We start from the raw sequence: 576,716 nt of genomic DNA on the forward strand, positions 1-576,716 counted from the left end.
ACGGTGCGATCGAACAGCATGATGCTGAGCTGATTAGCAATTTGGGCGGAAAGGGTGAAGGACAAGTCGGTCAAGATATCGGAAGGGAGAAATTAGCGGAAAGTAACAGCGATTAGAGAAAAAAACATACAAGGAGAACCTTGTAATTCCGTTAGGTGTTGTCTTCATAACAATATAGGAAATGAAACTACTCTGCTATTTATTCAATGTACCAAGGCTGGATGTTGTCGTTAATGACGTCATGGCAGGTAATCTTACAACTTGGGCTGACGTTTGTATGGGTGACCAGGTGGTGAAAAGATAACCAAGAATCGAATTTGCTTTGAACGAAATAAGTTTATGACTTTGGTATGGCATCACACCTGCTACGTCACGAAGAATATCAGTATCAGGTGTGAAAGGTGAAAGTGTTCGAAGGTCAGCCAATGATCTGAATCAGAGTCCGAAAAAAGGTTACGGGCATGCGCAGTACCCATTCATCAATCTCTGCCAGTCGTATTTGGTCTTTTGATTCAAGTCATTTCTGTTTTTCGCATGACATTTGTGCTGAATTCGCAAAAGCTAATAAAAGGTTAATGCTTCTATTATTTGCACAGTTCAATATGTTAAGAAGACACTTGCAATTGGGCCCACAATTTGCTCGAAAATAACGTTAATTTTATGTGTACTTACTGTCTTTCAAAACTTCATCAGCTGAATTTTTATCATTTTTATAAAATGCAGTTTCTTGTTCTACTTACGATTCATTTCTGAAAGTAATATTTTACTATTAACACAGCCTGTGTATTCGTCATAATGTCCGATGTTATTGTTGTCCCCAAGTGAACTTTAGTCGGGACTAGAATTCATTCGTCAACACTGATGAAATGTACTGGACAAAATTGCGCTGTGTCTGTAATGTTAGTTCTTCAAGTTGAATTTCATTATAAGATTATATATTTCTACATTGTTTAGAATCAGACCGGAGAACATGTCCTTGTTTTCTCGAACAAAAATAATGCAAACCGCATCAAACGTTACAGTAAGTGTGTCCCTTTTAGATGCGTGCGAGTGGAATTCCAAGTGGGACGCTCCGCAAGTATGGCCGCATCAGATTATGAGACTTTCAGCAAAATAATGAAAGTTTTAACGTAGTCGGACATCCAAGATCTACAATCTAATTTCCCGGTTTTTAGCACGCTTTTCAATTCCACACGATCCACTCAGTCACTAATTTAGCGCATATGCTCCGCTTAGTAAGAAAATTATTTCACAAGACAAAGCAACATGTGTATGGCAGAACTGTTTGAAGTTTTCTACGTCATGCCTCGTGGCATAAAAATAATTTGGCATGCAATAAATATAATCAGAAATCAAGAGGCAGCAACTTCAAAGTTCAGCGGCGACCTCAAAGTGACGTACATCACGGCAGGAAAAGTGTCAACTAAAATATAGAACTATCCTTGTAAAAAATAAAGATGTTTATGCCACTGCCTTTTCAAGCTCATGACCGGAAGTGGAACTGCACAGCTGTTGCCAGAGATAGAACACATGATCTCGCGAGAGGAAGCTGGATCTCACTGTTGTTTGGACACTTGCCAAGATTCGAAAGCGTTTGTGGGTTCTTCTGCAACACACGTTAGAGGTCAGGGGAGGTCAGAAGGGCGACAAAGACACGGTATACGGTTAGATTTATTGCCGATAAAAACAAGCCTCTTTTCATCAACTTACATTTGCGTGTTAAGTGCAGGAGTTGCCTTACATATGTGTGTAATAACTTTTGCCAGAATGGAGGTTACCGACCGCCGTCGCTGGTTTTAAACCATGTTCTGTTCAGAATAGAAATAGACCGTCAAATTTGTCAGGTCCGGACTTTTTCTGGAAAAACAACAACGTCAACAGTATTTCAACTCAAAGTGCTAATAGCTCACGCACTTCCATCATTTTTCTTTCAACGTTTCATTTTTTTTCAAAACATGCTAATCAATCAGTATATTACATCTGTTCGCCTCATTACTGTGTTCTCGCTGTCACCATGGAAATCGAATGAGCTGTCGATGAGTGACTAACTGATCGGTTTACTGAAAGACCAGTTGATTGGTGAATGACAAACGGACTGACTGACTCACTGAGTCACCGAGAAGTTTGATTAACTCACAGACTGAATAAGGAGTGAATTGATGACTGATTGACTGAAAGACAGACGGACTGATTTACTTTATGATATGGGTAAATAAATACTGACTGATGGGCACAAAAGTGACTGAATATCTCTGTTTTTTGGCGAGCAAGCTTTTTCGTCTTTCGTCTGCTGCAAATAAGCCAATTTGTATAAATGCTTGGTCTAACAACAAACCAAAGCAACGATTGACGAGAGTTTAGCTGGTTGTTTCGGTGGCTTGATGGCCCGGAGGTGGTACATTCAATTGTCACAGAGATAGTCATATATTTTTCGCAATTCAGCAAAAACTCTGTAATGTCCATCCATCATCCATTCATCTAGGTCCCGGGCCCCGTCTTTCCATGCACGTGTCAATCGATCAACGGGTTCCCGTACTCGATCATTCTGAGCGCGCATACCTATCCTGGATTAATATTTCATTGGATTGTTAAGGCCACATGTTTAACTATAAACCACCGTGAGTGATGTCAACATCGTCAACAGCAGTTCAATAACCTCTCGCTCAGCGCACACATTCGCTTCTCGGTTTTAATTACCTAAATGTCGCAAAAGTTCACTGAAGTTGCGTGACAAAACCGGAACGTGTCATTGACATACGCCGGCAGCATGCCGCATGGCTGTCACTTCAAGGTTGTTGACACACACGACACTGTGAAGCTCTGAACGCGACAGAACAAACGTGAATATTATTTTAAAATCATCAACCGCGATTCGCTTTGAGATCCCGATCCAAAGCGACCTGTTTTTTTTATAATTTTACCAGCTGTAGCGGTTCAGTTTCTGCTTTTTTAGTACGCTTGCGTCACTCTGCCTATAACGTGGAATCCGCTCATGTGACAGGTGTCATTAACCTATCTCCGTCAGCCAAACGGGGCGGCAAACCATGCCTGACCTATTTCTTCGTTTTGAGCAAATTTGAAATACGGCGGGTCAGTTTAGAGTACAGTGACATCACTTGTCGTCAGCTTAAACCTCCCCTGGACAAAATGCAGCTTGTTCAACAAACATCCGCTGTTGGCTTTGAAACACATATGATATATGTCGGATTTATCGCTGAGCGTGTTCGCAACGAGGGCCAGTGAGCATGCCTCGTATATAGGCTCGCACGGCAAATGCTGGCAGGTCATTGACTCCTTCCGTGACTTCTGCGACGGTAGTTACAATACAGCATATATGACATTGCAGAGCTAGTTTACCAGGGTCAAAGAAATAAATTCTCTATTCTGCGCTTAGTTTGTTGGTTTTTGAGGTTTCAAGGAAAACCAAACACAAGTTTTTCTGCAAATATTTCCTTCGCTGTCGCAAAATCAGGCTAGGAGCTTTACTCTTTTTACGACAAGGTTATCTCAGCCCTGAAACCATGTAACAACGTTGAAACAATATTTATAAAATTCATCGCCTAAGTTCACTCTCTGCTGGATATGTCGTTCTGTTTTTCAAATTGAGAAGGCAAACACCATCTGTGTTAATCTCTTTCCTCATGTTGTTCAACCGCTTATACCCGCCCATACCTTTCAATTTGAAAACTCTAAGCAGACGCAGACCAGATAATGCGCACAAAAAGAGGGCAAAGGGAACGAGACAAGTGACATGGTTTTTTATTGCATTAGTCATCGTTATCAAGGTTGCCTGGATATCTCATTGCAAAGAAAATTTTTGAAATTTTCTGTTTTGCAAAAACAGTGGATCGTTGCCCTCACTTTGGTTAACCTGAAAGGCTCAAACTGAGCAAAGAGTTTAGGATATGTATGTTATTGTATCATGCATTGGATTATGCGGTTGTGTTTAAATAACGTTATCTTTAACTTTCACTTGCGTCAAATTCTAGTTTCAATGACCACTTTTTTCCATTTAAAATATCCCAGTGTTCAGTCGATAACTGAGTGGTTCTGTTTGCTCTAAGACTTACTGTTCCGTCCGCGATAATAGTATCGCATCTCTCAAATTGTGCCATTCATCTTTGAACCATTATGCTCGCTTCTCGTAACCTTTAAAATTGAAGTTTCTTTTCCTCATTGAATTAAGAACTTGATATTTTTATGTATACACTGCATTTTTATTCATTCAATAGTTATCAGTTGCCGTTGTTGGTAATGACGAGTATAGCGATTGACAACGACGACTAAGACGATGATGACAATGATGACAGTGATGATGACGATGATGATGATGATGATGATGATGATGATGATGATAACGACAATGATGAGGATGAGGATGAGGAAAATGGTGACGACTTACGGTGATGACAATGGCTAAAAGTGCGGCGATGATGATGATGATGATGATGATGATGATGATGATGATGATGATGATGATGATGATGGTGGTGGTGGTGGTGGTGGTGGTGGTGGTGGTGGTAACACAAATCAATCGGATATCGATCTTGCTGTTGACGACGACAATTCTTCTAAGCCCCTACTCAAGCAAGTAAGGAACTTCAGCTGAATAAACTGAAATTTCCGGTGACCTACTTTTTCTTCGTCGGCATTTCCCGAGATGCCGCTAATTGTCAGCGGAGCCGCCACTTTGTTGTGGTTTCCCGTTTGGAATCGTCGACCGTCGCAAAGTAATAATGTAGGCTTTGTGGCGTTCACACGAACTGTGTAAAAGTTTTCATTTTGGTTGATTGCTGTACGGCGACCTTCATATACTAGACTGGGGGTTATTGAGCTAGTGTAACAATAGAAGGTTTCCCAGACATAACTAAAAATATTGGATTTTGTCACGCTGATTGCTTTATCCAGTTTCTCCGAGCGATATCTCAGAAAAGGCTGCGTCTCGAAAATTACATTTCTAATGTTAACAGAGAAACAAAAGACTGTTCTGATGACGTGGCGTTCACTTGGAACGTCCGTACCGGCAGCACTCATGCCGTGGAGAAATGAAACGCATCTTCCTGGTGCTTCTGTCCCGGAATGATGGAATGGAAACCAAAAAGATAGTACGTATTACTGATCCACCTCCTTGGAACTTCAAAATGTTCACTATGCAAAATAAAAAAATGAGAAGTTTAGGATCGAGTCACATCGTCTGTCAGTGCAACGACTTACAGGTCACCTGAATCATGTTCGCTTTGTTCTCTTTTTTATTTCTTTATCTTTTATTCTTTTCAAACAAAGATCAGCGTGAATTGTCAGTTTCAAGAACGGATTTGAGATTTTCTGTCGCACTAATCGAAAAGAGATTGCAGTGACGTGGTTCAAAATATCTGACTGGAGCAAACGATGAGTTGACCTTCGACACAAGTTCGACTTTTTTCGAGTCGAACTGTAATTTCAACAGTCCACCGACAGAGAAGAGGCCGCTAAGAAGACCGGTTTACTCAGTTAAGCACTAGTTTCAAAGTGTTGATTTTTTAAGAAACGGTCGCCGTTGACTAAACATTAACCGGGGGCTGTAGCGATACGTGAACGGTGGCACAGACAGTGTGCAACAAGCACAACAGAAACGGCCCGAGTGTAGCACCGATTACGCACGCTCTCTCTGTTTGGTCGTATTTCATGACCCGACACAAGTTGATTTACGTTTATGAACGCCATAAGGTCGTACGCCGCGTTTGATTTTGCAGGCGGTTGTATCACATTCGCCCGAGGGGCATACACTGAGTGTGTGTCTGGTGTGTTTAGGAAAAAAACCTGTACTGGGTATTTCTCCGTCGGTTGAGGTCGTTGACCTCGAACATCCTACTGGTGGTGTCTCCCATCCGTTATCATTAAGCGTGACTACAATATATGTCCGCGCTGCGCTGGATGTAGGATTGTGTTACTAAGAACTAGCTCGTTTTGAAAGAGCAGCATGAAGCGATAACTTTTTTGTTAGAGCACAATTGAACACGATTTGGTGTTAACAATCAACATAAGCGCAAAGTTGTATGCCCGGTTCCTTCCATGAACGAGGGTCTGCGGTTCCACTCACGAAGACATCTTGTTTACAAAAGCAAATTCAGTCCAATAGGTCTTTTCCATATTGAACTTCCCTCTTATCTCGCTAGGGTCTATAATTTTCGCCACGGTTTATTATAACTATAAAGATTGCAGTTCATTGTCGTTGGCCGTTCGGCTATTGACCTAATCAATGAATGACACTATTTCATACCAAATGGAATTATTTGTTCAGCGGACGTTCACTAAGAGGACAGTATAACTGTTAGTGTTAGGCAGTCTGTGTTAGGCCGAATATCTCAATCGAAAGCTTCTATATATTCGGCTATATATTTACTTCTCTGCAGTGCATCACGTTACAGACTGTTAAATCGAAATCTTTTTATTTTATCTCTGTTTCTGGAGTAAACCTACTCTCCAAGGTTCATCCAAATTTCTTTTATTTCCCAATTCCCAGTCACGGTTTCTTTCTGGTCTTTGACCCCGGTCACTCATGTGTCATCACTCTGTTTATTTCTCCAAGTATGTACGTACATACGTATATACGTATGTACGTACATACGTATATACGTATGTATGTATGTATGTATGTATGTATGTATGTATGTATGTATGTATGTATGTATGTATGTATGTATGTATGTATGTATGTATGTATGTATGTATGTATGTATGTATGTAAGTACGTACGTACGTAACTATCTATTTATCTATGAATGTATCTATCTATGAATGTATCTGTCTATCTATGAATCTATCTATCTATCTATCTATGAATCTATCTATCTATCTATCTATTTATCTATCTATCTATCTATCTATCCATGTGCATCCATGTCTCGATCTGTGTTTATACTTCTATCACCTATACAGCTTTTTAACTTTTTCCATATCTGTTTTTATTTCTCACTCCGAAATGTTGTTTTTCTCTTCTACCTTGCCGCCGTCTTCCTGTATTGCTGGTCATACCGAAGCTAACTATGACCATTGACGTATTAGGAAATAAGACGTCCATGCTATGACGAGTTCTCCGACCGCATTGCAATGTTGTTGAGCACCGGATCCATGCTCCAACATCTTTGAAGAAGAGCATGAAACGACAGTAATAATGACAAACACAATATCGCTTTAGGCCTATTTACTGAACAAACAAGTGACCCATAATACTGGCCACTTTTCAAAGCTGTTACGTCGACCGACTTTTGATAGTATCATGGCGTTGTTTTTGTGTTCTGAACGCACTGAGGTGTTTGTTATACTCGCCAAGAGCGCATGTCAGTCCACATGAAATTGATGACCTGTTTGTGGCTTTACGCAACGTTTTTTTTTTGCAGTCGGATATTTTATGATTGTGGGGCAAAAGTCACTCCTGGCACAAGCTACAGTCAAACTCCTCTAATAACTGAATATTAGAAATATACATATGAAAAGAACGACTGTTCATTTACATCGGCCCCCGGGAGGGTCTTCTGGTCTATGTATAGGGTTTAGATCAATATTCCAGTAATAAACAAGTCGTTATGGCGAACTGCAAGCTATTATTCGATGAATTAAAAAAAAGGGTATTGCTGCCTCAGTTAAAAAAACAGAATTAGGATTTTAATTCTGTTGTAGTACTCGTTTGTGGTGGAGCGATTTTTACTTTAGCAATGATTCCGGCTGTCGGGCGAGATTTACGCTTAGCCCGTCCGTGTCAGTTACAATTTACTGGTCGCTGTCTGCTCACGATATTATTATTAGAAATATTATTGTATCGTAAAGTTTTATTCTTTCGTAGAAAAACTATAAAAATTGTCAGTTTGACGGGTAACTATTCGCAACGGATCGAGAAACACTTCGTTTGATTCCTTTGAGTTGTGTAGTTGTTTATTAGCTTTACCCCAAAACAAACAGGTGAACTTGATGATACTTTCAAAGGTAAATAAAGCTCTCTCATCGCGTAAAACGTCCGTGTCGATGACTACAAATGCGGGAACCGGGGTTTGAGGACTGGCGTACCTGTTTAACCGGGAAATGACAGGTAAGCGTACTGGACACAAATTACAGGGGGGTGGGCCAGTGTTTTGTGGGGGTGGGTCGCCATTTTTCGCGCAAGCATTTTTGAAGGGTCATAAAATTTTGTGCAAGCCTATGGGGGAGGGTCACCTTTTTTCATGCATCAAAGCTGAAATTGCATGTGCACGTTATGGAATACTGAAAAAAGAAAAAATACCTCCTGGCACTTTCATTTTCTGCCATTACCATTTTCGGCGCGCCCTTCGGGCGCAAATTTCAGGTATAATAAACAATGTATTGATGATCCAAGCAGCCACATTGATTTAAGTTGTCATGATTTCTACTTATTCAACACTATTGTGCATAACTGTCCCCTACAATGACTCTTTCAATAACAATGTGGGAGATTACTTATTTGACATCATTCTCCCATTGACAATACATTGGGTATAGGTCAGTGTCAAACGTTCATGTCGCTGTATGTACTTTTTTTAATTTTTTGAGGACATTGACAGAATACAAACTGTTCAGAATAGTGCACAGTGTCATCAATAACAACTGGAAGCTTCAGGTCGAACAACTTTTGAATAACAATTTAGGATCAGATAACCTATGAGTTATTTGTAGTTTCCTCATAGCCTACAATGTATAGTGAATCAACATTTTGGTGAAATTCCAAAATCAAATTTCTTGCACAACCATGGACTTGAAACCACTCTAGTCTAATCATGAATATTAATACTAATAATTAGGTGTACATAAATGCACAGGTTTACCAAGTTTTGTATTGGAAAAAATTATTCATAGTTTCATCATAGACTGCCATGTATAGTGAATGGACATTTCAGTCAAATTCCAAAATCAAATTTCTTGCACACCCATGACTTGAAACTACTCTAGTCTAATCATGAACATTAATACCAATAATCAAGTGTACATAAATGCACAGATTTTCCTATTTTTGTATTGGAAAAAAATTATTCATAGTTTCATCATAGACTGCCATGTATAGTAAATCGACATTTAAGTGATATGCCAAAATCAAATTTCTTGCACAACCATTGACTTGAAACCACTCTAGTCTAATCATGAACATTAGTACCAATAATTGAGTGTACATAAATGCACAGATTTACCTATTTTTGTATTGGAAAAAAATTATTCATAGGGTTTCACCATAGACTGCCATGTATAGTGAATCAACATTTCGGTGAAATTCCAAAATCAATTTCTTGCACACACATGGACTTGTAACCACTCTAGTCTAATCAAGAACATAAATATCAATAATCAAGCATACATAAATACACAGATTTGCCAAGTTTTGTATTTAAAAAAAATTATTCATAGTTTCTTCATAGACTACAATGTATAATGGATCCACATTTCATGCGAAATTCCAAAAACAAAGTTATTGTACACAGATGCACGTGTAACCACCCTCTTCTAATCAAGCACAATTATGTCAATTATTCAGGGTCATATATACACAAATAGTGCATATTTTTAATTCTGAAAATTTTTTTTTACAGTTTTGTCATAGACTCCCATGTATAGTGGATCAACATTTTATGCGAAATTCCAAAAACAAAGTTATTGTACACAGATGCACATTTTACCACCCTCTTCTAATCAAGCACAATTATGTCAATTATTCAGGGTCCATATATGCACAAATAGTGCAAATTTTTAATTCTGAAAGTTTTTGACAGTTTTGTCATAGACTCCCATGTATAGTTTTGTCATAGACTCCCATGTATAGTAGATCAACATTTGTGACAGAAATTCCAAAATCAATATCTTGTTCACATGTGCACTTGTAAACAACCCATGCTAATCAAGTATATCTATATCAGTTATTAAACATCTGTATATGAACAGATATAGCTAGTTTTATACTGGAAAATACACGTTCGTAGTTTTCTTATAGTCGACTACATGTATAGTGAATCAACATTATCGATAAAATCTAAAAATTACATTTTTTTGTACAGGCATGCACTTTTTACATGCCACTTCAAGCAAAGTACATTTACATGAATAACACACATATGATTTGATATTTTTTGGACAACACGTTATATCGGCCACATTTTGCCTTCCTTTCGGGAGGGCGACTTAAAAAGTATAGCAAGTCAGAAGGGGGTCTTTAACACATTGCGGAGTTTTTTGGGGGGTATTGAGTAACAGGGGAGGGTCACTTATTTTCATGCACGGATAAGGGGGAGGGTCACTAATTTTTGTGCATGAACTTTTGAAGGGTCACTATTTTTTACGCAGCGGTTTTTCGAAAAACACCGGCCCCCCCCCCCTGTAATTTATGTCCAGTCCCTAAGCTTACTCAAGTCATAACAGGAAGTCTTATAGAAAGTCGCTGTTTTCTCAAGTAAAACGACACTCCACTTGAATGTGAACGTCCAGTGTTTACACTTTCTTATTGTTGAAGAGGGCCACACTCCGGGGAACATGATGTTAGTTGTGTTTTTGAAACGCCGGTGAGCACGCTATACTAGTGCAAAGCGTCAAGGCCGACCTATAGACAGCCGTTCAATGACTAACATACGCAGCGCTATGCCCAAGGGGTGCGAAAAACAAAATTTTAATCTTAGGCGCCAAAAGAACGAAGAAACACCCGGATGTTGACGACATACGTCGCTGCGTAATTGTGTATGTATAATGTATTTTCTAAAGGTTCAACCAAAACATAAGAGCTTGATGATAAACAACTTGTCGTCCATGTTGACGTTTGTGGGTCGTTTGTCACTGACGAAACAAAAACAAGCGTCCGTAGGCGAGCTAAAGTACTGATGAGGGTCAGATGCAGGAGTGTTCTCGCATGGACATATTCTAGTTTTGCATGTATGAAAAATAAATTACGAACAATAAAGAGAACCAGAACAGAAATTTGGTGGTATACACCTTGAAAGGAGTGAAAGTAAAACAATAAAAGAAAGGTCTTCCCACACCGGGAATTGAACCCGGGCCTTGGCGGTGAGAGCGCCAAATCCTAACCACTAGACCATATGGGAGATGTTGTACTCAGTGCCGTAAGCATAATATATAAAATTACGGAAGACATTAGTTGAACTCATAGTCTGTAAATACAATATGCCAGTATTTTATTTTTACAGAGGAACTCTTTTTTTATGAAACAAGCTCCTATGTTTGTATTATTATTCACAATACATCGAACTATATTGATGGTGGTTAATTCGACTTGTCAAGCAACGAACGAATTCGGGACTCGACTCTTGGGAAACTTGAGAAAACGCCATGTGGCGCAACTTTGACAATCTTCGTGGCTTTCATTTTCAGTGCGGTGGCTTTTTTACTGATGGACATTTGACATTTTGGTACCGTTGTATGCCACCGTTATAGATATAGGGCCTATTAGGTATCGCGGTAGTCAAACAAATTAAAGCGCGGTTCGCGGTGTAGGCCTACCTATTCCAAATTCGGGGATGAGTCCCCTCACCCTTACTGGGGCGCCCCGGGCAGAATCTATACGGTACAACAAGCCTTCATCCGTATTTGACTGATTGAATGGTAGGACACTACTTGGGGACAGTTTATTACAGAGAAGGAATGATGCAAAACTAAACATCTATATTCGAGCACGAGTAGACCAAACAGCTTTTGCTAGATCTATATAGAGCTAAACAAAGTTTAGTAAAAGTGCTGAATAAGCTATTTGACGCCAAGGTCAGGTATCTCCAGCGGAGTCGTGACAGCACGTGTGTTCACTGCGCTCTCTCGATGACTTGTGCGATTAATCTATAAACGTGTGATGAACTTTGATATGGGGATAGATTAAGATATTTTTGTGAAGTATTTATTAAATTTACGGATTCTTTGAAGACCATAAGGCACACGTTCACAAAACCAATTTTCTTTACGTATTAAGTGTGTCAGTGAAAATCTCGGCATTATTTAGCCAGAGATCCAACTTAAAACTGCGTCGAGGAGCTTTTTTGCACGAGATACACCCACGAGGTGTGTGTGTAGGTAGGTAGGTATGTAGCAGGCAGGTAGGTAGGTAGGGGGTAGGTATAGGTAGGTAGGTAGGTACATGTAGGTAGGTAGGTATGTAGCAGGCAGGTAGGCAGGTAGGTAGTTACATGTAGGTAGGTAGGTATGTAGCAGGCAGGTAGGTAGGTAGGTCTAGGTAGGTTGGTAGGTATATAGGTACGTATGCAGACAGGCAGGTAGGTAGGTAGGTAGGGTGATGGGTAGGCAGGTAGGTAGCCTAGGTAGGTAGGTCGTAAGGTTGGTAGGTGGGCAGGTAAGTAGGTAGGTAGGCAGACAGCCAGGTAGGCTGTCATGTTAGTAGGTACACACTAGGTAGGTATACGAAGGGAGGCAGGTCAGTAGTTAGATATTCGTATATACATGCATGGAAACACGTGTGTTATCTGACTTTGAAAGAGGAGGGTGGTAAATAGGGGAGGGGTGCACATTCTATCAATTCTCTAAAGGTGAACTCAAAGTTGATGATTGACAGTTCGTCTAATTGTTTATCACCTAGGGTGGCTTAAATGTGCATGTCGCTTTTGTCCTAATTTCGATGATGGACTTTGAAAAACGTAAACAACTGTAGGCCTAATCACGAAAACAACTTTGGCAACACGTTGTATTGCTGTTGACAAAAGGACCAGTGGCAAGGACGATGATAGAACTGAGAATGACGCATTACCTTTTTAAACCAACAAACAAGCAAACCCACTCTCATGCCTATTTTATGAAGTTGTGTTCGGTTCGGGGTGTACGTGTATGTATGTATGTATGTATGTATGTATGTATGTATGTATGTATGTATGTATGTATGTATGTATGTATGTATGTATGTATGGATGGAGGGAGGGAGGGAGGGAGGGATGTGTCTATGTACCAATACACATACTTCATCAAAGAGGATTAATATACATTGTGACCACAAGGTTTTTAGCGTTATATATTCTGAGAAGTGCGTACATTATATGGATGTAAAGAGATAGATAGATAGATAGATAATAGATAATAGATAGATAGATAGATAGATAGATAGATAGATAGATAGATAGATAGATAATGATGTAGCTTCGTCACGCGTCACGTTTCACGGTTAAAATCGATCACCTATTTACTATTATTCTAAATGCAAAACCAACATGAGCAAAACAAAGTACACGTTACCACCATACTGTTCCGTGTTGTTTTTCTCTTGCTGCTCTCTTTCTTGTTTTATTTTCAGTACAGTAAAACATACTGCCTGGGAAAAGCTAGCTGTTGTGTTTTCGATTGAAATATAGCGCATAAAAACACACAAACGCTATACTCCTAAATGACGTCAGCGGAAGAATACGATGGATGTAACGTCAACAGAAAGTAGTTCTGCGAAAACATTTCACATGTTTACTGGGTCACATTCCGTACCCGTAACTGGTAAAGTACAAATAGACTCCTCGAAGCGATGAACTGATTGAGGTGTAGTGTGATAGCATATAACTGTCTATTTTCCATGCCAAAATTGCAAGTTGAAAGGTTACGACCTGCGAGTGACCTTTCGTCATTTTCAAAAGGCGATTTGAACTAACCCATTGAGATGTGCACGTCAGAAAATAAACAATTTTACATTGACATAAGCTGGGAGCATACTTCGGCTATGGAATTCGAAATCTCACATTCAAGGGACATTTTTACAGGAAATAATTTGATCAGCGTAAAATAATTTTATGCCACTGTAATACGAGTAGCCATATGGTGCCTGAACGAGGCGAGTGTTTTGTTCGAACCCATAAATTAAACCAGATGATAAAGTTTCATTGGTATCGTATATGGATGTCTATGATGGGTAGATAATATTTCAAATAATCTGGTTATGACTCTATAGATGTGAAAACACTGGTCTCGTTGTCAAGTGTAGGTTGGACAAAAATGGGACTTTGGTTGCACAAGCTGCATATAGTGCGTTGATCCACTAGCAAGGAAATACGTACATATGAGTGATTTATTCCACACAAAACAAGGCGTAATAAAATGTTTTGAAAAACACTGCATAACGCTCTGTTGATGAAATTTAATACATTTAATATGCCCCTGGCCGTAATGTATATACTTCACGCTACTTCAACAGAAGTATGCACTTTCAATCCAAACAATTTCCCGCCCAAATGGACATACCACGTACGAACGCTCATCGTCTGCCGACATTTCTAATAGTTGTCTTGAATGAATCGATTGATTTTCATTCTTGTGCAGGGGATTATTTTTAATATAAATATTACAACTGTTTTTATTTTTCAACCTTGTGCATAATAACTAGAGGTGTCAGCGTTACGCTATACGATCGTGAATAATGCGGCTGCGCGGCTTTCATGCAAAATCGACCGAATTTTGTCCACCAAACTTTCGCATTTGTTAAAGATAGGAGAAGCGCTAGTTCTTAGAGGCAGAAGTTTAAAAGAAAATATGTTTATTGATGGAAACCCTGAACCAACGTTGTCGCTAAACACCAAGATACTTAACGTTTCTATCTGAATAGTGGTTTTTGGGCCCAGGATATTAAAGACCTAGTTAATCGAGCCCGAATAATATGATCGTTTGGAGTCGTTATGTTTAGTTCGGAAAACCAGACAATGAAAAGCTATAAAAAGTTATTGCAAATAAGTAAAATAGAACATATGCTTATGATAAATGACGCAGCTTGTGTCGTTTAATTGTGACAGCCTATATGAAAATATGTCCTCTGTACAGTCCCGAGGACAGAACAAAGACCGCGCCTGATGAAACACAACCCGATGACGAAACTCGTTCACTGAACTTTTGATCGTAATGTAGTTCAGGGAGCGACCGTAATAAGACACGATAGGTCACAACATCAAAAATAATAATTTTTGACGTACGTCACGAACAAAAAACGCAATGCCTAAAATTTACTTACTCCCGAATATCAGCTTTTTTTAAGCCAAATTCCGTTGTGAATTTCAACAAACTCGATCTTTAAAACCAGAGATACCAGTTGTTTAAACTGTACACTTGCACTTCACTGCTTAAAATGCAATCCAATCGATACACATTACACATGTGTTATGGACATACACGTGCCAGTGCAAGCTTATAAGTGCACATAAATACACACACTGATATATCGATATATCTACACACACACACATATATATATATATATATATATATATATATATATATATATATATATATATATATATATATATATATATATCATACACATATATGCTATCGCAAGTGTCGGCAATCGAGGGTGATTGTCCTCATCGGCAATACGCATGCGCAAAACGTAGAACAGTTTGTGCCGGGTTCACTGACCCACCCACTTTTGTACATGGTCACATGACGATGCACTGACATTTTACGTTTTGAGTTTCAGATTTTTGGCATATTTTGATAGTTCTTATGGCAGCCTCAACGACTGAAACCAGCTGATGAATGTGCTCCAATTCAAGTGAAAGGGACGCAGCATATTGTGTACATACTTCATTGCTGTTACTGGTGTACACAGAGGCATAGGATCATTCATATGCACCACTTCACAATGGTGGCATTGAATTTTACGATGTAATATGGTCATTATGTTCCCCGAAAATACTTTTGGCAACAGGTTATACATCTGTCAATCATTTAAGGAATATTTTGTACCGGATAAGTGGTATAACTCAACGAATATACACGTAGATAGATTGATAGATAGATAGATAGATAGATAGATGGATGGATGGATGGATGGATGGATGGATGGATGGATGGACGGACGGACGGACGGACGGACAGACAGACAGACAGACAGACAGATAGATAGATAGAGAGATCGATCGATAGATATGTATGTTGATACCACTTTAAACTCTCTAAGGCCGTTATCACGCTCAAACGTCCTGGATAAGGGATGTCGTTTTGTTTTCTGTTTTCTCATGCAGGGAATGTTGGAGACTGAATTGCTGAAATCCCTTTTTTGTGCCGTTATTCTAAAACAAAGATTCTTAGGGGGAATTACCAGGGACTGCGCTGTGGCTCAGGTCTTCTAAATTAACGTAAGCATGACATCTGTCAAAGAAATAGCGCAATCGCGAACTGCACAAACAGCATGTACTTCCTGGAAAAGATTAGCATGTATGTAAGGGATTCTGCCGACCTTAACGACCACATAAAACTGAAATTGTGTTTGAAAGCATGGAAACTGAGTAACAGCTGGCAAGAAAGCGACAGAATGGGGGCAGTCACGTCGGCATTACCATCAACACAGCCGTCACATGTATCCTATCAGCGACAGTTTTTAACCCGTTTGCATTTTTTTCATCACATTTGATGGACATTTAGGCTATTTAGTTGCGAGATACGAATTATGATAGCAAAATACCTTTAACCGCACCATGGTACCGACACTAACACTACCAGTCACGCGAGAGCACACACACACAAATCACTGGAATTAAAATCGCTTTTGGAAACTCATCATTTTTACACCCGGTTTATCGCTTCATCGCAGTGTCAACGAGTTCTTGGAATGAAAGGTAGATGAACTCGGTCATGCCATCCTACACATCCTCGTTCACCTTTCCTGTGACGTTAACGTTTCCAGAGAAAACTGCCATATCCGTAGTGTCACCAGTCCTCGACCCAACCTCACCTTCAGCTCATTGCGGGGTCACGGTCGCCCCCTCTCTCTCTCTCTCTCTCTCTCTCTCTCTCTCTCTCTCTCTCTCTCTCTCCGATTTATTGTTATTCTCAGTGTTTTAACATTACGCATGTACTTTACAGCTTCTTGCTATTGTCCTTTGATTGTAGCAATCCACTATTGACAGACACCGTGTTTTCTCTGGAGTTTTGTACAGTGGCGTAATAAAATCGTGTTCTTCTCCCCGATACATGTTGGATCATGTCATCAAACAATAAATATTGTGACTAAACACTTTAATGCTAAAAAAAACTTGAATGGCGTAGTTTTAGCGTAAAAATCCTACTGACTCAGTCAGTGACTGTTTCTTAACATTCTCTGTCCACGGGCAATCTATTTTCTGATGCTGTTGGACATCGTATTAACTCTGCAGATTTCCACTGTGATGACAGCAAAAAAAAACACGAATCCTTGCGAATTCCTAGTGTCAGAATTAGACCAATGCAAAATTAAAACAACTCAGCACCATAAAAGTAATTCAGACAAAATTGCGTTAGAGATAGAATACGCCTCGAAGACAGATATACGGACTCTCATGATTTTACGATGCATTTTGGGTCTGCCGCTAGTTGGGGGTCGATTTTGAAGCTCATTGATTAAAAATGAAGATTTTCCTGTCTTATTGTTGTGAAAATAAAAAAAAAACTAATTATTTTCCCCTGTAGACTTTAAGCAGGTACGGCGGCCATTTTGAATTTCCAGAGTCGGGAAATTTGAATACATCGGTCTCCATAACACCACAATTTACATGGTGACCCGTCTATTTTCATAATTTGTTTTGAAAGAAAGTGTATGAAAGATTCCCCGAGGACAGTTTGAGCGCAAGTTATAAATCATTCGATTTCGAGGTGCGAAGTACGCAACTGATTTGCCAATTATGACGCAAGCTCCATCTTCAAGAAAAATATGGGGCATGACACGGCAAGATTTATTCCGTGGCAATTCAAACGGGACGCGGAAAAAACATTCCTAAAACCAAAACAGCTAAAGTCGAAACAAAGGTTTGCTTTGCTGATTATTGGTCGGTTCCGTTGGTTGGCCCCGCGAGTTGTTTCCAGTGTTTCCCTCATTACAAACTTTCACGGACTCTAGACATTTCGAATATCGACGTTTTGTCTGGTCAAGATACCATTGCATGTAGATTAGCCGCTGCTGAGATGGTCTGATCGGAAACATAAGACACCGCCGGCTTTTGCAGGTAACCATGGAAACGTGTTCTTGAGGGACTATCTCGGTTGCCGGTTGATCGAATCCAGTTGTACCGTGCTGCGTTGTTTTTGTAGGCTATGCTGGCAATGAATGGATAGCTTGTTACATTGCTAGCACATGTTTACCGTTCATTTTTATATCTACTTAGGCAACATGCCAAACCCCGGATGAGAGAATCCCTCTCTTTCATATGACCCACATAAATGCTGGTCTTTTAATGGTATGCACTGCAACGCATCCAAGGGTAAAGGCTTGTATATTATATTTTACGAAATGTCAGTAGATTTTATACAAAAATTTCATTATAATTAACTTATTTTTAGTGAGAAACGCTCGCATACGTTGTGCAAACTGCACGGTGTCTTCCGTCTGTGTTAACACTTTTTTTAGGGGGGGAGCATCAAGTTCGAACAATACGTCGCACATGGGTGATTTTGGGTGTTTCGCCCTACTCGTGAAAGCAAAGGCACCACGGAAACACGTTAATTTCTTATACGCTTACTTCAGGAAACCCTGGCGATATCATCTGTAATGTCACTGTCAGTCCGTCCTTCAAAAACTTTTTATCGCACGCCGCTTCGTTTCTGGTACAGCTTTCCTCTGGCAGCCCAGGGCCGCATCCTTCGATTTCACCTTTGCTTTTCCTTTTGTCAAAACTCGGAGGAAAAAATACCATGACCTTGACCTCCAACCGAGGGATCATCAGCTGTTTTCCACTTTCTACTATTTTTTGAGTAATAAACACATTGGATTTGTCAAGCGGCGCAAGCAACCTTTGTAATCTTTACCGGTCTATAAAGTCAACCCTGGATGTAACACGATCCGCAAACTTCCACCTACCCTGCGCAGTTGCCTGGCGAAGATAAATATATCTCATTAAGGTGGTTGTACTCCACCTAAAATGGGGAGCAACCTACTTCTCTTCAGCCTCGTTGAGTTTATTTTGGATGCGCCATTCTGCTGAAAATCAATCGTAAGGTCAACATCTAGGATAGCAAAGAAACGCTTTTAGTGTGTGTGTGTCATCGGTTGAACAACTTGTAAGCGTTCACTAATCGTCAAAATGTCGCCTCGCCAAAACTGCTGACTCCGCAATTTTCACAGCCTATAAACAGTCTTTTCGTAACCGTAATTCCGAACGTTGCATCAATGGTAGTCTGATTAAAATCCAATGTAGAGATGGGTCGGTCAAATTTACGCTATTACAGCCTCTATTTTTCTGCGGTCCTTCCCTCGGGGGGGTGAGGTAGAGGGGGAGAATCGCAGAAAAAGGGAGTAATACGATAGCGTTAAAGACCGACCCATCTCTACATCGGATTTTCATCAGATTACATCAATAAGTATATAGTATTTATTTTCTGCTTAATTGTTTCAGACGCACTGCATCCACGATGACCATTTCCCGCGTCGGTCCTGTATCCGCACGCATGGATCAAACATCTGCGTTTTGCGTCCGTCCAATACTAACAAACGAGAGTGCTTAAATTACAGGGGCTCTGACTCAGGGTCGACCGAGAGGAGAGCCACCTTAACAGAGCGGCCTTGAAATGTTGTTTTTCACAGCAATCGCATGGCTCACGTGTTTAGCAGCGCTAATATGCACATGTGTGCTAAAGTACGTTGACCATGCCATCCACAAAAAACCCTTCAATCCAATGCAATCAATTACGGCAATCTGCTTTATTTTGCATTTCATCTTTGCGTTCTGTTGAGCAAATGTAATCGCTTTTCATGTGGCATGTATGGTACGCAACGAACTATCTCCTGGCATGTATATATGCTGGCAGCATCGGATATTGTCTGACTTAACGCTTGCTTTTATTGTGGAATAATGCCATGGAAAGCGTTCATGCAAAATTTCGCATCACATATCCTGCCCAGAAAGCATATCTCCAATTTCTGAAATTGTGTATTGTGTTCAGTATTTGTATACAGGTATTTGACTAATCCGTTGTAAACTACGTAAAACAATAACGAGCATTGTCCTTCAGGCGAAAACAGAGTTTTATCATGTCATCATGTTCACGTAAATTAATGGCTTTGTTTGCCCACAGTTGAGGTTCATATCCGCTTGCGTGCGACACTGTATTTTTTTTGTTCGAGAGCGATGATACCTTAGCTTTTAACATATTTTCCAGATCGCCGTTTGAACGTAAATAACAGGTAGTTTGCGCCAATGACCGAACAGCTGGGGTGGAAAGAGGAGGGGTGTATTCCAGCTGGTTTCTTGCAGAGGAAGGTCAGAAAATGGGTCATGTGTACGGGGAGGGATCTCTATCACATCGATCAATGGTCAAACAGGGTGGGGAACTCAGCACGGTTCGATATGACAAACTCTGTTAACGAGGTCGACCAATGTACAACTTGGGCGGGGGTTATGATTATTGGGAGGGGGGGTTCCGCCGAGACGAAGTGGCGAGAGATGTGATGATCGTCAGAAAAAAACATCTTCGAATTTAAACCAGAGGAGAAGATCATGCACAGTTATGCGGTCAGGGTGGATTAGCACCGTGCATTTACGACAAGGTCGCCGCGTTCTGATTGCGATACGGCCGATGTAATGAGGTCCGAGCAGAATTCCTCGCCAACACAACAGATGCGTCAAAATTTTATTTGCATTCAACAACTTTTAAACGATTGCTACAAAATCAAGTTTTGTCTCTTCGCGGAAATTTCTCATGGCCCATCTACTGGTCGGACATCGTCGGCCACAATCGGCTTGTGTCCAGTTTACTGGTTCGGTGTGTGGTACTGGAATGAGGTGAACAGTGCCCACATGTACACGCGTTGGAGCTGGATGTTGGCTGAATTTCAAGTCAGCGGTTCGGGAGGGATTCACCTGTCCTGTCGTCAAATTTCAGGATACATTTGATAAAACATAAATAAACTGACATTGCTGTCTAAAACCTGTCCGCTTGGCTATTTTTTCGCCTCGAAGTTGTTTTCAACAAACACCAACACACTTCATAATGTTCATAGTCGGGCTGGCTAGGGCTTCGACGTAGGTGCTTCCTTCACTAGATCACCCGGATGTATAACGTGCGCATGCTCAGCCATAAAAAGGGCGACATGGGTTCATATTACCACAATAATCATACACATTAATGCATGACAATTCATTTTTATGGAAATATTGTGTGTATCACTTGTAATGCCTGGCTTCAGTTGCAAACCTAATAAGTGGTCATTGCAAAACTGAATATTGAACATCCTGTACAATAAGCACGGCAATTTTTAATATAACTTTATTTTCGTCGAACGAATACTTGGGTTGTCTCTTCGCGTACGCGTGTAATGTTATCTAGCGGCCATGTGATTGTGCCATATGGTTTTCAATATGTCATAACAACTCAGAGACCTTGGATTTGAATGGAAATCATACTGCTACAAACAATTGAGAATGTCAAAAACAAAATTACGAAAGTCGGGTAAACAAACTAAGTGGACGGCACATGTTTTTGCCAGGCCGTTGATGCGTATTTATGCAGTTATTTTTTAAAATCCCATGCCTAGTACGTTATTGATTACAATTTAACTGTTTTTAAGACTTTTTAAATTTATTTTTTGGGGTTTTTTTCACGAAAAAACTGCCTTTAGACTGGATTTGAACACAGGTGGTTGTCGCGTCCGCGGTGTTGTGTTGGCTAGCCACGGCAGAGGCGTGCAATGAAGGATACTTATCGACCAAGTGTTGACACGGTATATCCAGGGACTCTTAAAATACAAAGAGACATTTGAACATCAATTTATGTACCGTAGTTGTAAAAGATTGCATGGCCAGGCAGCATCGTGTTCGGCACTTTTAGATAACGAGCACAACATTTTTTTTACTACCATGGTTATAAAAGTTCTAGTGGTCTTGGAGAAGTGCGGAGATCATGTATAGGCATTGAAGATAAAGTCGTTTAATGAACAAATTTATTGCTGGCACTGTATACCTTCGTACAACAACAACAACAACAACTGGTCGCCTGAATACACTGAGTTTGTGCCAGGTCTGTCGTTTGATCTCAACTTAGAAAAATATGCGGCCGCTTTGAAGGCTGTTTAGTCGGTAGCTAATTCATTACAGTCAACGTCGTAATACCGTTTGAACAAGATAAACTGCCTTGGCCTCTGAGAAATGAACCAACTCATGTGATATCGAAGATGATCTGTTCGAACAACGGAAAGAAAACGACGGGTGTATTTAAGAAAATGCCAAACGATGTGACAAGTAAATCAGTTGATCAATGTAATGCCTGCGCTCGGTACGGCATCCAAATGCCACGATCTTTTAATGCCTTGAATATTCTTCCAAGGGGAAATATGTCATAAATTTTACATAAATTGACATGAAAACGTAATTTATGGCAGGTATTTATGTCAATTTTATTTTTGTTATCAAGTTGTCCCGGTTTGAGTGCATTTGTGCACAAACGATCGCTCCTCACTTCTCAGCTACTTGTCGGAAACGCCAAAAAAATTCGGACACTTCGGTCAATGATTTCATCATAGTTGTCGGTTTGCGTAATAGAGAATGACATCGCAATTCGAATGTCAGCATTGACGGACCCGACAGCTGACTTCAGGATCGATCATGCGCGCTGAGATCGTCGACACAAATCTTGATCACTTGCGAACTTTGTCTGCAAGATCGCAAATGCTCACGATATTTTGAGCAATGACAAGAAGTCGTTACTCTGCCGAAGATTTTAAATACCTCCGCGGGCATAGCGATGACCCTCATCCAGAAGTGAGGTCAGATATAAAATTGGGTCAACATCCAGGGGTGTTCTGTGAAGGTGTTTGTCGAGGTGGAGAGGCGGAAATGGCGATAAAATGATCGACAACACTGTACATTCAAAGTTATTGATCGACACCCTTCCCGAGCTAACGACCCTTTTACGGACAGCATCGAGTAATAAATGAAGCACTCAAAAAAACAACATAACCATTCATTGTCCAGGGATCATCTCAAATGTTCGGCAGCTATGGACTTCAATCAGCCTCGTAATAAAACTAGACGGTTACGTTTTGAATACTTATTTCCTAATTTCTACTCCGGAATAAAAAGGACGCGATGCGTTCTACAGACTCAGTAGGCCCAAATAATCACGTGATGCCGGTACAAACAAGCCCACATGTGTACTAACGCGTATGGAAATACACGTACGTCTGAGCGCGTTTGCGCACATGGCTTTGTTTGTACCGTGGTCGATTCGAATTCCGGGTTTGGCCTATTACTTATCATTAACGAGTTATTTCCATCGTCAAATTATCACAATAAAAACAAGGGAATTAATAAGTTGGAGAAATATAGGCCTACTGAGACAGAACAACAGTTAACTCGCACCTTTTCCAACTTGCCCGATACCAACTAGCCCGATTCCAACTTGCCCGATACCAGCTCACCCAATACCAACTCGTCGGTTGTTTTAGATGTTAATAATACATCTGGTGTTAAACTTATAGCTTCCACGTATCTTGTGTTGTAAATTTTATGTACCCTCCGTTGTCGATTTAGTCTCGATTCATTGACGGCAGTATCGAGATTGTCTATGATTTTATCAATTCGGAACAAAAGAGAGAATTGGAGCATTTTATTCAACTTTAAAAACAAAAATAGTTTTAAAATACTCGCCCGGGTTTTGCCTAGGTCTTTCTGACTGACACATGGTGTTATTCCTCCAGCTATTTTTTTCACAGTTTCGGTAAAAAATATCGCCAACTATTCCCCTTTATTCGCTCGGGGCAGGTCTGTTTGCGTTTACAGAAAAACATCCATCGTTGCCTCGCCTAACAAATGGTTTCGGGGAAGTTGGTATCGGGCGAGTTGCCAGGCGAGTTGGTATCAGACGAGTTGGAATCGGGCGAGTTGGTTTCGGACGAGTTGGTTCTGGGCGAGTTGGAAAAGGTGCGCGTAACCTGGTATACCCGAGGAGAAACATGCAAAGACACAATCACGGGCAAGCTGATACGCACGATAAATACGTATGTACGTCATACATGCATAATACACACATAATACATATATAAAACATACATACATACATACATACATACATACATACATACATACATACATACATACATACATACATACATTACACATAAATATGTTATGTATTTAAGTATTTTGTTAATCTACATATTTGAGTGTGTGTCTGTGTCTATGTGTATCTGTGTGTGTGTGTCTGTACTTCCGCATTTTGAATTTGTGGACGCAATCTCTTCCGTGTTAGCGTTACCTGTGGGTTGATTTCGCAATTCACCCTGCGTATCAGTTACATCAGGAGTGAAAGGACGATGTCGATATTTTCTCTGTAACAACGCTTTGGTTTAGTTATGAACTATTTTTACGGCGCGCTATAATTAGATCACCGACGGTGAATTTCCACGAACTGTCGACACACGGAAACACCCCTTGCCACACCGAACCAGTCCTTCCATCACCTTGATGACATCTAAACATGTTCTTACACATTTTAATAGGTAACTAGCGTACTTCGGTGGACGGGGTTAGTTCCTCCTCTGATATTACCTAATCATAATGGGTTATGATTAATTCGCTCTTCTTCGGAAAGCAAAGCCTTTCTACTGCGAAGACCTACTTGCCCAAGTCACTCTTAAAAAGAGGTTACGTTGACCTTTGGTGTATGGAATCCACTGGCTTCTCACTTTGTTCAGCAATGTTATTTCCTGGCGTGATCAACACGTTTAAAATCTTCACCACTCTCGCCCGTTTTTATTTTTAACATCTGTAACATGAAATTACACAGTTGGAAAGACTACCCTAGGCTCCGTTAATGGTCATTAATTATAATCTATATCGAGCTATACTTGTAGCTTTTAAACCCAAGTGGTACGCACATCATACCTGCCTTAATCTATCCACGGACAAAGTCCAGACTACTGACATATGTTTTGCCAAACCACCGACGCCTGATTCACAGTTGAGATTCCTAAAAATCGTTCATATTTTTACCGTACAACAAACATATTGTTCAGCATGCCCCCAGATAAGTCGAAGTCTTAATAAAATTCTGTCATTGTCTCCACCCCGATTAATATTTTTTCGACACGAAACTCGTCGCTTTATATCGCGTATTTGGCGCTGTGCTCTTGTGACTATGGTATCCCTGGATTGTATTCTCTTCTCGCACATCGAAATTCATTGGTTAATCAGTTACACGTATTTTAGTTGTCAGCAATACATACTATTATGATGAATTCTCTCATTAGTGGATAGACGGACATATCCCCGGCTTCATGGTTCTTTAAAAGCTACGCATAAACGTCAGACGAAGTGCGCTTGGATATTAGATATGCGTGGTGCCACCTGCCAACAACCTTGAGTCAAACAATAAAATCACATACCCTAAATCTAAAGATTTCATTATTTGTGATTTTTTGTGAAAGAATTTTTTTTTTTTATTTCGACTTTCGTGAAGTTGTACTATACTCTATTCAACTGGCCGTCAAAGCAAGATATATGTGTCAATGACAAATGATATTGTTGACAACTGGATTTAAATCCGGAGCTGAATTCATTTTGTCAACAACAGCATTTCATATTTTCACACAATGCATTGCACCAACAAAGATTATACTTTATTTTTCGACAAATCTTTCGTCGAAGACTAAGAAATTGCGGTTGTTTAAGAGAACAACTTGAAAAAATAATGAAAATATTAGAAGAATTTACAGCTGTTGTGCCTTTACAACGATTACAGTCATTGTGATGATGATCCGTGGAATGGAGGTTATAACGACCCTGCCAAGATTGGCATTTTATTTTCTTGGGGAGAATGAAGATTAAGTGGACAGAGATAACGATTCCCATTAATCACTATCGATCTAGGGGGTCAGTAGGGTTAGTGTTGATACAGTACTTTTGTATGTGTGTTCGTGAGGTAGTTCATTCCTCCACTCATGTTTTTCAAAATCTTACATGGAGATTATGACATCTCAGCGATCGTTATCACCGTACCGAGGGAACATGCTGTCGATTAAAACAAGGATCTAAACTCAGGTGTGTTTCATTTGCACAAAATCTAGCCATACACCTCACACACATTGACGCAGCATACATCAAACGTAAATCCTTCGCAATGACGCCTGGAATTCGATTCTTATTCAAGATCAATACGACTATCATGATTCCAATAATATATGCTGTTTCTGAAAATGATTGATTATGGATAATTTATTACGGTATTTTACGAGTGTATTTTGAAATGCAACTTTGATGACTTCGCCATTACTAATTGTGACATTTAAATTGCAGTTCGAATATTAATTTTAAGAGTTGTTTAAGAGGTTAATGACCAGATGAACCACCCCCTTAGTAAGATGATTAAAACGCAGTGTTGTATAACAATTAGAGTGAGTGGCATGGCATAATGTATGATTATAATTTTTGGAAGAATGGTTTTATCATCGACATCGCATGGCGGCAGTTAATGCAAGGCTTCGTATCTGAACTTGAACTTATGTGACCTACATTTTCTAATAGATATTACAAAATCACGGAAATAATTATATGTTAGACCGTCTCCAATATTTTAAACATGATCAAGGGGCAGTCGACAAAGTTATTTGTGCAAAATACTGTTCGTAAGCGATTTCTTGGCCGAGAGGTGAGCGGGAGATTTTTTTTTCTTATCAGCAATGAGCCAGGTGAGCAGTTTTCCCCGTTCAAGTTAGTGTGATAGAGACGAAGGGAAGATTCTAAAAGATTCAATGGGTGGGGACAGAGTATAGTCTGGTTGTTTTATGGGACTTTGACCATGGAAAGAGGGAAAGCATAGGGTAAAGCTATGGCAGCGTGAACTTTTGTTGTGAGGAGAAGGTAGTGGGAGACTGTGGGAAGAGGGGGGCGCGGGAAATGAGCAGGAAAACATCGCCTGGAAAGTACATTTTCGACTCGTAGCAGGAGGCTAGCTACGGACACATTTTAATTTGTTCAAAATATGTCAGATCAGCTTATTTACAAAAAAAACCATACGTATGAATACATTTTTTTTAAATCACCTTACTGGCCTTACTGGCTGCCCCTTCAGATCTGTGGTGTGGTTATGCAATGTCGTTGTGTAACTTCGACTGACCGCTAAATATGGAACAGATCAACCTTTGAGGTGCATTTTATTCGGCTGTAATTCTTGCGAAAGTCGTTTATTTTTATGTTGGGCGTTTATACGAGATATCGAATTTGATGTTGATGAGCTAAACTGTCCAGGTGGCGAAAATAAATGAAGCCGTCGATGAGAGATCAGACCTAAAAGGCCTTACAATCGGGTTAAACATATTTCTTTTGAGAATTCATCGAAACCTACATTATTTTCCCTTAGGAACTTTACAGTTCTTGCTCAATGTGAACTGCGTGGAGTAGTCTTTCTTGTTTTCATCAATGAGTGTTTTTAAATTCCGTCAGTGTCAAAACACTAGGCCTTTTTCACCTTGACACAATCCACACTTGCACAGGTCACTTCGCCGTAAACTTGGACGGATAAATAAAACAGATACGAGACAAATAAAAACAACACTTTCTGTAAACAGTTTGCGTTAAAAGAACACAGCTGTTCAAAGACGTGCTGGACACTCATAATCGGTCGTGCGCAAGTTGTTGCTCAACCAGATGAGAATACCCATAAATCCATGTTCCAGCATTGCGTCATGTTCTGTTGAGGGCAACGACCTGAAGAAGTTCCACTGTATCTTCGGAGATCTAAACTAACTGCTGCAGCTGTGCAGACCACTTTTGTCCCTCTGTCAATAAAGAGAGTGAAAAGTAGTTCATTCGTTTGTAGAATAGTCCTTTGGCACTGAACAGTCTTTTCTAAGCCCGAATGACCCCAAGTAAACCCAAAACCCTTCACTGACTCTCCTGAAGGTGTTATGCAACGAGTTGGTATCAGGGCGTCGTATCATATCATCAGATTCAGTGGGTTACCGTTAAACACGGTGTTATGCGATTGTATTATGTATGGTTAAAGTAAATACCGTCTTGTGACTGAACAGCGTTTTAGCAACAAAAGATTCTCGTCAAAACCTTTTTCCCCTGAGCTGTGTGTGGACAGGATTAAATTTCCGTGTATTCAGTAAAATTATTTTATTTCTTCCGCTTTTCTTTGGAAGCGATGTAGTGACTGCATGAACGGATCCAAGACAAAAGGACAACCGTCGCTGTGCAGCTTGTTCAAAATCTCACGGCGGCGCAGTTTTAGACGCATGGCATGGTTCGAAAGCATTTTATAAATATTGCGCTGGTTTTTAAAGTGGCATAGGCCTGTAGCATTGCGAGTAAATTGGCATACGTCAAACGAAATTGTTTTTCGAAAACCAGAAAAAAAATATGTAAAAAACTGGCGCAAAACCATTTTCGGAGAAAGTTGCATTCCATACATCAAGGCTTTCGCTGACTTGCAGATGGCTCGACAATGAGGTGTGCTGGTGTGTCCATGACGTCAGACACTACTTAGTACTCTGCGGGATTAGTCGATGTAGGCCCGCGCAGAAATGGACCCGACTATGGGTCGGTCAGCCTCGACACATCACACAAATGACGAATGCATCACAACAGTGAAGACGACGATATTGTCGACACGCGACGATTCATATGAATCACCTTCTGTGTGTCACTCAATTCTTATACCTTTATTTGAATTTAGTGTTTGTTAGTTATGCCATTGATGACATTCAGTGTACCGTAGAAATCATTACTCATGTCTTTCTTTTATTCTTATAGTTACACTATACCAGTATGACTAATTGCCCTGCACCTACTACGCCTATATTAGACAATTGCGTTAGTGAACACCACTTTTTCCATACTTCTGCTCAAACTTGGTCTGACTGAAAAGTACATTCTGTTTTACAGCTTGTGGTTCTTTTCTTCAGATTACAGATACAGTCCCGCCATTTTCTTTTTCCCTGCAGACCCACGACACTCATGATCAACATGCCCTCTGAACATTTCGTGGAAACGGTGTTTATTTGTTCCAACGTGGCTGTGTATTCATAAATATTTTTTCCAACAAACACAAAAATGGAAACCTGTGAAAGATAACTCACATTTCTTCACCGAGTAAAAGCTGTGATGCAGAAAATGTAGAGCAAACGTAAATTTCTAGCAGTATTTTTGGGCGGGGAAAAGAGACCTATATTCGGTCGCCTTCTACACAAACTTTGCGCATGTGAGAATGCGACCAATAACTGATCAGTCCAATATCTCGCGACTAGGACGTTCTGAACACACAGTTGATATAAAAGAGCATATACAGAACGTTGCGTGGGGAGTTCGTTGTGAGCACAAAATGATAAATTGTCGTCTGCTTTGAGATCGAAGCTATAAAAGCCAGCCTCAGATTTCTTTAAAGTTACAACACATTTTTTCTGGATAGGCTCGGTCTATCGTCGTTCTGGCTCTTATCAAATCACCACTGCTAATTTGAAACCCCTCAGAGCTTTCTTAAACTGGAGTCTCCTGTGCGTAAGCACTATACAGTGTGACACAAAGGCCACTGAAAGCTTTCTGTTACGTGTGATGTTGTCATGGAACACTGAATCAGCTGTTCCGATCGCTTTCAGGCTTATATTTTCTGGTCCCCATGACAACCACTCTCCTCAATCTCCCTTCGCCAGGGTTGTTTACTCCAGTTTTCTTTGACCTTTACCCTAAATTATTATGTTGATCTGAACATCTGTGAAAAAGGCCTGGGTGCGAAAACACGCTATGCATACAAATCACACACATTTTGGCGGTTTTCGGGTCTGTTGCCAGCAAATTGTCCTTGACAGAATTATTTTTTGATCATCTGGGGGTCAAAGGTGAAAACTGTTTACGCATCTGCCCTACTATCCAGGTTCCGAAGTTCTACAAATTTCAGAAACAGGAGAAAGATATTTTCAGCCGGGAAATCTTTTAGCTTTAATATCAATATCGTGGAAGGTGACGTCCAGGCTATAGGAAGTACTTGGATAGCGCGGGAGCGGTGACGAGAGAGAGAGAGAGAGAGAGAGAGAGAGAGAGAGAGAGAGAGAGAGAGATTTTGAGAAGGGAATGCAATGAAGGAACTGAAGTTCGGAAAGAGGGCAGTAAACTAAAAATGGAGAAAGGGCCGTGATACCAATGGGGTCCACCTGTTTCATGGTTTAATGTGATTTTATTTTTTTAAGTTCAATCACGGTCCCTTTTGCGGAGGGACCGTGGTTCAATCCAAGAAAAGTACACCGCCAATTAAGTGCAACGCATTCAATCGAGACTTTATGGTAGACCTGTATAACCTTCATTTCAAGGTGGAAAAATATACCACTGCAAAGTTAGAATGTCGGCCATACATTCATCAGTACTCTGGGTCACATATAATGGTACAATCATATATCCCCACCTCAAGCACGGTCACCGAGCCTCAATTTAGTGTCCCCGCGATGTGATTGACAGCCCCTCACGCCGCGATACAACAAACAGAGCGGCGGGGAAGAGGGGCAAAGATTCGGCTGAAGCCATCAGTCTCGAGGTGTTGACATGACAACGACTTTGTACATCATCAGCAAGTTGGACCAAGGCCCGAGGCCCCGGGGCACGGACCGGGGACCGCTACTGTATATGGAGAATCATAATTTGATGCCAGTTACTTCCCTGCTGTTGAGTAACCGTTTTATCGATCAACACCCTTCAACAATAGTTTACTAAAACTACTGTAAATTATGAACGAAGCACTTTTAGCTGAATTCTGCATTTACTTATTTTCGCAAATGTCGATAAAAAGACATCTGGTTGAAAATTTCCATAGAGCAATTGAACTTGTTTATCAATTATGCAAATAGGGATATGTCCCCATCTATGTTCGAAAGTGCAACAGCCAAGCGTACAAAAGATGGAAAATCCGCTCACCATTGTCAATGCTATTGATAATATTTGCATATTCCACTATCCCGCAAAATACGAAATGCAACACGAACAAATTGTTTTTGTCGGAAAATCTGTTTTTCTGTCAGGAGGAATTATGGGCTAGGTGTCAGGAGTCACTTCTGGGGGGGAAATGTCACAACCCGGACACAAATTTGTCAAAGTTAATGTACATCGTTCAATGAAGGCCTCTTTTGTGCGCGACTGACCGAGGTGCGTGTCTGTTCTTTGTGAAGTTTTAAGCAGATTGTACGGTCACTCGTTCCGGGGTCGGGCTGCTATCCTAAAATCCCTCCCTTGTTTGCTGAGGGAACCTTTCAGGGGCGATTATGGCCTGCCTCACGTGGGGGTGTTTTTCCGTCATGGTTGACCAACTCTCAATATGATAGAATTTCCATGTCAAAGGCGCTCTTTCAACACGGCGAAAATAACATGTATTGTGCGGGCAATCAGCTGTGTTTTGTTAACGATCAGCTGTTAGTCAGCTGACCTAGTCGTAGCTCTGTGGGGACCATTTTCATTCCCAGGTTGATGAAAAACAACTGGTAGAATTTTCTTTAAAATTTATCGTAGCAAGGACTACCCGCTGGCCTCCGTTACACAACAGTTTAGCCAAGCAAAGAGAAATAAAATTTGACCTCGAGTAAAATAGAGTAGAAGGGCTTTGATACGGCCGTTTCCTACCTCATTGGTGTAAAATACTGCGGGCGGAGAGAGGCTGTTAGGCCGTACGGGTAAGATATCATTGGTTCACGGAAAAGGTCAACTAAAACAACCTCGATTTAATTGTGCGCACACATACACACACCATTAATAGTACCACTACGCAGCAATTTTTAAACGTGTGAAATATAGAACATATTCTCACTGCTCAAGCAACTTGAACATCTGCGGCAATCAGCAGAATGACCTACTTTTTCACGCCTCGCTGACAGAGCAGAGGGCGCGCTCCAAATATGGTCTTATGAGCCAGCGGTACGTGCGTTCATCTGCCTAGCGACGTATGTACGCCCGTGTTAATTCTAATTTATGTGGCATTTCTACTACTGCGTGGCTTAAATTTTATGTCCTGTTAGTGGGTGTGTAAGATCGCTGTGCCTGATTGTGACACCTTTATTTGAAAAAAAAAGTTTACCATATAGGTACCCTGCGGTAAAGTTCTAATTTATCGACTAACGAACTTTTGAAAAGTAGATATGTTGATTTGCCTAGGCTGAGACGCGCCCATATACCCAGTCGCTCTTTGGTCGTTCTTCGAATAGACTAAAAGTACTATTTGACCAAGGCTCGAGTTCAAGGTAAACCGGTATTGGCTTTTGTACATCCCAGAGATGGTAAATTTCGTGATTTGTATTAACCATTCGCTTTCAAGACTACGAAATGTGTGGCCAAAACACGGAAAAATTGGATAAGTTTTACGTCACGACGGCGACTACCGCCATCAAAATCTATTTGTGGCAGTAACGGCGTCTCTCTGCAGGCGCAGTAGTGCAATTGTCGCAAATTATCTCCGCAACATCAATTATTTGCCGAGTAACACGAAACAAATTAGACCCCAGAGTGAAACTAGGCTAGGAAAACTGACACTTTCCTATTTCTGGGCCACAACATACTTTCACTAGCGTGTGACCTATATACATATTATATATAGCATTGTTTGTCGATAGGAAAGTGGGTCATTTTCTTAGGCTTGATCATCATAACCACTCTGCTCCGCTATTTTGACAACTATCACAATGTGGTTGATGTTCAGTTGACGTCACTATATATCACTACATATTGATATACATGGTGTTACAACGAGCATCACGTTTGATGCCCATCCCCCCCCCCACTTCATCAAATTCATCAACCTCGCATCCCCGACCAACTGTTCCCTCTCCTGCCTCCCTCCCTCCCTAACCTGCCGAAAGGCGCTTCGTCTTCCTTCATGCTTACCCGTCTACAACCTTCTCAAGCCAATTATAGCTGCGTGGTATCTATAACCTTACTGACTTTACAGAACGTTAGTTGTAACTCATTTACTATCGCTGATACACAATTCCACCATTCGAGTCTCTGTGGACAAATAGATAAATCACACCTAATTTTCCATTTTGTATCTCTGATACTACCTGAGAATTGCCATGTTTGTCGAAAGATAAAAATACAAAACTACTGTACATCGATGCTATTTGAACTAACTGTAAGTTTCGTATTAAATCCGTATTAAATTGCAAAAGCACGTTGCCCTTCAAAATTAAAAAATATCATTTATGACATACTACGCTGGTTTTTTAAACAGTTTTGGTTCTGAGGTCAACACAGAGTTTCAATATATGTGTACTAAATATTGGAAAGAGTGGCACATAACAGTGCGCCACGCTGGGCCCGGGACAAAACCTACAAATCGATACGAATGACTGACGGCTCATCACATGGATGTAAAATTCCATTTGGGAGCATGAACGTGAAATGTGACATGACTCCCATTTTTACAAAAAGTACATTGGCCCCACATCTTCCGCATGAATAGAAAAAATGTCTTCAGTGTATAGTTATTAATGCGGCACCATCCGTTCCATGTTGTTTGTTCAATTTGTTTGAAAATCGCCGCCGCACAAAAGGTGTCATCGCTCGAATATGGCTTTGCGTCGGAAGACTGCATACACCGGTGTCAGATTATTGGTCTATCGCCGCTGGGAAGTTTTCATGGCGTGAGCTAACAGAAAATGCCGAGTCAGCAATCTGCACTGCACCACTCACCTGTTTGTTGATGACAACCTTCTGAAAAAAGATAGTTTGATCAAAAGATTGGGATGATGATGCAACATACATCGTTGAATTAACCCCCACCCCTACCAAGTCAAACGTTGTAAATTATGAATAATAAATGATAGCTAATTCAGTTTCAAATCGTTTCTCTGCTTGTAAACGCTAGCTTGGAAGGATTTTGGCAATAAGTTAACTTAGCTGCATTGGTCATTAATTTATCTGACGTCACTAGTTGGCACACAGGTACTTGTAATGAAAAGCTGCATGAATGTTAACGGGAAGGAGAGTTTCAAATCTTCCCCCATACAGTTATTTTTCTTTCGTTTTTTTCCGGTTTCGATCTCCCCAATTTTAATCGAAACAGGCTTATGAAGGACTAGAAACAGTGCACCAAAATATGTCCCACTTTTGAGCTTACGAATCGTTTCACAAAAAATATGCCGTGGCCGTCATTTCGTATTATTGGGTCAGAATAAGTGGAAATGGCCTAAATTCGCATCATAGATATATGCGGCCGGAGTGGGGTAATAATGAACGGAGAGACAAGAATCTTGTTGCCAGGAAAGAACACAATCATGCTCGTTGAAAAACGGATAGCAGAATCGATGGTATCACAATTCTGAAAGATCAACCTCAGAAAGATGAACCCACAGAAAGTAAAGGTTGTGCGCGTTGCGCAGACGACACAGGGAGAGGGACACACAGACCTCTAAAGCTAGACCAACTGTTATAAAAAGCTGCGATGGAATGAGTTGCAAGGAACAATTTTGGGATGCAAAGCTGACAAATTAGAAAGATCACTCCAAATTCATATGTAGTTTATTTTTAATACAGATACGAGTTCATAAGTAAATAAGAAAGGGAACAAAAAATATCACACAAAAAAGTTACGCAAATATTTCGTCGAAACTCTGCGTCACATACGCAATTCTTCAAAATATTGTGTGTTGAAAAACAGCGCAAAGGTCGATCGACATGCAGTTTTATACCTTTACAACTTTGACCTCTGTGGCTGTTGATAAGGTATATTGGTCACAATATCAATTTATGAGCGAAATCAGTGTATGATTAAAATTTACAGCAGGAAGTATCGGTTTGACTCCGAGTTTAATAATTTACGCCAGCAATCGTGGTCAGTGTTATACTCATCAGCTATAATGGGTACCGAAGGAACAACACGATCGATGAGATTTTAAAAAATATGGCTTCAAAATGCGAAGGTTTTATTCTTTGAACGATGCGATGGCATTTATGCACCCTGAGGTCTAACGAAGCGATGCAATTTTGGGTCATATTTAGTCGGTTTCAGTGCGACAACATCTAGAAGTTTAGAAAACATGTTGAAAACTGTAACTGTTGCCACCGGAGGAATTGCATGACATATTTGACCGACTGCCTTTGGTTTTCACAAGACGTATTGTAAATATAAGCGCGGTTGTTGAAAAAGACATCGATACAGTTATTATCGAAACGAACTGTGAAATATGATGTTCATAGAAAATTGGAAAACAGTTGGCGCCGATGAACAAACATTAACTCGGTGTCATGCGGCAAGCTTTGCTAATATGATAATTTACATATTCTATGATCGTCAAAAGATGTCCCTGTATTGGATTGTAGACTGTGATAGTGCACTCTATACAAATCGACCTACTTAACCCTTTGAGAGCCGTAATTTTTCCCACCAAAATTTTAGTGCAACATTTTACCATTTTTTATTAATTTTTCTGTAATATTTTTGATAATTTTGAACAAAATGGACATCACATATCATTGGCTACAGTTTTTTACGAAAAGTTTGGCAAAAATCTGAAAAAAATTGACTGGGGTATATTTTGTAAAGGCGACATACATCAGTGACTTTGGCGCTCAAAGGGTTAATGGCAAGTGACGTCTTAACATGAAGTCAAGATGTAAACTGATTTAAAAAAATTCAGGTTACATGTACTTTATTTGAAACTTTTATGGCTGCCGATAGATTCCTATAGGCGGAGTACTTTCCCCGTCATTTTAACTTAATTTTCCCTCCAACTGAAAATTGTGCTGACGTTACGGTTTTAAGAATGCAAACATGGTATTTCTACGAACAATATTTTCAGGAACAAGTCACGCGGATTTCACGGACGTGCAGTTATGCATAAGTTTGTTGAAGGGACGTAATTAAAACACCGTCATTTACATGTAAATATATGATAAGCCGGTGAAGTCCCTATAAATCATGTGGGCGAACGAACCTTGGGCGAAGTTTGACATATGGCCAACTTGCTTATGCAGCGCTCCAGGTATGCTACCATGTATGGGCATCGCCGCCCATATTTGGTAGGAATGATACCATATAAGGGAGCAGAACTTCGCTCTGTCCTACGCCTTTGGGGTTCGCGACTGTACAAGGCGAACGGGAACATGTAGTAGCGCTTTAAAAGGATTAACATGTTGCTACTTACAGAAACGTAATCATGCCTGTACGTGACATAATGTATTTAGCGGTTTAATTTCACTGAAGTCGGAGAGGGAAGTCCCTGTAAACGATTGGCAATTAAAGGTTTATTTCCTTTAACAAACTGAAAGAAGTATATACGCCACACAGTTTATACACAGAATGGACCAGTTACTCCATTTATGTCTGTCAAGCAATGAACTTGGTGCTTTTAAAGTTCGCTGGGGTGCATGCTGTCATCCACGTGGCCTGCCAATTGTCTTACTGCCGTCAGGTAGTACGGCGAGTCACCAATGCAAGTCTAGCCCACGAATAGGTCGTCGATGAACACGCAAACGTTTTGACAAGCTACGGCGTGTACTAGTATAGGCCTACTGGTCATATATCGCGGGTACGACGGTTCTATGGGGAGGCCTGCGTTGCCAAATAAGGACTCGTCCGCGCACTACGCCAAAGCGCGAAGTTTGAATACAGTCACGTAAAGAATTGAAAATGGTGCGTTTCTTGACCTTATCTGCAGTGGTGGGACCGCGACTGAATTTAGAATTCTGACAAGAACTGTGAGCGCTCAACTCAACGGTATATACAACGGAGTGTTTTCCAACTAAAAACTATGTCCGCGATATTACAAAGAGCTCTGTGACCTGTCATATCAGGACAACCACGTGTGCCAAAAAAAAAGTCAGACCTCAGTTCCAAAAGCGGAAAACTGTAAACGCTACTTGTTTGCGGATCGATACCCTGGCCAGGGGATTTCCACTTGCCCAATATGGCACTTCTCTGAAACTAAACGCCGCGCCGCCCACGCGTGTAACAGTTACTGTGACTCACACACGTGCGGTTGCTATAAATGACCTATGGGCGAGCTCGCTTGTCGTCTGCTGGTACATTTAATTGAAAGCGCGTTAATTTCACGCCTACAGCATTTTTTTACTTTTTTGATATAACACATATACTATTCAGTTCCGGCCTTGTGAACAAATTTTATCTTGTATATTGTTGTAAATATGAAATAGCAACGGTCACGAGACGATGACGATACAAGCCTACCAGGGACCGAACGACTTTATGATAAAATGTGAAATTTGAGACGCTATCAATCTCCTGCCTAAACGCGTACAGCAAAACACTTGATAAATCGTCTTTGGATCGTGATAATTAGAGACTCCTGAACTTTGAGAGTTGACTATCTCTATTTCCCGACGCAACTTAAAATGAGTCATGTTAAAAAGTTAAGAGACATTTCAATGCAAAGATATCGCGGTTATAAGACGAACTGTTTTTAAAATTCTCACGCAAAGATTTGAATAGAATGGCATTAAAAGCAAATATTTCATTAGTTGGACAATTATGTACGCTTGCCAGCTCCCACTCTCGACATAGCTATTGACATGTCGTCAATTGGTAGGACCGGACAAAATATGACAAATTTTTACTGAAAAATGAAACTTCGAGCGAGGTTCCAATGAGGTGTCGTCTCATACCACAAATCACCATAGACGGAACTTGTCTGCCCAACGAGACCTTTTGTTCAAACGGATAGTTTGTCGTCATTCAAAAAGCCCTGGGTAGCAAACGAACAACTTCCTCGGCACGTATATGTATCGTCCTTTGTTTCTAGGTTAGCCGTCTCATTCGAGTGTGAAAAGAAACGCTTTCATCTGTTTGCCAATGCCGAAGTGAACTGCGGCCTTTATGGCCAACAGAGGGCGCTATTACCTAGAATCTCCAAGGACGAGTCGGGGAATTAAGCTTCCGAGTCGCATGGCAAATGATAGCATCCCACTGTATGATAGATCTTGAAACAGTCATGAAGAAACTTAAAATACAATATTCTCCATCGACACGAGAAAAAATAAATTCGGTTTTAAAAAATGAGGGAACAAGAGCGAATACAAAGGGAAGTGTCTGTCCCATCGAAAACGTCGTAAAATGTTTGCGGGAACAAGTGCTGGCGTGTCTCTGAGACAACACAATTATCCAGACGGCCGTTTCGCGCCAAGGATTCTGGCAGAGTTTTAACAGACACCAAAATAGAAACAACAGAGCGGCCTTGAAAAAGACAATTAAATCAACAGTTAATATTGTAACCAAACCTTGGAGGTATTAGAATAATATATTGGTCTCAGAAAAAGGTGATGGCAGGTAACTAGCACTATGCGGGCGCCGATGAATTGCTTCGGCGACATAAAATGCAAACTAAAACATATTTTGCAAAAGTTTGGAATCGCTTGGTTATTTCTTTTTGTTATGCACAGCCTACAAACATCACCTGGAAATTGTTACTGATTTTTTGTCCTGATGTATCGAGGAAAAGTTATTTTTTTGGTGGATTTTATAACAAAAATCGCTTTTATATTCATTTCAACAATTCTGATGGTTTCAATGATGTAGCGTTGATATGGAACGACAGGAGATTCATTAACCTCAGGATTTGGCGGGAATGTATGGAATGTGCTGCGACAGCAAGATAAATCTATAGGAAGAGTCATTTCATAACAAATATACAGTTAAAGGTTGTGTTTTGTGCAGGCTGCTGGTCCGCCACAAGGGTCATCGTAGCAGCAACTGTGATCGAATCAAAGTGAATCTTCCAGTTCTATTGTCAACACAATTTCAAAATAGTTTGTTCAAGCGTTGTCGTCAACACGGAGAGTTTACGCGAGGTGATCGAAATAAAATGTCACTGCCACACATGATGCACATTCAATTTTCACATCTGAAATCATTAAAATAGTGGAAGTTTGCGCAAATTACTTTCTGCATTTCATGGGGAGCAACAGCTGTTCTATATACCATCTCTTACAATAATTACGCGACCTAATTAAAGTTGGGACACAGCCTCTGCCCGGTTAAATCGACCGCAAATACGGCTTGTAACCAGTTCACACTTTGTTAAGCCATTGTTAAATACCTGCTTGCTGTGGAATATAATTATCCAAACGAGTATATATAAGTTTATTGCATTCTAATAACTATTTTATTATCTCTTAACCCCGCTGCGTCAATCGTTTTCCGCTATTGACGGACGGGAGTTACAGAGCGACAGAACACCCGTCAGTGAACATATCAAACAAAGGACGCCCATTTTGTTCCCCGAGTCGTCTTGGCTTGTATAGCATGACACTTGAAGCATGACCCATCCCTGGGACGTGTCGCATCAGTGTGCGGGCGATATGCGCCCGTTTTATTTGACTTTGAATATTTGCTCCAGATATTTTAAATCAAAGAAACCGGTATCCGTACAACACTTGGAAATATTTTATACTCAGACAACCCATGCGTATTTACATGTATATCAATAATAGCGTCTTTAGGAATGAATCTGTTTGTTTTTGCCGTATGTGTACACTTGGGCCGATGGACAATTGAATATTTATTTATTTATTTATTTATTTATTTATTTATTTATTTATTTATTTATTTATTTATTTATTTATTTATTTATTTATTTATTTATTTATTTATTTATTTATTTATTTATGGAAATTTCAAAATAACAGCGTGCTCATATGGTATGGTCTTGAAACGTGCTTTCGGATGAGGTGATTATATCTGACGGACTGGGTGTCGAAATCGTATCTAAATTTTGTGGATGGCTTGCAACAGACACAATGTTCAAAGGTGAATATTTTAGCAGGCAGGACAAAGCTTTAGTACCAAAAATCCGATTAAAAACTCTGGCGATCACCTCCCTAGAGACGACTCCCTGCAAGCAGGTAAGATTCGCTGAATCCAACGACTCGGCCCCGATGAGAGAATGTGCTAAAATAAAGAAAGGTCACACTTCGCTGTTTTTTTATTTTGTATTCTTGCAAACTTACTTATTTTACACGATATCGTTTCGAACGTTGGTTTTCCAAAGCGCTGATTTCGCGCATTCACAGCTGATGTATAACATCCTAAAATATATACTCTGAACTTCAGTTCGTTTGTTTTTCTTGGTGTTTTTTAACATAAAGCGTTGCTTTGCAAAGGTCACTTCGCTCCTATAAAACTTTAAAGTGGGTCACGGAATTCTGACAGCGTGCCGATTGACATTGTCGACCACAAAAAAAAATATTTTGAGTGCGAAATATGTGAACTTTCCAACTACCTTGTAATGAAAGTGAGCTTAGAACGGGTGTGCACGTGGATTTTGCAGATTAGCGGGCAATACTAAACAAATGGTCCATACATAAGCGAAGTGTAAACGTCTGAATTCGAGCACAGTTTCCAGATGTGTGCTTTTAATATCTGCAGACATATGGGCAGAAAACACCGTATTGGAAGAACGGACAGTGCCAGCAAAGTCTTCATGTATATTGTCAAGGTGTACGGAACCGGAATATGAGGAGAGAGAGAGAGAGAGAGAGAGAGAGAGAGAGAGAGAGAGAGAGAGAGAGAGAGAGAGAGACAGAGACAGAGACAGAGACAGATAGACTGATACAGACAGATGCAGACGGACGGGCAGGCAGACAGAGACAGAAAGACGGTAGACAGTCGTATAGACGGACAGACAGACAGACAAAATGATCGATGTTTGATAGAGAGAAAGAAACACCAAATGTGGCGAACAAGCAGATAGGGAGAGGTGCGGGGAGGACGGACCCCCTTAATCACTATCTCAACAAAATGACTCAAACGCCGATTTTATTCTGTTATCCTTGCCGTCCTATTCAAACCATATCTGCAAAGGCGAAATTTTAAATTAACGGACGAGCTCTGGAGCGGATAAAGGCAAAGATAGCAGATTCTTGTCTTTAGTTAGATTTGAAGTGATAAGAACGTGTAATGAAGAAGGGTCAAACAAGCGAAGCGTTGTCCATCTCTGATGGACAGAACTGACACGTGCGCAGTTTGAACATCTCTATCATTCAGCGTTAATAGCTTTTGTCTCGGACTGCTGTCCCGTGAATGCTAATGTCCATTGCAACCAAGCTATCGGCCTGTAAAAGCTGCTGTCAACAAGGCCATATTGTCGAGTGGATGAAAAAACTTCACCCGGTATTAATAAAAATGACCCTTCCAAGGTTGCCCGATCGATTCCGTCGCCGGTTTTTAATTCCCTCAGTGAAATAATCTGTCTGTATTTATCACGGACCTGTATCTCCTGATTATTTTAACGGGGAACTGAGTCTGTGATTTAATGGCTCGGCAGTAAAATTTAATGGCTTGCAGGACGCTTCAAATGGCACTTAATTGCAATTTTTGTCGTGTTGTGTTATGTTGTAACTGTTATACTGTCAGACGGTCAATGATTTCACATACGGGTATGTCAGTTTCGCCAAGAACTTTTGTCTCGTAGCCGCACACGGTGTGTACACAAGTACGCACTCAGATTTCGCATTGATATCGCCATTTTAAAATTTTGTTGTTGTTATTTTTCCCTCTTTGCCCTTTGTTCTGGTGATAATTATGATGATGTCGTAAGTCTTCCGCTCGTATCGCGTTCTTCAATGAATCCTACCGTATCGGTTTTGTTTCGTGATGTTGTTTGGTGATATGTGCCGATATCTTCGCTGCTGGTAAATGTAATTCTCTGATGGAGAATATCTGCGTCACACTGCCAATCGCGTTGTTACAGGTCGCGGTGTCTAATGACTCGAAAGTCTGTCCTCCGCACTATCATAAATTGGACTTGACGTCGACGCAAGCAGAACACCATTTCCATTCCGCCCACCCACCCACCGACGAATTGGATGGAAACAGGAACAGTCTTCCTGATTTTCATAATTCAAGGAAAACAATCGAACATACAAAGAGTAACACTAATTTATTTAAGCATAACAAGTGACCCACAGAGGTTTATGGAAAAATGCAACATTTTAGAATTGTTTTCTTTTCATCAAAGATTCTGAATTACATGAACGTGTCTGTAATTTTTTTCTTCCAGTTCATCTTTTAGTGAAGGTACCTACCTACCTACCTACCTTCCTACCTACTTACCTACCTACCTGCATTTACATACTATAGATGCATACATAAATAGATATAGATACATACATACATACATACATACATACATACATACATACATACATGCATGCATGCATGCATGCATGCATGCATGCATGCATGCATACATACATACATACATACATACATACATACATACATACATACATACATACATACATACATACATACATACATACATACATACATACATATGTATACAGACAGAAAGACAGACAGATATTTTACTTGCACTACTATATGATACGCTTACTTATATGACGGAGATAAGGGAGAGTGGCGTCGACATTTCCACAGCTGAACAACATATCAGAAAGAACGAAGCACGTCAGTGCCCACCATGTCAGAGAATTGTACTTAAATACAAACAGGCAATGCCCAGAGCGACAGAGAGCGCAAGATAAGCAACAGGTAGTTGGGTAAATATAGAATGGATGTAATCATTGCAAAAAAGAACTAATAAACTTAAAACAAAATCTTATATATGCAAAGTTTGTTCTTATCAGCATTGCATATGATGCCGGTTTAGCCGATGTTTCGATAAATGAACGGAAAAAATAACATCATTAATTTCTGATGTGTTTTTTTATTGCGTCACGGCGCCATCTTTACCCCGCACCAGAGAAATGTGTGTTCCCGTAGATAAAATGTCGGGGCGATTGATTGCAACGTAAACCGCAGGAAGTATTAAACAAGTCCCGAATGAGTGTCGAGTGGCAAGTGTGAGTCATTTGTTAGGCCGTAAAATAAAACCCCATTCGTAGAATTTCATGGTGTGAATTTGATTCAACGGTCCTTCAAAAGTTCGGGCAGTTTTCTTTTTCCATTAGCCGACAGAGATGTCCCGCCGCCGTCGGCGATCTTCGGATTCCATCGTCGCTCGGATTTCCTGATCGAAAATGAACGGGCGGCACAAGTAAACTGTACTGACTCCACTGAAAGCGTTGGAATACATTACAAAAAATCAACATGAAAGATCTCCAATTAAATTTGTTATGATTCATCAAGGCTGAGTATTCTCTGAATTTAAAGGAAAATAAAATGTCTGTCAGAGGAAAAGGACGTCTTTAATTCTGGTTGATGTAGTCATCTTTTTTGCCGACATCAAACTACTATAAAGGAATGCTATGATCCGATGTCTGGTGAGCGAAGTAGATTTTAAAAACCTGGTTAGTTATTAACGTCGAAAATATACTTTATATCGGTATGTAAGGTGACAACTAGAGATTAAAAAACGAATAAGTTCCGCTACAGGTGAAACGAACAAATATACTTATGAGCTAAGCCATAAGAAACGGACATGTCGTGACAGGTTTCAGTTGATCAATTCACCTTAGTCAAGGTGAAACAAACAACATACAATCAACCTGTCCACTAGCTTGATATGAAATATACCCCTCATAAAACGGAACCATGGGGCGTTTACGACCGAGGCGTCGGAAATTGACTTGTTTTGAAAACTTTTGCTGCGGTTTACTTATTTCCTCGTGAATGGAACAATTGACGTTTTGACTGATCTCGACTGTGTCCGTACTCTGGCTGGTATTGCTATTTCGGACCACACTGAGTCAGCTCTAAAATTGGATTGGACTTGGGAGAATACTAGCGGCAACAACCGGAACTTTGAAAAAATGAATGAATTATGAGTAATGTGCGGGCGTAGATTGACCGGGCTCTAATCTCTTAAATATCGATCCGTTTCAATTCCGGCCTTGTTGAAACCAACATGCAGGTGATTAAAAGCTTAACATATGAAGAGACAGATGACTGACATGCGAAGGGCCATAAAGAGAGACCGATACATAGTGATATGCACAGAGAGACACCAGGCGGTCTCAGAGATATACAGAGGGCTAGAGATGGCGCGACGTCTCCCATCGCGGCTATAAACATTATCATTCCATCATAACACGTTTGACGGTGCTTGTGGTTTGCTGGCTGACATATCAACGTGTTAAAAGTAAAAATATCCTGGGTCGGGAGGGGGAGATAGACATGCAGCGCAGACGTCCGGGTGTCGGGATATGGGACGACGGGCATCGCGTATTTGAGCTGCACAACAATATGTTGGAGGAGGGTTGGTAAAATGAAGACGTGTAATATTTAGCCTTTCAAGGTTTGACAGTTTTCCAGGGGGTGTGGGGAGGCAGAGTGTAAATACTTTTTCCAGGATTAGTTTTTTTTTACTTTCTAGTGACGTGAATAAATTAGTTTTAACCACCCGCATTCCGCAGATGTTTTTTTTTTATTTGTGACTCCCCCCCCCTCACAAACTGTAACGATCCGTCCCCTGTTCCTCACATGGACGGTGCCATATGTACCCTACCACGAGGCTTGTCGACTCTATGTCGCTGGCACTACCATCATTTAACAGCACAGCGTGCATCAACTGCCGCTAATATCACAGCCATCATCAGCAATGGACTTTGGGAGAATAAACTTACCCTTAAAAAAAAGCAATCAATTGTGAAGGTACATAGGCCTACATAATACATCTATTCGGCGTTATTTTTAAAACTATCATTAGATTAGGGACTGGTCAGTTTCTTCGGCCTGGGGGGGGGGGGCCGGTGGATTATTTTTTGCCGACGTCAAAAAGTGGCTGACCCCCCCTATTCCAAATTTTGAAAACAGGGTGACCCCCCCTATTCCAAATTTCGAAAACAGGGTGACCCCCCCCCCCCGGCACGCGACATAGGTAAAACAAAAGGTGGACATAAATTATATATATATATATATATATATATATATATATATATATATATATATATATATATATATATATATATATATATATTATATTTTACATTTTACATATATTTATATTTTAAATAGTCATTCTATGTTTTAATGAAATTGTTGACATGTCAGTTGTAAGATAGGAATTTCAAAGTGTCAATCTTAAAGTTTGAATACAGTACATTTTGAATGAGCTGTATTTTGAATGAGCTGTGAATGTATTTCACACTTTCTATGCTTAACCAGATGTCCTGAACTGTTGTACAGAAATGGATGTCAATCATTAATATCAAAGAGGAAAAAGCAGTGAATCAAAAACTTTGATGGGTGTTAAGACTAATGCCAACCATATAATTAAATCTCTTGAGGAGCCATAGAGAGCTTTTTAGCCAATTCTGATGTGTACAGTGTCTGAGAGGACCTTTTCTTGTAACATTGAAACCATAAAAGCACAGCTAATAATTACAAAAACTGCCTTTTTAACTGTTATTTTGTTCTAAAAAAGCATCTTTCTACAGGAAACCTGTGACACAAAGGAAAATAATTGCATCAATGAGAAGGAAAGATATCTTGTCATTTTTCTATCTCTAAAATAAGTCACTGTATCAAATATATATTGTGAAATATTTGTGCATGTTGCTTTCTCATACTGAATTCTCATAGAGAGAACAGAAAAGTATCAGGAATTTGTCATCCTTTTCATATGAAATGCAGATTTCATAATGGTACACTTTCACTTAGCACACATCAAGATATCTCTGTTTTAATAAAGTATGGCGCCCGAAGGGCGCGCCGAAAAATATAAAACATCCTGATATCTCTGATATATATGCCTTGTATATTAAAGTCATGCACCTGAAGGGCATGCTGAAAAATGTATGATATATTAAAGTAATGAGCTTGAAGAGCATGCTGAAAAATATTGAACATACAGATATCTCTGATGTATGTATGCTTGATATGTTAAAGTTGGGCATGCTGAAAAATATGACTGATTATTAAAGTTACGCGCCCGAAGGGCGCGCCGAAAAATACAACTGAATGATGAAATTTGTGGCTGACACTAGCATTTTAGGCAATGATGAGCCCGTGTCAAAATTCAAAAACACACTGACCCCCCCTATTGGGCATTTCAAAAACATGGTGACCCCCCCTATCACCAAAGTCAAAAACAGGGTGACCCCCCCCATGAATCCACCGCCCCCCCAGGCTGAAGAAACTGACCAGTAGGTTAAATACGGTCAATTTTCATTCCATTCAACATTTAGCTGTAGTCGTGAAAAATAAGTGTTACTGAAATCACAACACAGGCAAGCATTTGATTGCCCATGCAGTTATTGTCATATCGATCCACAAAGGCATGCACAGGGGTATGAGTATTAATATTGGTAGATTTATCTAACAGGAAATTTATTCAGTTCAAAATTTCAATGGGGAACAAAAGATTGACAAAGTGCCAAAGAGCACTTAACACATCCACTTATGGGAGCACCAAGGATTGTGAATTGAAGCTAATCTATCGGGGCATATGTCCGCAACCAGCTTCATCTCATGAAACTCTAATTACAATATCACAGCGGATTACGTCGATAACCCCACAAGAAAACAGCATCTGTCGCTGTTGATATCACTGGCCAACGTTTCCAGTGAAGCGTGCTTAATTATCTGCGGCTTATCGGATGTACCGGACAAAATCCCCGCTAAGGAAGGCCTAATTACCCGTTCCTCCTTTCACGTACCGTGGCGGTCAGCTCTGGGGGGATTGCGGACGGTGTTCGTGGATGACCTTGCCGGATACAGAAAAACAACAAAGCCCTATCGAAGAGCAAATAGCGGTAAATGTCCCACGAGGATCGCCAATTGATCGTTTTACGCAACAGCGTTTGCCCAGTTATGTCACATGACAAAGGAGTCCAGCCGGCGAGGTCATCGCTAATTACAACTTAAGGTCGCACGCGGAATCTCTCGCCCTGCTATCTCTGTACTCTTATCGATCTCTGATATATTAAAAGCATATTTGTCACTGCGAACGTGATGCGAAACTCCTATCCAATTAAGAAAAATCGATATCGCATAAAAGCTGTATTTGCATATGCTAATGATGTCGCACAGTAATTAATTAAAAATAGACAGCTTGCGATTATTTTTTAATTTTAAAAATAGAAATTCATGTTGCAGTGGTTTTAAAGACGCTATATCACCTTGTTCATGTCATATTGGGTCGAAAAGGCTGCTACTTGTATCACGAAGATTGAGTTGAAAGAACGAGAGGTACTTTATAAATAGATCTAATGTAATATTTTTTCACTTTCTGGCGTCTTTCCTACCAGTTTCCCTCAACTTTGACACCCTTTGGGCAGCACCCTCGCATTGGTTTCTTCTGGAGAATAGTCATTATGCATGATGTACAGTTAAAAAAAGCATGTTTTGCGAGCCGCCCTCAGCTTTGTATGGAATGAGTGCGTGTGTGAGGTACTGAATTAGAGACATGCACGCACAGAACGGCATAGAAATGAACAGGGAACGGACCCAGGGCTTGCACATGCACACGCCCATTCAAAAAACACATGAAATTCACGCAGATCAATAAAACAGGTGTGATGCCAATGGAAAGTACTTAACATGCTAAACGTTAACGCAGAGAGACCTGACCCGTCCACGGAGGTATTAACAGTACCCTCCCCCCTCTGGGATTAACACAGTTACCTCCGTACACACACTATATGGCGTGATCACCACCACAGATCCGTGGAGTTGCCGTGTATTATACATAGAGAGGTACTTTCTCTCGGCAACTCCTCGGACCCGTGGTCACCACCGCGGTCTCAGACGTGATGACAATGTTGTTGGTCGCATGCGCATGCAATGTAAAGCTTCACAAGATAATTGACAAGTCGTGGACTTTATACACGTAATACGCAGTGTGAGCGTTTTCTTCACAATCAGCTCCCCTCTCAATTAAACGATTTCGAGTCCGTAAACTTTCTAGAACTTCCTTTGCGGTCGCGGGGACGGCTGCACTGGAATTACACAGGAAGCCCTCTCTCGGTGACCTTGTAAGTGATTCCAAATGACCCTGAAATCATATGCTTGAGCCTGTTGCTGTCCTCGTCATATTTGCGTCAAGATAAACTATTGTACGCCATAATAAGCTTACACTCATTGCCATCCCTACATTCCAATTTATTTCAATGCTATTTATACAGCTCATTGCGTCATTTTCAAAATACCTGCTGGAAAAAATTCCTGAGGCAAACTTTCAAGGATATCTCCAACCGAGTTTGCTATGCGCAGGTAGGTGCACCCTCAAAAACGTATAACGAAGGATGCATATGAATGTTGGGGGGGGGGGGGAGTGTCCCAAAGATAGATCACTAGAGACGGGGAGGAACGGGCAAACAAACAAATAAACAGCAAGCGCGAAACAAAACTCCAGGATGAATAACAAGCTGGGATGCTTGGTAGGCTGGTAAGCAATGGTGGGAAATGGAAAAAAATCTTCGAAATCTCAGCATGTACAGCAATACGAATTTCTCGTCTTGTATTTTTCACGTGCGTACTGGGGAAGTCTTACGGGGGAGGCTAAAATGTCAGAGTGCACGGTATCGCAAACGATCAGTTTAAATACAAAAGTCGTCTATTTAGGCTTATATGCAATCTGATTAAAATCAGATTGGCTTATGTGATTTCTTGGATGTCTGGTTGGGGTTTTTTACAGTGGTTGTCAGGAGCGGGGGAGGGGGGCGATGAACATGAATCGTCGAGTAACCGTGTTGCTGTGGAGATTCAAGGACGTGGCAACCTGGTACAGGTGTGTCAGCCGCCACGAAGGTGAACTTGTCAACTGTTTATGTTATTTTCGTACGATGGGCCCATTATCTTGTTGCTTCGTGCCAAATGTGTTAAAGTTCCATGACTTCAAGATGCATTTATTTTTATTTCTGTTCTGTATGTTACTAGCAATCGATGGGGTAGACTCGTTGGTTTAATCTCCCAAGATCAATATTGCAGATTCAACAGCCTTGAAGTAAAATAAAAGTTGCAGTACAATAGGCAGCATGGGGTTGAGTTTGGTTTGTTTGGTTTCGTTTTTTTTTTATGTACAAGGAGAGATTACAGAAAGATGTTTACAAGCTTAATTTCTAAATCTCTTTTTAATACAATATCTTTAAATAGTGTTTGTTTGCATGATTTTATAGATAAAGGTTTTTTGTTTATTATGACTTTGACATTTTGCCCCTTCTCGACAACACTTGGAATTTGAAATAAAGTTGAAAATCTTTTCTCAAAGTTCATCTTAGAAAGATTTGACATACCGAAAATGCAGGGCGGTCACGTTCAGGTTAAATGATATGGTGAGCAAAATTGAGGTTACGTTACAGGCTACTTGTGCTAAAAATACCAACCATATTGAAATTTAAAAGAAGTACAGTTGTTTATCTTTGTCCCCATCAGGTCAGTAAAATACACTTTCACACCGTGGGAGTATCGAACTCTGTGTTCACACATGTGAAAATTTGCAGCGTGTAGTGACCAAGCGGAGCATATGGTGTATGTGTAATGGCCCAACGGTACGTAAGTTAAACAGCGCCATCATAGGATGGTGTTTCTAAACAATCATGTGATCAGAGGTCAAACAGTCACCGCCATTATTTGAAAGATGAAAGGAAGCCATCCCAGGGAAGCTGTACGCCAGTGGTCGTGACAAGCTAAGCGTCTAGCCATTCAATCTCTTTAGCCGTTTTTCGCAATGGGGTGTTGATTATACCATAGAATAAGACTTCTCTGTGGTCAGTTCAAGGCAATACACGTCATTGAAGGTAACATTTTCTTAATTTTCATGTGATTTTTAGCGTGAACCAACTTGCTTGCCTTGCCCCGTTCAGCAGTTCAGCAACTTAGCGTCTTGGACTTGAGCAAGGTCCTTCGCCAACAAAACATGAACCAGTCCCAGCGAATACGACGACCGATTGCTGGCATTAAGTTTCATACAATCAAAAGCAGAGGTCAGGCAGGGCCACATGTTGTACATAGCCCTTTGGTTTGGCCAGGTCGTCTCATTGGTCACAGCATGGACGTCCATGATCACAGTCACTGTAGAGTGATTTTTGATTGGATCAATGCAGATGCATTAAAAAAATTGCACTGCCAAGCCGCAGTCAAAGTCCCTGTAGTGGAGGGAATGCACAGAATCTCCCAAGAATGCACGTACATAAAAGTCTTCCCTGCCCAGAGTGCAAATTTGAAGTTAAGATGATGAAGATTTGCTCTGTCTGAAAGAATACATCAGAAAATTTTGTCCAAGCACAATTCTATGTAGGGATGGTGTAAATTGAAACCGACTCATAACGTCCTACCGAAACAAGAGAATAGGGCCAGTGACTTCCTGAGCCCGTCTTTACAAAGTCCATGGATACCCTGTATCCTGCCAGATCTATCACTTCCCTATGTGCCAAGTTAAAGGGACAAAGTCGCCCATTTTTCATGAACTTTGTTTGATGCGAGACACTATTTATATTGCTTGACATGTTGAAAAATAATGAATGAGTGACCATGCATATATTCGACCCTGGTTTTAGACAAATTAAATGAAACCATCGCGAGAAAGAATTAATGTTCATGACCATTTATTCTTTCTTACATTGGTTTCATGTATCGTGTCTAAAACTGGGGTCAAATATATGCATGGTCACCCATTCATTCAGTATCTTTCAACATGTCAAGCAACATAAATGGTGCCTCGGTCAAACAAAATTCATGAAAAAATGGCCGATTTAGTCCCTTTAATAAGAGCAGTATTGCGTCAACTCCTGACGTATTTTCACGTAGTTGGCATGGTATGTTACAGCAGGTTCAGTCTGTAAAAATCATGTTTGCAGTATCTAAGTTTTCAGGGGCCTTCAAATCTTCAAGGATTTGTTAAAAGGCAACACATGGAACATATTATGCTTCACTGGTTTTGATCGACATGATCTGATGGTGACACATGAACTTGGCAGGATGAGGGTCGATGAGGTTGTCCCTGTCTCTTGCTCTCTCAATGAAAATGCAATGCAATAAAAATCCATGAATACAGAGATCGATTAGGATTTCAGAAAATTTCAAGCTTTAGAATGAAAAAAAACAAGAGTTAGATGAATAAAGTAACAGTCATCAATTGTAATATTAGGTTTTGATATTAATGGTTGTGCAAAACTGACACATTGTTCTACTTTACTTTAGTTGGCATAAGATTTCCAAGCCATCCTGAAAAATTTAGGTTTTGTGTCAAATGAATGATTTCCCAAAGTGGATGCATATTCCTCTGACAGCCAGTCCAAAGGGTTTCCCTTCTACCAGTGAAGAGTTCAAACTACACTACTGTAAAATGATTGTACTGGATCATACCATTCAGAAAAGGTGAAAAGGGTTCCACAGTCCCGACTTTCAAATCAAGTCTTTGACCAAAGTCTATGCATGCATTTGCAGAAAGTAGATTTTGTCTTATACTCATAAACTGTTAATATCTGCAGGTCATCATCAGTTTAGATCCCTGATGGCTTCACCAAGTGTTCCATTCCTTTATTCTGGATCACCAAGCGTAGCTGTCAATGAAGGATTCATTGAAGAAGAAAATACAGACAACCAGCTGATCCTGAGAGGTAAGGCCAGTGCAGGGAGGAACAAAATTTAAATCCGTCTGAAAACTGGCAAAGACGCCAGGGTATAACAAAATACTGGTCTGATGAAAGAGGTCTGGTTTATTGTCCTACCTTGAAAAACATATCAGTGGATAGAACTTTGCCTTGCAGTTACTTGACCTTGCCAATGCAGTGTCTGGTATACACTATTATACACACATCGTGTGCACGGAACCACTATGTTCAAAATTCACTTTGGAAATGCTTCTTTCATATTTTAGACAACCGAGTTGAATATCTGATGGCTTCAAAGTGTTTTCTTAATAAAATTGTGTTCCAATTTGACAACCATTCTGTTTTATGAAGGTTTTCGTGATGAAAATATAAAATGGAATTGGAAATCATCGTACAATCATTACAAAAAAGTTTAACACTGCCAAGCATCGCTGTTGATTCGTTACAGATGTCGTTGCATACGTTGAAGTTCGTTCTAAAGCCGAGAACCGCAGCAAAGCAGTTGCCAAGCAACTGGAACTGCTAGGAGCAAAGGTATGTGTCAGGTAAACATAGCCTAGCGAAGTCAGAAACCTACCGTACATATGACATACCGTTTCATGTGATTTCAGTTCAGTTTACCTTCAGTAGGGTTTCTCAATGATATACCGTAGTGTCATTAAGGTATTGTTTTGGCTTAACATCATCACATCTGCACAGCATTAAAGCCCCTGTAGCTGTAACTCTTGAAATTTGTTGACCTGAAAAAGACTTTCTATTTTCTCTGGTTTTCTTTAGATTCTACAGATTTAAAGGATATAGTCTTTTACCACTGAAAAATTGGACAAGTAAATTTAAATTTTAACTGTTATTTTGATTACCCGCCATTTTCAAAAACTGGTAATATTACAAAGAAAACAATTAAGCATATGATGTCCCAGTGGAAAACATTCAGCACTATGCATTATATTTGACTACTCTGTTGTTTCTGTGAAGATTCCAATGACTATATGTACGACGTACAGTGTTTTTTGCTTTATTTACATGAGGGTGCCATTTTATGTTTGGGCAAATGTTTATTATTTATCTTGCTCAAAATTGCACAAGCAGTCCCTCTGGACAGTTTATTCCACTTGCATAAACACCCCTCAATGAGTACATTCCCACAAACTTGTTTTCGTTTGGAAGTAATGTCACAAAAATAAAAAAGATACAGCTATTGGACCTTTAGGCAGTGTACTGTGTCACGTACACGTATTTATCTTTCAAACTGACAAAGGTTGTTCCGAAGTTTACCGATGAAGTAACACATGTTGTATGGAGAAATGGCAAGGCTTGTACCAGGACGAAAGCCATGAAGAAAGGTGTTCACTTAGTGTCCGTCTTGTGGATAGAAAGGTACGTGGGGAAAATTGTCGGTTACAATGTCAGAAAATCCTGGGTTATGATGTCATAGGTGAATTTCATTTCACCTCAAGTCAACAAGACAGGCTAGAAATATCACATGTGACCATGTCATGTATTAATGTACACCCATATTTGTGCAAAGATTATGCAAGTTATGAATATATCCTTGGAAGAACCCTGCCCCTGTTTGGCACACTTTGTCAAAAAGAGCAGAAATTCGACTAAATGTCTTTGATATTACTTTTTGTATTTTATGTAAAGCTGCTAATTCATTGTACATTATTAAATTGAATGTCTTCAGAGTGTTTACTGCCGGCTATCACAGAAATGTGTATAAGATTCAAAACGACAAATCACTGTGTCATTTATTTTCCAAATATGGCTACAAATCGTAACATATCTGGCTTCAGAGCTTCTAACAATCATAATCTTTGTCTTTGCAAGTTTGTAGGTTTATTTGTACAAAGAAATTTAATTCTGTGGTTATTCAGTCGAAGAGAGCTTTCTCATTTCTGTTTGCATTTAAATTTGACGTACAAGGCATAGTGTTTATAATAAAAAACAGATGCTATACTAGTATATTGCAATACAATACAATATGAACTATGTGTTGAAAGATTATTTCAATTACCTCCTTGGTATTTCCTGTATCTTCCCCAAAGTTGCAGACAAAAGAAGGAACATGTTGCTGAAGATTTGTATCCGGTGACTGTTGACCAGGAAGTGTCTGAGATATTTGGCGTGAAGAAACGAGTAAGTCATTTCAAATTTCAATCATTATGGAATTATCTCATGAGAATTTACAATATATTGAGGTGCTGCAAGTTACATTTCATTTAACCCTTTTCTTATCTTTCTGCTCAAAATTAATTTAAACTGACTGTAAGACATACTTTTTTCTGTACATTTACTATTAGAATAAACATTTGGTGATTTTCTCTCTTCTTTGATCAAAGCGGATGAAATCAATGCAGCCTCAGACAATAGAAGAAGACCTGAAGAAAATGGAGGCCAGACACGACAGACTGTGGAAAAAGAAGTTGGCAGCTTTCAATGCAGAAATAGCTGGAAGCCCAGGTGAGAAATTTGGCATATATCCAATACCAAGGTATTTTTGTTTGTGTGCAGATTTATTTAGTCTCTTTTTACCCTTTTCATGCCAGACCTGTTGTTTGCCATCTTGCCTGGTCAGTAAAAAGTTGTTTTTTCGCTAAAATCTATTTCCATGAAGTTGAAATGTTTCATGTGCAATAATGTAATGCACTTACATTCAGCTCTGGGATTTGAGCTTCCAGTTACATTTGTCTGATAAACATCATCTACCATTAAGAATTCATGCATCCTTAGCAGTAGATTATTTTTCAATGACAGATATAACTGAGTTTCTTGTAAAGAGAAAGCAAATAAAAACATCCATTGTTTCTCAGAAAGCCTTGTATAACCTGTTCACCCCCAATTCCCTGTAGACAGGTCCACAATCACCATCGATAACAATGGTTTGGGCTAAACCATGGTGGTGAAAGGGTTAAATGAGTAACAATTACCATTGCTTATCTCAGATTACTGGTTTACTTTTGAAAATGCTTACATTGACCTTCACAGTCTTTTCCTGTCTAAAAATTAGTGGTGTTTAATTCTTGTTATTCATGCCTTGATATAAAATGAATTAAATTTGTTCATCAATTCTGCTTTCAGGTACACCAACATTCAACCCTGAGACATACAGTCCAGTAAGTGTTTAGATACACAGTTAGTTATTTATAGATAATTCATTTGTTTATTTATTTGTTCAATGTAAAAGTGTGTACATGTATAGTTTGGAATCGGTTTGAAAGGTAGCAAAATGCAGTCAACATTTTTGATCACCAGTTCTTTTATTTCTCTCTTGTTAAATTGTATGCTCACTGAAAGTGATGTGCATGTTTAGGCTTGGTCCAAATGTAGGAGAGATAAGTAAGAGAGACAGAAGAATAGCTAAGGGGAAAGGGAAGGAGGGTGGGAATGAGGGAGTGGAAAAACAGATGAGGACAGGGAAGGGAGAGGCGTAGGGAGGGAGGGAGCTGGGGTACAGGGATAAAGAGATGAAAATAGATGGGGAAAGAGAAGAGAATGGGGAGGAAGGAAGAGAGGAAAGAGATGGGGAAAGAGTGGGAGGAAGAGGGACAACGGCTATCCTGTTACTTAAGTTATCAGAAATTTATTGCATGTACACTTTGTGATATTGTTTTTTATGTTTGATTCATAGATTATAGTGTCTGGTCAGGTGTTCACACCAACTCGTATCATCATACCGAAAACCCCTCCCAGCATGAAAGAGAAATTAAATCAGTTCAGAGAAAACCAAACAAGTGAGTATCTGTACATGTATTCTTTGTCATTTGTCATGGGTGGGGGAGGGGGGGTAAGATGGCTAAACTCATTCTACAGGGCATGTGTATGCTGTTGACAGGTTGACTGGTGTGTATTAAAGAACGCTACTTGCATACTACACATTTCATGTACCATACAATGTATGTACATATCCATGCACATATTTATTTGTTAGTACCTGAAAATCTTATTATGGGTAGTTGCCTCGGAAATGCACATATTTATGTTTGCCAATTATCCACACAGTGATCTAAACAACCTTCATACTAAGTACTGCAAAGAGATCCATAACCACTGTTCCTTACCAACAGTATCATTAGACAAACATGGCTTCATATAGAGAGGGGACGATATGATTCTGACAAATACAAATATAGAATTGGATATTTGTGATTTTTTGCTCCAATATTTTAATTTAGTTTGCAAAAAAATAAAAAGTGGCCTACTTCAGAAAAGTGAAAATATCTTATGTAAACAGCAAAGGACTGAAATTTGTTTCGACACCTTTAAAGAACATTTTCATCTGATCAAAAATATTCCTATTGTCTACATTTTCTTGTGGAAATCAAGGAGATATTTCTACGGTTGTATGTCTATCAAAGCTAAACTTGTGAGATACAATGTGTCTCAGTGTACATTTACATTAAAGAAAAAGTTATTTTTTGTTTACCATTACTAAAATTGTGAGATTGTATGACAATGTGCATGTGTCTTCATTTTGAGAAAAAAATTCAGTTTGGTCACAGTTCCCAGAAAATGACTGTGGTTTGGTCTTTTTATGGTTGTTGTAAAGTTGATTGTCAACTTTGCATAACATTTGCAGTCCATATGGGTTCATCCCTGCTGAGTATATATCAGTTTCATTGCTACTTTATACAAGCATAATTGCCCAGGTAGATATTTCATGACCTTGTGTGTAATATTGTGTAATATTCAAAGTGACATCATTTCCTGTGAGGTCATCCAATATCATCAAAAGGTTAATACATTGTATTCATGAAAAGGAAATACCTAGATGGGTTCCTTTTCGTCAGCCTTTCTAAGTCTCAAACACTTGTTTGAAATAAACTTTATACTGATACTGAAAGTAAAATATCAATACAAATTCAATATTGCATAGTCAATATATGTAGAATATTAATAACATTTGTTATACAAGGAAGGAAATATGAAAAGCTTAGTGTTCATGGCAGCCATTCAGCAAATGTTTATGGTGTGTACAATTTATTTTTGATCATTTTTTTCCTGTTGATGATGAATCAATCCTTAGGAAACTCAACATAAATTTGCCCGCTCTAAACTTCAAATCTGTGATCAAAAGCACTCGATTTACGGAGTTTGTTCCTCACGTCGTCCCAAAAGATTATCTGCCCTCTCTCGTCATCAGTCCACGTCAGCGTCTTTTTCTCTGCTCGCAGCATTCGCAGCAGCAGTGGCATTTTGTTGTCTGGGATGTCGCCCAGCGACACCAGGACTATCACGTCCCTGTGGTGGTCGATCAATTGCTGCAGCGCCACCTTGAGTTCAAACATGCACCAGTCATCCCGACAAAGTTCTCGCTCAGCACAAAGACCGACTTGTTGCTATTGGTCACAGCATTTATTGCGTTCACTGGAATGTCCTCACCTACGAGGAAATCGCGATCTTTGACGCAAAGTTTAAATTTCCCATCCAGCTCGTTCTCTTCCAGCGTCCTCATCAGTTGGTTACGTACCCACGGGAAGTCATCGTAGGTGTACGATATAAATGCATCAAACTCAAAGTTCTGTAGTTTCTCGTAGTTATATCTCTCGCTTCTAAAATAGAACCAGCTACAAAAGTTAATTTTCCACAGGAACAGTTTATACTTGATTGCCCACTTGTATTTCTTGTACAGGCACATGCTTAGAATACTGGAACAAATAAACACCGAGACACACACGGAAAGAGTGACAATTTGAAAAACTTCTCGATTGCAGTCTAGCATGTCTGGGTTAAAGTCAATCAGGTTAATGTTGGTGTGGTCTGTTAGCAGTTCACATGTGTAGTTATTTGGAAAAGATGTCAGCATTACAGTTTTCATATCAATCCATTTCCTGAACCACTGCATATCACAGTTGCATTTCAAAGGGTTTCCCGACAGATCCAGCTTCTTCAGTCGGGAAAGACCTTGAAAGGTTGTCCGGTTGATGACCTGAATGTGGTTGTTTGACAGATCTAAGATTTCCAACCTCTCGAGCCCTACCCACAGGCTCCCAGAAAGAGTCTTGAGGTAGTTCTTTCCAAGATCTAAGTGTTTTAAATTTGGCAAGTCTTGAAATGACCTTTCATGCATTGATACAAGGCAATTTTCTGACAGACCCAGATACTCCAGCGCCATCAAGTTTCGAAAGATTGTCAGCCCAGAGGTCAAAGTTCGGACTGTGCAGTCATAGTAGTTTGACGCTGACGAGCCCTGTAGGATATGAGAAAGGTGAAGCTCTTTCAATGAAGGCAGGGATACCAGAAAGCTGTGCAAACTTTGGTCAGAATTTTCCAATTGTACTGCAGTGTTGTTCAAGTTCACAACTGTCAGCTTGTCAAAATTTGTACAATTTTCTGTCTGAACTGTCAGTCCTTTCAATTCAAGTGGATTGTAACTGAAATCAAGGTACTCTACACTGACCAGATCGCAAAATGTGTCATTGTCGATGCTTCCTATAAAATTATGCGACAGTATCAATTCTCTCACGGCCTTCAGACCACGCAGGTATCCATAAGAAAGGGAACTCGGATACGACATGAAAGCATATGACAGGTTTAGTTTCTCTAACCGGGACATCTCTTCTAATGCCCCTACCGGGTACCTCAAGTGAAATGATAACTTCTTCAAAGGATACTTTGAAACAGTTTCCAAGATTCCATCACTCAGGAAGTAGGTCAAATCTAGAAAATTCAAATTTTCCAAGTTGTAGAGTCCTGCTAGTGTGCTTGCAGAAAATGACGCCACACAATTCTCAACATGGAAGACTAGTTCTGTGAGTGTCGCCATGGAACTGAACACAAAATCACCAAAGTGGTGAGCCGAGCTGCAATCCGCCATGGTGAAGGCAGATACATCAGAATTTTGTAACGCTTGAAATGTGCCATTGTCAAACTCAAGTTGGTTGTTGGAAATAATCGACAGGTCTATTTCCTTCACCTTGACATCTTCAAAAGCCTTCAGATTTTCCTGCAGTGATGAAGATGTCCTAACAGAAAGTTCAAACGATATGAATGATAACCTTTGACCAGGAGTGAAACTATTTGCAGATATTCCATACAGGTGGTTCCCCTTCAAACGCACACCTGCAGAACTTCTGTTCAGCCAATGAAAATCACCCTTGACCAGATAGTTTATCCTATTGGAGGAGAGGTCCAGAATTTTCAGAGTTGAACACGAGGACATGGTCTTTGGTATCTCTGCTGTTCCAATCCAATTTCCAGACAAAATTAAAGATTGAAGGCCGCTTGTACAGGATACAGCGGGGATACTCTTCAACTGATTGTGAGAAAGATTCAAGATTGTTAAACATTTCAAGTTCATGAAGACATCTCTACCAACTTGTCGCAGAAAGTTTCCAGCCAAGTTCAATTCTCTGAGTTCTTTCAGATTGTCAAGTGCGCCCTCTCTTATTACAGATATGCCATTCACCCTTAGATTCAACATCTGCAGATTTTCTAGTCCAATGAATGTTTCTCTCTCTATGGTTGCTAAGTCATTCCATTGCAGACACAGTTTCCGTAGTGCTCCCATTCCTTCAAATGCTCCATCTTGTATCCCTTGGATGAAGTTCATGGATAGATTAAGATACTGCAGGTGTTTAAGTCCCCTGAACCAGCCTTTTGTGATAATCTGCATGGAAGAAGGTTCTGGCGGCTCTGTTCTTTCCCATGGAAATTCGTTCAAACTGACCATGACAAGCGTCTTCAAGTTCACCAGAGTTTGGAACGGTGAATCTGAAATGTACCCAACTGATGTTCCAGAGACACTTCCGAGGGTCAAGGCCAAGGTGTCTGGTCTCACCAGGGTCTCTTCCATCACTGGTATCGTGCCTCCAAGAAGCTCACATTGTGCTTCAAGTGGATTGTAGAATCCCTCTCTGCAGAAAATCGTTTGATTTGCTCCCGTTTGGGTCACTCTCAGGAGGAAAGAAACAACCAACAATGGGCAAAAGTTAAAACACAGCTTCATCCTTACTGCACTGTACTTGTTGAAAAAGAGTCAACTTCTTAAAGCGCCACTTGGACTTGCACAACCTGAAAGTAAACAACAACAATGACTAGTATGAAACTTCCTGCACATTTAGAACTGATTGTGGACATAAACTTGATATTTTGAAAAACAACTTTAACTTCCTGGATTTTTCAGTTGTTGTACTGAAAAATGAACAGATATCTTATTTATGTAAGTACACCATTGGGATAGTTGACATCAAAATCAGATCAGTGAATTCTGGTTATTTATGTCAGAATGTCTTTGTCAAGAGACCTGTATGAAAATGTTCGATATTATTCTGTAGAGTTTTATTTTGCTCTAGAGTTCTACAGAAAATGGTGCCAAAACTCTAAAGAACTTCTATAGAATGTCTATAGATATCTATGGAGTATCTTTAAGCTATAGAACTATAGAATTCTCTGTAGCCTTTTTGGAAGGGACATTGGCCCATTGATTTTTTCCATCAATAAGTAAGTTACATTTAAATCTTAAACAACTGAAATTGTCACCATTAAGGTAACATTGTCTCGTGTGTCGAGGTTGCACCAGTCCAAACAGAATTGGATAAATATATTCCTTTCCCTGCCAGACAGTATCACTTCCCCATCAGCCAACTCAGTGGAAAGCAGTATTAAGCCAAAACCATACACATTTCCACCCAGATATAAAAATCATGTTTACAGAATCTGTGATTTCAGGGGCCTTCACATGTCAAAAAATTGTTGTGCAGGATGTATTTGAATGAACTTGGACTCGATGGTGAAATATGAACTTGGCAGGAAAAAGGATATACACAGGAAACTTGTTAATGGGCTCGAGATTCACCTCTCATCCAGGGTGTACAAACATTTTGCAAGGGGCAAATTATGACTTCTATACAGCAAGGAAAGGGAATGAATTCACAGAGGCTGTGTACCCTCTTTATTTATGAGAAAGCATTTCCAAATTTTGATAGGAAATAGTTAACCAAATTTATCAAAGAGCCATACATATCAACTTCAGTTTATTTTATTTCCCATAGCATGTTGAGATAAACAGTATTCACCTTGTCATCTCAGCCTGTACATATGTGTAAACTGTATTGCTATTGTTGACAACTGAATTTTGGTCCGGACTACCGTAGAATTCAGATGTAAATAATATTGTGCATTTTACACATATAAATGTTGTGTTGACAAACTAAATAGTATTTTTAGATGCTCTGCAGAGTAGAACAAGATTTTGCGACTGGCATACCGTACAGTAAGTGAGGCTACCCATAATTCCCCTTGATTTGTTCACTCAGACATTTTTTGCTAAAGGCTTTTTCAATTTTATCAGTTTCTTAACAATTTATAACTTACAATTTAAGTTCAGGATTATTTGTTAAAACTATGTTCCAAAATTATTGATTATGTTTAAAATTCAAGAGTAAATTGAATGAGAAGTCGATGTTTGGAGGTGCTAAAAATTGTACACTTGTCAAGATAAAGTTATCAGCAACTAAGATGGTCTCATCATACCCCTGTCAGACATGCAAATTTCCTTTGTTACGAGCATTAAAAAAAATCAATACCCTTTCTTTTGCCAACACAGATGCGACTTATTCCCTTAGTTTCCTTGAAAATATTGTGTATGGCTGTCAAAAATCTATGTCAACAAAATTACAATAATTGCTATCTCCTCCGCGGAAAAGGGGTTGATCTTCTCATTATTCACAGTGAGAAATCATAAAATTATGATTATCAGAACTATGTTGCCAGAATTTTGAAATATGGACTGAATTGTTCTGTGTACAGACGAAATTTGCTTCAGTTCAGTGAGTGATCTCCGTGTGTACAGATCATGGAGGATTGTGGGTAGCCTCACTTACTGTGCATGGCATACAAGACAAAAATAGTCATGATTAAAACGGTCAAAAGTCACAACTACTGACTCTTTCTATAGCGCCATTGTCCAGATAAAAAGTGAAATCCCAGCTCAGAATTCCTGTGCATTATTTTCTCATCATTGACTTCCAGGTACGTATCATTAAGTCAATTAAATGTCACAGTTAGTTTATGAGCCCAGGAAATAGAAGTCTGTAACTTCCTGTCTACGTGTAAATTTGCTCATTGCATGGCCAGGAGGGAGCTAATGTATAATTTCTCTGAAAGTGAAGCCTCAGAAATTTGTCATTGTCTGATACTGTAATGTGAACCATCCATAAGGGAAAATAAACCAACCAGTATTTGGCTTTTCAACCTAGCCTTTATTAATGGGCAAGGACCGAAATACTTATCACTACATGCAAATCCCTATGATAGGTAATAGTCGCGCCAGCGGCTTACTGACTACGCATGCGCGTATTCATAATATACTATGCGAGTAACCGGAAGTGTACCCTTCTTTCGTGGGCGCCGCCATGGTTTTTTGAGTGCTCGTAAATAAACAAATTCGAAACGTGCTCTCTATTATTTTATAACATGCCATTAATAAAATATATCTTTTTTATAAGCGAGTAATTATTATTATCCACCCTGTCGCTGATACAAAATTTCTTATCACGAGAGAAAACTGTCATGCATATGAACGAGAATATTCGCAAAGAATGCTAGGATGGAATCTTAGAAAGGTACCCTCTGTGTCAATAATTATGTGCAAAATTTATCCGTTTTTAGAAGTAACGCTGGGTTCAGCTTACAATATCGGAAGTTGGGCGGTACAGTTACTATTGCAAAGTTAATGATGGTACAATATGTCCCTTGTTACACACAATAGATAGTAATCATGATAAAAAATTGCAAATTTATGTAAAACTTTTTTACACATAACAGAAAATCTATACCTACAGGGTTTGACATAGTGTACGTGAACTGTCATCAGAGGGTAAACGGTAATACTTGTACAAACGTATATAGAAAGTAACAATTAATTCTATTTTATCCTTTATGATTACTAATCATGAATCGATACAAATAACATGTTTAATCTCAACGCCTGGCGCGACACCAAGGGCTGAGCCCTATATTAGAAGGTACATAGAATATTTCACCCTTTTCATTTACATGAGAGATAGGATCCCCAATGTAAAAAAGTATAGATTCCTCTTACACAAAAAGACAAAAATACAAAATATTATATCGATGTGATCCCTTTATGTATGACACATGCAATTTATTGTTGGCATAAAAAATTTTGTCTGGCATAAATTTAGATACTATAAATAGGAACAATCCTATCTGTAAATTCCAGTTTGTGTTTGACACTTTTACATGCCTCTACATATTGTTTATGGTTCAATCATGTTGGAACAAGGTGGTACATACCTGACCTACCGGTACTTTTTTATTTCAAAAGTGACTCTCTCAAGCTTTAAAGAAAGGGTCAGTGGGTTTTTTTGAATTTTTGCCATATTTCATGGTCTGTATATTATTACCAGATTATAAGTGTATTTCCTAAACAATAATCAAAATCCTTGTGACTCAATCTTGCAGGGCCAGTTTCTTGTTCTACTCCCCACAGCATGTTGAGATACACAGTATTCAGCTCGTCACCTCAGCTTATACATGTGTAGACTACGTTGTCGTTGTTGACAAGTGAATTCTGGTCTGGACTATAATTCACATGTAAACAACAACAATGCATTTTAGTTGCATATATAGGGTGAGTTGACAAGCTAAATAATTTATGTTTGAACATGCTTTGGGAGTAGAACATAAAACTTGCAATGGATATACAAAACAAAAATAGTGAAAAAAAATCGTTAAAAGTTGCAGTTTATACTGGCCCCTTAAATTTATAATAGTTGTGAGGGCAGTGTTAATTCGCTGAAGTTACAAGGAAATCAACGTTAAAAATCTCCTGAAACCATTTCTAGAATAAAAACATCTTTTGACACGGCATTCTCTCTACCTGATATGTAACTATTCATCCCAGGGACTTACATTTCATGATTGTCGGACTAAAATTAGTGAAAAGTTTTGTCAATATTTTGATGTACTTGCCAATCAAACCATCGTCTACAAGTTCTGTTTTGTTAAATGTCATCAGTTAAAAGCTTATCAAATTCTGCATACTGAGCAGTTTTTTTGAAATGTCAAAAAACATAAAAATTGAAGAAGCGATCCCCAGATATTTTGAACGTTAATTTCTTGTAGATTTTGAGATGTCATGAGCTTAAACAAGCCTTTCAACAAAGTTCAAGAAGTCTGATATGAACAAAAATAACTTGGGTTCATTCCCAGCCGTGCAGTGAATAAAGCTGTTTTTTCATGTTTGGCCTATTATAAAAAAGTTTAAATTTTTTCCCTCCAAAATGTGTCTTGGCAAGAATACAGATGCAGCAGGCATTATTCATTTGTCAACTTTATCTTTTGGGCATTTTTTTTAACTTTTTTATAAAAACCAGTAACATTCTTGGATGGTTTTATTACATGGAATGCCTAGTTACTGCCACTATCGTGAAATGGAAAAAAATTCTAACTGGCATTATTTTCCAAAAATTCTGAATGCAACAAAACATGGTCACTGATTAACCTTATGAGTGTTAAAGTCAATTTTTATGGCCTTTATAAAATATAACCCAATCAATTTCACATTTTTTCCCGAAGATTTTATCAAAATTTGTAGCAAATGAAAAGTGATGTCAATTTGGTCCAAACTTATCAAAAACATTGCAGAAAAATTAATAAAAATTGGTAAAATGTTGCACTAAAAATTGGTGGGAAAAATTACGGCACTAAAAGGGTTAAACACAAGATACATGACAATACAGAACTTTTTGTAGTTGACTGCAGCCTTGCAAAGCTAGTTTCAGAAGTTGACAACAGGAAAAATAGAAGCTATACTTCTGAAAAACAATACTATTGCCTGAGACTTAAAGTATAAAGCTGCAAGAAAACTTCAGAATAAAAGTAAATGCTCTTAGTCAAATTCTGCAGATATGTTTTTACTTAGGTATCAGAAATAAAATAAATCTGGTGTGGAATCATTAGCTTGTCATGTGGGGTATAAAAAGCTGCAAATGTTTGTGATATTCACTGTTTTAAAAACCTGCCCAGAAAATTTCAATGTTTTCGAGTCATCATGCACACTCATGGTGGTGCCAGAAATTTAATGTGAACCTGAACTAGTGGAGAAATGTGATTTTTCCAAAGATGTCCATGACAGGTAGCTAGGTATTAAAATTTATATTTGCTGATCCCCTACACACCTACCTGAAGTTCCAAAGTTGCTTTCTTCTCCTTGTCCGACCTCAGCTACTGCAGTGCTACGACTAACGTCCTACTTTGGTCTGATAGTGTGTCGGCAACATAGTCATGTGGTAAACACTGGCTTAGAAACCAGCCAATCAACAACCACGCCTCCATGAAAAGGGGAAATCCAGTGATATCAAAACACATGCCAGGTACTGGAAAAAATATTTTCGTAAATGATCCCTGGCAATGAAATTTAAGAATGAATCATCAAAATGCCATTTTTTGCCATAGAAATAATGAAAGTGAGCTAGTATGAAGCTAGGGGTAACTCATGACTTCACACTGAACTTGGCCTTCTACTTCAAAAAATTTTCAAACTGAAAAAACCTGGAGGCAGCATTCACTCACTTGCCACTGTGTAGACGACTTGTTCGACATGAGTGTTCTGCGCAAAAATATCTTGCAAGTTTTGAAAATGTGCAGGCAAATTTCACGTCTTTATATTGAAACATTTTATGATCGAAAATATTTGCAAATTTTGAAAAAGTGTAGGCAAATTTCACTCACTTATCTAGGCAATATTTTTTACAGTATGATATTTTTATGCATAACAATTTTCTAAATTTTCCAAAATTTTGAAAACATTACTTAAATTTCACTCCCAAGCATGTTTTATCAAATGATATCTTACCAGGCAACACAAAAGTACATATTCATTTCAAGGCTTGTTCAACATACTTAACTTCTTAACCCTGCTCTACATGAGCATAATTTATGCCGTCATTTCCTGCTGGGTTGCAGGTCTGTTGAAAAGTTGTCTAAAGTGTTGATGACAGCCCTGACGGAAACAGAAATGATTTTTGTGTTCACAGTATTATATATAAATGTAAGACATAAAGGTTTTCCAGAAGAAAGTCTGGTCCATCATTGCTATTTGTTGTTCAGGAAAGTGCCGTAATACTCATTCAGAAATAAATTGATATATTGACATGTTGTTCCAAATTTGTGTTCTATCACAGACTTCACAGAAGGTTTCACTTAATAAGGTGAGAATGGCCCATACACTCCTGGAGAGCCGTTGAAAGTCCTTGAATTTTAAAGCCTCCCCAAAAGTCCTTGAAAAGTCTGTGAAAATGAAAGTGAAACAAGGAAAATTTATAAGCCCCTAGCAATTTTCAAAACTTACAAAATGAACAGCATGATATTGTAGGAATAAGATGTAAAATTATATATAAATAAAAATGACAAATTGTAAAAATGATAACTGAAAAATTGTATAGTGGCCACAAAAAGTCCTCGAACGTCCTTGATTTCTAAGTGACTTTGAGTGTATGGCCCCTGAGTGAGTTATTCCACGTGTTCTTGAGGAGAGTATAAACAAAAATACTGGATTTCTCTCTTAAGGTACACATTCAGTGTTTCTGCCAATGAGAAAACACGTTGGGACATATACTGCTGAAGACAGAAAGTGTTACAGTATTTTTCTCTGTATTAGATCCAGACACTGGTCACGAGGTTTTTGGGTAATTTTTAAAGCCATCTGTCTGAAAGTACCAGGAAAAATTTGTCCATTCGTAAAAAATTCAGGGATTTGCTTTAATGCTTTGGGGTTAACAGTGAGCTGAATCAACACATAAAACCACAACAACTTCCACTTTTCATGTTCTGAGACCATAAAAGTAGAATGCGCCTCGGGGACAGATAGTTGGACTCTCAAATTTCTACAATTTTTTTCTGATCTACCAATTGTGGGGAATCATTTTAAAGCTCTTGGAGAAAGAAAAACTTTCACCAGCTTAGTTTTTTGAAAATTGTAAATTTTCCTTTTACTCCATAGAGTTAATACAGGGATGGCAGCCATTTTGAATTTCAAATATCACTAAAATGTTAAGTAATTTGTATCGCTAGCTCCAAACTTGCACTTTGACCCCTGATTTTTTATTGTTGATTTGGTATGAGGATGGTTGAAAGTTTCATTCAGGAAAGTTTGAACAAAAGTTTAAATCTTTCACTTTTGAGGTGCAGACCACCTTAAAGTATGACCTTTGTGACTCCCTAGGTTTGATTTCCCCTGGTCCCCGACATAGCCTCAAATCTGTTTCAAGTAGGCTTTGACTGTTTTATGTAACAGTGCTTTTTGGCACAACTGAAGAACGCTTGGCCCAATTTTCCATATGAAACCAATTAGGTTTACTAAGGGGTCTTCCTTTTGTTATTTAAAATTGAACCGCCTAAGATTACATTAAATTGTAAAAATCATTCAGTATAAGCCCAGAGTTCGTCTGTCTTGCTGTGTTTCAACATTCTCACTTGGTAGTACATTTATTGTTTCACCTCCCAATCCAATCCACATTCTTTCACTTCCTCAAACCTCATCCCCTTTATGTCATCCCTCAGATCCCCACCCACTGAATTCACATTGTTTCACATCATGAAAACACTGACATCACCCTCACATGCTCAAAACCATCGTGGTTTGCAACATTCCAAACTCTTCAATTTTTCACAGCAATATCATCATCAGTCCACTCAGGTGTGTTTCTGACCATGTTTGCTAAATTACATTGAAAACTATACAATGTGAAATAACTTTTACGTAAACTATTTAAATCATGTTAAAATCTTTCTTACATGAACCATTCAAATTGACTCCCTTTGTCTCAATCATTTCACGGTAAATGGTCCTCAAAGAAGACGTGTACAATATTCCCACAAAGAAACTTCCCAATTCTTTACCTTTCCTTTTCACATCCCAACTCTTTAACGTTCCTTTTCCAATATTTCTGACAAGTTCCAGATCTGCAGGCTTTCTCTTCTGTATTCTGGGTTTCAGTAACTATGAGTCTTCTAGTACAGATCTCTTGAAATACCTCTTTGTTTGAAATCAAACTTAGGAACTTCCCCTCTAAATGTGCAAAGATAAGAAATATGACAGAAAAATCAGAAACTCCTATCAGCTTGGCCTTAGCAAATATTCTTCAAAATGTCCTTAGCTTGCAGGCTCAAAAATTCCTTCAATGAAATCAATTCTTGGTGTATGTATATACCTGTCAGATATGCAAACACTTGTGCTGGGTCATGTAGATTCGTTGATTACATATTTGCAAATTGTTTGGCAAGATTTCATCGATATTTCCCCTTCATCAGATTATGAAAAAATTCTCGACTGCACCATAATCTCTGTAGATTTTAGAATTTACCGTGACATAATGTGCCCGAGCGCTTGCAGTTTTGAAGTCAGCTGCATAGTGAGACCTTGCCACAGTAAGTTTGCTCATTTTCACGAGGGCGTTGCTTTCTGTAGAAATTGAGAGTCAAAGTGCATAGATTTTGAATAAAGAATGAAAGTACTCCAAGACTGCAAATATTTTGCACACGGACTACTACTGTACATTATGTTGAAATATGGAGGAAAAAATAAATTGTTGAATTTGGCTAAAGAGAAAGATTGTCAAACAGTAGTTTTTATTTCAGTTTTCTAAACAAACCCACATATGCCCTTAAAGAGCTAGGCAAATTAAGATAGCACACATTTTTCAGAAAATTTATACCTTATTAAAGGGACAAAGTCAGCCATTTTCCACAAATTTTTGGTGGCAAAAATCCCTGGACAAATCAATAGGCAACCAAAATAGTGACCATAGATGGTTTCAAGGATATATAAAACCGCCCTCTTGCTCTTTACGGCAATGTACAATGTTCGTCTGGGTGTCCACGCGATTTGAATTAACCAAAATTGGTTGAACCCCATCGCATAACAAATCACTACGCACACTACTTCACGTCATCGTTTGCAAGAGTGCGCAAGCGGCCTATGACCTTCACACAAAGTTTAGCTTAATGGATAACGAGATACACATGTGTAAACAACTACTGTAAGATAGTGACACTTAAAAGGGCATTTGCATGTAAGTTGGATTGTGAAACAGAAATAAAACCGTAGACGGTCTACGGTTTTATTTCTGTTTCACAATCCCATAGACCCAATGGTTCAATGACAAACTAAAATGATTTAAGTTTGCTATTGTGATAGTGAAACAGGGTACAAAGGAATACATTATATATGCATTTTAATTTTATGGTGAGTAAATCTTGATATAGTACCTAAATCTTTGTAAACTTTTAAGGTGGAGCTGCATGTTGCCAACAATTTTTTTTCAAAGGTATATTTCTTATCAAAGATGACAAGGAAACCACCTCATACTATATATTTTCAAAAAGCTTAGAATCTAAAGTTTAGGATGGTAGCAATAGTTTACTCAAGGAAGAAGGCGGTATATGTCCGGGCTAAAAGACCTAATTTTGGTATCAATGATAAAAGTTGATTTAAGTCAAAACCTTGACACTATTTTCTGAAATGTAATATTTCACAGAAGAGTATATGTAGAAAAACGACCATATTTTTGCATTATCTATCCTAATTCTATAATGGCATGGGTTGAAAGGCTGATATTCAAAAAAGTGATCAAAATTATGATAAGAAAAATTAAAATGCCTCTTATTCAAAATGTTAGAACTTAACTTGCAAAAAAAATAGTCGTTTTGTTATATAGTATTTAAAGAACATAATGTGAAAATTTCAGAAAATTTGAACAAGCCAGAGTGGAGTTAAATTCTTTGTAATTCTTGAAATTGGAAGAAAAGAGAAGCCAGAAAATCGGATGACTTGCATACATTTACATAAATTAACATTTCTTTATTACGCAACAAACGTCTGCTTGACAAGCTAAAAGGTGAACCCAACCAATATTTCAATATTTGCAAAACTGTGATTTTTGAGCAAAATACGCTGTGTTGGGTGCAGTGCCCCCTTAAGATATTAGGGCATTTTCCTGCCATTCCATTTTTTTTTAAACATGACATGATCACTTGTTGAACTTTGAACATCAGTGACATCTTTCAACATGTCAAACAATATAAATTGTGACTCATATCAAACAAAATTCATGAAAAATGGCCGACTATAACACACATTTCTCAGAAAATTTGTACCACAATCAGAATCTTGCTGAAAATCAAACCCTTCCATAGTTGCCAAAACTGAATATTTAAATACAGGTATCCTAAAGGTCATGACCTCATAAGAAGTCATGCCTTTGTCACATGGCAGTCAAGGAATTACTTCATCTTTTGATGTGTCTGTTGTTATAACGTGACACTGCAAGTTTCAGGTTTCAATCAGGAAATGTTTTCAGAAAAATTCCCCTATTGAGTGCCAGTATTTTTTAGGTACATGTATTTAGGCTGAGTGTTTCAAGTTATGTCTTGAACCTACGGTTTCTCCTTCTTCCGAAATCATGTCAAAAGTGGCTGGTGTTCAACTTGTAAAACACACAGTGTATGTGTGCCATTTCTAATACAAATTTTATTGTTGTCAACTGAATTTTACAAGTCCCGCCTAGAATTCATTTGCCGATAGTAACATAGCTTGCTTAATACCATTCATTATGCTGGCAAGGGGTGATTGTATTTCAACATGCTAATCATGGGAAAATAGAATATGAAGATTTGCCTGTCTATGACAAAAATAATGAAAATATTATCGAAATTTTTACAGTGACTTGAGATTTGCAATTTAGGATGTATCTTTTCTGGTAGACATGCTCAATCTCAATGCTGACTTCTTAAATATGTAAAAGTGTGTATCTTTCTCTTTCTCTTTTTCATTCTTTCTGAACACACTGGCAACTACGAGATGAATTATCCCCTTGTGAAGAAGATGGTCATAAATTGATAAAAATATACAGAGCTAACAATTTTTGATAACAATTTTCTTCCGAGCAGCGTTTCCAAAAATACATTTACGTCACCTGAAACTTAAAATAAACATGGAAGTCTGCAAAAACTGTTTGCATTCTCTGCTCTTTATAGTCCAATAAAATTTCTTAAGTATTGAAGATTGCACAAAAGTTTGCACATGATCATTCTGACCACCCCTCTCCAAAAGTCTAATGGTCCATTTCATCGCTGAAAATAGATTCAGTCTTCAGTTGGTGGAAGGAGACAGTTGAACTGGGTAGAAAAGATTGAACCCTGAATAAATTGAAATATGCATTTCAGCGTATACCATATACCATCGATAAGTAAATAGTTGCTGTAATTTCAGAATCTTGTGGTCCTCATTATTCTTGGGAGGAAATCTCTTTATTACATTATACAAAAAAAGTTGCTATTTTTGACTTGTGTGAAAATTTCATTTCCTGAACAGTTTGAAACCCTCTGTTCAAATCTATCCTCTGTTTTAAATTACATGTCAACGGTCAACTCAGACTTCAGACGTATCAAAGGTCAACTCTGTGAATAGACTTAATTTACAGACCGTAGACTGTCAACAAATGATGTAAAACTCAGTCATATCTCTCCAGTTCAGAAGTGGATGTCACTTGATATTTTATTGTATCAAGAAAATGTTGTTTTAATAGTTTTTCTTTACATGAAATCATTTTGTCGGGATTATCAACTGAATTGAAATTACTGAAGGGACCCACCTTCATTTCAACCATGAAATGGTATATAAAGTAAAAAATATTTCTGTATATTGATCACTTCTCCCATCACAATCATGGTCTTTCGGTCAGATGACCGAATCATGCAATTATTTTTAAAAAAAGGTCAATTCTGCACTGTGCAACCAAGGCTGAGATGAAAAAGACACACAAAAATTATAAAATCTTTCCAAGCCACAAAGTGTGATATGTAGTCCAGGTATGTGTCTGTGCATGAAACTTGTTAGTTGGCAATCATCCGATAATCCAGTATCACTCAAATCACCCCTCCCCCTCTCCCTCCCCCTCCTGTGTAACATAAAAGAAGGGTATATAACTGTAGAGAGTAGATTAGCGATGCAGAATGGGGTGTATCTGAGTTTCTTATTTTTGGTCAGAAATGACAAAATTTGACACTCAGAGTGATCTGATCGTTATCATATCTTCTTCAATTTCCAGGTTGGAGTGCAAGCAAGCCAGTGGTTGGTGAATCACCAGTGTCTAGTCTTACATCTTCACAGGGGAAGAAGAAACTGCTTTGTAAGTTGCTTTCCTCCAACATGTAAGGTGCACAAAATCCAAACACCCTATAACCACATTTATGAGAATTAAGTTGAAAACAGACTTTTGAAAATGCCAAGAGCTGTACAGATGAAACTGTCTCTTTAACTTGTCACAATATCTGTGTGAATTCAAATGCAACAGAAACCAATACTTTTCAACCATAGACAATGCATATCCAACCATAGACGACACATATGACTCTAAACTAGAGCTGAATATTCAAGGCTATTGTTAAACCTGGATTCTTGTAGCATGGGGTTTGTTACAAAGTGTTAAGAATTATTGTGGAGAGTTCTGGCACTATATGTACACATTTCACCAAGGACAGACCAACCCAGAAAACAAAACAAACTTTGCGGAAATGATCTATGAATTTCTCTAGCTATGGAATCTTGTTATTCTAGAGATTTCTACAGAAATTGGGGCCAAAACTCTATAAACTTCTTTAGAACTTTTATAGATATCAATAGAATTAAAGTTCAATAGATTTCTATAGTCTCTTTCGTAAGGGACTTCACAACCACTGCAGTGTTATATCATGAATACCAAGCGAAAACAAATCATTTAAATATAAATAATGGATATGTCTGTATTTTTGGTAACCACTGTCCCTGTAAATTGTGTTCTACTCAGTGTAACGTGGGTGTAAGATTATAGAACCACCCCTATCAAAGATGGGAATTTGATCAAGCGGTTTTGGACGATGATTTTCCAGGATTCTTTCCCCTTCTAATTTTTTGCAGCAAAATCTTTCAAGTTTCCATATTTGGTGATGGGAGACCATGCCATAGGCAACTTTACAACTAGTATGAGAGTATGATAAATTTTCCAAAGATTACAATGATGCAGTATTCCTGTGTAAATAGAAAGGTCAAAGGTCAATGTTTGACAGGAAATGATCACTCAGTCACATGGTCCTAAGGAAACGATTTCTATTGAAAGTTCAACAAGGAAATGCCATCAACCTCAAAGAAAACATTCTGTTTCGCTTTCTTGTATTTCTCAGTTCCATATCAACTTTCATTTTGATGTGGGTTTCAATTTTAATTTTTGTTTTTCAATAGCAACACCTTGATTTTTATAATTTATTATCACCAGATGCTGTCTTAACCCTTTCAGGCCCGACTTTCAGGTAACTTACCAGAACTACCCCTATATACCAGTATAGGGGTATAGGCCTGAAAGGGTTAATTTTAGCCAAGAACTGAGAAAACAGACTAATTGTTTGAAATAGACTTGACTTTGTTAGCTTCACTAAGCCAGATCTTTGTGGGGAGCCTCAGTATACAGAAACTAATTTGGGCTAATGTGCAGCATCTTGGAAGCTGTTATCCAATTGGTTGTCTTACCACCATCATTGTATTACACAATAGACTCCTTACATGTAAATTGCTGTGAAAAGTGACAATCGACCAATCAGATAAAACCTTCAGAGCCAGCTGCACATCAGCAGACTACTGGTAATTTGTATTGTGAACAAGGAACTGAAGGAGTCTGGGTGTTGTGGAAAATGCTATCGCCTGACAAATTAATTTTGGTCCTAAAATAAACTTATGTAGGATGAATGGACAAATTCCTCGGTATATTATTTGAAACCAAGGTTCAATCCTGTCATTTCTACTTCACAGCATTCAGCTTCTCGGACAGTTCAGATGACGAAAGCCTTCCAGAGATGATGTATGAATCACTCTCCAAGAAGGTGAACTCACTGCAGAGAGCAAGCAAATCCAAACGACAGAAGGTCATCAAAGGCAGTGGTACAACCCCAGAGAGACAAGTCTTGAACCTTGTCACAGAAGATGACGGAGAGAAAAAAGAAGCCAGAGAAGAGCGGGAGAAAGACATTTTAGCGAGACTTCCGTCTTCTGACAGGAGTGTCGGAAAGTTTTCAAACAAAGAGAATAATGGCACTGTTACAGGTGGCCAGAAAGTTGACTCTATCACTGATGAGGTGATAGGTCACTCTGAGGTCAAAGGGAAAGACAGCATGACAGCTGTTGCTGTGGATACCAGCTCAAAACAAGTGAATGATGATGCGGCTCCAGGAAAGAAGATACAGAGAAGAAAGACAATTCTGAGCGCAGATGCGGCGGTCACTGAACCTGAAGGAGATGGTGGTGTGACAAAACAGAGGAAGGGTATAGGGACGTCAAGACGGAAGTCACAACTTGGAGTGAGTGAACAGAAATCACAGGCAGAGTCAGTGACAAGTAATGAAATGACAAGTGTTGATAAACAAACGATAAAGAGCAGGAGGCGATCTGTCAATGTTACATCAAACAGACTTTCGTCAGTTCAACCACGTAGTGATGACAGCAATCATGTTGACTCCACAGCAGGTGGTTCTACATCCAAACCAGAAACTGACGTGAACAGCGTGACTTCTACACCCTCACAGAGGAGATCAAGAAGATCAGTGGCATTTTCAACAGGGTACACAGTCATGAATGAAAACCAGGAAAGAAAGTCTCAAGCAATGGAAGATTCACAAGCGCAAGATAGAAGTGATGATGTGGTCAGGAAGATTCCCAGTGCCGGAAGAAGGAAGTCGGTTTCCTTCAAGATGGATTTGACATCAGAAACGGTGAAATCTGATTTAGGTCAGAATGCGATGGGGACGCCGCTTCGATCAAACAAACAGCGGAGGAAGTCTGAATCTGCTCTGAACACACACAACAGGGAAAGTAATAGTGTTTGCAGAGATGAACAAAAAGCTGAAGAGAAAAGAATGTCTCAACAGAAGAAGAAACGAAAACTACTCCCCCTTGACGGACCCGACATGCTGACAGGAGAGCAGGTCATCTGCGGAGCAGACGAAAATTGCAAAACCAAAACTGCTGCTGATTCAAAAACTCCGCATGATAAAATTACTAGTGTAGGTTCAGAAAATAATGTGAGTGTCAGAAAGAAACGGCGGGCCAAGAGTCTTCAAATTGATGAAGAAGTCGCGTTAAAGAAACAGCGAACAAAATCGCTAGCAGACTTGAAAGAAAATGAAAGAAAGCCATTGATAGAGGGCGCTCTTCTTGACATCACCTCCAGCCAGGGCATTGTGGCTGAAATTCGCAAATCCAGGAAAAGCATCGATGAATTCAGCCTCTCAAAGAAGAGAAAAGCCAGTCTTCAGAAGAGATGTAGTCAGAGTCTTAGTACAGATTCTGAGAGTGGATCAGACAGAGATACCAAGAAAAGAAGAGCTTCAACCAAGAAGGAAAAGGTAAAATTACAAGTGTGTATACTGTACTCAAATATAGAAATTCACATTTTAAACACAAGTACCAATCATACTGGCCATCAAACAAAGCTTATAAATGATTTAGATACTGTAAATTCCTACTTGAAGCTGCAGTTCCTATCGGGAAATCTTTTTGACAAACCCTTAGGGAGACTTTAAAATATGTATTATACCTGTATAAACCATCAATAATCACTGCAACTGAGTGAAAATACGCACACAATCATCATTTTTTGTTCACGTCTTGAATTTTGATGGCTTTTGTCTTTTGTGTTTACAGTTCAAGAACACCATTGTCATGACCAGCATACCACACAGGTAGGAATCAAGGGCACTTGCACAAATCTCTCAATATTATTATTTTCATAGAATTAAGAATCTGTTGAAAATAAAACCTTCATGAAGTCGACATGGTTTCCATGATGTTATTCATAACTTTTGGACTTTGAAAGTTTGGTGCAATGGTATCAATTTTCTCAATCATATCAATCTTCTCCACAATGATGGACCATTATTCATTGAATAGGTTGCAGGGACACATCTGCAGAACACTGGGCCTCATCCACTTTATGGTACAAAACACTGCTTACTTGAGGGTGCCAACATACCCCTTAAGATAATGTTGATTTGTATTGCAGCTTTGTACGGACCTAATGTCCTTCAGTCTTGCCAGTAGGAGGTGAGAGGGTTGAAATCTGTCGCTCTGTAGTCAGTAACGTAATGTACACTTTCATATATCACAATGTTGTACAGAGACCAATTTTCTTCCATGAGGGGATTGGCGGGCACAAACCATGTATCCAGGCTAATCCCCTGAACGCGGAAAATTTCCGTGTTACTGAATTAATGGCTTATGACTCCCCAGAGAGTAAATAAACTACCGATCAAGTATAACAAAATATCACGACACCACCCGTGATATTTGTGGAGCAATCAACGATTGACAGTCAGTTCACACCTCAAGCAAGGTATCTTTTCATATGGAAATGATTTCGAACCTATAGCTTTTGTGCCAGGGAGTCTTGTTGGCACGTTCATCAATTAAAAACATCATGTATGGTTCAACTATTGTGGTATATATGGCAAACCTTGAGTTACATCTGTACCTCCTATGATCGTTTGTAAAGTTGCAGTACTATATATACACCTCAAAATAAACTGGCCCCACTTGGCTTTTCCCGGCTTTTGTCATATCCTTCTCTTGATCTACACAACAGTCTATCACTAATGCAACAATCAGCTGAAGTTTATTCCTTCAATTTACTCTGTTTTTGATATTTATATGCCCACAGACTTGGAGCAAGCCTAGCCTCAAACCAGAAAGTTTTACACTATTGCACGCACTTTCCCTAGAGCAACTTTAACACAAATAGCTGATCAGGAAAGTATCAGAAACTTTTTGAGGGTTTCAAAACTGTCTCCAAGGTGCGCTTTGCCATAATTTTTTCCCAAATTTGTCATCACTGATTTGTTTGTTCCAGTGATCAAGACTTGATTGTTTCAGTTGTGAAGAAACTGAAGAAATATTCGATTGTAGATTCTGTGACAGAAAACACAACTCACGTCATCTGTGGTGGCAACAGAAGAACTCTGAATGTCTTATTTGGCATGGCAAGAGGATGTTGGCTTGTCTCCACAGAATGGGTAAGAATTAATCTTCAGTGATCTTTTTTTTCAAAACATTTGTGCTTGGAGAGAAAGAGGCCAATTTTTTCCTGTACTTCTGCACTCTTGTATGTTTATTCATAATTCTAAGGTAGTTTGCACCTTGAAAATGAAAAACTTAAATTTTTGCTCAAACTTTCCTCAAGCAAACTTTCAACAATTCTCTTTCATAAATTAAGGAAAAAAATCAGGGTTCACCAAGCAAACTTTGGAGCTAGTGAAGCAAATTACCCAATATTTACCAATATTTGAATTTCAAAATGGCCGCCATCCCTGTGTTCATCAGTGTATCTCTATGGGGGGGAACACAATTCAGATTTTCACATAACTAAGCCCGTAACAACTTTATTTACTCCATTAGCTTCACAACGAGCCCCCAGAAGTGGTAGGCGAAAAGAATACTAAAAGTTTGAGAGGCCAAATATCTGTCCGCAAGATGCATCTTACCTTAATATTTTCTTATTCAGTGCTTTCATTCTTGCATCTTCTATTGCAGACGTTTTAACTATAGTTGCAAAAATCTGCTGATGTGTTGGAGCACAGAAGGTTATATCTAATCAGTAAATTGTTGTTATTTACGGGAACTTAAATAGTTTGAAACTGGTGCTATCGATTTTCTGATTGGCTGTTTAGAACCGATTCAATAATAGCAATGAGATTCAGCCAACCAACTGGCTAAAAACTTCCAAGATGCTGCAAATTAGCCTAAAAAATCAACCATTCCAGAGGGCGCACTAGAGCCCTTGTCATTGCTGAAATTTTGAAATTCTCCCCATGCACAATCAGCATTTGATGAAAGTTCTGATATAAGAGTAATGTGTATGTTATATCGCTTACATTGGTTTTAGAAATTTTGATTTTGATTGGCAACATACTCTGTCACAAATGAAACACCCAAATGATGATGTAACTGTTTTTGTCTTCCACAGGTTTTGAAATCATTGGAAGATGGTCACTGGGTTGAAGAGGAACCATATGAACTTCATGACTATTTCCCTGCAGCACAGGTCTGTTCAACTTTGTAATCCTGTAGCGCAAAACTGAAAAATACTGGACCCACAATGAACAGATTACAAATTAACAGAATCCTAGGGGTCCAGTTCCTTTACAAAGCTATGGGAGGGGATCCCTTCCAGAAAAGGAAACTGTTTTCACTAAGGGGGGTCAGGCCCAATATTAAGATTCATCTTGGTGGCATAATGATTTAATTCTCTGCACAGAGGAAGATTGATCAATCAACCCTTGCCTTACATCTATTTGGTAAAGGTCCAATAATGAATAGAAAATATTAGGCTTATACCAGTGGTATAAGCCTAATATTTTCTATTCATTATTGGACCTTAACATATGCAACGAGGGGTGAAAGGGTTAACTTAAAGCTTACCTGTATGCTGTAAATATTTAGTGATACTTCAACTGAAAGTTGCAAGACTTGGAGTCTAAAATCACTGAACATCTCCCAGCTTTCTTCAAGCAGAGACAGCATTCATCAGCTAAATCTTGTTCAGCAAATAAATTTAAATTTTTGTAAAATATATTAATCAGACGTGTTTCATAAAATGTTTTTGAAACTGATAAACAATGTCACATCAAATTACAATTTTTGAATTATTTAGAATGAGAAATCATGTTGAAATAGTACAAAGCCATGCATGTAAATTTCTTCCTACAAGTTTCACCAGAGAAGCACATACATGTATCACATTTGTCTATTTCCTTGCAGATTTGCCGTCTTGAGAAGCAAGCGCTTGGTAACAGCAACTACAAACAAGACATATTTTCATCTGTGGGACTCATGTTCATTGCTGAGAGTACAGTTCCCGCACAGGAAAAGCTCATTGAGTTGATCACTCTGTGCGGCGGGAAGGTTTGCAGCTCTCTCCGCACAGCAAAGCTCTGCATCGGAAATGCAAGGAACAAAGATGGTATACCCATGGTCTCTGAAAAGTGGGTTTTAGGTGAGTGAAGTGAAATGCAATGCCAGTATATTTTACTAAAACACTAAAGACAATTTAAATAATATTAGTATTCCAGGAAACCCAAAGATATCCCGTCTTGAAATTCAATTGTGAATCACACGCATAGTAAAGGTAGATTGCGCCTGAAAGACAGATATTCAAACTCATATTATTAGAATTATTTCTGGTCTACTGCTTGTGTAGACTTGTTTTGAAGTTTGTGGAGTAAATCAAGTCTTCACTGTGTTGTTTTTGTGAAAATAAAAAGATTTGATTTTTTTTCTCATACAGTTAACATAATGTTAACAGCCATTTTCAATTTCAAATATCGGTAAAAAATTAGATAATTTGCTTCTCTATTACAAAAATTTACACAGTCATCCCTGATTTTTATTCTTGAAAATCAATGGTCTAACGTTACCTTGAGGAAAGTTTGAGCAAAAGGAGCGTATTACATAGAGCTGAATTACAGGCAATTTTTTCTTTCTGAAAAGTGATATCAACAAGAACAACCAGGGAAAAATGTACTAGTTGGTTTGTGATCACATTTGCTGTGTGTGAAAACATTGATTCACATGCATATGATGAGCAGGGTCCATACAAGTCCATGAATTTTAAGCATTTTAAGCTTCCTAGAAAGTCTTGGAAAAGTCCTTGAAAATGAAATTGAGTTCTTGAAAATTGTTAAAGCCACCCAGAGTTTCAAAAATGATGAGATGATCAGTCATGACATCATAAAAATGATGTGTAAATTGATAATCAAAATGATATATTAAAAAATGATATTTGGAAAATGGTAGTTTGGACTGCAGCAGAAAGTCATTGACTTTAAACATCATTTGATGCAGCACCTATTGTCGATGTCTGACTGTACATTTATTGAAATTCGCTGTCAAGGAAATTTGTTCCAGCTGGTAAATACGAAGTGTTTCAGTGCTGAGCACTCATACAAGTTTTTATAGCAGGCATCATGGGTTACTGGACTCAATAATCAGAGGATGACGATGTAGTTTGAGACACAAGTATGGTATTATACCCTTGAACTTTGCTTCCATTTAACTCCTCATTGCTTTATTGCATAAAGGGCACTGGGTACCTCATCCTGTATCTTTGAAGTTTTGCACAACATAATGTCAGGAAAATTTCTACCTCTTTTTCAAATCGTTACGTTTTTTATGAAACTTTATCTCTGCTTTTTTTCTTTCAGATTGCATCAGCCAGCATACCATACTGCCATTTACTGATTACTACCTAACCTAGGGAGTTCAGTGTCAGCAAACATACCACACTGCAGTTTACTACCTAACCTAGGGAGTTCAATGTCAGAAAACATACCACACTGCCATTTACTGATTACTGCCTAACCTAGGGAGTTCAGTGTCAGCAAGTATAGCACGCTGGGAGTTCAATATCAGTGATATCTTCAGTATGTTTTATCTGTAACATCAAAGAAACTTCCATTGTGCCCCTAGCTTTTTAACAACCAATATCAGTATTAATGTTCTTTACTAGGCCAGTGTTTGTTTAACCCATCGGATATGAAAAGAACTTTTGTACATTCAAATTATTTTTTATACATTTGCAAACTGATACCTACATTTCTATAGAGGGCGCTGTTACTGTTTTCCTTATCTGCGAATATTAAGCTTTGAAGTGTATTTTATATACTCACTGACACAACAGACCTTTGTTATTGAAATAACAGAATGAAAGGCCACCTTTCAAAGGGATTACATTCACTCATAGTTGATGCATATGTTAAGTAGAAAGATTCCTGTAATATGCTTCGAAATCCAAAGTATGAAGTGAAATTACTCTTCAAAATTCAAACCAACTACTGCTGTTCATGATATAGGATCATTTACAAGTTTAATGTTCATTTGTTTGGTACCTCAGAATAACTTACAATTGTGGAGAGAGGAAATTTCTATCAGATTTTTCATAGGTTATCAAGTTTTATTTTTTTTCCATAAAATATTTTGTCGTCTGCCAGTACTTTTTCAAAGCAACCACAAAATATATATGCAATCAGAAATGCTACGTGTTACTTGCTATTTGTTTTTAGGATGCCCAATACCCAGGTAACAGCGCCCTCAATGTTGTGAGTGAGACATTGGATAAAAACTCTGATTTTTACAGTCTCTCACTAGTATATATTCATAAATGTCATCTGTACATACATCATTTACACATACAGTTATTTTTGTTATTTACAATAATATTCATATCACTGATGTTGTATACTGCATTATGCAACATTCTATGATCTCATCTTCACTTATTTCATTGGTTTGTAATATCGATATTTTTCATTTAAGCATAGACAAGGGACTCGGGAGCGCTCCAGGGTCTATGATCTAAGTCAATACTTTAGCGGAAATTATTGCATGATTTGAAGAGTTTTATTTCAATTTTTTTGTGTAGACATGAATAAATAACTTTTGACAATTCAACGAGCCAGTAGATTAGTTGTAACCGGGTTGCCAGAAGTCAGTTAAGTTCCAATTTTTAGATTTTCGTTTTAGAATGGACAAGTACAAATAAAAATATTTGACAAATTTAAAGATAATAATTTTCATCTACAGCAGAGTATTAAAATCAGGTTTCTTATGTACTTTTCACTAGAATGTGAAGTAATAATATTGATTTATTTTGATCCAAGGACCTCATTCAATTATCAAAGTGACAGTTTTTGATGTCGCTGCATACTAAAATGCTCAGAAAAGAATTAATTACAAAAAATGTAGAAGAATAATTTCCAAAGAACTAGGAAGCTGCATCATGCATGCATGTAATGCACAATACACTGTAGTTCATTTATATGCAAATACATTTTACATATTGCTTTTCATTGGTTAGTTTGCAGTTAACTCATTTACATATTAATAAGTGCACATTGACATTAGGCATCACATTAATACACAGGTAACATAAAGAATATAGTTTATGTATATAATTTCAAATTTCAAGGTTTTTGGAATAAATTTCTAGACACAACATGTGGACATTTGATTAGGAAGCTATGTAGATGGATGAATGAATTGTAAGTGAAATAAAGTTTACCCTAATCCCACTGGAACAGTATTTCTCCATTTTGAAAATCTTTCAAACCTGTTTAAAAGCTTTTAATATGCAACACAGCCATTGAATAAGTCCATGGTACATTATTGCGAACTTATCTTGTTATTTTAATGAGACAACAGCTGTCACTTTTGATAAATTTTCATATTTTTTATGTTTTAGAAAACTAGTCACATCGTCTTTCGAAAAATCTTTTGAATCTCAAGTATTAACCTCAAAAGACACAATTGCATACAATATATAGCGATTTTGTGGCGACTGAATTCTGGTGTAAGTATTCATAAGTATCCAAAATATGGAGATATCATCTCATTAAAGAATTTGCATTTGTACTGCTTAAAAAGAAACTTCACACGAGTCAGCCTAAATAGCGGAAAATTTTGGAATACATTTTGAAACGTAATTTTTGAGATGCAGAAAAATTACTCAGATTTTTTTTCCATGCTTCCTGAGTCCTGTGAATAAAAAGATTCTCAAACACAAACAGTCAAAATTGATCAGTCCCTTGAGCTTTCGCTTTGTCATAGACGACAATCTTCCAACAGCTGACCACTAGGTGGCGGTATGATCAATTGACGGTAAATGTAGGGTATCATCTCCCCGGATGAGTCATCTTCACACCAGACAGGATACAACATTTACAACAACAATTGTTAAAAACTGCATTACGTCCAATGAGAGAGAACCTTTATCTAAATGTAAGAGCTGAAGATGCTGTATGTAAAAGCATCTGTTACCTCGGTGATTTTTAAAATTTATCTGTAAAGTTTAAATGTAATTTTCGATAGTTTTGGCCAAGTTTGCAAAGTGCAATTCACTGATCTACTTTCAAAATTACGACACAACCTCCACAGGGCATTTTGTCAACACCGCCTACATGTGTACAATGTTCGAAGTTATATTAGCTACAGGTGAATTTTAGTTTAAACGAACATACATATTAATAATAACACTGCATATTGTAAACAATGTGTTGTATTTGCACGGCAAATAATATTTAAACAGGTGGGGAACTAGGTCAAGAAAATGTACGAACAGTAGGCAAGGAAAATATCAAAATTCTCACGTGCCCTTAACTCCAGGCGGTTTAGATGGCTAGTCTTGAACAGCAGTCCTCGTATGTCACCGATAGTGACCCGAAATATTGATATGTATTAAGGTAGTATGCACCTCGAAAGTGAAAGATTTAAACTTTCACTCAAATTTTCCGTAAGGAATCTGACATCCATTCTCTTTCAAAATCAATAAAATCGGGAGTCACTGGGCAAATTTTTGTGCTGGACAAACAAATAACCCAAAATTTACCGATATTTAAAATTCAAAATGGCCGCCATCCCTGTGCTAACTCTATGGAGAGAAATAAAACTTTCGAATTTCAAAAAACTAAACAAGTGAAAAGTTTTCTTACACCGACAGCTTTAAAATGAACCCCCACAAGTGGTATAGCAGTAAAAAAAATGATAAAAGTTTGAGGGTCTGAATATTTGTCCCCGAGGAGCGTTCTACTTTAAATATACATGCCAGTAAACGTGTCGGTATTCGTATATCAAGGGGCGTGTATCTCAATTTGTGATAACGTACCCAACGTGCCGAGTCCAACCCATCGTCCGCTCGCACGGGTCCGTTACTTCCCTCTAAATATCTGATTTCGGGGAGTCATCCAGCTGCCCGGACAACAAGCTGGAGACTTTGGCAAGCGAAGATGAGTTCAACCCTGTCGTTGTTGAAACTGCTGACAGAACACATTTGACAAAAGGCAATACACCAATTTAAACACAAATTATCGCAGCTCGCTCTGTATACGGCAAGAATGTTTTAAAGTGATTTCCAGCTGGACCGAGGCAAGTAGTTGCCATAATCCTTCACAACATAGTAAAACCCGAAGAAAACATTCTTTCCAGGGTCTAGGCCTATATTCACAGCAATCTTAACATTTATTGTACACCCAAATTCAGGCATCAGATTCAGGCATCAGATCGCACTCATGGTAATATGGTTACATTAAATTAAAACTGGTTTATTGGAACTTGTATTTTCCTCCAGGTAAAAAGAAATTATAAATACATCGATAGCGAAAGATAGCAAAAAGGGAGAACGCCGAGACAATACCACTAGTTCTAGATAACCAATATGAAGTTGAGATGTACTGTTTGTGTGGTTCAACTGCAGCCCCACAATAATTCTTCATGCACATACAGACAGTATGGAGAAGACGGTTATATTTTAATTGGGGTAGAGTAACCGTGGTTGCACCTGATACTAGTACTTCGGTTGAGTGACCGATGACCGAAAAGTGACACGCCCCCAGCGGTTCTATTAAGTAACCATTAAGCTACACAGGAATCTGGGTCTGCGGCCAACTTAATTGATCAAATTAACACGCGTCCGTTACTGTTTGTCGTCGCAATCGCTGGGCATCACGTAAAAAGTGACGAGTTCATGAAAATACGGTGGTTTCAATCGGGTTTGAACTCACAACGTAAGGTACCCAGTCACCTAACGGAGAAGCCACAGCCAAAACCGCTAGGCCAAATCCCCAATCTCAAAAAAGATTGGTTCAATAACCGGGCTAAAGGTCGACTAGTTATCATAGTTATGTTGAAGGTGATCAAAATGAAAGTAGGCTTAAAGCGTAAAATTTTATAAAACTAAAGAGCTATCTTCAGTTCGAACAGCATCCTATCTGTCCAAGTCAGGGTTTCATCAACATAATTTTCGCTGAGAAAACGATTGATAGTAGTGCCCCAGACCCACCATTCATTTAGTGATGGGTCTAGGGTAAGGCAGAATTTGGTCAAGCCGACAAACCGCCCATAACGGACGATACAACAAGCACGTAACAGGTAAAATAGGGGTGATATAAAAGTCCACAGAAAGAGATATTAATCTAAAAAGCAATAATTCCTCTTGACGTTTACTCACATTTGAAGTGTTATGACAAAAAACTGTGAAAGCTTACGTGCCGATATATACTCAATTATGTGGGCGTTTTAAAAGCAGATTTAACGAAATTTTGCAGGCAAATGAAATGTTTGATAATAATTGAAGGTAATTCGCGCCTCGAAAATGAAAGACTTCAACGTTTGCGCAAACTTTCCTCAAGCAGACTTTCAACAATTCTCTTTCAAAATCAAGAATAAAAATCATGGGTCACCATGCATATTTGAGTACAAGAGAAACAAATTACACAGTGTCTACCGATATTGAAAATAAACACGGCCGCAATCCCTGTGTTATCTCTATGGAGAAAATAAAATTCCCGATTTTCACAAACTAAGCCGGTGAAAACACTATATACTCCATAAGGTTCAAAATGACACCTCCACCACAAGTGGTATGCCGAAAGAATATTGTAAAACTTTGAGAGTCTGATTATCTGTCCCCGAGGCGCATTCTACCTTGATTTCATTAATTCCTCCCGATTTACACAGTTGTCTTTAGATGTCCACCAGTCACTGGCACGCTGCTGCTTTGATTCTTTTAGACAATTTGCCAGATTTATCTGATCATTCTAACGTTTGATGATAATTGTTTGTTTGGGGTTTTTCAGGTTTTAGTTGCGGCCGCGAGTTTCTTGGGACACTTTCCACCGTATTGAAATAACCAGTACCAAGCTTTGCCGACATGATTGACAGCATATGCATGAAATCCAGCATTATTAATTTTGATGAACCAATTCAGGTCTGAACTTGAATTCAATTGTCAACAATGCATGTCACATATTATTATGCTGCAACGTAAAACCAAATGCTTATAGTCTCCCTTACCCAGACTGCACTTCGGGCTCTCTTCCGGTGGGGGCGGCCGAATGAAAGCCGCGCAGAGCAGTCTGGGTAACCGAGACTAGCTGAATACCGTGTATTTCGAAATGCAGTAGGAAGTACAGGAAGAAACTGTAGTCATAAATGGAACAAAAATCGTGCAAAAAATTGTCAAGAGTTACCGGTACTGTACGTACTTTGTCATGTAGAGAAAATTATTTGTCAGAAGCCAATTCTAAACGAGACGTTACCTTTGAGATTTTATCCAAAATAATTTAATTAAAATACATCGAAGCAATCTGTCTGCATGCAGCACTATCTTTGTCATCTAATCCACTAAAAACAAAGATGGCATTGAACAAAAAGGTATCGGCAAGACACTATTGGTGTTCAAAGACAGTACAGTGTACACACTGCTTTCTCTACACAGTCCTAACTCTAAGCGTCTGTTTCTGTGTTAAATAGATTATCACGGACTACGTAGGTATTTGCCATTCACGCCCATAGCATTGAAATATGAATGACATTCCAGTATACAATTATTATTGTGTATCTTACAGCTGATGTGTCATTGAATAAAAGTACAAAAATAACAGAAGGATATGTTAGATAATCAGATATTTTATAACGTACATTTAAAGATATTTCCATGTCCTTGTAGCCGATTATACAGCTCTCCTCTCATATTTGATGGAGCAGTCCTTCGCGAAAATACATTACAGAACTTAGGCAAATTACCAGTAAGATTCGTGTTTACGTAAATATATTTGAATATGCACTTTCCACGGCCACTTTATTCACAAGAGGAATTTACAGCGATATGATGTATTCTGGCGATCGCAAAACAAGTAGATGTATAGACTTGCCCCAAGTCTATGGAATTTTTAGTATCGTAACACAGCGCCAGTAAATTGAAGGAATAAACTTAAGGTAGAATGCGCTCCGGGCCAGATATTCGATTGGGGATCTCAAATGTTTTCAATACTTTTCTGGTCTACCACTTGTGCTGGCTAATTATCAAGGTCTTGGCTTAAGAACTAATTTCATAGTCTTACTTTTTCGAAAAGCGCAAAATTTTATTTTTTTCCCAACAGAGTTAACACAGGGATGGCGGCCATTTTGAATTTCAAATGTCGGAAAATGTTGAGTGATGTGTTTCTGTAGTACCAAATTTTGCCCTTATGACCCCAAATTTTTGTTCTAGATTTGGTGAGAGAATGGTCGAAAATTTCATCGCAGAAAGTTTGAGAAAGTTTTCATTTTCGAGGCGTGTGCTACTTTTAAGCCCCTGTAGCTGAAACTCTTGAAATTTGTTGACTTGAAAATTCCACTAATTTAAAAGGATATAGTCTTTTACCTCTGAAAAATTGGTCAAGTAAATTTTAAAGTTTGACCGTTATTTTGACTCCCCACCATTATAAAAACCGGTAATATTACAAAGAAAACATAGCATATGATGTCCCAGTGGAAAACATTCAGCTCTATGCATTATATTGGACTACTCTGTTGTTTCTGTGAAGATTCCAATGCATATATGCACGACGTACAGTGTTTTTGCTTTATTTGCATGAGGGCGCCATTTTTTGTTTGGGCAAACGTTTATTATTTATCTTGCTCAAAATTGCACATGCAGTCCCAGTGGACAGTTTGTTGTACTTGTATAAACACCCCTCAATGAGTACATTACCATGAATTTGTTTAAGTTTGGAAGTAAGATCACAAAAATAATGCTAAACGATACAGCTATTGGGCCTTTAACCAAATGACAGTGAAACCTACATCAGCAAGGAACTACGATATACACCGGAGAAAGATACAAAATGAATATTTACATAAAGTTTATACTGTTATAGACAAATGCCAAGTGACTAGCGGGCTAGTCTGACCTTAATAACAGATGTACTGTGTTCAATCAAAAAAGGAAAAATTCTCAGAATCCCGGATTAACTGCAGATTCTTACGGATCCCATATGTGAGCTTGCTACATACTGATCACACACACGAACAGCCACACCTGGAAAACACTCTCAGAAAAACATTCGGGGGCTTCCTACCTTCGTGAAGCTACTTGACCCCCTAGAAATATAGTGATTTGCAAAACTGTTAGTGTGGACAAATACTATTCTTCAGTCATGTCCCCCTGAATGCATCCCCCCACTCTCTAACACTGACAAGATAGATACAATTCGCTAAGTTGGCGGTAATTTGAATTCCATGACCGTCACCATGAATAAGACTTTTTTGGCTTTTTATGCTTTCATGATACAGATGATACGATCACTTTCCATAGAAAGGCGTGTACCTCTCAGCTTTTGCTTTAAAATATGATGGTGAAACATTTCAAACCATTCGATGTAAGACACAAGAAAATTGAAGTTTCACGGGAGCCTCGTGTACGAAGTTACCCCTCTTCAAAAGTTCCACTTGTTTAAACTCGAATGTCGACCCTGTAAGGTTCTTTTCATAGTAGAATGCGCCTCGGGACAGTCGGACTCTCAGATTTTTGCAATACTTTCCTGATCTACCACTTGTTGGGCCCAGTCAAATCTTTTGAAGTAAATAAAAGTTTTACCATGATCTTATTTTTGTGAATATCGAACATTTATGTTTTCAAACAGATGACATATGGATCGTGGCCAATTTCAAGTCTCGGTAAATGGTGGGTAATTTGTTTCTCTGTTACCAAAATGTGCACTGTGAAGGTGACCTCGATTTTTTTCTTGATTTTGAAAGAGAATGATCGGAAATTTTCCTTGAGGCAAGATTCAACGAAAGGTAAAGTTTTTCCAGTTTCGAGGCGTGTATGACCTTCCCATTATACCTGTGTCGTCATCGTGACCACGTGCACAGACAGTTTTTTTTCTCCTTGTCTGTGCTGTGACTCACGACATATTTCTAGAATACTCTTGTCTCGGAAGTTCAACTTCATCCAAAACAATGGGACGAGACTTTGACTAAAAGTGAGACGTTTTCAAGCTAAAATGAAACACTTTTAATATCAACCAACAATCCAAATAAAAGCCTCAGCCGTAACTTTTAATGTCCTTGCCAGCCGACATTTTTGTTATGTTTTAAAAATACCTCTTGTTCTACTCCACTGCATGTCAAAGTGTCCAGTGATTATCTTGCCAACGCAGCGTGTATGAGTTTAATGTCGAATGCCACTACGGACAATAGAAGTTGCAAGTCCGTCTTGGATTCATTTGTCAACAATATCACTGGTGAACACTACGCATTGTGTCGTGATATAGGGAGTGGTACAAGAAACTATATATATTCCACAATTTATAGAACCAAAGTAATGTAAAACACCTCAAAGGTTATATACTCCGGCTCGTTTGAACTTGAAGTCCGACAGCTTGTTTTCCTGTACAAGCTACAGAAGCTAGCTTGTGATAGGGAACGGAAGCAAAAATATAAGGGAACGAGCACAATTAACGGCAGGGGGGGACTGGAAGAGAAAATATGTAGTGCATATATTTTTTACAGCCCCCCCCCCCTAATACCAACAAAAATTTTAGTGCCCCCATCACCGGCAACAAAATTTTTGTGGCCCTCCTCCCCAAAAAAGAAAGATTACAGAGGTACAAAGTTGTGCACATATATATAATCCTTATAATTTTGATATATGCTTTAGTGAAAACAACATTCTTGCACTCTTGAAATAAATAATAAACAAATAAATATATAAATAACAAGGCAGTATTGCTGAAGGCAATGAGTACTTGGGCCGTGATAGAGTAATTTTGAGGACAATATATACTACTATTCAAATATGGTCTTGAATTTCCTCCTGTCAATTAGGCATTTGATTGACTGGTTATTAAACGAAGCAATGGCATGACAACAGCAAAATATGTCTAGCAACTTTTGTGGAGTTTGAGGCAGGGGTTCTTTATTTATAGTGGAAATTGCTTAAACTCCTTAAATATTCAAATTACAGCAAATTTCTTTTGTTCTCGATGGTAGATGTCTAATATTTAGATGGGCATATTTAGATTTCTACCCTATAGTTATCCCTATACACCAAAAATCGGACATCCAGCTCTATTGGCTTGCTCAGAATGAGATATGCGCATAATTAATGAGGTACAATATGTGGTGTCATAAGGTGTCCCATCATACCAAATATGAAGGGTGTAGCACTTGTAGTTACTGAGTTGTGGACAAATATATCTATTTGAGGTCAAAGGTCATTGAGGTCATGTGACATTTTGTCAAAATAATTGTATTGCTAAGTTATTCCTATATACCAAAAATCAGACCTCTAGCTCTATTGGCTCGCTCAAAATTAGATATGCGCATAATTAATGAGGTACAATATGTGGTGTCATAAGGTGTCTTATCATACCAAATATGAAGGATGTAGCACTTGTGGTTACTGAGTTGTGGACAAATATATATATATATTTGAGGTCAAAGGTCATTGAGGTCACGTCACATTTTGTCATAATAATTGTATTGCTAAGTTATTCCTATATACCAAAAATCAGACCTCTAGCTCTATTGGCTCGCTCAAAATAAGATATGCGCATAATTAATGAGGTACAATATGTGGCGTCATAAGGTGTCCCATCATACCAAATATGAAAGGTTTAGCACTTGTGGTTACTGAGTTATGGACAATAATGTATATTTGAGGTCAAAGGTCACCAAGGTCACATGATATTTTGTCAAAATGTCTGAGATATCTGCTTGAACCGATGGACTCACTGATGGACTCACGGACGGATATGACCCAATCTATAAGCCCCCTGGACTTTATCCGTGGGGACAAAAAACTGTGTCAATGCATCCTTTAGGCAATATGAATACGATGAGAAACTAAATTTTTATTTTTCTTGGCCTTATACATGGGAGTCTATGGAGAATTGCCTTATACATGGGAGTCTATGGAGGTGTAAACTAAAAAGTCCTCTAACATGGCCAAATTCGATCGCATTGTGAAACAAATCGACGTGCATCTGTATGGGGTTAGGTACTATTCTTGTGCAAAGTTTGAAAGAAATTGACCAGGGCATGTCTGAGATATCTGCGTTAACGGACGGACGGACGGACGGACTGACATGACCAAACCTTTAACTCCCCCAGGACTTCGTCCGTGGGCACTAAAAACAACGCAACAGTTATTACAGCTACACCGGCGGTAGGTTCATATCCAGAGCCCCGTACGGTCTGCCGCCGTCGCTTGAAAACCTTACCTAGATGAAATTTTGTCTATAGGCTGAAATTTCGCCAAAGTTTGACAAAATTGCATCGATTTTTCAGGTACATATCCGACATTTTTGAGTTTTGAGTGCAGACAGAAATAAGTTTTGAGGCAACATGGCTGCGACCCCATGTTGACCCCTAGCCCTGCGTACGATGCTATGTGCTACAGCTAACACACAGCATCGTACGCAGGGCTAAAAGTAGCGAGAGTTGCCGACATCGACGGTTATTTACGAGAAGTGAATAAAAGACTGTCATTTTTGGAAGCGATCGAGTAGCTGAGGTAGGCTGGGATGCGACTTGGGCCCAAGAACGCTGAATTTCGGCAGTAATTTGGCTTTTTACGTCAAGTCCCAAAATGGATTTGAAGTCACCGAACCTACGTACGGGTCTTTGCAGGGCTGTGGTGAGCGGGGCGATTAGCTGTAGCGGAACACACAGCATCGTACGCAGAGCTAGTTGACCCCAAGTGAAAATGTGTTCGCGATCAAATCTTCCTATATTTTTTCAGAATTTTCGACAAAATCATTGCTTCTTAATCTTTTGTAAAATATAAAATACTAAAATAAAAATGCGATGTGTCATGTCTCCAGATTTCTAAAATATCGTTCGTTGACCGTTCGACGGAATACTCATTTCACAAACTTGTGACGCAGTTGAAATTCAATACTGACCGCCAAATAATCTTAATGAGACGAGATCATTCTATACATCCTCCAAATTATCCAACCATTCGCGTTAGAGTTCAGCTCGCTTAGAGTATCATAACATTCTTCGGCCTTCGTTTAGATCGACCCTAATCTCTCCCATTCAGGAAATAAATACACAAGCTACCTTGACAAAACTTCGTGCACCATCGAGGACCAAACGCACTACAAATCTGTCTTGACGTCATCATCTCCTTACATGGTAATCGGCATACCGTATTTTTTAGCAAAGGAGACACAGAATACGTCGGAGTATTCAGTTTCAAAACGTATTACATTGTGTGATGTTGTCAAAAAAAGGTAATGTTACTGCAGTGGTATAAATTACAAAACACAAAAGTTCAAATCAGTTTATATTGACTGGCTTTACCCAACATTTCATATTGTTCTTATGCCAGATTTGACCACGTGCTTACTGGCGACCCCTTTACATGCAAATTTTGTGTCAAATGGTGTGTTCTGCTGGAAAAACAAACGTACGATTTCTATATGAAGGAGGCGAAATTTGCCCTCAAAACTCGAAACCACCCCTTACGGGGTGTACCTAGCTATTTTGAACGAGCTTCTCGAATCTGCAGCTCTATTTCGAAATGATGGTGTGGTTTTCTCAGCTCAAGGATAAGTGTTCTCCATCGCTGTGGGCATTACTATTCTCAACTGGGGGTACAGTTTCCAGTCGTAATGTTTTTCATTGTGTCCGGGATATAAAACCTTTCTTTTTCACACTTAATACTTTGATTAACACTAGTCCACATCTTGTCAGCGATTAAACATGTTTCAAGTTTAAATGTTAAATTCTGGTCTCGAGCCCTCTTGTTCGACCAAACTGACATTACCCCTCCCACTTTGGCTCGTCCAGTGGGTGTAGCAAGGGTCGTGCCATCGCCTAGGAAACGGAGGGTGCATTAATTGTTGCATTTCGATGCACATTTTGATTATATTCAGAAGATTTTGTGGCAAAAACTCAGATAGAGAAGCATTAATATTCACATCTCACTTATTCAAGACTGGCTGAGAGCAGCACTTCCATTCAGTTAACATCATTACGCCATTTATTATGCCAAGAAAGATGAAGCCAAGACATTTTGCCCTCCCTGGTCTCAGCCAGAAATGGTTATACCTTACAGAGTTTTTTCCCACGGAATGAAAACAAATGTACTTGGGCTGAGGCCCAAGTACAATAAACAAACAAAATAACATATGTTCAAGCTTTACTACTTGTAACACCTACAGCTACTTTTCAGTATTGTGTTGTGCTATTTTAATCTCAAAGAATGATGAAATTACCAAATACCTTATAAACAATCTACAAGTTCATTCAGTGCTGTTATAGTTGAAGCATTGATTTAGACATGAATTATTTTTAATGATGACAGTGTTCACTGCACATCTCCAAGTTAGTCTAACAAGCTCAAGTCAATTTCCAATAATAATATTGCTCATTTTACACATAACAACTGCATTGTGAGGTTTAAGACTTGATATTTCATCATGCTACAAGAAGTTTAACAAGCGAACTCCAGCTTCAACAAGGATCAAAAATGCTGAAAAATATTCTCTGTCTGTCATGGCGTAAAAAATTTTGGTGGCCCACCCCTTACCTTCCCTGGAATTTTCATGGTCCACCCCAAGAACACTCATGTTTTTTCGTGGCCCCCTCCCCATCCCCTCCTTCGGTCCCTAACAGATGCATAAATTTAGTCATAGGGCACATCATGCTTTCCACGTACTCGAAAAATTGTCCTGAGTCCAACACTGCTTGTGTCGGACTCAATCGCGACTTCCGGGACGAGTCGTGCATGTCCGGAAGGCCAGTCCAACTTCCTGATTCCGTACCTTAAAGACAATTGACGTCACTGCGAAAACAGTGTTGAATATAGGTAAACAGGATAATACTGTTTCTCATACAACTACAGAAAAATGTACAATTTTGCAGCTACTATATTTTTACGCTGTTACGAAATTAACTGACGATAATATCCATTAAATTAAACTTTCCAGTGTGATGAATTCCTTATTATTTGTGCACATTTTTAAATTTTAAAGAGGCCATAGCTAAGCCTTTCATATAAATCTTCTAACGCATTACATAAGTAACTCTTCGAATTTATTCCTACCAACTTTTTTCAAAGAAGCGAATCGAATTTCAACAGGAAACGCACGCCTTACGCCCAATCCAATTTAAAATTGAATGGAATGTCTTCTTACAACAGTGATATTCATGTTACTGATACTCAAATGATTACATGTGTTTGTCTCTTTGGATTGAAAACAGTCGCAACTATTGAAAGTTATGAACTCTTCAATAAATGTGATATGTAGTTCCTGTGGAGACAACAATTGACCGATTCTTTACTGTGTGATGTTTTTTATGAGTCGGCCATTCAAGGCACAAACTTTAAAATCCAAAATATTTAGGAATGTACATCTGGTTCTTTACAAAATACTACAAAATCAAACATTTTGCTGAGCTTAAGTGTTAATTTTACTGCGCGGATTTAATCATCTGCAAGTACAAGGACATAATATGAGCTTTCTAAACTTTCTGGGATGTTAACTATTGATTAATTGATGTCCTAAACAAATGAAGTCACACACACATATATGTGTGTGTGTGTATATATATATATATATATATATATATATATATATATATATATATATATATATATATATATATATATATATATATATATATATATATATATATATATATATATATATATATATATATATATATATATATATATATATATATATATATATATATATATATACACACACACACCAGCCTCATTGAAATAATTAAGTTATTTGATATCTTTGACAGCAAACACTTTCAAACTCTGACGTCATCATCTGTCGAATGCCGACTGCCATTCCATCGGCCAGTGAGAAAGATCACGGTCCTTTGCGGAGGAACTGTGCAACTATACAGGGAGTTATATTTTCCACGAACGCAAGTCAGGGGATCTACTACTTCTAGGAAATCACTTCAAAATTTTCCCAAATATTTGCTTTGCTAATTGACTTTTCAAGTTGTTACCGTGTCGGAAAATACGCACACACCTTTGTTTTTCGTGATCTGCGGAAAACAAAACAGGAATGTTTCCCATGACCGTAAGGACACACACACAGCTCACTGGCAATCCAATTGAAATAGCGTGGTTGTGTAGCGTTCAGAAAATGCGGTCTTAAACATTTTACTGATTTCACGATAAGCATATATTGACATCTGGCTGAAATTTGTCGAATTTAAAGCGACCTACATCGACAGCCACGGAATACAAGCCATGTCAATGAACCATGCGCTTCGGGGAGAGATACTTGGAGCCTCAAATAAACTTTTTAAATCCTTTTTCTGATCTACCTTTTGTAGGGGGTCATTTTGAAACCCTTTGAATAAGAAAAACTTTCACCGTCTTAGATTTTTGATAAAATTTTGTTTACCTTAATAGAATTAACACAGGGATGGTGGCCATTTTGAATCCAAATATCAGTAAATCTTGGGTGATTTGTTTCTCTAGTACCAAAATTTGCACGGTGACTCCAGGTTTTTATTGTTGATTTTGAATGATTGAAAGATTCCTTGAGGAAAATTTAGGCAAAAGTTTAAGTCTTTCACTTTCGAGGCGCATACTAGCTTCACGTAAAGAGACACCGTGCGCTATCTCCTATCAGCTAAATCTGACAAAAGATGTCAATGTCCCGGATGTGTATACATGTACTGCCGTGACTAGAGCGGACAAAGATAATATAAAGGGCTCTGGTAATTGAACGAACTGAAAAGACGACTTTTGATACACTGGCTAGGGATTCCTCCGGCAAAATACAAAATTAAAGGCGCAATAGCTATTTGTTTTGTTGACATCTTCATTATTTTTGTTCTACAAAATCATCATCTGTCATCTTCTTCTCCCTAGAGTAAATGAACGGTACTACCCTGGCAAACACGACATTAACATACAATATGGAATGTCACTCTTGACAAATGAATTCCAGTCGGGACTAAAAATTCATCTGTCGACAATAAATTGTGAAACCAATCCATGTGGAAATTACGCCAAACCCGGAATTCGAATCGACCACGGTACAAACAAAGCCATGTGCGCAAACGCGCATAGACGTACGTGTATTTCCATACGCGTTGGTACACATGTGGGTTTGTTTGTACCGGCATCACGTGATTATTTGGGCGTACTGAGTCTGTAGAACGCATCGCGTCCTTTTTATTCCGGAGTAGAACCATTACGCAGATTACGTTCATCAAGTTTGTATGAGTATAGTCAGTGATATAATTATATCGTTAGGTGTCGTAAAACGCGCTGAACGAGAGGCCAAAATGACGTAATGACATCGCAAACACCACTGACAGATGTAACAACATATTTTGAAAAAAAATATATAAATTTCAAGAAGCCAAGGGAATCTGTATAAGTGAGCTGGTGGCTGCTTTGCCAAACTTTATGAAAACCCTATCATGTTAGTCTCCAGAACGCATTTTGGCGCTTACCACACAATTTACACCAGTTGGCGGTGATTTTACGTGGGTATTTCATTTTACTTGGCACCATAAACAGCATAAAACACAACATCTCTGTTGGAACAATTATGTTTTCTCTGAAAGCTATTCAAATGAACAGCTCTAAAATCTGTAACTTTTACAATACCAGGACATGTGCTGATCCAAGATCTGGTTATCTTGTTTTGCTTTAATTTGTAGTTAGACCATCAAGGTCGGTCACATTATCGACCATGGACTGGAGATAAAGTGTGTTGACACCACGGTGTCGTTTTTAATGGATTCGTGATGTAACATGTTTTTCATACGAGTCGGCTTGCAGTAGTTCAGGGAATGATTTTTGACCTTTGACTTCACCAATCTCTTCCTCAGCTGAACTGATACACCTTGGGAAATCACACTGCTATCACGTGCAAATACCCGGATGTTGGATGTGCATGTTGCACTGCAATCCATGCCTGCTGCCATGGGTTTCTCGAGAGAAAGCCTTTTCGATGTCACCTGCTGTGTTTCATAGACGGCATGGTGTACACATGGCAACCGATGGGTAATACATGAAGTAAAACGTTTTATGTATAGAATCAAATCATAACAAGCAATAGGCCTAACTTTTTATATTTTTGTCTTGCTTCATTTTTTCTATTCCCTGAAAACCAAAGTATTTTCCTTGCAAATACAATGTATCATAGGCGATGTTACTGTTGACAAATTAATGTTATTGTGGAATAAAAAAATTCAGTTTGTAAGCAATCAAATAGGTCACAATACTTGCAGGATGTGCTTGCAAGCTCAATACCAGGTATTCTGACACGACTTAGAGAGTCTCCACGTATTTTGACACGACTTAGAGAGTCTCCAGGTATTCTGACACGACTTAGAGAGTCTCCACGTATTTTGACACGACTTAGAGAGTAGAACAAGGAAGTAGTTCATACAAACAAACAAACATTAACATTACAAATTTCACGGCACTCCAAACGAGCAGTATGTATCAAAAATTACTCCCGCTATTCGGCAATTCTTGCTGTACCGTGTTTATTTATTTATCATTGAGATAAAATATTATCTCCATGGAAACAGTGTGCTGCAGACCTTCTGAAATTTCAACATCCATGGTGCTGTGTACGAAGACCACTTTATGCGTGACGGAATCACTGTTCTCGGTTGTTAGAGGTAACGGGGCCGCCAACTTAAAGAATGTTCGCTGAAATGTCTTGTGTATGGAACCCTATATGCTGTTTGTATGCACCTAAATTGTTGTGCAAATATGTTGTAGACCAGAAATCTGTCCGTGACAAACACAAAGAATTTAAAACACTGCACATGTCGTGAAATAACTGTTAAGAATAAAAGAGCATCATAGATATCTACCATATTTGCTTTAAGGTTAAAATTAGGCATTTAATTTCACAACGATATCTGAGAGGCAAACTACATACCTCAGAAATGCTTTCTCTGAAACATCAAAATCATCGAATCGAGATGATGTGAGTTCAAAATCAGTCAGAAATAACGGTCATCATGTTTTCACAATCAAAAGAGCTTACTCGGAAGAAATCAAGATGTTATTTACACAACTGCAAGATTATTCTTTTTTTTATTTAAAACAGCGGTAAATGGAAGTAACTAGAGATAACTGTAATGCCATTAATTTCTGGGTTATGTGACTGGAACAACATGTAGCGAACAGTTTTAAACTAGACCGCTGCTATGACGACGTTCTCCAAACGGACACAGCCTATATGCTAGTTTACGTGCGTTAATGGTCTCAGAGGACACAAGTTGAAACTGGTGTCAAACTTTGTTCCTGCAAACAAGTATCCTCCTGTACCTCTTCACGTGAATGGTCGTCATGAATAAATTTGCATATATTATAGAAAATCCGCAATACAAGTAATATGTAAAAGGCGGACGTCGACTACAACTTGAATCGATTGTCGATTACATTTGTATCCTCCAAAAATGCCATTAAAGAAATATGCAATACGACGACTTAGAAAACTGCAGTATTCAATACGCAGAATTTTTGGCACGTTTCAAAAAGTGTCAGATTACCAAAGTTCATCTCGGGGTCACAGACGAGGAAATAATTCAATGAACAGTCCAGGCAAAAGAATTTGACATGAATTTCACTGTTTAAAATCGTATTTATCGGTTAATTTACGAAACTACTTCAAATCTGACCAACAAGTAAATCTTTTTTCAGATGTATTCGTAAATATTTTCGGAGTCACTGTAAACCTCTGACTCGACGATGAAAGGTTCTACAAGTTCGATTTCTTTGGCGCTCATCTTGAATCGTTCTCTCAGTTCGGATGTTTGTAGAAGACAGAGGTCGTTGCCATTGATACGTTCATTGTAGAGGCTTGAGATAACATCTTCACGGATGGCAAGGAGGCGTAGAAAAGTGCTGAGTTGACGCACTGTGTACCGAGAAATGTCAACGCTGTCTCCTGGGTGATTCCCTGTAAATGTGTATACAAACAGGAAACTTTAGGAGAATTTCCCACGAAGTTTGCCATTCCTTATAAGTAAACTTTTAAAACAATTACAAGTTCAAGTATTAGCGAATTAAGAAATTAATGCAATATGGTGTTGTTGTTCTTTTATGTTGAAGTTTTTCTTTTCCCAGATTGTATGCCTCCCTCCCTCCTCCCTCCTCCCTAACGCCTTGATCTGCTAACATATATAAGCTATAACGCCCTCTCTCTCTCTCTCTCTCTCTCTCTCTCTCTCTCTGAAACTGACCGTCTTTCTGCTTTAGCTGCTCCGTTGGCACGCCAGTCTTCAGTACGTCTTCTATGAATTGACTGCTGACTAGTTTACTTCGACGTTTGCCGAGTTTTCTGTCTCGTTTCAATGCAACCCTGGATTGCCCAGGCACCTCCAAAGTGTTTCCCTCTTCACTGTGCCGCAGAGAATCGTCATTGTCCGAATCTGTATCCTTCAGCGCTCCATCATCACCGACTTCTTCATCACCGTCTTGGCAAGAGTCGCTCTTCTCGAGAACGAAATAAAAGGGATCGTCCGTCACTCCACACTCCTGGGTCGACTGTCCGGTTTCAGTGTCGTCAGACTGTTCGTCGCTTGGAGCGGGTGCCTGATCGAGAACGAAGTACATCGGGTCGTCGTTAACCAGATCGGTGTCGCCACCGACGTTTTCCGACGACTGTGCGTTACAGTCTGACAGCGCAGCTGTTTCGGAATCGCTGGTTTGATTTTCACTTGTATCGCCGGGTGTGAGTTTTCGCTCTTTCGGCAAAATCACCTCAGCTTGACTCGGCGTTAATTTTTCTATCCTGTCGTTGCAGTGCACGCCACGTAATTTTGTTCGGCATTCCTTTGTTCGGAGAAGTTGGACATTGAGGGGGAACTCTTCCAAGATCTCGTACATTTCAGCGGAGTCTGGTCCTTCTTGGCAGCTCACAACAACCGCGCAGGATTTTACGATTTTGGTCAATGTCAACTGCTCTCCTACGGCCGGCTCATTTCCAAATTCAATGCCGCTGCTTGACTTCTCCAAAAGTTCTAACACAGCAGGTAGCTGGTGTGACTGAATTTGAGATAGTTTACAATCGACTGATTCAGTCTCGACGAAGTCGCAAGCTGCGTCCAGTGGCAATTGTATCATCTCTTGTTCTGAACCATCGCTGGTAAGCTTGGAACAGATCAAAGTGCCCTCTCGCTCGTTGTCTTCAGAAATGCCCCTGATACTCAATACATCCCCTTCTTCGACACAGCTCAAATTCGCATTGGGGTCTCCCCACGCCTTTGTCACCCGTACAGGTACTTTGACCCGCGCCTTCCAGAGATCGTGTGCGGTGGCAAACGACCTCGGCGAGAGGCGAAACTCTCCGTCATAGCAGTCTGGAAAGAGAAAATGCTCGCCATCTTGGGAAGATGCGAGTAGTTTTCGCGTAAATTTAAATCTGTGAACTTGCAATAGCGTTTCCTTGGGAAAAGTGATGCCAGGTAATTCTGAGGCTTGGTCCATCACCCTGACAACCAAGGGTAACTGTTCACCTTGGTTTTTGACTTCATGAATGTTAATTTTAGGCGCGAAATCTTCCTCGCGATAATCACTTCGTGGAATGACTTCGATTGGTAAATCCAGCGGAATTTGACAGCCTTGATTTGTGGACGCCAATTCTCGAATCTCAACGGTGCTTGCAGTTTGTAATATAAACTCCTCATCCAGATCCCTAGCAACGCCTTCGATTGGTAGCTGCCCCTCCCGCCTTCGGCTCAACGTGTCCCGCGAAAATTTCACTTTTTTCGGTAATCGTGAACAAATTTCGCCGATGGTATATTCCGTCGGGTCCGCCACTTCGGTAAAGAGCCCGGCGAACGTGAGCGGCAAGAAAATATCCGTATTTTCGTTTTCATGTTTACACAGAAGATATATGTTGTTGTCTGCACATTGTACTCTACCCGATACTTCAAGTGTATCCCCCTTTTGAACCTGTGTAACACCTGGGATGGCGAAGCTGACGCCCGACTTCACAAACCGAGGCGACACTTTCAGTAGATCCGTCACTGTCTGGAACTCAAAGTCCGTCCCATACATGGGCACAGTTTGAAAAGTACCTTCGTAGTCGAGAGGAAGGAAAACTCTGTCTTGTTCCTGCTCCGTCAAGACCACGTAATCGGGGTCAACGCAGATTTCGATAGCTTGTGTTGTTCTGACAAGTTGCAAGACACAACCCACCTGTATGTTGTGTGTTGTTGTATCGGTGGAGTTCAACAAATCGTCTGTGCAGGCTACCTCGACAACGGCCGGTAGCTCGTTCTTCTCAACGAAGTCTTTCAAAGGCAGCGGAGTGCCTCGTCCGACGTGTGTTGTAGCCATTGTTCACTGTCGCAGCGTAATCCCAAAAGTGAGCACCAGGCCAGATACGCACTCCAAATACCATCCCCCGGGTCAAATTCTACGAAGGTGGGTCGTGTGTACACAGAAAGAACATTAGGGGTGTTTTTTGTTGACGTATGTGGCAGTGTAAACAGAGCATATCGGTCGCTGCGGACAGATCAATCTGGTGGCGGAACATTAGTATCCAGACCTGACGAGGGTAGAAAAACTATCTGACTGGGATCCGGGACACGAGTACCTGATGGGCAGGTTTGTTTTGTGGCCCTATTCAGCTCATCTGTACAGACATTAGCATGAATTATCTAACAGCATTAAAAAGGGAAGGTCACTCAAAGCAGAACCGTCCGGGCGTTTCAGGAAGTTGAATTTGTCAAGATTTTGAATGAAAAGGGGGAAAAAGAGGCTGAAGAGGAGATATTTGGGTCTTTTTTCAACAAAGGAGCAGTTTATACTCGGGCTTCTGCTTTTCATATCCTTGCTCATTAAACCTGCACGGTTTTCGGCAAGTCACATGCCATGTGTCGTTTACTCGCCATGTCACGGTTGAGAGCAATTCAACAGTAAGAAAGTTTATGAACCACGGTCGTGTGAATTGAAGGTGCAGGGTTGAACACCGTGGAAAATTTCTTGTAAACTTTTCAATTTTTCAAAATTTCATGTACCGACTCGGATGCGAAACTTCATGATAAGTAATACCGCCCGTATTCTTTTTTTTTACCATCCATCATAATAATAGCTATCATGATTGTCATCATCAAGAATTTAAAAGTATCATATTTTATTTCGATTGCTTTGCTCCTTAACGACCCACCTACAACAGTGGACATCCAATTTCACATTTTCATTACGAATACTTCTGTTTCGATGACAAAGACGTAGATATACAGATTGGATATGAACAGAAGTATTCACGAAACAGCATGCATCATTCTTACATAGTGAGATACAGCTGTCAAGAATAACAACAATATCATAGCATTATGCACGGTGATGACGCAAATAAAATTTACAAAATAAATTCATAATTCTATTTTTTAACTTTGTGATATTTTGAAGGTGATACTCTTTACGACTTTAACAATAGTTATCCCCTACCCTTGGCGAATACAAGAAGCTAAGGCCCTTTCTTCAAGTTCCTACAGATGAGATGTGATTTTTTGCTGCGTGCACAAATGTACACCTAGGGACACAAACGAAACCCGTTTGACCAATCAGCTGCACTTAGCTTTTCCTGAAGTACCGAAATGCGGATTTTTACCTACAGCAGTCATTACGCAACGTAGGAAATAAGCTTAATATACCCGGAACTATTTCAAATACTCACGGAGTTTGCTCAAAGCGCATGCATGGAACCATAGACCCCACAGAAACTGTGTCTCTCGGGTCTATGATGGAACATGGAACGGCGCCCTCATCTGCTGCATAACGCAAATAATCTTACCGGTGTTTTTCACCACGTACCATGTCTGCAATCAGATTATGATAACGAACATTTTAATCATCTCTCTTACGGCGATATACGTTGCTCGTTCAAACTATATGCTGTCTACAGTACATGTACAATGGCAACCTCTGTTTTCAACAAAAACTCCTGCCTTCCACGAAACCCTTCTGGCAACTGGTTGAATTTCACATACCATTTCACCTTGTGTTTACATGAATTTGTAATTCACAACGATAAAAGTTACCTATCGATTCATACCCTGTACGTGATAAAGGTACACTTTCATTATGCATAATGTATTCATAAGAATAAGCTTGCGTTCACCGTTATATGGTGAGCGGGTCGAAGTTGGACTGTCGTCACTCATTGATGCGCGCACCTGTAATCTTCGATGGCATATGTGAAAACACCCCGTTTGTTTTGCTAGCAATGGAAGCGATGTTCAACTTTATTTTAAAGTTGTGGCCACCCTTTGTAACAGATGTATACCCCATCGAAGAAGATGAATTCTCGTTTGAAGGAACAGAGAGTGCAAACCAAAGAATTAGTCCACGTAGCTGTCCACATAATATTCCAAATAATAATGACGGTAATAGTCGTATATTCAGTATATTGTTAATGTCTTCATTGTTTTTCATTCCCTTTCCTTCTTCTTGCCAAACAATGTTGAAATAGTGACAAGTAATTATTTTCAACTGAATCCGCAGACAGAAAGATTTAGTCGTGTACGGGTCTCCGTCAACTCCAACCCAAACCTTGGTTGGGGTAGAGTTGGTGGAGACCCACACACGACTGAATTTGAAGCCCTGACGGATTGCAGTGTGATGACTTTGAAGAAAGATCTGTCTTAACAGCACTTGAGTGAGTAGACTGTAAAGCATGGTGAAGAAAAGATATGATGCAAGCACAACAACCACAGTAAGGCCTAGAAAAATGAAAAGTTTGTTTCTCATCCTCGCGCCCGTCAATTCAGACCTGCCATGTCAACCTTTGTTCTGCTCATGGGGAAATAAAATGAAAAAAAAAACCACGCAAAAATACGCGACGATAGTGCAGAACACAGTGCTGCATAAAACAGAACTGTGAACAAAATAACTGACACTAACATTCCATTCAAAACTGTACACATATGTCACTGTTATACGGTTATACGGCTGTCAAAACTGTGCATTGCTGCACTAAAAGTCAAACCACAGAACTGTTGCTATACAAAAATACTAGAGCAATATCTCTGCGTGCATTCCTTTATTGTTTTCATGTTTTTTGCACGTTCTTGTTGGCTGAAGAATAAAAAAAAAGTTGTGAAGAAAAAACCCAAGTCACCGCATCATTTTTGCAATATGTCTAGGATGAGAAAATTTTTTTTTTATTTTTCTTGGCCTAAACTTGAAAGTTAGTGATATTGTCTGTCATATAGTCTAGCTGTTCCCGTCGGCAACAGGGAGCTCTTCCTCTTTGTTTATGTGTGTCTGAGTCTGTTTGTGTGTTTGTGTTTGTTTATTTGTCATTTTAATAAAATAACAGCGAATAGCTGTTTTGTTTATTTGTCAATAAAGAGCAGTTTATTTATTATTTATTTATTTGTTTGTTTGTTTGTTTATATGTTTTTCCGGTGGTTAGGGTTAGGGTCATTCCCATTATATTACCAGACTATAGAGGGAGTGACTTAAGTCTAACCCTAACCCTAACCTGACACAAACACTTTACACACAAACAAACACAGACACACATAAACAAGGAGGAAGAGCTCCCTGTGGGCAGAGGTCCTAAATTTGCCCACTCATGTACCCCGGAAAGGTCCATATCGGATATAAAAGACTAGAGAACAGCTTCCCACGGTAAATTACAACATCCTAGCATCACCCAACTGTTTTAGGTACCTTTTACAATTTACCTTTTGTAATTCTTCTAAAGGAAAGCAAATGAAGATGACTATCAAAACCAAAAGTTTGAGCAACTGGTCTCTGTGCCAAAAAAATAAGCTCAGGCCTATGGACTCAGCGAAACACGTGAAACATATTTCTAACATTGAAAAAACAAGCACAACCTTAGGTTTGAAATATGTGCAAACACGAAAAGCTTAGACTTGCTCCAAGTCTATGGGCATATTAAATATCAAAGCAGAATGCAGTAAGCTTAACTATCACCAAATCATTGGACGAAAATCAATGACCCACTTCTAAATGAATGCAACAAAAGTGAACCCCTCATCCCTTGCGCAAAAAATAGTGATCCCCCCCCCCCAAATAAACACAGCCCCTTCTCCGGAATTTCTGTGCAGCCCTAAACATATAGGTAACAGGTCCTTGAGATATTATCTTAGGGACTGGTCAGTTTCTTCGGTCTGGGGGGGGACCGGTGGATTATTTTTTGCCGACGTCAAAAAGTGGCTGACCCCCCCCCCTATTCCAAATTTTGAAAACAGGGTGACCCCCCCTATTCCAAATTTCTAAAACAGGGTGACCCCCCCCCCCCGGGCGCGATAAAGGTAAAACAAAAGATGGACATAAATTATATATATATATATATATATATATATATATATATATATATATATATATATATATATATATATATATATTATATTTTACATTTTACATATATTTATATTTTAAATAGTCATTCTATGTTTTAGTGAAATTGTTGACATGTCAGTTGTAAGATAGGAATTTCAAAGTGTCAATCTTAAAGTTTAAATACAGTACATTTTGAATGAGCTGTATTTTGAATGAGCTGTGAATGTATTTCACACTTTCTCTGCTTAACCAGATGTCCTGAACTGTTGTACAGAAATGGATGTCAATCATTAATATCAAAGAGGAAAAAGCAGTGAATCAAAAACTTTGATGGGTGTTAAGACTTGCCAACCATCCAATTAAATCTACTGAGGAGCCATAGAGAGCTTTTTTAGCCAAATCTGATGTGTACAGTGTCTGAGAGGACCTTTTCTTGTGTAACATTGAAACCATAAAAGCACAGCTAATAATGACAAAAACTGCCTTTTTTAACTGTTATTTTGTTCATAAAAAAGCATCTTTCTACAGAAAACCTATGAAACAAAGGAAAATAATTGCATCAGTGAGAAGGAAAGATATCTTGTCATTTTTCTATCTCTAAAATAAGTCACTGTATCAAATATATATTGTGAAATATTTGTGCATGTTGCTTTCTCATACTGAATTCTCACAGAGAGAACAGAAAAGTATCAGGATTTGTCATCCTTTTCATATGAAATGCAGATTTCATAATGGTACACTTTCACTTAGCAAACATCAAGATATCTCTGAAAGTATGGCGCCCGAAGGGCGCGCCAAAAAATATGAAACATCCTGATATCTCTGATATATATGCCTTGTATATTAAAGTCATGCACCTGAAGGGCATGCTGAAAGATGTATGATATATTAAAGTAATGAGCTTGAAGAGCACGCTGAAAACTATTGAACATACAGATATCTCTGATGTATGTATGCTTGATATGTTAAAGTTGGGCGTGCTGAAAAATATGACTGATTATTAAAGTTACGCGCCCGAAGGGCGCGCCGAAAAATACAACTGAATGATGAATTTTGTGGCTGACACTAGCATTTTAGGCAATGATGAGCCTGTGTCAAAATTCAAAAACACACTGACCCCCCCTATTGGGCATTTCAAAAACATGGTGACCCCCCCTATCACCAAAGTCAAAAACAGGGTGACCCCCCCATGAATCCACCGCCCCCCCCAGGCTGAAGAAACTGACCAGTCCCTTACTGCAAAGGCCGGGAGTTAAAGCGCCCCCCAACAGGGAAGTCGGGTACTCTGGCAGCGCTGTTTGAAAATAGTGGTGTGAGTGACTCCACCTGAACATCTGACAGACTTCATCGTACCAAAGCTCAAGCTGGCTTTCAACCGAACAGTGGTCCTAATTCCTCGACACTAAAGGCATGTATTGGTCTTTTGAACGTTCAACTTCGAACGGCGAAGTTGCCGTGGTACTGCACATCGATGGCAAAATGGAACAGTTGCCGTACGGAACGATTACCTCAATAGAGCTGGGAAGTGGCTGTTCAGATGTGGTGGTGAGTGAAGTCGCGTTGCGTTGGATAGTTTCTTCATTTTGCACGTGACCGTTGACCTGAACTTTGGCGTGTTTTGCCTGGCTTAAAACTTTAATTGGCAAAAGGTGATTTCACCTGTCATCGAAGTTTGGGCTTTGTGTTTCGTAGTCCACGAAGGTTTACCCCAGACGCTCTTTAAATTCCTGGGAGAAAAAGACCGGTGCGGGTTAATTAGCATATTTGGCGGGAAATAATTAAAAAGCGGAGCAAGTGAGGGGGGTGATAGTTTCCCGCGAAAAATGTTTCAAGGACAAACGCTGGCTTTGATTCTGAATTCATGTTATAATATCAGCGGAAGGACCGTGTTCTACCACGTATTTCACTGCATAGACTTGTTGCATGCCGTTCGGTAGCCCAAATCTTCCCTTGATGATATTGTATAGTATTTATGGTGGACCCACCTTTCCTTATCGCAAAAAATCAACGGGGAAGTTGTGGGCCACGGATGCCTCAGTGCCTTGACAAACACTTCGGCAGTTTACAGTCTCGAATTACTAGTATATTCAATAGATCAAAATTTCAAATCGTGGACTGTAAAAATATTACCTAGACTTTTAACACAAAGAAGCTATAGGCAAACTACTTTTTCTTTCATTGCCAATCAAATGCTTAGGTTTTCAGTTTTTAGTGTATTATTCACTGTCCAGGGCCTGAGTCTTCCAGTTAAGAATTGAAACCCTGATTTAGCCAATCAGATAGCTGCAGACAAGGCACATAAGCATTCTATTCAAACATTATTTTTTTCTGTGTTATGAGTTTTTTTACCTGAAGATTACACAAATGGATGGACTAACCGGAAATCACGACCCGAGTCAACCTGAGATGAATTTCGGACAACCCAACCCCCTGGGTCAACATTTAGTTTAATTTTGACACATGCTGTTTCCTAGTAAGCTCTTTGATGTGCATTGTTTCTTGATACAATATTTTGAACATATTATGTCGTATTGATACAATATTGGTGCAAAGGATGAGGCTTAATGCTTTTGCTGCATGTTTTGTGAATATGATTGGTAAAATGTTGTACACTATAATTTTGTTGGGAAAATTGATCAAAGTGTTAACCACATTTGTTGAAAATAGCATTTTATTCCAGCAATGCACCACAAATACTAAATAGCAACTTTGTATTGACAAATTCGCAGGACCTCAGAAAATTTCAGAAAATAAATTTGAGATTTTAAAATCATCCTCCATAATTTTGGCCAATAAAACTATATTTTCGTTTCTATTTATTTGATTTCAAATTATAGTTATTTTTCGCTGGTCAAATTATATGACTTTTAATGACAAATTTGGCATTCGATGCCCATACCTGTAATGCTATGTATATCAATGACATTTTTAAACTGAAAATCTTAAAAATTAAAGCAAACCATCTTCCACATTTGAACTGTGTATATGCAACCCGTGCACAGAAACAACATTTTGTGCACTGATTATTTCATTTCTGCAGAAATAATACACAGTGTCACTGTTTCAAGACATCAGTAGATCATCGATTCTAGCATACAATACCTTAGATCACACAAAGAGAGATCAGAAGGAAAATATTTCAGAGTGAAAATGTACTTGGTGATGATACTCACACTGTTACGCAGACTTCAGCTATCCTAGCTTTCCATAGGAAGGTTAAAAAAGGGAAACCATGCTTATATTGACCTGGTCAGATGTGGGATTTGCATAAACTTGTGCATGCACTGAAGTTACATGTAACTTGTGCTGTATCATGCAAAAAAGTCTATTTGGCAGTGTAGGTGTTATACCATGCAAAATTAACCTGTGTATATATTTTCATGGCAATTTTATACAATTTATCACAGATCAATCTCCAGTCAAAGGACACCGGTCTTATACTGGATATTGATTACTTCCTGGAGCATGAAGAAGAGTTTTCAAAATTACGTTTGGCATCAGACAGTCAGACATTCATTGATATATTCAACCAGATGACGCAGAAAACAGTCACACCAGTCAAGGAAGCAGATATCAGTAAAGACTCCAGTGACACCTCAATGTAAGTCAATTATTTACAATTCATGATAGATAGTTGTGTTTATCGATGGACAGTGAAAAACAAATGAACTATTTGTCACAGTTTTTCATTTTAGTCAAGATGTAGATTTTCAGTAAATGTTTCAAATACACCAAATTCTGTTCGTTGTCCCAATCATGTAAAATCCTGATGTACAACCAGGCTTTGCAAAGAGGATATTTTAACAATCATCTGACCTGTAATTGTGTATTTAAAAAGTGGAACTAAAACACCAACACCATACAGAACAGAAAGTACATTTGTACAAGGAATGCAAATTACTGTAGTTGATTGTCAGTGCAAACCAAAACAAATAGTTTTGGAACAGTTTGTTTTGTTTTGATTTGTCAGGCATACGTGTTCCAAGGACACCGTCCAGATACAGAATGGTGAGAATACCGGTAGACATGTGTCAGCATTCCTTCAAACTGTGAAAATGATCAGAAACTCATTGTACCAGTTCCATAAGATACCAAAGATACAGGATCCACCAAAACATTCGAGAGCATGGCTAAAAAATGAAATGCCAGATTTACTGAAGACATTACCCAGTGCCAAGGACAAGGTCAGAGCCTTTGTATTGATGTGCTCATGCTGTTACATTGTATAACCAGAGTTAATTCTAGAACGAGGAATTTGTGCAATAATATCTCGAATGGCCCTTATTTCACTGTATGATGCACCACTGAGGGCGCAACATTCTCTGAATAGTTCGGTCATGCAGAGTTCACATAGTTCATACATTCGCACAGTGAAGTTGGGCACCCCGAAGGTCATCACCTCGGTCATAGTGTGACATGTTAAACAATTCAGTTACCCATTGACCTTTGTAATTTTAATACCCAACACAGCATATACGGTGGTGCATAGGAAGCTGGGTAGAAAGGACTTAAGTAGGGACAACGGTGCATTGGGCTTGAGTGCATGTGGCATGGCAGATGAATGTAAACAACAGCAGTAGCTGCTGCATAATGGCCAAAGGCTAGTCACCACTCAGATTTTTTAATGCTAGTAGTTGATGAACCCCTGTTTTAGACAAAGATTATGGGGTAGGCCCTTAAATTGAAGTGGCCGGCTGCGACGTCTACCAACCATACAAACGTTGAACACTGCAAGGAAAGCATCCATGCAGGGCCAGATGATCGTTTTGAACAGCAACATTTTAGGTCGGAGTTATCTCATTTTCCAGAGTAGTCAGCTCTATGCATAGAACAACACCGTTGTGTAAAACCTTTTGGTCAGAATCATTGACATTAATTTCCTAATACCTACAAGTTATGTTTGAAAGTTGATGTTTTGATCACTTTATTTTGGTCGCATGGGTTACTCTTTCATGCTGTATCAGTGTATGAGTAATTGTTGATGCGTGCAAATTGGGGGACTCTCTCAGAGAAATCCTACCGGTATGCTAAGCTTTGATCATCTCCACAGCTAAAATCAGTCCTTTAATAGCAATTTGTACAGTTGTTCAAGTCTGAGATATATATCAATAATTCATCACATACTTTACATAAATGACTGAATCAAATTAAAGGTTACTTTGCTGTTGCGTACGTACTTGGGACAACTTTGCAGTAGGGCTTGGTTGGTTGCGAGGGGCACAATCTCTTGTTCTCTCCTTTTCTTGACTTGATAGACTATAGTAATTTCCGCAGAAAATTCAAGGGTTTTACATGTGTGTTGATGATGGCCCCCTTGGGACAGCAGTAGGGGCCCACAGTGGCCCCTGTTTTGACATCCTAGATTGAACACTGTTTAATAATCACCTTTGTCAACTATGAATAAAGACACGGCCGTTTCTTGATTTAAGTGAGTTTTTGATCCTTTGAATACAAAGGGAATTGCGGAGAAACTGTAGAAAGCACCTCTGTTAGGGTAAACTGTGAGGTCTTGCTAATCAGAAAGGTGCCGTAGGTGTACTTGCTACATAAAAGTATTCAAAGAACACATTACACAGGACCGAGTGTGTGATGGATAAAGCCCCTGGATATACAATTTCTTACATGCTACAATTACCCCGCCAAATTTGTGTGTTGCTTTCAGATCATATATACAATATTAATCAAAGACTTGTTTCATCCTTTTTCTGCCAGGCTCCATAGACAAACCATAGAAATAGGTACAACTTGGGCGAAAGAGAATTAATTTGTTTTGAATGTATGTACTGCGCTTCAGAATCAAACATTTAACATAGACATGTACAGATGCACACTCAGTAGAGATATGTACGTACAGCACATATACCATGCCCAAATAACCTTCCTTTTTCTCTTTGCAGAAATCAGTGCCAAAATGGACATATTACTGTCACCTAAAAGTGGCAGAACTTGGCAATGATGTGTTCAAATTGATTGAAGAGCTCGACACGGCTTACGGACGCGGCAACGTCAGGGGGCAAGGGAAGAAAAGGGAGATGAAGTCAGGATTGTTCCAGAATCTGAAAGGTGTTATAAATGAGGATCAACTTAAGGTTGAAATGTTAGCTCTTCTCAACAGAGAAAATTGCATTGACGAATTTAAAGAGAACATACTGAAATGTAGGGTAGTGGACCAGGTAGGTACTATTCTTGATTATTATAACGTATGTTGAGAATGATTAATTGAAAAATGCTGATGCACGGACCGACATGGATGTTGTGTTAAAGAGTGCTAAGTTAAGGTAGATATCAAGTGCTGTATTTGGTTAAAGATGTAAAGTTTCAGCTGAGCTGTGGTTTTCTCTACTATGTGACTGAGTGCTGTACATTGTGAGTTCCAACGCCATTGAAACCACCGAATTATAAAATGTTTGAAGTTTGACAACCCAGTACAGAGGTGTTACATCTCAGTAATCCAGTTCTGTTATCACTGTGCCAATATACTAATATATTATCATATACCTACATTCACGTGCCTGTGTAAAGCTATGGGAGAAAGCGCCCTCAGAACCGTGCATTTTTTTTACGTATCACGCCCCGGCCCGGTGCCCAAATATGGGCAATCGCGTGCATTTCTGAACTATTTTGATTCTGGTTACTACGCGCGTTGCTATCTGCAAACGTTCCATTCATACACAAAGCCAGCGCGAGATTAGGAAACGCTAAGACTGCTCACTCAGATCGTAGTTGCGCGTGGCGACAGTGGGGCCGTGCAGGTGACATCGGCTTTTATTTCTAAATTCTAGTGAAATCCTGTGTATACTAAGTGCGTGCCTGTTCAGTAAAATTACCAGAAACTGACAACACGCTTTTGTCCTCCATACACCTCGATTTCAGTGTTGGTCTCTGTTGGTCACATACAGTACAGATGTTGCTTTGCGCGTTCTAGAATTCTGCAGTAAACAAATGACGTCATTATGTATATCAATCCGCGACGGGAAGCGGTCATCGTATTTCTGAAAAACTTACACAAATGGCGATGAATCTTTGATATCGCACGCATTTTTATCTCCTAAACAATGTTGAATATTATGTAAACTACATATTACCATTTCACAAGGTATATGATAAAACCTTTACGGCCCTGATACGGCTTTTGCGGCCCTTGGTCGTACGGCGTACGGGCCCTCACACGCTCGGGCCCTTCCGCCGTACGACCTCGGGCCGCAAAAGCCGTATCAGGGCCGTAAAGATTAATACCAAAGAAAACTTTGCTTGCCCTGTTCAAGAAATTCCACTCTTCGCATGAAGCAAAAAAAATTTCTGACTTTAACCATAAACTAATTTAGTAAATTATTTAAGAGGGTGGTGTTTCAGAAAGAAGCTAAAATGACAAACAATTTCTATTTTATTCACAGCAAAACGTCGAAGAGATGGAAAAGAAACTGGAGTCCGCAGAAGCCAAATTGAAAGAACAGGTAAGCTTTGATTCTTGACATCATCAAATTGTAGCGAAAAGGATTTGAGCATTGAGAAAGCTGAAATAATGACCATTCAGGTACCAAACTTTGAGTTAAGGCCCGTGTCAGTCATTGTTTACTTATCACTGTTGATCACTCTAAAGGCACTGTTCGCGATCCCTTGAGTCGCCTTTGTTCTAGTCTGTAAGAGGATTACGGGAGGTGTGATAGCCTTTTCTTTTCCATTGAAATCGTAATCTGGTGGGTAAATTTTCTGATGAGACTATCTGGTGCCAACACAGGCCTTTAAGCCTTTGAACCCAGCTAGGACAAAAATGTCCGCATGATGGTCATATGGTACCAGGGGGTCAGGGTGCAAAGGGTTAAATCAACTCTGTAGGGAACAAACAAAACAATCTTTCCGTATACAGCCATAATCAGCACAGTATATATTCTCCATCCTACAAAGGCACCCATTACTTCTAGGAACACGGGAGAAACGTGAGCAAAGTAAAGTTCAAGGCTTATAGAGTCAAGGCATTGCAAAGGCTTTAACTTATATTCCTCCAACGTATCACCACAGCCATGTCCAGTGTTCTCCCCAGGATCAAGCCAAAGCATAGCGACTAATTTGCATAATCATTTGCATATTTATTAATTTGTATTTGCATATACATAAAAATATGCACATGCACCCACACGTACATGTACACTCAAAACAAAATGCAAAGGTAACACACAAGTATGCAGTTTGAACGTCATGGAAACTCTTTATTACACTTATATAAATCACCACAGTATTGTAATTACAATTAAAACTGAAGATTCAAACAGTAAAAGCAAGTTCAGATTGAAAGCAAGAAATGGTTCATCTGTTTGGAGTTTCATTAATATATATATTGCAAATAAAATTGTCAAAAATTGCCAATGAAGTGGAAAATTCACAAGTTTAAGCTTTACACCATTCAAATGTAATTGAGTTTTATATCATTCTTGAACAACAAACACCGCAAATAATTTTTCATCACGGGGATCGACTTCAACCAGCGCCCCCACCACTGTGTAATTTAGCACTGCAACTGAACATCGTCGTTCAATTCTTGATTTTCAAAATCCCACCAAGATGATCTCAAGACATGAACTACGTATGACTAGAATCACTCAAAAATCAGGTGTAAAATCTTTCAGAGAACGTGTCAGAGACCACAAGTGACGCCACGATCAATGTCAATGTCAATGTCAACATGGCGGCCGCCATATTGGAATGCAATGTGATCACGATCGTGATCGTACTCGATCCAAAAAACGATCATCGTTGTAAAATCACAATCAACCTCACCAGTCAACTGCTTCTCTTGTTTCTTTTGCAGCCCATTTCGTTGATCAAAGCATTTTAGTGTGATCAAAGGCCCTGCTAGTGCTACACTGCCTTACTCTGTGAATACTTGTCCTCGATGTATACCGACTAAAGGTCTTTGTTGGTCGTAATAGTCATTGTAGAATGAAAACTTGTGAACAACCCAGCCGATTCTTCTATTGTTTTAACGTTCCTCTCAACACTTACGGACAAGTTATCTGACGCAAACCATACTTCACACATTCCACTCTTTCACAAGGTTGACAGTTGCAGTGAGCGCTAGTTGTAGACAATGCATGCAGCAGCTGGTACGCTACGCAGAGTGTGTGAACTAAAGGATGGCGGGAATACTTTAAAGCAAAGCGGGGAGAATCAAAGGGTAGCAGGGAGAGGCTAAAGCGTAGCAGGACCGCTACGCTAAAATAGCCTGGGGAGAATACTGCATGTCATTAGGGGACGTTTCATATAAAAAAACAGTGCATATTCAATGCACATTCACCCCTTGAAATAGGGGTTTCAAGGGGTATGGAGCTCCTAATTAAAGTTATTTGCCATCTCGTAAGCTGTTTGCAATATGTGATCAGAGATAGCGATTAAGTGGGTGTACAGGGAAGACATCTCTGCCTTACACACTTCACTCCTACAGATAATCGTTCGCCTTGAACTTCTTTGAACATTGTATTCAAATTTTCACAGAAATGGGACCTATATATATACTACAAGCCATATGTTAGTTCAAATTAATAAAAGTAGGAACAATTCGATGTCCTGAAATGATAATACTGTTGTCAAGGTTTACACGAGACTGAGTTTTGTGCCGCTCACTGTACAATACCTTGGCATAAAGTAGTACCGGCCAAGTTATTGGTATCTGAAGTTGTTGACTAAGCGTTATGTAATGTCTGATTATATCTGATATAACTACTTTAGATTGCATATTATCAGTGCAGAAAGAGCCCAAAAAAGTGCACTGTTTTTTAGATGCAAGCATCCCGCATGTCAATCAAAGTGGAGAAATTACCGGGAAAACCCACTGAACCATTAACTCTTTGAGCGCCAAAGTCAATTTTTGTCACCTTTAGGAAATATACTCCAGTCAATTTTTTTCAGATTTTTGTCAAAATTTTGATAACAAACTGTACTCAATGAAATGTGATGTCCATTTGGTCCAAAATGATCAAAAAATTACAGAAAAGTTCATAAAAGTTGGTAATAATGTTGCACTAAAATTTTGGTGGGAACACTTACAGCACTCAAAGGGTTAAACTCTGCATTGAAAAACATACAAAGAACATCCTAATTTGACCTCATCACATTCAACTGACAACTATTCAGTGAAAGAGTATTCAACAAGAAGTATCTATTGAGAACAATAGCCAATTTTTATCAATTTTTATCTGCACTCGGTGAATGCATGGTTGTACTTCTTTTTTTTATTTCAGGAACAATACATACAGATATTGGAGGCCAAGATAGAGTATCTGGAAAGTAAACAAGACGACGTGGTATGTTGTCTATGTCAAAAGTACTATCAACAAGTGAAAATCTGTTTTGTCAAAAGGAAGACAAGCTAATTACAGTCTGTACTTAAACTTGCTACTGAAAAGTGTACGAGTGATGCATGATTTGGTTTTATAAGTAGTGTTAATGATGACAAAAGGAAGTTAAAAATGATGACACAGGGAGGTTATGGATAGCTGTTACTTTTATATTCTAAAATGCTTTCAACAGTGCCTATTATGTCATTGACTTTTATATTCTAAAATGCTTTCAACAGTGCCTATTATGTCATTGCATATCACCAGTATATAATGACAGTTTGATTTTGAAGGGAAGAATGTAATTTGCAGTTGAATTTTACATGCTGAAATTACGAATATGAATGTATCATGTCACGGGTTGCAGATGTCACCAAAGATCAGTTGATTTGCCTGATAAAATATTCAGCAGGGCAAAAGTTGAGATTAGGTCATGTCAACTATTTGACCATGAAAGATGTGTGTTGATAACCCTAATGTATTCATATCGGTAATTTTCACCATGGTTACGTTTCCTTTTTCAGAAACCAGATCTAGCAGTTTCGCCACCCTTGAGGCAGTCTTCAACTGCAAGAAATTCAAATATTGAAACACTGGTAAGGATATTGTAAATTCTGTGGAATACTTTTATTTTCACTTGGATTTTATCTTCGCTGGTTTTGCTGGACCTTTTTTCAGCTAAAATCAAATCCAAGTGAAAATTTTAATTTTCTATACTCTGCATGTAGTCAGACTAGACGAAGTGAAAATAAGATCACAGTGAAACTTTGAAAATATGTTTTCAGCCAAAATAAATTCCAGTGAAAATAAAATAGTCCACAGTACAAGCCTTTCATTGAGAACTCTGAGTCTCCTGTCTGCATTATTATCCTCATCCCCCGAACTATATATCACTGTATGTCAGTGACAAGATTATCCGTCTTCACTTCACAGATTGAGACAGGACAAGCCAAATCCCAGACTGAGAAAAGACAAGCCACCAAGAGAAAAGGAGACCAACTCTGCAAGGTAATTATCAGGGTGAATATAGACACTTCCTAGAAAATGCATAGGAAAAATAATTGGCCAATTTCATATTATTGTTCAGAGTAAACAACCTATGGATTGAATATTTTTGTACTGAGTAGAGTCTGATTTCAAACTGCCTTGTGATGTGCTCGTCAACACAGCTTTGTGAATGTTTTGTCATGATCATAAATAAGATTTGCAATAGAACTTATTTCTACTGTCAGTGTAGACTTTTGGTTTCACCGTCAGAATGACCAAGTGGCTTATTTGTGATTTGCATTTTTCTTGAACAGAAACCCCCTGCAAAGAGACCATGGCTTGGAAAGCATACAGAAGAAACTGTGAGTCTAATACAACAAATTTTTAAATGGAACAGTTGAGTTGTAATAAACAGGATACGCTGCAACATGATTGGCTTATTTGTATCTATCATCTTGCAGTGAATTAAATCAAGAAAGCTCGGCAAATGTAGTGACCCATGCCCACATGACATGAAGCCAAACAATATCTTGTCATTTAAAATGATCTGTGATAAATTGCATGGTGTTCTTTACAAAGAAGAAATCTGCCAAATCTTTGTCATTTAGTAAGTAATTCCAGGTTTTATATGCAGTCCTTTATTTTGCAGGTGAAAACTGTAATGACAGAAGAAAAGGTCCAGGAGGGAGATTGGGTTGTGACAGTGTACGATGAATTGTGTGTTGGAAAAGTTGTCAAAATCAATAGGAGTACAAGCCTAGTTCATTTCCTAGAGACTACAGGTTTCGCACCCTCAAAACTAGGAAGAAACGACAAACAAAGAGTGAAAGAAAAGTACATCATATGCAAGGTGGATGTATTTTCTGTAGGGGAGGGATTGTTTCAGATTAAAGAGGGGTCATGGGTTCAGGCACAGAAGCATGGGGAATCTTTCATTGAAAATCATCTGTAGTTATCTTTTCTTAATGTTAAATAATTGCAGCTCTTTTTCTGCCTCTGATCTAGGCATACATAAGTGAGTATTTTTGTTGAATTTCCCATTACTAGTATATCAAGTCTAACAAGATGCAGTGTCTCAGAAGCTTGTAGCATATTGGTCAGCTGAATATCAATGATCATTTCAAACGAGCCAATGTGTGACGGCTTAGAGGGTTAAAGCAGATTGGTTGGCTGTTACTATTCACAGCAACTTGAGGAGTCTTGAACTAAAATTATTGAGTAGCTTATTGGCTGTTCTGAAAATGATTCATGAACATAAATGATATTTAGCCAACCAATAAGCTACAAGCGTCTGAAACATTGCATTTTGCCAGTTTTAAAACTGCCAATCAGGTATATGATTGAGCGCCAAAGTCAATTTTTGTCACCTTTATAAAACATATCCCAGTTAAATTTTTTCAGATTTTTGCCAAAATGTTGATTAAAAAATATAGCCAATAAAGTTTTATGTCCATTTGGTCCAAAATTATCAAAAAAAATTACAGAAAAAAATCATAAAAATTGGTGAAATGTTGCACTCATATTTTGGTGGAAAAAAGTTACAGCACTCAAAGGGTTAATATGCTATGAATAATTACAATCTATCAAGCAGGCATAACCTTCTAAGCTGTTTCACATCGGCAATATCTATAATCCAACTCATAAGAGCTTTCTACTGCATCAGTTCAAGATAAGTTGTTTGCAGTATCTTGCAACTTGAACATGACAATGTATGTAATTTTAAAACCAATTCCAAAATATAACATTGTTGAATATGAAGGTGATGACTGAATAAAAATATAGCAGGAGTGACTTGCCAGTGGCTGACCAACTGGAAAATATTTCTAGAATTTGCAACATATTTTGCAGGCATTTAAAATTTGGGCTGTAAAATATATTGGCCATTGTTTTGGCAAAGTTTGAAAACAATGCAGATGCATTGGAAGGCTTTAATATGTTGGCTAGCATTATAACAAAATTGAGAAGGATACTGTACTTTCAAGTACAAAATATGTAGAGCAAGTCTTCAGCAAAACTGTCACTTGTAAAACAGGGTCAAAAGTTGGAAATAAAAGTGTCAAACAGATATTGATGTGATGTTTTGATATGCTAACGTTGAGGAGAAAACATTGATGTAAAGCTAGCTTTCCAAAGTGCACTAGAATTTGCATTTTTTTTTCAGCCAGCTTCAAATGTTTTATCTTCAGTATACTGGACGATGTGAGATTTCTCACCAGTGACTTTAGCGTTGAGAGTTGTTGACATTTTTTTTTTTTGGTAATTCTTCGCTAACAAAGTTTTGTGGCAAATGAGGGTCCGTATAATGCCAGAAATGAAATGTACTCAATCAGCTATTAGCCAAGAGGTTGTGTTATTATCAGATGTTATGTTTGAGTACTATTCTATTCAAATCAATCAATGTACTTGACCAATTGCAAATTTCAAGAATTCAAATTTGCAGAAGCTGTGGTGTAATTCATACGTAGTTCTGAATATGGCTTTGCAATGCATGCAAGATGACCATATACATACTACTTAGTTCTGCGTCTTCTAAAATGAGATGTTCAGTGAATTTCAGAGAACATTCAGTGAATTTCAGAGAACGTTAGGATTACAGGTCGTATTACCCACAGGGGAGCATCACATCTGGTCAGAACACATTCCCATAATTTTCCTTTGTATAGGGCAGCTTGGAATCCACCCCCGGGTACAGATCTAGATATTCAGACTCCTCATTATTTTTTGGGTTTTTTTCTGCTCAAGCACTTGTGGGGGCTCATTTGAAAGATCTTGATGTAAGAATAATTTTGTCCCCGAGGCTATCTTCCGCCCGGTGTAAAGCGTTGTATTCATTGCTTTGCTTCGATATAGTTTGTGTGAGATGTATGAAGTTATCAAAGTGTTAATTTTTAGTACTTTGTGCCCTGTGGGCACAAGGTACTAATGTGATGGCGCGGCCCAATATGGCCAACATAGTGGGCCGTATGCTGTGGACGCAGGTATCTCAGAAACGCTTCTGTAACTTTTTCTGAAATTTGGTCTGGTGGTCACTTGGGCATGTATCTCAAACGGTCTTTTTTCTTTTTTTGATTGAATCATTTTAAAGTCACTTTTTTAGCTTTTTTCTGAAAACCACTATTTTCACTTTTTCCTCAAAACCACTGATTTGATTATTGTGATGTTTGGCATGGGTGTTCGTATAGTTGAAATAACGTCAGAAATGTTCAAGATTTGGTGATACATGCCTCACATTATTTTTAAACAATATTTTTATCCATTTTATTTTATATTTACTTGATTTTGCCTCACTTTCGCTAAAGCTACCGTCTGCGCATGCGCACAACTGTAGGACAAAATCTGAGTTGAAGAATCGAAACGGACGCCATCTTGTTTCTCGGTATGGGCACATTTTTGGTAAAGTTGACAGTGATGCACTTTTGCAGCTGTCGTGTATTTTTTGGTACGAAAGGCGCCTTTGATCGACTGAAGAATGATGGCCTCCGTAGGCGATAAACACCGGTACTGGCAGGCATATCAGTTCTACTGAGGAAGTAATCCACTGGCCCGTATAGGTCAGGGGCTCACTTAGGGGAGAACCACTTGATTTCTGGGGGGGGGGGTATAGAGGATTTCGAGGGAAAAAAATTGTCACCAGGTGAAATAAAAGAAAAAAATTAAGCCTGTAATGGCTTGAGAAAAAAATATTCTCATAACAGACAGAAATAAAAAAGGAATTGTCACAATGCTGTTGAAATGAGCAAAATTTTGGAAACTTCATTCTCATGTATTCTTTGCTGGCATGCTGCCAAAGGCACGCAAATGTTTTTACCACAAGTAATTCTTATGTGTTTTCTTCCAGCACTTATGATATAAGCATTCACTACTTTACACCTCGGTGCACTCGATGTTTTTCTTCCCTTTTCTGACCCAAGAAATCATGTTTCAGGATTTCTGTTGCAATATCTCAATGGTATAGGCAATATCTAGATGGGACTATTTGACTTCTGTAAATCGTGAAAATTTAAAACACAAGATAGGAGTCAATAAACTAGTGTTAAAACCAATACATTATTCTCTCAATATAAATATGTTTATGTTAGAAAGATTACAAGTTGACAATGAAAATTGAGGAACAACAAATATAATGAAATACAATGTGTGAGCCTTGTTTCTCTGACCACAAAAGATAACATCTCCCCTGAGAACATAAAAGGAATTGACTGTTTTAAAGAAAAGCAGGTATAGTACTGATCACAGTTGATTTGCTAAAAAAGTGTTCTATAATTTAAAGTTGTATATATAATAGACTTTCCATTTTGTTTGTCATTTGTTGGAATGTAAAATGAATAAATAAAAACATCCTGTGATATGTGAAACACTGGCTTAAATTTGAAAAATTGCACTGCTACTCCATTTGAAAAAAAAATTGATGCAGGTCTGACTGTAGAAATCAAAAATGCTGTCTCTCTAACAAAAAAAAGTTCCCATACCCACTTCCTGCATACCCCCCCCGAAATCAAATGGGTCTCCCCTTAATATGCGCATGCGCAACATAACAAGTTAGCGTTGTTTTTCGACGACTTTGAAAAAAAAAACCCGAGGCCTTCATGTTTCTCGGTCTGTTGCGAATTTTGACGTTTTAAGGTTTTAGCGTATATTTGATTGCTGTCATGTATTTTTTGGCACGAAACGCTCCTTCGATAGACTGAAGAATGATGGCCTCCGAGGCTCCGTACTCGGTACTCCCCAGTACCGGCAAATCCATTGCTTTTAATAGCGAGGCAACCCGACCGGCGGCCCGTACTAATAGCTGAGGTATGATATGTACCGTTTTCCGGTCTATACACGCAAATAAGAAACTCGCTCTGATTGGCTAACGAAGTCATTAGAACCTCTAGCTTACTCGATTTATTCATATATCAGCAGTAAACAACCGGCAGACGACCAGCAGGACAGCGAGCGAGCACGTGGACCTCATACTTCAAGGTAATTATCACTTCTTTTTACATGTTTCAGCATTCTGGGAGCATCCACTGACAGCCACAAAAACAATATTTCAAGACAATTTTTCGTTGAAACTATCGGCATAATTATTAAATTATTAATAACTTTAATTACCCCTACATTGTCAAGGTTCTACTCAGACATCAAGGTTCTTACTTTACAGATCCACACAGTTGAAATAAACGCAATGTTCTAAGTGAATATGTTATAAACCATCCTATATTATCATATTTTCTCATTATTAATTATTAATTAATATTTTATTTTGCCTTCACAGTGTCAAGGTTCTTAAGTACTGATTTTCATACCAAACGCGAAGGTTCTTACTTTTCATATCCACCAAATCAAATAAACCCAATGATTTAAGTTACTACATTATACAACCATCCCAAATTATCATATACACATACAATATTACCATATTTAATCATTATCAATCATTAACTATTATTATATTTTGCCGTACATTGTCAAGGTTCTTAAGTACTGATTTTCATACCAAACATCAAGGTTCTTACTTTACAGATCCACACAGTTGAAATAAACTCAATGTTCTAAGTGAATATGTTATAAACCATCCTATATTATCATATTTTCTCATTATTAATTATTAATTAATATTTTATTATGCCTTTACATCGTCAAGGTTTTAAGTACTGATTTTCATACCAAACGCGAAGGTTCTACTTTTCATATCCACAAAATCAAATAAACCCAATGATTTAAGTTACTACATTATACAACCATCCCATTTATCATATACACATACAATATTATCATATTTAATAATTATCAATCATAAACTATTATTATATTTTGCCGTACATTGTCAAGGTTCTTAAGTACTGATTTTCATACCAAACATCAAGTTTCTTACTTTACAGATCCACACAGTTGAAATAAACCCAATGTTTTAAGTGAATATGTTATAAACAAGCCTATATTATCATATTTCTCATTATTAATTATTAATTAATATTTTATTATGCCTTCACATTGTCAAGGTTCTTAAGTACTGATTTTCATACCAAACGCGAAGGTTCTACTTTTCATATCCACAAAATCAAATAAACCCAATGATTTAAGTTACTACATTATACAACCATCCCATATTATCATATACACATACCATATTATCATATTTAATCATTATCAATCATTAATTATTATTATATTTTGCCCCTACTTTGTCAAGGTTCTTAAGTACTGATTTCCATACCTAACATCAAGGATCTTACTTTACAGATCCACAAAATCAAATAAACCCAATGTTCTAAGTTACTACATTATACAACCATCCTTTATTATCATATATACATGCCATATTATCATATCTATTCACTATCAATCATTTATTTGCCCCTACATCGTCAAGGTTCTTAAGTACTGATTTCCATACCAAACATCAAGGTTCTACTTTACAGATCCACACAGTCAAATAAACCCAATGTTCTCTTAAGTTCCAGTTTACAACCATCCCATATTATCATAAACACATGCCATTTTATCATTTTTAGTCACTATCAATCATTAATTATCATTATATTTTGCCGTACATTGTCAAGGTTCTTAAGCACTGATTTTCATACCAAACATCAAGGTTCTTACTTAACAGATCCACACAGTTGAAATAAACCCAATGTTCTAAGTGACTATATTATAAACCATCCCATGTTATCATATTTCTCATTATTAGTTATTAATTATTAGTATGTTTTCCCTTCACACTGTCAAGGTTCTTAAGCACTGATTTTCATACCAAACATCAAGGTTCTTACTTTACAGATCCACACAGTTGAAATAAACCCAATGTTCTAAGTTCCAGTTTTACAACCATCCCATGTTATCATATTTTCTCATTAATATTTATTTATTTATATTATATTTTGCCCTCACACTGTCAAGGTTCTTAAATAAATAACCAATTAACATATTTCTGAATTTTTCCTGTAATTTCACGTTTTGTCCTTAACTTTTATCTTGCAATTGATTTCAACAATATCTGAAATATATTAATACTGATGGGAAACATTTAACGTATGGGTTACTATTGGTTCTTATCTGTAAATGTGTGTTAAATTGCACTTTCACATACATCTAGAAGACAAGTGGATCAGTTAAAAATAACAGTTATGATACAAGTAATCACATAACTTTATAACAAACCGCATCCACAGTCTGTGTTCTAATTCGCAAATTGATAGTCACGTGGGATGCGTTCTTTTTGTGCTGATCCACGTAAACGACGTCATCAGGCATCATTTGTCGGAACTGTTGCCTGCCAGGCATCAGTTCCAAAAAATGATGCCCGCTGACGTCAAAAAAACATTGGCGCATGCGCGAACTGGAAGTAAACAGAGATGTCGTCTGCGGCCAAGCGAAGCGATAGTCGAAAAATTTCTTGGTTTATCCTACTTTCTGAAAAAGAACTGAATGCTCTGGTTTCCAACAAGGACTCGAAACGAACGAAAACTATAATCAAAGGTGCATTGAACGTTTTGCAGAAGTATTGCGACCCTGTCGGGAAAACTTTTTTTTGCCGAACCACTTCAACATATTACATCATTTATGTGACAAATTTTGTGTATAGTACGTTCTTATGCATGGCTACGGATGAGGTGTGTTATAAAACACATATTGACTGGCCATGCGGGCGACAGCTAGCATACGTCTTTAACCCCTCGGGCCTGTGAGTCACCCCCAAAAACAGACTGTTTCCCTCGGCCTACGGCCTCGGCAAACAGTCTGTTTTTGGGGGTGACTCACAGTCCGTCAGGGTTTTCATACCAAACATCAAGGTTCTTACTTTACAGATCCACACAGTTGAAATAAACTCAATGTTCTAAGTGAATATGTTATAAGCAATCCTATATTATCATATTTTCTCATTATTAATTATCAATTAATATTTTATTATGCCTTTACATCGTCAAGGTTTTAAGTACTGATTTTCATACCAAACGCCAAGGTTCTACTTTTCATATCCACAAAATCAAATAAACCCAATGATTTAAGTTACTACATTATACAACCATCCCATTTATCATATACACATACAATATTATCATATTTAATAATTATCAATCATAAACTATTATTATATTTTGCCGTACATTGTCAAGGTTCTTAAGTACTGATTTTCATACCAAACATCAAGTTTCTTACTTTACAGATCCACAAAGTTGAAATAAACCCAATGTTTTAAGTGAATATGTTATAAACAAGCCTATATTATCATATTTCTCATTATTAATTATTAATTAATATTTTATTATGCCTTCACATTGTCAAGGTTCTTAAGTACTGATTTTCATACCAAACGCGAAGGTTCTACTTTTCATATCCACAAAATCAAATAAACCCAATGATTTAAGTTACTACATTATACAACCATCCCATATTATCATATACACATACCATATTATCATATTTAATCATTATCAATCATTAATTATTATCATTTTTGCCCCTACAATGTCAAGGCTCTTTATCACTGATTTCCATACCGAACATAAAGGTTCTTACTTTACAAATCCACACAGTTGAAATAAACCCAATGTTCTAAGTGACTATGTTATAAACCATCCCATGTTATCATATTTCTCATTATTAGTTATTAATTATAAGTATGTTTTCCCTTCACACTGTCAAGGTTCTCAAGTACTGATTTTCATACCATACATCAAGGTTCTTACTTTACAGATCCACACAGTTGAAATAAACCCAATGTTCTAAGTGACTATGTTATAAACCATCCCATGTTATCATATTTCTCATTAATATTTATTTATTTATATTATATTTTGCCTTCACACTGTCAAGGTTCTTAAATACTGATTCTCATACCATACATCAAGGTTCTTACTTTACAGTCTTCCCATATAGTTCTGACACTGATTTTGCAGAAAGACACATCCATCTATCTTGCAAAGTATGAGGGTTATTGCAGAGAAAGACTTACATAATTCACACATGGTTTTTTTGCAGCTAGGTGTCATATGAGCTCTTTGATAAGTACAATGTTTTCCTGTAGCAAATGATCATGTGAGGCAAGATATGCTCACTATTTTCAAAACACCTGATATCACTTCCTGGTCTTTGTTCTGTGTGTTTTTTGATTGTCTGTATGGTTTTGTGACTGTCTTTGCAACTGGCCATGTAAATATTTGACCTATGAACTTTAGAATATAGATGGTAATATATACCTTTTCCATATTTGAATTAACATATTTTATAATTAAGGTCACATACCAATTAATTCTGATCAGACACATCTGATCAACTGAAGGTTATCTGGTTATAATGCAATTTAATTTTTTGTCGTTATTTAGATATTTATACAATGTTGCGTCTTGACTTTGCCAAGAAACGTCGAAAAGACAGTGACAATTGGAAAAGAATTTTGAACAGAGTGAGTATAAGTACTGTAACAGATAAAGTCTAAGTATTGTAAATGGTATGCTTACAGTGACACTAGTTTACAAGCTCTGAAATCATGATAATTTCCATCATTTTATGCATCTCCAACATTATTACTGCCTTTATGTCATTGCAAACATGCTCTTAGTAACCGTAGTTTATTGTATTTGTTTTGCTGAGTCATAATAAGAAAAAAACAGAAAAAATAACAAAATCCAACCTACCGTCCCCTATTATATATTATTGCCTGAATACATGGGTTTAGGTGCCCGCCGAGAGCAGGTGACAATTTGCCCGACGCCAAAAGGGTAAATTGTCTCCTGCTGCGAGGGCACATCAACCTATGTATTCAGACAATAATATTTTATTACATGCCTCTTCAAAGTTAATGACATTTAGTTAAAAGCAGGGCATTTTAAAACAATTTTACACTTATCAACCAGCGTCAAACAGATTTTAACGAAAGTCAAAATAGCAGTGCGCGCATGGATATTAACATGTAGCGTTAAGCGTCTACTTTGACGTCGAAAACATCGAAAGGCTTCACTGGCCCGGGTAACCATGGAAACCGGTCAGTACATCGTTCACCGGCCCGCTAACATCCCGGATGTTCCTATTCAAAACAATGCACTGATTTGCATTCACCTCGAGGCATGTAATAACTCATATTGGAATCGCAGTCGAGATTGTAATAAAATTGTATTGATAATTAATTACTCATTGTTTTCCTCAAGGTAAAGAAGTTGGTTGACACAGGTGCTAACGCCTGTGTCATTTACCAGAAAACAGGCCATAAAGCAGGCATTTATTTTGAAGGTAGGCCATATATTATATTAAAAGCAAGTAAGTGTAACAAAATTTTCAATAATAGTTGCATCATTCCGTAATCTTACACTGACACAGGCAGAGGTTGCCAGCATTTATCCCATGCACAAAATTGTTGGCTCAGTAATGGAATTTACGAGGTATTTGGACTATATAACTTTGTCTTGATATTGTTGGTCCACCATGTTAATTTGCAGTTATGGGACTCTGGAAGAAAACCCCAGCAATGAATTTGTGCAGTGTATAAAACTTAGACAAATGATATGGTTATTCTGTCTGTTTATCTGTGTCTGTGAGAAAACCTTGTGAATACAATCCAAAACAAACTGATTTCTTGTTTTTTTCATGTATTGTATTGATGAAAATAGGTGGTAATCTACATTGTTAAATAACCAATTAACATATTTCTGAAATTTTTCCTGTAATTTCACGTTTTGTCTTTAACTTTTATCTTGCAATTGATTTCAACAATATCTGAAATATATTAATACTGATGGGAAACATTTAACGCATGGTTACTATTTGGTTCTTATCTGTAAATGTGTGTTAAATTGCACTTTCACATACATCTAGAAGAGAAGTGGATCAGTTAAAAATAACAGTTATGATACAAGTAATCACATAACTTTATAACAAACCGCATCCACAGTCTGTGTTCTAATTCGCAAATTGATAGTCACGTGGGATGCGTTCTTTTTGTGCTGATCCACGTAAACGACGTCATCAGGCATCATTTGTCGGAACTGTTGCCTGCCAGGCATCAGTTCCAAAAAATGATGCCCGCTGACGTCAAAAAAACATTGGCGCATGCGCGAACTGGAATGTAAACAGAGATGTCGTCTGCGGCCGAGCGAAGCGATAGTCGAAAAATTTCTTGGTTTATCCTACTTTCTGAAAAAGAACTGAATGCTCTGGTTTCCAACAAGGACTCGAAACGAACGAAAACTATAATCAAAGGTGCATTGAACGTTTTGCAGAAGTATTGCGACCCTGTCGGGAAAACTTTTTTTTGCCGAACCACTTCAACATATTACATCATTCATGTGACAAATTTTGTGTATAGTACGTTCTTATGCATGGCTACGGATGAGGTGTGTTATAAAACACATATTGACTGGCCATGCGGGCGACAGCTAGCATACGTCTTTAACCCTCGGGCTGTGAGTCACAGTCCGTCAGGGTATACAGACGTATGCTGTTGCCCTCATGGCCAGTCAATATGTGTATACCGGTACTAGTGTTTCAAAAGCCTTGATTCAGAAGTAATACTTTAATGGGTACAACACAAAGAAAGAGCGGAAGCTATTTTGAGAGTGAATTTCATTTCTTGATTCTCTTAACAGCATCTTCATGCATGATTTTCAGTCAGTACTTGATCTATCACCAAATGTCTGGACCTTAATTGATGATTGTACCAGTAGGAAGGTCATAATACCACAGGATTTACCTGAAAAGCTCTTTGTTTTACCTGTGTGTAAGAGGTAAGTACTTGTTTTGTGAAGTTCCTGTTTTTAATCTCTACATTCAATAGGGTTGTTATCTTGTTTTTTTTGTTTGTTTTTTTATTTTATTTTATTTTATTTTCTCATCAACAGCGCCATCAGGCAGCCACTTACAGACAAGAAAATAAAAAAAAGAAGGTTAAATACGCTAAAATTTAAACAAACAAAAAAGCACTCTAAAAATCAAACAATGACAAAAACAAATTAACATGTCTTTTAAAAGTTGAATGAGATTCTTCCAAAACATCGACATCGCAAACCTTATCAATCAGATCATTAAAAAGTCATGACGTACGTCCAATCAGGCCATTTTTTGTAACATCAACTCTACAATAAGGAATGTGTAATAGAGGTCTATGTCTAGCTGAGTATCTAGGTACTCATAGACCATAAAAACAATTGTTCTATATGAAATTAATATTTTATTCTCTACTAAAGATATATTTTATATTTATATTTGCTAATATTCTCTATTTCTACGTATTCTCAGTATCTTGACAATTGACAAGATGTTTAGGATGTTTCTCTTGGCTAGTGTTTTTCTCAACAACATTCTTTTTTCTGGTGCTAAAAGTTTTAACCTCTGTTGAAAGACCTGTAAAACTGGTCAGCTATAAGGGGTGTATGGACTGGTTTGAATCAGGTTTGGCATTACAGGAATGTATACAGTAACGTAATTTCTGTCTGTATGTAGTTTGTTACCACACGTACTATAGCTGAAATACCGGTTTTTGGACAGTAGTGTGTCAGTGTTTAATTTACGTAGCCTGATACATTTTCTGAAAATTTCATGAATGTATTAAAGAAAAAGGTGTCAGTTTTTAATGAGAGAGGTAAATACAGAAATAAATGTGTGTACATTCTGTACTGAGTCCTGTTCATACAGTGACGAGACAGACAGAAATTTTAAGTGACTTTGCCCACAGCGCTGGCCACAGACCTAGTCAGCTCTAGCTGTCACAGCAATTGGACGTCTTTGCTGAGACAGATCTGTAACACAGGGTTGTATCAGAGCCTGCCACAGGGACAAATTTCTTTTTTTCTGTTTTAATGTATACTTATCCCAAAGTTGAGAGCAATAAATACTAGTCCATAATGAGACCTTAACTTGTCCTTGCACATTTATTAGAAACAAAATTTTGTACAAGTCAATCAACTTTGTATCAGTATATGACCTGGATAAATGTAAAAGAGAAGTATAAGGCACATGCTTTGTTATATTTGAAGATGTGACTCTAAGATAAATCTTAAAACTAATATTGCATTACTTCATGCTGATTTGTATATCAACTGTTAAAAATACTATAATATTTGTTGTCTTATTTGTCAAATTCCTTAATTAGCTTTAATGATTAAAATAACTCTGTATTTGTTTCATTTTCCCTTCCACTTTTGTTGAGTTTGTAATTATGTGCTGCTTTCAATACCCGTCTGAAGCCAGAACTGTAAATCTTTTCTATTTATAGCCACCATTGGTTTCTAGCAGTTTTTCAAGGCAACAGGTTAGTTTCTTTTAATTTGTAACTCTTTCAGATATAAAACAATACAAGCTTTAAGAGTATTGATACAATAGTGTAAAGAGATAATGCAATTGTGTGATTGTACCATGATGAAAACCTGTTTCTACTTTCACTACTATCGGAACTTGAGGAAACTGAATTACTTGTTTGCTGCTGTTTCACTCTTAGACTATGATTTCTGACTAAAAGGAAATGTGTATCTAAGGGCTTTTATTTTCCAGAAAAAATAGTTTCAAATACTCCCTTATTCTCAAACGTATATTTTTAATGTATATGGAAAATTTGATTGATGGAAAGCAGTATGCTACAAGTTATGGCAAGTGTTTTCAATGCTCAAATTGAGAAAAAACTTTAAGGAATTAAACATAACATGTAGATGTACTGGTAGTATTGCACAATTCACATTTTGTGTGTGTGTGTGTGTGTGTGTGTCTGTCTGTCTGGCTGTGTGTCTGTCTGTCCAACACTTTTGACATTAGTGAACCATGTCATAAAATGTACCATGTTTTCTTTTCCAATGCAACAAGTCTGGCTTAATATGTATGGTAGAAAAATGCAAATAGCAATTTTCCATGGCAAACAGACTTGAATGACATGTGCTATTAAAGTCATATCTATTTGATTACTCAGCGAAAGAGCTGGTGCAATCTTTATTGAAAAAAATACTGTGTTTAAGTCATGATTTCCATACAGTAACATTAGATAAACAGTAAGTAATTCTGTTGCTGTAAATGTACTTGACATAATGTGGGCTGATTTCTCTTTTACATGTGATTGCAGTAAAGTGCTGTTCATGGATAGTTTAATCCAGTCACAGACCATTGATACATACCAGTATGTGGCAAATAAATTTTGCAGGTAGGTTTATCTAACTTTGCCAGTTACCAATACTCATCTCTTCCCACATCAGCTGTCTCTCAGAGACAGGAGAGTAGCTCTCATACATCAACTTTATGGTTGTTACAGCCATGCATTCACAAAATAGTATTATTTTACTATTTCGTAAAAAATGCAACTATGAAAATGACACCCGTTTAATTAAAACTAAGAAATATATTTTCTGTTAAAAAAATGATGAGACTCATAGTTAGCTACTTTGCAACACTCTAATGTATTTTAGTGGTTGATTTCATATGGTATGGGTCAGAAAATAGCACTTGATCATTTTCCTAGACCAAGAGAAGTACATTGAGATAATAGATTGTTTGTCATCTACTGAAATTTGTTGAATGTCACATTTGTAAATGACAGTGTGCAAATAACAAAAGTGAATTGTTTCCAAAATAGTTTGCATAATATACATAGCAAAAAGAAAAATTCAATCTTCCTATCTTGCGTAGCAGACTTTCCCTATCATTACCATGTTAAACATTTTCATTACATTGAAAGGTTATGTGAATGGTTGTTATCATGTAGCAGTGAAATAATAATACATTCTGTATTGTACATGTTGATTATGTAAAATAACACTTCCATGGAAGATGTTGTACATATCACCATGAATTGCATTTTTTTCCAGTTATATGAAGTGGAATGCAATTCCGATCACAGTAGCAAAGGTACATCTACTGTCTTTTTGGGATTTAATTTGATGTTGTGATATTACCATTTTGGAGACCTATGGCAATTATTTATATCTTCCTTGTTGTCACACATTCTTTTATTTCTACCAATTAACCCTTTGAGTGCTGTAATTTTTCCAACCAGAATTTTAGTGCAACATTTTAACAATTTTTTTGAATTTTTCTGTAATTTTTTTGATAATTTTGGTCCGAACGGACACAACATTTCATTGACAAATTTTAGCGAAAATCTGGAAAAGTGGACTTTGGTACATTTTATAAAGGCGACAAAAATTGACTTGGCACTCAAAGGGTTACGGGTTCATGGACACATATATTTTTCACTAACAATTTTCACATAAAATATGGGGTTACACACCCAACATGCGGTATATTTTCTGTAAGGTGTATATTTGATATTGATCCCAAGGTTAAAGCAGGCCATAAAATTTGAAAATAGGAGAAAAGCTAAAATAAAAGACACGCAGAAATTGGCCTGTTTGTATAATGTTTAGTGGAAAAGATTGAGATAAAGTAAATATAATCGAAGTTTTTAACAATTTATTTCTGAATTGCTCTGTTTGATGATCTGTGGACATCAAATACATTGCAGTCAATATACATGCACCCATATTTTTATTTCTCTACTAAATAAAATGAGAATTAGTGGGCAAGCAAATGTAAAGCACCAACTTACATTTTTGATCAAGCAGAATATAACTTTCATGTAAATTTTCCACTTGTCCCGTCAGGCAACCGGGACTAGCTTTTCACTTGCCCGGACGTGACTTTCCCTCGCCCCAGGCAACCTGACAACCCTTGTCTTTCCCTGTTTTATCCATTAAGATAATAAGATTGGATCACCAAAACTAAAAAGTCCAAAACAAAATAGTAAACCAACTTTGTCATTTAATATTTTTCAGCTTACTAAGTGTCAGCAGACAAACGTGCAAGATTGTGGAGTCTACTGCCTGTACTTCATGAACACTGTACTGAAGGTATGTACTTTATAAATTAGCTCAACTGTAAGTATTAGTTGATAAAGTATTTAGTTGGGATGGGGGAATATATCAATAATATACAGATTTATGTGAACATATTGTTTTCTATTAGACTTATACATTGTACATTTCTTGTGTGTTTGGTTAAAAAGAAGCTCAGACACTTTGTATTGATTTGTTTTACACAGATACATGTGCCTTGGACCTCTATGGGTATCTCAAAAAAACTTTGAACAGGGTCAGTGTATATTGACATGTATATTAAGATAAATTTGTTCTGTGAAGTTATCCAAAATGGATAAAAGGCACCTTATTTTTCAAATTTGACAATGTTTTAGCATGTGCATGAATTGATTTCCTTCAAACTTAAGGACAAATAACTATATTAGCTTACAGTGGCAAGTTTTTTTCATGATGTGATTTTCCGTACCCATCTGATAGCAATTCAGAAATGATTTGTTTTCTTTTCACAAGTAATTCCTTTGTACTGGTACTTTTTAAATTGTTGTGATGACTGGATTGGAAAATTCATGGCACAAACATTGCTTGTTTCAAATGAAAGTTCCCTTACACTCGTTTATTTCTAAGGATTACATCTTTCACGCAGTTGTATACAACTGTTGCCAATATATTAAAAAGTTACAAAAAGTGATATCATCCCAATATTAAAAATCAAGCTTTTCAAAAAGTGTACTTTGTCCAATATTTATGTGTTTCCCATGCAAGCAAAAGAACAGTAAATGAAACATTGGGTACAAGTTTACTAGATAATATAATCTATCATCAAGGTCTTCATTTTGAGTTCATATTCAACCTAAAAGATAGGTGTTAACATAAGTCTCCTCACATGTTTCTTTTTCAGTACTTTAGAAGAAGATCATGTGTGATGAATGAAAGATTCATTCAATACGTAGAGGAGAGAGAGCTGACATACAGAAAAGCTACTAATTTCAGAGGCTTCCTTCTAGATATTGTATTTGACAATCGTGAAAATGTGAGCAACACTACCCATTGATGATGGTATTTTGTCGAATAGCTGTCTTGAACAATGGCAAATTGGAGATTTAACAAGTTATACACCAGTTTTCAAATGACACTTCTATAAACCATGTGTAACATCATATGGAATATTGTAACTTTGCTTATAGTCTGTTTAAATATATATTGTGCGACAATATGCTTGTAGAGAGACAATAGACTTCTGGACAACTTTACTTGTGGTTGTAATATTGCATAAATATTTCTGGTATGTGATGAAGCTGAAGATATTACAGACAATTATACATGTATCCATGATGCTGTCACTTGTGCCCAATTTTTCACACTTCCAGGAATTTTAAGAGGGTGTTCATGACATTTTAAAGGCCCATGAGCTGCAACTCTGCGAAATTTGTCAAACCTCAAGGTTCATCCAATTTCCTCAGATATCCATGGCAATTTGAAAATTGAATGATACAGTTATTAACTATGCCTCAACAATGTTTGCTTGTGGTAGAATAGGCAAGAAATTTAGCAGATTATTGTTCATTTTGTTCATTGTTATGTGAAAAGTGGAGACCTTTTTGTCAAAGTGGACTGAATCCCTTTCCAGTCTTTTCAGAATTAAGTGGATTGCATCATGTTGTATTTGTAAAGATTCAAATGTGTACATGCCCCATTTGCGCTGTTTATCATGTAGTTGTATGGAGACGGCCATATTTGGGCGCTGCACCTATTTATTATCTGTCATACTGAAACCGCCCCATGCAGTCTCACTCAGTGTATAATTATGCTTGAGTAAACATCTTTGAGTAAGAACATTTCTATTAACTAATTTTAATCTAAATATAAAATCATGAAAATAATGCCAAAAGTTGCAGCCCATGTGCCTTTAATGCTGTCTATCTAATTGCCTCTGAGTAATTAGCTTTTATCATGTTGCCGATTACTATACAGAAGGGGCTACATGACCACACACAGTGAGTAAGGTTTCGCAAAAGCTGATTCCTCCAAAATAATATTGTTGTGCATTTATTGATGACAAATATTTTACACGAAAAAGAGCACAAGAAGTTTTCTTTTTATGCAGCTTATAAGCAAATGCTCAATATTTGGTAATTTGTTTCAATATCTTTGACATGTACTCTGCCAATATTGTTACAAATTCACTACAGCAACGGCTGATCTTGTTCATTGGTGCTTAATTTTGTGGTTAAATCTGTTTGGTTGGTTTCTCCAGATCAGGACATTTAATTGGTACATCAAGACATTGATGGTCAGCTAATGTCACTTTTACATCTTTCTAATTTTGCCATAACTCAAAACTTTGAAGATCACTAAGTTTAAGGACTAGTACAAAGAAGTTAGTTTAAAATAAAAAATGACTTAAAATTTAAACATTCAATTTGCTGAATTTTAATCATGGTATTCACCCTGATGTCATTGGTGTAGTTGGTTTTTATTCTGTTATTTTGTAAGGTAAAAGCAGTTGATTTCCCTTGTTTACTGTAATTTTGTAGTTTTTTTCGGATTGATCCAAACAATTACTTTAACATTACAGTGCATAGCTTGTCATACAGTATTCTACAGTATTCCACTTTGATTGCACTTAGTCTTTGCCTTACATTTGACACATATCACCAGGAATTGTGAAATGTAGAAGTGTTTAAAACTTCAATGTGATTATTTTAGTTATTAAAGATTTGTTTACATTGTTTTCAAAACAGAGTATTTGTTATTCTTGATTATACTTGTCTGTGCATGTAAGAACATAATCAGTCCTGGCTTTTCTTTTGTCCTATTGCACCATTAATTCGGTAAATCATGTACAGTAACCTCCTGAATTCCCGTTCACATCCCCCCGGGTCAAGGTCTGAATGACCTTGATGATGAATCCATCCTGAGAGGCCAAAATGTGGGAAAGGAGTGGAATTCCCGAGAAATGGGGGTCAGGATGGAATCCAAAGCCCGAACACTTGAGAGAATGGGAAAAAGAGAGGAGGAGAAATGGATGGCGGTGGGATAGGCCGGGCTGGTATGACATGAGCCAAGCGGATGAATGAATGAATGAATGGGAGCGATTAGACAAGGGCGAATGATGCTGTGTTGTGTGCATAAGTGGCCGATTGCCCGGGAAGGAAGATTGATAACGGTCACAGGTAGAAGAGCTGATTGGCTAAGGGAATTAAGGTGAAGATGTCGGGTAGGCAGATTAGCTAGGTGTATTCACAAAACACATCTGTGATAAAACACAGATTCCACTTTAAAATACCTTTTCTTGAATGTAACAGTGCGACAATGTCATAAATTTAACCATCCATATAAATGTAATATAACGGAAATTTTTGTAAGAAAAAAATTTCAATTCTCTTGATATGCTGCCATTTTACATTTGTTTCTACAAACATCCCGTCCCGAGGTTCTAACTGATGAAATTTCACAAAATGCAAGGGATGATATGATATATCACCACAGCTATTTCCTGCCTCAGGAGATTTCATTTTCATAAATGTAACAATTGTAACAAAATGCAACCAATTTTATCTGAAATACATCACATACAACAATAAATTCAACACTATTAACATGTGTTCAGGAGAAAAAATTGTGAATACCAGTGTGACGCTGACTTAGATAACAAGTGTAGTACTATACTCTGCTGTCGGTTGATGATGGAAGTAATGATAAATAAGTAGAAAAGTGGGACACCATCAAAGAACTATGGTGTAAGTTGTCCAAAAGTACAGAAATTAGTGAGCATGTAGTTATCTGCCAATTCAGAATGATAAATTATGAAAAGCTTCCATTTCTATGTACAAGAAAAAAATCTACTCACATTAAAGACATTATATCGGTGACTTTGGGCCATTTTTCTTTATTTTTTGTTCTGTGGGATTTCCATTACACTCCTTGGCATTCTACTAGCATGATAAATTCCAAGTCTCAAGATGAAACATAGCTTTCATATGAATGACTACTGTTATTGTTGACAGATACGGTACATGAAATCGGAACTAGTATTTTGTTTGCAATATTGATATTGATGTTTGTACACTAAACAGGTAAACGGCTGTGTTGAGAACTTGTGCATCATGCTTTTGGGAATCGTACAAACACTGTAGGTAACTACTGAATGGGACCGAAATACAGAAACTATCCTAAAGTTATTGTTCCTGCGATCACAAGGCAATTGCCAGCTGATATCATGGTTAAATTTCATGATTACCTGTAACATTACATAAAAGAATACAATCACCTTTAATTTAATATTCGCATATGATTAACAAGCATGTCTAAGTCTTCTATGTTGTGGCGCACTTCTTTACATTGCTACCCTATAAAATTTGTGATTGGCTATATTCCCATTTTCCATGGTAACAGAGGCTAAATTTGCATATGTGACCGTATGCCTTCAAGGATGAGAGGTACCTTTAAATATACTTACATGTTTATATTTTGAATCCAGTATTTTTTGTGAATGTGTTTGTTTTCCAATATATCTGTGCGTGTCTTTGTTTTGGTCAAACACGTTTTTGAGGTTTTACTAAAAATAGTCTATAATTACAGAGGAGTGTGCCGATTGGTTATCTGTAAACAGCAATCAACAGTAGGGTACCTTAGGGATAAAACCGAGTCTCAGAATTTTTAAATTCTTTCCGTTTTTGTGCAGTAAATGGTAATGATAACGAACGGTAATTTATTAAACAAACACAGGATAGTCACTTTCACACCCTATTGTACAAAAATCGAAGGCATAATTTAAAAACTTGAATACGGTGGCCGTGAAATGTCATTGATAATTGACCGGGCTTTATAGTGAAGCAAGAACTTGTGCAGATCAGACAGATCACGGCGTTGGGTTCGTCTTTTTCCGATTATTTTCCCTGTCATATTAACAATAACAATGAGTTCAGTTCTATAGTAGCCAACACTTAGGTTGCCGTAGCACACGGAGATGTTAAAAGTGAGTATATTTGCAATGATGCTGTTGTAGACCTTTGCGAGAACATTTTACGCATTTTAACTGATACCAAAGCTTTTCAGCCTTCTCAACAAAGACATACGTTTTGTGGCCTTCTTAACTATGTAAAAAGTGTTGTCGTTAAAGTGTATCTATATGCGTCTCAAGGTATTTGAAACACTCAGCAATTTCAACGGTCTGCAGATTGTTCAATACAATCAATGCAGTACTGACATTCACGGCTATTATTAGTTTTACTAGCGTTCAAATCCATTAGACTTGACTTGCAGTAGTTTTGCAAAGTCGTTACATGGTCGAGATACACGGTTTTAAGAATTTGCTCTCACAGAAGACACACAAGCGCCATATCATCAAATTTACAACTGTGTTTGGGATTTGCATTTTATCTTTATTGAGATAACAGTGCAGTTGACAGAATGCAGCACCTGTAGTGTGTTAAAGACATCGACAAACGTGTCTGAAAATTTGCCATCCTGCAACAATCTCTGTGGTATGTTAAGAAAATCCTGAATCAAGTGTAAGCTTATGACATACTCATTTACATTTCAAATTTCTTTAAAAATATAAAGAAAACGTAAGGCTTCATTGTGTTAAAATAGGAGGTAACATCGATAAATAAAATACGCACATTCGTTTCGGGGTTTTTAAAATAATTTTCAATCGTGTTAAACTAGATGACAGTAGCGTCATCAGTGCCTGTATGTGCTGTATAGGCGAATTGCAAAGGATCAAACCGGGTCGACCATGAAGATCGTAGACGTTTGCTCGTTACCCTTTCCATACATTTTTCAAGAAGAGATGTAAGAGTTACTGGCCTTAAATCATTGAATGAATAGCTTTTGGACACAGGCATTACACTGGACACTTTCAAAGAATTTGAAACAGTGCCACAATCGTAAGAGCTGTAAAGTTGTTTAAAAACTATACCGTTTCAGCAGTGCAACACAGACTTTTAACACTTTTCCCTGTAGGCCATCAGAACCAGGTGTTTTGCGTGAGTTACATAGCGATCTCATCCTCTGTCAGCTGTAAAAGGTGACACAATGGTGTATTCTCGCACAGCGAACTACAGTCCCTGTCCACAGTACCTCCACCCACCCTGTCGTAATCAATATTATCAAATCTGCAATGGGACCGATTCAAATCATTTGCAAAATTAAATTTGTAATGTAAAAGGTTTGTGTGTTGCTTTCGTTTCTGCTCCCAATCATATTTGCATTACCAAATGAAGACACTGCTCAAACTAATCATTGTGTCGAACGTTGTTGTTTGTTGTTAGGGAAAAATAAACTCTTTCTTAATAATATTACTTTCGCAAAATTGAATATAAGAATTTACTTCATCTGTCAGCTCGTGAATATCACCACAAGAATAACATAATTATTAGCATTCTATTGACTCAAAACAGTATCTCATTCCGTCTATAGTCTTCTGTCAAAACTGCACAGGCACTGACTTTGTTTTGGGTTTACCATATTTCACTTTTTGTCTATATCTCGGTAATAGATGTATAACATTGAGGTCCGATTTTCCCAATGGAGGACTACAAAGTGTTTTATAAGCATCGTTGATGGTGACATACTGTTGCAAAGATTACAAATGTCCGTAAATATCGCATGTCTTGAAGTCGCAGAGAATAAATACAAGCTGATCCACTGGACGAGAGTGCATTGTTATTATCGCTGGCAACGTTCAAAACACGCACTTTTGCTCGTGAAAAAATTACTGTTCCGTTGTTTCCTAATTACGGATTTTCGAGTCATCGTATTTTTAAAATGTTCAAAACCGTTAAACTCTGTCAATTTTCAAATAATTATGATTTTGGTAAAATTATTGAAGCTATTGAGGAAAATATAGATAAGCATGCGTTTCTAAAAATTCAGCACCGTTTATAAGATGTCGCCGGTTTCAAATTTTCTCAAAATTAATATTTGCTTTTTAAAAAAACCGTTTGTACTTCAAAAGACAACGGAATCAATGGTAGAGGCTCTTAACAGATATCTCAAATGTTAAATTTTGAAATAATGGACAGTTCTGTGAAAATTTGTAGGAGTTGAAACGTTTTAAAATAGAGCTGCGAACATTTTCATATGCATGTGTAACGTCACTGCCCAATGGAGCAAAAACTTGCGTCTTTTGAATTGTGTGGTCCTGTAATCTTTATTATGCAAAGAAAATAATGATATATATTGAAAATTGCCCCTATTAACAGTTCCTTAGCAATTTGAATCCTTCTCATCGCCTTGAGCTTACATTAGTTTATTTGACAGAATTCTCGTGACAGATAAAATGGGATGAAAAATAATATTTCATAGTTCCTACTTTACCGATCCATATAGTCAAATAAATCTAATTTTCAAAGTGAATATTGTACAACCATCCCAGATTATCATATTTACTCATTATTAGTTATTAATTATTGGTATGTTTTTGTTTCAGTATGTACATTGTCAAGGTTCTTAAGTACTGATTTTCGTACCAAACATCAAGGTTCTTACTTTACAGACCCACACACACAAATTAACCCAATGCTCTAAGTGACTAAATTACACAGCCACCCCATATCATCATATTCCTAAATGTAAATTATTATTTGTTATTATTATATTTTGCCCTTACAATGTCAAGGTTCTTAAGTACTGATTTCCATACCAAAAATCAAGGTTCTTACTTTACAGATCCACACAGACAAATCAACCCAATGTTCAAAGGTACAACGTTATACAACCATCCCATGTTATCATATGTACACATTATTAATTATTAATTATCATACTTTTTCTCCATGATATTACCAAGGTTTTTACGGTACCCATTTTCATACCAAATATAAAGGTTCTTATTTTTACAGGCCTACAAAGTCAAATCAACTCAATGTTCTACGTTACAAAATCAAATTATAATCGATGTGATGATAATCATTCATTATTAATTATAAATCATCATATTTTATCTCCCTTATATGATCAAGGTTCTTAAGGTACCCATTTTTATACCCGATGTCAAGATTCTTATTTTACATATCTACAGATTCAAATCAAGTACAGGTTTTATGTTACAAAGTTATATTTATATTCAATGTGATGAGAATTACTCATTATTAATGTTTAATTATCGTAATTATCTCCCCAATACCATCTACGTTCTTAAGGTACCTTCTTTCATACCAGATATCAAGATTCTTATTTCACAGATCTACTAAGTCACATCATTTGAAAGTGTGAGAACTACAAGGCTGTGTTAGGCTGCATTCAAAAAATATGGCGAGGGGGACTCTACAATTTCGGTCCCCGGTACCTTTTTGCATTTTCTAATTTTAAGGTCTGTTGGTAATTTAGTAAAAAAATGTTAGTAATAATAAACAAATCTACAATTTTCTATAAAAAGTGTAAGGGTAGAATGGGTGTGCCAATTTGTATTCTGTGAACAGCATTCTACAGTAGAGTATCTTAGAGATAAAACTATCTCTCAGAATTTTAAAATTCCTTTTAGTTTATATACAATGGGGTGTGAAATTACCAACCATGTTTTTTTAAATAAATACCGCATTTTTGAGCATTTTAATTTACTTCACAAAAACTAAAAGGAATTTTAAAATTCTGAGACTTGATTTTATCCCTAATGCACAAGCACAAATTAATAAGTGTTAACCAATAATAAAATAAATTACTCTTATGTTACAAAAGTAAGAATCAAATTTCATGAAACCTTAATCATCTCATTAGCAATTTAACTTAGACAATCAGCTGCTGCTAGAACACCAGAACACCACTGTCTGATTTATTTCTCATCACTGTTTGTATTTTAAATGTCCTGTTTTTCTGGTATACTTTTTACTGTATTGTTCACCACCTTAAGATGTTGTTTTTTGCATGGCATATGGAAGGCTTAATAAAAGAAATAAATTATTATTATTACTATTATTATTATTATTATTATTGTCACTGACCAAAGTAATGCACGTCTATGTGAACTAAATCAAACACATGGTTTGACTCGCGTCATAATTTGTAACGATGAACCAGTGACTTCAAATTCTGAACGTCGAATCTTTATGACTTCTGATTCTGTGATTTGAAAGAATTATCTCCTTGATTGAAGGTCTATTAAAATGCAAAAAAGCTACATATTTTTCTGATAGGCAAATCAATTTTCAACGTTATTCCCCACTTTGAAGTATTGTAATGGGAGGTTAGACGTTAGTAATCTAAATGGAACACAAATATCATGACTTCGTGCATTCTTTCTTGAAACTTGCATTTGATTTCGCTGTGTTCTAATACATCCCATGTAAAGTTTCATCAATTTCGTTTCATTCCTAATATTGCTATAGGACCACAATAGCTTCCTCACCTACATTCTTGTGCTCAAAGGGATTTTACAATGAGATCTTTCTCTCACATCAACACGACTATATGGAATACTGTTCCTTATGATCTTCGTCATTCCAAGTCTCCAATATCTTGTCGCCATGCAATCAAGACTTACCTCTTTAAAACATGACTTTGTAAACAATTTTTTTTCAAATTGTATATTATCCAATGTCTGTGAATAAGATTTTTTTTTCTACAAGTTATTCCGTGTTTTATGCTAATCATCCTGCACGGTTCATTTATTTCTAAAATTATCAGTCTTGCATCTATACAGCTTGCATCAACATATTTATGCATCAAAATTAATGTGAAAAATGAGTGACTCTGTTCCTTTAATGGTTGTTTTGTTTAGTACATTTACGGTTAAATTATAAAATTTATGGGTGTATTACATTTTTGGAGATCAGTACATTTATGGGTTACACAGGACCACCTCAAAAATAGGATGGTGACCCATCCTTTTGTTTTTGGCTGTTGAAATAAACCAAAGCACATCATTTGCAAAACTCATAAAAATGGAAATGTTCCCAACTTTTTTTTGGTATTGTATTTTATTTATTAACGTTTCCTATGTGGACTGAAAGTATACATATGTGAGCAGACTTAATACAAATGTTAGTGAACCTTGTCACATCCAGCCCCTTGGGCTTGTACGACAAAAAACAAATTCATTGTGAAATAAACAGATAAAAAAATAAAATACATTTTGTAAGTGCGAGAAGTTTATCTTACAAATTATACATTATATCCTTTCTCTTGTTATAAGCAACAAGTCAGGTGTTTTGAGCATCAATAGTTCAATGTTATCGATGATATGAAGAGCAATGAATTCTGGGTATAAATCAGATACTTTTCCAAATAATGTATCTCTTTGGGAAATATACATACAACAATCCAAAAGGAAATGTTTCTCAATTTCAATTTCTGACCCTTAACAAAAATTACAAGTTCTGTCTTTCACTGGCAACTGCTGAAGTCTGCCTGATCATCTTTCTACTTTCAAAGGTAAAATACCATTTTATACTTGAGCAATAGTTGCAGTGAATAACAATTCTCTGTTCCATATTTTTTCTTACAATATACATATGTTCTTAACGTGGGTTTTCTACACACATCAGTAAACCACTTTTTCACAGTTATCTTTTAACTTACAAAAGGCATTATCCAAATTTACAGTTTAAAGATTTGAAAAGTTTGGACATGCGTTTACTGTAAACACGATTGAACTAATTTGGGATAATTGGATGGTGAAATAATGCCGATTCAATCTACAACTGTAATCTCATCCGCTTTTCTTTTTGCATTACACACTTGTTTTTCTGAGTAAGGCAAAAGTAATTAAATTCTTTCTTTTGCGTCCACCCTAAATGAGAAAAGGTACGCGTTGAAGCGGCTGAAAAACACACACAAGAAAATTAACACAATGTAATTTGATTGCAGCAAATAAAAATTTGTAACAAAATTTTAATTCAGAAAAGCTAAGCGGTCATGTCCTAAAATTTCCTATTCAAATAAATTGTGTCTGTTTTTCATGAAAACCTTAAAAACCTAAGCGGGTGGGAACGCAAAACAAAGAATTTAATTACTTTGGCCTAATTTGTATTATTGCAACATTCAACTATCTGGCATCTAACACTTTGAGAAATTTAAAAAATATGAAAATCCAATTGTCCCAAATTAGTTCCAATCGTGTTTGTAGTCAAATAACAGTCAGAAAGAACATTGGATATGGCAGGACTGCCTACCTCAAAAAGTATGATGAAGAAATCTGGGTTTTTTTTAAATTTTTTTTTGTACAAAAATTGATCAGAGCACATCTTATGCACATATCAGAGAGATGGCAGTACTTTTGAGTAAACCATGATATTCTCTTTGAACATTTTTATCATGACAGCCCTCATTACAAATAACTTGCCGTTTTTAACAAAATCAGATGTCTTCAAATGCATCACCTGTAAATTCCTGCCTTCATTGTGATTCAAAAAGCTCAAGAAAAAAAGCAAAACATAATGAAATTCCAGATGCAAAAAAGCCAAACACACACATTCAAACAAAAAGAATAATTGATAGAATGACTCCTACACTATCACGCAAATCAACATTGTGCTGGGTGCTTTTAATAAATGAAAGTCACCATAGGTTACAATACTTGAAAATTTTGTACAGCCATTACTCTATATTTTGAGTACAAAATTTCATAGTCTTATTTTGTGAAATTACTATAACTTGACATAAATTGACCTCTATATAAAAATAATGATGTAGTGTACTTGTCCTTAATACAGCTTGTTTTCAATCTCTGTATGTTTAGAGAAGTGAAAGTAACTGTTGTTAACTTGATGCCATCATTTCCCATTGACACAATATTGTAACATTGCAGAGTACATACATATTTAAAGTTGTTTCTAATCTTGGGCAAAAAACAAAGCTACTCATTCTGAATGACAACAATTCTTCACAGAAGTATTAGTGGGACAGGTCAAGGGTTGAGTATGTCTGAGACCAAGACCACAAGCATACTAAAAGGTTAAACACTTATGAAAATCAACCTCAAAAGTTCACCGACGATCAGTTAATACTAGCAGTTCATGCGCAGTCCTTATATTCAAATTTTGCCTTAACTTTCCCCAGTTTGTAGCCGGATCAATGCCTTACTTTTATCATAGAAAAAAAAGTTTACAATGTGTCATAAAGTTTTGTGGTTTCATGTATGATAACATTGCTTTCAATTTCTTCACATGCGAATTGGCTTGTTCCACAACTTGGCTGTTGAGATGACGCCATTGAGGGTAAATATCCAAATTGTAAGCCTTAGAACAACCTGAAAAAAATGAATACAAAAAGTTACATAGACATGCCAATTATTTCAATGCCACATGGATAGTTTGTTACAAAAGACAGCCCCTGTAACTTTTATTTTGAGCGAATAAAAGTTGCATGAGTTTAGATATGATTAATGAAACTAGTTGAAATTTATACACTAATTGTACCGAGACGACTTTATGTTTATTGTTATCCAGACATATAGATAATTTTCTAATCACACAGAAAATTTTAGTTACAGGTGGAAATTGAATGAGGTGAGGTGTGTCCGTGCCTTTCAGCTCATTAACGCAGATATATATATATAGATCGATAGATAGATAGATAGATAGATAGATAGATATAGATATATATCTTACCCTTGGATAAGGAAGTGGTACATGTAATCCGGAAGCAATGGTATGTGGATCAAATAAAGTCCCATATTGATGATACCATCCTTGATACCATCATAACTGGACACAAAAGTACATTCCTTGTTAGAGCACCTGTAAAGAAACACTGTTGTGAAGAAAAATATAATTCATAGTCAGAAGATATCAGTATGCTAGGTAAATGCAAAACTATCAACACTTCAACTTAGTGCATTAGAGCTCCACTAGCTGTAACTTTTGGGATTTTTTCAATTTCTTTTTATTGTCTGCTAATCCCTCATCAATCCAAAACATCTACATTTTAGTATGCATATGTCGATATTGCACTGGATCAATTAATAAATGAAAGCAATACTGGGTATTTTTTCCCGTTTTTGTGCTGGACAGAAAAAATAGCAAAGAATGTCCAAAAATTACAATATTGAAGGTTTTATTAAAATTAAAAATCCTTAACAACCTTCATTAAATTTCAAAGCAATTTGATATGCAATCTCAAAGAGGATGATTGTTTTTACCCAAATGGGAAAGAAGCCTGACAAAATATATAAACATATTTTTTACGACAATGTAAAGATACTGAAGTAAGGTTGCCCAAAGAAATATAACCACATGATGAACAAATTTGACAGAGGTCAAACCTTGGATAATGATGACCAAGTTTCAAAGCAGTTTTAGAGAAAACATTTTTTTAAAAAGTTTCCCAAAAATACAAAATAATGAAAATGTTGCCACATTTTGAGGGCACTAAATTATTGGTGACATACATACATATGTACATATGTACATACGTACGTACGTACATACATACATGTGACCAGTACAGACAGGCAGGCAGACAGATGTACATACAGATATACTGATGCTGCTGATGTACCATATATGTAAATCTATTATGAATCAAAAATCAATTTAAGTTGTAATAATTTTATTCACAAATACAGAGATGGTTCAATATTTGACTAGCACAAGTTCATGTAAGGGGCCAGCGATAATAAAAGTTGACGCACAAGAAACGTAATTCCTTCATTTTACTTGAAACCCCCTCCCTCCCCCCTTAAAACGAAAGTTTGTATGCAAAATAAATTTCGTATTATGATGCCGATTCTGACAAACCCACAAGTACCTCTCTGAACTGCATGCCCATCAAAAAATACCGGAAGTGCACATGAATTAATAAACCTTCACTTTACGCGTTTCACTTTTTGAGACATAATATTTCAATGTATTTCGTACGTAGGGAAACGTTTCACGTACTTGTTTCACTTTGAAAAAGCATACAAGTTTTTATTTCACATTTATGTCTTTTCATTGTCTTTTTTGTCTCCGTATTTTGTGGTCATTTTGTTCTCGATGAACGCGAAGGTAGTATTGTGTTCTCGCCAAAGTCGCACTTCAAAAAACACTAGACGAAAATCCTTATGCGATTTTGCACACACAAAACGAAATGAGCTTTTACCTCTCCCCCCCCCCCTAAACGAACGAATTACGTTTGTTGTGCGTCAGCTTTTATTTTCGATGGCCCTTAATGTAAATGTGTTTGTTCCAAACAAATTAGAAAATGCCTTATTTACCCGATGACATAATCGGTTCGGCTGGAGCAATTGTGGCAACTTACTAATATCATATTCTGCTTGTCCACAAATCTGCACTTAATTTCTACAACTTGAAACCAGATCACACCTTGTCCTTTTCATTACTATGTAAATAAAATTAGAAAATATTCATGTACCTGAAAAGTGCAGTGCTCATTACGTAGTTTAATTTATAAAATATACATGAACCTTCTGCTAAAAAATGGGATTGCAACATTTCTGCCAAGAATACATAACTTAGGAATGGAACTTTGATGTACAAGTCAACAATCATCATTTATGTGATGATATGATGAAGGTGTAATTGTATGGATCAACTAACTATTAGTAAAGCAATGTATATTAAAGGATACTATTTGTAACTTTGGGTTATCTTTTTAGGGTCATCAACTGCAATTTCTCTTTCAGTGCCCTACAGAATAGTAAAATTCCCAATGTACCGTTTGCCTGTAAATGTGTGATAACCATTGTAACAGTAATTGTTATTGTTGTTAAAGTCCGGACAGTTTTTCACAAAAAATATGCCATTGTACAAATGCCATCTCAATTGAAGAGCTAAATACTGGGAATTTCATCCTGACTCAGGGAAATGAAAAAGAAAGTGCCGGTAACACACAATACAGAAATAATGAAAAAATAGCGTATGTTACAGATGAAAAAACTTTAAGAGATGAATAGATATTTACTTAAATTTATTTGACTTTGTAGATCTGTAAAGTAAAACTCTTGATATCTAGCATGAAAACAGGTACCTCAAGAACATTGATGGGATCAGGGAGGTAAACTATGATAATTCATAATTAATAATGAGTAATTATCATCACATTGAATGTTAATGTGACTTAATTTGTAGTTAACCTAGAATCTTGAGTTGATTTGACTTTGTGGACCTGTAAATAAAAACCTTGATATCTGATCTGAAAAAAGTACCCTAAGAACCTTGAGGATTTTGTGGAGATAAAATATGATAATTCATGATTAATAATGAGCGATTATCATCACACTGAAACTACATATGACTTTGCAACCAAGAACTTTGAGTTGATTTGACTTTGACCATCTTTACAAATTACAACCTCTTTATCTGGTCTGAAAAGGATACCTTAAGAAACTTGAGGATATTGCTGAGATAAAATATGATAATTCAAAATAAAAAATGAGTAATTATCATCACATTGAATATAAATGTGACTTTGTAACTCACAACCATGACTTGATTTGACTTTGTATGCTATTGTAAGGGTGTAAAAATAAGAACCTTGGTATTTGGTATCTGAGAAAATAAGAACCTTGGTATTTGGTATCTGAGAAATTAAGAACCTTGATATCTGGTCTGGAAATAGGTACCTAAGAACCTTGATGATATCAGGGAGGTAAAATATGATAATTCCTAATTAATAATGAGTTATTATCATAATTAAATATAAGTATTACTTCTTTGTAACCTAGAACCTAGAGTTGATTTGACTTTGTAGTTCTGTAAAAAATAAGAAGCTAGATATATGGTCTGGAAATCAGTACCTTAAGAACCATGATGGTATCAGGGAGATAAAATCTGATAATGCATAATAAATAATACGTAATCAGTAACACACTGAATACAGGTATGACTTTTTGACCGGAAAACCTTGAGTTGATTTGACTTTATTGGTCTGTTAAATTAAGAATCTTGATATTTTAATGAAAATGGCACCTTTAGAACCTTGATGGTGTAAGGGAAATGAAATATGATCATTAATAATTAATAAAAATTGATTATTAGCACATTGAATATAAATATGAATTTGTGTTTAAGAAAGAAGAGTTGATTTGACTTTGTAGGGCTGTAAAAATAAGAACCTTGGTATTTGGTATCTGAGAAAATAAGAACCTTGGTATTTGGTATCTGAGAAAATAAGAACCTTGATATCTTGTCTGGAAATAGGTACCTAAGAACCTTGATGATATCAGGGATATGATAATTCATAGTTAATTATAATGAATTATTATCATATTGGAATATAAATATGACCAATCCGTAACCTAGATCCTTGAGTTGATTTGACTTTGTAGGTCTGTAAAAATAAGAACCTTGGTAATTGGTATCTGAGAAAATAAGAACCTTGATATCTTGTCTGGAAATAGGTACCTTAAGAACCTTGATGATATCAGGGAGGTAAATATGATAATTCCTAATTAATAATGAGTTATTATCATAATTGAATATAAATATGACTTCTTTGTAAACTAGAACCTTGAGCTGATTTGACTTTGTAGTTCTGTAAAATTAAGAACCTTGATATATGGTCTGGAAATCATTACCTTAAGAACCTTGATGGTGTAAGGGAAATTAAATATGATCATTAATAATTAACAAAATTAATTATTAGCACACTGAATATAAATATGAATTAGTGTTTAAGAGAGAAGACTTGATTTGACTTTGTAGGTCTGTAAAAATAAGAACCTTGGTATTTGGTATCTGAGAAAATAAGAACCTTGATATCTTGTCTGGAAATAGGTACCTAAGAACCTTGATTGTATCAGGGAGGTAAAATATGATCATTCATAATTAATAATGACTTATTTTCAAGTTGGAATATAAATATGACCACTTTGTAACCTAGAACCTTGAGTAAACTTCACTTTGTATAAGAACCTTGATCTCTGGTCTGGAAATAGGTACATAAGAACCTTGACAGTATCAGTGATGTGAAATATGATAATTCATAATTAATAATGATTATTTTCACATTTGAATACAAATATGACTACTTTGTAACCTAGAACCTTGAGTTAATATCACTTCGTATAAGAACCTTGATATCTGATCTGGAAATAGGTCTATAAGAACCTTGACAGTATCAGGGAGGCAAAATATGATAATTCATAATTAATATTGAGTTATTATCATATTGGAATATAAATATGACTTCTTTGTAAACTAGAACCTTGAGCTGATTTGACTTTGTAGTTCTGTAAAATTAAGAACCTTGAAATATGGTCTGGAAATCATTACCTTAAGAACCTTGATGGTGTAAGGGAAATTAAATATGATCATTAATAATTAATAAAATTAATTATTAGCACACTGAATATAAATATGAATTAGTGTTTAAGAGAGAAGACTTGATTTGACTTTGTAGGTCTGTAAAAATAAGAACCTTGGTATTTGGTATCTGAGAAAATAAGAACCTTGATATCTTGTCTGGAAATAGGTACCTAAGAACCTTGATTGTATCAGGGAGGTAAAATATGATAATTCATAATTAATAATGACTTATTTTCATGTTGGAATATAAATATGACCACTCTGTAACCTAGAACATTGAGTAAACTTCACTTTGTATAAGAACCTTGATCTCTGGTCTGGAAATAGGTACATAAGAACCTTGACAGTATCAGTGATGTGAAATATGATAATTCATAATTAATAATGATTATTTTCACATTTGAATATAAATATGACTACTTTGTAACCTAGAACCTTGAGTAAACTTCACTTTGTATAAGAACCTTGATCTCTGGTCTGGAAATAGGTACCTAAGAACCTTGACAGTATCAGTGATGTGAAATATGATAATTCATAATTAATAATGATTATTTTCACATTTGAATACAAATATGACTACTTTGTAACCTAGAACCTTGAGTTAATATCACTTCGTATAAGAACCTTGATATCTGATCTGGAAATAGGTCTATAAGAACCTTGACAGTATCAGGGAGGCAAAATATGATAATTCATAATTAATATTGAGTGATTATCATATTGGAATGTAAATATGTCCTCTTTGTAACCTAGAACCTTGAGAATTTCACTTTGTAGGTCTGTAATAATAAGAACCTTGATATTTGGTCTGGAAATCAGTACTTAAGATCCTTGATGGTGTAAGGGAAATGAACTATGATCATTAATAACTAATACAAATTAATTATTAGCACACTGAATATAAATATGAATTTGTATTTAAGAAAGAAGAGTTGATTTGACTTTGTAGGTCTGTAAAAATAAGAACCTTGGTATTTGGTATCTGAGAAAATAAGAACCTTGGTATTTGGTATCTGAGAAAATAAGAACCTTGATATCTTGTCTGGAATTAGGTACGTAAGAACCTTGATAGTATCAGGGAGGAAAAATATGATCATTCATAATTAATAATGACTTATTTTCATGTTGGAATATAAATATGACCACTTTGTAACCTATAACCTTGAGTTAATTTCACTTTGTACAAGAACCTTGATCTCTGGTCTGGAAATAGTTACATAAGAACCTTGATAGTATCAGGGAGGCAATTATTTTAAAATATGATAATTCTTAATTAATAATGAATTATTTTCATGTTGGAATATAGATATGACCACTTTGTAACCTAGAACCTGGAGCTAATTTCACTTTGTATAAGAACCTTGATATCTGGTCTGGAAATAGGTACATAAGAACCTTGATGGTATCAGGGAGGCAAAATATGATAATTCATAATTAATATTGAGTTATTATCGTATTGGAATATAAATATGACCTCTTTGTAACCTACTAACCTTGAGAATTTCACTTTGTAGGCGATCTGTAAAAATAAGAACCCTAGGTACCTGAAAAAATAAGAACCTTGATATCTGGTTTGAAAATGGTACCATAAGCACCTTCATGATATGAGGAAGATAAAATATGATCATTAGTAATTGATAACAAGTAATTATTAGCACACTGAATATAAATATGACTTTATGACTAAGAACCTTGAGTTGATTTCTTTGAAGGTCTGTAAAAATAAGAAACTTTACATTAAAATGGTACCTTAAGGACCTTGATGGTATAAGGGAGATAAAATATTATAATTCATAATTAATAATGAGTGATTATTAGCACACTGAATGTAAATATGACTTTGATTTGACTGAAAATAATTACCTTGAAATCTGTAGCTTTCGAACCTCGATATCAGTAAGATAATAGTAATACTGGTTGTCTATATGGTTGTCTTAGGAATCTGTGTACGACACGACAATAGTATAAAAAGAAACAAAGTCAATATCATGATATTGTTAATACTTGGTGATAGATGCAGATGACTGTATGTGATTGGCAATCTGGATAACGAAAAGCAAGGTATATTACCGTGTATGGGCCGCTCACACTGTCCTATGTGCTTATCGACCTTGTAGAATCAGTCACAGGATGGTCACATGACACGTTAGCTGTCATTTATTGAGTGAGCTAGAGGTTCTTAATATATCCTCAACCAATCAGAGCGAGTTTCTAAATGGAGTGTACAGACCGGAATATGGTAGGTATCATACCTCAATAGCTGGGTGAGAGCGAGGGAATGCTCTGTCCTTCTACCTCCGGCCTCCATGTCATAACAAACTGGCGTCTTTTTATGTTAACGTACTGTCCTTTGACACAGCGATTCCTTTTAGTTTTCTGTTGCTTATTTTGGTAATTTCGACAGTTGTGCATTGATTTTGACATCATTTTTGACTTCGATCGCTAAAGTGTGTGCTTTTAAAGTTTTATGTTGACCGATTTACCAAGGAAGTACGCGCACTTCAGAATCACGGCATAATCCGACATGGTAATTTGGCATGATCATCAGATCATACATGATCCGAGATTGCACTTTAGCAAGGTCACGATAAATAATGTTGTTTGTTTCACTGTCGTTCAATACCTATATTTCCACTAAAAGACCATTAGAATTTCCTCCTGGCTACTTTGAAATCGTGCACTGGCATGCATGTAGTTATCAACATCACTATGCTTGTTTGTGGCGAACAAAAACCCATCGGCAATCGCCACGATCTCAAAAGCGTGGCGACAGCTGATTTCGTCGAAATTGATAAAACTAAGCAGTCCAAATATATGCTAAAGCAAAATAAAAAACTCTTTATTTAAAGCGCTTACTTGAAATTGTAAAGGAAGACAAAATATTACAATTACATTCTTGCGATCTTCATGAACTGGCCTTCCGATCACGCTGATACTGAGATCATGGAGGTAGTGCTGAGATAGACAACCATAGCCAAAAGCAGCAAAACTCAGCGACAATTCTGAGCTTTATTGACACAATATTTCATATCGCAGTATCAATCAAACTGATTACAAAATCCCTGGATCAGCGATATTTTAGTGAAATTTCCACATTAATCATAACTTGTTGTGAAAAGTAAACGTGAAACAAAGACGTCGTGTATGCTGTCGATCGACAGCATTGTGTGAACCATAAAACCAGCTGGCATGGCATGTGCATTGACTGCACATGATAAAAGCAAGTCGACATTGCAATATCAAACGGTCTACATCTTGTGAAAACAACGACGTAGCAGTGAAAGTTGTAATAGTCATCGGTAAAAACTCTTCACTGATGAACTGATAATAGCGTCAAACAAATGAAATTGCATATTTAGAGAAGGAAAACCAACGTCTCATCGTGGCCTTGAAACAATGGCGGATGTGCGGAGTGGGACTATTCTATTTAGGTAACGGGGGTACGGAGGGACACAGATTCATGAAGGTACTGGCAAAACGTGCCATTTTCCTAGCGATGCTGTCGCGGGAACTTCAATGTCCCATTGTTGTAACACCTTTTCAATAGTTTTTCTGATCGGAAAAGTAATTTTATTAACTGTAATGATGTATTATACGCTCATCACCTTTCTGTATCGGGGTTTAACCAGGGTAAGAGCACATAAAGTAAAGTGAAGTAAGCCTTTATTGAAATCCTATCCCCATTGGGGATCTTGATCATAAAGTGCAATACAGGTTTTGCAAAATCAACAACAAAAGAGTATATATAGATGAGGATGTAACATGTTCATCAATATTTTACTCTTTTTCATTTTTATTTTGGTCTGAGTTCAAACAATTTTCCCAAATCACATAATGATGATTTGTCTGTTCTTGAAAAATGTTTATAAGGTCTTGTGTGTCTCTGAATGTGTTTTTACAAATGTTTTAATTAGTTTACTTAAACATCATGTCTACTGTGTGGCTAATGAAAGTTGCGTGTGGCTAATAAAATTAGGACCAAATTAGCCACACTGAGTAAGTGTGGCTACTAACTTGAAAATCCTACCGCTAACCCTGATTGTATGTCCTTTCCTGCACTACATAATTCAAAATTAAATATTGTTTTTGGCCTATTCATACTTGAGGGGTAAGCTTATTTAGTCTCATACATTAAAGATGCACTGTTGACCTACAGAGTCCAAACTTTTTATCATTGTATTGTAGATAGGTGTACACTCCAAATACTAAGTACAAGTGTGGTGAGTGTAACAAGCAAATGTTTTTTAGTCAATGGTTCATATCAAGGTTGTTGATACTTAGAATCCACACTTGAACTTATGCTGGAGCGGTAACCAACCAGTTCAAATAACTTTCATTTATGTCAAAACAATTTGACATTTTGCCAAATTTCACATTTATGGCAATTAATAAACAGTAAGGAGGTACAAAGGACGTCGGTGCCCCGGGCCCCATGTTCTGTACAATGGTTGTCTGTGGGACGCATGATGACCCTAGTGTTATATACCAAGATGTACTGCACTAACTATGATGAAACTTGCCATATAAATTGTAATATGCAAGAAATGATAATATTTGGAGCATCATGCCAATTAAATGCTAATTTGAATATTGTAATTAGTGAGACAATTCTGAAATTGGTTCACCAATTTTGATAAAACGTGCAAATATTGAAGTGACAGACATTTGGCTGTGCTGTGAGACATTCAGCAGAGCCATGTTAATTAACAGCTTCGCAGTATTGATGGTATAATCTGAACCAGTGAAGGAAAGGACTGCTGAGTACTTAATGCCGGATTTGTCATGCCTCTGTCACCTCAGTCCTGTGGTGAAAGAGGTTAGTGATAGCGCCTCCCCTGTGTGGAGTGGGAATATGTTAGTAAAACGATAGTTTGGCCGTTTGAGGGCGCTCTAAATACCATGTACATGTATGAGTGTGACTTGACAGAGACTTTGAATATTAATTGGGATAACATTAAAAAGTCTTTGTTCCAGCTTTTAAATTCAGATAAAATAGTCAGCAATGTGGTAAATGACCTAAACTGGAAGGTGGTGTATCATAGAGATTTAGTCACAGAAAGTTTGGCAAAAATTTTCAAAGTTAGTGATGGGAAATGCCACATCTGTGGGGACGAAGAGACCATTGAACATGCAATTTTTGATTGCAGATATGCAAACGAACCATGGGATAAATGCAGATTGTTCTTATCACTTAAAAAAAATGTCAGTAACTGGAGCAGACATTGATGATTCAATCTCAGAAATAATATTTAGTACTTCTTATGTTGAATACACTAGCTGGAATATACGAAACTCTGTGTTTTGATAAGATAAAGGTTACAATCAGTGCATAAACTCATCAGCCACTATTACCATATCCTGTAATCAATCACAAAATTATTGAAACTTGCTACTTATGCTTGCATACCACTCTATGATAAAGACTAGTTAAACTAAATGACAGCCCTGACTCCCTACTACACACGTAAGCATGTTCAGTTCATATCTGGTTTTCAATCATGGTCCAAAGATGAAAGAACAGTAGTCTATGAATTACAGAAATTGACTTAAGAGGTAAAGCATCTTTATCAACACGTAAGTCGTTTAGACGAATGAGTGAGTACATTAAGCATTGATAGAGGGGAGGATGCAATTTGTTAATGGTTTGGCTTACTGACAAACTACTCTGTTGCACAGATGTATTTATGATCAGAACAGCACATTCTACGATTTAAAAAACATATTTATGAAATATCAGTAATGGCCGAACTCGTCAATCGAATTCTACAAGTGTTTTTTTTTTTTTGAACTTGTGTCACCACATTTATAGTTAAAATTTATTTCTTCGAGATGTATGGAATGTAAAATTGATCATGATCCTCATTGTCATTGTACCAGGGTTAAAAGGTGATGTAAATTCGGCTCTTACTGTGATATATCCTTGGGTGTTTTCATGCGCTAAAATTCATTTATAGAGTCACCGGTCTGTAAGTCTATTTTTACTACTGTATTTCTGGAAAGTTGGCTTTTTGTACGATTTGTGTGGGAAGTACGTCAACAGTTACGAAAAATGCGAGGGTGTTTGGGTTAAATTGTTATTGAGTGTCAGTTTTTCCAGGTTCATAAAAAAGAAATAGAACTACTGATAATGTCATTTAGAAGGGGCTCGCACCATTCATTTCAGATCAGAGCTGTTGATCACACAGTAGTTGGCCTGAGACTATATTCACATTTCAAAATCAGTATTGATCAAGCTCAAAATATTGAAAGCCGTGTTCATAGATAAAATCTTCTCCTTCTACATCGTACATCGAGTCACTGAGTTCACAGAGATACCTTCCCCCTGACTCGCGCTTCATGTTCACTGACACGCATCCGCTTGTCGCCAAACAGCTTGAAGTACACTCCAGGGCGTTGCGCTCGGTGGATGACGAGATGACGTGATTGTTGAGGGCGTGATTCGGCACACGAGGATGGACAAACACAGAGAAATGACCAGGACCAATATCTTTGGGTTCAGCTGTGAAGTGAAGATATAAAATATCGTATATCAGGCAAACTACCTAAAATAACTGAAAATTATTGAGTGTCCTGATTTCTCAGATTACTCTTTGTAAAGTGTTATTGTGATGGTCATGCAAATTGAAACTACATATTTTTGTTAGTATCAAAAAACAGGCTTATCAAGCGCACTTACATAGACATTTGTATGTGACTTCCAAATATTTGAAAATCCCCGGACAAGGTTCGTGGTTGACGTAGAAGGACCATTGTATCGGAACAGGGCAGCTGTTGCGGTTCGTACAGAGACCGCGGACTGTTGGTAAAACCTCAGTTGTAACACAATCTGTTCTCGATGCCATCGCAGTTACTCCACTTCGAGAGGCACACACTGTGTTGCCTGGGGAATACAAAAAGATTAAATCATTTGTGAGCACAAGTGTAATTGTATCTCTCTCTCTCTCTCTCTCTCTCTCTCTCTCTCTCTCTCTCTCGTAAGAAACAGCACAGTCTCCTTCGGTCCAACAAATAAGACAATAATAACGATGACCTGTATGGTATCTGATATACATTACCTTCTGTTCGTCCGTAGTTGGCATCAGTAACTCTGACAAGATAGCCAACTGGGCATGATAGTAACAGGTCATCCTGATCTTCGCACGAGTAAAGTGAAAGGTCACCATGCGGGCGGGTATCTGTAGAATGCAACATTTGTAGAGATGATTGCGTCGCCTTGCTTACATGTACTTGGTCGCTATATCCCTATATATCATTGCTTTCGATTGGCTCTGATACCTGGTGCAATGCCTCCGCTTTCGGATGGTTTCCTTCACTAACTTCGTTCAAGAGAAATACGCAAAAATAATGTAGATGACCAATGCATGTCGCAGACATATCAGATTATATCTGTCTGTACATTTCTGAAAAGTCACAAACACGCTTCAAAATACATTGCCCTAAGATTATGTTTTTTATTATCTTAAACCTGAATTGAAACATTTAATTACTAGTATTATACATGTGCATGCCATAGATAAAGGAAACTGAACAAGTTTTGATAAAACTGCTCTTGCTATCAAGTGAACGGATAATACAAAGATACACATAATCCAAACACCACACAGCCAAGAGACGTATTGTACTTGTAAGCTATCACAAAAGCTGTTGTTTTAATGGATCCAATATTGTTATTTATACGTCTGCATGCCGGAACAAAGCTTTTTGGCGCCGGTTATCTAGCTTTTGTGAGAAGACAGCGGTCTTTATCGACATGTTTCACTCGCTGTATAGCTACAGCAAATTAATCGTGTGCTAACCTGTGCAGTCGAAGATGACGCGAAGATATTTTGAAACACCAGGACAGGGATCCCCGCCTAAGATGCTGGCATCAACCTGGATTTAAATTGGAAAGTCCAAAATTACAAAAATGATAACAGAATGGTGTTAATCAATTAAGAAGATGCAGTTTTAATTCATCCCACAACACTTGGCAATATATTCGCGGCTATGAATGCATTTTGACAAATTACAAGTGGTACCTACATGCACTTGTTTGCTGTCATAGCATACCTGAAAACGCGAATAAAGGTAAAGAAATCGCTCTCTGACATTGATGTGATTAATACCGATTAACTTTGTCCAGAAAGAATTACGTCCCGTATTCTAGCAAGGACTCTGCTAGCGGACTTACCTGAATTGTGCAGTGTCGTTTTCCATCACAGTATTGCTTAACAAGGGTTAGAGTGTTAGCATTGACACAAGTTGTACTACTTGTATTATACAGGTCAATTCTGCAGAGGGTACTGCTCGTACGACCGTAGTTGGCATCTGCGATGACTATATACTCGTCATCATTACACCCAAAAGACAGAACGTTTTCATATTCCTCGCAGGCATAGACTTCTAGGCTACCATTGTTTATTAGTTGATCTGCAAATATAAGGAGGTATTTAGTATACGATGAACTTTATGAGACGATGTTGTTTAACACGTACTTAAACCAAGACATGCATAGATGGAACTTAATTTTAATGGCGTTTACAAGTTCTGACTTTAAACATTTACTGCGCATTTCAACGAATGTTACACATCAATGCTTCATATTCATTCATTCATTCATTCATTCTAATTCAAATTTTACTATTTGATCAAACCTGCAGTATTGACGACAGAAACATACCACTGCATGTAAACTCCACATCCAAGTACTTCTCTTCGTCCTGTCCACATGGTAGTTCCTCCAAGGCGGAGTCACTAACTCCAACGCTGCAACTATGTTTAGAGTTGCACTGATCTTGAATAACGTCTGATACGTCTATTGAGGAACAGTTGTAGTCTGAAATAAAGTAAAATCAGCAATTTAGAAGCTCGTACGATTAGGTAATCACATCTACCTATTGAACTAAAATCACTTAGTTATATGTTTGTTTGGTATATCATAATATGTAAAATTATTGGCAAGTCACTCATGTCACACGATGATAAAGCCATCGACTTCTTGCAATAATCATGCTAAAGTTCAGTTTAGGTTTATAATATTATACGTTCCTTTAGAAATGAACTCACCACTGTACACTTGAACTTCACACACTTGTAGTGACGTCGTTCTATGGAGAACTTGTAGGCTAACATAAAGAGCTTGGATGGCACCACCACAATATACATCGACCGTAGTGTTAGCTTCCATCAAACTTATGACGTCACCGCAACGATCGTTTTCATCAATAGATGAATGCTTCCCTGCCCTCACTTCCAAACCATTCATGCTGTGACCTTCAAGGTTTCAAGTTATAAACATGTTTGTGGATATTGAATCAGAGTCTTTGCAAACGTATACCACACACTGAGCGGCCTCCCTTTTAAGTGTATCCTTTTAAAAGTTGTTTTAAAATGTTTCAAATGACAAATATTTCAGTTTCATTTCGCGTTAAAGTTGTGGCAAGGCATATCCACTACACTGAGAATGAAATACTGTTAGTCCAGACTATATGATCTGTTTATTGGAAAGTTATATGCAAACATTTTTGCTGTGTGCTGTACATAGCAGTGGAGCAAACAGCATACAGAGTACAACTGTAAGTTGTTGTGGGGGACTGACTGTATATAGGTGGTTTGCACCTGTACCCAGTCACCAAATCCTCAGCGGACTCTTTTTTCAGTTGTTTACTGCGGATAAATCTTAATAGCTAAAAATCAATAAAAAAATAAACTGATACAAGATGTATTAGGGCATGTTCTCACCATTCAGGTTTTCCGGAATTGTGATCGCCACCCTTGTCACAGGGTAAAGGTCACCAAGATTAACCTTCCACCAGGGCTGCCATTCAGTCTGTGTCCTAATACATGTATGGTCAGTCCAATAGCTTGATGTAAATCCATCCACTGCTTTATCTGCTGATGTCGACCCATCGTATACACTGCTCTGGGTTGCCGGTTTTCCCTTTGCAATATTGTCTGCTGGAATGCCCACGTTTACATTGTTATTTCAAGTGAAATAGTTTTATTGACTTGTTCACAAACCAACTTGTTCATAAGTTTCACTTAAAATCAAATGAGTAAACTAGTCAAGTATTTTTTAATATGTCTTGCCCTGCTATTAGTTGGTACATCATAAAAAGAACAGCTTTATATGAGCATACAAATATACGACATACTGAGCACCTTCATGCTTTGAGATTCAACCATTTCTCCTATGCAATGTGATTCTTCATGATAACTGTCTGATATTTACCTCCGTACAAGTCACTTCTATTATTGGACTCTTTCAGCCAATACCAGACAATTCCAGGGCTTTCTTCAAATGACTTTATCCAGTGTGATGATGTCTGACTACAATTTGGACAAATCACCGCTCCCCACTGACTATCACTGTCAGAAGACGTCGTCAAGATGACTGAGCTCCCGTCACTGCTTATCCATGGCAGGTAATCTTGCAGACTTGTATTCGTAGTTGTCCAGTTTCCGAAGCGTTCTGTCAGGGTACTGGCTTGAGGTGAGCTTCCCGTCAAGGTGGAGTTATCGGACGCTTTCCAGATACCTCCCCAGTAACCGCGGCTACTGGCTTCCAGACGATACTGAGAAAGTGGAACATAGTGTGGAATAGGATAAATAACTAGTATTGGTTTTCTCTCAAGGAGATTAATAGCAAGGTCATGTGATCAATGTTTGAGTCTTTGGCTGCAAAGATGAATGGCTTCCACGTCCTATCATGTGTATAATGATGTTGCAGTTGGTTTTTGTCAAATCTTTCAAACATTGTTTATTATAAACTGTATTTCTAGTTTATAAACTATACCTTCCTTATCAGATAGATATGAGGTTATAAGCAACGCAATTTTAATCGCTCCAAAATATGGAAACATTTTTTCCGTTATGTTTATCGTTTTTAGGTTTTTAGGGTTTTGTTTGCTTCCTCTGATTTTTTTCTGACAGATTCCTATTCCCTGTTTTCAAAGGATCATAATTTTTGGGTCTTGTGGAAATTACGGTGACGGTTCAAAGAATGGTTTCATTTTACTCTCAAGTTTAAAATGAACACTGCTTAAGATCGTACGTGATTAAAGAAATCGACTCTCACAAAGTACAACAATCTTCAGGAAGCCCTTGGTTTTTCACATTTTCCATTTGTTTGCGTAACGTGTTAAATCGATCTACACCGGCATTGCATTAAAAGGAATGTATATCAATGGGTACCATAAATGTGTTTCCTGTTCCAGCAGCTGCAATTATGGAGTCCCCGTAAGTCAGAATCGAGTAATCACTGTCCATTGAGGGCGTATCAGAGTTATGCAGCAAAACTGAGTATTCTGCCCACGCTGATTGGTTGACAGTTGTCAGCAGTAAAGTCCAACCACCTCCATTCCTCGTCATATCACAGTACACATTCATCAGTTGACCTTCGACCTCGATTTCATAAATCCCATCATTAACAGCCTCACCAAGCGACCGCCTCTCGATAAAGTGTTGTTGGCAGGATAATTTGGGGCTTGACATGCTGTAGCTTTCTAAAGAAAAAGAGTTTCCACACTGTAAGTTCCTGTAACACCACGCATGCATGACTACAGTATAAAACCTTTGCATTATAGGAAATTGGAAAAATATCAGCCAAAACCTCAGCAAACTCTGTCTTACCAAAACCGCTTTACATTCTTACCTTTCACCACAGAGCACTCTTTCGAATAGCTATCAGAAACCTGGTAAGTTGCTTTGGTTACATTTATGAAGTGGTTCTGTCCTGTGCAGGCAAATGCAAGGGTGTGTCCACTGCAGCTTCTGCCAGATTTAGACGCCGTTCTTGAACCTGCGATGATGAAAGTAAACGTGATATCGCCTGTTGAGAACACAATGATGGACCCTAGGTCCTGAAAACGTTTGCATTCATGCTTCAACTTGCTAAAAGCATCGACTGTTGTAGGTTTAAGAAAAAAAGAATCTGGTTGATGAATGCCAACAATTACCTTTCTATTATCATTTATCGAAATAGCTTAATAGTAAAATTAGTATATAATTAAGACATACCTCTGATTTCGGCAATGCACGAAAAGGTGATGGTCAGGTATTTGTATACACCAGAACACGGGTCAGCCAAGTCGTTCTTTATATGCGACGCAACATCGATCACACACTCCTTGCTATTGTCACACAGCAAAGTAACAATGTTCATGGCTTCAGAGCCGCTTCCGTTACAGTTGTCGTCATAGTTGTGCCCAGGATAGCTGGCTGGACATACATAGCCACCCTCACTACGTCCATAGGTGGCATTTATCACATTGATGTAACCATGGCCACACGTTATCTCTATCTGTTCATCTTCACACGCTACGGCTGTCTGTTGAAGGTCTAGATCTAGACAAAAGTGGAAAGACCCTATGCATTAGGTAGACAGAAATATGTTTGAACGAACATTCATATCTTCACCTGGACAAAGTAACCAAAATCATGTTTGCAACAATTTTAGTCTGAAATGCTTCTCATGAAAATATTTATTTCAGAGTAACATTTAAAATACTAAATTTGTTAATTTGCCAACAAGGCATTTTCTGTCTTCTCCAGTTTTTTTATTTGTTCAAAATATATGAAGAAAGTAATCCGTGTATCCAGTGAACATCACTTGGTAGAAAACATGCTGAATTCGGTAATCATCTGAAAAAATATTGACGTGCAATATTCCACCAATAAATCTCGATATGAACATCATGTGCGCCCTCACCATAATGCACTTGAACTTCACAAAGACTCAAAGCATCATTGGTGTGAATGCTGACGTAGCGTCCAGACAATGGTGTCAGGCAGTAAACATCTATCACACTGCTTGAAGAATTAATGACGCCACAAAGTGCATTCTGGGATATATTGGTATCCACACCGATCCTTATGGAGGAACCAACGAGGTGCTGGCCTAAAACAGGACAATACTGAAAACATCAGTGAAACCGCAATGATTTAAACAAAACATTCGATTCGGTTCAGTTCAGTACAATTTTTCCTGGTCAAAGATATATTTTAGCTAAAGGAAACTGACTACAATTCTCATGAGGTGGAACATCAATTGATTTTTACATTTTTGAAAGACATTTTAAAGTTGATGCAGGCCTAAGTTATAATATCTTACCACAGCAATCATTCCCATTTATTATGGTTACCCTGGTGACATCAAAAGCGACGCCGAGATCAATCATCAACCACAGCTCGCTACCTGTCGTCTGATTGGTTTGATTTGTCGAAATACACGTGTTGGGCAGCCATGTTGATGACGTCACGCCATCGACTACAACAGACGGATCAGTTCCAGCTACTGGAGAGAAGCTCATAGAAACCTGTCTGTAGAGGGCCCAATTTCCTCCTACAAAGACGAGTTGAAAGAGAACATGTAAGCTTATTGTAACAAAAACTAAAACACGAATTTACATCACATGTGGAATAAACTTTTAAGTTTAAATTCATAGAAAGTTAAAAATAGCAAGTGAAACAGTACTTGTCACATTGTAAATATATTGTTTGATTGGTTGGTCGGTTGGTTGATTGATTGATTGATTGATTGATTGATTGATTGATTGATTGATTGAGAGATAGAAAGATCACGGATATTGGTCTTAAACTATACCGTCTTTGGACGATGGACAGTAAGCTGAGTTGTAAACTGTAAATTAAGACAGTGATAACAGATAAAGAGATAAAATGAACAAGACACGATATGCATGACGATGTTTTTCCGTCTTCAAAAAGCAGATGATTTTCTTAAAATCTGATATAATTTTGTTTTACATTTATATCATCCTCATATTGATCAAGTGTAACATTCCGTTACGTACCGAACGATTCACAGGTGTAGGCTATGTCGATATACTTGGCAACGAATGGACACGGATCGATGGTGACGTCATAGAATAAAGTGTTCAGCATGCATGCATGTTTGTTGTCACAATTCTGTTGGATGATTGCCAAGAATGAATCGTTGTCACTGAGCGTACAATTTGTTTCATTCTGTAGATGCTGACCCTCAGTGTAGCACAGACCTAAATAAACATAAATAATATTTAATGAACAATGACAATATCATTGAAAATTCAGTGGTGTGGTAAATTCATAAATTTAGATATTTAAGAAGACTGAAGCAATAGACAGTTAAAGTTGTGAAAGAAACAACATCAGCAGTAGTAAAATATTGATAGGAAACAAACTGAAGACCAAGATGGGTTAAAGGTTGTTTCAAAGGTATTGGCCATACTGTGCTCTACAACTGGTACCTGCCATGTATCTCCGATATTTTAATTTATAATGTGAAGTGATCACATCATAAAGGCATATGTCGTCATTTGTTCTCCTTGCAAGAAAGGTATTTGAATGCACAATGGACGTTAGATGTCATGACAAGATCAGTTTGGTTTCCTCAGTATCATGTCAGAAAATTATTGCATATAGCACCAACGGCAACGAAAATAATAATTATGTCAGATTGCCTGCAAATATCCCATAAATAATATTTGACAGAGTCATAGGGTTAGAGTTTAGGAAAATCACTGTGAGTGTTATCCTACCCATCACTCACCTTTCTCTGATCTACCATAAGCGGCGCTGTGTACCTTGATGTAATGATTGTCTTGACAGCCGAACTCAATAGTTTCATTATCACAACCAATAACTTGATGGACTCGATGAGCTGGTAGGTCATCTTTGACACACAATGGTAATTTTAAATTGAAAGGGTGTGAGTCAATTTCATTGTTAGTATGCAGTAGAGAAGATTTTTGAATAAACTTACAAGATCTGAAAATGTACTAAACTGTAAACATCATGCATATTGTTTTGATGACTATTTTACCAAATATTTGTGTCATCTGCGCACCGTTAAAATTGTGTATCGTGAAATACTGGTACGAGATCATAAATGACAAATGGCAATATTCGGTGTCTAAAACATTTGATTTCCAATCCAGGGAGAATGCCGAATTTCATGTTCTGCGGAAAGCATGAGCAGTGTATGGAGTCATTATAGGTGCTGATGAATATTGATGAGCACGAATATTAATAAGCATGAATAATAAATGAACGAATATATTAGATTAATTTGTATTTATTATGATGAGAGTGAAAAGCGAATGAGTAAATATATTATACAGATGAACTGACATTAAATTCACCCTAAGGTGTTAATGAGGTATTAAATATGTTGGTAATATTAAATAGGGGGTAGGTACCAAAAGGTTTAGGAATATTTTATCATATTGAGGCGTATGGCACTATCACATAACTGTAAGTAAAAGTTAATCGTCTCTTACTTGTACACCTATAATTGACGGCTAGATACTTATGAATACCGGCACAAGAAGCAGAACCATCGTAGTTTAGGTCAATGTCCAAAAACGTTTCGGAGACATGAAGTTCGCAGTTTCGTTTGTTTCCACATTGTCGAGACAATCGATCCAACAAGGCGTCCTCATTGTATGTACAGTCTGTATAAAATGATAACCAAACAACATGAATGAGAACATTGTTGACCTAGAAAACGCAGTACATGTGAGTTATATACTTAAGCTTACATACACCCTTCCCAATCTCTGGTTCAGGCATTAGTGGATATGTGAAGTGCTAGCTAATACTTTGTCAATTTTCATTTCTCCATGGAAATTTTTATCAAGTGGATAAATTTCCTATTAGATAAATCTTGTGAGAACGTAGAACTTTTGAATTGTTTGAAATACTATGGCAACGCGGAGGAACATGTAACATTATTTCAGGTGGTACACAATGTGCCACGTCTATCATGATATTACCAGTATTATATGTTTACGATAATTGTGCATTATATCGTTTGTAATTTTTTTAATAACCGAAATATACCGCTTACTAAGTGTGTGGTCATCACCAGCAGTGGTACACACTTCACTTCGATGGCTACCATAGAATGCCCTTGTGATTTCTACGTATAATCCTCTTGGACAGCTGAATTTTAAGACATCGCCTTCACAACCTGTGACACTTCCATCTTCTTCAGTAGCTGCAAATCCTGAATTAAACCATGAACACAAAAGCTAAAAATTCGTAATAACGAAAGGGTCAGTATTTACATGTGCTTTGCTTTACTTTCAGATATAGGAATTCGAGTCACGGTATGTTTGGATTTAGAGAAGTCAACAGTATATTTTCAGAGTGAACTCCATCTGGTGTTAAAAATGTGCCTGAAATCGCAAATAGGCCAAAAATGAAAATTGCAATGCATTGCAATTGATGCATAACAATTAAAAATCAAAATACTGGGTCACGGAAGGCAAATCAAAGTATGTTTTTACATTTAAGAAAGCTAAGGACACTTCCATTTATAAGCACCATTCTGAAAACTTTCAGCCTCTCTCGAGATACCCCGTCAACTGTCGTGAATATCACTATTAATTTATAATTTCTTTCAGGCATACAGAAGAAATGCATCTGTAACATACCTTCCTGTTCATGAAATGTCTTTGAGACGAACCCATTCTCCAAATCACCGACTACGCATGTGTAGTAGCCACTGTCATTTAACAAGGGACTGAAATTGATTGTAGAAGTTATGACGTATGCTGACGTATTAAAATTCTGGACTATCGCATTATTTGGAGGTGTGTATGGTTGACCATTTTTCTCCCACGTGATGCTTGGTGTTGGAAACCCCGCCGCCATGCATGATAGTGACCCATTCTGGTTGTACTGGTTGTAGCTTGTATTCCCAAGAAAGTGGATGAAATAGTCTCCAGCTGAAAAGGGGCGAATTGAGTGAAGTTTTACCACTTCTGAATAGAAATAATATACCTGATGTGCAGGAAAAAAATTATTTCCAAACAGTAGTTTTTGACTGACTTTGAAAATTAACTGACTTAAACGATAAAACTCATATGCACAAAATGATGAGTCACGCTTGCGTCCTGAACTCGTAAGTTAGTACAGAAATATAATCAAACACTTCATGTATCTGATATTACTTTATGAAATTGAAATGAATTCATTTACCTGTTTGTGTGCAGCCATAGAATTCAGCCCGTAGAGCAATGCTGTCGTTCCAACTCAGTGGATTAATTCGAACGTGGCTAGCAATCATGGGATCTGTGATGTAATTGTACACGATGGAATCTTGGTCGGTGTTACCGCTAAATAACTGAAAAAATGTACAACATGTGCACTTTGGTAAATTTAATTTAGGATTTCGACTAAAAGTTTATATTCACAAGATGCAGAAAATTATATGTCTGTTTTACTTTTACGAACATGATGTTTACAATATTTTGCTCAAGGTTTATTATGTAAGTTGTGTCACAAAAGACTTAATTAAAACAATAGTACAATGTCTTCGGTGAAACTTAAACATACAAAGTTATCCCTCTATTTGGCATAAGTTAATTACTGTTACGATAACAAACATTACATATGTGCAAAATCATAATTGCCTTATTAAATTCATGGTTTAGAATGCATTTCATTGTGCATACTTCTTTCTCATTTGTTGGAAGTTTTGCTAAGATGAGACATTAAGCAATTTTAAAAAGTGCAAAGCTATACGATTCGAACATAAAACTTGAAGCAAGAGCGAATTATCGAACAAAAAAGAAGGATATCGTCACTCACTCGTTCGTGTCCATCTTCTATGTACACTTGCCACGGGTAACCCGGGACTTTGGACAGTAACTTGTACTTTTTGACCCAGCTGTGGCGTATAGGGTGACCCTGTGTGGCTATTTTCCTGATCCTAACGATGCTATCGAAGTCAAACTGTATCCATTGTTGGTCGTTACTGACAGCGGGCATCCACGCACCATAGACGTTACGAAGACGGGCATAGTGAACGAAAGCATCTAGGTTGAGTTTAGTCGAGCTGGCGGTGATCTGACTGTCTAAGACGAAGCCTCTCTCAACGCCTAAGCGATCAGCACAGTCTGCAAAACCCAAAAACAATTTCATATGGCGACGTCTGGAACTTCTGATAACTCATCATTATCAATGACTCATTAAAAATAAACGCATCAGGATTCTTTCGAAAGACGAACGGAGGATATTGGAAATGTTTCAAATTAAACTGGGATCAATACTATGGAAAGTGAAAACAGTAATCGTTGAAGAAAGTATTATATGAGGAGGTCATATTTTGAGGATTACTGCAGTGTTTCTCTGAAATAATATGTGAGTTTTCAGCAAATTTAAACGGAAGTGAAGGAGGGCGCTTCACTTAGAGAGTGGCTTGTACAACAGTACTGGCCAAAAGAAATACATGCAATGCTTTTGTTAAACTTTATCCCTCTGATCGAGTATGGATGGACAACGGTCAAAGTTTCATAAAAAGTGGATATGTACCAGACTCCAAAGGGCAGATATTCTCAATACTTCATCATACCTTGGAAACAAATAAAGTTGTTGGTATCTTGGCACGACGTTGTTGACCACTGGTATCCATGGTTACTACTCAATACCATGCATTCGTCACTCGAATCAGTTACACTGCCAGGGTTGTAGTCAGTGAAGTTAGAGTTTGTGCCGTCAGTCCACTCACAGAGCCCACTAAGCTGATTGATTTTACAGCCAATGTAGAAATCGCTGTTGCCATAGTTACCGCCTTGTTTCATGAGAAAAGTAGCTGAAGCAGAAGGTCGCATTCATTGGTCAATGCACATGTTTCAACCACAATTGGAATCAGACAAAGATCCCTAAAGTTGGTAGAGATAACCAAAACCTGTCCAACTGCAGTGCAAATGCTACGGCTTGGCTGCATGAGACATGGACATGAGAAAAGTAGTTGAATTCGAAGAAGATGCAAGTTCCTTTATCTATTACGGTTAGAAAAATCTAGATTTACCAACGTTTCGACTCCGCGCAGGGCATCTGCAATAATTGTAGCCCTTGGTTGGTGGGGATTGGGCTTCTGTCGTGCGGCTCGCGCCTTGCCCCAACCAGGGCTACAATTTCTCCCTATACTTGCTAGTGTAAAAGCTGCAGTGCGGATCTACACTGCATGGTCAAGGCACACACGGGGCCGCATTATTAGAGAATCTCGCCTTACCGTGTGCAAATTTCACTATAATCCTGCTCCCGGATAATGTTAGAGCCTTTGTAACTCCTATCGATGGTCAACTTTACTCCTTGCAGCTGAAAAATGACAGTTTAATGACTCAGGCGCGAAGTCAATTCGAACTGGACCGCCGTCGTTGAACTCTGTACCCAGCCGACTTGTACCATTACATTTTAGGGGTGGCCGACAGGTGTGAGGGAGCTGAATGAGCATGCTAACGGGTAGCCCTTCACTGCCTCCGGAGCCAAAGCCGGACACTCTTGCCATACTCGTAGGACTAGTTTATGGGATTGAAAGGGGTGGGTAATTTTCATGACAATATATAACTCTTGGTGAATAAAGAGAGATACTTTTGCCGAAGTTCAACTACGCATTTTAATTAGTTCAATAAATCCTGTGATCTATCTTCCCAACTTTCTCAAATATGTTACGTACCAATAAATCCTACACGGGAACGGGTCATTTGAAGCAGTTAGAACTTTGTGTCCATGCACATTGTTCAGAGGCGTGTGCCTAAGTTAAACTCCATAACTAGTTCAACTTTCACAACTAAGTTCAACCATCCACCTCCATGGTACAACTACATTTACAAGATGCCGCTGTTGTTCAATGTGGAACGACTTCCTCCAATCTGATTAAAATCAGATGTAGAGTACGGCGACGTCTTCTTATGCGTACGCGGTATTCTCTCGCTGTCGCGTAGTGAGAGGCGACAGCGACTCGGAGAGAATACCGCGTACGCATAAGAAGACGTCGCCGTACTCTACACCTGATTTTAATCAGATTGACTTCCTCCATCCGTTTGCTCATGACTACTTCAATAATGCAGTGTTTATCAATTTAAAATTTCGGCATTTTCTTGTCTGTCAACATACATCTTAATGATGAAGTAGGCCGGGTTGTATGAGGATTTCTTTACAGCATTTTCACATCTGTGCTTTTTCATGGATACATCTTTCTTTTTGTAACAAATTCCTTGTAATCAGCATGTTTTACATACATGCTTTGATATTGACCTCAGCAGTTTTTGAATAAATCTGATAAAATTTGAAGCACCGAAGTAGTAGTAGTCACAGTACAGTAGTAGTATCTATTTAAAGCTTCCCATTTTTACACAAAGTTGAGAATGTTCCAGACTAATTAAACTCATGTCATGATGAGTGTGGGGGAAAATGACATACATAACATGATCAAAAACAGAAGTGGACCAAAAATGGACTCCTGAGATACACCGCACCAATCGACAAAACATGAGCGTGTACACCTAAATAGCTAACATTGACTTCTTCCTGTAAGGTCTGATCGAAACCACTTCAGTGACAAATCAGAAAACATGTACACAGAAAGTTCGCTCAGCAAAATGTTATGATCAACGATGAAAAAAATCTTTAAGTATATCTAAAAACAATTATCTTCATCTATATTCTGTAAAAGTATAGACCCTTGTCAGTTAACTTGTCTAAAGCAATGTGACAAGAGTGATGTTGTCTGATGATTGTGAGTTGTGACAAAAAAGATTAAATGCATAAAACTGTAAAAACTAATATAAACATGTTTTTCTAGTATTTTAGATAGAACTGGTAGAAGGGAGATAGGCCTATAGTTGTTAACATCACTCTTAGAGCCTCCCTTATGAATCGGAACTATTTTAGCACATTTGAAACAGTCGGAAAATGTACCACTATAAGCTTCAAGATTAAAAAGAGTCGCGAATATTTGTCAGACATTTCACCACTTTACAGCTCTGGCAAGCGCTAGTCTGGCTCGAACTTCGCTACTAGATGATACTAGAGTTTGTTAATTAGGCGGGTAAATATCCGATATATATCGAAGATTTTATAGCCTTAGAGATCTATATCGTATAGTATAGTAGCCGTAAATATCGATTGGATATTTTATAATTATATTGCGGTGTCCTCTTGTTGTCAGAGCATCTGTATAAAATGGCAAAGACGAGACGACAGACTTTGCATTGCGTGAATATCTCTTTCACTTCTCAGGAAATAAAGATGGCAAGTTCTTCAATGGTCACTGGTCTCTCTTTGCTTTCAGCGATAGTGGTATTCTAGCAGTAATTGAAAAGGAGCAAACAGTCCTATGACCTTTTTCAATCCTCCGAAAAGATAGCGTTAAAATAACAACAACTATACTGCCACTAGCGCGCTACTGTACTGCTAGTGCCACCGTTTTCATTAGTCCCTCACACCTGTCGGCCACCCCTAAAATGTAATGGTACAAGTCGGCTGGGTACAGAGTTCAACGACGGCGGTCCAGTTCGAATTGACTTCGCGCCTGAGTCATTAAACTGTCATTTTCAGCTGCAAGGAGTAAAGTTGACCATCGATAGGAGTTACAAAGGCTCTAACATTATCCGGGAGCAGGATTATAGTGAAATTTGCACACGGTAAGGCGAGATTCTCTAATAATGCGGCCCCGTGTGTGCCTTGACCATGCAGTGTAGATCCGCACTGCAGCTTTTACACTAGCAGGTATAGGGAGAAATTGTAGCCCTGGTTGGGGCAAGGCGCGAGCCGCACGACAGAAGCCCAATCCCCACCAACCAAGGGCTACAATTATTGCAGCTCCGCGCAGGGCATCTTCTTCAGGGTAGGAACTAATGAGACCCTTGTTTTAACCGCAGGCCAATCCATGGCCAGAAGTCGGGATTTTTTCATTTTAGACATTTTTACATTTTAGTAGTGCATGTTTGACACGTTAGGTCGGAACTACCGTGACCAAAAAAGCCAAACTTGCAAACCTATCGTGTATCGTGCAGACCCGACATATCCGCACCTATCGTTTCTAAAATGTCTAACGTGTATGTCAGGTCGGAACTAACGTGTCTAAAATGCCAAACGTGCCAACCTATCGTGTATCGTGCACCGGGATCGTGCAGACCTAACGATAAAGAACCTATGTCCAACATGTATAGCATTTTAGGGCGTACAAATAAGTCCTATTCTATCATGCCAATCGTGCAAACCTATCGTGTATTGTGCACGCCAAACATAGATGCACCTATCGTGCCTAAGTGTCTAACGTGTATGTCATGACTACGACTGTGGTACCATTCGACTTATCTAGACATACATGTTAGACATTTTAGACACGTTAGGTCCGTACACGTTGGTTCAGCACGTTACACGATAAGTTTGCACGATTGGCATGATAGATTTTGACTGGTGGACAACCTAAAATGACATACACGTTAGACATTTTAGACACGTTAGCTACGTAAATCTAAGGTCGGCACGTTATACGATATGTCTCAAGATTCACGTGATGGCCTACAAACATGGTAAGGTTTAACTCTATCATGCCAATCGTGCAAACCTATCGTGTATCGTGCAAACCTAACGTGTACGGACCTAACGTGTCTAAAATGTCTAACGTGCATGTCATTTTAGGTTCTCGACATGGGTCAAAATCTGTCATGCCAATCGAGCAAACTTATCGTGTATCGTGCAAACCTAATGTGTACGGACCTAACGTGTCTAAAATGTCTAATGTGTATATCATGACTGTACCATTCAACTTATCTGGAGACCCTAAAATGACATACACGTTAGACATTTTAGACATGTTAGATCCGTACTCGTTAGGTATGCACGATACACGATAGGTTTGCATGATTGCCATGATAGATTTTGACTCGTGGACAACCTAAAATGACATACACGTTAGACATTTTAGACACATTAGCTCCGTAAATCTTAGGTCGGCACGTTATACGATATGTCTCAAGATTCACGTGATGGCCTACAAACACGGTAAGGTCTAACTATATCATGCAAATCGTGCAAACCTATCTTGTATCGTGCAGACCTAACGTGTACGGACCTAACGTGTCTAAAATGTCTACCGTGTATGTCATTTTAGACTCTCAACATGGGTCAAAATCAATCATGCCAATCATGCAACCTATCGTGTATCGTGCAAACCTAATGTGTACAGACCTAACGTGTCTAAAATGTCTAACGTGTATATCATGACTGTACCATTCAACTTATCTGGAGACCCTAAAATGACATACACGTTAGACATTTTAGACAGGTTAGATCCGTACTCGTTAGGTATGCACGATACACGATAGGTTTGCATGATTGCCATGATAGATTTTGACTCGTGGACAACCTAAAATGACATACACGTTAGACATTTTAGACACGTTAGCTCCGTAAATCTTAGATCGGCACGTTATACGAGATGTCTCAAGATTCACGTGATGGCCTACAAACACGGTAAGGTATAACTATATCATGCCAATCGTGCAAACCTATCTTGTATCGTGCAGACCTAACGTGTACGGACCTAACGTGTCTAAAATGTCAAACGTGTATGTCATTTTAGGTTCTCCACATGACTCCAATGTCTATCATGCCAATCATGCAAACCTATCGTGTATCGTGCAAACCTAACGTGTACGGACCTAACGTGTCTAAAATGTCTAACGTGTATGTCATTTTAGGTTTTCAACATCGGTCAAAATCTACCATGCCAATCATGCTAACCTATCGTGTATCGTGCAAACCTAACGTGTACGGACCTAACGTGTCTAAAATGTCAAACGTGCTTGCATTTTAGGTTCTCAACATGGGTCAAAATCTATCATGCCAATCATGCAAACCTATCGTGTATCGTGCACACCTAACGTGTACGGACCTAACGTGTCTAAAATGTCTAACGTGTATGTCATTTTAGGTTCTCCACATGACTCCAATTTCTATCATGCCAATCATGCAAACCTATCGCGTATCGTGCAAACCTAACGTGTACGGACCTAACGTGTCTAAAATGTCTAACATGCAGACTTTTACAGTGTTTAGTCATGCACGTTTGCCTTACACGTTTGGGTTCTATAATGTACAATGGCATACAACTCCCCATAGCACGATAGCTTCAACAATGTGAAACGTGCATTTTTACCAACTACTAGCCATAGCTCAAGAAACTTACTTATTTTAACAGAAAGATCCTTACTAGGTTAGAAGAAAAGGTCAAGATGATTGTGTCACCAGATGTACTGCACACAGAATCAATACCAATTTAAATTAATAATAAATGCAAGGGTAAATCATATTGTCCTTCATCAAAATATTTGAACAGACAGATTTTGTTACACAATACTTCGGTATATTTGATTCCTTGAATTTATTTTGAATAAGTTTACGTCGTCGACCTGACACCTATTTGTCAACTTGTGAGTCAAACTTTTTTGCATTACAATGATCACCTGTTTGGTTGTCCATAACGCTGGCGAGACTCGCAGCTATGCCGTTACAGTATTCGTCAGCGCCGTCAAACGTCAGACTGGAGTCATTAACAAACAGGAAACAACGTCCGCCATTACTCAACCATCCGTCTTGACATTCATCTGAAAAGTGATGAAGAGAAGTATTACAAATATTCCTGCTCCTATATTATCGCTTTGGCCATGCAAAACAGTGTTCTGCCTAGTTATAGAGTACTGCTAAAACAAGCATGACTTGCGCGCCTGTTTTACCATATAAGCATATATGCAAATATGCGGTGACTGAATAACTTTAACACTACTTCTTCCAGCGATTAAAAACCATAGACCCTGGGACGAGATGTGGGATACAAATACCACATAATATAAACTCGTTCCCGGTAGTCTTGTAATGATATGACTGTCATAATCAAATAAATGCTAAAATCTTCATCATTGTCACCAAGCAATTGGTAAGCGATTTGCACAAACATGTTCAAGCATATAGCCCTGCACTTGTCTACACAAATATGTTATTTTATTCAACACTAGCGACGAAGCAGATCAGTAAATACAGTATTGTGGTCAACAGTGCGGTCATTTTTGTTTGCTTGCATTCGACTGAATTTATTTACGAGGGCGTGCTTCGGTAATGGATGCTGGTCTACCGGCCACAAGTCCCATTCGTAATACGTTCAGATTTCACACCATGATGACATCATTCCTTTGTAGGATTCCTGTTTAAAGAGAGAAAATAGTCACTTTACCTGTGATTGTCATTTCTCGACACAAGTACTTTACGTCAAGATGCTTGTAGTGACCAGGACACGGGTCATTGCCGAACAACGATGTTTTGACTTGGAACCCACAGGAATGATGTCCCTCACATAACGCCTCTATGACATTGGTCGAATTTTCGATTGGCAAACTTAACACAAAGGATATCATAATATTTAGAAAACACTTTAAAATGTAGAGTTGAACACACTAGACATTATTCGCTTTGCTATGAATGGCAGAACATATATTTTGTATAGATAACGTTGGCATAGATTATGATAATACACCCCTCGACTAGTTGATCTCTATGTATGCAATATACCAATATGGAATATATGTCAGTAGCTTGGTTGTTCGTATTGAAATGCTAAATAATAATGCGCAAATGACAACCAAAATGTCGAAGATGTTTGATTCGTTCTTGGGTTCATGTCAGCAGTTGTTGGGTCTTGACGGCGTTTCAGCAAAAGTGCAACGTTGGCGTGTTGGGCAATAAGAATAAACAATTCTTTCGTGTAAAATGTAGATAATGAAACAATATTTTCATGAGTAATCGGCGTTTGTGTTGTTTTATGTATAGGATAGACTCCGTAGCTGTATACTTATGATAGGTATTCAGTTTGTTAGTGTGAACATGAACAAAGTTGCATTAAACACGATTGGAAATAATTTGGGATAATTGGATGGTGAAGTAAGATCGTTTTAACCTGCAAATGTAAGCTCATCTGCTTTTCTTTTTAAGTTACACACTTGTTTTTATGAGTAATTTATAATATTGCAACATTCAGCTCTACGGCACCTAACACTTTTCAGAAATTTGAATATATGAAGATCCAATTATCCCAAATTAATTCCAATCGTGTTATTATTTTCTAACAAGCTGTTCACCATTTGTGTATCCAATGATGATTTTTGCTTTGCATTATATTTAAAGAAGACATTTACTTACATGCAGCCAAAGGTGTTGTTTAGTTCGTTTTGAACGTCGTAACAAACAGAATAGTGAGTTGTTCTTCCATAAGACGCCGACATAATGTCCAATACTCTGTTGTCGTTACACGATAGTTCCATCATGTGATCTTCACAGGCTCTTTGATATCTGGCATTAGCTACAAAAACAAGAAAAACGAAAATTGCATCCAATCTATTCCATTAAACAGTTCATTGAATTTACAACAACAAAGAGTATGTTTATGCCTGACCTTGATGTTTATTCACCTAAAATTGTTGGGAATAGGTTACTCTGAACATTCAGCTAAGAATTCCAACTTCTCAAATCGATCACAGTGCGTCAGAATGATTAGGTTTTTATCTGAAGCATCAAGACAAAACAATCCGGTTATTCATTTAAAAAATGGCATGAACCATACTGCTGTGCGACCGTGACCTCAAAAAAATAGGGTTATCCAAGGGACGGAATGATGTGTCCCTTGAATGATGTTGGAGTTACACCTCGTAAAGTCCTGTAAAATATCTTACCAGTGCACTGATATCGTATTCTGCCATAGAAGTTTGTAGCATTGCACGGACTGCCAAATATGGAAGTATCAGCAGTGACGTCACATGAATTCACATTACTACAAGTTGACAACAAGTCGGTAACATCGCGAGTGCATTTGGTGAGATTTCTAGCAGTGACTTCGATTGATGGACAAATGTTGCTTTCACTGGGATGTCCCCATTCAGCTGAACGAATGGTGACGTTATAATTGTCAGGACAACCGATCTGTACTGTGTCGCTTTGGCAAGCAATGTCAGTTTTCAACTCTGTGCAACAAAGAGAAAACGAATATAGCATCAGTAAAGATATGGCATAACATAATTGATGATTGAACTGCTATTCTGTATCGGTATAGCATCCAGATTGTGCCCTGCAAAGCATGATAAATCAGCAAATATGTAGACCTAGACATTAAATTTATACAGATGTTCTAAAAGTATACATAAGGGTAAATTCGGCAGTTCGTAGAACACTTATCAAGCAGTCACTTGTTCACCAGCTGACATTAATAGCTAGTATTTGTAATTTGCTATTTTTGAAAGCTAAATAAACTAAAATTGCACACGAAAGGTCTGATCTCATTTACAGACTTTAATCTCAGACTTGAAGGATTGTGGTCAACACTTTTGCCGAATGCAATCAACTAAAACACTCAACAATTATTGTCTGACATTTAACAATTTTTGGGAAAAAAAACTATCATCCATTAAAATGCAACATACCAACATCCATTTCACAAATGTAGTTGAACATGGTACTGTCACAATCGGTCGTCTTCCATACCCACAATTCACCTGTGTTGTTCATAATGACACATTTATGTGATGCAGAATTCATTACAGGATGATGGTCGGCCCAGTTTGTGTACTCCATGAATGTACCATCTTCCCAGTCAAAAGCATTGTAACCATGTTGGTCGGTAATTCCAATTATAAATGTATCTGATAAAGAACTCTCTGGCAGAGACTCGATCGATACTTCTTCTTTATGATTCCCGAATGATACCAAATGTGCACCTGGTGACAAACAAATAAGGGCCATGTTAAAATTTACATAATGTTAGATTTATATGACACAGCAATGGCATCGTACAGCATTCCAGATACTACAGTAAGGCACGCTACTAGCTTCTACATGCTATTCATGTATTTGCAAAAAGTGCTGAGCTTTTGGATCTGATAGGTTAAGTACGCAAGATCAACTGTCAAGAAGCACTTTAGCGTCATTGTTTTTAGATACCTGCATAAGAGACTTACACGTATAATTGCGACATACCATTATTTCGACATGCAGTGCTGGCATCCTGCCAAGTTTGGCTCGTATTTGTCATGACAAGGTAACATGACATCCCGTATGGAATCCATCCACTCGGACAATCGTCGTACTCTGTGCGAAATCATTAGAAATGTCTGACCGTCACTTGCCAAATACCAAATAAAATGTTACTGTTTAATTGGTACAAGGGATAAAACTTGCCATTTGCGTATTCATTGTAAAAAGTAGGCTGTTCTGTAAACAGGTCTTATATTTCAAAATTTCATGCTATAATAAAGTATTTCCTGGGACGAAAATCTCCCTTCTATAAACTGTAAAAGATCTTTCCATTTCATGTGGTAAAATCTGCGTTTATGGTGCAAAACTTGAAAAAAAATATTCGAGAGGTCATGTTTACATCTTGCGGTATATATAGAATAAGATGCATTTTAGGAGTAATAAACGGCGATATGGTCTCCGCTATTCTGTCATTTTGTCGTCGTCAGTTTTATGCTTATATCAATCATGGACAGTGATACCGATTTCATGATTACGACCCTTTCGTGTTACCACATAACAGCCACCGGGGACATGACACAGGAGAACAGTATTTACCGTCGGCAGAACACCCATAGGCTTCAATTCTCAGTCCCACTGAGTCGTTTGTCGTGACTTCTGATTTGATGCGTAAATATCTTGACATAAACGGGTATGTATCTGATTCATAAAAGTTTAGCCGTACAGTTTCATTGCTTGCCAACGGCCCGTGGAAAATCTACAATGTGAAGATAATGAAAACGTCAGACTTTCATTACTTCCCCTATAGTTGATGGATTTGTCCAAGATTTCCACAATGGCCATACAGATTCAAAACATGACAGTACGTATCAAAAAATACCAGAGAAATAATGGAAGCAGAAACTCGTAATACGACTTTGTAAAATCAAAAAGACTCTATATGTATGTACCCTTGCATTTGGATGCAATTCTCCTCAGAACCACTTCTCACCATGGTCATTGGAGCTATGCTGGCTTGAAAACCCAGTTACTAAAACCTCGACTTCACAGATAAAAGCATTGTAAGGATATTTCCTTGTTTAATGAAATATCACCACCCTCTTAAAACGACGATCGTGGTGTTATAAACCTATTTATCAGCAGCTGTTGGAGAGTCCAGTTATTATCGTACGAGGAGGGGTTACCTTTACGCTATCGTTACTTCTAAAGTAGTTCCACTCAATTCCATTGCTGCTGTAGTACACGCTGAATCGAGACATTGTCTTTGTTCCATAGGCTGTGTTCACAGCTTGCAGTGCCAGTGCACTCACAGTTTTGGTGTGAAGAAAATCAATCTTTGAAGAAATAAAACAAAAAATTAAAATAAAAACACCATGAAAACAGTGAAGAAGAAATTTATCTTCTATGTACCAGAGGATGACGTGACGAGAAACAAGTTTTTTTAAATATAAAGTACAATACACAAACGAGATATATTTTAACCCTATTTTGAAAAAACTGTATAATTATAACACACAAAGGCTGTCTGAGCTTCTGTTCAGCGAGGAAAGGAAGCCCATATATTCATCCAAAGAACTGCAATCAATTTGTTTGTCGTAAGACAGTATCAGACAAAGATAATCTGAATGCAGATCAATTTTTGAATTAAGAAAGGACACAAAGGGTACATAAAACAATCTTTCTGAAAGTTTCAAATATGTCAATTTTGAAATGATTCTGACCTTAAACGTACTGAAATTATAGAAATCATTACCTGTATGTATTGTTCTGTTAAGTTGACGAGTGTTCCTGGTTCAGATACCCAGCCATTGAATCCCGACTCTTCACTCTCAGGGTTATTCAGCCGTGCAAAGTACGGCTGATATTTAGAACTTTCACTATTGTTCCTTGTCAAGACACTGCTAGATGACATCTGATTATCTGCCAATTCCCCATCGCCGATGTGAAGAGGCTCGTAGCAATCTATAAATGAAATGTCTAGACGTCTGTGCTTGAAATACTTGTGACGTGAGGCCTTGGTCAAATGACAACGAAAATTATTTTCATTATTTTTTTCAGTCACAGATTCCTAAGTTTCGTTTGGTCTTACGTATTAAATATGAGGTCAGACTTACAATGATACTAATAACTTTCCTAAAAACATCATATAAATAAGAAAATAAAACATAATACACATTTTTCAAGAAAGTGAAATGTGAAGAAGAGTTCTTGATACTTCTTGTGAATTACAAAACAATGAGCAGCTATTGTATCGGCAGAACTGCCTGATATATTCAGCGCAGTGTTATTCAGAAAGCGTAGGGCTACAGGATGCCACAGAGTAAACTGTTAACTACAAGTTTTTTCAACCCCATTTTGTGTGTATTTGTCCGATAACACCTTCGAAAACATTGAGGACTACACCATACCTAGTGATGCAAACAGGTACACTGCTTCAAATGTTTACCAACCTGCCCTTGGTGGACTTGACATTGGTGTTCTCGTCAAAGGACATCCATACACGGTGACATTGACGAGTGAAAGATCACCACTGTAGTCATTGGACAATGGTATGATCTTTACGTATCGACTATCAAACATCTCTCTGAAGGGATTGGTAACTTGTGAGCTGATCTTGTTACCGATAAATTCCTTCAGGTAACAAAAGACGAAACAGCACAAGTTGAAGGAAGGAAGAGAGGTTATTTTGGGTTGGACTAATACCTTACAAAATTTTACATGCATGTTGGTCTCCTTTCAATTACATTCCAACTTTGCTTATCCTTTGGTAATACTTCTCTGATTTCCGGATGTATTAATGGCAATTCGCATATGATGTTTGCAATAAAAAACCATTGGACAAGTGTGAGACAGAACTTCCTCATTAAACATTCTAACGCATTGGGCGCGCGGGGACAGCAAATGACCAATGAGAATTCGTCAAACGAAAACATATTTTGGTCGCGCGACAATACAAAGTGTAAGAATATCATGTTGTGGACATTTCAAGCACACCAATGGTACATAGCAGAAGTGGCGTTTTTCCACTCGTCTGTAATCGCTCAATACATGTAAGTATGATATTTACCTTGATTCTACCATTTTGTCTGTAACTTGCCCAGTCAACGCCGTTTTCACTGAACCATAAGAAGAAGTTGCCAATCCAGTGTACAGTAGTACCCTGTATTTCAACCATTGACAGTTTGTAAAGCGACCCCAGATCAGCTGTAATGGTTGGTACATTGGCTTCGTTTACTGCTACCGTGAAAACAGACGAGTTTATCTTCTCGCCACATTCTGTGAAAATCACAAAAGCATGACAGCAATAATTGAGGTGTTAAAGCTTGGAGTTTTTATAAATATTTTCTTCACATTTTCAGTATATCCGTTTTTTTGTGTATGTTATTATGAAACGGCACGATGGACTGTTTTCTCTAAACTTGTAAAATAATTGTATGTAATAACCTGCGGCTCTGGAAAACATTATCTTCCCACCACATTCTGTCAAAATCACAAAATCGTGAGAGCAAAGCATTGAGGTGTAAAGCTTGGAGTTTTATGAACTTTTTCTTCACTTTCTCCAGTATATCCGTCTTATTTTGTGTGTTATTGTGAAACGGCACGATGGACTGTTTTCTCTAAACTTGTAAAATAATTTTTGTAATTACCTGCGGCGCCGTACAAACATTTCTGTTAGGATGATAAAGACTGAGCCAATATTTTTGCGATTTAGCTGTCAGTATATTTTTGCAACGTTTTCTGAGGCAATAAGCGACTTAAGCTGGTGTCAATGACAAGATAAAAAGTAACATTTGTTGAACCTGGGAAGTACACTCGATTTTGAATCGCTTCAGAGGTAAACCTCTTTATATACTACTCTTGATTTCTGTTCAACTGTTTAAACCATGATATTAAAATTAACCGTTCGGAATGGCATTATGTCTTTTCATCGATATAAGTTTACGTTCGTAATAATCCATTTACCGTTATCTAGACCTAAATGGTTTCAACCGTGACAGACCGATATTCGGAGTGACATGCACGCAATTCGCAATACATTATTTCAGCCTATATAAAAGGTGCATAATTATGATATAAATTACCCTACGCAAAAACACTGAACCAAAGACATACCTACCGTGCGGAATGTAGCATCCGTAAAGTTCAAGGCGACAGCTTGCATGGTTGACCCACTCCACTGGGTGTATACGAACTGAAGTGATGTTCTCCAGAGGGCCGATGGAAGATGCGATCAGTTGTGAAGCATTGAAGGTGCCTGCAAGGATCTTTCACAAGACACAGGTACTATCTACGTTAGAATTAGTGTTCAGCTTGAGAAATACTTCAACGCCTTGATCAGAAAATACGACATTCAAAGAACCACTTGATCTAGATACAGAATTTTCCAGATTGAGAGTAGCAATCATGACCATTTATAACCATAAAACATACCCTCAGTCGTGTATTTCCAAGCTAAAGTAGTGCGCGTCTGGGAAATGACACTAACACTTTCATTCATACTCGCTCAAGGAAACTTTAAATCAATCGTCTTTCGTTATGAGAAGCGGAAATCACGTGTCATTCAGCAAACTTGTTGAATATGAAATATCTCGAATTTACCGGTATTTAAATTAAAAATGGCCGTAATTTTCTGATTCTCGATGACGACTTAATTTTCTATACATCTTTCCAAATATAAATAAGTACACGTAAGCTTTTGAAAAGAAGGGAATAAGATTTCGAAAGTTCTGTCCTCATGGCGCACTCTGCCTTAAATAGGGCAACGCAGTGATCTTTCAAATACGCAAATATAACACATGGGTAAATCTGCAGAATGAAACGTATACCCTTTTGTGCAGAAAAACTGGAAACGATGTGAGTTGTTTAAAAAGGAACCGAATGGGTTTCCAAAGTTATCAAATACAGTTTAAAGTACTCCATAGTACATTTACTTGACGTCGTTTTGGCGTGCAACACTTGCATAATCAAGAAAGAACAGAATATTTGCATAGGCGCCATGTTGTTCAAAAAGTGAGAGCAGCTTCAAAAACACAGTACCTGGGTTTGATTGTCCTGAGTGTAATTTCTCCAGATGTGATCGCCACCACTTGTGTAAGATATCCTATATTTTGTAACAAATTGATTTCCATGCGTTCTCCCTTGCAACCCGATCTGGGTTATTTTTGCGGGTGTTGTAAGGTCAACTTGTAACCACGGTTCATCATCGCCATCAGCCGCCATCCAGCACTTGTCTCCGACAGCGTTAGGTCGCCCCCACCAGGCCAACCAGGTAAGACTGTCGTTTCCATAGTTACTGCTACTTGTCATTTGGTTATTTTCAATACGAAAATCTTCAATTCCCAGTGCTTGGTAACACTCTACAGAAATTTATAAATTGAACTTATTTCATATAGATGAATTGTGGTGCGAGAACAGTAAGTGGGGACACCACTCACTCGAAAATAGGGGTAAAGTTGAATACCTGTACCCTTCATTTTTTCTGCACAATAACCTGAAATACCACTCAGTAGTAATGCAACGATATGGTCTGAAGTTGCTTTCGCAGAGTATCGATTCAAACACACTAATCGACCGATAAAGACCGTGATTTTGCATATTCCGAAGTCGTGCTCCGTCCTAAGCGATATTTTGGATCTAAATAACTGATGCAATTGATGACATAATTCTTTTTATATCATGTTTATATTTTCATATTGTCACACACATATTTAGAATGGGTTTGTGTATTGCTAGTTACCATCGCAAGGCAAGTCAGCGTCACACAGCATGTAATCTGTATCCTCTCCAACACACGCCGCTCCACCATACTGCGGTACGGGATCGCTGCATTGTCGCTGGCGGCTCTGAACACCACCGCTGCCGCAATCTACTGAACAATTCGACCAGCTTGACCACGCACTCCAACCACCATCAACTAAAAAATTGACAACAACGGGACAAGATATCAGCAATGTAATTAACTTGAACAGCACACTATGTCCACTAAAATTTGTAGTGCGTACTGTTTAATTTCTACAACCACGGCTGTTTAACGCTTATTTTAAGCAGTTAAACATTTTCTACATCTATATTCTCTCGTCATTTTAGTTGTTTAGGCCTATGCCACTTTACCGAAATAATTACTGTAAAAGGTAACGTATTATGTCAGGGTCTATTGGAAAATAAAGGGTAATTTCAGTACAGACTCTGGCTAATTCACACTTACCTGGACAACTTTGGTTATTGCACGTTTGTGTTTCGCTGTAGTCACCGACGCATTCCAGTCCACCATGTTCAGGTATAGGGTTACTGCAATAGCGTGATCGGGTCTGATTGCCGCCCTCACACGACACTGTGCATTCGCTCCATGGAGTCCAAGAACTCCACGACCCATTCACTGTGTGATGACACACAGGTATCATGTCAGAATATCTCAAAACAACAGAATCTTCATTATTTAAACTACAAGGTCAATTCTTGGTGTAAGAGATTACCAGTAACTTGAGATAATATGAACAATGTTTGTCTTATTTTGACAAGAGAAACACTTGCAAAATGTGTTCTTTGACACTAATTCAGTTAAACTTACAGAATCGCCGTGACGCCAGAATCTTTCCACGTTTAAAGTCCTAGAAACTGAAATTGACCTTAGTATTAAAAGCAGTTGCTCTGTATTTGGCTTGTGAACAACTATGTGTACAGTGTACATTTGTCGCATACAATGTTCTTGTTTACGATTGAATTTACGTCCGGACGTAAATTTGATTTTCTTTTCAATAATAAGAAAGCTGACCATACAATGATAGGTTGTGTTGACCAGACAAATATCAGGTATTTTGATGTTCTTTTCAGAGTAGATCAAGAAATTGTAGTCGTTACACAGAAAAAATGATGGGAAGGTTGTTTAAGGTTACGATAACTGGATTTTTAATTTATGATAATGTAAACGATTGTGACGTTGAAGTTTTTTATGTTTTAGCGGTTATCATCCGATCGAATTATTGCACACAAAACTCACAAAAACATCATGTTTCTGTTTTGTCATCATACATTCATATACTGAATAAGTATTGTTTTTGCTTGTCTGTGGTTTACTTTAAGATATTTTTATATTTTCTAGCGTGCAGTTGGTTATTTACCGGCAGGGCATGGTTCTGTGTCCAAGCCACAAACGATAGTTTCGTTTTCAAATCCGCTGCATTCGTTGCCGCCATATTGAGGTGTTGGGTTGGTACAACTTCTGCTTCTGACCATCACGCCCCCAACGTGACTTCCGTTAGTCGATATTGTGTAACACGTCACGGAGCAGGTCGAATTCTGCCAGTCAGTCCAACTACCGTTAACTGTGATAGTTAAAAATGAGTCAATAAGTGACATCCATGTAGGTAAACCCGCAGGTTCTGTCCAAGAATATTCGGTTGTCACCTACATTCCGCTTTTCTTGAAAGTGGAAGAACATTGCCTTCTATTTCAAAAAAAGATTACCTGCATCTCAATTAAAACATCTTTCTTATCAAGAAAATTATAAGACTCTTTAACTTTGCGAAAAGATTAAATTCAATGTCTTGGGCTTCCTATAAAACGCAGTACTGATAGCCTGCTTACGATATACAGTTTGTGACAAATAGAGAATGAATGTGTAGTGTGTAGTGTCCGCACGGATTTCATGATAGTGTCCATACCTGGTGGACATGGTTCCAAACTGCACACCTTGGTCTGATTGTTGGCGCCCCCACACTGTTGACCTTCTAATAGAGGCGATGGATTGGAACATAGACGTGATCGAGTCTGGGTTCCATTGCTACAGCTTGCACTACAGTCAGTCCAGTTACTCCACGATGACAAGCCACCGTCCACTGTTAGATAATAAGGACATGTCAATCAAGACAAATTGTTTGGGTCTTTTAGTTTCTAAAATTTACCCATGATTTTGAATCGGACTACATGGCATTTGAATGTTATGAAAAGGGAGTCTATAATATAGGATATTATTTCTGTGTATTTGCAGCCCATGTTATCCAGGAATATTCCCGCCTTTGGAAGCGGGAGGAACGAAATCAGAAATGGAATTTGGAAAAGTTAGCAGTAATGGGGTTCGATCTCTGTGACATTTGGAGTAAGGTTTCAGTAGAACCTGAATATCAGAGAAAATTTACCGATTCTTGAAGTCATATTACAAAGAATTTTTGTAATCGATTGATACCCGAAGGCCTACCGGAATTGATTTCACAGATGAACCCTGTAGCCAGTGTCGCTTCTCCGTTTGTCCATTTCCAGCGATTGTCCTCGGAGTCATAGGTCAACAGTATCATTCCGCCGGTGGCGTTACCATAGTAACCATCTATCCATGGATATGACATATTTGGCGAATTGGCGTCATCAGAGAAATAAACAATGCCGTTTGTGGAGTTGACGGACATACCGGTCAGAAATATGAGTGACGTGTCATTCTGTAAATGTAAAAAAAAAACTTATACATCAATCCCAAGCGTCACTTGTCTCCAGAAAGACATTGTAAGTAATTTTACTCGTCAACTAAGGCATGGTTGTGGAGGGACTATAGCTGAGATAATCACATACAGTAACATTGCGATTTTCGTATTCTTTTGTTTCTGTCATTATTTGAGTCATTCTAGTGTCGTTCTTCAACAACGCCACCCCACCCCACCCAGTCCTTTCGATTTACTGAAATATTGCATAAAAACTTTGTCATGGATAAACATCTCTGCATTTTACGCTCAAACTTGGAATCCAACTTGGTGACAAAAAATTACAAAAGTCAAAAAACGAGAGTTCATAGAGGTAAAAGTCCGGCACATCCTGTTATTTGTTCTCAACTTTGGGGAGGCATTATAATACTTTAATGAATTTAAGAAAGTTGAATATATCATCCTTTTTACCTGAAGAAGTTCTTCAAGATATGTTTGCTCCTTGGCATCGTCTATATACACCACGTGACCAATGTCTTGGCTGCAGTTTGAAGCAGCAGCCGACAAATTACCATTGAAGGAACGTTCTATTTTATAGCAGGTGTGCAGAGCAGGGATGTAGCCAGATGGACAGTTAACTGTGTGCAATAGACAACATTAAGATTCGTTGATCAGCTTGTTTCAGATTATATCTTGCTATCGACTTAATTACAAATGTTATGTGCCAACGGACAACACATGGAAAGTTTGATAAATTAAAAAGGAACTTTCCGAAACTTTTATGTCGGGCCCGCACTGTTTATACCTGTTTGGCGTACTCGCGCAACGCATGTAAATCATGGGTGCTCAGAATTGCACTGATCTTTTCAAAGGGTGATCCGGATACCGTACTCTCTATCAGAAATCACACAACAGTGTTTCACGCACCATTCACTTTCTGTGACAGTATTTGCTTTATTTGAGTATGGAACCGGCAGCACTTATGATATGGATAAATCATGTCACAGTACGACAAAAACTCTTTCGCTAAAAGACGCCTTCTGATGAGCATACCTGTAAACTGATCACACAATGTACCTTCATAGCCATCTAGACACGTGCAGCTGTAGCCGTTGATGTGGTCTATACAACTTGCACCGTTTTGACAATCATGTGACGCGCACTCGTCTGTGTCGATTTCACAATCAGTACCTGATAATTATGAAGAAATCAGGCATTCAATTTATATGAATGACTATGTAAAGATTCATTTTAAAAGTCATTCATCATCATTATCATCATCATCGCATCATCATCATCATCATCATCATCATCATCATCATCATCATCGTCACCATCGTTAATTGCACTCACCACAATTACAAGAGCATACACACTGTACATGTGTGTGGAATACAGTCGCTGCGGTCGATAGTGCGACGTTCAAATTACATTACCTTGGTAACCATCTGTACAGTTACATGTGTATTGATTGACACCGTCTGTACAGCTGCCACCGTGTTGGCATGGTGATGACAGACACTCGTCTATGTCAGTTAGACATTGACTTCCCGAGTATCCCGGCGGACAGCTACAGTTATACTGTCCACTCACGGCGAGATTGGTACAGTTACCGTTGTTCATGCAGGGGTTACTCCAACAATTATCTAAATATGAAAACAAAGTTTCGCTTGAATGTAAAATTAAGAGTTCCAAAGAAACAAGTGTTTTGTGATGTCGTTGTGCACTTCATTAACGTAGCTTTTACCATGTTGCTTAAATAAATATATTCAAAGACAATGGGCATCTGGCGTCCCATTCTGTGCGTTCTTCACTGAAGTCATACATTTTAGTTTGGGAATCACAAAGTCAAGCTCTACATTGGGACATGTGGTGAAAACAGTGTTCCCGTAATATTTGTATAGGACGGTTTTGTATGTAATACACTCACTTGTACAGCCATACAGTTCGAGTCTGAGACATGGGTGAAGGTGATACTCTAGGATTTGGACACGGAGATGTCTAGTCGTTATCTCGGGGGATAATTCGTTGAAAACCGGTACCATGGATTGGTTGTTTCCGGTGAAAACCTTAAATAAAAAAGGTTTGTTTTTCTCGTCATCATCTTTTAAGTCCTGCATTCTTTGAGTCAATAAATATTCAGAACTTAATGGTTACATTTTCTCTCAATGCTATGATAATGGCACCTATGCCGGCGCTTCGGTTTAGTTGGTAAAGAGTTACTCTGACGACAATCTGAAATCATTTGAATGTACCTTGGTCATTCCACCTGTTTCGTACTGTACCCAGGGTCCACTGCTGGAATTGGAATGCTCCAGAATGTAAGACGTCACGTATGCGTCATACTTTTCGTTTCCCTGCGTTGTCATATTGGTAATCACCTTGTCCTCGATGAAATCGATCTGTAAGAAGTGAAACAGAAAATTCAAAGCATCAAAGAACACCAAAATACTGTTCAAGAGATGTAATCAACCACTCTGATAATCTAAATATAGTTCTCAAAATTCATTTTTCCCATTATAAGAAATCATTCTTCTATAGATCTACATGGCAAATCTGATAGAATAGGTAATTTAATCCTGGCCAAAATTACGAAGAATCTACAGTCGGCAATTGATATAAAGGTTATTATTTGAGTTGTAGGGATAACCTTTATTTCGATTACAAGAAAACAGAAAACTATTCAGGAAATTCGAGTAGGCCCGGTACCGTTAAGATACGGTTATCTTTTTTATTTTATTCAAGAGGCCTTGTTTGTTTGTACGATTCATTGCTGATAAAGCACAGAACAATTGCCTCCTTAGGCTAATGAACAAAGTTTGGTTTTAGGTTTTGATATATTGCTTTCCGTTGATCTTCTCTATCTTTTTTCCCTTTGACGCACGCGTGATCCTGCTGTGACGATGATCTCGCGTCACGTTACGTTCTTCCTAAAATTTACATTGGAACTTTTGAACAACTGTTATCACTGTTAGAAACATTGACGTAATCAGCCAATAGAAATAGGTTTCGTCCTCCATTAAAGCCTCATTTGCATAATCGAATTTTCCTCTTATTCATTCAAATATATTTGTACTAATTACAGCATTACAACAATTACTAATATTGGAGGAATGGATAACAGTTCGCTATAAAAAATCAAATTACTTTAAAAGTAAATAAGGCTTTCATGTACAAACCAAAGCGATTGTTATTCTCTGGTGCCTGAATATTCGATGTTATTCTTTAAAAAGGCTGAACATGTCGTTATCTGTAGAAGAAGTAGGCAGCTTTCGTATTTTTTAAGATTACATTAAATATTCTGTTAAAAGCTATCTATCTTGCAAACTATGTAACGTAAAAGTACTCGCCAGGCTGTAGTGCGACATGCACGGAAAATGAATTAAACGGCTCCTTAATCGCTAGTATCGCCTATTACGTTTGTGTTCAAGACGCCCTGGACTCACTAGCAACTTACCGGTAGTAAAATAAAAAGCATGAAACACATAATATTCTGCCTATTTGTATTGGGAAATAATTCTTTTGAAAAATGCATTTTCCTCTGGACAAAATCAGTATGAATTCGAATATGTATTGCTTAGGCACGAGTATATGAAAAAAGCTGTAATAAAACGTGCAATACAGATTTAAAACTTTATTACATTCTGTCCAGTTGCGATATATTTACTTTTTTACATCGTGTCATGGTATCTATTTCTTTATTGAGAGAGCGAAAGGGGGACAGAGGTAGGCAGACAATGAATTTTTAGTCAACGCCTCACCTGAACATATTCGTCTATCGATACAGACTCGGAGTCTGCGCACCAAGATCCATCAGAATCGAGGCGAATGTTATACTTTGATATGCCATCAATGAATGCGTTAGAACTCCCGCCAAAATATGACGACATGCTTATCCGGTTGTCTTCAACTGCTGGCGCGTGCGCCGTTCCAATCAGAGGCTCATTGCAAACTACAACGAGGAGAGAAATATAGGTTATCAGAAATTGTGATCATATATATTACTTTTATATATTACTTTTCCTAAGAGGTCAGAAAAGCATAATATTATGTTTAGAAAATCATGAAAGTCTGGACAAAAATATGGAAAGTTGTCGATTAACTGATAGACTAAGTATAATACGTTGAAGTCGTCTTCATTCGAATGAGCTTTTCCACAGTAGTTGGTGATGGCAACTGCTACAGCCACCACACTAATCATTTTTAAAACTGATAGTACGGTCATTTATTTTGCCGACTTTGAACTTCTCTTCTTGGAAACTAAACAGGCCTCTTGGATTGCAAAGTCAAGTGCATACGGTATGGGCAGTGAATTCTATTCGATATAGATTTACCCTTTTACGACACGAAAGCGGTTAATATACATTCTACCGGATCAGCTAATTTATACATATCTCGAGAGTCGAAGAATTACGGACTCAAATTGTGACATACAGAAGTCAAAAGTAACATGCTTCCTAAAATTTACGAAAATACAATAAAGGAAATCTTGAAAAGGCAAATGATTTCATCTTGAACAGTATATCTGGCTACGAGTTGCATTTTGTGTTGAGGTAAGGGATGAGGTTTGAATAAGAGTGAGAAATTTTTCCACCGACACGATTTGACAGATTTTTCTTGAGCATTGACAGACTGTGAATTTTTTGGGGTGTTACTAGATTGTTTTACCCCTTGAATCTTACAATATTTTACTTTCAGGTCACATGAATATATTTCCCAACAGCAGGGAGGGTGCATAAAACGACAATCATATTGTTTTCGTTTTCGATCATCTCCACGGAACTGGTTGCATATCATCATTGTTGTTGCTAAAAAACACGATTGGAACTAATTTGGGATGATTGGATCTCTATATTTTTCAAATTCTCAAAGGTGATAGGTGCCCTATAGCTGAATGTTGCAATATTACAAATTACTCATAAAAACAAGTGTGTAACTTAAAAAAGGAAAGCAGATGAGCTTACATTTGTAGATTAAATCGACATTACTTCACCATCTAATTATCCCAAATTAGTTCCAGTCAGTAAATTATTTTATTGTTGTCCTACCTGATTCGCTAGCTCTTACACAGATCACCAACGTCTGAAGAAGAGTGAAAATTAGACCTTGGTAAGATTTTATTTGTTGTTATCGATGTTTTATCGCGAATTTTCAACTTGACATTATTTTTCACTCATTAATTTGTTTTTAAAGTCAGCAACGACATCAATTTTGTGAGATTTTTTGCCGAGCGGTTTTGTCTGTGGCCTCTGCCGCTTGGTGATTGGGTACCGTGCGTTGTGGGTTCGAGTCCGATCGAAAACCATCGTATTCCTTGTAGACCGTTTATGCACATGAAATGTTCTCCTGTGTAAGAAAATTTTAAGGATTGATCATCTTATGCAAGCTATTATCAATGAGCAGTTCCTGCAACATTTATTCAATCGAGGGAGCTGTTCTGAACCAGTCAAGAAGGACAGAACTCATTTCTGTTAATAATTCTAGATAAAGTCACATCTAAGATAATATCGCTGACTAATTAATTTGTAAAATAGCTGAACTTACTGTAAGAACAACGATAACATTATGTACGGTGGCCATTTTCGATTATCATTAAACTCTTCTCGGATCCGACTGAACTGTCCGAAGTGGAAAACCAATTCAAAACCTCCAGGACGAGGGTTTCCTACGTAATGTCAGCGTAGTACCTGTACTCTCTATGTACACTTGAACTTTATCAATTTGTATTTCAGATCAATACGAATTATACGTCAGTTTAGCCATCGAACTTCATCCCTGTCCTCGGAAAGATTCCATCTGGACTCTATTCCTGGAGTTTTCATTTATCGACAGAGAGTGCTTTTTGGCTTATAATCTTGGGGTCTTGTCCGAGCGTGTATGACAATCTTTAATTTTTAAAATTGAAGAGAATATATATTTAGGGCTGAAATGGTCTTTCAACATATTTTAGGACATTCTGAATTTCAGCGAACGTCCACGTACTTAAAAATGTGGCAAATTAGTAATAATGTACACATATGAAGAAAGTGTATTTAGATAAATTACGAGCAAGTCGCCACGTGTTTGCTTTCAGTATTGTCGAGCGTTACATCTGTCCTTGTGGACAAATTTCTCATGCACTCCCGTCCTGGACAAACCTATCGGTGTATGTTCCCTCACATCAAAGATATAACAGTCGTAAGTAAATGTAAATATTGATGCTAAGTAGTAATTAAGTAGAGGATCGGAGGGTTTAAAGTCATGTATATGTGCTGTGAAAAATCTGAAGTGAGTGAGAAGAAACTGTAGGTAGAGGAAGATAGACAGTTTTGACTATAGAGGGAGCGCTCTCTGATGGTACGTGGATAGCGCCATCACACGACAAGGTTATCAATCACTGCTGCATCAGCGATACTTTGACACAATGTTCACCCAAACAACTCCCTATGCTACACACATAAGTTATATAGAAACCAAAAAGCAATGTTGGTAGAAACAGGAAGGAACAAGAGATTATCTTTCATAGGCTTTAGAATGAAATTCAAAACCTAATACAAATGCATTCCAAGTACTGTAAGTATTGATATTAATATTTTATTCCAAAAAATGGTATCATGTCTACATTTATAAGTCTATGCTATAAAATCTGTCAACTACCATACTCTTTTTTGAGTTGCTATAGCAACTGAGATTACAAAACACTATGTTTCTGAAAACACACGCACCGTAACGTTATTCAGCACTGGACAGCTATCCATGTCACATAATTTTGTCTTGGAACAGAACTTAAGTACAAAAAATACAAGCCACAAAACCTTTGCTATCTAGACACATTTCTGTTGCACAATAAATTTCTCAACAACTCAAGCCAACACCAACAGGGTTGATTCCTGGTGACATCACAATGACCAAGTAATACGCACAAATAAATAACTTTAATATTTTGATAAGATTCTTGAAAATTATGCATAAGCATGGACAAAATGGTACTCTATATTGAAAAGGCACACAGAAAACAATCTGTATGTACTGATTTGATTCACATTTTCACTGCTTTCACCGTTCATGTCATTCACAGTTAGTCCCAGTTTGAGGCTAACGTAATAGCAATGACCACTATCGTAGCTTTGTAACTAAAGATTGGAATAAATTACACGACATAAGCTTCTCCTAAACAAATTTTTGAAATCAGCCCTAGCTCTGAAAATATAGTTGTTTCTGCTGTGGCTTAATTTGCAGTTGTTTCTCTTACTTAAGCTGTGTGCACTTACAATTCTCATTCCATCTTTGACGGCCTCAATGTTGGCCATACTGACTTTTCTGTTGGTCAGAAGTTGTCATAAATTGTCATCAATACTGCCCTTGTTTCCAGTCAATTGCTGTCGTTAAACAGACAAAAGCAGTAACTTTTGATTACACTCTCATCGTTTTTGTTCTCCTCCCTAAATTATATCGAAATGGAAAGGATTTAGTTTTGACAGACATTACATTGTTTACAATATGCAATGTTATACTAGATGAATAAATTCTAGTCCAAATGAAATTTCAATTGTCAACAATAACATTGGGCATCACACACATACAGGCCATGTTGATGAGCTGAACACAAGGCATTTAAACACAATTTTGGGAGTAGAGCGAGAAACTATGTTATCACAGACAGAACAAAAATAACAGCCAGGTAAAAGGTATTGGAGCTTTAGTGGTGCTATCACTATGGTTATAAAATTATCACTCTGTCTTAAATTGCTATTGCTGTGCTTGTTGCTGTTGTAGTGGCTGCTGTTGTTGCTGTTCGTGTCCTTTGCTGATATGTGTGATGAATCGCAGTCTCATCTGCATGGGCTGTTTCAGATTCTTGATGCATCTCTCAACTTCATGCTTGACCAGGTCACCAGTGAACATGTACTTGATATGATATCTACATCCGTTGTTAAGCAATATACAGTTATCATCTTTTACTATTGTGCAATTCCAACATTATACTAACAAGTATATTTAATAATCCAAGGGCAAGATTTCATGTTAATTTATGTGAGAATAAAATTAGGTAAAACAGAATGTGATCATAGCTGTTTTCTCCGTCTCTGTATCTCTACCATGTTCCTTGTTCTCGGTGCATCTATGTACACTTTTATATGTCCACCTGCATCTCACTGAATGAGAATCAATCTCTCTCTCTCTCTCTCTCTCTCTCTCTCACACACACACACACACACACACAAACACACCCACACACAATAAAGGATACAAGAAATCGCTGATTGAATCCATGTGGTTGAGCACTTTGACATTCTTGTCCACTTGTTCCAACATCTCATAAAGCTCTATAGTCAACTGAAATAGAAAAATCATGACATCATATGCAAATATACCAAACACATTGATATGATGACACTGAGAGCATGCACTGCAAGTTCAAGGCAGTGGTTATGGCCTTCTCAACAGATTCAGGGAAATAAACTCTGAGAAAGTCAGTCCTAAGCAGCCTGTTGAAGTATGTTTCTTCCGCGCTTTGCCAATTGATCTCGTACTTCGCATCACTTGAACAGAAACTTGCCCTCCCTCCTCTCCCTAAAGCAAGCAACTACAACATACAATCTCCCTTTAGGGGAGGGATTATAACATGTGCTCCAACATAGTGAGCAATTTCAAGATTAGTCTTTCTCAGGTGGACAATTACTATAACCCCCTTTCTTTGCAATTACACCATATGCCCCAATCTGGCGGGCAATTACACAATAAACTCTCACCCCACAGGTGAGTAACCACAACATACTGTCCCCTGCATGAGCACTTACAACATGCACTTACTAACATGTGCTAAACTACTGCATACATTTGCCCTAAGTGAGCTATTACGACACATGTCAAAGTGATACCGAAGAAACGCTACGATAAAACATAAAATGTCTACTATTGATTACAAATTGATAACTGATGGCATTTTCCCAAAGTGACTCCAAACACATCCCCTTAACACCGTACGCACTGTATGAAATTGACTAAACATTTATGTCTGTACACTGACTTACATCAATCAAACATCTGGTTCTTTCTTGGTGAAATCTCTGTAGGAAGGGTCCAACCAGGTGGCAAACAAACAAAAACTGCTCTTCTGTCTTGACCAATGGCTTCACTTGCTCCTTGAAAAATCTGAAAATCAAATAAGTGGATAGTTTCTAAGGATGACTGACTATTGGACAACATCGTCCAAAACTAGATGTTAATGGTACCCTGACAGCTGTCTAGATATTATTTGGCAAATATGCCCGATATTTCACTTTTGTATTTGAAGCAAAAACTGCCATACGATGAAGATTTTTCTTGTTTATTAAAGAGAAAACTCTCAATCCTTACCATTGAGTATACCTAGGAACATGTTAAAAATTTGCAAACACTAACAAAGACATTCAAATAAACGCCAGATGTTCACAAGCAGTGACCACCAGGAGACTTCAGACTACACGCTACCATCCTCTTTAGTTTATACAGAATTAAAGTGGGCAGTTTGAAAATGTTCCGTAACAAAACCACATATTAATATTATTGATGGTAAGATATGCCAAACAATGCTGACTTGTGTTCATGCTTTAGTTACTGCAGCACTGTATCACAATCAAGAACCCCACCTTCTACCCTTTATCCCGGGGATAAATTAGAAATTATTGAGTGGAATTTTTTGTTCATGCTCCATCTTACAGTTACTATGAAACATATCCTTCCATTATGTGGACACTTCTGTGAATTAAACACAGAAAACCTTTCTGAACCGAACACAGTAATTCTCTTTGAACTGGACACAGTACACTAAGGTCTACTGGTGCTTGCTTTACAAAGACTCTACAGTACACATATAGACAGTTCTTTATTGCACAGATGGAGATGCTATAAACAGAAAACTTACTGTGGTAACATTGTGAGCTGTCCAATACTGGAATGATGCCACACTGAGTGGGTGAGAGCTATGATATAGGCACACGTCATCTCACTGAAAGACGAGTGACTTGCCGTGAAATCAAACATGGCGAATGGATGCGTCAGACCAGACAGAGATGAACCATTCGTAGACGTCATTATGTCAGTCTTCATGACCTCCAAGACTCTTTCATGCAAAGACATCCAGTATGGCTCCTGTAACAAAGTATTGAAGCAGTTTAACCCTTTCAAATTCATGCTTTGGTATATACCTATTGTATACAACGGGATGGGTAGATCTATGTACATGGAAATGGGAGGAGAAAGGGTGAGAGGTTTGATTCTTAAATTTCTCATTTACATGTTTTGCCCTATCATCACCTTGGTTTGGACCAATCCTATGGTATTTAATGGTGAAGATGGACTTATAAACATACAAACAGGGTTAAGTGGTAACCTTTTCATCACCATGGTTTGGCCCATGCCCCTTGTTATCAATTGTGAGTGTGGGGACCTATTCGCAGCAAATAGGGGAGAACGGATTAATCTATGCAGATTTGATATCCTTCACTGCTGAGATTTGGTAGATTCAAACCAAATTGTTATCAATGGTACAGGCTAAACCATGTGGAGGATAGCAGAGGTGATCAACTCAAAGTATGAGAAGATTACAAACACAGAAATCTGTGTAGGTGTTTTGACACGCTTACCGGCAGTGATGTGAGTACAAGGCCTAGGCCATTCATCCATTTCATGATGTCTTCTCTTGCAATCATCGTATGGCTGAAATGGTAAAATTCAAATCTTGACATCTAAACAGGGACTGAATTAACTCCTCAGTCACTTCTCATGTTCCTTACTCTTGGGAGGAACCTTTACTGTTTACAAGGTGAATACAATCTGATACATATACAGGGGTTTGAATTTTTTACAAATACATTTGTCATCGTAGGGACTTGCCATTGGCTGACCCAATCCCTGATAGATAGATGTGCCTTCTTAAACTTCAATCTGGTTTTTTTTTCATACACTTCATTCTAATAGAAATGTGCAACTGGTAAGACAAACTAGTGTTAGATCATTAAAACCACGGAACAAACTATATTTGGACTGATTATGGGGTCGCTCTCTCTGAAAGGCTAAACTTCTGAACTTCACAGCGTGACAAATTTATACTCACTACTTCAGTACAACATCCATGATGGCATTGCCGACTATTTTGCCATTTACAGGTAATGCCATGAGTTCAACACAGGTCGTGTGTAGGGCATGGGCAGCCGGGTTTGGAAACTCATTAAATCTCCAGTCTATGTTTGGTGCCGGCACTGATCCAGATATAGGTGAAACAGAGTTAAAGAAACAACAGGCAAATGATATATACATCAGTGTTTAACATGCCATCTTAAAAGTATGGTTTCAATCTGATTTTTCGAGGCAAAATTTGCTGATTTTTGGCAACTTTCGCTTATGCGCTGAAACTGAAACCTATCTGTACATATTTATATTCTGTGAAAATTTGAAAAATAATATGCAGGGCAGATGGAAATAGGCAATTGATGTAAATTTTTTACACCGAACAGAGATAACAAGTACTTATATTACATATAAGGTCGATTTCCTTTTAAATTAAGAAATACAACCCATATCTATTGAGAAATGTTTACAATGACAGACTATGTATGAAGAAAAGTAATAGATTAAAAAGGCACAAAGAAACATGATTTAGGTTTACAAAGTATTAAGTTTACAATTTTTAGGTTAGCAGGTGCATGTGCATGCATCTTTCTCTTGCTTGAAGCCGCTAATTGCGTACAAAAATAAAGTATATCACGCCCCTAGATGACAATACCTACATGCAAGGGAATACCAGGAAGACCAGATTTAACATAGAAGGTGCCTTGGGGATAGATATTCAGACTATACAACTTTAACCACACTTTTTGCAAACTTTGAGCGAAAGTTTAAATCTTTCAATTTCAAGGTGCGTATTACCTTGAGAAAAAAGACAATGATTATAATCTGAAAAATGACCTTTAACTACAGTATGCATCATTTGGGCAAGGTAAATTCTCTCTTTTTCATTAACATGTTATTTTTTGTGATTTTCTGGCACTTTTGTACTGCAAGGATATTGTCCACCAGCTTGGCCATCAGTCTGTGATAATAGGTTTGGTCCGGTATCCAGTTAATTTCCTCGATAGGTTTTGCAATGAATTTCATGTAATCTGAGCTCAGGCACCTGAAATAAAATGAATATATCATAGAGTCATGAACCCATTTAACACAGAAAACAGGTTTAAGCATTAGCTGTGTCAAACACAATGAAAATGGAAGCATAAAATCTTACAAGATGAATTTCAGTAAAGATGATTTATAGCAACAAACTAAAATGTATTCAAATCAAAAATAAACTTACAAAGGGATAGATTGCACGTAATCATTCATATATGAATACAAAGTTTTTTTTTAAATATTGCCGTCATTTTTATCGTATGGCCATATAATAGCGATATTTCGGCATAGAGTTGCATGGAGGGAGTTCTAATATGAATATAAACTTTAACGGCTGACTCGCAGTGTGTTTGCAAGGTTATATCTGATTGGTCGATTGTCACTATTCACAGCAACTTAGGGAGTTTATTTGTATTGTTTTAATTATATTGGTAAGATTCAGCCAACCAATAGGATAACAGCTTCGCAATCGCTGCAAGTCGGCCCAACATTAATCCAGCTAGGGGGTCTGATACGGATGATATGACCCATCTACAGGGTCTAATGCAGATTTTGATTGGTGATTGTTGGGTCTGATATCAATTAATAGTGGTGGATGTAAACTTACCAGCCAGGGGGTCTAATATGGACATAAACTTACCAGCCAGGGGGTCTAATATGGATGTAACCTTACCAGCCAGGGGGTCTAATATGGATGTAAACTTACCAGCCAGGGGGTCTAATATGGATGTAAACTTACCAGCCAGGGGTCTAATATGGATGTAAACTTACCAGCCAGGGGGTCTAATATGGATGTAAACTTACCAGCCAGGGGGTCTAATATGGATGTAAACTTACCAGCCAGGGGGTCTAATATGGATGTAAACTTACCAGCCAGGGGGTCTAATATGGACATAAACTTACCAGCCAGGGGGTCTAATATGGATGTAAACTTACCAGCCAGGGGGTCTGATATCTTTCAGAGATCCAATAATGGCTGCTACTAGTTTGCGTTTCAATGGTGGGCGGTCCCGAAGTCTTCTCTCATAATAATGTAATGTATTGTACAGGTAAGTGACTGGACGGTCTGAAATATAAGAATTGCAATTTAAAATGTAAAAAGTCTGTGCCACAATTCTAAATACATTGTGTATTGAATAGAAATTAACGACATGAGCATTTCACCTTGCGAGTCAACCAAATAAAATAAAGAAAGAAAGACATTACAGTAATGCGCTTTTCAAAACAGAAAGCTTTACACTTTAGCTCAGTCTTTCCTCAAAGAAACTTTGAACCATTCTCTTTTGTAAGCAAGAACGAGAATAACAGGTCACTGTGTAAAGTTTGGGATTAGAGAAAACAAAAGATCTACGAGTTGAAATTCAAAATGGCTGCTATACCCTATGTAAGCTACATTTGTAAAACAAATTTTTTGAGTTTCACAAAAATAAAATAGTGAAAAGTTTGTTTACTCCTCAGGCACAAACAGAACATTGAAAAATACTGTAAAAATGATAGTGACCTAAAAATCTTAGCCCGAGGCATGTTCTACCTTAAAGGCACTGTTCGCGATCCCTGGGATCGCCTTTGTTCTAGTCTGTAAGAGGATTATGGAGGTGTGATAGCCTTTTGTTTTCCATTGAAATTGTAATCTGGTGGGTAAATTTTCTGATGAGACAATCTGGTGCCAACACATGCCTTTAACCTGTTCACCCCCATTTCCCAGTAAACAGGTCCACAATCACAACTGATAACAATAGGTTTGGGCCGAACCATGGTGGTGAAGGGGTCAAGCAGGGCTGCAAAGATAACAGACTCACCATGGAATTTGTAGAGTCCGCCAAGGTGATCTAGTAAAGTTTCCAGTGATTTAGACACAGGTGGCAGTTCTAGGAATCTATGAATCACGATATCAAACACCTGGAACAGCAGAGGAAAAATACACAATATTCATTTATTAGATACACTTCCTAAAATGAAAGCTGATGCATTATTTTGATCTGTTCATACTGGAGAAGTCTGAGGGACTTTATGTAATAGTCTACATGACTATACTGTAAGTATACACACATTGATTTGCCACAAGGGTGGCATATATTTTTTCCCCCTTAAGCCTGACACAGTTTGTTATAGCCAATCAATATGTGTTTTGTAACATATTGCATCAACTTTTCTTACTGAAAAATCAACGAGTTTTTTTGCTATCACTCATCTTAGTCACAGATGATACTGCCATCTTTTATGCATTCTAGAATGTGTGCTTGCATAGATGCCGCTTTAAGTTACCCAGTCAACAGATGTTCTAAACTATTAACAGTTTGGGAAACTGGTAACCAGTAACTGGCTATTTGCATGTATCAGCACCAAAATTATGCATACCATGTGACCGTAAATTAACGAATCACAACAGAGAGTTTGCATAAAATGTGTTTCAATACAAAGCAGTGTCCATGCATTTTGTCCAACATGACAATGTCATTCCATCCATTTCGATAAAAGATTGAATGCATTATCTGTGGTAACATATGAAACATTGTAGGCTCTCTTCCCTATCACTAGATTTCTTGTCTTGGAACCTTAAGGAGTGTGAACCCATGACTATTCTCTACCTGACTAGCTGTTCAGAAATAATTCCACAAGAAGAATGAGTTTCAGCCAACCACTGGTTAAAGCACATTAATGCTTGTACAGTATGTGTGCAAATGCATTAGGGTTACAGACTCCGGTTGGCTGATTTCTAATGAGTGAAACAGACCTTGATGAGGCAAATACCATTAAATTTGACATTTAACCTACATCTTTGTTCTAAAGCATCACAAAGTTTAACGGGCACACTTGGGTATAGTACACAAACTTTCCTATATCTGCACTGTTTGACTCTTAGCACGTCTATAATTTCCACTGAATTTCATTTTCATTGAATCGATATGCTTTCATTTCAATCTCATCTCTTCCTCGTCAAATTTAAATCAAAAAGCTTGCACATTTTGTTTTGTGTTTTTTGCTTTGTGTTTTTTTTAAGTGGCTCAAGCAGTCTTTAACACCCAATTACTAAAACACTGAAGTTGATACACAAATGGCACTATGCTTTCTTTTTCCAACTATGTTGACAACGTCAACATTTGCAGCAGAATTAAGTGAATACGTACCGGTAAGAATCGAAGACACACATTCCCAAAGTAGATTGGCAGATATTGATGTGTTGTCTGGTTGACATAACCACAGTAGTCCTGTAATCCTTCAAAGTAAAACTTCTCAGGGTATTTCTGAAAGAAAAAAATGCAGGAGATACAATAATCACATTTCAAAACATATTTGGCCCTACTTGTGAGTTCAGCACAGATGGGGGGGTTGGGGGGTTGGGGGGTGGGTACAAACGGTAGGATTGCAAATAAGCATTTCGATTCAATGGTCATGACTATATGCACCGTGTACAACATTCAAAGAGTACCAGTACCAAGATTAAGGTAGAATGTGCCTCAAAATTGCAAGTTTAACCCTTTCATCACCATGGTTTGGCCCAAATCCATTGTTATCAACGGCAATTGTGGACCTGTTTACAGGATATTGGGGGTGTAAAGGTTAAAGAGAGAGCAAGACTATAATTTTAATCAAATCTACAATGTGTTCCATATACACATACACGCATGTTCATCCTTCCACATAGTGGTCTTTGTGGGAAAACATCACATTACCTACCCTGTGGAAAGCCATGTGTTTGGTATGCCAGTCAGTCTGAAGCCAATGCTCTGGTGAGTTCTCCTTGACAAACTCACTAACTCTGTTCCTGAACTCACTGGTCTTGAGTAAGAGAAGCTGGATGATGAAGAAACAGACTTGTGCCTCGTTTCCCTCGTGGTTGCGTAGCGCCTGAAACACAAGGGGGAATGTGGTAATTAAGGGGATACAATCAAAACAGACCAACAGGCAACAAAGAAGATGAAATAATGATGGATACAACCAATTTAAACCATCTGGCAATCAAAGAAGTCTCCTTGAAATATGACTGTCGGTATGAGCTGTAGGCTGATATCAGATTTTGCATGATAGATCAAATGAGGTGAAATAACATTGGATTGAGAGACAAAATTTTGCCTTCAATCTTTAAGAACAGAATAACGCCAAAACAATGTACAAATCCTAACACAACAATTTTGTCTTCAAGTAAAAATTTAATTTTGTCTTCAAAATTTTGCTCATACTTATTGGATCTCTGAAAGATATCAGACCCCCTGGCTGGTAAGTTTATGTCCATATTAGAAACTCCACTTGAAAATTGAAATTAAAATATTGATTAATAAGTCTTGATTTCATGAATTATTAAGAGTAAGGGAACCGGTACCTGTGCTTGTAATGAAATTGGCAAGCATCTCTATTCATTCAGATACTACATGTATAACAAATTTATCTTTGAAGAGGCTCTAGAATACAACTTACACACAAATTTAACAGGTCAAATGTCACCAGTATGGATGGAACTTTCTTAATATACGGTACTAAAATGCATAGGAATTACTGTCACATCATGAAAAGACTTTATTTATTGCACTTACCAGACTGAGAACCAATTTATCCAAAGCTACGATGTTGTATTTCCAGATCATGTCATTTAGGGTCTCAATACACTAAGTGAAGAAAATAGAGAAAATTACAAAATGTAGGAACACCCAAAAAAAATCGCAGCTGAATTCAAATGTTACACAAATATTTTTATTTCACTTTTCCATTGCTAATTTGTGAATTTGTAAAATTTCTGTACCTTTAGATGAGCTATTCAATGGTACTTTTAACATTGCACAGCAACTTGTAAATTTGTAATGTACAAACATAAAATAGGGATTTATTTCCAGGCATTATCTCTGATTTGCTTTGGTGACACTGCACAAATTAGGGCCAGTCTTTGTGGATCGATACATCTGACCATCAGCTGACTTACTTTGTTCACATGTTGACCGGCAACTGAAGTTGAGAACTCATAGACCAGGAAATCAGCAAATGTTCTGATGTGAGCTGACAGCGCCCTCGCTCCAATTCTCTCCAGTACCTTAGGCGCCACTTGGTTGACACGGTCACTGTCCAGGAACATCTTCCAAAGCAAACTGAAATAAATCAAAACAAGATGTTGTGAATATACACTGAAGGCATTATAACCAAGAAATCTACAAGTGAAAACTTCAATTGTACAATAAAAATATGAAATTTCACTGCTGTCAGCCAATTGTAGTATGTATACATGTAATCACAAATTTATTAACTACTGGTAAAACATGACAAAATTGCAAAGAAGTTTCACTTCATTCATATGGATATGTTTATGGACTGGAATTATGTTTGGTTTAGCACTGTTTGCAGTTATTGCTATTGTTCTTCTGTTCCCCTTGTGTTGTTGATTCTTCATATTTCAAGTCTGACTAAGTATGCAATCTGTCCAAAAAATTATCCTATAATTTTTGTCCAGTCATTGTCTGTACTCTGAGATATCACACATAAAAGTCCATCGGATAGCAAAGCAATTAGAGCAAGGTGAAAATGAAGAAGAGAAGCTTCAAGTTTAGATTTTGATACTACAAAGTCAGGCCTGAACTCAGTATGTAACCTGATATATAATATTGGTGGACCACATTAAAAGACACATGTGCACAGCTTCAGAGTGTCTATACTGCCTGCCTGTTTTTGTTTCTTGCCCACTTCATGAACTTTTCTCAATCACTGCTGTAACCCCTGCAGGAACCCCTTCATGGATGAACTACATTCAACATGGACAAGGAGTCTGTCAATCAACAGCCTTAATTTACGTCTTACTCTCTTTTGATTTTTTTCAATCAAAGCAATGCAAATCTGTGCTTTGATAATTATTTTTTGAACTCACCACAGAAACAGTGCTGGTGTGCCTTGTGAGAAATGGTTGACTATTTCTGTCTCATTGGTCATGGCTACAGTGAAGAAAAACAGGAGAAAAAATACCGCAATTATACGGTGTCGCTCAAATTTGATCAGAATTGGTATATACCAGTATGGGTTACCAATGATCAACAATAAATGTTGTTTCTATCTGTTCAGTGGAGGAAAATTCTACATTGATGTTATGACAATGATTTCTGCACAGTACAACCAGAAAAACAACAAGAAATATTTAAACCAGAAAAACAAGAATGACAAAAGTAATTAAGGTCTGAAACTTTAGGTACTGGAGGTCAACTTTAGCAACATGCATAGCAGAACCAAGCCCCTCTTAGTTTGACCATAGACGGTCTTCCCCCCCTCTACTGTCTATGGTTTCAGCAGGTCTGTTAATATGTAACAGTTCATAAACAATGACAGGAAATGACTCAAGATCAGTGGAGTTGGCCTGTTTCTTACTGGCATGCCATCACTCATGCACATTTGCAGGATTTCACTTTTTCTTACCTCATTTGCACATTTTTGACACTGATGTGTTCATTTGAACAAATTCACATCTCAACCCCTGCATCTACCTGTACACCAAATACTGAGTTGGTAGCTTAGGCGGTATGGGAGCCTTTGTGTGTGACGGACATACATCTGCACATACATACCCACAAATATACAGACATACAGATGCCACCGACTCATCATATAAGCTCTTTTTGGTATTTATATACAAAACCAAATATGAGCTAAAAATTAGATCATTATCACTGTGCACACTGCATGACTTTGGAATCTAAATATTTCTTCCATGCTTCACTGAACATATATAACGCATCCATATATTATACATTATATTATACATGTACTGTCAAAAACGATAGATTTTTGCGTGAACTAAAAAGCTGAATGGATCAGGCATTCCATAACATTGACCTTTTCTAGGCACCCCTAGAGCAGCATCTGTGCACTTTTACTTTTGGACAGTTTCAAGGGACCCTTCCAACTACTGCCAGAATGTGTCCTGCACTCTGTATGTGTAGTTGCACAATGTCAGGAGTGTGTCCATGATAGCATTCCATAACTGCTATAAACGGGGAAAAACTGCCAACATTGCATGAAAACAGGTCACAATTTGACTTTCCAGTACTGAATGTAAGATGTATGATAATAAGATTATTGCAAAAATACACTGCAAAGAATGCACAAGAGATTGGACATCAAAGATTATCCCTTTTCCTCCCATTTCCCTCTATGGAGATCTACGGTTGTCTTGGCAAACAATGGGCTCATACCAAAATTAATGCGGTTTGATGGAGAAATAAAACATGTTTTCAGCTCCATTCTTACTTTTCCACTTCTTGAATTCATCCTCAACATTCTTCTTGAGAACGGCTCTGTTTTCCTGGGTGGCCGGGTTCTGTCTAAAGAACTGCTGCAGTGCCACAGGGAAACAGCTCAGCGTGTGGCTGGCCCAGTTGTGAGGAGTGTTGTGAACCAAAGTCGTCAAGATCTCTTTACACCAGTTGCCTGTAATAGACTCAAATCCTGGAAAGAAAAACTTCTTCCTTTATTTCACATTTGACGTAAATATAAAACAGGGTGCACTTCATATAACTCGAGAGTTGGCTTGATTTGCATTCGACACTGGCAATAAAAATTAACTTGTTTTATTTTGTTTGTGTTTCTGATGTATTTATGGTCTAACTTGTCAGCTGCGTGAAACTTGCATGACCTCAGGTAATTTAACAGCTCATGATTGCTTTTCTCAACATTTGCTGAGTAAAGACAGCATATTTTTATATACCCCGTAACAATGGCAACAATATGACAGCATTTCATGAAATAAACAAAGCCTTTTGAAAAGAAATTAACTGTTTATGAATACATATTTGCTGACACTGATGCATTTAATGAAACAATAAGTTTTTTGGGTCAAGGATAAAGGAAAAAACAAAAAGGTATGCAATTTTAAGGCTGGACCTGCATACAAAGTGTAGTGTCGAAGATCAAAAAGGCCAAATTTGTTGAAAGCAGGTTGAAGTAAAATTAGGTGGCAATTAAACACACTGATGTGACAGCTATCCTGAAAGATACATGATATACTCAGGATCAGACAGTTCCTTTAACCCAACCATCCCTGACCTACTAAGAAGAGTATAAACCCTGACATAAAAAATTGGGATTAAACCATAAATGGTAGAGCTTGCTTCCACTGTCAATGATTAAACAAAGTTTTATCTACGGACAAGTTAAGATCCACAGTGCTGCCTTTGTGATTTATATTATAACTTTCACGCAGCAGCTTATCAGATCATAATCTACTTTTTTACTGAATAACACAGGGATCTCCTGTTTTCTGACCTTGTGCCATATCACCTTTATTGCTGAAGCTAGATGGCCTAATGATCTCCCGATGTTGTTCTTTCAAGTCAAAGTTTCAAGCAGCTGACAAATAAGACGTGTGCGATGTGATGGAAGTTTAATGTCACACTTGCATTTCAGCACAAATTCTGTGGATATCACGTAACACCATCAATGCAGTCAGGGGTAAAGTGGTAAAGAAATATTGACCAATACCTTAAATTTTAGAGAATTAACCAGATCTTTCAGAACATCCAAATAAAGCTCGATTGGAGAAACATGTAAAAAAACACAGACATGTAAAAATAAACTTGTGTTTGTGGCTGCAACACCACAAACTGCACCCTGGCAAAACTCAAAAGATCTAAAACCCTTCTGATGTAAATGCAATGAATACAGACTTGCATCCAATCAGATTAAAATCAGATGTAGTGATGGTAACGGTGTAATCTTTTTCTGGTCTTCACATCTTGTCAGCTGTGGTAGCCTCTCTGCATCTGACGTCACCATTGCCATCTCTACTCTACATCAGATTTTAACCAGATTGGCTGTGGGTCATACAATGAAAGCTGTCTTCTATGGACAATACTAAAATATTCAAAGTGCGCTAATTTTGAAAATTTCTGATAACAACATGACACATTCACATGCAAATACTTGTAAAACACTATATACAAAAATTCTTTCTGTTAAAGAGTTGACATAATTTCTCACATGTCCATAGTATCAGATCTTACTGTATGAACTTATTGGTAGCAGTGTCTGCTGTTTAAATTGTGCGATGAAGGATGCTGAAAAAGAATAGCATTATCATCAGAAAAATTACAAAATGTAGGAAAAAATATCTGCACAAAGACAGAGTTAATGACACGATGACCTGTAAAGATCAAGACATTCAGTGATATTATCGGGGAAATTTATTTGTTCACAAGGAAATCTTACTCCTTGTTTCTGTTGTCTTGCCAAAAAATTACAATAACTCTAATTTTTGTCCCTCTCTGGCCTGAACGGTATGTATGGATATCGTATGTGCTTTGTACATCATTGTAGCACTGCATATTTTTTATGCAATGTGATGTATTCTTGGATGTGACGATAGGGCGCTATTTCAGCAGGAGACAATGAGCAAGTTTAACATTGTAAAACAGTGATCCCTTGCGATGGTAACATGTGAAGATGTGGCATATTCAATGAGTATGACAGTCACTTTATACTGTGTTCTGCCAGAAACTCTGTGCCTGACTGCTAGTCATATTACAGAAATGAACCTATTTCACTCATTACATCCATCATGTAAAGAGTGAAGCAGGCACAGAATACTGCCACAGAATACCTGGTGAAATAGAACAATGTGGTTAGTGACGGTAATATCATGGGTAGTATACCGGTACATGGAGATGGAGATAATCAAGGCTGAGCAAATCCAGTGGTTAAGGTAGAATGCAACTTGTGGACAGATCTTCGATATTTGGCCTATCAAATTTTTTAATTATTTTCTGATCTACCACTTGTGGGACTCATTTTTAAGCTCATTTTCATCATTTTCACAATGTTAGTTTTTCATAAATCAAAAATTATAATTTTTTTTCAATGGAGCTAAAAGACAGAGATGGCGACCATTTTGAATTAAGAGTATCGGCAACTGTTAGGTAATTTGTTTCTCCAGTACCAAACATGCATGGTTATCCTGAGTTTTATTATTGATTTGTTAAGAGAGTGATTGAAAGTTTCACTGAGCAAACCTTGAGCAAAGTTTAAGACTTTCACTATCGAGATGCATACAAGACTGCTACACTTATACCCATATACAAATATTGGTCAAGGAACACGAGAACCATTGAACAGTTTTGTTTACTCCTGTATATGTATGCTAGTATAATTGCTACATTTGAAATAATCATTGATGTAACAATTTTAAAATCCAGTGTGATCGAAAAGCTACCCTATGATATCATTGACCATATATAATGTACAACAGTGCTATACAGCATTGACATATTAATTTACTGTACTATTAATATACTGTGCTGTTGTCATTTTACACTGGTCCACAGAATTCCTTTATTTTAGAGGAGCCGTAGTTGTGTTTTGCCCAGCATATTTGGGTTCCTTACAGTTCATAATATTTCTCACGGCGTTTCCATTGTGATACTTTAACATGCACAACAGTGTGACTATTACAAAAAAAAATCTGACATCAATATTTTACAGAAAAAAGCACTGAAATTTGTTTTCATAATATTTGATAATTCTGATTATTTTACAATATTATTCTCTTATACGACGTTGTTGAACTTGTTGTTCAGTGGGATCATATCACTACTTGTAAATTCTGAAAGACAAGCTCCACTTTGTGCTTATTTCCTGGCAAGAGCTCAAAATTACCTTATAAAGTAGCATGTGTTTTATAATTTCTATGGCTGTGAGATGGTTTTAATTGTGAGCATGCATAATTAACCCTTTGAGTATCACCTCTATAAAATAAAACCCAGACAATTTTTCAGGTCCAAACATTTCTTTCAGATTTTGACCAAAATTTTGACCAAACTTTTGACCAAAAACTTGAGTCTATGAAAAGTGCTATCCATTTGGTCCAAAACTTTCGAAAGAATTAGAGAAAAATTAATAAAAATTGGTAAAATGTTGCACTAAAGTTTTGGTGTGAAACTTACAGCACTCAAAGGGTGAAGAATGTTAAGAACTCTTGTATGTAAAGATCATTATTTGTATCATATCTTACTGACAAAAAAGTAAGTATTGCTTTTCCTATATAGATACAGAATGCACACTATTTGCTGAATGGCTTTCATTTTGGCGACATTAACAGAGCTAACATTTGCTTCACAGCAACATTTTGTGATCCATTCAAATGCTATTGATTGCTAGCTGATAGAGGGCGCCATTACCTGTCACATGCATGGCCCTGGCTATGGTCAGCACAAGGGCTCTGTTCAGTTCTTCAGACTCGCCAGACAGTAACTGTTTGGGATCATTCAGAAACCGAGACAGCTGAGGCTGGACTTCAACGCTGCCTAGACCAGTAATCAGTCGCAATGCAGTTGCTTCCACGCTGAAAAGGAAAGAGACGAAAAAGAAGACCCTAAATGATCAGGAATATCAATCAGGAATATCAATATATTGTGTAGCGTTATATTTTGATGAACAGCACCCTCTGGAGACCAAATCTGGTGAATCCTGAATATTTGAAGGATCAAGTGTTCGTTTGCCTCCATGACAGACAGTTAGAATTCTTGAGGCATGAAGATATTCAGAGGACTGATTGCAAAAAGTAAAGAAATGTATGGCTTACTAAAGAGTTTCCTGAATTGGGAAAATTTAATGCAATGAAAATGGAAATGGCATATGAAAATACAGCATCAGGAGTTGGTAGAAGTGAGAGAATGAAGACCTCAAAACATGACTGGAACCCTACGAGGCTAATATTCAAAGTAAGTAGTTTAGCTGTGGTCAAAGCACACTGCATAAAGTTGATACTATTCACTCAGAAATTTAGAAAAGTATTCTTCATTACCCTGATGACTGCCATTCTATCCATTAATTTTATAGGAAAAAAAAATTGAATTGAATGTATCAAAAAGGCTAGGCAGCAACAATATAATCTTCTGTATAGGTTTCAAAATGAATCCCAAAACGCTATACACCAGAAAAAATCCATTGGTATTTTGGCACATGAAAATCTGTCCCTGAGGTTCATTTTTTGCCCTAACCCTTTCATTGCCGTGGTTTGGTCCAATGCTATTGTTTCCAATGGTTAGTGCGGACCAATGCATACAGTAATAGGGGTGAACAGGTTAAACTGGATGGGAAACTTACCAGAGATGCAGCTGATGTTGATTGGTTTGTGGTACTGAGGTGAGTGAGTGAAGATGACTCAGCAATTGTACTCTGTAGTGTGGCTGTATGTGATGCAGTCTATAGCTGAACATTTCTAAGAGTGTGTGAAGGATTCCCCAGGCATGGCTTCGGAAAACATTCGGTAAAAGTTGACCTGAAAATTCAAAAAGTGCAGAGAAGTCAGATTTTCTTTACATATTACACATTGCATTTGCTTCTTTTCAACAGAAAATCTGTGACAAAAAATTATTCAGGCTGCGTTTATAATCACAAGTCATAGTTATGACATAATAAAAACATAACTATCGAACCAACAGTAATTTTTGTTAACATGAATGAATAAATTAATATTTCTTCTTTGTAAACTTTAAAAAGGGAAAATGTCAAAAAAAAGATGTACATAAGTAGCCTCTGATTTTTAAGCAATAAGAAATCTCAGTAATGACTTGTAATTCTTGGCAAAATTTTGTGATTTTGATGTTGAGTGTATTTATTTATTTCTTGACTTGTAAAATAGATAGAATTATGACTGATTTTCAATGTAGGGAACAGCAGGTATATTAAAGGGAAGCTAATGATGCAAGTGAATGTTCAATAATCACAATTCAGTAGGATCTCTCCATGAATGAAGCTCTTCACAAACTTTAATTTCAGAGAATCAAAGTGGATTAACCCTTTCACCAACATGGTTTAGCCCAAACCATTTGTTATCAATGGTAAATGTGGACCTATTTACAGGAAATTGGGGTGAACAGGTTAAAATTTCAGTCAACTATGCATAAAGACAACTTATCACCATAAATAAATAAATGTAATAATGAATTTTGAAAAAATGAGAAAATGGATAGCTACAGCAGGATGGAGTGACAGTGGAACAGAATTACAGCCTATCACTTACTGATAAAACCTTTGATTCCCAGTGACTCTATCTCCATGTATACAAGCAGTCTACTGTAGGTTTCAACCAATGCTGGGGCTAATGCCAGGGTGATTTTACTCTGAGCCATCTTGATCACCTTGGTTACGATGCTATGGATTAGGCTACATTATGGGATAAAAATTTCTTGTAAGAATTATGAACATTGCATCAGTGGATGTATACTGATAGAGAGAAAGAAACATATCTGTGTAGATGTCGGTAATACAAAAATAAAGAAACATCCCCTGGCAATGTGTCTTGGAAGCTTGCAGCTTATTGGTCAGCTGGATACTATTGGCATTAATGAATCACTTCCAAACAGCCAATCAGCTACTTAGTTGCTAGGTTTCAGACTCCTTAAGTTGCTCTAAATAATGCACATTTGCCCAGCATTTTCATGTGCAAACACATAGACGTACATAAATAAATACATATGCAGTGTTGCAGCCAGGAATCGCCTTTGCGACAATGTCCCAAAAAAATGAACCCATTGTCCCACATTCTCATATACTGAGGGTCACCTTGGGTGCACCCATGAGTCAACTGTGTTGGGTGTTGTCTGAAAGTAATATCTGTTGTTGACAATTACTTTTGTTTTGCATGATTATTTGGAGGCTTATATTTACGTACTTTCAGAGCTATGTTTAAAAGTAATTAGAATGCTGCACTTGATATCATAACTTGCCTGTAGTCTGACTGAGCTACGCAGTCTCGATAACTTTACTTTTTTTGTGTGTGAAACTAATTTGTTACAAAATAATATAAAATTTGATTGACAACTGCTGCATTTTGTCCAAAAAATGTGCAAAATGTCCCAAAAAATAAACTGCAGTTACTGTAGTGGTTTCCCCTGATTTAAAATTCCTGGCTTCAACACTGCATATGATACATGTACGTCCATAATTACATATACAATGTACCTATAAATTCATACCAACATACACATGTACATATTATATTTAGTTTCAGTTTCATGGAGTTGTACATACATGGCCTTGTTTACAGCAACACATTGGCAGTAGAAGGCTGAGACAGATGTACTGTTCTGTCAATACTGCCAATATGCAATATGCTATCACCTCTGTCTCTATTGTCAGTGCTGTTAATGGGACAAAGTCGGCCATTTTTCATGAATTTTGTTTGATACGAGATACGACTTATATTGTTTGACATGTTGAAAGATACTGAATGAATAGGTGACCATGCATATATCTGACCCCGGTTTTAGACAAATTAAATGAAACCATAGCGAAAATGAATTAATGCCATGACCATTCATTTTCGCGATGGTTTTATGTATCGTGTCTAAAACCGGGCTTGAATATATGCATGGTCACACATTCATTCACAACCTTTCAACATATCAAACAATATAAGTAGCATCTCGTATCAAACAAACTTCATGAAAAATGGCCGACTTTGTCAGTCCTTGAATGCACGCTGTCAATGTTATTACTGTTGTCAGCAGATTAGGCTAAACTGCATCCACTATTCCGGTTCAAGAGAGCTTGTTCAAAGTCAACAATCAACATTTGTCAGTCGACGCTAAAGTCTGAAGTCCTGGGCAACATATGGTCATCATACAAGACAACAGACTCATACACTAGAAGTTGAATTGACTGTCATGTACAAATTGTTGTGAGTAACCCAACATCAACAGTGAATTATGGAAACTCTGTTACAGTTTTAGCGTATGTTATATTTGTATCATTTAAGTCTTTTCGTGCATACAATATGGGTCTAAGACCATTTAAAATATACTTTTTATCTCTATGGATTTCTCACTATACCTCCATACTCAAGCATTTTTACTTCAAATTTGGCTTGAAACTACCGTACTCGTCCGAGTATAAGCCCCCGGTTCGGCAACACTAAACAGCGGTAAAACTAGGGGAGGGGCTTATACTCGAGCAACCCCATGTTATCTGCCATGGACGCTTAATTTATGCTAATTTTATGATTTTTTTTCAATACCACTCGATCTTTCTATTGCTCATGCCTATGTTTTGGCGATGTGTCCGTCAAATTCGGCCGAAAATCACACGAAACGAGCATTTTTGAAGCAAATTAAGTACCAGGTATGAATTTTGAATATGCTGGGGAACGATTGACGGTTACATGACAGACAAACTTGCTACTTTTCACAGTAAAATCGAACGTAGAAGATGACATGGTGGCATAATCCCTATAGGAAATAGCCATTTGGTTTCCAGACTTGGGTTTTTTCTCGCTTATGTACATTCGTCTATGGGGCGAATAGTCCCAGAGCTGAATAGCTTATGAGTGACTGTGTGCTGATCAACAGTAATGTGAACAGGCATGCACTGCCTACACTACATCTTGTGAAAACAACAACATAGCAGTGAAAATTGTAATAGTCACCAGGAAAAGTCTTCACAAATGAAAGGATAATTGCTTCAAACAAAAGAAACTGCATGTTTTGAGCATGAAAACATCGTGGCCGTGAATGAAAATAAACAATGGCGGACGTAAGTGAGACTATTCTATTTAGGCGACGGGGGTGAGCAGGGTCAAAGAATCACGATAGTACTGGGAAAACATGTCATTTTCCTTACTATGCTGTCAAGGGAACTCCAGTTTCCCATTGTTTTAACATCTTTTAAAGTTTCTTTATTATGTAAAAGTAATTTTACCAAGTTTAATGACCAAATATACTCTCCTAACCATTCTGTATTTGACTTACACTAGGGTAGGAGCTTATACACGGATGTAATACATTTTCAAAAATCCTCTGAAATCAGTAGGGGGGCTTATGCACGAGCAGGGGCTTATACTCGGACGAGTATGGTATAATGTTAATTTTGGCCAGCTTACCCATGAGCCAACATCATTCATTCATTATTTCATTTGTCCATCCATCCATTCATTCATTATTTCATTCATTCATTCATCCGTTCATTCATTCATTCATTCTTTCATTCGTCCATACATTCATTCATCATTCATTTGCTCATTCCACCATCCATCCATCCATTCCATTCATTCATTCATTCATTTATTCATTCATTCATTCAACACAATAAACCTGAGCTCACCTCATTTTAGCATGGATGGTGAGAGAGTCTAGCAAACTCATGGTCAGTGGTGTAGTTGGTCCTGATGCAATACAGTTGAGACCTGGCATGGGTGTAGTGGTCTTGTTGGACGAAGAACCATAGATGAATTCTACCAGAACACCCATTGGCAGTGGAAAATAATCAGTGTTTGTGCTGTCTGTAAATTCAAATAAAAACCACAATTTTACGGTGTCGCTCAAATTTGATCAGAATTGATACATACCAAAGATCAACAATAAGTGTTACTTTTTTTTTTTTTTTTTTTTTTTTTAATTTTTTTTTTTTATTCAGTCCATCATCCAACAGGCGTTAGCCCAATTACAGGATGAGGTAATAACCCACTAACCCCCAATGGAGCACTGAGGAGTAAAGTGCCTTGCTCAAGGGCACAACACCGTGCTGGAGTCTCGAACTCACCATCCTCCGACAGTGAGTCCGTTACTCTGGACCTACCGGGTCTTGAACTGGGTCTCGAACTCACCACCCTCTGACAGTGAATCCGTTACCCTAACCACTGGGCCACGGTGCCTCCCAAAAGTGTTATTTCTATCTGTTCAGTGCAGGAAAATATACGTTGATGTTATGATAATTTCTGCACAGTACAACCAGAAAAACAACAAGAAATATTTAAACCAGAAAATTAAGAATGACAAAAGTAAATAAGGTCTGAAACTTTAGGTACTGAAGGTAAACTTTAGCAACATGCATAGCAGAGAATCTTTCAACCATGGATGTACAAAAATAGACATCCATGGTTTCAGCAGATCTGTTAATATGTCACAGTTCATAAACAATGACAGGAAATGACCAATTAGCTGTTTCAGTTACTGCTACAACTCCCAAACATAATAGGTACCCTGCATACAAATAGGTTAAAGGTCAAAATCCTCTTATTCAGATGTGTGGGCTGATTCAGTTCACTGCCACCACTCCTGCACACTTGCAGTATTTCCCTTTTTCTTACCTCATTTGCACATTTTTGACACTGATGTGTTCATTTGAACAAATTCACATCTCAACCCCTGCATCTACCTGTACACCAAATACTGAGACAGTAGCTTTGGCGGTATGGGAGCCTTTGTGTGTGACGGACATACATCCGCACATACATACCCACAAATATACAGACATACAGACGCCACTCAGACTCATCATATAAGCTCTTTTTGGTATTTATATATAAAACCAAATATGAGCTAATAAAAACACACAAATCATAAAGCATCAACAACAAAAAATGTCCAGATTCTGTATTATGGCTGTCATATTTGCTAGCCACGGTTTTCACTCGAGCAGGGTACCCTCCATCAAAACAACCTTTGGTGGAATAGGCCTTAAATCGATTGATAGATACGCACCATCAAGCAGTTGTAAATGGCCTGTAAGTAGCCAGTCATGGAACTTGTCAGTTCTAAGCTGTAACATGTCAAGATGGCAATATCCACAATGCTCACAAGCGATATAAAGGGATGTATTGCTAACTTTTCCCATCATGAGTTTGACTGACAATGATAGGAAGGAAGTAAACTTCATTTCAACGTCAGCGATGCCTGTGTTACAAGTAGAATCGGAAGTGGCAAGCCTTCTGCATTTGCTAAATCAACCAAGACCTTGCTAGCTGTATTGCCATTTGTGATTGGTCCTCACAATTTTGACGAAATGGTGAAATGCTACACACGACACTGTCGAGTGTTCACACATGGTTTGTTGGTGAGACTATACTATGTGAACCTAACCAAGCCCTACAGACCAGACGATGTATGGCTTTTGAACAGACATAAACGTCACTATGTCTAATAAAAAATTACTGATTGATGAATAACAATCCTTGAGAGTAGAGAGTTACAACTGAGGAATCACAGCCGTCCATCTAGGAACATCACTCTGATAATCTCTTGAAAGTTACAAGTCATTGACAATGACATAGTCCCCACATGTAATAGGAGTATTAGTCTTGATGGGGCAGGGAAATGTGGTCATTAAGAAGTATCACTGGAGTGTATATGTTCAAATCTATGGACACATAGGTCTATGTCGTTGTTCCCAATTTGCAACAAGAGGCATGTCTAAGTTATGGTTCTAAATCGGGAAAAAAGATCAGACCTAGCTGTACTGGCCAGCCAAGAAAAACATATGGGCATAATAAATGAGGTACAAGATGTGACATCTTAAGGTCTATTATTCTATCAAAATTAAAGCGTATAGAACTTGTGGTTACTGAGTTATGCATATATACGCTTAATCAAGGTCAAAGGTCATCAAGGTCACGTGACATTTAAAAAAAAATTGTAATGCTAATTAATTCATATATGCCAAAATTCAGACCTCTAGCTCTATTGGCTTGCCCACAATTATATATGTGCATAATTAATAGAGGTAAAGCATGTGCTGTCATAAGGTCTCCCATCCTACTAAATATAAAGGACATAGCACTTGTGGTTACTTATTTATTGACATAATTGTGTATTTTAGGTAAAAGGTTATCAAGGTCACATGACATTTTGTCAAAAAATTTCTATCCTATAGTCTATCCCTATATAACAATCATACATCTAGCTCTATTGGCTCGCTCAAAATTAGATATGCACACAATTAATGAGGTACAATATGTGGCGTGATAAGGTGTCCCATCATACCAAATATGAAGGGTGTGGCACTTGTGGTTCCTGAGTTATGGACAAATATGTATATTTGAGGTCAAAGGTCACCAAGGTCGCATGACATTTTGTCAAAAATATTGTCTTGATAAGTTATCCCTATATACCAAAAATCAGACCTCTAGCTCTATTGGCTCGCTCAAAATTAGATATGTGCATAATTAATGAGGTACAATATGTGGCGTCATAAGGTGTCCCATTATACCATATATGAAGGGTGTAGCACTTGTGGTTACTGAGTTATGGACAAATATGTATATTTGAGGTCAAAGGTCATTGAGGTCACGTGACATTTTGTCAAAAAAAATTGTATTGCTAAGTTATCCCTATATACCAAAAATCAGACCTCTAGCTCTATTTGCTCACTCAAAATTAGATATGCGCATAATTAATGAGGTACAATATGTGGCGTCATAAGGTGTCCAATCATACCAAATATGAAGGGTGTAGCACTTGTGGTTACTGAGTTATGGACAAATATGTATATTTGAGGTCAAAGGTCATTGAGGTCACGTGACGTTTTGTCAAAAAAATTGTATTGCTAAGTTATCCCTATATACCAAAAATCAGACCTCTAGCTCTATTGGCTCGCTCAAAATTAGATATGCACATAATTAATGAGGTACAATATGTGGTGTCATAGGGTGTCCCATCATACCATATATGAAAGGTTTAGGACTTGTGGTTACTGAGTTATGGACAAATATGTATATTTGAGGTCAAAGGTCACCAAGGTCACGTGACATTTTGTCAAAGTGTCTGAGATATCTGCGTGAACGGATGGACTCATGGATGGACTCACGGACGGACATGACCCAATCTACAAGCCCCCTGGACTTTATCTGTGGGGACTAAAAACTGTGTCACTGCATCCTTTTTGCAATATGAATACGATGAGAAACTAAATTTTTGATTTCTTGGCCTTATACATGGGAGTCTATGGACTGCCTTATACATGGGAGTCTATGGAGGTGAAAACTAAAAAGTCCTCTAACACAACCAAATTTGATCGCATTGTGAAACAAATCGACGTGCATCTGTATGGGGTAGGGTACTATCCTTGTACCAAGTTTGAACAAAATCGCTCCAGGCGTCTCTGAGATATCTGCGTGAACGGACGGACGCACGGACGGACAGACGGACGGACGCACGGACGGACGGACGCACGGACATGACCAAACCTATAAGTCCCCCCGGACGGTGTCCGTGGGGACTAATTACAGTAGTTTGTACTCACATGCATTGCACAGAAGTGCAATCCTGTAGTCTGTCATGGGCAGTGTCTTCATGTTAAAACTTTGCTGAAGAAAACTGGAAATAGAATGTCAGATGGTAAGAGATCAACATCATACATGTATAAATTGATAATGCATTTCACTTTTGTACATTTGTCACAACAATGGAGCTTTCTACAGACAGGAAATAAGATATCTTCAACTAATTACAGTTGAATGCACCTCAAGGACAGTTTTGAGATACTTCAATATTTACAATAATTTTCTTTAAAGCCTGAGCGCCAAAGTCAATTTTTGTCGCCTATATCAAAATGTACACCATGCGATTTTTTTCTAATTTTTGATAAAATTTTGATAAAATCTGAAGCCAATCAAATGTGATGTTCATTTGATCCAAAATTGTCAAAAATTACAGAAAAATTCACAAAATGGTAAAATATTGCACACTATAATTTTGTTGGGAAAAATTATAGCGCTCAAAGAGTTAAAGCCTCCGCACCACCCCACCCCACCCCCTCCCCTTCAACAATTTAATATCACCAAATAGTGTTCCATGGCAAAAGATGGGAACAAAAGAGACATGAAGTTTGGAAAATGTATGATTTGTCTCATCACAGAAACTGTACAATATTTTTAATAACTTACTCTAGCTGTTCCTTCAGTGCCTGTGGTATGGGTTTGTGTTCCATGGATCTCTGGTCCAAGGAATCGTCACCTGGTTTCTTGACTGGTTTACCATCTCTGCCCAAACCTTTCTTGCTCAGCCCACTTGCACTGTGATGGGGAGAAGTTACACATGGGTGTTACAGAGGAAAGAAACCATACCACATACAGAAATGAATCACAGAGTTTACTTTGATTATCAATGGTTCCTTACAGTTGTCCTCACTTGACCATTTCTACATTAAAAACAATTTCTTTTCTCCACATAATTTAAAGACACTGACCTATTCATCCCTAACTCACTGTAAACAAGTCCACTCCCACCATTGATAACAATTTGTTTGGGCTAAACCATGGTAGGTTGAGGGTTAAACTGCAAGTCAGTTTATCTTAGATTTTGTAACCTGTACTTTCACATTATGCAAAAAAAATTCTACAAGATTTTAACAAACTGAAAAGAGGTAGTGTCTATACTGAAAATTACTCACCCTTTTATTAAGTCTGAAGCTTACAGGCCCAGGCTGGCCTACAATGTATTTCAACTCCACCCTAGGGGGTGTGACTTATTTATTAATGATGAAAGGCACCCTCAGACAAGCAAAGATGAATACAATAAGGAAGATGGGCCAAGTGTCCCCCTGGTTTCCCACTTTTATCAAAGCAAATGTCTACATGTTACTTAAGAAATAAATTATGTTTGACGAGAACTATGCAAATAGCACTTTATTTCTTGAGGTGTATATTACCTTGCCACAATGACTTACTCTAATGTTTCTTGCAAGCCGTGGGGCAGAGCTCTCTGCTCTGCTGTATCATCACCAGGTTTCCTGGCAAATCTTGCATCTCTGTTCTGTGCTTTCTTGTTGAGATGAATCCAGATACATGTCATGGCAAATGCATGTGTGCATTGTGGTTTGTTGATGTCAGGTACGGGTAAGTTCTGTGATATTTCAAAGTATGCATCAGTGTTATTAAGTACACCTTGCATCATTCCTTGTATCTTTTTCCCTCCCTCCCTCCCTCCCTCCCTTTCCCTCTCTCTCTCTCTCTCTCTCTCTCTCTCTCTCTCTCTCTCTCTCTCGCAAACGATAAAAGATGAATTTGATTCAAAATGATACTAAAAAGGTAGAAATTATTGAATTTCTTTCTTTCTCTTTGTATTTTTTAATAATATCTTCAAATTGAGTTTAGGACCACATGGAAAAACTAAAATAAGTTGTTGAAAAACAGTACGATCATCTCACGATGATTTACTCAGATGTTGCTGGAATCCCTACCTCCTCTCGGTTTTCTGTCGTACATATTCAGAAATACAAAGGAACTTGTACAGAGAATTACTGATTAGTATGGTACTTGATTTTCACCATGTTTCAATATGTCAGCTTCTCTGTCAGCCTGTCTGTCTCTCTGTCCATATACCTGTCGTCAGCCTGTCAGCCTCTGTCTGTCTGTCTGTCTGTGTCAGCCTGTCTGTCTACATCTGTCTATCTGTCTGTGTCTGTCAGCATATCTGCCTCTGTCTGTCTTTCTGTTTGTGTCTGTCAGCCTGTCTGCCTGTGTCTGTCTGTCTTGTCTATCTGTTGGGCTATCTGTCTGTCTGTCTGTCTGTCTGTATGTCTGTATCTGTCAGTCTGACTGACTGTCTTTCTTGTAAAATACCAAATGAAAGCAAGACCAGCTGACCTCTTTTTCTGGGTAGAGCAACTCAAAGAGTTTCATGACAGGCAGGAATTCACTCAGTGGGTTCTTCTGAATGCTGCCAGATATGAACTGTAACAACACCCACATCAAATGGTCTCTTCCTTTGGTAAGGTTCCGCTTACTGAGCTGAAAAGATGAAATGTAAAACAAGCTAATCCACAGGATAAAACCTTCATACTGAGTAAGTCTGCACATGTAGGGTGTACATGAAGTAAATTTTCTGATCTCACTTCAATAAAGTGTTAGCACAATCATGAATTTTATGATACATTTTGGATATATACTGGATGAAATTGGTGTCTGGGGCTTGTGACATTTGTTGTACTTGTGTGAGCAGCGACATTTTAAAAGGCAAAAACTCTAAGTTCAGGTCTGCTGGTAGCTTGATACTTGGGCAGCAAGAGACTATGTTAGTTATAAATGCTTGAACTGCTTGAACATTCACATCTATCATTTTGTATGAAAAAAGTTGGTTAATGATAAAAAACATCTTCATGATAAAGTAATGACTAGTGCCTGTAATCTTGCTAAGTATCAACAATGATTTCTCTAAGAGGGTGTTACAAACCTTTTCATGCAGTGACAAGACCATGTGAGGAAAACTGGCAAACTGAAACAACACAAAGAAGATCAGCTGGCTTGAGAGGTGTTGCCATAGCAACTGACTGGCAGCTCCCCCATCTGTTGAACCCTCTTCAGACTCTGTCCTCTCCATGGCAACCAGCACCAGGTCCACCAACTGCTCTTCTAGGACTGGGCATCTCTGTTTTTGCTGCAAAAGATTTTTTTAGAATGTAATAAGCTTGTACTAAACATGTAACAAGCATGTACTAAGCATACAATAAACATGTAATAAACTGCCTATGGAGGAAATTAAAACCATGGAAACCGTGATGATCAGGTTGAGAAACCATTATAACTATTACTTATTCTTAACTGTTCTTGACTAGAACACAGCCATTTTGTACTATGAAAATATTTCTGTGCAGGAAAATTTTACCTGTTCTTTTACAGGTACCATTTCAATATTGATCAGATTACCCTGGGTATTCCTTCATTGTTAAAAAAGACACTGAACCTTGTTTCAAACAATACGTTTGTGTATTTTTGTTTGTCATCCTGTGCCTAAACCTACATAAGTAAAATCACACCTAAATTGCAAAAACCATACATTTATTTCCTCTCCAAAATCCACACTTCACCTTCACTACCCTTTAACAAAAGATGCATACGGCAAAGTTCCTCAGGAGAATGAAGTTGAACACAACAGTGAATACTGTTAGTTTGCTGTGTTACCTGTTTGTTCAATCCAAGCATGCTACAGACCATGTCTCTGGAGTAGGGCTGTTCCAAAACATATCTTAGCAGCTCAGTCTGTGGCCGGCACAATTCCTTTGAATGAGAAAATATGATGTGATTAATCAATAACCCCACTGGCAGACAGGTATACACAAGATTTGGGTACAATGCGCGATATATAGCATGAGCTATTAGGTAAGTTCTATATGGGGTGAATTGAACCCAAATCAAGTCTTATATATTGCTCTTGTATTATATCAAAATTTATATTTCTTGCATTGAAAAGTTGATTTCGCTGTAGTTTTAGCACTGTAAAAGGAGAAAGCACAATCAAATGTTGAGCTCTCGTCCAATCAGAATGACACATTGACATACGCATAAGATTTGTTAGAAATGAAAATAATTATTCAGAGAATGGTCCAAAAAAGCTATTCATAGTAAATTCTGATGAGTTCTTCCCTATTCTTCAGCAAAAAAAAACTCTTTGTCAACACCTGAACAGTTTTTCAAGGCAAATGTAAATACTGAGGAGCTCACGCTCTTGACCTCTGAATCACAACACTTTGGTTTCACCCTATTGTTTGCTATGAGCAGTTGCAACTATGTACTGACAAATGGGGAGAAAGGGGCCCTGGACCACTATTTCTGAATATTTGCGTCACCTCAGTGTTGTAATTAAATTGTTGGCAGAAACAAATGTAAACCCTTTCATGACCAAAGTTTGAAACACAAAACCTGTTTATTTTGTATGGTATAGCTGGACCTCTATACCAGAAAATCAGGCGAGAGGCTTGTACTTGACTTTGCAAGACATTCACCTGAGTCAGTCTCCTAAATATTATACCAGTATCAAATTACAAGCCACACCCAGTAATACCAAAGGATGATGGATATTTACAAGCTTTCAACAAACTGAAGTAAACCTGTGTGTTGTTAGATTTTCCACAGTGTTTATTGAATGTTGTGTTTATTGTTCTTACGTAGGAAACTATTTGATTGTGTGTTTGTGCGTAAATGCCTCTTATCTTCTTATGACTCTACAGATTGTACAGGTTTTCATGGCCTATGCAAACCTAGATGCTCTGCTAGACATAGACCTCTATTACACATTCCTTACTGTAGAGTTAATGTTACAAAAAATGGCCTGATTGGACATACGTCACAACTTTTTAATGATTTTATTGATACAGTTTGCTACGTCGATGTTTTTGAAGAATCTCATTCAACTTTTAAAAGACATGTTAATTTGTTTTTGTCATTGTTTGATGTTTAGGGTACTTTTTGTTTGTTTAAATTTTAGTGTATTTTATCCTTTTCTTTATTTTCTTGTCTGTAAGTGGCTGTTGATGAGCAAATACAATAAAATAAATTAAAATAAAAATTATTAAAACCATATTACTTACTGGATAAAACAGACCTAAAGCCATGGCAGATGAGAAAAACCTCAATATACATACCTTATCATAGGGTAGTAATCCTCTCAAGATGAAGGTCAGTGAGGAAGTTTCTAACTTCCAGGCATTTCCGGTGGCTCCGGAGTGACCCACTACAGGCAGCAACTTTGGACGTCCTGGAAGAGTAATATGAAAAAAATTATCAACTTTTATAAAAGTGATGTACTTTATAAATGAAGCACCTGGAAACCCCCTACCTTAATGAATTTTTCACCCCTACTTGACAGTGTGTAGATCACTCCTCACCAATGGTAAACAATGGGTTAAACCATGGCATAGGGGTGAAGGGGTTAAAAACACTTTGTATGCCACTTGGTATTCATCAGGGACACTGTATCCTGACTCCAGACTAAACACACTTGTGATTTTCTTCACAACCTCTTACCCAGATTCAAAATTCCAATATATGCTAGAGTATTCAAGACTTTTTATTCAACTCCCTCTGAGAAAGTACTTATAAAAACATTTCTCTCTGTTTTGAACTCAACATGGTGTAAGTTATGGTCACTGTACTAAAAAGTTGCAGGAGGGATTCTGTTGGGGCTTATAAATAGATAGTAAATGTTACTTCAGTCCTGTTCTGTTTTCCAAGATCTTCAGTGATGCAATGACATTACATCACAACAAAGATCAGATATAATGCGTAGAAAAGTTATTATGTTTGAGGAAGTATTAACACCGGTTTAGGTAGAATGCGCATCAGGGACAGATATTCAGACTCTCAAATTTCTACAATGCTTTTTTGATCTACTACTTGTGAGGGTTCATTTTAAAACTCTTACACGAAGAGAAATTTTCACTTAAAGGCACTGTTCGCGATCCCTGGGATCGCCTTTGTTCTAGTCTGTGAGAGGATTATGGAGGTGTGATGGCCTTTTGTTTTCCATTGAAATTGTAATATAGTGGGTAAATTGTCTGATGAGACAATATGGTGCCAACACAGGCCTTTAAGCTTTATGAAAATTGAAAATTAAATCTTTTCTCCCTGGAGTTAACAGGGGCAGTAGCCATTTTTAATTTGAAATATCGATAAATGTAAGGTAATTTGTTTCTCTAGCACCAAACTTTGCCCTGTGACCCGTAATTTTTATTCTGGTTTGCTGAAGAGTATCGTTGAAAGTTTCATTGAGGAAAGTTTGAGCAAAAGTTTACATCTTTCATGATGTGCATACAATGCCTCTCCTGTTCCACTGCTGGGGATCTCTTTAGTATATCAGCACGGTACAAGGATCCAGTGTAAGTGATACAGTGGTTTCTGAACCATGTACCATTGTCCTCTATCCTAAGAAAATACACTGTCATGTATATCAACCTAGTATAAGTATGTAAGTGACTAAAACTGCTGAATAATTCTAGGCAAAAATTGCATTTGTCCAGTGAACTTCACAAAAAGAAATTTCCAAAAGGATAGGGTAATGAAAAAATGTAATGTACTTGCAAGGAAAATGAGGTTCTTATAGCCAAAACAACTAAGAAGCATGCAGAGTTTACAAACAGAGAGGTAGGAGAACTGAAATAAATAAATGCTGCAAATTCCACAGGTTTTAGAACTAAACACAACAGTGGGTAATGTATACACAAAACAGTCTGAAATCATATACAACTTGCGCAACTGCCATTGAGCGACTATCTCGGATATTATACTGCCACATCATTTGCTCAATTGGCAATTTTCTGTCGCAATGCAAAGACACCATTTTCTTTTCATGGCATTGAAAATGCCTGGTCTGGTGCTTTTACCGGTATTCATCAAATTAAATTTCTCTCATTAGGGTAACAAAGTTGAACTTTACGGACACGATGGCTCAATCAATGACATGATTGGTCAATCAATTGACCTCTCACCTGTTATGGATGCCATGTGAGCTGTAGGTCTGAAACTGTCCACAAAATTTGATAAGACTTCTCCCAGACCCTGCAATAGAAAATGTATTTTATCAGATATTAACTTTTGCAGTTCCAACGTTCATATATCTGGAAATGAGCACTAACACCTTCAATAAGTTTTGCTACTTTCACTGATTTTGAATCCTACAAAACAAAGCTTTAAAATGCACAATTTTACTTCTTTTTTTAAATATGTTCTCAAAACTCACTTTTGCAGGACAATTCTGGAACTACAAAGACAATGAACTGAAATACAGGTGACACACTACATTCAAAATTTATGGAGCATCTAGAATTTATGAGGTGAAACTCAAATGGATATTTTATTTGTAAACGTTCAAATATATGTGTATTTTTGTTCAAATCATTTGTAGTTATGAATTCTTTGCCCCTTTCCCTTTTCATGACTATCTCATCAAGTTGGCTAAAAACCAGAAAAGCCCATAACAATATTTTCAATCCGACTGCACCATTTGAAGGCCCTACAAAATCACATAGACATACTTTTCAATGACTTGTTGTGCTCAGACACACATAAACATGGTGATTTTCACCCAATACTGGTATACACAGTGGTACATATCACAGTGATATTTAGGGTACCCTGGTTTTTATACTGACTTGCATGATTTGACATTAAAAGGGTTGACCCCTTTACAACAATGGTTTGGCCAGATCACCTTATTTTTCACAGCAGAGTTTGACTTCTACATTGGAAAATGGGGGTAAAAGAGTTAAAGCAGTATTGTCCATCTTATCTGTAGAATTGAAAATTGATAAATATTAATCATGGGGGAATTCTAGTTGGTGTACAATACAGGTACATGTATGATGGCCAATCTTTGCAAAATTGATTATTTCTAAAAGATAATCTGAATACAGGAAATCACACTGTAAGTTGGATGGACCAAAGCCAAGGAGTTTCCATGGCAACAATACTCACCCAGTGTGTGGTGCGTTTTTTATCATTGTAGAGGTTTCTGATTTCATTGATGGCAAGGTAACTGGGCAGTAGACAGGCATTTCTGTCAAGGATGTATGACACAACCTAAAAAGTGAAATTAAAACTTTTTTACTTACTTACCGTGGTGATAGAAACTAAACAGTATAAACAAACCAGAACTTACAACTGATGAAATTGATAACATTAATGTTAAGTTCACACCTGTCTATATACACACACAGATACTTAACGCCACATCGGCTATGTCTTTTGAATTTTTTTTAATAATTTTTTTTGAAATCAAAGGCAACTTATTTAAAAATGTTTAATGAAGTGTGAGCAAAGAATATTTTTCAAACATTGGCAACAAGCACACAGCTTAGATTTCAACAACCAAATAAGTTTTGAGTTGCAACTTAAATATGGCTGCCATAAATACCGGTATAAATGTAAACATCTGAATTTACCAGTAATCTTACAAAATCCATTGCAAAGGATTGAAATACTAGCATTTTCAAAGACAATAACAGGAATCCAAAACATCTCTCCAAAGTTTTGATGGGATTTTTGGTGAGTTAAGTGCAAAGAGATACAGCTTTAAACATGACCTTAAAATGCACACATCAAACGATGCAAAATACACTCATGCATACATGAAATCAGATGATTTTATACAGTATATATGGATAGGCACACACAGTCTTTCCAGGATACACACTTTGTATGTGAGTGAAATACGGTCAAATGAGTGGAGGCAAGAAAATCTCTTGTTTGAGCGTCCATTCCCTGTTTGCACAATCATCCGCTGTCACAAAATATAATGTCTATTTGGACAAACACCAAACTAAAAACACTGTAAGTCGGCTTGTAAAATTACAGTCACTAAGGATTGACTGTGCAATACTACCATAACTTTGATAGCTTTGATAGAAAACTGTGAGTTGTCCTTACCTTTGTGGCTACTTCTAACTGCTTGAGAGATGAAATATTAAGATTTACCGGTATTGTCTGGATTTTCTCTAAAATCACACGCAGTAAATCTCTGCAGCCCTGTTATAAATAAAAAGATGCAGAAATTATTCATGATTTCACATGTAAGAATGTTTTATTAAAAGATTTAAATTTGTGGTTTTATTTGTCTGTCTTTATAAAGGCTATCACTTTGTATGTTTAACTTGTTAAATGTAATGTCAATTGGTTTACATCAAATAGTTTCACATACATTGATAGTTGCATGTATTCAAGAAATGATTACACAAAAACGAATATGTCAAGTCATTTTCAAAACTCTTCCCCAAAATACACACACATCAAACTACCGGTACGACTTTGAGCAATCAGAATTCCTATCACTTAGCAAAATACTAATGAACATAAAATTTCACTGACTTGCCTTGTAGTCAACACCTCCAATGACTTTTCTGATAACAATAAATGTTTGACACCACAAATCTGAATTTGTGTATGTCAACTTATCACACTTCAGCAAGCAGTCACAGATCAACCTGTTGTGTTTGGAAAAATAAGAATACACAATAGAAAGTGAATAAGTTTTTTTAATGCACAAATGGTTTACTCTTTGAAATGTTGCACAGACAACGTCACAATATTAAAGTGTTCTAGTGTACTATTTTTTCATTAACATATATGAAAGTTACAAGTTTTACTATGACATGAATTACCAAATTTAATACATTTATGCAGAGTTCGCGTTTACGCAAAAATCGTGCGTATTTACGCATTGAAATTGACTCTCTACGCATTTTTTTTCATTGTTATGCGTTTTCTATACGCAAAGGATAACACCAAAAGCACTCCCCACAACTGAGCTTAGGCGACAACCAGACGAAATTTGTTGCAACACATTTCTGTCAATCACTCATTTTGTGTGGAAAGTTTCGGATTCTCTTGGTGTTGTTTTAAAAATCGGCATCGTAGTTCACACGTTATCACGTTAGGCACGTTATCATGTCAGCTGTGCCTATGAATTACACGCGAGCGATAGTTTCTGAAACCTATGACACAAAGTGAGTGATTGACAGAAATGTTGCGACAAATTATATAAATGCCAACCGTGCACGATCATCGCGTCTCGCTGTTCCCAAATTTTGATCAATCACACATGCAGCATGGCGTCGAAGCAGACAAATCTGTTTTCTTTCAACTTTGTTCTATGAGTCTGTGAAAAAAATGATTCATCGGTAGAGCTCGTCGGAATCCCGATAAATTTTGAACACTGCAGAAGTGTCTGGATAAGCTGCCATAACTCTAACTTTTGGGTTGCCCGATGTGTTTTGACGGTGTCATGTATACCTTCGCTGTTACGTTTCAGCATTGTTCAAGTTGTTCAAGTTGTTTGTTAAACTGTTTTCATTAAAATAATGTTACATCGTACAATCCGAATATGTAGTGTAGGTTTATTCAACGGCACATTGTATTTTGCAGTCAGTTTTTTCATCAATCGAGTGCGAAAGTGAAATTACGCACTCAAATCAAGCCATTACGCAATTTTAGCAGACAAATGCGTATGCCGTACGCGAGGAGAAAAAAGTCACCGCGAACACTGTTTATGAGAGTATTGGTAGAAATGATTAAACTAAAATGTGAAATTTGGACAAGACTGAAGATAAGTGGACAAAAAATTTTTTGTTTGAATTGTTAGTAACCTAGGGAGTCCATTCATACAATCACTCCCTATCAGAGACCCTAGGATTAAGAAAATCCATTGTATATTGTAACCAAAGGTGTGTCCACTAATCTTCAGTCGTCCAAAAATTTGGTTTGTTTAAAGACTGGATGACAATAAAGTTTATGACTTACTTGGGAGGTATGTGGGCTTTCTCCACGGCAGTGCACAGCATATCACAAAGTAACTTGATTCTTTGATGGCTTTTAAGGGAGTGAATGTAAGCGACATAATACTGCATCATACCCTCATGGGCTTCCTAAAGTGACAAAGAAAATCACTCACTTTTGTGACTTCTCTCAAAGTGAAAGGACTAGACTCTTGTGCATGCCGTAGTCGTGAATATGTATAGGTACTGCCAGACTTTGCAGAAACAAAGAAGAATCTAAGCTTGAAGATACTGCAGGACCACCACAAATTCTATGCAAGAATTGAAGACACTGGCCTTGAAAGCTACTACCGGTATAATCTAGCCACAGTGACTGAGTGGAGTGCTCCGTGAGTAATTCCTAGTGTTCTACGTACGTCACATATAGTGTATTGGGCATATGCATTTCAAATCAGAGCTGAATTTTCAAACATTTACCTGGGGCACAGACTTCCAGAAGGTTCTGAATGCTTCAAGACAGCATATTATTTTGGTCTTGTCATCTTCTTGAGAATGCAGAACAAAGCTGTAATGTCAACAGGGACAAAAGTTGTGTAAAAACTTTAGTAACCAATTTGTAGTGTAATACTGTATTTTTTTATTAACATTTAATGATACTATAAGAATACTTCAAACCACATTTGTAACATTATGATTGTAAATTGGAAACTTTCCAAATCTTGATATCATAAAGAACCCGTAGATGTTTGGAGATCTGGAGGAAGCATCCATTTGGTAACCGGAGCTCAGTGGGGTCACCGTATACATGGAGCTTCTTTGAATGTGAAGCTTACATGTTTCCATGTTAGAATCAATACAAGTTAACGTAGTTGAGCATATTTCAACATGAATATCCTTCACATGCATACAAAATTATACTCTTGCAACAGCTGAACATAATGCATATTTCTGTGTCAAAAAATGATAGTGGTTCACAGTCTGTCCTACAGTGATCTTTCAGGGAAAACGTTGATGACAATGTGCTTGAACCACACTACAGGGTCTGACGGGGTCATAGTAATGAGCATCAATTTTTTACACTTACCCACAGAATGCCTCTTCAATTGCACTTGTTTTCTACAGGGAGAATCAAATTTCAAACAAACCAACATTTTATTTTAAAATCTGTGAAATCCACAGGCTATGTCTAAAAATCTCTCTTGCTGGTCATATGGGATGGGAATTGATTTGAAACATGAACACAACCATGTAACTCATTGATGTGCACACCTTACTGCATTATGCTATGAAAATGATATGCAACAACCTTGGTAACCACTACAAATATTCACAGTTCATAAGAAGAAAAGATATAGTCGCTTGCCTAAAGCAGGTAAATCTTTAGCAAGGTAGGTGAAATGTCAAGATTATGCACCCAGCTGGCAGGCGGAAATAATAACCGATTCAAATGTAAGGTATGCAGTATGCAAAAAACAATTGACAGTGCCGGTGCCGCGCCGATTTTATCCCTTGCCGATTTCGTACCCGCACATGCGCAGACTATCCAACATGGTTTCTATTCATAAAACGGCCCCAGACATGTACCCCGAATCTGAAGCCACTTTCCTCTATCATATGTCAGCCGTTTCGACTTTTTGTTGAGAAGCATTCTTATCATAGCCTGTCAAATCGTATACTTGTACCGAAATTCCTGCAGATGAAACAGTATTGGTCGATAATGGGGTGCAAACTGGCAAGAACGCGTACGCCACCGAGGGGTACCAGTCAACTCCCACCTTTTCCAACCCGCCCAGAACCAACTCGCCTGGTGCCAACTCGTCCGATACTATTTTGTAATTTTTATAAGTACCTGGTACGTATAAAAACGTTTCATTTCTTAAAACAGCCTACAACAAATATTAAATTTCTAACATTGAGAACCACAGATGGGAGCAAGGGCTTGAAATATGTGCCAACACGAAAAGTTTTTATTGCGAATTTCATGTTTTGCAAATCTCTTGAACGAATAAATTTCGTTCGGTTTCTTTACGTATAGGGAAAGTTACTGCAGTTACTGGCTCACGTCTTTGGAACAGCAGGACCGTCTTCCACGAGTTACTGGCCCGGCATGAAAATAGCTGGCCTCAGGCCATCGGGTTTGCGTACATGGAATCTACAACTATATCATTGCGGCAAAAATATCATTGTGTCTTGTTTTACAGGATTTGGGTTTTGCCCGATCTTTTTCGTCCTCAAGAAAAATACTTATGCTTAAGATGCTATTGAGCCTGCTTGTTCAGAACTATGACACAACACCAGGGCCTTAAACACTACAATACTTGAATCTACACTGCCACTATGCTACCAAATGCTTTCTTCTACAGCTAAAATTTTTATCATGACGTAAAGACTGCATAAATTTGCCACATGAGGAGCTTGTAACTCACATATATGATAAAGTTGTCATACTGTGAATACTGAATGAATGCTGCAGAAGTATTCCGTATCTGTGGTAATATACACTTCACATTGCTACCAGACTTTTGGAATTAGGCCTATCACCTAATTTTATTTCTGGTTGTAAAAGTTTACCATCAGAAATGAAAACATATTTCTATCCTTTTAATGTCATAAAAACACAGATAATTAATGTAATAAAAACTGAACAAATATTTCTTTAATGTAAAAATTATCATGAACAACATGCAAAACATCTTGATTTGTAAAATTTGGAACTCCTGAATGCCGAGAAATCGGCAACTGTAGAACTGAAATCGGCAGCTATAGCAGTTCTATGTTCCAAGTAAATTAGACCAATTGATGCACTTCCCAAAATTTATAATACATTTCAACCAATTTAGACACTTAAAAGTGACCAACGGATAGATTATAAGCTTACGAAAGAAATTTTAGCGTGAACTTGAATATTGAGTCGAGGGTCGAAATCGGCAATTGAAGAACCGAAATCGGCAGCTATAGGCTAGGCCTAGCACTTCTATGTTCCACGTAAATTAGGCCTACACTGATTGATGCACTTCCCCAAACTTATAATACATTTTCAACTAATTTAGACACTTAAAAGTGACCGGGTAGATTATACAAAATAAATTTTAGCGTGAACTTGAATTTTGAGTCGAGGGTCGAAATCGGCAACAGAACCGAAATCGGCAGCTATAGCTGCCGATCTGATCCCAGTGAAGCCCTGTTGGATAGTCAGCGCATGCGCGGGGGACGAAATCGGCAAGGGATAAAATCGGCACGGCACCGGTACTATTTAGATAGCTCAGGCAGGCAACTCTTCAAAGTTACCTAGTGTTCTCCACATCTTGGAAACAGAGGGATAACCAATTTACATAACAATGCATAATTGGCATGATCTATTGTTGTGAAAATATATTCTTGTGTACTGTTATTAACATATGAATAGACTGTTCCAAAAAAAGAACGGTAGCCCATTCCTAAAAATCCCCTCATAGAGACCCCTGTTAAAGCCGCACTTTTCAATCCCAGGTTCTCGCATTAGTGGAGTTCTCCTTGTAATCAAACACTTGGCCAGTATGATGTTTGATTTCTATAACATTAATTACACAAAGTGATCTCAACCTTTTGTCACCCTTTGCTAATCCTGCAAACAGAGTTTGTACAAGCGTTTGATTGATGGTTGGTTCCAATCACCAACGGTCATTGATTCCCCCATCACCAAAGCTTGAATTTCCTAAAAAATTGTCTTCCAGTCGTGTTAGAATTTGAATATAACCACAGAGTTAGATCGGCAGCAGCTTTGCGCTGACCACTTGGCGGTCTGTCTGCATTTTTGCGGCCCGAAAAAAACTAAAAAGTGGCATTTTCTGGAGCGTGTGCCCGTGTGTTAGCTGTTCGGTGTCCACTTGCACAATGAACGCCGTCATAGCTTCTCGTCCTTTCAAAGGGAGGCTCCGCCTTCAATACCTATTCAGATGTTTTGATATTTTCTAAGTGTTTCCTAGTTTTTTGAATCCTCCACCGATATATGGCTAAATGCACTTGTGCTTTAGAAAATATATATGACTTGTGCACAACCAATATACCTGACCTAAACACCACATGCCAGTGCTACAACTCTTGACAAATGCAGTCTTTAAGAAGCATGACAATGCTTTTATTTTACAGGGAAACCTGTCAGGACCCAACACAGCAAATGGCTCACAAGAGTTCAGTTTGCAGAGATTTGCTGTTCAAGGGAGGTCAATTTTACATTGTGTCACAGATTAGGGACTGGAAAGAGAAGAGCGTCCACACATCAATGCCAGATTAATGTTCGATTGGTTAAAAAATGTAGCAATTTTGAAACATACCAAAACATCTGACAATATGTCTTGAAGCTTTGATTCCAATGTTGCCATTGGAACTGTGTCCTGAGGCTTCTTTTGATCTGTAGTAATAAAGAAATTAACATGTGTGTGAACAGACAAATCTGAAACTACTGTAATCGAAAAAAAGTTATTTCAAAACCAGTTTCTAAAAATGTATAATTTGCACATACCGGATAAAGGAAATTGCTCAACCCATTTATCACAAAATACACTATGTGAGTTCCATGTTTACTTTGCAATGGCCATTTTGACCATGTACCACTTGGTGGTATTAAACACAAAAGATTGGCATAAATTGTGTTTTGCCTGTATGAAAGCTCAAAAAACAGACAAGTGATGCTTCAAATATATTAATTTCATAGTGAATTCCTTGATATCAAATTTGAATCAGACTATACTACTGCTCTGAATGTTACTGTCTGTGTCTGTCTTTGTGTCTGTCTGTCTGTCTGTCTATAAAAATGATACGTTTTTTTACAACAGTAACAGAGCTCCCTGCAAATATGAATTGTTGAAATCTGAGAATTTTCTTCACATACTTGTGAGAACGAAAACACCCCTTTGTAGTTGGTTCGGTCTTTTGGGGGAAGGGCGCCGAATAAAAGTTATAGTAATACACTGAAACTTTCTTTCTTTCCTTCTTTCTGTTTCTTTCTTCCTTTCTTCACATTTGACAGTTCCCATCTGACAGTTCCTCGATAGTCGAGTCATATAGGATGCCATAAACCCAAAAATACACTCACAGGTAATAAACCCTCGAGGAGACGCTGATCTACTCTACAGATGGCAGGATCCTGGCGTACACTTTGCTGTATGTGTATACATTCATTTCATTCACTGCACTGCATTGCTGCAGTACAGTAGCTCGAGGTTTTGCCTGGGTATTTGGGTCGGACGGCTCTGGTTTTGCCGTCCGACCCAAATACCCAGGCAAAACCTCGAGCTACTGTACTGCAGCAATGCACTGCACTGACGTGGAGTCTTCTAAAAGTCACCGAAAGTACGGCACCAGCTATTTGTTTTGGGTGACCTGCGAAGGACTCGGAAGGGCCCTCGTTTCATTCCTTGAATCACGAAATGCACAGTTTGTAATTTTATAATTTTACTAATCAATGCGTTCATACGCTTTGCATATGGGCAGTATATTCAGATCAGTAGCAATCATGAACTCCAAACGAACCAGACAAGGCTATCAATGCATTTAAAAACAAAAACATTCACGCCACGCTAGTGCCGAAGATTTGCAGATCCCCTTACCTGTGAGTTTGATATCGAAGGGAAGCTTTGAATCTGCCGACGCAATAGACATAGTTTCATCTGCTATTCAACAAAATAGATTTCTGAATAATGCGTTTATGTAAATGTTCCCTTTTTCGAGGTTACAGATTGTCCTGTCGGTGTCGCCGCGTTTCATATGGGAGCAGCCATCTTTTCGGAAGTACAAACAAGAGATTTTGAAATCTGGACGCTATTGGCGCTTTGGGACTCGACCCTACGAATTTTACAAAGGGGCTTCAGTGCTGTAGAGACAAGTGCAGTAGGAGTTTTATTCTCTGAAGATTTTTTCGAGAGACTAAAATAAATAGGGGTGCTTTCAGAATTTCAATGTAAAATTTACTATGTTGTTGGCGAGTCTCTGAACTTGAAAAGGTGCCTTCGGATTTTGATTTTGGGCGTGACGCACCTACGTCACCTCCTGCTGCGGTCTGCGCAGTCTCTGTGAAGACAAGGTGTGAGCGCTGTCGAGTTCGACAAGGTGTACGAATTTTCACAGGTACGTAGTTAGGCCGATATTTACACCAATATGTACGTTAACAGCCTCGAATGGCCACAATTCGTATTTTTAGCACTTTCCTTATGTGAGTGTATCAGTTTTAGTTCACAGGTTGTCGTTTTAAAATCGCTATTTTCTTTCCAATGGGATGTGTACAATTTGAAGCTAGTGTACAACAGTTGTGGTGCACTGGCTTCCTTGTCAAGGTGATCCCTGCTATGAAATAAGTCGACTTCCCGTCATTTTCATGAAGACCTTCGATCATTTATGTCTGTATGTGTTCGGGAGCGAGAATTAGTGCCTTGTGATCGAAAGTTTGTGGTAAGGCACGAATCGCGTTTGGCCAACCCGATCAGGTGATTCAGTATCGAAGTATTGGGGCAAGGCTATGCAGGAAGCAGTGCGCACAGTACTGTATTCTCCTTCCTGTGCACTATGGAGGTTTTTTCACCTCCACGCTCGCACATACCACAGCTCCCACAGAGCGGAAGCGGCGACACTTTTTTAGTGAGAGCGGCTCAACCATATTTACATTATTTCTTGATTACGCGTAAAACTGGCTCATTAGTGTTTAAATTCAAAAGTTTGAAAGTGTCAGACATCTAGATTGTGTACACAGTGTACTATGTTGTGAAGCACAGAAGGTATACACTGCATACTTGTCATTCCAAATCGTACCTTATTTGGTAAAACTCACATTTGCATGAGAATATACGGTAAATTTCGCGTTTATATTGCTCACCGTGGCACATCAACAGTTTCACAGGCTCCTATGAAACTGAACCCAAACATGAAAATTTGACCATTGTTCCTATAAGTAACTTACAGTGGTTCACATTGTTCTGTGTTTGTAGACTATATCAAAACTTTCATTTAGTTTACTTTCACTCAGTGGAAAGAGACAGTGCTGTCTGGATTATATATACAGAAAGATTGGTCTGTGGACTTGTAATCCCAGCCCCGGGGCAACATCCACCGCTAGCGTTGTTCAAGGTGAAGCATTGTCCCTATAATGTCTTGAACTGGTCAATTTGAAATGATTTTCAAAAGTAGCTATGCGTAGATGAATCTGACACAATTTGTGCTTAATTACATCTTGAGACTTCACCAGCAGATGTTCTCAGACTCAACAGTTCACCATGTTTTCTCCACAGTGTACAACTTGAAATGACTCTGAATTTTGAGCCTTCGTTTCAGGGTTAGCATTTCTTAGCTTGCAGGCACATTTCCTGTCTAATTGACAATTAACTGACCCTGTGTCGTCAAGCAGAGTGTGTTAAATATTTTGAACACTTTAGAGGCAGCACTTAATCAAATTCCCTTTTTGATTATTCAGTAAGAATTTGGAAGAAGATAGAGTTTCGTAAAGGCATACTAACTCTCTTTCTGTCAGATTCATCCGTTATGGTCAGGTCAATTTGATTAAAAACTTGTCCTGTATAACACACTCTGACACACCTGACCAATTAAATACAAATACTACGTGCATATAAACCATGATAATTTCCATGCACATGCCTAGCAAAGATGAGTATTTTAATATGATAAAAAATGATGAACATTGACTTGACCTGATACAGCTTGCTTTGATATAAAACCAATTTTACTAGGTTGAACCGGAAAGGGCTAACATTTGCGGTGTTTGAACATCAAAGTGTTGTGAAATAAAAAATGACCTGAGGGACAGCAGCAATTTTGATGCACTTAATGATCCATGCAGGTTATAAATTACTTGCATTGATTTTCATCAAAAGGCAGGAGATGAAATACTGAAAAGGAAGCAAGCATATGGGGAAATTGAAGATCAAAGGTCATTTTGTAATTTTCCTCAAAGCATTGACAACTCATTACCAACTAAAAGGAGAAACTTGTCAAATTCTTAGACTTCAATTCGATCCCATATTTAGTTGTAATGGACGTACCACTTCACCAGTCACTTAGAGTTGAACTCTTCTACCACAGATCCAGATTTTCAGTTGTCCTTTCAAAAATTTATTTTGTCCCTGCCAGGCCTATCACTTCCCCATCCGAGTCAATAACAAGTACGATTGAGCCAAATTGTATATGTATATACTCATCTGCTGGCATGGTACATTGTATGTTATAGCGTGTTTAGAAAGTAAACATTAATTTAGGTGGCCTTTAGCTCATATCAAGTGGGCTAAAACAAGGGCCAATAACAAACATGATTGAGCCAATAACATATATGTATATACTCACCCACTAGCATGGTATGTTATAGATAGTTTAGATAGATGTTTAGATTGTAAATATTATGTTTGCAGTTTCTCTGTCTTTCAGGGGCCTTGAATTCAAATGTAAAGTCAATGCAACATATATGACTAGATTGAAAGATTCCGTCGCGTGCGGGCGCTCCGGCGCACTGCGACCTACGACCCTTTACCATGACACAAGGCACACTGTTGAAATCCTGTTCTCCTACAAAATTTTGTTGGAACCAATCGTATTACAGAAACGAGTTAATTGACAGTATGTAGGGTAACAAGACCGCCCATATCGCTCGCTCAGTGCGTGATCGTGATTAGCATATTCAAAACTGTCGCCCGGCTTTTGTTCCGCCTAAGCTTATATCATGTCTCGTTTGTCAACAAACACAACGTGTTTTTTCAAACTCAAAGTATTGAAAATCAAACGGCCGAAGCTATACTCACGTTGACGTCTGTGTCTAGCGTTCTGATTTGATCATTATGGCCGATCCGAACAATCGCTGACTCGCATTGCTGAGGCAGTCAGTAAATTTTCTGATGTATATAATATTATGTTGAAAACAGAGCAAAGAGACGCACTCAAAGAGTTTTTGCGGCGGCAGAGATGTGTTCGCTATTTTACCAACAGGGCCCCACGGTATGGGAAATCTATGATTTACACGCTGGCACCCAAAGTTATGGACACACTTAAGAACCGTTCAGGATCGATCGTTCTGGGGATTTCGCCCCTGATTTCACTCATGAAAGATCAAGTGCAGAAGTGCAGTGAAATTGGTGTGAAGGCAGCTTTGATCGGTTCAGATCTCCGAAACGACGTACGCACCAAGGAACAAATATTGTGCGAGGTAAATTCCAGGTTGTGTTCAGTTCATTAGAGGCTATCATGACGAGAGAGTGGCGGAGATTACTCAGTTGTGATGTCTATCAAGAAAATCTTGTTGGAATTGCCATCGACGAAGCACACTGTGTTTATTTTTTCACTAAGGCAGGCTCCGCTGTGATGGCCATACGTCAAGGGTTGCTTCAGTTTCTCGGCGATATCGGTCGTTTTCAAAAAGATCGACCTTTTCTTCCGAGAGTGTACAGTCTCCCCGCAGACTGCACATTCTGCTGCGCTCAGCGAGAAAGACACTATGGAGTTTTTATAGGCATCAATTGAGCCATACAGACAACTGTATCTATATGTAAGTTTTTTCTCCGACATGTGGCTAGCGTGAGCTTACACACACGTGTCGTTGTTTTCATCTGCCGAGTAGAGCGATTATGCAATGTCGGCGCTGCCGTTGCAGTTGATTGACATTGTTGTCTTGACTACCGCGTGTACATTATGCTCGTAAACAGCCCACATGAGCAATATTCAAATTACACTACCACAATTTACATATTTTAAAAGTCTGTGAAGTCAGTTGTGGGCCCGGCGGTACTTTTTTTCTTTGAGTTTGCCGCGGCCAAGTACAGTGTGCCTTCAGTCGTGGTAAAGGGTCGTAGGTCGCAGTGCGCCGGAGCGCCCGCACGCGACGGAATCTTTCAGTCTACATATATGACATGTCCCATATATTTTAACAAACTACACCTTATATGATTTATGAACTTGACAGGGTAAGGTTACACTTGTGATTCACATATACCTATTAGCAGCAACTTATAGACATTTTAATAATTTGAAGGTTAAATACTTTATGTATACCAGGAAATATTCAAATCTACATGTACACTCATAGTGCTTACTTTGTGAAAACACCCATGTCGGTAATATACATGTGTTTCACTGTAGCTCAGGAAATGTATTTTCAATAAGTAAGTGGCGTCCTTAATTTAAAAATTTCCAAGCGGAAATTTTTTTTTACCTGTCAAAGGCTTTTCAAGAACTTGAGACCATGCTTCCGAAGTTCCAATTTGACCCTACATTCAAACTAAATCGGAAGCACTAAAAATCCCCGACTTGCTAAAGACTGGAACAATGATAGACAGCTCACTTGCTTACTCTGTCTCACTTTTTTCAAGGCATACTGTCGAAAGAATACAGTTCAATTTTGGCATTGCAGACACTTTCCCTCAGGCTGCTCAGAGCTTAATTAACTGTACGGTGAAAGACTGCTCCACCGGCATAGACAAACCTTAAATGCATGTACATGTACACTAGACATTATAATCTAAATGAACCTTTCAACCTTTCTGTGTACTCTGTTATTGTAAAGATTGTAATAGGAACTTGTATGGGGAACTAAACTATCAGTCAGTCAGTCAGTCAATGAAAAGAAACCTACATGTAGCCATGGTTTAAAGACTTTAACCTGTTCACCCGAATTCCCTGTAACTAGGTCCAAATCATCATTGATAACAATTGAATTTTGGTCGAACCATTGTGGTTTAAGGCTTAAAGCCTGTTATTTCAGAATTCAAACAAACGGGAACTTGCATCCAAGAAAACCAAGTCAGCACTGTGCTCGGAAGTCACTCTTTGGATTTGCAAATCAATGTACATTATTTTAAGCACAAGAAAGGGGAAAGAATTTGATAACTTTGTAAGGATTGAATCTCTGCACTGTTCATATACGTATTTCCTTCATCTTTGATAGATTTTTTATTACAATTCATGCTGTTTTGAAAAAATTATATACTTTGAATGAAACTTTCCTGGAAGAAAGCTAAGGAAAATATTTAAACACTTATAGTAGGATCTATAATTTTCATAGTTTCAGTAAAATGAGCTGATAAGTTTAAGCAGCATTTGATTTTTAATACCGTATAGATCACATTTTAAAAGTGAAGTCTGTCTTTGTTGGGCATCCTTTCCTTTTTATCCATGGAGGCAGTATACAAGAACACTCTGACAGTCTGACTCTGCGTTTAGCCCCAGATATGCTAATACACAAATGTACTCAGATTTCACGGACAGCTTTCTTCCCCTCTAAGATCAATGCCATTGGCATGCAGTAACAAATGCAACGCATTATTTGTTGGGTGTTGCTTCTAAGTTGTCTGTTAAAGGAATAATCTCATGAAAGTCCACTCTTGACACATTTGCCGGCTTTTAGGCTTTTGTCTTCAGCGGCTCAAGTTTACACTTCTTAGGATCTCACGCATTGTTGAGGAAATATTGGTGTACTGGTCAGAGATTTCACTGAAAAGTGTAAGAAACTGTTACGTAAGAATTACTTTGTAATGGAAATCTGGTGGGCCCACCTCTGATCGGAAAAAAGCATCACATAGCTTTCAGTTAGACTCAAAGAACCAACTCTTACAGTAATGTTGAAAGTGAAGTGTAGTGGCAGTTCAAAGGATTTCAGTGCGAGTGATTCAGCTATTTCAAAAAAACACTGATGTGTAGGTTGTTAACATGTAAATGTAGTTCCTTCAAAAAAAGCTAGTGTGTGGTAATGTATTTGGAGTACTGAAAACAAGGTTGCACTCATAGATATGCAAGGATTTCAGTCTAGAATCTCAAAATGTGCGCGTACAGGTGTATCAGGTCATTTTCTTACTCTGGAGTTTTGTATCAGGTTCCTAATCTAGAAAATGATCAGCTCACTGCTTGATTCTAGAATAAGGATTTTAAGATTATTTATTACCGGTACTGCAGAATACTCGTGTATAAAAAACAATTGACAAGGGAGATAGGGCATACATGTAAGACCAAATGAATATTTAACAAATCACCAAATCATTGCCAAATTGATCAAAGATTTGTTAATTATATTCCCCAGAGGGCACATTGACCAGATACATATTTATGAAGCTAGAATTCTTATGAACAAGATGGCACATATGTGTATTCTTTTGGAATTTTGTAGTCCATTAACCCTTTGAGCGCCAAAACCAATTTTTGTCTCCTATTTAAAGAATACAACCCAGTCAATTTTGTAAAGGTTTTTGCAAAAAATAGGATAAAATACTGGTGTCAATAAAATATGAAGTCCATTCAGTCCAAAGTTATCAAAAGAATTGAAAACTTCCCAAAAATCAATAAAATCTTGCACTAAAATTTTGGTGGGAAAAATTACAGCCAAGTTTGTCCTGTTAGTTGATGATGTAGACAACTCAAAACAAGTTTTGTTATCTCAGAATGTTAAAAGAATTTGTTTGTAAAACAATTTGATGTATTTTGTCTGACTACACAATTTGACTATCTGTAATCAAAGACAAGTGAGGCAGTCAGTGTGGTTTCAGTGTTCATTACTGTGAAAACAGCATGATACATGTAGCATGCCACTGATGTAAACATTCCACCACAATAAATTTGTAATACCCACCAACAATCTTTCATCAGCACAGTAGGTGATCGGAAAGAAATCTGTTGAACTCTGATACTTAGCGACTCAGTCACTATGTTTATTTCTTGGAATAAATTTCATGATTGATTGTAAGAGATGTTAGTAGTGAGACATTAAATGAACCACACGCATGTACCACTCTTACTGATCTTTGATGCATTTTCACACAACTTATAATATAGGAGTCAACATGATTGTTCATTCTACGTTTTACATAGTCTACCATTTTCCTTTTCAACCAATATGTACATGTAACCTACCTTTCACATCAGTGTACACCACTAAACATGAAATCCCAGCCCCTTCCACTTGCTTTTACAAAACACACTACAGAAACTATCAGGCACCGTAGATTAATGAGGGAACAAATTTTGATATGTAGTGTAAGATCATGGTTCATGTATTTGAATAGTCTTCATTGATAACACATCCCTGGATTTGCATTCTTAGAGTTAAATCAGGTTGTGCTAGAATGGGTTTTGATAAATGCCAACTACAGTACCACTGAAAATTTTGAAAAAATCCCAGTAACAAATGGCACAGTAAGGTACTAATTACACCAAAGTACAACCGGTGATTGTTAACTTTCTGGTGGACATCTCTACATTGCTGATTGAATTTTGTAGAGAACAACAATTTTATCATCCTGTGCCATGACACATAGTAGAGGATATGTGTATATCATTGTAGACTGTCAATGAAGGACTGTCATTGTATTGATTGAATGAAACATTCCATCATTCAGTTGTTAATTATTGAGATATTTTCATCACCATCAAGAGTTTCCACGAAGTGGAAAGATTCCAGTCTTGTAATGCTTACGCTACGTGATCATAGAAACTAAAACAGGCCACAGTATATCTACCCATGACAACAGAGATTTTGAATGACTCTGATTGTAAATGTATCATCCCTCAGTGCTTTGTGTTAGGTCCAGCCACATACACATAGGTATTGTTGGAAGTAGGGGATGCCCAAACTAAAATATTTTCAATGAAAGTGTATAGAACAAGAAGAGATATATGTAGAGGCAGCTGTCATAATATTGCAAATATGTCATTCAACCTATCATTGAATGATGTGAAAATCAAGGGTTCATTTGGCATTGTACAAACTGAGGTAGAATACGTCCCGGGGACATGTATTTTAACTCTCAAACTTTTGCAGTATCATGGTGGTTCATTTTGACAATTTAATTTATCTCAGTTGCACAGAGATGGTGACCATTTTGAGTTTCAAGTGTTGGTAAATTTAGAGTAATTCGTTTCTGTGATATGAAATTTTGCGTTGTTACCCCTTATTGTTATTGTTCAAAGTTTCCTTCTGGAAAATTTGAGCAGAAGTGTTATTTTTTCAATTTCAAGACACATCGTAACTTAATCTTATGATAACCGTAACAGTCTCTGTTACATGTGAATGACTTGAATTTTTCAATTTTGTCATTAATATCAACCCTATATTAAAGAGTGACAGACAAAAGTGACATGTTCTGTTTTTTTTTTTTGGCAGTTGTATTTTTCAATCAATAAAAGTTCAAGATGTCGAGTCGTAAAACCAAGGGAAAGACCACCAAGAAACGCGCTCAGCGTGCAACGTCAAATGTCTTTGCCATGTTTGACCAAGCTCAGATCCAGGAGTTCAAAGAAGCATTCAACATGATTGATCAGAACAGAGATGGTTTTATCGACAAAGAGGATCTCCATGACATGTTGGCATCACTAGGTAAGTCAACACCGGTAGTTCAGCACAGCGCCCCCAACAGTACCAGTAAAAAGTTATCTGCGATAACTTATTCCAATAAGCCCATTCATGCACATTCAAAGGCGTGTTGACCTCAAAATGAAGACAGATACAACATGAGCAAATATTGAACTTGATCACAATTACTTGTCAACATTTATTTCAACAATGAAGGAAAACCCGGAACGTGGCAAGCGTTTAGATTTGATGAGCCATTGCTTGAGGGCACACTTTCTCTTCATTGTCACAAGAGGGTGTGACAACAGAAGCGCCCTCAAGCAGTGGTTCATCCATTCTGATCCACAGTCTTCATGTATGTCTTTCCATCGTGTTTGTAGGCAAGAACCCATCAGATCAATACTTAGAAGGAATGATGAATGAAGCACCCGGCCCAATCAACTTTACCATGTTTCTAACTCTGTTTGGAGAGAAACTTAACGGCACAGACCCTGAAGATGTCATCAAGAATGCATTCGGATGTTTTGATGAAGAAGCATCAGGTGGGACATTACAAAAATTTCTCCCAATGATATTCACAACATGGTCTTTTAGACAAATCTTGAAAAGTGAACACACTGTTACACAGAATTGATCACAAGAATCATTGTTTAAGAGTTGTACATCAAACAACAGTGACCAGAAACTTTCCTGTAACATAGACATTGCTAGAAATCATTACATTCCAATGTCCACGATCCAACATACAGGCTCTAATTTGCCAGATAACAGGAAAAACCGATCCAAAATTTGTGGTACAAGTGACAATACAGGATATAAACCTCTGATGCAGACTGAAAGGTTTACTTTAGGCCTCTAGCCATGTCATCTTATTCCTAATGGTAACCCTAAAGACTCCCTAGGTCACTATTGATTGATACAAAACTTTGTCTCTACTTCTCTTCACGCTTGCAAAATTTGATGTAAAAAGGATCAAAGGAGTGAAATTTAGAAGACGATCAAAATGTGTAACAATGTTATACAATAAAAGATGCCAGGTACATGAATATTCAACATTGAAAAGGAATGATTACCATTAAGTTTTACTATTTTTTATTAATATAATTTGCATAAATTAATCGTAATAGACCTCCTACATGTATCTTGCACTAAGATGACAATGTTCTCAAAGACAACAACGAATGCCTTCTAAGGTTTGAGCCCCACCACCCTATTTCCCTATTGGAGAGACCCAACCTGCCACAGGAAACAAAGGAGATTATAATAAAACTAAATGGTGAAAGGGGTGTATAGTTCATCTGTGACAATTGTTTTCTTCTCTGATTACCAGGTTACATCAACGAGGACAGATTACGAGAACTCCTGATGACGATGGGAGACAGATTCACCGAAGACGAGGTCGACGAAATGTTCCGTGAGGCACCAATCAAGAATGGCAACTTTAACTACGTGGAGTTCACACGTATACTCAAACATGGAAAGAAAGACAAAGATGATAACCCTAACCCTTGAACCCTGCCATAACCTTTGAACTCAACTGTGTGTGTGTAGTTTCAAATGCTTCCATGACTTTCTTAGTGACAGATAGTAATAGAAATTATTACCTTATGAATATTAAAATCTAAGTCCCCAGGTATCAATTTCCGATTAACATTTTTGCTTTTTAGTCATTCAACGATGCATATGTAGACTTACATTTCAGCATTTTGATATCCTACTCACCCCTAATTTACAGGGGTATGATTCGTTTGACCATATATGGCAAAGAAAACGCTGCAGTACCTGGTACTTTCCAAGTATAGTTCAATGGCAATGAAACCTACGCCCAATGAGAATTATACATGTCTTTATCTGGAGTGATGGAGACTTCATTGTATCACAAACCCTTCCTGTTGAATCATGGTATTCCATTTTCTCTGTTGAGCATTTTTGATTGAAAATCAGTCGAGTTTTGCAGTTATACCAATGTGCTCTAAGATGTGAGTACCACTTCAAAGCAGGTATCAATAGAGGTTTTGATAGCAGACTTTGTACAGGAAAGGTTGCTCTACAAATGGCAATGACTATTGTAAAATGGAATTTCGATGAAAAGGCAAAAGTGTTGTCGGAATTTGACTTCATAATTAATGTAAAATAACGAAAAAAAACAAGTGACTCATCGATGTTTATATAACAAACCCTAACTTGTAAGCCTATTTAGAGGATATGTATGCGCTTCTCTGTATTACATTCACGTAAAGGCAATCTCTTATGTTTCAATAGTGAGTTACAGCGGGTCAGGTGCCATCAAATTCAAATCAAGGTTCTGTTAAAAAAAATAATAAATAACTTCAGTTGAGGTAGGCGTCCATCACAGTTGGTTTCATTCGCCACATTGTAGGCATAACATTTTTAAACTTAGATTTTTCAGAGAAGAATATTGTACAGTGGACTTATAGCATTAGTTTTGTGTTATGGTGCTTTAAAATATCAGCTGCAGTCAGGCTGGAATAGAAGTGATGTACACTTAAGTTTATATCAACCATTATTAGGATAAACGGATAACTTCACCATCACTATGCAAACGATATGCCAATATTCAAATTATATGCCAATGATTGAGTAAATGGAACAGATGTTATTGTAAATCCACCTTAAGCAGGAGGTCTTGTAACTTGTTGCTATCATTCAACTTTGTCTTTTGTCGTGTCATTTTAAGAAAAATATAAGGTAGGGTGAAAGGAACAGAAAGTATACTTTCATAGCAATTAATAATATTAAACGATGAAGATTATTATTTCTAGGTAAATTCAACAACTTAGCCGGCTATTGAACCACTCTTTTTTTGGGAGTGGAGATTTAGCCGAGTGGTTCTCTCTGTGGCCTCTCCGCTAGGCGACTTATGCCGTATGTTGTGGGTTCGAACCCGATTGAAAACTAGCCTTATTTCTAGGTAAATTTTGACACCATACCCTTAAGATTTGCCAATTTCAATATTGTTTATTGCTAGACAAAACTGTCTGGTCATACCCTATCATACTTTTGTTGAGTTTTTGTAACAACATATTTAGAGAAGTTTAAAAGTATTTAAACATTTACCATATGTACATCTGTCTTTGGTGCCTCAGCTTGTTGTCATTTGTCATCTCATGTTTTAAGTTTCAAAAATTGTATAGCTGTCTTTATATACCAACAAGTTGAAGTTCTGTTTTGCTGTTATCCTGAGGATTTTTCCTCTGTCTTCTATGGTACAATGAAAAGTAAGGTTATAGAGTTTGAATTATCATTTTGCTTTGTACAGGTCTTGTACTTTATCTTATTTTTCTCACAGAGGGCGCTATTCTCAAATACTCGTGCATTCATTATATTGATGATGTCTTTATTGGTATGAGGTCCTTGAGAACTCAGAAAGCAATGTTCATTATTATTTTTGTTAATAACTCAAACATTCTTTCCTCAGGAATAACATTTGAATTCGAAAATGGCGACTTTTGTAGATTTCTTATAAATTAAGAGCTCGACCACTGCATATTTTAGGAAAGAATTATTCAAGAGTTATGTTGACTGTACACACATTCCAACTTATCTTTTTCTATTGCATTCTCTCTCTCCTTGATCTTTCTGTAAATTTTGGCAATGATTTTAAAGTAGACATTGGTATTATTTTATTCCAACTCTGTTGATGTAGGGTGATACACTGAACCATCTTTATTTTTGTACGGATGTTGCGAGGACTTTTATTGATCTGACATATATACAATAATGTACAAGCTACTTTCCAAAATAAAAACTTGCTGATTACAATCATATTTGTTGGCTGGTGAAATTTTGTCGTGCAAATCCCTAGACTTGTGTCCTGTGCCTCAGTTACCTTTGCAAATGTTCTTCATGTTTTTGTTCAACAAGCACCTTAAAGGCCAGGGACTTGATCCCTGGGATTAAGTTTGTTCTAGTCTGTAAGAGGATTATGGAGGTGTTAAAGCCTGTTGTTTTCTTTTGAAATTGTAATCTAGTAAGTAAATTTCCTGGCAAGACAATCTGACGCCAACACAGGCCCTTAAAGGGAAGGGGTCGTCGGAACTGCACCTGTTTAAGTTACAAATAATGTATTTCATGCATGATATCAAGATGCATCGTGTCAACATAGCTGCAACATTTAATTTTACATTGGTCTTATGGGTCCTATGCGACCTTTCAGTGCACTTATGCTAAAATAATCGAGCTTGTTAACTTGTAAAATTTAACAAGCCTTGAGAAACAAATGAAAACTGCAGATTCAATCATGGTCCTACTGCATAGGGTAGAAGGTCTACAGTCCTTATCAACTTATGAACTCTTCTAAAATAAGCGACTTGCACTGTAAATAGCGCCCTCTGTGTTACATGACCGGTCGCGAGAAAACCTGGTAACTACATGCTTGTGAAATAGGCACCATTTGAAAATTGTACAGAGTGTCCGTCGATTGAATTTGTTTCTAAAAATGCTTAACCTGCTTACTTTTTACTGTTTTTCCTACATTGATGGTTATTGTAGTTTGTAATAGCAGCGCGGTTGTAAAAATGCAATTCCTTTAAAAAATTGAGCTTTTAAATCGCCTGTCCGAGAAAGGAGTGCACACAACTACAGGACCAGTGTTTGATATGAGCGATAAAATATTTATTACTGACAACTTTTGGATTTACTGCAACACTGCAATTCTCACAATATTAATATTGCCAATTACCAAGTGCCTCACGTGCTGTTATGATATGTATGTGATGGAAATTGTTAGGTATATAACATCTACATACTACTGTACGTGACAGACAACGAAATATTAGCAGGGCTCGAAATTAGCGGTAGTCCCGCGTCCACAGACTACCAACTTTTCTCTGGGGCTACCAAAATCCATGAAATGGTAGTCCACACGGACTACCAAAGCCTGAGACCTGAAATTCAGTCAGTACTTGGCATGCCATGCCCGGTCTGTCACTTTGGGGTGAGCTATTAAAATGCAGTCAAACCCAGCTGGACACAGAAAGAAGGTCGTGTTTTTGTCATGACGACTATCAAAATTGGCATTCAACTCTGAGAGTAAAACGGGTATTAAAGATGTTCAATATTATATAATATTGCACAAACTTGGGACTATGTGCCCGAGGGTATGTGACCATTTGCCCGACATAAGGAGGGCAAATGGTCTCCTACCTCGAGCTTACATAGTCCCTATTTTAGGCTATGATATTTTTATTACATGCCTCTCTTGCATAATTTTCACTCAAAAATTTTTTGGGTCACATACATATGACAATTATATGCTTCCAATTGTTTCTATGTTATACGAAAATCTGTGGAAAAAATTTATTATTTTAATCATCGAACGGCACATTGATATATTTAAATCATTGTTATGCGGTTTGTCGAATTTTTTCGCATAATTTTGTGAAAACAGTATTTCCTATGTAAAACATGTAATTTCATTCTTTTTTAAATCCCGAAGTTGTCATGTTGAAAATAGTTCCGGTTCACTTTCAGTCAAATGATAACTATGCAGCCCGCGACGTCATCGTCGAGTTACCATTGAATCCTATGGAGCGCGCGACTTTCGATATACAAGGCATGTAATAATCACATCATATGACTAGAAAATTCACTTCATGGGCAGAATTAAGAAAAATAGCCAAACATGCATGGGCTACCAGTCATTGTCACTGGGCTACCAACTTCAGAAAATGGTAGCCCAAGTGGACTACCAGGGGAAAAAGTTAATTTGGAGCCCTGATTAGGATGTAGCATCTTTCGTCATCAAAGTTTGCCATATTTTTTCAGCGATCGCAAACTAGGGAACTGTTTCAAGAGTTTCACATTTTTTGCCACTTTCCATCATGTCAATATTTTTTTTACAAAAGTAGTAATTACATGTAAAGTCCGCAAATATTACTTTTTCACTCCCCATATTTTATTTAATTCGTGACTAGCCCTTCCCAGGTTTCACGGAGCATCCCGACGTTCACGTGATAAAAATGCCATTAGTGGCTGCATTACTGTAGCGTGTGAGATTGCACCAAAACGTCAAAATCAGTGGCGTGATTCGGTTCCCCGATTTGCATCATTGCAACTGTGAGTACCGGCCGATGTAATAGGAAGACAGAGCTACTAGCCATTTGATAATCTGCAATAATTTTATTTGGAATAAATACCGGTCTAACTAGAATTATTAGTCCCGGAAATTATCATCACTCGTCCGTTCTCTGTATTGATTTCATAACTGACCTTTTAGTAAGTGGAAAGCCTGACTATTCCTATTGCTTTAATATGTTGTGTGTCTGTGGAATATGAATGTGAAAATGTGCCCTTGCCGGTTAAAAATACCCTTCCAATTATAGTAATTACCACCTCAGTAAGACGCAAGATTTTACGTTAAAATAAAGTTAAACACAAATAATCGTGGTCACTTCTCACGGCATTTTGACCTGGCTAGCTTTCAATTACAGAGACCACATGTTTGTTGGTAACCACCAGGCAGCTGAAACCGAGTAACGGCTCGTCAGTTGGGGTCATGTCCTTAAACGCACTTTTAATGGCGTACCGATGTGACGTTGAAAGCAACAAACGCGAAAAACGTTTTATAGAACACTGGACTTTTTCCGAAACAAATTGTGTCAATGGTGATCAAGATTCCAAGTGTACTGTGCTTGTAATGCACCATATATTTATTTATTTATTTATTTATTTATTTATTTATTTATTTATTTATTTATTTATTTATTTATAAGTACGCAGGAAAAATAGCCGGATGACCATTTCTTTCAAAATACAGTATCATCTTGATGATGTTTGCGACATATTCGAATTGCATCAGAATTCAGACCAACTTCAAAATCAAGCCTTATGATAATCAAAGGTTGCAGAAGCAACCTCGTTGCATGATTCTCGTCACTAACATGTCGCTGCTGTAAATACTAAGTTTTAAGCTTGCCGTACCCAAATCGTAACTTGTGCTGTTGAAATGGCAAAGAATAGCCAAATCATCAGAAAACGTGATTCAACGTCTGAGGGTGTTCCCGTGCTAAATAAAGCACTTTAGTCGAACACAGGAAATTATTCGCAACAGTGCTTGCAAAAGTTGAGCGATTTTGAATATTAAAACAGGCTGAACTGAGTTGCCTTGCGCAGAATCAGGGGACATTAAGAAACGACAATAAAAAGAAGCCTTCAGTCGACAACAATAAGGCCCCAGGACGTATTGTAAGCATTGTTGGTAACTATACACATTGCCCCATCCTTGACAGTTAAGAAGACCGCAAACAAAAAATACACAGTTAACACGCAGTATTTACAGGCTCAGCGAAGCTATGGCCGCTCTGTACCGTGAAGGTAAGTCACAGCGCTTTCTTGTAACCGGTAAAAATGAATTTATGCAAATCAGCTTACATGGAGGCAGATTAATGACTCATCGGCAACAATATGTTCTGTTTGTTTAATGTGATTATTTTAATGACTAGCGAAAGCGGTCAAAGTACACTCGCTATCATATGGTGACCTAATTAATTTGCTGGAGGTGAAAGTAAGAAAAGAGTGTTGTTTTACGCTGTGTTGACATTTCAGTATTCTTAAGTATTAAAAATACACGACAATTTGGTGAAATTGTTGGGGACAGTGGTAATTAAGGGACGACCTCTTAGGTGTTGGTGTTCCTACGATTACACAGATTAGACTTATAGGCCCTACTTGATTTGGCGTTGAAGGGAATATTAAATATTTCTGAGAGTGCGCATTAATTGTGCAGTGACCTGTTTAACATATAGCGCACGTAGTTCTGAAGTTATGTAGATAAGGTATCTCAGAAATTAAGACTGACCTCTTAGTTTTATCATCCCCGCGAGCAGCGGAGGAGCAAAACTTTTGATCCTAACAGAAAATTTGATCCAAAATGTCACGTAACGGTGGACACCGCAAAAACGAAGTTATAAAGTTTATTGTACACATGTAACATGACTGATAGGCGATGCATAGATAAGTACCATAGTTACGGCACGGGCCGACGGTGAATTTTGTGTATTGTGGAAACGTTTAGAAAAGCACTTGGTTAATGAGGGTAACGTGTTCATGATAGTATTTTACAAATTTCTAAAGCCAAATTTAAGATCACTTTAGCCTTTATACAATTACATTGATATGTGAGTGTGATATTGTAACCTGTCTTGTCTGCGAGAAATCACAACAATGAGACCCAACAAACAAAAACTGGTTGAGCACATTTTAGAAAGAACATTTAAGATCTAAGATGAAGCTCTTGAAACGTCGTTCTGTGTACTGACAGTCTCAGTTGGCCTATCTACTTCAAATTTCTAAAAAGGGTGTTTTGTAGGCATCACAACAAAAAGATGGGCTATGTGCTGACTCCAAAGTGGCCACAAACGTAGAACAAACAGCACCAATGACTCAAACAGGTTCACTGCATCGATTTTACAATTACTGGGGCACTGCCGTAATGCACGACCATAAAAACTTGAATCGGACGGGATCCATTACCATCCATTAATTCGATGACTTTAATCCATTATCGGTAACGGTGTTTCAGCTCATTCCGATACACGATGAAGCTATTAATCTTTGTACATGGCCTCCCTGTCACTCTATGATTTTGCACTATATGTGTATGTATTTCTGTCTTCTTATGGTCGTGCTCTCTCTATCGGTTAGTATGCTCTTATGAACTTCGTTTCATTGTAAAGGACAAGTTGGATACCTTCCAGCTTGATTGACTCCATTTAAGAGGGAGCGACTTTCTTCGGGGAAGGGTTTCCGGAGTTCTGAAAGAGCGAGGCGAGCCGTGACATTTTTGACATTGCGTATGGCTATATTCTTTCAATCCGTGACAAATTACGTCCACCCCTTCTGATGTCGTGATTCTTGATATATCATATTCTAAAACACTTGTTTTGACATTTTCGATTTGAAATTTCGATGATTTAAGTCATGGCAATGCCCCAGTCCTCAAACGTTCACAGTGAATAAAACAGAAGGCAGATGCAAGACATCCTTCTTTTTATATATATTAATACAACGGCACCAGACTTTAAATCAAATAAGTCAAAATGTCGTTTTAGCGGGACCAATCACGTCCAGGTGATGTGTCATCTTTCAGCTTTTCTGGGCTCTCATCGGGGTAACTATATCAGTGGGCACATTGCTTTTATTCCTTCTGGCCTATACAAATTTAATATTCAATAAGGTCAAGTCTTAATCGCTTCTTTTTTTTTTCTTTTTTTCTTTTTTTTTTTATTTCACAAAATTTCTGTTTATCCATGTAAATATAGTGAAATACAGTGAAATCTTTCCTTACAGACACCTCTCTAATTAGGACAACTCTTTATTAAGGACAAGTCTTAGGGACCGTTCAGTTTTTACGGCCGGGGGGGGCCGGCAAAATCTTGTCGCCGGTGTTCAAAAAAATGATGACCCCCCCCCCCTGCATTTTTCGCGAAAAAATGATGACCCCCCCTTTGTCAGACGAAAAATTTGATGACCCCCCCCCCCCCCACTGAAAAATAGCCAAAACCCATATGTCAAATTTACCCGCATGGTTTGGATTTGAACTCCGGTACGCGGCGCACTTTATTCGTGTAGCAGAGATGCCAGTGTACAAACTTCTCAGCCACATCCATGCAAACGTCTGTTAATTAGGACGACTGTAAGGCAATTTTTAACTTCATTTCCATAGACAACTTATGTCCATGGACATTGTATAAAGTAAACTTCATTGGAGTGGTTCGCCAAAGGCAGCCGGTTAAGAGGGTCATGGGCCATTACGTAAAGTCAACCTTATTCTAGTGGGCAACCAAAGGTGGCCCACTGGTAAAAAGAGGGTCGATCATGGCCATTGCATGAAGTAAACTTTACTGAACAGGGCCGCTGAAGGCGTCCGGCCGTTAAGATGGTCATGGGGTATTACAATAAAGTCAATTATTGTAGTGGCCGCCACAGGCGGCCCGCCAGTAAAGAGGGTCGATCATGGCCATTGCATGAAGTAAACCTAATTGGAGTGGGCCGCCAAAGGCGTCTGCCCGCTAAGAGGGTCATGGGTAATACATAAAGTATATTTATTGTATTGGGCCGCCGAAGGCGGCCCGCCGGTAAAGAGGGTCAATCATGGCCATGGCATAAAGTGGACTTTATTGTAGGTATTATGTTTTTGAAAATGTGGTGACCCCCCCTTTCCTACCAGTGAAAAAGTGATGACCCCCCCTTCTTGGATTCCAAAATTATGATGACCCCCCCTGGATTTTGCCGGCCCCCCCGGCCGTAAAAACTGAACGGTCCCTTAATCGCTTCTTGAATATGAGTTTGACCCAAAGCGCCCTCTATCGCTAGTTTGATGGAAACGGGGCAGAATACATGGCCATCATGTTGCTAAGGCTTTGCTACAGCGCCTACTTGTCGTACACAAGGGCGTTACATTTAATCTTTCATTTTTTCAAATTTTACTCCTATAATCGGGTCACTGATGTTATATATAAACAAATTATTTAATGAATATCACATTATGACCATCAAGAGTTTAAAAACTAAAATTTTCGCTAGTTACATGTACCAGTCAAGCTCGAGCACGGTAATGAGATCACCCAGCACGGACGGCCGCAGCTGTTTACCGGCTTTCATTAGCCGCACCCGCGTACTCGTGTGCGGGATACAGGGTAGCCGTACGTATCCAAGGAGTTTTTGTGCGGTCGGTGTTAGTTTCCAGTTTTTATATGCTTGCTAACTACTAGTACGCGAAAACAGCGAAAAAAAACACTCATAAACGAAACAGCACTGCTAAATAAATGTCAGTACGACGGGTGTCTACTAAAAGAAGTGTACGGCCGCATACAAAGTAGCCCCTCTCTCACCGTATAGTGCTTTTTTTCACTTGTGCTGTCTACGACTTTACCGAGAAGCCAGACTGGCAGATTGTGTTACCTCACTGGCCAACACAATCTGCCAGTCTGGCTTCTCGGTAAAGTCGTCGACAGCGCAAGTGGAAAAAAGCACTATACAGTGAGAGAGGGGCTACTTTGTATGCGGCCTAGCTCTGCATGGCAGGGTTGTGTGTTACCGGCGTTTAATACGGCTGTGGTGGTAGGCCGTATAACGCCGGTAACACACAGCCCTGCCATGCAGAGCTATATGCTGCCGTACACTTCTTAGTAGACACCCGTCGTACTGACAATTATTTAGCAGTGCTGTTTCATTTATGAGTGTTTTTTATTTCGCTGGAAACTGGAAACTAACACCGACCGCACAAAAACTCCTTGGATACGTACGGCTACCCTGTATCCCGCACACGAGTACGCGGGTGCGGCTAATGAAAGCCGGTAAACAGCTGCGGCCGTCCGTGCTGGGTGATCTCATTACCGTGCTCGAGCTTGACTGGTACATGTAACTAGCGAAAATTTTAGTTTTTAAACTCTTGATGGTCATAATGTGACATTCATTAAATAATTTGTTTATATATAACATCAGTGACCCGATTATAGGAGTAAAATTTGAAAAAATGAAAGATTAAATGTAACGCCCTTGTGTACGACAAGTGGAGGCTGTTCAGTGCAAAGCCTTCTTAGCAACATGATGGCCATGTATTCTGCCCCGTTTCCATCAAACTAACGGTAGAGGGCGCTTTGGGTCAAACTCATATACAAGAAGCGATTAAGACTTGACCTTATTGAATATTAAATTTGTATAGGCCAGAAGGAATAAAAGCAATGTGCCCACTGATATAGTTACCCCGATGATAGCCCAGAAAAGCTGAAAGATGACACATCACCTGGACGTGATTGGTCACGCTAAAACGACATTTTGACTTATTTGATTTAAAGTCTGGTGCCGTTGTATTAATATATATAAAAAGAAGGATGTCTTGCATCTGCCTTCTGTTTTATTCACTGTGAACGTTTGAGGACTGGGGCATTGTCATGACTTAGATCATCGAAATTTCAAATCGAAAATGTCAAAACAAGTGTTTTAGAATATGATATATCAAGAATCACGACATCAGAAGGGGTGGACGCACTTTGTCATGGATTCTTTCGAGATCTTTCGCACCGCGCCGGATGTCATTCGTGATTTTGGACTCCGAAACAAATTTTTGCTTATAATCATGTTGACAACAACTTATAGAGAACTTCACGCAAAATTATAATGATTAGAGATTCGTTTACTTATATGCTTAAATTATGTCGGGAATATGACAAGGATGATAAAATTGTAGGTCACATGTGTAATTCTATGTGGTTTCGTTAAAGTTAACTTTTTGGAGTTTGCGGAGCAGGTCTGTCATATTTTTGGTCTTTTATGAAAAATAGGCCCGAATTGGGGAAACAACTCTTTGTGCAAAATACCAGGTGGATTATTAGTATTCATTAAAGCAAATTACATTTACGAGTATTTTTTCCGTAAAAATGTCATTTTCAATGTTGAATATTGAATATTTTCATGTACCTTGCATCTTACATTGTGAAAAACATAAACCAGAGTAGGCGACAACATTTGTCTTGCAAACCTCTGTGGAATAGAATCTGTCGCTGAATCGAATTGGGGTTCGAGGTTTGATATTAACTCTTTATAATATTCGTTTTTTACGACAAATTGTGACGTCAAAGACGCCCCCTCCCCATATATCTGCATCAAACCCTCAGTTCATGACAAATACGCAAACAATATCCGGTACAATCACTTCGCAAAGTAGACAAACACGCCTATTCTTTAACCTGTAGCACAGAGTATCATAGACAGAGTGGCAACACCTATTGTTTAAGGCGTGAAGGGGTTACGTAAGCAATCCGTGTTTGCCTCGCCTCACGAAGCTCTTGGCTCTCTTTTCCGAAGAGTGCCGACCATGCACCCTTCGGTAATTTCGGATTTTCACCATTGTTAAGCGAAAGTATGTTCGACAAAGTTTGTGTTGTTGTTGTCGTGTGGTGCTGATCGGAATTGATGTGCTGGCAAAAACGGGAGTGTTTTGAGCTTCAGGAAAGTGGGTTTTACCGTTTTAAAAATTCCTCTCATATTTTTATGAATATATAATGAGTGTGTTTGAACCAAATTTGAAAGTCTTTATCGATACTGTCTGGTTTTACTCAATGGTTTACGGTCAGTCATACCGTCTTTTACACGTGCGTCAAGAAAGGACATGTTTATGAAACTGCTGGCGTGTTATGTTTTGATTGGCGTGAAGCAGTGTTTCTGGCCTGAGAGCTCACAAAGTAACTATGGTTGCTACGCGACTGGCAGTACGATGCCATCTCGTCGTATGTTTCGCATAATCTCGTGTAATTATCAACCACAAACAAAGCCTCCAAAAAGTTTAACACCTTTGAAGCTCATTTTAATATGAAAAGCCATAGTCTACCGAGACGACCATGGAACAAAAGGCATGCAAGTGTTGCCACTCTGTTTATGATACTCTGTGCCTGTAGTGTGCGAATGAATTCTTTATTGAATAAGGCCAGGCTGCACCTCGTACAACAGCAGTCACAAATTGTCGTCTGTATTCATATTCTGGTGTACAATAGCACGAAAGTTCCATAGAAATTTCGATACAAATAGGTGGAGCTAAAACGACATAAATGGAATAAGGGAAGAGTGACCTCGACTGATAACCGAAAGGTCATTAGAAGGTCAAGCGAGTCTAGTCATTTGCGTTGGCATTACAAACTTCGCTACCAAGGGTGTTCAGGGACTCTCGGAGACTGTACTGCGCCGACCTGACCGAGCCTTGCGGACTGGACGATGTAGTGTTACAGTATGGATGGCCATATTATTGCCCCTCCCCCCCCCCCCCCCAGTTCCCAATATATGATACTGCGTACACGTGGTTATGAATTGGTATTGGCCGTAACTTTTGATAATTTTAACAATGTTGTCATCATTTTCTTCTTAAGACATTTCCCAAATTTTATCACTAAAGTATTTTGAGATATTACATTAACGACAATGTGCATCGTATACAAATTAAACTGCAATGTCAGTGTTAAACAAATAAGACGTAGTCTGGACGAAAATTCAGCTGTCAATGATCAATTTGGCATAGCACACATACAGGCTGCGTTTACAGCTTGGCATTTGGATACGATTTGGAAGTTTAACAAGGATCTATTCACAAATAGATAGAAAATACTTGAGAATACATCAAATTTTACGGCTAACGGAGCCTTATAATAAATTCACATTAATTTGATTGACGGTGTACCTGGTCACAACTTTTTCTTATTAGAAACAACATATATATTGTATTTGAAAGATTAGCCTAAATAATTGTCATAATTTATTCATCACATCTCTAGCTAGAGCGACCAGTGTCCTTGGTTCAAGCTCCGAAATAGACGTAATTAATATCAGAGCTTGTCTGAGTTTACATTGTAAAAAAGTGTGTCAGAAAGCTGTCTCTCGGGAAATTACTTGCTATGATTGATTGCGTGCCGGGGGAACATTTACTGAATGCTGTATTCAGTGTATTGATCTGTATATTTTACCTGCACAGTCATAAAGTACAACCCACCTGGCTTTCCTCCAAACGCTTGTCCAACTGGCGGCAAGGCGGGAAATCCGGCCAGCGTCACCTGTCACTATCACATCACAGACCATTGTCTCATCTGTATCAGGTAAGAGTTCAAATAAAAGTCACTTTTTAATGAAAACATAACCGTTGAAGATTCCTTCGAAACATCGAGTTTTATAAATAGGCAAGGCCCGACAACGATTAATCTTTCAGAAGTTCGCCGGAAACAAACTGTCAGTGATATATCCATCATAGAGGACTGAATGTAACTTTTGATGTATTTTCCGGTATTTCAATTCTTTCTGACGAGCATGCGCATACCCGAGAATCGTTAATCATTTCCATACGCGTAAACAGTTAGCCGTAATTTATGTCACTTTATAATATCTTAATCTTTTCATTAAAGGCAAAAGTGCACAAAAAGATCACTTTATGCCAAACTTCTTGATCACTCACAAAAATTGGTCCATCGCACATGAGCTCTCTCATTGGAGACGCATTTTCGCATTTTAGTTTATTAATTTGTTGGTTATATCAATAACATATGTAATGACGGGACCAATGGTGTTTCTCTTATGAACTTGTCTCGTAATTTTTTTCCTTTTGGGGACTTTTTCAAATTTTAAAAATTTACTTCGTTGGGACTGATCTCGGCCAAAAATCAAAACATGTGACGATCTGTTGTTCCTTTCAGCCCGCGGGGCGAATTCTTGAACATACCCACCTGTCGAGTTTTCAACCCAGGTGGAAATGACAGTACTGCACATGCGTGGAAACTACCAATCAACGACTACCTGATCGGAAAGCGGGTCAGAGAAGACGGTGTACAATTCTACACACTCCATCCGAAGAATGGATCCCATACCGGGTTCAGCAAAAAGGCAAAATACACACTGTACCCAAATATCGTCCATGACGGCGGCGTAGCGGTTGATGTCAGCGATGACGTCATCGAAGCGCCTTTCCATCGGAGTCAGAATTGGCAGAAATTACGAAAAATCCTCGACAATGGTAGATTGAAATACAAGAAGAAAAAGTACTGTGGAATTCTCCATGTCATTCCGTGAAAACTCTCGGCAAATCAAAATAAGCAATAACAAAACAATGGCGAAAGGAAGCGGCGCGGCTGTTTGCTCACAGGACAATCCACTATGGAGTTAACCAAAACCTCCACGGGCACATGGACAGAAAAAGTCAATTAGCAAATTGTACATAGATTTAATCCGCGAAGTTTCTATTTGTTTAACTGTAAATGCATTTACATTGATTCGTTAGGTGATCCCTTAATTACAATTATTCACGTGCATCCCCATTTTAAGATAATGCGCTAGTTCAAAGGCGCGGTTACAGTTCGAAAGCATATGCTCGTTTTGTCCTTTCCCATTTCTGCGTAATGCATGCATCCCTACGCATGGGACTACACACATTGCCAGTTTCTTAAAATTTTCTACCACTAAAGCTTTCTGAACTTTACTATAATTTACTTCAGATAGAATTGTATGCAGTCTGTTCACGACAATAAATTATTTGAATTTGGAAACTCAGCATTTCGAATCGGTCAATTGAAATATCAATCCACTGATCAGATGGACTAGTTTCTTTTGAACATGATGGTTTTTTTCGAGGGGGTAAATTAACATGGTTGAATAACTTGCTCAATTCATGCTGAGTGATATACAAAAAATTACATTACAGTACTATATATTACTGCCTGAATACATGGGTTTAGGTGCCCGAGAGCAGGTGACAATTTGCCCGACGCCAGGAGGGCAAATTGTCTCCTGCTGCGAGGGCACATAACCCATGTATTCAGGCAATAATATTTTTATTACATGCCTCTTCACAGTCAATGCTACATGATATTTAGTTACATGCAGGGCATTTTCAATCAATTTTACTAATATCGACCAGCATCAAACAGATTTGAACGAAAGTCAAAATAGCATGGATATTTTACAACTAGCGTTAAGCGTCTACTTTGGCGTCGAAAACGTCGAAGGGCTTCACTGGACCGAGTAACCATGGAAACCGGTCGGTACACGTTCACCGGCCCACTAACTCCCGGATGTTCCAATTCAAATCAATGCACTGATTTGCACTCACATCGAGGCATGTAATAAAGGACAGTAGGGAAATGTTTGACTTTGAAATTCTGCTGAACGTGGATAAAGAAAAAAATGCAATGGGTGGTTGATTGGGATTTAAAATTGTACTTGATAGCACATGATTAGATTGGACCATATTTTACATCAAAACTGGCTAAGGATTATTGATTGGATTACAAGTAAATTGGACTGTACATTTTGTTAAATGAGTGGCTCACAAATGGAAAAGGCAGCATTGCACGATGCTGTCACCAAGATATACTTGTGCATATAATTAAGTCAGGGTTAATCACTGAGATGCCAGCCCTGTTGTGTGATGGCGGGCGGGCTTAAAGGCATGGTTAAGGCGTCAGATTGTCTTGCCAGGAAATTTACTTTTTTTCTTTTATTTATTTATTTATTTATTTTTTGTTTCAATTTCAATGGAAAACAAAAGGCTATGACACCTTCATAATCCTCTTACAGACTAGAACAAACTCGATCCCTGGGATCGATTCCCCCACCTATTTAAGCTTCCGACTGCATGAGCGCTGGGGGAGGTCACCGAGCGCCCTCGCACGACCGATTCTTTCAGTCTTCACTGAAACCCAGCGGCACTTAATTTTTCACAGTTCAGAACATTATTGTGCAAAACAAATCATGTAAACTGCTGTAGTTCTCAATGCTGTGGCCTCAGAAAGAATAAAATGATGGCAAAATATTTTCAGTTACCATGATGGTTCAGAAATTAAAACCTCTTGCACTCTTTGCTAAGCTTTAAGATTTTTATTGTGCTCAACACAAAATGCTTACATAAAGCTTTTCTCGGTTTCCCATCAAATAATCAATATATCTACATGCCATTAAAATACAGAAAAAAATTACAATCTGTAATTATTAATCAAAATGCCTACAGATTCATTCTCATTTTCTTTCTTTACAAATTATGAACAATATAAAATCTATTGGTATCTTCAGCAAACACAGGTCAAAAACACCAGATAATTTCTAACAGACGTAGGATGGGTGTTGGTTTTCCCACAGCAAAAGTTCCATTTGTATATTTCACCTTCATTAAAACTTATAAACTTTACAAATTCCTTGTAACCAGAATACATATTGCAATGATGTAGATTCATTTGTATTTTTTACAATATATATTTCTTCTCATGTTTTGTGAAAAAAAAAAAACATCTGTGGCTAGTATCAGAACATTAAAAACTAATGAATTGCGATGAAAATTTGTAATATTGACAGTATATCATCCGTGTTTCATCTTTGAAAAAAACTAAGAACACACTTGACTTTTCTTCCACTGGTTGCTTGTTGAAAAATATAATATTGAAAATTTTGAGATCATTCAACTGCGTTATTGAGTTCGCAATCAAAAAGGCTTTCTATTAAATAATTTCATATCAGAACACATTTTGAAAATCATTGATAATAACTATTTTTTTGAATGGTTTGCACATAATGAACAGTTAAAAAATTCTAAAAAATTCCAGAAGGGTAACAAAGAGACAGAAACATTAACCTGTACTAATTGTTATTACTAATTATCCATTTTATTTCAAACCTGTGAGTAATTAAGATTTGTATGAGGTGAACAGGTAAATTTGCATATATTTACAAACACCACCTGTTCATGTTAAATTTGGCATAAGCTATTTATGTATTTATAAATTGCAAGCCAACAGAGTATATATATATATATATATATATATATATATATATATATATATATATATATATATATATATATATATATATGAAATTGACACAGCTTTGGTGCCATGGACAGACAGAAAAGGACACACAGACAGACAGACAGAGACAGACAGACAGACAGGCAGACAGACAGACAGACAGGCAGACAAGCAGTCAGGCTAAGGATACAGACAACACCAGGCATTTTGAAAGAAATGTATGGTCCCAATAACCTGTCATATATATGTAATCAGAGAAGGAAAATAATCCTATTGCACAAAAAATATGAGAAAACACCGCTAAAATCAAAAGTAACACAAACAAAATTGAATACATAACAATGCCTAAAACAGAAGGTATAGTATACCGGTAATTCAAACCAAAGAGTTCCAAAAGAATAGTGCAAACGATAATGAACACTGTACCTAGCAACACACCCAAGTCAGAAGAGGTCATAGGTCAGTTAGTACATAGGTCATACCAACGAAAGACAAGAAATGCTTTTTTTTTGTTTTTACAAAGAGTTTCCAAGCTAGAAAGGCACTCTTAGTTTCCAGTTGTTGAATATGTAAATATGATCAGCACACACGTACAAATTATACAAAAATAATTTACAAGATACTGAACCAAAAAAGTGTTTATATCCAATTTACAAAATTATTCATTTTTACTCTTAACTTTCACGAAAATTTTGCTCATCCACATGTCAAAGGTCAGATCAAAGTGCAAAGGTTACAACACTGATAGTGTACTCTTTGACTCAGATACATATTTGCATACAGGTAAATCATTTAAACTACCGTAGATGCATTTCCTATAATGTGCGTTACCATTGCTGACTAACATCTCCCGAGACAATAATCTCCATTGGTTCCAACAAAAGTGAATTTTCTATTCAAAATAATCTCATCTTTCTCCAAAACATGCAAATGTATATATTATAAATGGACGGTGTTTGGGGTGGAGATCCTACTTTTCAAAGACCTAGAGAATTTGATAACAAGGTCATGGAAATGTAAAAAAATATCTCAAGAGTGATTTCTGACAGTGTACTGGTCCATTCTCTGCAGTGCAATATGTGAACAATCTATCGAAAAACACCAAATTCTATGTTTATGTCATTGCTTCTAGATACTGAAGTAGCAGGCTAGTTATTGAGAATTAAATAGAATAAAGTTGCTAAACTAAAGTATCAGGTAATTATGGCAGAATTTCATAGCCATCAATACTTTGATTAAACCATAAAGCACCAGAACAGAGTCACAGAATCTCAAAATCCATATATACATTTTGATTTGGCAGAAATACATCCCTGGGCAGGGGTGAGCTATGCCAGCATTATCAAGGTCAAGGATCAATGTCATGGAACACTCAATATTTTGCCCAGATTTTTGAATTTGTCATTCTCACAATCCACAGATCAGTAAATGTAAGACTTTTGAACCATCAAGTGTACCTCTATACTGACCCTTGAACCCTTTTACTGACCTTTGACCCACCAAAATCATATTGCATTGCTCACCCGTGCTAAAATATGCACACAAACATTTCGACTTTCCAATCTACAATTTGGCAGCCAAATTTTGGCATTTCCTAGAGGCTTTCACATTGCATATATCCACGTTGACAAAATTTTTGAAAAATTAAAAAATCCAGCTAAGTACAACAACACATAATCAGCACCACTTTCTATTGGACGATATAGATCTCGTAAATGATACAAACAGTTACAGAAGGTAACAAAAATGAAGATTAGCACAACACACCTGCAAGATCTTGGGAAAAATAGTAAACACTGAAGCTAAGGTTGTATAATCTTATCAGAAAATGTATAATATATCACGCATCATAAAACATTTGGCTTCGATATGAGATTTTTGAGAATAACCAATGTCAACAAGCAACATTGGCATTATAGTAAAAAAAAATTTAGCCAAATTTGTTTGAAATTATGTCTCTATCGAAACTTTGGCTCATGTTAGCCATAATAGATATTAAAATTTTTCTCCATATTTACAGAATGCTGATTAACATTGTCAATCTTCTCCACAAGGCATACCTACTGGTTTCTAAACTTTTACGGGGGAAACAAACAAAACAATGACACTGTCACAATTAAAAGTTAAAAGACATATGTACTGCAGATTATTTATCAAAAAAACTACTTTCATATTAATAGTTATCTATATATGTAGCCATTCTCTTTAGGACAAAAATATAAAAGAATAGATAACAAGTTTGATGAGCGCCCTCTATCACCAAGGTTGTTATTTCTTTCTACCTGAAGAAATAAAGTGAAGAATTTACGGTATAAATTTTCAAGCGGTTCATGGGACCCAACAGACATGCTGCAACTGATCAATTAGAATGAAAAGCTGAAGCAAAACTTCAAGATCATCAGATTTGAAGGAATCACAGTATAATTATCACACATAATTGAAAAGTTCTATCAAATACATTGACACTGGGTCAAACGTACTTGTGAACATAAGCATCATGTATACAAACTTTTGGGATGATTTGGCACAGTAAAATCTGTTTCATTCTTGAAGTCCATGTTTAGGTTTTTTGTAGTTGACGTACTAGGAAATGTAAATCAAATACAATACAACACCTCTTGGATGGTTGGACGCTATTGGTGCCTTTTCAAAACCCCATCCAAGAAAAAATCTGAAAAGTCTTTCATTCTAGCTAGCTCAGACGCTGACCATTGGGATAGAACAGTTTTAAGTACTGAAAGCATGCTGACATTCTCAGCGCAGATTCTTTAACACATAACAAAAACTAAAATCTACTCAGTATTCACATATTTTATATACAAACAGCACCTGTTGTTTGCCATTCCTACCTATTAATTTTAAAAATATTTCTCCATTCTTTACATTTCTACATATCAGTCACAAATTTGCATACATTACACCGTAAGTAGACATTGCCAATTCTGTACAATTCAATTAGAAATTGGACGGATTCCATGGAAACTGATTCAGCTATCAAGCTTTAAATGCAAAGGTCAAGAGAGAAGGTCATTTGAAGGCCAAATTGGTCCCTATGCCTATTTTACAATTGTCATGGTCAAGAGGTGTGTGAAATTCTGTCACTTTTTAGCTTGGTGATACATGTAGAAATTACAAAACGCCTGGGTAGAATTATGGTATTTTGGCTATACTGTTGATGATGCCATCTTATGTGTACATTCACAATGTCCTTCAGTTAAAAGGCAGATCTCACTAATTTAATACACTTTTAGCCAGCTTTTCAAACCTTGCTAAACTATTTTTATGTTTTTGGGGGGCTAAAAAAAAGTATAGCAAAGAAACTCAGATTAAACCTGACTTTCTTTGCTCAACTTCATTATCCCCTTTGACTTTCTGCATTTTCACCTAAGCACATACCTTTGGAGGAACCTTTAGGTCAGAGGTCATGACATCAGTTAATGTTTCATGGGTCAAAGGTCATCGCTACGAAACACAGTTTTTAGCACATCAACAAATTATTGCTCAGTTCAACACAAGATGATATATTGGAACTTGTAATTTCTCTTCCTTACCAATAAAACAGGATCTGTCATGAATCAAATGCTTGCAACATCTGTTACAGCTACCTCTCTTCAAAAAGAAAGTTACAACAAAAGTGTTTCCATTGTTCTCTTTGAAAAAGTCTATAAATTTTATTAATCAACAAAAGTGCCAGTCTCCAAAATTTCTTCCATTTCATGGAGTAATTTGGTGTCGATCTGGTTCCCTTCCTTTGCTAGGATTTTTTCAATAAATTCATTTTCTTTGACGAGTTCCACAAGTTTTTCTCCACCTTCATCACCAATATTGTTGTTCTCAACTTGTAAGGAGGTCAACTTTTCATTTTCATTGAGTGCTTCAGCTATAACTCTACATCCTTTGTTCCCAAGGTCATTGCTGTTGATCTCCAAGTTCAAAAGTGATGTGTTATCAGCCAAGGAATCACCGATGGCTTCCCAGCCTTCAGGACTGATCTTGTTGCCATTGAACTTCAACGTCTTGATGCCTTCCTTCCGCTCGAGTAGTTTTGCAATGCGCTTGGCACCTTCAGTGTCTATGTCACATTCACTAAGGTTAAGGTCTTCCAACTGTGTGCCTTGAACAGCTGTTACCAAGAGATCCAACTCGCTTTTCGTTATTGCATTACCTCGCAGGCTGATTTAAAAAGATGAGAACATAATGCTCTTTTAATTTACTAGACTTACGGAAGGGGCAGAATTAATATATGTCTACATTGAACACACCTTTAAGCAGTTCAGTTACGCAGTCACTAATTACTTAGCAATCGCTGAGTGTTCTGAATGTGCCAAGACAATCTTCTGAGTGAAATTTCATTCGCCAGGGACTAATCTTGACCTGACTTTGTCAATGAATCAGATCAAATAATGCTAAAGTCACTAAAATCAATCAAATTCGTACATTGAATGGTATTGGGACAAAGTTATTTTGTAAGCTCAAATCGTTGAAATGTAATTTTTCACACTAAACATCTAACACTGACTTTTTCAATAAAAATCAAGGACAGTTGCACTTGAAATATACCAATTAATGTATCAAAAACACAAGGAGGAAACTTCTTTTGCATAACATTTTATTAAATATGAGTTGCATGTAGTTCTGGAATTACCACAGAAGGCACAGAATGCAGTTCTGGAAATATCACAGAAGGCACTGAATGCGGCTTCCCAATACAAAGAGAGTTATCTTTCTTCCAGTCTTCCATTTCAAATCAATCAAGAACTACACAGAAAGGGTGCGGCTTCTATTAGGAAACAACTGAGAACCCAAAAAGTTGCCACAAATGATTAGGGACAATGTTTGCTGCTTCCATTGAGGATGCGGCTTCTATTAGGTATTTTACGGTACTAGGGTTTGGCTGCCCTTACCTTAATGATTTCAAAGATTTGTTGAGATGGTGCTGTAGGATGGGTATTAAGGCCTTTATGCATTCTTCATCAAGTCCATTGGATTCAAGTGCCAGCTCCTGAGAAGAGAACAGAAGAAGATGGTGAGTCATCTACTGAATAAAATATCTGACACATTGGACACCAGGTGGGATTCCTAGACCCTGAGAAAGCAGCTGCCTCCCCAATAGTACATGAGTACATACTTTCAAATCAGTGATGATATGCAGCAGTCAACACCTTTCTAAATCTGAACAGCATTTCTAAGTTTGGATTTAGAAATTTTCAAACAAAGTTCAAGATTGATATTGGTAAATCAGAAGTCACCCCATAAAAAGTTATGTCAAATATTGAATTGACATCTTCAGAACATATTTTGCACCATTGGATCAATAAAGTAAACTAAAATTAAGTTAGAATACGCAAGATTTATGTTCAAGAGATTAAAATCATCATTGAACTCCAAGACATTACCTTGATGTTAGAATTCTTGAATGCTTCCAAAACATTTATGTCATCTCTTGCTAATGGGCTGGACGACCAACGAAGACTTTCGATAATTGTGTTCTCAGCCAACTTTTCTTTGATAGAGGCCATCTGTAATCAGCAGGAAGAATATGCAGATAACTGATTGGTTGAAAGTAGTCATCTGGTTCATTTACGTAATGGCTGTTAAAATATGCAGACTACTGATTGGTTGAAGCTTAGTCAGCTGGTTCATTTACATAAAAGTATTCAAATACACAGATTACTGATTGATTGAAAGTAGTCATCTTATATCTAGTTGGCTGTAAAAATATGAAAAGATTTACTGACTGGTTGATGGTTGTGTTTACCTGTTTGGGAGAATATTTTCCAGGACCAAGCACAACATGCTGTTGTCCAAGTTTTTCTATCTGCAGTTCTGTTTCTACTATCTCTGAAGGCTGCTCTTTCTGTGGCTCAGGTGGTGTATCTATCACTGGTTCCTGTCCAGACTGAGGTTCTGCTGCAGGAGGCTCAGCTTCAGGTTTGGTAGGTTCTTCCTCCGAATCCACTTTGGTTTCAGCAACTGGATCTCGTTCAGACTCCGTTTCCACAACTTGTTCTGGCTCCTCTTCTACTTTAGTTTCACCACTGGTTCTGGCTCTGGTTCGTTTTCAGCAAGTGATTCCCGTTCTGGTTCAGACTTGATTTCAGTCACTGGTTCCAGGCTCTTCTTCAGTCTTAGCTTCTGTAACTGGTTCTGGCTCTGGCTTGGTTTCAACTGTCGACTCTGTTTCTGGCTCTGGTTGAGTTTCAGCAACTGATTCTGCTTCTGTTTCTGTTTCTGTTTTGTTTTCCACCACTGGTTCTGCTCCTTCTTCAGCTTTGGTTTCCACCACCGGTTCTGGTTCTGGCTCTGGCTTGCTTGCAACTGCTGACTCTGTTTCCACCTCTGGCTCTGGTTGGGCTTCAACCTCTGATTCTGGTTTTAGCTTAGAGGTGATTTTTATCGATAGTTCTGGTTCTGGCTCTGACTGAGTTCCTACTGCCGATTCTGTCTCTGGCTCTGTTTCAACTGCTGACTCTGGTTCTTGCTCAGACTGAGTTTCAACCACTGGTTCTGGCTCTTCAGCTGCTTTGGTTTCCACCATGGGTTCTGGTTCTGCCTTTGTTTCCTCTTTTGATTCTAGTTCCGGTTCAGTCTCAACTGCTGATTCTGGTTCCGCTTCAGACTGGGTTTCAACTACTGGTTCTGGCTCCTCTTTGGGTTTGGTCTCCACCACTGGTTCAAGCTCTGCTTCAGGCTGTGATTCTACAGCTGGTTCTTCCTCTTTTTCAGATTGGGTTTCAACAGCTGGTGCTGTCTCTGAAGTTGCTTGTACCTCTGGTTCTGACTCTGGCTCTGGTTGAGGCTGAGTTTCCACGACAGGCTCTGCCTCCTGTTCAGACAGATTTTCAGCAGCTTTGACCACCTCAGATGTGGATTCTACATCTGGCTCTGGCTCAGATTGGCTCTTGGCCTCTGGCTCTGCATCTGGTTCAGGCTGGCTTTGTGAATCCTCATCCAGTTCTGTTTTGGTGTCTTTTACAGGTTCTTCCTCTTGCTCAGACTGAGCAACTGCCTCTGGTTCAGGTGCTGATTCAGACTGACTCTCTAGAACTGGTACATCTTCTTCAGGTTTGCTGTCCACTACTGCCTCTGGCTCTGAGGGGTCTGCTGTAGTAACTGGTTCTTGTTCAACTTCAGGATGTGGTTCATCTACCTCAGACTGTTTGTCTTGGTCAGGTTCTACAGCTGATGGTGTAACATCTTTTTCTTCTTCTGTTGCAGATTTTGCATCTTTATCAGCATCAGACTCGGCTGCAGTGTCCTCTTCAGTCTGTTCCAAAGCGTCAGAACCTTCAACCGGCTTGTCATCAACTTGCGTTTCTGCGGCAGGTTCAATTTCAGTGACAGGCTCCTGCTGTGTATCAGATTCTTTCTCAGGTTCAGGCAGTGTTTCTTCTACCTGTTCTCGTTCCTGTTCAGACTGGATCTCTGCAGCCGGTTCCTGATCAGATTGACTTTCTACAACTGGTTCGGTCTCAGGTGCTGTTACTGTTTCTCTTCCTTCCTCTGTAACTTCTACAGGTTCAGATTCAGACTTGGTTGCTGGAACTACATCTTGTTCTGCTTCAGACTGTGTGTCTGCAAGTGGCTCTTGTTCAGACTGACTTTCAACGACTGGTTCTTCTTCCTGCTCAGACTTTACGGTCTCTTGCTCTAGCTCTGGCAGGGTTTCATCAACACCACCTTTCTCTTCAGACTTTGCATTAACAATTGCTTCAGGTTCTGACTGGATTTCTGCAGCTGGTTCCTCTTCTTCATAGGCATCAGTGAATGGTTCTGGCTCAGATTTGCTCTCCACTGCTGGTTCTTCTTCCTTCTCAGGATTGGTTTCAATGACCAGTTCTTCCTCTACTGGGTTTTCTTCAAGAACTTCAGCTTCTGACTGACTTTCAGGCACTTGTTCTTGCTCAGACTGAATCGCTTCAGGCTCTTTTTCCTGCTCAGAAAGAGTTTCAGCAACCGTTGGCTCTGCAGCCTCATCCTTCTGTTCTTCCAGTGCAGTAGCCTTGATAAGCATTGTAACAGGTTTTTTATCTTCAGAAGGTTCTGTTTTGTCATCTGTCTCTGCTTCAACAGTGTCATCAACAACTGGTTCATCTTCAGCTTTTGAGTCAGATGCTATCACTGGTTCTGGTTCTGACTGGCTTTCTGTTACTGGTTCATCGGCAGGCTTAGGCTGTTCTTCACTGACAGATATATCAGCTTCTGATTGAGTATCGACCACTACCTTATCCTCTTCAGTCTGGGCTTCTCTAATTGTCTCCTTTTCCTCAGATGTTGATTCCGTCACATCTTGTTCAGGAGAGGACAGCGCCACCATCACAGGCTCCTCTTCTTTCTCTTTGGCCTCTCTCTCACGCTTCTCTGCCTTGGCAGCTTCTTTGGCAGCTTTCCTTTCTTTCTTGGCCTTTTTTGCTTTCTTCTTCTCTTTCTTGGCTGCAACGAACAACATTCCAGACACAGAAACCCATTATTTATTGAATGGTATATCAATTCACCGTTTCATATTGTATTGCAAGTTTTCAACATAATTGAGCATGTAGGTCTTCAATAGCTACACTTAAGGAACTGTAGACTGAAAGATCCATCGCTCGAGGGCGCTCTTGTAAGAGGAGGGGAGCATAGCATCCTTGACCGACGGATCTTTCAGCCTAAAGGAACTGAAGCATCACCAAGAACCTATACCTAACTTTTCCACAGTAGGAGAACTTTTGGGATCTTACTTGTGCAGGAGTTATGAGTGTTTTTTCTAACTCATCACATTACAGCTATGTGACAGTGCATTCAACAGTTCGGCAAACAGGAGGCAATTAAGTAAAGATATAATACGCAGTGAGATCACCAAAGGTTCGGGTCCTAAGTTTAGTGCACAAGAACTTTTAATTAATCTCACCTTTTTTCAACATTGCCGCTGTTTCATAGGCACTTTCATCATCACTGGTTTTTGGAGGTTCTGTCGTCACTTTCTTGTATTCATCATCTGTTACTTGGACTTCACTGGCAGTTATTTCAATTTTTTCTTCTTTCCGTTTCTTATGTTTCTTCTTGTGTTTTTTCCTCTCTTCCCTGTCTGCCTTCTCGTTGTCTCTATCTTCTTTATCACTCCTCACAGAGTGTATGCTCTGCGTCTCATCATGTTCTGTTGATGTGACAAAGTCATCCCTGTCCACTTTTTCATTTTCTGGTGACTTTGGTTCCTCTCTCTCCACTGGTTTGTCCTCTAACGTCACAGGAATGCTGTCATGTTCCTCCAAAACATCACTTTCTGGTTCTTGTTCTTCTTCAATGACAGGGCTTCTCTCTCCATCACTAACTTTATCACTGACATCTTTAGCTTCACTTTCATCCTTGATGGATTCCACTTCAGATTCAGCATCAGACAGAATTTTATCCCGGTTCTCTGAGCTTATCCTGTCTCTAATACCACTTTTTTCTGATTCATCTGGAATCTCATCCTCTTGATCACTTTTGATGCTCTCTGCCTCACTCTCTATTTTCCGTTCATCATCTTTGTCTTTGACAATTTCAGGTTCACTATGGATGGACTCAACATCACTGTCCTTTTTGATGCTCTCTGCCTCACTCTCTATTTTCCGTTCATCATCTTTGTCTTTGACAATTTCAGGTTCACTATGGATGGACTCAACATCACTGTCCTTTTTCTCATCCTGTTTATCCTTGTCCTCCTTGTCCGACTCTAGAAATGAAACATTGTAAACTGTTAGGTTCATTTGCATGAATAACACAGCTGAAGATTAAAATTCCTCGGTAGTGAACTATAACAACATTCATTTCCTTTCCCTACAGGAAGCAGGACTAGCTTATTACTTTTTCAATCTTTACCCTTTCACCATCACTGTTTGGCCAAAACCTGCTATTACGAATGGTGATTGGGGACCTCTTTATAGCTAATTGGGGGGGTGATCAGCTTAATTCAGGTTATCATTTGAATGTTCCGGCATTGCAATGAAAACTTCATATTGTTTAGCATTGATAACATAAACTAGTACAGTTCATCCTTTGAAGTAATCACATCCGTCAGAATAGAAGAGTCAATGACATATTGAACAAAAGTTCTTGTCTTATGAGACATAGAGAGCATACAGTACTTTCTCAAGCAAACAATCTTCAGAATTCTAATTTGTTCAAGAAACAATATCATTGGCAAGTATTTTGTTATCACTCTCGAGAACACAAAGCAGATTTTGAATCATTACAAAGACTCCATGTTGACAATTGTGTTATTTGCCCTGACAAAGAATTAAAAAAGTATGTGGCAAATTTCATTTACTTCTGATTCATTAAAGTCTTATAAAATTTCAGACACTGAAGTGCAAACGAAATAGTCTTCCCCCTCCCCCCATATACATCTGCATTGGAAAAACTTTATGGGAGGTATTCATGATGGTATTTTGACCAACATGTTTTATGGGTGACAATTCAAATTGCTCATTTTGGCTGCCAGGCCTAGCACCAGGTAACACACAGCCATTGTAGTGGACCACACAACATGAGGCAGTGGACCCTATTCACATTCAAAGAAAGGACAGCAGACTATAACCCAAACTGATATCGGTCTCCTTAAAACAGGCTCGTGATATTTTACAAACAGAGGCCCTGTCTCATATTGTCACTATAAGAGGAAGTGTGAAATATTTTGCAAAAGCCACAGTGAAATCTTGCATTAAAATTACCATCTATCCTCTGAGATTTTTAAAGTAAATTTGAATTTTTGCAGACGGCTTCAAAAAGCAACTCAACATGTTAAGTCTAAATTGCTTTGAACTACATTAATCTTTGATAAAGCATCAAAATTTTAGTGCAACGTTTTACCATTTTTTATGAATTTTCCTGTAATTTTTTTGATAATTTTGAACAAAATGGACATCATATTTCATTGGGTACAGTTTTTTATCAAAATTTTGGCAAAAATCTGAAAAAAATTGACTGGGGTATATTTTGTTAAGGTGATTGACTTTGGCACTCAAAGGGTTAACAAGATATCTCAACAGATGAGTACAGCTCCTCCACAAATACATAGAAATATGTACTTCCACCATCTATCTTCAAACACTTAATGGGATTTTAATCTTATACTTTGATTTTGAAAACTGCACACTTAACTTCAGAGTATGTGTGTGCCTGTGTGTATAACATACATCTGTGTACATCTGTATGTGTCACTCATATATATTGTAATTACTGCTTTTGAAAAATTTGTCAATTTAATGTTACAGTAACAAAGCTCCGTGACGTGCTCTTCAGAAACGTTCTAAGAAAATATTGAAAAACATAGCCCATGCAACTTCTCGGCTTTGCAAAACCAGCAACTGCAATGCATTACCAAATATGGCAATTATGCATGCAAATACAGTGCAGTCAATTATCAAAACAATTTCCATATAAGGAAATCAAAAACATACACGTAAATAAAAGTTTATTATTTCTAATATTTGTTACAGTTTCGTTGTGCAAAAAAGTAAAAAAATAAGGGCTGTTGTAAAGACATAGTGAAAAGCTGTCCAACAACACTTCAAAATTTTCAATTTTCTTTTTCCTTTTTTGTAAAAATTCATGAGACCTTCAAAATTTTTAAGACTTGCAGAACTACACTTTCTGAAGGAGGCACTCATACAGAGAACTTTTTCATGGGCATCAAAGCTTAAGGTAGTCTGCGCCTCAGAAGTGACAGACTTCAACTTTTGCTCAAACTATCCTCAATGAAACTTTCAATCATTTTTTGACCAAATCAAGAAATAAAATCTGAGGTCACTGTGCAAAGTTTGGTACAACAGAAATATATTGGTGAACATTTACCAATAATTAAAATTTAAAATGGCTGCCATCCCTGTGCTAACTCTATGGAGAAAAACATTTCCGACTTTCTAAAACTTTCAATTTTTTAAAAAACTGAGATGGTGAAAATTTTTCTTACTCCAAGAGCTTTAAAATGAGATCCCACAAGTAGTAGACCTGAAAAGCGTTGGAAATTTTTGAGAGTCCAAATATCTGTTCACAAAGTGCATTCTTCCTCTAAAGATGTACAGTATGGCGTAAAGAGTACAACATGAATTTCATGATACCACAGTTGGTATTGATATCAAACATATTTCAAAATAATATAATATTTAATCAACCTTGTCTGTTTGTTAAAAATCTAGATCTGAAAAGTGTGCAGTGGGTTTGGCCAAGAAAAGATTATCCGGCCTACAGGTGCACAAGTCAACACTCCAAACCAAGATAAATGACATGCATGTACACAGGCATCAACAGCAGACAGAATAGAGAGAGTATTGTTTTTACCTTGGAATAATACACAACACAATTCAACAGCACACTGTACAGAAAGAAAACACCAACAAGTGAAGCTAGCCAAGATTTTATGAATTTTGATGAATTCATAATGATTTCAACTCAGCAAGCGCAAGTCTGTCTTCTGGCTTGAACAAAATTTGTGCTTTTTGAAATATGTACAAGCATTTCAAGTTTTGATTGAGTATACATTTATTGTACATTTGTGATGTTATTTTGATAAAAATATGGCTCTGTGGATGACAATTTTGTGCAATCACAGGAAATCATAGGCTTGATCAACTTTCATCTGAAATACCAATATATGAGTTTAACTTCACATATTTTATATGTCTGTATAAGTGTATGTTCATATGTATATTACTGTGCATGTTTTTTTTATTTGTAATTTTTGCCCATCATAATGAATTCATCAGTGAAATGTTGATTGATGTGATACAGTGTAGTGTTGTGAAGAATAAAGATTGACATGACAGGGTGACAGATTTGTGAATTTACATCGTGCCTGAAAATGTGTTCAGTTGTTACTTTGACAAGTAAACTTTCGCCCAAAATTATGGTTGTTCTTGGATGTTAAAAAAGTAGGGCATTATGGGAGTTTTAGAGGTTTACTTGTGATGATGCAGACCATTGCCATATCAGCCTAATTGCATGTACACCAGGGTGGAATATAGCGCCCTCACAGTCCAGGATGGCTACAAAGTCTCATACTCAGGTTTGTGGCTGTGATTTTTGTCTAGATCCAGAAGTAATATTTTGTGGTCTATGGTTTTAATTCTGCAATCCATGTAAAGCTATTGAGGCGGAAGTGTAAAAGGCATGAATATGAACAAAAAGCTTGCATGTATGTAATACGCACTTTTAAAAATCGCCATTACACTTTTCCAGATGACATGAAGATGGAAAAACTGCATCGACATACCTGAATCAAAGTCATCATCACTGTAATCGTCAGTTCCTTTTGCATCTTTCTCAGTTTCTTTCTCCTCAGGTGTCTCTTCATCTTTGATTTCCTCTTCATCAGACTTGGCAGCTGGAAGGAGAGAAAAAGATGACTACCTTCATAAAACTGAAAATACCATATCTTAAAAGTATGACCACATACAGCAGAAAACACTGAGAGAAATATGTCTTACAGTTGTCATATTTATCACAGCATTGTAAAACTTCCATTGATGTACTTCCATTGATGTACATTTATCAACCTTGAAGTATAGAAATAATGAAAAAGGCTCTTGTTCAGGGTTATACCTGCATACAGAATTAAAATTCCGGATTGCCTCGGTTTCAACCAGAAAGTGTTACTCACTTTGATCAATTTTATGTCAAAAATTTGTATTCGCAGGCATGGCAAATCATTTGGAAGAATTTTTGCCACATTCAAGTTTTTATTGCATTTTGTGAGTGTGTTGGGCGTTAGTGTGAACACTGAACACATACCCTTCCTCACATTGGAATACACTGGTGTTTGCACACTTTATATGGACATACCATTTTTACGACATAATTATTCTGTCAATAACACATATTCCAGCCATAGCATCCCCTGGCCCCCTTAAATACCATGGAAAGTGCAGGACTTTGACGGAAGTGTATGATGGAAGTAGATGTGTACGGAAATTATGCCATATGAGATTGAGATTTCCACATCATCATAACATCTCTGTTAGTATTCATTGTACTTTGGAGATAAAAATCTTTTTGCACATCTTTCATACTTCTTACTATATCCATACAGGAAATGAATTGGTTGCTATGGTACCTGCATCCTCCTTGTCAGACTTCTCTTCATCATCTTCAAAATCGTCATCATCATAACCATCAGATGTGGACTCCTTCTTGTCATCTAAGAGGTAGGTCAAAACAGATATGGACAAATAAAGATTACTACAGAGGTTTACAACTACTTTGAAACCTTGCCCTTTCCTTGTTGTCCATTGATTACAACTCTCTGTAGATCCTGTAAACAGGGAGACAGGGATGGTTGGGTTGATAATGTCAAACTCACTGGAAGACCAAATTACAAACAGATGTACTCAGGAACATGTCGTGACAACATCAGATTAGTTACTTGGAGTAAGGCATGGCTCAATGCAGATAAATATCTGGGTATACAAATATGACCACGACTGGATACAACACACACCAACACAAGTATGTATATATCAGACCACTAACTGGTTACATGTATGTCAGATCAATAACTGAATACAACTATGTCAGACCAATAGCTGGGTACATATATGTCAGACCAATAACTGGGTACATGTAGGTCAAACCAGTGACTGGCTATATGTAAGTCAGACCAATAACTGGGGTATATGTATGTCAAACAAATAACATGGGTACACATATGACAGATCAATAACTGGGTACATGTATGTCTGACCAATCACCAGAAACTATATAGGTACATGTATGTCAGACCAATAACTTGGTACAAGTATGTCAGACCAACACTGGGTACAAGTGGGCCAGACCAATAACTGGGTACATGTAGGTCAAACCAATAACTGGGTACATGTATGTCAGACCAATAACTGGGTACAAGTATGTCAGACCAACAACTGGGTACAAGTGTGCCAGACCAATAACTGGGTACATGTATGTTAGACCAATAACTGGGTACACTGGGTATATGTATGTCAAATTAATATAAACTAGTTGCAAACATCAAATCATGACTCAGAACTTCTGACCAGCTAGTAGGGGAATATATGTCATACCGATAACTGGTTACATGTATATCAGACCAATAACTGGGTACATACATCTCACCATGACTGGGTACCTCGGACCAACAAACTGGCGAACATATCATTTCATTGCTGGGTTACATCAACATAATAACTTGGCTCAATTTATTTTGGGCTTATGGCCAGCTGTACAGACCAGACCACAGCCAGGAATATCAGACCAGTGTGTTTGTGGTACTTATACAATCCGTGTTGGAAATTCATGGAAAATGAACAACCAAAAACCAAGATAAATAGTATCTGCCCTGATAATTATCTTTCACATAATGTACGGTATAGTATACATTGCCTTTAGGAAACCAAAAATTGCAAATCATTTCTAACTGTCCATCTGGTAGGTATCTGTAAACTTTCACCTGCCTGGCCAAAAAGATATCAGCCCCAGGCAGGCAGGTGGGCAGTTATTTCTTACTCTGATACAATATTAGAATATTGACTTGGTGTTTATAATGGATTAGGTGTTTGTCAGCCAATGAGAAGGCTGCATTGAAGTATGGGACCAGCAGCAGTCAAATACTGAGATTGACAACTACATGTAGTGGAAACTTCTTTTTTATGATCGTGGACCAGTAACTGGCCGTTTGCTTTGACAAAAGACAAAAAGCATGGCTTTGGGAAAGCCTTGACCTGGACAAAGTCAAAAGTTTTTAAATGGCAAATAATGAATTTTACCATGACAAACTGTACATATAGACCAACTGTATCATGGACCTCCAACAAAACCTATATATAAGACAACAGACGCCCACCCCAAGCCTGTTTCCATGGATACACCTTATGTTTGAAGTGAAATGTAGTAGTATCAATTTCAACAATGTGTGTCTTCATGATAATTATTTTAGTATCCAAATCTTCTTTGTCATTCAACCATTTCACAACGAACCATGGTTTGTCCCAAACTCACAGTTGTCTATGGTGATTGTGGACTTGTGTGCAAGGAATTGGGCGTGAACACGTAAAAGCCACAGTCCCCCAATTACCGGTATTTCTTGTTGACACCGGCTGTTTTGGTGTTTCCTCTGAAAGTTTTACAAAATCAGTTAAATTAAGCTGATAAATAACCTGCACCGTTAATGAACCTGTTTAATAAAGGACACACAGCACACCAGTCACACCATGGAATCACAAGTAATAGGATTTTATGACAGAAAATGAGAGCAAATGTGTTAGAGACGTGATGTAAGGTTATTGTTACATGGCCATGGTGTATATGACACGGTGGCCATTAGCCATAGAACAACAGTTGTTATTACATTGACCATATAAGGATTATATAAGGGCAAACAACACAGCAAACAATGGTCAATGCATGTCACACTTCACTTCTAGGCGTGAACTTTTTCCCAATACCTGAGTCACCCTTTTGTGCCACTTTTTCATCATCATCTTCGAAGTCATCTTCATACCCATTAGCGGAGGCTTCTTTGATCTCATCTTTACATTCATGATGGAGAAAAAAAATAAATTTTCAAGGGATCAGATTTATTGTTGCCATGGTGCTTCCAAAGTACATCATAGGGGTCAAAGGACATGATTTGACCAATCACTGAAGACTGATTTACAAACCAAGAACTGTAGGAGATCATTAGCTGACACAATCCAGCATTCCAGCATGCACAGCATGGACCAAGACTTTTCAACACCATTCAAATGGTAGTGAATACAGGGGACCTGAAAGTGTGCATCAAGTGTGATGAAGGTTAATGACATTAACCTTTCAAAAGTGAGACAATGGTCCAGTCCCATCATTTTCAATAGGAAGACTGTACCATCATGCACTTAGCTAGGGGTGAAAGGGTTACCAGATTAGTGATTTATTAAGTGAAGAGAGGACAGAAAGGTTGCTGTATGGAGAGTGTGATCCACAGACAATTTATTGTCAAGAACTTAGGGGTGCCAATTGAGCACTTCACACCATCATCATTATAGGAAAACCATATAAACTACATGCCATGCTCTTTTGTGGACTACTCAGTCAACTCCTCATGCTATACATATAAATTTTTACATAAAAAATTTTGGTCAAATTTAATGCACAATGGCATGTTGGGATCAATATACAGGGAAATGACAAGAATACGGCTGAGATTTCTGATGGAGGTGTACGGAAAAAATTGACATGTGTATCAATGGGGACACTCAATTTTATTACTTTTGATGATTTTTGTAAATAGATCAGGCGGGGCTATACTCAGTGCTCACAAAAAGTGCTGTGTGAAAATTGCGCACAATTGTATGGAATTGCCAATGAAATGGGTGTGGTTCTATGATGGGAATGGAATGGCAATGCAATTGTTTATGGCTTTGATCAAGTGGTGGCGCCGTCTTTGATGTGACCTATTGCAGTGAAGGGATATCTCTTCTATGTGAACACCTTAGCTATAGAGCAATGGTACAGCCCAATTGTTATCAACTGTGTGACTGGATTTATACATTTTGAGGTGGGGGGGGATGAAATGGGCTAGCAGTGGCATAGACCCTCGAGCGAGGGTCTATGGCAGTGGCCATTCATGCATTATTTTCATACCAAATGTGAAATTGTATACGGTGGTGTACGTATGTGCCTGCAATACGTGACATGAAGTACCAGGTACTTCAAGACCCCTTTCAACCCTATACTGTATATGAATCCACCCAATCTGTGAAAAAGATATGGGTTAGACTAAAATTATAGCGGTGACAGGGCTACAAACTGAAGTGATTCTTGAAGGCACACACAAAGTAAACCAGGGGTGTGCAGGGTCTTTGTGAGGGATCACACAAACAGCATAATCATTTGTATAGGTGCGATATTTACGTGGTGACTTTTTAAGATTTACTCGTGGTTTTCACATTGTAATACAGTTAGAAGGGGGAGCAGTTATTTCATGACCATATAGACTCAAAGCCACTTTACCGATGAATTTTACACTGTGCAAGGTTTTCTTCTTAGAATCGACCGGATTCAAAATGGCTGATTTGTGAACGAAAAGAATATGTGAATGATTCCATTAGATGACAGATTTGTGGAAGAGTAGTTTAAATTAATTGAAGATTACGGTAGAATGTGCCTCAGGGACAAATATCCCGACTCTAAAAACGATTATAATACTTATGGAAGCTCCTCTTGAAGCTTATGAAGTAGACAAAGTTTTCACTGACTTTTTTTTCGTGAAAATTGAAACTTTGATTTTTCCCCATAGACTCAACACAGGGATGGCAGCCATCTTGAATTTCAAGTGTTGGTTAATAAAGGGTAATTTGTTTCTCTACTACCAAATTTTGAACTATGACCCTGATTTTCATTCTTGATTTTGAAAGGGAATGGTTTAGAGTCTTCTTCAGGAAAGTTTTGAGCAAAAGTTTAAATCTTTCAATTTTGAGGCGCATACAGCCTTAATGAGTGGGGCTTATTTGTGTTTTGACAAATTTTGAAGAAAAAGGGATTAATTTCATACGTTCAAACAGAATCTACATGTATCTTAGCTGCAATATTATACAATGAAGTATTTATGGAAAATCTGATTTGCACTTAGATGAAACATTTTTCTAACTTTTGATCAAGGTTCCCATTTGTGATTAAGAAGATGACACATATTTTGTTGTTGTGTCAGTGTTTTTCTTCTATACACAAGGAAATTTGTAATTCTCCTGTTTAAATGTGTTTGAACACCAAGGATTAAGCTTCCCAATACCACACATATAGCATGTATAGTTACGTTTGAGAAGCAGCGTCACTATGAATATGTATATGCCAGATAATATTTTCTTTTAAAAGTCAGGTGTTTTTTTGTATACTTTACAACATAATAGCTTACATAGTAATATTTCAGAAGCAATGTCACTGTTAATGTGTACATGCAAACAAGAATCTGGCCCCAAAATTCAGGTAATATTTGCTGAAAATTCGGATGATTTTTTTTTATACTGTAGAAACAAGACAGACAAAAACAAACTTAACAGATACCAATGTTTCTAAGAAATATTAATGTCATGGGATTTCACACGACTGAGCAGAATCAAGAACAATGATACGCTGGGATTCAGCATGGACTAAAATTTCTCAATTTCCATAGCTCTATCTGGTACAATGATACTATTTTACAATTTGAAGGGTGAAGAGGAATGATTGTCACTGTAAATTATGTCTGTGAGGATTTGTGAGAAGCTTGATGGGATTATTGTGCCTTTCAATGGAATGGCATTGAATTTTTTTTCTTTTAATATCATGGGACAGGGACGTAATGGCTTCAAAGGAAGATATTTTGACCAATGCAAGAATGAGAGTGATTTCCGTAGAAAATCAAGAAACAGCTGCACTTTCATATCGACCTTCTCTTCTGTTGTAGGTACCATGTACCATAATGAAACATAATTTGAAGCTCTATCGATAAATATGCGTAGTGTCCTTCACTATCAATTTTGAAAATTTCACATCCTTCCTGTTCCAAGTTACAAGAATCAAATTTGACGGAAGTAATATCTGCAGGAAGCTTCTCAATGACACTATATTACATTGCATTTCGTGAGTTACAATTGAAATAAATTTGCTAGATACCACTTCAATGTCAAATCTGCAGACTACATTTTTTACCCAAAGGGAACAGTAAGTCCTGACAACAAAATTGCTATGATTTTCAACATGTGGTTGTCGTGACAGTTATATAATTCTTTTTGCAGAATAATTCCTCTGTCTACTACTTTTCCTCAGGCAGATTTCAACATATTTCGTCTATTTCAAGATTTTGACATTTTGATCATGGTATGTAAGTAGTGACCATGCAATTTCTATAATGACTAAACTATACACATTGCATTATGATGATTATAATAATTGCTGCATATTCATGAACCACAGATACATGCTATCCACCAATTTGTTGCAATCAACTCTTCTTTTCTGAATTTCATGTTTCTGAGTAGCCTGCATCATAGGCAGCCAATCAGATTGCCTGTATTTTGATTTTTACAAGAGCCAATCAGACTCCTCCATGCAAAACATCTCCCTTAATGATTAAAAATTAATCCAAGTGCCATGCAAAAAGACAGCTTCTCAGCGATAAATTGTGAGGTCCACCAGTGCTAAAATTTGTGCCTTGAAAATTTAGAAAGGCATTCCTTTTCTCTTCCAAATAATTAAGTCTACAAAAATTGCCACAAATTGACTGAACTGAAAAAAAAATGAAAGATGGGTGTCTAGACTGAAGTCCACCTATAGAAGATCCTCTGCTACCGGTGTACATGTTTTTTTCTGCGCTGAATATTGCATTTTTATCATGTCTTTACTCATGCAGATGTACAAACGCTGTACATATTGAAGGAAAACTAAAACTTTTTCCTTGTGAATGTTTGAGACTTTGGATGTAAAATAAATATACATAATATATATTTTCATATACCGGTATGATTTTTTAGTTTTTATATTTGCATTTCCTTTCCTAATAATTTTATTTGTGAGTAATTTTGTACAAATATCAAGTATCAGTGCCATTATTTGTAAATGTCTGTGTAACTCAATCTGTACGTGTCTCTGAACAGTGTATGGTATGTATTGGTGTGTCTCCTTATGTGTATCTGTACATGTATCTATACTGATGAGTGTACATGTGGGTGCATATGTGTGTGTGTGTGTGTATTGGTATGGTTTTGGTAATTTATATCAGTGTGTGGATCTGTGTATATGTGTCTGTACATATATCTGTACTGTTGAATGAGTGAATGTGTATGTGTCTACATATGTGTATATAAATGTATCTATCTATATTGGTGTGTATATGTATCAGTTTGTGGATCTGTGCCTGTATATATGTGTGTGTGTGTGTCTGTATATGTATTGGTGTATCTGTATCAGTGTGTAGATCTCTCTATATATATGTGTGTGTCTGTACATGTATTGGTGCATCTGTATCAGTGTGTAGATCTCTCTCTCTATATATATGTGTATGTCTGTACATGTATTGGTATGAGTATCTGTATCAATGTGTGGATCTGTGTATGTATGTATATATATATATAATATATAATATATACAGACCTGCCAGAAAGAAAGTATTTACGCACCTAGCTTCAACAGTGAAAAGTTTCGAAAGTAATAAATAGCACACACTGCACAAGTTTTTCAGGAAAAATTAAACTATATTTCGTAAATAGGTGACAAATGAAAGACAAAAATCGTAAAATCTTTGATCTTAGAACAACGCAAGGCAAGAAAATCACGGCATGAAAAGAGCTGTATCTGACAAGTCTGAAAATCGTTCGATTCTCTATGGGAACAACAACGCTAAAGAACATGAATATTAATGAGGTCAATCGAACGTTCGTACCAACTGTCAATAATGGGTATGTCCACACCCTTCGCTGGATGACCTCTCGTAGCCGGTTTGGCATAGTATCGACAAGTTTCCGGCAAATATCTTGCTGAAAGTGTTCCCACGAAGTGACAATGCGGTTATACAGGTCGTCAACGCTGTGTATCGGACGAGAATGCACTTCCAAATCGATCAGTTCCCATAGATTTTCGATCGGACTCAAATCCGGAGACTGGGCCGGCCAATCCAAAGTTGTAAAATCGCCAAAAGGATAGCCGTAATCCTCGGGGTTTTGTAGAAATGCTTTCACATCCAAAGCAGTATGTACGGGGGCATTATCTTGTTGAAATATAAAATCAGGCCCAACAAGTCTGAGTGCCGATGGTAGCATTTCGTTTTGGAGTATGTCTAAATACTTCCAGCGATTCATGGTGTTCTCGACACGAACAACCGAGCCAACGCCAGCAGCTGAAAAACATCCCCAAACCATGACGCTACCACCATCAAACTTGACAGTGGGATGGATGCAGTGTATTTCGTACTCCTCGCCAGGTCACCGTCGTACGTACACTCTCCCGCGACATCGGAATACCGTAAATTTCGACTCGTCAGTCCATATAACACGGGACCACTGAGCCGGTGTCCAGTTCACATGAAGTCTGGCGAATTGTAATCGTGCTGCGATGTGCCGGGGTTGCAATTTCGGCTTTTTCTTTGCAACACATCCACGAAGGCTAGCGCCTCTGTATAACCGTGATTTCACTGTACTCAAACTCAAGAGTTTTCCCGGTGTCCTCATGAAATTTTGCACGGAGTTCGCGGGCCGTCTCGAACCTGTCAGCCAGACTCGACCTCACCAACATTCTGTCTTCCCGTTCAGTCGTGAGTCTCGGGCGTCCACACCGTTGTACGTTCGCCATGGTACCATGTTGCGACAGTTTTTTTGATGTTGTATCTTACACTGCCTTCAGATATGCCCAACTGCCTTGCGATTATACAGTAACCTCCGACGACCTCTATCAGAATATCAGAATATTCATAAGCAAGTCTGGCAGATTTTCCCGCCCCAAAATTTAATCAGAATTATATTTAAAAAACCCTGATTGGTCGATATTTGAATATGAATAGAAGAAATTTAACCGCATGGACTTTGGCGCCAAAGTTAATTATATGCAAATGATATGCAAATGAGTACGTCGCCGTTGAAATCTCCATAGGAAATTTCTTTATCTTGAAAACACTCGCCGTACGTCAGTATTCAACGTCCAACAACAGGTCTGCATTGACTAAAATGGGTTAAACCTTCTGCAGATCGATTATTTTTGGAAATAAGTCACATTGGTGCGATTTTTTTAGTTATATTTTTTGCCAAATGTTTATTATTGAGGTGCGTAAATACTTTCTGGCGGGTCTGTGTATATACATGTATTGGTATGTGTATCGGTGTCTGAGCATTTCCCCAGGGAATTACACACAGGAAATTAGCACCAGTAAATTACTCTTTACAATACACCATGATTCAGCCATAATGAGATGTTCCATTCATCTCCCCAGAGCACACCAATATTTGTTTTAATAAAGCAAACAGCAAACCAAGGTGACAGTATCTCTTTTGAGATAATGAAAAGACAAAAACGTTAAGATGTTTTAATGCATACATGTATTTGTACGGTAGATGAGAAATGAGATGTATGTGTATGCGTACACTCCAAAGTGACAAGAGGACACTGCATTGCAATAGATAACACCAACACCACATGTCATGAAGCGATATTGTTTTTTATTTCACTTTACACTAACAACTATTAAGTTACAGTCATTGCGGTTTCTTGTCTACTTCTACTTTCCTAGTTATGAATCTTCAAATTAAATTTATGCCCAAATCTTGCTGATTCTCACTTGTAAAATTCAATCTTTCGAAAAAAGTAGAAAATTGTCTTCTTAAAAAAATGTGTGGAACAATTTTAATGGTGAACAACTATTGGAATCTTTCTGAACAAATTATCTGGTACTGTCTTGGTTTTAACTACAGTAACTTCCTCAATGCTTAGCTGCCTGCTAAATATAAAATGACAAAAAATATCTTTTGGGTATTTCAGAATATATGTACAAATTATATACAATATTTTTCATCTTTTTTAGTTTTTTTTTGGAAGAGAGCAAAATGCATGATTTTGATGGTTATGGTATCATGTCATCCCTTACAATGCAGTTTGGGAATGGTAACAAAAACACAAACAAATACAAACATTGTTTACAAGACAAAAGATAGACAGAAAGATGCAGGATAACCTTAACCCTTCAGTGGCCATTTTCAATTTGTTTGGAATAAAAAAATACATTTGATATATAATTGACAAATTTTCCACTGATATTTTATATTGATTTAAAACAAGTCTGAAAATCTGGATCATTTGAGTCTAAAATAAATTTCAGTTTATGCAAAAAATTATAAGATCTCACAAGATTGTGTACAAAAATTTTTGGCGGGAAAATGGTGACTGCAGAAGGGTTAATATTTGTATGCATGTTACACACCGATGACATGAATTACAGTTTTAGATGATAAAAACACAGCACACAATATCACAGCATGCAAGTTACTACTCTTCCAAAGAGTTAATTTACATAAAAAATGAATAAAACAAGACAAAAAGTGACAGGTAAAAGTGGAAATGTTACTATGTGCCCCAGTGAAAGATTTTTACATTATAATGGAAGTGCGTGTCTAATGTACCAATGTACTGACAAAATGTTTCAAATCAGTAAGTGTCAAATAGTGTTGAAAGCAGAGAACAAAACAATCTTTGGACTCATATTTTCATGCAAGATGGAAGTAATACAAGCCCCATGACAATGTTAGGTTTGGAGTTGATATAACTTCATATTGCATGACAAATGACAATCATCTTTTTTTTTTTCAAAATGGCTGCCAACTCAAATTCTGCCCAACTCTGAATCCCTATAAAATACAATGGTATCTACTGAGTGACCAAAACAGCTGTGGAACAGTGGAGACTTTAGGCATTGATTGGTTAAAAATGACAAATTGGACTGAGCGCTTTTGATATTACAATGTGTGAACAAGTTTTTTTCTACACTCAGTTCAAAATGTTGATATTCCAGTTTATATGGGGCTCCATTGTAAATGATGAGCCAATGTGCCATTCATGGACACAAAACGTAACACCACAGGCAGAAGCAAGCCATTTTGTTAATTTGAAATTATCCATGAACTTCAGCTGCAGTTGACAGTACAGCTGCCACATTTCTTAAAATATTGCAAAAAGCAATTTACTCCAAAGGTTTGCTTTCTTACAAGAAATAGCCAATAAATTATCTCTATTTTAATAATTTAAATTATAAGTATGCCATGGCTTCACAGCAAAAGCAATGGTTGAAATGAAATTGCTTCCAAAATTCCAAGAATGAAAATTATTAAAGAAAGTTATGATGCTTCTTTAGCCAATTCTGTCAGTATGAGATGATGTAGGAATGAGTGCTTTTGATACAAAAACCACTATGGTTGAATATCATTGATTTATTTTATTTAGTTTTGAAAAAAACTTTTGAGCGTCCTGATTTTGCACTGTCAAAGTGACAATTTTCCATTTAAAGCAGAGATGACTGCTTTTTGAAAATGAAAAGAAATGTCAAACAAATGAGTTGAAAAAAAACTTTAATGACAATCCAATAGTTGAATTGCACTGAAACAAATAGCCAGCATTTGTCTTAGCAACTGTTGCTATGCAATGCTTTGTCAGTGAATCAGGTTTCAAAACAGTTCGGGCATGTATGATAGTCAACAAATTTTTTTTATGATGCCAGGGAAACATGGAGTTCTAGTATTGGAAGTGACCGACGCATTGTGGGTGAGTATAGTCATAATGCATCATGGGTGATTTAGAATTCTAATCTTCAAAATCATCGCTATATGCATCCTCATCAGACTCTGAAGATTCACTGCTGCTGGAACTTCCAGAATCAGACTCACCATCTGATGCAGCTGTCGCCTGCGTCTCCTCTCTCTCCTCTTTCTCCTCCTCTTTCTTTTTCTCCTCCTTGGTTTTCTTTTTCTTCTTCTTCCTCTTTTCCTTCTCCTTGGTGTTGGCAGCGACTTCACATCTGGGGGGAGAGGGAGAGAAGAGAACGATAAATATGTTGGCCTGTCCATCTGAAATAATACTACCTAAAATCTGAGTCCTATGATTTCGGTTTGATTAGTAAGTAGGCAGCAGTAGAGTAGGTATAGTAAGTAAGGTACCAAGTAGGCAATATAGTATTAACCCTTTGAGTGCTGTAATCTTTCCGACCAAAATTTTAGTGCAATATTTTTACCAAATTTTATGAATTTTTCTGTAATTCTTTTGAAATTTTTGGACCAAATGGATAGTATTTTACACAGACACCAATTTTAGGTCAAAATTTTGGGAAAAATCTGAAAAAAATGTTTGAACGTGAAAAAATATTGTCTTGGTTATATTTTATAAAGGTGACAAAAATTGATTTCGGCACTCATAGGGTTATTGGCAAGGAAGGAGATGAATGTATCACAAATGGTTAACTTATTTCAAATGTATAATTACTACTTCTAGTACTACTAACCTTGCTACTATTGAACTGCTCTTACTACTGCTAAACAGCCACAACAAGTTACAACTCTTCTGTTACTACTTTACCATTCATAACTAAACAGTATTTTACTCTTTTAATGCTATATATTTTTCCTCCGTGATTTAAGCTTTCTCAGATTGCTCAAAATTTTAACTACACTTAAAATATTTTGAATGGAAATGCGGGCAATGTAAAATTTAAACTGTAACTTCCACACCTAATGGTAGCGCTAGTACTTTGAAGATGGAAATTTTTCTCTTTTTCACATTCAGCACCATCTCAGCTACATCAAAAGCATCCTGTCACAGCTCATGGACACTTAATTTGTTCGTGTGTCACAATTTTCAAATCCTTCACTATTTCTCATTCCCACTAAAACCTCTACAACTACAACCACTACTCTTACAACTGCTTACAACTGCTTACTGATGTTTACTAGCCCATACTTCTACCACAAGTTAACAGTGACTTATTATGGACTATCTTGGCAATAAAACTCAAATGTGCAAGCGCACAACAAGTGCATATTCACTTACTTGTAACATTGGTAACCGCCCTCTACAGACACATAAGAGAAATGTCCTTTACTTCCACCAAGTCGTTTTCCGGGGCGATATTTGTACTCGCAGCACGCACTGAGTCGAATAACCTGCAGACCGTTTATGTAAATAGTTGCACTGAATGGATAACCACGGTGACGGCGTGATGTGAAGACCAATTCATCTGAAAATAAGAAAACAAAATTAAGAAATTGTAACAAGAATTATCACAAATATCCAATTGGAAAAAAGAGGGCAATATCAGATGTTTGCCCAGTCAATACAAACTGATGGGACTGCCCATAAATACTAACTCCTATTCAAACAAATAACAGCACACCTGAAGAAAACTAGGCTAAATCTTCATTACAAAAATAATCAGTTCCTTAGGGGCCTTCCTAGCTTGATGAAGCAACTTGACCCCCTAGTATTGTGGTGATTTTTAATATTGACTAGTGTGGGCCAAGTGATCTTCAGTTATGCCTGAAAGGTATTTCAACATGCACTTGTGACATCAATGGTCCTGGATTTGTCATTAAACTGCTACAAATAATAGGATCAGACAATGAGTTTCCCTGACAACAGACAGAGAGAAATCACATACTAACAATAGCCATTGTACAATGTGTCAATAGGACTGTTAAACATCTCTGATGTTGGTCTGTCTGCTGGCTTTCAAACAAGCAATTTGCAGTTATTTTTAATTTTTACCGTCATAAACGGAATGAAAGTATCCTTCTGAAAATTTGCTTGCTTGTTGTCATTTGTTCGACAGGAATGATGTTTCATAAAAATTGCAGTGAGTGAAAATAAATTGGGCATTTTTGGTGTTACCTTAATTTTTCACAAAAATGTAACAGATTTTGGGTTTTGTTTACCTGGACTTTGAAGGCACTTAACAATGTTTTGTTCGTTTGACAAATTAAATCTCCAGTTTATGAAACTCAGGTCATGAGTCTGTCATATCTGTTTGTCTGAATAACAAAGTCTAGGATATTATTCAAATGTTAGTCCCCTCACACCCCTGTATTGTGTGTTTACAGGTCCAAACACACAAATGACAATAATACACCTGCAACAAATTAATTTTGGTACAGGGGATGGTGTTAAAGCTGACCAGTAAAGCTGGGAGACACACACCTTTCCACGAATATCCGATCTAAGTTATTGAATTTCTTGGCTGAGCTATTCAAATATGCCAGTCTATCCAAAATCTCCTGTAGCTAGGCACAACACAATGTCATTGACGTTCAACAAACACTGTCTTGTTTGCATTTTTGTGAAAGAAGGTAGCTTGGGTATTTTTAAAAGTCTGATAAATCTATTCAAAAACTCTAATCTCACCTCCCTCCCTGACCAAGCCTTTAAAGACACACAGGTTTTCACCCCCGCAGTGTTGCTGGAATATAAGAATTTCGTCTCTGTCGTCCATCCTTTCGTACGATATGTTCAGGCCATTGCCGCGGTATTTTAAGGTAACGTCACACATGGACTGCAGCTGGGTGGGATGCGGATATGCCGGCTCTTTCTTGTGTAACGCCAACGAACCCTGGATACAGAAAGAGGACATTTCATGAAAGATTTAATTGATATATTGTCTCTGTCTGTTGAATAAGCGTTTAGCTAATGTTGTGAATATTACTCAGTGTAATTAAAAGTGCACATAATATTGAGTGATCCCAAACGAGAACATTTTAGATTTTAAGAGTGTGAGAAAACTTGACAGGAAAGCATTGTAACATTTTATCTGCACTTTTAGAATTATTCAATCAATATTACATTATGGGATTCTACGCATGTCTTGTGTTCCCAAGGCTGTTTGCACCGAAAATGAAGAAGTGTGCAGGTATCCATAAAAGGCAGAGACTATGATGGGGTTGTTTATACTTGGAGTAGTCTGCGTAGTCGTGTAATGATCTTCAAACAAATGTGTCAAAATGATTTGACAGTTTCCCACAACTCAAATACAAATATAGAAATGTTTATATGGTTTTGACATTGGTGATTCCATTTCATGTGTTGTTTTGTGTTATTTCAGTAAAATTATGGAATGATAGTTTCAGAGACAAAATATCTTGCTTTCATGGCCACGTTTTGAGATTAGCTCAGCACTTACACCCAGAAGACCTAATCTATTAGTATGACCTCTTTCACCACTGAAGTTTTGTACAACCTTACCAGTTTCTACAGCAAAGTCGGACTTCTACACAGGGAGAAGGGGGTGTGAAAGGGTTATGAGGCATAAGTTATTAATAGACGCAAGTTGTGTTTTTTTTTCAAGGCAAAAAAAAACTATCTATAGTAAATGACGGATTATATGTCACCAACCATCAGTGTACACAGAGCAGTTTGAACTGGGAAAAGCACTTTTAAGTATGCACAGAAAAATATGCTCACTTTGTTGGATTTTTCTTGAATTTTCTTGCCATCCTTGGTGACCACAGCTCTCCGATGCCTGGGGGTTGACTTGGGCGTTGAGGTGGAACTCTTCGGTGGGGGTTGAGGAAGAAGTAACGGCACTCTATACGGAGATCCGTCACTAGCACTGATGTCCAGGTCGGCCATGTGAAGTGAAAACTGTTCAAGTGCTGCAGGATCCAACTGCGAACAGATAAAAAAAATTGTTTGTTTGTTTACGTTTTCTTCTAAAAACAACAACAGCAGTGTTCCCATGCGAATAGCAATCAGATTTTTATAGCTTTATAAAATGAAAAGAGTAAAAAAAAAAACAGATGCAGAAAAAAGTTAACGAAAAACTATCACATTACAAGCTCTGAAATATGCATAACATACACATGCCAAATACAAGTCTGTACCAGGCATTCATACAGTCCTGATATTATTTTCATTTTCAGATCGGCATGAAATATGAGACAATTCTGTCAGACAAATACAACCAGCAGACAGAAAACTTGCATGAATCTGACACTCACTTCTACAAGATACTGTTCATCGATTTCTCCACCGTCTTCTTCCTCTTCATCTTCTTCTCGTCTTCGAGATCTCCTTTCGGGACGCCCGTCTTCTTTTACATACAAGAAACTCTGTAAGGACAACGTCTTTATTGTTAATACAAATCAGCTGAAGTCAAGCCAAGCATGCAGTCACAATAAACTATAGCACCATGCTGTTTGCCCATTTTATCATCCACAGCATGGAGAGTTTAACAACATAATCAGTTTGACCCTTGGCCAGTCATGAAGAAACACTTTTGTCCATATTTCCACTGCTGCATACAGCATACTACAGAAATTGTCATTTTTCAAGTGCTGTATTATGAATAATATCCTCAAATAAAATCTATTTCTGTCAAAGTGAATATTTTTACATGCCAGCCATTCACTGAGAATATCATGAATGATATTCGGATACCATCTTTTTGACCACACAGTGGATACATTATGGTAGGCGCACATTTTCTGACAACACTGATGTGTGTTTGTAGTATACTTAGATAAATGACGTGTTCCAAGGGTTGCTTTTGAATCGATAAAATCTAGACTTGGACAGAAAAACATGCTGAATTCTAGATTTACTGACTACATGTAGCTGAAGCAACTCTTCAGAGTGGCCCTCTCTTGTTGTATCATTTTTGATACATCTTTTATCTTTTATTCCGATAGTTCCCATTCAACGCTAAAATTTAGGGAAAGCGTGAGAATTCGAGGTAAACAGGAATGGCTTCCAGGTGTAACCCTTAAAAAAGTGATGTCTAACAACCATCTCCAATTTTAAATGAATGCGCCTAAAGGCTGTGCTCTCTTACTCAGTGATGATATTCTATGGCGTCTACAAGAAGTAATGGGTGCACACTTATACCATGCCACACTGAATGCTCACTGTGTTCAGAAATTTCTGTTCTCCATCGCCGCTGACAAAAGTGAGATTTTCAGAACTTCAAATTCAATGGGCCATCAAAATGCAACTTTTCTGAAAACATCATTGAAGTTTTAGCATTTTGTGAGATCAACAGCAAGGTCATATATACAACCAGTATTTCAAAAACACGTTTCCAAGGTGTAAAAAATGACAAGCTGTATAAAATATACATTTAGCAACGTGAGATATTTTTAGAAATAAAAGGATTTTATTCAGTACTTGGGCTTAATTTCGTTTGTATACATGTGTGTTTACGTCAGCGTGGGTTTAATTCTGTGTAGCATGCCTTGAAGTCAACGATGACTCGCCAAAGATGTGCTTGTTCATAGAAATGATGATTTGCAGCAAGGGCCTTTGGGCACTCCCTGGCTAAATTCACAAAAATCCAAGAAATTTCACATCTGAGTACTCATGGGCTAACGATTGACAATTTGGGCTGCTTCCATCACCAACGTAACATAATCATAAGCTACTCATAAACAATACAATTTACAAGCAGAAACAGAAAATGAAATCGTAAAATGTTTTTCATGGGAGATGAAGCAATGTGTCAGATGCCCCCCTATGGTGAAAAATCTATTAGGATTATTATATTTTAAATATTAATGATGCATGTTGTGTACCATTAAATTAATTAGTTAGAATGTGAATATACCGTAAAAACCCTATTAATTCGACCACTCTATTAGCCCATCCTATTTTTTTCTCAAAACGCAATTTTATTTTACCCTTATCAGTTCGATCACCAATGAAAATTGGGACTTCCTAAATCTCTGTAATTCAACCAACCAATCATGACATGCTGTTTTGAACATTTTTTTTCAATAAAATACACAGAACAATACAATGTACAGCACAGAATGTCTAAGTCAGGACTTCAGGAAAGTAACCTTTATATGTTTCAATCATTCAAGATGGTGAGCATATCATTTATAAACTGTCAAAAAAAGTTGAAATCCCCCATCATTCAACCACTGAAATTATTTTGGCTTTGCTACTTTTCTAATGATTCAACTATTTCAAATCATAATTATTTTTTCTGGTCGAATTGATAGGGTTTTTATGGTATCACCAATAAGTCATCTTGTTCCAGCCATGGAGGTAGCTACTACCTCCATTTTCCAGCTTTACTGACTGATTCAACATCCATTTTATATTGCTTGCCCTGCTTCAGATAAATGACCCGTCCTATACTTTTTTTGGACATGTAACAATTCCTGGGCAGAGCATAACTTCTGATCATGTAAGGGGTGGGCCACCACCAATCTATTCATATGTTACATACCATACAAAAGAATGCATCTTCACGACAAAAAAAAATGTGCAAATTATGCCTTGTTATATAAACTGGCCACCCTTTGCTGTCTCCAAGTTGTGGAGAGCACTCTCTCTCTCTCATGGGGGAACATTAACAACCTACATTAGTCATCGTCTTGATGATAATCCCTAGCAATTCACACCCCTTACTGGGTGGATTAAGTTAATTTGACATGAAAACGAGAAAATGATTGATCTACAAGGTTCTTTCCTGCAATGAACAGTGGCATATAAAGTCTCAATTAAGGCTAATGAAGTCCTGTGTGATACCTGAATCCTTGTTGGAGGTCTCAGAATGAATTCTCGGAGGTCGAACGAAATCATATTTCATCTAATTAGTCATTTATTTTGCTAATGGTAGGATGCCCTTTGAAGGTTGCTATCTCCCTAGAATGGAATTAAACTTCCTTTCCATTGTTAACGATAACCTCGGCGGGATCCTGTACGGGATTGCATCTAACATCTTTTCGTAAGACATGTCAGCTAAAAAGTAGAATTTTGTGTAATGCTGTTTGTGAAAATTCCTGAGTGGTTCGACACCAAATCGTAAATTGCTAGTTACGCAAACTAAAATCAAAATCCTGGTGAACGGACCAGTCCTAGTGTTCATCATAAAGAATCAGTACGCCCACACATGGGTTATGTTACAACAACAAACCTTTTAAGGTGCTTTTCTCAAAAACACAACACAGAGCAAAAATAGCATCAATGATAGCATGCTCCCACTCACACAGAATCAACATATGGTATATGTGAGGTAAAGTGGTGAATATGCACAGAATACACTTGAAGAGAATCAACATATGTGTATACGTGAGGTAAGTGGTGAATATGCACAGAATACACTTGAAGGAATCACATATGTGTATACGTGAGGTAAAGTGGTGAATATGCACAGAATACACTTAAAGAGAATCAACATATGTGTATACATGAGGTAAATGAGGTAAAGTGGTGAATATGCACAGAATACACTTGAAGAGAATCAATATATGTGTATAAGTGAGGTAAAGTGGTGAATATGCACAGAATACACTTGAAGAGAATCAACATGTGTATACGTGAGGTAAAGTGGTGAATATGCACAGAATACACTTGAAGAGAATCAACATATGTGTATATGTGAGGTAAAGTGGTGAGTATGCACAGAATACACTTGAAGAGAATCAACATATGTGTATATGTGAGGTAAAGTGGTGAATATGCACAGAATACACTTGAAGAAGATAAATTATTCAAAGTTGAAGGCACTGGACCTTACGACATTTAAATATGCAAACTTCATTATCATTTACACCACATCAGAATCAAACCTGGAAGCTATCGAAATTGTCGTTTTGGAGAATGGCAATTTGACCATACATCACAACAAATTGGCCCCAAAAGATTGACATATAGAAATTTGATCATCATTTGAACAAATTTGACTACAGTCATTTTAGCAACTTATAAAATTGACAGCTGTTGGATGGGTGGCTTCAGAGAAGTAGATGCTTTCATCAAAATTGAGAATAATTGAGCCAAATTGAGCTAAAAATTACGTCTCACAAAAATTTGTACTTGGATTTGCAGTAAATACTGACCCCTTCTCTGCCTGACGATGAGTGACCCGTGTCTGGACTAGGTGCTGTCCTTGGTCTTATGCCGTCTCGGCCTTCACTTTGGGAACGTCGTGTCTGGCGAGCAGAGCGTGACTTTCCACCAGACCGTCTTGGCGACAGGTACGGCAGTATGTCTTCATCTCCTCGCCTTGTCCTTTCAGACTGTTGATGGAGGAAGAGTACAGTAAAAATACAATCCGTTTTTCTACAACTTTTAAACAACTGCACAAAGTCTTATAATTCTTATGATCACATACATGATATTCATTAACTAAGTATATAAAACTGTCAATGCTTTTCCCAAACAATGTAAACACTCTAAAAATTTTTTTAATTTGAATTGATAGGAAGACAAAAAATGTATCATTTTAGCAAATATTCATCTTCTTCCCATTTCTTGACATAACTTTTTCACTGCACACTACTCGGTTGAATGAATTCAGAGTTATTATATTCAGCAGATTTTCAAAACAACTGACTCTAGAAGAAGAAATGCTTGGGGTACAGTTTAAAGAGAAGAAATAATTAGCTAAGTGATGAGTAAGTATGGAAACTATAGCCAACCATTTCATTGACTCAAAATTCATTACAAAATTACAGAGGAAGACCATTTGCATATCATTTGCATATACCGGTAATTAGAAATTCTTTTGAAACAGTAATGGTTTTACTGTTTTAATATTAAAACTCTGCACATCAGATCTATGTACAGTAGTGCTTACCTTCACCCTATGAACTAATTCTATTTTTGCAATTTCTTCTAATTTTCTCTTGATTTCAACTTGTCTGTGTCTTTCCATGTCCAGTGATTTGTGCACGATAGCCTGCGCCATCAGTCCCCTGACGTGTTTTCTGTGTTCTTTCCTCGCCATGTTCAGTCTGTAGGTCTGTTCAGAGATGATTTCGCCCCGCCGCGAGATCAGCCCAGCTTTGACGAGGTGGCGGCGCATACGCGTGTTGTTGAAGTAGCCGACCAGGTTGCGGTCTGTGAGGCTGTTGTACGCAGCCAGCGGCCTGCAAACGATACAGAAAAACAACAGATATTTATTAGAAATGTTTGTGTATCTATGTGTGTGGTCCATTTTGCATCACTGATACTGTAGAAAAAACTGAACATTGCATTGGGCACACATTATTGATTTCAACCTATGTTTTTCAAATAACAGAAATACGTGAACAAAGCAAGTGAGAAAATATAAAAAGCTTAGAAATGAAACTATTACAATGAAAACAATATTATATTACATGCAAGTCTCCCGAATACACATTGCGTATACTCTCGAAAATAATTATATTTATGTATCATATATTCATTATAAGTACAAAATTGTACATAATTTGATGGAACTTTTTGCACATAGAAATTGCAGTCATGGTGAAGGAGTTTACCCATATGTACATCATATAGACATTAAACAATGACACACGATACAAACTTGAAATGAAGACGAAATGAAACATGCTACTATGAAATATACACATGAACTGAGAATGCACATGCTTTGAGTGGATTCTTTGTTCAGTGAATAGCCTTGGATACAAAACAAATAGCTGTACACAAATTGTGTTCTACACAGAAGTGCCACTGAAATTCAATTGTGATCATCGGTATATACTCATGGAACATTTTCTAATTTGGAAAAGATCACCGGTAAACCCATCTTTGACTAAACAATTACCCAGTGTCTTTCAATTTGTGTATCAATGATTAAAACTGATGATCTTGTTTGAAGTTCAATGTTGCATGTAACTCATCAAATTTAATCTCCTATTTGCTGTGGACAAAGCGACATCTACACAATTATATCTGAGAGAATTCAGATTTACAACCGGTCGCTGACATGAACTAGTAAAACAATATTTTTGTCAACAGATACCGGGAAGCGTCGAACGCTAGCCTGTTGTTCCATGTCTCCTCTCTTGTTATCTTGTGGATCACTTCTTTCCTTTTGTCTTCGATGGATATCTTTTGGATTTCTTTCCAAAACACGGGGAATCGCTCATTTTTCCTGCCCTGATGGTGGTGGAGATGGTGGTGGGTCTTGTGGGCAGTCGAGGTTTGACTGTGTACGGCCAGCGAAGGCATTCTCTAAGATCTGGTGTTAAAATAAATGATCTGTAAATCAAGTCCCAGTTTGAAGACGAGCACCTCACAAGCAGAATGTGTTCCAAACTCTGCTCTACTGTGCATATATGCGTCTTCTCTAGTTCTGTATCACCATGGCAACTATCGATATGCGTGTGGCCAGAGGATATCAATAGTATTGATGCTGCCACACATGTATTATTAATGTCTCTCTGTGCTCTATTCACGACAGTTACGACGATTGCCATGAAAACGTGAAAGAAATGTGACTGATCATCAAAGGCACTGAAACAAACATTCTACAAATATGCAAAATTGATTCGCACGTATCATAGCAACATACTTACATTCCAACCTACAGAAAATTCAATTTGTAAACTAGCATACGTTTTATGTCAAATTTCATCTTTAATTTCTTTTCATTTCCACTTAAAATTTGTTATCTTCATTAAACACTGTGTTATACCTTTCCAATTACATTATGTTCTCAGAGTCAATTTACTGAGTAATCTATATCCTTCTCTGTTCTCGGTTTCATTTTGTGCGTACACACTTCTCTACAACAGGAAAGGCAGGATGGAAATGTGTTTAGAAGCTTTAGGCTACAACATCCATTAATACACTTTAACAAATACCGTAGAATAAACACTGATGGAATATTCTTTGTGCTGGCTTTACATTACAGAATCATTTCCTTGTTTATTTTACTTTTCATTTCATCTGAGAAAAAAAATAAAGCTTTATTTCCTGTGAAAATATATCCAGGTGTCTCTGACTGCATGAAACAATCAAGACCTAACACCGCCTTACACTTTGGCTCTGAAGGTGAGGGGAACTGCAAAAATGTAACTTTGAATAGAAAAAAATTATAAATCATCAAATTATCACAGTATTAGCTACAGATGTGTCTATCCAGTGACTGAACTGTTTTGTTTTTTTTTCTGTCCATTTGTTCAAGCTACAAAACGTGTATTCTTGACACATATGTACCAGTAGCACACAATGCTTTTTTCCTATCCTATGGTTCGAAATTGTGTCAGTTTATTTACTCACAAAGTGGTATAATAATTCATCCATGACCTACATGGCAGAGAGGATTATAAACATCCACAACCTGACACTACCACAATTAGTATGATACGTATAAATTTCCTGTTCAGTTGAAATTCAAACAATGAACTCACGTGTGTTTCTAGTTATGTCCTCAGTACCAAGGCCACGTTGCAGTATATGTTTAAAAGCTACATTTGTGCATATACCTTAGGGCTCCTGAGCATTGAATCTCTGTTTGACAAGAACTGTTTCCCTGACAACCACCTTCTCTGCTTACATATCCACCATTAGAGTCACCAAGCCATGACCTTTGACCCAGTGCATGCAAATTAAATACAAGTCAGGCACCAATAGAACCATATGAACAAAATCTCTTGTTTTTATGATGTGAGATGTCTGGAATACGAGCATGCAAATTCTTTTCTGTAGTTCCATGGTACTAAGGTCAATGTCAGGTTCTCTTTTTACAGCCATTTACAGGTTTGAGAAAGAGGCGTTGCCTTTTGTTTAGCTTTTTGTTTTACTAGGGTATACCAATCTACATGTACCGGTAGTTCTTACATTTTAGCATTCCATGGCTGAAGATCAGTTTTTTATCACCAAAGATGAAAAAGTGCCTATTCTACAATGCTGACTCATTACATAAGTCATTATTCCTGACCTATCACAATTTACTGAGTGAAACAAGAATATTCAAAAATTAACAATAACAACATGTTACCTAAAGATGATCCCTTTGATACAACTGACAACGCATTTCTAGATATAAATTATAAAGAACAAGGATTTCTTAATTCCAAATTCTGATCAAAAAATTCAAAATCTACAGTAAGTTTTCTCCTTTTTATCAATACACGTATCTTTAAAAGATCACACTCTAGTCTTGACTGAACATTCAGCCCCTACGAGGGCGCTCAACTACCTGCTACCCAACATCATGAAGCGTCCTCACAAGACAAAATCCTTCCAGTTTAATCTAACACTGAACAAATATTATTGAAAATTATTATGTATGATTCAGTTTACTGAAAGGATTGCTACATACAAGTAAAATACAAAATGCTGATACAAGTTCAATTTCAAAACTTCTGTGCACTCGTATGATTAAGTAAATACAGATTTTTACGATTTAAACAATTTGTATACAGTATATAACTAAGTTTCCTCGCAGGTAAAGTAAGGTAGTACACATCTCAAACGTAAAAGACTTAACCCTTTGAGAACCAAAGTCAATTTTTGTCGCCTTTATAAAATGTACCCCAGTTAATTTTTTTGCAGATTTTTGCCAAAATTTTGATAAAAAACTGTAGGCAATGAAATTTTATGTCCATTTGGTCCAAAATTATCAAGCAATTACAGAAAAATTCATAAAAATTTGTAAAATGTTGTACTCAAATTTTGGTTGGAAAAAATTACAGCACTCAGAGGGTTAAAGTATTGCTCAAACTTTCCTTGATGAAACTTTCAATTGTTCTTTTAACAAATACGGAATAAAAATCAAGGGTCATAATGCAAAGTTTGAAACTAAAGAAACAAACTACTCAGCATTTTAATACCAATAACTGAAATTCTAAATGGCTGCCATCCCTGTATTTACTCAATGGGGAAACAAATACAATTTAATTTTCAAAAAAAACTGTGACAGTAAATATTTTTCTTACTTCGAAAAGCTTTAAAATGAGCCCTTGCAAGTGGTTAACCAGAAACGTCTTGGGAAAATTTGCGAATCTGAATATCTGTCCCTAAGGCACATTCTACCTTTACAAGAACACGGAAATTAAATATGGCAGTAAAAATTCTATGAGCAGTATTCAATAGTGCCACTTGTGATCAGCTTATTTGCAATGTGCCTTTTGTCCGTGATTAGGAACTTAATAAACTGTCACTTCATGTCAACACAACCTGTTCACAATGAGAGATCTCATTTGCATAGCCAATGGGTTGCCAATATTTTCACATAAATAACAGTTCTATCTTCTGCCACCATTTGAAACACGAATGTTTCTTATTTGCTTTTTTCAGCCCTTTTTTCATCCCTTTTTTTCATCCCTCCTGAAATAAATGTTTAGAGTTTGTATCGCTTCTTACTGTGCTTTATTGTTTTTATCAGTCAATTCCAAAATAACAAGATGGTGACAAAACCGACTGACTGGCAACAGAGTGTTTGTTATCGCATTGCATGTACGTGTATACATGAACACTGACACATTGAAATTTGTTTGTCATTTGATTTTGTAAATATCAATACAGTTTATACAATGAAAAAGTCAGCAATGGTGTTTGGTACAAACAAATATCCTATCCTGATAAAGTATGATATTGTGCGACTGTAGCTAAAAAAATCCTTCACACTATAAACTAATTAGCATGCTGTAAAGTATAAATTACAAATTCAGACAGCATAAATACTTTAAGTGTTTGTTGCCAAGATTCCATCGAATTTTCGTCACTGAGTAAAATGTTTAGCAGTTTCTTGAACCATGCAGATTATGAAAGGAGCTAGATATGTAATTCACTGCGATGACATGTATGGGTGTCTGGTTCACTGAAAATCTGACTAGTCTAGACATGTCTACAGGTTTTTGGCATGCATACAAAAGATAACACAATGTGATAAAACAGTTTTGTAAAGTGTCTTATCATAACCACTTTGTCAAACCTACATTTGTGGACATCAAATATATACAGTATCTGACTCAGAATACATCTGGAGTACACCAACTCAAGTGATGAAAGATTTCATTCAGGGTGCAATATTCTTTGACAACTACCAATCGTACCAACACAGGGTGTTATCAGACTTTACAAGGCAACAATGGACCAAACAAAAAGTGGTAATCAGTTGAGTTTAACCCTGTGACCTCCACCTCAGTGTTTTCACCCCTTTCACCCCTATTCTGGTTGCAATGCTTCGGTCCAACCACCATTATAAAGGCTAGTGGGGGTCAGTGTACACAGAACAGTGAATAGGTAAACCGGAATTGTTTCCATGGTGACGATTGATGCTCAGGCTGTGAGGGGGCAATGTTTCTTATACATCAAATCTGTGACGCCCTGATAAATCCATTGATTGCAGCAAAGACTTGAAAATACATGTATTGTGTTGCAAAATGCTACGAGCTAGGAAATAGGAACGCAACAATCCAAATCAACCCTTTGAGTGCTGTAATTTTTTCTGACAAAATTTAAGTGCAAAATTTTACCAGATTTTGTGGATTTTTTGTTATTTTTTTGATAATTTTGGACCAAATAGTTATCACCTTGCATTGGTTACAGTTTTTGATCAAAGTTTAGGGGAAAATCTGAAAACAATAAAAATTGACTAGGTTTTATTTCATTAGGTGACAAAATTGACTGAGCACTCCAAGGGATAAAAGGCAAAAGACAATCTAAAATCATGAACAAATATACATATCATTGTGATTTCGCTCAAAAGTTTAGACTTTACTTAATGGCCTGCTATTTTTCACCTATGAAAAGGAAAAAATGGTGTGTGTGTTGGGGGGAGGCTGAGGAGGCTGGCTCAGACATGTACGAGACTAAAATATGATATCATGAAAGAAAAGAAATACTGAAGCACTTATGAGAGTACATAATTTTCATAAACCGTGTTAAAAGGTGAGGATTTCCTCCTTGGTTTTCAGCTTGTTCTCACTTTCTTTATGTCTGAAGAAGTTCAGACAACAAAGTGATGGCAAAATTGATTCTTTACAGAGTTTTTACAGGTAAGAGCTGGTCAGTTTGCCAAAGGCTTTTGTGTGCGTCTCAACACCTGTCCATTAAGGTATCAGCTTTCTACCACTTTCTACAAATCCTGCAAGACTGTTTGTTGTTATGATTGCTGATAATCTCCAGGAACTACAGCAACGACTGTCAATAGAACAGTTTTTACTCTCAAACTAATCCCTGGCGACTGGAGTTTATTTTTGGTGCCTTAACCCTTTGAGTGCCAAAGTCAATTTTTGTCACTCATAAAAAATATACCTCAGTCAATTTTTTTCAGATTTTTGCCAAAATTTTGATAAAAAACTGTAGCAAACAAAATGATGTCCATTTGGCCCAAAATTACAAAAAAATTATAGAAAAGTTCATAAATTTGTAAAAATTTGCTCTAAAATTTTGGTGGGAAAAATTAAAGCACTCAAAGGGTTAATTTCAGTTTACAGAGGTTTATCATACAGAATGTACATGATGGATGTTTATCATCTTGAAATGCATTGATTTATTGTCAGTAATGCGATTATGATAGCTACAAAATCAAGCTACGATAAGAATGCAGCATATATTACAACAAGTCATCGTTGATGACACAGTCCCCGCTTGTCCATTTTGTTATAATCTTTGGTGTCTAGGTAGCTGTGGTCTAGGTAGCTGTGGAATGACATTGATGTAACGGGTGCATCAGGCCTGTGACTTGCATAATAAAGTAATCTGAGGAACGTTCAATAAATGACTCATCTCTGCCGGTAATGACCACTCAAGGAACTTTTGATTACATCACACATAACGATGCCCTTACTGCCTCCAGTGTCATGATGGCACATACTATACACATGGTTTGGTGGAATTTTCGAAATGGTATGGGATCGGGTATGTTGTTGTAATCAGCCATTTCGGATCATATAATGAAACAAATTAATGTGCACAAGAATGCAGCCATAGTATTTTTATCTTGTATCACGTTTGAACAAAATCAGTCAATCGAGGGACAGTGACCGATGTTTATGTTTCAAAGACATAAAAAAATCACACCAAAATTTTAATCAAATGGCTGTCTATTGACCATATGGATCATAGCACAAAATTAGTAGACATACGTATGTATGCCATAGTACTTTATCTTTGTACCAAGTCTCAACAACATTGGTTGAAGAATATTTGCATATGACTAAGCCTCAAAGATATGAAAAAATCCAAACCATCTGACAGCGATATTGGAAAAAATGACAATCTGGCAGTCATATTGGAACATGTCACGAAGTAAATTGACATGTATATGTATGCCATAGTGCTTGATCTTTGTGCCAAGTTTGGACAAAATGGGTGTAATGACCTTTGAATTACGATTCAAAGACATGCAAAATTCCAACAAAATGGCAGTTCTGCAGCCATATTGGATCCTATCGCAAGCTTAATTGATACATGCATATGTATGCCATTGTGCTTTGCCTTTTTGCCAAGTTTGAACCAAATCCAAGGATGTTTGAGTTATGGTTCAAAGACATGAAAAAATCGCAAAAAAATGGCCGCCTGTCGGCCATATTGGATCATATCACGAAGTAAATTGGTGTTCATATGAAGGCATAATGTTTTGCTTTTGTGCCAAATTTGAACAGAATCGGTTCAAGGATGTCTGAGTTATGGTTCAAAGACATGAAAAATCGCAACAAAATGGCCGCCTCACGCCCATATTGGATCGTATCACAATATAATTCAACATGCATATGTAGGACATAGTGTTATGCCTTTGTGTCAAGTTTGAACAGAATCGGTTCAAGGATCTTTGAGTTATGGTTCAAAGACACGAAAAATCGCAAACAAAATGGCCGCCTCGTGGCCATATTAGATTGTATCACAAAATAAGTTGACATGCATATGTAAGCCATAGTGTTATACCTTTGTGGCAAGTTTGAACAGAATCTGTTCAAGGATGTCTGAGTTATGGTCCAAAGACATGAAAAATCGCAACAAAATGGCCGCCACACGCCCATATTGAAACATATCGCGAAATAATTTGACATGGATATGAAAGCCATAGTGTTATGCCTTTGTGCCAAGTTTGAGCAGAATGTGCTCAAGAATGTCTGAGTTATGGTCCAAAGACATGAAAAATCGCAACAAAATGGCTGCCACGCGCCCATATTGAAACATATCGCGAAATAATTTGACATGGATATGAAAGCCATAGTGTTATGCCTTTGTGCCAAGTTTGAGCAGAATGTGCTCAAGGATGTCTGAGTTATGGTCCAAAGACATGAAAAATCACAATAAAATGGCCGCCTCGCGCCCATATTTGATCGTATCACAAAATAAATCGACGTGCATCTGTAGGTCATAGTGATATGCCTTTGTGCCAAGTTTGAACAAAATCAGTTAAGCAGTGTCTGAGAAACTGTTGATGACGGACGGACGGACGGACGGACGGACGGACACACGGACGGGACCCAATCTATAAGTCCCCGCCGGACTCGTCCGCGGGGACTAAAAACTACTGCAACAAAACATTTGTCACATGTATCTATTTTTGTGTCATAGGCGTTATGGTTAAAGGTTATGCTCATGGCAACTAATGTGTTTATGCCAGTTTTGTTCATAACAGACCAGTGTATCAACAGTTTGCTTTAATTACAAAATGCAATTTCAGCCATATGGGACCTGAAACACTTCCTTTCCTCTCCTTTTGTCAAATGATTTTCACAACTATGTATGACAAACAAACAATAATTTTGGGCAAAATATGCAAGACAGGGAAAAAACAACTATTCCTGTCAACTTGATTATTTATAGAAGGTAGAATTTGTCTTCTTTTTTTTGTGCTATGGCGATGTCCAATTTTTGAATATTAACGTATCAGGTACCATGAAATGAGAGCACTATATAACCAATGTTGATAGGATGGTTTAATTGTATTGTTTGTTTCATTTCTCACTATTGAATCTTGCCAGGCAATACTTTTCCAATTTCATTTGTGTTTACATTTGCATGTTTTCAATGGTTGGTTTGTAATTAGTCTTGCTGCTCAGGGATTTCACTGCCTGTCATTCTATCTGAGTAGGAAGTCGGACAGTAGACTGTGTATTTATTCAAGACAGTCGTTGACAAGGCACATCAACTTCGCCCGCCGAGGGTGTTTACTAAGGCAGGGACCCTCCCTTGAACCATTGTCTTAACATTTTCAGATCTACACACTCAAGATTTTACTCTTGAAGCCTGTTATTCACAAAATTCACCCTTGGCCCTTGTGATCAATGATATATGTTTGTCAAAATATAGAAAAAAGGTGAGAAAGACAATTTTAACTTTAATTATCGACCAATAAAAACCCCAACTTTTACAAAAACAGCTTTCAAATTAGCAAAAAAACTATTTTTTTTTTGCATTACAGGAATCACATTTCCTTCAGTCCATTAGCCTGTATTCAAATATTTGTAAAATCAATACAAAATGTGGAGTGAGGCCTAGTATTTTATTTTTTTGAATATAAAAAAATGGAATTTTGGCCAATTTTGATAATTTGCCATTTGGCCTCCTCAACGACGACTGCAGTACGCCAACCTAAGCAAAGCCACTATATAATACTTGAAAATTGAGACACAAATAATTTTCCTTGCTTTCACTGTAAATCAAGAAAATACTGCACTTGTTGTCACTAGGACTGGTTTGGGGTATAGTAACTGTATTGTTCAGTTTGCTCTTCGGTGATAGCCCTTATGTTTTATTAAAGGCCAATTATTAAACGATTTCAGGAAGAAGTGCTTTAAAATACCTGTACAATATAAAAATTAATTCAGTAAAACACTCTAAAACACCTGAGTACTAGTACACTTTCAAAACATCACCCTTAATCATGTTCACAGTGCGGTAATTAAGGTGGACTGAGCCTCAGGCATAGATATTCAAACTCTCAAATTGTTCCGGTCTACCACTCATGGATGCTTATTTTAACCCTTTCACCGCAATGGTTTGGCCTAAACCCATTGTTGTTAATGGTGACTGTGGACCTGTTTACAGGGAATCAGGGGTGAACAGGTTAAAGTTTTTGGAATTAGAAAAATTTTCACTGTCTTTGGTTTTGGAAAATCGAAAATTTCATTTTGAAATTCAAATATGTGTAAATGTTAGATAATTTGTTTCTCAGTCCAAAACTTTGCACGGTGACCCCTGATTTTTATTCTTTGCTTGGTTATAGAATGGCTGAAGGTTTTATTGAGGACAGTTTGAGCAAAAGTGGAAGTTTTTCACTTTTGAGGCGTGCACTACATTAATTCACTATCCAGTCAGGAATCTTCGGCTGTTCATCTTTTTTTGAGAGAGAGTTTTCGACATAATAACATTAACATTTCAGGGAGTGACTCCTCCAATGCTCTTCCCGATCAGAAATGATAAAAACTTGACAATGTCAACACAAACACCATAACTTTTACCGCTTGAAAATTGGCCACTAAAAGAAGAGATTCACAGGTGGACGTCATTATTTTTTCACTTCTTTATGGAAACATGTATTTAAAAAAACATGGAAAATTTGAAATTTCATCACTGCAAATAACACAGAGTAATAATGGATTCTGGTATTAACAGGATTGCATTTTTGTAAAAATTTTTGCTTTATATAAATTATAAATTTATAAATTATTCAAATTTAATTTACTAATAACATAAAACACTGTCTACATGCCAGTGAAATTGATAATCTGAAATGGCAAGAGTGGTTTCATTGCATCTGGAACGTAAAATGTAACATTAATTATTTACAAACATGAAACATGGGTAATCACTCAGATTAGTTTGGGTTCCGGTTCATTGACAAGTCTGTTGACAGAGTGGACTGTCTGTTTACGGAGGAATATTAATTCATGATGGCACCTGATTGCATTTATGTACAAAGTGTAGAAAATTGATCAAAATGTTACACATGACCAAATCTGAGTCATCGCCCCATGTGAAAAACAAATTAATTTTTGTTTTCATCAAAAAGGGCCTTCAAGCATTTGAGGTATGCCATATTTTTTAAGTTTACAACTGCACTAAAAAAATGCAAAAAAGCAGACAGAAACTTGATAAGGTACATATTTAAGAAATTACAGGTAGTGACATTATCATTATCAACAAAAAATCAACTGAAAAACTGGCAAATTGTGCATCGAATACCACACACAGCTATATCAGTTGCTATTGACAAAAAGGCTTACTTGCTTCCGACAAAATTCAAAGCACATTTCACATATTGAAACAGCATGCAACACCTGTGAATAATCTAGTACCGGTATGTCTGAACGCATAACAACAGAAGGAATTCTTTCGTGATCGGTTATCTGGCTTCCAATACACCGATACCTTCATTCAGATTAATATTTTGTAATTTACATTGACCTATTATGAAGTGGTCTGGCCACTTCAAGACACAAGTCTGGAACGACTGAATATTTGTATAGAAACATTTCATCGATGAGAAATGCCAAAGGTATATGTAATTTGGACAAATGCCTTCAGTTCTGCACCAGTGTTCATCATTGTAGTGAGCAATCAGATTCCTTGACGTGTTTCTGGTTCCCATCATGACACAGATGTTACCATGGTGTCATTTATGTCAGTCATGTAGGTGTAATTCCAAAAGTCTTGTCGAAAATTTAAGAAATTTTTTTATCACATATTAATGATAACATTTTGGATTAAACCCTATTGCTATTGCATTGTAATTTTTACAAGTGCATTATCAGATCTACAAGGATAATATCAGACTGATCAGAACATATTTTCAAGGTAGCAAATAAAATTTTAATGGAGCCCAAAATGAACACCACAGTTTTAGTCGTTTCCAGCATTGTTGAAAACCTTTCCTAAAGTAAAATATGTGAAAGTTTACACAATTTTCAGCGTATAGACAACTTTCAGTCTCAGTCAGTTACAGAGAACAATTAGGCATTGATGCATTACATAGCCATATATGGCAACGGCACCTGAGGAGTATTTTAAAGCAATTCTTTTATGCCTGCAAGCGTGACAAACACCGACTTTCATCAGCAATTTGCACAGCACAGTAAGCTTCAAATGAAGAAGAATGATGGGTCAGCGAAACCTTTACAACACATTGCTAATGTGGACATTTTCTGTTTAAGCATTCAAGTCAGGGAGAAAATGTAAGCTATTTAAGTAATTTACGGCAGAAAAATCTTTTCTTCTTTCAGAGGCTTTTCTTTCTAAATTGCTTTCATTACGATTTGCTTTGGCTGGTTGGGCTAACACCATAGGGGTTTGAAACCTGCTGGCACAAGTTTTTTTCAAATGTGCCATTTAATGGTTATGACAGGTGAGACTAACCTGGAATGCAAATATCCAACAACAGTTTACTGCCCTCATGGAGTGTCATTATACATAACTTGCACTGTAGAACACCTATTCTTTGATTACAAGCTTCTGCACAACATCTCTAGATTTCTCTGAGCCTAGGAGTTAGTATCTAAGTTTCAGCATATGGAGATATATACACAGAGGTACACTGTATTATATGTGCAATATTTAATAATTATACATGATTATTCTGTGGCCTCTCTTGTTCTTTAGTCTCTGTTTCTGAGTATTTGCTTTGGTCTGACCCATTATGGCTTCTATGTTGGTGGAAGGATGGTGATCAGGTTAAGGTAGCTCAAGCCTCAAAATTGAAATACTGAAACTTTTCCTCAAACTTTCCTCAAGCAAACTTTCAACCATTCTCATTCAAAATCAAGAATAAAATTCAGGGGACACCGTGTACTAGAGAAACAAATTATTTGATATTTAACGATATTTGAAATTCGAAATCATCACTATCCCTGTGTTATCTCTAGGGGGGATTCTGGATTTTTACAAAACTAAGCCTATGAGAATTTTATTTTACTCGTATGCTACATGTTGTACGCCAAAAGAATATTACAAATATCTGTCCCTGAGGCTCATTCTTGGAAGGTTGAGAAATGGGGATCATGAGACTTTATGTTTCACCTTCAATTTCTTGTCGTATAATTACTTGAAAGTTTTACCATACAACTGGCACAGGGAGACAGATGACAAACACCAAAGTTGCCAAACTGAGACTCTCTGAGCTTTTCACACCGTTTTATGCCCAAATTCATTACTTTCTAAACAATGAAATACAAAATAAATATGAACACAATGCCAGAAGATCAGGCTACAAAGTGGTTTTTTTGGGTCATTGCTAAAACTCAATGAAATTTGACATTTACACATACAGACGTAGTTTACATAAGCTCCTGTCAGTGGGTGAATTTGACGGCATAGACGGGCGACTAATCCTTATCAAGAGTTGTTATTTGTTGCCAAAGTACTGTATTTACTGCTGTCAACATGAACCAAGACAACATCAAAACAGTCAGCACAGCTTGGACTCTGATCTCCTGGCTTCCGGTGATTCAAAACTGTGATTCTGGCAGAATGAAAGAATTTATTGCTTGGAAGTCCTCTCACATCTTGTCTTGCTCCTTTATTTTTAAAGAACGTATCAATTGCATTGGAATAAGACACGAGAAATTATTGCAAAACATTATGTCACTGGATTTCCAAGCAACAAACGTTACAATATGAATGAAATGAAATAAATATTACACAGCACAGTGAACACTATTCTGTCTTGAAAAACAAAAACTGTGAAAATTTATTTGACAAAAGTGAATATCTGTCAAATTTTGCTTATTTTTTTCAAATCAATGCACAGAATACAAATTTCTGCATCATTTCTATTCTGTACATTGTAGTGATTTAAAACATGCAAAAAGTGAAAACAAATAGTCCTTCTATCTGTGGCAATACTTGTTGGGAACTTGATTAAAATTCTGCATGAACATTTGGAAGTTTGTCAAAACACATTCAAGAGGAAGGGTACACTTCAGAGAATAAGATGAAAGATAACATTAACATGTAAATTGAAAATTTGCTGACAAAAAATGGTGTTTAATAAAAATGTATACAGTACAAAATGTTAACAAAGTCTACGGTCTACCCTGGCTACCAGCATGCTAATTTCATTGCCACCTTTCTATTTTGCAGGTACTACAGGGTGTATTAAAACAAAAGCATTAAGTTGTAGTGTTAATCAATAAAGTGACATTAACATGGTGGTACCTGCAATTGTATTTTTAGAAATTTCTATGTACCATCTTTGTGTTGGCAACAATGCAGCCAGGGCATTGATCCCTGAAGCCAAAACTACTCATCATGTTTAGTAATAATCATCAGGGTCCAGTAAGATCTCTCCTCTAGAAATTTTCAAACAATGCTGTGTAGAACATGACTAGCATGAATGGCAAGGATATCTCCAAAACTGTATGGTGAAATTGTCTGGACCAGCCTGTGACACCAAGTAGGTCCCTTCCTACACGTACCTCCATGGTCACACATACGACTGAAAGGCTTTTTAATGACGATGGTAAACAGCAACTAATAAGCAAATTTTTTTACACCAAATAACCATCCATTGCATGCTTTACCCAACATGCAAAGAACTTAAAATATGGTGACCCACCTGAGCATGAAACCATTATTATCATGCGCTGTCATTAAAATTTGATACCATACAAAGTGTACAAATCACAGTGTGTGTACTAAAAAAATTATACAAATATACAATAAATATTAAAAACTAAATATAAATGTTTCTGAAGCATTTTGAAATGAGGACAATGTCAATACTCTATGATTTGTGTAAGAATGTCTTCATAAATTTCCAGAAATCATTTTCACGAATTGAATTACAGTATAGTTCTATTCGTGATTGATTGAACCAGGTCGTGACTGGAGAATTTTTTACCTGAAGAGGCGTTTTGTGCACCTGTAATTCGTACAATACCTGACAACGGTACCATAAACGTAGAGGTGGTTGTAAAGTTATGGTTACTCAGTGCAACCTTCCCTTGGGGGTTGTAAAAGGTCGTTCACTCCTCTTTCAGGTTACTCTATCTGCATTCGAGGATTGCCACTTTCACTGTTTCAGTTTACTCCTAATTTTGTTTAATCACGGATGGCGACAGAAGAAAATTTATCGACTCAATCGAAAAATGTTCAAGCTTTACCCAACTTCACGACACAAACACGTTATCACCTAGCGTGTGGCAACTGCCGGCATCTTTTATTTATTCAAATAAACATTAGTTCACGCGGCGCCGTCGACGTCCCGCTTGTGACGGGTTAGACGCGCGATCCGCAAAACAATCGCTGTTGAATTTTACAACGCAAATGTGCAACCTTCGTTTTTGTTGAATATATGGTGAGCTTTGGTCACTATTTCTTACAAGAAGAAATATTCCTCTGTTCTGGAGAGTAATATGCGCCAATGGAATGGACGGGGCCGGCTGCACAAACATGGTTTTCTGACAGCAGCGTCGGCCAAGAAGAGGGGTGACACACAGGTGAAAATACAAGCACACACAATCGACAAACCCTCGAAAAACTTACCCTACGTCGACGTGCGACATCCTGACTTTCGGACACAGACACCAAACAAAACTAAGGTAACAAAATACAGGTTACAAAGGGATGGGGTGGTCTTTAGCCTGGTTCTCCACTTGTTTTCACTCCATTGGACTGCTACTCTGGCAGTGTGCCTCCACGGCAAATCAACAGATCTGCGTAACCAGGGAAGTCACGTGACTTTTAATGTCGCGGGCTATCGAACAGCGCGCTAGGTAGCCATAAAGATCTTACTTGACCACTTATGTTAGTCTTAATTGATGCTTTGAGGTGCGCCCTCATATGGCGTATCTCGCTTCTTCAGCAAGCTGTAAACTAGAGTCCTACGCTACTGTTCCGACCCCGAGTTCTGATCAACAGTGGGAATTTTTCAAAGAAAAATTCTCAAAAACTGAATATATTTACGCGATAGTATTCTGTTTAGAATATTCAGTTTGGGGAATCTTACAAAAATCATCCTGTAGAGAGAGAGAGTTGACGAATGAATACCTACACAAGAAACTGCATACAGATGTATACGAACTGTGTGAGGGTGGAGAATTTGGTAGAAAGATTGATGGTGGGAAGGTGGGGAACAGGCAGAGCCCTGAGAAAATGTAATGGATACTGGCAATGAAAGCACCTGTGAATTATACTTATAGGAAATTGTTTTGCATCGACTAGGGATGGAAAAGCTGTTGCAAGGCAAGGGTAGCAAGTTCATATGGCAAAAGTGGCCTTCAGTGTTTCCGCAAGCAACATGGTCGTGTATGCTTTATCAGAAAGTTATTTGTTTGTATTTATGTTATTTACAGAAGATACCAAGTTAGACTGAAAGGCAAAGCTTCCTTAGGGCCCCTGTTAAACATTTACCAGAGGACAAACCACAAAATCAGTAAAAACAAACATGAAAACAACTGGTAACAAAACTGAAACACAAGAGTATGAAAATTGTTAATAACTTACTTGCTGCTCAAATAAGTAGTTCAAAGACCTATTAGCTACCAGGCATTAGCTTAATCTCTATGCATCTTTAACCCTTTGAGTTGCTAAGTCAAGTTTGTCTTTATAAAATATCATACAGACAATTTTTTTTCAGATCAAAACAATAATTTTCAAATATTTGCCTGAACTTTGATCAAAAATTGTAGCCAATGAAAAGGTGTGTCTGTTTGATCCACAATTATAAACAAACACTAGGAAAATTCATAAAACTTCGTAACATGTTGCACTAAAATAATATCAGTGGGAAAAATTGCCGCACTCAAAAGTGGTTAGTACTAAAAAAATACCATCTAATCTTTGGAGACATATTTTGGATTCTCGTTGTTAAGCCAGGTTGTCTTTGAAAATGTCACTATTCAAATCCTTGGTGATGGACTGGTCCATTAAATTCACATGCTGACATTTGAGTTGCGACTGGGTGTGTTAATGAGTTTCATGAAAGGGAAATGGTCGTCGGAACTGCGCATGTACAACTTTCTTGTTTACAAACAATGTATTTCATGCACTATATATAGATGCATCATGTCAAAATAGCTGCAATATTTAAATTTTACGATGTACATTAAGAAAAACATGTTTTAACTTTCATCAATCACCAACGTAGCTTGGCTACAGTGTTTATATCAATCGTAGGGGTCCGTAGCGACCTTTGAGCGCTGTTCCGATGACCACCACCTTTTAAATAAAGGAGAGTGAATCCTACAGTAGAATATGCCTAGTTTTTTTTTCAGACACTCCAATATTTACAATACTTTGCTGGTCTACTGCTTGTGTGGACTCGTTTTGAAGCATCCATGGCATGCAGAAAGTTTTGACAATCTTGTTTTTGTGAAACACAATATTAAATTTGGTAAAGTAAGCTATACTCCCACAGACAAATATGACATAATACGGTAGTCTAGAAATCTTTTGAAGGGTGCCTTTGGTAGAATGCACATTGGGGACAGATATTTGGATTGGGAACTTTTACGATACTTCCTTTGGTCTACAACGGGGGGGGGGGGGGGGGGGGGGGGGGGGGGGGGGGGGGGCTCATTGAGTAAAAGTTTCAGCGGCCTTTTTTTGTGAAAAAAAATTATTGTTACCCATTGACATAACAAGGGATGGTGGCTATTTTGAATTTTATGTATCGTTACATATTGGATAATTTGTTTCTCTAGTGCCAAATGTTGCATGGTAACCCCTTGATTTCTATTCTTTGCTTTCAAAAGGGAATGGTTTGAAGTCTCCTTAAAGGTATACAGTCACCTGTAATCTAAATATGCCCATATATGGTCAAAGGGGCATTCCTGATATTACAAAAATGTCCATGTGAGGGCGCTGTTTTTAAAAAGTGGCCACCCACTTAAATTCTGTGATGGTTAGATTTTCTCTTTCCATGGTAACTGTGGCAAAATTGGAACAGGTGACAGTATACCCTTAAGAAATTTTGAGCAAAATTTTCAGTCTTGCAACAATTTCGAGGGGCTGTACTACCTTAGTTTACTAGATCAGAGACCAGTACTCAGTGGGTAACACCTGTTATTATAGTTGGCACATACAGAAATGAATCCAAATATCAAAGGCACAGTAAAAATTTTATTTCATATGCACAATAGATTCAGGCCAATACACAACACAGCATTTGACAAAGAAATGCCAAATCAGTCAAAACTACAACTGTTTTGATGTTTTTTCATGGAACATAATATATTCTTTCACTTGTACTTACGTGTGTATACAGAGTATATATCTATGCTATGTCTCTCAAGAAAAGCTGCGCATTTTAAATGTTTTTGCCAAATATGTTTTTGAATGCATACAAAAGAGATAAGATATAGGCTTGCTGCTCTGTGTAAGTTACATTCTTTTTTGAAAAGAAATCAAGGTTTCTGCATTAGATGCCTCTGTTTTCTAAATCTTTGACTTTGTAGATACGGACTAGCCAGTGCTCAGTTGTGTAGGCTTCTTCCAAGACATCCAACTCAAAGTCTTTGTTTCCAATCTCTGCATTGCGGACTCGATCATAACCAGTTGGCTTGCCTGCAACACAAATATAAATGCAATCATACTGATTGGTATCCCAACTTGGTCTGCTATCTAACTACATACAACAATAACTTCAACTTTTTCATCATACCTATACCACTTGAACACTTCTTTTTATAACACATTTTTTCCTCTGATACCTCCTGTAAAAATTTTCACAAATTTTTGCCAAGACTATGGGCCCTGTACCAGAAGCTTGAGAAAATACGCGTTGAATGGGCTAAACCCAGAATTTGAACGGACCATGGTACAAACAAAATCACATGCAGAAACATAGCTAGAACTACATGTATTACTATTACATGCCTCGTATATCGAACGTCGCGCGCTCCATAGGATTCAATGGTAACTCGCCGATGACGTCGCGGGCTGCATCATAGTCATCACTGGACTGAAAGTGAACCGGAACTATTTTCAACTTGAAAATTTTCGACGTTAAAAGTCTTGAAATTGCATGTTTTGCACAGAAAATCCGGTTTTTGGAAATTTCGCATAAAAATATTGATAAACCGCATAACAGTAATTTAAATATATCAATGCACCATTCGATGAAGAAAATCGCTCTATTTTAACCGTTTTTTTCGTCTAAAATGAAAATAAAGCATTTGACTATAATTTGCCAATAAACGTAAATATTTTTGGTGCAAACTGAGTAAGAGAGGCATGTAATAAAAATATTATAGCCCAAACAAGGGACTATGTACCCTCGGGGCAGGAGGACATTTGCCCTCTTACGTCGGGCAAATGGTCACCTACCCTAGGGCCCACATAGTCCCAGTTTGGGCTATATATATTACTGTGTGTGCATTTATCCACACATTTATTTGTTTGTACAACTACATGTATTCACTGACACTTTCCATGGATGACTGTAGTAGTCAGAGTGTTACATTTGACTTTGAAAAGGTCCACTGTTCACAATTAGCCTTATACCGATATACTCAACAAACTTGCTGTTCAAACGATTCAATGCCTATCAGATTCAATGCCTATCAGAAATCTTTATAGAGATGTTTTTGAACTTTGAACTTTTCTGTACTTGGAATTTGTAACACTTTTGCACTGGATAAAGTATTCAACAAATTAATTTTGGCAGACAGTGATGTACGATCAGATCATTTCAAAATCGATTTCTGCAAAATGTACCAATCTATATGATCAGTTTTCAATGGATGACATGGAAACTGAAAGAGGTAATTGACTGGCTTTACTGTAGTGAGGTTAAAAATTGGACCAAATCACGGACAGTGAAGTCTATTGGAACAGAGTGTACCTCACATTTATAATCGGATGAAACCCAGTGATTTAGGCTAGATTCCTGACACTAAAGATGTTAGGTTGAGTTATTTTGGTTTGAAGGTTCTTTGGCAGGGAGAAGCTTGTTGAACAATTTACTTAGTGTAAGAAGTGCAGTTTAATACTTTAGTGTCATTCCTTTTTCATGACAAAGTTTTCTTGTTCTTGAAGTACTAAATACTTTCAATGATTTTAAACAGAATGGTAGTATGAATAGGGTGATTGTATTTCATGTAAACTACCTAGAGATACCTGCTAATGAACAGCAACAAACATCGAAAGTGGATGGTGCAATAAAGCTTGCAAATGACAGCAAAGAGGGGGCTTATCTTGAGCATATCTGTTGCTGTTGTTATAAGATGTCCAAATGTTTAACAAAACAGTGTCAAATAATGTCGAAATCATTTCTGTACATTTTTTAAATACTTTCTGGTTTGGTTTGTTAGTGTTGAATGCTGACATGCAAAACTCAGAAAGGACACCGACTTATTTCTTCAGTTGTTTTACAATAAGAAATGAAGTTAACTCCATATTATCAACCCCAGGACTTTAAAAAATTGCGAGAGAAGAGTTGATTTTCACACAATTGACCAAACCTGTGGCAATGGTACCTACCTTGTTCAGTGTAGACTTGACCAAATCTGTAGTAGCACATCTTGTACATGAGGCAGTTCAGCAGAGTTGAAGAGCCCTCTCTGTCGACTCTGAATTCACCTGCTGGTGTGTAGTAGTCGTGTTCATGAATGTGACTGCCCCTGTCTGTGCTGCCACCAATACGTACCATCCAAAGGAACTTATTGATATCTGAAAACAACATCATGCAAATATCAAATATGTTCTGAGTGAATGAATGAATGGTGTGGTTGAGTGGAATTCAGTGGTAAACTACCTCTGAGCAAAAGACATACCCTGTGTTTTCCCTAGGGTGTAAATATAAAGTAACTTCAGTTTATAGGGTCTAAATTGATAGGAAAAGCGTCTATTGCAACTTCATTCACTTGGGAAGAGAATGTAGTTTATGGGATCCATAAGGGGACTGCCAATCGATTTGGTTCTGTCTCTGATATACTCTGGACTTCTCCAATGTTTATTTCCAAAAGCCAAGGGAAATATCATCTCTAACATGAGTCATTGGAACAATTGTGTGTTTTCTGAACTTACCATCAGATGAATATCCTGTTAATCCACCGAAGATTACCAGGACATAATCCACATCCAGCTCACGCATAATCTCATAGGCCTTGTCTTCAGTTGATGCCATGGCCTATAGAGCAAACAAGACATTGATTAATGTACTATTTACCACATCAATGCATGTATCTATCCTCTCACCCAATTTCCAGAATTTTGAAGTGACCAAACTACGGTAATTTTTCTGGAATATTTGTCAATGATTGCATTACAATCTTCCACTATGTGTCCACTGTATTTGACAGTTTTTGACAAAAGAAAAGATTTTTGAAAACTTTGTAGGGAATACTACTGATTTTTCAAGGATTTTTCACAACTTTCTACCAACCATTTGAAATTCAAAGGCTATCAGGAAGAGTAAAACCATGCGACTACTTGACTAACCTGTCCAACCCTGGATATATGCGTATTGTTCCATGTATTATTATCCACTAATATTGTCCGGTTTGCCATTGCTGTTATCTGATATCCGTAATCCCACCATGACATGATCTTGGCGTCTTCATCAGTGTTGTGGCGTAACCAGTAGTAGGCCTCACGGAAATCATCAAAGATAATGCGTCCTCCATCTCCGGCACGGGCTGAGAGCACAATGGAAGGTGAGGAATAGGCTTCAGAGGTGACCCACGTGCAGTGGAATGTATAGGTCATCAAAAACAGGGAAAGCATGAGGAGCACGACTGTGGCGACTTCATTTCGGATCGGATAAGTGGCGTCCGCTTTCTTGGATTTCTTGTCAGGTTTGGATAGATCTAAGTTCTTCATGTAAGATGTGAGGACTGAGGAGACTCCAATACCAGATAGAATACACATGACTGGAGCCAATACCAACATCAGACGTACCATGACACCCTAAAATGTCAAACATAACATACAGTGTAACCTGTGGTTTCGCTTCCAAAATTTCCAATTTTACACTGCCATACTGAATTCAATACCATATATGGCTTCTGTTTTGATTTTCTTTTGTGAAATGAAGCTGGTTGAATGACACTTCTCCAGGGTTTTCTCTCGACTGTGCAATTGCGCATTTCGAGCCATTTTCTGCCCTGTAGAAAGTTACTGACAGCGCGAAAATCGCACACAAAACACAGCAAGCAAATGTGTCCGTAATGATGGTGACCAAAGCGCATCGTGTAGTGACCTGTGAATTTAGGTTTTTCTGCCCCTAAAATGTCAAGTCTGCCCCTAATTTTGATGAATGGGGTAGAAATTGCCCCTTCAGTGAACATGCAGAGTAAACACTACTTCTCTTGAAACAAATTGAGCAGTTTTCTTATACTAATACAACAGATTGAAAACTTTAGTATCTCTTTATGTGGTGATGCATGATTAAGTGTAAAGTGTTTATAACTTGAACTATTGGTGTATCTATGTACATTGTGAGACGAGACCAGACTACGTTATGAAATGTTATTAACGTTAGATTTGGACTGAATGAAACAGTTCACTGAACAAGTAAACTGGTTGGTGAATTACTGTTGATTGGGTGACCATAATCAATGCTATCCGGGACCAAAATGCCGGACAGCTAGCTAAAGTCGAGACAACCAAAGTAACTGATTGTGGAAAAGCAAAAAGTATTACTTGTGATCTCATCTAAGAACATCAGTTGGACTAAAAGTTATCTTTCAAAATGCGGTCTAACTCCATTGCATTTTATATCAGTCCACAGAACACAAGGATTACATAGTGACAGGGTTGCGATGCTGGAAAATGAATGGACATTATTAACTCACCGAGAAGTACAGACTTGTTATACCATACATGATGATGAAGATATTTGCATCTGTCAGCTTTGCAAAACAGTAGTACATACCAACTGTAAAGTAAAATGAATAAGAGTTCATCTAGTTACAGAAACAAGGTTGGTACCGTTCTCTCACAAGGGCTTACACAATCATTTCATAGCTTTGTGGCACAGCGGGTTTATTTTTGTAAGGTTTATACACAGATCAAGTCTGATCCTCCTTTGCTTCCTTGATAACAAATACATAATTTACAACTTTGACTTGCATTCATGGGAAACACTACAGGAATCTTATTCCTCTGACTGGTACATACTGACAACACATCAGCCTTTCTAACATAAGAGAAAGTGGAATGTTCTACAGTTTAGTGGGCGATTATTTAACCTTTTCACCACCATGGTTTGGCCCAGACCAGTTTACAGGGAATTTGGGGTGAACAGGTTAAATTTTCCACTAAACGTAAGAGATGAGAACTGGGACAATCTGGACTGCTGGATTGGGTGATTGGCATACCCAACGTACATACAAGGTACAGAGTTAGTTTACAAGCAGTGATTGAAAACTTAAAAAGTGCAAGTCATGATGTTAACCTTTCCTATGCTGGGCCTGTCACCTGCCACCTAGCCAAGTCAGTAAAAAGGGCTATTGAGCTATAAAGTACTTTCACCTACCTAACGTCTCATATGCAAGAATGTATTATACTTGTGTTCTGTTTGGCAGTTTGTGCCACCTATCAATGGTTTTCTGACTATTGGCCGGCTACTACAAGAGACATCACTGACTTTTATCGACTCCGCAAGATTAGGATGAATGAAAATCATTAACGGGAAACACTTACTCTTTTCCCAGTAGGAATACTTGCAGAGCCTTACCTGGGAACATAAACACCAGCATCTGCAAGTCAAAGTAGAATGAACTCCATGTTGTCGGCTGATGTTCAGATACAGAGGCAATGATAGGAATATTGTTCTTAGCATAGGATGGATCCAACAGGGAATAGAAACGGCCAGTCCATGGTGAGATTTCTGACAATGGGTTAAGGTAAACTGTTTTGAAGAATGCAAAAAAATAATGTGACACACATACATTTCCTGATATACAAACAGCTTTTTATATTTAAATATTCCACTAAATGATCTTTGCAGGTTTGTACAAATTGAACAACAATGCCAGACAGCTGAAATCTACTTCTTGTGAATAAAACTGAATAATTAACAGATAAATGAACACATTTGAGAGATAAAACACATGGCTGGTGAGAATACTGGAAAGACAGATGTCTTCAAAATGCTTTCAAGGGACAATGAAGAAAATGGGCCAAATCTTCCTTCACATGAGGTATGCTTAGCGGGCCCTCCCATGGCTTTGTGAAGCTACTGGACCCTCTGGAACTGCATTTATTTTTTGGACTTGATCTCTGTAGGCCACGTGATCATTAGTCTTGCCTGCTTTCTGCTGATTGGTTGCGGATTCTCCTTTAAAAAGAGATAAATGCATGCAATACAGCCATCTGAACACAAGGTAACATGTAAACTTAGGGCCTATCTATATCTCGTCTGATATAATTTTCGACTTTGTCACTGTTTTAACTTTACCGGCTGAAATTCTAACTTAGGTCAAATATTGCTACTCTGTGTATGTCTGCTTCTAGATTTTCAGAAAGGATACTTCCGGTTGCAGTCAGAACAGCTCCAACAGCAAGGACTGTGACGGCAGAGATCAAGGTCAAAGTGCGGAAGAGAATATCAAAGTATTCCCTGGAAAGACGAGATCTCACATAGTCGATGAATGAATGGATCTGACACAGTCCAAACACACCAAGGGCCTGTAAAAAATAGAAACAATGAAAGTTGCTTGTATTTGAGAAAGAGAACTTGTGTGTTGTGAAGTTTGTGGCTGATAAGTACCCCATGATTTCCCTGTCACTTCAGATGCATCAGTCTGTTTGAATTTACCTGAAATATTAATAGAGAACAAAACATTTGACCCGTGATGTAAATGTGCCTCAGTGCATCTACAGTTCAACAAACTACTTCTAAGCCTGCTTTGGATAACTGGTATTTTCTCACAACCGTTCAGGAATCTCCCGTGTGCTTTAGACAGTTGGCCACGTCCTTCACAAACCAATTATATCATCCCTGCTGCAAAATCATACTGCAAAATCCTCTATATTCGTGGTTGCATGACTGAATTTTAAAATTTCTGTTGCCTTGTGAAATCTTTACTACACCTGAACTAATCTATCCTATGTTTTGCATTTACAAAGACTGGCATAAAGGTGAAGCCATTTGCATTTAGGGCTTGACAATGTTGCTAAGCAAACTTGGAAATTGGAAATTTACAAAATTTTACTGCACTGTGTTTATTGGTTTGGTTCAAACTCACTCTCTTAAACAGCCTAGTGCTGACATCAGAGCAACACGTACAAAATGATTATAAAAGTTACTTCAGAAAAGCACTGAGGGCAGAAAACTTACAGCCATGTGTTCACTGGACTGTATTGGCTGGAATCCCACAAAGGAGATTTGCATAGACAGGATGGTACCCAGGCAGTACACAGTACAGTATGCAACATAGATACGGTGAGAGAACCGACCAACAATCATCAAAGCAAGTACATGAAGTGGAATCAAGTTGATCAGGAACACGTAGCCTCCCCATGATGATACCTGTATGACGAAAAAATAGGAAATTCCAGTCAGAAGTCCATCCTTCAACAAAAGTATAGAAGTCTTACATGTAAATATTTTTACAAACACAGAATGAATCATCAATGTATATTTTTCCTCTGCCAAGTAGATTTACAAGTTGCACCTGGGTTTGGTATGTAGTCATAATAACTCATACAAGCAGAATTGGCTGTTTCTGTTTTTGAAGCAAAATATTTTTCTTTCCATTATACACATTGTTAGCTTCTTCATGCTGTGCCGAATTTCACAATACTACTCAAAACTCAGACATTTTGATTCCTTGAAACATATGTTACAGTATTTTAGGAAGAACACATCAAAACAACTGGCTGCAATGACATAAATATTTTGTTACAATATTGATCTGTCTACTTGTGAATATGTTTATGTGATTTGGAGAAAAGCAACTTTTATCCTACATACCATGTAAAAGTAAGCCAAGGCGCACATTGTGGCCCAGAAGACAGATCCAGTCTTCACAGCTTTGATCCAGAGAGTGTATGTCAGCAACATACAGAAGATAGCAATACCTTCATTATCATAGGATCCAGCCACTGAACGGGAGATGTAACCTGGTACAATGGCAATCATGCATGCTGCAACTAAACCAGCTCCAGCATCCTGTTGGTAAACGAACAGTGTCAATATTTTGACATTTAGGACATGATCAAAAGATGCAATTTGGAGATGGAGGGGTTTTGTCCAAGATAGTCTCTAATCTGAGAAAAGTGGTTGATTATGTGAGCTCATAATTCTAATCAAGTTATTATTGACCAGTTAGCACTCATACCCCAATCCTGGTCTTTTTGGATACCTTATAACCTGTAGTTTTGTATTATTCCTTGTTTCAAAGATTAAACAGTCTTCTGGGAATTGTGACAGATACATTATTTAGAAATGTAACTCTTTTCAAAAAGTAAATGTTTGTGTCAGCTACATTACTTAACTTCACTGGCGAATAAGATCAACTGACAGAGGAGCTAAATGAAAATATAATCACAATATGCCTGGAATTTTTTTTTTTTATATATCACAATATGCTTTGAATATTTTGATGGTATCTGTGATGAACTCAAACAATCTGACCTAAAGCTTACAGCACTACTGTTGTAATAATTCATGAAACAGTACAAAATTGTATTGACAAAATTGATTGCCTTGTTCTATGTACAATCTCTACAACTTTATGTCCACAAGTTTTTGTGTGTGCATGATTTAGGCCCTCTCACAGCTAATCAACGGCTACACTAACTCAGACCATACAAGCGCCCTCAACAGTTTAGCAAGCACAGCTAAGCTCAGAGAGCCATTTGCTACAAGATAGCTCAGCTGGTAAGTGTGCCTCACTTGCTTGGAAGACAGCTGAAGGAACTTCATGGTACAAGATCAGAGCCAAGCAGCAGGTGAGGGACTATGAGAGAGTCTTGGCATGACTAGTTCCTTACCTTGAGTTCTTTGGTGAAGTGGTAAGTGACCAGAGTGGTCAAGGATGAGAACAGGGGTGCCAGGAAGACACACACATTACGGATATCAATGGTGATGTTGAAGAAATGAAGCACATGGTACAGGGAAGCTGATGTCACCATCAAACCTAGCACACAAAGAAATAAAGAAGTCAGTGAATGTGTGTTTCTGTATGTTGAAGGGGTTGGAATCTCCCTTGTCATATGCAATATGTTGAGTTGCTCAGGTTGACTGTCATTGCATAAGTTGTGCTTTACAGGGTCTCACTTGTTATGAGAAAGACTGCAGAACCTGGTAGCAAGAGGATAGAGCCTCTTATTGAGTACTTACCCTTTCACCACCATGGTTTGGTCCAAACCCATTGTTATCAATGGTGATTGTGGACCTGTATACAGGGTATTTGGGAGTGAACAGGTTTAAACAATCATTGAAAAAAAGTATGTATACTGTATACTGTAGGGGCTATGAAATGAGTTTGCTGTTTTAGTGACCCAATCCCTACAGATTATCTTTGGTCTGATAACACTCTGACAATCTGTATCTCAAGTTCGTCAGTCCGTAATTTATTTTCCAATTCCTAGTAACTTATCATAATGGAACTGTTTGGCTCTAAAATTTGTGCAATTTTCAGGATATATGGAACAGCAGAGAACAGCAGCCTTGGGATTGAAGAACACTTCTCATCCTTTATTTCATAGTCTTATAAATCATGTGTGGATGTGTTCTTATGATCACAGCAAATTCAGCCATGTAATGGATTACACAATATTTCCTCCTCTGGATAAATGTATATTGTGAGACGACAGCTTGAAACCAACAAGATTGAAATTTCTCCTGAAAACACTTCAAATAAATTGTGCATGATTGTAACAGAGAAAATGCCTGATTAAATAATAAAGGACATGAACAATTTACATTTAAATAGAAGCATCCTTGTTGAATTGAAGAAACGTTTGTTACCATGCACCTTGATGAGCCCCATGTGTAACACTTTGTCATGCTTGGGAGCAAATTGTATGATAAGTTGCCCTGGCCTTGTTTCCCTGGTTGCTATCATTACCATCATATATAAGTATTTTATTATCGATACCATTCAGCCTAAGATACTGTTTGCTGTCAATGTCCAAGGTATTTGGGTATTAGCAATTTCATTGTTTCAACCAAATAGCACTAACATTTCAATTCTTCACCCAGAATTTTTTTCCCCAAAGTGAATGAATCATTTCTTAGCAGAGTATATAAGACTATACATGATAAATTCTTTAAAGTCTATACATTGGACAAACGCCTCTGTTGGCCTTCACTAGCTTATGACCTTCCATTACATGACCTCTATGAACACACACACCACACAGGGACTGGATTGAGAAAGGTCTATCTTACCTGGATAAATAGTGCCTCCAATGATACGTCCCAAGGGATACCATGCTCTATCATCAAACCAGTTATGAAACTTGTAGAATCCTTCCTCAGCTAGGAAGCGGGTTGTTCGGTAGTTGAAGTAGGGATCAAATTCGTGAATGACGCTTTCAAAACGCAGGACAGAAAAGAGACGTGTAGCGAAGGCTGAAAGAAAACAATTTCAAAACTTTCAATGAACATTTCCTAAACTCTATTAACAAGGGGTGTTGGTGGCTATACCAGATAACTTGTTGGTCGAATCCTCCAGTTAACCAATCTGTTCATGTCCTTCAATGAAATAGATAAACAGACCACCTAGTATATGTTGATTTATACTGCCATTTCGCATGATGAGGGATGAGTATATCTATACTGTACATGTATTTGAAGGTCCTTGTACCAGCATCAAGGTCAGTCCAATAGTTCTGGATATATTCTACTTCATACAATTCTACTGGTATTCACTTGTCAGTTGGACCAGAGGGCTGGCAAATTCACCGATATGGGAAAAAGATTTGATGGTCTCCGACCTCAACCCACTGGATTTGCTCATCCCTGGTGATATGCCTTCTGTTCATACTGCTTTGAAGAAGAATGACTCACAGGATCGAAAATGTCAATAGCAAACAACAATGTACAATGTTATGTTTGCATGAAATGTGTGTAAACTACCAAATACAAGAAAAGGCAATCACAAATATGAGTTTTATTTCAAATTTGAAACATATTTTATGTAGGATATTGCTATACACCCAGTTGCCTAGGGCAAAATAGGTGAAATTTTATTGTTACCTGCCCTGATAATATATGATTTGTTGTTTGTTGACATCAAATGAGAGGCATTGAGTATACAGTATACACGACATAATTATCAGGGCTTGGATTAGTTCCTCAGGCACGCAACTTTTCAAGTTATGTGACCTTATGTCTGATTGCTATTTTGTATCAATTCCTTACATACAAGTGTTATGTAGGTCATTTCCCCCACACTCATCATGACCTGAGTTCAATTAGTCTAGAACATTCCCAAGGTCACTGCCCTTGATGACCTCACAACCTTGAATTCAATTAGTCATGTTTGGAATGTTCTGGAAAGTTGATTAGTTGTGTAAGGGAGATAATTTTAGAACAGTAATTAGCATGTCAATAAAAGTTCTAGATTGTTCTTATATGCCTTTATAAAAGGGACGTGCACAGCTTCCAGTCAGACTTTTGGGATCGTGTCTCTTGTGTGTTACTAAACTCCAGCAGTAGTCATTCTCAAGACTTTTCAAGACCTTCACTGCCAACGCTGGATTTATACTGTGGACTTTGTGCAGCTGCAAGCCTGCAAGGACTGTTCATTCATCCAACTGACTGTTACAACTCTGAGACTGGAGCTTTGCCGTCCCAGCTGAGATAAGTAGTCTGTACACTTTTAAAGCTTGTACTCTATCCCTGACTTAGCAATTAGTTTTATTTTTGTAATAAATTTGTTTAAACGTTAACTGCTGAGTTCACCCTTTTGTTCGTTTTTTCTGCACGTAACAAATTGGGGGCTCGTCCGGGAGACGAATATTTGAGCCGTTTGACAACATTTTGACAGCCTTTTCAAAACTACTGTATACTGTGAACTCAGCGAAATTTAATCATGGCGGAATTTAACCAGACGAATTTATGGATGACCTTGATCAGGACACATTTAATTCCCTCAGAAAAGACAACCTCATAACACTGGCCAATTTCCTTAAAGTAGAAGTCAAAAGATCTATGCGCAAGAGGGAAATACAGTACGTATTGCCAAACATCTAGTGATTTAGGCCAATTTGAGGAATCCACCCTGAAAGATTATGAGCCCGAGTCTACCTCTGAACTCAGAAAATTAGAATTAGAAATGCAGACAAATTTGGAGATCAAGAAACTAGAATTACAAATGAGAGAGAAAGAATTACAAATGGAAGAAAGACAGAGAGAAAAGGAGAGAGAATTGGAAGAACATCGACTACAGTTAGAAATGAGACGTTTAGAGCTTGGACAGTCAGGAAAATTCTTCCCTTCAGACAAGTTTGACATCACTAAGCATTTCAGGTTAGTTCCCCCTTTCCAAGAAAAGGATGTTGATAAATATTTCCTCATTTTGAGAAAATTGCTCAGAGTCTGAATTGGCCTAAGGAGTCCTGGTCTATGCTTTTGCAGAGTGCTTTGGTGGGTAAAGCCAGAGAAATTTACATTCAGTTGTCAGTAGAGCAGGCTTCAGATTATGATTCTGTGAAGGAATTAATTCTCAAGGGCTATGAGTTGGTGCCTGAAGCTTACCGTCAGAAATTTAGGGATTGTGAGAAGGTGAAGGATCAAACTTATGTTGAATTTGCTCGAACAAAAGAACAACTGTTTGATCGTTGGTGTCTCTTCTGAAAAGGTCAGTCAGAATTATGACAAATTACGACAACTTGTTTTGATTGAGGAATTTAAAAGGTGCATCCGGAGTGACATCAAGACGTTTATCAATGAACAAAAGGCAGATACATTGGAGGTTGCTGCACGTTTGGCCGATGATTATTCATTGACCACAAATCTTCATTTCTCAGCAAACCATCCCAGTCCTTTTCATACAGAAACAATGCAGGTAAATTTAACTCCTCCTTTTCATCCAAGAATTTTCAAAGGAGAGTAGGAAATCAAATGACAACAGTTCACAGAGTTCAAGTAACACTTCCACATCATCAGATCCCAAGTCTCAATCTCCTTCTGACAAACAGTTTGGTACACTTTCTTGTAATTATTGTAAGAAAGACGGCCATTTAATGTCAGAGTGTTTCAAATTGAAAAGAAAACGTGAAGGTCAAAGTGGTCAAAGTGGATCTAAGCCACCGGCTTTATTTCTTCATCAACTCAATTAGAGTCTAATAATGTGTGCAACACATTTTCTGAGGTTAAACCCCTCTTATCCCCAATTAATGAGGTCAAGGTCAATTCTTCTCAAGATAGCATTATGGGTATTTTCGAACCATTTATTCATGATGGTTTTATATCACTTTCTAGTGATTTTTCTTCCGCTACCCCTGTCAAAATTTTAAGAGATACCGGGGCTTCCCAGTCTCTTTTGTTGGCAGATACCCTGCCGTTTTCTGAAAAGTCATTTTCAGGTTCTAAAGTTCTTATTAAGGGGGTAGATTGTAATGACTACATTCCTGTTCCTCTCCATAATGTCTATTTGTCTTCGGACTTTGTTTCTGGACCTGTGACTTTAGGTATTAGGCCTTTTTTGCCTTTTGAAGGGATTCACCTTCTTCTTGGAAACGACCTTGCTGGGGACAAGGTCATTACTAATCCACTTGTGACTGATAATCCTAGTTTAGATCAGGATCCAGAGCCAATTGAACAAGAGATACCCGATTTATTTCCTTCATGTGCCATTACTCGAGCCATGTCAAAGAAAACTTCCGAGAATCAAAATACTCTCAAAAATAATGTCACAGATGTTGACTTAAATGACACCTTTCTCAGTCAGGTGTTTGACACGGATCATTCCGTTATCCCTCGTGGATTTGAAACTTCCAGTAAAACTTCTGCTGACCAAAGTCAGACATTTTCTAGATCAAATCTCATTGCAGAACAACACAAAGACCCAGATATTTTGTCTTTGTTTGACAGGGTAGATGATGAAGGTAAAACTTCAGATAGCTCTGTTTCCTATTATACAAAATCTGGTATTCTCATGCGTAAATGGAGACCTCCAGATGTTTTGGTTGATGACGATTGGGCTATAAAACATCAAATTGTGGTTCCAAAGCCCTACCATGCTGAAATATTGCGCCTGGCCCATGAAACCCCCTGGGCTGGTCACTTAGGAGTCAGGAAAACTTATCATAAAATTCTCAGTCACTTTTATTGGCCTAATCTCAGGCAGGATGTAGCACATTTCTGTAAAACTTGTCACACATGTCAAATGGTAGGAAAGCCAAATCAGACCATTCCAAAGGCCCCTTTACAGCCAATTCCTGCATTTCAAGAACCATTTAGTAGGATACTAATAGACTGTGTTGGGCCCCTACCAAAAACAAGATCAGGAAATGAGTACATGTTGACAATTATGTGTACATCAACTCGGTTCCCAGAAGCCATACCACTGAGAAACATAAAGACAAAGACTATAGTGAGAGCTTTAGTCAAATTTTTCACTTTATTTGGCCTCCCTAAATGTGTCCAGTCCGATCAAGGCTCCAACTTTATGTCTGGTATTTTTCAACAAGTAATGGATCAGCTAGGCATTAAACAGTATAGGTCATCCGCCTATCATCCAGAAAGTCAGGGTGCTCTTGAGCGATTTCATCAAACTTTGAAAAACATGATTAGGACCTACTGTTTTGACACAGAGAAGCAGTGGGATGAAGGAATTCATTTTCTGCTCTTTGCTGTTAGAGAGTCAATTCAGGAGTCTCTTGGTTTTAGCCCATTTGAGCTTGTATTTGGACATACAGTCCGTGGCCCACTTAAGCTCGTTAAAGAGAAATTCCTGTCTGACGACGATGATTGTCTGAATATTTTGCAATATGTGTCAGATTTTCGTACAAAACTCTCTAAAGCATGTGAATTAGCCAGAGAAAATCTTGAGTCATCTCAGCAGTCAATGAAAACCAAATATGATAAAAGCACCTCAAAACGGAAGTTTGAACCAGGTCAAAAAGTTCTTGTTCTACTTCCAATTCCTGGCAAACCACTCCATGCTCGTTACTTTGGGCCATATCTAATTGATAAGAAATTGAGTGATTTAAATTACATCATAATAACACCTGACAGGCGAAAACAAAAACAGCTATGTCACATAAATATGCTTAAGCCATATTTGGATAGGGATAATCCTACTATAACTCAGCCTGTCAGTGCAGTCAGTTCAACCATTATGAAGATAGTGATACTGAAACTGACTTGAGTGAAAATACTCTAAACTCAAAGCTGGGCTCGGTCAAGCTTCAGAACTCAGAAATCCTGGAGAAGCTGGAGTCTACAAAGTTGGCACACCTCCAGCCAGAACAACAACAACAGGTGAAAGAACTGCTCCACGAATATAAACACCTGTTTCAAGATGTTCCAACGAGGACGAACGTCATCTATCACGACGTTGATGTTGGGGACAGTAAGCCTGTAAAACAACATCCATACAGACTGAATCCAACAAAAGCGAAATATCTCCAGGAAGAAGTCAAATACCTGCTGGACAATGACTTTATTGAACCCAGTAAAAGTAACTGGAGTTCGCCGTGCATACTTGTTCCCAAATCAGATCACAGTTATCGTATGTGCACGGACTTTAGGAAGGTCAACACTTTAACAAAGACAGACACTTTCCCAATCCCGAGGATTGATGACTGCATCGACCGAGTGGGAAAAGCCAAGTATGTGACAAATTTGACCTACTGAAGGGATTTTGGCAAGTCCCTCTGACGGATCGTGCTCGTGAAATATCCGCCTTTGTTACACCAGACGGATTGTTCCAGTACAAGGTGATGCCATTCGGAATGAAGAACTCTCCGGCAACGTTCCAACGGATGATCAACGACGTCATATCCGGGCTAGACGGGTGTGCAGCTTACGTTGACGACGTCGTCCTGTATAGTGACACCTGGGAGGAACACATCAAGCTCATGCGGAAGTTCTTTGAGAGACTGAGCAAAGCAATGTTGACTGTCAACCTTGCCAAATCTGAGTTTGGTTGGGCAGGGTAACTTACCTCGGACATACTGTAGGACAGGGTGAGGTAAAACCTGTTGATGCCAAAATCAGTGCCATTTCAAGTTTTCCCATACCAAACTGCAAACGACAACTGATGCGCTTTCTCGGTATGGCTGGTTACTACAGAAAATTCTGTCCAAATTTCTCCACAATTACTGAGCCTTTGACTAACTTACTTAAAAAGAAAGTAAAGTTTGTTTGGTCAGAGCAATGCCAACAGGCATTTGATACACTTAAAGCCATACTGCAAAGTGCCCCAGTGTTGTCTGCACCAGATTTCACTTTGCCATTCAAATTAGCTGTAGATGCTAGTGATACGGCTGCTGGTGCTGTTTTATTGCAAGAGGATAGTCATGGTATAGATCATCCTGTTTGCTATTTTTCACGCAAATTTAACAAATCCCAGAGAAACTACTCTACAATTGAAAAAGAGTGTTTATCTTTGATATTAGCTTTACAGCATTTTGAAGTTTATGTTACTTCTTCAAATCAGCCAATAGTGGTTTATATTGATCACAACCCTCTTGTTTTTCTGCAGAAATTTAAAGGCAAAAATCAGAGATTGCTAAGATGGAGTTTAATGTTACAGGAGTTTAATCTTGACATTAGACATATCAAAGGCAGAGACAATTTAATTGCAGACTGTCTCTCTCGTATTTAGAAATTATTGTTGTTCACTTTCAAGAAATTTTATTGTTGTTCACTTTCAAGAAATTTTACTTTAGAGTAAAACAAATTTGAGTACTTAAATCTTTTTCAAGATTACATTTGTAAAAGAAAGATTTTTCTTTGAAAAATTTTCTTTTTTGAAGAGGGGGTGTGTTATGTAGGTCATTTCCCCCACACTCATCATGACCTGAGTTCAATTAGTCTAGAACATTCCCAAGGTCACTGCCCTTGATGACCTCACAACCTTGAATTCAATTAGTCATGTTTGGAATGTTCTGGAAAGTTGATTAGTTGTGTAAGGGAGATAATTTTAGAACAGTAATTAGCATGTCAATAAAAGTTTAGATTGTTCTTATATGCCTTTATAAAAGGGACGTGCACAGCTTCCAGTCAGACTTTTGGGATCGTGTCTCTTGTGTGTTACTAAACTCCAGCAGTAGTCATTCTCAAGACTTTTCAAGACCTTCACTGCCAACGCTGGATTTATACTGTGGACTTTATGCAGCTGCAAGCCTGCAAGGACTGTTCATTCATCCAACTGACTGTTACAACTCTGAGACTGGAGCTTTGCCGTCCCAGCTGAGATAAGTAGTCTGTACACTTTTAAAGCTTGTACTCTATCCCCGACTTAGCAATTAGTTTTATTTTTGTAATAAATTCTGTTTAAAACGTTATTTGCTGAGTTCACCCTTTTGTTCGTTTTCTCTGCACGTAACACAAGTATGTCTGTCTGTCTGTATGTATGTAAACAGTATGTACTGTACCTTTCATGATCTGGGATATAAACCTTTACTTCATATTTATCAAACTTTAATACATGTTCAGAAGTGTATCTCTGAGTCAAGATATGAAAATGCTTCAGTCATAACATATCAAAGTTAAAGATACATTGAGAGGCTGCAGTGGGCAATATTCAAGAAGTGGTTTGGCCATAAACTGATGATATAAATCACCACAAGGCACTACTGGAAGCAGCAAGTGCCAAGGGCACACACTCTCTATGTTTTGTCTTCAGCAGTTGTGAGGTCATCAGTTTGTGGCCTTACCATTTTATGATTGTTGGCCCTGTGGTGAAATAAAATGTCAACAGTAAAGAGTACTCACACAATATCATGGCACATCCAAGGATCAACAACTTCAGAAAAGTATCTTGTTTTTCATAGGACATTCTGATGCCCATTATGGAGGGCACAGTGTACGTCTGTGTGCCTGCCTTCATTTTGGTTGCCTGCAAAGAAAACATTAACATTTGCAACTGCTTTCTTGACCAACAGGTCACTAAAGCCCCATAAGTATACATCTGTCATTGAGAATGACAGTCTTGTGCATGCAATAAAAATGCTCTACTGTATACCCAAAGCCAAGAGCATAAACAAATTATGTACCTCTGCACGTTTTCTTTGGACTGTATAAAGCAGGCTAATGGACAATGGTTCTACTCCGGACTGAAAAAGACACAATGTGTTCAACAGACTCAGTCCGCCTGAAAAGATCAAGATTTGTCTTGTATGCTCTTGTTAGTTTCAAAGCCAGTAGGAAGATGTCATCCTACGACATGCTTCAAACATTTTAAATTAGCAGAAATTGTTGTAGTTTTGCAAGAAAATAACAACAATATAACCAATTTGATGCACCCTCACAAAAAAAATGATGTATAAATGTATAATAGCAAGGTTATTGCTACAATATGACATAGTGACACTCAGACATTAGCGCTAAAATTGCCTTCCACTGTGCATCATGTGTTATGCTGTACTACTATCCTCCTTCATACTTTGCGGCATTTCTGTAATAACCTTATATTGCACAATTATAAACTAATTTCAGATGGAGTATCACCTTGTAGCTCTGTCTCCACTCACTCCCCACCTGGCCAACCACAGTCGTATGGACAGAATTACGATGCATTGTTAACATCGAGTACTCTTCATAATCATGAGACACCTTGTCAAATCCAGCGCTCGACATGTTGGTGTACATGTGTGTTTGTGCATATTACCATGGCGATACCAATACTTTTAAAATTGGCGCATTTAACACATCATAGATACATAAAACAAACACATCAACAACTCTGAGTGCTATACCTATACAAGGAAATGGCACTGCTGTTCTGACCCCCATCATTTCATAGACACTGTGATCATGGAGGTAGAGGGCTGCAACCTCCATCATAGTAATAGTATGATGAATTTATGTCCCTCAACGTTGACATGAAACATTTTTCAGAAAAATATTTCCTATTTCAAAGCAGATTTTCGTAAAGAAATGTATAAAACAGCACTTTCTTAGGGTTATCAAGAGACAGGTACTTCGGAAGCACTCGTATTTTCATCAAATTACTGAACATATGCCAGCACATGATGTAGTCAAGTACATACAATATGGAAGCTCAGAGGAGGGGACAAAGTAAATTAAGGGTTAAGCCACCCATGTTTTGTTGGGAACAAGAAATATTTGAAAAAATGGAGTAAAATTGTCTTTTAAGCACATTTTCAAAGCTTGTGTGTGCACTCGTTTGATCGCTAAAGAGGAAGCCATGTATATATAATGCAGAGCGTCAACCACAGGACAACAGCGCCACGTTTACAGCCCGAGGTCGACCGTGCCAAAGTTCATGTAGAACATCGAGAATTTCGCTCAAACCAAGTGAATCTTATTTCCAGAAATGAATCATGCCAGATAACGAACCCTTCAAAAGGCATGTGGACGTCACTAAGTGGTCCTGAAGCGCATAAAGATACGTTTTACATGAAACTTTTAGACAACCTCGTATAGCAGAACCCCAACCCACCTTTGAAGTCAGCTGAAAGAGACCGAAAGTAGTCGATTTTTCCCGAACACCCGATTCGTCAACGTGGCAGACCGAATAAGTAAGTTTAACGGGAGGTCGGAACATTTAGATGGTATGATCAAATTAAGTTATTTTAAGGTATTTATATTGTCATCCTTATAATATTGTTAAATTTTCTCTATTTCAATTAAAATCAAGCAGCCGCCTAAGTAGCCGGTGATCATGTAAAATGACTTCTGATTGGTTATGAGGCTTCCACAAAGATGAAATTTAGTTGGCTATTATTAGCTACCTGAATGACGTCAGTGGGATATTAGCATCACAGTACCGAGAGCCGATCGATTCAAGATAATACGTATACACATCAAATTCGAGAGGAAAAATATTGAATCTGTCGTTGAATTTCTCGGTAAGTACGACAACATATTCTTCGTATATACCACACGATTTTTTCATATTCAAAAGTTATACACAACATATGAAAAACGCGAAGTGTTTGCCTTTGACAGCGGTTCGTATAAGTTAGCATGCAGTGTTACCGTGTCACTGCAGGCAGTGGCATACACTATCTCCTCCAAGTCTTGGGCGACTGTACGGAAGCTGTAATTTGACGTAATCGTCCGTCGACACATACACAAAACATCCAGTGACAATATTTTTATCGCTTAAAATACGCCTCGTTCCATCAAAATTGCTCTGTGTAAAAATTTTAATCGACATTTTTTTCAAGTGTTTTTGTACATCCACATCCACACTCCCTCCTTTCAACGTAGATTTTTAAATTTTTAATATCTTCATTCTCAAGTGACAAGTACAGTCTACTTGTCAGTCGTTTGCTAGTGTAGTGTGCATTTCAGATTACGTTCAGATAGCGGATGACTTGAAGAGCAATGATGAATAAACAAGAAAATCTGTCGTCTTGTGTTGCACATGTTCGGCTTGTGCCTGTTGTCTTCGGAAGCTGAATTGTGAACCGGTCGTTGAGGTCTCGACCTCATTCAGTCATGCAAAGTTATCCACGTTGCAATACGATATACAGACATATGAGAATGCGACTGAAAAACCGCAATTATGGATGACCATGAACGAGATTGAAATGTAACTTTGATTTGTTTGCGAACGCACGGACCAGTCGCATAATAATAACTATTCCGTAATTCTGGCTATTTCGTACAGCGCTTGTAAAATTGTAGACAAAACGTACACACCCACCGCGGTAACATCGCGAACGAACTAAAATTTGTAATTGGATCGTGTATTTACTGGCGTGAAAAGGTCATTTCGCCCGTCAAAATGTCAGCTCTGTAGAATTCTAGGGCTTCGTGTCCAAATAAATGTCTAAACATGTGTGTGTAAGGGGCTTCAAAACTCATATAAGTGTGTTCAATCTCACAAAAACAAAATACGCGAGGCCAAACTACCGGCAGTTTTACGCGTCGCAGCATAATATAAACATCGGCGAACCCTCATGTATGATCAGGGCTGGTAAATAGTACACTAAGAATGCAGGTACCTCTCAGTAATAGGAGGACGCGTGGAAAAAAATAATAATTGTGCACAATAAAACCGCACCAAATATTTGAACGTCTGTTTGTAGAGAAAAAGCCATGAAGTTCAAGTGAAAATCAATTTCCTTTGTGAAAATATTGACCATCCTCATCTTGGTGTAGAGTTTGAACAATGAAGAATGCCTGAATCGCACCGCTAAAAAAAAACTGTTCAGTTTTTGATAATGATTTTTTTAACTTAAAAAGACTTAGGTCTCGACTTTAAGGTAAGAGGTTAAGATGGAAAAAGGGTATTGCATTTGCATGGCATAACATGATGTCAAAGCCATTCTGTCACGTTCATGGCATAAAAATTAGGCCCTAAAATTTTCAACTTCACATGGCTTCAATTTGCACACTGTGATAGCTATGGAAATTTAACTGAATCAATGCAATACAATGCATCAATCTGCCCTTCATACTTTGTTTTACTTGTGTTTATTTTGGTAACTTTTTTGTAACATTTGCAGCAAATCAATGAATCTATTTCAGTCATTGCATTAAAAGTGTCATGCCCCAGGCCAGTTGTTGGCATAGTTTTTATCACAGTACTAGTCCCCCCACAAAAGGACTGTTTCGATAAAGCGTTCCAGTATTTTTTTTTTTTGAAGGACATTGATACATGCAAATTTTTCATCACACCCTTGACGTGTCTTTAGAAAAAAATGTTTTATCATTCAGTGATGTTTGCCGATTGTCACCATTTGCACCAATTATCTTATCAAAATACTATAACATTTCAATTCAAGTTGCCATTATGACTTTTCTTTCTTGGGGGAGGTATATGTAAGCTGATAATGATAATCCATGTTGCAATCACATTGTTCCAAACACCAAGTTGTTGAAAATTTCCGATACCAAGCACCAAATAATAATAAAAATATTGTAATTTTACATAAATTTATTTGAGTCAAGGTGTAACTTTGTTTTGCAGCTGCATACTAAAATATCTTAAGACATCACATATTGTTTCCTGTATAGCCATAAGAAATGAGTCAAAAATGTCTGGCAGTGGTGTACTGTGTCATGGTAGTCATCACAACTTCCAATAAGTGTTTACATTTTTTAGGAAAAGCAATTATAACTGTCACTATCAAGAAACCTAAACAATACAAATTGATTATATATTTATATATATATATATATATATATATATATATATATATATATATATATATATATATATATATATATAATCCCTCGAGGACATCTGTATACTTCAGTATATATATATATTATATATATATATATATATATATATATATATATATATATATATATATATATATATATGCACATAGTCTCTCACACAGACGCATGTATGTGTGTGTGTATATATATATATATATATATATATGCACATACACAGTCTCTCACACACACACATATATATGTGTGTGTATATATGTATATATATATATATTTTTTTTCATTTATTTATTTATTAATACACACACATATAGCGTATATATTTAAATATATGTGCATGTGTATCTATATGAGTGCTCGTGTCTTTGCTTGTTGGGTGTCGTAGACAGACCATTTTTATGGGCAATTTCTTTTGCACCATTGACGCAATTGACATTGACAAGCTATTTGTTGATGTGTGTGTGTATTGTAACGGTGACACAAAGAGGAATGAGAAGCTAATTACAAGTGCATAGTAATTGCATGCTACACTCTATAATGGCAGAGACATGCGTGTAACTAGGCTGTATCTATTGTGGTTCAATAATGTGAAATGATGTTTTACAGTCAAGCTGAAGATAACCAAAAAATGTGACATTTATATTATACCGACATTGATATCAACCATTTCCCTTGAAACTTTGAAATTTTTCAGAAGGCAAACAATTTACAAACAACATTGTAATTTTAGTTCTCCTATTTTGTACCAGCTACTGAGAAAAATTACTGAATTATAAATTACTCAATTATAAATTATTGATTTAAATGATTGAGCATTTTACTCACCATGAAAAATTGAAAATTTAAAAATTGAAATTGAATTGATTGAAAAGCCAGACTTAAAATCAGTTGTCTTTATGTTTAATGGAAAATTGCAAAACAATTTGAAAACGTGAGTCAAAAAGCCTCATGAAATATTTTAACAGTATATTTATAAATTAAAGCAACTTTAACTTATATTATCAACGATAGCTAATAATGGATGATATATATTTGCATTTCCAGGATTTCTTTGTATATTACACTGTCTGTTTTCAGATCGTATCATTGCTGCATTCATTTATCCTAGTTTACAGCTGCTGCCAAACCCCATACAGACTATTCTTCATATATATCATCATTGAAAGTAGACAGAAAACTGTGCTTGGTATTGAACTTGTATAATGCCTCTTTTGTTCAGTCAAATTTTTATCTATCGTTAAACCTGAATTTATAATGAATAGGATTATGTATATGTGTGAAAATTGATCAAGCAGAAGAATTTTGACTCTTTAAAAATATCTAACCAGAGATGTTGTTTGCATCTCAAAAAGACTTACTAGGCTAATATATTTAAGAATTTGATATAAATATTAATCGTGTGGAATTTTTTCAATTTTTTTATACATATTTTGTTAAAAGTTACAGTATGTTGGAGTTATAAATTGAATGACCTTCAAACATTATCAGTTTATTTTCATAAATGGTAGTGACTTACTTTTTTTTCCCCCAGGAACTATCTACTTCAGGATGATAATATTACAAAAGATAAATTAGTTTCCCATCAAGCCACTTTGTGAGAGTAGCAGTATCTGGCCAACATGGCAGATGGTTATCAACCATTAGAGTCAGAAACAACCAGTCTTGTGGACAGTACCGCCAAGAGGGACAGCGGGGGTAAACGCGAAGTAGAATGGGGCAAATTCGGTCTGAGCGAGGACGTCAAACAGAATGATAATGGCTACCAGCAAGGTGGGCCTCATGTCCAGGAATTATTCGATGAACAACAGGTAGGTATTCCTCCAAGACTTTAACAAATGAAACCCTCGTTTGGTAGTAGCATGTAAGTCATATATACTGACTATGCTTTTCATGCAGTCATACTGATCTTCATGATTCATGAATGTCATACTGACATGAATAATTTCTCAATGCTTTTGGATTACAAAAATCCAGAAGCTCAAGTGGACGTTGGCTAACGCTTTTCTGAGTAACAGAAATATATGCATATTGCAAAAGTAAATACGTCCCAGGAATATACTGCAGAAATAGTTGAAATTCACATTTTGATAGCCAAATTAATTCGACTTCACATAATACTGGGTGCTAGAGTTTTCTTAAAACAAAACTGTACTTGGTAAATCCCAGGAAAATACCAGTATCTCTCGGTACATATCCTCAATATATATTATTTTCTATCACTGTACTTGCACGTTACATCCCTTCTTACATGTAGATACAGTGAGTGAATGCTTTTGAACGCTTTGAATTTAATCCGATTAAAAGCTTCAGAGTCCCTGGAATCAATACACCTTTACCGGAGTACACTCAGGATTAATGTCATCCTTAGAATTGAAATCCCTGCTGATAAATGAACTGGGATATCCTGTACATAGCTGCATTATAATACCCTTAATTGCATCCTAAAATATTACTTTTATAAAGTGTGGATTTACCAATTATTTATTAGCTCAGAATTTGATTCATACAAATTGACAGAACTGCCACAAAATTAGTTGAGGCACCAAATAATACTACACACAGACCTCTTAATTGTTGACCGTATATGGCTGCTGTAATATTACCTACAGAACATTCAAGAACTCCATTAGATGCTATTTTTAAATTAATAAAAGCAAATTGCTTGAACAGGTTTTATTTAAATAGTTGCAATATTTTTTTGTTCAGTAAAGCTGAACCCCGTAAAATGCATGTTTACAGAAATCGTCAAGTCCCGGAGTGAATTGGAAATATGATACGCAATTTTCACAATTACATTCAATATGACTAGAATCTAGAAAGCTTGCTGAGACAGGTTGTAATGTAATGTTGATTTGTCACAATTACTAGCAACAATTAAATAAATTATTTGTGACATGGTACCATTACCATTAACCATTGTCCCCAGTCAGTTTACAAAGTAAACGATTATAACAAGTTACTAAATTAGATGTTAGACCGAGCGTTCACTTTTAGGAAACTCTTTTAGGCGGTTTCAGCCTTTATTTGGTAATTTTACTCGTAAGATACATCCTATGGATAATTGACAATACTCTGAGATGAGTTTCAAAGTTGCTCGGTCTTTTGCAGTTTACCATAGTCAGGTAAAGACATTTTATAGGCTTCTCAATCATGGTATATTAAATTGCATGAATAGCAATAGCAATGAAATCACCATATTTCTTGCTTGCTTCATAAAATTGAAGAAAATAGAAATTATCGCAACTTTTACTCATACTGCAGGCCATGATTCCATCGCTATATCCAAAGTACCACCAAACGTTGACCATATACTGGTAGCTTTGTTTACATTTCCATTATAATTATTCCAGACAGGAATTTAAAGCTGGCAAGCAAATATAAATTCTATACTCATAACCCTTACCTCTTTAAAATAATTTTTTTTCTTTGAAGTCGGATCAAATACAGCCATCCATCTGTCTGGTAGACTATTGATTTCTGATATAGCTGTAAGCTACATGTAAAATACAATGTTGTCAAGGAAACAAGTAGCCGTTAATCCTTCTCAGTAATATGCAGATTCTAATTGATGTCGATGCACACCAATATTTCCATCTGGAGAACCTTCATTATACAACAGATTATGGGTGAAACCAGAACTCTGGATTTCAAATGGACCACAGTACAAACAAACACACATGCAATAGAAATAAAACATTCATGTGTTTATATTGCTGTAACATAATGTCTTCACTATCCGTTCCCATAGAACACTTCGGTAGTCAGAGAGGTACATTTATTCCGGAGCATACCTATTTGTTCAATCAAGCCACAGGCCTATTCCAATTTCCCTAACGAAATTTTCAGTTAAATGATCAAATTGTCAAATACTTAATTTAATTACAGGTATGAGTGAGTATTACAAATCAGACATAACCAATACTCAGAGCACAGTACATTTTATTTTATTAGTTAACTGTGCCAGATTACACTTACAGGCATAATTGTACCCACTTTGTTTCAAAATTCCCTACAACATTGATGGCATGCATATGTGTATGTATGGAGCTTAAAACTGAAAGAAGGAGTCCTTATTGTAATATGCATACTGAGTATGGTCTGTTGTGATTTCAACGATTTGTCACGGTTAAGGCAAAAAAACAGGTTTTTTCATCCTAACTTGTATAGTCAATCTACCAAATGGCCCTTGTTTCTTTTTCTGAGTCAAAATAGTTTATCAGAATGTTGGAACTCCCTTTCCCCACCTAACACTTATCAGAAAATCGTTTCAAAATTTTCTATTTGTATTAATAATATTATAAATATTAGCTCTGCACTATATACCCATTTGAAATGTGACTTTAGGGCAGTCAAAAAATGTTTACTTATTTGAAAACAGTTGACTTTTAATCTTGATGATATCTGAGGAAACACTACATCGGTTGTTTGTTTGTTTGTTTGTTTTAGTGTTTGTATAGCTCTCTACAATATATAAAATTGTATAGCTCTATTGAAATAATTTTGTTGAAAGACTACTCAAAATAACAGCCATCTCTTTGCAGTCTACCAATAATATAATTCCTGTAAGCATATGGAGTAAACAGATGATTTCTCTTTTGTGTATTCAACATAACTGAACTAAACAATATCTATTTGTAAGAATACATTTTGTTTTGTACAACTCATAACAGTAATGTCCACCTTGAGGACAAATAAATGATTAGCCGTGCCAATTACATGACAAAACACATGCTATATCAGCTTCATGACTTAAGGTCTCTTCAAATAATATGGGATAAGGTAGCTGTAGTTTCCACACGTGAATTTTGTTTTTGACAAAGTGCACGTACAAACAACAACATTGACACATATTGTTCACTGTTCTTTTTAACTTTAGTCTTAGAATTTTCAAATTTAAACCCAGAAATCACTCGTTGGAAACTTGCATATGAAACTTCACTGTACATACTGCCATGGCTAATCATAAGTTTTGCATAATTTTGTCTACTTTATACTCATTTATTGAATGAAAATTATTATTTAGAATGATAATAATAATTATTACGACTATTATTTAAGAATAACTATCATTGTTGAATACTCAAAAATTAAATACGAAGTTCTCAGATGTACTTTTATTCTTGCATAAATCCTACCCAAGAAACTGTTGTCTTTCTGCCAAATCAACTCAAATTGATGTCTACAAAATAATACACTGAAATCAATGTCTACAAAATAATACACTGAAATCTCTGTTGACCATAGAATTCTGTACCATCCCTGGCTAATCTCACTCCTGGGTCCCATATTTCTTCACATTGATTATTTTTACCCATGTACCGTCCCCCCACCGACAGAATCACCCACAAGTTTGGCACTTGTCTCTCTATCTCCAGAGTGACAGAGACGGTAATGTATAATGAAAAAAATCTGTGTATGATACTGTTAGTCAGAAACACATTTATGGATTAATCAAATGAATATTTCATGCTTCTAAACAAAAACCCCGAACACAGCTTGTACACAGTAATCAATAATAGCTCCATACGGAGGCAGTTAGGATGCTATTCATATCGCAACATAAATTACCTATGCATGAGCACAAGTGGCCTGATGTTTCACTCTGTTCAATTCATTAACATACAGAATACAGACTTTAGCTGTGATTCAATTAATCGACGTATAGCCAAGGTGATTTGAACAGGACAATCCAGATCGTGGCTGGAAAATGAACTCACTGACGTGAAATCATTGATCCTTTTAGCCTGAGTGGGATAATTCACTTTGACATGAGTAGTCAAATATTTATTACAGACCGCATTCAGGAATGCTGTCTCCTGACGGTAATATCATAAAACTATAGAGAGGGATTTGTAATCCTAGATCAGACCGGCTGAGAAATACAGCTTGATAGTCATACTTTTCCGGTCGGAATTCTAATATTTTGAACAACATAGATCATAGAGTATCACTGACAAAAATTTTCTGTCCAATAATACTTTGATTTGCCTCACTGAATTGGTAGCGTTGTTGACAAGTCGAAGACATTACTAGATTTTTGTGTGAATATTTTAAACAAATTTGTTTTAAAGCAACTTTATCAAAGTAAGAAATTAAAAATTTTAGGTCTCCTATCACATCAGGCAGTAAATTTTAGCATCACTTGCATGAAAATTTTCAAAAAATGCTATGCAATAATGCAATATGTCACATTTTCATTCAAATCAGAAGGGTTGTAGTTCCTATGAGTAGAATTAATCTCCAGTCACATACATGTTTCCATAGAAACATATGCTCTATTTCCTAGCACATACCTCCAGGTACGGTAGAGTACCTATAGTTAATGCATTTTCAAATGATGATTCTATTGCATAGCAGCAAAGCACATATTTCAAGCAACTACCAAACGGTCATAGGAATGCACATAAAATTGTGTCATGTTTATTTTGCATGTGTGTGATATCACTGATAAAAACCTTCCATGGTCACACCTGCCTCCAATCACAGCATTTGCAGTGTTGTGTTTTGACGCAGAGATATTTAGGAAAATCATCTTCTTCAAGAAATGATATAAATAATCGTTTGTAGAGGCCAACAGTTTTACTTATACACAGATCACTGTTGTAGTAATAATATAGCTCATACACAATAAAAATATTGTCCTCATTTTTTATGGCTGGTATATCATGGTGACAAATTTTTGGATTTTATGTATTTTAAAATACTTGAAACGCCATTATATTCATTCAGAGTAAAACATATTACTGTTTTAATCATTGCATTTGGTTAGATCAAATTGCCATGATAATTAACATTCCCAGTGCAGAAATATCAAAACTGGTCAGGTGTATCAAAAAAGCATAATTGGGTGTAGCTATCAATTTTACTAAACAGCTTCTCTCAAGATGCAGCTCAAATTTTTTTGAATTTTTTTGTAGTTTTAATGTTTTATTGTATTTTACATTAGATGCCATCAAATGGAATGATAGATATATTGAAGTAGTTGATGAGGTATTGCGATCAGTAACGAGCTCTTTGACAAATAGAGACCCTTGAATGCAGCATTCATGTCAGCCAGTGAGAGGATTTCATTACTTGTACTGATATGATCTGTTGAGAAGGCGTGACAGCTTAATTATACTGTGTCATATAGTGATGTATTACAATCTGGAAATTTTGACCTTCTATAGTAGGAGTCAATCATGTAATTGGGCTGAAAATGATGGTATTCAGTAGATTTGAATAGAAATGACAGCAAGAAACACAGAGAGTTGTCAGCTACCTTTCTTGTGTCATGTTCTCTCAGTATGACTAATTGAAAACACACTGTCGTGATATGATATTTTGTATCAAGCCATACAGGAAACTTCATTTCGTGATTTCAACATCCAGCCGTGCTCTTATTGTGGTTGACGGGCAGTAATCTGAGATCTGCGACTGCTACTGTTTAGATCTAATTAGATGATTTGCGATTCCTCTTTAACGGAATAATCTACTGGTAATAGACCAGTGAATACCCTGGGTTTGTTTCTTATAACTGTGCAGTGCAAGACAAAATGAATGAATACCTGGGGCTAGTGTTTTTAATGATGCACAGCAATATGATGTGAATGAATACCTAAGGCTAGTGTTTTTAATGATGCACAGCAATATGATGTGAATGAATACCTAGGGCTAGTGTTTTTAATGATGCACAGCAATATGATGTGAATGAATACCTAGGACTAGTGTTTTTATGATGCACAGCAATATGATATGAACGAATACCTAGGGCTAGTGTTTTTTATGATGCACAGCAATATCATATGAATGAATACCTAGGCTAGTGTTTTTATGATGCACAGCAATATGATGTGAATGAATACCTAGGGCTAGTGTTTTTATGATGCACAGCAATATGATGTGAATGAATACCTAGGGCTAGTGTTTTTATGATGCACAGCATATGATGTGAATGAATACCTAGGGCTAGTGTTTTTATGATGCACAGCAATATGATGTGAATGAATACCTAGGGCTAGTGTTTTTAATGATGTACAGCAATATGATGTGAATGAAAAGCTAGGGATAGTGTTTTTATGATGCACAGCAATATGATGTGAATGAATACCTGGGGCTAGTGTTTTTAATGATGCACAGCAATATGATGTGAATGAATACCTAAGGCTAGTGTTTTTAATGATGCACAGCAATATGATGTGATTACCCTTTGAGTGCCTATATTTTTTTCCATCAAAATTCAGTGCAACATTTTACCAATTTTTATGGTCTTTTCTAGTTTTTCTCATAATTTTGGACCAAATGAACACAACATTTCATTGGCCACATTTTTTATATTTTGACAAAAATGACTTAGGTATATTTTATAAGGGTTACAAAAATTGCCTTTGGTGTTCAAAAGGTTAATACCTAAGGCTAGTGTTTTTAATGATGCACAGCAATATGATGTGAATGAATATCTAGATCTAGGGCTAGTGTTTATGCCGCTTAATTTCTTTATTCGTAATCGTTTTACCCGATTTACATCACCAGGATCATCAGATTGAAGGTGTGTGTAGCAGACGTTTTGTCTCATTAGCGAACAGACGTGACAGTTCTGTGTAACTCTGTTCCTTCTTCCTGAATTCACGATTCAAAAGCTGTCTCTTCAAGGTTGATCAGCAACTTTCCGAGTCTGTCACACACTCCTCGTCAGATATAAAAGGTCAACTGTCAAAGCAAGCGTAATCCATTGAAAGTAAGATGTAGAAGCAGAGTAGAAAATGTCATTGACAGGAAAAGGGTTTGTATTGAATTATTAATAGTGTTGCAAAATCGTGTTCCAGCTGTGTGCGGAAAAGGTCACAAGCTGTGCTGTCTCCTTATGAATTGCAAAGAGAAAATGGATGTCATCGTGGTGGTTTTGAAATTCACTGATTTGATGTCAAAAGCCCAGTCACCAAGCATTTGAAATTTTAATCATGCCCAAGGAGCCCGTTCAGATTTAACACACCTGCATGTATACAATTTTAATTTCCAAATTGATCCAAGTGTCCCTGTGCACGATGAAATATTAATACTGGCTGTCTCAGCTTTCAGAGTGATTCAAGACCAAATTTTAAGCTAATATATCAGCCTGTGTATTGACGACAGCTATGTATATTTTCACAAAGGACTTATCCGTATGCATCTGTGCCACCAGTAAAATGTGGGCATTCAGTGTTGCCTCTAGCATATCACAGAACTTTAAACGAATACAGCCCTGGTACTTGAGATTTGTTTTGCCTGCTTGTCAGTTTTATGAAATGAAATGAGTCTTAGAGAAGCCATTTCTGTAAATTTGATGTGCTATTTTACCATATTATATTATTAAAAAATTCAAGTACCTTATGGTATTTGTGTGGTAGACATATAGCAGTGCATAGAATACCACTGATTACCCTGAACATAATTTACCTTGTGTAGCCATGCACACATCATGCAGTATAGCAATATGTTTCCTGAAAAATCAGTGATCAGAAAAAAAGCACAGGGAATATCTATTCTCACTGTTCATGCTATCATAGCCCTCACTGCAAAATAAGTCTTTCTTTAAATTAATACCAGTAATTTGCTGCAGAGATCAGTTATTGAAAATCTTTTCATTATCAAAATGTGATACAATTCTTGTTTTCCATTATTTTTGTCTATACTCGGTATATGTATACAGGAAATTGTGAGAAAATCCGCTAGAATTAACCGTCCATATTTTGTAGTTATTTCCAATACATGAACATGTACTACGATGTAGGCACTATATATTCTATAATAAAATTTGCAGGATTGTGAATGTGACGCATGCAGTTGCTGTGAAAGGTAATAACATTTTATCATGTTAGGCAATTTTATGCCTTAAAGTAGGTGGCACTCTGAGTACTGGTGAAACCAAGTCTAATTGGGTAACCAAAATTGTCTTGGGCGCCTTCCAATCAATACAGGAAAGAGTTTCAGTAATGAACTGGAATCCTAATAACAGAACCAACAAAATACTTTCGTCAGTGCATTGAGTCCAGTCATGCTACCTTAGGCTTTCATAAGTTCATAAGTTCATAAGTTCACATCGTTGAAACGTGAATGTAATAACAAAAATATTGCCTTGGGCAACGTTGGTGAAATAATGTTCACATTAGATTCACAAGGTGTTCAGTTTCTTTCAATCAGTGAATGCCGACAGGAAAACTGCAATGTTATGTCTGATATAACATTACTGTCTGTTTAGTTATAAGCTTAAAGGTAACAGAGCTAAACCAGCTACCACACCCCCTTGTTGCCATTGTAGTGACCAGACATTTTCAGTGTATTACAATTTTCAACACCAGACAGAAATATGGCATAACTTTATGTGAAATTTGTATCACAATTACATGTAATATTTTCTCAATATATTTATTCAAGGTGATTTGTTGCCTTGCCAGGTATAGAAAGAAAACATATTCATCGAAGTTGTTTAGTATCACCTACTTGATGCATACCTCGGTTTGTACAGAAGTGCGTCATATCTCAAAGTAGATTATTACCATGGCGATTGTCATGGAAGCCCCTGATACACAATATTGGATTCTGTATTGAATGATCAGCTGATCAAGTTTTTAATCAGAAAGACAAGGTTACAACCCAGATTGCCATATGATTAGATCGTCATAGCAAACAATTCTCAGAATGGAGCCACAACCTTTGAACCTAGCAATTTCTAATAAATTTGCCCCAGTTATTGCAAAACATATTGCAAGTTCAAGGATGTTTCCCTGGTCTAGACCACATAGTTAGTTTTGCAAAACTCAATTGAACCTTCTCGTATGTATTCCTATTGAAACTGTGAACCATAGATCTGACCATGACATTGCTGTAGAAGTATGTCCTGTAGTGTGGAATAGGTCATTTCTGTCGTCAATGGGAGGGACGTGCACATGACCTTCTAATGAGAATGAATTTCAATGGTTCTGGACAGCCTCTGAATGAAATTCCTACCTCTATAGCATGAATGGTAAAGTGTACAAACACACAATAGGGCCCACAATATCTTCAGCAAACAAGACAAGAGGATCAGAGAATCAATAGAGAGATTACAACTACCAGTATGTACAGTTAGAGCAATGGTACCAAAAGTACCTATAGCAGACATAGAGATATCTGTGAAGGGCAGCATATCTCAAGGTAGTTACTTCAGAAAGAGGTGGAAAAATGGCCTTTCCCAATATAGGATTTCTTACTGTCAGTTGAAATTTTGCTTCACTCAGTTAACTACCATTATGAGTACTATCTATGGTATAAATAAATGAAACATTTAATAACATGAGAAAAATGGTTTCAAGACTCCTCTAACCCATACCTACTGAAATACCGTTGACAGAATGGCCATTGCTATGTAGACTTTGTAATGTATACTGCATATTACTGCAGTAATTAATTATATAATAAATTATTATTGATTTTTTTCCATTACAAGCATAAAAAGCTGCTTTTCATAAAAATCATTTGCATTTATAAATATCAAATAAAGTGTACAAGTTTCAATGAAGAGGTATCGTCATTTTCAGCAGAGGTTGTTTGATATTGCCACAGTTCTGGTGTTTGCAATGAATCATAGCAGGCGTGTTTATTTGGGGAGGGGTTTGAGAAATTCTCCAGTGAGTATCCATAAAGAGTCAAATGGGCCTGACCCCCAAACCACATGTAGACAGTGACCAGCCTGTATAAAACAACAAAAGACAACCACTAAACCACTTTCAATGGACAGGTTTAATATTTACATTTTGCGTTCCAAAGTCTACATGATTAGCCCAAAGTCGGAAGTACCATTGCATAACATACTTATTCAAGGCTTATGGAGAAAACAGTGTTCATAAACTTGGTTGCTCAGCTGCAGCTGGTTTGCCATGACTTGACTTGAAATGAATTGACTTGAAATTTCAAAGAGAACTTTACACATTGATTTTCCCATGCATGGCATATCCCATCTCCATTGCTGTTCTACCATATTGTTATACTCACACATACACTAGGGAATTCTATCACATTGTTATTTTCACGCACACAGCAAGAATTTGTTATATGTATGTATCAGACAGTGAAGCACAGTATCTTTTTTATTGTTTATTTATTTATTTATTTGTACTCATTAATTTATCACTTTCTTTTTTTCTTTATAATTTTATTTATTTATTCTTTTTATAATATTAAGGTGTTAAGGCAAATTTACTGATCAAATTGCGTCGTGCGAAATGAAATAAAGACATTTGCAATATATTTGGAACTTGGTAAGGTAATTAATTATGTACAATAGAATAAGTAAGATTACCACGAATGACGGTACAAAATGAAATTACTCAAATATTTGACGTCACAGTCATTTATGAGGACGAAGAAATATCAATAAAAATGCATTGTCTGATATTCCACTGCACAGGTATATGACCTGAAAGTACAGCTGGTCTGTCCAGTGTTGGTATGACAATAAACTGTGCTAACCCTATTCTTGTACTGTAAGCACAGTCTGAAAGGATAATTTATCATGGCTGTCATTTTCCACTTCGCTTGGATTAGGATGACTATCCAATTACAATTCACTTCTATAATCAAACCAGTCTTTTCTAGTTCACAGGAAATGATAATTATAGAACAAAAAATTTAGTTTCAACATCTGTAATTACTTTTTACAAAATTCTCTGAGTTTGAACTGAACCAGATGGTAGGTTTGTCCCAGTGTACCGTCTCTGTTGCTATAAAAACATTAAATATAACAATCTAGTAGATTAAAATATGATGTTTTTTTCCAATTCAGTGAAATTTTACATTTTTCCAGCAATTGGACACACTAACTTGTGAATTATAAGAGGCATATGATTCCCTATTTAATTTCATATTTAAAAATATTTATTGGATTATAGATGTAGTTTTCTCTTAATTACCTTATATCTAGTCATGGACAGAAATTGAGGCATTACACATGGGTGGAACTTTATTACATTGCAAAGCTGTGCTTGTTTTAGGCATTCTAGGTGTACACCTGGTTCATCAGCCAATCAGCTATTTTCCCTTGTACAAGTGCTGTACCCACTTCTTCATAAATAAAATCCTACGAAATGAGTGCTCCTTCAAACCCAATTCCTTTTTGATGAATATGTAAAAATATTCTTATACACTGTTTGTACAGCGTACAATCAACAGGTGGTTTCCACTCACACCGCCATTTTTATAGATCAAAAATTGATTGGAAAACATCATCCCTTCTTTTCTTCGCAGGAAAATACAAATTTTAGTACATACATCTGTGCTGGTCATGTTTTGAAAATAATGATGAAAAATGCCCACAGTGCATTTTTTTAACGTATTAATAAATAACTTGAAATACTAAAATTACCTTAAAATAGGTCAGAAAGGGTGGTAAAAAAAGGCTTGCATTGTGTTCATGAAAATAGAAATTACATTTCAGTAACCTGGCAAGTCTCTGTCCCTGTTTTACAATGTCAAGGCCCCCCTGTCTCACTCAGGAAGGTCATGCATATTGAAGTGCTGTCTGGTTTTCAGTATCTAATTATGCGGTGTCCTGAACTCAAGGTCAGGTCACCCAGCATAGGAATTGTGTGTTCACAATTCTCCTTTGCGGGGAGAGCAGTCCTTTGTACATACAATAATGGCCGGCTGGAAATTGAAAGCCCTTCTGTCACTCTTGTTTAAATGCTGCAGTTGAATTGTGTACATTTTTGCTGTGTGAAAATAGTGCCCAGTACCAGCACATTTTCACAATTGTATTATATCAAATAAACCAGACTTTAGAAGCTTAAATGAAATGCCCGTTAAATTGTAATGTGAGTGTGCTAGCAACCAGTCATTAAAGCCATATTATACAGCGTTGTGTACTCTCATAATATTTTCAAATGCAAAATATGTTTTGCATTGACAAAATATCCTTGAATCTTTGCTGTTTGATAAAATATCACACACCAATCTCCCACGCACTAAACAGGTGTGCGTTTTCAATTAATATCTTCATTATTTTTCACAAACTCAAAATTTCAAGGGCAATGGTGATAAAAGGGTAAACAATTTGATCAATCATCTGCATTTCTTTTTCAATTTCTACATCAGAATCACGTTTTAATTTATATCCATGTGTCAGTTTTTGTGACAGAGAATATACATCAGTGTCTCTTGCGTGTTCATACAAACAGTCAATAATAAAACTAGTCTACAGGGTTTTCAGTGACATTCCATTCTGCTGTGCGCATGATTTTAATTATCTACATAGTTATACATGTTGTTTACCACTTATTCATTTTGTTCCTGGAATGTACCGTAGGCTGACAGGTCTTAGAAAGAACATTTTGACAGCCTAAATGATTGTCATAAATATTTTTCTGTATGTGTCTGACCTAATTTTTGACATCTGCATGATAAAATGCACGCATTAACCCTGTTGATTCAGAAACTGTACAAGCAATTACCCAGCTATATGAACCTCGGCATAGTGAGTCGCTAGTAGTTTAAAAATAGAATGAAACTAAATTCGGTTATTGTTGACTCTGTTTACATTGTTTGCTTCAAATTTCTCGTTAATATGCAGTAGTAAAAGAGAGTTTTTGTGCAGTAAACGATATTCTGTCATGACGAAATAGGCAGCAACACGTGACATTCTGAAACATATTGTAGGCCAGATTGTGAGGTCAGAGTTCATGTCAGCCAGGTCAGAGTTCAGACATACCTTTCAAAGAAAATAAAAAGATGAAACATAGGTATGCTACACCAGTGTGGCTTCTGTCTTAGAGTACAGTTGAATTGTTCACGGAACAGAAAATGAAAGGGAAGTCGCAGCCGGAGTGCAAATTATAAACCTGTCAAGCAAGCAATGTACAATATATTAAAATTGTGAGTGACAGTTTATGCTTCTGGTAAATTTGTCCAGCTTCATCAAATATTGGCAGAGTATGATAGTGAGTCATATAGCCTTTCTTCTTATAAATAAATTCAAAACACGTAGATATGCACCATTGTACCATCCCTGGCCAACTTACCTATATGTGTATTCATTTGCACTCCATCAAAATCAAGTACAGTACGTACCATTACATTGTATATCATCCCTTGCTAACATACTGGTGTATGTATATTTGTGGACACTCCATCAAAATCAAATTCAAAGTTATATCTCATCATATACAAGAAAATTTTTCTCAGCTCAGTGTAGTTTTATCCCTTTCACCCCCCTCCCCTTATCCCCTCTATAGGTCCAACTTTACCATAGAAAACAATTGGACTGGTGAAAGAGTTAACCATTATGGTTCTAAAACATTATGCCTGCAACGTCTCAACTCACTGAAATGTGTCAGCCATTGCAATATTACACATATTTAGGTATATCATTAACTGCAAAAAGAGCATCAAATATTTCTTTGACTTGGTTGCCTACTGCATACTGGAATATTACGATGTCGTAAATTGTTTCCAATATCATGAATAATTCCAGCACTGGACAGGGAGTCCATACCATATTAAACCAATAGGTTGAAACAATATCACCAGAAGGCACTCTGTGTATGTACAACCATCATATGAATTACAAACCTGTGTTTTATTTTTTTTACCAAAATGAAATTATCCAACATTTAGTCTCCAAAGGGTAGATTTTATAATTTCAATCTGCCCTCAAAGACTAAATGATAGATAGATTTCATAGACTTAGCATCTAGTATATAGTACAATGTTGTCTCTATTTACAGAAATACCAGTAGCTGTAACCTCTTTGTGGTTTCAGTACAATTGAACAAGGTCATTTTAAATGATTTATATAGTAGTACAAACATGAAGAAAACAAATATACTGTACAATAAAAGTAACCGAGAGGTACTATCTGTGATATTTGCTGAGGTATTGAGATCAGTTGATTATCAAAATATTGAAAAAAACCATGTATTAAAAAATCGTGAAATGTAATAGTTTTCAAGAGGAATGAAATTCTGTCAGTTTCAGCATTTTTACCATGACAACTGCAGTAATTTATTCAGGTGGACTCAAGTTCAAGGCAGAAGCTGCTAAAAATAGTTTGATATTAAAGAGTAATAATGCAACATTCAAGTATGGAGGTTAGCTGGGTTCAGGACACAATAATTCAGCTCAGGTCATATGAGGTCTTCGTTTCACAAACCAAAATAATGGCTTTAAATCATCCAGACAACCATATGTTGTTCAAATCATTGAAAATCGAAACTGCAATATGTGTGACAAAATTGCAAGAGCGTACGCCCAAATTTTTACCATTGTATTCTTTGTGAATTTAATGAGTGACTCCTAGAAGTACATATGTTCAGCGAGAAATGTATGGATGCACAAATTGAAAATGATTTTCTGAGTGCTTTATTTCATATTGGAAATATCACGATACATGTACTTGTAAAAAGATAGATATTTGCCTGCCGAGGAGGGATATCTCACATTTTTATGTTTTTTACCACAAAGTAAACATGTAGACACAATGGAAAAGATGGTGAACATATGTTCCTAAATGATGGTACCATCAAAAGAATATAACACGTCTGTCACTTCAGTGTGTAGAATTCTGTGGAAATTTGATTGCAAAAGGCATAGACAGGAACTTCTGTGCTCTGCTGTGATGAGTCGCAGTACAAACCAATGGCATGGTGATAGTCTGAACTTAACATGATAATTACTAGGTCCATATACCTGCTGTCACTTTTCCCATATCCATAGATAATTTATATCACTGGGTATCAAGATGTTAAACAGATTAGTGTAGATGTGTAGACATTTAATGGGCTATCAGTGTGGATAAGATCTGAAACTAAAATCATTTCGAAGTAGTTTTGGAGTGGAATGGCACCATATTTACCATGGCTGATGGTTCCTGACTAAATAATTCCAAAAAATAATTCAACTACAAGCCAAATGCCTTTTCATTACATAAGTCTCCACTATCTGTTCACCGTATGGCGCATGCTCCCCCCTTGCTAAGCAACTCTAAAAGAAACCAAATTATATTCTGCCACCATTTTACCTCGTTTCAAGCTGCCTGTGTTGAGCAAGACAATGATATTTCCCAACCTATCAAATGTTCAGGAAAAATTGCCCACCTGCTCATTCCCCCACCTTCTGATAAAAAATTGCAAAAATCAGCATAGACACACACATATATATATATATATATATATATATATATATATATATATATGTGTGTGTGTGTGTGTTTGTGTGTAATAGCTTTGTTTACTGCCCTTTATGACCACCAGAATAGCAAAATTACTGGCATACAATGGGCAAAATATTGTATGGTTTTGTAGTTGTACTTCAAATCACTGAATTTCCTCAAACATTAAAATTCAAGTGTTAACACTGAATGTTTTTCACCTGTGTAAACGAAAAGGTAGGTGAGTTTAGGGATAGACCTGTAAAGAAGAAAAGGTTGAGAATTTTGAGGATAGAGTAAGTTTGAATATTTGATACCCTTTCATTGCTTAGATAACATTTTTGCTTCCCATGAGATGTAAAGTTGCCCTTAATTATCAGATTAATTAATCAGCCACGTGTAGGAACAATATATTATAATGAGCAATATAGAAATATCATTACGTGATTACAACTCTAAAAAGGCTGCAGTCAGGATGGTGAATCTCTCATCACATAATCCCTAATTGCCATGAAATCTATTTTTGTGAAAATTTAGTTCAAAAAGGGAATAAATTTATAGACCATGAAACATTCTAGATTAATGAACACATCACGAAGCCTTGCTGTATTTTATACCCACTTTTATGAGTATCATGGCACGTAGAACAATATCCCAGTCGGAAAGGTTTTCCATCAAAATGAAGTGTTACCAGAAAATGATGTCACTGTGACTGTATAACAATGACTCACTCATTTATCTTTTTTATTCTCGTAAACTGTACATGATATCAATTATCATCTTGTATCATTCAATTTGTACCGTACCTGGGCGTCCAATCATGCTTTATCCACAATGGGGCCTGTTACAGTAAAAATGTTATAAAAAGAATTCTTGCAGTACAGGAATAGAAATTGAAAGTTTTTAATACCTTGGGTTTAACAGTTTTGAGTATTCAGTTCAATTGCTAACAAGCTATGGTCACTGTGTATCCTACTTTACAAAGAAATATCATGAATTTACATTTTATAAATAAAACGTGCAGAATGTATAATTCTCATGTTATCAGTAATTTCCAGATGTGCAATTGCCAGATAACATTGGACTGTATGATAAAATAGTCTGAATTTTCAAATAATGTCAATATGCAAAACTGGTACTGATGAATCATCTGACATTCTGTGAACAAATGCATTTCTGGTGGTAATGTATTAAAGGGTTATTTCAAACTTGAACTGTGACAGCTTCATTTTTTTTACGTAATAATATTTTTCAACGTATTACTGCAGTAAAAATTTCATGAAAGTATGATTAAGAGTTCATTGAAATATTATAAAGTAAGCAATGATGTCATCATAAATGTAGTGTTTTCCATATCAGCAACCCATGCCCTACATATTTCATTTTCACTCACAATTTATTTGCACAATTTTATTTTAATCAGGTCAGCTTCTACTGCCTATACTATATTCCTGTGATGATTCTAATTTTATATTTTACTGATCGTCTGAGAAAATGAAATGAAAACATTTGTTGATAAACAGCAGAGATTAATTAAAGATAAATTAGTTCATGTCAATACAATGTACAGTGTCTGATGTGTTTCAAAATGTGTTATTCTTAACTTAATTTGTTTTTCAAAATCCATATTTACATATTGGAAGGTCTGTTTTTTATGGAAGTTCACGCTTTTGACAAAGTTATCAATAGCACATAATATAGGAGGTTGATAAAACATTAGAATATGCATGGATAGAACACTAGAACCATATACATGTATTTGTGCTCAGTTTCCTAGACTGATGTAACATTAGTTTTTTTTTGCCAAAACATTGGTGCAGTTCAGAAGTCAATTTGCATCTAAATAGCCCACAGGTCAGCTCGGGCCATTATGATTAGGAAATAAATCATAAATTATACAAGGCGCTGTTTTAATAGTTTAATTAATTATAAAAATAGAAGGTACTTTGTATCCTGTGTTTAGTTTCTATCAAAATTGTTATTTCCTCTTTATCATTCACTTCCTGCTTGCAATTATTTGACCCTTGCATAGATAAGTACATGAGGTCACATTCTTATATACGATATACCAGCATGTCATTTTTAAATTGAATTTGTGTTAAATATGGTATAGAAGATGATGGCAGATCATTGTGTAAATGCAGATGATACCACATGAAATATTTCATATCAGACATTATTTAATGCTCGCAAATCTGGTATTGTTGAAACTTAAACTGCTATATTAAACACAGGAAATATTGCTACCAGTACAGTTACCAATAAATTATTAGATTATAATTAGTTGGTATGCAGACATGACTGCAGCTATGCATCACTGACTGTATTAAGTCACTACAATGTACAAACATACTCGAGCTGACAAAATGACCACTTGACAGTTTCCAGTTCAGAGGAAAAATTGAGAAAGCTTTACACAATTTAATCTTCCATTAATCAATTATTGATCTTTCATCGTAGAGAAATTGAGGCTGGATGGGTAAGGCAGGCATCTGCATATATGTAGGCAAGGCAAAAATTATTAATTTTACCAAGTTTACTTTCATTGAAGGGTTTTTCTCATGCCCATGACATTACAAAAGTATGAGAAATTTCAAGTTCAAACCAGTTACAAGAAGTAAGTGTGATTTTGACATTTCAAATATAAATATCCATGTTCAGACTGTTGAATTGTATTGAACCCATGACTACCAATCAAACAGCATTTATAGAAGACAGTTTGATCGGCAGATTCATCAAAAAATGGACAGACTTTCAACTGAATTCAGTGTGGTAATTGGCCAAACCCTGAGTTGTAATCCCCAGAGAGAAAAAAAAGGAACATTGAGATAGAATTCTGGAATGTAAATTTATCATGCAGAGAGGAATTTGTGCCTGAAATAACAGTCACTTTTGCGTGAGGAGAAATTAAGTTTATGACGTCCCCACCATCGACGGCGTAATGTGATTTTACAAAGAATGATCAATCAGCAATAAAGCAATACAGCAGGGATTGGTGGGTGTTGCCCCGTGACAGGACCACCAGCTGTTATTCTTGTCAGTTTTATGTGTTGCGCTACAGTACCCCACAGTGAGACAATGCCCTCAATACATATGACCTAATCAAAGTAATAATAGTTGGGGGTCAAAACACCGGTAAAAATTTGAATGCAGTTTGTGAAAAGTAAGACCGTGATGAGATCTGTACACACAGTTTTAGAAAAATTAGACACCGTGTTGGGATTTGGTGTACGTGTATGGAAAGATAATCAAGATGGTTGTTTGATGTTTTAAGCCGGCCATCCATACATACCATACCATCCACACATTATCTATGCCAGCATTAGGCTTACACATAACAGACATAATCTGTCACCAGCTGTAGCAACAGATAATCTAGAACACATTTTTTCAGTTTTGGTGGTTGTTATCATAGACATCACCTTGACTGCTGAAAAATATATTTCACAATGAAAGCTTCATTCTTTGAAAGATACTGTGTTGCTAAATCAAATTTTTTCTTCATTTTTATTCAAATACAAAATTTGTAGACTAATTTCAAGTTAATCATTAAAAAAAGGTTACATTTTTTTAAAACTACAAATTTAAATTATTTTCAACCCACGCAAATGACGTCATTGAAAGCCCATCACATCGAAGAAGAAAAATATGATTCTACTACGGTATTTGTGGCTATGGTTAAGAAAATAATGAAATAATAATCCTGCTTTGTTGGTATTTTTGTTGTTCTGTTTCTTTAATTAAGTAATCAATAACTCATTATTTTGAAAGAAAATTTTCAATTTGGATGCCAGAATGAAACATTTATAATAACTTAGTTATCTGAAGTGACCAGACAGTATGATTTATTAGAAATGTCAGTTTCATTTTCAAAGATGAAGAAATATTGAGGAGTAAGAAATGTACGCCCCACTGACTAATTTGTTAACATCTGCCCGTAGAGATTTCTTATCTCCCATGGCAACTGAGACAGACGTAGTAACTATTATACAGTTAATGTAGTAACCCTACCATGCTAAGATGTAAATCCCAAGGTCTCATCTCAGGATGAGGCTCTGTGTAATACTGCTTGCTCCTCTTGTTAAAGCACCTGTAGACACAGCGTTGGAATAGTAATTTCAGGTGAGCTTGTTGCCCGCCAGCCTCACAGAATGTGTAAATTACGCAGCTTCCCCATCTGATGACGCACACTGCAGTGGCTATTAATAGTCTGGAAATTACAATGGACATTGATGGAAAATTTACGTCACTGACTTTTTTTCTGTGTAGATACCTTGTGTCAGAAAATAAGAATTTCAAATTTTGAGTGAAAAGAAACTGATTTAGTAAAGATTTATTGAGCATCAAAGGCAAGAACATGTATATTAAAATTCATTTACAGCGGTATTTATATTCAAAACCATGGAAAAGCATCATGTTTCCTGGTGCTGGTAAATCTCTCCATCTTCCTTCAAGTATTGCTATCTTTAATGCCAATAGCCTTAAGGGAATCCTTTTTTGCCATATAATGGTGAATTGTTAATGTAAATTTAGAATTCAGAAAGATTATCTTTCAGTGATGACCCTTTGTTCATACGTGCATGCATAACATTTTGTCAGTCCACCGGTACAAAATATGGAATCATTATGTTTGACCATAATTTTTGAATTAAATTTCAACCCAGAAGGTATTGAATATGGATGCATTACTATATTAAGTACACTATGTAGTATTTTTATTTTGTTATCTTTTGAATTAAATGAAGAAGCGTCAAAATATAGCAGTAAGTTGCATACACATTGAGGCATCTTTCATTATTCTGATAAACAGTGTTCTTTTTGTCTATCAGTCAAAATGCAAATGATAAAACACAGTATCAACAGAAATGTTGATTTATTTTACCTTTTTTTATGATGATGCATTTTCATACAATCTTTCAGTCTGACAGTCTTTAACGATAATAATCAGGGTTTGTCATCTTTGCAGTTATGACAAATTTGATTCTTATTTTACCAAAGGAAGAATGAAAAATGCACTTTTTAAATGATGATGTCATTAAAACAGAAATTCAGTACTATAATGTGGTATTACTGTTAGATTATTTTCCAGCCCCCATCACACGTTGTATTTGTTAAGGCATTACTTTCTGTTGTAAGCATGTCACACCCATGCAAACAATTTTACTTCCTATCTAAGCTCCCCACTTCCTTGAAAATAATTAAAATAAGTAAAATTTCCTGAAAATGAATCGCCATGAACTGTATAAATGTCAGAAGCCATACAATCAATGATATATTTGAACCAGAGCTTATGAATGAGTTCCACTGATGACATATAAGGCGGAATGACATTTCCATGACTTTCCTATTCCTGGCCCTCTCTGATCAAGGGAAACGATCCCTCTCCTGACCTATTGCAACTGCTTGGAAATTGAATGTTAATATTCCAACATAGCTGTGTCAACATATTAGTATGAATAATTCATTGTACAGAGGCACTTTACTTCAACGCTTTATTTGTACAGTTAATTCTACAATTCAGTTTTTCATAAACTGACAGCATAATTTTGCAGCATTTATACCTACGGAATGAGTCATAACTGAGTGTCTTGCCAAATTTGGAACTGAAATTCCTAATGTTCCTTTTGAGTCAAGCATTGAAACATAGCATTGAAACAAAGTATTCACTGAATTTCGATGAACATATTGACCTACTTGTACCTGGTATTGCTTTGACATTGCTTTATGAATTCCCCCTTATGTGTTGTAGTCTTCATCAAAATTTTAAATTGTAGAACAAACAGTCTTTCAACAAACGTATGAAACTTAGCATGCTAGTCGAGCTAAAGGTTAAATTCCTGGAAAAATATAATGTTTATTTCCTCAAATTAAGAACATATGATTACAAAAGGCACTTACAAATATTTTATCTGCTGAAAGTATGACAATATCTTGGAGACCGAGGTGAAGGTGTTGAAAGCATTTGCTTGTTGAAATATTTTATACATAATAATTACTGTGACAATCTTACAGGAACATAAGATATTTTTACTTATTTGCCAACATAAATTATTTCAAATAGTAACTGAATTATAGAAAAGTGAAATATTGTTGCAAGTAATTTCCAAAATATAACGTTTCTACTGGGTTGAATTTATGACACATTTTGATACTCAAGTATTCCATCATGTTAAGATTTTAATCTCATATGCCATATACAGAAGCAAAAATAGATCACCACTTCCCTGAAAGCAAATATTTTTTTCCTGTTTGCTACTTAAACTTTGATTCCAACGCTGATGCCTCGTTGTACCATAACATTTGATTCATGATCCCTTTCAAGCTTGTCATGTTCAGTAACATCTCATCCTGTATGAATTCCCAGGTTGCTACTGTGTACAGGCAGCTCTCACACATGCTCATCCAAGCCATCACATAGGAAGGCAGCTTAACTTCTAATATGCCTCTCCCATGGAACACCTGCGTATATACGCCACAGATTCAGTTGACATATGATATTCTTAATGCTACCTGACTCAGAGGAATTTTTTCCCTTGATATTTTTACAGGTTAATAAATAATTTTCACTTGATGGAAAGGAAAATACAAAAAATAATCCACCACTAAAACTATGTAACTACTGATGTTCAATAAGTAAACATGGCCGACATATCTCTTGTAACACACATACATTTGTATGCAAATTTCTAATGACTGTGTAAGTTTATACTTTCCTTTTTTTTTTCTTTCATAGGACTCTGGTAATCAGAAGCCATGGTGGAAAGCCAATTTCTTTATAAAAGAACCAGTACTCTTTGGAACATGGGACGGTGTCTTTACATCATGCATGATCAACATCTTTGGTGTTGTCATTTTCTTGCGGACAGGTTGGGTTGTGGTAAGTCTTAAATATTAATTGATAATTATTCATCTGTGATTGTAACCTGTTTTATGTACATGTTATATTTATATTTGAGCCTGTCATCCATATATAGTGATATTTACCCTATATCTGTCTATTTTTGGCTGACTTTAATCAAATTCAACAGAAAGTCTGATTAATAATTCATCATTAGAATTCAGGTTTATACAACACAATTCCAGGAAACTAAAAATTATATGTATGTAAGCCATTTATCATGGTTTGCTGTAACTAATGCTTTTGGCAATGATGAAATGAAATAAATATGAAAAAAATTTAAAACGTGATCTTTGGAATATAGGGAGCTTATATCAAATAATCAGATAATGATTGACATCATGGAAATCCAAGGATTATTGTACTTGATGAGCCTTGGTACCGCCAAGGGTCAGAACGCAACGTGGCGGAAATAATCTAGGTCACATTATCCATAAACTTGAAAAGTTCACAAGTCCCTGATAGAATTGTGACCTTCAGTATGAAGGACATTGAAACCTTCAAAACCTCATAACATTTGATTTTCCTCATAGTCAAGTATGAAACCTCTCCTGTCCGTATGTTACAGTTTTGAACAGATTTTTCCAGCTTTTTAAATCCATTGATTTTTTAATTGATAATCCAGAGGATTTTAATATGTCTACCAAGTCAAGGCTATCTGCTGTGTTGATCAAGTACTTCTTTTAGGGGTATTAAAATACTTGAATTTCATTTATGATCATGGTACCTTTATCGAGTAATTTAAAAGATGTATACATGAATCAGAAGGAAAGCATGGTGAAGGGCACTCAATGAGAAATTACAACGGACGTTATATGCAGATTGCAAATGTATGTTTAAGAGCAAGAAAAGATGCAGTTGCCTTTTAACTTCTGTCAAAGTCGAACATATCATATCCAGGCTGGGTGCTAAATTTAATTTTTGCTACATTCCGAGATTATTCAGTGAGATTCAATATTCTCCAATATTATTGTTTCAAATTTTAGTCCAAAACAAAATATCATTACATATGAAATGAATAATAACTGTTGAATTGAAGTCAGAAAATTGTTTTTCTACCAGTATGTACATATAATTTTATTTGCTCATGCCTTGAGCATATAGAAAGGCTTATTGTTCAGTTTTCAATGTTGCTAGTATCTACCATAATCATCCACATTAGCATCATCATAATCATCATCATCATCATCATCATCATCATCATCATCATCATCATCATCATCATCATCATCATCATCATCATCATCATCATCATCACATTTACCATCATCATCATCATCACCACCATTATCATCACCATCAACTTCATCACCATCATTATCATTATCACTATCATCATCATTATCATTATCACTATCATCACCGTCACCACCATTGTCGTCGTCATCATCATCATCATCACCGTCATCATCATCATCACCATCATCACAATCAGAGGGGAAACGATTTTCAATTTTGTTCATGTTCATCAACATAAATGTATAATCACTGCATAATTTTTCACAACATACTTTCTGTACTTTGACAAACCCCTAATTGGGGAAAATTTCCTGCAGAATTCTATTGCGTGTCATATTTTTCCCTCTATTTGGAAACGGATTCTCTCCTGGGATTCTACATGTATGATAGATAAAAGTGAAAGTGGAAAGAAAATATCTACATCAAAGATGCTGTCAAGAACAGAAATCTATTGTTGGCAGTGACCGTGAAAAGTGAAAATAATTATAATTTCTTTCAAATCTTAGCACATGTGGGTGTGTCATTATTTCACCTCATTTTCCCAGAGAAATGGATTAAAATGGAAACTTGCCCAGAGCAGGAAATAGAAGCCACTTTTTTCATCATTTTAGCCTTGCCAGATAGTATGCAATAGACTGTATAGTGGTTAATGGTGTCAGTGTAAGAAAGCATCACCATGACGACAAGGAGAAAGTCACTATTGGAGGATCAATTTCGTACAATTTACATCATTAGAGCTAGATACAGGAAAGCCATTTTTTTGCCAAGTCTTTTATAGAATTCCGCTCTAATTGCAGACAGCTTTTGAAGAACTCTAAGTGTCATCCGCAATGCATCATTTCAAAGGTCAAAGGCCAATGCCCGTCAAGGCCCTTGTCACACAAATTTGCATGCCTCTTGGGAACAAAATGTACTCATCTTGCAATATTGATTCAAAATGAAAACTTGTACCCATGCATTCATCAAATGCTGGACAAACTGTCAAATATACAGACTCCCTCAGTGATTACAAATATAGCCTAATTACAAAACCAATTAAACTATTGATACCATTCATGTCTTTTAATGTAATCAGCTAGCATTTACAATGAGACTTTGTATTCCCATCTCAATTACTCTTTTCTTCTGATAGTGACCTCCACTTTTTTAATAGATCAAGATCATTACTTTTTGTGTCACAAATGTAACAACAGCCACTAAAAATTAATTTATTCGATCAGAAATGAAAAAATAATGAGTGGTTTTAATTTCTGCAACAGCTTATTAATTTTTGAAGAAAAAATATGTCATATGTCATATTAATCATTTGTATATATACATTAAAATAAAAGTAAAATTCATTCCAGCTCTTTGTATTCACCACTCAAAGAATATTCTTCGTGTTTCAAATATGTTCACTTATTGCCAAAAACATATTATTTTAATGCATATGAATTGTAACTACCTTTTGCTTTCATTCGATTTTAACAATGTCATATGACTAAATTTTACATTTAAGATTGTAGAATGTAAAAGTGAAAGACTTCAACTTTTGCTCAAACATTCCTCAACGAAACGTTTAACCATTCTCTTTCAAAATAAAGATGAAAATTTGTGTCAGTGTCCAAAATTTGGTACGAGAGAACAAAATATCTGATATTCACCGACACTTGCAATTCAAAATGGCTGCCATCTCTGTTAACATTTGGTAGAAAACTAACATTTTTGATTTTCACAAAAGTAAGACAATGAAAACTTTATTTACTCCACCAGCTATAAAATGGGCCCACACAAATGGTAGATGATAAAAGTGTTGTAAAATTTTGACAGTCAGAATATCTTCCCCCCAGCATGTTCTACCTGAATATAACTAGCAAGAACACCAATTAATCCTAATGAGATATGCAAGGTATTAAGTGCATCAAAAGTCAAAAGTTAGAGGTTTGAGTTCAGACATTAATTAGAGTGTAGACTCCACTGTATGGTGATACATTTCAACAAAACACTGGCTTCAGAATCTGATTGAGTCCAAAATATTTCTCCTCTACTATTTTTTTTTTGGCCAGTAATTCATCTCAAAGTACCTTAGATTTTATTTCTTCACATTTGAGCTATACACAAAATATATACTGGAATATTACAGTGTCTGTGACCGAAAGGCCCAGTGGCTGTAACTTATAATGTTTCCATGTTTGTACAACGTGCAGTGTTACCGTTAACAAATGAATAATTGTCTGGGCTGAAATTTAGTCATGAACAATGCCCCTGGTTATTACACCATATTGTAGGCTGTAATTGAATACTAGACTTTTCTGGCATGATTTGATCTGTCGAAATAGAAACAAACTTTTAGACACAGAACAAAAATATGGGAAAATACTTAATGAGTTTAAATATATGCGTGTCAGAAAACAGCATTCACGTTGTTGGAATCATGTGAAAAAATTTGAAGAGATATATATAACTCACAAAGTGAACACTGTAGCACAGTAGAAACCGTTAAATACTATATTTTTTGAATTCAGTGACAGTAAATTTCTTCTTACTCTGTCAAATTGCGTGACAAGTTTCACTAAAAAGCAGGGTAAAGTGTAGGATTATGATTAGAGTGAGTAAATTACTCTGATGGTACAAATTGCCAGTGATAAACTGATCCCAGGTACCTTTTGAAAAGGTCTAGTGCTTGTTCATTATTTTATATCATTTAGATGACTTGGAACTTTGTTTTCCACATTGTTTGAACAATTTATGGCTGGTCCAAACTAAAAAATTGGTGGTTGTTAGATCCCTGATCACCTTATTTGCTCACTCTTGACCTGCATTGGCTGTAACTACAAGATTTTGGATGATAATATTTTACTACTTAGGGACATGTCATCCATGGCATATATTTATTCAGATTTTCATATAAAGTTTATTAATGAAAACAAAGTGCTCCCTCATCGGCAGAAACATTTAAAGAGACTAGTGTGTGATGATTTTTGTGACTATTTTTGTTTTTAATGTTGCTTGTTCTACTCTATAAAGCTTGTCAACTTGGCTGTTGTTATTATTGACAAGTGAATTTTAGTCCAAATTAGAATACAAATTTAAACAGAAAAGTGTTTTCTTTGTACACATGCTATAAAATAGTGGAGGTTTGAACATGCTTTGGGGAGTAGAACAAGAACTTTAAGTTAATATTCAAAATATAAATAGTGAAAAAATCATCAACAGTTACAGCTACTGTCCTGTTATATTCACGCACCATCCCCACACTTTTGTGGAGGGACCATGATTCATGTGAGCAGTTATGCATATTTTCTTTTTCTTCCATATTACAGGGTAATGCTGGTATTGGACTCTCTATATTGATAGTTGCTATAACTATCCTAGCAGCACTTATAGCTGCCCTGTCAGCCATCGGTGTCTGTGAAAGATGCCATGTACAAAGTGGTGGGGTCTACTTTCTAGTTTCTCATGTCTTAGGAACTCGTGTCGGAGGCACAGTGGGAATTCTCTATAGTTTTGGACAGGTATGTCTTGTTGTAGTAAGACGGAATAATTAAAGACGTTTGTTTTGTGTTTCTGCACATGTACATTTGTAGAAGTTTTCATGAAAAAAAAACATGGACTGTAAAACTTTGCTTCTCTACCTCCAGTTCTTTGTTTAAAAATTTGTAAAATGTCCTAAAAACACGCCTGCATGCTTGCAGAGTGATACAACATTGCAATGTAAATTATGAAAGTTAAAAAGAAACTTCTTTTTTGATTCCTGAATTGGCACTCAAAACTTGCAAGTGTAAGATTTTCTGTGTGTGATTTTAAGCCTCTTGCCCATCTATCTTTCAAAATTTTGAGTGGACGCAAAATAGGGAATTTAATCATTCTTGCCAAGTATAGAGTAACACTTACTGACACATATGAGTCAAATTTCATGCATATATAAGATTGGCCAATAGCTCATACAAGATGAGAAACTATGAAATTTAGGTAAGACAGATATGTAACTCAGGCAATAAAACCAAGATATGCTGGGTTTTTTTACATAAATTTATTGACACAAGGAAAGACAAGGGGTATAAAGCAAGAAAAAAATGAAAAACAAAGGGAGAAAAACAAACAAAACAAAAAGAGAGGGTTTCAAGGAAGCATGACAAGTTAAAATCTGTCTCAAAAGGTAGCTTTTACAAAGGAAGGATATGTTGTTTTGCTGTTTGGAAAGAGTTAAGCCCATCCTGCTCAGTTGAATAACTAATGCGGCTATGTTGTGCCCCGCTGAATCAATATACCAGAGCGCACTGACATACAAGAGCTCTCGTTTAAAGCAATGTCAATACAGTGTTGAAGACTCTATAGATATTTTGTGTTAGAAGATACACTGCAATTTTCAAACCACTGATTCTTCTTGCTTTGCAGACTGTTGCATGTGCGCTCTACTGTACAGGTTTTGGCGAGTCAGTGTCAGAGACATTTGGGTGGAATAACACCTGGGTTGTGCGTGGCGTCGGCATAGCGACCATCCTTCTACTTCTTGCCATCAATATTGCTGGTGTACGATGGGTTGTCAAACTTCAATTGATACTGCTGGCCATTCTAGGGGTAGCTACACTAGATTTTGTCATCGGTACTTTCTCTCATACTGATCCAGGTGAGTCAGGAATGTTTGCCTCATCTTCATAAGGAATCTTTGATAACAGATCTCTCTTCAAATTTTGATAGCTTAGGACGTAGACATTTGGCTCAAGTTCTCCATAAATTTCTAGATCTGTACATTTCTCATTTCTCATGCAAACCCTAGTCTGGTTTTACACCATTGCACATTACTTTGTTTTGCGAAACATTCCAATATGGCTGCCATTTGCTATGGTACTCTTAATGTACAGTAGACGCTTCTCTAAGGTGAACACCAGTTTCCAATCTTCTCTAAATGAATATTCCTGGCTATACAATCGTATATATTGACTGACTATGAACACACTAAGTTTTAGACTTTCAACCTCACATTGTAATATTTTTCTTGTTCATATCAGTTCAATTTCAAGCCCAATGAAAAAGTTCACATACATCAAATTTCATCATTAACAAATTTTTTCCCCCTCATAATTTCACAGAGAATGGATTTACAGGTTATGATATAGAAAATCTGCGAAACAACACAAAGCCTGACTACACAGATGGGCACAACTTCTTCACAGTATTTGGTGTGTTTTTCCCAACTGCCACTGGCGTGATGGCCGGCATCAACATGAGCGGAGACCTGAAGAAACCTTCATACAACATTCCAGTGGGAACGCTGACGGCCATTGGTGTGACAGTTTTGCTGTATCTGCTCTATGTTGTACTGCTTGGTGCAACCTGTGAAAGGTGGGCTCTACAAGCACCAGATGATGACTACATGATTGCAGAAAAGGTAAAAAAATAAGCATATGGGCTGCTGAACTTTCAATTCAAGCATTAAACCCTTCGAGTGCTATAGTTTTTCCCACCAAAATGTTAGTGCAACATTTTACCAATTTTTATGAATTTTTCTGTAAATTTTTGACAATTTTGTACTAAATGGATATCACGTGTCGTAGGTTACAGTTGTCCATCCAACTTTTGGCAAAAATCTGAAAAAAAATTGACTAGGGTATATTTTATAAAGATAACAAAAATTGACCTTAGCATTCAAAAGGTTAAACTGGTATTTATTACCAGATTGTAATGTGTCATGACTTCTTGACATATGCTGTGGGATGTAGAAAGTTCAGTTAGAGAAATTTTTGTAATGGAAGTCATATAATTAATTACCTTAAGGTGGAGCTTAAGGTTGCCAACACAGTTTTTTTCAAAGCAATATTTCTCATCAAAGATGACAAGGAAACCCCCTCATACTATATATTTTCAAAAAGCAGAGACTCTAAAGTTTAGTATGGTAGCAGTAGTTTACTCGAAAGATGAAGTGGGTGTATATTTGGGGTAAAAACCTCAATTTTGGTATTAATGATAAAAATTAATTTAAGTCAAAAACTTGACACTATTTTCTGAAATGTAATATTTAACTTGAAAGAAGAGTATATGTAGAAAAAAACGACTATTTTATTTTGCATTATCTATCCTCATTCAAAAATGGCAAGGGTTGAAAAACTGACATTCAAAAAAGTGATTAAAATCATGATTAGTAAAATTCAAATGCCTCTTATTTAAAATGTAAGAACTTTATTGCCAAACAAAAAAATTGTTTTTTAAAGAGCATTTAAAAAACATAATGTGAAAATTTCAGAAAATTTGACCCAGCCAGAGTGGAGTTAAATTCTTTGGAAATTTTGAAATTGGGAGGAAAAAAATCAGGTGATTTGCATTCATTTGCATAAATTAACACTTCTTTATCACGAAACTTACGACTGCTTGACAAGCTAAAAGGTGAACCCCACCAACATTTTAATCTTGAGTTAACATATCAATTAAAATTGAATGAATATTTGCAAAAACATGATTTTTGAGCAAAATATGCTGTGTTTGGTGCAGCGCCCCTTAATTGATAATGGTAGCCATATTATTGGAAATATCAGAAAACTCATTAAACTCAGTAAGAAATATGCAGTTGAAGCGGAAAAAATATTGTTACTCACTTTTTCCTGTTTGGAGAGGAACATTTATGTAGTGTAAATATGTTTTACAAAAGGGAAGAAGAGTCAAGTTATTACCTGACATTGAAACATTAATTACTGTACTGTTATCTTCATCCCAATGTTTTGACCCAATCCCATAACTATCAATGGTGATTGCAGACCTTTTCACGGGAAATACGGTGAGCCAGTTAAGGGACGCCTTGTCTCAAAAAAATGTTGTGGTGATGTCGTAGTAATACATTATAGGGATGATAATACAGAGAGTTCAGTACTAAGATAATTAATTCCACGTTGGAATTTTAAAAATAGTGTCTATGCATGTCAGAGAAATGACAACAAAGTTTCAGGAGTTTCGAAAAATTTAATTACACAAGTTCATTTTCTATGACATCATAATCTATACTGGGCAAGGCTCCAACTAGAATTCATGTGTCGTACGAAATGCACTGATTTGAAACACTAATATTGTGTATTTAAACATACATTCTTGACAAGAGGAAAACATACTTGATTTACAGAACAAAAATAATGCAAATATCAACAAAAATTTCAGCTGTTGTTCCTTAACCATCCAGCTAAATTGTTTAATTAGCTCAGTGCTTTTCTGATGGTCAACATGAATTTCATCACGTCTTGCAAAAGATCTTTAGCTAAAGCTGAATAAACTCTGCACTTCCTTTATTTGTTAAAACATTCAGGTATAGGTAATGTGCCTAGGAGATTCAGTCTCACTACAGTTGTTCAATTCACTGAAGGCATGCCTATACTTATCCAGAATAGTGTCTGAAAGATTTTATATTTGGCCAAACTTTTCTCAAGGAAGCTTTCAATCATTCTGTTTCAAAATCTGAAATTAAAATCAGGGATCACTGTGCAAGTTTAGGCACTAGGGTACAAATTACCAAACATTCAACAACACTTTAAATACAAAATGGCCACCAACCCTGTGTGAACTCTATGGAGGAAACTTGTATTTTTAATTTTGAAAAAATAAAAGGTGTAAACTCTACTTTAATACTCCAAGAGCGTTGAAATGAACCCCATGGCATCAAGTGGTAGACTAGAAAAGCACTGTAAAAATTTGAATCAAAATATCTGTCCCTGAGGCACATAATAGGATTATAATTCAACAATAGACATTTCAAATCAGGCATCAGCAGAAACGACAGTACATATTATTAAATTAATTTCATTTGTAATGTATTTTTTCCATTGAAATGACAGGTTGCACTGGTTGGATTTCTATGGTTAGCTGGTCTCTACATCTCCTCACTCTCATCCTGTCTAAGTGGTCTGTACGGAGCACCTAGAGTTCTACAATCCATTGCTAATGAGAATGTAATACCAATTATTAGATTTCTTGGACGAGGAGTAAGTAATCTCCTGTCACCATTACAGTCAATAAACTATATAATTTCTGGAAGCTGCTTTGTTTTAAGGGCCGGTAACTCAACTTTTGATGAGTTTTTCTTTACTTATATATTTTGTATATCAATTGTAACTTCTTATTCTGCTCCACACAGTGTTTTGAAATACCTAGTATTCAGCATGTTGGCTGAGCTTCTGCACATGGCATTTGCATATCAATAGCCAGCCGGCTGCAGTCAATTTCAGGTTTGGGTCCGGGTAAGTGACCACCCAAATTTCTAAAGAAACTAGCACGCTCTGGACCTTAGGTGCTCACATTGATATATACATTATTACCATTGACAATGCTGTTTCACAAATTTCTGCATCACTACAATTACTCTGTTTCTATTTTTATGTTCACAGAAAGGGCCAAATAAAGAACCCATCCTTGCATCGATAGTTGTGTGTGTTATAAGTATATGTTTTATATTTATTGGACATGTGAACGCATTAGGTCCCATTGTTACAATGCCATTCTTACTAACCTATGCCGTGGTAGACTATTCGTACTTTGCACTGGCCATGAGCTACGATAAACACAAAACGGGAGACGAAAAGGATAAAAGTGAACAGGATTCGTTACTGTCGCATGTAGTCAGCAGCAATGTAAAGAAGAAAGAAGCTGCCAACATGGCCAATGGGGGCTACGGTACCACAGCACTGAGTCAACAAGAAGGGGTGGATGAAGCCGGGGAGGCTGATGAAACGCAGCATGAACAAGTAGATTCCGATGATAAACAATTATTAGTTGATAAAAAAGATGAAGAAGATAAAAAACGTGAGTAGACACTGTAATGAAAGTTATTTCTTATACCGTGGATTTGATGTTACCTTTTTGTATTCAAAGAAATTCTGTGCACTTTACTCCTCCTGTGGTGGATTCTGACTCCTACTTTGCCATCTCCTTGTCTTTTTACAATTTTATTCTTCAAAAGTGATTGAGACAAAAAGAAGTGACTACAGTATGTGTAGTTTTCCTTGCTAGCCCGTCGAAAATACGTGTCAAAAATACAAGGTTAAAATATTATCCACCACTGAATTTCATCAGATTAAAAATATATTCAACTTTTTTGCTTTGCTAGTGATATTCATATTCATGACTACCCGATAACTCAATTTGATATTTTATTTTTTATAAGTTACTTGAAAATGTTCCTTTGCCCGACCCAAAATTTTACGATATGAACTGTTCTACAGGGAATTAACAGATCAGAAATGCTATTCAAACCCCACAGGACAACACCTTATCATTTTCCCTAAAGTTTTTTTTACCCTGAGTGCACAATCTGTCGGGTGACGTCTTTTCATGTAAAATACCAGATAAAGTAAAAATTTCAGCAGAAATAGTTGTTTCCAGGTAAATGATTAATTGTCTTCTGTCATTGTTGAAATTTTCAGTTAAGAGCAGTCAGCAGTCCACAGTGCCATGGAATACAGAAATCACTAAGATGCCACGGTCTTGGTATTCTAACATGTGTAATAGATGGGTGTCTATACTTGGGGTAAGTTACACAAATCCTCCAAATTGTTCTGTGCTTCCAGATTTCATTTGCCTCACAAGTGTTGAATCTTAACTCATCAAATGTTTTTTAAATATTTGTGTTTTCATTTTCACAGCAATATGTTTGTGCAGAATGATATATGTACAAATAATCTTCATCATGGAAATATGCATGTCTGTAAAAGTGTCGAACAGTAACTTGTTCACCCCCAATTCCCTGTAAACAGGTCCACAATCACCATTTATAACAATGGGTTTGGGCCAAACCATGGTGGTGAAAGGGTTAAATCAAACAGAAATGATATTCTAGGATGAAAAACTCTGCATAACTGATGAGAATGCATGAAGTTGTAACACTTGTTTTTTCACCGTTAACCCTCGCAGGCCTGAAAGAGGGGAGGAGTTTGAGATATGTAAACAAACAGTCAGGCCTGTATGGGATAATGGTACAAAATATGAGTAATAGTTTACTCACAGCAGTCATTAATCAACTATACAGTGTGTACAGTCTATGGCTTATTTCTTGTCGTTCAAAATTCCAAAGTTATTCAAATGAACGTACAGTTTCAGGAAAATGACAAACAACAACATAGTTGACGTTGTCTTACTCAACTTACAAAATCATGACTTTTTTTTCTCTCTCTCCACAGGGTCTCTTTAGTATTATCATTATGTTCTGTATCCAGTGGGGTTATGCGCTAGCTAACATCTCCGTGGCTCTTATAATCTATATCTATATTGGTCAAGCCAATCCAGGCACCACACCGGGTGTCGCTGATTTTAATTTTTTCACCTGGGTTAAGACAGGATTTCAGAGACTCTGCAGGTATTGTAACACATCTTTGGGGCATTTTGAAACCAATGTGGTTCCATTTACTGTATAACTCACCACAAAAACTGAAACTTATAACCGTTTTCTCTGAAAATTAAAGATAAAACTTTGGAGTCACCCTGCCAATTTTAGTGCTATGGAAACACACAACCTTAAATTTTACAGATTTTTGAAATAATGGCTGCCATCCCTGTGTTAACTGTTCTTGAATAAAATTAAAATTTTCAGTTTTCATAAACTCAGTAACTGAAAACTTTACTCACTCCATGAGTTTCAAAATGACCCTACTCAAGAGGTATATTTGAAAAAGCTTTTTTTTAAATTTGAGAATCTAAATAACCGTCCCCGAGGCACATTCTACCGTTATTGTGTATGCTGTTAATTTACAATTCCTTTCCTTCTCAGAAATAGAAATGTATGGACTTGATAAATAACAAACCAAGAGAAGTTTGGTTTTTACAGATTGCATGTCACTTTGTGTAGACATGAACCACAATGAGAACTAGTTTTGAAATAGAATCTGTCTCATGTTGGCATACCGTGAACAGATTATTCTCCTGAAACCTATGTTGTGATTATCCATTTTCATAAGCAAAAACTACAAAAGGACAGATGGATCATAGACAATGGATCCTAGACCGCTATTTAAAAGTCCAAATGTTTTCCATAGCCTTCATTAGGTCTTATTGTTGTTTTCATCAACAATGAAATTTCAGATCTTAAATTTTGTTTCTTTTTTTGTTCTAATTTTCATCCTGCTTGTCTTACCTCAGACGTGGCCCTCCACCGCCGGAACAGATGATAATCACCCAGCCTTCAATGCCAGTCGGTACCACCACTGAACAACTGACAGAAGATGGAGAAGACTATGCTTATAGGGGGCGCTATCATCAATCTGCAGTGGTCAAAGGTCAAAACCTGGATGACCTGGAGTAAAACAGCAGCAGTTTCAGAATATGAAATCCGTGTTTGATGTCAGACATCAGATGATTCATGTATCAGTTGTTCATACACAGGGTAAATGCTGAGGTAATTAATGATCTATTGCCAGGACGTCAAGGTAACAAGGTTGAACACCCCCATTATCCAATAGATCAGTCCAATCTTACCATTCAAAACAATGGGATGAAACCAACTTCAGCTAGTATGAGGGGTAATAACCCCTCTTGCATACATCACACATGGAAATACCTCGGTACAGTTTTGAGTTGTTTTAATCTTTTTGCCAATTTCTTCACAATTTACATCCTCTGTACTTGTTATTGTATCAAACACTTCTTAAAAGTTAACTGACAATGTATGGATGTTAGAGTCAGTATGCAGCCAAGTCAGATTTCCATGTCACACACACATTTGCAAAAGAATTTGCAAAATCCCTGAAATAGACAAATTTGTGTTGATACCTTGAAGTCAATATCACCATAAAATACTGAATCAAATTCTTTATTTTGTGTAAATGAGAAACGAAATTGAATTTCCTTGCTGCAAAACAGCAAAATTAAATATACAGGCATCGAATTTACATAATGCAAGCAGTGCCCATGTCTATATAATATTTTCCAAGCTACTTAAGAAATACAGAGATGTTCATATACTATATTGTCAACTGAAATGAAATCCAGGCCTCCCATGTGTTCACCCTGAAATTTTAAGTATTTGCATTTTGAAAAACAGTATTTTTTACAAATAAAAACTGGCCAAAATTCAGTCTAGGGTTCCTACCTGATCGCTAACTTGTTCACCCCCAAATCCCTATAAACAGGTCCACAATCACTACTGATAACAATGGGTTTGGGCGAAACCATGGTGGTGAAAGGGGAAATTTCAACACTGCTTCAGATTTTGACATTCTGATTCATCCAATTGAAATATTTACATGAATTGACATCTGAAAATAACTAGGAAAAGCCATGACTGCTGCACACTGTCTCTCACATGCCCAGGTCTATATCTTCATTTATTAACATATCATTTTTTCCAAACAATATTTTTATTTAAATCTGAGTGATATATCAAAAAAGTGCAATATCTTACATAATGCGATTGACAAATGGATACAAAGCTGAAATCAGTTTATTTACTTTATTTATTTCAAATCAAATTTTGTCCAGATTTTAATTACAACACCCAAGGAAAGAAAAAAAAATTATAAAACAAAGCCAAAGGACTGTGCTTGTCAAGAAAGTTGACATGTGACATCACTGACCCAATCAGATTGTTATAATATGATGCTATGGAAATATGCTAATGAATAATGTTGTCATATGACAACAGTCAGCCAATCAAGTTTTTACATCCGAATCTCAGTACATTTTGACAATCCTGCAAAGTCACTCACAAACTTGTACAGTGAATTACAAAATATAGAATAGAGTAATCTAAATTATATTGTGTAAAAAATATTTATAATAATGTGAAATCAAGTAGATGCTGCTGTCTTTGTTAAATTCACACTGCCTGCTGAACTGTCTTGCTTGTAATATCTACTTAACACATGATGGTTTTACGTTTGCAGAGTTAGTACGCATGCGGTATTTTGAAATCAAAATCAAGAGAGAGTGTGTCAAAGTATTTTAGTACATTGCAGGTGTTGATGTGACAAAAAAATTCTAGTATTTTCGTTTTAGGGTATTTTACTCTGAAGTGGACCGATCAATGGTTTGTTTAGCTGTAGTTTGACGTTGTATATAACATTTTATGATTGAAGTGAGTGATATAAAGTCTGTGGACGGGAGTTACATGTATACTTCATGTATTGATAGTTTAATATGTCATCTGAAATGCATTTGAAACTTTGTAGTGGTGATTCAGAGTCAGAGGGACCAAGAAAATGAGTTTATCTCTGCTCAGCTCCAATCCTCAGAATTGTTCGTGTCACTTTGAAGGCTAGAGACAAACCAGAGTGATGTTTCATTGTTCTGAAGCAAACAGAGTTTGTTATTCAATTTGTTTCATCAACAAGATATCAAAAATACAAAGTACAAACGTAAGCTTCTCAGAAACTGTTCGAACCATCAAATAATTGAAGCAGCCCTGCGATGTTGTGGAGTCTCACATGCCGTTTTGTCGTCGCAATCATCGCATTACCTCAGGAGATCCAGCGAGTTCAGCCAGCAAACAAAGTTTGTGTTTCAAATGCATTTCAGATTTCAAAAAAAAGGGGAAAAGAACTGCTTGCTTGTTCTGTCACTGATGAGTTCCAGCCTCTACTAACCATCCCACCCCCTCTAGTGACAAAAACAGTACTACATTCTGTACATTTGTTTATTTTTTCCTTCACTGCCATTGAGCTCATTAGTCAAATATAATTTTTTTTTAAAGAATGCAGCCCTTCTGATAGACCATACCTACTGAAATGGTCTTAGTATATGATAGTGACATGAGAAGTTACAGTACCACAAAAATTTGTGATGAAAGAGAGAAATATTTCTCATGCTCATCAAATTTCAAAACAGTCCACAAAATTTGGATCTTCAACATAAGAGACTATTCATTCTTCTATAGAGCAGTCATAGTCACCACTGAAAGTCAAAAAAAAAAAAAAATTATTGATGTTGTGAAAACTTCCAGTATGCTTTGCCCTGGAGAATCCACGTAACAAACATTTGGGAAAAGTACTACAAAAAGATTATTTGTTCAGAAATAGAATTGGTAAATATGAATGTGAAATGGGATGTGAAGAAACCTCGAACCTGTGTAAAGATACAGTGTTCTTTATTTAATGTTATTTCACAGCATGTGATTTCTGATATAAGAAGTTACCAAATTGCTGGCATAACAGAGTAAATGCTTTCACTCTATGGATGCTTGTAGAGTGACTTTCAAACCCTGATACCCAACTCTCATTATCCATTTAGTGCAACATAACATTGAAATGTCAGTTTTACAGAAAAGTAGAAATTAAGTTTGCAATTAAGGTTCGGGGTATCCAAGGGGGTTGCAGCTATGCCTCATTAAATGTAATATGTAAATCATTGCCAGTTTCTAACTGTCTTTTCAAAGATTACTTTTTCAACATTAATTGTTCAATCTCTGGTACAGTGAGAAACTTGTATTGGAACAACCTGTCGTTGGGGGCGCTTTTTGCTATTGTCAGCAATGTCATGCCATTCATTCTATTACCTAGATCTCAGTTTCTCATTAATTGGCACAACTATGATGGAAAATGTTCAATTTTCAGTGCCTCCAGTGTTCAAACAGCATATTTAATGGTAAACTTTGTCTGAAATCATTCCATCTTCAAAATACATTCAAAAAGTTGAGAAAAATTTATCAACACCACATTCCTTCTTATTCTTTCTGTAGGGATTTACTGAATTTTCAAGATGTGTTTGTGCAATTTTTTTACCCCACTCACAAACTTATATGTAATACACATACATGTACACTGCCCTGTGCAAGTTGTATCAGTATACGTAGCTGTGTAATTGGCGATGCAAATATCTACTTACTTAGAGGATTTTAATTGAAATATGTATATCAAACGCACTATTGTTTTAAAAAGGTTTAAGGAATTGTGTGCAATCGCAATGTTACGACAGGAAATGTTATTTATAAAACGCTGAGTACTATTTTAAAAGGCTCTGTAATAGTATGCTCCTTGGTACAGACAGCTTTAAACTTTTGCTCAAACTTTCCTTAAGGAAACTTTGTAAACCCTTTTTTTCATAATCAAGAATAAAAATAAGGGGTTGCTGTGCAAATTTGGCACGAAGTACCTAAACTTAACAGGTATTTGAAATTCAAAATGGTTGATGTACCTTGTGGTTAGCTCTGTAGGGAAAGAATCGCAGTTTTTGATCTTCACAGAAACCAGACCATGAAAACTTCGTTTATTCGGCAAGTTTGAGGTGAATTACCTAAGTGCTTTGGTAATTACCGATCAAAGTCTCAATATCATCAGCAAAGTTGCTGGGTAATTAGCAAGTTTGGTGTCCGGATAAGTCGTAAAACCATAGTAATAACGACAGAAAAAAAAATACTGTTCCCAAGATGCATTTACCTCAAAAGATTTTGCAACTTTTAACTTTATGGTTATTGTGATATAGAGTTTTCTTCTGTTTTCAGTGCACATCATGTATGTAAAATTCAGATGTGTATCAATCCACTCAGTTGATTATACACGCATTCTTTCAGTTCTATGTCATGACAGATTTCACAATCCGTAAGCAGCTTACAAGTCACAGCACCATCCACTGTGTGTAGCACTAATATGTCACTGTTAACATTTACAAAGACAAATTTAACCCTTTGCACCTGGCCCATGATCCCATAGGTCACTGGGGTCAGAGTTCAAAGGGTAAACAGAAAACTTGTCTATGCACTGTCTAAATTTTGCGTGTGACTTTTGTACTCATCAATTATAAGCTTTTTCATTCTACAAAGCCCAGTAATTTTGGTGTCTAAGGGAAGTAATGCTTTTTCACAAACATGAATGAAAGAATAACAAAGATATCATAAAAAGTTATGAGAAATGAAAAAGAGGCAAGTTTTTGTTGCCATGATGCCCTACTATGGCCACTTAAAAGGAAAGGGGACTCCAGTAACATTATTCTGGTCAAAGTTATTTCTTTCTAATCTGTGATACTTTGATGAATAAGATTTAACTGATCTGCATTATAAGACATTCAAAAGAACCAAAACAGCAAACTCAAACTCGGTAACATCATGAAATCTTCGGTGTTCAGGACTGGTTTACATTCAGAAAGGTCACATCTTCAATTGCAGACAAAATTTCCGATGACAGTTCAGAAATTGAGAAAATATGAATCAGAAGCATGTGGGTATGTCATTCAGATGTTGATGATATGTTACTTCAATATGTGCGTTGAACCTATTCATCCCCAATTCCCCGTAAGCAGGTCCAATATTACCATTGAAAACAATGGGTGTGGGCCAAACCATGCGGTGAAAGGGTTTGAATTTTAAGTCAGACCAGCATGGAGGGACTTATTTTTGAATTGCATACCTCAGTGTATATAGTGATACAAAATTGTTATTATGTGAAAGAAATGAAAGAAATGAGAACACATCAAAATCAATGTGTGTCAGCATAACACAGAGGTAAAGCAGAAAAAGCTTTAATTTAGTAATGATTGATTAATATGAAAACTAGGAGAATGTTATGAAGTGCAGTATTTTGTAGCCTGAAATAGAAATTCAGGGAGTCTAGACGTCAGATTTTTATTTGTATTCTAGATGTGGTTGTGTATAAAATGCGTACAAACATGTACGGAAGATAAGTCTAAAAGTGTGATATGTAATGAACTAGGAAGGTATCTGTTTGTGGCTTCCAATTCTATTATGGAAAGGAAAGCTTATTTGTCTTGCAGAGTGCAGCTACACACTACATTGTGTTGCTAATTCTCTGTTGCATGTAAGTCGAAGCGATAAAATATTCAATGCTGTAAATACACGTTTTAATTGACTTGGTGTTCTCAACATGTGAAATTATTTTATCAACGACCTCTATAGCTACAAAGAAATTGGAGCCTGAAATATAGCTATGTAAAAGAATTTAGTTGTCTGTTGACATTCCTACACATGAAGACATCAAAATTTCCCTTAGAGTAATATTATTTGTATATTTGTACAGTAGTAATATTAATACTGTGATGGTATCATTAGTTTTACTGAAAATGTGTAATATATTATGAATAACAATGTGTATAGTCAATCTGTTCGTTGTATAATTATCATTCCAACAACATATCATTTTCATAAGAACTCTCGACATTTGAAATTCAGTAATGTTGCCTATGTGCATACTTCAAAAAAAATAAGTAAGTGACTGCTTAAAGTTTGAAACACGTTCTGTCTGTGGTTCAAATCATCACATTATATTCTCAGTACACTGACTGTAATTTGTCAAACTTGTTTTCAAGTTTCTCCATTGGATGTGCTGAAATATTTCAATGCATATTGTTATCTTATGATTATTGAAGTCCAAAGTGTCAAATTGTCTTCCCATTTCGGTTTCCACGGTTCCAAGCACTGTGTTGTATGGTTGGTAGCCTCCCCTCTGTATAAGAAACAATACTCAAGTGAACAATGAAAGACTGTGTGTATCTAGACTTCTCATGTGTAAACTGTGTCTCTGTACATTTGTTCTAGGGAGATGTAAAAAATAAATTGTAAGCATGTAATATTACTTCTGGCAGTGTCTGTAATATTTGTACGTGAGGGTGGTTGTCAATTCTTTCATTTCAGTGAGATGTTTGTCTCCAGCTGTCGTCAAACAACTTACCTCTTTACAGCAACGGCAAAATGCTTGATTTTTTTTCAAAGTTTCATGGAGTGAAAATAGAGCTTTTGGCTTGCCAGTATGTTTTAGTGTCTAAGTAGATTTAAGCATGAACACAACAGAGTTAATTGGTGAGAACAGAGAAGCAGGCAATTTCCACAGACTGACCCATACTTTTGCATCTCATACAAGTCAGGTCTCTCTCAAATTACAACTGTCATTAGACCACAGCACAAAGTTGTTATAGCAATTAAGAATACCGACACCACGGTCCCTCTATCAATAGAGGAGCTGTGCCGACACAAAACATGAGAATAAATGTGCAAAATGCAAACCAAAAAAATGTTTATCAAAGAGCAAAAAAAAGAAGAAATTTATTATTTATTCAGTGATACTGTACCAGCTAAACTATCATATCACTATCACTATTTGAGAATAGCTTGTAATAATTGCCAAATGGGTTCGAAAGTAGAAGACAAAGTTAATTGACAAACGGCACAGCATCAAGTGTCCAGCTGCAGCACGCCCTCCTCTAGAAAAACAAAATAATTTGATACATAGCATGATGAGGGCGCCCAGAAAAGAAACTCCAATATCTGAATAGCGTGTAAACTGTACTCCTTATACAATCACAGTCCCTCTGGATAGAGGGACTGTGGTGCAATTTACAATTCAGCATTTTAGTCTTCGTGATAAAGCTTTTCTGAAAAGACGTAGTGTTTCAGACTTTCAAATATAGTTTTACATTTTTACTATCCAAGAAATAGGAAAACCAGATACATTTTACAATACACAAGAACAAGTAACAGCTGAGGTATAATGTGTTGATAATGCTGCATATTTCATCGATAGTTTTCGACGTTTACAAAAATCTGTAATCTTATTGTCGATTGCTATTCGTGACCATAATAAAAATATATTTGTAATCTATTTATAAGAGAGTATTATTGGAATCTGGATGAGGGGGACATCCTGGCAAACATGATGATATCTTTGTGAAATGTGCCTGAAAAAAAATACTTCTTGTGACAAATATGTGGCAAGAATTCACATAATGTAAACACGTCTTCACCTCTTGTTTGTCCACATGAAGCCCTTCTGTGTATAACAAGGTATATAACACTATAGCACGTTTTAACCTTGTCAACGGCATATAGAGAAAATGCTCTTTTGTTCATGCACTTGGGGACAAGCGATCAGGGAAGCCCAGAAAAATAGGTTGCTATTCGCAGCGTGACTCTATTCCTTACCCACCGTAACGTGTTCCAGATCGCGAACTCATACAAAATTCTTGTCTTGCTCATAAGCCAGAAGTACCTGTCTGATTAAAATATCCATTTCAGCCGAAGACTTGTTTGTCTCACCAGTAAAATCTCTAGTGTAACGCTAAATTGACGATATACCGCGCTGTGGTTTTGAATTCCGAATATGAATCTGATTCTCATTATAGTAGCTTGCCTTGTAGCTATGGTGATTATTTGTTTGACTGTATAATTAATTGCTCCCATAACCCCCTGAGCTGGCGCCCCACGTATGCAAATGACCTCTAAATCACAATTTATCGCCAGACCATGGAGTAGAATCGGCCGTGATGGTGGTCGGTGCGTTGTCAACACACTGGCCAGCCGGACTGTCCACTCTATAGAACTTTCATATATTACTTGCAGTGATTGACTATTACACTAGAACGCTCTGACGAGCCACGTCACTGAGATTAACGCTCGACGGGACAGGAATTACGAGCCCCGTCGCGAGTGACTGCCGCCCGGAGATCGAAGTCGTGTGACTCGCTCGAGCGCTAGCGTGTGACAGCTGAGGAACAGTTGTACACAGAATCTCACCGATTGGGACCAGAGTCAATAAACCACTCATCACTATGCCGGAGAAAAGGCTCTCAGTCGGTAAGTGGAACCTCACGTTGATCGCAATTCACCCATTATTGTTGTCAGTATTTAGCTTTAATCTCACACTGCGGCGCTTTCTACCGAGCATTGACTCATAATATTTATTTCGTTCTCGACTCGAGAAAACCCATCGCGGTACACGTATGTTCTGAGTGGCGATGGCCAACACAACTGAAACTTAAGTCACCTATCACTCACACACAAAAAAAACCAGTGGTTGCCCAGACTAGCGCTAAGACCCTCTTTTTAATATTTCAAATTTCAGAACCGCCAAGTGTGTCCGTCGAAGATCTGGTGAGTAAATAATACCCTTATTATCTTCAATTTCCCACATGAGTGCTCCATTAATTTTCGTTGATGAAAAGCTTTTATTTATTTTTTGTATTTATTCATTGGTTTTAAACCATTAGCAACATATCATACAACAACCAATATGCAACCCTGGAGACCTCTCTTACAAGCGGTTTTAACCTTCAGAGCGTGTACGCGTTTAAGTGACCGTACCTGCTGGATGGACCGTAATAAAAACAAACTTGTGTTCTGTCATACAAGAGTTACAACATTTATCTGCTGTAATTTGTGTACCATTGGGAATAGAGCCCGGTGGGAATTGATCGACAGAGCTCATAAAGTTTGATAATACGTTCAGGTACTGAGGTAGTGACCTACCGACCTTACAGTGTCGGAGACAGACCCGTTATATTAAAATTAATTGAGGTGCTAAACGTGTGCTTTTTTTGCTCAGCGGCGATCTGTACAGACGCAGGTCCTTTACAAGTGTCCGAAATCATGAGGGTACAAAAGAGACCTCCACACCGTAATTAAAACAAATTAGCGTTCAACGTCACAATCTGATATCATTCCGAAGGAGAAACGAGATAATATAAATATTTCGATAAGGAACTAATGATTTATGGACAGTCCCTACGAATAACCTTTGGATGTTATACTATTGTTTTTTGTTTGTCGGCCTTTTTTGTTTTCAACCATTATTCTTCCTACAAGTGTGTTTGCCTTTTTTAATCTACTGTTTGATCAATATACACTTATTACAGAATCGTCTGGCCGTAATTGTTTTCAAATAGAAGCAAAACAAGAAATAAAAAAAGCGGAAAATTCTGGTTCGAAGTTTGTCATACCATTGATTAACCTAACCTTTATATATAGAATGTTTGTGAAATTTCCACCCTACAAACTTTGATCTATTATACCTTTTAGGGAACTAAGGATTTGAATTTGCAATTTTTTTTTTTTAAAGCGTAAAATGAGAATGATCCATGAAAATAAGTTAATAAAAAGGGAATAAAATCAATGGAAAGTGAAATACTGCTACATCCCTTGCCTATATTGCCACATTGAAATGAGAGAAGACATATTGAAAACTGAACTGAGCACAGCACACTCACGAAAGAAATCTAATATTATGTCAGATGACAGGTACAATGTGTACAATTCTCGGTTGTTCTCATGTCAAACAATTTGATCAGAAAAAAATAAACTAACACATTACAGAGGGTGGGTGGGGAGCTGAGCAGTGTCTGGTAAATGTACTATTTTTATCATATTTCTTGGAACGTTTCAGTGTACACATTGCATAATATCATGTGAGCATGTCATATGAATTTTTTAAGTATAATTTTTAGGGCTGTCAAAAAGGCTAGCAATATGTAACTACAGTACATGAATTATTATTGTTCTTTGTTCTTTAAAATAAGTTTATTTTCTTAATCATCTCATAGAAGTATGTTATAATACATTAGTTTTAACATTGGCAACACAACATAGTGTAAAACATGTAATATTATTTATTGCTGATGAATGAATTCTGGTCTGGATTCAAATTCAGTATCAGCTATGGCATTGGATATTGAACACATGGTGGCTGTGTTGACAAGTAGGACAGAAGTCTTTTTGACACAAATCTCAGAGTAGAACCAAGAATCTGTATTTTATAAACAAGCAAAATCCTGGAAAATACATCAAAAATTTATGTTCATGATGACTATGCTGGCTTTGCTGTCAGCTTTATGTAATAACAAAAACTTTGAAAACGCCAGAGCTTTCATTTACACTTTCACGTAAAAGAGATAAAACAAATGCATTACTTTTACATACTTTTTTGTAATTTTTATAAACATAATCACTCTCAAATTTTGGCATTTCTCCTTAATTAAAGGTTCAAACAAGCAGCATTTTGATCTGTTCATTCTCACTATGGTATAACATCTTATATAAGGCGCTGTTTGGAACTTGTATTTTATTTCTCTATAATGAATACTGTACTGGAAAACATCAGCTGCATTGCTTCAAACTTCTGTTTCTATAAAGCCCTGGTAGACTCACAGAATCTCACAGCAGCTGGCTACGCATTAGTGTAGCCTGGCTTAGCACTGGCAAGTGTTACCTCGTTGGCTACACCAGCTTACCGAGCTTGGCTACACCAGAAACATTGTGTAGCCAGTGAGGGGTTGTGAGAGTCTACAGCCCTGGTTACTGTAATATTGAAAAATACTTTTTGCCACGCAATTCAACAAAAGGCTTGCATGTATTTACAAAGAATGCCTTTACAAAGATTCAAAAAATATTTGACATCAGTTTCCAACTATTTTTTTCTCACTTCCTTTAGTATTTAGGAGTAACTTGTCTAATTACCAAGTGGGTGGCATGTATATTTCAAGTTCCTTGTGCCACCAGGGGAATATTAATAACACCACTAATAATATAGATGATAAGATGTGTCTGAGATAACAAATCAGAATTTGAAAGGCCCTGATCACTTCCTTTTGTCGTTCATATGGTGAACATTTATCAAATCTGTGGAAACTGCAATAACATACTGATAACACATGTTTAAGGATAACATGAATATCGTTGATGTGACGCCAGGTGTACACCAGAACAGTTTCATCAAGCCTATACTGTATGTCAGTCAACGGACTTTAAGTCGATATTTGAAAATTTAAACGTGTATCTCGATAAAAGAATACCCACAATATCTTACAACATGAGAAAAAAAGAAAACAGAATCATACCATTACAAACACTGTCCCCATGATGATTTTTGCATTGGAAACAGCAAACCACAGCCTAATATATTGCGCGATCCAAGGCTCATGAATATTCACCATTGATAATGAGTCATTATCATATAATTTGTACATTCAAACAATACCACTTGCATAAATGAATACTAATTAGTTATGCTTCAAGCATTAGATGTACTGAGTAACTGGTAGTTTACACTAAAACTACCAGAAACTACTAATGAAAAAGCCACTGGATGCGACATATGTTTCCTGTTTTGAAATTCCAAGATCTGAACATCACATCCACATTGGGCAATTACGGCCCCATTGTAGGCACTCAGATGTTCAAACACTCAGCAAGCAACACTAGATTAGTTTGCTGTCAGTGGTCATCTGGTAAATGATAAAATATCCAAGACAGGAAATTTGTAGACTCTATGATATAAACAACATAGGAAATGCTCTGCCAGGGGCATACCATTCTGAATTTTCACAGGGGGGTCCATGGTATGGGGCATACCATTCTGAGTTTTCACGGGAGGTCTAAGTAAAATGGCATTTACTGTACATTAACTTCCCTCTGATATTTCATTTTAGAAGTCTAAGGATTTTAATAGTTATTACAGCCATCAATCAGCAACGGTACTCTTTTCAGTCTTACGAGGAAAAGATGTGTCAAGATATCTTGGTATTGCTTCAAATGGTCAAAATATGATTACCACAGTGTTGACAATATTGATAAACTGTCTATTAACCGATAAATTGAGTAATTATCGTAGTGAATATAATCACATTTTGTTCAATTGTGTATCTAGAATAATTAGATAAAATAAGTCATTTCAATGGGGAAACAAGGTATCCATACAGACCGACAACGCTGTCATTATTTTTAATCATATTTTCCTTTTTTCTGGAAATCTCAGGAGACATTTACCCTCGGGATAAAGAAGTGATTGAAATGGATTTTCGTGAATGTTTTTTCCATCATGTCAAATGCAAGATATGAACAGCAATCCTGAAAAAATGGCCTTGGCTCATAATCATTAGAAAGAACTTGCTGGGTTATGAAAGATGTGACTTTTAATTAGCTTAATGAAAATTAGTTTTCATAGAATATTTAAGATTATGAAATATTATTAACTAATGAATATTTCCATACTTTGTGTGTAGTAAAACCTAATTTCACGCTCGGAAAATTCATGGAATATTGTTTTATTTGTATGAAATGTCATCATGCTTTAAATTTTAATGAGTCATGACAGCATACAAAATATCGACAGTTTAAAAAGAAAGAAGATGAACTATAAAGGCCGTCAGTGCTACAAGGAATTTTACTAGGATAATGGTATGACCCCGTCTGCCTTGTATTTTTACGTTGAATTTATTGCCTGGTTTTTATTGCCGCAGCAAATAGGCAAACAACACAGAGTTGTCAGGTATAATCAGCCGAAAGTGTTATAAATTATTGAAAGCTCCTTGAAAGAACGTGAAAAGAGGTCTGGTGAATTTGTGTACATTAAGGAAGTGTTCAAAATATCGTATAGCAAGCCTGCAAGCGAGAATACTCAGTGGTGAAATTGTGTCGCATGTGACCAATTTTGAGATACACATGTTAGCTGGCAGATAACTGTATTTTTTTCATCAATCATTCAGGTGCTTTATTCATAACCATCAGTAAAATTAGATCCATCCATTATCTTAGAAATGGGAAATCCATTTTGTGAAAACAAGGTTTGATGCACTGTTTGTAAATGGCTGGCCTTAGAAACAAATGCATGCCATATTGGACTCAATAGTTGGTTCAGACATGAAGTTAAAAAAATTATGGGACTGTTTTTGCTGCCTTTTGTGTCTAATAATAATTTAAACCTAGGCTGAAAAAAGGTATCAAATTCTTTCCGTTTGAAGGTCGAATTGACCTATGCCCTCTGACACCAATAGAAAACTACCTGCCGTGTTTCAAATCAACTCTAAGCAGGGTTTACATTGTATCTCAGCACCTCAACCAGGTTGTTTTGTGGACTGTTTTCAGATTGATTTTGTACAACAAAAGCGTATGTTAAGGCATTCCAAATTGGATCAATTCATCTTTTGAATCAGTCAGAATTATTGCCTTATGTACCAAACATAGCCATAGTTACTCAACAATTGAGTCGGCTGATTGTGAATTAAGCTGTGAAATTTATTGGATTTTGGAACGAGTTCTATGATGCGATGGGTTGGCTTGCCTCAAGTAACAACTGAACTGAACAAATGAACAGGAAAATTTTAAAAAATAACTGTGTGCTCCCCCAGGACCATCTATGACAAACACATGATAAAAAAATATCAGTTAGCTCTGTAACTCTTTTTCTATGTTGAATTTGACAGTTTTCAACCTGCTCACCCTTCAATTCCCAGTGAACAGGTCCACAAACACCATTGATGAAAGTGGATTTGGGCCAAACCATTGTGGTGAAAGGGTTAAATGTTTTAATGAATGGTGTACTTTTTGTGTTCAACTTGACTTGTACTAGAGAAAAAAAAATTGTTCTATTTGATAACTTTTTAATATGAGATACAAAGAGACATTTCAGCTGCAGATTTTGCTTAAAAATTTATTCTTTCTCATCAATGGTACAGCGGTAGAGCAAATTCTGCTGGGATTTTGATTAAACGAACTGAATTGACATCATGGTAAATTTTATGAGTAATTGACATCACTGAGTCAAAATACCCACAAAGACTAATGACAGGTCAGTGAAGACAGACCGCAACTGCTGTTGTCATGGAAATTAGATGTATCTAAATTGAACAAGTATCATGAACCCGTGTGACCCCTGCCATGAATGGCCGTTGTCATGGAAATTGGACATCCAGGCTTTGTCAATTTCTTTTTGAATGTGAGTGAATGCACAAGCAATGGATTACTGTCAGTACTAATTCTTGAAGTTTGTCTCCATGGAGAGGAACATCAATTAAAGTGAAGCATTAGGAATGTTATCATTCAATGTTACCACTGACAGACTACAACGTCATGAAGTTGAATTCTCCCGAAGCCATTCATTCCTTTACAATTAAAGAGGAAACCTGTACAATGCCAGTTCCTCTGTTTTCACATTCATCTCGGTTTTAAACTACATGACTGGCTGAGTGCTCTTTTTGTCGGGACAAACTTACATTCCATGAAACATTGAATCGAAAGCGTAGATTTTTTGACAAAAAATTTGAATGGCAATCAGTATCACGCAGTAGGCAATTTGACAGGATGCAAATTTGAGTACTAGTCAATCAAAAATGACAAATGTACTTTTGACACAAAGATGCAGAGATGAACTCTATAAATAATTCAGTGTAGTGCTTGTATCCACACAGCTGATAGGATGTCCATTGTTTTCAAAGGAAATTATTTTGGAACTTAAATTATACTGATGATTTATAGGGAATCAAATCGGAACTTTGGTATCGGGTAGCAGCGCAGGTGAAATTCAGTGGCGGATATCTCATTGATATCGTCAGATCAGAAGCGTGTGTGATTTTTGCATAACATGGCGGGATTAGCCGAAACATCCATAAACTTGCCGATTACAAATCTGATAAGCTTGATGAGCATATCAAAGATTATGATTGTCTGTCGTCTTTATCGTTTGATCAGAGATGAATTGTCTGTCCACTGGATTATTTGATCAGGAATCAACCATTTAACCGTAGGGAGATATAGAATATAAATGTGAAAAAAAGAAAAACCAATAGTAACATTGTACAGAAAAATTGTTTATCATATATTTTAAGAAATAAAATAAACACAATACGCGATACGTAAAAGAACTTATACTTAAGTAGGTATCAGGTTAATAAAAAAGGACATTTTCAAACTTTGTGCCCACAATATGCATGCTATAGATCCAGAAATATAAGGTACCATATATGAATCATTTCACAGCTGTTCTCACCATTTTATGCCTCGTAAATATTAATATTATGGAAATACTGTTACATTTATATATATTTAAGTTTTCTTGTTGTACATTATGAATATACTCTTCCAATCCAAAGGTATTTAACAGCTATTTTCCTGCAGATGAAAATGAAAATAACAGTTGAAAAAGGAATGAGGTGCTAGGCAGCATTGTTTTGTTTGCAGAGGCCTTGAGTGAAAAAATTCAGAAGTTAAAACTGTGATTTATGTAGCCAAGGCTAGTCTATCAGTGTTTTCCAGCCCTATTGTATGCCGTTGTATAGGATCAAGGATAACACAAGCAAATGAGTCTAGCCAACTAGTACCAAATAAATTAAAGCAAGACGTGGAACTAGAATCTGCTTGTGAGCTCAAATTACCGAGCATGTTCAAAATCACGTTGCAGACATTATGGCTGTTTGTGTTACTAGGGAAACCACAGCATAGCAACCAAAAGCTTGCAACCAGCTGTCAGCCATGACAGTTACCCGGGTGATGACCCGATGACCTTTACTCTGCAGTCACTCCTTAATCTTCAGCAACATGATATCTGTTGAATTCTTAAATATTATGAATAATCACTTCAAATGCAATTACCTAACAATAAAATAAAATAAAAAAACAAATAAGATCAGAATTTTTGTATCACTAAATATTCAGCAAACGTCCATCAAAGTCTTAACTTTGAAATCTCCAAATTCTTGTGAAATTTCACCCTAACCTCTCCTTAACAAAGTCCATATTGCCGTTATCAGTGATGAGAAATTTCTTTGTAAATTTTAAAGTTTCTTAACAAATCTATTCCACCATTAATAACAAGACAGTTCTGAGCTTGTACTGTTAGTGGTACTGTTCAACAGTGAGAACACAAAATTGTAAATTATCTTGAAAATTGCTGTGAAAAGTAGGGAGTTAATAACTGCACAAATTACTGACTTTCTACTCTCAAACTGTGGCCACAAGCCATCCAATGGGTGATGAATTTCCATCATAGAGTAAATTGAAATAAGAAGACTAGTAATATGGTACAAAATAATTCTGATTGGGTCAGTAACTGAGAAAGGTTAAGTACTCCACCCAGCCATTTTCTCTATTTGCTTTTCAATGCAGTTGTCAGCGCCAACAGAAATGAAAGAGACAGCATAGAGACAGGTATTGTTTGAAGCTGTCAACCTCTACATGAAAAATTTCGAAGGGGAAGAGTACTTTTCGTGTGTCTTTGGTGCATCTAAGTCCAAAATACCTAGGGGAATTTTCTTCAAGGTGAAGTTGCAGTTGTACAAAAGAGGTTTTAAAATCATGTATTGCATGCAGTAGACTTTGTACAAGTCTGTGATTAAAAGTGATTTTGTGAATATGATGTTGAAGACTTATCGCAACTGTTTTTGTAAACGCGATGTAAAGCCATCACAATTTAGAAGGGTTATCATGAGGTGATTCTGGCCGCATCTTATCAATCCTATTCAATTCACAGATGCCCCGATATCGCACATTCATATGGCTCAGTATAAAATCTGTGTACAATCATATCATATTACAGTCATCCAGGTCAAAGCATTTTATATAAAAAGTAATATTATTGCTCAAAAATCGGCTGAAATTACTTTATTTTACAAAATCACTGACTAGAACCAAGTCAAACACAAACCTACAGTGACAAAAATATGTCAATGTAGACCAGCCACCGTTTACGTAGCCTTTTTTCACTTAAAAAGTTTATGGTGAGCTTCACAGAGCAGAAGTCATCATTGTCTGCCAGTACTTTATCTTTTCAGCATAAAAAAGGAAATTATTGGTTGCCACATTATGTTTTGTGAGAAATTTAAGGAAAAAAACAGTTTGAAAGACAACATTACCACACTGTGTTTTGAAGAATTTTGGAAAATTCCACTGCTGTTTTGTAAATTAAATCCAAGATTATCTCTTAATTAAAAGCTTAAAACTTCAGAAGTCTTGCATGAACCAAATGGTTAATCACATGATTATACAACTGAAAGTCTAATGCCTTTAGTACACAAAACGTTGTTTGCCAAGGTTTGAACCTTGGGTAATAAGCCGTAGGGTACAAGGTAACCTCCATTGTGCACAAATCCTTCTCAAGTACTTCTGTGGAACACTTTCCAATATTGTTGTCAGGACTTATAGGGGCATAGTTCTTGATGAGATTAAACAGCAAGCAGATTGTTTCAAAAGATTTCAATGGAAAACAAAGAACTGCAAGGTGTGAATTAAATAGTGACATGCATAGAACAATAGATGTGCCACAGGTAGGATTTATGTCCTTTTTATGAGGAAAGAGTGGCTGGGAATTGTTTCTGATAGAATTCCGTGACTGCATCGATTCATGGATCTGGGGAAAAGTCTGAATGTGGACAGTGTGTACCCTAAATCTTTCAGTAATCAATGCGAGTTCTGCCAAGTACGTTTAAATTGTAGTGATTTTGAGGTTCAAAGAAGTTGGCATTCAGGTGCCATCATCATGCTGGGTCAGTGACAGTCATTCAACGTCTTTGTATGTAATTGCCAGCCAAAGTACAATGACTGAGACTATATTCAGGAGGGTTTTTCCGGGGCTCAAACTGCCATACCAAGCAGAGGTACTCTATATTCTTGTACACGAGGCTTGAAGTTTTTGAAAATAAAAGGTTTCGGCTCAATATCGTTTTTCACCCACTTATCAGTATGATGGGTGATAGGCCCAGGAGGAACAGGGTTTGTGCTGTACTGATGGATAATGCCATCCTCTGTTGTATAGAAAGGATTTCTTCAGGCTGTGCACTGTAGATACACGTAGCCAACCACACTTTCAATAAACATCTCATAAAAGGAGTGCAGAACGCTGCAGTAGTGCAGATAAAATATGAGACAACAAACAGGATTTTCAGGATAAAAAACTGGATAACCGGGACAACACACTAGAACTGGAGCGATAAAAAACAGTTTTTCAATTACAACCCTTTGTCATGTTGGCTTAGAATTATTTCCAATATAATTTCGTGAGTACATTTATGCAAGAATCTTTGGAAAGTCTCACACTGGCACAGGCTTGTACATAAAATGTCTATTTGCTGTTGTTCCATTTCCAGTATTTTTATCCTAATTACCCAGTTTTTTATCCTGAAAATCCACTTTACCCCGTACATTTGAACTTAAATGCTAATGTGTCGATACATTCTCAACCAACCAACTGAAAGAACAGTCACTTCAGAACTGAATGCAAAAATTTTGTTATTTTGTCAAGAAAACAAAGACATCGTTGAATATAAAAGTTACACATGTCAATTTTTTTCATTTTTTATACACACTACAAAAAGTCTCAATGAACATACTTCATTTTGCAGATTTTTTTATCTCTAAGGTATTTTGTAAACATTATCAAAATATCCCAGGACATAAGTAAACCAAATTTTTTGTGTCGTATTACACTTTGATGTATTTATTAACTTTAATTATTAAATTATTTATTAAAATTTTTATTAACTCCGAGATAACCTTATCTTTTATTGTTCACAGGAGGACTACTTGGCCACAGATGATCTCTTTGTGGAATATTTCAACTACTTTTTGTCTCTTCCGGTAAGTTCACATTCAATGAGGACAAATTGACAGCAAAGTTGAGAAATGATTCGTATGTAAACAGAAATCTCTGTTCAAACTTTATCCAGTATTAAATCAAGAAGGATTTCCTCAGTTAAAGCTTGACAAGTCCTTTTCAACAAACAATTTTTCAATAACATCGCAGGTGGAAGAAACTGTAGATTGGGTTTTTCTGCTTTTAAAGTAACAATATGTCATTCTATATAATAATTTTTCATGAAACTTTTTTTCAATATATTATAATATGTGTGCAAATTGCATAGTGTATTTTAATCCAAAATTAACGGTACATTTTGAAGATAAGCAACTGGGAAAGCCAAAATACAACAGATATATCTGAGTATAAATATTGAAAGTTAGTCATTCTGTGTCCTGTTGATACAGTCATAATGGTTCATATTCATTATTTAGACCTTTGTTTAGTGTGTGTATAGTGTGTGTTTATAATATATATATATATATATATATATATATATATATATATATATATATATATATATATATATATATATATATATATAATATATATATATATATATATAATTACAAACATTTAAACCTACATGTATTTCTCAGAACAATATGGCCACACACACACACACACACACCCTCACACACACACTGGTGCACATGCATAATGTATACCGTATATTGATTCAGTATTGAAACCAAGACTCTTGGACACAGATGATTATTGTCGGCTTTAGATCACAAAGGTTTCTATCAAAGTTACAACCCATTGTAGCCTGGGCTGTGTGTCTCTCTTGTATCGATTTGATTCCGCAAGATAGCTTGCCTCACTGGTATCTGCATACAATGACATATTGTGTGTGGCAAATGCAGCGTAAAATGTTCAAAGGAGTAGTGTAGCGAGCACAGACACTAGGAAACAAAAAGTCCCAAACAGCTAGAGTCAAACAATGATGTGACCTCTAAAATTACAGACAGTGTGTTTACCGGAGTTGCCATGTGGATAAAAATTATGCAGAAAACTTGCTGCAAAATGTATAGATAAGTTACAGTGCAAAGAGTACTGGGATTGAAGTTGTCATGTAAAGTGGAGGTCAAAGGTTAAATTATGTCAAGTGGTAAACTTGTAAAGTGTACACAAAATAGCCATGCACAAACAGATTGTTTCAAGCCCTATTTATGTGGATCTATTGTAGTTATAACTCCTTGTGTATCTTCCAGTTTGTCTGTAAATTACAATTACTGGTTCAACTCAGAAAATTCAATTTTCAACAATAATTTTGTATAATATACCCAATATGTAGTGTTGATAATGCTAAATAATATTTATTCCAACACACTTTCAAGAGAAGAATAAAATGTATTTGTTTCTTAGAGCAAAGAGCGTGAAATTGTCAGAAATAATTGTACTTTTCAACAGCGAGAATTAATTTTGTCACAGTTTTGCAATGTTGAACATTTCAGAAGCAAATCATGGTCCCCTCTTTCCCTAGTATTTGGGGATGACATGCAATCAAAGGAGATGTTAGATTTAATATAGATTTTAAGTCAATCAACAACCAAAACAACAATAAAGTGCATAGTACACCCACAGAGCTAGCCAACAGTTTCTCAAACTTTAATTAAAGGTTAATTTTTATCATTTTTAGCGATTTTAACAATTAAGCTACTCTAAGTGTGGACCCCCCTGAAATACCAAGCCTTTCATCCATTGGATGGTCTCCACGCACCACTGTATTCAAATTTTTAAAATCTATCAGCTCTTCATCATTAAAAACCAAAATTTCAGTGTAATGTCAACATTGTGTGATATTTAGGGCCTATTCATGCATCAAATAAATTCTTTGGAACTAGACTATTTTTACGCAGAAATTTTTAGGGATAGGTAAACTAAACTTTGGTGAATTAGCACTTGGTTAGACTGACTGAAATTTCCCTCATTGTCAATTTTAGGATGGCAACTGCCCAGGTTTTGTCGACAGTACTTTAATATGGCCATAAAAAATGAAGGACATTTTTGTAAATCTCTGTCAAACCTATCAATAAACTTAGATGTACTGTAACCATCAAAGGGTATCAAACACCGACAACAGTGTTAGAAAACATTTTTGTTATGGCAAGATGTCACCATAATATGTTTATGAAAACAGTATTTTGATCGTATAACGACCCAAGCAAAGATTATTTCGAGTCTATGTATATCATCAGAACATATAAATTGATACAGATAACATAATTTCCATTCTTGAAAAAAATTGTTTCATTTGTCGTTCTCCATCTGTGGTAAATTTAGAACTTGCATGGAGAAGAGATATTCTGTATTTGCAGTGTGTATTGAGCCTGATTATGTCAACACACTATCTAATACCTCTGTTGAGACATTTATTTGCAGAATTTTGCCCAGGAAAATTAATAACCATGACAGCAAATAATCCCATAATCCTTTGCACACAGACTCTTGACTGATCCCCCGTTGCAAAAATGTAAACATTTTTCAGGTGTGCATACAGACAGATTAGCCTTTTTTATCGAGCAAATTCATCACAATGGGCGTTGTAAAATGCGCTTTGTTTTGCAGGCTGAAAGGACAGAACTCTGTGATGTTGACTTCAGAAATATTTACAACATTGTACTTTACTATGTAAATTTGAACAGTCAACTCTCAAAGAAACAATAGATTGAAATGCTGCAGTGACATTTTTTCCTCAGCTACCCTGGTAAAAAAAATTCCACAAAATGTCTCGTTATGGATATATTCAAATGATTCAAGAAAATATTGATGAACAAAGGAGTATGAAATTATTTTTTTATGACTTCATACTTATATTTGCAGTATCAAAATTGTTCCCAGGTGATTAAAAATTTAAATTCATGAATACTGTCGAATTCATTCTGCATATAGATCAGACTAGCCATGCAGTGCAGTTGTGGTAATATCATGTCTTCCATTTTCACATTGTTCATAGTTTCTCAGTAATACATCATCATCCTTCCAGAAAATCATAGAGTGAAATCAAGTATACAGCCCAATTTTTTAAAAGATACATGCTAAAAGATTAATTGATAATTATACTTTCATGATAGTTATCAAATAAATTATTTAAACATTTAAAGTTGATGAAATTGGCAATTCTGAAATTCACCCTCCAATATGCTGTCTGCCAGGTGTAAATCTTTGTGTAAACTTTTCATTTTTATACCATTTCAGTCCCGTGTACCGAAACTCACTCCTTCCCGTTTTTGAATCTTTTTTCCTTTAGACATTCCCTGAACCCCTGGCGTTCAACAAAGAGCGCGGTGGGTTTGAAGTGGTCAGTGAAGCCAAGAAGGAAATCACGAGTAAAATCCGCACTCTGATACAGCAACAGAAGAAATCCAGCCCCATATACAGAGCCGCGACAGCCATCGCCAATGCCAAAAAGACGCCGGTATTTGACATCCACGCTTTTGAAAAACCAACTCCAGAAACAAGTGAAATCAAGACAAGTTTCACTGTTCAGGTAAGATGTCACTACTGTTAATTTCCATTCCTTGACTATTTTATTCAGTCTTCTTAATCAATCCAGGATTCCTGTAATGAAAAAAATATTTTTTAAATTCATAAAGATTGAAACAGCTTCCATAAAAGCTCAATGAACATATTGTAAAATTTTGCCTAAAAATCCCAAACTAAGCAAAGTCAACAAGCACAGTAAACTTTCGGTTTTCTACAGGAAAGGGACAACTTGTTATCTTTTTACAGGTTGGTCATATATTGGTAAAGAAGAACATGGGAAAAAAGTTCTAAAAATGTATTTGTATCATTATGTCAAGAAAAAATGAAATGATTTGTTAAATTAACCATAGACTCAAGTAATGTTAATGTATGATATATTTGATGCCAAAAATGTCCTAACTTTATTAAACATTATGATTTGTCAATTGCTAGAGCTCTGATAAGTCAGTATTTATTTCTGGTAAACTGTAGCAGACCACTGTCTTTAATCGCTTTATCGTAAAGCATGCTGTCCACCCCCACCCCCTTTATCAGCGTTTCAAGTTGCCCAGCAATAGCAGCCCACTTCTCAAATAACAGAGGATTGACGACAGCACTGTTAAAAGAGAATGACTTTCTTGCCTTGAGATTTCAATGTCTTTGAGTTGTAGTTCTAACACTATGTCATACGCCGGTGATACTGTCACTGGGCTGTGTGCCAGAGGTCACAGCTTTGTATTTATGAAACTTCCAAAGTCACAAGTTGTGATCAAAGTCTAAGGATCAAGGTTACCTTGGTATTTACAACATCAATTTCAAGATTAGATGGGACTTTTGGAGAGTTTGGATCAAATAAAAATATGTACAGAAAAATTATTTTAAGGTATTTAATTTTTTGCTATGGAAAAGCGCAAGATTTGTACCTGAATGTTTTCCTATCCTTGGCCAGTCAGGGTCCATTACGACCTTTTGCTTTTGTATAATTCAATATTCCAGCTGTTTACATTTTTGACACACACCTGTTTATGCTACAACTAAAATGAGGGTGACTTGTAAATCTTGTTACAATGAAAATGAAAAAACCGTCACCTCTGTTCCGTAATAAAATCCAACGTAGAACCAATTACATTAAAACAGCAAGAATCGCCATATTTACATTGCCATAATGTTCCCCCGGCAACTAGAGTATTCCCAGGTGACCTGTACGCCACATCAAAATCCTAGATTGCTAAGTCGCAGCGCTCATTCCACATTTACTGCATTCTAAAGTTGACACGGCTGCCAAAGCCAATATTGCTGTCAGTAATTTTCTTGCACAAACACGTAGAAACTGCATTGAATTGTCATTAGCAAAGAGTGCATGAATTGTCCAATATTTAATTGACACACACATTGTACTTCATAAAAAGTGTATTTTAATTCAATTATTAATATTACTAATGAGTAATCTTGATATATTTTTCATCAGTTTGCGTATACATAGAAAGTCGTCTAATTATAATCCAAGGGCAATGCATATCTCAAAATTTTAACATTGATTCGTTTTTGTATCATTAATGTTGAAAGAACTTTACTGTGTTCATTTATAATTAACATTCTCGCTGGCTGGTCGAACACATTTGTTATTGGTTGTAATTTAAAGTGAAAAGTTTGAATTTTAAATCGAGTTTCTTCCAAATGAGAAATGCTGTAGCATAATTTTGTGAGCCAAGGTGGCAATTATCAGTAATACAGTCCGCATTGAGCAACAAATATCTCTATTGACAGACATAGCAGTATGATATGGTTTGATACCTACATATTTACATATCAAAGTGCAAATAAACCAATATTATCAATGTTATGAAGAAAGACCAGCCTTATACAGAAGAGTCTTTTGTTCATGCTGGAGATTACGCATTAATAGTACTCTTTTACCAATTCTGTGTTTACGTCAAGAAACTGACAAGCGCAACCTCTGTTGATGAAACACAAATACTTTGTTTGTTCCAAATCATTTACAGATTTCTTTATTATGAAACAAATAAACATTTGTCCATGAACAAATATCACAATAAAGCTAGTAGTTAGTGAAAGGATAGATTTAAAACTTGGATGTAGTTCGTCTGACCAGCAATGTTGGATGGCGATAATCATTTCTATTTCAACAACACTCAGGTGAGCCACTTGAAATTTAATAATGGAAGTCCTGTAAAGGTTAGGTAGTATTTCAGATGTTAACAGTAAACTATACTACTTTCAGCTGGTAAATTACGCAAAGAACCTTTGAATGACGTCAGGTGACTGATTAAACGAAATGTTTACTGAAGTTGAAATTGACGCAGATAAACAAGGAGCAAGATGTAATAAACAGGGGTAGATCAAAGTTGCCTGGTTCAAACACACATGTTAGATTTCCAAATCTCAGAATCTGAATTGTAATCTGTAGTTTGTTAGACCAACAGTCACACTGATTCCAAACAATGCATGAATGTCAGGATTTTGTCAGTCATCAGACAAGATATTTCACAAATAATTCAAGTCCAAGTTCATAGCTAGTGTAGCAACAAACCAGAAGAGACCTCAATTTGATTATAAACCGATAAATCAACAACTATTTAAATACTATAATATTGAACAGTTTTAAAAAATGATTTTGCAATTCTTGAAATAAAATAACAGATGTGAGAACTCTGGCACCTTTCAAAGACCGCAATGTTGCCTTCAATTTAATCCACCAGTTATTTATTCAGTGATTGAATAACATACATGAAAGAGAACAAGATGATCTGCTTTACCATTGTGACTGATCTCTTGCTAAATCATGCAAGAAGTCTAATTTCCAACATGGCATACTCGACACAGTGACAAATTCCTCACTTTATTTCCAAACTCTTTTCCACATTATTCACAAATCTTTCAAATACAGCACAAAAACATCTTTAAGTTAATAAAATTGAGTCTTCTACAAATCTTGTCAAAATTCCATTGGAGAATGTTTGTTTTTTATTTTTCTTGTTTTACAGACAGAGAGATTAATACAGATTAATAAGCACTATGTATAAAACATCCACATAAAAAATAACCTTTAGAGTCAATATGATTGACATTTTACAAGTCTGTGTGATGGGAGTGTGATTAACCTGCTCACCCCCAATTCTGAGTAAACAGGTCCACATTTACCACGGATAACAATGAATTTCATCAAAAACATGGTGGCGAAAGGGTTAAACAGTGCCCCCTCAGCCAGCCATCATCTCTTACAATTTGATCAAAAGTTGCAAGTAGTTAATTTTCTCACTTGCAATCTGGTCATCAGTGTTTTGTATCTGTTTTCCCTTTCCATTTGCAGTGCCTGAATAAAGAACAGGGTATAGAATGGATAAAAATGGAAAGATTGCCGGCGTTTCTACAAAGTGACACATACTTGGAATACAGAGTAGCTAAACTTGTGTCTCAGGCAGAGGTAAGTCTTTCAAATCTCTCAGAGCCAATCATATAAAAAGATATACTGTACACCAGGTGTATTCTGCCTATAAACAGTAATATTCATGTGTACCTAGGTCTATTACTGTTTATGCTAAATTTCCTAGATAATTTAATTGTATTCATTTATGCAAATTAAATGATAATGACATATTGTCAATAGAGAATACATCATCTGTTGGCGTAAAATCGCACTATACAACAGATAGAGAGCAGTATAGTCTTTCAAATTTCTCAGATCCAATGATAACACAAAATGGACATATACTGCTGTCCTCAAGTTTAATTGCAAATGTACACGCATTCTATAAATATAAGCAGACCTTGTTCATGAGTTTAATATTCCAGGGTTTTATTACTAGCCTAAGATTGTGAATCAAGACTTCGCCTTGATGTCTCATCGAGTCCTTCTATTTTTATAGCTATCACTATTGTGTGTCCTTGTAAAACATCACAATGTTTCCTATAAATCAAAGATGCATTCCAGGTTAAATTGAGCGAACTGCACGTCTACAACATCGAACATGAAATTTTTGCCAAATTATTTCAACTTTTTGACTATATAACATTGTACAAACATATTGAGAACATCCATAGAAGTCTTGGGAGCTGACAGAAATTTTCTGGTTCTCAAAGTACAATGCTATAATTCATTATGGCACTGAGAAAAATCTTGCATTCAAGGTAGTCACAGGATTTAAGTATTGAGCCGCCACCTCTGTGCAAAGTTTATTAATTTATTTCCACGCGAAAAGTCTGCCTCAATATGAATGAGACATGTCCGTGTGCATGAAGTTTTAGCAATCACTGCAATCTTTAGGCGTCAAGTCCTCCAGGTGTTAGAAAAAAAAGAATTCATCTGAACGGCAAAAAGTCAGGTGTTCACAGTTTTTGCCAGACAGATAACTTCCGCCAGTCAAATATACTAACACCACATAGCCAAGCACTGTATGCATCGATCACTTTATATTAATCATGGCCCCGGGGACAGGATTGTGTGAAAGCAAAAATTGCCTTCTCAAAATGTCAAATGTGTCACTTGTCGAATGAACAGCGATTACCATCCTAATCTGAGCTTATGTCATTTTACATGTAAAATGGCCTTCTGGGTGATGTGTGCTTATACCCACTTTTCTCTTTGTAATCTCCATAAAGTCAAAATCTGTTCTTAATTTTATTTGCCAGGAGCAGTCTGATTCTTGTAAGTTTCTCAACAACCATTCAGCGGAGAGTACATTTACTTGGCATGAAATGTTCACACAGACGTGAAATTTCTAGTAACAGTAAAATACTGGTCGAAGCGAAATCGCTAGGATGCTAATATTAGTGCAGAGTGAATAACTATATCACAGGTTAATACAATTCTGTATCTTCAATATAATGTAAAAAGTGTTATTTTTTGGACTGTCAATCTACAGAAAAAAAATCTCTTTCACAGTGTTCATTTAATCTTAAAATCTAAGGCTGCAGGCCAGACTTTGGATTTGTCAGAAGATGTCAACATCTGCGACCTCTGTGGGCTTAATCTAGGGTCACGGCGCATAAATTACAAGACAAGTCAGCTTTGCTGCCAGTTGTTGCATTGTTTAGGGATTGACCTCTGACCTGCCATCTGCACACCTGCTACCATAAAAACTCTATTAGTTGAACCTACCCTGAAAATGTGTGACCAGTATTAATAGAGAAGATTTCACTTTTAATTGTCACAATTTTGAAACAGTATTTTTTGATTTCTTCAATTCCCAAAACAAAAACTTATTGAAACTCAAACCACAGACAACGTCTATGTTGAAAGTAAATGAAAAGAATGGTAAGATAATGATTTGTTTCTGAATGTAGTTCCTACAAATTTTGATATCTGTTTTTAAGACACTAGCGCATATTTTGTGAAAAAAATCAATTATGTCAATAGTGCATCCATGTCCTTTTGAATAATGATGTATGTCTTTATGCTTCAACTTTTAAATTCGCTTTATTTATTTTAAGATTTTTCTCGTCAACATTGATACTGGAAAATTTAAATTCTGTAGTTGAGTATCTGAAAACAAATGTAGTCTATCAATAGACATTATCCAATACGCTATACAGTTTCTATGTCCACATGTACGATATTTACATGGGGTGTTGTAATGTTGTTCCGGAACATCAATTATTTTGTACGTTGTCATGTACCAAGTTGTCTTGCTCCTTGACAATTTACTCCCCCCCCAAAGTGTAACTTACAATGGAATGGTCCTATTGTGTTTTCTGCTCATTGGCATATTCCATTGTAAATTCAGGGATAAAAAAAGCTTGTCAAGGAATATTGTAATGGTTCAACACAAAAAGTACGGGACGGAAACTCCAAAAGTGCTGCAAGCCTTAGTTGTTCATGTTGGTTGCTATGCAGAATGATGTTTGTATTTGCTTAGCAACGATGTTGTTGGTCACCATTACTGCAATCTGTCGGTTGTCAACAGACGCCTAGCGCGTCTTGAGAGTTTTGTGAAAATCTGATTACCTTGCTGGCAACATTGTAACAATTTCTCACCAACATGAAACATTCAATGAGGCAATAAGTCAACACTAATCTGCGAACAATATAATAAATTCCTTTACCTTTGGACAAAGGTTTTTTCATGAATTTTCAGAAAATATCAGTTTTACTTTTTACTTTTATTCTACATTAACAGTTCAATCTGGGTGAAATTCATTGAACATGAATTTTTATATGTTTATTTGTGATACTATTTGCCTCACAATGGTGTGGTGTGGTATATAGTGCATGATTTTAGGCCAAATAAATATTCTGCATCGACAGTAAGTCATCATTTTTAATTTGTATTCCCAAATAATGCTCAAAATACACTTTGCACAAATGAATACAATAGGCCTACAGTGTATTAGGTACACCTGAATATTAAGGTTTGGGAAGAATATGTGTTGTGGACAGATATTTGGACTCACAATTCTTACAAAACTTTTTGTCTCCCATTTGTGTGGGCTCATTTTGAAACCTGTGGAGTTAATGAAGATTATACTCTCTTGTTTCTGAGAAAACTGAAAAATGTAATTTTCCCCAGGGTTGACATAGGCATGGCAGCCATTTTTATTTTAAATTAAAGCATCGGTAAATATTAAGCAATTTTTTCTCCAGTACCAAATTTTGCTGAGTGACCCCAAACTTGTATTCTTGGTGTTGGAAGGTAGTGGTTTGAAGTTTTCTCAGGGAAAGTTCAATCAGAAGTTGAAGTTTCAATTTTTAGGAGTGCACCACGGTAACCGTAACCCTTTCACCCTATTTCCCTGTCTAGAGGTCCACTTTACCGTCGAAAACAATGGGATTGGTTCAAACCATGGTGGTGAAAGGGTTAAACCATCCAGTATCAACAGATCTCAGAGAAGAGTCAGATTACAGATTATGTTAGTTTAGATTTGATGATTTTCCCATGTTTTCTCAAGCTTTATGTCTGGCTTTTTTGATACTTTTTCCTGTCTTTGATTTTAGATTGCAAAGGATGGTTTTGAAGCCATCAGCCTGCACATTGATCCAGACTATCGTCCATTTTGCATCGAGAAACCAGTCACTCCGGAACCGCCACAGATTGACGAGGAGGAAATCATCAGGAAAGATATGTTTGTTTGTATGGGAGATACACCAACAACGACATCGGAGGAGTGGTTTTCCATGGCAAAAATGGCCCGGAGAACTCAAACAACAGACAGTGCTGGAATGAGATTGTCTTCAGCGCCGTTCAGGACCATCCCGGAGCAGGATTCCAGGCCTGGAAGTACTGTACCTAGTGTGGCCACAACTCTCAAACCCAGTACAATAGACAGTGGAATTTGGACCCCAAGTCCTTATGAAGGACCAAATCTCAGTGAGTACGGCCTTCCAGACTTCTCACAACCACTGGAAGAAGAGATTCCCCCAAGCAAACTATTTGATGACCCACCGAGGATGAAGACACCCCCACCGGGAGAGTGGAAAGCGCCGACAGGGGATGATGTGTGTGTGGTTGCAGACGTAGCTGAACAGAGTACAAGTGGCTACTCTGCACCTGTGTTTTATGATCCGTCCAAACCGGAGGGAGATAGAAAGGAGGATGGGAAGATCGAGGAGGAACGGGAAGACGAGGATGAGGGGCGAGGATCAGAAGCTGATAAAGAGGAGGAAGATGAAGGGCGGGGGTCAGAAGGAGATAAAGATGAAGAAATTCAGACATCACCGAGATCAATCACAGTGGAAAATGTGGATGAGCTTGCATCAGTTGTTGTTGCTATGGTTGTTAAGGAAGCTGTCTCTGCAACTAATGAGGATGAGACGGAGAAAATCAACAATGTCATCGACCGAGACATCCTGAAAGAGACATCCTTCAAGTGTCAAGATCTGAATATACAAATGTTGAAAGATGTGACCGTGAATAAACTCGAACAAACAGAAACCAAAAAATCAGACTCAAACAACCAGGCGGAACGCAAGAAAAAAATCAGCATCACAAGCAAAAGTAGTTCTCTGAGCCAAGACCAGGAAGAAGATTCTCTCTTTGGTAGTGACCTGGAAGATGATAGCGATCCATACTTTTCAAAACAGAAAACATACAGTTTGAGCAACAAAAAGGGAATCGACGCATTTCAAAAATTCTTAGCTGGAAATGCTGGAGAGAAAAACTGGTTCTTTTGGCTTGATGTGGACAGAGCAAGGCAAATAGATGATGATGACATTCTCACTAAGTAAGTCATTCTGTTTCATTTCTAACACTTCTTTTAGTACATTTTCCACTCACCTAAGGAGAAACATATCATTCAGTGTTTACTTTTAATTCTGTTCAAGTTGAAGTTCCATGAGAGACAGAATCTTTAATGGACAAGTGTAGAGGGCTCTCATTCAAAAGACATGTTATTGTGTATGCTGTTATTGCATTTTGCAATATCTCCTTGTGGTCCTCATTCGTTTGACACGTTTCTGCTTATACACACATTCCCGCCATTTTTTCCCACCAAAATTTTTGGCACATTTCATAGCACAACCAATACATTCATCTACATACAACTGTGTAATTTAAAAAGCATTGTTTAGAGAAAAAAATCGAATTTTTTGGGTATTAATCGAATGAATATTGAGACAACAGTTTCGGGAAATAATTAATGTTGAGTCAGTATGTGGGAACCAGTAGTTTGATTGTGCTGTTGATAAGGTCAGAAACCAGCAAGTTTGTTAATGGCTGTGTTATTTGATATGTACCTGAATTCCATGTGGGCAAGACCATGGTACATATTTTCATTTGATGTTCATTCAACCATTTTATGCCGCCACCGCACAATTTACTTCTTGTGAGTTCTGTTTATTTACTCAGTGAAATGTGGAAGCCAAATACTTTCATACCGTGCAGCGTCATTTTAGGCTTGTCTTGTTTCAAACAAAAGTCAGTATTTTTTCCCAGTGACTTCAATACACCTTGAGACCACACAATTTATAAACTGTTATGTTTAACTTTTGTAAAATCTGTATGAAGTTGAGTTCTTGTTCATTTCTACACAATTCCTTTACCCATTCTATTGTTTGTAAATTATGAAGGTTAAGAAACCTAGACTCATGAGGCCTTGACTAATTGGGAGAGAAATTATGGTATCGCTGTTTCACTGTATTATTTTCGATAATAGGCAGTTGTGTATTGAAAAGTTTTATTGTACAGGTATTGTAACTGTCCATGAGAAAATTTTGATAGTATCCTTGAATCTGTATGTCCTAATACAGACTTTCATCTTTTATTGCAAAAACAATAGAAATTGAATGAAGTCTGGTTTTGAAAGAGTTTAAACCTGGAGTTTAAACTCTCTGTTTCTTAACACATCCCATAATATTTCACCGGTATCTTTGCGTTACTCCGTTGACAGTTATCTCGGGCAAATGCGTGAGAAATATATCCACGCTGGAGGTGACTGTGAACTGTCCAAGGAAGTCGTGGCAAATTTAGGACTGGCCGACAATTTACACTGGACAATGGAAAATTTGATCCAGGCACAGTACAAGATGGTGGAACCACTCTTGCTGTATTGGTAAGTCAAATTTATTACCCAGATCACTGTGGACATGTAACACTTTGTCTTGAAATTTGTATTCAAATTTTCATATTTTGCAAAACTTTTGTGCTTTCACAAATAGGCAGATTTGACTAAAATTATGCCAACTGCTGCATTTAAATAATCAATTTGTTGCAGTATCTCATTTGGTTTAATTTTGGGGAGTTCATTTTGGAATGAAAGTAGTCTGAGAATCATGCAAAACATCCATCTATGGATCCCTTTGTCATGATATAAATGTTTAAGTTTCTAAATTAAAGGAATTTTTCTGTGTCATTTTGCAGGGGTCCTAGGTTCTTGATGAAGCAAGCTTTCAAGTTTGTCCCAGACACCAATTACCTGTATCAACGACAGAGGACGTTACTGAAACCGTTGGTGACCAGTGCCTATCCCAATCCTAAAACAATCACTCTGTTGCCACTTAGACCCAAGTCGTGCAAGCCGAGAATCAAAGTTGCGGTACCAGCGCCCCCAGTGGTCAGCCAATCATTGCCTGCAACCACTGGAGGTGATAAACAGAAAACAGAACAGGTCAGTCACCTGATCAGTTGAACTTTGAACCTCCACCTTTCACATACATTTCACCTTTACCCAGTTTTTGTAAAGACTTTTTATTTTAGCAAATTTTCAAATAATTTTTTTGTTAGCTTTGAATCTAAATGATAGATGTTGATGACCTAATAGGTTCAGATCAAGACTCATACAAATGGCAGAAGTGACTTATTAGCCAACAGACTTTAACCCTTTTACCACCATGGTTTGTCCCAAATCCATTGTTTTCTATGGTAAAGTTGGACCTGTATACAGGGAACTGGGGGTGAAAGGGTTAAAACACTCACTAAAAATAAAAAAAAATATTTCCTTTGCACCAACAGCAGGTCAAAGCTGCAAAGAGTGTTACAGATGAAGTAAAACATGTGACGATATCAGTGCTGAGGCCGTCAAGTGCAGGATCGCGAGTTGCGCCAGAAGAATATGCTCTGACGGGAATTCCAACGACAACGATACCAAAGTTACCTCCGGCACCAAGCGTCAAAATACCGTCACCGCCATCCAGGCCAAAAAGTGGGAAGAAATCAGCTGGTTCAAGTCGATCTGCCAGTTCAAGTCGAAATCAGAGCCCGACACCATCTACCAAGAAAAGGTAAATATTGCTAATTGTAATGAACATTTTGAGTAGTCTTCTCAAACTTTCATTCATCATGTCAATCATTGAACTTGTATGCCAACTGTTTTGTCGTTTGACTTCATGTTAAAAACTCCATGTCAAACAAACTTAAAACAAGATATAATTCTCAGAAAATATTTGATGTAAATTAGAACTAATCAATTATTATAACCACTTCTCTTATGATTGAAATTACTTTTAAATAAACAATGAATTTTTTCAATTTCATCATTGATTTCTTAATTAATTTAGCAACTTATGCCAACCAGATAATTGTAAGATTGCATCACTGTTTCGGTGTGTGAAAATAGCAGACGATAATTGCAATGCACAAAATATTTACATTTTTTCATATAGAGCGTCCTCATGCTTTAACTTAATAACACGGTAGCATTCAGAGTGTTGTATTTACACATTGTGTGCATCATGAAATATACCATAAACTCAAAGACTTCAATTTTTTTCATGGTGTGGCTTTTTGGATGTTGTTTACAGCACTCATTTCCACAGACCGCTGCAACGCATCAAATCTGCTCACTCTGACCGTAGCATGTACACAGAAAGCAGTTACAATTCAAGTTCTACCAGGTCGTCAAGAGAGGGCAGTGTTCAGAGCTCCAGCTCATCCAGTATATTCCTAGGAGGCTCCCGAATGGAAAGTTTACTTCAAGGTCTGTTTAACGAGAAGAAAGCTGGTGGATTTTTCATGAACTTTCTAGAAAAAAATGGTAAAACAGTAAGTATTTGACTATAACAAAATGATTGTGTCTTTTTTAAGATTCATTGACAGCCCAAAATAGTATTTCTGAATCAGTTTCTAGAAATGTTATTGAATTTCAGCAAGTTGTTAAATGTTGCATAAACATTTCATGAACAGTTGAATCAATGGAAAGCTGTCATCTTGACTATATTTCATTAGGAAAGAATAATTTAGTTGTCCGAGATAATTCATTATTTCACAGTTTGCAATACGTATTATCATCCAAAATTAGACATTGATAAATTGATGATGTCTCTATTTGCATAAACCAATCGACACATCTGTACCTAGTTACCTGGTTCACTTCTCAACCAATGAAAATATGCGTCTTATGTGTGTACAGATCCCGATCAACTGTCTTCACTGCTGGCATGAACTCCAAGGTTACCACAACAGATTCTACGCAGAAGTATTCAGTGCATATGAACTTGACAAGAAAGCTCAGGTGAGTGTTTAAGCTGTGAAATTAGACAGTACAGTGTCTCAAGAGACATTATCAAGACTTGGTGATACTGTGAAAATTATAGGATTGGTAACAGACAGTCGTAGATTAACTCTTTGAGCGCCAAAGTCAATTTTTGTCACTTTTACTAGTACATTTTTTCCAGATTTTTGCTAAAATTTTGATAACAAACTAGCAAATAAAATATGATGTCTATCTGGTCCAAAATTATCAAGAAAATTACAGAAAAATTCACAAAAACTGGTAAAATGTTGTACTAAAATTTTGGTGGGAAAAATTACAGCACTCAAAGGGTTAATACAAAAGTGTTAATTTGTGAGTGGGATGCAATGCAAGTGGGAGACAATGTCAGTTATGTAAAGGGCAATAGCCATATTAAACTTTTAATAAAATTTTATTATTTTTGTTCCATAAAACAAATATGGTTTTTAATTTTCTCCCCAAAGTACCTTAAAATACCAAAAACAAGCCATGCAAACACAATGTGTTATGTTGTTGCTGACAAATGAATTCTAGTCCAAACTGTAAAAGATCGGTTTTGTGCAATAACATCACACACAAATAGGTTGTGTTGGTAAAGGGCAGTAACTTCAACATGAAACATTGGTTTATAGACAGAACAAAAATACTGAAAAATACATTGAAAGTTAAAGCTAGTGGATCTTTTTAATAAAATTAAAATATCACACAGGCTTCCTATACATAGAAAGTACATTTCAGCTTTAGCTTTTGAATACTTACAGAACTTTTGCACTTGTGGCCTAGTTATATTCACATTGTAAGTGAAGAATATATATTTCACCATTGATTGAAAATAACGGAACTAAACCTTGTAAATATGAAATACGAAGAAGACACAGAGAAATTAAGTTTGATGTAATTTTGCTGACTGACATTTGATCTGTTGGTTCAATATCACCTGCAGAACATTCATTCCAAGTATATTGTGGAAGGGTGTCGATATCCAATCAACGTTGATCCCGACGTACGGAGGCAGATATATCGTGAAATGGATCCACCATTTGAGGAACTGTTTGATTCGGCAGAGGAGCATGTTCTGCAGACCCTGGTTGTGCCGTGGTCAGAGATGGTCGGTGCAGATAAAACAGAGTATCGGAAGGTGAGCAAGTAATTGAATCCTCTTGTACAATGTAGAATCAAAAATCAAAAATCAGTAGAATAAGAGTTGAACGGCATGGGCTTAGATACTTTCTCAAATCATTTTACTGTAACTATATTTATGGTCTTCATCGAGACATTGGGTCAACAATATTTGACATCTAATATTCAGGTTTGACCTGAATAGGTCAAAGGTCACAACTATGACCTCTTGAAGCTGTAACATTTTGAGTAGTCTTCTCATCAATATTTGACATCTAATATTCAGGTTTGACCTGAATAGGTCAAAGGTCACAACTATGACCTCTTGAAGCTGTAACATTCATAGCAGCTTTAAGTCAGAAAATGTTAGGCAGTGTTCATATCAAATGATGAAAAGTCGCCAGAATCTGATATATTGCCCGCATGAGAAGAATTGTTTAGAAATTTTCAGATGTGTTCAATTTAGGCTTCTAGAAAGTTCAATAGTATATGTCGATTTATTTACAAGTTGTATTGAAGTAAGAGTTAGCATCTATATTATATTAACCTTTGATAAAATTATTTCTTTGCCAGATTGAATTGATTGAAGAAAAGAGACAGTTAGAAACCAGCAAATCTAAACACCTCAAATCACTTCAAAGAAGAGGACTTATACGGGAGGTAATGTCATTGATGCAGTTGTATGTACAATGTCATTGATGCAGTTGTATGTACAATGTCATTGATGCAGTTGTATGTACAATGTCATTGATGCAGTTGTATGTACAATGTCATTGATGCAGTTGTATGTACAATGTCATTGATGCAGTTGTATGTACAATGTCATTGATGCAGTTGTATGTACAATGTCATTGATGCAGTTGTATGTACAATGTCATTGATGCAGTTGTATAGACTATGTCATTGATGCAGTTGTATGTACAATGTCATTGATGCAGTTGTACGATATATACAATGCTTTGATAATTTCTTCAAGAACAGAAAAAATATTTCCCATAATAAAAAGGTATTTTGTTCGTTGCCAATTTTGGCAATTCATGCCAGTTTTCTTAATGTCATTGATGCAAGGTGTATACAATGTCATTGATACAGTTTGTAAACAATGTCATTGATGTAGTTGGAGCACTGTTCTTTTATATTTCTAAACTTTTTTAAATTTTTCTATTTCCAGAGGGTTGCAACTCCAGAGTTTGTTGATGAGGAGACAAAGCGGGAAGCTTACTACCAATCACTGGAAGATAAAGTTCCGGAAGAGTTCAAAGAGTTCAACTTCAATACGTTGATACACAACAGAATTGAACTTGAACATTTCAGGCAGTTCCTAAGTAAGTCAAAATATCATCTTATCTTTCAAAAATTTGATTCAAGTAGGGTTTTAGGGCACTTTGCTGCCCAATTTCAACTTCAAAAACAGAAGAATAAAAGAAAGCCCCGTAATGGTAATTAGATTCTAAGTCACAGCAGAAGAGAGCCCCTTGTTGGTACTCTAGATTCTAAGTCAATGTCAATTGAAGGTCAAGGGTCAAAGGTGACAGACATGTGATTGAGGTCAGAGTTCAAAAATTGGATTCAAAGATATGAAACATAGTTTTTTGGGGGGGATTGATAGAACTTTACTGTCCAAGATCAGTACAAGACGATAAGAATATCTAATACATGAAAATTCAATTGTAAACTGATGTTGTCGTTTTCTAATAATATATCTTTTTCTTTTTCTTTTTTGTAGATGACAATTATGCCAGCATGGACTTGATGTGTTGGTTGGACATTGAGGCTTTCCGAAGGATTCCCCACTCAGACAACGAGAGAAGAGATGAAAAAGCCAGAGATATCAAACTGAAATACCTCAACAAGAAATACTTTTTTGGTCCCAACAGCCCTGCTGGCAAAGAAGGCCAAAATAAGGTTTGTGATAGGAAAAATTTCCATCATTTAAAACAAGGAGCAAGAATTTTGTAGGTTTAGGTTTTAATTAATCTGTTATACACATTAGTCATATTTATAAACAAAATTTTGTAAGTAATTTGAGTTACAAATCTACAAAAGAAGTAATATTTCTCCTGGTCAAAAATCCAAATTTTTCATGCTTAGGCCAGGAAGAAAAGTTCCATTAGCTGTATCTTCTGGCGATTTTTCCGTTAGTTTTGATTGAAATGATCACTGGCTCATGTTGAATAGCATGCCAAATAATAGAGAATCGCATATTATTCAGAAACATTACGTGCCCTACAACTAAGTAACATGTGATTTTACAACGAAAATTTCAATTTTTGTCCGGACAGAAATACAAACTCTGTTGACACGCGGATTGCAACGTAGGCATTCTTCTGCACCTGCGCGAGCCATTTACAGCAATTTCAAAATAAATATTCATTATGCCCGGTACTTACGTCGTAGTCCATTGTCCGAGCACCTTGCTTAGCCAGATGTCTGGCAATCCACGACGCAATGTTGTTTTGATCCCGCAATAAACGTGAACTTGTACACCTCGCGTGATCGCGGAATCACCATATCTGCGTTCTCCCTGGCACGCTGAGCATGCCAGACGTCAACAAACGAGCTCGGAAGGGCAACACGTTTGAACAAAAATTAGCAGTTTTATGTGGCTATAACATCACTAATCATGTTTGTTTCTTCGTAAAACAACATTTTGCAACAAATATGAGCCTCCAACATGGAATTTTCCGAGGTAAAAAATGGTCAAAAGTTACAAATAATGGCCCTTTAAATGAATAAAAAATAAATTTAACATTCAGAACTTTCCTCCTCATTCAAATACAAAGATCCAATACACAAAGGATCTTCAGGATAATGGCATTTCCTGGCCATTCCTTATCATGTAAAACTTTAGCCGAACAGATGTTTATTCAAACAGGTAGCGTTGCTATAGTAAAAAATGGGATTTCCTAATTGCTTAATATGCATACTTCCTTGAATGCTAACCTCTTTGAGATAGACTTGAAAATTATTTTGAAAGATGATCTATTTTGCACACTGAAATTTTTATGCCATTATATGAAAAATGTTTTATTTTGATATGGAAAAGAAATTTGGTCATACATTATTTTACATTATATCATAATCAAAATTACAAAGAAAAAAACAGCTAAAAGAAAAATCATGATGTCATTATATGAAAATATTTTGATATTGAAAAGAAATTTAATCTGATTTAATCTTACATTATATCATAGTTAGAATTAGAAGGAAACAACTGCTGCGTGAAAAATCATGATGTCAAATAATATAAAAAAGGTGAAGTTTCTGGCCTCATGATGATTTTAAGAACTCATCTTTCACAGGTAATGCAGGCAGGAGGAGGATGGGGCAAAATATTGCAGGACAGACCACCAACACCAGTACTCATCGAAGTTCAAAAGTACGTCAGAGAGAGGCTGGAAAGGCGATGGCTTCCCATGTTCCTTTGCACTGAGGATTTCCAAGAAAGACAACATCCCCAGGTCAAGATGGACGATGTTGTTGATGATGTGATGTTGAACAAACGCAAGAAAGCAGCTCAAGTTTGGAAGGTTAGCTTTTTAGTAGATGTTATTCCATTTCCGAGAATTAAACAAATTAGCTTGTATGAAATATTTTATCCTGGATAAGTTGAATTCAACAAAGCGCCTCAGGAATCCCATGAGACCACTCCCTGACATGTTTAAGGTTTCATCGGTAATTTTCAGTGAATAAAAATGCTTTCCGTTGTCTTGTACAAATCTCGGGGGACAGTTTTGATCTTCTGGGAATTTCACAGAATTTCTGTAGGCTACATTTGTGAGAATTCCAAGCTTGTATTTTACAAAATGCTTCTCGATCCATCTTTGATGCAAATAGTAATCAAAATATTTTACCTTTCGAGTAACTTTCCAAAGGTAAAATTGTTAGTTTTATATTTTTATTTTCATTAGTTTAATATTGTATGATATAATGAACTGAAACCCAGAATCGATATGACACTTAGTGTGAATATTTCATTATGGGTTCAACTTGTTACTTTTTAAGAAAATGTTTTTTTGTCACATTACTTCCAGATTTTAATACCTTTATGTGCTAAATATTTGTTTTACTTTTGTTGATATGCATGTTTGTAAACTCATTATTAATAGAGCAAATAAACCATCCCTCAGTTTTATACTGGTGTAACTCCATTGATTGCACTGCGTTATTTTCATTCCATGTCATCCTTTTCCGCAGATGCTGGAAAGTCGCTGGATCTCGTCTTCCAGAGACATCATTGCATTCCGCAAAGCGCTGACCAATCCTGTCACCTGTGCTCACTTCCGGAAGTTTGTGTCGATCCGTGGTGAGAACATGGAGAATGATATTCTCTTTTGGTTGGAAGTACAGAAATACAAAGTAAGTTATACTGTCTTTCGTCTTTGAATGTTTGCATAATTGCAGGTTGAAAGAAATTCCAACAGAATATTGATTACTTTGAAGTACTCTTCTTCTCAAGCCAACTCAAAACATGCCGTGTATGTACACTGTTATTTTGGTGATTGTTATGAGACAGCGCCCTCTAGTGACATGGATCAGTGCACCTGCAGACAATCTGAAAACTTAGTTATGCTGCATTCATATTTGGATAATTTTATACAAAGCTTTTCAAGGAAACTATGGCAGAGTGGTCAAAATATCATGCAGCAGTGCTCAATTTTGAGAAAAGCTTCATTGAATTGTGCCATAGACTGGAAAAGACAAACTGCATTCTGAACAGTCATCACTGTTAAAGAAAAGCACAGTCTTGTTTTATGGTCAATATTGGTGACATAATGACAGAGCACAAAAATATGCATGCTGTTAAGAATGATAAGATCGTTTCTGTTAGCCATATCAATAATTGTCTGTTTTCTTTGCCTATTGACAGGAACTCTACCATGCCCACACAGAGGAATCTATCATCCATCAGAAGATACAGGCTTTGATCCAGTGTTTTATTGATTCACAAATCCCTCCAAGTTTACAGATCGACATACCTCAGGAACAAGCCGATAAAATCCTGGAGAAGCGACCAAGAGAATGGGGACCTTATATCTTCAGGGAAGCTCAGGTAAAAAGCTATCAAAAGTACACAATCTGACAACACTTCTATAGTCTCATTTGTAACCCTGACATTTTAGACGTTTGCAAATGAAATGGAACTGCCTAAAAGCTCCATTAGCTGTATCTTTTTGCGTTTTACTTTCCACAAAAATACCATCATATCTTCAGAGAGATATTTTGGGTTCCCATTGTTAAGCCATAGTGTCTTTGAAAATGTTACTGTTCCAATCCTTGGTGATGGATATTCTTTGTTGGAATTTTGAATATTTACGGCGAATATATTTGAGTTGCAACTTAAAATTATTTAGTTGTTAAAATCTAATTTGTGTGTTCATTGCAAATGTTTGAAAAATGTTCTGTGGTCACACTTTGGTATGAATTTTTATGTTAATTGCATTTGATTTCAAACCGTCTCATCGAAAAAGATGCATAAAGATACAGCTAATGGGGCTTTAAGTCCTGTTCATAAAGTTGAAGCATTCCAAATTAACAAGAGCCTTCTCAAATGTAAAAGAAAAAAGCATTTTATGACTTGATTTGTGCTCCTGAAGATGAATGGGCAAAAAAGTCAACAGGATTATAAAAGTCAATCCCACAATGCAACACACTATGAGCTTTAAAGGGACCCAGGTTTTAGACACGATACATGAAACCATCGCGAAAATGAATTAATTTAATTCATTTACCATGTCCAAAACCGGGATCGAATATATGCATGGTCACCCATTCATTCAGTATCTTTCAACATGTCAAACAATGTAAGTAGTGTCTCAAAACAAAATTCATTAAAAATGGCCGACTTTGTCCCTTTAATAGAAAAGGGTAACGCACTGAAAAATCTAAACTTTCAAAAGAAGGCTCTTACAAGGATCAGAGTCCTCTTTCTGATTTATTTAACATCAGATTCCTCACCCTCATAAATATTGTAATGGTGACATTCTCTGCCTTGAAATGAGAGAAAGCAATTTTGATATTTCAAAGTTGTTCAAGTCGTGAAAATGCTGTAATATTATTCCTGTTATCTTTTCAGCTGACTGTGTTCAGGGTCCTGTTTGCTTACTGGGCGGACTTCTGTAACTATAGAAACAGCATGGATGAGGCCAAGATGCTGGAGGAGCTGGAGAAGAAGAGGAGAAGATACAAACTCAAGGAACGGCAGAGACAGAGAGCCTTGGAAGAAAAGGAAGCAAAGGTGAGTCTATGGAAAAGACGATGCTTTGGAATGACAGTGATGACGTATAGTGGCATGAAAGAATTACTCTAAATTCTTTATTTACTCACCTAAAAAAATAATCTCAATTTACTATTATCAACTTATTGGAAGTAAATATTGTGATGTCATTATAATGCCTTGCTTACGGAAACTGGCATGTTGTGCTTGTAGCATTTTGGAGAAGGTATTTTATTGGATTTTGAGATAAATCTGTAACTATGTAAATTCAAATTTTGCAAGCTAAGAGTAACTGGTTTGAAAAAATGATGCAATTTTCTTTCCAAACAGAGAAAGAATGGCTGTAGCATTCATATTTTATCTCTTGTGCATTCTTTCTCAAATTTACTGTCTGTACTCTGCTACATTTAGATTTTTGTACTTGTCCACTGTTTTACTAAAAAAATTTATAGTGTTGGCTGTTTTTGAATCATTAAGGTTTTCTGTAAAATTATTCAAAGATGATCATGTTAAGAAACTGTCAAAATGCCAGCTTTGTTTCACAATTTTTTCTCATTTTCACTTTCTTTCTTTCATTCAGGAGGAAGCCCGGAGACTTAGGAGAGAAAAAGGTTTGGAGGATGATGATGACGACTCGGAAAGTCAAAGTGGCAGCGTTATCCGGGCTGTGAGTCCGCTGGCGGAATTCTTACAAGAAGAGCCGGAAGAACAGCACATCCAGTGGAGATACTCCAACTATGTCCAGGCTCTGGAGAAGGAAGAATCCATGATGAATGCGGAAGAGAGAGCATCCAGTGTCATCTCTGGAAGTGAGATAGGTGAGAGTTGGGTTAACCTTTCACCACAGTGGTTTGGCCCAAACCCATCGTTTTCAATGGTAATTTTGGACCTGTTGACAGGCGACTAGGGGTGAACAGGTTGAAGCTCCATCAGCTGTAACTTTTGATTGATATTTATCATTTTTATTCAGTTTATAAAATACAGTTTCTTATTCTACGGCCAAAATAATGTTGAAATGCCTATGTTCGAACTTGTTCACCTTGTTACTAATGGTCAGGTCACTGGTACTAGCTCCTATTTTGCTCAGGCAGGCAACTTTTCAAAGTTTAACCCTTTGAGTGTTGTAGTTTTTTCCCATCAAAATTTTAGTGCAACATTTTACCAATTTTTATGAATTTTCCTGTAATTTTTCTGATAATTTTGGACCAAGCAGACATCACATTTCATTAGCTACACATTTTTATCAAAATTTTGGCAAAAATTTGAAAAAATATTTCACAGGCTATATTTTATAAAGGCAACAAAAACTGACTTTGGCACTCAAAGGGTTAATACCCACATGTTTTGTTAGTATTTTGCACAAATTTCTACTATTGGATACCGTAACACAAATTTACTTCTTTTCAATGTTCCGGTACTCTTTTTTTCATTTCCAATGTTTCTATCCTGACTTTGAACCGCTTTATTTCAGGTTCTGCTGCTTCTAAATTAGGATCTGATGAAAACCAAGATGTCAATAAAGGCGACGAAAACTCAGAGAATCCGGACAAAAAAGGGAAAAAACCAGCCACTCAGGATGCAGAAGGTAAAATGTTAAACTGATCATTTTCATGGCAAAGAAAATATTCATGGAATCATACAGTAAACACTGTATTTATTTGTTTGTTTCATCATTTCTCTCTAAAAAAATTTAAAAAAAAATATTATGATAGCAAGAAACAATTTACACTAGAGAAATAGAGTTCAAGAAAGAAGAAAAGAATTCAGAGTTTAAAAATATGTTGCAACATTTCATCTGTTCTGTTATTGAATAAAATGTAGCCATCAAATGTAAAATATATTAATACTTTGGTCAAAAGTTTGTTTGATAGTTCCTACAGCCAAAATTAAAAATTGCTTTGTATTATTTTTTCTTATGAGAGTGCTTCTGCAAAAATAAAAATAGATGTGAGCTTTTGAATTAGTAGTACAAGCAAGAGACTTTTACAGGTTGCTGGCATCCATTCAACTGTGATTATCACGTTTCAGGTAAAGGCCAAAAGAAAGTCAAAACAATGGAGAAGGGAATAATCAAGTCACCCAATGTATCTGAGAGTGTCGATAGTCAAGCAGAGAATCAAAACCAGAAGAGCACGAAGAAGAAAACATCAGTAACAATCAGTGGGAAAGTTGAGAATGTCGGCGATGGTAAAGATGATAGGACGGGGAGTCGAGAGGAAAAGACAGGAAGTGATGTCGGCAAGAAACAAGCAAAAAACGGTCAACCAAAACCGCCACCGGCATCTGCTAAATCGAAGAAGTAGATTTGGATGCGTTAGGTGATGTTTCCAATTAAGTCCAGATTTTCAGCTGCTTTTCCAAATCAAACCTGTTTTAGCAGTGAGTTGTATGGTGTACAGCGCCCTCTACCAATGCTTTAATGCCAAGTTAAGCTTCCAAATCCAGTACTTTGAAATACTGTAATAAGTCTGAGGCAAATTCATCAAATTTAACACTTTATTTACATTGAGGAGTTGATTACATTATCTGGATCCATCGAAACATTTTTGTCAGTACTCTTCACTGAAGGTTTTAGCAGGCAAATTTTACCACATTGACTCTCACAGCAATGAATAGGAAATGAAACAAGAATGAAAACTTGATCTTCATGCATGAGAGAATAAACACTTTTGACCAGGCACGTAAATATCATGGTTCGCAGAAAATGTTCGTATGTTTATTTTGTGTTATGATGTCAAGAGTACAGCAAGATGGGGTACCGTTCAAAATAATATGGTTGAACTTAAATTTTCACCATTGCTTTACGCTTTTTAGTCAAGTGAAATCTTTACAATGTAAATTTGAATAAGACAGGATTTACCAGAGTGGCAGAATTATAAATTTGTGTCACTTCAGGTGTCTTTGTTTGATCAGAAAACTTAACTAGTTTATCATTTTAAAATGTTTAATTTTATGGAAATGTCAATGTGATATCTTTATAAGATTACTGTCTTATGTCTGTTTGTGTACATAGAGATGTTGATGTGGTCATTGATTGAATACCATGGTGATGACTGTGATGCCTTTGATCCACAGGGTTAAAGTTCAAATGCTTTGTAGTATTACAGTGTGTAAACAATCATGGGACATTTAAAGTTTTGTCGCAAATAACTTTAATAATGAAAGAATCTTGTGATTGTAATGTGTGTGTAAATATCGGCCGTCCACTTTCAAAGAGGATTTTTATCGTGAGGTGATCATGTGATGTATGTTTATCATTACTTCCTGAAATATTGATGTAATTCCATCCACCTGATTAGCATAGTACATCTCTATCATGGACAACCGTCCACACTCCAGAGGGCACTGTTTTACCAAATGATTTAAATAGAGAGCCCCATCCGTCCAAAATTATTTAGGAGAGATTTCCTGGCAAAACACTTTACTTATTTGCTTCAATAGAAAATAAAAATTGGCATTTCTTGAAAACGCAGCAATAATTCCATAATTAAGTTTTTAAAAGTCAACATCTTGCAATGGCTGATGTTCAATTTGGAAAGGGTGAAATAAATCCCAAAGAAACCTGCAATTTCATTATAAGTTAACATTCCTTGCAATCTCCTTGCAATCGACACTTATTTGTAGCAATAATTTCATTTTTATATCTCATTTTAACCCACAAAATATCACCGTATTCAATGGACATTTCATTTACAGTGAAGTTTTGCATAATATATGCATTGTCAGGCCATGTAACTTTTTCAGTGTAAATTCACCGTAAAACCGTCTTCAGAACTGCGCCTTGTTTAACCTATATGCAAATTAAGAAAATTATGTTATTTCCGAAACATGTTCTTCCACTACCTGTATGCTAATTTGCATGACAAATTTATTCCATGCCTTGTATGCAAATTACACACAAAACATCTATTTCAAGTCATTATAGTCTTCTATTATAGTCTTCTTGTTGAATTTATCTTCTTCGTCAACCTTCAGTATCAATAACAGCCATTCCAAGAGTCAGCTTATCTGACTTCAGTCCATTTTATTATTTTCAAGTCTGAAATCATAATTTTTGGCATGAATTATATGCAAATGATCGGCTTTTATTTTATGCAAATTTTTGAAAATTATCAGTGCCAAAAAAAATTATTATTACCATGACTTGTATCATTTTTCACACATTTCAAGTGATCCGTCCAATCCGATATGATAATAATTATAAAATCCTTGATGCCATATGCAAATTATTGTTTTAGAGCAAGAGTGACCTTTGAACTTTAAGCAAATTACCAGTCGCAGTCGATGATCAAAATTAAATTCTTTCACTGAAATATCTGTCTATCCATTTGTAAGTAGTTCTCTATGCCCTTGTGCCTTTATTATCTAGGCATGATTCTTTTGCTGTCCAAATGAATCTTCATTTTAAATCCGGCTGCAGCATGTTTTCTTCAGGAAGTTTTTTTCTATTGAATTCAGAAGGTCCTCACGACAGCAAATTAAGGAAATACATTTTCAATCATGTCTTCTGCTTTGTCAAAGTTTGCTATTCTTTAGCACAATGCAAGTCAAAAGGTCAAACACAAAAGAAAAGTCTCATTAGGGAAGAAACAGGGACATTATTTCATTCAACCTTTTGCAAGTTTTAATGGTAACAATACATATAGGGACGAATGAATGTCCTTTAGACTTGTTCTGTCTCAGATTACATCCAAGTTATATATACATAAATTTTGAGAGAGATGTAGTATATATAGAGAGATCTTAGTTTATGTTTATGATATTTTCATTTGTAAATGCATGTATATATGTCACTTTTCAGAGATATTAGAAATGTGGTGGTTGATTAATGTTTTGTGAGGTTTCTTGGTATAGGGGTTGTTGCCATGATAGTGACATTAGATAGTGGTGGTAGCTATGTTTGTAAAACAAATGGTGATTGGTTAATTTCCAAACGTTTAGATAAGAGTTGTTGTGTGATTGGGCACCGTTGTCATCTCCATACAAAATGTGATGGTGGAACTCAAAGACTGTAATTTCCATTGTAGCTTATATTGTCCCATTCTCTGGCAGACAGTTATTTAAAATGGTGAAAAAAAATGGTTAAATTTTCTTGGAAGCAAAATTTATTCTTGACTTCAGCCATGAAATCTATAGTTGTGATCTCAAAGCAAAATCATGATGTGTGATTTTAATGGCAATGGCATTAATGACACACGCATGCGAGTCTTAATTATTTCTTTCCCAAATTTGTCAGAAGAATCAGAAAATTGAATGAAATTTTGTAAGCTAATAGATTGCTTGAAGTTTATAGCTTTAAAAAAGACAGAAGCAGAACTTCATTGTAAGCTGCTGTTCACAACAAACAATACAGGAATTAGCGTACAGAATGCATGGTCTGTTCACTGGGTTTTTTCCCTCCTTGTACCTAAACTGGAAATCGAGAAGTAAGCTACAGTACATAAATTATTTTCATGATAAAAAAAAATTCAGAAATCGGTCTTCGAAAGGAGATAGCACCTTTTGTCAAAATTTTGCACGCACTGATTAAGATGTTTTAGCGTTTTGTATTTTTTTTCTTTTTTTTTCTTGTTTCATACTGTAAGCAAGTACAATCAAAGTCTGAACGACATCAGTGTCCATTAGGGACATGGCTACTTCAATTTTTCTTTTTTTTCAACTCAACAAAAATGTGTCTCGTACAGCAAGCTGCAGTACCAACTTTCATCTTGTATATATTATTTTTAAATTTCAGTAAGTCTTTGTACCAAACAGTGTTGTACGCTTACAAACCACCTGGTCATACCCACAGACAGCAGGTGTACTTGTTTTTGTCAATTTATCCCTAAAGCAATGCTGTAATTTCATTTTGACAATAAAAAAATTGTTTCAGTATCGCTATACTCTCAAACGACAGGTCCATGACTGGCAGCTGTACTTTTTATCGACAGAATTTGTGATGGCTGCACCAAGTTCACCGGGGAACATGTCCCACGATGGCATGGTAGTATCATGTGAAAACCAGTAAATTTCAATACCTATGTGACCTTCAGACATTCTTGTAGATCGGTCTGTTATTCTACAGATATTTTTAGCAATTTTGACTCTCGTTAAAAAATCCAAATTCGGGCTGTGATTTTGCAATTAATGTCAAGTCCTCCCTTTTATTTTTATCATAGTGGTTGTCTGTGCGTCTCGCCGACAAATCGGTTCCTCTTTTCCTTCACTGCTACAGCTGTATCAGTTTTCCCCCATTTTATTCATTTTAACAAGGTCTAATATCATTTGATTTGTCCAAAAATCAATCTCATTTCTCCACCGGTTTCATATTATTGCCCATGATTTTTGTCTCATTTCCCACCAGAGCAAGAAATTCTCCAAAATTTGATTACCGCATTTCTGGTCAGTAACCCGAGTCGTGGATCTCTTAAAAACGAACATTTGAATTAGTTTGTCTCCGCGTCCATCTAAGCCGCATTGCTGATACCGTCTCCCAATGGCGTACCCTCCTCAACCCAAAATATCTAGAATGTCCCAGATTCAATTTTATGTTTAATTTTACGTTGATGTAATCACAGCTAATTTGATTTAGACTGAATAAATTTGGTAAGATGATCTTTTTTAATGCGTAATTTTATTTTTGTATAGAAATGTAATTATGACCATTCTGAGGCAAAAATGTTCCCTTGTATATGTTGTACAGTAATGTTTTTATTTTTGGCATGGAAATTAGTTGCATTGAATAAATACCTTTTATGTATTGAATATTCAAAGCATTGCAGTTCATTTGTACTAGGTATGTCCCAGCGGATCAGTTATTAATGTTCCAAACCCCAGTTTTGATGCATTCCAACATTATACATGAGAGTAGAATTTCTACCACGCAAACAAAAGCTACTTTCAACGAAAGGTAACTTTGTATTTTTGAAAAATTCAATTTTGCCTTTCAGAAACAAAAAACCAACTATAATTGTTTATTCGCACATTCTCAAAGCCAAAATTAGCTTTTTATCAGTAATTATTTTATTTTTGGCTCAGTGGAATCTGATTTAGAGCTCCATGCAATCCGATTCAGATCTTATTGTGTCAATATCGATACCTCTGGATATCTGAAGTAAATTTCAAATATAAAAGAAAGTGTACATACTTGGTACATTTATTCCATGGTTTTCTAGAAGCACACAAAGTATTGCTGAAATGCCCTGAAAGTGTGTGTATGTTTGTGTGCGTTGAGTGTGTGTGTGTGTTGTTTAACTTTATGTTATGACAGTTCCCCACACTGTAATTTTATAAATATGAGAAGTGTAGAAGTATTACTCTGCTACCTGTCTTGCAGGCAAGAAAATTACTTGCATTGTGTGTGTGTGTGTGTGTGTGTGTGTGGCATGCATGTACGAGTGTGCGTGTGTGTGTTTGTGTGTGTGTTTATGTGTGAAATAGTTGGAATTACAGATGCCACCATCACGTAGCAGTGTGCAACAAGAACAAATTGATGAAAGTTAAAGCAGGCCAGTAACTGTAATTTTGATGAATTTTTTCACTATTTTCGTTCAACTACAATTTTTTATTCTGTAATTCAAAGCATGCTGAGATAAGTATTCAGCTTGTCAACTCAGCCTGTGTATTTGTAGCCTGAATTGTTTTTGTAGACGTGAATTCTAGTCTGGACTAGTAAACAACAACAGTGCATTTTAAACATGCAGACACTATGTTGGCAACCTTAATATAGTAGGTGTTTAAACATGCTTTTGGGAGTTGAACAAGAACTTACAATTCACATACAAAACAAAATAGTGAAAAAATCATCAACAGTTACAGCTATTGGCCCTTTAAAAAACTTTTGAAGAAAATGTCACCTGTATGTGTTTGTCTTCCTTTCGTTAATTATACGTTAAAGCCATACAAAGGTAAGAGGGGATGACAGCAATCAAACATTAACTTTCCTTGGAAAAAAACAAAATTACCACAAATTCCTGCGGGCACCAGTTAGCCCCGGAATATATATGTGTGATTCACTGCATGCTGTTGTGAAGTTTCCTTTGGGAATAACTGTAGATTTGAAAATGTTTTCGAAAACTGAGACAAAGCAACACGTCTGGCAAGAGTAGCAACACATGTTGTTTGTTTCGCCATGAATTTTCAGTGATTAATTTGTAATTATACAATATATTCTATTTCTATTTCACCGTTTCAGAATTCTATAAATCTCTATAGTTCATCTCAGGGACATTGTAATTGGTATATACCTTATAATTTATACTTATTTTCACATTTTAATTATTATTATCATTACTATTTTTTTCGTTTGTTCAGTCGGTCATAACGTGTGATCAAAGCTGAAATATAGCGTTTATTTCTCGATTGAAACTCCGCATTGGTTATCCCAATAGAGGGCGCTGTTTGACGTCACTGCCAGCCAGTTTTACTTACTTTTACCCCAATCCTTTGTATTATTTTGTATCTTTTTATTGCTCAACTCATTTACAGTCATAAGGACACGACATTTCATGTTCATGGTAGACATATCAGCTATTCAATTTTTATTTGTAAATAAAATACGGCTAGTTTTCAATCGGGTTCGAACCCACAAAAACTAACTTCAAAAACAGTTACACTTACTGTACTTATTTTATATATAAATTCTAGGTGCCTGTACACTGTACGCTAAAGAAAATAGTGCGGTGAGCAGATAGCACGCTAATTCCGGGGCAAAACTATGTCCTTTCCGCTTTCAACTTCTTAAATATTTGTCTCCACAAAAATATACGTCAGTTTCAGGCTCACGGAAAGCTTGTAACCTGAACGCTTGCAATCCATTTCTCAAGTAGGCCTTTCCTGTAGAACAATCTCTACAGCGCTCTCATTCTGGCCAGGTCAATGATCTCTGTGAATATTCAGAAAACGAGAACTTCGTCACCCATGCTGTCCTGTAGACAGTCTCCAATGCTTTGCAAACCTTCGATGCATGCACACATGCAGACAAGAAACTTCCCTTTCCCTGAGAACTTTGTACAACTGCATGGCAAACAAACGAACAGGTGAAAGCACGGTCGCGTGGAGTGTTCTGTTTAGAGTAAAGCAAATTAAAAACGCACTAACATAAATTCTTTCTGCGTATACAATTCCGAGCGCCTGTGGTCGAAAGCACATGCGCTCGTTACATTATGTACTATGCAGTCTGCGAGCTCACAAGAACAAAGATGAACTTTAATACAATAACATCCAAAGTTCAAGTTACTAGCTGTCAGTCGCGGTGACTATGGATAACTCACTGTCCAAAGATTATAAATATTACTACTTTTAATTCATGGTTTGGCGACAAAAACATTTTGACGTATGCTGAGTAATTGAACTCAGAGATGCACTTTTTAAAAAAATTCTAATCACTTTGTCTAGACTCTGTATCTTACACCCGTGGACACAGAGATCTCTAATATACGATCCCTCCGAGACATAAACAGATAAACAATAAAATAAATAAGCAAGGAAATTTCTAGCGAGAGATGTGAAGTTGTGACTGTTTTGGCTTTTTGTTTATTTTGTATGTTTGCAGTGGTTCAATATACACATATTGACTGGCCATGAGGGCAACAGCATACGTCTGTACCCCGAGGGACTGTGAGTCACCCCAAAAAACAGACTGTTTCCCGAGGCCGTAGGCCGAGGGAAACAGTCTGTTTTTGGAGGTGACTTACAGGCCCGAGGGGTTTAAGACGTATGCTGTCGCCCGCATGGCCAGTCAATATGTGTTTTATAACACACCTCATCCGTAGCCATACATAAGAAGGTACTATACACAAAACTTGTCGCATGAATGGTGTAATATGTTGAAGTGGTTCGGCAAAAAAAAAGTTTTTTTCCCGACAGGGTCGCAATACTTCTGCAAAACGTTAAATGCACCTTTCACTATCGTTTTCGTTCGTTTCGAGTTCTTGTTGGAAACCAGAGCATTAAGTTCTTCTTCAGAAAGTAGGATAAACCGAGAAATTTCTCGACTATCGTTTCGCTAGGCCGCAGACGACATCTTTGTTTACATTCCAGTTCACACATGCGCCAATGATTTTTGACGTCAGCGGACATCATTTTTCGGAACTGATGCCTGGCAGGCAACAGTTCCGACAAATGATGCCTGATGACGTCGTTTACGTGGATCAGCACAAAAAGAACGCATCCCACGTGACTATCAATTGGCGAATTAGAACACAGACTGCGGATGAGGTGTGTTATGAAAAAGACTGCTCGTCCTTTACAGGCTTGTGACGTCAGAAGAAAATGCTTATTCAGTAGTTCCATACGTAAGTTCAGTTTGAAAGCAAGAGTTTGAAATTTTATCGAAACTTTGCTGAACTCGCATAAATATATTCTTTCACAATCAACATGAAAAATCGGGGCTTTCAACTGTGTTTTGAATGTAAAAAGAAGCAACTCTCTTATATCTAGAGTTCATGTTTACAAGCCCTGTGATACCAAATTTAAAAACACAATGTTGTGGCTTTTTACACAAGCAAACTTGTAGACTTTGACTTTTCCATGCTGACTGAACGTGAACAAACACTGCAAGATGTTGAGGATTCGTCTCCCGGCCAATTCTATGTGCGTGTACATTGCAAAATTTCCCACCTGTCTAGTCATTCTTTGTAAATTACGTTGTTAAAACTCCAACTCTCTAGAGTGTGTATATAAGTTATTTGCTTGTCAATGAAGGCAATGTATACTATGCTAGCTACATGCATTTCTGCAGGGCGTTAATACTTAGAATCCAGGCACTTGTATTTGTCACTCTTCGGGCTGTTTCATGTGCTAAGCAGTCATTATATATATATATATATTATATATAATATATATATATATATATATATGTATATATATGTACATGTATATGTATATAAATATATATTTATATATTTAAATATACATATATGTATATATATAAATCGTGTAGTTTTAAAACTAAATTGTTTATATGGTGTGTGTGTGTGTGTGTGTGTGTGTGTGTAAAATTTGAAAATTTCTCTCGGCGCACTCTATGTGTCGAATGTGTGCGTGAATTGCAAGATTTCCCATCTGTTTAATAAGTTACTGCTTGTAAAATTATGTTGTTAAATACATTTTTTTAAATATGTGTGATTACAATGATAACTGTATATACCGGTGAGTGTATGATTATATGTATGTATGTGTGGGGGCGGGGATACTATTAATGTGTTCTATACGGTGGGCTTGTTTGATGAATATTTCATGGTTAACTGCTTGTTATTTGTTGGGATCAATCAGTGACCACAACATGTAAGTGCGGTACACTTGCGATCATTGGCTTCTCGTTCCAACAGATGAAAAAATCGTTAATAGACACGACACTGTTCTCCATTCCATGTATTTATCCTTTGAAACAAGTCTGAGTTAGTCTTTGAACTGATAGAAGTAGTGGAGGGGAACAAATATCTGCATTGTATATGAACATATTAATATCCAAACGGAAATATGCAGAATTATCCAGAGAACTTAACCTAGAAATAGATTAAAATAAAGCTATGCAGTATCTCGATCAAACTGAATATGTCTTGACAAACAGTTTTCAAAAGTCATGATGAGAAAGAACTGCGATGTTACAAGTTACATGTAACACCGCCAAACAGGGCAACCAGACCGGTCAAAATTTATACAGGTCAAAATTTATAAAGATTCCTCTATGCAAAACGTAAAGCTCTGTTGTCGATTTACCCTATACCAACGTTATATTCTGATCAATTTTATCTGCTATTTACAGACAAATAATATTCACTTCCCTCCGCACACAAACCTTACATCGACAATCCATGTCTTCCAAGTTCATTAATATACGGCACGAGTATAGGATTACAAGCATCAATTCGATCTAATGCCATTTAGATTCAGAGCTAAGATCCGGAACTTTTCCTGTGAATTAAGAGGTTAGTTTGCACAGATCTGCAATGTTAAAACTTTCCCTTGATCTAAATCTCCCGGGAATTACGTGTCTACGTTTTGTCCGCCCGTTTTCCTATCGTTCCATTAGCGTATTAGTTTAGAATCCGGCCTTACGTTTCACTCCCAGCAAACCCGTGGCTACTAGTAGTTTTTGAAGCGCAAATCCTTAAACGTAATGCTACATTCTCGTACAGGTGCATGCATGTTTATCGTTTCCTTCAATTTTTTCATCGTGTTTATTTCTATCGCTGCTTACCACTGCATTTGTTTGTGCTTCCTGCCGTAATATTTACTAACAAATGTCTCCTAATTCTGTATTCCCAACAAGCTCCAACATTCATCTCTTCCTCTGTCTGTCTGCCTGTCTGTCAGTCTCTCTCTCTCTCTCTCTCTCTCTCTCTCTCTCTCTCTCTCTCTCAGCTCACACCGAAGGAAACTTTGAAAATCGACAGTCGCTCACAAGTTCATCACTGATATCTAATGTTATCCGTGGAACATAAAGGGATAGTACAAAAAACAGTGTTTCCCCTATATTATTTGCAATTTTCGCTGATTGACAATATTGTTCGCAAGTATACCACATTGTATGTTACATCGACTCAAACCATATTAATTGAACGCTCAAACCATATTAATTGAACGCTTCAGAAGCAGTAATATTTATGTATTTCCATTAGTTTTGTTCCGTTTGTGAGGTACAGTTTCTTGTTCTAATGAAAAAAAATCGTGTTGAAATGACTAGAAGTGTTCAACATGTCAACACGACGTGCATGTTGGTGACGTCATGGGTTGTTGTTGACAACAGAATTTTAGCCAAGACGAGAATTCATTTGTCAGTAATCACATCTCATACTGAACACAATGTTAACATTCGCAAGGCTTGTATTTTTTATTTCTACATATTGTCTAGCATCACGACCTCATCTTTCGGTCTCCGTCATGGACGACGAAGGCCGAAAGACGTGGTCGAGATGCTGTAGACTGTTCTACGTGTATACTGATGAAAAAGAAGAAGAGAAAAAAGTGCTTGTCTCATGGGTAAAATATTGAAAATATTATCGAAAGTTAACTCTTTAAATGCGACACGTAAATGAACCCTGCAAAACGTTGATTGTAAACATCATAGACAGTCAAGTTGTTGACATGGGCCCGTTCTGTTATCATCACTCGTGTTTCGTCGATTAATGGATTTTTCGGCTCAGATAAGTAGCGTCTTCATCCCCTTAGTCGAGGAATATCAAGTCTTACGGTACAAAGATTAGTCCTGATTGAATCTATCAGACGGAACATGGAAGGGAGCCGACAGAGAGATGTCTTATGTAAACCAGATGTAGAATTTTAAAAGATTTATTCATTCTCACTAAAAATACAAAATAGTAAAAGTTTATGGAAAGCTTAATGAAGTAAGGGAGTCTTTGAGAGCTGTATTATTGGTGACTGCGACGAGCTGCATTGATTTAAAGATTTCCATGAATTGTTTTAGTTTTATTGAATCTGAAGATTTAGCTCAACGCGATTCACTTAACATGCCATCGCTGTGTCCGTCCCTTAAATGCCAGCCCATCGCCCGGTGTTCAATTTCACAATTTCGCTAATATTTTGAACTTTTATATTATGCCGAGGCGTCAATAAAATGTAAAGGGATTTAATTAAGCCGTAAGGAGGTACTTTAAAGACGCAAATCTGATCATCTGCTCCCTCTGTGTCGTGTAATTAACGGTGATGGAGATGAGTGAATCTGTGTCATTACTCCATCCATCAAAAAGAGTTGTTTCATTTGGTCGGTGTTTGCGTTCAGTGTTCCCGCAATGCGCCGCTGTTTGATGAAGGGGATGTTGAGCAACTGTGCGCATAATTAAAGTCAATATTCCCTCGACAGCGTGTCTTCGGCGGCGCGGGCACGCGCCCTTCGATCATCAAAGCGCGGTAAATAGATAGTAGCGCTGCATATAGGCAGTGCAAACACCAAATTGACTGGATGACAGAAAAGTGGTCAATTTCTGGTGTGGACTCAAGGAGGGAAATCGACAATTCGTGGTCCCTCTGATGATTAATCGGTCGACTGAGAAATGAACAAAAAAGCGAATATAAATGAGTCATTATGCAGCACATTAACGAGTTATGAAACTGTATCGATCTTCTATTTGCGTTCTTGTAAGTACCTTTCTCGCTAATCGAGGTCAGCGACAATGTTTGACCCAGCGTCTTTGATACAAACTGGCTGAGTCGTCTACTTCCGTGGTCTGAATTCAAAATCGATCACCTGCGTTCCGATTTTTTTTGATCGTAATGTTTGAGTTTCATCCGGTATCCGGGGAGATAAAGTTAAATGCGTTTTCCGACAACACGGAGCAAGATTTTCACGATACAATGAAAAAAGGATAATTGAAAGTGAACATGAGATATTTCAATTCCGCGTAGTGCAGTTGAAATTAAAGAACGTCATAATACGGCCGAGTGAGGCGTTTGATATGACTTTTTCAATATTCTTGTTGTGTGCGTTCTGACCTACCATTGGTTATTACTGTACCCTATTAGAGCAACTTTATTCAAGTTACTTTCGTACCAAAGATGTAACTTTAAATATTATTTTCCGTGTTTTTTTCTGTGAAAAATACATTCTCGTATTCCCCTCCTCAAGTATGTTGGAATACAAATACTTAGCCATAGCAACACAATGCGTGTATAACACCGTGACGCAAAAACCAGATGTCGACGATAACATTTGGAGTTACACACAAAACGGGCTATATTGACACTTGGCATTTTGTGATGATTTTTTGATATCAAAAAAAGAAACTGTACATTATAAATTAAAAAATTATGGAAAAGGCACTGAAAGTTACAGACAATGAGGTTTTAATTACAGGGAGATCGGTGTAAGCGAATTAACCGAATGCGACATCATATGCAGATGGGGTTTGCAGATCACGTGCTCACTGAGGGTGCAGGCAGGACTGAGAGAAAAGTGAAATGTACTGATGTACCTTTGAACAATAATCCAAAAGAAGTAACGACTCTAAACCAAACAAAAATAACAACAGACACTGTGCAATCGGTCTCCAGGGGTCAAAGGTTAACGGTCAATAAGTTTCTGAAAGGTTAAAAATCTACCGTCTCTTCAGATAATACAGGACATGAAAATACACTTTTTGTGAAAAGTTAATAAAAATAAAGTATTGACAAATTGCAGAATTGCACGGAACGTCCATAAAAATGGGCGTCTAGAAGGGTAATTATTTTGAAATATTTTGAAGAACATAACCATGGAAATACGACGTTGAACAATTGCATACATGTCCATATATTGTTCATTTCTATAGTTGCTGTTGTTTTCCCGACACGCAGGGGAAAAGGTAACCAGTATACTTAAAACAGCAATTACAATTGCGTTATTTTCAGTTGCCATGGTTTATCACGTGACTTTCCCTAATTAGCCATTAGTGTTTAGCAATCTTTGATGTGTCTTCACTGGTCTCAATGCTGATACTCTGATAGTGTGAGAAAGAATACGAAGACAGAAAGGGATTTTTGTAGGCCTGCATGCTAGATCGTCATATGACATTCACATTTCATCTAAAACACGTCTCATATTTCCACATATAAAATACCAACGACAAAGCATTGAACCCTGTGAAGCCATAGAGGTTGCGTTCATTCTTGGCAAACATCGATCTGAATTTTCAATTAATGCATACGAATTAAATCTGTTGAAATTGTTGGTCTTATTGTCTCGAACCACGCAGCGTCTCTTACGGCAAGGCTTCCCTGAACTGAGTTGATCAAATCATTACCTGGCTAGTAACAGGAACAACGTACCACGACTCACTTTTCCCCGTATATATACGTGTTGAAAACCATACAGTCAACAAATGTAGCGTAAATCAAGCCTTGTTTAATGGACATTTCTCGTAACTCCTGCTTAAGTTCATATCTGAAATGTCTCTCTCAAGTACCAACTGCGATTTCTTGTTGATCCTAATCACCACTGTGTTGAAAAGCTGAGTTTCCGTCAAGTTTAGTTGATAACAAACCATTTCAAGCTCTGTATAATTTTGTTTTGACATGCGAGAGACATTTAAACAACAATGCTTGCAAGCACACATATATACATTATCCACCCGTCCTTCCAACATACATACATACATACATACATACATACATACATACATACATACATACATACATACATACATACATACATACATACATACATACATACATACATACATACATACATACATACATACATGCATGCATGCATGCATGCATGCATGCATGCATGCATGCATGCACGCACGCACGCACGCACGCACGCACGCACATACATACATACATACATACATACATACATACATACATACATACATACATACATACATACATACATACATACATACATACATACATACATCTACCACATGTGTATCTCCGTAATAAGATTCATGCCTTCAAAGAATATTACAAACTTTAAAGTTGCTCAGCAAATTAACTTCTTGTAAAATGTATACCCTAGCGATTATCGAGGTCTTCAGATGCTGGACTAGCAGCTCGCTCTTTTAGCTTTGTTTGAACATCAAGCTTTGCCTGAGTCACTATGCGGAGATCATGAACTAATAACCTCCATAGCTGTCCAATTTAGGCCAAACAATGCGATTTCTCACGGCCCCTTCGAGCTCCATATGCCCCAGCGATGGTCCGGACACGTGCCTCGCTCGACTGAAGTACTGTCGTTTCTGGAAAAAATGCAAATATATCGCCGATTAAAATACTGTCTACTTTGGGCAGAATATTTATTGCGATTAAAGGTCATCGTACTTTCTGAGTAAGCCAAGCTATATATCCATACCTGACTGAGACGAGCTCTATAGGTATTGCGTGTAGTATTGTTCGTCAAGACAACTGTGATAGAATGCGCCTCTGGGACAGATATTCAGACTCTCAAACTTTTACAATATTCTCTGGCCTACCACTGTGGAGCTCATTTTGAAGCTTATGGAATTAAAAGTTTCCCCGGCTTTGTTTTGTAAAGATTTGAAATTTTATTTCTTCCCATAGAGCTACAGGGACGGCGGGCATTTTGAATTTGAAATGTCGATAAATGTGGGGTAATTTGTATCTCTAGTACCAAAATTTGCACGGTGACCCCCGATTTGTATTCTTGATTTTGAATGAGAATGGTCTGAAGTTAGCTGGAGGAAAGTTTGAGCAAAAGTTTAAGGCTTATTTGTATTTTGGAGGCGCGAACTAATAAAAATCGTTTGCCACCTAGACTCGCGTGACGTCATCGTTCACAACTTTTCAAACAAGATAGACTGGATTTCCTAATATGCGTGCCCGTACATCATGAATACAGTATCATGGCTTCCGCGTCATTTTACCGAGAACTCTGCCTCTGACACAACACTGATCGAAAAATGCAATCTGCCAAATGCACCCAGGGTCTATGATGCACCCTAGCTTTTCTTTCGTGGAAGAGCCATTTACTTTGTTCCAAGAACTGTGTTTTATTTTAATTCCGTTTTGTTCGGAGAAGAAGTTGGGGCGGGCTCCGGCAAAAATCCGTCATTGTTCCCCGGAAGACAGCACCCTTCCTTGTAAAAGGTCGTATTTAAACTACCCGCACAATGTAAAACATTAAAATGTTCATTTATCACACGAAGTGAACGTTTACAAGATAAATGTTTCCATTTTTAAAGAGCTTGTTGTCCATATGCTGTCTCCATATGTGAAGAGTGTGCGCTAGAAAGAAAGGGTATTAAAGTCGTCTGTGTGCGGTTTTACCCCCACTGAAAGAACTTTAATGTGGGACCTATAAATGTCTGAAATGTGGACGCGGGAGGGGGGGCATGACCGGGGGGGGGGGGGGTAATTACAGCGTTAAAGATTCAATGGTGTGATATTTTTGTATCACAGAAACAACGCAACGGATTGCAACTGACAACGTAACACGAAGGCCATGTTACAACCGATAACGTAGTAACTATACTAACCGATAACGTATCAAACCCGATAACGTAGTAAAAATTTACCGATAACGTAGTAAATCAATCGATAACGTAGTAACGAACCGATAACGTAGTAAATTTTTCTAACCGATAACGTAGTAAAAGTTTACCGATAACGAAGTAATTTTACCTAACCGATAACGTATCAACAAATTTACCGATAATGTATCAATGAACCAATAACGGCTTAAATCAATTGATAACGTAGAAAAGTCAACCAATACCGCATCAAAACAACCAATAACATATCAATTAACTGCTAATATCAGATTAAGCGATGCATTAGGAGCGATAGATCGATCGATTTATAGATAAATAAGTATTAGATAGATAGATAGATAGATAGATAGATAGATAGATAGATAGATAGATAGATAGATAGATAGATAGATAGATAGATAGATAGATAGATAGAGGAATAGGTCGAGCAATATATCGATAAATAAATCGATCACTCAATCGATAGATCGATTGATCTATCAAATGATGTTTGATAGATGGTCGATCGATCAATCAATCGATCGATAGAACAAAGGATTCATCAATTCGATAGCAAGATAGATGAATTAATCGATAGATCGATCGATCGGTTCGATAAATTGGTCAATGGATAGATAGATCGATTTGTTATCACATTGTCTCGTACGCAATTTTCTTTACTTCTATTTATTTTTACCGTTTAGCATTAATTGTCACAAATTTCTGCAGCCAATTGTGTTTCGACTGTTTTCATGGTAGTACGAACGACTAAGTTGATCTAAATGTTGTTAAACTACTGGAATAGGTTTGGGAAGTTGTTTCTAGTCTTGCTATAGTAGCTATACAGTTTAGTTCTAGTTGGTAACCATATCAGTGATTAATATGCAGGAACCTGTATGAGTGAACTCTGGCAAGGCCAAGAAAAATAAAAAGCTCGTTTCTCATCTTACACATATTGCAAAAATGATGCGGTGACGCGGGTTTCTTTTCTCCTCAATTTTTTTATTCTTCAACCTACAAGAACGCGCAAAAAACATGGAAACGACACAGGAATGCACGCAGAAATATATGCACAGCTGTGTTGCTTTAGTATTTTTGTATAGCAACAGTTCTGTTGACTTTTAGTGCAGCAGTGCACATTTTTGTCAATTTAATATAACAGTGACGTATGTGTACAGCTCTGAATGGAATGTTATAGTGTCAGTTATTTTGTTTACAGTTCTGTTTTATACAGCACTGTGTTATGCATCGCGTATTTTTGCGGGTTTTTAAATTTTATTTCCTCATGAGCAGAAAACAGGTTGACGTGGGGTCTGAATTGACGCGCGCGAGGATGAGAAACAAACTTTTTATTTTAATTGGCCTATGCGTTTTTTTCTATCAGCTCTATAATATAGTACTCAATAATTTTGCGATGTTCCAAGTCCTACCAACTTAGAAAGTGTGTCGATATTATCGACTCGATAAAGACACTCACATGTGTGTTGTATCTTGAATTCATCCTGCAGGAATATTTATCAATTAGTTAGCATTTCCCCAATTGATGAAATTCGATTCGTGATGTCTGAGTAATATCACAATTGTAACTCTGAAGGTGTAACTGATTGACTATATATAAACACGAAAGATACAACACTCATTAATATTCAATTAGTTTCAATTTATTAATACATTATCGGTCGATTGATAATTTATTTGTTGACTTGGTGCATTTTCAGTTGATTGGAATCTTTACTCTTTGACTTGGCTAGACGATCGATATATATATATATATATATATATATATATATATATATATATATATATATATATATACACCAATCGTTCTATTAGTCAAGCAATCGATCAATACATTAAATCATTCAGTCGATAGAAAGATCGATCGATTGATATATCAGTACATCGATAGATCAATCGGTCGATCTATCGATTGATCAATGGATTGATCGCTCGATCGAGGATACATCTATCCCTAAGAATATATTCCCATGATTCATTTGATCCAATACATTGTCAGTTGATTTGATACGTTATCGGTAAATTTGTTGATACGTTATTGGTTAGGAAAAATTACTACGTTATCGGTTAGAAAAATTTACTACGTTATCGGTTCGTTACTACGTTATATGTTGATTTACTACGTTATCGGTAAATTTTTACTACGTTATCGGGTTTGCTACGTTATCGGTTAGTTACTACGTTATCGGTTGTAACAAGGCAAGGTCAGTGGAGAAATACTCAAAATTTTTCGGCTCGTTTTACAAATCTAAATATATATATATATATATATATATATATATATATATATATATATATATATATATATATATATATATATATATATATATATATATATATATATAACTAGAAACGTGTTTGTAATAAGACAGGTTCCCCAGCGTTGTGTAGCATGGCAATGTATTGTAAAAACTAATGAGAAAAATCAAACTACATATATATGTATGGATATGATTGTGTGAATTCACAGATTCTTTGTTGAGAGTAAACTGTTTACATTTTTGCTCCGTTGTTCGTCTGCTTAGCCACAGTCCGTGATGTTGGTAACGTTGTCTTCCGCGAGAGACCCCATACTGACAATAATGATACATCACGTTGGCCTAATTTTGTATTCTTAGAAGCCCCGGAAGGATGCATATTTTACATTGAAATATTTGTTCTGAGCGCGGTGATGTTATCTGTACTGCTGCACTTAGTATATCGTTCATAATGGAGAGAGAGAGAGAGAGAGAGAGAGAGAGAGAGAGAGAGAGAGAGAGAGTACATCTAATAATATAGTCGTTCGTATGAAATTAACAAGCAATACAGAGATGGAAATTTGTCCATTCTCAGTCATTTTTATAATTGATCATTATGAAAACGGGAGACACGAAGTTTAATATCTTATAAAAATCATGATACATTTAAAAGTGTGCGCATGCATACGGTAAATATTCCGCTTCATTGATATGCATACATTGGTTACCTCGTTGCGTTATGAGTGATATGAATTGCGTGAATTTCCTTTTTTTAACGTCTGCATACTTGTCTCTTTACTTATTTGAAAGTGTCGAGTGCCACCAGCTGTAGCACTTCAAGCGGAAAGTATACGGTGTGAAAGTAGTCAACGCCTCAGGTATTTGGAGAATGGAAACACATTTTTGCATGTACGCCATGTCTGCATAGTGAAGTCATTCGTTTTACCTTGAGTGGGTCGGTTTTTTCCCCTCCCGTGAAGGAAGTCACCTACCAATACCATGACACAAGTCTTAGTCGAACAATTACAAGTCGAAGTTTTTGCCATTGTTACTTGAAAAAAACTTGCTCTTTTTGACGAAGGGGGAAACACTTTCGTATAAGACCTCGACCTAATGTCTTCGTTCCCATCCTAATTTCTGACATATCTCACCATGATCTGAAAGTGATAAATTGAGATTGGTGTTTTCACGTCTTCGACTGTCGTTTTGAAGATTAACAGAACTGCAGCTTTTTACTATATATTATCAAGCGTGCGAAGAACCCCACCTTCGTAGGCTTTAATGTTCCTTATTTTCAATCGTTCACTTTTTGTTTCTGATGATAAAAGCATGGTTTCTCGCCTTCAAAGTTTCGGGTTTATTGCAATTTCCTGTTCACGAGGCTTTAGGCAGTTTCACAAACCATCAAAACCTTATTAAAGCACAGATTGCCCTATTGAAAAAAATTGTTTAGATTGATTCACCCTTTAAGAGCCACAATATCGTGACACTCCAGAATGTCTCTACATCATGTCTCAGCTCGTGACTTTAGGTACAGGCCGGACAGCCCCTATGACACGGAGAAAGGGGAAGCCATAGGGGCTGTCCGGCATAAACCTAATCACTAGCGACTGTGAGTGTGCCCGTTTAACTGCGGTCTCAGTATGCGCGGAGCCAATTTTGACGAGGACTGTCTGTTGAACGCTGTAACCAGACTACTTTTGACATTTGCATCGAAAAATCGTTGTTGTGGACACGGACAACCAGCGCGCTAACAGGGATCTCCTTGCCGTATCATAGCCTGCTATAACATTAACCCCGTCACCTTATTTCCCTCAACACAGGTCCAATTACAACACTGAAGACAATGAGATTAAGCGAAAGTATGAGCAAGGAAAATCTGTGGAGACTGAGCGAATATTTATTAATATTTCTGCACCCGGGTCGTACAGGTGTGCTTGTTTCAGAGTAAATATTAACTAGAAATAGGCAGTCTTCAAGTCTAACATCTCCGTCTTTAAGGAGACGATTTAAGCATTACAAAATTTGTAGGCAAAATAGATTATTTTATATAACTGTTAATTATTTGAACACAGACGAAAATTATTAATTAGTGTTAATTTAATCCTTTTTTACACGGGTCTAGCATATGGGAAGCGGTTTTGTAGACGTTCAAAAATTTTACAGGCATGCCGAAAAAATGGAGTTTTGAAGCGACGCCAGGGAAAAAATGTGGACAAATTATTGGAATGGTGCCAGATAAGTGGGCTGAAGAATAATTTGCTGAATTTCTGACGAGGGTATTTTTTGTTGACCTGGATATCAGGTCAGAAATACCGCGGAGCGACCTCCACCGGGTTCGGTCGTTCCACCGCGGATGAATCATGTGATCTAGAGTATAGGTGACGAGACTTCACCAACAGTACTTTTGGTCAAAGTCAAATAGTTTTAGCTGAGATCCTTTCGATAAATAAAGGCGGAAAAGTAAAATTATCGCTATTTTATGAATCGATAAAAATAAAACGCAACTTGAAATATCAAAATAATCATAAAGAAATAATCATAGACAAAGTCCCTGATTTCAAAAGTGACAGAAAAATTTTAGACCGTTTTTCTGTAACGGAATGCGAGTTTCCCAGTCTTAAAATGTTGAATACATATATCTATGTGGCGAGACTAATTTCTTACTCGCAGAAATATAAAACAAATTTCATGTTTTAAAAAAATGTAGGCCTACATCACACGGAAATCTCTGAAAGCCATTCAAAATATTTCTAAACTATTTCGATCTAGTTAGCTTCGCGAACTTAAATTTGTAGAACACTTAGAAAATGTACCCCCTGCGAAGGAAAAGCAGCACTCATTCGCGTGGGGTGTGAAACACACCCCACGCGAACTAACCGCATGATGCAAGTCGGTGAGCGCGTATCCTGGCGCGTCTTTTTGGATATGACCCGTCGGGTTACATGGTCACTTTTCAGTAATATCACGGTACTTTCTTACCTTGAAATACCACCCTGGACTTGGCACTTTTCGGCAGCGCAGGGAAAAATATTGTTTCCGAGATCTCGCGAGATCACTTACTTTTTGACCAATCAATGTCGGCCATGGTGTCCTCAGCTCCGCTACACAGACACCAAATTTGGTCGCCCCCTTTTTTCGATTACTGTCTGGGACTTACAAAGGTTTGTTCGGTTCCGGTTGTTAAACTTCGATAATTTGTACACATTTTTACTAAATACGAACAATTTGCACTTCAGCAAGCGTGAATTTCGAATAAAACTTTTCGCCGCAAATCTTGGGTCGAACCCTGGTCGGGGTCAGAACTAGAAAGATGCGCAAATCAGGCCGTGTGCGAACACAGCACTTGCGTCCGAAACCAGAATTAAACTGGTATTAGGAACACACTGTCAAGTAATCTGGTTAACGATGAATTCTGAGAATCGCACAACAAAGGGAAAAAATGTTTAGTAGCACGCTGTTGGGTTAGAGCGACTGTGCGAAGCGAAGTCTTGTTTGGTGCAATGGCATGGTGGGCGTCCACGCACGTTTTTTCCGGGAAGACTTCACAGCCTGGCCGGTTGATAGGCACACCTAAGTTTACTCATTGGATCTATATTGCATCACGGGCGCTCAAGTGATGAGTTATGAGTGTATATAGCGTTATTAAACGAGGGGGAACAGAGCTAAAAGAGCTGGTACCATGACATTTAAAGACTTTTCCCTGTAATCTTTGTGGCACACCCTATTACTATTAATACAAATCCAGTACTCCGAAAGCGCCTGTGAATAAGACCGGGCTAAAAGTAAGGTATAGAACGCGCCTCGGGGACAGATATTCGGGCTTTCAAATTTTATCAATTCTCTTCTAATATGCCACTTATGGGGATTCATTTTAAAGGTCTTGATGAACGAAAAGTTTTCACTGTCTTAGTTTTTCGACAATCGAAATTTTTATTTTGCTCCATAGAGTTAACACAGGGATAGAGGCCATTTTAATCTCAACTATCGGGAAATCTTTGGTCGTTTGTTTCTCTAGTACCAAAGTTTGTTCGGTGACCCCTTATTTTTATTCTTGCTAGGGTAAGAAAATTGCCGAAAGTTTCATTTTATTGGAAAGTTTGAGCTAAACTTTAAGTCTTTCACTTTGAAGGCAGAACGCGCCTCGGGGGCAGATACTCAGACTCTCCAATTTTTACACTGGCAGTAATTGTTGGTCTACCACTTGTTGGGGCTCAAGTTTTCACCGGCTTATTTTTGTGAAAATCGCAAATTTTATTTTGTTCCCGTAGAGTTAACATGGGGATGGTAATGAATTTCAAATATCAGTAAATTTTGAGGTAAATTGTTTGTCCAGTGTGAAAATTGCACGGTGATGTCCTATGTCTGTTATTGATTTTGAAATGGGTCGTTGAGGAAAGTTCGAGCAACGAGGCGCGAACTAACTTAAGGCAATACGCGCCTGTGGCCTAAACTTTTGCTCAAATATTCCTGAATGTATTCAACCGATCTCTTACCGAATCAAAAATAACAATCAGGGGTCACGTGCAAAGTTTAGTACTTGGAAAAAATTACTTAACATTTACCGCTATTTAAAATTCAAAATGACAGCCATCCCCGTGTTGACTCTATGGGAAAAATGAAATTTGCGATTTTCAAATATCTAAGACAGTGAAAAATTTCTTTCTCAAAGAGCTTTAAAATGAGCCCCCATAAGTGGTAGATCAAAAAAGAATTGACAAAATTTAGAGTCCGAATGTCTGTACCCTAAAAGCATAGCTTTCCGACAAGCATCTTGTATGAAAATAACATTTTGATTGTTAGGATTTTGAAATTAGCTTAAGATGGCTGGAACAGATCGGAGAGTCTACGGATCTGCCTATGTTCGGTTTGTTGCGCCACGGTGTCAAAGTACGATAATAACGAAAAAGTGAGGGTTTTTCGTAATTGGTGACGGAAATTAGATTTAAAAAAGTTTTAAGATATATACCGCCTCGTCTTGAACAGAACCCAGACAGTACTTTAGGTTAATTAGACTGGTGTGACCCCGTGGACGCCGAAAGGCTGAACAAATAAACAGCGAGACGTCAAGCCACGTACGAAAAATGGAGGACTCTTGGGTTTTTAATCAGAACTAACATCGTCGTGGAATGTTTATTTTAGTGGAGATTTGCGCAGGAGGGGTCAGGTAGGTCAAAGGTCACCCTGGACTGAACAAGGTCGTCTTTTGTCTGGGTCTCGTTCGGCATCACGGGGATTGTGGTCCCTGCTCAAGCTCCAGCGTGTCAACCTAGGGTGTAAACGTCTACCCCCCGTGATGAAACCCATGAGCAGAGACTAGAAAACTTGATGATAGCTTTCAATCAACGAAAATCAAATAGAAGTGACTTGACAAAATTCTCCCGCCTGAATTATGTGGCCAACAACGTTCGCTTTCCTCAGAGAGATTGGAGAAAGTGTATGTTCCAGTATGTATGGGATAAAAATACAACTTCATAGTTAAGAATATCTATAAGAAGTTAAAAAAAAATGAAAATGTTGTCAAAATTTAATTTTGCATCTTTCCACACATATACTCAGTGGAATTCGTTCTCGAATTTATGTATACCGACACTTTTTTAATGGTTGTTTCACGTTCGGAATGAGATCTTCCTGCTATTAATTACCGTCGGTCTTTTTTGAATATACAATTGAAATGATTTGCATGTAAACCTTTCAAAGGGATCGGTCGTTACATCTAGGAGGGGTCAATAGATGAGCTTAACTATTATGCAGCATAGCTCTGTATGAAGTTTGCTTGGTATTTCGAAAACATGCGCGGAGCTCGGTTTTATTTTTAAAATTCCGTACTGATCATCTGATGCATTCATTCTCTGAAATTTTCGATGTATTTTTTGGTATAGTGTTTTCACAAAAGATCAAATAGTACGTTCAAGGTCTGTGATTTTTTAATCCCGTCTTCGGAACAGATGTCAATCATATCTTGTACTTGAACGCAAGGCACAACATCAATAGTAGTAGTAGTAGTAGTAGTATGTTTATTATAGTGACATGTAATTACCAATGTATATAACTCAAAGAGAAAAATACAGGATGAATTATCCAGCCCATCGGGCTTATAAGTCACTATGAAATATAATTCATTTTAACAAATCATTGAGGGTGCTATATAATTAGAAAAACAAAGAAATCTCACAAATCACTAATTAGGAACATACAAAACATTTCGTCGCCTTAGTAGTAGTAGTAGTATGTTTATTATAGTGACATGTAATTACCAAAGTATATAACTCAAAGATATTTGAATATATCCCACCCCTCCAAGGATCATCCAGTATACATGAAGGAGCGGCAGATTCTCTCAAGTTCAAGCTGTGGTTTTGTCTCCGTACATATATTGGAATTGTTCTCTCCTCTTTTTGTGCTCTCAAAATTGTACGAATCGGACTAAATGATTGCCAAGAACTACGAAAACCGGAATACCAAGAGTAAAATTGACATGTATGCTTTTAAGAACCGCTTAAAACAGTGACGCCCGGGCTTTTAAAAATGCATTAAATATCGATTCGGCTTTTGAGGCCAATGAAGGTCTGTAGAGAATTTTATTGTTCACCAGGCATGACTGCTTTCATGGTCTCTCTCTCTCTCTCTCTCTCTCTCTCTCTCTCTCTCTCTCTCTCCTACAAGAACACACATCCACTCACTATCTCTCCATACTGTAAGAACTGTATGGTATTGTATTCCTATATAGTTAATACACTTGGACAGGTGTTCAACGTATTGCCGTTCAAAGCCATCATCCTGTTAAAAATGAAACGATAGAGATGGCAAGATATTTTTGCACTTTGGATGTGAGGGGACCGTAGATTCAAGCCTCCCTTCAGATGAGAAAGGATGTGATGAAGGCAATCAATTCTTGTATATCTGTCAGTGGGCGGACAATGTTTTTTTCCGGCCACTATTTGGCCACTCATTTCAATGTGCGTCAAGATGAAGAATGGTATTTGAAACTTCTGAAATAATACAATATTTAGCAAATATGTACCCGACTCCAAAACTAACAATGCAAGCTATCTGTAGTACGGCGTCGTCACCTTCTAAAAACAGCGAGCCTTCGATATCATGGACACGCAGTTTGACCTGCATATTACTGTGAACTGTGAGATTGAACGGGCTAAACTGTTCTATAATGCACAGTGCGCCAGAAATATCGAGATGAATACTATACTGGTGAACATTTACTCGCGCGCTTGTTTCAAGCGACAAAGGCGCTGTCTTCGGACCTTTTTGCAAACTAAATAAATGCACTTGTAGCTAAACTGAAGATGATAATTGTTGACAACTTGGTGTTTTTTTGAAAGCCAACTCGACCACCTGGTATTAATGACAGCGTAATCACCACAAGTGCAATTTCAGAATGTCGTCTGTTAATTGAATTTGTTTATTGAGTCTGGCGTTGTCATCCTCAGCGTCAATTATCCCATTCGAAAATCAATTAGGAATCTCTCCGTAATTGATAGAATTATATAGATCACAAGCCACCAAGATATGGAGATGACACACATCTATCTATGTTCAACGGGCTAAACTGTTCTATAATGCAAGCTCCAAGCTTGGACTTTTTTCCCATGATTCAATTTAACTGGGCAACTTCCTGTACTATTTTAACGGTTTTTGTAAAAAATCTTGCGAGTTATAAATGGTGAAAATAGTTTTTCCTGGGTAATTGACCACAGAGCTACTACATATGTAAAAATCATCCTTGGTGAACTTCCCCTTTAAGGGGTTGTTGGTGCTCATCGGTATTTCTTTGTTGAATAGTAATTGTTCTCAACTGATCATGTCATATTTCTGCCAGTACCACTAAGCTTGGTTTGTGCAATCATCGAAAACTCACACAGTCACATCGTAATCTTAGATTAGGGTCTATGACAGGGCCGGGTCTCATTGTAAACCTCTCTCTCTCTCTCTCTCTCTCTCTCTCTCTCTCTCTCTCTCTCTCTCATATGTATATATATATATATATATAGAGAGAGAGAGAGAGAGAGAGAGAGAGAGGAGGAGGGAGAGGAGAGAGAGAGAGAGAGAGAGATGCAGATGCATGAAACTCAAGTATATAATTATATATATATATATATATATATATATATATAATATATATATATATATATATATATATATATATATATATATATATATATAGAGAGAGAGAGAGAGAGAGAGAGAGAGAGAGAGAGGAACATTTCGTAGTGTGTTTAACTCAGCATAACATAATACCGTAGAAAGAGAACTTTGAACAGATCGTCTAGTATGTATGTATTTGAAATTTGAAGACTGGATATTTACTGTCCGTCAGTGATAAATTACTTAATTGGTTTGTTGTGATATTCGATGCCATGTGTGGGACGAAGAGACGGAGTATATCGTGTGGTAGTATTACAGTCCACTTGAAATGTTGGACGATTCGACTTGCAATTTGCATACTATGTTTCGTGTACGGTAGATTTCCTCACATGCGAGTGGCAACAATTATCAAATGATAAACTTCTGTAAGTGAAATATTCCGTACTACATATCTCGATGCTGGAGTTTTTGATCCAGTTCAGAAATCTGGTCACGTTAATTTGTCCCTTCTAACTTTAGACGACCAACTTTTATTGTAAACCGGCGAGGAGTAAGTGAAGCTCAAGGCTATCAATGTCACGGTGGTGTTGCGTATTTGAGGTAGGCCATCCCAAAATTGACCTCAACTTGGATTAGGACTATACTATATAGGTTGACGAGAGCAAAAAAACATAACATTTTGACCAAAACCATTGAATATGAGCAATTTTGGGTTGCGAGTTTGAAGAATAATTGACTGAGATACCGGTCCTCGCCGCAACTTTACTACAGGCACGATACATTGTCGGTATAGGTATGCGATCGATGTCAAACGTAACAATAGGCAGTACAAAAGACAAGTAAATAAAGCTCATCTAGGTAAGCTCACACGTGCGTCGCAACGCATGACAGCACTTCCGGGTTAGTTGGTCGGCAGAGTTATTCAACAGAATACGGCGTTTCCCCGGGACAATAGCACTGCCGCCATTCTTCTAGGGTCTTTTGAACTAATTTTATCCATCTGGATGCACCGCAGTAATTTTCCAGATCGTGAGCTCGTCGATCGGGTTATAAATCCTGGCGCACAGCTTGTTTCTTTCGCGGTGAAGGCTCCGCCCACTTTTTTGCATATGACACAAATTTCCCGTCATGCAGCTTGTAAGGTTGAAATGGCGTACGATTTTAGAATATTTTGGTGTTCGAGTCGGTAAAGTTTTCGTCGCTGTTTCAGCGTTCTTGAGTGAATCAGCTTCTTTCCTTCGCTTGTTGGACTCAGTGAAAGTTACCCTGACTCAGCCCGGCAACTAGAATAGTCGTTTCATCGTTGTTACCGCTGGAGAATCGCTGCAGGCGGAAGTGCATCCCCACAACTATCAAAAAGTTCAACCGAGCTGAGTGAAGGAGTCAGTCTTACAACTGGGACACCAACAACACTGCAACGCGGACATTTGAAAACACAGTAAGTGCGTCCGTAAAGTTAAGTTGTTCTCAATCCTAAGTAAGTCCCACACTGCGCCGAACACACTCTCGTAGCCTGAAAGGCGTCAATATTCTGTTACACGTGTCGAAGTCGAGATCGGCTTCTACGAGGCCATCCCAGCCGACAAACTTTTGTAATCTATCTTCTTAAATATCACGAGTTTTATTTCCCGGCCCCTTGAAATCGCCCCATGTCTTTGGCGCGCTCTTCCAGTCATAACTGCTGTCTTGGGGCCTACTGGGTTTTCTGGTATTTTGGTGTGTCCATGTAGTTTGGTATATTTGTTACGGTCTGATACAAAGGCAAGGACGATAGCCGAATGTCATCATCAGTTTGTGATTGTAAATATAATTAAATATGGGCTAATCAATCATTTAAGATTGACTAGGGTAGAGAAAGATTGTCTCATTATCTGTCCATAGATGTTGTACATACACATTCATGTAGAACAAGCTGTCAACTTTATTTAACGCAACAAAATGAGAGAGTGTTATTTTGAGACAACATAATTAATGTCTGAAGTCTTGATTTGACAAGATACAATCTGTGAGAAATACTAGATCAGTCTTGATATACGGGCACTCCTCAATTATCATTGAGAGAAAGGCTGTGATTAGATGCAAACTAAGAAACTCTTGTCTTAGGCAGTCTTGTTTAAATTTCAATTTTGAAAATCTTTGTAAATTGTATTATGATTAATTCACTTCACCCCTGAGTCTGACCCAGTATTTATGATGTGGAGAATATTACAGACATCACTGTGACCCCAAGGAGTGGTTGGCCAGTGTGGTTGTTTTTTTTTGCCCCAGTGGCTTTGTGGCTTTTGGTGAGTGTTCCTCTGGAGAAATAGCAGAGACCCTGTTCTTATACCATCCTGCTTGCTTTCTAAATATATGGCTGTAATTAAATTCCTATATATTGAATGGCTCGTTGGAAAGTGACCCAGAACAGACTCGGCAGACCAATGAGAGAGAAATCTAACGGTATGTTCCCGACTTTGTGATGGTCACCTCCGGGCTTTTCAATTTAAGAGCCAAGAAAGAAAGCCATAACCCCTTGAGAGGCTGACCCATATTTTGACCATCCTGACCTTAAAATTTTTGTAAACATTGTGTTAACAACTTGCAGTACCAATGCTGAAGGGACCGTCTCAAAATATAGAAATCTGAATTTAAACCACTCTGTGGTTGCTGTCAGCTGTTCTTTGTAAGCTTCTTACAGATCAGAAGTTAAAGCTGCAGCTGAAATTCACTTTTATGATGAGATAAAACTTGTCAAGTCGTACAGCTTTGCGGACCTATATAAACGACGAATATTTAAAGTATGCAGACTCAACTTTAAATAGTTTTTGTAAAGTGGAAAAAAAAAAGTTCATCAAAGATTTAATTGAGCTAAGATCATAGCATACAGAATTCAATGTCTCCAGGGGATGATTAGTTCTCTGTATTAATTTTGCTGATCTGTTCAGAAAACAGATTTTCACATCTGCAGCACATCCAAGAGGGCAACACTCATCAAGTCACCCAGAAACATTAATTTTCTGTCTTGCACATACTGTTGATTTGGCACGATTTTTCTTCCCTTAAATTGAAATTTTGTGAGTTTAAGCTCTATTGGTTTTAACTTTTGATATATTTCCAGTGTTTTATTATCTTGTTTTAACTTGTTTTACTCCCACAATAATCTTGAAAAGCCCCATCTTCATCTTGATAGGATAACCTGTGTCTGTGTGTTATGTCCATTCTGTATACAGACAAGTGATGTATAGTATCGACAAATTTCTTTTTGTGAACAACAATATTGCACATTTTACACCGTGCAATATATTGGCAAGACAATGCTTTGTCAACATATTTCAACGAGGAGAAGAAAATTTATTTTCACCATGAAACAAAATATCATGAAAAAAATATAGCTTCTCTGGTAGGTGTAACTTTTTAAGATTTTTTCACTATATTTGTTTTTAGTGTCAACTACACTTTCTTGTTCTACTGCCAAAAGCATGTTCCAGATATGCACTGTCAGTATTCCGCTTGTCACCTCAGCCTGTACATGTGTAGACTGCACTGTTATTGTTGACAAGTGAATTCTGGTCCGGACTCGAATTCAAATGGGAAAAGTAAAAATGCATTGTACACATAGAGATATTGTGTTGACAAGCTACATGTAAATGGTAGTGTTGTTTCAACCTGCGTTGGAGGGTAGAACAAGAACTTGCAATTTCCGTGCAAAACAAAAATAGTACAAAAATCATCACAATTTTAAGTTACAGCAACTGGCCGTTTAAACCACAATAGCAAGTTTCTATCTTGATGAAATAAAACCATATGGAATGACTTCCTATTGACAAGTATTTGACTTAACAGCTTTGTATAATAAAATTTAAGTGAGCAAAAAAATAAATTTGCCTGCTTTTACAGCCAAGTTCTGTATGTAGCCTGCCACTCATAAAATAGATAAGGTCATTAATTATTCTTATCTGACAAACAGAAACAACATGGATGTTTCACAAGCAGTTATTCTGGTAGTCTGAAAAAAAAAACTTCAAATTTTTGGCTTTGTAGTTGAAAGACAAAATAAACTTGATTAGCAATCAGTGACTGATCTGTGACTGACTGAAGGGGTCTGTAGATCAGCTTAAGGAAAGATTAAATTTGCTGATAAGTACGTAATGATTATCAAAATATACAAGCGTAAAGTATAATGCAATCCCTGCTTTGTGATGTGTTTATGAAGTAGTCTATCTCTGTTGAAGATACTAATGTAATTGTTTATTAACCCTCCTTTGCAAGGAGCTTGGTATGATCCAATTGGTTCAATAAATTGGTAGGACCCATTTATAGGTAGACAGGGGTGTGAGTGTTAAAGCCTTCCACTGGTAGACTTTGGTACAGCGCATAGTTTTTAACTTTGAGAGCCAAAGTCAATTTTTGTCACCTTTATGAATCGCAAACTTTGGCACAGCACATCATTTTTAACTTTTAGCCAAAGTCAATTTTTGTCACCTTTATGAAATAAACCCAGTCGATTTTTTTCAGAATTTTGCCAAAATTTTGATAAACAACTGTAATCAATGAAATGTGATATATCCATTTGGTCCAAAATAATCAAAAAATTGCAGAAAAATTCATAAAAATTGGGGAAATGTTGCACTGGAATTTTGGTGGGAAAAATCACAGCACTCAAAGGGTTTAAATGGGGTGACACAGACCAAGTTTATACAAGGAAACAGTGGGTGGAACATTTAATGCATTGTTGGAAAATTGAATTCTAGATTAGTCTGTGAACACACTCAGCCCTGCGTATTCTACAAGAAGATGATGAACTGATTAGCTGTGAAAAAGTAACCGAAAGTTTCTGTTTCTGTTTGTCTTTTTTCCTGTACACATACATATTCATATCACAGATGGAATAAAAACGTAGCATATTTTGCTGAAATTTTCTGTTACAATCTATTCACCAATGCTGTTATGATACGTCCCATAAAAATTGGCAAAACTTTTCACTGAATTAAAACAAATGGAAAATTTAGCATCGTTGTCATGTGTAGCAGAAAAGATTGACGTGTATTGAGTTTTCAACGGTAATAATTGTCATATCAAGTGTAGTAATGTAGAAGTTATAACAGCATGCCATTGAAAAATAGTAAAAGTGAAATAAATGTGATGTGAAATTTGATACGCTGTTGCCGAGACCACTGAAAGGACACACTAACTATAGGAAGGATGTTGGACCAATGGTTTTCTGTTGTTAAGGCTAGTCGGGGACTTGCTGTGTTACTGATAATAAATTGTGTTTAATTTATCCCAGAAGTTTTGAAATGTGGGGGGATGTGGTGATCTTTTCTTTCGCACTCGCTGAAACTAGGTTGCGAACGATTGTTGGCAGACGAAGTGCAGTAAAGCTGTGCGGTTAATTTTTAAACGTAGCTGATATAATGATACTATGTAAAGAAAAGATATTGTTTGTGCGTATTTTTATGATCTGTTTCTTGATATCTTGGAGAAAGAGTTCTAAACATAATCGTCCTGTGCCCACTGATGCTAAATGCTGCTGGTATATTTCACGATGGTAGGGATCGTAGGTCAAAGGTCATCAGTGAAATCGACAAATTTGTAGTGTGCTGTCATCAGCCTAGCCATGACCGAGTAGGAAGTTAAGTGGTGTGGTGTAATTTTTACTGCGTACCACAGATGATGTCATACTATGGGTATGATATTGTGTGCTTCTTCTCATTAAAGCTACATTAGCTATAAATTTTTATGTGTTTCCCATTAATTTCTGGTTGTAAAAAACGGTTTCTCCTCCAACTCCCAGAATTATATTTGGGTACTAAAGTGTATTCAACTTATCACCTAAGCCTGTACTGTACGTGTGTTGTGTCAAATTTTATTGTTGATAAATTGAATTTTAGTCCCGTAAACATCGCATATGGTAAACAATTTGCCAAGTAGGCAAAGCGTATTCTTTGTATGTCTTGCACTAGAAGAAGATGAAGAAACTGTGTGCGTGATTTTGAGGCAAAATGTACTGAAAACATTATCAAAAGTTACTGTATTTTCACTTTAAATAAAGACTACTAAGCATACTAGATTAATCTGCCATTAAAATCTATGAGGATCATCCATAATCAGCTGTAGATATGTTGTATTGACTTCAGCGCTGATCCATTCAGGGGTACTTGATATTATTATGGTGGAGTGATCTCTGTCTTAAGAAATAAAATAAATAGTACTGTAACCTATCCACTGTACGTCCCCATTTCCATGATTTGTAGCCTCAACATTTGAGATGACCCTTAAAAGAAGCTATACATTTTATATTCGTTGTTCGGCTTTTAACGCCCCATTGAGACTCTTTCGGTCGGCCTGCCAAGCAACCGACTCAGAGGTTTGGCTGTAGGAATCTCACCATGTGTAACTGCGTCCAAGACATTGCCAAGAATCATGTTTTATGAAAAAAAGATTTCATAAAGAGCATGACTTTAATGTTTCCGTGTGTTTGTGCTGATCCTGACATATTGTTTGTTCTTTGGCTATTAAGGAGATGTCGACTTGCTCACATGATCCAGTTTTGTGTACGTACCTCACATGACCATATACACAAGTCCTTCCGCTACAATATGTATTGTCAAATCCTGGTGTAATTTTTAGCAATAATTGACAATATATTCTTTTTCTGTCCTCCAGATGGAGCTTTAGTGCAAGCTATAAAGCTATCATTTTGATAAAAAAAATGAAATTAAAAAAAAACATTCTTCTTTTTACTGATATCAGTTTTTTCTTGTAACATGCACACTTTTGCTTTGAATTTCACAGAAAAAATGCTCACGATTGAGATTTGCGTCAACATTTGCATTCAGATTCAGTCTGTTTATGCAAATTTTTAATGGGAAATATTTGACCAAACTTTCTCAATAGAAAGATAAGTTGCCGGACACATGTGACATCATGCCTCCAGGCTTGTAACCATCAAACCCACATTTATGAATCGACTTTTATCGTGGCTGTTCTGACTAAGTAGAAAGAATCGACACGTTAATCCAGTATGAATGCAGACTGTCAGTGCAGATGAGCCACGTGTTTAACCCCGTCATGCCCAGGCGTTCCCACCAATTGGGAGAGAACTGAATTCTCAGGGTAGTTCATAAATTTTCCTACCATTAACCACTCGACTTGGCCCAAAGCCAACAAACAGGGTGTAAATATGTTCTTTGTTCAAGAAATCATGATGAAAATTACTGAAAGTCAGGAGAAAGGATCGAAATGTCTGTACAGATCGTCGGGTGGAAGAATGTATGCTCTTGATAGGGTTAATATTGGAATTAGATTTTTAGGTTTATGCCTGGAGACAGATGGCAGCTGTTGTTCCACCCCATACCGCTTTCTTGTTATTTACGGTTGCCCCAGCCCAGTTAGATGGAGCAAGTCTTTTTTCAAGCCATCATTCATTTTGTAAGTAGACATTACCAAGGCAGTGCATTGCAGTGTCGTGCCAAACAAGAGTTTTTGAATTTTTGCCAGCCTCTGCATGGTCAAGTAGACAACAGCACACAACGAACGATGCTAAATGTGTTTGTTTTGAAAGTGAAAAATAAGTGAGTCATCCGGTGTGCAGCCGACTCCGGCTCCGGGCCAAATTTTGGTTTTGTTCCAGTTGTTCTGTCTGGCAGTTGGACCACAGCAAAGGGAAATTGGGTTGTAAAAGGTTAATATGGTTATGTTTTTGCAACATTTTTCGTGAAGTGACATCGTCAGAGATTTCAACTTCTGAGAAATTTTACCAAAATTTTAGATCACAGGACACCGAAAATATAAGAAACTTTGACTTATCGATACAGTTATGTAACAACAATTGCTTGAAACTTGGTACAGTAGGCACTGTCAATCATGAAAAATGACATATGCAAAGCAGAGTTCCTTTGGTTTTATAGTGAGTATCAAATGTTGAAGTGCTTTCAATGTAACAGTTTCAATATTTTTGTTCAAGAAAATAAACATAATATAATTTACCTTTTTCTCCCTGAAAAGTGAGTTACAATACAAAGTTTACGGTATATGCCATTACCTACAAAATCGTTGTGTCTGATATGCAATGGTATTGTTTACAGGTGAATTCTAGTCTGAACTTCATCCAGTTGTCAACAAAAGCACTGGACAACACGCACATTGGCAAAGTTGAACACCATTTAACATGAATAGAATGGAAAACTGTATTTTAACATACAAAACAGACATAACAGAAGACAATCAGAAGTCAGTACTAACGAAATGTTAATAAAAAATTCATCACAGTGTTGAAATGCACCATCATCAGCAGGAAGTGGCTATCAGAGTATGGATGTGTTTGCTCACGAACTGAACAGGGTAACTTGTCTTTAAAATCAGGCAAACTGAATCCCCCACTAATGCAACATACCCTCTTATGACCAAAGGGCAAATCAGCGGCTGTTGATGTAATTATTGCTTCACATAAGAAATTTGTGGATGTATGAACTGAGGGATTGTAGGGGTATTGACTCTGCTGTCTTATGCGCAGGAAATCTATAATTCACTGATGATGATGTTGTTGAAAGATAATTAAATAGCTGCTGTGGAGAGAATTAATCCCAATGCAGACAGATTGTTTATTTGCCTTTTTGTTTTTTTTTCTGAATTGCATTAATCCATTCTCAACACCGGTTTAGGAGTACATCATATGCAGGTTGAGATACGATATCAAAGTGTGGGCCCCAGGTCTTGTTACTTTTCAAGGAGGGACCATTTGCTTATTTATTTATTTTTAATCAGGCCCCAGGCCTATAAAAATACAAATATGACTCTCATTTACATGGTAAAAATATGTGTGGAAGTCACATGATCAACTACAAAAGAAAGTGTAAAGTTGTGAATAAAGGTGCACATTGTTAATATTGTAAATGATAACTGTAATTTTAATAATTTTGTTATTATTTTTCTTAAAAGAATTATATTTTCTCTTTTTTCTTGCAAAGTATGTTGAAATACAAGGTATTAGTCTAGTAAATACCTCACTGTATACAATTGGCATTTCGATGTCCTTGTTGACAAGTTCCATATTCAACAATAAAATCGAATGTTGTATACATACTGTGCATGCTGTGATAAAACGTTGAACGCTTGATATTTGCATGTGATCTTCAGAGTAGAAGCAAAAACTCTGTCTTACAAACACAACAGAATACTGAAAAACACGGCTTATGGAACTTTTAGTATTAACTTTAATCAAGAAATAATTATTGTAACATCATAGAGGTATTCCTCATTCTTTGCAGAACATATGTTGAACTGACCTCTCAGGATGACCTCTGACCTGTGACTGACCCGCATCTGAATAAATCTATTTTGCCAGGCATTTTACAGATGTTTGAGCACTTGTGTGTTCAAGTACTTATGTCATGGCTGACTTGGCTTCAAATTAAAATATGCCCTGGTTGGGAATTATCCGAGCACCTCAGACTTTGATTGACAGTTCTGTAGTCTGTATTTTGTATATGACTATATTTTGTACTCTCTGCTGGAAGCCATAGAGTTGCTGTTTGTAATGAAACAGCTGCATCATTTGAAAGTAGTTCGCACCTCGAAATTGAAAGATCTCAATTTTTGCTCAAACTTATTGTAAGCAAACTTTAAACCATTCTCTTTTGAATTCAAGTATAAAAATCAGGGGTCACTGTGCAAAATTTAGTACTGGGTAAATAGATTTAACACCTAATATGTAGCACTTAAAATTCAAAATGGCTTCCATTCCTATGTTTGAGACAGCATGCTAAAACACCCACTAGCTAGAGTTAGCTCAATACAGTTTCAAAAACAAAAATATTGAAAAAAAAAATCATCAAAGTTTCGGCAGTTGTCCGTTTAACATTTTGTGAGAGTTTTCTTCTGTCAGTAAGTTTGGACAATATTAGAAAATCACTATTACTGGCTGGTTTATAAAAATATAAACTTAAGTTATGTTTATTTATACATGTTTTTGAGCATCATGGACCTGTTTTTGAAGAGATCCAGTGATATTATTTCAGACAACATTATATTCCCAAGGCTTTTAAAGTCACATTAATTGTAACTTGACAGTGTTCTCCCAAGAACAAGTAAAGCATAGTGGCCACAACTCTTCAATGTTGGTAAAACAATAGAAATATTCATTACCTACCTATTAATTGTATCATTATACAAATTAGTTGCTATGCTGTCAGAAATTTCCTGCTGATGTGCAGCGTGCTCGGTAGGTTACATGCGATTGGTCGATTGTCAGTATTCACAGCAACTTAGGAAGTCATTTTGTATTATTTAATTATAACAGTAAAATTCAGCCACCCAATTTGCTATCAGCTTCCGAGACGCTGCACATCAGCCTGTAATTTCTAGGGAAAACACTGTCGATGCATTTTCCATTACTTTTGTCATCTTTGTAAAGTGCTTACTTTTCAATATCAAAGTTTGGTGAAATGCCTGGTTGTCAAGTTGTCAACACAGCTACATGTAGGGTGTGCCCAGTGTCCAGTGTTGATAGTGGCTACAGATAGTCCGGACTACATGTAGAACTGATTCGTTGATAATAATGTTGCATTTAAAAAAACCCAGTTGTTTTGGTTAAGGCTAATAGTCTTCAATTACACACATCGATACTTCAGAGAGAAGAAGAAAGATATGCACTTGATGTCAAGAACAAATGTAAGAAAGAAATTATCAAACATTACAGGTACTCGTGCAGTGCCTTCCTTTAATTGTCATTCATAACATTACTGTGAGTGTACATTTGCAGTGCAGCTGTGGAAGGCATATTTGGTGGTTTTAACCCAGAGCAGCACGGGTATGTCTTACTGCCCTGGCTCTGTGCTGAATTTCTCCCAAGGAGAGTTGTTCCCACTGTGACAAATCCATTCATCCATTTTTATTTGACACCCATTGTTTACCATTATTGTAATTTCATAACTTGCGTGGGCTCGAATTTCAAACCATACTGATGATGAACTCACCCTCAAAACAAAGCTACAGCTTACTGTCGCAGGCCGACAATTCAAGCATGTTGATATTTCCATTCACATTTTCATGGGAAATTTTGATGAAGAGAGCTTGACCGAAATCTCAGTGTCTCCTGTATAAAAGAACAATAGAGCTGACACCACTGATGAAACCATTCTATTGCAAGTTTGAAAAATTACAAATATCTATAGTAATACGTATCATTTTGGGACTGAATCCCCCCAGGATATTTACCAGAATAATTATAATATAAGTCGTTTGTACAGGATGACATGTGGAAATTGTGTTTACAAGAATGGGAAAATTACTTCTTGTAACATCAAGGGCTCTGAAGTTAAAATTTCAGCAATGAATACAGACACAGAAATGGACTAAACGTGTGAAGCAGACTCGTAGCATACAATTCTATATTTAGCAACAAATCTACTGTCTTATCAGTAGAGTTCAGTGGATGTAGATTTCACATTCATAAAAATTAATCATCATTAAATTTTAATTGAGAATGAGACGAGTTTCTTTATATTTTTGATATGTTATATCATGAATAATATAAAAGCATTTCACCAGCTGTGTTGTATCAAGGCTTTGTGTAGTCAATGTATGAAGGTTTAATCAGCCTTGTAAGGCAATGTGGTGTAAATTAAATCTTTTCACCAGTGAACATATGCGCATGCACGCAAACATACATATACCCACACACATTCACACACACACACACATATATATATACATGTGTACATACCAATATACATGCTGCACATACATATTCATGTGTCGACATATGTACTACAAGATGCAGCACTTTATGAAATTGAGGATGGGTTGAAACAGTGAATGTTACTGATATTCACAAACCATGTTGGGGGGGGGGGGGAGAGGTGAGGATCGGTGTTGGCGTGCCCCCACATTATACCAAGGTAGTCATATTGGCTCAGCAGAAATGTCTCTGAAGTTTCTAAGGCATTTACCCCTTGTGAGAACATTGATATGTTACAAGAGAATGCTCTAGGAAGGTTGTTGAGGGGTCATTGGTCGGATTTGAACTGTGCCAACGAGGAAGCCATTGAACTCACAAAAGGAGGCGAGTTCATATTGTACGGTCCAACACTTGAAGTAGTCTTGGGCTTCAGTGTGCAATCAGGGATGGGATTGCCATAGCCGTAGTTTATTTTTTTTTGTAGTACTTAACCTGGTATCCTCCATATCAGTGCAGTGAACGGGGAAGCAACTCAAAACCCTGACACAGAGGTTTGCAAAGCTGTTAACTCCTGACCCCCTCCAACGTACAAGTCATACACTCCACTCCCAAACGCTATTGTAGTGTGGTACCTCCAGCATTGAATTCAGTGGTAGGGCAGGACCACTTTGTGATTAAGTAGGAGGGTTTGACCGGGAGAGGAGGGAGCGGGGTCAAACCAATATGTTTTGGGGAATGTTTTTTGTTTGCATTCTTTTGATGTGTTTGTGTTGCTTTTGACACTGGCTGATAAATCAACGGAAAGGTTCATCAAGTGTTGAGTTGTTTACGAATCTCTTGTAGCTTGTCAGTTATACTCGCAGATTTTGTACTGTTAGTAAGTTGTCTTCTTTCAGAAAATATGCAACTTAAGTCCTCTTCAAATCATTTACAATTATCCAACATCCATCGTTCCAATAATTTTTTATAAATACATGGCAGGTATTACCACTGAATTTAAATATTTCGAATGCCAGAACTAAAAGATAATTGTATTTTAATAATAGTAAGATAAAGACAAACTTTTTGCCCTTCGCTTGATGCAGGGTCAAAGTTCATACACTAAAGTGTATTCTGGGATACTAAGAATCTTTAAAAAGTTAATAATGGCCTAGAAAGGTGAAAGGTCAAGACAACAGATAAGTGTCAGAACCTGAAGCCAGATGTGGTCACAAGCAGGTGGATGGTAAGTTGCATCATGAAGTGTTTGTCCAGTTTGATGTCAAGCAGAACGTAAAATATGATACCAAATTTTGCCAAACATCATGCTCTTTGGGTTGGGCTAAAACCTAAGCCATTCAAAATAATTCTAGTGGTGGTATTTCCGTAAAATTCCGGTAACTTTTACAAGGTGTGCTACTATTCCGGTGTTATGTCATCCATAATCCAAAGCAGTGCAAAATTAGCCTTGAGTGCCGGTACCAGTGACAGCATAATCTGTCATGTCCTCACACTGTGCCATTTTCAGGACAAACTCACAAGCCAACATTCTCAGCAGAAATACCTGCTCATCTTTGAAATAATAACGTGTAACTTCATAAGACAATATGAATATCCTTTGCAACACTTTCCAAAGGAAGTCAGAACGTCTTCAATCTTTATTTGTTGTACCGTTGTGACTACAAATTTCAATCAGAACTTGCAAATTGCTCACTGTTCGTACGCATAACGTCACTCCGTTCAGCGTATTGCGTTGATGTCGCAAATGATTCTACTCATAGTTACGTCCTTTGCCATTACGAGTGCGTCAATATATTGCAAAAATTCTTTTCATTACTTTTTGTTTCCTATCACCAACTTTATTTTAATGATACCATAAAATGCATTTCAAGTTAAACCATAATGTATGATAAAAACATATGAAGGCATAATTGCTGGAGGATCCTTTGAAATTAGCCCCCTTAGACGGGTTCAAAATTATTAAAATTGTGTAAATGTTTGATCTAACCAAACCTACCTGAAGAATTTAACCATTGAGAGAGAATAATCATATGACAGACCATTTTGTCTGGGATTTAGATCAATGAATAGCATTAGCAAATGGTACATTGCACTGGCCGATTGTCTCACAGATATTGTATGGTTCAAGAAATCCATAGAAATAGAGGTTTAGTACAGATTTACTGAAAAGAGAGGCACTCGGACCGGTTTGTACTATGTCCTCATTACATCATGTTACAAAACAGTGCACCAAACTACCCCTTGTGATGTCAAAAAAAGTAACCTTGGTTTCAAGAGTTTTATTGTTTATAGAGTATCTAAAATACGCTGTTTTCAGGTTTTTTATCACTCTTAGCTTTCAAGTGAGTACTCTGACGAGAACTTTGATTGTATTTAAAATAAAAAACTAACAAAGTTGTTAGAGGAAGTTTAGTGTTACACTGTCCAATTCTTCTCCATTTTTCAGAAAATTCACACTGGGGACTTCAGTGTGCCTTCCCAAAATAATTCCCCCAACAAACAAACAAAAAACAAACAAACAAACAAACCAAGTTTCTTCAGTACATTGTATGGCTAGTTTATATGATGCTGGAAAATGACCGAAAATTTTGTTTTTCAATAAAAAAAAATTGATGTCATGACAATCTAGGCTGATTTGGGCAGCAGTTTTACCTCACAATTCAATAAAATCATATAACGCTTCTTTTCAATTGGAAAAAAAATTGCTTCCAGACAACTTTTGGGACCAAACTGGATGATGAAGTCATACACTCAGTAGTGCTATTTAGCGCTCAATCAGATGTTGGTGTGATATCATTTTGACTGACAATCGCAGTCATTCTGTCAGTACCCAAAAAATGTCTTGGCTAAATTCTGTGTCAGAAAACCCGGATAATATGTCAGATGTATATCAAAAAATATGTAATCGGACCGAACAAGTATGTATAGTTTCGATCATATCATATGAATCAAAACTTTTGAAAAATGAAAAATTTTAATGGGACAAAAACTGAGCAAATTAAAAAGTCAATATTTTTTGTTAGCGTGTGTAGATACTGTCTGGAAAGTTGAAACAAAGTCCCTTTTTGGCTATATACTTTTAGAGAAAAGATCTGCAGAACAAGTGCATCTCAATTGACCTTTGACCCAACTTTTCAATGTGGCTGCCAACATTTTCAATTATCTGTTCCATGTACATATAGGCTCAGCATAAACGTTTATCCTTTTGATATTGATGGTACATTTTGACTCCTCTTTCATTGTCTAGCCTGAACTTTTCTGTTTTCTTTGTCTGAGATTAGACTGAACTTTCAAACTTCTTCACATCGTATTTAATTTTTTTTTGAAGTATGGTGATTAGAACAAGAAGGTGAGAGGTTAAGTTCAATACAGACATCAGAAAGGATGGTCTCAAAACTTGCGCACACTTTTCACTGGTCCATCTAATTTTGAATAATGATATTTATCTTGATATTAGCATACTTTTTTGGATCTTTGGATTTATTGTAAAAAGGTGAATCAGCCAAAACCTTGCAACAGTCTAGATTCAAAACAGATGCTATACATGTATCTCCTGTTAACTCTATTGAAAGATTAAATCTTCATTTTCTTCTTGGTAACTTTCAAATAATGCTGCTAAAATTTTGGTCTTCAAACCAGTGAAAAATGTAACAAGTGTTCATAAAATCTATCATTAGGACCATTCAAATCTAAATCGTGAGATACTTGGTAACCATGGCTGTTATTTCAAAGTTTGCAGATATTTTGTGTTATCTTCAGACTGAAAGATTGACTTGTATGTTGTTGCTATGGTGCTTTACCACCATGATTCAGGGTTGGTGAAGGCAGCAAAAGACAGGAAGACTCCCTCGTGAAGACTTCCTCGTGACTGAATCTTTCAGTGAAATGTCAACTGTCATCTAAAATGAATTTTGTGTGAGATTAGCACAGCAACATATTTACGGACAATGCTAAATGAATAAACCTTAATAAAAACACAATATCTTGTGACATTTTGTTAAGTAGTGCCGAACTGTGACAAAAAACATGATAAAATCTAAATATGTGTTCAAAAAATGATGCTCTGTTTAGCCAGACAAAAAAATGAAAACTCCAAGAATTTTTAAGTCAAAAATTCAATTTGATTAGAGAAAAGTCAGTTCAATCATATTTATTATTACTATGTGTATTAGAGAGCTCAGAAATTTTCAAAGAAAAAGTCAGCAAAAGCGTAGTGTATAACTCAGGAATTTGGAGCAGAGAGGCAAGATGATACTTGCCATATACAGTTCGTTAACTCCATTTGTGAATTATACTTTGAAATAAATTCTGCATTTCCGTTCCAATTTTGGTAAGAGAGTACCACTTATGTTCAAATGAAAAGTATGCAAGATGAAAAAAAAGGACAATGGCGTGTAAATTGAACAGTTGGAGCATGTGACCTTTGACCTTGCCATGGGTCTATGTGGAAAACCATCCCTCATTGCTCTCAGCATGGTCATACCCGTAACCTTCATATTTTTAAGTCCGCCAGAGTGTACTATAGTGTCAGATGGATCGCACCACTTTGAACAGAGGTGTGAACAGATGAATATTTCATGTGTTTTTGCATTATTTATTCATGGCGATAGTAAGCCGGTTACCTCCAGGTATGAAAAACTTGTGCAGATTGGTATCATTTTATAATCGATTACGATTTTATGCCAGGGGAAAATGATATTATCTGTCATTGCAAGTATCAAAGGATTTGTATCATTGATCAGAATATTTGTTAGACTGTGGAAATATTCCAATATTCCCAGCAGCGAAAAAAGTTGGTACTTTGATGATATATTCATTATTTTTGTTCTAAAAACAAGAATAACTCCTAAATTATGTTGAAATATAATTAGTGTTAGCCTTGCGAACACTACTTATTATACTCCTCACGTAGTTTTATTGCTGAAATATGAAATCTGGGCTAAAAATTTAGTTGTCAACAATAGCCTTTGACCTGAACATGCATGCAGGCTGTGTTGACAAGTACAACACTTAATATGTATTTTGACATGATTTTTGAGTAGGAAAGGACATAGTATTTTACAAACACGACAAAATTATTTGCAAAAATGCATAAAAAATTACAGGTAATGGAGATTTAATTTGTCATCGGACTCAACAATCTGTACATTATGAGCAGAGAATTTGAATAAAGTTTTCATAGATTTTATTTGTGCACGACTAAAAGTAGGAAAAAATTGTGTCTGGCTTTGCTGTAATATTTGGTTTTGAGGAATTAACGATAAAAATTGTGAAAGACATTCATTCTTTAGGGAATCTGGAAATATTAGAAGATGATGTCTGTGCAATGCTGAATGCTACTGTTGGTATAAATCTGACGTTGGTACATGTATTACGAATGTTTAATTAAGGTTGTGGAATCCAAGTGTTGATTAACACTCCAATAACTGTTACTTTTTGTTGTAAATTGTGGTATTTTTATGCTGTTTGTAAAATACAATTCCTACTCCAGAAATGATGTTGAAAAATTCCCACTTTTCAACTTGTTGGCACAATTTGTATGTGTATAACATTCAATGCTCTTGTTTATGACTGAATTTTAGTCTTGAATAGAATAACTCTGTCAACAACAACAACATCAACAACAACAACAACAACAACAACTTTGTTTATTGTAACAATGCATTGTACAGTATTTGCTGGGCAAATACTTGGTATTTCAACACACTTTAGAGAAGAAGAACAAAAAGTGCTTCAAAGTTCTTCACCAGAACAGAAACAATGAAAATATTGACAAATGTTTCAGGTATTGTCACTGTGAGTGTACACTCATGTATCGACCTAAAGCAAGCATTCTCTTCTTTTCCATTGTAGTATATTCTTCTGTTTGAGTTGTAAATCCAACTGTATTACATCAGTCTTTTTCAAATTTCAATAGTTCTGGAGACCCCAATGCATACAACAATCTTGGTTTGGCAATAAATTTAGATTGTCCCATCAACCAATCAGAGGGCAGTTCGTAGCCTGTAAAAAGGTGGTTGACCAATCATTCAATACTGACTAGTACCAGTCGTGGGAAGCGTGAGGTCATCAAAATACGAGGTGAACTGTGGACATTGTTTGCACAACTTGGAGACTCAATAATCACAAATCAAAAGCAGACGTCAAATAAGTTGAGTGAAAAAGAGGATAGATGATTTTAAGAGATTATCAGTTTAGAGATTACTGATGGTTCAGTGTTTGACATAGACGACAGGGACGCATTCGTAACGTAATGCACTCGTTTGTCATTTATTCCATATTCTGATCTTTTGGAGAGGACCATATTCATCATTTGAAAAACTCTTCATCATTTGAGGACGGCTTTCTGTTTAAGCAGATAAAGTTATCAGGCTCTGACAAAGTGCAGAATGTAATCAGAATCAAATATCTTGACGAGAATTTTTTTGTTCAAGAATTTCTAGCGGCTCGCTGGCATGGTCCAAATTGCAAAATGTGGATTTGCACTGAGTTGTGGTAGCATGCTCTTAGTAACATTTTGTTCACTCCCCGTGTAATTTGTCAAAAGCCTTCATTGTCAGTTTTAATATTTAAGTTAGATAAAACCATCATATCTTAGTTAAATTATAGCAGCATTTTAATGAGACAGTTGTGCTTTAATGTGCATATACTGTACCATGCAGATATTGGCAAATGGCTGAGAGAAATTTAGATTTTTTTGTCAGTGTTTTTGATCAGAAAGATTTTGAATGTTCCTTTATAGTTGCCACCATAAAAGAATACTTTGTGCTTACATGAACTACAGATATCATTCTTATACCGATATATGCACATGTTTACAAACTCTTGTTAAGAATTTTAGAGGAAAGAATATGCCTCGGGGACAGATATTCAAGCTCTTAAAATTTTACAATATTCCTTGACCTACCACTCATGAGGACTCATTTTGAAGATTGTGGAGTAAATAAAGTTTTTGTCAGCTTGGCTTTTTGAAAATCAGGAATTTTATTTCCCTCATAGAAATCACACTGGAATGACAGTCATTTTGAATTTCAAATATCAGTAGATACAGGTATTGAGTAATTTGTTTCTCTTGTATCAAAATTTGCATGCTGACCTGTGATTTCTGTTCTTGATTTTGAAAGAGAATGGTTGAATGTTTGATCAAGGAAAGTTTGAGCAAAAGTTTAAGTCCTTCATTTTCGAGGTGCATACTACCTTTAATCGTAGAATTGTGATGTTATTCGAAAATCAACGGCAAAAATGATTTGCACTAAGGTGACAATGTATGTCGTTCCCCTTGTATAATATTTTGGAATACTGTTGGAGCTCTTGTCGGAATACTGAGGAACCCTGGGAATGCTCGCTGACTTTTCTGCCATTAGCTTCAACACTGAACTGGAAACAAAACAACTTGCAAAATAAGTGAAACCATTTTGTTTTCTCTGCAAAAAAATTGATAAGACAAGGTACCAGAAGTGTATTGAAAAAGTTATCAAAGTTTACATTATTTTGCCATATTTAGTAAAACATTGCAGGATTGGCAATGAGTGATGAAACGATTTCCAGGGTTTTGACACTCGTACATGTACCTAAATGTACAGTGAGCAGAAAATGCGTTTCACAGAACACTGATCGTGCCATGGGGGACAGAAAACAAGGTTGATTCAAAATGTATTTGCTGTGTGCAAGACTAGGAAAGCTAAATGTGATGGAATTGTGTCAATCACAGGTTAATGCACAAAATTTCTCACTGAAGGGCATCGAAGAGGTGTGAAAAATCAATGGAAAGTGCCCCCAAATATACACAGATGGGAATAAAATTAGAGAATATAGATATATGAGTTAATTGAGTATGGTTCCAGGGCAAAGTATGTCAGACCTTGCTTGGAATCAAAATGATCCAAAAAGAATTATATAAACGCCAGAGAGGAAAAACACTTTCCCCAGATTGTTGATGCAGTAGTACTGAAGTAGTCAGATGAAAATTTTTCATGAACCACTGTGACATTTTTGGATAATTTTATGACACTGGATGCCCATTTACCTCAATGGTAACGGGATGGAAACAAGCAGTAAATATTTGTAGCAACAAAATTATTTATGAGTAAGAAGCCAAAATAAAACCGCCACATGTAGAGAAGTACATGTACATTAGTGATAATGTAGTAGTATTTAGAGCGATATTTTAGACACTTTATTTTAAAAAATTGAAAACCAGCAAAAGTTAAAAGTTGCTTGGATTTCTGAACAAATAGAGAGGTCACAGGTGGCTGCTGACTTACAGAGGTGGCCGCTCTGTAGAGGTTCATTAACAATCCCACGGGACTGCTATAAAGTGACCACTATGTAGGGGTGGCTGCTCTGTAAGGGTGACCGCTAAGACAGGCTTGACTGTACATTGTGTCCATGGGAACACTTCCTCAATTTTGTTGCAGCTCACACTTTTGTTGTAAATTCATAAAATGTGATTGAATTTTACAATGTAGTTGTCTGAGTGTGTATTCATGCACATGTTTGCAGTGTTTCTGGATTTCATAAAAACCTTCAAGTTTTAGTTTTAGTTTTCCTAAAACTTTTCATGTTTTTAAACTTTACTCTGGAGTGTTTCTGAAAATATGGGATATGTCTACCAGACTCAAGTGGACGCCATGATTTTTGCTCATTCTCTAGGTCTAATTGAATGAGCAGAGCTCCAAGCTGTGTGTGTGACCATGGTCATGTTTGTTCTACCCAAACTTAGCTCAAAATAACTTCTAAATAGGGCTACATGCACCCTCCTGAGACACTTACAAGAGTCATAAATTTTCAAAAAAAGCCAATAAAAACATTTCAAGTCAAGTGATTGGCTATCCATATGAAGTGCTTGGATCATAAATATACGTCAACAAATTACTTGCTTTAATGACTTCACTATGTTTTCATCGACCTATCAAACGCCTGGACATCATTTCGTTTTTTTCCCCCCACATTGATCAGTGTAAGGGGCAGTGGGTAATGTTTTCAATGTATTTTCTGTTGTTATCAGCAGTTCCCCTACAGGCAAAGTGGATCTATGCTTCTTGGGAGCGTTGAACATATGTCTTTGCTGATTGTAAATAACTGATATATGCCATAGATTCTTTATCTATTTCACCTCCTTTTAAAAATTGGGTGGTCCATCTTCACCATTTGCAATAATATGTTTAGACCAAACCATTATTATATCAAAGGTAAATGCTTTAATCATCTTACCCCTGTCATCTTCTTCATCAATCCAACCACATTAATTCATAGCCCTTTAATGAAATTTAATACCGAAAGTTTTATCTTTCTTTGATTCAGATTCACAGACTGCTGGCCCTATAAAACAAAGTGTGCTTCTCTTGTGTTCCCTGATGGTGGGATCTTTAGACATTTAAATAAAATTGTAACAGTCAAAGTAGAGTAGTTATGCTTCTGTGAATTTTGATTGGTTCTAGATTATCACGTGACATCTTGGGTAGAACTATCACCCAGTATTGATTGGTGCAATGCATTGTGGGTATGTAAATTTTTGTGAAAAAGGGAACCAAATTTTGGATGGTTGAGTAAATACTCTGTTTGTATCTTACGCTTTTTCTTGAGTCATCCATAATATAGCATGAAATTAGAGTATAGGTTTGGTTTCAGCAAGGACTCAAGGGTCTGTGGTCTTTATAGTAAAACTCAATGTATCCAACTTTTGCAAAATTTATGAATTATTTGATTAGGAAATTGAAGTATGAGTATTTTGAAGAGGGCCACCACTCTGCTTTTCAAGCTGTATGTGTACTAAGTGTTTAAAAGAATACATTTTGTACAACAAAAGGATATGCAAATTGTGTATTGTTATGTAAATTGTTGCACTTTTTTCCAAACCATGGAGAACAACTACGATGCAAGTTTGTGTTCAGAATGGATTTTTCATCAATGTTTAATCGGAATCCTTCGTTGACGTGGCCCTTGTAGACTGCCCCTCAATTGTCAAGTTCATCCCCTCCTCAAGGATGAAACCAATGCCAATTTAATAATCATGTCAAGTTTAATTTCTCAAAGTTCATGTAAATCATGTCAGGGTCACTTGACTTTCTATCGTAAAACCTGACTTTTAGATAATTTATACCATGTCTGTGGAAGACCCATCAATAATTTATGTCAGATAACATTAATTGGTTTTGCAAATGCTTAATTTGTAGTGACTCTGAATGCCATTGTCAGATATTTGCTCCACTCGGAGTGTTTTGCTCTACATATGTATAGCATTGGGAGATATTTGAATTGGTTTCAGTCAGTCACTATTCAGTCACTAGTCAGTTTATTTTGCTAGAAATATAAACTTACATTCACTCAAAAAAAAATTTATAGAAAAATGAAGATAGAGTAATCAGTGTGTGTTTGTGTCCATCATCTCTGTGAAGTACGATTATGTTCCATCAAAGTCACCACCATAGTGTTCAGAGATTGTGAGAATCAATCCAAATGTGATGAAGATCTGTCAATATGGTTTTAGAAGCTTCCTTTTCTAAATTCAATAAAATGTCACCAGTATAGTGTAGTAATTTTTTATGTTGTTACTATTTTCTTGTGTAGACTACTAGTAATTATGTATGTTGCCTAAAAGTTGTGCAAATTTTGATGAATGAAAAAGATACATGAACACACTCATTGTCTGCCATATACTGGTACATTGATACTGCTATACACATATGGACTGATTGTACACGTAAACAAAAATATACAATCTTTGTAGATAATATATATATATATATATATATATATATATATATATATATATATATATATATTTTGATCGTTAGATAGTTAGCTATTAGTTAAATATAAATGCACACATATCAAAACCACATGGTTTTGATTATCTGTGCAGTAAAATATTTGTTAGCTCATTTGCTGGCTTGTCAAAAGTTTTATTTTGTTTTGTATCCCTTTGACTGACCGCGTCACATCCACTTTAACCTGATTTGATGCAATGAGGTCAATCAAAAACACAGACATCAGTAATTTCAATTAATGTTCTTACTTTGTGATGCGTGTTCTCAGCGCTCACTCTGACAGCCCTGGTGACTGACCTTAGATTTTTTGTCTTCTGTTTTTTTTTCTCTCTAGGCTGTTTTTATCCTGTTATGAGTGTGTGATTCATCCAGAGGTTACTTTTTTGTGTGCGGGGGAAGAGAAAAATTTGTGCTCGGTCTTCGTTTTAGTTTTTTAATCCTGGAAAGTTGGTGAAGTGTGCAAGGATGGATAGCGAGTCGGTGAGTCAGACGTCCTCGGAGCTTGAGCTGGACCTTGAGAGACCGGTGAGTGACAATTTGACAACGACCTCTGTCATGCCAATTGTTTTGTGTAACCGCTTTGTTTTAAGGGTAACGGCAGAACTGGAACTAGGCGTGAAGGAAGACAGAATGAAACCACCAGCGCATTGTCAATCTATCAGCTTTGGTTCACAAGGGGAGAACATAAAGGAAATTCTGCATTGGGCGCAGGCAAGGTTTAGTTGTTTGTTAAATGTTTCCACGTAAGTTACAACTTCACTCTGAGTTCTTGTAGAGAACCGTAACTCAAAAATGTTCCAGTAATGGCTAGTTTACATGCCTTACATATGCAGCCATTTTTTCCCCCCTGCAATATTCTATTTTCGCGTTTTGCCAGCTAAGTGCTAATTACATGCAGTTTTTTTGCCTCCAAGAAAAACAGGTGGGGTCAGTTATTTAGCTTGTGGAGCAGACTGCCAATCTCTCATCGCCATGACAACTGATAAAAGACCCCCCAGGCTTATATACAAACTGGCGCTCAGGCTCTAAAGTGCAGTTCTGGAAGATCAACAAGTCTTGTGAACGCTGGAGTTCATGGGGGGTAAAAAGAAATCCCTAAAATACACAAGTCGGAATATGCATGCAACACGTTTATAGGTTGGCCTCGGGCTATGAAACGTGACATGGGCTTTGACCCTAATATCTTAAACTCTGCATGGGACGAAATCTTGAAGAATCTCACCGATGTTTCCAAAGTCAAGATAGTTCCTCGATAATTTGTTTGAGTGTCTGTGTGGTGCGTGTGACTAACGGCCAGATTGCTAACTTGGCCTCTCATAATTCTTGCCACTTTAATGCCCCCCTACAAAATTAATGGGACTCCATCATTATGATTGATGAGTTCAAGACTTTACTTCTATTGTCGAACTTCAACTTTCAAGATAACCCTGTGTATATACATCAATTTTTTTCTGAAAAATTTGCCATATTTTTATCAGTGGAAGACATTTAAAAACAATTAATCCAGAATGGATGGCCTGTTGAGCAAAAAGTCATTAAAAACTCAAACAATTTGCAGTATAATTTTTGATGGGGAAAAAATCTTTTGGTGCGAAAGGTTGTAGGCAGTCCAGAAAGAGAAGGCAGGATGTTTGTGTGTATGTTGATTATTGTTGCTGGCTGAGAATGTTTAAAAGCCAGCTAAACCAGAAATGTATTGCTATTTAAAGAAACATAAAATTGACAGCTTGCGAACATACTTTGGTTGACCTTTGACTTCTAATACAAATGAAAATAACATAAAGGAGGGGCCCGGTGACCCATCCAGTGAAAAATTTTAATCTCAGTGACCTTTGACATGACTTGATCATCACGCCGACTAAGTTAATTGAGGAAACGGCATTTTTGTCCAGGGTGTTGTCATCAGAGCAGTGTCCTGAAAACTTTCGTTGAAAGATTAAGATCAACCTCATTAAATGTTGTTTATGGACCCAATCTGATGGAACAATGTTTTTCCACCCAAGTTTCACCCAACCATAATTTCATCTACTTGTGTTTTGCCATTTCTGGAACTCTGTGATTATTTCTGTCGGCTGTTTTAGATTCATGAGAGCATTGTCCTCGTAAGGGGATGTTTTGTTTTTTTCAGAAAAGCCCCTGTCGTAAAGACAACATCATGACATGCAACAATATATTGAACAGTCATTTGTTTAGCTGTATAAAGTTGTGATTTTAATACAGAAAGTCAAAATATTGAATTCGGCAATGAAATTATCACCTCCTATGCCCTGTAATATGTAAGTGTTTTCTCAGTGCTTGATTTTGTACGGCATGGAGAGGTTCTCGCTATTTTGTGAATTAGTTCCGTAGCACCACAGGAGGGTCTCGACATTTCACCAGACGCATATTCACATCTAAACTTTTCCAGTTGGTTGGCTGTATATTATTCCATCATGGTTGTTTGATCTGCCGTGTGAAAGTTTGTCCATTTTGGCCCTCTGAAAGGACAGTAGCTGTAACTTTTGATATTGAGCGGTCGTAATTTTTTCTGAAAGGCTGCAACTTAATATATCGGTCTACTAATAGAAACATTTGGAATTGCGTTGTGTGTGAATCTTGTTGGTAGTTTGTAAACCCACACCACATATTGAAAGTCTGAATGAAGTCACGTTCAGGTCTCAGTTAACTTATTAGCCCTTTAATATATGCACTGTCTATGTTGACAGTTTAAAACTTCACTTACTTCAAATTTTGATGTGTTTTTCAGTACTTTCCTTCGTCTTTAAAATAAAGTTTTGTGTTCCACCCCAAGACAATGTGAAAACGACTGCTGTTCTACCAGTCAACATGACCTGTACGACTGAATTTTAGTCAGGACTAGAAATTATTTGCCAATGACAACACAGCATGGCATCCAAATTTCATCGTTTTTGTAAGACTTATGTTTCATATTTCAACATACATCAGTGAAATGAATGAAAATATAAAGTAGAATTACAGAACAGAAAATGGTAGTATAAATATTAATATATATTAACACTAACTTTTCCAAGTTGACAAAAAGAGCCATCAGATACTGTATGTCAACCTGAAATATAAAAAATATTGTCAAAAAGTTTGAACCACTGACGTTTTACTGTACTTCCCTTTTGGCTTGTTGCCGACATTTCTTGAAAGATATTTGTCAATATTTACCCAGCATTGTATATTTCCACTTTCTCATGACTACATTGTTGTCAACAGTTTTAGTAATATCCCTTTCCTTGTGTTTTCATTTCCCATTGGTGAATTTCATGCTATATCCTTGTCTTTGTGTTCTTTTCCTCAGAGTTACGACACCTTTTAATTATCATCATTGATGCGTAATGTGTTTTATTTTTGTTGAGGATATTTCATCCATATCCTTTCAACAGCGGATTTCCGTTCTGGGTGATATCTACTTTCCAGCACGCAGTGACTGAGCTGGTAAGAGAGTTGTTATCAGGGCACGTTTATCGGGCCGATTCTTGATAATCACGCCTGACAGTTGTATTTCAGCAAAATGTCATCAGTTCTTTACGGGCTTCGTCTTCCGTGGTTACGTGCTGTAACCGGGAGATTTTACCCAACTGCAGCCGTGATGCAAGTCCCACAATACAACCGGGTCAAGTTCGTAACACCAAAGTTTTGTCACACGATGATTTATTATCATAATCTTTAACCGGCAATGAACATGTCAACATGTCACAAGACTGATACTCGAAATGTGTATCTGTTCCCGCAGTTTGACCTTTGTGGTTACTAGGAAGAATAACGAAAGAGTTTGGTTTGCAGACAATCGTGATACATGTATGTGTATGATTTACATTCTGCTGTCAATGCAAATTGGACACTGGCTTTATCTTGTCATGGAATTGTCAGTATTTTAGTTCTACAAAAGAACTACATTTTCTAGAGTACTAGTGTGCAGAAATACCAAAACTTATCCTTGCCAACTCGGCAAGTTTTGTACAATAAGCAATGTTGTTGTTGACAAAAATTCTTGTTCGATATGCAGTTGTCAACAGTGATATGATATGCACAGATACAAATTTGTTGAACACTAAAGCTTTTCAACATGATTTTGAGAGTAGTACAATAAACTTGGCCTTACAAACACAGCCAAAATAATGGAAAATAGATCGCTAGTTACAGCGAATGTACATGTAGCTCTAAAAACAGGAGGTATTGTAAAACAAGAATTCTCTTTTAACACCAGGCTGTCCACTAGGAATGGAATAATTTGATCTGTCCAACCATGTGGCCTGGCCTGGCGCATCCCCTACTAGGAAGACCACATTTAAAATGAAATTGATTCTCTGCTGTAATGACTTGTGTGTGAATGTTCTTGGTGTAACTTGTGTGGTTAAAACTGAACAGTGTTGTTTACAATATTTTGACATCTTAACCTGGCGGAGTGATCTGTAGAAGAGTGGATAAGACAATTATCTCATAAGTCGCGCGGGAAAAGTTTTCAATAAAGTGAGTCTTGGTATCACATCAAATTGGCAACATAGGCTACACTGAAATCATTCCTTTGTTTATTAAACATTTAAAACAAAAGTAAAACCAACATCTTTCAATATCAACCGACGCTATCATGATAAAATCATTGTCCATGTTATCATCTTTCTCTTACCATGATGATAATGAAGATGATGATAGAAAAAAATGATGATGATTGTTGTGATGATAACCGTGATAGTGAGGATAATGGTGATGAGAAAGATAACGGCGATGATGATGATGATGATGATGATGGCGATAGTGATGGTGATGGTGATGATAATGATGATGATGATGATGATGATGATGATGATGGCGATAGTGATGGTGATGGTGATGATGATGATGATGATGATGATGATGATAATGATGATGATGGCGATAGTGATGATGATGATGATGATGATGATGATGATGAAGAGGATAATGATGATGATGATATTAATGGTGGTGGTGGTGATGATGATGATGGTGATGATCAGAAGAATAATGATGAGTATGAAGATGATGATGAGATTGATGAATAGTACGGTTACTTGACATAATTGCCATAATTTGCTTCCACTGTACACATTGCTCAAGAATGTTCTTTTCCATCGCTCTGTTGTCTTTACAGATTATCTCTACAGCGTATTTATTAGTTTTGAGCTTTTGACCACTCCATATCCATAATTCATTTTTGTCTCCAGATTTGATTTCATAATTTGAATTCCATCTTGTACTCATCAATCGACAAATGAAATCTTTCTTTTGTCTCTTCGATGTGGCTAATCTATCAGATAGCACTCTCTGACAGGTCAAAGTAATAACAAACTTCTATTACAATTATGCAATGCTACTAACACAGAGATGTCATCCATCTCAGACAAATGTCGTTGCAGGCCATTTCTATTTGCTGTGTATAATAAACTCATAGCTGCAAATTTTAGTTGAAATCTGTCTGCCAGAGTTTGACATATACCGGGTTTGTTGATTTTTGTTGTCTGTACATGTCACTCTCGATCAGAGAGACAGTATCTAGTACATCATCGCAGATGTCCCTTTGGAATATTTCATTTTGATTGCAAAGCATTTTCCTAGGTGTACCAAGTTAACTCCACTTTTTGCCATGTACTCCCTTTTTGGTTCTGAATTTTAGAACATTAGGACCACTGAAGATTAGTTGACACATCTGTGGTTGTGAACTAAAAGGGATTTTCTTAGGGAGCTCTAATAGTAAGTGATGGTATGAGTGGACTCCCTAAGTTACTAACAATGCAAACAAAATTTCTTTGTGTCCACTAATCTTCAGTCTTGCCAGTTCATTAGTATTGGTGTCAGTGATGTGGGTGGGCCGATGCATACTCTGATGGGAGTGAATGGATTGAAAAAGAAGGCAGTGCTTCCTTTTTGATACAGCAAGGATTTCTAATAGAGGTATCTTGAGACTGGTGGGGCCAGATAAGTCGGTTGCCAGTTTACCATTGCCAGTTGTTACCTTTTCAGCTTCATCGAAGCTGCTCACCCCTAATTACTAATAAACAGGTCTACAATCAACATTAATAACAATGGGTTTGGGCCAAACCATGGCAGTAAAAGGTTTGAGCATGTACGTAATATAAGAGTGATAGTGATATTTTCTTTCACTCAAAATGTTTTCAAATTGGACACTGTTGCAATAATTTTGGATAAGAAAATAAAAAATTGTCGGTCATGAAAAGTATCGCATTCTCTTGAACAAAGTATTGACTGATGCAATGCATGATGGGAAAATTTACTCTTCTTGAGAGAATTTTTATTTGACTCAGCCTGATTGGCTGACAATGGAAAATGGTTCAGCAATACCCCTGTCCCCCCTCCTTCTAGTATAATCTGTCCTTTCAGTCAAACTTTGGTCTGCACAAGATAATATCTTTCTATCCAAGAATTTAACTTCAACGAAATATTTTGATCAGACTCACTGTAAGAAAGAATGCCGTATTCGTGGAATCTCTGTAGATACTTATGATATCAGTTCTTTGTCTCCAGCTTTCAATAATATTTTCCATATCTTATACCCATGCACCAGATACTAATCTAGTCTTTATGAAAAAAGAAAGAGAACTTGTACATATTTGATGAAAATACTGAAAATGTTATAAAAAAACCTGGATCAATAACTTACATTTTCCAGTCATAAAATGAAAGACTTGATTATGAAATGTAAAAATATATCTTGACCTGCTCACCCCCTTTGCCCTGTAAACAGGTCCGCAATTACCATCAATAACAATGGGTTTGGGCCAAACCATGGTGGAGAAAGGGCTTAAGAAAATAAGTGATACTCAGTATTTTAGTTTTGGTCTGAGTATACACGTATATGTACGTTCCCCAGTGGTATTTGGACTAGGATACGGTAGTCCCATCTCCATGGAAATGTATCTAGACACGGATCTAAATTTGAAATGCTGGGTTTCAAATTGTGGATTTGCACCCAAATTGAGGTAGATTGAATGATAAAGTGCTTGATAATGCCAACTTTCATTTTTTGGAGGTAATTTGATGTCGTGTAAAACATGATAGCAGATGTAGTAGGATGTAGTTTTTTTCCTCTGACAGCGATGGCATGCGTTTGTTTTTTCTTCCGTTACTCCTAACAAAAGCGAGAAAACTATGTCATTCTTTGGTGATTTTTTTTTACGGTAGGAAAAATGACCTTCCTTAAATAAACCCCAAAGTTAAAGAAATGCTAAACCAACCACAAACATGCATAATGTTTATAATGTGTGATGAATTTCAAATACAATCTGATTGTTCCATTGTTTGATGTGTAGGATCTCAGGAGCAGCTATCACTTAAAAATGTGATGGTTTTGTTTCTCATTCGTGCATGCATCAATTAAGCCTTACCATATATAATAAATTCTTTGGAGTGTGCCAGAAATTATGTTACCTATTTTATTCTTTTTCTGTTTGTCTTTCTGTCAAAAGGTATGTTTACTTGACCATTCAACAAATTTCACAATCTTTTCAAAATGTTTCATGATGTCAAACAATATACAAGATTTCGTAAATGATACAAAAATCGACAAAAATTGCATCCAAAGAGCAGTTTTGTTCCATACACCCTTCCCTCCCCATTTCTCTATATATAGTTCCATCATCCTTCTGAAAACAATAGGGATATACCATTGTCTGGTTGTGAAAGATTGAAGTGCTGTAGAAGGCTTTTTTGTTATCATTAATCAAACTTTCATTTCCTGAAAGGTTGTTTATACTTAGTTTTCAAGCTAAGATATGATAAATATAGATAGTTTTTCCGATGTGTACTAAAGCCCTGATTTCACCAATGGCGTAAAAATACCATGATGACATAATTCCTTGTCGAAACCAGAAATAGCACTGATCATGAGATGCAAGTTTGTTAGTCCCCACGGACATCGTCCGAGGGGACTTATAGGTTTGGTCATGTCCGTGCGTGCGTGCGTCCGTCCGTGCGTCCGTGCGTCCGTGCGTTCACGCAGATATCTCAGAGACGCTTGCAGCGATTTCATTCAAACTTGGTACAAGGATTACATCATATGTCATACAGATGCACGTCGATTTGTTTCCTGATACGATCCAATATGGCTGCCAGGCGGCCATTTTATTACGATTTTTTCATGTACAGAGCAATAACTCAGGCATGTTTCAACTGATTTATTCAAAGTTGATACAAGGACATTGACCAATGTCATAGATATGCACTTTAATTTTTTTTGTGATACGATCCAATATGGCTGCCGTGCGGCCATTTTGTTACGATTTTTTCATGTACAGAGCCATAACTCAGGCATATCTCAACTGATTTTATTCAAAGTTGGTACAAGGACATTGACCTATGTCATACATATACACGTAAATTTGTTTTGTGATACGATCCAATATGGCCGCCAGGCGGCCATTTTATTATGATTTTTTCATGTACAGAGCCATTACTCAGGCATGTTTCAACAGATTTTATTCAAACTTGGTTCAAGGACATTGACCAATGTCATAGCTATGCACATCAATTTGTTTTGTGATACAATCCAATACGATTTTTCATATACAGAGCCATAACTCAGGCATATCTCAATGGATTTTATTCAAACTTGGTACAAGGACATTGACTTATGTCATACACATGCACATTGATTTGTTTTGTGATACGATCCAATATGGCCGCCGTGTGGCCATTTTATTACATTTTTTCATGTCCAGAACCATAACTCAGACATGTACCAAGCGAATTTATTCAAAGTTGGTACAAGGACATTGACTAATGTTATACATATGCACGTTAATTTGTTTTGTGATACGATCCAATATGGCTGCTGTGCGGCCATTTTGTTATGATTTTTTCATGTACAAAGCCATAACTCAGGCATATCTCAACCGATTTTAATCAAAGTTGGTACAAGGACATTGACCTATGTCATACATATGCACATTGATTTGTTTTGTGATACGATCCAATATGGCCACCATGTGGCCATTTTATTACGATTTTTTCATGTCCTGAACTACAACTCAGACATGTATCAAGCGAATTTATTCAAAAGTATTTTTATCACAGACCTAATGAAGAGGACTCTATCCTCTCTGAGGGCCTGTAATCAAAGTACCTATTAACAAGTGGGGACTGTGTCATCAACGATGACTTGTTAAATACTAAATATAACAATGTTGAGCGGTATTTTGATGCTGTTGACAGATTTAAGACAACTTTGTCTTTGTGCTTATTTCTTAATCACTGCTGCTTGCGGACACACCCTTAGATGTGTGATTTGCCTTGTTTCAATCAGAACATCAGTGGTAACGAAGTGATAATCACTTTTTTGTAAAAGTAACTTCTCAAGAATCTTGTCAACATTTTTTGACAATTATCTATTTTTGCATATTAATGATGGAACTGTGACATCATCATTAACCCGCGCAATTATATTTTGTCAGGAGATGTTTATGTTTTCCAAGCAAAGCAAAAGGAAAATGGGCATATTCAGCATAATGAAATATTCCAAATGAAACACAAAGTTTCTACAAATGATGGTTTAAGGGAACAAAATTCCTGAGTAAATGTTAAAAACAGTAACTTCATACATATGATCCAGAAAATGAAATAAACATGAAAAAAAAAAACGGAAAAGAAAAAAATGGGAGATTTCAAACCATATTTGAAATATCGTACGGTATCAGAATTTCCATGAAGCTGCTGAAATAGGGAGAAGGCAGTGGATTATCAGTGTGTTGTGGATAGCACCATGAGAAACATTATAACACCAGGGCAGAGTCGTCCAGACGCCAAACACAGCCAGAGTGAAATCAAATCACTTTTTATCCTCTCTTCGTTTGGAGCCTATCGCTTCATAAATTCCCCAATCAGGGTGATAGTTACCGCCGCTGAGAGTGCCTAGCCAAGAGGTTAACTTTGCTTTGTGGCCAAAATTCAGGGCTTAATGTATGTCTTTATGTGTGACGCTCTGTACAACTCTGTACAACTATAAATATGTTTGGCCACCATTGATATCAGAAAAGAAGATGAAGACAGCTCGCATGGTGTCTGTGTTGTTTGTACAACATAGAAACCAAAAACCAAAAGCAAACAAAAAATCCTACCCTAGTTTTCTCACCCTGTGGCAAGACAGATCCAGAAGTGTGTGCGTGGTGTACATTCATTACAAGCCTGAACTCTCATGACTTTTTTGTTTGTAACTTTTGTCTGTCTGGCGACCTATAAAAGCGTAAAAATGTACATCAACAAAAAGATTCTAGTTTTTTTAAGAAAAGCTTGTTCGTTTGGTGTAAAATAATTAATATGGAAATAATCAGGTTTGACAAAAAGATCAAAATCCTTGCACAGTTCACAGGGTGTTGACATTTCCTACCCAGCGACAACAACGCTGTGTGTACACTGGACTGTCTGTGAAAAAGTGTGTGTAACCCAATAGTCCGCCGTTTGACTCGATTTTTTTGTGAAAGACTGACTCCGCCGACAAGATACAGCATATAAGTGTTAACTCCGTCCTTATGCTACATCCCTAACCCCATGTTCTTACTATGATATGTGTTAATTTCTTGAATTGTTCGGTATCAAGTGTCGTTAAGGTTTGAAGTTACGTTGTTGTGGATCCAGTTAGCTTGAGCTAGGATTGGGTGTCAGCGCCGTTGTAAACAGATCTAGCTCCAGTCATCCTTTCTCCATGACGCTGTGTTGTTGATTTCCACACACTGAGCCGCGCTGTTTTGTTCAAAACCTTGAACAAAGTAAAAAAAAAGACAGATTTCCTTCTTTCTTTTTTTCCACAGTTTGTTATTTCACATGTGTTTTTGTGTTGTAGTATTTGAATGCTTGCCCCTACAGTCATGTGGAAAAAAAACTCAAAAGTGTTTCCGGAATGGTGAGTGAATATGTTCTTGAACGACCAGTCAGTATTCTTAAATTTCACACTCAAAGTGCAAGCCCTTCTAATAAATGCAAGAGATGTGAGATTGATCGAAACACAACAGTGAATCATTCAAAGTCAATTTCCAACAAACAGTAGGAATTTTCAGTCCCGAATTTTCAGTTTTCGTAGACACACTCAGACATGTTGAATTCTCTGACGCAGTCGTAGCAAATTATTTGGAATATTGACATTCATGCCACAGCCAACTTCAAAATTACATCTTTGTATTAAGTGAACAGATTGTCTGGAGTGTAGCAAAATAGGAGAGCCTGTTGAAACCCACAATGACATAACACATTGTTGTTAGGGCTTCTCTACAGCGTAGTGGAATCTTCGGCTAGTCTGGTACAATTTGCATGTAGATTATGGTGTCTGGCAGTTGCCATATTACAAGCTTTTAGCAACGAAGACCTAGAACCACTAGGAAGGAAAATCAATGAATTGAGATCAAGGTAGCCAGCGCAAATTGCATTTGCATGGAGTAGTGAACGACTAGGGCTTTTCTCCGGTCAGAGACTGTCGTTTCTGGTCGAATTTGTTCAGTTTCGGGTTCCACTTCTACAGCTAAGGTTTCCGTCATGAATTTTTCATTCGCTGAGTAATTTTCTCGGGCGGGCAGCCTCTCCTCGGTGATTGGTGTGGCCAGTTTTTGAGGAAAGGGGAAATTTGCATAGAAGGCAGACCCCTGCCGACGTACCCGGAGATGTTTTGGGAGTTTTTGTGACATGTGAGTTTGTGTGCGTTGTTGTTCGCCCCGCCGTGTGTTTCAACAACTTCATTGGATCGTTGTTGCAGACTGTAGAGTTGTTACTGATACGCTGCACCGCGCCGGCTGATTGTTTGTGTCAGAGTCAATGGAGATTGTCACCCCATGTTTTTTGGAATACTGTCATTGTAATCTCAATGTAGGTAAATTCACTTATTTTCTTTTTGTGTTATTCATCATATTTTAAACACAAACCACATCAATGTTTACTACGTACTTTCCGTATTATTATTTTGTTTTAATGTTAGCAATTTTATTTTTTTCTTGCTCTGAGTAATATTGGTAAGCTCATCGCAGCTAACTATTGTGAACACTTGGTATTTTTGTACCCTGTGGGTTTTAGAGTCTTGAGATTTCTCTCAGTTGCCTGCACTTTGTTTCCTGAAATAATTCAAAGGTTTTCACATAATATTTAAATTTTAAGGTTCATATTGTGTTAAATTTTGTAAGAAATCAATCTTGCTGAAGAATTACATTTAAAATTGAAATGATAAATTTTATAGAAGTGGCATGTCTCGTGAAACCTGTTGTACAAAGTTATGGGCATCGTACATGACACCAGCCGACTGAGCTGTGTGCTGTATCTCTTCTCTCGCACTTTGTTACATAATCTTGAAGTGTATGAACAAACCAGGCTATGTTGGAGGCCTTTTATATCTCGTAGGGAAGGACCTATTGTTCTGTGGTCACAAAAACTTGAAGCGCTAGCAGCGCCAGTAGTTGGTATTCACAATCCGCAACAGCATGCAATACTACATTCTACAGTCGCTCACCACAAGAAGGGGATTTGTCCCTAGCAAGGACTCAAAAGTCTCCCAAACGTTTTGAGATATTTATGTTTGAAGGGACAGCACGTCAGTAGGGGCATTCACAACTTGACATTTATAGCCCTATGTCTATTTGTAGTTCAGCGGTAGTTAAGATGGTCAATTGCTGTTAATAGTAAAAGATGGTTAAATAATTAGGCCGCAGCCAGGCCGTCAGATTCTCAGTTCTTGGCTAAAAAGTCGCTGTTTGCCGACATCTTTCTCAACACTGTGCACAATTATTATTTTTCCGTTTTTGCTTGCCTTGTTACCGAGGATTTAAAAAAATTTGTGAACGTATTAGAGTTTCTTTTCTTTGAAGCAGTTTCTGTAGTGTGTACAGCCTCATTATAGAGTCTGACTTGCCCATTGAGTTGAGGACATTAGCTGTGTTTACTTTGTTAGTTCGTTCTAAGGCCTTTTGATTTGGCCATTGTTACCTGTGTGTAGTCAGTACAGTCCGTGGACTGAACAGAAAGACCTCAATAGCTGCATAAATCACACGACAATTTTCAACTTTTTTTTTCTTGTTGATGTTGTCTTGAACTTCAGTTTTTTGACGATTACACTGGCTTAGTTGAGACCGATCAGCCTATAAGTGTGACTTGCGTTTGCAGACCCGAGGCCTCTGCGGAACCACCTTTACTGTGGCTTTCTTACGTTTTTTTGTGTACGTCACTTCATCTTTCCCACCAAGCCATCCAGAAACACCCCACAGTTGAAGTTAGCTGTTGCAATTAGGCAACAAAGGGACAAGGCTGTAAGCTTTTCACGACCAATAAAACGTTTCATCTCATCTGTATTGTAAGGGTTTACCATTTGACCACTATACACACTGGAAAAAAAAACCCGCCGACTTTTTGTCTGTTTGCTCTAAGGTGAATGCAAACTTGATGTGGTCTTGTTCGTTTTGTGCTGATTTCTCTTGCTTGCGTGTGGATTTGAGTTTTGTTTTGGTTGCTGTTTCTTCTGATTTTCAACTGTCAATGAGCATTTCTCATGCAAAGCTGGAGCATCACCTCGCCACAGACTGTTCAAAGCTCAAAAGCGAATTCAACCTTCAGTATAGAGTTTGTATGAGTGCTTGGTTGCATGCAGAAGCCAGTTCCCTGGTTAAGACGTCAAAATGGAACGTGTCAAAGTCAGCTGAAATATTTTATGAATTTTATATGACTTTTTACGGTTTGTAGAGGACAAAGCTCCAAATTAGTTTTAGGAGAAATTTGTTGGGCAAAAGAATGAAAACAGCGCTGTTGGGAGGGAAACTTGCGTTGCAGGGGAGGTCATTCGACATATAACCTCTATGGTTTCATATGAGGTTACAGCTCGGTGCGGGCCATGTTAAATTTGCAAACAACAGGCTCTCCTCTTCTTGTATGTTTAGAAATCAAGAATTTTTGTTTCCTGAAACTCCGTGTGATAACAGAATGATATTTAGGGCCTGGATAATATGGGCATACTTCGTGGATTTTTCGTCGTAGAAGGAATTGTCCCAATATCTGATACTCGAGTCACCGCACGTATCGGTTGTTGACCTGTTAAAATTGACCAATTCTGAAGTCTCCTGCTTTGCTGTTAGCATAAAGCAAGACAGCAGAAAAAAAATCTTTACAAGGCTTCTAAGAAAATCATGACCTCATTTTCTGAGAGTTGCATCAAAAAAGACAGCATGAGGCTTGATGGTGTTGTTGGTACAAAACTGTCAGTCACCGTCTGCTGTCAAAAGTTTTACTGTAAGCGCTCGCTCTCCTTTGGTGTTTCGCACGTCAAAAAATTCAAATTACGCTGCTCAGTACTGTAGTGATGTCACCTCTGTCATGGATAGGCTGGGTTGATGGCGGGAAACTTCACTCTGATGATCACATTGAATCACGAAAAATTTTTTAAAAAGTTGACAACAGGAGGAGGATAATGTTATGAAAAGATATGCTGTGATATTATGCAAATGTGGAATGATGGGAAAATACAGAGAGAAAAATCCCGGAAAGGCCTTTTATTAAAGCTATATTAGCAGCAACTATGTGTTGTTCATTTTCTTCTATTTGTGAAAGATAATGTCTTGTTCTACTCTTTAGATTGTCAGCTGGTCTAGTGTTCAACCTTTCAACACATCTTGTAAAGAAAATCCTGTCTAATTTGTCGACAGCTGAATTTCAGTCCGGACTCGGATCCATCGGTCAACTGTAACATTTCACGTTGTATGCAAGGCGCCATGTTGGAAAAGCCCATACTTTTTGATCATAACATACTTAAAGGAAAAGCTAGAGAAATTTACTTGTTTCATGGAACAAAATGTCATCAAAAGGTGTATATATTGTCCCTGAAGTTTTTGCTGTCCTTCACTACTCAAGATGCTAAATTTGATTTTATTGAGCGTGGAAAAATTATCAATAAAAGAAATTTACCACTTATGTTTTGATTTTTATATGCCTCGGAGTTGTATGCAGCTGCTTGGAAAATAACACTGAGAAATGTCTGGAAGGTACAAGAAGTTGCCGTCTTATTTCAATATTTGGTTCATTTGAAAAAAGTTTAATAGTTGCAATTCGAGAGTCAAGTTTGTCAACGCCTTCACTACTCTCTCAGTAAATGGTGCATTGTTAGGAGTTGAGAAATTAAACAGCTTGAAGATGTGTTACAATTTAGATAAAAAGAGACAATATAATTCTAAAGAGATTATGCCTGCATATCAAAGAAAAGACATTTCTTTCTTCTGTGAAGATTTCTTTTTTTTGTGCTGGAAGGCTGCAATTGAGAGGTGAGATTCTTTGTAGGTTGTCTTTTAAGAATTATTTGAATGTTAGAGTTTGACTGTAAGCCCATTTAATAGAGCCAGCAGTTCCCCAAGTTATGACGGGATCGGCCATTCACGTTGCAAGCTTTCCAAAATGGCTCCTGGACGCAAACATTGTGGTATATTGCAATATTACTAGAGTTTCTTTACCTTCGAGGGGTGTTACTGCTAAGTTGCTTCAGTCGTTGAGGACAATTTAACACCAGTTCTCACGAAGCCCTCTCCAGTCTTTTAAAAAAAACAAGCTTTTTTGAAAGAGTTCAGATTCAAAGGAAAAAAACGAAATAAAAGAATTCAATCGTTACTGAATTCTGATCTGGCATAGGTTTCGTAAAAACGCTCGCTCAGATTTGATCAAACCACTGTTATCGTACAGTTGGGTCGTTAGAAACTGAGGGTGAAAGTGGATATGCCGTTCACCAGGGAAAATCCGCTGAAAAGACTTAGGAAGGGAATACATGATTCATTGCAAAATTCATAAATAATTGGTGGGATTTTGTTCTTGCCTGTCAAATTGTTGCGTACGAAGAACTGAATTGGGGAAAGGGAGCGAAAACAAAAGTGATTTTCTTGTCTTGTCATGTCTCTGACGTTGAGTAACCGCTGCGTTTTCACGCTCGATTCTCGCTTTTGCCGTCATAAGGAGTTTTTTGTGCTGTGTACTGACGGCAATCCTGTCCTAACAATGAAACAAAAGAGTTGGTCAAACTTGAGAAAGCTACACCCTTTTCGGTTTTCTTGTCAGGTATTTAAGGTTGCCCAAGGGTTTTTCTGTGCCGCTGAAGGTCGACCCAGGCCTCTGTTTTTGTTTGAGAATATTTCGGTCTCTCTATTACTGCTTCACAGTGCAAGTGTGTGCATGTGCCATTTTGTGTAGCTCCTGCTGTCTTATTCCTGACTGTGTTTTGTCAGCGAACTTCTGTCTGTTGTGAAACTATATTGCCACTTTTATCAGAGGGATGTCCAGTCTGATGTTTTCTCTGGTGTTGTTGGATTCTGTCTGATACCAAGTGTTTGAGAATTGTTCAACCAAGTGGATACGCTATGACAGGTAAGTCTGTGCTTATCACGTGTACATGTACTTGGTTTGAAGCATGCTTGGTCTTGGAGTGTCAAACCATTTTATGAAACCAAGTCCAGAAAAGCAAACCATTCTATGCAGGAAAACAAGAGCTCAGAAACTCTTTTCTGTACGTTAAAACTACAGAGTTTTATCTTTTGAAGTGAAATTGTCAGAACTGTGTCGGTGTACCCTGCTTTTGTTTCGCAGCTGAAATGTTTCATGACCCAGCACTGGCCAAATTCTGTTGGATCCGGAAAAAAGCACCGACCAGAATGGAATGTCTCCGTGGTAACAAGGGATTACAGCACTCTTTTGAAGGCTGTAAAAACAATTACTGCTAAATAATTGGCTTTACTTTTATCCGAAAATCATGCTATGGTCGAATTGAGAAAATGAATTGCTTGATTTGGGTCTAAGATATACACTTCCCTTGTGACAGCATCATGGAGGAACAACACGTTCGGATTTAATACCTGGCGTGTTGAAACTGAGGTACAAGTTCTCTGTGTTAACACACACATTTACTTTTATAGTGTCTCATAATTCCTAGTGGTTTGAAAGTTTTGCTTCCCTTGAAATTAAAGTGTTTTGTTTCGTCATTTTATTTACAAAGCGAGCAAGTTGGTATTATCACAAAGGCATTTATATCTGTGTAGAGGGTTGTAAATATTGCTTCTTTCATACAGCGTGCTGAAGATTAAAATCACGACGTTCGGGGAAATTTCATCCCGGTAAGAATTTTACTGCCCCACGAGATTACATTGTATTCAAAGGCAAATTGAGATGGGAAAGATGGAATTTTTCGGCGCTTGAAAGGAAAAAAAAAAAGATAAGCCAGACAAGATCCCATGTTTTCATGACAAGAACCTGTCACGTCAGAATTCCAATCTGCATAGAATACAGAAATATTAGATGTCGGGTCAGGTTAAAAAGGTTGAAAGAGAGAGATATCTTCCAGATACTTTCGGTGTGCATGTGCTGCATAAGAATATCCAGAAAGAAGTTGGTATATTTTTAGGTATCTTGTTTGACATTTAAATTTCTTCAAAGTTGGTTCCGCAGTAGCCAATATTTTTCTGTAAATTTTACTACCAAAAAGACTTAATTCAGTTTTGTCAATAATGGAAGTAGGTATTTGAGTTTAAGTATTTGATACAAACATCGTATTACTCAGCATACTTTCAATAGTGTCTGTAGTTTATATTTGCATCTATTAGGTCACACAGACGATGAAAAATTATACACAAACACTTTCCTCATTTAATATATTGATAAAATCTTCAAGAAAATGCTGCTCTTTGTCCTCTTAGGGAAAGTCATGTGGCCAGTTTCTTGTGTTTGAGAATTTTGAGTTCATAGGCTGGTTTGAAATTCCTAACCCTAAAGTCGTTATTGTTCGGTACTCGTTGAAAGCATTTGTTCCAGATTTTGCTAAATTTGCATTAATATTCAGCATCAGTGGTAAAATCACAGCCCGCAGATTATATACCATCAAATATTTACACGGCAGAAAAATGTCTTTTTTGTATTTTGCGTTCGTGTGTTTGTTTTTCATTTACCGGAAAACAGACTTGTGCATTTTGCATCCTCTCATCGTACATACAGACGTGAACAGGTAGCTAGTAGGGCACCGCTAGAGTTCATCGTATGCCTTTTGCAAAAAATAAAACAAACAACAAACAAACAAAAGCAACTTAATATTTGTAGAATTACAATATTCTTTCCAAGTCCTTTTCTGAGGATAACTAAATTAAGCAACCGTAAACTATCAGTATGTATAAGCATTAATTATCGTAAAATTCATAAATTTGATGAAGTCTTCAAATATCAGTTCAAAACTTTGGGTAAACTTTTTTCAGATGGACACCTGTTAACCGTATTTATCATCAGGATCAGATGTTTTGTCCCCAAAATATCAGTGAATGGTTGATTGTTGTGGTTTAAAAAATCCATTTGTCATGAACACGATACTGTTGAAAATAGAACTCAAAAAATGTACTCAATCGTACGGGTAGTTGATTTTGAAGGCGGACTTAGCTACCTGGCTTGACTCCATCTTTTTTTTGCTACTTACAAAATTGTATCTGAAATTGAAAAAAAAGAAAAAAATTCCTGTTTTTTGATGATTTTCGATAATATTTCTCAGGAAATCTTTAGTAGATGTCCAAGACTACTTCTACTCCACCCTCGGCTTTACAGTACATTTTTACACATTTTCTGCAGGTATCGATAGCAACTCTGCTGATTGTAGAAAGGCCCATAACCCTGAAAAGTCAAACAACTGACTAGACCCTGTTGTGGATTTACATGAACAAATTATTTTTTAATTTGGCTTTGTCGTGCTCATCATTTCTGGTTCATTTACTGGATGATTGACAGCTCTTAATTAACAGATGCAAAGAATTCATAGTCTGTCTACGTCAAATTAATTGTTTCATACCTGGATATAATATAGTGGTTTTCCATATGGGGATTGGTCGTCACAACGTTTGATTAAGTCCTTCGCGGACACATAACGTCTTTACTAAACTCTTGTGTTGTGTATGTAAGTGTTGAATTACAATTTTATATCCATATTCTGCCTTTAGCCATGCATGAATCATCTATGCATGGCCGATGCTGACATGTTTTATTCACGCACGGTGTACAGTGTACGTGTTCAGGGTTTTTTCATATGGGGAAGGGGGTACATATACCTCAGAGATTGTGCCTGAGAGGAATATCGTGAGGACCTTTGTGCCTACAAACAGAAGGAGTTTCAGGATAGAAAAATAATTCTTGTTCTGTGCAGGCCATGACAGCCAATGGTTAGTGATTTTGAATCAAGTTTTAAGCAGTTTGACGGGCACTGCTGGGGAAAGTTAAGCCATATTGTGGAAATTTGGGAAGAACACTGAGATCAAACAGCCATCTTTGACCACTGGTGCCTGTCTTTCATAGAAAGGATAAAAATACTAGTCCTTCACCATCTTGGCAACTGGTTGAGATGTGTAATTGAATATACTTGACGAAAATAAATCCTGCTGAATCAACGGGTATGAAAGCAGAATGGATGTTTTCTGTTTTTAGTTTGAAATGCAAGCTGAGCCACCACGAAGTAACTCTTTACACAGCTAACTTGATAAGTGAGACAAATGAAAGTGCAAGGATTTTTTTGTTTTTTTTAGGTGAATTTGTTCTATAAATTAAATCTTTCAAAGAAAGTATGCCATCTTCAGCTTTGGAAAACCTTTTGGTGATGTGTATACTTCTGATGAGCAACTTCCGTACGCAGCATTGCTACCCAGTGTCAAAAGGTAATATTCTTTGGTTCGGTCAAAAAAGTTTTATATCAGTCCGTGGTGGACAAAATGTAGGTTTTTTGTTTTGTGTTCTATAGTCTTAGGATCATCTGCACTGGATTTTGTTTTGAGTGGTTTTTTTCGGGGTCGTACATCAGACACATGCAAATGGCAGTAAAATGGCTGTAGGGAGTTATTGAAGACAATAAATTCATGAACTTTCCATGAAAAATTATATATATATGTTCAAGTCACGAAAATTTCAGTACTTTCAGATTCAGAAAATCTTGGTATGACTGTTAAATTCTAAACAAATGTAAAATCATGTATGGATTATCGTCATGTTGATGACACTTGAGGAAGATTGAGGATTTGACAAGGCATCGGTGAATTTCTGTCAGTGCTTCGGTATTTGGAGAAAGTGCACTTAAGAAAACTTGATTGACTTGAGAAAGGTTAGTTGCAGATTTTTAGTGATGTGACGGGGTCACCAACTTGTGATCCTGTGGTACAATTGTGAAAACATAAACCAAATTCCTACCTGTACTATGTCCCGACCAAGCCACCCATCTAGACAATCACAGAAGTTTGACCGATCAAAAGTCCCCCTGTTTTATCTGAAATCCCGCAAGAATTTGTAATTTTCAACAACATGCCAAATGTCAAATGCTGTATACTGCCGTCGTCTCCCCAAGGGAATCTTACCACTCTCCGCACAGCATTTTTGGCGTGTCTCACTGCAGCTACCATCCATATGTGTTTTTCCAAAACAGATTACAACCTCAAAAAAACCTTCCCATGAAATTAAATGGCACGGTCCAATTGTGATATTTTAATCCGTGGGTCGTTAGTTTATTTTTTCCAGATGATATATGAAATAAATTTGACTAGAAAGATTAAGGAGCTGTACAACTGAATCAACACGGCAGAGAAAACCTCTGGAAGGAAGAAAGTATTTTCGACTTGCAATGTTTGTACCATGCATCAGCTGTTAATACTTCGTGAGAATGTTCCTTTTTTTCGCTCTTGGTTTGTTTTTGAAAATGATTTTACATTGAAATGCAAAAGTGTCTGCAAGGAAGGCGGGCAAGTTTCAAAGGTGTGTGAACACACAATGGTGGTGTTTTACCTCCGTGGTTAAACTAAACAGTGTGTGAGTCAAAGCGTTATTTTGATAGCATCCATCCACGCTCCACTGGGTTTCTTGCAGTCTTGCTTGTAGCGGGCTCGCGTTCTGTTGAATTAAATTGAACTCTTATGATACTGGTGTCCTCCATTGTCTGTTTGTAGCCAGGATGTTTTACACGCATCGGCCAATGATGTCGTAAAATTCACCATTAGCATGTTTGGAAGGCTTGTTACCCCAGAACATCCCCCTCGTTCCTCGTCCATGTTTTCAGTTTACAAAACAATACACATGTAGCTCCATTATGCGTTCGCTCAGCCTGTGTTCAAAAATGTTGATGTGCAAAGAAAAAGGTCCCATAAAAGGAGAAACGGTGTCTGTTTTGGTATGACTAAACTTTTCAGAGGGTGAAAATTGTGGTAAGGCGATGTATAGTGTACTTCAATGTCATCGACTGGAACCATACCAAAAGAGTCTGTGAATGTTTGCCGTGTCCATCTGTACAATGTACGTGAGACTGGGTACTCTGAAAAAAAACCTACTTCATAACATTCGCCCTCTCTCTAGTCTCAATTCTGTTGGTTAAAATCCAAAATAATGTCATTGAATTCTCGAATCTATTTGCAAACAGAATTTTTACAAATCTATGAAACGTTTTTGCTCCTTAATCCGTTCAGATGTGTCGACAATTTGCATAAAAGGATTGCACTTATCGCTTAGTGAACAGCTTTCATTTTTTCAGCTGCCATTAAAGTCGTTTCCATCAACAAGTTAGCCGTATTTTATATTTAAAATATGTTCGAGAAATGGAAAAAATTTGTTCTACCAGCAAATTTTAGATGGAAACATTTGTTTTTGGATTCTGAAGATTCTGTAAGTTTTCTTGATAATTAAGTCTTTCAAGTAGCTAAACAGCCTTTCATGGATTCAAATCATTAAATTATTTAGAAAGTTAGAGTGAACCCAACATTTGCAAGAATTTGTCAATATTGAGAATTTGATGGAAACACTAAAGTTTTTTGTGTCCTTGAAAGAAGAACGTCATGAGTGCGTGACAGATCTTTCCATTTTCCAATATTTCTAAAGTGTTATTTTGTTTGTGCATTCAGTTAAACAGAATAATATCAGAATTGGGTATTAGACAAAGCAGAGAATGCATATGGGGTCAGTTTAGTTGAACCGTGCCATTATTTGTCTACATACAGGAGGTCAAAGTGATTGGGTTTCACTGGTGTACAACCGCCGTTTCTTGACTGGAGCGTGCACTGCCGTCAAAAGAGTTCTACCCCTCAAACCCCAAGGACATTCTCTGAAACTTTTATGTGCACACTTTTGGTGAGAAACAAGAAAATTTGAATCAGTTTTCATGATAAGAAAGGTGTGTCTTGTAGAAAATTGACAGCGTTGAATAATTTGCAATGTGTACAGTTTCCGCCCAGCGCACAAATACTTTTTGCCATTTTTCTTTCATTCCAGTACACAGCAGTGTACACTTTCATTTTCTTATCAGTGTCTGCTATCATTACTTCATATCACTGCAAAAACAAAAAAACAAAACTGGTACATTTATCATTTGTTGAGAAGTTGAAATTTCACAAAATTATGAAAATTTTTATGGTTTTTATCATGATCCTTCTCTATATAAATTTAGAGCGATAAATTCTCTTAAAATGTTTTCTTAACTACAATTCTTATGTAAAATTGTATATTCATGCATTTTTCATATTTTTTCAGTCACAGATAACCAATGAAACATCACCAGTCTAACGAGACCAATTATCTGAATTTATTAATTTTCTACCATGTGTGATTATGCAAATATTCACATCTCTCCAATGGGACAACAAATAATTATTTGATTATTTCAGACCTTAGTTGCGGCTAACAACCATTTGTCAAAAAAAAAAATTGAAAATTAAGAAGGCTAAGAACCAAAAGTATCAGTTTATGAAAGATTGTTGACCTGAGATTTGTGCGATCCAAACTAGCAAATTTGATATTTCGTGAGAGCTTATGAAAATGCGAAACATGGCATGGCTTTGACAGGAGTTAAAGCATGTCTTTGTGCCGAATGGAATCGAAATCCGGCAACAGCTTTCTGCGCTGACCTGATGGTTGACCTCGGCTCACAATAAAAATACTGCAAGAAATTCACTGAGTGGTGAAACGCACAGAGTGCAAAGGATGTCCACTTCATCGACTCGTTGCTGAGGAATGTCAACGAGAAATGTTTTTCATGTCTGCACGAGGATTACGTTCTGGGCAAGTGCTGGAGACGGGTGGATGCTGTGAAATGCAGCATGATAAAAATCCCCCTTACACTCATGATATCATTCTTAGGTAGACTGTAGCTCACATGTGGGTAGACTCTCTGTTCTGTTCCAGATTAGTAGTAAGAAGAAAAAAGTACCACAGCAGACTTAGTTGTGATAGCTGTGTATATCAACTGCAGACCAAAAGTATGTTCGTCACTTCTTTTGGTGGTTTCTGTGCAAGATTTACTGGTAACTTACAGCTTTTGCTCGTAACCCAAAAACTACCACTTTCTTGTCAGATAAAAAACATGCACGTGTCTCTCCTGTCACCAGGCATTGCAATTCATAATTTGACTGGAAAGAGACAAGACTCTGCTCTTCACTACTTTTGGTGATTTCTTTGCAAGATTGACTTGTAACACTGACGGAGCTTTTGCTTCCAACACAACAATTGCCACTGTCTTGTCAGATGCACACACGCACATCTCTCCTGTAATAACCAGGCATTGTAATTCATATTTTGACTGGAAAGGGACAAGATTTTAAGATTTGTGGTTTACGCTGTGGTTCTGTACAGTACCAGAGATACAACATTACATGTATGAGTTGTCAGCATGAATATAAGAAGGTTAAAACTCTTAATAGCTGTTACTTTGATTCATTTTTCAAGTTTTTGTTCTTTTTTTGAAATCTAGAATATTGTTCTACTTGCACTTCCAAAATCTTGTCAAAATACCCAGAATTCTTGTTAACTCAGTGTGGACATACATAATGTTGTATCTTATTATTGAAAACTTAATTTGAGTTTGGACTGGAAATTGTTTGTCAACAATAATATTGCAGAGTGTACAGAACACAATGTAATTAGTTGGTTAGGTTGACTCGGTAATTCATATTTCATCATTCTGTTTGGAGAAAAATAAGAAAATGTGCATGTTTATAGAACAAAAATAGTGAAAATATTGTGAAAAAGTGCTGCCATTGTCCTTTTATTAGGTAGTCACACTTGTATTGTCAGTATAATTGTCATCAGTGAAGCAGAACCGTGCCATTAAATGTGCGGGTACACACAACAAAAAGTAATCATGTGATATGAAAGATGACGTGTGTGACAGACTTGGGTGAATACTTTGGGGTTGAATACGACATGATGGAAGATGCTGTCATTGTGCCGTGACAAGTGACACTCGGAAGACTGACTCTCTCTGTTGCCCCACTTCTGACTCGCCAACGAAACACGGCAAAAAACATCTGTGGCAGGCAACCAGAGATGGACAGTCTCGTCTCTGATAACATGTAACATGACAAATTGCATGTACGCTGTACTGTTGGTGTTGTAACAGGCTGGCTGAAATTATCAGGTACTTCAGTCTGACTTCTTGATGTTCTTGGTTAACCCTTTCACCACCATGGCTTGTCCCAAATCCATTGTTTTCTACGGTAAAGTTGGACCTGTATACAGGGAACTGGGGGTGAAAGGGTTAAAGTGCCAGTAGCTGTGTTGTGATGGTTCTTTTTTGAACTGATTTTGTTTTTAAAGTAAACTACAGTTTCTTGTTTGAACTCCCAAAAGCATGCGTGATTAGGTCAACCAGGTTGGAATTGTCAACTCAGCCTGAACATGTGTAAATAGCATTGTTTTTGTTGACAAGTGAATTTTGGTGCGGACTAGAATTCATACATAAACAATAACAGCATTTTACACATATAGACATTGCATTGACATGGTGAGTAATTGGTGCGTCAACATGACTTTGGGAGTGGAAGAAGAACATGAAATTGGTACAGTGAACAAAAATAGCTGAAAATCATCAAAAATTATAAATACTGGCCCTGTTAGTTACAGAATGGGAACAAGCGCTCAATGTCAATTAAAACTCTTCTCTAAAGTCACATCAACTCATTAACACCAGACCGATCAAACTACCTGCAAGCCAGACTAAAAAAAAAACCAAGGGTGCCACACAACCAGTTCAAAGTACATTCATTTTCACCGCTAGGCATCTGACTGTTAGATCTGTGACAACTGCTAGATAATCTGTGCATTTTATTTTGTTGCCACAAAGAAAACCAGAAAAGCAAATTTTTGAGTTTATTTTGTAAGTTTTCTTCATAAGGCATCTTTAACAATATATGTTTGTCTGTTCAGTGTTTTGAAAATTGCTCACCAATCATATTACTACCAAAACTAAAAAGAAACATGCAAATGACAGAATTGTTAACATCAAATTTATCAGCAGAGGATACCCAAACTGCTATGGTGGTTGCTTTTCAAACTATAAGTGGATATATGTCACTTTACCCTCAGAGGTAAATTAGCATGTGACTGAATGATAAAAATTATCTCTGACACGAGAAAATTTTACAGCTTACATATACTCCAAAGAAATTTGCAGAATTTTAAAAAGAAACAGAGAGGGGATATGAATAAGGCAAGCAATCCGGATGTACCAAGGTGGTCAGCAGACCAAGATGCCTACAGGTCTTATTGTATGCAATTTGTCAGTGTTAACAGTCGGTACATGTATGAAAGGCAAGGTCTCAGGAATATGAGTATATAGTTGCATATTTGTATGGGAACATATGAAGAAACACTCAAAGTTTAGTTCAATATGATTTGTTGCAACTTTTATGGATGGCCAAGGGAAAATGTCCATGTTTTATAACGTGTGCAGTGACCCTGTGTTCGGTGACATTTCAGATACGCCCTTCAGGTTTTGCCGTCCCCTGGGTGTAACCCTGTTTCCTCCAGTTATGAAGATGAGCTGACTAACTGGGAAATAGGGACGCGCACACTCTGTGTGGAGGCGGGTTACTGAAGGCATGGAATTGTGACTAAAACCACATAAGGGGGATGAGTGTGTAAACAACATATATCCAGTAGTTAACCATATAATGATACAGTCACATCTGTATGATTAATTGCTACTCACTGTATGTAGTGTGTACATTCGATGATTTCAATTTGCCACTTTACAAAGTTTTCTCTACTATGTCTATCAGTTTTGCCAAGTCAAGTTAGAATTCAGGACAGGTTTTGTGTGCTATTAGCCTATGTATCTGCAAGAGTTTATCTTGCGTGGAACATATTTGTGTATTGTCTGAGTGTCTGCGCTGACTATACCAGTACATCACAGGGCGCAGTTTATGCGTGCTATTTTCCACCAATAGAGTACAGGTATTTAGGATGTGTGGGTTCCAGCCGCCCCGCTTTGGTTTCTAAGTAACACTCTCGTATCCCTGCAATGTTAGCATAGCAAGGAGTATATACACACAGACCATACAACTGGTGAAGTGGGAAAGCAGTTCATAGACTAGGCTGAGGTAAACACTTCACCACAATTGACTGCCTCTGAATTCTGCCGTATCCAGCAGCCAATATTGGCCAGATTTGTTTTCTGCATATGTGGCGTGGGTGAGCTTCACGTCTATTTTGCTCTCCTTGATACTTCATTTGTAAGATGGATAGATTCATGCCTTGGGAAAGGGAGATTAACATGATATCCTGATATGCTATACCTGTGAATCTATCAAAAAAGCGTAAATCCCTTGCTCTACACAACGCCCACAATAAGCTGTTTCCTTGCAATATTTATTGTTTTTCATAAAAAGCATGTCAAAATCTACTTCATTCTGAAAACTGTTATTCTGAATTCTATGCCTATCGACAAAGTAACCGCAATCCGAAGATCACGTACTGTATATACTGTAGATACAGGGGTTTTTGTGGTGATGACATGAAAAAATAATTTACTATGCACTCTATGTGCACCGCCCTCCAATATGACATTTTACAACAATGCAGCTGCATTGTTTGACATAGCAACACCAACAATATTTGATGACGGCGGTTAGCTTTTATAAGCAGACCAGTTATAGCGAAATGTCGGACATTTTATGCCATCTTGCGTTCTTGTATTTGCACTGAAACGCAAGGTTGTGCATTCGCACGGCACTCTGGTCAGAACACATTCTGAAAAAAGTTGACAAGGTAACGTTTCAAAAATAGAAAAGGGGAGGAGTTAGAGGAGGTTGGGCTAAGAGGAACAAAGTGTGACTGTTTGACCAAATTCTCTTAAAGGATGACGTTTGAGGTTCTGCCATCTTGCCTACCTGCAGTTTGGCAAGATTTATCGCGAAATGTACCTTAAATTAGTTTCTATGGCCTTCAACTCTTCTCTTGTCTCAGCCTCCACCAATAAGAAAGAAGCAAACAAGAATCAAATATTTCTTGCTTTACATAGTTATATTCTGGTACCACATGGTGTAGATTATGATGGTACGTATTATCACTAACGAACGTGCGCTTAATGCCGAAAGAGGAGAAAGGTAGGGCACAGCCATATTTTATATTGCATGTCATATTTTCTTCCGCCACGGAACATTTTTGGCCACAATTTTGCCTCTAAGACACTACAACTTTATTTCATCCAAAAATTTTCACTTTTCATTGTTCTATTTTATTAAAATATGATTCTGTGAATACATATATCGCGAAAAATAGAGCCAAGTTTGGTAGCTCCATATTGAAAATTTGAGGCCCCCATTTCTTGTTCCTTTGATCAAATTTGCAATCTGTCTGCCAGTACCAGATTGGTTTAGCAAACGGGGATATTCCATTATGTGTGAGGGACTGCCACATTAACACTGATGGCTTTTTAAGGGCAACGTAGCAAGAATTGACAGCTTTTTGGAAAAACAACAAGAACATATATCTATTTCATCCATGAGTACTTTAGCAATGCTATGTATCAGTGTCCAAGTCTTGTCATGTTTTGTCATACAATGACAAAGCGTTCTCTCTTGTTCTTATAACAATTATCCTCGCCCCAAAAAAACTTGTACTGGTACATGGCTAGGCACTCTACCGTTGCATCTTCGACTGCATCTGCTATATGCCTTTTATAGAAAGTAAATGCTCTAGTTTTATATCTGTGTCCCTCGTGGTCTTGACGGATTCAGGATTCGCATATCATGACAAATTTGTCAGACAACTGGCAGCAAATTGCTGTAAATTGGAAAGATTTGAATTTTAGAACTGTCTTTCCTAAGAGAAATTTGTAGTTTGCTATTGCCGTTTCTTTTTGAATTTTGACCCAAAATTTTCAATTGTTCATAACATATGTGCACATTCATTGTTGTTTGCAAAAAAACCCCTAATTTTGTGTTCTTCGTGCTTGTCTGGACTAGATAAAGTGGTGGAAGTTACGTGGTCTTTTTGCCACAGTAGGAAAGCCATAACACCATCTCAAGTCATTTCAATTTCACCCATACAGACTCTGTTGCAAGCATTAGCTGATATACGACTGTTTACGGCGAGTCAAAAGACTGACAAAACCATAAATTACGATTTTTCCGCCCAACAATTACGGTTTACACACACTGGCACAATTTCGATAAATGAACATTGGTTGTTGGCGCAGCCTCTGCATTCACTTTGTTCATCTGTGGACTTATCGTCCATTACCTGATCTATTGTTATGTAAAACACTCATTTAGTGTGTAGGCTTAATGTTTGGTTCACTTACACATTGTTCCAGCTCCCGTCGGCTTTTGTGTCGGAGGGTTGTCTGCTGTTGAGCTCGACTCTCAGTAAGTGGTTGGTGTAGGGTAGTTCTGAAGCGGTACAGGCCTGTGTTTTCTGGGTCTCTGCCCGGGACGTGTTTCCCGGTGATCGTCTCTCCCATTCCTGAAAGTTGTTCGACTGAGGTAAGAGAGAAATTAAGTTATCCGGGAGCCATGCTTTTTCCAATTTGGGCCGGGGCTTCACAACTTGGCTTCTTTTAATTACGTCTCTGTTTGATAGACAATGACTGGGCCACTGAACATGTGGCCATATGTGTGTACATACATTCAACCGAATTGCTGTTTGCTCCACAGTTCATTCCATTTACAATTCCGTGTGCAGTCCTGGATTTCATCAAAGAATCCTTGTGCAAATTAAATTACCACGTAACCAGCCTTAAAGATCCTTCATGAAGCTGGTAGGCATCGGAATACTCTGTAGTATCAGGACAGAACTCGACATTGACACACTGAGAGAGCATTTAAAAGTTATGTCTGCGTAACCTGAATTTTTTCGTCACGAACGTCGTGACATGTACAGTTTGATAAAAAGTTACACAAAAGGACCTCAGTTTCTGTGCAATTCAGGGGCCATATTTTTTGACAGAATTTTGTAACAAAATTCAAGAACCTCATAGTTAATAGACAGGGAGTGAAAACGTTCAGTTGTATCCATGATGGGTCATTAATACAGGAAATATTGACCCCTTTTATTGTTATACAGCTCTATTATCCAAAGCACAATAGTCCGGCACAATTACTCTGTAATAGGTCTTTAACTTTCAAAATATTGACCTGTCTCTAAACCCACTGCATTGCTGATCATGTGCAGAGATGGTCAATAACAGAAATGTTTGTCTCTCAGGGCCATACTCCATTATCTGCCTGTCATGTCAGTTATCATCAGAGGTCATATACAGGTCAATAATTTCAATATTGCGCCGTGCCAGTCACATGACTGAAATGGTCTTCCTCCCAATTATCCAACTTCTTGCAGCTTTTCTTTGGGACGTTCTGGTTCAATTCTGGTTCAGTATCATTTTATAAGTAGACGTTAATGTGTGACATATTGCCGTGACTGTAACAAATGCACTCAGATGTGGGTTAGTTTATACTCTCTCAAAATACTTTGTGACATCTTTAATATTAGTATCATAGTATCTTCATTACTGTTACAATAATCATTATTGTTTTTGCTGTTATAATTGTTGTTGATGTTATCATCATCATTACATCATCTCTGATTTTAAAGGCCCAGTAGTTGTAACTATGATGATTGTTTTTTTCTCTATTTTTGTTATTGATGTAATCTACCGTTTCTTGTTCGACTCCCAAAAGCATGTTGAGACACACAGTATTCAGCTTGTCAACTCAGCCTGTACATGTGTAGACTGCGTTGTTATTGTTGACGTATGAGTTCTAGCCAGGACAGCAATTCAGATGTCAACAAAAACTGTGCACATGTATACACGCTGTGTTGACAAGCTTTAATGGTAGGTGCTTCAACATGCTTTGGGGAGTAGAACAAGAACTTGCAATCAAAATACAAAAGAAAATAGAGTGAAAAAAAAGCACCAAAAGATACAGCTACCAGCCGTTAAACTGACTCACTCAGTACGTTCTAAACTTAGACAACTTAAATTTACCACACGTGCTGAAGTGTTTGCAGGAGAAGGCTGTTCATTTTTAGGAGAATGTATCAAATTATACAATCTTATTTATAAACATATTACCTTTCCTTGTAATGTGGAAATTCCAGGTACTTTCAACGATTACTCTGCCCAGCTTGGTTAAATTTAGCAGTGCTTATCTAGGCTCTTGTGACCATGTTGGTCCTGTTTGACGTTGCTATTTTTGTGTAAAGTTTGTTAATTCCTAGATTAAACTATTAATTGTTTACAAAATTTAAAATATAGTTCACAGAAATGTGACAAAATTGCTCAATTTTTTTTTAAAAAGTGAAGGATTTTAAACTCTTAGTATAAGGATTATTAAACAGAAATGAAAACAAGGAGGATTAATAAGATTTAATGAAAAAATGTGTCTTTCATCCTGAAAGACTTAAACTTTTGCCTAAACTTTCCCCAAGGAAACATTTAACCATTCTCTTTCAAAATCAAGAATAAAAATCAGGGGTCACTGCAAATTTTGATACTAGAGAAACAAATTACCAAAGATTTACTGCTATTTGAAATTCAAAATGGCGGTCTTCCCTGTGTTAAGTCTATGGGGAAAACTGAGTTTTCAATTTTCACAAAGCTTTGACAGTAAAACTTCACTTCTACAAGAGCTTGAAAGTGAGCCCCCACCAGCTATAGATCAGAAGAAATAAAAAACTGTAAAAAATTTTAGAGTTCTTCGAGGCGATTCTACCTTATCTACATTTTGTCCATTCAGAGAATGAAAGGTACGGTGTCTGTGCCAATCTACCTGATATTACTGTTCCAAACTCAGTATAATACAGACAAATTTCTGTCTTGTTTCAGAACTGTTGGTACTTTTTCCAGGTTTTGCTGCATGGGACCGTTATGAAACCATTAATTCCCAACCCGCCCATTTCTTACGTGTCAAATTTCTCCAATTTCCTATCCATTCTCAGCTAACTTTGGATTGGAGCGTTTGAATGTTTCAAATGTGGTTCAAATAGATCCACATGTTAAGTGTTTAGTTTCAGTCATCTGTTGTAGATGTGCCTGTTTTAAACCTAAGAATAAACATGGAATTCGTGATGATAATTTAAGCATAAGCACTAGGAATTATTTCTCAAATAGTGTGTTACATTTTTAAAAATTTACATGATTATTTAAAACGAACGATAGGATGTAGATTAAGAAAAAAGTTTACAGTTTTGGCAATTATAATTTCAAATTTGCTGTTTGCTTCTAGTGTGAAGGCTGTACCAGTGATTTTACTTAGTAAGCATAAAAATATCACAAAGTGTCCACATTTTAATGTTTTCTGATGTGACATGAATAATTTATTTCTTTTTTTGCTTTTCAAAATGGTGGGTTTTTGTTCATCATGTACACAAAGTGAGTTTGGAATGACCCTGACATTGTCAGTGTGTGGTAAATCATTCGGTCGGTTGGGTGTGTGGACCTGTTTATTCGGTGGAACACTGAAATCTCTCTCTTGGCCCAACATTTTGCCAGGTACCTAGTCTCACCAAAGGACGTGTGACCTCAGCAGTCCTCACTCCCTGCATAAAGCACAGTTTGTAACCGCAGCAAATAGTTGCACACTTGCATTGCTATATCAGGGATTATGGAAGAAATATGGTGGTAGCAATTTCTGTAAAATTTGCAAAATGTTGAAGGTATCTAGCTGCATTCGTGTTTGGTTAAAGGGCCGCTGGCTGTAACTTTTGATGATTTTTTTCACCATTTTTGTTTTGTATTTCAATTGCGTTGATCGCGAATTCGGGTTTGTTACTAAATATAGCTGCACGCGCGCGACTTTCGGACAAATATGCTGAAATTCAGACAAATTTTGTCGTTGTATGCGTGGCTGTTGTTGCAGCTTGTAGTCTCAGTCATCAATTCATACGAATAAGTGTGACGCTAAATAGCCTTTCTAACACTCGCAGGTTTTATTTTCGTCCTTTATGCGGAAAATGCAGACAAATGTTTATTTATGCATATTAATGAGAGAGAACAGTGACGTCATTTGCGATCAGCACTATTGCAAGTTCTCGTTCTACTCCACAAAGCATGTTAATACACCCACTATCTAGCTTTCCAACTGAATACACTGTTGTTGTTTACAGTAGAATTCAGTTCCGGAGCAGAAGTCTCTTGTCAACAATAGCATACCATTTACAGGCTGAGATGACAAGCTGAATACTGTGTACACGTTAACATACTTTATGAGTACAACAAGAAACTGTCATTGATATGAAAAACAAAAAATATCGAAAATAATAATCAAAAGTTACAGTTACTAGCCCTTTAACATTTTTGCGTGAGAATGCTGTTGCACCCTTTTAAACTCCAATGACTGCTCCTACCTTTTTTACCCTTTGAGTGCCAAAGTCAAATTTTGTTGCCTATATTAAAAATATAACCCAGACAATTTTTTTTCAGAATTTTTCCAAAATTTTGATAAAAAACTCTAGCCAATGAAAAGTGATGTCCATTTGGTCCAAAATTATTAAAACAACAACAGAAAAATTCATAAAAATTGGTAAAATGTTGCTCTAAAATTTTGGTGGGAAAAATTACAATGCTGAAAGAGTCAAGAATGATATGTATTTTGGCTGTTGTCTGTCCTATCTCTTGAACACCAGACCACCTTCTAGATAATCGGACCACAGGTGACTGATACCAATAACTAGGTGGCTACATGCCATAACTGTTGGTAAACTTGACACAACCAGGTGTACAGTTAGTCATGAACTAGATGGCTGACTAGATAATACAGGTGGATAGTGACATGTAACCTTGGTATGAACTGAACAAACCAGGTGGCTTACTTTACAGAATACCTGGTGAACTAAGGGCAACCAGGTGGCTGACTAGGAACAGCCAGGTGTCCTGCCAGACACAAAGAGGCTGCAGTGATGGGGGACAAAGATGCCAGCTAGAAACAGTTACTTTGTTTAAGTATACAAAAGACAGGTGGCAAACTGGTAACATTGTTGCTAAAAATAGATACAAGTTATCTAACTTTGTTCAGCCAATCACCAAACAGGCCAAAATGTCCTGCCATCCAGTCTCTTTCATACCATCAGAAAAGGAAGAGTTTGTTCTGAACAGAGAGGTGCAAATTGCAAAGCAGGAGACAACAATAGTCTGACAACCAGATGATTATATGCCCTAGTAGACCATCAACCACTCCTGTAACAACGCTGCCAGCTGGTTTAACGGCACACAAGTTACAAATGAAACAATGAACCAGTGAAGGTTCTCCTTAATCTCTGAGTTCAAAGTACCAGAATGGCCACTCTTTGTCTTGAACTTGCATATGGACTTGCTAGAACCAATTGTTTTTGGGACGAACCATCGGGCTCAGCCACATCTCGGAGGAATCAATAAAGAGTCTGCATACAGTTGCAGTAGGCGCTCGGCGAGGATATCTCTGACATTTTTAAATATACAAGGCTGGCATTGTTTGTTTGCAATCACCATGACTCAAGTGTTAGTGGAAAGTGGTTTTTCAAATGCAGTCGGCTACAGCTATCCGACGTATCCATCCATTCATGGGATTTCTGAATTGTCTCTTCTTTTTTTTTCTGCCTAGACCCAATGATTTATAGCTTCATGTCAGACCATTGAGTGCTAACTACCATTGAATATTCTCCAATGAGTTCTCATCATCTTGGATTTCAGCCACAGAGCGTTGCCTGTGTCACTGTCTTTCACAGTGGCTTGTGCTGTACTCTGTCAATTTTCTGAAGTTCAGCAGCAAGGAAGGGTTTGGTTTTGTGGAGTTTCGACAGACGCCTTTGGGAAAAAGAGATGAAAATCTCACATGTTATGGCTGCTGCGCATATTTTTAAACTTTATCCTCAATACTCAAGTGTTTTTTTACTTGAAGAAAAATCCCTCCTCATTAAAAGAACTCAACATGCAACATGCAAATTTCATCACAGTCTGAACAAATCCAAAGAGGGTCATATATAGGCTTGCATAAACCAAATTTTACAGCAATGGAACACTTTCTGAGAATCAGATGATGTTTGTTTTGTCAAAAGACTATCATCATCATAACATATCACACCCATGTTAAATGCTTAATGGCAATATTTTATGAGGAATGTTCTTAATCCATTTTATATGCAGTCCCATAAATTTTTCAAACCATGAACAATGGAATGAAAACATTAAATTTATGCACCTTTTACTGCCTCTAAATTTCTTCAAATTGCTTTCGAAAATATGTAAATTTTCTGATTGCCCAAATGATTACTCTGATGAGAAAATATATCTATGAAGTTCTGAATACGTTGCACCAAAATTAAACAGTGATGTGTCAGTGTTGAGGTGAAAAAAAGTCTACAAATTTGAACTGCATCTCCTGCATGTAAGATGGAAGGAGACAGCATTGACACGGAAATGGTCTTCAGGCCGTTGATATTAACAAAAGAAGTTTACCGTGTGAATGAGGTGGAACAGTGGTAATATTGTCACAAATAGATTGGTTTCTGCTCATATTGCTAAGTCAAGAAACAGTAAGTAATTTACGGGAAATTGGATTAAAGTTCTAAGTCTTCCCTGGTCGTCAACCCAGTCTGTTATCTGTCGGCTAACAGACTTTGCTGTGGCATTGGTGCCAAACTTGTCGGCATTTCAAATTTACATCAAATTGCTGTCCAGCTAAATCTTGTCTCTTGAAGTTCATCTCAAAAATAGTCTGAATGGTAAATTACCTTGAAGCCTTTTGGTTCTGAACATTTTCTGAGCTCATGGCAGAGTTAATAAGTTTTGAAGTTTGAGTTTACAGGGAGAACACATGTAACTTTTGATGATATTTTCAATATTTTTTGATATGCCAGGGAACAAATGACATTCTTTTCCCCTACGAAGCCTTTAGTATGTAGTATAACCATGGCAATAGGATGTGTTTGTTTTGTACAGCATGAAATATTATTGTTGACAAATGAATTCATAACCAAACTTAAATTGATTTGTCAACATTAAGCCTTTGAGCGGCAAAGTCAGTTTTTATCGCTATTATAAAATATGCCCCAGCCACTTTTTTCAGATTTTTACCAAAATTTTGAGAAAAACTGTAGTCAATGAAATGTGATGTCCATTTAGTCCAAAAGTATCAAAATGAATTGAGAAAAATTCATAAAATTGGTGAAATGTTGCACTAAAATTTTGATGGGAAAAAGTTACAGCACTCAAAGGGTAACTTTGGGCGTTACATACATATCCTGTATAAGCTGTATTGACAAGTTGAACACACTGGCATTTTGACATGGTTTGTGGAGCAGAAAAAGAAATTGAACAAAAATACTTGAAAATACGTCAAAAGCCACAGCTGATACAGCTTAGAATGCGTGTCTTCTCTCAACATATTTCCAGTCCACTGGTCAGACAGCGTCCATACATCCATACTTTATCTGTCGTGACATAACTTGTTTTGAGTTGACCTCCTCCCTGGACTGTGTTCCAAGATATTCTCTCCTTTCTTCGAAGGATAACTCTGGTTATGCTTGGGTACTACCAATTATGATGGCTTTGATGGATTATCAAGCTGAACATTTTGTCTCCTAGGTCAGGTAACCTTGGTAACAGGGACAGGGTGAGTTGTCGGCAAATTTGTATCCGTCAATGTTTTTGTCCATTTGATCTATAAAGGGGCGTATCTTGTGGTCCCTTACCCATGATAGAGATTTCTCTTGCTTGAGGGAACCACCAGTGTAAATTTTACCTCAAGTGTGTAAATTTTACCTCAAATGAGAAAGCCACGCAGAAAGTAATTACTTGTGTTCATACATTCACGATAATTGTAAAATGAATGTTTTGTTTTACAGTAGATATTGGTCAACTTTTGCAATTCAGAACAGCTGTATGGGACATTAATCCTTTTCCATAACATAACATCTGTGATAATGTTTTTAAACATTTATATCCCAAGAAATGTGTCGGACACTGTCGGTATAATGTGATGAAAGATGAAAGATAAGTTTGATGAAAGATACGTCATTATCATGATTATTGTACCTCGCTGTAGAGTGAAACTTTGTACCTTATTCTAGCTCTGACATTAGTCACCTCACCCTAACTGACCCCACGCTGCACTCGTAATACACTTACGCTCTATGGTTACAGGTGAGGTTAAGATCGTTGCTGAACTAAGGCTTAAAATGGAAACCACTCCAGCGTGTTGTAAAATACGGACTTGCTGTGAGGTTGGCACCTCCATTTAAAAGTGTCCACCGCAAAACATCAAACTCAGTTGTAAATTAACCCCATCTGTTGAACCTGTTGCCAAATTTATAGAAGAATTAGTTGATTCTTCTCAAACACTGTCAGTCAGTGTCACTGCCTTGCCAAAGTTAATTAAATTTCTTTTGAATTTTGACCTATTGATTTATTTTTGAATCTTATTCGAGAGGAGGAATCACATATAAATAGTTGTTGTCGTCGGTTTTAAAGAAATTCGTTTCACTTTGAGTGTGGTATTTGCAGCAAATGACCGCGCAATAACAAGTAAATGATACTGCTCCGCTAGAGTTTGGGAATATCCCAACACTGTCTTCAGGCTCAAGTAGTTCCATGCTGCTGGTATCAAAGACAAGTACCCAATCAAGTCAGCTTGAACTCAGTGTTAACCCTTGTCCTCATAGAGGGAGCGGGTGTAATAGACTGAAGTTCCTAAAAGTCATGTTGATGGAAGAAACGGCAACACATGAGACAATATGTAGTTTTTCGTATCGCAGTGGTTCAGGAGAAAAGGCTCTCAACTGTTTTATCAAGTGAAGTTCAACTCTTGCAGGAACTTCCACTTTATGTCAGCCAACATTGACTTTTTATCGCATGAATTTTGTACAAAGTTCTTTGTTTTCAAATTTCTATTGAAATGCTCATTTTCATCAAAGTACCATATAAAACTAGCAATTCATTTGATGATGTGCCATGAAATCAAACACGCTGACAACTCCATTTTAATACAAAGTATGCTGTGTGCTGTAGAGACCCAACACTTCAAAGAAAAAAAAAACCTAGGTGTGGGTAAAATTGGTTTCCGTAAATATTTAGTGCATTGAACGAAGATAAACTTGGTGAACTAAGTGAAGGAAATCAGTGGTCACAAAAAGGTAGTGTGAAGTAATTGCGTTGAAAGAAATGTCCGGTAGGTATCAATATCATATGCACGGAGGTAAACAGAAGAAAATGCGTTTTTGTCAAGCGTATCATGCAGGTTTACTCCCATTTCAAGGCTTTCACTGCATGGATTCATCTTTTAAGTGTTTGCTGCTCTGCAAAACTTTGTTTTTGGATACTGTCTGAAAAGTTTTTGTTTTATAAAAAGGTAAAAGGCTGTTACACCAGTATGCTGATGTTGCAACACAAGTAGCATTTTCCGAAACATATTATGCAATAGTTATTTCCAAATTTGCAATGTTGTTGCATAGGTGAGTTTGGTTATTATCAAGTTCAGGCCATGTTTTTTGCACTGGTGTAAATCTCGTCCATCCTCGCTGAAATCAGAATCCTCAGTATAACATTGAAATGTCAGTAAAGGTTTTAATAATGAAACTATAAGTGAAACTTGATTCTTGTTTTATCTCGGCAAACTCACAGCTACATATTTTGAAAAACTAAATTATTTACAAACTTTGCAACAAAGTTACAATATTTCAGCAAGGTGTACAATACTTACCTACAGAGTTGACCACGATGTTGTGCAACACAGTATCGAATAATTATTTTCATACCATGTAATTTCCTATAGTTACATGGTTTGTGACATAGTTTACTATACTGTTACAATGTTTCACCAAGGTACATACAATTCTTACCTACAGAGTTGACCACTGTGTTGTGCAACAAAGTATCAAATAATTATTTTCATACTATGTGATTTCCTGTAGGTGAATGGTTTGTAACATAGTTTACAATACTGTTATAATTTTGTAACATAGTGAATGTGTGTAAACACAGTGGGCTGTAGTTGTGTGTATACAGTTACAATATTTTAACAAAGGCTGGTTACATAGTACAATAGGGTATTCATATTTGGTTCTGAATTTTGCAACATTGTTTCTTTTGTATAACATACAATGCAAAAGTTCCAAATTCAGATAGAATCAGTGGTGCCTGCCTGTACAAGCTAGTGAAACTCTTTTGAATCAACAGACAAAACGATGGTTTGAAGAAGACGATCATATAGCGGTAATAGGAGTTATAACTGCGGTTCATACATGTACTGTTGTGTTAGATGGTAGACTCCAGTTGTTCATAGAGGCAGTTAGAATTTTTCATTTCTCTCTGTGTCAGATTTCTCCTTTACAGTTTGGAATATAATCCTTGATTTCTATAGCTTGTAGCAATTATGAACAATCATGTATGCAGTATTCCTATTTCACTTACAATGTTGTTCCATTTTTAATCTCTCAAAAACCTGTCAGATACATGATATGTCTGTTCACACAAATTTTGCATTTTGGTTTTCCTTTAATTTTTTTCATTTTACTGTAAAATGGCCTGTCAAACAGTTTTGTCGACAGTAATTCATTTTCGGAAACTTCCCAGAATCTCTCAAAAGTGGAAATTCGTCACAATATACTTTTTTCCACATTTTGTAACTGCACCAAGAAATGGTTGACTTGTATACTCCATTTTTATCTTTCAATCTTCTAAACCGCTATATCTCTCTCTGTACATTCATACTTGGTTTTTCAAACATTGTGTGAGAAACTACTATTCACATAGTTCGTATATTTTATTCATTCAACCGGTCTTTTGCCTTTTATGATTCTCCTTCCCCTCGAGAAATCATCTTTGAATCTCCTTCCGAAAGACGTCTGTCCGCTCTTCCAGTAAAGGTGGTACAAACATAACTTGGAGCAATCCGTATGTAAAATCGACATTTTTCAAAGCACTGAACAATTTTGAATGAGATTGTGCGATAAATATTTGATCCAAGCGTTTCTGATAACTGCAGGCTGCGGGGGTTTCAGGTTCACATGGAGTTCCAAAATTCAGAGCTCATTAAAAGTTGTTTGTCGAAATATGTCATTTTGATGGTGGGTTTCGTTGCTGCAAGTGACGTCAAAGAGAACAATTGGTTCGCTTTACAGTGGCTTTGTGTCTGATCAGTTCTACAAAACTTTGAAGTAGTCAACAGATAATGATGTCACAATCTTGGGTCAAAAGGTCAAGTTGTATCAGACTACAAAAGGTCTTTGAATTTCTGACAACTACAGCGTCCTTTCAGGGAAAAAAAGCATTCATTATAATGAGCTTTGTCAGATGGCCAGTCGGAAAGGAGCAACAAGTTTATTCTCTGAATACATGTAAAAGTGCAAATATATGACAAATGGCTGTAGTTTCACCCCCAACGCCATTCAGGATGAGGATTTGCACAAAAATGACAATTATCAAGGTTCATTACTCCCACAAAATTCATTTTTTGAAGTAATTTCCCATTCTTTCAAGCAACAGTACATTGGTGAAAATGTCCAACATTACATGTGACACATTGCCTTCACATTTCTGTAAAGAAAATCCGAACGTCTACAGATTTTTAAATTGTCTTTTTACAATACCAAGTATATTCTGGTGCTCAATTCCTTTTTGATCTTTAAAAAGTTCAAGTAGTCTGCAAAAATTATCTTTGATCTGTCAGTATTTCTGCCAGGAAATGCTCTGATTTTTTGTGAAGATTTCTTAAAAAAATTAAAAAATATATCTCCTCAGTTTGATCACAGGTTAGTTTTTAAAAAGTGAAGCAAATGTGCAAGTCAGAATTTGACATTGTCAGATCTAACAAACCACAGAAAAGACACAACACAGGGTAATATGCCGTCTGTTTATCCAGAACAGAAGCCAATTGAGCACAACTATTCCAAAAAGGCAACATGCCAGAAACAAAGGACTTTGAGAAGGAAAGGGGGGTGTCGTTTGGCAGGGAAATGAAATGGCACCCTGAAGTAGGGGCGCTGGGGAAAGGAAATGTGCTGGTAGAAAACAGCTGGAATTATAAACAACAGGGAGATAAAAATCAACTTAGTCTAATACATGGTTGTATTACCAAATGACAGCCATTTATGTGGTGTACGGGTAGTTTTTAGTGGTTTGTGTCATCTACTCCTGACATTTGTATTTGGCCCATATTTGTACAGTTGCCAGAGACTAATGCTTGTTCACTATTCGTGGCGTACAGTGTTGTATTGCCGCAGCCTCAACCATATTGATCCCTGTTCATTTACCGTCGCTTTCATCCACTCTGCCTCTCATAATATTTTCCTAGCTTGCCATTTACTATAATATTATTCAAATAGAACGGGGTGCCATTAATGGTTCACACACTTCTATAATTTTATCGTGAATTACGCACAAAAGACTTGTTTTTCGATTGTGAAAACACCTTCTGGTTTTTGGATTTGGATAATGCCTCCTGCAGAGGAGGGGAACACAGTTTTGAGTGATTTGAAATGTGTTTTCATGTGAAGTGGTATTTTTGTAGAGGCCCACTGACAGCGTTTACAGATATAAGTGATGTTTTCATTGTTTTTATACACACATCTTGAAGTTTGTCAGAAAATACCATCATGGCGACATAGTTTATACCACAACACAAGTTTTTAGAAGTGCTTGAAGTGTTGATGTTCACATAGATATAAAAAGAAATCTGAATTCAAACGTGATAAAAAAATGATTGGGTCAAAATTTTTACAGTCCGAATATTCAAGCGTGAATCTTTTTGAATACGTAAAGATGACATGTGAAATAATATTTTTTATGAGTAAGGGAAGTGTGGATATCTGGAAGTATATGAATATTAGTCTTTACCAAACACAATGTTTAACAGTGTACATACAATATGCAGTCCGGGTCAGCTCCAAAAATTGGAGACGCTATACCATAATATTTTCCCCCTCTCATTATCCAATCAGCAGCCAGCGCGCCATCAGTAAAAATTGTATTTCCTGGCAACCTTCACATGCGTCCTTCGTTACGTACGCCATACTGTGTCGAACTCCCGCGCCGTATTCTGTCATAATGTCGAACAGTTGTGAGGCCCCTCTGTCAAAACACAATTTCAAAATCGCGTACCAGTTTTATTCTGGCTAAGACAACCAAACCCCATATATCGCTGTGATTCCTAGACTCTGGCTTGAAGTCCTGCGAAATATAAATCGTGTACCTACACAGATCGTTCAGAATACCCCATTTGTATCGGAGATGGCAGCGATACAAATTCTACCGTATGGGGAACAGTTGTGTGGCCACTCTGTCAACACATTTTCAAAATCGCGTACCATTTTTAGTCTGCGTTTGACAACTACAAAACAGGTATCGTTTAAAGCTCTGACATTGCTCTTCTTCTTGCAAAATGTTATACGCGTACCTACACAAATAACCTTTATAACAGTATTTCTAATAGAGATGACGAACATCCACAAAATGATTCTCGGTACTTGAGCGAAATCGATAAACTGGGGGTAGAAATGAATCGTCAATATTTCGAATATTTGTTCACTAATCGGACTCCTTGTTGGACATGACCTTCTGCAGAACACTGGATTATGTTGACTGTCGAAATTCGTCGAAATTCACTAGACAGGGGCTTAATAAGCGGCCCAAAACTGCCGATCACACTGGTGTGGTAATTTGTGACCCAGCGTGACCTGTACTTTATTAATGATGTAATCTTGTCGATGATTGGCTGAATGCCGAAATACATTATCATAATGAGTCTCCAATTTGGAGCTGACCCGGACTGATATGCGATGGGTTTGGTTATTTGACTAATGAATTCAGTCTGGACTTAAAGGGCAGTTTTTTTATCAGCGTTACCTCTGAACAAACCAATATCTGAACACAACTTTGGAAGGGAGAACAAAGGACTAAAATGTCAACCAAGCATTAATGCGAGAACCGGGGATTGAGGATCGCCACTTAAACTTCAACCGTCGACAATGAAATAGGACATTACACATAGTGCGGGCAGTGTTGACAAGATCAAAACCATGCATCTTGATGTTATATTTGGAGCAGAACAAGACCCAGTACTTGACATATCGAACATATATATATATATATATATATATATATATATATATATATATATATATACTATATATATATATATATATATATATATATATATATATATATATATATATATATATATATATATATATATATATATATATATATATATTATATATATATATATATATATATATATATATATATATATATATATATATATTATATATATATATATATATATAGGCTTTCATTTATAGGAAGTGTATAAGTGATAAATAGTGTATGATTTGAACAGTTTGTTTGAAGTACATGGGCAACGATGCGTAGATTATGATCCAGAGTATATGAAATGCTTATGTGCTAGTGTGATCATGCGTGAAATGTGTGGAAATTCACTGCCGGTAGTGTGTTTGTACAAAAGATGCAATTATGTGTGTGTTTGCAGTAGACAAAAAAAACGAATTGGTTTCATAGAAAGTGTGAAACACTTAACATTGATGAGCATAGACCTTTAGAAGATGGAAATGTGCGGATATTAAAGAGGACGTATTTTGAGGTATGTACAGAGTATAGTAAATTATACAGAACTAGGTAAATATAAGGCATTTTAGCAACTTCAAAGAACTAACATAGTATTTTAACAAATTATGATCAATATCTGAAACTGTCTACATTAACTCGGAACCTCCCTACACGTTAAATTTATTAGTTGGTGTGTTGAAAATTGCGGCTGTGTTGATAAAAATACAAGTGAATTCTGTTATGTTTTGATGAAAAAAGTGGACTGATATTTGTTGGAAGTTAACTCACTGGGTCAAAAAATATGTGAAGATAAATGCACACAGAAGTAGAATAACGTCTGTTCAGACTTTTAATAGATAAGTAATGTATGGACAGGTGGTATGTGTTTGTTTGCACTTTTCAGGGGATAGCACTGTTAATGAAAATCCTTGTCTGGGACCACTGATCAGCTCTACCTGTAGGTCACATGACTGGTCTGGGAATAAAACACACTTGTGCTGCAATTTGTATGTAGTCTGCTTATATCAGATGAAATCTTGTTTAAAATTTTCAGATGTGCATATTTCTTTTGCGTAGATTGTCTTGAATGTTGTAAAGACATGTTGAATGTTGTAAAATGTCTGACACCCTAAAATGTACAAATTCACAAGTGAAAACTCAACAGAGGAGTGGATGGCAGATTTTTGTCTGGGCGGAAATTGGGACGTGATGCTGTAGAAATTAAACAAGCTGCCATGGAAATTGGGACAAATTGATATGTGTTGACTATATGGCCAAGATTACTTTGTTTTCCTTCAAATTTCAAATCATTTTGTACTTTTTAGAGTACTACAAAGACGTATGTGGATACTTAATGCATGAATGTTCACTTGTAATGTATGTCAGACAGCGTACATATCTTTGTGCTATCTGAAATTTTGATCACAATTTAAATTGCAAACACCTGTGAAGGTTCAACCGTGATCTCACAATGAAACCTGTGTATTATGGACATTGTTTGGGACAGCAGATGGTGTCCGTACTAGACAGGTAAACATCCTGTGTCCTTTACAGACAAGTATCCGTATTAGGTACACGTATCCTTAGCAGACAAGAAGCCTGTCTCTAATAAATAGGCATCCTTATTAAATGGTGTCCTTACTACAAAGGTGAAAACTTCTTGTCAACTTTTGTAAACTTTGGTGAAAATATGTCTGCAATTGATAGCGAGATGTTCAGATTACAGAGGAGTCCAGATTACAGAGGAGTCCACAAGGACAGATTTCACTGTACTGACTTGCTGGTGGAGGACGGCATTATGTTTTTGTTAGTTTTTGCCATTTTGGCTTTCAAGTTTACAATTTTGCTCCCAAACAATTTCATTTTTTTCCCTGTTTCAGAGATTGATATCTTTTTTGTGGGTGTAGTACAGTTTCAGACTTTATGTTCGCATCGTTAGAGTATGATGCATGTGTATAGATGTTTAAGATGTCAAGGGTGTGGACAGTATACATGTGTACATTTGATTAATGCCATAGAGTTTGAAGATACACCATGTGAACCAGCCTGTGTTTTTTAACTGCACTGAAAAGTGATTTGTCAAGGGAAATGTGTTGATGATGTACAAAAACACCGTGTGGTAAGATGTACAAAATCACTGTGTGGCAAATGTTACAGTGTCTACCTTTTACACTTGAGACATTAAAAACCACAAATGAGAACTCGTATTGACTTTGGAATTGACGTCCAAGGTTGCAGCGTACAATTACAGCATTGAGACCCAACCATAGCTGGCAGGGAGCGTGCCATTCAGTATCCTTTGCCAGTTTCTGTGCAATACAACAATCAAGAGCTGTTGCAGTCTGTAAGAGGAATTCACCATCCACATCTCAATGTTTTGCAAGGAGTTGCAATGACTGCTGAGACATACCATAATCAGGCATGCAAATTCCAATGTCAATGGTCATTACATGAAGATCATAATTTATTTGCCTTACATCTTTATTTACTTGATGTTTAAACTCCATAAAAACCATTCTTTATGAAACAATTAAACATTGAATATGTCAAGAAAATTTCCACTGGGCAATGAAAAATTACATAGTTTCTGAGGCCCTCTTCCATTTTCAAAACACAACAGACGTAAATTATATCCCTCTTGTACTGAGCTGTCGAAGACTGTTGCCCCTAATTGTACAATTTCTTTGCAAAACTGACAATATCTGTTTTGTGTAGCAGTGTCACTATAATACACAGTTTGATGCTTGCTAAAAGCTGTAGCAGGCTAGAACATTTCTTATACCTCACAGGATTGAGTTTTATTGTTCTTTATACGATCAATGAGAGATGCATTTTAATAGCTTCATATCTTTGGTACGCAGCCTACTTGAGCAAGAAAGCATTCAAACAAAATTGTGTCCCAGACATTTTCTCATTTGTGTTCCTCAATGAATAAGTCATTCTTTGCCGAACACCCCTTCCATTAGTCCGACTCCTCCCCTGCCACAATGTCCCCCTCTTTTCCCGTACAGCTGCGGCTGACTTTTCAGCGTGAGCTGCTTTTATTGGTTTGAACTTTATTACCAGCAGCCTCACTTTGGATCACCTGAAGAGAGCCCTCAGTCAATGAGATGATTCAGTGACAGATATGTATTCATGTGCAGGTCGATTTCCCAAGTCACAATTGAAGAGACTGTAGCTGAAAAGTTTGATGATTTGTTTTCATCATTTCTGTTTGTATGTCAAGTCCAAGGTCTTGTTCTAATCCCCAAAGCATGTTGAAACACCTATTATTTAGTTTGTTAACACAGTGTCTGTGCCTAAAGTGCAATTGGCATGTAAGTCTGGATTGAAATTCACTTGTGGTCAACAATAACAACGCAGTCCACACATGTACATGTACAGGCTTAGTTGACCAGCTGAATGCTGTGTATCTCAACTTGCTTTGGGAAGGAGGACAAGAAACTGTAGTCGACAAAAAACAAAACAAAAATAGTGAAAAATCATCAAAAGTTACTGGTACAGCGACTGTCCCTTGATTACATATCGATTGTGTGTTACATAACTATGATAAATGCTTAAAGCTGTATTAGCTGCCACTTCTGATGTATTCTCCAAAATTTTTGTGTTTGATATTTGGTTTTCTACTCACCAAATTATGTCACAGTGCCCTGTGTCTAACTTATCAATGTAGTCCTTGTACAGGTGATATTCAAAGTTATTGATAATGACTGAATTTCAGTCAGGACTAGAATTCATTTGTCAGCATTCATTTTATAAAGAGTACATTGAGCTTGAAAAGCTCATAGTCTGTCTTTATATTATGCCTCAGGGGAGAGAAAACTGAAAATTTACTTGCTCCGTCAAATAAAAATGATGAAATTATTGTCAGAAAATTACAAGAATTTTCCCTTCAACTGTTGACTGCAGTTGCCTGTTGTCTTAAACATCAAAGTCTGTCGTGGAATTGCGGGGCGATTTATGGTCGAATGACATTTGTTCCTTAGAGACATAAAGTTCACCTCGACCTGTGGTATGATATTGTCAGCATCATAGCTTTGATTGACAGATTGGTTCAATCATGTTCTAAAATTGGAGCTTTAGTGGCCTCTTGCGCAAGTCAATATTGTATGTGATGAAACTTTAATGTGTATAGTTGTGACATAAATTTGATTTGTCTGTTTGTGTGGACCATGCGGCAGACTTTGAAGTGAAGTTGTGTGGTTGAAATTCCTGGTCCAGTTGTAAGTGACGGCGACTTTTCATGCTCTATGGCAGAGACGTATACATTTTGCAAAATAATCGTACTTTGTTACCATAATTTTGGCTGTGTAAAGACAAATTTTAGAGACATGACTTAATGATCACATTTTGATACCTTCAGGTGATTTCTTGGCTATGTGTGATAAACACATCACGGTTCGTGCAGTTTTTGTGGGCTGTTGGCGAAAAGGCATATAAGCTGTGCTTCCAACATTTATTTTGCCATCTGAGGTTATTTTCTCATCGTCATTGTTTTTTGAAGTGCAACATATGAAAGTGTCAAGCTCATGGAATGTCAGAGTAGATTACAAGTGTGTAGTCCTTTTGTATTGTCGTGAGTTAAGAGATAAATTTTATGAACAAGTCTGTCAGACCACATACAGTACTTGTGTAGTGAGGCCGCCTAGCATCATAACGTTGAGTGTAAATTTGCCTATCAGAGAACACGTCATGATATACGTTTAATATAAAGTTTAAGTATGGGTACTTTTCATCGTGCTTCCAGCTTTCCACAGTTGAAAAGTTGAATATTTGCCGGCCCCCGCGGGGCATAAATGCACCAGTTAAGTAAAGCATCCAAGAAGACATCCTATGCTATATTTGTTGTCACTATGCCTAACGGAGTGTCTGTTTAACGATCCTGTTTTGATTTCCTGTCATACATTTGTATTGATCTTTGTTGCATGGTGTAATGTCTATTGACAGAGAACGTACATCTCGCTTTGTAGTTCACTGGGCTTGATGTCCCTCTCACAATTATGCAGCTGCCTCCTTTATGTCGTGTTTTTTTGTATTTCCATCCGAACAAAATACCGTTCCCAGTGTTCGTCCTTTGTGCGGCACTCTCCCTCGCTGCTAATAGCCTTACTGCTGATTGCTCCTTCAGTGCCATCTCGACAATTATTTGATTTCTGGAGATACGTGGGTCTTTTCTTTTTTCACTCTTTGATGGTTTCCTGTCGGTGGGGTACTGTTTGAGCACCCCCCATGCTTTATCTGTCTCATCAGTTCTCTTTTTTTTGTCCGTTTTCACCTCCATACTACCCAATTAACTACTTGTGAAGTGCATAGTTAAGTGAATCCATTGTTGGCGTGTAACAGAGAGGGGATAGCTCTCCTAAAAGGACACACTGCGTTTGATAGATGGCTTGTTTGAGGTTCGGTGAAGTCAATACATTGATTGATATTGGTAGTGACAAGTATGAAGGCTCTGTCTGCATTATGACTAATTTGAAGTTGTAATCACCGTTCCTAGATGGACTCAGGCCCTCTCTTTATCGCTTGTCTGTGCCCAGTAAACACTGAATAGAGTTGACAGTTTACATTCGTCATGAGAGAAAACAGACATAACGGATGCCGCGTGCGTTTTCTGTCATGTTCGAGAGTAAATAGTTTGTCACTTTGGAGAGCAACTTCTCTGCTTTTGTTTGAGGAAAGTTTTTGCATAGCATGGTTTTCATTCAAAATGAAGCTCAACCAGATAAGTATAAAGCACAAGCATGGGACAGTCCATGTCATGTTTTCAAGAAGTAATTTTGAGAGTTATAAAAACATATTTCAAAATGGGTCCCTTCAGAAGGAAATCATATTTTGAACGACACTGATGAAACTGGTGCCTCTGATTGTCTTTTTCTCCCAGGGACCAAAATAGAACCACTGCATTCAGCCGGAAATTATTTGTAATTATTGCAAAAGGTTTCTGCCTTCTTGGTGTCAAACACAATTAGTATCGAATACTATACATGTGACACGGGCTTCTATTAGCTCGCTTGATGCGGACTTAGGAAGTTTGTGGGTCACAAGCATGTTGGACGTCAGTCCGTAGGCATGTGAGGTAATATGTACATATGTTCATGTATGTATGTATTTATGTGAACATGCATGTGTAATGGAGTGATACCACAGGAATGTGTAATCAGGCACATAATGTGACGGAAAAACACATGCATACATGAATGTGCAATGTACAAACACACATAGATGATCATTGATAAATATTCTCGGCATATGTTCTCATTTCTTTTTGCAGAGAAGACTGTGTTCAGATTTTTTCTTGATCTATTAAAATCCAGGGACTCATTTCTGTGGAACAGTGTGTAATGAACTGAAAAGAAAATCACTGATAAATATAGGTTATAATTTTAGGAGGTTGTGATGTACAATTTTGAATAATTCCTGACCTAAACTTCGGCTTCCCCTCCACTTACTCGTTCACCAAAAAGGTAACTGCCAGAAAAGTTTTTTTTCTGATTTGCACAATGAATGGTTCCAGGAGTATTTGAATTTTAATATGCCATCATCCTTATTTTCCTGTGTAGTGGTCCCACTTTGCCATCAAAAACAGTAGAGCTGTTCACCCCTAATTCCCTTTGAACAGGTCCACAACCACCACTGATAACAATGGATTTGGGGCAAACCATGGTGGTGAAAGGGTTGTATCAGCTTGTGCCTTTTATGTTGGCTTGTTTTGCAGTAAAAAAATCATAGAGTTGGACTTTAATCAAATCAAGAAATTACACAGATTAGTTTCATTGAGTTTGGAGACTGGAAGTCAACTACAAATGAAAATGTTCTATTTCATTCTTGAACCATCTTTACCATGGTGTGGTGCATCTTTTGTCAGAAGTAAGAAAGTGTATGATTATAAAATAACCGGATGTCGTTCAGAAATTTTCAAAAAATAATATTTTTTCCAACAAAGTAGACTTTTCAATATTCCTGATTCCACTGTTTGTCATGGGCTATACGTTATCCGTGCGAAGAACTATAATAACCATTAATATTCAAAGTTAAATGAAAAGCATTCTAAATTTTATAGTCATCCAACATTTCTGTATCTTGGTCTTTCCATTCATTGCACCCCTAGATTTCCACAGTATGGCTGGATCAAGCAGTTGGGAAGGGGGGAGGGGGTGAGAGGGTTTAAACCTAATCAGTGCAATCATGCACTCATTTTTACTTTTGTTCATGTGTTTTATTTTAAAATTATTGACTCTCCTTGATGTTTTCCTTTGAAAGTCTCGATTGGAAGTTGCATAGAAGTCAAAACTGGTAAATGTTTAATGTACTACAATTTTATGACCAGATTTGCTCTGAAAAAGTAAAAAAGTCTGTTCGTTCATTGTGTGTCTTTGAACTTACGTTGTATTGTGTTTCGCATTTCCATTTAAACTGTTTGCCGAACTTTCCATCAAATAGTAGCATTTCCCCGTCTCCACTTTGCTGGCGCCAGTGTTTCGTCGTCAGCCCCCATTGGCTCACAGGCCGGTAATGGCCAGTGTAAATACATAAAGGTGTACCCAGTATGACTACTGAGCTGTCAAAAAAGTCTAACAGAAAAAAAGAGCACATATACAACCCAAAAAAGCAAGTTTGCGAGGATAGATAGTATTGGAGAGAACAGACCACCTAATGAGGATAAATTTGATCCAAGTCACGCTTCTCAGCGCAACGCTGACCAGAATTAAACTTTTGAAGAGAAGCTATTTGTGGGGTGATATTAAGTCGACTGGTATAATTGATAAACTAATTACACATCTATACATTGTTGGTGCTGGCGAGCTAAGTCACCAATTATGAACCACTTACAGTGTACCTTCATAGAAGAGATCCGCTGAGCACACAAGTTATAGAAAAGAGGTCTTATTGCATTGCCAAAACTAATTAAATCATCACAAACTATTATTGAAAAGGTATACCGTCACTTTTCTCTTTTTTTTTTTGGCGGAGCCGATCCATCAAAAGCATTCTTTCAGACAGCATAGTTTTTAGTGAAAAAGTCGCAATGGCGATAGAATTTCAACTTCCCGTTTCTAATGAAGTGCTAAAACGAAGCTGATTAGAAAATGCGTAATTTACTTTAGAAACAGAACTCCCTGAGGCTCTGCCATGGTTGTCATACAGTATTATTACCATTTATCTTGGGCAAGGAATAAGACAGACACATTCTCCAGTGGTCCGCTATTATTTTACTCCAGGCGGTATAATTTTATTTTGCCTCCCTGTGTGTCAGTGTGCATTTTCTATTCCATGTGACCACCTTGTGATCAAGAAAGACCCTGTACATTGGTCTCAACCCAATTCACTATACCGGGCAGATGAGGTGGCAAAAGAATTCTAGATTTCTTTCCCAAAACAATTCAAGGTATACTGCAATCACTAAAACCCTTTTCAATGCTCCAAAACCATAGACATGGCATATATGTTTTGTTTCTTGATGGAGTTTACTCAACTTCTAATCACCAAAAACCCAGTGAAAGTGGCTCACTTCTATGACGCTTTATTTTATCCTTTTCATTCGGTTTTCAAGTTGCAATTTTGGTGGAAGGGGACATTGCTGTCCTGCTAGTACAGAAACCAACAAGTGTAAATGGTTTTAAAATATATATGCTGCTCCATCAATAATCTTTTTCTGTTGTATGAAAAAACACAGTTTGATTCATTTTTTTGATGTGCTTGTAACGACCGTGAATTTTATCCATTGAATCTTTTTTTTTCAAAGATGAAAGAAAGGTACAGAAAAAAGACAGCAGAAACAATACACTGGAAGGAATTTATTTTCAGTGCGTTAATTTAGTGATTGATGTCTAATGGAATAAAAGCAGTACAAGACATAAATGTATGTGGAAAGAAGCGATGTGTGGACGTTGGAATTTGTACAACACATGGAAGCAGTAAATTCTCATTTTGTCTTCATCATTCTTCACTTAGCATGCTACGGGAAGAGAGACACTTCAACTGGTGATGATAAGGTGAAGTGTTTTACTGAGAGAGAAAAAAAAGGCCCACGTTTTGTTTTTTTCCCCGTCCACATCCTGGGCATCTATCAAGAATGTGATTTTGAAGGTCAGAGAGTTGGAAAGGCAATTACTTCTGTGACAGAAAGTGTGATAAAATTGTCTGAACTGTTTTGATGGCGACTCCAAAGACGAAATAAGTGGGCATAGCAATCTCCCCAGGGTTTCAGCACTTTTAGACCTGGTATGTCTGGGATTGTCCCAATATGTTAGCAGTCTTATCAACTACTTTACTTTTAATGTGCTAATGAAGCTAATTCTCACTCTATGGCCTGATAGAAATTTGCGATAGTCCCCGCGTTTCTCTAATCAGGGTCTGGATAATGTTTCCCCGCCTAGAAGCGATTTGTCTTCGAACAGGGGGTTGGAAATCGATGTAATTAAGGCCAAACTTGCTCCATTTATTTGGATGTATGCATGACCGTGTGACCTATCCCTCGAATTTTAGAGAAACCCTTTCAACTCTGTGTTGCCAAATGTACTGGTCCAAACTTAAATTGAAACCTATGGGGTTGAAAAAACTCAACTTTCATTCAGCTGTTCAATAGACCTCCCTTCTCCATCTTGGCAATAAGTTCAGATTATAACCACAAAACTTCATAACATAGATCTTGCGCATTATGGTTGAGTTGAGCTTGTACACAGGGAAAGCCAAGAAAAGGTCTTGTGTAGTAACATTTTGTGATAAATTCCTCTGAATTTATATGCTAAAATATGGTATTAATGTACACCACAGTGGGTGGAGGGACTGTGTTTAAAGTTATAGAACCACTGTATTTTAGTCTGTAATATATTTCAAAGTATGAACAAGCAGCATTTTAGTAATGATAACATAAGGCCAAAACAAGTTAAATCTGTTTCTATTTGTTTCACGAAGTGTTTCAAAACCTATGCATCGTGTTTATCCAGTGCTTTCTTGGTGCATTCTGAAACAAAATTTTATAATCATATCTTATCCGAGCAAAGTGCTAAAACACAAAGTAAATGATTCACCGTATTGTATCAAAAAAGGCAACAGACTCAAATAGAATCTGTGTTTGAAGCTGCTCTTTCTTTACACCCATAAAATGCTTAAAAAGGAAAGAAAGTATTTTTCTACAGTCTGTATGAAGTGACTGTAGTAGTAATCTCAGATCAAAGTACTTCATCTTGTCTTCTTGGCTGAAGTGGCTATTAAAGCCCTATTTTTATGCCTGAAACCACGTTTTTATTTGATGGAAAAAACTGAGTTTTAGCCAGACCATTTATTGTTGGAAATGCTTTAAAGGTACAACAAGTAAGACTGGCTTTACAGTAACTTTTATGCTATTGGAACCGCAGTAATTTGGTCCATGTGACAAAATGTTTTTACTTGTCGGAGAATGTTTTTATGGCAAACATTAAATTCATCAACATCTTAACTCTTAAGTTACTTCTTAATTTTTTTTGAACATAAATAAACAAACAAATAAATAATCAATCAATCAATCAATCAATCAATCAATCAATCAACACTTTGCACCTTACTCTTAACAATTTATATTATCATCAATCAGTCAATTAATCAATCAATATCTTGCACCATACTTTTAATTTATCTTAGCATAAATTAATAAACAAATAAATAAAAATATATAATAAATAATTAAATGAATGAATAAATAAATAAATAATCAATATCTTGCACCGTTTTCGTAACAATTTATTGGAGCATTAATCAATCAATCAATCAACATCTTACACCATATTTGTAATTTATCTGGGCATAAATAAATAAACAAGTAAATAAAATAAATAAATAAATAAATAATATATAAACAAGAAAGCAGACAAGCTAGTGTCCATATTGAGGTGTAAATTTCTGTGGACTGTATCCAGTGTTGATTGACACCATGTCTTCATTTGAAATGTTTAATGCTATAATTACTGTGTTACGACGTTATCCAGGCTGTTATTGCTTAATCACCCATAGCATTATCTGTCCTACATACACATCCATACCTAGATTGGTGTCAATACAGCAGAATATTTCCAGGTGATATGATGCAGTATCTGATGTGGGAGGTGTAGTGCTGAGAACTTTGTGCTGAGGGTTTATCTAGGCTACTATCACAATATTCAGGACATTTTCAGATATCCTGTACCTATCTTTTTCTAATGTGTTATCAGTGCTGTGGGATAGAGTGTTTTTTGACCCCAAAGTTGATCAAGTTCACTATTAAAAAAACTCATCCAAATTTTCAATATTTTCAATTACTGGTGCATGTAGGGGGAATTAATCTACATATGTGCATGTTTTCAAAATGTGTACACAAAGTTTGAAAAGCCTCTGTATTTTAATGGTGTTTTGGCCAAAAAAAACATACACCTTAGGGCAGTATTTAAAGGTTTAGATTGTGTCAACACAATGACTTTGAACATGAAAGGATAAAACAGCATAAAATCAGATAGCCCCATTCTGATTTGTTCAGTAATAAACTAATGTATTGAGAAATGTAAAATCTGGAATATTCCTGTTGTTCCATATTGGTGAGCTCAGCATCATGATACTCCAAGGAACAAGAATGCAAGGATAACGGAATTGAAGCATGACGCGGCGGTGTGACTCTAATGGAAGCTGTAAAATGTTTTAAGTAGAAAACAAACTATTCCCCACATGCAAGCAAGGATATTGTTTGCTTTCTCTGTGACCTCTTACGTCTTTTCTTTGTGGTCAAGTGTAAATATACTTCTTTTCACCTTTGGTAATGACCTTGTAGATTGTGGTTTTCTGTTATATGACCAGAGTGATAAGCATTTTTGCCCAAACATACCCACGTGCGAGTATTTATTTAAAATGATGATAGATTTTAATTTTTTTTTAGAAAAATGATTTTTAACATCACATGTTGAAAAATTGGTAATTTTAAAAGGATATAGTCACATTTTTAACCTTTAACCTCCAGAAATAAGTAATGAACCTGTGACCTTTGACCTTATACCTGGATAACAAGCCTTTTTCCGCCTGATCAAACAGACATTGGCATCAGCTGACAATACACATGACCTGTCAAATCCACCTCCCAAAAATAGCTCGGACACTGCCCAGCTGGCTTCAATATCGCAAGAGTGGAAAATAATTTGGAGCAGCCCATACAGTTGCAATTAGAAGGAAAGCCCCGTGAACCGCCTTGAGAAAACCAGAATGTCAACACACAGCAACTCACATTGAGCCGGTGCCGCCATTACATTCCAGCCGACCTGCCCGTAATTTGCACTGGTATTCAAGTAATGTATTGCAGAACTTCCGGCAATCACGCCAGGATGGTATGATTTTGATAGGAGATGTATTCATGGAGTTCCATACCTCCCCAACTGCTCATCATTGATGATCATGAGCAGAGGAAAATAAAAAAAGATGGGATTTTTACTTTATGACATATTTGTGTAGATTTGACTCTCTTCTATTGTCTGCTGTTTCTTTACTTCTATCAGCAGTGGGCTGGTAATCATTGGACTGAGAATTGCAAATGTGTCCGTACTGCTCTGATTTGGGGATTTAGTTGAAGGGAAGTTCAAAAGAATTCTCTTAGCAGCAATATCTATCATTATATTTCTCTCAAAAATTCTAATACTTTGAAAAGCAGTCACATAAAAAGTTGATAAAGTTGCTTTAAATATTTTGTTTCAACTTTGCCATAGCAAAAGTCATATTGTGAAAAATTTTCACCCAAAACCCAAGAGACTAATATTATACATACAGATATTTAGATGGACATTCCAGTTTTTCGCTGTACGTTTGAGCTTACATCTTTCATTTCTTTGCCAACTTGGAATAAACTTAGTTTAGAAAGTGGCATAAGTCTACAAGGGCCTGTTCAAAATGTCATAAACTTAACCAAAAGGACAACATTTTCAATATTTTATTAGTGGTACCAGTTGATTTGTGAAATATCGCTTTTTCTACAGGACCTGGTACCATAGTTTTCTGTTGAATTTTGCTTCTTTTTTATCTTGTGAACAAGTTTCATATCTCACATCTATTCCAAACTTTTTTATCGTTGAAACTAAATTTCTCTGACAAATGACCTTACTGATAGGTCGTATTCTAGACTGTCTGTGCTATTTTGATCTGGTGTTAAATTACTCTCTATAATTAATTAGTGTTAATTTCCGCACAAGTTGTGCCCCTGATCTGGTATTGTTTTAATGTTGTCAGGTACCAGAAATATCGCAGAGTTTGATTGGCCCGTATTGCAAAAGAATGGCTTGTTTTAGTGCATGATATTCGTACCATCGTAAATCAATCCGCACAAGTTGTGCCCCTGATCTGGTATTGTTTTAATGTTGTCAGGTACCAGAAATATCGCAGAGTTTGATTGGCCCGTATTGCAAAAGAATGGCTTGTTTTAGTGCATGATATTCGTACATCGTAAATCAAAAATATAGTTACATTGCACATTTCCGGATAATAGTTTTATAGTGCGACATGTAGTGAGTGTTGATTGTGAGTGAGTTCCTTTCTGAAAGTGAAATCGGTTACAATAGTGTAAATTGCCTTATGACAAGAAGGCCTATACTTGTACCATCGCTGGATACATTCTTCAATTGTAACTGTGTTTACCTCCCTCGCCTGCGGGTTAGTCATCTGCCAAACAAAGAGCCAAATTGTCCCAAAAAGACCTTGAAAATATGCTCTATGAACGATAAAAGTGAACTTGAGTGTTATTTGAAACTCCAGGTTTGTCAAACTGCTGTGAGCACAATTATCAGAAACGCTGTACCTCCGCTGTTCATAGTGTTGATACATTCTCGGTGGAAATGTTTTTTCTTTCATGCGGTACGAAGTACACTTTTTTACATTTGTATGTTTTTTTCTCGATGAATGAAAATTACACATTTCATGAAAACTTTCATCCTGAGGTAAAAAAAATCATCAGCAACGTTTTTGTCAAGAACTTGTGGCAATCTCTCCACGAATATTTTGCATTTGAAAAATGGATTATTTACACACAGTGGTACTAACCGTAGCTATTGTAGTCAGTATTGAATCTGCACCGCAAACAAAACATAAAGTGTTACAACACAATGAGTAAAAAGTTGAAATAATGAAAGAGAGAAGCAACACTGCTTGTAATAGCGCAGCCGTGCAAATACTTGAACTATTTTAATGAGAAGTGAGCTACTGCGACGTGGAACTACTTTGTGCTCACTTTCGCTGTATAAATTGACTGCTAACTAAATATTTGATTTCGCCGCAGTTTCAGGACGTTTTCAACCATTTCTGCATAATGTTGCACGTTGTGTTGTTTCTCGGCAAATACGATCACCGTACATGAAAAAAGCTGCAGTGCCAATGATAGGGTGCTTATTCATTTTAATGGAAGCGTAATGGAGCAGCGTCGCTGTCAGCGTAAACGGGAGCTTCATTAAAAAAACCGTATCAGCCAAAACCAAACCTGCTATATCACTTCAATGTCAGCCGAATTTGAAATCAACGTGAAATGAATAATTTTGCTGAAAATTATATTGATTTGACACACCTGCAAAAAAACCCAATCTTTGTTACGCATGCAGTTTCTGAAAGTTGATGGTCTTGTCCCATTGTGTAAAGTTCTTCATAAGCCACAGATAATGTGAAAATTTATATGAACTGCTGAAAATTTAAATTTGTATGAAAGGAAAGTAATTGTTTATAGAAGTTTGCTTACAGCAGTGGACATAAAGTGCAAAAGGCGTCTTTCAGGCCTTACTAAAAGATAATGATCAAGATAAGAACTGTATGAAATTTTATTATTCCAGAATTGTCCCTTTGAAGGTTAGGTCATCACTTTAACATTTGATGGATGTGAAATTTGTATTACAGAAGTGCCACAAAGTCAAACTTTAAAACTTCTTTTGCAATAGTCCTTTCTCAATGCTTATGTAGGCGATGGCATTCTTATGGTTTCACTACACGTACATAGTGAACTCATTTCCAAGAAAACAATATTTAGTATTTGAGCCAACCCCAAGACATGTACTGTCAGGGGCTAGGCATTCAATATAAAAGTAAATTATTTGCAAAGTGCACTGACTTTACAAAGGGGATAACGTTAGCGTTGCATATATTGTCGTGTCAAATCAAATTATTTTCTCTCTGGCTTAAACAGCAGATCGTTCAGTTGTTGCAGTCATTGCAACAAGAAAATGAAGGAAAGATTATAATATTTGCTTCTTTTTATTCAAATTTTGCAACACTGAAAGCTGTAGTTTGTTTGGTTTGTACTGACAGAGCAATTAAAATTAATTCAGTATATTTGTAATTGTTTCAACAACTTTTTATGGGCGTTTCCTTTGAAGGGAGAGGAAATGATATTTTGAATATAAATTATAACTATCAATTTAATAGCAGAATAATAAAAAGTGACGTGAGACTTTTACTTAAATATAATTATCGGTGTTAACATTATTTCATTCCAGCCGTAAAAGTTGGACTGATTTTGTGGTCTGTTGTTGATTTAAATTGGGAGGCCTTAAATCTTAATACTTATATTTATATAATTTTCACTCGTATTATAGAGTACTGTTTTCCACTATGTCAAAAGTCAACTCCTTTTGAACATTCATCAAGTTTCGTAAATATCGATGAAGCACGAAAACCTGTCTTTTTGTAAAAATCATGTTAAAATTTATGAATCAAGCTCATTTATCAAAAGTCAGTGCAAATGACGTTTACAGTATTTTCATCTACTTATCATGATGTCATAGTTTGCTGTATAAAAATTATTGTGATTTTCACGCACCACTTTAGATTTAAGCAGTTTATCGTCATGGTAATGGGGCAAAATTTATGAACACTGTTAATTTTCAGCACAAGTGCTTGAACTAATGTACGACTGAATGCGCAAATTAAGCAGTTGAGAGAAAGTGACTCGGTTTGAATACGCGTAGGCATTTTTAAGTTGACAATCTCACGACAAACATTGATGTTTTCAAGGCAAATCAGCCGCTGTTTTGTCAGATGACTCTGCTTTGTTGTCAGACTGAAGTGTGCTATGTATCAGCATTTGATCTTTTGGCGGCGTTTTGACATGGTTGGTTTTAAACATGAATGTTCAGCACCCATCGGTGTGTATTGACGGCATTTAATCAGAAACTGTAGATAAAAAAAAATGTGCAGAAAGGGAGAAAACTTTTGTTGTGAAAAGTTGTGTAAGTGGCTGTCAACAGGAATTCAATGTGTTTTATTCGTTGCACCGTTGCAAAAGTTTGAAAGGCATCTATTAAGCTTTGAGCAAAGTCTCATTCATTTGCTGGCAGCTCAAGAATTCTGTATGGTTTTTATGTCCAGACAATACAACTATACACTTTACAAGACCCGAGTTTCCTGAAGCAAATGCGTTAGAATCAGCTGAATGCTTGTTTTGACACTCTTCGAAATTGAAAGCTGTATTGGACGCACGGGTAAAAAAGAGGATGGCGTACATTGCAACTTGCTCGTGGGAAAGAGATTTGCCCGGCTTGCTGGAGGAAATGTCGATGAAAAGACCCGGCGTTTTCACCAAGCGGAGCGTGTGTGTTTTTCGGCAATGGGTCGCTGAAGTGGTTTCCAAAGGAAAAAAAAGGGGAGGGTGTTGGTTTGGATTGTGTTTTTATAGGGAAAACTGGACGTAATTGGGTAACAGTGGATGAAAACCTCAGCCATAGGCGGGTGCGAGGTTTGAGTGTATCATGCAATCAGAATGGTATTTGTGATCCAATAGCCGTGGGTGAAGGCTGCATCAGTGGCTACTGTAACCTCACTGAGCTGACAAAGTCTGTTTAAGGCTTAGCCATATGCAAATACGCTGAGCAAACTATTACGTGAAAGTGGTCCAATCTCCCTCAGTATTAGCACCTCCTGCACAATTCTGATTGGCTTGTTGTGTAAAGTTGTGTGCTGTGGTCTCCAAACCTAGGTATCTCTTTTTGTCACAGATGAGCGCTCTTAGTTCAAATGAAACCAGTATCTCATCAACTATCAATCTTTGCCCAGACCTGTTTATAATATGTCTTGCAGTCCAAGAGGGTCTTATTTTTTAACATTACCCTCAAAATGTGTACTTCTAGTCATTTTCCATTTTTTATCAAAAAAGGAACTGAAATTACACTTGTTAAATATTAGGTATTTTTGAATGCATGCTCTAGTTAAATTCAATATGTTCTTTCTGGGTAGTTTTACACCTTATTGTACAGATATATACAGTACATGATATGTCTATCTGTTTTGTGAGAGTGCAAAAATATATTTCAAGCGTCTTTATGTTGTTGTATATCCTTACAAGTTTGATCATTTTCTAGTCCAAACTTGATCATAAATTATTGTCAAATTATGATATGTAGAGAAAACAGTGGACAGTGTTTTTGGTTTGGTTATGAAGACATATCGAAGATGATGTAATGTGTAATACTTCATGATTTTACTCAAATTTTTTAATATCTAGATCTATGTCTTATTATGCAATGTTCTAGTTTCTGAATGTAACGTGTTCAGAGTTGTATAAAAAGCTTTTATCATAAATGTTCTTTTAGAAAATTTTGTACCAAAATCTTCGCTTTTACCACTGTTCAGAAATGAGGATATTACTGGTGCTTTGATAATTCAGTTCCTAAGGCTGAGGGTAGCTTGTTCAAGAACTTCTCTGTTAAAATATGAGCACTTCATTTGATGCTTGCGACCTCTTCACTATTGACCACAGTGTGAGAATCTGTCAAAGAACCTTTGCCCATACATAAAGCTCTTAACTTTTGTCCTGAGACCTTGTCAGAACAAATAACATTCAACTCAAGTTGTCGAAAGAACCAACTGTTCATTAACGCCTACACCGCTTCAAATATATCTGTTACATCAAAGAGTCAGCCCGTAGTTAGTGTCTCCGTATTGCAGTGATCATTAAACGTGGAGTGTATGCTCTTTCTATGGGAAGCCGTACTTGGTCCATCATCAATTTAAAATTCTAGGAATCCTGAGTGTTAATAATGTATGTCAGTGATGTCGGCATCTGACAAGGAGAAGTGCTCATTCTTCAGTCAGGGATTGGAAACGGGGTATTTTGTCGGCCTGTCATCAATGGCTGGTAAAATCAGCTCATGAGCTTTTCTTTTGGAGAAAAAAAGAGAAAAAGCCAAGGGGTGAAAAATCGACGTATTCAGCAAGCTTGTGTTTGTCCTGCTGCAGCTCAAAAAATTGCCGAAGTTTTTTTTCTTCGGAGAGCTCACAAATAAAGTACAAAGTTTAGATTGCTTTGAGTCTGCGTCCATTAAGCACTTAGATATGGAGGAGAAATCCTTTTCAGTGAGTTGCTTGGAGCTTAAAGAGACGCTGTTCATAATGGGCTGTGTCAGACCATACTGAATGGGCCAGCCTCTGGCTACATTAATGCTGCCTTAAAACACTTTTCACAAGGTTGCTAGAGTCTGCAGTGCCTTAAAAAAAAGGCAAAAAAAAATCATCACGCTTTCTTGTGCGTGGTGTCATGTTGCCAAGGCAATAAGACAGCCCGATTAAGTCGTGATGATTCTAGGGATGAAGATTGTGCAATTAACAGCGTTTCTGTATTTCTCTGTGATCCGCGCCCCTGATATCATGCGAAGGCGTTTAAAGACACTGCTTTGTAAGCCGTTTAACCCGAGCGTGAAAAATGTGTTTCAGAATTTGAAGAAATTACTTAGAAAACAAGAATCAAGGTATCAGAAAGACTAATAGGTATTAATCAGGAATTCATTAAAATTTACACAATGCTTAATCCAGGGTTTGGCATATGTCACTAGGTCTTTGTGAATACGTCGCTCGGATCAAAAGTTTTATCACCGCTGTTCCTTTTATGCAGTGGCTGTGGGTTTGACGTGAGTCTGTTTGAAATCGAAATTACTGCTTAGATGGGGAAGGACTTCCATTGATTGAAATGGCAGAAGGAGAGAAATTAAGATTTCATAGAATTCAGCTTTTTAATCTGTGTCTCTTTGATGTTGTAATTTAACACTGTTCGTATTAAATCAAGTCGGTAGAGTGAACACGCACCAATATAAGTCTTATGCAAATGCAGTAGCCTGCAATCGGCGGCCTATGACGATCACTCACTGACTCAACACATTTAAAAATTGTCATGAGCTGAAATGTTTGTGTCTAAAAACTAAGAATAGCCGTGATGGTCTCTGTTTAATGGAAGATTGCAACGCACTCGCAAAACCCACTTCACTGATTTTCAAACAGAAGGGGTTGCTGAATCGCCTCTGACTGCATTCAAGCCAAAGTCGGTCACAAAAAAGGAGGAGTATGCAAAGGTTCTTAAATAATTTGCAAGTTAAACAGAACGGTGGTGAAACTAAATCTGCCTTTTAAGTATTGCATTCTACGAGAGGGTCGGTTGTAGCTATCCGACTTCCATCATCCGAAAAGTGAACTTTGACTCTGAACAACTCTTATCGCAGAGGAGTGGGCAGATGGTACTTCTTAAGAGTATGTTTTCAACAATAATGTAGTGTGCGGAAAAAACTACCAGCATCTGCAATCTGTCGAAAAATATGGTCTTGAGGCATGCAGACGGACCATGCCGGTGATGTTTTCTAATTGCCGACAGATTAGAAATAATCGTTTGTTGAAAATAATTACAATCGCAAATAATTAGACTCATCAAAAGAGAATATTAAAACCTAAATGTACTGTATCATTATACGCAATATCTGAGCACTAAAACAGCATATGAAAATGTTTATTTAAGACACCGTTGCGGTACTCTTGGGTGAAGCACATTTTTTTTCAGGCTTTATTTGTGATGATTTCAAACTCTTGAGAAATCTATACCTGAGCTCAGTGTCTACCAGCAATGTGTCGGGCTGGAATCTTTAAATTTTGAAATTGTGTGTAACACTTGAGGATAACTATAATCTCTGTTTATTACTGTTTTTGAATTTGCAAATATATAATGTCAAGGTTTGGCGTGAACATTAATCATCTTGATGTAGATGGTAATTTTAATAATCTGATAAAAATATGATGAGGGTTTAGATATTTAGATTCCCAGTATCAGTTGAATTTTGCATATTAGTGTGACTTTAATTTTTATCAGAGACGATTGTATAAGCATGACGCTCTTGGTGATATTTGCTAACAGAAGTCTTCTAAAAAACAACATTGTATTCTGTTTTAAAATGGTCATATTTTATCGTCCTCTGTATCCTGTATTTTATTTTAATCTGACAAAATTTTTTGGCAAAGAAAAGACTAAAGTTGGACGACCAATAATTTTCTAATTCTGGCAAAAACGTCAAAATAATGTACTCCTGTGACATCACACGGATGTACACACACACACACACACACACACACACACACACACACACACACACACACACATACACAGAGGACTTGATGCAGTGCTCACATTTCATCTTCAGTAGTAAACCAGGAAACACAAGGACATTTTGTCCTCCAGCGATCTCTGTTCAATTGTCATTTAAAATGTGCTGAGCTAAAAAACAAAAAAATTGCGTTGTCCATATAAAACTTGCCATGAACTGTTACCCTGCCTCATTCCGATTTTATGTCTGAAAACATTTTCCAAGAAATCATTCATTTTATTGCCCACATTGTCCGAGCATTAAATCGTAGACTCTAGACCTTCGCCGTGATAAAATGTTCTCCAAATTTAGTTATCGTTCAGCGTCACATACCATTTATCAAAGACGACTTTACGTGTAGTGAGGAGAGAATTAAACGCCAGACATTAGAACATGGTAGTCGGCAATTTTATTACCAGCCCATTGAGTACTGTCCATTTCAATGATTTTACCCAAGCCCTCTAATGGAAAATCTATTATGTTAGCATTTAAAGTCATAATTGTCAGTTTACTCCTTAGTACATTAACCTATGGGTGTACGGATGTCCTCATGGTCTGATATACAAGTATTTGGTGCTTTTTTGTGAGGAGTTTTGTTTACTTGTCTTACATAATGGTATTTTTCCTCCTCAGCTTCTTGTTTGTGGATTTGCTTTTTTCTGTAACATTGCTCGTAGTCGTCCAAATCAGCAGCTGTCTGTCAATGTATGTAGAAAATTATTCACTCAATTTTACACTGAAATGTATAAGACAAGGACTGTATTCTTTCTTTGACACCTTTCACCCTGGATCACAACTTTTGTATGCCAGTGTATTATGCCATATGCACTACCTGAGGTGCTTTAACCCTTTTACCAGCATGGTTTGAACCGATCCCATTGTTTTCTATGGTAAACTTGGACCTCTAGACAGGGAAATAGGGGTGAAAGAGTTAATGCTGAGTGGCAAGTCTTAAATGCAATGAATATTTGAGTATTATCTATTCACACTGGTGCAAAACTACAGTGCCTTGAAAAATGAAACACTTCTTTGGACTATAGGGATTTCAAAGTCGCTGTGGTTTTGGTTTAGCAACTGCAGTTTTAATATTGAATATTTTTTGGCTCTCCAGCCAATCGGTGAACTAGTATCACTGATCTTATAGTACAATATTCCATTTCATTCTTGAAAAAAATGCCATGAAATTGTGAAGATTTTTGTTTGATTTTTAAGAAAGTTGAACTTCAACATACATATAGAAGAAAAAGTTTACAAAATTCTGTGAATCTGTCTTGAACAAAACAGAAGCAGAGGAAAGGATTCTGTTTTTTAAATCGTAGTAGTAGTAAGGAATGTTTTCTCATTTATTTTAAATCCAAAAATGAGTGATTCAGATAAAGGGAAAAATATTCCTATTTTACAGTAATAATTGTTCTTAATCATGACAGAACTATATTGATAAACAAGTCTTAATACGTACAGAGTTCCTCACAGATTTTATTGACATAACCTCTTCAAGCTTTTAATGCTGGCTTTTCATCATCCCAAAATAATTTTCATGATAACCACGGTGGTTAGAAAACTATTGTACCTGTTTTGATGATCCTTTGTTAATTATGCTTAAAGAAAATGAGAAATGGGTAATCAATTGATTTTCTGTAATCGACCGGGCTGTTGTTGTTGTTGTTGTCGTTGGGTGAGTGTTGTTGACAGCTTGCTGTTGTATCGCATGATTGATTTTGTGATGTTGGTGGTCCTGCGTGGGCAGTGATGCAGAGATTGATGTAGAAAGTGGAGAGAGAGAGAGAGAGAGAGAGAGAGAGAGAGAGAGAGAGAGAGAGAGAGAGAGAGAGGGGAGATATGTTAGGGGAGAGAGAAAGAGAGAGGGGAGATGTTAGGAGAGAGAGAGAGAGAGAGAGAGAGAGAGAGAGCAATATAGAAAGGAAAGGCTCACCAACAGGTCAAATTAATTTTTAAGCGGGCAATGCTGGCAGTAGGGCAACATGGTTTGAGCAGTCATCACCAATTACCATGGCAACTACAGGAAGACAGAACAGGGGACTTGTGGCAAATTGTTTGAATGACACACGATGCAGGTGTGCTTGAAGCCATCAGCCAGCGAAATTGGCTCCCCAGAGTTGAAATAGGACGAGTCTTCAACCTTGCCTCGCAGTGTTCTCTCCAACTAGAGAATTTCACCATGACAATGTGTAGCTACTGTGTCAGCTGGAATCCTGTGACTGCCTGCAACATTTGCACTAATTCTCTCACATTGAGACATTTTTTTGGCCACCGAAAGAAAAAAATTTTGCCGATTTGAAAATTGATGGAGGGTCGATAGTCAATGGCAGGATCTTGATTGCTTCAGTTTACGCATTGTTCATGGTAATAGAAAAGCATGTCGGACATGGTGTATGTTAATTGAAAATTGACAAGCACCCGGTTATAGTCCAGATAATCTCATCTTTTGACTGAATTTTTTCATGCATATTCACTGAGCTTCTGAATGAGGGATGTATTCTCCACGTCAATGCTTCCGATATTTCTGAGGGGAGGGAGGGGGTTTCGGCTGGGTGGGTTAGCTATGTTGTTCTGTGAAGGGGTCTTAATTGTGTGCTCTAGCTTATGCGTTTTTTTTGTGTGTGTCTGCGTCGATCTCTACCGTGCACCCCGCGCTCAATAATGAGGAGACAAGCTTGCTTGGCAACGGCAAAGTAGGCTCTTTTGCCGTGGTAAAAGAAAAAACATTGAGGGCCACCTGAGCCTCAGATTCTGCATTCAAAGTATCTCTAATTGTGCATTTCCCTGTGGGGTTTGGCAATATAAATGGCTGTGGAGTCCGCTCTTAGGTACTAATAGTTGCTTTTGCCAGGCCCACTTTACCATCAATGTCTCTGTATAGCGTTCAACACGCCTGTGCAACGACTGATCGCTTTCCAACCTATGGCACTCATAGCTTCCACGCACAGTTCTTTTCCAGCATGCAGACTTGCTTCTACAGCCCGGCATTCATACAGGTTGGAAACAATTTCTTCACTATATAATTCTACTTCTCTTGTGTGCTGATAAAAAAATCTTTCTTCTCGTTAGTGTATGTCTGTTCGAACATATGAACAAGGGAACCGGACTCACAGTTATTTTAATTTCAGATATTTTTTTTCAAGTCATCAGTTAATTATTCGGTCGAGTAGCTTAGTCATTGCTGTGAAAGCAGAAGTCTACGTCAGTGTCATGTTGTGTGTTTTTCTGCTGGAAATGCGGTATCAATAACGCCAACTGAAATCTAGACGCGGAGCCCGCCTCTTCGCCGCTCGGCACTTGTAGCACCTATTGAAGCTATTGCAGTCAATTGTTTTATCCAATGGCACAGCAAACATTGCCAATTAACACTTACAATAAGCCGATCCAATTGCTTTCCTTTCATGTGACAAGCACTGAGGGGTGTCCGTTCCTACTAGTTTACAAGACTTCTCCGTATCATTACAAGCCGTGTCTTCGAATTTCACTCGGTCTTTATGCAGGGGTGTATTGGCGTATATATGGCAATATGTCGTTTATGTTTGTGTGTGAGATCCGAGCTGTGCTGTGTGGTAGTAAAAACTTCTCTTTTCAATGCGCCATCTTCAAACGATCTCTTTCTCTATTTTCTCGATTGAAATCAATCTCCAATGTGAGAAGCTGGAGTTTTTGTTGTGTTTTGCCCTCCATTGAATTTGAAAGACAGAGTAGTGTTTTATAAGTCGGCAAGCGGACCAAGATTAGGTTTCTGTCTCAGACTGTTTCAAGTGCTGTCCTAAATGGATTTTAACTGTAACATTCTTTTGTTCAATTGACATGAAAACAGTGAAAATTTTATCAAGATTAACGTCTTACTCGACGACAACCCAATGAAAGCTTTTAAAGTAGTTTTGCATGTTCAGACCTGAGCAACTTGGAGCGGATGTCCCCTTTTTGCCGAGGGAAATGTAACGTCTTTCTTTTGATCGGAAAATTGAAAGTAAACTTGTTTGAATTACAGTGCATACAGGTCTAATGAGGGGTTAATTGGGGGGCTTAACGACCTCTAGATAAACTATCATGGGTTTTTAGCCAATGTCGCTTGTTTGCTTTAATTAGACAGTGCTAAGGCTGGGGTAACTACACAATAGAAGTCGCCGGCTTTGGCATTGTGAAGGCCTGGCCGGGGTATTCATAGCGGTATCACACGAGCCAATAAAAACACCAGCCAGTCACGCACTTGTGAAGCTCTCCTCCAGGTTGTATCCAGACGCGCGCCAAGTCCGAGAAGTCACATACCAACAATTCTGGCAATATTTCTATCGGAGTTTAAGACAGTAACTTTTGTCCAGGTGAGCTACTGAAAATCTGTTTTGTTTTCACCAATGGGTGAAAGAAAAAAAAATTTCACTTATCTGTAAGAGACATCTTCAGCTGTGTACAGGAATGTTTACAAGCATGTTAGTGTTATACTGCAGCACAGGTATGTTTTGAAAATTTATCCCTGGTTTAATGTGAAGCGGGTTGTGTGAGGGATCAGTCTCATGATGAGGTAGGATAGATTTTCCCTCCGTTTGATTCTCAAAGCTATCTCCATTACCCTGTAACAAGCCAATCTCAGTGTACGGTTTGTGTATTGGGTAAAATGTGACAGCAACAACTCTAAACTTCTTTTTTCTTTCTTTTCGATGTTCCGCATATCATTTGCTCTGCAAAAAGATTTGCTTTCTAAAACACAGGATATGTTTCAAGAAGTGTCTGTCTCCGAGAGTCTCCAGTTTCCCCCGTTTAAGCATGAATCAGAATCTGATTCAGTTTTTTCTCTGCATATTAGTATCTCAGAATTTTGAATCTGTTTTTTTACGGATCTGGAACCAGAACTGTTTCACTTCACACAAAATGATCTCCTACTTCACTGACAGTAAAGTGAACACGACACAAATGTTAAGTTGAATTGCCCGTCTAATAACCATATAGGAATTTTTTCACCTTCCCAATTTTTATATCAAATAAATTTTTTAACGAGTTGCTTTTCTGTAATTACGTTAAATTTTTGTAATTTAATTATTGAAACTGCGTAAATTAATTATTGTGTCAATTGGTCACAGGGGCGTTGTGTTTTTGTGTTTGGTGTTGAAATAGTATCGGTCTTTTATTTTAGTTTCATATTTCAAGAGTGTGTTTGTGCAAGAATTTTCTCTGATTAAATGTGAAGTCAGGTGATATGTGGATAGTGAAATCATGCAACAGGACATTTCGGTCTTATGAATGAAACAGGAAAAATATGGATGAGCTTATTATTAATCAGATAGAAATAGTGAACTTACAGTCAGATTTTTAAGTCCTCTGTTATTCAATTTTAGCAAGTGAATATTGTGAACAGTTATTTCAACGTGTAGCAATCTGTCAAACTCCGGAGAAAAATGCTAACAATTCTAGGTTTATGATAGATTTTATACACTGTCTTTACAGGTTGCTGTGAAGTAAAAAAAAAATTTCCCTTTCTCATATTTGACAGCGCAAGATTAAAGCTAATTTTTACTGTGCTTTTCAGTAATTTTTTCTCACAAGTAGTATCAGTGAGTTCTGAAGATTGGTGCATGTGTCATTTGCAATATTGCTCCACTTCCCTTCAAGGAAAAGTGGAAAGAGCTTGGGTCCATTGATACATCCACTGTTCAGTTCATCGTACAATTTTTTCCAACACCACCACACTTTAGAATTTTACAGTGCAGCTTGGAAAAGCAAAAAAATCCAAGAACCCGTAGAGGCGGGCGTTTGAGTGTTTGTTTACATTCCAGATGCCATTCAGTAGCAAGTGGCAAATACTTCACAGTTTGCAGAGAATATGAATGAAGGATGCCGCGGGATATTGTGTCAGTTACGCCTGTGCTTCATTTTGAAGGAAGAAAAACTTAACTGCCAACACATCTGAACGACTCTCCATGCCTGGGAAACAACCTTTTTTTAAACTGCAATCACTCATACATGATATTGGTTTCCCCAAAGAATGAAGTTGCCGCTTTTTTGTTGTCCAGTTTGATTTAATTTTGAGCCAGATGTATAACTTGAGAAATCAGGGATGTTGCTCAGAATTGTAAAATGTAGCAAAACTGTGGCCGACAAGACTGACTTTCAGCTCTGCCTACTGACAACACTGATTAACAAAATTATGATAAACTACCGGTAGTTTCCAATATTGAAAAGAAACATGAACTCAACATCTTGCGCTTTCTAAGAAAAACTAAAGCACTGTAGTTTTTAATTGTGATAAGAACATCGATTTGATCAACATTTTGTGAGTGAATTACTGTATTTTGAGATGATTCTTCATGACATGTCTAAAATGCACCAAAACTTTGTCCCTTTGATGAATTTTCTTTTTGACATGTTGCCAATAATCGTGTCTGGTAAAATCAGCAAATCATTAGTGTCGTATGACAGGAATAAAGGAAGTCCCTGCAGATATGTGTAAAGGTCTATGTGTTTGTTTTATTTTTGTTTGTTTTTGTGTATTTGTCTTGTGACTTTGGCTGTATCATACCACTTCATTGTTACCTTTTCAATTCTTGTCTTTCCTTTAAACATTCCTTCACAGAGATAACCCTTTTGATCATTTTTGAAAATTTTCCAAGTGTCAACTATTTCATACTACTTGACTTTAAAGGGGCAGTTCTTGATCCTTGGTTCTGGCATCAGTGGTTGTTGACATTGACTGTTCATGTGACATTAGTGTTTCGTTCTCCTTTGAAAGTCAAGCACAGTTAGTCAATTTGCTCAGAGATAAAGCTAATAATAAACCTGCCCCTTCAACCTGTTCAGCCATCAATGCCCTGAAACCAGACCCTCAGTCGCCACTGATAACAATCAGTATGGGCCAAACCTAGGTGGTGAATATTATAAATACTGTTTAATTTGTCCGTTGTTATTGTTAAATAGCATAATTTTCATAATCTTAAAAAATGTCAACAATGTATTAAAATTCATTTGTGGTAGGAAAACATTTGCATTCATAAACATCAATAGTGTGATGCCTCCATGCTTGGGTATGCTCCCCAGCTTTTTACAGTTGTATCGAATTTATAGTTTGCTTGTTTCATTTCATCACAGTTATTATAAAATCATAATAATTTAAAATCATTAAAATTTGTTTGTATACATTAATTTCTGGTAGAAAAACAATTGCAGTTACGTATCGGGTAAATCAAAAGATTGATTCATCAATCCTCGAATATGTCCCTGAGTTTTTCACAGTAGTGTTGAATTCACAGTTTGTCACGGCAACATATCTGTTTTTCTCACTCACTATCTGTCATTCAGGTATTACCATGGATACAAAATACTGCAAATCTTCAGCTTCATCCTTCAAATGCCTATTAACTCCACATCAGCTTAATGGTCTTTTATTTTTCGCAAAATGCATCATTTGGCGCACTTTTAGCCTGTCAGCTGTGCGAGGTCTTGGTCCCCAGATTTTTACCAGTTGGCGAGTAACAAGCAGAAATGAACCAAAAGCACTTACTACAGTAATTGATATATAAAACAGCTGTGAATTAATAAAAGATGGAATCAAACTGAACAAAGACACTCATTTTGGGTAAATTTTACAGGAATTTGGTCGTAAACCGCTCTTAATTACCAAAGAAATGATATGCAAAGTGAAATTTGACACTTTTGGTTGCAAAAAATTACGATTTGTTGGTATTGCGAAGGTTTTATGCGATTGGTACGATGTCGACATCTTGCGCAGAACCAGGGATTTGGACACAAATCTGTAAAATCTGCAATTGTGTGTGTGTGGTGTATAATGCATTAAGTAGATGGACAGTTGTGTTGGTTCAGGTGTTACAGTAAATCTACATTGTAGACTCTTCAAATTAACAAGTGTCTCAAAGCCTTGTACAAGGTCAGAAGTTAAAGGTCAATGTAGTTTGACTGTCCACTGTCTTAAGGCAGTCACTAATATTTACCAAATACTGGTATTAAACCTTGAAATGCTGTAATTCTTTGAACCTAAATTTCTGTGGAACATTTTACCAATTTTCATGAATTTTTCTGTCATTCTTGGATAATTTTGGACCAAATGGACATCACATTTCATTAGCTACAGCTTTTTATCAAAATTTTGGCAAAAATCTGACAAAAAGTGACTTGGGTATATTTTATAAATATGAGAAAAACTTACATGGGTGCTCGAAGGGTTAAAGTTTACAAGTTACTATTTGTAGTTTTTAGTATTGAGTATCTATTTTACTCTACTTTGCATTAAATTATCCAATATTAAATGCAGCAGAGTGCCATTCTGGTTCACAAAGATTTGCCCCGTGCTGGCAGATTGGTTTTATAGAATCTGGGCATTGAAATTTTTATGCCAATAATATAATGCCTTATTGCCTTTCTTCAGCCAATCATAATCCAGGACAGAGAAGTTCAGCCGATGAAAGTGTTACTCTTAAGGAATTGTTCAGTACAATATGATAATATAACACATTTATTGAGTTAATCTCGTCTTTTTTTTGAAAGATGATGTGTACTTGTTGTCTGAAAGTTATAGATAACAGGTTCATACTAGTTTAGCTGTAATATGACAGACCGGCAGACAGATAACCAGGCAGATGGACAGACAGACAGAGAGACAGATATGTACAGGTAGCAACTGATTGCAAATCACAAGGTGTATACCTTTCATTTGAGTCTGTCAATTTGCATTAATATTCACACAGTTGGTGAAATTGAAAATTGCAAGATGCTGGCCAGTATTCAGTTGTGTGTATCGAATTCACTTCCTTGCTAATAATAGTCGCCCGGAGAGGTTTTGAAAATGCAGAATTGGGGACGAAATTGCTTCGTCCGTAGTCTGTCTTCTCGTCTTTATGATGACTTGCCTGATAACCCTGAAATTGTAATTCCTTGTTGTCGATGTCACGTTGTTAAGGTGAGCCAGGATGCAAATTGGAAGTTTAAAAATATCCGTGCCATTAGCAAGTCATCGTCATAGTTTGTTGAGAGTGCGTAGCTGTTTGTGTTCATGGGGAAAGTGGTAGGCGAAGTTGTCACAAGAATCAAAAGAATTGCTAGCTAAATTTCTAGTTCTCAAGTTGTTGGCTGTATTGATAAGTAGGTGCTGGTTTTGTGGGCTTTTGTTTGCAGTGGAATGATAATGGACTGTTTCGGCGACATGGCACAGAATTTGAAGAAAACAGAAAAAGAAGAAAACTGATGGTTATACAGGAAGGCTGTGCCCCACTCAGTGTCTGCAAATTTCTACATGTGAATTGTGTAGAAATGCCAGCATAATAGTGTCACTGTTTGATCACTAATATGCAAAAAATAAATAGAAATCATGCCCATAAAAATGGTGCTTTTTACTCAATGACGGAGCAATTTAAACTATAAAAATTGCATTAATGTAAGAGATTGCTGTCGTTTTGGTTGTTTGACAGTTGCTCGGGTATCGCAAGAGAAATATAAACCTCGGATTTGCAGCTTTTTAAAAATTTTTGATTTTGTTAGGTGTGGAGGAAAGGTATCAGTTGATGTGGTGTACGGTATGTTGCAGTCATAAAAAACACCTGAGAAGACAGATAACCCTGGTATCATGTATCACAGTGACAGTACGGCAACACTCTGTGAAAATTCACCGTTTGTCTCCGGCTTACATCCGTGATTTGATATCAAAGGTTTGTGACTGTGCAGAAAACAGGGTAAAATCATGCTTCCGATATCAGTTTGAATTATTTCAGTTATTATTGGAACAATAAACCTACATTTTTTTATAAAATTTTTAAAAATGAGAAAATTGGAAAATCAAAGGATGAGCGGTTGAGTATTCTTTCCCAGAATGCATTTGGAATCACTGGGGGAAGTTTTAAAGACAAAATGGAAGGAAACTTGGAATTTCAGTGGTTCTCTATTAAGCTTGTTAAGTCGATATGTAGACATTGTTAAAACTTGAATGTTTTTAATAAATCGTGACTTGATTAGAAATATCATTGTCAATCTTATCTGGGTTAAATAGATTCTTTCGTGTACGTAAAATTTCATAAAAGTGTTATCAGAGATGTGCCTGCTGTCGACATGATAAGACCATTCAAAGATGGCATGATTCCACAATTCTTGGAAATTGGAAATTAATATCTGAAGGTTGTTTGCCCTTGAAAGATAACTTTCAGAAGTACACAGAATTCAACTTTTAAATAGTCTCAAATTTCTGTTCTGTTTTCGTGCTAAATGCTGCATTTTTTTCATATTTTTCAATGATTTCTAAGATGTACTTCAAGTTGTTGGTCAGGAAATATTGAAATATTTGCAGGTATTGTTTAAAATTGTGTTTCTGCGAGAGGCAGCTGTTTTTATTTTTGATATTAAACAGAAGTGACATTATTGAGCATAAATTTCCCCGAAAAACCTGATCATCCTTATTGAGACTGTTTGCTTCTGATCTTAAAAAAGCACAGTATGAGATTCAGAAAGCTCAATAGTTTACACTTTCCGTATGATTTATTTTCATGGTGAAACTGTGAAATTTCATGAACACGCAGCTCAGCTGTACATTATCAAAATACTGGTGGACTGATAATCTCAATCAGATGTTAACCCTTTGAGAGCTGTAATTTTTCCCACCTAAATTTTAGTGCAACATTTTACAAATTTTCATGAACTTTTCCGTATTTGTGTTTGTAATTTTGGAGCAAAAGGACATAACTTTTCATTGAATACAATTTTTTATCAAAATTTTGAGATAATCTGAGAAGAAATTGTCTTGATTTGAAAAAAAATTTGTCTGCACTATATTTTAAAAGTTGACTTTGGCACTCAAAGGGTTAAAACAAGAACATGTTTTTGTTATAGGAAGCCATTTTGCACAAGGTGTTGGTCTTTTCTTAAGGTGAACCCTGTCACTGACAAATGTATCAATATCTCAAACTACAAAACTGATAAATCTTGCCTCGATTTCTATGTCACCAGTGGACCGTGTAAATGGGGTAAGTTGTTAAAAAATAATTAGAGACCTGCGGGAGCTCTCTGTCAGGGGAAAATCTACTCACAGACAACAGTGAATTAGGAGGGAAAAAATGTTCCGCAAATCTCACCAGAACCAAGAAGCACATGAAATTTACATGAATACAGATTTGGAGTCGGGGGAAAAGAGGGGGATAAAGGGAAAAGAGGGAGAAATGGGGAATGTTGGGATTTAGTGGATCAATTAGTATGTTTCGGTAGGTCTCAATGCATTGTTAGGGACTAAATCCATGCAGCAAGATCATGTTACAATCCTGGTTAGTGCGCCAAGATAATAAGTCGCATAACAGCAAGGTAGAGCTCCGTTAACCAGCCGTGATTCAGAGCGACTTCACAGCCCGTGGCTACGTAATTTTTTTTGCCTGAAAAGCTACGTAATTTTTTTTGCCAGAAAAGATGAAGAATGAGGCAGAGAATAAAATAAAAAGCGACAATCTGTAAAATTTGTTAGCAGAAATCTCTTTGTGATGGTGAAAGTGATCTTTGACGTGCATGTGTGTGTGTGTGTAGATATAGAAAAGTAAAATTGCCGGGTTCTGTTTGAAATGGATGACTTTAAGATTAAGAAGAGAAGAGACAGGATGCTGGGAATTAGTGTCTAACGAGACCTGTAATGTTTTAGTTCAACTGTGGAATCGAGTAATTGCGTAGATAGGAAATGAATGTGCCCTCACACAGATTGAGGAGAAGCTCATGCTCAGTTCATATTGGAAGCCTCCGAGCTTTTTTCCAGTTTTGTGTTTGTGTCATATTTCCTCCACTGTCACTTCCAACTGAGTAGCAAATTTGACATGTTCTTTGTGTTTGTCGTACAGATGCATTCCATTGGCACTGATGGCATGAGTCTACCAAGATATTAATTGTACGCTTGGTGGAAACTTTAAGTATTCATTTCTTGTATTTCTGTTCTTGATATTTTATTTTAACCAGAGAGCAAAAACAGATCAAAACTACAGCAGTATTTGTTTAGAAATTTAGGACATTAATGAAATTTTGCACGGCACTTTCTGATTAAACTACAAATATTTGGCAAAATAGCTTGTACAATTTTCCCATCATAGTAGTTGCATTGACTATTGAAAAATTTTAGGTCAAAGGTTCATTAAATACACACATATAACTCAGTTTGCAAAGATGACAAGGTTTATTTTATCTTGAACACAGTTTTACAAAAGCACACAGATTAGTTTGTCCAGTTCTTCAAAACTTCTTCAAGACTTTTCATTGGCTACACTGTTGTGAAAATTTGAAATACTTGCAATAGGTGATGTGTAAGGGGATCCTAACAGTTGTAAATTTTCAGTAAACGTAAATAAGTTTGCAAATTTTACCATTGTTTGCTGCACGGGAGACTTTGTTTTGTCATTCAGAAAAGTGGAAAAGAAAACTGATGATGTTAACTGTCTTTCCAGACAAAAGTCTAAATCCGTCAGTGATTCCTCAAAACACAAAAACAATCACTATTTTGAGTTTCTAGTACTGTTACATTCAAACCCTTACTTTGTCAGTCAAGTCAAAAGTTTCCTGGTTGTCCTAGTATTTCTCATTTCAGTTATTTCGATATGCGTTGCAAAAGTAAAAACTAAAGGGGTGAAATTCAACCTAACTTTGGAATTACTCCCAGGGCATTCCATGCAAACACTTTATCCATAATTCGACTATTTTGTAATCCATCTACACACTACTGTATTGATATAGAGATTACTTTATAATCCCTATATTTTACTAATGGAAGATTTTTGGACCTACATTCATTGATAAAACCTTTTTATCAAGTATTCGGGAAGCGTATTTGTGGATTTTTTTATGTAGTCGTACATATATAGTCATACACTATATATAGTCATACATTTTTTTCACAAATGTGCTTTATGGAAAAAGTGTTGGTCTTTTTCAATTCAGAATGTGAATTAAAGGCTGTTTTTTCTGCAAATTTCAAGACTTTCACAAATTATACTGGTTATAGTGTATGCTGTTTTCTCACAAGCGCCATGATTTTTACAAAATGTGTGACGATTACACAAAAAACCTCAGCGTGATGGAAGAGATCAATACAGGATACAAATTCCAGTGAAATTTTAGAATATTTTGCATCAGTGATGTAGAAAGTCATTCTTCCATGGGTCAGAAGTCAGAGTTCATCGTCATAGCAACCGTACATGTATTGAAGCAGGGGCCTGATATATTTATTTGTACACTTGGGATGATGACTTCGATAAGAAGTGTCTTGTTCTAGGATGATCAACTGTTCAGAACAGTAACAATCTTCGGAGGGTTGCAGTGGAGTTTTCCAGATCAGCTGAGAATAGTATAACTGTATGAAGTTGAAGCCAATGGTAAGAGCACCACAACCTACAGATGTATAGGATACCACCGATAACAAGATATTTCCCTGAGCTTAGAAACTAGATCATGACCTACATACATAGTCAGTGTACTTTTGATGTGATTTCACTTCACAGCTTTCAAATCTTTCTTTGTATTTAGGGACCAATTTTTTCAATGTCAACAGTTGAGAGAGAGAGAGAGAGAGAGAGAGAGAGAGAGAGAGAGAGAGAGAGAGAGAGAGAGAGAGAGAGAGCATTTACACACATCACAATATTATATGTGTGTGTGTGAGAGAGAGAGAGAGAGAGAGAGAGAGAGCATTTACACACATCACAATATTATTGTGTGTGTGTGTGTGTGTGTGTGTGGTGTGTGTGTGTGTGTGTGTACAAATTTTTCATACAAAAACTTTTGATTTCTTATTTGTAAGTGAAGTTCAAAATTCTAGATAATTTATGAAATCAAGAAATAGAAGTCTCGTTGCCATATAGCTAAAGGTGTCATTTATAATCAGCCTAGTGTAGCGTGACACCCCGCTTCCCCCGATTGATTACAATGAGATGTGAAAGTGAGTGAAAATTACAAAGTTGTCACAGAGGGCACTCCAGTGTTTTCTTATGAGAGCGTTGTGGTTCAACCATAGTATCACAGGTGATATACTCAACATACCAATAACACTCACCACATTAAAATACAGTGTATTTATATCAGAGGGGTCCACCTGCACATTTAACCACACCCCTTCGTTGGTGACTGTATGGAATATTCCACCACAGAATACGATGAGGGTTGTTCCATAATCATTGTCACATAGGGGATGATGACGGTTGGTGTTTTATTGTTTAGAGTTCGTGTCTGCCCAAGGTATGATGGCAAAGAACCAGCCAGCAAAAATGCAATGCAAATATTGGTAGGAGGGACTGCTTCATTAAGAAACATGAATAGCGTTCTCATTCATATCTTGTTGGTTTACACTCCAGAGGACATGAGTATTTAGCTTTATATTCTCAATTAAAAACAAAATGCAGTAAAGTTTACAGTATCTGAAAATGAGTATTAGCAAAAAATAGAGATAGAATGAACGAAAAATACATCATGAACTCAAGAGTAAAATTCTGGCGGCAGAGTTAGTTCAATAGACATTTTAATTTAAATCATTTTTTGGGATTTTTAAGAATGTTTTTTTATGGTACATGACCCATATTTTCAGACTTACAAATGCCAGAGAACACTCTGTTTGGTATTGATTTTTGCGAATGTCGATTGGGGTATTTAATCCAAAAATCTACGAATGCTTGCATTTAAAAGAAAAGCAGATACATCATATGTTCCTATAAATAACAAGGCAGCTGGTGTTGCCACAGTAAAGATATTTTTTTGGAGTGGTGGAGGCCGAGATACTGTTGAAAAGCATAATAGAGTGGTCAAGGGGATGCCTCCACTGGTGTTGTTAGTGTTTGGGCCACAGCAAGATACGATTGCAACAAGTTACAAAGTGAGAACATTTCGGCAAAAAAAATGGTGAGTGAATGAAGCAGATGGCAGATGGCCCGATGAATGAGAGAATTCAAATAAATAAGCCAGTATTGAGTCTCGGGAGGATTGACATTTTCCTGTGGGATTCCTTGAAAAGGCCTTGCCTAAATCACTGCTACAGAGCTGTTTGCGCAGCCCTGCTTTGTGCAGTGCCGACAAGATCCGCAGAGAAATAGACCAATTTTTGGGCTTTATTTTGGCTAAACTGTTAAAGACGCTATTCCGTTTACCATACACTGCGGAGTCCTCCCTCTGCCTGGAATTAAACGTCAATTTTAATTACAACCAATTAATTACTGATTAAGAAGCGGAAGTGATCAGTGATGTGATGCAGCTGTACAGGAGGCCATGGACAGATTTGCTTTGTTTTTGTGCTTCTGAAACGCTGTTTTTTCGGCCGCTGTTTGTCTTGGAAGTGCCCAGTAGAAATGCTATGTATCACAGCATTCCCCGATGAAAGAGGTGTTTCACTATGCCCATAGAGCTTCAATACGCAGGAGTGAATCCGTAGCAAGCCAAGCACACACATGGCAGGTTGCCTAAGCATGTATTGTCATGTAGCAGTGCTCACGGTGCGCCGACAGTAAAATCTGATGGTTATTTGCTCAAGCGCTTTGCTAAATCCATGTACAATCCCTCCAAGCGGATGCTGATTCTGGGTCAGACAGGCCAGTTAGCTAACCCTGCATTGTGACTCTTTCTCTCTCTCTCTTCCAGTGGTCTGTAACTGTCAGGAGGTAAGTCCCCTCTCAAGCATTTTCTCTCAGTCATTCGGCGTGCGATCAGGGTTTTCTTCAGTTAGATGAGGTTTTGCGATTTGTAAGAGGATTATTCATTGGACCAAGATTGAATGAATGAGTCGTGTGGTGGCCTTGTTGTGATCCAATATAGGTAAGGGATTCAGTGAAACGCTTGAGTCTGCTATGTGCTGTGTGGCTGCCACAGTCTTTCCTCTCAGCAATAATGTACTCATTCAACCGGCTGCTATTAACCCAGTTGTGAAAACGATCATGTTTTAGTTCAGCTGCGTGCTTCAACTACTTGTGAATTTTACGGCAGAGAAGAGCAGGCGGCTCCACCCCGACCTGAGTGACACAGCATCCGCGGCCCCGGTAGCACAGGCCTGTCTAACCGAGCAGAGCCGGTGCATGCGTTATATGTGTGTTTTGATAAAAGGCAGTGACTGCCGTGATTAAGTAAGTGTGTAAGCCGCATCAATGGTGCTTGCGATGGACAGTTGCAATGGACTGTATGTTTTCTAAGGTAAATCGGCGGCTCTATTGAGCACGTTTCAGTGATCTTTCAAAAACACCACCATGCCATCAACCGCTCTCATTTCATTTTCCCCGCCAGCTCAGTGTGTACTCGCTGTGTGTATATATGCTGCTTAATTGCTTACCGGGCATTATCTGTGCATATTGCTGTTTGCAGTATTGAGTGTGTTTATACTCAAATCAAAATATCTCTCGCAAGTGCTGTGTTTCCCAGAAACCAACAATGTATCCGAGGAAGTCATTAATGACACGTTGAATATGTTTTATTACGCTTTCTCTGTCACTAGATGCCGTCTTTCTCACATTGATTGATTGCGCGTTTATTTAGACTTATAAATTCTAGATGCGCCAGGCATGTTTTGTGATGAGTGGCTCAGGTCCTGGATGTACTGACAAATCGACTGGAGTGTATTGGCGTCTAACTGCAGCTCTGTTGTAATTTCAAATCGCATATTATCCAGTATCCAGTGAGTTTAAATTTAGTGGGTTCACAGAATAAATAACAGCTAAGTAGGTTAGGAGTAATAAAAGTCACTTTATGCAAATCAGGGTCTCCTACATGTGGCTTTCCCGAGAACCTGACTACAATATAGATACTACTGGCAGTGCTATCACAGATAAGCCTTAAAATTGCACTGCAGTTCATTTGAAAATATTTTTTACAATTTTGAACCGTTTTTCCAGGGAGGACCAGAGATATATCACGAGTCACACATCACAGTTGCAGAATTAGACTACAATTTTGTTGAGTATTGTGTTTACAATTTTGAACGGTTTTTGTGGATTGGACAAAAAAATCACCCAAATCACCCAATGGTGCATTCCATGTAAATATTTTAGAAGCTTTTATTTCATTGATAATTTAAGATCATGCTGTAGCTGTCTGAACTAGATGTTGACTATTTCCAGTGGGGAAAGAAAATCCTTTTCTATGATTCCACAGTATACTATAACTTTCATTTCAAAATTATCGTATCACATGATTTTGCATTCATTCAACTATTCAAAATGAATTCAAATTTCTGTAAAAATTGTGAGTGAATTTTTTTTACCGGTAGCTATGGACAAGAAACAAATACAAATTGTAGCAAGCTCGCTAACAGTCTTCAGCAGAGTTTATTTTGAACCTGCAAGTGTAATTACAGATAGTTGAATGACGTAAATGATGTGTTGATTAACCTCATAATTAAATGCCAATAGATATGAACACAGAACAGCGAGTGCAAACACTTTAAAATAATATCTTGTATAATGTGGCTCTGAAGTCGATCATTTTCCTAATGTGTATTTAAGTAAAAATATGCACATTTCTTCATCGATGTGAGCTTTATGTGTGGATGTCTGTGTCTACAGACTTGATGATGGGCTTTGTTTAATTAAATTATTTCCAGCACGGTGGGAACACAAAGCGTGAGGCGGGAATCCGTTGTATTTTTCCTGCGTTTCTCTTTTGTTTAATCATGTGACCAGGCTGCGAGGCATGTCATGTGTTGTTAAGGCGAAGGAAGTTCATAGAAATGGAGGGTGTATGTTGTACTGTGAATTACCCGCTGATTTGCTCGCCGACTGCCATAGGTCCTTTACTGCCTGTCATAATTATCTGTAACATTTTGATAGCTTGCAACCAGCATCGTTGCTCTTGTCAGTCCCTGCAATGTCTAGCACAGTCATTTTTCTCCGAATCACCTGACTGTCAAATCTTGTCACTAATTTCTCATTTACACATCCCTTTCCAGCATTTTTCTGTCCGTCTGTTGTTTTTTGAAATTACCGGGCATATGTGAGTTTTGCTTGATGTTGCATATTTTGATATCTCATGGCCATTTCTGTTCTATTTTAAAGCCAGGAATCATTTGGGTTGCCATGGTGCTTTGACTCTGAGCCACTATTCAGTCATTTGTCGCCATGGGTTGGAAAGTAGCTGGTAATATCCTTTCCTTTCTTTCCAAACCCACTGTTTCAGGATGTAGCCGTTCCAGTGCCCGCATGGCATACAGCAGTCAGTTCCAATATTGACTAATTTCCTCGGCATTTTTCACCATTTTGTGTCTCGCCTATCTTCCCATACGATGCGAAAACATGCTACTTAGAAATTTCCTGAAATCTGTCAGTTTATAAATACTGTTTACATAATGTTACAAATGCCGAGATTAAAAAATCATTATGTTATTGTTCATACAACACCTAATGATCAGGACAAACATTATTTGCATTGTGTTTGCTTTTACCAGTGACGAAAAAATTGTCATTGTCGTAAGTATTTGTCATTTTACAAACCCGACCATAAATTTAAATGATCCAAAATTTGTTGAAAAATAAAAGAAATCTTTAGTTTTTAAACTAGAACAAGTGAAATTATAAGGTGTAGTACATTTGTAATTTGTGTGAAATAGTAAAGATGCAGATTTGTTTATGTTCATAGTGATGTTACATATGAGTGCTATTTGGACGATACTTAGTGACAAATATTTTGTAAAGTGTACTTTGCTGATATTTGTAGAGTATAGCCAGTGCTTATGAGGTACTATGGTGGTCTATAACTTGCCCTATGTGCAGTCTGCCTTTTCTGAGGTCAGAAGTCAGCACAGGTGTCAATCATTCATAAAGTTGAAGTAGCAAATCAAAATTTGGCATAGCACCAGTGTTTGACATTTTGTAGCCCTGTTTCAGACCATATAACGATGGTTTTGTCTCAGAATGTCTTTTTCACTCCCGAGACAAGTTTTTTAAGGCACTGGTCATCATTGCTTGTGTCTTTTCTTGAAGATGTTTGAAGACTTGAAATTAGAATTCATTTCCTTAAAAACATCACAGCAAGATTCATGATGTGTAACCCTTGCATCACCAGACTCTGGTATACAGTCATTATTTTCACATTATGAAACTATTCACTAGGACGTGGGGATAAAAGGATTAAATTATTGCAAAGTTTATCATCTATTCATGACATGTATCGTCATAATAGACATCACTTATCACCGACACAGTCAACAGAATAATAAGATTATAAATGAATTCCAATAAATTAGGATGACAAATTTCATCCAAAACAGAATTCACAGTATTTTGTCGCTGTCTGGAAATAGCATTAATATAACAGATATCCTACCTGTTAATATAATATAACATTTCTTTTGTCTCTCAAAATGGCAAAAATGAATTTTAAATGTTATGGTTTTTAACTAAAAATAATGACAAGTATGGAAGTAGCAAGAATGATATATGGACTGGAGAAGTCGCTGCCAATATGAGCGTGTAGTCTGATAAATTTATTACAGATTTACACTTTGGAGTGAAATATTCAGAAGCTTAGCTGGCAGCGTACACATCTTTGTCATCTAACTGATTAGAAATAAAATTGGAGTCAAAAGTTATTCCGTTGACAACCTTGTTCATCATAAATCATATTAAATGCCTCATAATAGTAATTATCTTTTATTGCCGATATTACAATACTCGTATCGGAGACAGAATAGGTGATGTCAATTTGGCGTTATCTTCAGAGAAAAAAATTGTTGAAATATTGATAATCAGGAAACCTGGTTTTTAATCAACAGATAAGGGTAATTAACTGGTTGAGTAATTGCAGACAGACAAAGTTTATGAGAGTCAGGGTGTAGCTGTACTGTTGCTGTTTGATATTGTTGACTGTTACAAATGTGTGGCTTTGGTGTGAATGAACTCAGGCGGGATATAATGTGATGTGTTTTTAACCCTGTGAGTGCCAAATCAAATTTGTCCCATTTACAAATATACCCTAGTGAGTTTTTTGTTTAGATTTTTGCCAAATTTTGATAAACAACTGTAGCCAATGAAATGTATGTCCATTTACTCCAAATTATCAAACAAATTACAGAAAAATTCATAAAAATTTGTAAAAATGTTGCACAAAAATTTTGATGGGAAAAATTACAGCCTCAAGGGTTAATGTTTGCGGTCAAGCTGTGGCGTCATATTGAAAGCCAAGTGCAAGAGAGATATCACTCAAATTTTCCACATTTTGAAAACATGAGGGAAAAAATAAAGTTTAAATTTCCTGTGGTGGAAAGTTTAGCACTGATATTGTTTTATTGCCTCTTTGCATATTTAGGAATCTCTTTAATTTTCTCTAATGATATTTTCTAGATTTTTAAAGCCAACTTGAAATGTTTGAAAGAAGTCACTTTTTACCTAAAAGTTTGCACCGAACCATCCAATAATGTGTATGTTATATCGGCAACTCATAGTGTGTATCCATGGTCATCAAACACAGCATGTGATCTTTTTTTTTATATTTAAAGAATTTTATTGGGTATTTTCCTTAAAATGTTATGTTACAATTCTTTATGCTAGTGTACTAGTTTTTCTCTGTGAATACATCAATTATCGCACAAATAATAATATAGAAGACCACTTTTCAAAGTGCACTATCATCTTGTTATTCTTTTTTTTTTTGGACAGCATGTGATCTTTGTTTTCAGCCTATTTTGTCTCAAATTTTTTTGATCCAAATTTATTTCTGATAATTTCATCTGTATACTTCTCTGCAAATACCCGGTACATCTTTTCAGCAAAACTTCCACGGTTGCCTCCATCGTGAATAGTCTATTCTGGAATACTATGGAGGTTATAGATTTTGTAGACCTATTCCAGTAAAAGTGAATGGCTGTACCATGAATTTCAATATCACTTCAATGATCAGCACCGTTTATATCCAATGATAAGCTTGTATCGTGCAGGAAATGAAAATTTTTAAAGGGGAGGAGAACAATTTCCTCGTATGTTCATCCAAGAACATTTTTATACTAGATTGTGAAAGCAAATCAGAGAGAAAAAAAGAATAAATAAGTCTCTGTAGGTTTTATCTGATGGGAAAAAAGCTACAGCGATAAGCGGATGAGATTTGAACCTTGGCAGAAAAGTAAAACTAATGATTTTGGAAATGCTGATTTACGAATTAAGAGATCGTAGTCAGAAATAGCCAGCAATTGATAAGAAACCTGAGAGGTGCATTTTTTTCTCCCGGAATACAAGTCAATCCGAATGCCTGGAGGACTTCTGATTTGTGAATCTGTTTTTAGTGTAATTGTCCGCGAGCCGGTAGATCGCCGGTAGATCTGCCGGTGTCAGAGAACCGTCGAGTGAGCCGTCCATCTTTTCACCTTTTTGACGTTGATTTCTAACCCAGGTCACTGGTATCTAGTCACAAGTTAACTTTTCTTCAGATGTCTTTTCTTTTTCGCGGTGAATCAAGAGAACTGAGAAAGCGGCATTGTTTGTTCAGTAGCTTTTATAAATGAAGAAAGCATGGACGTTTGTCCTCCCAGTGCTTGTGTGCGGAGGTTAAATCAACAAACCCCTTCAAGGACAATACTGAAATACTCCCTAGTATTGACTCTTCAAGCCAAAAAAATCTGCTCCCTTAAGTTGGGGTTTTTAAGTCGTTCTTTATTTTTTCATCTCCCCATTCAGTCTAACTACTTCTGTTCTTTGTATAGAAAGCTAATGAACGTAGCCTAGCAATCTCTTTCCATCACCTGTTCAGCTTCTGTTGTTTTCGTCCGTACCCAGCATTTTTTTCCAGCTTCTACTGGAAGTCTGTTCCATTTCCTCAATCCATATTTTACCACATCAGCTTTATCCCGTTGGAACATTAGCTCCATTGTCGTGATTATCCAAATCTTAATAGCAAAATCCTGCCATCTGAATTTCATAGAGATTTCCCCTTTGAATACTATCCTTAGTCAGCTTCAGTCTGTAAGTTTAATCTCGGGGATATTAGTGAAAGTTATGGTGCACATTACATGGCTAATTTCTAATCGCAATGTGGTCCCTTTTTTCTAGGTTAAACATTTTCACCTCTGACTCAGCTAAGTACGGTAGCAGGAGGCTGATTGCTGCATACTCTCTCTTTCATTCGTGCGGAAAAGTTTCACCTGTTTTGAGTGTGTAAATCATGATTTTGAAAGTGCTTGTGATTTTCCGATTTTGTTTGTAGTGTACAAGCAATTTTGTACAAATTTTTTGTGCAGTATTATTGTTGTGGTATTAACTGACAAATTAGGTGTTCTCTCTAGATATAAGTCACTAATAAGGAAACCAAAAATCTTGGTGAAAATTGTATGTCTGTTGTCATTGAGCTGTACAGTGCAGGCGAGCTAGCAAAGACAATCAAATTAGAATATGAATTGCTAACGCTGATTTCCTACAGTAATATTATACACAGCACTTTCAAAACCCCATTTTCTGATCATTTATAATTTTGTGTTGTATCATGTTTGAGATTCCCCGTCGAAAGTGCAGTGTATCTTGTCTTACTCAAATCATTGGTTTCCAGTGTCTGCCAGGTGTGGATAGGCTGGTGTACGGTGGAAATCAGGACAGACGTAATAATTTCAGCTGAACGCCACTGATCAGCTATGATAAACGATACCATGATTGGGCTAGTTTGTCATATTTCAGGCAGGGAATAGTAAGCGCATGAAAAATGCAAGAGCCAAAATTTTTTTTAAAAATATTAAAAAAAACTAATACTTGCATGAGCAGTGTATTTGAAATTTCAGTACATTGCTCCAATGAATGTGGCACTGACAATGCCAAGACTTGTAGTGCGGGCAAGGGGATTGGATCACTAAAGCCTCCACCATTAACTTGATTTACTGGCTACTGTATTAAGAGCATTGTTTATTTTCCTCTGGCTAGTAGCAGGCTAATGAGTAGGTGTTAATTGTTGACAATGGAGTGTGAAAGATATTTTGAGTCAACAACCGGGCTGATAGAAAAAAAGAGTGTAGTGAAACATTGATCATTTACAACCCGAGTCTATTCAGCCAGTGTTTGTAGTCAGAATGGCTTATGGCCCTCACTGTGTATACAGCTTGAGATGTAATGTGTTTGAATGTCACTCCCTTTTATTCGAATGTGTGTTTATCATGTTTTAATGTGTGTGTACTTCTTTTATACCCTTTTCGCTTTGTCTGTGTGTCTATCTGCCTGTCTGTCTGTCTGTCTATCTTGTCCTTCTGTCTGTCTCCATTCTGTGATGTGGTTGAAATTTACTCCTATTGTTTTGTCTGTGCAGCTGTCTGTCCATCTGTCTTTCCTTCAGACTTGCATTCTGTGTTGTGTTCGCCAGTTACTCTCTTTGTTCTAATGTGTACACGTCTTGTTCCGCCTTCAAATGCTAATGTTTCACAGTTTTTCTTGCGGTAATACTTAGTTTTAATTTCCTCTGGCGCATATCTAGTGGATAAGGTACAACTGTAGTTTTGCTGGGGTTGTCCGTTATTCCCATTGTTTCAAGGGCAGAAGCAGCATCAATGTCTTCCTATCTGTCTGGCTATCTATCTGTCTATCTGTCTCCCTGTCTGTCCATCCTACCATCATCAATTCCTCTGTTCACCTGTCCTGCCATCACAACATAGAACACAGTGTAGTCGTTTACTTACTAAACTGTGTTTAATTTGATCAGTTCTGGGCCATATTTTATCCCGTGTTTTAACCCTTAGAGTGCGAAAGTAAATTTATGTCGCCTTTACAAGATATACCTACCCCAGTCATTTTTTTAGCTCGTATTTGGTATGTATGTAAATACCAAAAAGAGCTTATATGGTGAGTCGGTGGCGTCTGTATGTATGTATGTATGTATGTATGTATGTATGTATGTATGTATGTATGTATGTATGTATGTATGTATGTATGTATGTATGTATGTATGTATGTATGTATGTATGTATGTATGTATGTACGTGCGGACGTATGTTTTTCAGATTTTTGCCAAAATTTTGATAAAAACTGTAGCTAATGAAATGTGATGTCCATTTTGTTCAAAATTATCAAAAAAATCACAGGAAAATTCATAAAAAATGTTGAAATGTTGCACTAAAATTTTGGTGGGAAAAATTACAGCTCTCAAAAGGTTAAGCTTACAGAGAGGTTTTCTGACAATAGCTTTCCCACCCACAGCAATCAGGCACAGGTACTGCAATGCCACACGACACTAATAATTCTGCTGTAGTCTGTCAGTTTCCTGAAAATCATCATTTAAACATTTCCACTTCACCAACAGATCATTTGATGGTTGTGTATATTCCCCATTGGTTCTGATGTGATTAATATATTTCTATGAAAACAGGATGACAGTGGCACAGGGACAGGGTATTTAGCAACAAACTTTAAACAAATCAGACCAGCTACATATTGTTCTTGATCAGAAACAACATAAGTTGAACACAACAAAGGAGAACTTTCCAGGACTTTTCTTGACACAATGAAAAATTAAAATCAAGTTTGGAGCATATGAAGATATTTATGAAGATTAAGCCGTAAAATCCCAGTTGTACTCAGAGTGTCTGGTTACTATGACATCTGTCCAACTACTGGGAAACCCCCTCTCCCAACTCAACCCCCTTCACTGTTGTACCTTGATAGGACGACTGTCAATTGTAGCCATAATTTATTGCCAGATATCAGCCCTGCCGTAGACAGAAAGTGATAAAATGATTTGAAGTTGACAAAGCGCACGCATGAAATTAATCAATTTTGCTGACAGAAATATATACATGGTTTGTAAATCTGTCCCAACACAGTAAAACAGGCAAATTTAGTATTTCAATAGATAACTGAATTTTTAGTGATGCCAGACCAGGAGTTCACTAGATCTATGGCATTTGCATTTATGTGCTTTGCCCTGGTTCCATGGTTTGTTTGGCTCCATATGGTAGGCTTTTACCCTTTCACCACCATGGTTTAGCCCAAACCTACGGTTATCAGTGGTTATTTCAGACCTGTTTACTGAGAGTTAGGGGTGAACAGGTTGAATTTTTCTATAAAAGTCTGATTCAGCTGTGGTGCTTTCCTTTTCCATGTTTTTCATGAAATGTTACTCTTGAAACATTCAAAAAATAACCATCACATTGCATTTGGTTCGTTAGTTTTCGTTTTGTTTGTCAATCCAAATGTGCACGGCAGTATAAGTGTTATTTTTAGCCAAGGTTGGTCAAAATGATGGTTTGCAACTTGCTGTAAAGCATTTCATATTACAGATTTAGACAGCTAATTAATGTTAGCATACGGAATTAATATACTTTCAAATTCTGTTAACTGTTAAAAAATGATGGATTCCCAATCAGTTTTGTTCTTTTTCAGTTTTGTTCATTTTGTAAAACAAAGTTTCATGTTCTGCTCCCCAAATCACGTAGTGTCCAACTTGGCAGTGCAGTTTGTATGCAATTTTAATGTCCAGTGTAATCTTGACATCTGAATTTTAGTCCAGACATCAATTCACCCAGCAATGATAATATTGCATACGGCACATCAAGGCAAATAAAAACTAATTTTTGCATTGCATTATACTTGAGGAAGTAGAAATAGTAAATATTTTCCAAAAGAAATAATTAAAAATCATCAAAAGTTCAAGTACCCTTCATTTATTTCATATGGCGAGTCCAATCAAGACTTTGATAACAGTGCAGTGCATCATGGGATAACAGCTTTTTAGGAGGGACCACACATTTGTCAAACTGTTCCCTACTCAGTGGTTATAGTTTGAGGGTGTCTTTTCCATTGCAGTCTTCATGTGTACATATTTAGCACGTCAATGACACTTGTATGAGTAAATTGCTCCCTTCAGGCCACTCAGAAGATATCTGTTTCTTTAACAGATAGGCAAAAAAAATATTGCCCATCATCTTCCATGCTTACTTCTGATTGGTTCCCCTAACTCTGTTAGTGTTTTTCTCCCCTACGTGATATACTAATGCAGACTCATACACACGCGTGCTGGTCGAATCTTCATAATTTTCTGTAAAAGTCTGTCAATTCAGTTATTTCCGCTGTGTGATAGGATTTTGTTTGATGAGGTTGCCATGTTAAAGTGACATTTGAATCATTTTGCTGGAGTGCCGGAGTCGCTGCTGCCGGGCCTGACAATTTGAAGCAGACACCTTATCCCTTCCATCTGTTGCTGGTTTTAAATGTGTGCTAAAATGTAATGGGCATATTCTCTCAAACAATCTGTGAAACAGCTTCACGTATGTTGAGAACAACACTCCTTTTTTTCCGGCACTGAAACATGGTATTCCATTTTGCAGACAAAAGAGAATTCAGAGCCCTCTTGTTTGTCGGTAGAAATTTTTCACAATTATTGATAAACACCCTGAAAGAAAATTAATCTTTTGAGATTTCCTGTCATCAAACATTTATAATTTTCAAATCAGTATAGATGATAGAGTGTAGTGGTTATGTTATAGCACACACAGCTCATCGAATTGATTGTCCAAAAATAGTTTTAATTACTTTTTGTGTTCTGTGACCTCTTTCAGTGACCTCAAATTTACTATTAGTGTTTATAGTCTAACAAACCATGGAGCAGACCTCAAGGCGAACTACAAAGCAGACCCCGAGGCAGTATTTTCAGATTGTTTCCAACATTGATATAGAATGACACAAAAATAATAATTAAAGAGTTTGTTTTGCAACATTGGAGTCTGTATAATTGCAGTGATCATTGTCTGCTTTCTTGATTGTTTCTCATAATAATTTTAAGTGTCTGGTTCGTGGACAAGTTGTGGACACTGTTTGGAGATTGTGAAAGCTCTGTAATGGAAAGCATCAGGTACTGTTATGATGAGGTTCACACGCAATTGAGAAATATATCAGACAGTCAGCTAGTTCTGTCTGTTTACCACTCGATACGCAATGGAGAATTTTCATCAAAGCATATATTTTTGCCATAGTTATGAAATTTATACACAGTGAAATATTTTATGAAAATAATGATCATAATGATCATATCATAATCAAAGTAACTAGGTGTAATATTTGCTATAAACTCCTGACAAATTCTACCCATATCTTTCTCTCAAAATGTGAAAATGAATGCAAAATTGTGTAAATGTGTTTTTCTCTCAATATTCATTTTGTTGCCATTTTTTAATGAGAAACATAATTATATTATTCTCTTAGGAATTGTTATGAATAATAAGAATTAGCTTTTATTTTTTGACCTTCTTTATCTTTTCATGTTTTGAAAGAGTCAAGAAGCGTGGCTGTGCTGGAGAGGACTTCCTGTGTGTAGGCTATTATCAGTCATTGACAATGATATATTAGTTAGAAGGATATTCAAATGATGACCTTTCATTTATATTTCACGATGTTTTCCAGATACCCTAAATATGTCATCTCTATTATGTGCGTTATCTTGTTATCTGGCTGTCTCGGAGATTATTAATGCAAATTTTTCCTTTCGCCTTCAAAATTTGAAACTTGATTTTTCTTTCCCCACTTGCTTTACTTTGATTTATCAGCACGTTTTCCAAGTAATTATGATTCCAAGGTAAACATTAACGACAAAGGAAGAAGCTTGCAGAAATTGTTGAGTAGAATAGATTTGCGACTAGATGTGTAAAAAAACTGTAAATATGGTTGTACGATATTACAATGCAAGATTTGATCATGGCTTAGATGTTCTGTTCTGTAAATACCAAGTCTCAAGATGACAGAAATTTATGTCCAAGTTTCAATAACTTGGCATTAAAATATCGCATATATCAAGTTCAAAATCATATCTAGGAAAATGATTTTGAGAAAATATTGAAAACGGTGTGAATGCATGGTTTATATTGATGAGAATTCATCACAAATCAGTTGTTGCCTTATGCTGGGTCTGTTACGGCTCATCTGTTTTGGATCGTTTAGTTTAAGACATGTCCATTATGAATGGAGGGATGACAGCCATGACAACTTTATTCTGGGAAAATTTCAGTTATTTCTATCATAGCAAATAATAAGACAAAAATTATTTTTGAATGCGGCTGGCCAATTTTTTTTTCTGTTTTTCGCCCTGGGCTTTATATGCACGGTAAACTGTTATGTGTTATTGCGTGAACCATGCCCAGAAATCTTTTTGAAGGCAGTCTACCACATATCGTAGGTGGATTTCTCAGAAGAGCGCATTACAGATATTGGTTAGGACAAGTTGTCTTGTACAGATGAGCTTGAGCAGACATGTCAGCTTGTATTGAAGCCTAATGCTTGTACTGCATTAGAGACCATCACGCATTGCATCTTTGTTATGGGACTTGTAAAAGCGGGTGACTTACCAGACACTAAGTTGCCTAATTGGGAGCAAATGACCCCCCAGATGATTTGCTTTTACTATAACCCAATAAAATTGACTGCACAGGACAAGAGGCTTACGAAATGTCATGGCAAAAAACGTGGATTTCAGCTTAATTCACCCTGGTCTTTGTTACTGGTAAATGCAGTCCGCAAAGGAGATTACTGACTGTTGCCGCCAAGGAGACATCGGGTAGATTAAATTTGCTACGGAGTGGTCTGCTTCTAAGAACGTTGTCGAGAAACATTGGTCACCGGCTTGGTTTTGACCCTCTACCTTCAAATAAATGTACCAAGTAAAGTGGTTTACGAGAAAGACTATTTCCATCTCTACCATGGCTTGTATTGAATTAGCAAAACATCCTTTAAGTACCACTCAAACGTTCTTAGACGTTCCGTGAAACCAAAGCAAGGGCATGTACTTTTTATGTGCAGACATTTTCCCGCCAAACATCATATGTCACAATTTCAAATATTTCTACTAATTTTTGAGACGGGCTCGGGAACAGATATTCAGATTTGTTGATCGAGTGTAAATCTGCACCACAGCTGTTGTGATAAAGACGCAATTACAATATTAGAAATAATTCTTTGGTGAAGTGTCAGATTTGTTAAAGATACGGGCAAAGTTTGTCGCAAAAGAGTTGTGATATTGTCAGTGAGCCTGTGAAAAGGGTTCCCCGGTAAACAATCAAAAATCAGCTGAATACTCATATACTTTTGACCATATTTTGTTGCGAATTCATTAAAATGGTTCTTTTATCCTTTGAATAATAACACCAAGTGTCGGTCGAAGTCCTGTCTCATTGCCGAAAGATATTACCTTTTCTGGACAGACTTTACAGTCATGCTTGATAAATAACAGTCAAAAAGTAAAATATATTGAAGTTAGTTTGGATCAATATCTGTGTTTGTTCTGCCTTTAGAAAAGCTTTGCAATAGTGAATAAACACTGCTATGCATTATTGAAATGGCAGGCACATTGAAAGGCTGACAAGCTTTCAATGGTGAAATATTCGGGTGAAATAAATGACTTACAGACACACTCTTGCGTGTCTATTCAAATGTTGATACAGCTAAAAAGTTTTAGCTTGTTGTAAGTAGTTACACGGTATTCATCTGTGTTCAAGCTTTCACTTTACTTTTCATTAGTTAGTGGTAGTGTTTTTAACGCTCCTGTCCGATAAATTTGGGTTTTGTGGTGTCGAATTGCCAGGGAATCTAAAAAAAAATTTACAGAAAGCCATTTGAGCAGTATGGTCAGTTATCTTCAAGATGTTATGACAAAGTGCAATTGCATGGAAAGTAATTAGAAATGTATCCATAACATGCATATATACAAGTGCAGTTTTATGGCTTTTTAAGGTAGTAAGCGTCTCGAAAGTGAAAGCCTTAGACTTTTTCTCAAATTTTCCTAAATGAACAAATCAACAATAAAAATCACGGGTCACTTGCAAAGTTTGCAACTCGCGAAACAAATAACCCAACATTTTGCAATATTTGAAATTCAAAATGGCCGCCATTCCTGTGTTAACTCTATGGGGGAAAAATAAATTTTGGATATTCGAAAAACTAAGACAGTGAAAGTTTTTCTTTCTTCAAGAGCTTTAAAATGAGCCCCCACAAGTTGTAGATCAGAAAAGAATTGTAGAAATTTGAGAGTTCGACTATCTATCCCTGAGGCGCATGCTATCTTAATAACCAAAATAAAAAATGAGAAATAAATTTCAAATCATTGGTGCAGACCGTCAGGAATAATTTCTTATGATTTGTTGCAAATTAATGTTAGAAAAACGACAACAACTTAGGAAATTTGTCACAGGATATTTGATCACGAAGGGTACATTCTCACTACTAGAAGTACTAATAATTTCTAATAGCAAAGATGTTGAATGTTCAAAAATATCTATATTTTTAGGGGTTTTGCTTGAATTTTATATTTCACATTTAGTTTTGTTCATCACAACTGAGCTATTTGAGTTTTCTCAGTAAATGGTGAAAAAACTTTATAACTCGCCTGAAACACTGTGTGTGAACGATGAAGCTTTGCCTCCAAAATCTTGGTTTGGATTTTAGTTTGTTCCATGAAAGCTCCGCAGACTTGTAATCTTTTTAATCCATACAAATCAAGGCCTGTAAGCATGATTGCATGAGATGTTATTCAGCTGGATGGAATTTTTTTTTCAGTTGTAATACGATTTGAACAAGAAATGGTTGATCAGATAGCCGGACTCTTAATGACATCTCTTTGCGTTCTTTGTTGACTTCAGCTTCCTCTCAGGTTGTTATCGTTGGCTCAAAAAAATACGAGTTTTATTCAATCTTGTGGTCTGGTTCAAGCTTTGCTGTCACCATTCCTTGTTTTTGTTCCTTCAAATGGTGAATGTTAACCCTTTGGGGTCTGTAATTTTTCCCACCAAAATTTTAGTGCCACATTTTGCCAATTTTTATGAATTTTTCTGAAATTTTTTGATAATTTTGGACCAAATGGACATCACATTTCAGTGGCTACAGTCTGTTATCAAAATTTTGACAAAAATCTGAAAAAAAGTGAATGGAGTATATTTTCTAAAGGTGACAAAATTGACTTTGGCGCTCAAAGGGTTAAACTGTTTGTCAAAAAAAGAATAATTCTAGTTTGTAATGACACATTTAGTGGACATACTCACTGCAATATTGATTCATCTTTCAAGAGTCTTTTCCAAAAATTGCAACAGAAAAACTGTGACCGTATGTTCATGATGGATGCAGTGTTCGTTTTCAAAAATGGCAGGAGCTGTTTCCTTGCTAGGCAAACACGTGACATGTCAGTTGTCTTGAGGGTTTAATATTTTCAATTTTCTATTTGGAGATCATGTATTCTGGTCAGCTTTAGAGCCGATTTTCAAGTTCTGTGCAAGTGATATGATGGCTGAGGTAGAATTTCTAGCAATACAACCTGTCTTAATTGTTTTTGTTTTCATCCTCTTGGAAAATGTTATAGTAAACAACGCAGCGTTATTGATGTTGCTTGGTCAGGGGGGATGTTGTCACAAGAAAAACTAAGAAAAAGGCGGCCAAAAGCACTGGCAGTCGGCTAGATGTAAGATTAACAACGTGTTTCTCATGAGAACCATTTTGGTCAAAGCGATGACAGATGACACATGTTGCAAAAAGTAACCACTTTGGGAACTTTGGAAGTAAATCAAATCTGATCAGCCACTCTGAACTCGCAGCATCCAATCAGCCTTTTTCAAAATATACAAAGAAAGTCCCGAGGTCACCCCCGACATCTTTCATACAGAAAACAGACCATTGCCCGCGTTGCAGTGTTTTTAATCAAGTCGTGCACCTGGTGCAGATGGGAGTCTGTCAAGGAGAAATATAAATTTGATTCACACTAGAGCTCGTACTGTCAACTTTGAAAGTTTCCTGTTGTTTGTTGCTCACAGCTTGAATAATGGCGCCAGTGAGTTTCTAGAGATGTTTTTTTGGATACGAATTTTAAAATTTCTGTAAAACATTTAAAAATCTGTGTTTATGAGAGGTATAATTTTACTTTTGCCTTTTCTTAGAAATTTCAACCAACTTTCTTTCACAAATTCCTCTATCAAAAATGCTACCAGATTTTATTCACATTAGGAATTCACAATTGGAAAAAGTAATTTTTGCAAATTCACTTCACATTGACTTGAAAAAATATTTTCTGAGAATAGTTAGAAACAGGTTTCAAATCCATTTCTTTCATGTGTAACGTCATTTTGTTCATGGTGTAAAAAATATTGGGATTAAACTATGTGCTTTACAACAACTCTGAAATAATCTCAGTGTGCAGATTTTTATTAACAAAGATTTCCTGTCAGTCACCGTGAGTAGTCTATGAGATAGTTTCTGTGCCAAAATTAATATTTGTTTACATTGTCAAGTAAAAATTGCAGAAATATGCCAATGTGTAGACACATTTCTGAACAATTTTAAGTCTTTTCTGATTGCAAGCATTCTTGTTGTTCACCGTCTGTGTTAAAGTTTTATCAAAACTTCAGATCATTACAGTGGATTGTACTTCTATGTCCAAAATGCTGAAAGTCACAATGTTTTCAAGGGTGAGGTAAAACTCTGAATTGTCTGTGAAAATTGTCATCTTTTCCAAACTGTATCAGTCAATTACTACAGTGAAAGCTGTATTGATTTCAATGGGGGAAAAAACCTAACATTTTCACTTTCAGTGAAATTTGGTTTGATAAGTTAGAACAGCCAGTAACCCTTGTAGTGCTGTAATTTTTCCCGCCAAAATTTTAGTGCAACATTTTACCAATTTTTGTGAATTTTTCTGTAATTTTTTCGATAATTATGGACCAAACAGACATCACATTTCTTTGCTTACAATTTTTGCAAAAATCTGAAAAAATTCGACTGGAGCACATTTTATAAAGGCAACAAAATTGATTTGGGCGCTCAAAGGGTTAAAATGGATTAATTTATGGGAAAAATTAAAGAGTTGATCATCTTGTCAGTCATATTGTACAATAATAGAATGTCTTTTCACTGAGTACACCCCCATACATAAATTCATTACTCACAGTCCATTGTTCTTTAGTTTCTGTCTCTGATTGGCCAGCATTTTGGCAATAAACTGGAGTCCTGGAGCCATGAGGAAAATTTGTGCGTTCTAATTGGGCAATTTAACTGGCAACTTCAAATTATGCGACACCAAGCGGTGCAGCAGTGACAGCTACAATTGGTGTTTTAAACCATTATTTCCTCATTGACGGTGACCTGAGATCTCTCTTGTCTTGCTGTACTGGCCGTCAGGGCCTTGAGCATCATCCAACACCCCAGCCTTGCTTGATTGACACTTTCTATCCTTGTTTTTTTTTGAAAGTTGGATTATAAATGAACACGCAAATGGAAAATTGCTAAAACTCTTGAAACTCCATTGGCTGCTTTTGATACATTTTTCCATTAGTTTTGATCTGTTTGTAAAATAAGTTTCATGTTCTGTTCCAAAATTGTCTGAAATACCTGGTGTTCAACATGTCATTGTAGCTTTTATAGGAGAAATACCCAGTATTATAGTTTCCTGCTGAATGTTAGCCCCGAATAGATTTCAATTATTAACAAGGACTTTGTAGTATTGTACATAGTGCTTTGTGTTGGCAAGAGAAATACTGTGTATTTCACTGTGCTTTTATAGGAAGAAGTACAATAAATTGGTTTTGTTACACAAAAATAATGAAACTTTATCAAAAGTTCCGGCGATGTGTATTGCCCCTTCAAACCAAACAAAGTAAGAAAGTCTCCAATCACTCTTAAAACTTTTGAAATAAATGTTGACTGCGTCTACTACAGTCACTACTGATGACTGTTCCTTCACTGACCCCAGTGAACTAACATGTCAATATTTTGCATACCTGTGAACTTCTAAAAGTGCTGTTTTCATTGTTCCGTTTCCCCTGATTGAACACACTCTCAGAAACAGAGAGAATTCTGTCAGCCAAACCTTCGTAACTCTCATTTTATCAACTAAAATAATTTTGCTCCTTAATTTCTGTTGTTAATATTTCAATTTTGCTCTACAATAAGATCGATGAACTTTAACAATCAAATTTTGTGGAGTTTTTTGTTTCCAATATGTGTCGCTCCATAATGAAGATTCAAGCAACTTTCTTTTCCCTTCTCTGATCCTTGTCAAACCTTCACGTCTAAACTAGTTGTAGCATGTAATTCCAGAGCATGACACAGTACATCAGATCTGTCTTGTGGTGCATCATGGGAGGTAGTGCAGCATTACTTTGGTCATAGTTGCCAGATACATCAAACCCAAATGATCTTTTAATGTTTAAACACCTACTGTTCAGCAAGCACACATATTACAGGGCCTGCCCATGTCTCGCTATTCCTGTCATCCCCATTTACCTGTAAATTGGTCTGTTCCATCCTGTTGGAAATAATGGATATGTACCAAAGTCTAGTTGTTAGCAGGGGTTGAGTCAAATACTGTCTCAAGACCTTTATTTCAGAGTAATACATGCATTCACAAAGAGAGAAACACTCACTGACAAACACATGTAATATATCCGTCAGTCTAGTCGCTCATTTCTTTCATTGATTCAAGCATTTACTCACTGACGGTTCCTCGTATAGGAGTATAAACACGCTTGCAAACTTTGATGTGTCTGCTCAAACCTAGCCTACCCACCTGTAGAAAACAGTTCCTTTCAAAGTAAATCAATAAGCCATCCACCAAATTTTTCAACTTGACCTCAGACTCCACACATCCCCTGACAAAAGCCAGACATCAGAAGGCATGTTTTGGATAAAACGTCCGGCCAAAATGTTTCACAGTTTGCACCAGCCCTAACCTACTGGGAAAATACAAAAACAGGCGGCGTTTCCACAGAAGTCAAAATATTTTATTCTTCAAGAATTATTGTCCAGTTGATGTTTTCCGTCAGTACCTCCTCCAGCACATATGTCAAAACAATCATAAACATAGCGTCTGCATCTTCATTGGCAATTCACAAAATAATAGCAACTATGATAGGTTGCCATATTACATCCATTGTTTTTTCATTCATCAAGTGCTCGATTGCCTTTGTAAGTATGCAAAGTGTATTGATGACCTTGCTTAAAACATAAAAATGAACTAAAACAACTTATTGTTGATTTAGATTTCTCATTGGCCAAATTGCACTTTTCTTGTTTTAAATAAGATTTTTCTTTGCACAAACCAAGTCATCATCTCCTGAGTTACACACAGTCTTCTTTTCATGAACTTTTTGAAAAAGAACTTAAATCTTCATCAAAGGGAATGATATGTATGTATGTATGGGGATGTGTGTATTTTATAATTTCTATATATATTTGTTTATTGCTGTATCTGTGAGGGAACAGAGTCAATAATATTTATCAAACGAAACCAAGTCACAAAACCTTCCCAGTTGGTACTTTGTGACAGTGCTTCAATAATAATATTGAAGAGTAAAAAAGTATTCTCTCAGAGTGAATAACATTTCTCTACCACCATGTTATGCACTGATTTTGTCATGACAAGGCTATTTTAATGCAAGTGTTTTTTCTCTCCATGTCTGTGAGAAGAGATTTGCAGACACTGAGGGAGAATTTTTAGAATTTTTCGCTCTAATTGGCTTTTGGTATTGCCACCTGGGTGGCACTGTGTTAAGACAGATATATCTGGATTCTAATTTTGGGGTTTTGATTAAATGGCCGAGGACAGATACTTGGACAAACTGACAGACAAACAGACAAAAGAAAAGCTCAACGGACGGACAAGCAGCTAAAAAAAAATGTGACACATGGTTTGCTGGTTTTCTGCAGTGATTGTAAGTGACAAGTGACAAGTGATGTAAATTTTTTTTTTTGTGACCTCTTACTTTTCAATGATCATTTTGTGCTTTTTCAGACATTTACAGATTTTTTATGAACAAATTTTTCGTTTGACATCATGGTTATTTGATCATCAAAGATTAAAATAATCCCTCAAAACCACAACAATTTGTGTCCTTTGGGAAAGGGCAGGAAATTTTTTCAAGGGGTATACAGTGTATGTATGCTGCTTTGTGAAGTTCCGAAGATGACACAATTACTCTGACAAGCTGAATGACTTCTGGGCTTGAATGGGGAAAGTCTGTGTACCCAGCAGCAGTTAACATGTCGGAGACAGAGAACAAATCCCATAATGAATACTTGAGCTGGACGCCCACCAATCACATTATTTGTGCATGTGACAGTTGTTGTAAGGCTTGCAAAGTTTCTCCATAAAAGCGGCCTTGTTTGCCCACATGGATTGTCGAGCTCCTATCAACTCCTTCCTGTTGTTTCCCTGTACTTCACATGCACAGTGTATTCTGCCCACTTCAATCCCACCTTCATTTGTTCACCTCGTTTGCACTGATTGAAACAACTTCTCATGAGTTGTAGTTCTTGTAAATATCGCATTTGCGCCGCTTGAGTTGCTTGAATCGGTAACGATGGCTGCTTGACGTGATCAACTTCCACAGGCAAAGTGACAAGGATACGCTGTGTTGGTCCTTAATGACTTGTGCGTTCATGGGGAGTTTGTCTGCCCTGGGGGATAAAGCTGGGGTCTGTCTGAATTAGGATTGGGTCTTGAAGACGCTGTTTACAGCTGACAGTTTTTTTGGAGTCCAAAGAATATGTTCAGTCATAGGGAGTAAGGTTCTGTCGGTTGAATTCATCAGGTCGAGTGATCAGTGCCGTTGTTGTTGTTGTTGATCAGGGAGGTACCCTCTCACCCTTCAGTGATCTCAACATTGTTTGGAAATTTTGAAAAGAACAAAACAGAAAATAGATATAAAGGGAGTGCTTGACAGAGATGTAATCCACTTTAGCAGTTGGTGGTCAGGCTTAGAATAGAACGCCTTGGTTTTCTTGCTCTTTTTTGAGAGAGAGTGTGCACGCGTGGTTCCTATCTCTGTGATGATGCAAGCTGGAAATGGGGTCACTTTGGCAAGGAACTGGACACAAAACCACTGCAGTAGATGGCCCTTCCACCACTTGGACACAAGCATCCATAAAATACAAGAAACTGGGTACACGTATGATCAGTGGGAAAGGAGTGCCTGTAGTCTTTCATATCCATGGGTAAGCTGTCAGATATATCTATCTGAGAGAACTCGGCTCCGTGGTTTTGATATTATGACAATACAGTACGTGGGCTCTGAGCTCTTCTGACTTGTAATACGTTGTCATTATGGAATAATTCTCACATTACATTCAGTAGTATTCATTTAGACACTGTGGTTTGACGAGAGAAAATCCCTGTTTTGTTGTGTATTTCTAATTCCAAACCCCTAAACTAACATATGAAGTGTAGGTCTAAGCTTACCAAACTGCCTTCAAATATAACTGTACTTCAGAAAATGTTTACCGTGATTATATTGAGAGGTGTTTTTTTAACCCTTTCCTTTTCTTTCCAAGATTTGTAAATTACATATTCTCTCCAAGAACATTTTACGCTTTGTAATCTTGGCCAATTGCGATATGGTCATAAGTTCCAGTAGGCAAATGCATAATGTGTAAACTGCTGAAATTTTTTATGAAATTTGGCTCAAAATTATAGCAGTCTGATGCCAGTTTCACGTCTGACATGAGTTTGTTCATGTTGGCACCTGAGATAGATAAGCTAGCTCCACAGACTTAACAGTCGGCCTCCACGACTGCTGAGGTGTGCTAAATACCAAGTAAGTACGTTCTAGCTTGCATTTTGTCAGTTGAAGATCAGAGTTCAGTCTTCCGGGAGCAAAGAAATTGACATCTTAATCCCCTCTCTCCGGAGCTCAGCCCTGGCTTGTGTCTGGAAAATACGGTAGCTGTAAGGAACATCTTGACTTGTGGAAAATATTCACAGGTCAGGATTTAAGAGTAAGATAATCAGAGTACATGTCCATAGGGAATGCCACTTTGATCCATATTTTACTATATTTATACTTTTCTTGAATATTTCCACCTTTCATTGTTTTTAGAGCGTATTGTTGGTAGACAACGTCCCTCTGCCCCAGGTTTCGAAACACATTTTAAAGGCTACTTTACTTTTAATATTTTATATTTAAAGTTCAGCATGGCAATGCTGGGAATCATTACAACTGAAACCTCCCCCTGCATTGATCAATCCACATGACTTCTGTGGTGTGCATGTGTACATGTATTTCTGTACCTGCTTGTACGTATACACATATGCTGCATATGTTACACACATGCATGATGGTGAGTCCCATGGAACTGATTTAGGAAAACATTGCGTTGCAAAGTGTAGTTCAGTATTAATATTTTTGTGGCTTGGATCACATATGGGTCCAATGTAAGATCTCTCATCCAATCTTTACGTATTACTTTTATTTATATTTTTGTCTGACTTCCGGAACGAAAGTTGTGTGAAGAGTTGCTGGTCAATTGAAAGCCGAGTCACAAGGTCATAGTCGATGTCAGTCTGGATAGTGACAGTGGAGTTTGCAAGTAACAAGGATGTTACGTTTATTGATGAGATGAATTGTGACTTGGTACTCACACAATGATTTTCATTGAACTCTGTGGATAATCAGAGTTTTTACTGTACTGGATCAGAAGATTAGCTGGGAGAAAATCTAACATGATGAATCTTGACATCGTAATCGCTTACGGCGTTGGGATTGGTTAGGCAAGAAAGGTGTTGCATATGACACGCTACATCAGTACATGGTAAACAAACGACATTTATCGGTGATCTTACACAAGAAGTAAGGTGACAGATCTGACTACCAACGGGCATCCCCGTCATCTGTGTCGTATAGTTGTGAAGTTGTTCTCTGGGTCTGTTGGTCATACAATTTACCTGGTACAGTTTGTTGACATCTGAAATATCTGCGCCAAGTCACTCGCCTCTGTTTTCACCTGTCTGCCTTGAAGTCAAGGGTGTACTCAGACAACTTCATTTTGATGACTCAATAGAATTTAACATTTCACCAGCCTGCGCCACATGTTTCCCTTCACTGTCTGTCTGCCCATGTGTCTGTCTATGTATCACCCTTTGTCCCTACTGCCTGGTACAGATATACAGCCATCCAGGGTGGCACATGTGTGAGCGGTATGGGGACCTCCCACAACGCTGCCTTCTAGACGCAGAATGTATATATTGGGTATGGTCTGTTGGCAAAGTTAATAGAGTTGACCTTTCGGGACCCAGCTGCTTGTGATTCTAATGATTCACATGGAGCAGACAGTACCCACAGATTGGCATGACTGCCCCTACTCAATTATGGCTTTTCAAAGCCCGGGACTATTGGCATAAGGGCGATGAGTAAAGTGTTGTCAATACAAAATGCCAGCGCCATAATCCAAACAAAAATGTTCACTTTGTTAGGGTATAAGTGTACACCATACAGCAAAAAGGGGGGAGGGGGCGGGCAGGATGAATGCTACACACTGTTGTTGAGTATAAGGGTTGTTGGTTCTTTAGATTGCAGTGAAAATCCCGTCTTTCCTGTATTAGGGGTGATCGGACTTTCTGCTTGAATTCTCAATATGGATCCTGAGATGTTTTCTCTGCTGTATATTTCGTTTTGTCGATTAATTCTCTGCCGTAGAAATCTCTCAAGTTATTTCCCTGGTAAGGATTAATTGCACTTCTTGTGAAAGTGGACGTCATTTAAAAAGAAACTTCTGTCTGTCGGATGTTTGGCATTATTCAGCCACTGAATTTTTGGATTAAGATGTGAAAAATCCTCAGAATTTGTCAGCAACAAAAAAAGATCTTAGATGGAAACATTCATTGAATTTTCTATTTGAATGTTTTATGCTTTCCATACTACTGTTGACCAATCAGGATGTAGTAAAATTTTGGAAAGATAGGCAGCCAGTGCATCAGAGCTCTGCATGTATACGGTTTTATGTTTGTATACTAAATGTACTGTACGTTCTTTATGGTTAAGTGCACAAGCTAAAATACTAGTGGCAGGTAGGTGTACCATTGTCAAAACTGTAGACCCTGTACCACCCATGGTATCACTTTATCCACTGGACAAGTCATCATGTACACTAAATACACTTATAATGTGCTGATATGCATGTTGAGGTACAATATTTAAGCAACAAACCACACCCTGCTACAATATACCACAAGATTTTGAAGTGAACTGGTCAAATCAAGGGGTATACCCGCTGCCCAGGCGATTTGTTGCTAACTGAAATTCTGGGGTGAAACGCCAAAAAGGAATTTTTTCTCTAGCTGAGAGCTCGTGCCTGTTCCAACCAGCTATGTTGCAAATATAGCACAGTTCATTTCATGTCTCAATCAATCAGACTGTAGTATTTTTTGTCATCAATATATCCGTATGATATATTAATACTTAAAACCTCACCAAGCACCTTTCCTAGATCTTACAGAGATCTAGATCAATTTTTTTTGCGTAAAATGTATTTTCGTGCATTCACTTACAGCATTCAGTTCATTAAGTTTTATATAAAGCCAGCCATGTCAAGTTCAAAAATGTTGTTCAGTGTTTCAATTCAATCACTGCTCTTTCAGCATAGCATGTGTTTTAAGCAATTGCTTAACCCTGAACTTGAATAAATATTTTTTTTGTGTGCACCATGTAGATCATTTTTGAGCTCCATATAGATCAATTTTCATACAGTTCTAATTAATTTTAGCAGTCGAGAAAATTGCCATCAAACTCAAAAAAAAAATACTGACTGAATACTGTCCAGAAACTACTTGCTCCATCTACATGCAGAGATGTTTATGTTTATGTTTACAAAGGTGTTAACAGTTGTCTGGCATTTCATTGTTAAGTTCAAGTTTGCTTTCTATTATTCTTTACACGTCACTATTTAACCTGTTAGCATAGCAAGTATATTATATATAGCAATTTTTTTTTCAAAATTCGTATTTGTGTTCTTCTGTTTTAGAATGTAGTAATCTTGATCACACAGTGTCAAGTGTTTTGAATAATGTAAAGCAAATTGACCAGCAGTCAGATGTTATGAATTGAATTAGTTTTTGTGTATCATGTGTGACTGATATTTATTGACATATCAACCGCCAAGTCTCTTCTGTTTTAACATTATTGGTGGTGTCACTGGAAAAAAGTCATATTTTTTCAATCGGAAACACCAAAATTAAAGAAAAACATTACTCTTAATATCAGACGATATTCAAGGAAGCAGAACACGCTGTCCATTTCAGATTTGATGTAATTTTAGGTTATCATAGTTTCATCTTTTTTATCATTTCAAGATAGAGTATGACCATAGTCTGTTTTACACCTCTGTGTTTACAAAAATGCAACCAAGCAGACTGGTAGAATGGCTTTAGTGATGTTCACGTTCATGACCCATGTCTCATTCTTGGTTTCACAAAATTGCTGACTCAATGTGTCCTCAATTGTGTATGTATGCAAGTCTTCTATTGGTTGATTTTCAATACAGAGGATGTTTGTCGACAAATTTGTTGGAGGCATCCAGTCAGCGTTTCTTTTTTCTCTCATTGACAAATGAAAAGATGGCTATGAGAACTGTAACAAACTGGAGTGTAAGTACGTGCTGTGGGCTGAATTTCATCTTAGGTGGCAGTTATCTATTGTACTCCCACCCTGAAGCCAACAGCAATCTGTACACTAAAATTAGCAAAAAATAGAGTTTAAAATTTGTTGACAGCTTTGAGTGGCCGCGTTGTAGTTGCTCGTGGACAATATTGCTTTTGATGAGGTTTGAAAGGGGCACTCTGGCGCGTTATATAGTGCAAGTAAATGCGATTTAGAGGCTTGGGTTGGCCGGATAATGGTAAAATAGTGGACCACGACATGCCATGAACAGATGCGTTGACTGTACCGAGAAATGACCTCACTTGCTATTGTCCATGTGCGAACAATAGGGACATGGTTTCTTTACGCCGGGGCCAACTCTCTCTCTTATCCAAATATTGATTAACAGGCTACCTTATTGTTAAAGTAGTTAACGTCAGTCCTCTTCTGCCAGTCAACACGTTCAGAATTTGCATTCTCCTCCCTCCCTCCCCCCCTAAAAATAACATCATTTCCCCCCTCAATTATAATCAATCTTTTTTCATTTGCTGAGAAATAGATCATCATGGCTACGTTGATATGGTTGAATTTAAAACGGAGAGATAAATCTTGATACCTTCACTGTCTCTGATTCTTTCACTCTCTGTACAGAGACAAGCAGGCATAGAGAAAATTAATAAACGTATAGCTCGAGGCACTGCTCATCTGCACAGGAGGAATTTTTCAAATAGACACCCCAAAGGAAATGCACGTCTATAATTGATTTTCCTTTGTCAGGATAAATTACCCCAAAAAATGGAAGTCCCGAGTTTTGCCTTGTCTGGGGAATGTAATGAACATAACCTTTGTTACCGTGGTCTCATCCATTTATTTATGTGATGCTTTAATTAAAAAAAAAAGGGCAAAATGTATCAATACGTCTCGGTAAACTGGTGGCATTGCTGTACTAGAAGACTGTGCACGCTGTCTTTTGTCTTCAATACTGAAAACCAACAATGATGTGGTAACATTTTGTATCGTAGAACGCATGATCTTTGTGGCTTGTGTATCCTTCTTTGCTGTGGTGCAGCACACACTAATTACATGCCTTCCTGGCTATATTCATTTCATCCTCATGTAGATAGAAACACGCACACTTACATACGTACATGTTCATACATACTCATGCTATATTCGTATACACACTTGCATACACATGTGTATAGAGATACACACTGCTCACATACAGTTCCCCCAGAACGGGGTTTTAATCTCTCTCGTCGCAATTACAATTTACAACTACCTTGTGAAAATTTATAGCGTTTTATGAGGAAATGATTACAGGGACTGTCAGGTCATAAAAACAAGAACCTATATAGACTTAGGTTTTATGACATAGCTATTGCAAATAATGAGACATTAATGTCACAAACTATATAAGACCGAAAGATGATATACTCCATGTCGTCTGGCAGTTGTGATTTCTGGGCAGTGTAGCTTGGTTGAAAAGATTTGCTATATTGCTTTGACATGAGAGTTCAAAATTTTTGCAAAAATTGCTGTTATCATTACAATGTAAACAATAATAATAGAAGACCTTTTTTTTGTGAGGCAGATTTGCGCCGAAAGTTTCAATAGAGCATTGTGTCGTGAAGTCACTGAGTATTGTTTAACTTTGAATGTAATATGCTATATAAAAAGATAGATAGTAAGAAAAAATTGTTATTTCATGTTGATAACAGGGTGCTTTTTTGACAATATCTCATATATCACAGTTTGTTTTTGTTATTTGCACACTTAGTTTTTGTAGCTGGTGGCAGAAATCTGTCTACAGCAGTCCCGATACACTTAAGTATCCAAATGTTATTCCTTCTATCTCTGGTCAGCGATTGAACGACAAAAAGAAGTTAATGTTCAGTGCTCTGTGAGGTGTTATGCTACAAAGGTGTGGTCTGTGTGTGTTGTGTACATTCAGAAAGTGCCTCTTCTGTTTGGTAATCAGTGTGGCCGTGCATGCAGCATTCTGTGGCAGCGCTCGCTGTGCTATTCAGTCTAGTCATGTCTGCACGGTTGACTATGCTGTCCATCTAATGAGATTTACACGGACTTCAAGTCAGCCGGGCTCTACAGGCTGTTTGCACACCAGTATTATTACAAACACATTTTCTAGCTTTCCTTGATGGCTCTTATAATCAGCATACTGTTGACTCTTTCCGCAGTTGAAGCCAATCTCTCAGAGATTGATCCTATCTCTACTTCAAATAATAAACAAGAGGGGGCAGAATCTGCCCGGGCAGTGGTCTGGACGCTTACAGCTGCCCCAATTACTCCTCTATTGATATCTGCAAGGCGTTTTGTAGCCACTATTTGTCCTTAAATTACTTCTTTAACAGTCACAACAAAGACACAAAGTGTTTCTTTCTCAAGTAGACTTCTAAGACGCTCCGGGTAGTATAGGGACACTGATTTGAGTGTTGCCTTTTCATTGTCCGGCCTTATCTCTGTCTACAGCAGTCCCAATACAGCGGAAAAAAGATAAACGCTTGGCTGATTTGCGTGGAGACCGGCCAGGCAGAATTGAGTCCCTCTTTTCTTTGCTGTTCCATTTGACTGCTCAAGCTTATGAAGAGTTGTAAACTACAGCCGCATGTGTACATTTAGAATTTTAAACAAAAAAATTGAATATGGATATAGTCTTCAATCTATCTGTGAAGAGTTTGTTGTCAGCAAATCATGGCATGTAGGACACAGACAGAGTGTACACATGCTGATGCGTTACAGCTTTTTGACATTTTGTACAATTTGCTAAGTAACATGGAACTTGAATGTGAAATGCTCTCCCAGTTCATTGATGCTGCAATAGATAAAGTATTGCAGAAACCATGAATTTGATTTTGCAAATGTGCCAACCATCTTGAATAACCATTTCAAATGATCGTTACCAAGACTGCATACATCATGGACAGGCTTGTAAGGGAACATGACTCGGATCCTTTGACTTCTGTTCAAGCTGGAACTTGATAACTGGCACTTGAACTGAATTTGTCAACACATGCCCAAATTGATGAGCATATGTGCCATTGTGCGGTCATTGATTGAAGCTACAACCAATTCCACTGCACTGGTGATCACATCTTGAAGCTATGTTTTGTTTTACATTATTTTGTTACAGTTTTGAAAACCACTTTATCAGATCAACTGAGTGTTGTATATTTTTACAAAATAATCATTTAGTGGATATCCACAAATGCCGTAAGATGTACGAATTGCCAGAAACTAAGAGTTTGTTACCACCACCAAGTGCAAATTTTAAACATGTAGTTCACTTTCCAAAAAACTTTAACGGTAAATGCTACTTTATAGATAAAGTGTAACCATAAATGCTGCATCATAGATAAAATGTAACCATAAATGCAGTGTTATGAACAAAATGTTATCACAAGTGCTGTGTTGCAGAGAATTTTACCAACAAAAAACAAAATCTAACCATAAATGCAGTGTTATGGATAAAATGTAACCATATTTAATGCTGTGTTATGGATAAAATGTAACCATAAATGATGTGTTGTTGACAAGGTGTTTCCACTCATAAATGCTGTGTTATGAACACAGAGTATCAAAGCAGAAATGCTTTCCTGTAGACAAAATGTAACCACAAGTGATGCTTTGTATAGATACAACTTGTTTAACCATCAGTGTGTTTCATTTTTTGTCTTCTTAACCCACATACCTAACTCTTCAAATTCCACTATATTTGCATGCAATTCTGTCTGGCTCAGAGCCCCTCCAAGGCCAGACTAAGCATGCATACACAAGTTCTAGTATGAACAATGGTTCTCACTGTTCAGATCTTCACACACTCTGATTCTGTTCTGTGTTTCTATGTAACGTTTTGAACAACTAAATGTTGACTAAGGAGATTGTTGGTAAAAGAGCTTTGCCAACAATTTGCAAAATTTTCAAAATTTATGTTTATCTTTAACCATTTGACCGCTGTAATTTTCTCCTGCCAAAATGTTAGTGCAAAATTTTACCAATTTTTATGAATTTTTCTGTAAGTTTTTGATAATTTTGGACCAAATGGACATCACATTTCATTGGCTACAGTTTTTTCTCAAAATTGTAGTAAAAATCTGAGAAAAATTGACAGGGATTTATTTTATGAAGGGGACAAAAATAGACTTTTGCGGTCAAAGGGTTAATGTATGATTGTGTGAATGAAGAAAACAGAATTGTAAAGAAGTTTGATGATGTGAGTCAAATGGATTGGCAGGAAGGTCAAGATGGCCTCTGTATATTAGTCAGAGTAATTGAAGCATCAAATCTTAAAATAACAAATGACTGTCAATGATATGACCATTAAACCTACAGTGCGCATCTAAACAGAGACAGAAATGTATCTAGAACATCTTGTAACAGGAGTTCCCTACATTTGTACGTGGACCTGGGTAGCCTGTACAGAGCTCTTTTCGCCTACTCATCTTTTGATCTCTATACTTCAGACAGATGCTGCTCACACAGACCCTTCAGGTTAATGGACGTCGTTTAAATTCCTCTTTTTCTTCTTCCCCTTGTATTGACATGTTTGGAAACGATCGTTTAAATTCCTCTTTTTCTTCTTCCCCTTGTATTGACATGTTTGGAAACGATCTCAACCCTGATGCAAAATTACCAAATATTACATCTTAGCAGTGTTTTAGGAATTACTCTACTGGCAAACAACAATAAGCTTCATTTCATTTCATAGTTTCTGTCAAACATCAGAACTAATGTACTTTTAATACAAACAGAGATATTTTATCAACATTACATGAATAATCCAATCAAAACCCAACCTCTGTAATGACAGTAATCTGAGAAATAATGTATAGATATTGTAACGTAATCTGAGAATTCAGAATGTAGATTATACTTTAATTGTGAGAATATGTGACTATACATTTGTGATATGATATATATAATCATGGTGTGTTGAACTGCATGCTTACAACTACACCCAGACACATTTCTCATTGACAAACAAGCAAATAAACAAACTATAAAAGCTCTTCATTCTCATTATAATGAAAGTGCCACAATTTGCCCATTGTCATGACAGCCAGAGATAAAAACCAACTTGTGTAAATTTTCAAAGTTTGTAGCATTTTCTTTTAACAAATGGAAACCCTTTTTGTGTAAGGTTGTTGCTATTTTAGAAGGCGTGGATTCAACATAACACTTTCATAATTGTGAACCGTAATACTTTAATAAGACCAGTAGCATAGAACCATTTTCCATTTTCCATTTTGGAACCTGGAGGTTGATGGCTGCTCTGTCGTCAAGGATATAACCAAATTTCACTCCAATCATGACCCATCAATAAATCAATCATGAATAATGACGGGAACATTTCACAGCTGAAATTTTAATTTCTTGCGCCCAGGCCTCCAGTCATAATTTTTAATAATGTTTTTTTCTTCCTTCAGAAATTAATCATTATTCCTTTAAAAGGAGCATTTATGCAGTTTTTTGTGTGCCATTGTGGGACCTGTTGTCAAGATGATGTATCAGATTCTTCTAATTTTGGCTGGTTATGAATTGTTCGGGTAGAAAATCAATAAGTCTAGGCGAATACGTGTTCATTTTCACATGGGCGTATAAATGGAGTTACCGTTCCGGTACTGTTGTCAGTGATGAGTGGCATCAACTTTTTGTTGTAATTAATAATCCTACATAAACACAAATGATTTTCTCATAAAGACCTGTTTCTCTTCAAAATTGAAGCATTTCTGAACACTGCACCGACTTCTGTTAAAGACCGGCTCTCCACAAAGGATCAGCAATGATTATTTTATTATCCAAACACTTTTGTCATACCAACATAAAGTGTTCAGTTCTCAAAATATCTGTAGCTCATCAAAGGGACAATAGCTGAAACGTTTCATGATATTTTCATTACTTTTTTCTGTCAAATAAGTACATTTTTGCATTCTCGTCTTTTTGCCCACTATTAAAAATGTGTTGAAATACTTGCCAATGTAGTGTTATTGTTGACGAAAGAATTCTAGAAGACTAGCAAAGCGCTGATCGCGATTTCAGGTTTGTTACTAAATATGGTTGCACATGCGCGACATCAGACATCAGACATCATTGCCAAAGTTGGACAAATTCTGTTGTTACATGTGGGACTATTGTTGCAACTTGAAGTCTGAGCCATAAATTCATTTGAATTAGTGTGACTTTTAGAAGCCGCTGTAACACTAGCAGGTTTTAGTTTCATCATTTATGCGGAAAATGCGGACAAACATTATTTTGCACATTAATGGGAGAAATATGACATCATTTGCAATCAGCGCCATTCTGTTGTCGACACTGTTTAGTGAATGATCACACATACAGACTGTATCTACTGGTACAAGTTGAACATCAGGTATTTCAAAAGAATTGAAGAGTAGGACAAATATTTTTGAAATTACATCTGAAGAAACAGATCATGGAGCTGTAAAATAATCAGAAAATGAAATTCAAATGATAATAAAATTTTTTGCAGCTTCTCTTTTGTTATGATCTTTCTGTTTGTACATCTTCCGCGAAAGAGAACATTGTTTTAATATTAATTTTATCGTCACGTTGAACATGGCTACCTGTACCTGTTGAACTTCACATGTCAGTCCTGCCAGTTACTCTGGACGGGTCCTCAAATGTTTATTTGTGTGGTCTATTTTTGTCAACTTTGTTCAGTTATCAACAACAGTGAAAAAACATACTATTTTAGCCATAAGAGCTGATAATGCAGCTTGTTATTCAGACCAGGTAATAGTGTAAACTTCCTGTCTCAAAATCGTACACAATAAACATACTGAGGATTTTCTTTGTTCTGGTTTCTTACAGGTAAAAAGAGCAAGACACGAGAGTGAGAGCATAACAGACAATCATTCTGCGGGGTCGAGGTGAGTGTTTTGTCCTATTAAATAATTTGAAGTGAAACTTTCTGAAAATATTTTTAAAAAACAGTTAAAAAAAATGTAAAAAAGTGTAGATTTAAAGCCCATGCCTAATGTGTGTGCCAAGGTTTTCTTCTTCCTGCAGAAATTTTGAAAAATTTTGTCCCATTTTAGCATATGTGTATTGCCAGTGGTCAGAGTCGAGTAGATGACTTAGTGTTATAGTGTCCATCCATCATAACATGGGTGGTTGTGATAGTTACCACTTTTGCAATACTGGCATTTACAGGCATAATTTCCAAAAACCTTGTAATAAATTTTGGCTAAATCCATACTTTTGCACATTAATAGCAACATGTACGATGTAATATTGGTGTTGTGTCAACCCTTTGAGGGCGAAAGTCAATTTTTGTTACCTTTTATAAAATGTAACCCAGACAATTGTTATAGTAAGTGCAAAGACGTGTTTCATATATTCCCAGAAATTTTGATCTAAAACTGTAGGCTGTGTAAAGTGCTGTATATTTGGTCCAAAATTATCAAAAGAATTACGGAAAAATTCATAAATATTGGTAAAATGTTGCACTAAAATTTTGGTGGGAAAAATTACAGTACTCAATTTTTTTCCTCGGATTTTGTTGCATTTATCATTGAGTTTCTAAATCTACTTCATCCAGTGTGTTGAAATACCCAGTACTCAGCTTGCCAACACTGACTGCGTACAGGTGTCTGGCATTTTCAATACTGATAATCAAATTCATGTCGGATTTGAATTCATTGGCCAACAATAACAACAATGCACATCACACACCGATACTCTGCACTCACAAATACACGCTGGGAGTTTCAAAATGCTGTAGGGAGAGAAGACCAAGAAACTGTAGCTGGTACATTGTGGAACAAAAATAACTTAAACAATTGTCAAAAGTTAAACTTACTGTGGCTTTAAATCTGTCAGTGTTTTTATGTTCCTGAGAATGGTCAGTTGACTCACATTAAACAAACAATATCGAAGTGAGAGGGTGGTGATTTGTAAAGCTGTCTATGATTTATGTAAAAACAAGTAGCATCAAATAGAGTAAAGGATAAACTAAGTTTTCTCAGATCAGAGTCACTGAGAAAAGAAAACAATTGATAAATCACCATTTTAAATTACTTGTCCAATAGAGGGAGCATATCATGTTTGGTTTAATAGATAATATTCATATATGTCAAGTATAATAATTGGCATCATTTGTGTATGTAAATTAACTTATAATAAGTCATTATCAATGGAGATAAGTTTGTAAAGATGATTTATTTGTTATCAAAAGTTGATTGTTAACATTATCTAGTTCTCGGTCAAGGCAAAGTTGTTATTATACAAAGAGTAACAGATAACGGAAAGCTTACATTGACTAAAATTGGGGAAAATGTTACAAATTTCCTTTACCCAGATTTAAAGCATACTCTGTACAATATTTATCTTTTTGGTCTCGTGAAAGCAGAACCAGCGAACACACGTACTGTAAACTCCTTCATTGATACATTGTGATGGGTCTCAATCGTGCAGTGAATGTTGGAAAAATAAAAAACATGGCCACCACTAAAATAGCCTTGAAAATTTGTAACAGACGTGGGAAAATTGTATCAGACGGCTCATAAACAACAAGAAGACATCCATTTTCACTGTGATTTTTAATCCTAAAACTATCAATCATGTCTGTGCCGTGTGGGTATTAAATCTTTCAGTGATGTTTTGCAATCGGCAAAGGTCTGTAGATTTATTTTAAACAAACAATAACAAAGTATGGAAGTGGTGAATTGTACGCTGGCCGTTCTCGTTGCGGTTTATCATCACCATTGCATTAACACTTCTGGTTATCATCCAGACTTTCCCATCACACGTCGTATTTGTACATGGGTACGACGTACTCCGAGTTGAAAACTAGTGAAGTGGCATACCAATGATGCGAGAACAGTTTCATTGTTGTAATATTGCAAGTTTTTTCAAAAAATAATCTTCAGTATACTCATCAAAGTTCTGACATGAAAACAGAAAAGACAGAAACGTTGAGTGATACATTCTGTAAGATAATGTGCTACTTCTACAACATCTACTGTCATTAACACTTCAAATCCAAAATGGCATCCTTTCTGTTAGATAGAATCCTATCTTGCTTTCTAGGCGATAGTGAACTTCATATTTTGTTGTCATGTTAGCTTTGAAAATAACTAACACAGACTGTGTGATGCAAAGGGTGGTAAGACTTTCAGAACTTCTTCTGAAAATCTGTCCCAGGGGCTGATAGTCTTTTGTCTAACATTTAGTCTTTTTCACAACTGAGCATCTACGATATGCCTGCAAAATATTTCAAACTCAGAGGTTAAAGGTCAAACGTACTCTTTCTCCTTGTTGAAAACAACTTGTGTTCTCATGTCAACTGATTGTAAATCTGATATTTTAGGAAAAGAAAGATAAATGTCAGAGGAAAGAAGCTTTAAAAAGGCGTTTGTGGAACTTCAATGTTAAGTATTGTGCACTGGAGGA

The 576,716-nt window shown here is 37.0% G+C and overlaps 15 protein-coding genes, 1 long non-coding RNA gene and 1 other non-coding gene across 74 annotated transcripts in view; 8 read left to right on the forward strand and 9 right to left on the reverse strand.

The window, feature by feature from the left end:
- Positions 1-10,997: 10,997 nt before the first annotated feature.
- Trnae-cuc (transfer RNA glutamic acid (anticodon CUC)) lies at positions 10,998-11,069 on the reverse strand. Its single transcript has one exon. It is a non-coding gene; the product is annotated as a tRNA-Glu (tRNA).
- A 38,289-nt stretch (positions 11,070-49,358) lies between these two features.
- On the forward strand, positions 49,359-80,739 carry LOC139133528 (microcephalin-like). Of its 2 annotated transcripts, none has more exons than XM_070700181.1 (15): positions 49,359-49,538; positions 51,231-51,359; positions 51,802-51,887; positions 52,612-52,730; positions 53,402-53,492; positions 53,696-53,816; positions 54,435-54,469; positions 54,985-55,087; positions 71,429-71,509; positions 73,162-74,762; positions 75,049-75,086; positions 76,250-76,412; positions 77,363-77,440; positions 78,157-78,391; positions 79,599-80,739. In XM_070700181.1, exons 2-15 carry the CDS (start codon positions 51,254-51,256, stop codon positions 79,649-79,651), a joined length of 2,910 nt encoding a protein of 969 aa, XP_070556282.1. In that variant the 5' UTR covers positions 49,359-49,538; positions 51,231-51,253; the 3' UTR covers positions 79,652-80,739. The 2 variants fall into 2 exon arrangements, with proteins under 2 accessions (XP_070556282.1, XP_070556283.1); XM_070700182.1 differs by having other exon boundaries at positions 73,162-74,750.
- LOC139133529 (toll-like receptor 13) lies at positions 55,074-64,696 on the reverse strand. Its single transcript, XM_070700184.1, has 2 exons — positions 64,503-64,696; positions 55,074-59,366 (listed from the first exon to the last, which is right to left on the reverse strand). Exon 2 carries the CDS (start codon positions 59,299-59,301, stop codon positions 56,608-56,610), a length of 2,694 nt encoding a protein of 897 aa, XP_070556285.1. The 5' UTR covers positions 59,302-59,366; positions 64,503-64,696; the 3' UTR covers positions 55,074-56,607.
- Positions 80,740-96,691: 15,952 nt separating the features above from the next.
- On the reverse strand, positions 96,692-101,560 carry LOC139133530 (uncharacterized). Its single transcript, XM_070700185.1, has 2 exons — positions 98,422-101,560; positions 96,692-98,138 (listed from the first exon to the last, which is right to left on the reverse strand). The coding sequence occupies exons 1-2, from the start codon at positions 100,520-100,522 to the stop codon at positions 97,876-97,878; spliced, it is 2,364 nt and encodes a 787-aa protein (XP_070556286.1). The 5' UTR covers positions 100,523-101,560; the 3' UTR covers positions 96,692-97,875.
- Positions 101,561-105,784: 4,224 nt separating this feature from the next.
- LOC139133531 (uncharacterized) lies at positions 105,785-117,886 on the forward strand. The gene is made up of 10 exons (XM_070700186.1): positions 105,785-106,048; positions 107,911-108,104; positions 108,474-108,687; positions 110,401-110,676; positions 111,898-111,957; positions 114,739-114,801; positions 115,359-115,430; positions 115,768-115,842; positions 116,136-116,183; positions 116,471-117,886. The coding sequence occupies exons 1-10, from the start codon at positions 105,914-105,916 to the stop codon at positions 116,771-116,773; spliced, it is 1,440 nt and encodes a 479-aa protein (XP_070556287.1). The 5' UTR covers positions 105,785-105,913; the 3' UTR covers positions 116,774-117,886.
- Positions 117,887-120,372: 2,486 nt separating this feature from the next.
- LOC139133532 (uncharacterized) lies at positions 120,373-134,335 on the forward strand. 5 transcript variants are annotated; one of them, XM_070700191.1, is made up of 10 exons: positions 120,373-120,786; positions 125,136-125,215; positions 125,958-126,039; positions 127,392-127,529; positions 129,017-129,052; positions 129,851-129,928; positions 130,590-130,629; positions 131,556-131,630; positions 131,822-131,871; positions 132,496-134,335. In XM_070700191.1, the coding sequence occupies exons 4-9, from the start codon at positions 127,399-127,401 to the stop codon at positions 131,864-131,866; spliced, it is 405 nt and encodes a 134-aa protein (XP_070556292.1). In that variant the 5' UTR covers positions 120,373-120,786; positions 125,136-125,215; positions 125,958-126,039; positions 127,392-127,398; the 3' UTR covers positions 131,867-131,871; positions 132,496-134,335. The 5 variants fall into 5 exon arrangements, with proteins under 5 accessions (XP_070556292.1, XP_070556291.1, XP_070556289.1 ...); XM_070700188.1 differs by lacking the exon at positions 131,822-131,871 and having other exon boundaries at positions 120,378-120,615; positions 120,724-120,786; XM_070700189.1 differs by lacking the exon at positions 131,822-131,871 and having other exon boundaries at positions 120,378-120,615; positions 120,727-120,786.
- Positions 134,336-141,498: 7,163 nt separating this feature from the next.
- LOC139133533 (uncharacterized) lies at positions 141,499-151,055 on the reverse strand. 2 transcript variants are annotated; one of them, XR_011552611.1, is made up of 6 exons: positions 150,857-151,055; positions 150,650-150,728; positions 150,280-150,330; positions 145,735-145,859; positions 144,149-144,290; positions 141,499-143,787 (listed from the first exon to the last, which is right to left on the reverse strand). It is a non-coding gene; the product is annotated as an uncharacterized lncRNA (long non-coding RNA). The 2 variants fall into 2 exon arrangements; XR_011552610.1 differs by lacking the exon at positions 150,280-150,330 and having other exon boundaries at positions 150,857-151,054.
- A 2,978-nt stretch (positions 151,056-154,033) lies between these two features.
- On the reverse strand, positions 154,034-176,113 carry LOC139133648 (uncharacterized). Its single transcript, XM_070700397.1, has 27 exons — positions 176,029-176,113; positions 175,285-175,572; positions 174,755-174,914; positions 173,793-173,953; positions 173,029-173,169; positions 167,124-167,363; positions 166,361-166,668; positions 165,749-165,893; positions 165,202-165,495; positions 164,613-164,771; positions 164,044-164,217; positions 163,314-163,436; positions 162,577-162,780; positions 161,877-162,107; positions 161,475-161,663; positions 160,784-161,110; positions 160,419-160,595; positions 159,959-160,269; positions 158,997-159,339; positions 158,507-158,719; positions 157,832-158,038; positions 157,446-157,601; positions 156,957-157,195; positions 156,583-156,658; positions 155,842-155,961; positions 155,463-155,666; positions 154,034-155,285 (listed from the first exon to the last, which is right to left on the reverse strand). The coding sequence occupies exons 1-27, from the start codon at positions 176,111-176,113 to the stop codon at positions 155,005-155,007; spliced, it is 5,556 nt and encodes a 1,851-aa protein (XP_070556498.1). The 3' UTR covers positions 154,034-155,004.
- Positions 176,114-191,543: 15,430 nt separating this feature from the next.
- LOC139133535 (mediator of RNA polymerase II transcription subunit 23-like) lies at positions 191,544-233,609 on the reverse strand. Of its 2 annotated transcripts, none has more exons than XM_070700193.1 (35): positions 233,421-233,609; positions 232,146-232,222; positions 228,917-228,948; positions 228,310-228,397; positions 227,858-227,982; positions 226,431-226,542; positions 225,989-226,087; positions 225,038-225,142; positions 224,053-224,122; positions 222,211-222,323; positions 220,751-220,846; positions 220,023-220,226; positions 219,437-219,580; positions 218,518-218,693; positions 217,736-217,864; positions 217,093-217,166; positions 213,178-213,355; positions 210,101-210,243; positions 209,182-209,356; positions 208,254-208,417; positions 204,334-204,513; positions 202,964-203,027; positions 202,031-202,193; positions 201,648-201,719; positions 200,794-200,964; positions 200,244-200,360; positions 198,915-199,014; positions 198,052-198,181; positions 197,016-197,122; positions 196,064-196,223; positions 195,594-195,666; positions 194,873-195,099; positions 194,001-194,121; positions 193,217-193,302; positions 191,544-192,886 (listed from the first exon to the last, which is right to left on the reverse strand). In XM_070700193.1, exons 1-35 carry the CDS (start codon positions 233,470-233,472, stop codon positions 192,715-192,717), a joined length of 4,299 nt encoding a protein of 1,432 aa, XP_070556294.1. In that variant the 5' UTR covers positions 233,473-233,609; the 3' UTR covers positions 191,544-192,714. The 2 variants fall into 2 exon arrangements, with proteins under 2 accessions (XP_070556294.1, XP_070556293.1); XM_070700192.1 differs by having other exon boundaries at positions 204,334-204,531; positions 233,421-233,600.
- A 163-nt stretch (positions 233,610-233,772) lies between these two features.
- Positions 233,773-245,925, forward strand: LOC139133536 (myosin regulatory light polypeptide 9). 2 transcript variants are annotated; one of them, XR_011552612.1, is made up of 5 exons: positions 233,773-233,937; positions 241,949-242,161; positions 242,518-242,679; positions 243,468-244,920; positions 245,070-245,925. XR_011552612.1 is itself a non-coding variant. In XM_070700194.1 (4 exons), exons 2-4 carry the CDS (start codon positions 241,978-241,980, stop codon positions 243,647-243,649), a joined length of 528 nt encoding a protein of 175 aa, XP_070556295.1. In that variant the 5' UTR covers positions 233,773-233,937; positions 241,949-241,977; the 3' UTR covers positions 243,650-245,925. The 2 variants fall into 2 exon arrangements, 1 of the variants encoding a protein (XP_070556295.1); XM_070700194.1 differs by having other exon boundaries at positions 243,468-245,925.
- Positions 245,926-249,332: 3,407 nt separating this feature from the next.
- On the forward strand, positions 249,333-258,177 carry LOC139133538 (uncharacterized). Its single transcript, XM_070700202.1, has 3 exons — positions 249,333-249,472; positions 256,620-256,740; positions 257,332-258,177. The coding sequence occupies exons 1-3, from the start codon at positions 249,451-249,453 to the stop codon at positions 257,702-257,704; spliced, it is 516 nt and encodes a 171-aa protein (XP_070556303.1). The 5' UTR covers positions 249,333-249,450; the 3' UTR covers positions 257,705-258,177.
- Positions 258,178-264,073: 5,896 nt separating this feature from the next.
- Positions 264,074-266,488, reverse strand: LOC139133539 (NLR family CARD domain-containing protein 3-like). The gene is made up of 4 exons (XM_070700203.1): positions 266,186-266,488; positions 265,824-265,946; positions 265,332-265,429; positions 264,074-264,600 (listed from the first exon to the last, which is right to left on the reverse strand). Exons 2-4 carry the CDS (start codon positions 265,944-265,946, stop codon positions 264,102-264,104), a joined length of 720 nt encoding a protein of 239 aa, XP_070556304.1. The 5' UTR covers positions 266,186-266,488; the 3' UTR covers positions 264,074-264,101.
- On the reverse strand, positions 266,488-310,207 carry LOC139133537 (glutamate-rich protein 3-like). 6 transcript variants are annotated; one of them, XM_070700197.1, is made up of 15 exons: positions 297,075-297,180; positions 295,607-295,825; positions 294,452-294,743; positions 293,712-293,891; positions 289,866-289,976; positions 289,330-289,533; positions 288,277-288,481; positions 286,930-287,116; positions 285,774-285,904; positions 278,389-278,445; positions 276,843-276,926; positions 274,499-274,582; positions 273,659-273,769; positions 269,318-270,121; positions 266,488-268,860 (listed from the first exon to the last, which is right to left on the reverse strand). In XM_070700197.1, the coding sequence occupies exons 2-15, from the start codon at positions 295,813-295,815 to the stop codon at positions 266,525-266,527; spliced, it is 4,995 nt and encodes a 1,664-aa protein (XP_070556298.1). In that variant the 5' UTR covers positions 295,816-295,825; positions 297,075-297,180; the 3' UTR covers positions 266,488-266,524. The 6 variants fall into 6 exon arrangements, with proteins under 6 accessions (XP_070556298.1, XP_070556297.1, XP_070556301.1 ...); XM_070700196.1 differs by having other exon boundaries at positions 297,000-297,139; XM_070700200.1 differs by lacking the exons at positions 295,607-295,825; positions 297,075-297,180 and adding an exon at positions 310,033-310,207.
- Positions 310,208-312,589: 2,382 nt separating this feature from the next.
- Positions 312,590-371,167, reverse strand: LOC139133540 (dolichyl-diphosphooligosaccharide--protein glycosyltransferase subunit STT3A). Of its 6 annotated transcripts, XM_070700206.1 has the most exons (14): positions 332,028-332,147; positions 331,073-331,102; positions 330,338-330,461; positions 322,835-323,017; positions 321,433-321,578; positions 320,411-320,608; positions 319,775-319,966; positions 318,966-319,122; positions 318,170-318,322; positions 317,286-317,368; positions 315,931-316,398; positions 315,517-315,619; positions 314,971-315,159; positions 312,590-313,053 (listed from the first exon to the last, which is right to left on the reverse strand). In XM_070700206.1, the coding sequence occupies exons 1-14, from the start codon at positions 332,130-332,132 to the stop codon at positions 312,908-312,910; spliced, it is 2,277 nt and encodes a 758-aa protein (XP_070556307.1). In that variant the 5' UTR covers positions 332,133-332,147; the 3' UTR covers positions 312,590-312,907. The 6 variants fall into 6 exon arrangements, with proteins under 6 accessions (XP_070556307.1, XP_070556311.1, XP_070556308.1 ...); XM_070700210.1 differs by lacking the exons at positions 331,073-331,102; positions 332,028-332,147 and adding an exon at positions 371,078-371,167; XM_070700207.1 differs by lacking the exon at positions 331,073-331,102.
- Positions 332,332-373,825, forward strand: LOC139133541 (solute carrier family 12 member 8-like). The gene is made up of 11 exons (XM_070700211.1): positions 332,332-332,436; positions 336,255-336,531; positions 358,591-358,734; positions 363,297-363,488; positions 364,372-364,603; positions 365,067-365,365; positions 367,791-367,937; positions 368,340-368,754; positions 369,375-369,478; positions 370,128-370,303; positions 371,083-373,825. The coding sequence occupies exons 2-11, from the start codon at positions 336,343-336,345 to the stop codon at positions 371,243-371,245; spliced, it is 2,061 nt and encodes a 686-aa protein (XP_070556312.1). The 5' UTR covers positions 332,332-332,436; positions 336,255-336,342; the 3' UTR covers positions 371,246-373,825.
- Positions 373,826-379,112: 5,287 nt separating this feature from the next.
- LOC139133542 (regulator of G-protein signaling 22-like) lies at positions 379,113-419,442 on the forward strand. Of its 2 annotated transcripts, none has more exons than XM_070700212.1 (22): positions 379,113-379,453; positions 379,722-379,750; positions 389,933-389,995; positions 393,247-393,486; positions 396,793-396,906; positions 400,414-401,639; positions 402,804-402,965; positions 403,274-403,520; positions 403,865-404,133; positions 404,653-404,893; positions 405,261-405,362; positions 406,306-406,500; positions 407,055-407,141; positions 407,653-407,806; positions 408,208-408,386; positions 409,784-410,011; positions 410,679-410,840; positions 411,352-411,534; positions 412,558-412,719; positions 413,279-413,516; positions 414,170-414,283; positions 414,727-419,442. In XM_070700212.1, exons 1-22 carry the CDS (start codon positions 379,429-379,431, stop codon positions 414,999-415,001), a joined length of 4,695 nt encoding a protein of 1,564 aa, XP_070556313.1. In that variant the 5' UTR covers positions 379,113-379,428; the 3' UTR covers positions 415,002-419,442. The 2 variants fall into 2 exon arrangements, with proteins under 2 accessions (XP_070556313.1, XP_070556314.1); XM_070700213.1 differs by having other exon boundaries at positions 379,132-379,453; positions 403,868-404,133.
- A 22,654-nt stretch (positions 419,443-442,096) lies between these two features.
- The window catches only part of LOC139133546 (eyes absent homolog 1-like), a 173,229-nt gene continuing 38,609 nt past the window's right edge, over positions 442,097-576,716 (forward strand). For 6 of the 39 annotated variants that reach the window (XM_070700220.1, XM_070700233.1, XM_070700238.1 and 3 more), the window contains exons 1-3: positions 442,107-442,406; positions 463,734-463,924; positions 574,134-574,192. In XM_070700220.1, coding sequence (XP_070556321.1) covers positions 463,865-463,924; positions 574,134-574,192 — 119 coding nt within the window. In that variant the 5' untranslated portion in view covers positions 442,107-442,406; positions 463,734-463,864. Of the gene's footprint in view, positions 442,407-463,733; positions 463,925-475,006; positions 475,236-479,676; positions 479,744-490,660; positions 490,747-491,957; positions 492,127-528,868; positions 529,030-530,128; positions 530,362-541,416; positions 541,633-541,812; positions 542,159-562,617; positions 562,870-574,133; positions 574,193-576,716 lie in introns of those variants that run through there. The other 33 variants (XM_070700218.1, XM_070700221.1, XM_070700225.1 and 30 more) reach the window with 25 other exon arrangements.

This window comes from Ptychodera flava, chromosome 5 (genome assembly GCF_041260155.1).
Source record: "Ptychodera flava strain L36383 chromosome 5, AS_Pfla_20210202, whole genome shotgun sequence".
Lineage (NCBI taxonomy): Eukaryota > Metazoa > Hemichordata > Enteropneusta > Ptychoderidae > Ptychodera > Ptychodera flava.

Excerpts from the sequence above, each read along its gene's own strand:
- LOC139133539 (XM_070700203.1), bottom strand. The coding sequence starts at position 265,946 with ATGGCCTCTATCAAAGAAAAGTTGGCTGAGAACACAATTATCGAAAGT. Across the intron at positions 265,430-265,823 it reads TCAAGAATTCTAACATCAAG|GAGCTGGCACTTGAATCCAA; the intron begins GTAATGTCTTGG and ends TTCTCTTCTCAG. Across the intron at positions 264,601-265,331 it reads AAATCTTTGAAATCATTAAG|CCTGCGAGGTAATGCAATAA; the intron begins GTAAGGGCAGCC and ends TTTTTAAATCAG.
- LOC139133537 (XM_070700197.1), bottom strand. The coding sequence starts at position 295,815 with ATGCCTTCGCTGGCCGTACACAGTCAAACCTCGACTGCCCACAAGACC. Across the intron at positions 288,482-289,329 it reads TTCAAGAAAAATCCAACAAA|GGTTCGTTGGCGTTACACAA; the intron begins GTGAGCATATTT and ends TTCTGTATCCAG. Across the intron at positions 276,927-278,388 it reads GCACAGTGTAAAATTCATCG|ATGAGATCAAAGAAGCCTCC; the intron begins GTAAAGTGGCTT and ends ATGAATGTAAAG.
- LOC139133528 (XM_070700181.1), top strand. The coding sequence starts at position 51,254 with ATGGCTTCACCAAGTGTTCCATTCCTTTATTCTGGATCACCAAGCGTA. Across the intron at positions 53,493-53,695 it reads TATTTGGCGTGAAGAAACGA|CGGATGAAATCAATGCAGCC; the intron begins GTAAGTCATTTC and ends CTTTGATCAAAG. Across the intron at positions 76,413-77,362 it reads GGCTTGTCTCCACAGAATGG|GTTTTGAAATCATTGGAAGA; the intron begins GTAAGAATTAAT and ends TGTCTTCCACAG.
- LOC139133530 (XM_070700185.1), bottom strand. The coding sequence starts at position 100,522 with ATGGCTACAACACACGTCGGACGAGGCACTCCGCTGCCTTTGAAAGAC. Across the intron at positions 98,139-98,421 it reads GCAGCTAAAGCAGAAAGACG|GGAATCACCCAGGAGACAGC; the intron begins GTCAGTTTCAGA and ends ACACATTTACAG.
- LOC139133648 (XM_070700397.1), bottom strand. The coding sequence starts at position 176,113 with ATGAACAACACAGGTGAATTGTGGGTATGGAAGACGACCGATTGTGAC. Across the intron at positions 163,437-164,043 it reads CGTCAATTATAGGTGTACAA|ATGACCTACCAGCTCATCGA; the intron begins GTAAGAGACGAT and ends TGTGTGTCAAAG. Across the intron at positions 155,962-156,582 it reads CGTCATCTTCGACTGCACAG|ATACCCGCCCGCATGGTGAC; the intron begins GTTAGCACACGA and ends TGCATTCTACAG.
- LOC139133532 (XM_070700187.1), top strand. The coding sequence starts at position 127,399 with ATGCATGATTTTCAGTCAGTACTTGATCTATCACCAAATGTCTGGACC. Across the intron at positions 129,929-130,589 it reads GTGGCAAATAAATTTTGCAG|TTATATGAAGTGGAATGCAA; the intron begins GTAGGTTTATCT and ends ATTTTTTTCCAG. Across the intron at positions 130,630-131,555 it reads TTCCGATCACAGTAGCAAAG|CTTACTAAGTGTCAGCAGAC; the intron begins GTACATCTACTG and ends AATATTTTTCAG.
- LOC139133536 (XM_070700194.1), top strand. The coding sequence starts at position 241,978 with ATGTCGAGTCGTAAAACCAAGGGAAAGACCACCAAGAAACGCGCTCAG. Across the intron at positions 242,162-242,517 it reads TGACATGTTGGCATCACTAG|GCAAGAACCCATCAGATCAA; the intron begins GTAAGTCAACAC and ends TCGTGTTTGTAG. Across the intron at positions 242,680-243,467 it reads TTTTGATGAAGAAGCATCAG|GTTACATCAACGAGGACAGA; the intron begins GTGGGACATTAC and ends TCTGATTACCAG.
- LOC139133538 (XM_070700202.1), top strand. The coding sequence starts at position 249,451 with ATGGCCGCTCTGTACCGTGAAG. Across the intron at positions 249,473-256,619 it reads GGCCGCTCTGTACCGTGAAG|TCATAAAGTACAACCCACCT; the intron begins GTAAGTCACAGC and ends TTACCTGCACAG. Across the intron at positions 256,741-257,331 it reads CATTGTCTCATCTGTATCAG|CCCGCGGGGCGAATTCTTGA; the intron begins GTAAGAGTTCAA and ends TGTTCCTTTCAG.
- LOC139133540 (XM_070700205.1), bottom strand. The coding sequence starts at position 331,213 with ATGTACACCAACATGTCGAGCGCTGGATTTGACAAGGTGTCTCATGAT. Across the intron at positions 318,323-318,965 it reads TGTTCTGACTGCAACCGGAA|AAATCTCACCATGGACTGGC; the intron begins GTATCCTTTCTG and ends ACCCATTGTCAG. Across the intron at positions 313,054-314,970 it reads TCAAGTCTACACTGAACAAG|GCAAGCCAACTGGTTATGAT; the intron begins GTAGGTACCATT and ends TTTGTGTTGCAG.
- LOC139133542 (XM_070700212.1), top strand. The coding sequence starts at position 379,429 with ATGCCGGAGAAAAGGCTCTCAGTCG. Across the intron at positions 379,454-379,721 it reads GGAGAAAAGGCTCTCAGTCG|AACCGCCAAGTGTGTCCGTC; the intron begins GTAAGTGGAACC and ends TTCAAATTTCAG. Across the intron at positions 403,521-403,864 it reads ATAAACAGAAAACAGAACAG|CAGGTCAAAGCTGCAAAGAG; the intron begins GTCAGTCACCTG and ends TTGCACCAACAG.
- LOC139133529 (XM_070700184.1), bottom strand. The coding sequence starts at position 59,301 with ATGAAGCTGTGTTTTAACTTTTGCCCATTGTTGGTTGTTTCTTTCCTC.
- LOC139133541 (XM_070700211.1), top strand. The coding sequence starts at position 336,343 with ATGGCAGATGGTTATCAACCATTAGAGTCAGAAACAACCAGTCTTGTG. Across the intron at positions 358,735-363,296 it reads TGCGGACAGGTTGGGTTGTG|GGTAATGCTGGTATTGGACT; the intron begins GTAAGTCTTAAA and ends TCCATATTACAG. Across the intron at positions 369,479-370,127 it reads GATGGGTGTCTATACTTGGG|GGTCTCTTTAGTATTATCAT; the intron begins GTAAGTTACACA and ends CTCTCTCCACAG.
- LOC139133535 (XM_070700192.1), bottom strand. The coding sequence starts at position 233,472 with ATGTCTATTGCGTCGGCAGATTCAAAGCTTCCCTTCGATATCAAACTC. Across the intron at positions 210,244-213,177 it reads ACCATCCATGCTAAAATGAG|CCTAATCCATAGCATCGTAA; the intron begins GTGAGCTCAGGT and ends CCCATAATGTAG. Across the intron at positions 193,303-194,000 it reads GAACCAGATGTTTGATTGAT|TTGACTATAGAGCTTTATGA; the intron begins GTAAGTCAGTGT and ends TTTCTATTTCAG.
- LOC139133531 (XM_070700186.1), top strand. The coding sequence starts at position 105,914 with ATGTATTGGTCTTTTGAACGTTCAACTTCGAACGGCGAAGTTGCCGTG. Across the intron at positions 115,843-116,135 it reads AAGGAGACCAACTCTGCAAG|AAACCCCCTGCAAAGAGACC; the intron begins GTAATTATCAGG and ends TTTCTTGAACAG. Across the intron at positions 116,184-116,470 it reads GAAAGCATACAGAAGAAACT|GTGAAAACTGTAATGACAGA; the intron begins GTGAGTCTAATA and ends TTTATTTTGCAG.